The sequence below is a fragment of the Mixophyes fleayi genome, assembly GCF_038048845.1.
Source record: "Mixophyes fleayi isolate aMixFle1 chromosome 2 unlocalized genomic scaffold, aMixFle1.hap1 SUPER_2_unloc_4, whole genome shotgun sequence".
In the NCBI taxonomy this organism is placed as follows: domain Eukaryota; kingdom Metazoa; phylum Chordata; class Amphibia; order Anura; family Limnodynastidae; genus Mixophyes; species Mixophyes fleayi.
Window position 1 is genome coordinate 45,538 of NW_027445881.1, and position 576,716 is coordinate 622,253.

The following is a 576,716-nucleotide window of genomic DNA, read 5'->3' on the forward strand; positions in this document are numbered from 1 at the left end:
ATGAATCGAAACATAAATCATGAATTGAATCATAAATCATGAATCATGAAATGAATCATGAATTGAATCATGAGTCATGAATTGAATCATGAATCATGAATTATCAATTGAATCATGAATCATGAATCATGAATTGAATAATGAATCATGAATCATGAATCATGAATTGAATCATGAATCATGAATCATGAATTGAATCATGAATCTTGAATCATGAATCAGGAATCAGAAATTGATTCATGAATCATGAATCGAATAATGAATCATGAATTGAATCATGAATCTTGAATCATGAATTGAATCATGAATCTTGAATCATGAATCAGGAATCAGAAATTGATTCATGAATCATGAATTGAATCATGAATCATGAATTGAATCATGAATCTTGAATCATGAATCAGGAATCAGAAATTGAATTATGAATCATGAATTTAATCATGAATCATGAATTATGATTTGAATCATTAATTGAATCATATATTGAATCATGAATCATAAATTGAATCATGAATCATGAACTGAATTATGAATCATGAATCATGAATTGAATCATGAATCATGAATTGAATCATGAATTGAATTATGAATCATAAATTGAATCATGAATTGAATCATGAATCATGAATCATGAATTAAATCATGAATCATGAGTCAGAAAATGAATCATGAATCATGAATCAAATCTTGATTCATGAATTGAATCATGATTCATTAATCATGAATCATGAATCGTATCATGATTCATGAATCATGATTAATGAATCGAATCATGATTCATGAATCATGAATCATGAATCGAATCATAAATCATGAATCATTAAATGAATCATGAATTAAAACATGAATCATGAATTGAATCATGAATCATGAATTTATTCATGATTCATGAATTCAATCATGAGTCATGAATTGAATCATGAATCATGAATTGAATCATGAATCATGAATTTATTCATGATTCATGAATTCAATCATGAGTCATGAATTGAATCATGAATCATAAATTGAATCATGAATCATGAATCATGAATAGAATCATGATTCATGAATCAATAATCGAATCATGATTCATGAATCATGAATTGAATCATGAATCATGAATTGAATCATGAATTGAATCATGAATCATGAATTGAATCATGAATTAAATTATGAATCATGAATTGAATCATGAATTGAATCATGAATCATGAATCATGAGTCATGAATTGAATCATGAATCATGAATCATGAATTGAATCATGAATCATGAATTGAATCATGATTCATGAATCATGAATCGAACCATGATTTATGAATCATGAATCATGAATCGAACCTTGATTTATGAATCATGAATCGAATAATAAATCATGAATTGAATCATAAATCATAAATCATGAAATGAATCATGAATTGAATCATGAGTCATGAATTGAATCATGAATCATGAATCATGAAATGAATCATGAATCATTAATCATGAATTGAATCATGAATCATGAATTGAATCATGAATCAGGAATCAGGAATCAGAAATCATGAATTGAATCATGAATCATGAATCATGAATCGAACAATGAATTATGAATTGAATCATGAATCATGAATTAAATCATGAATCATGAATTGAATCATGAATCATGAATTGAATCATGAATCATGAATTGAATCATGAATCATGAATCATGAATTGAATCATGATTCATTAATTGAATCATGAATCATAAATTGAATCATAAATTGAATCATAAATCATAAATTCAATCATGAATTGAATCATGAATTGAAACATGAATCATGAATTGAATCATGAATCATGAATCATGAATCAAATCTTGATTCATGAATTGAATCATGAATTGAATCATGAATCGAATCATGAATCATGAATCGAATCATGATTTATGAATCATGAATCATGAATTGAATCATGATTCATGAATCATGAATCATGAATCGAACCATGATTTATGAATCATGAATCATGAATCGAATCATAAATCATAAATTGAATCATGAATCGAATCATGAATCATTAATCGAATCATGATTTATGAATCATGAATCGAATCATAAATCATAAATTGAATCATGAATCGAATCATGAATCATGAATCATTAATCGAATCATGATTTATGAATCATGAATTATGAATCGAACCATGATTTATGAATCATAAATCATGAATCGAATTATAAATCATGAATCGAATCATAAATCATGAATCATTAAATGAATCATGAATTAAAACATGAATCATGAATTGAATCATGAATCATGAATTTATTCATGATTCATGAATTCAATCATGAGTCATGAATTGAATCATGAATCATGAATTGAATCATGAATCATGAATTTATTCATGATTCATGAATTCAACCATGAGTCATGAATTGAATCATGAATCATAAATTGAATCATGAATCATGAATCATGAATAGAATCATGATTCATGAATCAATAATCGAATCATGATTCATGAATCATGAATTGAATCATGAATCATGAATTGAATCATGAATTGAATCATGAATCATGAATTGAATCATGAATCATGAATTGAATCATGAATTAAATTATGAATCATGAATTGAATCATGAATTAAATTATGAATCATGAATCATGAGTCATGAATTGAATCATGAATCATGAATCATGAATTGAATCATGAATCATGAATTGAATCATGAATTGAATCATGAATCATGAATTGAATCATGATTCATGAATCATGAATCGAACCATGATTTATGAATCATGAATCATGAATCGAACCATGATTTATGAATCATGAATCGAATAATAAATCATGAATTGAATCATAAATCATAAATCATGAAATGAATCATGAATTGAATCATGAGTCATGAATTGAATCATGAATCATGAATCATGAATTGAATCATGAATCATTAATCATGAATTGAATCATGAATCATGAATTGAATCATGAATCAGGAATCAGGAATCAGAAATCATGAATTGAATCATGAATCATGAATCATGAATCGAACAATGAATCATGAATTATGAATTGAATCATGAATCATGAATTAAATCATGAATCATGAATTGAATCATGAATCATGAATTGAATCATGAATCATGAATTGAATCATGAATCATGAATTGAATCATGAATCATGAATCATGAATTGAATCATGATTCATTAATTGAATCATGAATCATGAATTGAATCATGAATCATAAATTGAATCATAAATTGAATCATAAATCATAAATTCAATCATGAATTGAATCATGAATCATGAATTGAATCATGAATTGAATCATGAATTGAAACATGAATCATGAATTGAATCATGAATCATGAATCATGAATCAAATCTTGATTCATGAATTGAATCATGAATTGAATCATGAATCGAATCATGAATCATGAATCGAATCATGATTTATGAATCATGAATCATGAATTGAATCATGATTCATGAATCATGAATCGAACCATGATTTATGAATCATGAATCGAATCATAAATCATAAATTGAATCATGAATCGAATCATGAATCATTAATCGAATCATGATTTATGAATCATGAATCGAATCATAAATCATAAATTGAATCATGAATCGAATCATGAATCATGAATCATTAATCGAATCATGATTTATGAATCATGAATTATGAATCGAACCATGATTTATGAATCATAAATCATGAATCGAATTATAAATCATGAATTGAATCATAAATCATGAATCATGAAATGAATCATGAATTCAATCATGAGTAATGAATTGAATCATGAATCATGAATCATGAATTGAATCATGAATTGAATCATGAATCATGAATCATGAATCGAATCATGAATCTTGAATCATGAATCAGGAATCAGAAATTGATTCATGAATCATGAATCGAATAATGAATCATGAATCATGAATTGAATCATGAATCATGAATTGAATCATGAATCTTGAATCATGAATCAGGAATCAGAAATTGAATTATGAATCATGAATTTAAACATGAATCATGAATTATAATTTGAATCATTAATTGAATCATATATTGAATCATGAATCATAAATTGAATCATGAATCATGAACTGAATTATGAATCATGAATCATGAATTGAATCATGAATCATGAATTGAATCATGAATCATGAACCGAATTATGAATCATGAATCATGAATTGAATCATGAATCATGAATTGAATCATGAATCATGAATTGAATCATGAATTGAATTATGAATCATAAATTGAATCATGAATTGAATCATGAATCATGAATCAAATCTTGATTCATGAATTGAATCATGATTCATGAATCATGAATCATGAATCGAACCATGATTTATGAATCATGAATCGAATCATAAATCATAAATTGAATCATGAATCGAATCATGAATCATTAATCGAATCATGATTTATGAATCATGAATCGAATCATAAATCATAAATTGAATCATGAATCGAATCATGAATCATGAATCATTAATCGAATCATGATTTATGAATCATGAATTATGAATCGAACCATGATTTATGAATCATAAATCATGAATCGAATTATAAATCATGAATTGAATCATAAATCATGAATCATGAAATGAATCATGAATTCAATCATGAGTAATGAATTGAATCATGAATCATGAATCATGAATTGAATCATGAATTGAATCATGAATCATGAATCATGAATCGAATCATGAATCTTGAATCATGAATCAGGAATCAGAAATTGATTCATGAATCATGAATCGAATAATGAATCATGAATCAAGAATTGAATCATGAATCATGAATTGAATCATGAATCTTGAATCATGAATCAGGAATCAGAAATTGAATTATGAATCATGAATTTAAACATGAATCATGAATTATGATTTGAATCATTAATTGAATCATATATTGAATCATGAATCATAAATTGAATCATGAATCATGAACTGAATTATGAATCATGAATCATGAATTGAATCATGAATCATGAATTGAATCATGAATCATGAACCGAATTATGAATCATGAATCATGAATTGAATCATGAATCATGAATTGAATCATGAATCATGAATTGAATCATGAATTGAATTATGAATCATAAATTGAATCATGAATTGAATCATGAATCATGAATCAAATCTTGATTCATGAATTGAATCATGATTCATTAATCATGAATCATGAATCGAATCATGATTCATGAATCATGATTAATGAATCGAATCATGATTCATGAATCATGAATCGAATCATAAATCATGAATTGAATCATAAATCATGAATCATTAAATGAATCATGAATTAAAACATGAATCATGAATTGAATCATGAATCATGAATTTATTCATGATTCATGAATTGAATCATGAGTCATGAATTGAATCATGAATCATGAATTGAATCATGAATCATGAATTTATTCATGATTCATGAATTTATTCATGATTCATGAATTCAATCATGAGTCATGAATTGAATCATGAATCATAAATTGAATCATGAATTAAATTATGAATCATGAATCATGAGTCATGAATTGAATCATGAATCATGAATTGAATCATGAATCATGAATTGAATCATGAATCATGAATTGAATCATGAATTAAATTATGAATCATGAATTGAATCATGAATTAAATTATGAATCATGAATCATGAGTCATGAATTGAATCATGAATCATGAATTGAATCATGAATTGAATCATGAATCATAAATTGAATCATGATTCATGAATCATGAATCGAACCATGATTTATGAATCATGAATCGAATAATAAATCATGAATTGAATCATAAATCATAAATCATGAAATGAATCATGAATTGAATCATGAGTCATGAATTGAATCATGAATCATGAATCATGAATTGAATAATAAATCATGAATCATGAATTGAATCATGAATCATGAATCATGAATTGAATCATGAATTGAATCATGAATCATGAATTGAATCATGAATTCAATCATAAATCATGAATTCAATCATAAATTGATTAATGAATCATAAATTCAATCATGAATTGAATCATGATTCATGAATCAAATCATGATTTATGAATCATGAATCATGAATCAAATCATGATTCATGAATCATGAATCATGATTCATAAATAATAAATCATGAATCATGATTCATGAATCATGAATCGAATCATGATTTATGAATCATAAATCATGAATCAAATTATGATTCATGAATCATGAATCGAAACATAAATCATGAATTGAATCATAAATCATGAATCATGAAATGAATCATGAATTGAATCATGAGTCATGAATTGAATCATGAATCATGAATTATCAATTGAATCATGAATCATGAATCATGAATTGAATAATGAATCATGTAACATGAATCATGAATTGAATCATGAATCATGAAATGAATCAAGAATTGAATCACGAGTCATGAATTGAATCATGAATCATAATTCATGAATTAAATCATGAATCATGAGTCAGGAAATGAATCATGAATCATGAATCAAATCTTGATTCATGAATTGAATCATGAATTGAATCATGAATCGAATCATGAATCATGAATCGAATTATGATTTATGAATCATGAATCATGAATCGAATCATGATTCATGAATCATGAATCGAATCATAAATCATGAATTGAATCATAAATCATGAATCATTAAATGAATCATGAATTAAAACATGAATCATGAATGTAAATATGAATCATGAATTTAATCATGATTCATGAATTGAATCATGAATTCAATCATAAATCATGAATTCAATCATAAATTGATTAATGAATCATAAATTCAATCATGAATTGAATCATGATTCATGAATCAAATCATGATTTATGAATCATGAATCATGAATCAAATCATGATTCATGAATCATGAATCATGATTCATAAATAATAAATCATGAATCATGATTCATGAATCATGAATCGAATCATGATTTATGAATCATAAATCATGAATCAAATTATGATTCATGAATCATGAATCGAAACATAAATCATGAATTGAATCATAAATCATGAATCATGAAATGAATCATGAATTGAATCATGAGTCATGAATTGAATCATGAATCATGAATTATCAATTGAATCATGAATCATGAATCATGAATTGAATAATGAATCATGTAACATGAATCATGAATTGAATCATGAATCATGAAATGAATCAAGAATTGAATCACGAGTCATGAATTGAATCATGAATCATAATTCATGAATTAAATCATGAATCATGAGTCAGGAAATGAATCATGAATCATGAATCAAATCTTGATTCATGAATTGAATCATGAATTGAATCATGAATCGAATCATGAATCATGAATCGAATTATGATTTATGAATCATGAATCATGAATCGAATCATGATTCATGAATCATGAATCATGAATCGAATCATAAATCATGAATTGAATCATAAATCATGAATCATTAAATGAATCATGAATTAAAACATGAATCATGAATGTAAATATGAATCATGAATTTAATCATGATTCATGAATTGAATCATGAGTCATGAATTAAATCATGAATCATGAATCATAAATTGAATCATGAATCATGAATCATGAATTGAATCATGATTCATGAATCATGAAACAATAATCGAATCATGATTCATGAATCATGAATTGAATCATGAATCATGAATTGAATCATGAATTAAATCATGAATCATGAATCATGAGTCATGAATTGAATCATGAATCATGAATTCAATAAGAATCATGAATTGAATCATGAATCATGAATTCAATAAGAATCATGAATTGAATCATGAATCATAAATCATGAATTGAATCATGAATCATAAATTGAATCATGAAACATGAATCATGAATCAAATCTTGATTCATGAATTGAATCATGAATCGAATCATGAATCGAATCATGAATCATGAATCGAATTATGATTTATGAATCATGAATCATGAATTGAATCATGATTCATGAATCATGAATCGAATCAAAAATCATGAATTGAATCATAAATCATGAATCATGAAATGAATCATGAATTGAATCATGAGTCATGAATTGAATCATGAATCATGAATCATGAATTGAATCATGAATCATGAATCATGAATTGAATCATGAATCATGAATCATGAATTGAATAATGATTCATGAATCATGAATCAATAATCGAATCATGATTCATGAATCATGAATTGAATCATGAATCATGAATTGAATCATGAATTGAATAATGAATCATGAATCATGAATTGAATCATGAATTGAATCATGAATCATGAATTGAATCATGAATTAAATTATGAATCATGAATCATGAGTCATGAATTGAATCATGAATCATGAATCATGAATTGAATCATGAATCATGAATTGAATCATGAGTCATGAATTGAATCATGAATCATGAATTGAATAATGAATCATGATTTGAATCATGAATCATGAATCATGAATTGAATCATGAATCATGAATTGAATCATGAATCATGAATTGAATCATTAATTGAATCATGAATCATGAATCATGAATTCAATCATAAATCATAAGTTCAATCATGAATTGAATCATGAATCATGAATTGAATCAAGAATCATGAATTGAATCATGAATAATGAATCATGAATCGAATCATGATTTATGAATCATGAATAATGAATCAAATCATGATTCATGAATCATGATTCATAAATAATAAATCATGAATCATGATTCATGAATCATGAATCGAATCATGATTTATGAATCATGAATAATGAATCAAATCATGATTCATGAATCATGATTCATAAATAATAAATCATGAATCATGATTCATGAATCATGAATCGAATCATGATTTATGAATCATAAATCATGAATCAAATTATGATTCATGAATCGAAACATAAATCACGAATTGAATCATAAATCATGAATCATGAAATGAATCATGAATTGAATCATGAGTCATGAATTGAATCATGAATCATGAATTATCAATTGAATCATGAATCATGAATTGAATAATGAATCATGAATCATGAATCATGAATTGAATCATGAATCATGAAATGAATCAAGAATTGAATCACGAGTCATGAATTGAATCATGAATCATGAATCATGAATTAAATCATGAATCATGAGTCAGGAAATGAATCATGAATCATGAATCAAATCATGAATCATAAATCAAATTATGATTTATGAATCATGAATCATGAATTGAATCATGATTCATTAATCATGAATCGAACCATGATTTATTAATCATGAATCGAATCATGATTCATGAATCATAAATCATGAATTGAATCATAAATCATGAATTGAATCATAAACCATAAATCATTAAATGAATCATGAATTAAAACATGAATCATGAATTGAATCATGAATCATGAATTTAATAATGATTCATGAATTGAATCATGAGTCATGAATCGAATCATGATTCATGAATCATGAATTGAATCATGAATCATGAATTGAATCATGAATTGAATCATGAATCATGAATTGAATCATTAATTAAATCATGAATCATGAGTCATGAATTGAATCATGAATCATGAATCATGAATTCAATAAGAATCATGAATCATGAATTCAATAAGAATCATGAATTGAATCATGAATCATAAATCATGAATTGAATCTTGATTCATGAATTGAATCATGAATTGAATCATGAATCGAATCATAAATCATGAATCGAATCATGATTTATGAATCATGAATCATGAATTGAATCATGATTCATGAATCATGAATCAAATCATAAATCATGAATTGAGTCATAAATCATGAATCATGAAATGAATCATGAGTCATGAATTGAATCATGAATCATGAATCATGAATCATGAATCAAATCATGATTCATGAATCATGAATTGAATCATAAATCATGAATCATGAAATGAATCATGAATTGAATCATGAGTCATGAATTGAATCATGAATCATGAATCATGAATTGAATCATGAATCATGAATTGAATCATGAATCGTGAATTAAATCATGAATCGAATCATAAGTCATGAATCAAATCATGATTCATGAATCATAAATCATGATTCATAAATCATGAATCATGAATCATGATTCATGAATCATAAATCATGATTCATAAATCATGAATCATGAATCATGATTCATGAATCATGAATTGTGAATCGAATCATAAATCATGAATTGAATCATGAATCATGAATCATGAATCAGGAATCATGAATTGAATCATGAATCATGAATTGAATCATGAATCATGAATTGAATAATGAATCATGAATCATGAATCATGAATCATGAATCGAATCATGAATCATGAATTGAATAATGAATCATGAATCAGGAATCATGAATCATGAATCATGAATCAGGAATCATGAATTGAATCATGAATCATGAATCATGAATCAGGAATCATGAATTGAATCATGAATCATGAATCATGAATTGAATCATGAATCATGATCTGAATCATGAATCATGAATCATGAATCGAGTCATGAATATGGAATCATGAATTGAATCATGAATTTAATCATGAAGCATGAATTAAATCATGAATTGAATCATGAATCATGAATTGAATCATGAATCATGAATCAGGAATCAGGAATCATGAATTGAATCATGAAGCATGAATCATGATTCTAATAATGAATCATGAACCATGAATTGAATCATGAATCATGGATCATGAATTGAATTATGAATCAGGAATCATGAATTGAATCATGAATCATGAATCATGAATTTAATCATGAATCATGAATTGAATCATGAATCATGGATCATTAATTGAATCATGAAACATGAATCATGAATCATGAATTGAATCATGAACCATGAATTGAATCATGAATCATGAATCATGAATAAGAAATCATGAATTGAATCATGAATCGAATAATGAATCATGAATCATGAATTAAATCATGAATCATGAATTGAATCATGAAGCATGAATTGAATCATGAATTGAATCATGAATCATGAATTGAATCATGAATCATGAATTGAATCATGAATCATGAATTGAATCATGAATCATGAATTAAATCATGAATCATGAATTGAATCATGAATCATGAGTCATGAATTAAATCATGAATCATGAATTGTATCATGAAACATGAATCATGAATTAAATCATGAATCATAATTTGAATCAGGAATCATGAATTGAATCATGAATCATGAATTGAATCATGAATCATGAATTGAATCGTGAATCATGAATTAAATCAGGAATCATGAATTGAATCATGAATCATGAATTGAATCATGAATCATGAATTGAATCCTGAATCATGAATTGAATCCTGAATCATGAATCAGGAATCAGGAATCATGAATTGAATCATGAATCATGAATCGAATCATGAATCATGAATTGAATAATGAATCATGAATCATGGATCAGGAATAATGAATCATGAATCATGACTCAGGATTCATGAATTGAATCATGAATCATGAATCATGAATCAGGAATCATGAATTGAATCATGAATCATGAATCATGAATTGAATCATGAATCATGATCTGAATCATGAATCATGAATCATGAATCGAGTCATGAATATGGAATCATGAATTGAATCATGATTCATGAATCATGAATTAAATCATGAATTATGAATCATGAATTGAATCATGAATCATGAATTTAATCATGAAGCATGAAGTAAATCATGAATTGAATCATGAATCATGAATTGAATCATGAATCAGGAATCAGGAATCAGGAATCATGAATTGAATCATGAAGCATGAATCATGATTCTAATAATGAATCATGAACCATGAATTGAATCATGAATCATGGATCATGAATTGAATCATGAATCATGAATCAGGAATCATGAATTGAATCATGAATCATGAATCATGAATTGAATCACGAATCATGAATTGAATCATGAATCATGATCTGAATCATGAATCATGAATCGAGTCATGAATCTGGAATCATGAATTGAATCATGATTCATGAATCATGAATTGAATCATGAATTATGAATCATGAATTGAATCGTGAATCATGAATTTAATCATGAAGCATGAATTTAATCATGAATTGAATCATGAATCATGAATTGAATCATGAATCATGAATCAGGAATCAGGAATCAGGAATTGAATCATGAAGCATAAATCATGATTCTAATAATGAATCATGAACCACGAATTGAATCATGAATCATGAATCATGGATTGAATCATGAATCATGAATCATGAATTGAATCATGAATCATGAATCATGAATTGAATCATGAATCATGAATTGAATCATGAATTGAATCATGAATTATGAATTGAATCATGAATTGAATTATGAATCATGAATTGAATCATGAATTGATTCATGAATCATGAATCATGAATTAAATCATGAATCATGAGTCAGGAAATGAACCATGAATCATGAATCAAATCTTGATTCATGAATTGAATCATGAATTGAATCATGAATCGAATCATGAATCGAATCATGAATCATGAATCGAATTATGATTTATGAATCATGAATCATGAATTGAATCATGATTCATGAATCATGATTAATGAATCGAATCATAAATCATGAATTGAATCATAAATCATGAATCATTAAATGAATCATGAATTAAAACATGAATAATGAATTGAATCATGAATCATGAATTGAATCATGAATCATGAATCATAAATTCAATCATGAATCATGAATCATGAATCAGGAATCATGAATCATGAATCGAATCATGAATCATGAATTGAATAATGAATCATGAATCATGAATCAGGAATCATGAATCATGAATCAGGAATCATGAATTGAATCATGAATCATGAATCATGAATCAGGAATCATGAATTGTATCATGATTCATGAATCATGAATTGAATCATGAATCATGAATTTAATCATGAAGCATGAATTAAATCATGAATTGAATCATGAATCATGAATAGAATCATGAATCATGAATCAGGAATCAGGAATCAGGAATCATGAATTGAATCATGAAGCATGAATCATGATTCTAATAATGAATCATGAACCATGAATTGAATCATGAATCATGGATCATGAATTGAATCATGAATCATGAATCAGGAATCATGAATTGAATCATGAATCATGAATCATGAATTGAATCATGAATCATGATCTGAATCATGAATCATGAATCGAGTCATGAATCTGGAATCATGAATTGAATCATGATTCATGAATCATGAATTGAATCATGAATTATGAATCATGAATTGAATCATGAATCATGAATTTAATCATGAAGCATGAATTAAATCATGAATTGAATCATGATTCATGAATTGAATCATGAATCATGAATCATGAATCAGGAATCATGAATTGAATCATGAATCATGAATCATGAATTGAATCATGAATCATGATCTGAATCATAAATCATGAATCATGAATCGAGTCATGAATATGGAATCATGAATTGAATCATGATTCATGAATCATGAATTAAATCATGATTTATGAATCATGAATTGAATCATGAATCATGAATTTAATCATGAAGCATGAAGTAAATCATGAATTGAATCATGAATCATGAATTGAATCATGAATCAGGAATCAGGAATCAGGAATCAGGAATCATGAATTGAATCATGAAGCATGAATCATGATTCTAATAATGAATCATGAACCATGAATTGAATCATGAATCATGGATCATGAATTGAATCATGAATCATGAATCAGGAATCATGAATTGAATCATGAATTGAATCACGAATCATGAATTGAATCATGAATCATGATCTGAATCATGAATCATGAATCGAGTCATGAATCTGGAATCATGAATTGAATCATGATTCATGAATCATGAATTGAATCATGAATTATGAATCATGAATTGAATCGTGAATCATGAATTTAATCATGAAGCATGAATTTAATCATGAATTGAATCATGAATCATGAATTGAATCATGAATCAGGAATCAGGAATCAGGAATTGAATCATGAAGCATATATCATGATTCTAATAATGAATCATGAACCATGAATTGAATCATGAATCATGAATCATGGATTGAATCATGAATCATGAATCATGAATTGAATCATGAATCATGAATCATGAATTGAATCATGAATCATGAATTGAATCATGAATTGAATCATGAATTATGAATTGAATCATGAATTGAATTATGAATCATGAATTGAATCATGAATTGATTCATGAATCATGAATCATGAATTAAATCATGAATCATGAGTCAGGAAATGAACCATGAATCATGAATCAAATCTTGATTCATGAATTGAATCATGAATTGAATCATGAATCGAATCATGAATCATGAATCGAATTATGATTTATGAATCATGAATCATGAATTGAATCATGATTCATGAATCATGATTAATGAATCGAATCATAAATCATGAATTGAATCATAAATCATGAATCATTAAATGAATCATGAATTAAAACATGAATAATGAATTGAATCATGAATCATGAATTGAATCATGAATCATGAATCATAAATTCAATCATGAATCATGAATCATGAATCAGGAATCATGAATCATGAATCGAATCATGAATCATGAATTGAATAATGAATCATGAATCATGAATCAGGAATCATGAATCATGAATCAGGAATCATGAATTGAATCATGAATCATGAATCAGGAATCATGAATTGTATCATGATTCATGAATCATGAATTGAATCATGAATCATGAATTTAATCATGAAGCATGAATTAAATCATGAATTGAATCATGAATCATGAATAGAATCATGAATCAGGAATCAGGAATCAGGAATCAGGAATTGAATCATGAAGCATGAATCATGATTCTAATAATGAATCATGAACCATGAATTGAATCATGAATCATGGATCATGAATTGAATCATGAATCATGAATCAGGAATCATGAATTGAATCATGAATCATGAATCATGAATTGAATCATGAATCATGATCTGAATCATGAATCATGAATCGAGTCATGAATCTGGAATCATGAATTGAATCATGATTCATGAATCATGAATTGAATCATGAATTATGAATCATGAATTGAATCATGAATCATGAATTTAATCATGAAGCATGAATTAAATCATGAATTGAATCATGAATCATGAATCATGAATCAGGAATCATGAATCATGAATTGAATCATGAAGCATGAATCATGATTCTAATAATGAATCATGAACCATGAATTGAATCATGAATCATGAATCATGGATTGAATCATGAATCATGAATCAGGAATCATGAATTGAATCATGAATCATGAATCATGAATTGAATCATGAATCATGAATTGAATCATGAATTGAATTATGAATCATGAATTGAATCATGAATTGAATCATGAATCGAATCATGAATCGAATCATGAATCATGAATCGAATTATGATTTATGAATCATGAATCATGAATTGAATCATGATTCATGAATCATGATTAATGAATTGAATCATAAATCATGAATTGAATCATAAATCATGAATTATTAAATGAATCATGAATTAAAACATGAATAATGAATTGAATCATGAATCATGAATTTATTCATGATTCATGAATTGAATCATGAGTCATGAATTGAATCATGAATCATGAATCATAAATTGAATCATGAATCATGAATCATGAATCGAATAATGATTCATGAATCATGAATCAATAATCGAATCATGATTCATGAATCATGAATTAAATCATGAATCATGAATTGAATCATGAATTGAATCATGAATCATGAATTGAATCATGAATCATGAATTGAATCATGAATTGAATCATGAATCATGAATTGAATCATGAATTGAATCATGATTCATGAATCATGAATCGAACCATGATTTATGAATCATGAATCATGAATCGAACCATGATTTATGAATCATGAATCATGAATTGAATCATAAATCATGAATTGAATCACAAATCATGAATCATGAAATTAATCATGAATTGAATCATGAGTCATGAATTGAATCATGAATCATGAATCATGAATTGAATAATGAATCATGAATTGAATCATGAATCATGAATCATGAATTGAATCATGAATTGAATCATGAATCATGAATTGAATCATGAATCATGAATTTAATCATTAATTGAATCATGAATCATGAATCATGAATTCAATCATAAATCATGAATTCAATCATAAATTGAATCATGAATCATAAATTCAATCATGAATTGAATCATGAATCATGAATTGAATCATGAATTGAATCATGAATCATGAATCGAATCATGATTTATGAATCATGAATAATGAATCAAATCATGATTCATGAATCATGAATCATGATTCATAAATAATAAATCATGAATCATGAATCATGAATCATGAATCGAATCATAAATCATGAATTGAATCATAAATCATGAATCATTAAATGAATCATGAATTAAAACATGAATCATGAATTGAAATATGAATCATGAATTTAATCATGATTCATGAATTGAATGATGAGTCATGAATTGAATCATGAATCATGAATCATAAATTGAATCATGAATCATGAATCGAATCATGATTCATGAATCAATAATCGAATCATGATTCATGAATCATGAATTGAATCATGAATCATGAATTGAATCATGAATCATGAATTAAATCATGAATCATGAATCATGAGTCATGAATTGAAAAATGAATCATGAATCATGAATTCAATAAGAATCATGAATTGAATCATGAATCATAAATCATGAATTGAATCATGAATCATGAATTGAATCATGAAACATGAATCATGAATCATGAATTGAATCATGAAACATGAATCATGAATCAAATCTTGATTCATGAATTGAATCATGAATTGAATCATGAATCGAATCATGAATCATGAATCGAATCATGATTTATGAATCATGAATTGAATCATGATTCATGAATCATGAATCGAATCATAAATCATGAATTGAATCATAAATCATGAATCATGAAATGAATCATGAATTGAATCATGAGTCATGAATTGAATAATGAATCATGAATCATGAATCAAATCATGATTCATGAATCATGAATCGAATCATAAATCATGAGTCATGAAATGAATCATGAATTGAATCATGAGTCATGAATTGAATCATGAATCATGAATTGAATCATGAATCGTGAATCATGAATTGAATCATGAATCATGAATTGAATCATGAATCGAATCATGAATCATGAATCAAATCATGATTCATGAAAGATAAATCATGATTCATAAATCATGATTCATGAATCATGATTCATGAATCATGAATTATGAATCGAATCATAAATCATGAATTGAATCATAAATCATGAATCATGAAATGAATCATGAATTGAATCATGAGTAATGAATTGAATCATGAATCATGAATCATGAATTGAATCATGAATCATGAATCATTAATTGAATCATGAATCAAGAATCATGAATCATGAATAATGAATTGAATCATGAACCATGAATTGAATCATGAATCATGAATCATGAATCAGAAATCATGAATTGAATCATGAATCATGAATCGAATAATGAATCATGAATCATGAATTAAATAATGAATCATGAATTGAATCATGAAGCATGAATTGAATCATGAATTGAATCATGAATCATGAATTGAATCATGAATCATGAATTGAATCATGAATCATGAATCATGAGTCATGAATTAAATCATGAATCATGAATTGAATCATGAATCATGAATTAAATCATGAATCATGAATTGAATCATAAATCATGAATTGAATCATGAATTGAATCATGAATCATGAATTAAATCCTGAATCATGAATCATGAGTCATGAATTAAATCATGAATCATAATTTGAATCATGAATCATGAATTGAATCATGAATTGAATCATGAATCATGAATTGAATCCTGAATCATAATTCATGAATCAGGAATCATGAATTGAATCATGAATCATGAATTGAATCTTGAATCATGAATTGAATCATGAATCATGAATTTAATCCTGAATCATGAATCATGAATCAGGAATCATGAATTGAATCATGAATCGAATCATGAATAATGAATTGAATAATGAATCATGAATCAGGAAACATGAATCATTAATCATGAATTAGGAATCATGAATTGAATCATGAATCATGAATCAGGAATCATGAATTGAATCATGAATTATGAATTGAATCATGAATCATGATCTGAATCATGAATCATGAATCAGGGATCGAGTCATGAATCTGGAATCATGAATTGAATCATGATTCATGAATCATGAATTGAATCATGAATTATGAATCATGAATTGAATCATGAATCATGAATTTAATCATGAAGCATGAATTAAATCATGAATTGAATCATGAATCATCAATAGAATCATGAATCAGTAATCAGGAATCAGGAATCATGAATTGAATCATGAAGCATGAATCATGATTCTAATAATGAATCATGAACCATGAATTGAATCATGAATCATGGATCATGAATTGAATCATGAATCATGAATCAGGAATCATGAATTGAATCATGAATCATGAATCATGAATTGAATCATGAATCATGATCTGAATCATGAATCATGAATCGAGTCATGAATCTGGAATCATGAATTGAATCATGATTCATGAATCATGAATTGAATCATGAATTATGAATCATGAATTGAATCATGAATCATGAATTTAATCATGAAGCATGAATTAAATCATGAATTGAATCATGAATCATGAATTGAATCATGAATCATGAATCAGGAATCAGAAATCATGAATTGAATCATGAAGCATGAATCATGATTCTAATAATGAATCATGAACCATGAATTGAATCATGAATCATGAATCATGGATTGAATCATGAATCAGGAATCATGAATTGAATGATGAATCATGAATAATGAATTGAATCATGAATCATGAATTGAATCATGAATTGAATCATGAATCATGAATTGAATTATGAATCATCAATTGAATCATGAATTGAATCATGAATCATGAATTAAATCATGAATCATGAGTAAGGAAATGAACCATGAATCATGAATCAAATCTTGATTCATGAATTGAATCATGAATTGAATCATGAATCGAATCATGAATCATGAATCGAATTATGATTTATGAATCATGAATCATGAATTGAATCATGATTCATTAATCATGAATCATGAATCGAACCATGATTTATGAATCATGAATCATGAATCGAATCATGATTCATGAATCATGATTAATGAATCGAATCATAAATCATGAATTGAATCATAAATCATGAATCATAAAATGAATCATGAATCATGAATCATGAATCGAATAATGATTCATGAATCATGAATCAATAATCGAATCATGATTCATGAATCATGAATTGAATCATGAATTGAATCATGAATTGAATAATGAATCATGAATCATGAATTGAATCATGAATCATGAATTGAATCATGAATTAAATTATGAATCATGAATCATGAGTCATGAATTGAATCATGAATCATGAATCATGAATTGAATCATGAATCATGAATTGAATCATGAATCATGAATTGAATCATGAATCGAACCATGATTTATGAATCATGAATCGAACCATGATTTAAGAATCATGAATCATGAATCGAATCATAAATCATGAATTGAATCATAAATCATGAATCATGAAATGAATCATGAATTGAATCATGAGTCATGAATTGAATCATGAATCATGAATTGAATAATGAATCATGATTTGAATCATGAATCATGAATCATGAATTGAATCATGAATCATGAATTGAATCATGAATCATGAATTGAATCATTAATTGAATCATAAATCATGAATCATGAATTCAATCATAAATCATGAATTCAATCATAAATTGAATCATGAATCATAAATTCAATCATGAATTGAATCATGAATCATGAATTGAATCATGAATTGAATCATGAATCATGAATTGAATCATGAATAATGAATTATGAATCGAATCATGATTTATGAATCATGAATAATGAATCAAATCATGATTCATGAATCATGAATCATGATTCATAAATAATAAATCATGAATCATGAATCATGAATCATGAATCGAATCATAAATCATGAATTGAATCATAAATCATGAATCATTAAATGAATCATGAATTAAAACATGAATCATGAATTGAAATATGAATCATGAATTTAATCATGATTCATGAATTGAATGATGAGTCATGAATTGAATCATGAATCATGAATCATAAATTGAATCATGAATCATGAATCGAATCATGATTCATGAATCATGAATCAATAATCGAATCATGATTCATGAATCATGAATTGAATCATGAATCATGAATTGAATCATGAATCATGAATTAAATCATGAATCATGAATCATGAGTCATGAATTGAAAAATGAATCATGAATCATGAATTCAATAAGAATCATGAATTGAATCATGAAACATAAATCATGAATTGAATCATGAATCATGAATTGAATCATGAATCATGAATTGAATCATGAAACATGAATCATGAATCATGAATTGAATCATGAAACATGAATCATGAATCAAATCTTGATTCATGAATTGAATCATGAATTGAATCATGAATCGAATCATGAATCGAATCATGATTTATGAATCATGAATTGAATCATGATTCATGAATCATGAATCGAATCATAAATCATGAATTGAATCATAAATCATGAATCATGAAATGAATCATGAATTGAATCATGAGTCATGAATTGAATAATGAATCATGAATCATGAATCAAATCATGATTCATGAATCATGAATCGAATCATAAATCATGAATCATGAAATGAATCATGAATTGAATCATGAGTCATGAATTGAATCATGAATCATGAATTGAATCATGAATCGTGAATCATGAATTGAATCATGAATCATGAATTGAATCATGAATCGAATCATGAATCATGAATCAAATCATGATTCATGAAAGATAAATCATGATTCATAAATCATGATTCATGAATCATGATTCATGAATCATGAATTATGAATCGAATCATAAATCATGAATTGAATCATAAATCATGAATCATGAAATGAATCATGAATTGAATCATGAGTAATGAATTGAATCATGAATCATGAATCATGAATTGAATCATGAATCATGAATCATTAATTGAATCATGAATCAAGAATCATGAATCATGAATAATGAATTGAATCATGAACCATGAATTGAATCATGAATCATGAATCATGAATCAGAAATCATGAATTGAATCATGAATCATGAATCGAATAATGAATCATGAATCATGAATTAAATAATGAATCATGAATTGAATCATGAAGCATGAATTGAATCATGAATTGAATCATGAATCATGAATTGAATCATGAATCATGAATTGAATCATGAATCATGAATCATGAGTCATGAATTAAATCATGAATCATGAATTGAATCATGAATCATGAATTAAATCATGAATCATGAATTGAATCATAAATCATGAATTGAATCATGAATTGAATCATGAATCATGAATTAAATCCTGAATCATGAATCATGAGTCATGAATTAAATCATGAATCATGAATTGAATCATGAATCATAATTTGAATCATGAATCATGAATTGAATCATGAATTGAATCATGAATCATGAATTGAATCCTGAATCATAATTCATGAATCAGGAATCATGAATTGAATCATGAATCATGAATTGAATCTTGAATCATGAATTGAATCATGAATCATGAATTTAATCCTGAATCATGAATCATGAATCAGGAATCATGAATTGAATCATGAATCATGAATCGAATCATGAATAATGAATTGAATAATGAATCATGAATCAGGAAACATGAATCATGAATCATGAATTAGGAATCATGAATTGAATCATGAATCATGAATCAGGAATCATGAATTGAATCATGAATTATGAATTGAATCATGAATCATGATCTGAATCATGAATCATGAATCAGGGATCGAGTCATGAATCTGGAATCATGAATTGAATCATGATTCATGAATCATGAATTGAATCATGAATTATGAATCATGAATTGAATCATGAATCATGAATTTAATCATGAAGCATGAATTAAATCATGAATTGAATCATGAATCATCAATAGAATCATGAATCATGAATCAGTAATCAGGAATCATGAATTGAATCATGAAGCATGAATCATGATTCTAATAATGAATCATGAACCATGAATTGAATCATGAATCATGGATCATGAATTGAATCATGAATCATGAATCAGGAATCATGAATTGAATCATGAATCATGATTCATGAATTGAATCATGAATCATGATCTGAATCATGAATCATGAATCGAGTCATGAATCTGGAATCATGAATTGAATCATGATTCATGAATCATGAATTGAATCATGAATTATGAATCATGAATTGAATCATGAATCAAGAATTTAATCATGAAGCATGAATTAAATCATGAATTGAATCATGAATCATGAATTGAATCATGAATCATGAATCAGGAATCAGAAATCATGAATTGAATCATGAAGCATGAATCATGATTCTAATAATGAATCATGAACCATGAATTGAATCATGAATCATGAATCATGGATTGAATCATGAATCAGGAATCATGAATTGAATCATGAATCATGAATAATGAATTGAATCATGAATCATGAATTGAATCATGAATTGAATCATGAATCATGAATTGAATTATGAATCATCAATTGAATCATGAATTGAATCATGAATCATGAATTAAATCATGAATCATGAGTAAGGAAATGAACCATGAATCATGAATCAAATCTTGATTCATGAATTGAATCATGAATTGAATCATGAATCGAATCATGAATCGAATTATGATTTATGAATCATGAATCATGAATTGAATCATGATTCATTAATCATGAATCATGAATCGAACCATGATTTATGAATCATGAATCATGAATCGAATCATGATTCATGAATCATGATTAATGAATCGAATCATAAATCATGAATTGAATCATAAATCATGAATCATAAAATGAATCATGAATCATGAATCATGAATCGAATAATGATTCATGAATCATGAATCAATAATCGAATCATGATTCATGAATCATGAATTGAATCATGAATCATGAATTGAATCATGAATTGAATAATGAATCATGAATCATGAATTGAATCATGAATTGAATCATGAATCATGAATTGAATCATGAATTAAATTATGAATCATGAATCATGAGTCATGAATTGAATCATGAATCATGAATCATGAATTGAATCATGAATCATGAATTGAATCATGAATCATGAATTGAATCATGAATCGAACCATGATTTATGAATCATGAATCGAACCATGATTTAAGAATCATGAATCATGAATCGAATCATAAATCATGAATTGAATCATAAATCATGAATCATGAAATGAATCATGAATTGAATCATGAGTCATGAATTGAATCATGAATCATGAATTGAATAATGAATCATGATTTGAATCATGAATCATGAATCATGAATCATGAATTGAATCATGAATCATGAATTGAATCATGAATCATGAATTGAATCATTAATTGAATCATAAATCATGAATCATGAATTCAATCATAAATCATAAATTCAATCATGAATTGAATCATGAATCATGAATTGAATCATGAATCATGAATTGAATCATGAATAATGAATCATGAATCGAATCATGATTTATGAATCATGAATAATGAATCAAATCATGATTCATGAATCATGATTCATAAATAATAAATTATGAATCATGATTCATGAATCATGAATCGAATCATGATTTATGAATCATGAATATAGAATCAAATCATGATTCATGAATCGAATCATGATTTATGAATCATGAATATTGAATCAAATCATGATTCATGAATCATGAATCATGATTCATAAATAATAAATCATGAATCATGATTTATGAATCATGAATCGAATCATGATTTATGAATCATAAATCATGAATCAAATTATGATTCATGAATCGAAACATAAATCATGAATTGAATCATAAATCATGAATCATGAAATGAATCATGAATTGAATCATGAGTCATGAATTGAATCATGAATCATGAATTATCAATTGAATCATGAATCATGAATTGAATAATGAATCATGAATCATGAATTGAATCATGAATCATGAAATGAATCAAGAATTGAATCACGAGTCATGAATTGAATCATGAATCATGAATCATGAATTAAATCATGAATCATGAGTCAGGAAATGAATCATGAATCATGAATCAAATCTTGATTCATGAATTGAATCATGAATTAAATCATGAATCAAATCATGAATCATAAATCAAATTATGATTTATGAATCATGAATCGAACCATGATTTATTAATCATGAATCGAATCAAGATTTATGAATCATAAATCATGAATCGAATCATAAATCATGAATTGAATCATAAATCATGAATCATTAAATGAATCATAAATTAAAACATGAATCATGAATTGAATCATGAATCATGAATTTAATCATGATTCATGAATTGAATCAGGAGTCATGAATTGAATCATGATTCATGAATCATGAATTGAATCATGAATCATGAATTGAATCATGAATTGAATCATGAATCATGAATTGAATCATGAATTAAATCATGAATCATGAGTCATGAATTGAATCATGAATCATGAATCATGAATTCAATAAGAATCATGAATTGAATCATGAATCATAAATCATGAATTGAATCATGAATCATGAATTGATTCATGAATCATGAATTGAATCATGAATCATGAATCATGAATCAAATCTTGATTCATGAATTGAATCATGAATTGAATCATGAATCAAATCATAAATCAAGAATTGAGTCATAAATCATGAATCATGAAATGAATCATGAGTCATGAATTGAATCATGAATCATGAATCATGAATCATGAATCAAATCATGATTCATGAATCATGAATTGAATCATAAATCATGAATCATGAAATGAATCATGAATTGAATCATGAGTCATGAATTGAATCATGAATCATGAATCATGAATTGAATCATGAATCATGAATTGAATCATGAATCGTGAATTGAATCATGAATCGAATCATAAGTCATGAATCAAATCATGATTCATGAATCATAAATCATGATTCATAAATCATGAATCATGAATCATGATTCATGAATCATGAATTGTGAATCGAATCATAAATCATGAATTGAATCATGAATCATGAATCATGAATCAGGAATCATGAATTGAATCATGAATCATGAATTGAATCATGAATCATGAATTGAATCATGAATCATGAATTGAATAATGAATCATGAATCATGAATCATGAATCATGAATCGAATCATGAATCATGAATTGAATAATGAATCATGAATCATGAATCAGGAATCATGAATCATGAATCAGGAATCATGAATTGAATCATGAATCAGGAATCAGGAATCATGAATTGAATCATGAATCATGAATCATGAATTGAATCATGAATCATGATCTGAATCATGAATCATGATCTGAATCATGAATCATGAATCGAGTCATGAATATGGAATCATGAATTGAATCATGATTCATGAATCATGAATTGAATCATGAATTATGAATCATGAATTATGAATCATGAATTATGAATCATGAATTGAATCATGAAGCATGAATTAAATCATGAATTGAATCATGAATCATGAATTGAATCATGAATCAGGAATCAGGAATCAGGAATCATGAATTGAATCATGAAGCATGAATCATGATTCTAATAATGAATCATGAACCATGAATTGAATCATGAATCATGGATCATGAATTGAATTATGAATCAGGAATCATGAATTGAATCATGAATCATGCATCATGAATTCAATCATGAATCATGAATTGAATCATGAATCATGGATCATTAATTGAATCATGAATCATGAATCATGAATCATGAATTGAATCATGAACCATGAATTGAATCATGAATCATGAATAAGAAATCATGAATTGAATCATGAATCATGAATCGAATAATGAATCATGAATCATGAATTAAATCATGAATCATGAATTGAATCATGAAGCATGAATTGAATCATGAATTGAATCATGAATCATGAATTGAATCATGAATCATGAATTGAATCATGAATCATGAATCATGAGTCATGAATTAAATCATGAATCATGAATTGAATCATGAATCATGAGTCATGAATTAAATCATGAATCATGAATTGTATCATGAAACATGAATCATGAATTAAATCATGAATCATAATTTGAATCATGAATCATGAATTGAATCATGAATTGAATCATGAATCATGAATTGAATCCTGAATCATAATTCATGAATCATGAATTGAATCATGAATCATGAATTGAATCATGAATCATGAATTGAATCATGAATCATGAATCATGAATTAAATCAGGAATCATGAATTGAATCATGAATCATGAATTGAATTATGAATCATGAATTGAATCCTGAATCATGAATTGAATCCTGAATCATGAATCAGGAATCAGGAATCATGAATTGAATCATGAATCATGAATCGAATCATGAATCATGAATTGAATAATGAATCATGAATCATGGATCAGGAATCATGAATCATGAATCATGACTCAGGATTCATGAATTGAATCATGAATCATGAATCATGAATCAGGAATCATGAATTGAATCATGAATCATGAATCATGAATTGAATCATGAATCATGATCTGAATCATGAATCGAGTCATGAATATGGAATCATGAATTGAATCATGATTCATGAATCATGAATTGAATCATGAATTATGAATCATGAATTGAATCATGAATCATGAATTTAATCATGAAGCATGAAGTAAATCATGAATTGAATCATGAATCATGAATTGAATCATGAATCAGGAATCAGGAATCAGGAATCATGAATTGAATCATGAAGCATGAATCATGATTCTAATAATGAATCATGAATCATGGATTGAATCATGAATCATGAATCAGGAATCATGAATTGAATCATGAATCATGAATCATGAATTGAATCATGAATCATGAATTGAATCATGAATCATGAATTGAATCATGAATTGAATTATGAATCATGAATTGAATCATGAATTAAATCATGAATCGAATCATGAATCGAATCATGAATCATGAATCGAATTATGATTTATGAATCATGAATCATGAATTGAATCATGATTCATGAATCATGATTAATGAATTGAATCATAAATCATGAATTGAATCATAAATCATGAATCATTAAATGAGTCATGAATTGAATCATGAATCATGAATTGAATAATGAATCATGAATTGAATCATGAATCATGAATTGAATCATGAATTGAATCATGAATCATGAATTGAATCATGGATTGAATCATGATTCATGAATCATGAATCGAACCATGATTTATGAATCATGAATCATGAATCGAACCATGATTTATGAATCATGAATCATGAATTGAATCATAAATCATGAATTGAATCACAAATTATGAATCATGAAATGAATCATGAATTGAATCATGAATCATGAATCATGAATTGAATAATGAATCATTAATTGAATCATGAATCATGAATCATGAATTGAATCATGAATCATGAATCATGAATTGAATCATGAATTGAATCATGAATCATGAATTGAATCATGAATCATGAATTTAATCATTAATTGAATCATGAATCATGAATCATGAATTCAATCATAAATCATGAATTCAATCATAAATTGAATCATGAATCATAAATTCAATCATGAATTGAATCAATAAATCATGAATCATGAATCATGAATCATGAATCGAATCATAAATCATGAATTGAATCATAAATCATGAATCATTAAATGAATCATGAATTAAAACATGAATCATGAATTGAAATATGAATCATGAATTTAATCATGATTCATGAATTGAATGATGAGTCATGAATTGAATCATGAATCATGAATCATAAATTGAATCATGAATCATGAATCGAATCATGATTCATGAATCATGAATCAATAATCGAATCATGATTCATGAATCATGAATTGAATCATGAATCATGAATTGAATCATGAGTCATGAATTAAATCATGAATCATGAATCATGAGTCATGAATTGAAAAATGAATCATGAATCATGAATTCAATAAGAATCATGAATTGAATCATGAATCATAAATCATGAATTGAATCATGAATCATGAATTGAATCATGAATCATGAATTGAATCATAAAACATGAATCAAGAATCATGAATTGAATCATGAAACATGAATCATGAATCAAATCTTGATTCATGAATTGAATCATGAATTGAATCATGAATCGAATCATGAATCATGAATCGAATCATGATTTATGAATCATGAATCATGAATTGAATCATGATTCATGAATCATGAATCGAATCATAAATCATGAATTGAATCATAAATCATGAATCATGAAATGAATCATGAATTGAATCATGAGTCATGAATTGAATCATGAATCATGAATCATGAATCATGAATCGAATCATAAATCATGAATCATGAAATGAATCATGAATTGAATCATGAGTCATGAATTGAATTATGAATCATGAATTGAATCATGAATCGTGAATCATGAATTGAATCATGAATCATGAATTGAATCATGAATCGAATCATGAATCATGAATCAAATCATGATTCATGAAAGATAAATCATGATTCATAAATCATGAATCATGAATCATGATTCATGAATCATGAATTATGAATCGAATCATAAATCATGAATTGAATCATAAATCATGAATCATGAAATGAATCATGAATTGAACCATGAGTAATGAATTGAATCATGAATCATGAATCATGATTTGAATCATGAATCATGAATCATTAATTGAATCATGAATCAAGAATCATGAATCATGAATAATGAATTGAATCATGAACCATGAATTGAATCATGAATCATGAATCAGAAATCATGAATTGAATCATGAATCATGAATCGAATAATGAATCATGAATCATGAATTAAATAATGAATCATGAATTGAATCATGAAGCATGAATTGAATCATGAATTGAATCATGAATCATGAATTGAATCATGAATCATGAATTGAATCATGAATCATGAATCATGAGTCATGAATTAAATCATGAATCATGAATTGAATCATGAATCATGAATCATGAATTAAATCATGAATCATGAATTGAATCATAAATCATGAATTGAATCATGAATTGAATCATGAATCATGAATTAAATCCTGAATCATGAATCATGAGTCATGAATTAAATCATGAATCATGAATTGAATCATGAATCATAATTTGAATCATGAATCATGAATTGAATCATGAATTGAATCATGAATCATGAATTGAATCCTGAATCATAATTCATGAATCAGGAATCATGAATTGAATCATGAATCATGAATTGAATCTTGAATCATGATTTGAATCATGAATCATGAATCATGAATTAAATCAGGAATCATGAATTGAATCATGAATCATGAATTGAATCATGAATCATGAATTGAATCCTGAATCATGAATTTAATCCTGAATCATGAATCATGAATCAGGAATCATGAATTGAATCATGAATCATGAATCGAATCATGAATAATGAATTGAATAATGAATCATGAATCAGGAAACATGAATCATGAATCATGAATTAGGAATCATGAATTGAATCATGAATCATGAATCAGGAATCATGAATTGAATCATGAATTATGAATTGAATCATGAATCAGGAATCAGGAATCATGAATTGAATCATGAATTATGAATTGAATCATGAATCATGATCTGAATCATGAATCATGAATCAGAAATCATGAATTGAATCATGAATCATGAATCGAATAATGAATCATGAATCATGAATTAAATAATGAATCATGAATTGAATCATTAAGCATGAATTGAATCATGAATTGAATCATGAATCATGAATTGAATCATGAATCATGAATCATGAGTCATGAATTAAATCATGAATCATGAATTGAATAATGAATCATGAATCATGAATTAAATCATGAATCATGAATTGAATCATAAATCATGAATTGAATCATGAATTGAATCATGAATCATGAATTAAATCCTGAATCATGAATCATGAGTCATGAATTAAATCATGAATCATGAATTGAATCATGAATCATAATTTGAATCATGAATCATGAATTGAATCATGAATCATGAATTGAATCCTGAATCATAATTCATGAATCAGGAATCATGAATTGAATCATGAATCATGAATTGAATCTTGAATCATGATTTGAATCATGAATCATGAATCATGAATTAAATCAGGAATCATGAATTGAATCATGAATCATGAATTGAATCATGAATCATGAATTGAATCCTGAATCATGAATTTAATCCTGAATCATGAATCATGAATCAGGAATCATGAATTGAATCATGAATCATGAATCGAATCATGAATAATGAATTGAATAATGAATCATGAATCAGGAAACATGAATCATGAATCATGAATTAGGAATCATGAATTGAATCATGAATCATGAATCAGAAAATCATGAATTGAATCATGAATTATGAATTGAATCATGAATCAGGAATCAGGAATCATGAATTGAATCATGAATTATGAATTGAATCATGAATCATGATCTGAATCATGAATCATGAATCAGGAATCGAGTCATGAATCTGGAATCATGAATTGAATCATGATTCATGAATCATGAATTGAATCATGAATTATGAATCATGAATTGAATCATGAATCATGAATTTAATCATGAAGCATGAATTAAATCATGAATTGAATCATGAATCATGAATAGAATCATGAATCATGAATCAGTAATCAGGAAACAGGAATCATGAATTGAATCATGAAGCATGAATCATGATTCTAATAATGAATCAGGAATCATGAATTGAATCATTAATCATGAATCATGAATTGAATCATGAATCATGATCTGAATCATGAATCATGAATCGAGTCATGAATCTGGAATCATGAATTGAATCATGAATTGAATCATGAATTATGAATCATGAATTGAATCATGAATCATGAATTTAATCATGAAGCATGAATTAAATCATGAATTGAATCATGAAGCATGAATCATGATTCTAATAATGAATCATGAACCATGAATTGAATCATGAATCATGAATCATGGATTGAATCATGAATCAGGAATCAGGAATCATGAATTGAATCATGAATCATGAATAATGAATTGAATCATGAATCATGAATTGAATCAGGAATCAGGAATCAGGAATCATGAATTGAATCATGAATCATGAATAATGAATTGAATCATGAATCATGAATTGAATCATGAATTGAATCATTAATCATGAATTGAATTATGAATCATCAATTGAATCATGAATTGAATCATGAATCATGAATTAAATCATGAATCATGAGTAAGGAAATGAACCATGAATCATGAATCAAATCTTGATTCATGAATTGAATCATGAATTGAATCATGAATCGAATCATGAATCATGAATCGAATTATGATTTATGAATCATGAATCATGAATTGAATCATGATTCATTAATCATGAATCATGAATCGAACCATGATTTATGAATCATGAATCATGAATCGAATCATGATTCATGAATCATGATTATTGATTCGAATCATAAATCATGAATTGAATCATAAATCATGAATCATAAAATGAATCATGAATTAAAACATGAATAATGAATTGAATCATGAATCATGAATTTATTCATGATTCATGAATTGAATCATGAGTCATGAATTGAATCATGAATCATGAATCATAAATTGAATCATGAATCATGAATCATGAATCGAATAATGATTCATGAATCATGAATCAATAATTGAATCATGATTCATGAATCATGAATTGAATCATGAATCATGAATTGAATCATGAATTGAATAATGAATCATGAATCATGAATTGAATCATGAATTAAATTATGAATCATGAATCATGAGTCATGAATTGAATCATGAATCATGAATCATGAATTGAATCATGAATCATGAATTGAATCATGAATCATGAATTGAATCATGAATCGAACCATGATTTATGAATCATGAATCGAACCATGATTTAAGAATCATGAATCATGAATCGAATCATAAATCATGAATTGAATCATAAATCATGAATCATGAAATGAACCATGAATTGAATCATGAGTCATGAATTGAATCATGAATCATGAATTGAATAATGAATCATGATTTGAATCATGAATCATGAATCATGAATCATGAATTGAATCATGAATCATGAATTGAATCATGAATCATGAATTGAATCATGAATTGAATCATGACTCATGAATCATGAATTCAATCATAAATCATAAATTCAATCATGAATTGAATCATGAATCATGAATTGAATCATGAATCATGAATTGAATCATGAATAATGAATCATGAATCGAATCATGATTTATTAATCATGAATAATGAATCAAACCATGATTCATGAATCATGATTCATAAATAATAAATCATGAATCATGAATCGAATCATGATTTATGAATCATGAATAATGAATCAAATCATGATTCATGAATCATGAATCATGATTCATAAATAATAAATCATGAATCATGATTCATGAATCATGAATCGAATCATGATTTATGAATCATAAATCATGAATCAAATTATGATTCATGAATCGAAACATAAATCATGAATTGAATCATAAATCATGAATCATGAAATGAATCATGAATTGAATCATGAGTCATGAATTGAATCATGAATCATGATATATCAATTGAATCATGAATCATGAATTGAATAATGAATCATGAATCATGAATCATGAATTGAATCATGAATCATGAAATGAATCAAGAATTGAATCACGAATCATGAATTGAATCATGAATCATGAATCATGAATTAAATCATGAATCATGAGTCAGGAAATGAATCATGAATCATGAATCAAATCTTGATTCATGAAATGAATCATGAATCAAATCATGAATCAAATCATGAATCATAAATCAAATTATGATTTATGAATCATGAATCATGAATTGAATCATGAATCATGAATCATAAATTGAATCATGATTCATGAATCATGAATTGAATCATGAATCATGAATTGAATCATGAATTGAATAATGAATCATGAATCATGAATTGAATCATGAATTGAATCATGAATCATGAATTGAATCATGAGTCATGAATTGAATCATGAATCATGAATCATGAATTGAATCATGAATCATGAATTGAATCATGAATCATGAATTGAATCATGAATTGAATCATGAATTGAATCATGATTCATGAATCATGAATCGAAAAATGATTTATGAATCATGAATCGAACCATGATTTAAGAATCATAAATCATGAATTGAATCATAAATCATAAATTGAATCATAAATCATGAATCATGAAATGAATCATGAATTGAATCATGAGTCATGAATTGAATCATGAATCATGAATTGAATAATGAATCATGATTTGAATCATGAATCATGAATCATGAATCATGAATTGAATCATGAATCATGAATTGAATCATGAATCATGAATTGAATCATTAATTGAATCATGAATCATGAATCATGAATTCAATCATAAATCATAAATTCAATCATGAATTGAATCATGAATCATGAATTGAATCATGAATAATGAATCATGAATCGAATCATGATTTATGAATCATGAATAATGAATCAAATCATGATTCATGAATCATGATTCATAAATAATAAATCATGAATCATGATTCATGAATCATGAATCGAATCATGGTTTATGAATCATGAATAATGATTCAAATCATGATTCATGAATCATGAATCATGATTCATAAATAATAAATCATGAATCATGATTCATGAATCATGAATCAAATCATGATTTATGAATCATAAATCATGAATCAAATAATGATTCATGAATCGAAACATAAATCATGAATTGAATCATAAATCATGAATCATGAAATGAATCATGAATTGAATCATGAGTCATGAATTGAATCATGAATCATGAATTATCAATTGAATCATGAATCATGAATTGAATAATGAATCATGAATCATGAATTGAATCATGAATCATGAGTCATGAATTGAATCATGAATCATGAATCATGAATTAAATCATGAATCATGAGTCAGGAAATGAATCATGAATCATGAATCAAATCTTGATTCATGAATTGAATCATGAATCAAATCATGAATCAAATCATGAATCATAAATCAAATTATGATTTATGAATCATGAATTGAATCATGATTCATTAATCATGAATCGAACCATGATTTATTAATCATGAATCATGAATCGAATCATGATTCATGAATCATAAATCATGAATCGAATCATAAATCATGAATTGAATCATAAATCATGAATCATTAAATGAATCATGAATTAAAACATGAATCATGAATTGAATCATGAATCATGAATTTAATCATGATTCATGAATTGAATCATGAGTCATGAATCGAATCATGATTCATGAATCATGAATCTATAATCGAATCATGATTCATGAATCATGAATTGAATCATGAATCATGAATTGAATCATGAATTAAATCATGAATCATGAATCATGAGTCATGAATTGAATCATGAATCATGAATTCAATAAGAATCATGAATTGAATCATGAATCATAAATCATGAATTGAATCATGAATCATGAATCAAATCTTGATTCATGAATTGAATCATGAATTGAATCATGAATCGAATCATAAATCATGAATCGAATCATAAATCATGAATCATGAAATGAATCATGAGTCATGAATTGAATCATGAATCATGAATCATAAATCATGAATCAAATCATGATTCATGAATCATGAATTGAATCATAATTCATGAATCATGAAATGAATCATGAATTGAATCATGAGTCATGAATTGAATCATGAATCATGAATCATGAATTGAATCATGAATCATGAATTGAATCATGAATCGTGAATTGAATCATGAATCGAATCATTAGTCATGAATCATGAATCGAATCATGAATCATGAATTGAATCATGAATCATGAGTCAGGAATCATGAATCATGAATCAGGAATCATGAATTGAATCATGAATCATGAATTGAATCCGGAATCATGAATCAGGAATCAGGAATCATGAATTGAATCATGATTAATGAATCGAATCATGAATCATGAATTGAATCATGAATCAGGAATCAGGAATCATGAATCATGAATCATGAATCATGAATTGAATCATGAATCATGAATCAGGAATCATGAATTGAATCATGAATCATGAATTGAATCATGAATCTGGAATCATGAATTGAATCATGAATCATGAATCATGAATCTATAATCGAATCATGATTCATGAATCATGAATTGAATCATGAATCATGAATTAAATCATGAATTGAATCATGAATCATGAATTGAATCATGAATTAAATCATGAATCATGAATCATGAGTCATGAATTGAATCATGAATCATGAATCATGAATTCAAGAAGAATCATGAATTGAATCATGAATCATAAATCATGAATTGAATCATGAATCATGAATTGATTCATGAATCATGAATTGAATCATGAATCATGAATCATGAATCAAATCATAAATCATGAATTGAATCATAAATCATGAATCATGAAATGAATCATGATTTGAATCATGAGTCATGAATTGAATCATGAATCATGAATCATGAATCAAATCATGATTCATGAATCATGAATTGAATCATAAATCATGAATCATGAAATGAATCATGATTTGAATCATGAGTCATGAATTGAATCATGAATCATGAATCTTGAATTGAATCATGAATCATGAATTGAATCATAAATCATGAATCATGAAATGAATCATGAATTGAATCATGAGTCATGAATTGAATCCTGAATCATGAATCATGAGTCATGAATTAAATCATGAATCATGAATTGAATCACGAATCATGAATTAAATCATGAATCATGAATTGAATCATGAATCATGAATTGAATCATCAATTGAATCATGAATCATGAATTGAATCCTGAATCATGAATCATGAATCAGGAATAATGAATTGAATCATGAATCATGAATCGAATCATGAATCATGAATTGAATCATGAATCATGAATTGAATCAGGAATCATGAATCAGGAATCATGAATTGAATCATGAATCATGAATCGAATCATGAATCATGAATTGAATCATGAATCATGAGTCAGGAATCATGAATCATGAATCAGGAATCATGAATTGAATCATGAATCATGAATTGAATCCGGAATCATGAATCAGGAATCAGGAATCATGAATTGAATCATGATTAATGAATCGAATCATGAATCATGAATTGAATCATGAATCAGGAATCAGGAATCATGAATCATGAATCATGAATCATGAATTGAATCATGAATCATGAATCAGGAATCATGAATTGAATCATGAATCATGAATTGAATCATGAATCATGATCTGAATCATGAATCATGAATCATGAATCGAGTCATGAATCTGGAATCATGAATTGAATCATGAATCATGAATCATGAATCTATAATCGAATCATGATTCATGAATCATGAATTGAATCATGAATCATGAATTAAATCATGAATTGAATCATGAATCATGAATTGAATCATGAATTAAATCATGAATCATGAATCATGAGTCATGAATTGAATCATGAATCATGAATCATGAATTCAAGAAGAATCATGAATTGAATCATGAATCATAAATCATGAATTGAATCATGAATCATGAATTGATTCATGAAACATGAATTGAATCATGAATCATGAATCATGAATCAAATCTTGATTCATGAATTGAATCATGAATTGAATCATGAATCGAATCATGAATCATGAATCGAATCATGATTTATGAATCATGAATTGAATCATGATTCATGAATCATGAATCAAATCATAAATCATGAATTGAATCATAAATCATGAATCATGAAATGAATCATGATTTGAATCATGAGTCATGAATTGAATCATGAATCATGAATCATGAATCAAATCATGATTCATGAATCATGAATTGAATCATAAATCATGAATCATGAAATGAATCATGAATTGAATCATGAGTCATGAATTGAATCATGAATCATGAATCTTGAATTGAATCATGAATCATGAATTGAATCATAAATCATGAATCATGAAATGAATCATGAATTGAATCATGAGTCATGAATTGAATCATGAATCATGAATCTTGAATGAATCATGAATCATGATTGAATCATGAATCGTGAATTGATCCATGAATCGAATCATAAGTCATGAATCAAACCATGATTCATGAATCATAAATCATGATCCATAAATCATGAATCATGAATCATGATTCATGAATCATGAATTGTGAATCGAATCATAAATCATGAATTGAATCATGAATCATGAATCATGAATCAGGAATCATGAATTGAATCATGAATAATGAATCGAATAATGAATCATGAATCATGAATTAAATCATGAATCATGAATTGAATCATTAAGCATGAATTGAATCATGAATTGAATCATGAATCATGAATTGAATCATGAATTGAATCATGAATCATGAATCATGAGTCATGAATTAAATCATAAATCATGAATTGAATCATAAATCATGAATCATGAATTGAATCATGAATCATGAATTGAATCATGAATCATGAATTGAATCATGAATTGAATCATGAATCATGATTTGAATCCTGAATCATGAATCATGAGTCATGAGTTAAATCATGAATCATGAATTGAATCATGAATTAAATCATGAATCATGAATTGAATCATGAATCATAAATTAAATCATGAATCATGAATTGAATCCTGAATCATGAATTGAATCATGAATCATGAATTGAATCATGAATCATGAATTATGAATTAAATCAGGAATCATGAATTGAATCATGAATCATGAATTGAATCATGAATTGAATCATGAATCATGAATTGAATCCTGAATCATGAATCAGGAATCATTAATTGAATCATGAATCATGAATCGAATCATTAATCATGAATTGAATCATGAATCATGAATCATGAATCAGGAATCATGAATCATGAATCATGAATCAGGAATCGTGAATTGAATCATGAATCATGAATTGAATCCGGAATCATGAATCAGGAATCAGGAATCATGAATTGAATCATGAATCATGAATCGAATCATGAATCATGAATTGAATCATGAATCATGAATCAGGAATCATGAATCATGAATCATGAATCAGGAATCATTAATTGAATCATGAATCATGAATCATGAATCAGGAATCATGAATTGAATCATGAATCATGAATCATGAATTGAATCATGAATCATGATCTGAATCATGAATCATGAATCATGAATCGAGTCATGAATCTGGAATCATGAATTGAATCATGATTCATGAATCATGAATTGAATTATGAATTATGAATCATGAATTGAATCATGAATCATGAATTGAATGATGAGTAATGAATTGAATCATGAATCATGAATCATAAATTGAATCATGAATCATGAATCGAATCATGATTCATGAATCATGAATCAATAATCGAATCATGATTCATGAATCATAAATTGAATCATGAATCATGAATTGAATCATGAATCATGAATTAAATCATGAATCATGAATCATGAGTCATGAATTGAAAAATGAATCATGAATCATGAATTCAATAAGAATCATGAATTGAATCATGAATCATAAATCATGAATTGAATCATGAATCATGAATTGAATCATGAAACATGAATCATGAATCATGAATTGAATCATGAAACATGAATCATGAATCAAATCTTGATTCATGAATTGAATCATGAATTGAATCATGAATCGAATCATGAATCATGAATCGAATCATGATTTATGAATCATGAATCATGAATTGAATCATGATTCATGAATCATGAATCGAATCATAAATCATGAATTGAATCATAAATCATGAATCATGAAATGAATCATGAATTGAATCATGAGTCATGAATTGAATCATGAATCATGAATCATGAATCGAATCATAAATCATGAATCATGAAATGAATCATGAATTGAATCATGAGTCATGAATTGAATCATGAATCATGAATTGAATCATGAATCGTGAATCATGAATTGAATCATGAATCATGAATTGAATCATGAATCGAATCATGAATCATGAATCAAATCATGATTCATGAAAGATAAATCATGATTCATGAAAGATAAATCATGATTCATAAATCATGAATCATGAATCATGATTCATGAATTATGAATCGAATCATAAATCATGAATTGAATCATAAATCATGAATCATGAAATGAATCATGAATTGAATCATGAGTAATGAATTGAATCATGAATCATGAATCATGAATTGAATCATGAATCATGAATCATTAATTGAATCATGAATCATGAATCATGAATAATGAATTGAATCATGAACCATGAATTGAATCATGAATCATGAATCATGAATCAGAAATCATGAATTGAATCATGAATCATGAATCGAATAATGAATCATGAATCATGAATTAAATAATGAATCATGAATTGAATCATGAAGCATGAATTGAATCATGAATTGAATCATGAATCATGAATTGAATCATGAATCATGAATCATGAGTCATGAATTAAATCATGAATCATGAATTGAATCATGAATCATGAATCATGAATAAATCATGAATCATGAATTGAATCATAAATCATGAATTGAATCATGAATTGAATCATGAATCATGAATTAAATCCTGAATCATGAATCATGAGTCATGAATTAAATCATGAATCATGAATTGAATCATGAATCATAATTTGAATCATGAATCATGAATTGAATCATGAATTGAATCATGAATCATGAATTGAATCCTGAATCATAATTCATGAATCAGGAATCATGAATTGAATCATGAATCATGAATTGAATCCTGAATCATAATTCATGAATCAGGAATCATGAATTGAATCATGAATCATGAATTGAATCTTGAATCATGAATTGAATCATGAATCATGAATCATGAATTAAATCAGGAATCATGAATTGAATCATGAATCATGAATTGAATCATGAATCATGAATTGAATCCTGAATCATGAATTTAATCCTGAATCATGAATCATGAATCAGGAATCATGAATTGAATCATGAATCATGAATCGAATCATGAATAATGAATTGAATAATGAATCATGAATCAGGAAACATGAATCACGAATCATGAATTAGGAATCATGAATTGAATCATGAATCATGTATCAGGAATCATGAATTGAATCATGAATTATGAATTGAATCATGAATCAGGAATCAGGAATCATGATTGAATCATGAATTATGAATTGAATCATGAATCATGATCTGAATCATGAATCATGAATCAGGAATCGAGTCATGAATCTGGAATCATGAATTGAATCATGATTCATGAATCATGAATTGAATCATGAATTATGAATCATGAATAGAATCATGAATCATGAATTTAATCATGAAGCATGAATTAAATCATGAATTGAATCATGAATCATGAATAGAATCATGAATCATGAATCAGTAATCAGGAAACAGGAATCATGAATTGAATCATGAAGCATGAATCATGATTCTAATAATAAATCATGAACCATGAATTGAATCATGAATCATGGATCATGAATTGAATCATGAATCATGAATCAGGAATCATGAATTGAATCATGAATCATGAATTGAATCATGAATCATGATCTGAATCATGAATCATGAATCGAGTCATGAATCTGGAATCATGAATTGAATCATGAATTATGAATCATGAATTGAATCATGAATCATGAATTTAATCATGAAGCATGATTTAAATCATGAATTGAATCATGAATTGAATCATGAATCATGAATCAGGAATCAGAAATCATGAATTGAATCATGAAGCATGAATCATGATTCTAATAATAAATCATGAACCATGAATTGAATCATGAATCATGAATCATGGATTGAATCATGAATCAGGAATCAGGAATCATGAATTGAATCATGAATCATGAATAATGATTTGAATCATGAATCATGAATTGAATCATGAATTGAATCATTAATCATGAATTGAATTATGAATCATCAATTGAATCATGAATTGAATCATGAATCATGAATTAAATCATGAATCATGAGTAAGGAAATGAACCATAATTCATGAATCAAATCTTGATTCATGAATTGAATCATGAATTGAATCATGAATCGAATCATGAATCATGAATCATGATTCATAAATAATAAATCATGAATCATGAATCATGAATCATGAATCGAATCATAAATCATGAATTGAATCATAAATCATGAATCATTAAATGAATCATGAATTAAAACATGAATCATGAATTGAAATATGAATCATGAATTTAATCATGATTCATGAATTGAATGATGAGTCATGAATTGAATCATGAATCATGAATCATAAATTGAATCATGAATCATGAATCGAATCATGATTCATGAATCATGAATCAATAATCGAATCATGATTCATGAATCATGAATTGAATCATGAATCATGAATTGAATCATGAATCATGAATTAAATCATGAATCATGAATCATGAGTCATGAATTGAAAAATGAATCATGATTCATGAATTCAATAAGAATCATGAATTGAATCATGAATCATAAATCATGAATTGAATCATGAATCATGAATTGAATCATGAATCATGAATTGAATCATGAATTGAATCATGAAACATGAATCATGAATCAAATCTTGATTCATGAATTGAATCATGAATTGAATCATGAATCGAATCATGAATCATGAATCGAATCATGATTTATGAATCATGAATCATGATTGAATCATGATTCATGAATCATGAATCGAATCATAAATCATGAATTGAATCATAAATCATGAATCATGAAATGAATCATGAATTGAATCATGAGTCATGAATTGAATCATGAATCATGAATCATGAATCGAATCATAAATCATGAATCATGAAATGAATCATGAATTGAATCATGAGTCATGAATTGAATCATGAATCATGAATTGAATCATGAATCGTGAATCATGAATTGAATCATGAATCATGAATTGAATCATGAATCGAATCATGAATCATGAATCAAATCATGATTCATGAAAGATAAATCATGATTCATAAATCATGAATCATGAATCATGATTCATGAATCATGATTATGAATCGAATCATAAATCATGAATTGAATCATAAATCATGAATCATGAAATGTATCATGAATTGAATCATGAGTAATGAATTGAATCATGAATCATGAATCATGAATTGAATAATGAATCATGAATCATTAATTGAATCATGAATCAAGAATCATGAATCATGAATAATGAATTGAATCATGAACCATGAATTGAATCATGAATCATGAATCATGAATCAGAAATCATGAATTGAATCATGAATCATGAATCGAATAATGAATCATGAATCATGAATTAAATAATGAATCATGAATTGAATCATGAAGCATGAATTGAATCATGAATTGAATCATGAATCATGAATTGAATCATGAATCATGAATTGAATCATGAATCATGAATCATGAGTCATGAATTAAATCATGAATCATGAATTGAATCATGAATCATGAATCATGAATCATGAATTGAATCATAAATCATGAATTGAATCATGAATTGAATCATGAATCATGAATTAAATCCTGAATCATGAATCATGAGTCATGAATTAAATCATGAATCATGAATTGAATCATGAATCATAATTTGAATCATGAATCATGAATTGAATCCTGAATCATAATTCATGAATCAGGAATCATGAATTGAATCATGAATCATGAATTGAATCTTGAATCATGAATTGAATCATGAATCAAATCATGAATCATAAATCAAATTATGATTTATGAATCATGAATCATGAATTGAATCATGAATCATGAATCATAAATTGAATCATGATTCATGAATCATGAATTGAATCATGAATCATGAATTGAATCATGAATTGAATAATGAATCATGAATCATGAATTGAATCATGAATTGAATCATGAATCATGAATTGGAATCATGAGTCATGAATTGAATCATGAATCATGAATCATGAATTGAATCATGAATCATGAATTGAATCATGAATCATGAATTGAATCATGAATTGAATCATGAATTGAATCATGATTCATGAATCATGAATCGAAAAATGATTTATGAATCATGAATCGAACCATGATTTAAGAATCATAAATCATGAATTGAATCATAAATCATAAATTGAATCATAAATCATGAATCATGAAATGAATCATGAATTGAATCATGAGTCATGAATTGAATCATGAATCATGAATTGAATAATGAATCATGATTTGAATCATGAATCATGAATCATGAATCATGAATTGAATCATGAATCATGAATTGAATCATGAATCATGAATTGAATCATTAATTGAATCATGAATCATGAATTCAATCATAAATCATAAATTCAATCATGAATTGAATCATGAATCATGAATTGAATCATGAATCATGAATTGAATCATGAATAATGAATCATGAATCGAATCATGATTTATGAATCATGAATAATGAATCAAATCATGATTCATGAATCATGATTCATAAATAATAAATCATGAATCATGATTCATGAATCATGAATCGAATCATGGTTTATGAATCATGAATAATGATTCAAATCATGATTCATGAATCATGAATCATGTTTCATAAATAATAAATCATGAATCATGATTCATGAATCATGAATCTAATCATGATTTATGAATCATAAATCATGAATCAAATAATGATTCATGAATCGAAACATAAATCATGAATTGAATCATAAATCATGAATCATGAAATGAATCATGAATTGAATCATGAGTCATGAATTGAATCATGAATCATGAATTATCAATTGAATCATGAATCATGAATTGAATAATGAATCATGAATCATGAATTGAATCATGAATCATGAGTCATGAATTGAATCATGAATCATGAATCATGAATTAAATCATGAATCATGAGTCAGGAAATGAATCATGAATCATGAATCAAATCTTGATTCATGAATTGAATCATGAATCAAATCATGAATCAAATCATGAATCATAAATCAAATTATGATTTATGAATCATGAATTGAATCATGATTCATTAATCATGAATCGAACCATGATTTATTAATCATGAATCATGAATCGAATCATGATTCATGAATCATAAATCATGAATCGAATCATAAATCCATGAATTGAATCATAAATCATGAATCATTAAATGAATCATGAATTAAAACATGAATCATGAATTGAATCATGAATCATGAATTTAATCATGATTCATGAATTGAATCATGAGTCATGAATCGAATCATGATTCATGAATCATGAATCTATAATCGAATCATGATTCATGAATCATGAATTGAATCATGAATCATGAATTGAATCATGAATTAAATCATGAATCATGAATCATGAGTCATGAATTGAATCATGAATCATGAATTCAATAAGAATCATGAATTGAATCATGAATCATAAATCATGAATTGAATCATGAATCATGAATCAAATCTTGATTCATGAATTGAATCATGAATTGAATCATGAATCGAATCATAAATCATGAATCGAATCATAAATCATGAATCATGAAATGAATCATGAGTCATGAATTGAATCATGAATCATGAATCATAAATCATGAAATCAAATCATGATTCATGAATCATGAATTGAATCATAATTCATGAATCATGAAATGAATCATGAATTGAATCATGAGTCATGAATTGAATCATGAATCATGAATCATGAATTGAATCATGAATCATGAATTGAATCATGAATCGTGAATTGAATCATGAATCGAATCATTAGTCATGAATCATGAATCGAATCATGAATCATGAATTGAATCATGAATCATGAGTCAGGAATCATGAATCATGAATCAGGAATCATGAATTGAATCATGAATCATGAATTGAATCCGGAATCATGAATCAGGAATCAGGAATCATGAATTGAATCATGATTAATGAATCGAATCATGAATCATGAATTGAATCATGAATCAGGAATCAGGAATCATGAATCATGAATCATGAATTGAATCATGAATCATGAATCAGGAATCATGAATTGAATCATGAATCATGAATTGAATCATGAATCTGGAATCATGAATTGAATCATGAATCATGAATCATGAATCTATAATCGAATCATGATTCATGAATCATGAATTGAATCATGAATCATGAATTAAATCATGAATTGAATCATGAATCATGAATTGAATCATGAATTAAATCATGAATCATGAATCATGAGTCATGAATTGAATCATGAATCATGAATCATGAATTCAAGAAGAATCATGAATTGAATCATGAATCATAAATCATGAATTGAATCATGAATCATGAATTGATTCATGAATCATGAATTGAATCATGAATCATGAATCATGAATCAAATCATAAATCATGAATTGAATCATAAATCATGAATCATGAAATGAATCATGATTTGAATCATGAGTCATGAATTGAATCATGAATCATGAATCATGAATCAAATCATGATTCATGAATCATGAATTGAATCATAAATCATGAATCATGAAATGAATCATGAATTGAATCATGAGTCATGAATTGAATCATGAATCATGAATCTTGAATTGAATCATGAATCATGAATTGAATCATAAATCATGAATCATGAAATGAATCATGAATTGAATCATGAGTCATGAATTGAATCCTGAATCATGAATCATGAGTCATGAATTAAATCATGAATCATGAATTGAATCACGAATCATGAATTAAATCATGAATCATGAATTGAATCATGAATCATGAATTGAATCATCATTGAATCATGAATAATGAATTGAATCCTGAATCATGAATCATGAATCAGGAATAATGAATTGAATCATGAATCATGAATCGAATCATGAATCATGAATTGAATCATGAATCATGAATTGAATCAGGAATCATGAATCAGGAATCATGAATTGAATCATGAATCATGAATCGAATCATGAATCATGAATTGAATCATGAATCATGAGTCAGGAATCATGAATCATGAATCAGGAATCATGAATTGAATCATGAATCATGAATTGAATCCGGAATCATGAATCAGGAATCAGGAATCATGAATTGAATCATGATTAATGAATCGAATCATGAATCATGAATTGAATCATGAATCAGGAATCAGGAATCATGAATCATGAATCATGAATCATGAATTGAATCATGAATCATGAATCAGGAATCATGAATTGAATCATGAATCATGAATTGAATCATGAATCATGATCTGAATCATGAATCATGAATCATGAATCGAGTCATGAATCTGGAATCATGAATTGAATCATGAATCATGAATCATGAATCTATAATCGAATCATGATTCATGAATCATGAATTGAATCATGAATCATGAATTAAATCATGAATTGAATCATGAATCATGAATTGAATCATGAATTAAATCATGAATCATGAATCATGAGTCATGAATTGAATCATGAATCATGAATCATGAATTCAAGAAGAATCATGAATTGAATCATGAATCATAAATCATGAATTGAATCATGAATCATGAATTGATTCATGAATCATGAATTGAATCATGAATCATGAATCATGAATCAAATCTTGATTCATGAATTGAATCATGAATTGAATCATGAATCGAATCATGAATCATGAATCGAATCATGATTTATGAATCATGAATTGAATCATGATTCATGAATCATGAATCAAATCATAAATCATGAATTGAATCATAAATCATGAATCATGAAATGAATCATGATTTGAATCATGAGTCATGAATTGAATCATGAATCATGAATCATGAATCAAATCATTGATTCATGAATCATGAATTGAATCATAAATCATGAATCATGAAATGAATCATGAATTGAATCATGAGTCATGAATTGAATCATGAATCATGAATCTTGAATTGAATCATGAATCATGAATTGAATCATAAATCATGAATCATGAAATGAATCATGAATTGAATCATGAGTCATGAATTGAATCATGAATCATGAATCTTGAATTGAATCATGAATCATGAATTGAATCATGAATCGTGAATTGATCCATGAATCGAATCATAAGTCATGAATCAAACCATGATTCATGAATCATAAATCATGATCCATAAATCATGAATCATGAATCATGATTCATGAATCATGAATTGTGAATCGAATCATAAATCATGATTGAATCATGAATCATGAATCATGAATCAGGAATCATGAATTGAATCATGAATAATGAATCGAATAATGAATCATGAATCATGAATTAAATCATGAATCATGAATTGAATCATTAAGCATGAATTGAATCATGAATTGAATCATGAATCATGAATTGAATCATGAATTGAATCATGAATCATGAATCATGAGTCATGAATTAAATCATAAATCATGAATTGAATCATAAATCATGAATCATGAATTGAATCATGAATCATGAATTGAATCATGAATCATGAATTGAATCATGAATTGAATCATGAATCATGATTTGAATCCTGAATCATGAATCATGAGTCATGAGTTAAATCATGAATCATGAATTGAATCATGAATTAAATCATGAATCATGATTGAATCATGAATCATAAATTAAATCATGAATCATGAATTGAATCCTGAATCATGATTGAATCATGAATCATGAATTGAATCATGAATCATGAATTATGAATTAAATCAGGAATCATGAATTGAATCATGAATCATGAATTGAATCATGAATTGAATCATGAATCATGAATTGAATCCTGAATCATGAATCAGGAATCATTAATTGAATCATGAATCATGAATCGAATCATTAATCATGAATTGAATCATGAATCATGAATCATGAATCAGGAATCATGAATCATGAATCATGAATCAGGAATCGTGAATTGAATCATGAATCATGAATTGAATCCGGAATCATGAATCAGGAATCAGGAATCATGAATTGAATCATGAATCATGAATCGAATCATGAATCATGAATTGAATCATGAATCATGAATCAGGAATCATGAATCATGAATCATGAATCAGGAATCATTAATTGAATCATGAATCATGAATCATGAATCAGGAATCATGAATTGAATCATGAATCATGAATCATGAATTGAATCATGAATCATGATCTGAATCATGAATCATGAATCATGAATCGAGTCATGAATCTGGAATCATGAATTGAATCATGATTCATGAATCATGAATTGAATTATGAATTATGAATCATGAATTGAATCATGAATCATGAATTGAATGATGAGTAATGAATTGAATCATGAATCATGAATCATAAATTGAATCATGAATCATGAATCGAATCATGATTCATGAATCATGAATCAATAATCGAATCATGATTCATGAATCATAAATTGAATCATGAATCATGAATTGAATCATGAATCATGAATTAAATCATGAATCATGAATCATGAGTCATGAATTGAAAAATGAATCATGAATCATGAATTCAATAAGAATCATGAATTGAATCATGAATCATAAATCATGAATTGAATCATGAATCATGAATTGAATCATGAATCATGAATTGAATCATGAAACATGAATCATGAATCATGAATTGAATCATGAAACATGAATCATGAATCAAATCTTGATTCATGAATTGAATCATGAATTGAATCATGAATCGAATCATGAATCATGAATCGAATCATGATTTATGAATCATGAATCATGAATTGAATCATGATTCATGAATCATGAATCGAATCATAAATCATGAATTGAATCATAAATCATGAATCATGAAATGAATCATGAATTGAATCATGAGTCATGAATTGAATCATGAATCATGAATCATGAATCGAATCATAAATCCTGAATCATGAAATGAATCATGAATTGAATCATGAGTCATGAATTGAATCATGAATCATGAATTGAATCATGAATCGTGAATCATGAATTGAATCATGAATCATGAATTGAATCATGAATCGAATCATGAATCATGAATCAAATCATGATTCATGAAAGATAAATCATGATTCATGAAAGATAAATCATGATTCATAAATCATGAATCATGAATCATGATTCATGAATTATGAATCGAATCATAAATCATGAATTGAATCATAAATCATGAATCATGAAATGAATCATGAATTGAATCATGAGTAATGAATTGAATCATGAATCATGAATCATGAATTGAATCATGAATCATGAATCATTAATTGAATCATGAATCATGAATCATGAATAATGAATTGAATCATGAACCATGAATTGAATCATGAATCATGAATCATGAATCAGAAATCATGAATTGAATCATGAATCATGAATCGAATAATGAATCATGAATCATGAATTAAATAATGAATCATGAATTGAATCATGAAGCATGAATTGAATCATGAATTGAATCATGAATCATGAATTGAATCATGAATCATGAATCATGAGTCATGAATTAAATCATGAATCATGAATTGAATCATGAATCATGAATCATGAATTAAATCATGAATCATGAATTGAATCATAAATCATGAATTGAATCATGAATTGAATCATGAATCATGAATTAAATCCTGAATCATGAATCATGAGTCATGAATTAAATCATGAATCATGAATTGAATCATGAATCATAATTTGAATCATGAATCATGAATTGAATCATGAATTGAATCATGAATCATGAATTGAATCCTGAATCATAATTCATGAATCAGGAATCATGAATTGAATCATGAATCATGAATTGAATCCTGAATCATAATTCATGAATCAGGAATCATGAATTGAATCATGAATCATGAATTGAATCTTGAATCATTAATTGAATCATGAATCATGAATCATGAATTAAATCAGGAATCATGAATTGAATCATGAATCATGAATTGAATCATGAATCATGAATTGAATCCTGAATCATGAATTTAATCCTGAATCATGAATCATGAATCAGGAATCATGAATTGAATCATGAATCATGAATCGAATCATGAATAATGAATTGAATAATGAATCATGAATCAGGAAACATGAATCACGAATCATGAATTAGGAATCATGAATTGAATCATGAATCATGTATCAGGAATCATGAATTGAATCATGAATTATGAATTGAATCATGAATCAGGAATCAGGAATCATGAATTGAATCATGAATTATGAATTGAATCATGAATCATGATCTGAATCATGAATCATGAATCAGGAATCGAGTCATGAATCTGGAATCATGAATTGAATCATGATTCATGAATCATGAATTGAATCATGAATTATGAATCATGAATAGAATCATGAATCATGAATTTAATCATGAAGCATGAATTAAATCATGAATTGAATCATGAATCATGAATAGAATCATGAATCATGAATCAGTAATCAGGAAACAGGAATCATGAATTGAATCATGAAGCATGAATCATGATTCTAATAATAAATCATGAACCATGAATTGAATCATGAATCATGGATCATGAATTGAATCATGAATCATGAATCAGGAATCATGAATTGAATCATGAATCATGAATTGAATCATGAATCATGATCTGAATCATGAATCATGAATCGAGTCATGAATCTGGAATCATGAATTGAATCATGATTCATGAATCATGAATTGAATCATGAATTATGAATCATGAATTGAATCATGAATCATGAATTTAATCATGAAGCATGATTTAAATCATGAATTGAATCATGAATTGAATCATGAATCATGAATCAGGAATCAGAAATCATGAATTGAATCATGAAGCATGAATCATGATTCTAATAATAAATCATGAACCATGAATTGAATCATGAATCATGAATCATGGATTGAATCATGAATCAGGAATCAGGAATCATGAATTGAATCATGAATCATGAATAATGATTTGAATCATGAATCATGAATTGAATCATGAATTGAATCATTAATCATGAATTGAATTATGAATCATCAATTGAATCATGAATTGAATCATGAATCATGAATTAAATCATGAATCATGAGTAAGGAAATGAACCATAATTCATGAATCAAATCTTGATTCATGAATTGAATCATGAATTGAATCATGAATCGAATCATGAATCATGAATCATGATTCATAAATAATAAATCATGAATCATGAATCATGAATCATGAATCGAATCATAAATCATGAATTGAATCATAAATCATGAATCATTAAATGAATCATGAATTAAAACATGAATCATGAATTGAAATATGAATCATGAATTTAATCATGATTCATGAATTGAATGATGAGTCATGAATTGAATCATGAATCATGAATCATAAATTGAATCATGAATCATGAATCGAATCATGATTCATGAATCATGAATCAATAATCGAATCATGATTCATGAATCATGAATTGAATCATGAATCATGAATTGAATCATGAATCATGAATTAAATCATGAATCATGAATCATGAGTCATGAATTGAAAAATGAATCATGATTCATGAATTCAATAAGAATCATGAATTGAATGATGAATCATAAATCATGAATTGAATCATGAATCATGAATTGAATCATGAATCATGAATTGAATCATGAATTGAATCATGAAACATGAATCATGAATCAAATCTTGATTCATGAATTGAATCATGAATTGAATCATGAATCGAATCATGAATCATGAATCGAATCATGATTTATGAATCATGAATCATGAATTGAATCATGATTCATGAATCATGAATCGAATCATAAATCATGAATTGAATCATAAATCATGAATCATGAAATGAATCATGAATTGAATCATGAGTCATGAATTGAATCATGAATCATGAATCATGAATCGAATCATAAATCATGAATCATGAAATGAATCATGAATTGAATCATGAGTCATGAATTGAATCATGAATCATGAATTGAATCATGAATCGTGAATCATGAATTGAATCATGAATCATGAATTGAATCATGAATCGAATCATGAATCATGAATCAAATCATGATTCATGAAAGATAAATCATGATTCATAAATCATGAATCATGAATCATGATTCATGAATCATGAATTATGAATCGAATCATAAATCATGAATTGAATCATAAATCATGAATCATGAAATGTATCATGAATTGAATCATGAGTAATGAATTGAATCATGAATCATGAATCATGAATTGAATAATGAATCATGAATCATTAATTGAATCATGAATCAAGAATCATGAATCATGAATAATGAATTGAATCATGAACCATGAATTGAATCATGAATCATGAATCATGAATCAGAAATCATGAATTGAATCATGAATCATGAATCGAATAATGAATCATGAATCATGAATTAAATAATGAATCATGAATTGAATCATGAAGCATGAATTGAATCATGAATTGAATCATGAATCATGAATTGAATCATGAATCATGAATTGAATCATGAATCATGAATCATGAGTCATGAATTAAATCATGAATCATGAATTGAATCATGAATCATGAATCATGAATCATGAATTGAATCATAAATCATGAATTGAATCATGAATTGAATCATGAATCATGAATTAAATCCTGAATCATGAATCATGAGTCATGAATTAAATCATGAATCATGAATTGAATCATGAATCATAATTTGAATCATGAATCATGAATTGAATCCTGAATCATAATTCATGAATCAGGAATCATGAATTGAATCATGAATCATGAATTGAATCTTGAATCATGAATTGAATCATGAATCATGAATCATGAATTGAATCAGGAATCATGAATTGAATCATGAATCATGAATTGAATCCTGAATCATGAATTTAATCCTGAATCATGAATCATGAATCAGGAATCATGAATTGAATCATGAATCATGAATCGAATCATGAATAATGAATTGAATAATGAATCATGAATCAGGAAACATGAATCATGAATCATGAATTAGGAATCATGAATTGAATCATGAATCATGAATCAGGAATCATGAATTGAATCATGAATTATGAATTGAATCATGAATCAGGAATCAGGAATCATGAATTGAATCATGAATTATGAATTGAATCATGAATCATGATCTGAATCATGAATCATGAATCAGGAATCGAGTCATGAATCTGGAATCATGAATTGAATCATGAATCATGAATTGAATCATGAATCATGAATCATGAATTAAATCATGAATCATGAATTGAATCATAAATCATGAATTGAATCATGAATTGAATCATGAATCATGAATTAAATCCTGAATCATGAATCATGAGTCATGAATTAAATCATGAATCATGAATTGAATCATGAATCATAATTTGAATCATGAATCATGAATTGAATCATGAATTGAATCATGAATCATGAATTGAATCCTGAATCATAATTCATGAATCAGGAATCATGAATTGAATCATGAATTGAATCTTGAATCATGAATTGAATCATGAATCATGAATCATGAATTAAATCAGGAATCATGAATTGAATCATGAATCATGAATTGAATCATGAATCATGAATTGAATCCTGAATCATGAATTTAATCCTGAATCATGAATCAGGAATCAGGAATCATGAATTGAATCATGAATCATGAATCGAATCATGAATAATGAATTGAATAATGAATCATGAATCAGGAAACATGAATCATGAATTAGGAATCATGAATTGAATCATGAATCATGAATCAGGAATCATGAATTGAATCATGAATTATGAATTGAATCATGAATCAGGAATCAGGAATCATGAATTGAATCATGAATTATGAATTGAATCATGAATCATGATCTGAATCATGAATCATGAATCAGGAATCGAGTCATGAATCTGGAATCATGAATTGAATCATGATTCATGAATCATGAATTGAATCATGAATTATGAATCATGAATAGAATCATGAATCATCAATTTAATCATGAAGCATGAATTAAATCATGAATTGAATCATGAATCATGAATAGAATCATGAATCATGAATCAGTAATCAGGAAACAGGAATCATGAATTGAATCATGAAGCATGAATCATGATTCTAATAATGAATCATGAACCATGAATTGAATCATGAATCATGGATCATGAATTGAATCATGAATCATGAATCAGGAATCATGAATTGAATCATGAATCATGAATTGAATCATGAATCATGATCTGAATCATGAATCATGAATCGAGTCATGAATCTGGAATCATGAATTGAATCATGATTCATGAATCATGAATTGAATCATGAATTATGAATCATGAATTGAATCATGAATCATGAATTTAATCATGAAGCATGAATTAAATCATGAATTGAATCATGAATCATGAATTGAATCATGAATCATGAATTGAATCATGAATCATGAATCAGGAATCAGAAATCATGAATTGAATCATGAAGCATGAATCATGATTCTAATAATGAATCATGAACCATGAATTGAATCATGAATCATGAATCATGGATTGAATCATGAATCAGGAATCAGGAATCATGAATTGAATCATGAATCATGAATAATGAATTGAATCATGAATCATGAATTGAATCATGAATTGAATCATTAATCATGAATTGAATTATGAATCATCAATTGAATCATGAATTGAATCATGAATCATGAATTAAATCATGAATCATGAGTAAGGAAATGAACCATGAATCATGAATCAAATCTTGATTCATGAATTGAATCATGAATTGAATCATGAATCAAATCATGAATCATGAATCGAATTATGATTTATGAATCATGAATCATGAATTGAATCATGATTCATTAATCATGAATCATGAATCGAACCATGATTTATGAATCATGAATCATGAATCGAATCATGATTCATGAATCATGATTAATGATTCGAATCATAAATCATGAATTGAATCATAAATCATGAATCATAAAATGAATCATGAATTAAAACATGAATAATGAATTGAATCATGAATCATGAATTTATTCATGATTTCATGAATTGAATCATGAGTCATGAATTGATTCATGAATCATGAATCATAAATTGAATCATGATTCATGAATCATGAATTGAATCATGAATCATGAATTGAATCATGAATTGAATAATGAATCATGAATCATGAATTGAATCATGAATTGAATCATGAATCATGAATTGAATCATGAATCATGAATTGAATCATGAATCGAACCATGATTTATGAATCATGAATCGAACCATGATTTAAGAATCATGAATCATGAATCGAATCATAAATCATGAATTGAATCATAAATCATGAATCATGAAATGAACCATGAATTGAATCATGAGTCATGAATTGAATCATGAATCATGAATTGAATAATGAATCATGATTTGAATCATGAATCATGAATCATGAATTGAATCATGAATCATGAATTGAATCATGAATCATGAATTGAATCATGAATTGAATCATGAATCATGAATCATGAATTCAATCATAAATCATAAATTCAATCATGAATTGAATCATGAATCATGAATTGAATCATGAATCATGAATTGAATCATGAATCATGAATTGAATCATGAATTGAATCATGAATCATGAATCATGAATTCAATCATAAATCATAAATTCAATCATGAATTGAATCATGAATCATGAATTGAATCATGAATCATGAATTGAATCATGAATAATGAATCATGAATCGAATTATGATTTATGAATCATGAATAATGAATCAAATCATGATTCATGAATCATGATTCATAAATAATAAATCATGAATCATGAATCGAATCATGATTTATGAATCATGAATAATGAATCAAATCATGATTCATGAATCATGAATCATGATTCATAAATAATAAATCATGAATCATGATTCATGAATCATGAATCGAATCATGATTTATGAATCATAAATCATGAATCAAATTATGATTCATGAATCGAAACATAAATCATGAATTGAATCATAAATCATGAATCATGAAATGAATCATGAATTGAATCATGAGTCATGAATTGAATCATGAATCATGATATATCAATTGAATCATGAATCATGAATTGAATAATGAATCATGAATCATGAATCATGAATTGAATCATGAATCATGAAATGAATCAAGAATTGAATCACAAATCATGAATTGAATCATGAATCATGAATCATGAATTAAATCATGAATCATGAGTCAGGAAATGAATCATGAATCATGAATCAAATCTTGATTCATGAATTGAATCATGAATCAAATCATGAATCAAATCATGAATCATAAATCAAATTATGATTTATGAATCATGAATCATGAATTGAATCATGAATCATGAATCATAAATTGAATCATGATTCATGAATCATGAATTGAATCATGAATCATGAATTGAATCATGAATTGAATAATGAATCATGAATCATGAATTGAATCATGAATTGAATCATGAATCATGAATTGAATCATGAATTAAATTATGAATCATGAATCATGAGTCATGAATTGAATCGTGAATCATGAATCATGAATTGAATCATGAATCATGAATTGAATCATGAATCATGAATTGAATCATGAATTGAATCATGAATTGAATCATGATTCATGAATCATGAATCGAAAAATGATTTATGAATCATGAATCGAACCATGATTTAAGAATCATAAATCATGAATTGAATCATAAATCATGAATTGAATCATAAATCATGAATCATGAAATGAATCATGAATTGAATCATGAGTCATGAATTGAATCATGAATCATGAATTGAATAATGAATCATGATTTGAATCATGAATCATGAATCATGAATCATGAATTGAATCATGAATCATGAATTGAATCATTAATTGAATCATGAATCATGAATCATGAATTCAATCATAAATCATAAATTCAATCATGAATTGAATCATGAATCATGAATTGAATCATGAATAATGAATCATGAATCGAATCATGATTTATAAATCATGAATAATGAATCAAATCATGATTCATGAATCATGATTCATAAATAATAAATCATGAATCATGATTCATGAATCATGAATCGAATCATGGTTTATGAATCATGAATAATGAATCAAATCATGATTCATGAATCATGACTCATGATTCATAAATAATAAATCATGAATCATGATTCATGAATCATGAATCAAATCATGATTTATGAATCATAAATCATGAATCAAATAATGATTCATGAATCGAAACATAAATCATGAATTGAATCATAAATCATGAATCATGAAATGAATCATGAATTGAATCATGAGTCATGAATTGAATCATGAATCATGAATTATCAATTGAATCATGAATCATGGATTGAATAATGAATCATGAATCATGAATTGAATCATGAATCATGAGTCATGAATTGAATCATGAATCATGAATCATGAATTAAATCATGAATCATGAGTCAGGAAATGAATCATGAATCATGAATCAAATCTTGATTCATGAATTGAATCATGAATCAAATCATGAATCAAATCATGAATCATAAATCAAATTATGATTTATGAATCATGAATCATGAATTGAATCATGATTCATTAATCATGAATCGAACCATGATTTATTAATGATGAATAATGAATCGAATCATGATTCATGAATCATAAATCATGAATCAAATCATAAATCATGAATTGAATCATAAATCATGAATCATTAAATGAATCATGAATTAAAACATGAATCATGAATTGAATCATGAATCATGAATTTAATCATGATTCATGAATTGAATCATGAGTCATGAATCGAATCATGATTCATGAATAATGAATCTATAATCGAATCATGATTCATGAATCATGAATTGAATCATGAATCATGAATTGAATCATGAATTAAATCATGAATCATGAATCATGAGTCATGAATTGAATCATGAATCATGAATTCAATAAGAATCATGAATTGAATCATGAATCATAAATCATGAATTGAATCATGAATCATGAATCAAATCTTGATTCATGAATTGAATCATGAATTGAATCATGAATCGAATCATAAATCATGAATCGAATCATGATTTATGAATCATGAATCATGAATTGAATCATAAATCATGAATCATGAAATGAATCATGAGTCATGAATTGAATCATGAATCATGAATCATGAATCATGAATCAAATCATGATTCATGAATCATGAATTGAATCATAATTCATGAATCATGAAATGAATCATGAATTGAATCATGAGTCATGAATTGAATCATGAATCATGAATCATGAATTGAATCATGAATCATGAATTGAATCATGAATCGTGAATTGAATCATGAATCGAATCATTAGTCATGAATCAAATCATGATTCATGAATCATAAATCATGATTCATAAATCATGAATCATGAATCATGATTCATGAATCATGAATTGTGAATCGAATCATAAATCATGAATTGAATCATGAATCATGAATCAGGAATCATGAATTGAATCATGAATCATGAATTGAATAATGAATCATGAATCATGAATTAAATCATGAATCATGAATTGAATCATTAAGCATGAATTGAATCATGAATTGAATCATGAATTGAATCATGAATCATGAATTGAATCATGAATCATGAATCATGAATTAAATCATGAATCATGAATTGAATCATGAATTGAATCATGAATCATGAATTGAATCCTGAATCATGAATCATGAGTCATGAATTAAATCATGAATCATGAATTGAATCACGAATCATGAATTAAATCATGAATCATGAATTGAATCATGAATCATGAATTGAATCATGAATTGAATCATGAATCATAAATTGAATCCTGAATCATGAATCATGAATCAGGAATAATGAATTGAATCATGAATCATGAATCGAATCATGAATCATGAATTGAATCATGAATCATGAATTGAATCAGGAATCATGAATCAGGAATCATTAATTGAATCATGAATCATGAATCGAATCATGAATCATGAATTGAATCATGAATCATGAATCATGAGTCAGGAATCATGAATCATGAATCAGGAATCATGAATTGAATCATGAATCATGAATTGAATCCGGAATCAGGAATCAGGAATCAGGAATCATGAATTGAATTATGAATCATGAATCGAATCATGAATCATGAATTGAATCATGAATCATGAATCAGGAATCATGAATCATGAATCATGAATCATGAATTGAATCATGAATCATGAATCATGAATCAGGAATCATGAATTGAATCATGAATCATGAATTGAATCATGAATCATGAATCGTGAATCTATAATCGAATCATGATTCATGAATCATGAATTGAATCATGAATCATGAATTAAATCATGAATTGAATCATGAATCATGAATTGAATCATGAATTAAATCATGAATCATGAATCATGAGTCATGAATTGAATCATGAATCATGAATCATGAATTCAAGAAGAATCATGAATTGAATCATGAATCATAAATCATGAATTGAATCATGAATCATGAATTGATTCATGAATCATGAATTGAATCATGAATCATGAATCATGAATCAAATCTTGATTCATGAATTGAATCATGAATTGAATCATGAATCGAATCATAAATCATGAATCATGAATCGAATCATGATTTATGAATCATGGATTGAATCATGATTCATGAATCATGAATCAAATCATAAATCATGAATTGAATCATAAATCATGAATCATGAAATGAATCATGATTTGAATCATGAGTCATGAATTGAATCATGAATCATGAATCATGAATCAAATCATGATTCATGAATCATGAATTGAATCATAAATCATGAATCATAAAATGAATCATGAATTGAATCATGAGTCATGAATTGAATCATGAATCATGAATCTTGAATTGAATCATGAATCATGAATTGAATCATAAATCATGAATCATGAAATGAATCATGAATTGAATCATGAGTCATGAATTGAATCATGAATCATGAATCTTGAATTGAATCATGACTCATGAATTGAATCATGAATCGTGAATTGAATCATGAATCGAATCATAAGTCATGAATCAAACCATGATTCATGAATCATAAATCATGATCCATAAATCATGAATCATGAATCATGATTCATGAATCATGAATTGTGAATCGAATCATAAATCATGAATTGAATCATGAATCATGAATCATGAATCAGGAATCATGAATTGAATCATGAATAATGAATCGAATAATGAATCATGAATCATGAATTAAATCATGAATCATGAATTGAATCATTAAGCATGAATTGAATCATGAATCATGAATTGAATCATAAATTGAATCATGAATCATGAATCATGAGTCATGAATTAAATCATAAATCATGAATTGAATCATAAATCATGAATCATGGATTGAATCATGAATCATGAATTGAATCATGAATCATGAATTGAATCATGAATTGAATCATGAATCATGATTTGAATCCTGAATCATGAATCATGAGTCATGAGTTAAATCATGAATCATGAATTGAATCATGAATCATGAATTAAATCATGAATCATGAATTGAATCATGAATCATGAATTGAATCATGAATCATGAATTGAATCCTGAATCATGAATTGAATCATGAATCATGAATTGAATCATGAATCATGAATTATGAATTAAATCAGGAATCATGAATTGAATCATGAATCATGAATTGAATCATGAATTGAATCATGAATCATGAATTGAATCCTGAATCATGAATCAGGAATCATTAATTGAATCATGAATCATGAATCGAATCATTAATCATGAATTGAATTATGAATCATGAATCATGAATCAGAAATCATGAATCATGAATCATGAATCAGGAATCATGAATTGAATCATGAATCATGAATTGAATCCGGAATCATGAATCAGGAATCATGAATTGAATCATGAATCGAATCATGAATCATGAATTGAATCATGAATCATGAATCATGAATCAGGAATCATGAATCATGAATCATGAATCATGAATCAGGAATCATTAATTGAATCATGAATCATGAATCATGAATCAGGAATCATGAATTGAATCATGAATCATGAATCATGAATTGAATCATGAATCATGATCTGAATCATGAATCATGAATCATGAATCGAGTCATGAATCTGGAATCATGAATTGAATCATGATTCATGAATCATGAATTGAATCATGAATTATGAATCATGAATTGAATCATGAATCATGAATTGAATCATGAAGCATGAATTAAATCATGAATTGAATCATGAATCATGAATTGAATCATGAATCATGAATCATGAATTGAATCATGAATCATGAATTGAATCATGAATCATGATCTGAATCATGAATCATGAATCATGAATCGAGTCATGAATCTGGAATCATGAATTGAATCATAAATCATGAATCATGAATTGAATCATGAGTCATGAATTGAATCATGAGTCATGAATTGAATCATGAATCATGAATCTTGAAATGAATCATGAATCATGAATTGAATCATGAATCGTGAATTGAATCATGAATCGAATCATAAGTCATGAATCAAATCATGATTCATGAATCATAAATCATGATCCATAAATCATGAATCATGAATCATGATTCATGAATCATGAATTGTGAATCGAATCATAAATCATGAATTGAATCAGGAATCATAAATTGAATCATGAATAATGAATCGAATAATGAATCATGAATCATGAATTAAATCATGAATCATGAATTGAATCATTAAGCATGAATTGAATCATGAATTGAATCATGAATCATGAATTGAATCATGAATCATGAATTGACCCATGAATCATGAATCATGAGTCATGAATTAAATCATAAATCATGAATTGAATCATGAATCATGAATTAAATCATGAATCATGAATTGAATCATGAATCATGAATTGAATCATGAATTGAATCATGAATCATGAATTGAATCATGAATCATGAATCATGAGTCATGAGTTAAATCATAAATCATGAATTGAATCATGAATCATGAATCATGAATTAAATCATGAATCATGAATTGAATCATGAATCATGAATTGAATCATGAATTGAATCATGAATCATGAATTGAATCCTGAATCATGAATCATGAATCAGGAATAATGAATTGAATCATGAATCATGAATCGAATCATGAATCATGAATTGAATCATGAATCATGAATTGAATCATGAATCATGAATTATGAATTAAATCAGGAATCATGAATTGAATCATGAATCATGAATTGAATCATGAATTGAATTATGAATCATGAATTGAATCCTGAATCATGAATCAGGAATCATTAATTGAATCATGAAACATGAATCGAATCATTAATCACGAATTGAATCATGAATCATGAATCATGAATCAGGAATCATGAATCAGGAATCATGAATTGAATCATGAATCATGAATTGAATCCGGAATCATGAATCAGGAATCATGAATTGAATCATGAATCATGAATCGAATCATGAATCATGAATTGAATCATGAATCATGAATCATGAATCTGGAATCATGAATTGAATCATGAATCATGAATCATGATCTGAATCATGAATCATGAATCATGAATCGAGTCATGAATCTGGAATCATGAATTGAATCATGATTCATGAATCATGAATTGAATCATGAATTATGAATCATGAATTGAATCATGAATCATGAATTGAATCATGAAGCATGAATTAAATCATGAATTGAATCATGAATCATAAATTGAATCATGAATCATGAATCAGGAATCATGAATTGATTCATGAATCATGAATAATGAATTGAATCATGAATCATGATCTGAATCATGAATCATGAATCATGAATCGAGTCATGAATCTGGAATCATGAATTGAATCATGATTCATGAATCATGAATTGAATCATGAATTGAATCATGAAGCATGAATCATGAATTGAATCATGAAGCATGAATTAAATCATGAATTGAATCATGAATCATGAATTGAATCATGAATCATGAATCATGAATCAGGAATCATGAATTGAATCATGAAGCATGAATTATGATTCTAATAATGAATCATGAACCATGAATTGAATCATGAATCATGAATCAGGAATCATGAATTGAATCATGAACCAAGAATTGAATCATGAATCATGAATCATGAATCAGAAATCATGAATTGAATCATGAATAATGAATCATGAATTAAAACATGAATCATGATTTTAATCATGAATCATGAATTGAATCATATATTGAATCATGAATTGATTCATGAATCATGAATTGAATCATGAATCATGAATCATGAATTGAATCATGAATTTAATCATGAATCATGAATCATGAATCATGAATTGAATCATGAATCATGAATTGAATCATAAATCATGAGTCATGAATCGAATCATGAATTGTGAATCATGAATCATTAATCTAATCATGATTCATGAATCATGAATCATGAATCAAATCATGATTCATTAATCATGAATCATGAATCAAATCATGATTCATGAATTATGAATCATGAATCGAATCATAAATCATGAATTAAATCATAAATCATTAATTATTAAATGAATCATGAATCATGAATCGAATCATGATTCATGAATCATAAATCATGAATTGAATCATGAATCATAAATCATGAATTGAATCATGAATCAAATCATGAATCATGAATCAAATCATGATTCATGAAAGATAAATCATGATTCATGAATCATGAATTATGAATCGAATCATAAATCATGAATTGAATCATAAATCATGAATCATGAAATGAATCATGAATTGAATCATGATTAATGAATTGAATCATGAATCATGAATCATGAATTGAATCATGAATCATGAATCATGAATTGAATCATGAATCATGAATCATGAATCATGAATCATGAATTGAATCATGAACCAAGAATTGAATCATGAATCATGAATCAGAAATCATGAATTGAATCATGAATCATGAATCGAATAATGAATCATGAATTAAATCATGAATCATGAATTAAATCATGAATCATGAATTGAATCATGAATCATGAATTAAATCATGAATCATGAATTGAATCATGAATCATGAATTGAATCATGAATTGAATCATGAATCATGAATTGAATCCTGAATCATGATCCATGAGTCATGAATTAAATCATGAATCATGAATTGAATCATGAATCATGAATCATGAATTGAATCATGAATCATGAATTGAATCATGAATCATGAATTGAATCCTGAATCATAATTCATGAATCAGGAATCATGAATTGAATCATGAATCATGAATTGAATCATGAATCATGAATTGAATCATGAATCATGAATTGAATCATGAATTGAATCATGAATCATGAATCATAAATTAAATCAGGAATCATGAATTGAATCATGAATTGAATCATGAATCATGAATTGAATCCTGAATCATGAATCATGAATCAGGAATCATGAATCGAATCATGAATCATGAATCGAATCATGAATCATGAATTGAATAATGAATCATGAATCATGAATCAGGAATCATGAATCATGAATCATGAATCAGGAATCATGAATTGAATCATGAATCATGAATCAAGAATCAGGAATCATGAATTGAATCATGAATCATGAATTGAATCATGAATCATGATCTGAATCATGAATCATGAATCGAGTCATGAATCTGGAATCATGAATTGAATCATGATTCATGAATCATGAATTGAATCATGAATTATGAATCATGAATTGAATCATGAATCATGAATTTAATCATGAAGCATGAATTAAATCATGAATTGAATCATGAATCATGAATTGAATCATGAATCATGAATCAGGAATCAGGAATCAGGAATCATGAATTGAATCATGAAGAGCATGAATCATGATTCTAATAATAAATCATGAACCATGAATTGAATCATGAATCATGGATCATGAATTGAATCATGAATCAGGAATCATGAATTGAATCATGAATCATGAATCATGAATTGAATCATGAATCATGATCTGAATCATGAATCATGAATCGAGTCATGAATCTGGAATCATGAATTGAATCATGATTCATGAATCATGAATTGAATCATGAATTATGAATCATGAATTGAATCATGAATCATGAATTTAATCATGAAGCATGAAATTAAATCATGAATTGAATCATGAATTATGAATTGAATCATGAATCAGGAATCAGGAATCAGGAATCATGAATTGAATCATGAAGCATGAATCATGATTCTAATAATGAATCATGAACCGTGAATTAAAACATGAATCATGAGTCAGGAAATGAATCATGAATCATGAATCAAATCTTGATTCATGAATTGAATCATGAATCAAATCATGAATCAAATCATGAATCATAAATTAAATTATGATTTATGAATCATGAATCATGAATTGAATCATGATTCATTAATCATGAATCGAACCATGATTTATTAATCATAAATCATGAATCGAATCATAAATCATGAATTGAATCATAAATCATGAATCATTAAATGAATCATGAATTAAAACATGAATCATGAATTGAATAATGAATCATGAATTTAATCATGATTCATGAATTGAATCATGAGTCATGAATCGAATCATGATTCATGAATCATGAATCTATAATCGAATCATGATTCATGAATCATGAATTGAATCATGAATCATGACTTGAATCATGAATTGAATCATGAATCATGAATTGAATCATGAATTAAATCATGAATCATGAGTCATGAATTGAATCATGAATCATGAATTCAATAAGAATCATGAATTGAATCATGAATCATAAATCATGAATTGAATCATGAATCATGAATTGATTCATGAATCATGAATTGAATCATGAATCATGAATCAAATCTTGATTCATGAATTGAATCATGAATTGAATCATGAATCGAATCATAAATCATGAATCATGAATCGAATCATGATTTATGAATCATGAATCATGAATTGAATCATGATTCATGAATCATGAATCAAATCATAAATCATGAATTGAATCATAAATCATGTATCATGAAATGAATTATGAATTGAATCACGAGTCATGAATTGAATCATGAATCATGAATTGAATCATGAATCATGAATTGAATCATGAATCGTGAATTGAATCATGAATCGAATCATAAGTCATGAATCAAATCATGATTCATGAATCATAAATCATGATTCATAAATCATGAATCATGAATTGTGAATCGAATCATAAATCATGAATTGAATCATGAATCATGAATCATGAATCATGAATTAAATCATGAATCATTAATTGAATCATTAAGCATGAATTGAATCATGAATCATGAATTGAATCATGAATCATGAATTGAATCATGAATGATGAATCATGAGTCATGAATTAAATCATAAATCATGAATTGAATCATGAATTATGAATCATGAATTAAATCATGAATCATGAATTGAATCATGAATCATGAATTGAATCATGAATCATGAATTGAATCATGAATCATGAGTCATGAATTAAATCATGAATCATGAATTGAATCATGAATCATGAATCATGAATTAAATCATGAATCATGAATTGAATCATATATCATGATTTGAATCATGAATTGAATCCTGAATCATGAATCATGAATCAGGAATAATGAATTGAATCATGAATCATGAATCGAATCATGAATCATGAATTGAATCATGAATCATGAATTATGAATTAAATCAGGAATCATGAATTGAATCATGAATCATGAATTGAATCATGAATTGAATCATGAATCATGAATTGAATCCTGAATCATGAATCAGGAATCATTAATTGAATCATGAATCATGAATCGAATCATGAATCATGAATTGAATCATGAATCATGAATCATGAATCAGGAATCATGAATCATGAATCATGAATCAGGAATCATGAATTGAATCATGAATCATGAATTGAATCCGGAATCATGAATCAGGAATCATGAATTGAATCATGAATCATGAATCGAATCATGAATCATGAATCGAATCATGAATCATGAATTGAATCATGAATCATGAATCAGGAATCATGAATCATGAATCATGAATCAGGAATCATGAATCAGGAATCATGAATTGAATCATGAATCATGAATCATGAATTAAATCATGATCTGAATCATGAATCATGAATCAAGTCATGAATATGGATTCATGAATTGAATCATGTTTCATGAATTATGAATCATGAATTGAATCATGAATCATGAATTGAATCATGAAGCATGAATTAAATCATGAATTGAATCATGAATCATGAATTAAATCATGAATCATGAATCATGAATCATGAATCAGGAATCATGAATTGAATCCTGAATCATGAATCATGAATTGAATCATGAATCATGATCTGAATCATGAATCATGAATCATGAATCGAGTCATGAATCTGGAATCATGAATTGAATCATGATTCATGAATCATGAATTGAATCATGAATTATGAATCATGAATTGAATCATGAATCATCAATTGAATCATGAAGCATGAATTAAATCATGAATTGAATCATGAATCATGAATTGAATCATGAAGCATGAATTAAATCATGAATTGAATCATGAATCATGAATTGAATCATGAATCATGAATCAGGAATCATGAATTGAATCATGAAGCATGAATCATGATTCTAATAATGAATCATGAACCATGAATTGAATCATGAATCATGAATTGAATCATGAATCATGAATCAGGAATCATGAATTGAATCATGAATCATGATTCTAATAATGAATCATGAATTGAATCATGAATCATGAATTAAAACATGAATCATGATTTTAATCATGAATCATGAATTGAATCATATATTGAATCATGAATTGAATCATGAATTGAATCATGAATTGAATCATGAATCATGAATCATGAAATGAATCATGAATTTAATCATGATTCATGAATCATGAATCATGAATTGAATCATGAATCATGAGTCATGAATCGAATCATGATTCATGAATCATGAATCATGAATCAAATCATGATTCAATAATCATGAATCATGAATCAAATCATGATTCATGAATTATGAATCATGAATCGAATCATAAATCATGAATTAAATCATAAATCACTAATTATTAAATGAATCATGAATTGAATCATGAATCATGAATCAAATCATGATTCATGCATCATGAATCGAATCATAAATCATGATTCATGAATCATGAATCATGATTCGAATCATGGATCATGAATCATAAATCATGAATTGAATCATGAATCGAATCATGATTCATGAATCATGAATCATTAATTGAATCATGATTTATGAATCATGAATCAAGAATTGAATCATGATTCATGAATCATGAATCGAATCATGATTCATGAATCATAAATCATGAATTGAATCATAAATCATGAATCATTAAATGAATCATGAATTAAATCATGAATCATGAATTGAATCATGAATCATGAATTGAATCATGAATCAGGAATCATGAGTTGAATCATGAATCATAAATCATGAATCGAATCATGATTCCTAAGTCATGAATCATGAATCAAATCATGATTCATGAATTGAATCATGAATCATGAATTGAATCATGAATCATGAATTGAATCATGAATCATTAATCATGAATCATGATTTATGAATCATGAGTCATGAATTGAATCATGATTCATGAATCATGAATCGAACCATGATTTATGAATCATGAATCATGAATCGAGACCATGATTTATGAATCATGAATCATGAATCGAATCATAAATCATGAATTGAATCATAAATCATCAATCATGAAATGAATCATGAATTGAATCATGGAGTCATGAATTGTATCATGAATCATGAATCATGAATTAAATCATGAATCATGAATTGAATCATGAATCATGAATCATGAATTGAATCATGAATCATGAATTGAATCATTAATTGAATCATGAATCATGAATCAAATCATGATTCATAAATCATGATTCATAAATCATAAATCATGAATCAAATCATGATTCATAAATCATAAATCATGAATCATGATTCATGAATCATGAATCGAATCATGATTCATGAATCATGAATCATAAATCGAATCATAAATCATGATTTGATTTATAAATCATGAATCATGAAATGAATCATGAATTGAATCATGAGTCATAAATTGAATCATGAATCATGAATCATGAATTGAATCATGAATCATGAATCATGAATTGAATCATGAATCATGAATCTTGAAATCATGAATTGAATCATGAATCATGAATCATGAATTGAATCATGAATCATGAATTGAATCATAAATTGAATCATGAATCATAAATTCAATCATGAATTGTATCATGAATCATGAATTAAATAATGAATTGAATCATGAATCATGAATTGAATCATAAATTGAATCATGAATCATAAATTCAATCATGAATTGTATCATGAATCATGAATTAAATAATGAATTGAATCTTGATTCATGAATTGAATCAGTGAATTGAATCATGAATCATAATTCATGAATCATGAAATGAATCATGAATTGAATCATGAGTCATGAATTGAATCTTGAATTATGAATCATGAATTGAATCATGAATCATAATTCATGAATCATGAATTGAATTTTGAATCATGAATCATGAATTGAATCATGAATCAGGAATCATGAATCATGAATCAGGAATCATGAATCAGGAATCATGAATTGAATCATGAATCATGAATCGAATAATGAATCATGAATCATGAATTGAATCATGAATTATTGAATTGAATCATGAATCATGAATTAAATCATGAATCATGAATTGAATCGTGAATCATGAATCATGAATTGAATCATGAATTATGAATTGAACAATGAATCATGAATTGAATCATGAATCATGAATTGAATCATAAATTGAATCATGAATCATAAATTCAATCATGAATTGAATCATGAATCATGAATTGAATCATGAATTGAATCATGAATTAAATCATGAATCATAAATTCAATCATGAATCATGAATCAAATTTTGATTCATGAATTGAATCATGAATTGAATCATGAATTGAATCATGAATCATGAATCGAATCATTATTTATGAATCATGAATTGAATCATGATTCATGAATCATGAATTGAATCATGATTCATGAATCATGAATCGAACCTTGATTTATGAATCATGAATCATGAATCGAACCATGATTTATGAATCATGAATCATGAATCGAATTATAAATCATGAATTGAATCATAAATCATGAATCATGAAATGAATCATGAATTAAATCATGAGTCATGAGTTGAATCATGAATCATGAATCATGAATTGAATCATGAATCATTAATTGAATCATGAATCATGAATCATGAATTGAATCATGAACCATGAATTGAATCATGAATCATGAATCATGAATTGAATCATGAATCATGAATCATTAATTGAATCATGAATCATTAATTGAATCATGAATCATGAATCATGAATTGAATCATGAACCATGAATTGAATCATGAATCATGAATCATGAATCAGGAATCATGAATTGAATCATGAATCAGGAATCATGAATTGAATCATGAAGCTTGAATTGAATCATGAATTGAATCATGAATCATGAATTAAATCATGAATCATGAATTGAATCATAAATCATGAATCATGAATTGAATCATGAATCATGAATTGAATCATGAATCATGAATTGAATCATAATTTGAATCATGAATCATGAATTGAATCCTGAATCATGAATCAGGAATCATGAATTGAATCATGAATCATGAATTGAATCATGAATTGAATCATGAATCATGAATTGAATCATGAATCATGAATTGAATCATGATTTGAATCATGAATCATGAATCAAATAATGAATCATGAATCATGATTCATAAATCATAAATCATAATTCATGAATCATGAATCGAATAATAAATCATGAATTGAATCATAAATCATGAATCATGAATCATGATTTGAATCATGAATCATAAATCATGAATTGAATCATGAATCATGAATCATGATTTGAATCATGAATCATAAATTGAGTCAGTAATCATGACTCATGAATCATGAATTGAATCATGAATCATGAATCAAATAATGAATCATGAATTGAATAATGAATCATGAATTGAATCATGAATCATGAATCATGAATTGAATCATGAATCATGAATTGAATCATGAATCATGAATTATTAATTGAATCATGAATCATGAATTGAATCATGAATCATGAATTGAATCATGAATCATGAATTGAATCATGAATCATAATTCATGAATTGAATAATGAATCATGAATTCAATCTTGAATTGAATCATGAATCATGAATTGAATCATGAATCATGAATTGAATCATGAATCATAAATCATGAATTGAATAATGAATCATGAATTGAATCATGAATTGAATCATGAATCATGAATTGAATCATGAATCATGAATTGAATCATGAATCATTAATCATGAATCAAATCTTGATTCATGAATTGAATCATGAATTGAATCATGAATCGAATCATGAATCATGAATCATGAATCGAACCATGATTTATGAATCATGAATCATGAATCAAATCATAAATCATGAATTGAATCATAAATCCTCAATCATGAAATGAATCATGAATTGAATCATGAGTCATGAATTGAATCTTGAATCATGAATCATGAATTGAATCATGAATCATGAATCATGAATTGAATCATGAATCATGAATTGAATCATTAATTGAATCATGAATCATGAATCAAATCATGATTTATAAATCATAAATCATGAATCATGAATCATGAATTAAATCATGAATCATGAATCATGAATTGAATAAAGAATCATGAATTGAATCATGAATCATGAATCAGGAATCAGGAATCAGGAATTGAATCATGAATCATGAATAATAAATCGAATAATGAATCATGAATTATGAATTGAATCATGAATCATGAATCATTAATTGAATCATGATTTATGAATCATGAATCAAGAATTGAATCATGATTCATGAATCATGAATCAAATCATGATTCATGAATCATAAATCATGAATTGAATCATAAATCATGAATCATTAAATGAATCATGAATTAAATCATGAATCATGAATTGAATCATGAATCATGAATTGAATCATGAATCAGGAATCATGAGTTGAATCATGAATCATAAATCATGAATCGAATCATGATTCCTAAGTCATGAATCATGAATCAAATCATGATTCATGAATTGAATCATGAATCATGAATTGAATCATGAATCATGAATTGAATCATGAATCATTAATCATGAATCGAACCATGATTTATGAATCATGAATCATGAATCGAACCATGATTTATGAATCATGAATCATGAATCGAATCATAAATCATGAATTGAATCATAAATCATCAATCATGAAATGAATCATGAATTGAATCATGAGTCATGAATTGTATCATGAATCATGAATCATGAATTAAATCATGAATCATGAATTGAATCATGAATCATGAATCATGAATTGAATCATGAATCATGAATTGAATCATTAATTGAATCATGAATCATGAATCAAATCATGATTCATAAATCATGATTCATAAATCATAAATCATGAATCATGATTCATGAATCATGAATCATGAATCGAATCATGATTCATGAATCATGAATCATAAATCGAATCATAAATCATGATTTGATTTATAAATCATGAATCACGAAATGAATCATGAATTGAATCATGAGTCATAAATTGAATCATGAATCATGAATCATGAATTGAATCATGAATCATGAATCATGAATTGAATCATGAATCATGAATCTGAAATCATGAATTGAATCATGAATCATGAATCATGAATTGAATCATGAATCATGAATCATAATTTGAATCATGAATCATGAATTGAATCATAAATTGAATCATGAATCATAAATTCAATCATGAATTGTATCATGAATCATGAATTAAATAATGAATTGAATCATGAATCATGAATTGAATTATGAATAATGAATCATGAATCAAATCTTGATTCATGAATTGAATCATGAATTGAATCATGAATCATAATTCATGAATCATGAAATGAATCATGAATTGAATCATGAGTCATGAATTGAATCTTGAATTATGAATCATGAATTGAATCATGAATCATGAATCATGAATCATGAATTGAATTTTGAATCATGAATCATGAATTGAATCATGAATCAGGAATCATGAATCAGGAATCATGAATCATGAATTGAATCATGAATCATGAATCGAATAATGAATCATGAATCATGAATTGAATCATGAATTATGAATTGAATCATGAATCATGAATTAAATCATGAATCATGAATTGAATCGTGAATCATGAATCATGAATTGAATCATGAATTATGAATTGAACAATGAATCATGAATTGAATCATGAATCATGAATTGAATCATAAATTGAATCATGAATCATAAATTCAATCATGAATTGAATCATGAATCATGAATTGAATCATGAATTGAATCATGAATTAAATCATGAATCATAAATTCAATCATGAATCATGAATCAAATTTTGATTCATGAATTGAATCATGAATTGAATCATGAATTGAATCATGAATCATGAATCGAATCATTATTTATGAATCTTGAATTGAATCATGATTCATGAATCATGAATTGAATCATGATTCATGAATCATGAATTGAATCATGATTCATGAATCATGAATCGAACCTTGATTTATGAATCATGAATCATGAATCGAACCATGATTTATGAATCATGAATCATGAATCGAATTATAAATCATGAATTGAATCATAAATCATGAATCATGAAATGAATCATGAATTAAATCATGAGTCATGAGTTGAATCATGAATCATGAATCATGAATTGAATCATGAATCATTAATTGAATCATGAATCATGAATCATTAATTGAATCATGAATCATGAATCATGAATTGAATCATGAACCATGAATTGAATCATGAATCAGGAATCATGAATTGAATCATGAATCATGAATCATTAATTGAATCATGAATCATTAATTGAATCATGAATCATGAATCATGAATCATGAATAATGAATTGAATCATGAACCATGAATTGAATCATGAATCATGAATCATGAATCAGGAATCATGAATTGAATCAGGAATCATGAATTGAATCATGAAGCTTGAATTGAATCATGAATCATGAATTAAATCATGAATCATGAATTGAATCATAAATCATGAATCATGAATTGAATCATGAATCATGAATTGAATCATAATTTGAATCATGAATCATGAATTGAATCCTGAATCATGAATCAGGAATCATGAATTGAATCATGAATCATGAATTGAATCATGAATTGAATCATGAATCATGAATTGAATCATGAATCATGAATTGAATCATGATTTGAATCATGAATCATGAATCAAATAATGAATCATGAATCATGATTCATAAATCATAAATCATAATTCATGAATCATGAATCATGAATCGAATAATAAATCATGAATTGAATCATAAATCATGAATCATGATTTGAATCATGAATCATAAATCATGAATTGAATCATGAATCATGAATCATGATTTGAATCATGAATCATAAATTGAGTCAGTAATCATGACTCATGAATCATGAATTGAATCATGAATCATGAATCAAATAATGAATCATGAATTGAATAATGAATCATGAATTGAATCATGAATCATGAATCATGAATTGAATCATGAATCATGAATTGAATCATGAATCATGAATTATTAATTGAATCATGAATCATGAATTGAATCATGAATCATGAATTGAATCATGAATCATGAATTGAATCATGAATCATAATTCATGAATTGAATCATGATTCCTAAGTCATGAATCATGAATCAAATCATGATTCATGAATTGAATCATGAATCATGAATTGAATCATGAATCATGAATTGAATCATGAATCATTAATCATGAATCATGATTTATGAATCATGAATCATGAATTGAATCATGATTCATGAATCATGAATCGAACCATGATTTATGAATCATGAATCATGAATCGAACCATGATTTATGAATCATGAATCATGAATCGAATCATAAATCATGAATTGAATCATAAATCATCAATCATGAAATGAATCATGAATTGAATCATGAGTCATGAATTGTATCATGAATCATGAATCATGAATTAAATCATGAATCATGAATTGAATCATGAATCATGAATTGAATCATGAATCATGAATTGAATCATTAATTGAATCATGAATCATGAATCAAATCATGATTCATAAATCATGATTCATAAATCATAAATCATGAATCATGATTCATGAATCATGAATCATGAATCGAATCATGATTCATGAATCATGAATCATAAATCGAATCATAAATCATGATTTGATTTATAAATCATGAATCATGAAATGAATCATGAATTGAATCATGAGTCATAAATTGAATCATGAATCATGAATCATGAATTGAATCATGAATCATGAATCATGAATTGAATCATGAATCATGAATCTGAAATCATGAATTGAATCATGAATCATGAATCATGAATTGAATCATGAATCATGAATCATAATTTGAATCATGAATCATGAATTGAATCATAAATTGAATCATGAATCATAAATTCAATCATGAATTGTATCATGAATCATGAATTAAATAATGAATTGAATCATGAATCATGAATTGAATCATAAATTGAATCATGAATCATAAATTCAATCATGAATTGTATCATGAATCATGAATTAAATAATGAATTGAATCATGAATCATGAATTGAATCATGAATAATGAATCATGAATCAAATCTTGATTCATGAATTGAATTATGAATTGAATCATGAATCATAATTCATGAATCATGAAATGAATCATGAATTGAATCATGAGTCATGAATTGAATCTTGAATTATGAATCATGAATTGAATCATGAATCATGAATCATGAATCATGAATTGAATTTTGAATCATGAATCATGAATTGAATCATGAATCAGGAATCATGAATCAGGAATCATGAATCATGAATTGAATCATGAATCATGAATCGAATAATGAATCATGAATCATGAATTGAATCATGAATTATGAATTGAATCATGAATCATGAATTAAATCATGAATCATGAATTGAATCGTGAATCATGAATCATGAATTGAATCATGAATTATGAATTGAACAATGAATCATGAATTGAATCATGAATCATGAATTGAATCATAAATTGAATCATGAATCATAAATTCAATCATGAATTGAATCATGAATCATGAATTGAATCATGAATTGAATCATGAATTAAATCATGAATCATAAATTCAATCATGAATCATGAATCAAATTTTGATTCATGAATTGAATCATGAATTGAATCATGAATTGAATCATGAATCATGAATCGAATCATTATTTATGAATCATGAATTGAATCATGATTCATGAATCATGAATTGAATCATGATTCATGAATCATGAATTGAATCATGATTCATGAATCATGAATCGAACCTTGATTTATGAATCATGAATCATGAATCGAACCATGATTTATGAATCATGAATCATGAATCGAATTATAAATCATGAATTGAATCATAAATCATGAATCATGAAATGAATCATGAATTAAATCATGAGTCATGAGTTATATTATGAATCATGAATCATGAATTGAATCATGAATCATTAATTGAATCATGAATCATGAATCATTAATTGAATCATGAATCATGAATCATGAATTGAATCATGAACCATGAATTGAATCATGAATCAGGAATCATGAATTGAATCATGAATCATGAATCATTAATTGAATCATGAATCATTAATTGAATCATGAATCATGAATCATGAATCATGAATAATGAATTGAATCATGAACCATGAATTGAATCATGAATCATGAATCATGAATCATGAATTGAATCAGGAATCATGAATTGAATCATGAAGCTTGAATTGAATCATGAATTGAATCATGAATCATGAATTAAATCATGAATCATGAATTGAATCATAAATCATGAATCATGAATTGAATCATGAATCATGAATTGAATCATAATTTGAATCATGAATCATGAATTGAATCCTGAATCATGAATCAGGAATCATGAATTGAATCATGAATCATGAATCGAATCATGAATTGAATCATGAATCATGAATTGAATCATGAATCATGAATTGAATCATGATTTGAATCATGAATCATGAATCAAATAATGAATCATGAATCATGATTCATAAATCATAAATCATAATTCATGAATCATGAATCATGAATCGAATAATAAATCATGAATTGAATCATAAATCATGAATCATGAATCATGATTTGAATCATGAATCATAAATCATGAATTGAATCATGAATCATGAATCATGATTTGAATCATGAATCATAAATTGAGTCAGTAATCATGACTCATGATTCATGAATTGAATCATGAATTGAATCATGAATCGAATCATGAATCATGAATCATGAATCGAATCATGATTTATGAATCATGAATCATGAATTGAATCATGATTCATGAATCATGAATCATTTATTGACCCATGATTTATCAATCATGAATCATGAATCGAACCATGATTTATGAATCATGAATCATGAATCAAATCATAAATCATGAATTGAATCATAAATCCTCAATCATGAAATGAATCATGAATTGAATCATGAGTCATGAATTGAATCTTGAATCATGAATTGAATCATAAATCCTCAATCATGAAATGAATCATGAATTGAATCATGAGTCATGAATTGAATCTTGAATCATGAATCATGAATTGAATCATGAATCATGAATCATGAATTGAATCATGAATCATGAATTGAATCATTAATTGAATCATGAATCATGAATCAAATCATGATTTATAAATCATAAATCATGAATCATGAATCATGAAATAAATCATGAATCATGAATCATGAATTGAATAAAGAATCATGAATTGAATCATGAATCAGGAATCAGGAATCAGGAATCATGAATTGAATCATGAATCATGAATAATAAATCGAATAATGAATCATGAATTATGAATGAATCATGAATCATGAATCATGAATTGAATCATGAATAATGAATTGAATCATGAATCATGAATTGAATCATGAATTGAATCAAGAATCATGAATTGAATCAAGAATCATGAATTGAATCATGAATCATGAATTGAATCATGAATCATGAATCATGAATTGAATCATGAATCATGAATTAAATCATAATTCAATCATGAATCATAAATTCAATCATGAATTGAATCATGAATGATGAATTGAATCATGAATCATGAATCATGAATCAAATCTTAATTTATGAATTGAATCATGAATTGAACCATGAATCGGATCATGAATCATTAATCATGAATCGAATCATAAATCATAAATTGAATCATAAATCATGAATCATGAAATGAATAATGAATTGAATCATGAGTCATGAATTGAATCATGAGTCATGAATTGAATCATGAATGATGAATTGAATCATGAATCATGAATCATGAATCAAATCTTAATTTATGAATTGAATCATGAATTGAACCATGAATCGGATCATGAATCATTAATCATGAATCGAATCATAAATCATGAATTGAATCATAAATCATGAATCATGAAATGAATAATGAATTGAATCATGAGTCATGAATTGAATCATGAGTCATGAATTGAATCAGTGAATCATGAATTGAATCATGAATCATGAAATGAATCATGAATTGAATCATGAATTGAATCATGAATCATGAATCATGAATTGAATCATGAATCATGAATCAGGAATCAGGAATCATGAATTGAATCATGAATCATGAATTGAATCATAAATCATGAATTGAATCATGAATCATGAATCAGGAATCATGAATCATGAATTGAATCATGAATCATGAATCATGAATTGAATCATGAATCATAAATCACGAATTGAATCATGAATCATGAATCATGAATCAAATCTTAATTCATGAATTGATTCATGAATTGAACCATGAATCTGAATCATGATCATGAATCAAATCATGATTCATGAATCATGACTCGAATCATAAATCATGAATCATGAAAATAATCATGAATTGAGTCATGAGTCATGAATTGAATCATGAATCATGAATCATGAATCATGAATCATGAATCATGATTCATAATCATGAATTATGAATTGAATCATGAACATGAATTGAATCATGAATCATGAATTATGAATTGAATCATGAATCATTAATTGAATCATGAATCATGAATCATGAATCATGAATTGAATCATGAAACAAGAATTGAATCATGAATCATGAATCAGGAATCATGAATTGAATCATGAATCGAATAATGAATCATGAATCATGAATTAAATCATGAATCATGAATTGAATCATGAAGCATGAATTGAATCATGAATTGAATCATGAATCATGAATTGAATCATGAATCATGAATCATGAGTCATGAATTAAATCATGAATCATGAATTGAATCATGAATCATGAATTATGAATTGAATCATGAATCATGATTTGAATCATGAATCATGAATTGAATCATAATTTGGAATCATGAATCATGAATTGAATCCTGAATCATGAATCAGGAATCAGGAATCATGAATTGAATCATGAATCATGAATCATGAATTGAATCATGAATTGAATCATGAATCATGAATTGAATCATGAATCATGAATTGAATCATGAATCATGAATTAAATCAGGAATCATGAATTAAATCATGAATCATGAATTGAATCATGAATTCATTCATGAATCATGAATTGAATCCTGAATCATGAATTGAATCCTGAATCATGAACAGGAATCATGAATTGAATCATGAATAGAATCATGAATCATGAATTGAATCATGAATTGAATCTTGAATCATGAATTGAATCATGAATCATGAAACATGAATCAGGAATCAGGAATCATGAATCAGGAATCAGGAATCATGAATTGAATCATGAATCATGAATCATGAATCATATCTTGATTCATGAATTGTATCATGAATTGAATCATGAATTGAATCATGAATCGAATCATGAATCATGAATTGAATCATGAATTATGAATCATAAATTGAATCATGAATCATGAATTGAATAATGAAGCATGAATTAAATCATGAATTGAATCATAAATCATGAATTGAATCATGAATCATGAATCATGAATCAGGAATCATGAATTGAATCATGAAGCAGAATCATGATTCTAATAATGATTCATGAACCATGAATTGAATCATGAATCATGATTCATAAATTGAATCATGAATCATGAATCAGGAATTGAATCATGAATCATGAATCATGATTCTAATAATGATTCATGAATCATGAATTGAATCATGAATCATGAATTGAATTCATGAATCATGAATTAAAACATGAATCATGATTTGAATCATGAATCATGAATTGAATCATATATTGAATCATGAATTGAATCATGAAACATGAATTGAATCATGAATCATGAATCAGGAATCATGAATTGAATCATGAATCATGAATCGAATAATGAATCATGAATCATGAATTAAATCATGAATCATGAATTGAATCATGAAGCATGAATTGAATCATGAATTGAATCATAAATCATGAATTGAATCATGAATCATGAATCATGAGTCATGAATTAAATCATGAATCATGAATTGAATCATGAATCATGAATTATGAATTGAATCATGAATCATGATTTGAATCATGAATCATGAATTGAATCATAATTTGAATCATGAATCATGAATTGAATCCTGAATCCTGAATCATGAATCAGGAATCAGGAATCATGAATTGAATCATGAATCATGAATCAAATCATGAATCATGAATTGAATCATGAATTGAATCATGAATCATGAATTGAATCATGAATCATGAATTGAATCATGAATCATGAATTGAATCATGAATCATGAATTAAATCAGGAATCATGAATTAAATCATGAATCATGAATTGAATCATGAATCATGAATTGAATCCTGAATCATGAATTGAATCCTGAATCATGAATCATGAATCAGGAATCATGAATTGAATCATGAATAGAATCATGAATCATGAATTGAATCATGAATTGAATCTTGAATCATGAATTGAACCATGAATCATGAAACATGAATCAGTGATCAGGAATCATGAATCAGGAATCAGGAATCATGAATTGAATCATGAATCATGAATCATATCTTGATTCATGAATTGAATCATGAATTGAATCATGAATCGAATCATGAATCATGAATTGAATCATGAATCATGATCTGAATCATTATTCATGAATCATGAATTGAATCATGAATTATGAATCATAAATTTAATCATGAATCATGAATTAAATAATGAAGCATGAATTAAATCATGAATTGAATCATAAATCATGAATTGAATCATGAATCATGAATCATGAATCATGAATCATGAATCATGAATTGAATCATGAAGCATGAATCATGATTCTAATAATGATTCATGAACCATGAATTGAATCATGAATCATGAATTATGAATTGAATCATGAATCATGAATCATGAATCAGGAATTGAATCATGAATCTTGAATCATGATTCTAATAATGATTCATGAATCATGAATTGAATCATGAATCATGAATCATGAATTAAAACATGAATCATGATTTGAATCATGAATCATGAATTGAATCATATATTGAATCATGAATTGAATCATGAATCATGAATTGAATCATGAAACATGAATTGAATCATGAATCATGAATCAGGAATCATGAATTGAATCATGAATCGAATAATGAATCATAAATCATGAATTAAATCATGAATCATGAATTGAATCATGAATCATGAATTAAATCATGAATCATGAATTGAATCATGAATCAGGAATTGAATCATGAATCATGAATCATGAGTCATGAATTAAATCATGAATCATGAATTGAATCATGAATCATGAATTGAATCATGAATCATGATTTGAATCATGAATCATGGATTGAATCATAATTTGAATCATGAATCATGAATTGAATCCTGAATCATGAATCAGGAATCAGCAATCATGAATTGAATCATGAATCATGAATCAAATCATGAATCATGAATTGAATCATGAATCATGAATTGAATCATGAATCATGAATTGAATCATGAATCATAAATTAAATCAGGAATCATGAATTAAATCATGAATCATGAATTGAATCATGAATCATGAATTGAATCCTGAATAATGAATTGAATCCTGAATCATGAATCATGAATCAGGAATCATGAATTGAATCATGAATAGAATCATGAATCATGAATTGAATCATGAATTGAATCTTGAATCATGAATTGAACCATGAATCATGAAACATGAATCAGGAATCAGGAATCATGAATCAGGAATCAGGAATCATGAATTGAATCATGAATCATGAATCATGAATCATATCTTGATTCATGAATTGAATCATGAATTGAATCATAATTCGAATCATGAATCAGGAATCATGAATTGAATCATGAATCATGATCTGAATCATTATTCATGAATCATGAATTGAATCATGAATTATGAATCATAAATTTAATCATGAATCAGGAATTAAATAATGAAGCATGAATTAAATCATGAATTGAATCATAAATCATGAATTAAATCATGAATCATGAATCATGAATCATGAATTGAATCATGAAGCATGAATCATGATTCTAATAATGATTCATGAACCATGAATTGAATCATGAATCATGAATCATGAATTGAATCATGAATCATGAATCAGGAATTGAATCATGAATCATGAATCATGATTCTAATAATGATTCATGAATCATGAATTGAATCATGAATCATGAATCATGAATCATGAATCAAATCATGATTCATGAATCATGAATCAAATCATGAATCATGAATCATGAATCATGAATCGAATCATAAATCATGAATTAAATCATAAATCATTAATTATTAAATGAATCATGAATTGAATCATGAATCATAAATCATGAATCGAATCATGATTCATGAATCATGAATCGAATCATAAATCATGATTCATGAATCATGAATCATGAATTGAATCATGAATCGAATCATGATTCATGAATCATGATTCATGAATTGAATCATGATTTATGAATCATGAATCAAGAATTGAATCATGATTCATGAATCATGAATCATGAATCGAATCATGATTCATGAATCATGAATCATGAATCGAATCATAAATCATGATTCATGAATCATGAATCGAAATATGATTAATGAATCATGAATCATGAATCGAATCATAAATCATGAATTGAATCATAAATCATGAATCGAATCATAAATCATGAATCGAAACATGATTCATGAATCAGGAATCATGGTTCATAAATCATAAATCATAAATCATAATCCATGAATCATGAATCATGAATCGAATCATAAATCATGAATTGAATCATAAATCATGAATCATGAATCATGATTTGAATCATGAATCATAAATCATGAATTGAATCATGAATCATGAATCATGATTTGAATCATTAATTGAATCAGTAATCATGACTCATAATTCATGAATTCAATCATGAATCATGAATCATGAATCGAATAATGAATCATGAATCATGAATCATGAATCATGAATTGAATAATGAATTGAATAATGAATCATGAATTGAATCATGAATCATGAATTAAATCATGAATCATGAATCATGAATTGAATCATGAATCATGAATTGAATCATGAATCATAAATTGAATAATGAATCATGAATTGAATCATGAATTGAATCATGAATCATGAATTGAATCATGAATCATTAATCATGAATCAAATCTTGATTCATGAATTGAATCATGAATTGAATCATGAATCGAATCATGAATCATGAATCATGAATCAAATCATGATTTATGAATCATGAATCATGAATTGAATCATGATTCATGAATCATGAATCATTTATCGAACCATGATATATGAATCATGAATCATGAATTGAACCATGATTTATGAATCATGAATCATGAATCGAATCATAAATTATGAATTGAATCATAAATCATCAATCATGAAATGAATCATGAATTGAATCATGAATCCTGAGTCATGAATTGAATCATGAATCATGAATTGAATCATTAATTGAATCATGAATCATGAATCAAATCATGATTCATAAATCATAAATCATGAATCATGAATTAAATCATGAATCATGAATCATGAATTGAATAAAGAATCATGAATTGAATCATGAATTAAATCATGAATCATGAATCATGAATTGAATCATGAATCATGAATTGAATCATATATCATGAATTATTAATTGAATCATGAATCATGAATTGAATCATGAATCATGAATTGAATCATGAATCATGAATCATGAATTGAATAATGAATCATGAATTGAATCTTGAATTGAATCATGAATCATGAATTGAATCATGAATCATGAATTGAATCATGAATCATAAATCATGAATTGAATAATGAATCATGAATTGAATCATGAATTGAATCATGAATCATGAATTGAATCATGAATCATAAATCATGAATTGAATAATGAATCATGAATTGAATCATGAATTGAATCATGAATCATGAATTGAATCATGAATCATAAATCATGAATTGAATAATGAATCATAAATTAAATCTTGAATGGAATCATGAATCATGAATTGAATCATGAATCATGAATTGAATCATGAATCATAAATCATGAATTGAATAATGAATCATGAATTGAATCATGAATTGAATCATGAATCATGAATTGAATCATGAATCATTAATTGAATCATGAATCATTAATCATGAATCAAATCTTAATTCATGAATTGAATCATGAATCGAATCATGAATCATGAATTGAATCATGAATCGAATCATGAATCATGAATCGAATCATGATTTATGAATCATGAATCATGAATTGAATCATGATTCATGAATCATGAATCATTTATCAAACCATGATTTATGAATCATGAATCATGAATCGAACCATGATTTATGAATCATGAATCGAATCATAAATCATGAATTGAATCATAAATCATCAATCATGAAATGAATCATGAATTGAATCATGAGTCATGAATTGAATCATGAATCATGAATTAAATCATGAATCGTGAATCATAAATTGAATCATGAATCTTGAATCATGAATTATGAATTGAATCATGAATCATGAATCATGAATTGAATCATGAATCATGAATTGAATCATTAATTGAATCATGAATCAAATCATGATTCATAAATCATAAATCATGAATCATGAATTAAATCATGAATCATGAATCATGAATTGAATAAAGAATCATGAATTGAATCATGAATCATGAATAATAAATCGAATAATGAATCATGAATCATGAATTGAATCATGAATCATGAATCATGAATTGAATCATGAATCATGAATTGAATCATGAATCATGAATTGAATCATGAATCATGAATTAAATCATAAATTCAATCATGAATCATAAATTCAATCATGAATTGAATCATGAATCATGAATTGAATTGAATCATGAATCATGAATAAAATCTTAATTTATGAATTGAATCATGAATTGAACCATGAATCGGATCATGAATCATTAATCATGAATCGAATCATAAATCATGAATTGAATCATAAATCATGAATCATGAGTCATGAATTGAATCATGAGTCATGAATTGAATCATGAGTCATGAATTGAATCATGAATCATGAATCATGAATTGAATCATGAATCATGAATTGAATCATGAATCATGAATCATGAATTGAATCATGAATCATGAATTGAATCATGAATCATGAACTGAATCATGAATCATGAATCAGGAATCATGAATTAAATCATGAACCGAATCATGAATCATGAATCATGAATCATGAATTGAATCATGAATTGAATCATGAATCATGAATCGAATAATGAATCATGAATCATGAGTCATGAATTAAATCATGAATCATGAATTGAATCATGAATCATGAATTATGAATTGAATCATGAATCATGATTTGAATCATGAATCATGAATTGAATCATAATTTGAATCATGAATTGAATCCTGAATCAGGAATCAGGAATCATGAATTGAATCATGAATCATGAATCGAATCATGAATCATGAATTGAATCATGAATTGAATCATGAATCATGAATTGAATCATGAATCATGAATTGAATCATGAATCATGAATCATGAATTAAATCAGGAATCATGAATTAAATCATGAATCATGAATTGAATCATGAATTGAATCATGAATCATGAATTGAATCCTGAATCATGAATTGAATCCTGAATCATGAATCAGGAATCAGGAATCATGAATTGAATCATGAATAGAATCATGAATCATGAATTGAATCATGAATTGAATCTTGAATCATGAATTGAATCATGAATCATGAAACATGAATCAGGAATCAGGAATCATGAATCAGGAATCATGAATTGAATCATGAATCATGAATCATATCTTGATTCATGAATCGAATCATGAATCATGAATCATGAATTGAATCATGAATCATAAATCATGATCTGAATCATGATTCATGAATCATGAATTATGAATTATAAATTGAATCATGAATCATGAATTGAATAATGAAGCATGAATTAAATCATGAATTGAATCATAAATCATGAATTGAATCATGAATCAGGAATCAGGAATCATGAATTGAATCATGAAGCATGAATCATGATTCTAATAATGATTCATGAACCATGAATTGAATCATGAATCATGAATCATGAATTGAATCATGAATCATGAATCACGAATCAGGAATTGAATCATGAATCATGAATCATGATTCTAATAATGATTCATGAATCATGAATTGAATCATGAATCATGAATTGAATCATGAATCATGAATTAAAACATGAATCATGATTTGAATCATGAATCATGAATTGAATCATATATTGAATCATGAATTGAATCATGAATCATGAATTGAATCATGAATTGAATCATGAATCATGAATTGAATCATGAATTGAATCATGAATCATGAATCATGAATTGAATCATGAATCATGAATTGAATCATGAATCATGAGTCATGAATCAAATCATGATTCAAGAATCATGAATCATTAATCTAATCATGATTCATGAATCATGATTCATGAATCATGAATCATGAATCAAATCATGATTCATGAATCATGAATCATAATTCAAATCATGATTCATGAATCATGAATCATGAATCGAATCATAAATCATGAATTAAATCATAAATCATTAATTATTAAATGAATCATGAAATGAATCATGAATCATAAATCATGAATCGAATCATTATTCATGAATCATGAATCGAATCATAAATCATGATTCATGAATCATGAATCATGAATCGAATCATGATTAATGAATCATGAATCATGAATCGAATCATAAATCATGAATTGAATCATAAATCATGAATCGAATCATAAATCATGAATCGAATCATGATTCCTAAATCATGAATCATGAATCAAATCATGATTCATGAATCAGGAATCATGCTTCATAAATCATAAATCATGAATCATAATTCATGTATCATGAATCAAATCATGATTCATGAATCATGGATCATGATTCATAAATCATAAATCATAATCCATGAATCATGAATCATGAATCGAATCATAAATCATGAATTGAATCATAAATCATGAATCATGAATCATGATTTGAATCATGAATCATAAATCATGAATTGAATCATGAATCATGAATCATGATTTGAATCATGAATTGAATCAGTAATCATGACTCATAATTCATGAATTCAATCATGAATCATGAATCATGAATCGAATAATGAATCATGAATCATGAATCATGAATTGAATAATGAATCATGAATTGAATCATGAATCATGAATTGAATCATGAATTATGAATCATGAATTGAATCATGAATCATGAATTGAATCATGAATCATAAATCATGAATTGAATAATGAATCATGAATTGAATCATGAATTGAATCATGAATCATGAATTGAATCATGAATCATGAATTGAATCATGAATCATGAATTGAATCATGAATCATTAATCATGAATCAAATCTTGATTCATGAATTGAATCATGAATTGAATCATGAATCGAATCATGAATCATGAATCATGAATCGAATCATGATTTATGAATCATGAATCATGAATTGAATCATGATTCATGAATCATGAATAATTTATCGAACCATGATATATGAATCATGAATCATGAATCGAACCATGATTTATGAATCATGAATCATGAATCGAATCATAAATCATGAATTGAATCATAAATCATCAATCATGAAATGAATCATGAATTGAATCATGAATCATGAATTGAATCATGAGTCATGAATTGAATCATGAATCATGAATTGAATCATGAATCTTGAATCATGAATTGAATCATGAATCATGAATTGAATTATTAATTGAATCATGAATCATGAATCAAATCATGATTCATAAATCATAAATCATGAATCATGAAATGAATCATGAATTGAATCATGAGTCATGAATTGAGTCATGAATCATGAATCATGAATTGAATCATGAATTGAATCATGAATCATGAATTGAATCATGAATCATGAATTGAATCATGAATCATAAATTGAATCATAAATTGAATCATAAATCATAAATTCAATCATGAATTGAAACATGAATCATGAATTGAATCATGAATCATGAATCATGAATCAAATCTTGATTCATGAATTGAATCATGAATCGAATCATGAATCATGAATCATGAATCGAATCATGATTTATGAATCTTGAATCATGAATTGAATCATTAATCATGAATCATGAATCATAAATCGAACCTTAATTTATCAATCATGAATCATGAATCGAACCATGATTTATGAATAATGAATCATGAATCGAATCATAAATCATAAATTGAATCATGAATCAAATCATGAATCATGAATCATTAATTGAATCATGATTTATGAATCATGAATCATGAATCGAACCATGATTTATGAATCATGAATCATGAATTGAATTATAAATCATGAATTGAATCATAAATCATGAATCATGAATTGAATCATGAATCATGAATTGAATCATGAATCATGAATTGAATCATGAATCATGAATCATGAATTGAATCATAAATTGAATTATGAATCATGAATCAGGAATCATGAATCATGAATCAGGAATCATGAATTGAATCATGAATCAGGAATCAGGAATCAGGAATCATGAATCGAGTCATGAATCTGGAATCATGAATTGAATCATGATTCATGAATTATGAATTGAATCATGAATTATGAATCATGAATTGAATCATGAATCATGAATTGAATCATGAAGCATGAATTAAATCATGAATTGAATCATGAATTGAATCATGAATCATGAATCATGATTCTAATAATGAATCATGAACCATGAATTGAATCATGAATCATGAATCATGAATTGAATCATGAATCATGAATCAAGTCATGAATCTGGAATCATGAATTGAATCATGATTCATGAATCATGAATTGAATCATGAATTATGAATCATGAATTGAATCATGAATCATGAATTGAATCATGAAGCATGAATTAAATCATGAATTGAATCATGAATTGAATCATGAATCATGAATCATGATTCTAATAATGAATCATGAACCATGAATTGAATCATGAATCATGAATCATGAATTGAATCATGAATCATGAATCAGGAATCATGAATTGAATCATGAATCATGAATTGAATCATGAATCATGAATTAAATCATGAATCATGAATTAAAACATGAATCATGATTTGAATCATGAATCATGAATTGAATCATATATTGAATCATGAATTGAATCATGAATCATGAATTGAATCATGAATCATGAATTGAATCATGAATTGAATCATAAATCATGAATCATGAATTGAATCATGAAATGAATCATGAAATGTGAATTGAATCATGAATTGAATCATGAATCATGAATTGAATCATGAATCATGAGTCATGAATCGAATCATGATTTATGAATCATGAATCATTAATCTAATCATGATTCATGAATCATGAATCATGAATAAAATCATGATTCATTAATCATGAATCAAATCATGATTCATTAATCATGAATCAAATCATGATTCATGAATTATGAATCATGAATCGAATCATAAATCATGAATTAAATCATAAATCATTAATTATTAAATGAATCATGAATTGAATCATGAATCATGAATCATGAATCGAATCATGATTCATGAATCATAAATCGAATCATAAATCATGATTCATGAATCATGAATCGAATCATGATTCATGAATCATAAATCATGATTTGAATCATGAATCAAATCATGAATCATGATTCATGAATCATGAATCGAATCATGATTCATGAATCATAAATCATGATTTGAATCATGAATCAAATCATGATTCATGAATCATAAATCATGAATTGAATCATGATTTATGAATCATGAATCAAGAATTGAATCATGATTCATGAATCATGAATCATGAATCGAATCATGACTCATGAATCATGAATTGAATCATGACTCATGAATCATGAAACATGAATCGAATCATGATTCATGAATCATGAATCGAATCATAAATCATGAATTGAATCATAAATCATGAATCATTAAATGAATCATGAATTGAATCATGAGTCATGAATTGAATCATGAATCATGAATCATGAGTTGAATCATGATTCCTAAATCATGAATCAAATCATGATTCATAATTCAGGAATCATGATTCATAAATCATAAATCATAATTCATGAATCATAAATCATGAATCGAATCATAAATCATGAATTGAATCATAAATCATGAATCATGAAATGAATCATGAATCATGATTTGAATCATGAATCATGAATCATGAATTGAATCAGTAATCATGCCTCATGAATCATGAATTGAATCATGAATCATGAGTCATGAATTGAATAATGAATCATGAATCATGAATTATGAATTGAATCATGAATCATGAATCATGAATTGAATCATGAATTATGAATCATGAATTGAATTATGAATCATGAATCATGAATCATGAATTGAATCATGAATCATGAATTGAATCATGAATCATGAATCATGAATCATGAATTGAATCATGAATCATGAATTGAATCATAAATTGAATCATGAATCATAAATTCAATCATGAATTGTATCATGAATCATAAATTAAAGAATGAATTGAATCATGAATCATGAATTGAATCATGAATCATGAATCATGAATCAAATCTTGATTCATGAATTGAATCATGAATTGATCATGAATCGAATCATAAATCATTAATATAATCATAATTCATGAATCATGAATTGAATCATGAGTCATGAATTGTATCATGAATCATGAATCACGAATTGAATCATGAATCATGAATCATGAATTGAATCATGATTCATGAATCATGAATCATGAATTGAATTTTGAATCATGAATCATGAATTGAATCATGAATCATGAATCAGGAATCAGGAATCATGAATTGAATCATGAATCATGAATCATGAATCGAATAATGAATCATGAATCATGAATTGAATCATGAATTATGAATTGAATCATGAATCATGAATTAAATCTTGAATCATAAATTGAATCATGAATCATGAATCATGAATTGAATCATGAATCATGAATTGAATCATGAATCATGACTTGAATCATGAATCATGAATTGAATCATAAATTGAATCATGAATCATAAATTCAATCATGAAGTGAATCATGAATCATGAATTGAATCATGAATCATGAATCATGAATCAAATCTTGATTCACGAATTGAATCAAGAATTGAATCATGAATTGAATCATGATTCATGAATCATGAATCGAACCTTGATTTATGAATCATGAATCATGAATCGAACCATGATTTATGAATCATGAATCATGAATCAAATCATAAATCAGAAATGAATCATGAATCGAATCATGAATCATGTATCGAATCATGATTTATGAATCATGAATCATGAATCGAACCATGATTTATGAATCATGAATCATGAATCGAATTATAAATCATGAATTGAATCATAAATCATGAATCATGAATTGAATCATGAGTCATGAATTGAATCATGAATCATGAATCATTAATTGAATCATGAATCATGAATCATGAATTGAATCATGAATCATGAATTGAATCATGAATCATGAATTGAATCATGAATCATGAATCATGAATCAGGAATCATGAATTGAATCATGAATCATGAATCATGAATTGAATCATGAATCATGAATTGAATCATGAATCATGAATTAAATCATGAATCATGAATCATGAATTGAATCATGAATCATGAAATGAATCATGAATTGAATCATGAATCATGAATCATGAATCAAATCTTGTTTCATGAATTGAATTATGAATTGAATCATGAATCGACTCATGAATCATGAATCAAATCATGATTCATGAATCATGAATCATGAATTGAATCATGAGTCATGAATTGAATCATGAATTGAATTATGAATCATGGATCATGAATTGAATCATGAATCATGAATCATGAATTGAATCATGAATCATGAATCATGAATCAAATCTTGATTCATGAATTGAATCATGAATTTAATCATGAATCGAATCATGAATCATGAATCAAATCATAAATCATGAATTATGAAATGAATCATGATTTGCATCATGAGTCATGAATTGAATCATGAATCATGAATTGAATCATGAATCATGAATCATGAATTGAATCATGAATCATGAATTGAATCATGAATCATGAATCATGAATTGATTCATGAATCATGAATCATGAATTGAATCATGAATCATGAATCATAAATCATGAATTGATTCATGAATCATGAATCATGAATTGAATCATGAATCGAATCATGAATCATGAATTGAATCATGAATTAGGATTTAGGAATCAGAAATCATGAATTGAATCCTGAATCATGAATCATGAATCGAACAATGAATCATGAATTATGAATTGAATCATGAATCATGAATCGAATCATAAATCATGAATTGAATCATAAATCATGAATCATTAAATGAATCATGAATTGAATCATGAGTCATGAATTGAATCATGAATCATGAATCATGAATCAAATCATGATTCATAATTCAGGAATCATGATTCATAAATCATAAATCATAAATCATAATTAATGAATCATAAATCATGAATCGAATCATAAATCATGAATTGAATCATAAATCATGAATATTGAAATGAATCATGAATCATGATTTGAATCATGAATCATGAATCATGAATTGAATCAGTAATCATGCCTCATGAATCCTGAATTGCATCATGAATCATGAATCGAATAATGAATCATGAATCATGAATCATGAATTGAATAATGAATCATAAATTGAATCATGAATCATGAATTGAATCATGAATCATGAATTGAATCATGAATCATGAATCGAATCTTGATTCATGAATTGAATCATGAATTGATCATGAATCAAATCTTAAATCATTAATCGAATCATAATTCATGAATCATGAATTGAATCATGAGTCATGAATTGAATCATGAATCATGAATCATGAATTGAATCATGAATCATGAATCATGAATTGAATCATGAATCATGAATCTTGAATCATGAATTGAATTTTGAATCATGAATCATGAATTGAATCATGAATCAGGAATCAGGAATCATGAATTGAATCATGAATCATGAATCATGAATCGAATAATGAATCATGAATCATGAATTGAATCATGAATTATGAATTGAATCATGAATCATGAATTAAATCATGAATCATGAATTGAATCATGAATCATGAATCATGAATTGAATCATGAATCATGAATTGAATCATGAATCATGAATTGAATCATGAATCATGAATCGAATCATGAATCATGAATCAAATCATGATTCATAAATCATAAATCATGAATCATGATTCATGAATCATGAACCATGAATTGAATCATAAATCATGAATTGAATCATAAATCATGAATCATGAAATGAATCATGAATTGAATCATGAGTCATGAATTGAATCATGAATCATGAATTGAATCATGAATCATGAATTGAATCATGAATCGAATCATGAATTGAATCATGAATCAGGAATCAGGAATCAGAAATCATGAATTGAATCATGAATCATGAATCATGAATCCAACAATGAATCATGAATCATGAATTGAATCATGCATCATGAATTGAATCATGAATCATGAATTGAATCATGAATCATGAATCATGAATTGAATCATGAATCATGAATCATGAATTGAATCATGAATCATGAAACATGAATTAAATCATGAATCATAAATTGAATCATTAATCATAAATTCAATCATGACGTGAATCATGAATCGTGAATTGAATCATGAATTGAATCATGAATCAAATCTTGATTCATGAATTGAATCATGAATTGAATCATGAATCGAATCATGAATCATGAATCGAATCATGAATCGAATCATGAATCATGAATCATTAATCGAATCATGATTTATGAATCATGAATCATGAATCGAACCATGATTTATGAATGATGAATCATGAATTGAATTATAAATCATGAATTGAATCATAAATCATGAATTGAATCATGATTCATGAATCATGAATCATGAATCGAATCATAAATCATAAATTGAATCATGAATCGAATCATGAATCATGAATCATTAATCGAATCATGATTTATGAATCATGAATCATGAATCGAACCATGATTTATGAATGATGAATCATGAATTGAATTATAAATCATGAATTGAATCATAAATCATGAATCATGAAATGAATCATGAATTCAATCATGAGTCATGAATTGAATCATAAATCATGAATCGAATTATAAATCATGAATTGAATCATAAATCATGAATCATGAATTGAATCATGAATCTTGAATCATGAATCAGGAATCAGAAATTGAATCATGAATCATGAATCATGAATCGAATAATGAATCATGAATTGAATCATGAATCATGAATTGAATCATGAATAATGAATTGAATCTTGAATCATGAATCATGAATCATGAATTGAATCATGAATCTTAAATCATGAATCAGGAATTTAATCATCAATCATGAATTTAATCATGAATCATGAATTATGATTTGAATCATTAATTGAATCATATATTGAATCATGAATCATAAATTGAATCATGAATCATGAACTGAATTATGAATCATGAATCATGAATTGAATCATGAATCATGAATTGAATTATGAATCATGAATTGAATCATGAATTGAATCATGAATTGAATCATGAATTGAATTATGAATCATGAATTGAATCATGAATTGAATCATGAATTGAATCATGAATCATGAATCATGAATTAAATCATGAGTCAGGAAATGAATCATGAATCATGAATCAAATCTTGATTCATGAATAGAATCATGAATTGAATCATGAATCGAATCATGAATCATGAATTGAATCATGATTCATTAATCATGAATCATGAATCGAACCATGATTTATGAATCATGAATCATGAATCGAATCATGATTAATGAATCATGATTAATGAATCGAATCATGATTCATGAATCATGAATCGAATCATAAATCATGAATTGAATCATAAATCATGAATCATTAAATGAATCATGAATTAAAACATGAATCATGAATTGAATCATGAATCATGAATTTATTCATGATTCATGAATTCAATCATGAGTCATGAATTGAATCATGAATCATGAATCATAAATTGAATCATGAATCATGAATCGAATCATGATTCATGAATCATGAATCAATAATCGAATCATGATTCATGAATCATGAATTGAATCATGAATCATGAATTGAATCATGAATTGAATCATGAATCATGAATTGAATCATGAATTGAATCATGAATCATGAATCATGAATTGAATCATGAATTGAATCATGAATCATGAATTGAATCATGAATTAAATTATGAATCATGAGTCATGAATTGAATCATGAATCATGAATCATGAATTGAATCATGAATCATGAATTGAATCATGAATTGAATCATGAATCATGAATTGAATCATGATTCATGAATCATGAATCGAACCATGATTTATGAATCATGAATCATGAATCGAACCATGATTTATGAATCATGAATCATGAATCGAATAATAATTCATGAATTGAATCATAAATCATAAATCATGAAATGAATCATGAATTGAATCATGAGTCATGAATTGAATAATGAATCATGATTCATGAATTGAATAATGAATCATGAATCATGAATTGCATCATGAATCATGAATCATGAATTGAATCATGAATCATAAATTGAATCATGAGTCATGAATTGAATCATGAATCATGAATTATCAATTGAATCATGAATCATGAATCATGAATTGAATAATGAATCATGAATCATGAATTGAATCATGAATCAAGAATTGAATCACGAGTCATGAATTGAATCATGAATCATGAATTAAATCATGAATCATGAGTCAGGAAATGAATCATGAATCATGAATCAAATCTTGATTCATGAATTGAATCATGAATTGAATCATGACTCGAATCATGAATCATGAATCAAATTATGATTTATGAATCATGAATCATGAATTGAATCATCATTCATTAATGATGAATCGAACCATGATTTATTAATCATGATACATGAATCGAATCATGATTCATGAATCATGAATCGAATCATAAATCATGAATTGAATCATGAATCAAATCATAAATCATGAATCGAATCATGATTCATGAATCATGAATCGAATCATAAATCATGAATTGAATCATAAATCATGAATCATTAAATGAATCATGAATTAAAACATGAATCATGAATTGAATCATGAATTTATTCATGATTCATGAATTCAATCATAAGTCATGAATTGAATCATGAATCATGAATCATAAATTGAATCATGAATCATGAATCGAATCATGAATCATGAATCATGAATCAATAATCGAATCATGATTCATGAATCATGAATTAAATCATGAATCATGAATTGAATCATGAATTGAATCATGAATCATGAATCATGAATTGAATCATGAATTGAATCATGAATCATGAATTGAATCATGAATTAAATTATGAATCATGAATCATGAGTCATGAATTGAATCATGAATCATGAATCATGAATTGAATCATGAATAATGAATTGAATCTTGAATCATGAATCATGAATTGAATCATGAATCTTAAATCATGAATCAGGAATTTAATCATCAATCATGAATTTAATCATGAATCATGAATTATGATTTGAATCATTAATTGAATCATATATTTAATCATGAATCATAAATTGAATCATGAATCATGAACTGAATTATGAATCATGAATCATGAATTGAATCATGAATCATGAATTGAATCATGAGTCATGAATTGAATCATGAATTGAATCATGAATCATGAATTGAATTATGAATCATGAATTGAATCATGAATTGAATCATGAATCATGAATCAAATCATGAATCATGAGTCAGGAAATGAATCATGAATCATGAATCAAATCTTGATTCATGAATAGAATCATGAATTGAATCATGAATCGAATCATGAATCATGAATCGAATTATGATTTATGAATCATGAATCATGAATCGAATCATGATTCATTAATCATGAATCATGAATCGAACCATGATTTATGAATCATGAATCATGAATCGAATCATGATTCATGAATCATGATTAATGAATCGAATCATGATTCATGAATCATGAATCATGAATCGAATCATGATTTATGAATCATGAATCATGAATCGAATCATGATTCATGAATCATGATTAATGAATCGAATCATGATTCATGAATCATGAATCATGAATCGAATCATGATTTATGAATCATGAATCATGAATCGAATCATAAATCATGAATTGAATCATAAATCATGAATCATTAAATGAATCATGAATTAAAACATGATTCATGAATTCAATCATGAGTCATGAATTGAATCATGAATCAAGAATCATAAATTGAATCATGAATCATGAATCATGAATCGAATCATGATTCATGAATCATGAATCAATAATCGAATCATGATTCATGAATCATGAATTGAATCATGAATCATGAATTGAATCATGAATTGAATCATGAATCATGAATCATGAATTGAATCATGAATTGAATCATGAATCATGAATTGAATCATGAATTAAATTATGAATCATGAATCATGAGTCATGAATTGAATCATGAATCATGAATCGTGCATTGAATCATGAATCATGAATTGAATCATGAATTAAATCATGAATCATGAATTGAATCATGATTCATGAATCATGAATCGAACCATGATTTATGAATCATGAATCATGAATCGAACCATTATTTATGAATCATGAATCATGAATCGAATAATAATTCATGAATTGAATCATAAATCATAAATCATGAAATGAATCATGAATTGAATCATAAGTCATGAACTCAATAATGAATCATGAATCATGAATTGAATAATGAATCATGAATCATGAATTGAATCACGAATCATGAATCATGAATTGAATCATGAATTGAATCATGAGTCATGAATTGAATCATGAATCATGAATTATCAATTGAATCATGAATCATGAATCATGAATTGAATAATGAATCAGGAATCATGAATCATGAATTGAATCATGAATCAAGAATTGAATCACGAGTCATGAACTGAATCATGAATCATGAATCATGAATTGAATCATGAATCATGAATTGAATCATAAATCATGAATTGAATCATGAATTGAATCATGAATCATGAATTGAATCATGATTCATGAATCATGAATCGAACCATGATTTATGAATCATGAATCATGAATAGAACCATGATTTATGAATCATGAATCATGAATCGAATTATAAATCATGAATTGAATCATAAATCATAAATCATGAAATTATACATTAATTGAATCATGAATTGAATCATGAATCATGAATTGAATCATGAATCATGAATCATGAATTATGAATTGAATCATAAATCATGATCTGAATCATGAATCATGAATCGAGTCATGAATCTGGAATCATTAATTGAATCATGATTCATGAATCATGAATTGAATCATGAATTATGAATCATGAATTGAATCATGAATCATGAATTGAATCATGAAGCATGAATTAAATCATGAATTGAATCATGAATTGAATCATGAATCAGGAATCAGGAATCATGAATTGAATCATGAATCATGATTCTAATAATGAATCATGAATCATGAATTGAATCATGAATTGAATCATGAATCATGAATCATGAATTGAATCATGAATCATGAATTGAATCATGAATCATGAATTAAAACATGAATCATGATTTGAATCATGAATCATGAATTGAATCATATATTGAATCATGAATGGAAACATGAATCATGAATTGAATCATGAATCATGAATTGAATCATGAATTGAATCATGAATCATGAGTCATGAATCGAATCATGATTCATGAATCATGAATCATTAATCTAATCATGATTCATGAATCATGAATCATGAATCAAATCATAATTCATTAATCATGAATCAAATCATGATTCATGAATTATGAATCATGAATCGAATCATAAATCATGAATTAAATCATAAATCATTAATTATTAAATGAATCATGAATTGAATCATGAATCATGAATCGAATCATGATTCATGAATCATAAATCGAATCATAAATCATGATTCATGAATCATGAATCGATTCATGATTCATGAATCATAAATCATGAATTGAATCATGAATCGAATCATGATTCATGAATCATGATTCATAAATCATGAATCAAGAATTGAATCATGATTTATGAATCATGAATCAAGAATTGAATCATGATTCATGAATCATGAATCATGAATCGAATCATGACTCATGAATCATGAATCATGAATTGAATCATGAATCATGATTCATGAATCATGAATCGTGAATCGAATCATGATTCATGAATCATGAATCATGAATCGAATCATAAATCATGAATTGAATCATAAATCATTAAATGAATCATGAATTGAATCATGAGTCATGAATTGAATCATGAGTTGAATCATAATTCCTAAATCATGAATCAAATCATGATTCATAATTCAGGAATCATGATTCATAAATCATAAATCATAATGCATGAATCATAAATCATGAATCGAATCATGAATTGAATCATAAATCATGAATCATGAAATGAATCATGAATCATGATTTGAATCATGAATCATGAATTGAATCAGTAATCATGCCTCATGAATCATGAATTGAATCATGAATCATGAATCGAATAATGAATCATGAATCATGAATCATGAATTGAATAATGAATCATGAATTGAATCATGAATCATGAATCATGAATTGAATCATGAATCATGAATTGAATCATGAATCATGAATCGAATCATGATTCATGAATCATGAATCATGAATCATGAATCGAATCATGATTCTTGAATCATGAATCATGAATCGAATCATAAATCATGATTTGATTTATAAATCATGAATCATGAAATGAATCATGAACTGAATCATGAGTCATGAATTGAATAATGAATCATGAATCATGAATTGAATCATGAATCATGAATTGAATCATGAATCATGAATCATGAATCATGAATTGAATCATGAATCATGAATTGAATCATGAATCATGAATCATGAATCATGAATTGAATCATGAATCATGAATTGAATCATGAATCATGAATCATGAATCATGAATTGAATCATGAATCATGAATCATGAATCATGAATCAGGAATCATGAATTGAATCATGAATCATGAATCATGAATTGAATCATGAATCATGAATCATGAATTGAATCATGAATCATGAATTGAATCATAAATTGAATCATGAATCATAAATTCAATCATGAATTGTATCATGAATCATGAATTAAATAATGAATTGAATCATGAATCATGAATTGAATCATGAATCATGAATCAAATCTTGATTCATGAATTGAATCATGAATTGAATCATGAATCGAATCATAAATCATTAATCGAATCATAATTCATGAATCATGAATTGAATCATGAGTCATGAATTGAATCATGAATCATGAATCATGAATTGAATCATGAATCATGAATCATGAATCAGGAATCAGGAATCATGAATTGAATCATGAATCGAATAATGAATCATGAATCATGAATTGAATCATGAATTATGAATTGAATAATGAATCATGAATTAAATCATGAATCATGAATTGAATCATGAATCATGAATTGAATCATGAATCATGAATTGAATCATGAATCATGAATTGAATCATGAATCATGAATTGAATCATAAATTGAATCATGAATCATAAATTCAATCATGAAGTGAATCATGAATCATGAATTGAATCATGAATTGAATCAAGAATCATGAATTGAATCATGAATCATGAATCAAATCTTGATTCATGAATTGAATCATGAATTGAATCATGATTCATGAATCATGAATCGAACCATTATTTATGAATCATGAATCATGAATCGAACCATGATTTATGAATCATGAATCATGAATCGAATCATAAATCAGAAATTGAATCATGAATCGAATCATGAATCATGAATCGAATCATGATTTATGAATCATGAATCGAACCATGATTTATGAATCATGAATCATGAATCGAATTATAAATCATGAATTGAATCATAAATCATGAATCATGAATTGAATCATGAGTCATGAATTGAATCATGAATCATGAATCATGAATTGAATCATGAATCATGAATCATGAATCATGAATTGAATCATGAATCATGAATTGAATCATGAATTGAATCATGAATTGAAACATGAATCATGAATTGAATCATGAATCATGAATCATGAATCAAATCTTGATTTATGAATTGAATCATGAATTGAATCATGAATCGAATCATGAATCATGAATCGAATCATGATTTATAAATCATGAATCATGAATTGAATCATGATTCATGAATCATGAATCATGAATCGAACCTTAATTTATGAATCATGAATCATGAATCGAACCATGATTTATGAATCATGAATCATGAATCGAATCATAAATCATAAATTGAATCATTAATCAAATCATGAATCATGAATCATTAATCGAATCATGATTTATGAATCATGAATCATGAATCGAACCATGATTTATGAATCATGAATCATGAATTGAATTATAAATCATGAATTGAATCATAAATCATGAATCATGAAATGAATCATGAATTCAATCATGAGTCATGAATTGAATCATGAATCATGAATCGAATTATAAATCATGAATTGAATCATAAATCATGAATCATGAATTGAATCATGAATCTTGAATCAGGAATCAGAAATTGAATCATGAATCATGAATCATGAATCGAATAATGAATCATGAATCATGAATTGAATCATGAATCATGAATTGAATCATGAATAATGAATTGAATCATGAATCATGAATCATGAATCATGAATTGAATCATGAATCTTGAATCATGAATCAGGAATCATATATTGAATCATGAATCATAAATTGAATCATGAATCATGAACTGAATTATGAATTAATGAATCATGAATTGAATCATGAATCATGAATTGAATCATGAATCATGAATTGAATCATGAATTGAATCATGAATCATAAATTGAATCATGAATCATAAATTCAATCATGAATTGTATCATGAATCATGAATTAAATAATGAATTGAATCATGAATCATGAATTGAATCATGAATCATGAATCAAATCTTGATTCATGAATTGAATCATGAATTGAATCATGAATCGAATCATAAATCATTAATCGAATCATAATTCATGAATCATGAATTGAATCATGAGTCATGAATTGAATCCTGAATCATGAATCATGAATTGAATCATGAATCATGAATTGAATCATGAATCATGAATCAAATCATGATTCATTAATCATGAATCATGAATCAAATCATGATTCATGAATTATGAATCGAATCATAAATCATGAATTAAATCATAAATCATTAATTATTAAATGAATCATGAATTGAATCATGAATCATGAATCGAATCATGATATATGAATCATAAATCATGAATTGAATCATGAATCATGAATCATGAATTGAATCATGATTTATGAATCATGAATCAAGAATTGAATCATGATTCATGAATCATGAATCGAATCATGACTCATGAATCATGAATCATGAATCGAATCATAAATCATGATTCATGAATCATGAATCGAATCATGATTCATGAATCGAATCATGATTCATGAATCATGAATCATGAATCGAATCATAAATCATGAATTGAATCATAAATCATGAATCATTAAATGAATCATGAATTGTATCATGAGTCATGAATTGAATCATGAATCATGAATCATGAGTTGAATCATGATTCCTAAATCATGAATCATGAATCAAATTATGATTCGTAATTCAGGAATCATCATTCATAAATCATAAATCATAATTCATGAATCATAAATCATGAATCGAATCATAAATCATGAATTGAATCATAAATCATGAATCATGAAATGAATCATGAATCATGATTTGAATCATTAATCATGAATCATGAATTGAATCAGTAATCATGCCTCATGAATCATGAATTGAATCATGAATCATGAATCAAATCTTGACTCAAGAATTGAATCATGAATTGAATCATAAATTGAATCATGAATCATAAATTCAATCATGAATTGTATCATGAATCATGAATTAAATAATGAATTGAATCATTAATCATGAATTGAATCATGAATCATGAATCAAATCTTGATTCATGAATTGAATCATGAATTGAATCATGAATCGAATCATAAATCATTAATCGAATCATAATTCATGAATCATGAATTGAATCATGAATTGAATCATGAATCATAAATTGAATCATGAATCATAAATTCAATCATGAATTGTATCATGAATCATGAATTAAATAATGAATTGAATCATGAATCATGAATTGAATCATGAATCATGAATCAAATCTTGATTCATGAATTGAATCATGAATTGAATCATGAATCGAATCATAAATCATTAATCGAATCATAAATCATTAATCGAATCATAATTCATGAATCATGAATTGAATCATGAGTCATGAATTGAATCATGAATCATGAATCATGAATTGAATCATGAATCATGAATCATGAATTAAATCATGAATCATGAATCATGAATTGAATCATGAATCATGAATCAAATCATGATTCATTAATCATGAATCATGAATCAAATCATGATTCATTAATCATGAATCATGAATCGAATCATAAATCATGAATTAAATCATAAATCATTAATTATTAAATGAATCATGAATTGAATCATGAATCATGAATCATGAATCATGAATTGAATCATGATTTATGAATCATGAATCAAGAATTGAATCATGATTCATGAATCATGAATCGAATCATGACTCATGAATCATGAATCATGAATCGAATCATAAATCATGATTCATGAATCATGAATCATGAATCGAATCATGATTCATGAATCGAATCATAAATCATGATTCATGAATCATGAATCATGAATCGAATCATGATTCATGAATCATAAATCATGAATTGAATCATGAATCGAATCATGATTCATGAATCATGAATCATGAATTGAATCATGATTTATGAATCATGAATCAAGAATTGAATCATGATTCATGAATCATGAATCGAATCATGACTCATGAATCATGAATCATGAATCGAATCATAAATCATGATTCATGAATCATGAATCATGAATCGAATCATGATTCATGAATCGAATCATGATTCATGAATCATGAATCATGAATCGAATCATAAATCATGAATTGAATCATAAATCATGAATCATTAAATGAATCATGAATTGAATCATGAGTCATGAATTGAATCATGAATCATGAATCATGAGTTGAATCATGATTCCAAAATCATGAATCATGAATCAAATCATGATTCGTAATTCAGGAATCATAATTCATAAATCATAAATCATAATTCATGAATCATAAATCATGAATCGAATCATAAATCATGAATTGAATCATAAATCATGAATCATGAAATGAATCATGAATCATGATTTGAATCATTAATCATGAATCATGAATTGAATCAGTAATCATGCCTCATGAATCATGAATTGAATCATGAACCATGAATCATGAATCGAATAATGAATCATGAATCATGAATTGAATAATGAATCATGAATTGAATCATGAATCATGAATTGAATCATGAATCATGAATCATGAATTGAATCATGAATCATGAATTGAATCATGAATCATGAATCGAATCATGATTCATGAATAATGAATCATGAATCGAATCATGATTCTTGAATCATGAATCATGAATCATGAATCGAATCATAAATCATGATTTGATTTATAAATCATGAATCATGAAATGAATCATGAACTGAATCATGAGTCATGAATTGAATAATGAATCATGAATCATGAATTGAATCATGAATCATGAATTGAATCATGAATCATGAATCATGAATTGAATCATGAATCATGAATCATGAATCATGAATTGAATCATGAATCATGAATCAGGAATCATGAATTGAATCATGAATCATGAATCATGAATTGAATCATGAATCATGAATCATGAATCATGAATTGAATCATGAAACATGAATCAGGAATCAGGAATCATGAATTGAATCATGAATCATGAATTGAATCATGAATCATGAATCATGAATTGAATCATGAATCATGAATTGAATCATAAATTGAATCATGAATCATAAATTCAATCATGAATTGTATCATGAATCATGAATTAAATAATGAATTGAATCATTAATCATGAATTGAATCATGAATCATGAATCAAATCTTGATTCATGAATTGAATCATGAATCGAATCATAAATCATTAATCGAATCATAATTCATGAATCATGAATTGAATCATGAATTGAATCATGAATCATAAATTGAATCATGAATCATAAATTCAATCATGAATTGTATCATGAATCATGAATTAAATAATGAATTGAATCATGAATCATGAATTGAATCATGAATCATGAATCAAATCTTGATTCATGAATTGAATCATGAATTGAATCATGAATCGAATCATAAATCATTAATCGAATCATAATTCATGAATCATGAATTGAATCATGAGTCATGAATTGAATCATGAATCATGAATCATGAATTGAATCATGAATCATGAATCATGAATTGAATCATGAATCATGAATCAAATCATGATTCATTAATCATGAATCATTAATCAAATCATGATTCATGAATTATGAATCATGAATCGAATCATAAATCATGAATTAAATCATAAATCATTAATTATTAAATGAATCATGAATTGAATCATGAATCGAATCATGATTTATGAATCATAAATCATGAATTGAATCATGAATCGAATCATGATTCATGAATCATGAATCATGAATTGAATCATGATTTATGAATCATGAATCAAGAATTGAATCATGATTCATGAATCATGAATCGAATCATAAATCATGATTCATGAATCATGAATCGAATCATGATTCATGAATCGAATCATGATTCATGAATCATGAATCATGAATCGAATCATAAATCATGAATTGAATCATAAATCATGAATCATTAAATGAATCATGAATTGAATCATGAGTCATGAATTTAATCATGAATCATGAATCATGAGTTGAATCATGATTCCTAAATCATGAATCATGAATCAAATCATGATTCGTAATTCAGGAATCATGATTCATAAATCATAAATCATAATTCATGAATCATAAATCATGAATCGAATCATAAATCATGAATTGAATCATAAATCATGAATCATGAAATGAATCATGAATCATGATTTGAATCATTAATCATGAATCATGAATTGAATCAGTAATCATGCCTCATGAATCATGAATTGAATCATGAATCATGAATCATGAATCGAATAATGAATCATGAATCATGAATCATGAATTGAATAATGAATCATGAATTGAATCATGAATCATGAATTGAATCATGAATCATGAATCATGAATTGAATCATGAATCATGAATTGAATCATGAATCATGAATCGAATCATGATTCATGAATCATGAATCATGAATCGAATCATGATTCTTGAATCATGAATCATGAATCATGAATCGAATCATAAATCATGATTTGATTTATAAATCATGAATCATGAAATGAATCATGAACTGAATCATGAGTCATGAAATGAATAATGAATCATGAATCATGAATTGAATCATGAATCATGAATTGAATCATGAATCATGAATTGAATCATGAATCATGAATCATGAATCATGAATCATGAATTGAATCATGAATCATGAATTGAATCATGAATCATGGATCATAAATCATGAATTGAATCATGAATCAGGAATCATGAATTGAATCATGAATCATGAATCATGAATTGAATCATGAATCATGAATCATGAATCATGAATTGAATCATGAATCATGAATCAGGAATCAGGAATCATGAATTGAATCATGAATCATGAATCATGAATTGAATCATGAATCATGAATCATGAATTGAATCATGAATCATGAATTGAATCATAAATTGAATCATGAATCATAAATTCAATCATGAATTGTATCATGAATCATGAATTAAATAATGAATTGAATCATTAATCATGAATTGAATCATGAATCATGAATCAAATCTTGATTCATGAATTGAATCATGAATTGAATCATGAATCGAATCATAAATCATTAATTGAATCATAATTCATGAATCATGAATTGAATCATGAGTCATGAATTGAATCATGAATCATGAATCATGAATTGAATCATGAATCATGAATCATGAATTGAATCATGAATCATGAATCAGGAATCAGGAATCATGAATTGAATCATGAATCATGAATCGAATAATGAATCATGAATCATGAATTGAATCATGAATTATGAATTGAATAATGAATCATGAATTAAATCATGAATCATGAATTGAATCATGAATCATGAATCATGAATAATGAATTGAATCATGAATCATGAATTGAATCACGAATCATGAATTGAATCATAAATTGAATCATGAATCATAAATTCAATCATGAAGTGAATCATGAATCATGAATTGAATCATGAATTGAATCAAGAATCATGAATTGAATCATGAATCATGAATCATAAATCAAATCTTGATTCATGAACTGAATCATGAATTGAATCATGAATTGAATCATGATTCATGAATCATGAATCGAACCTTTATTTATGAATCATGAATCATGAATCGAACCATGATTTATGAATCATGAATCATGAATCGAATCAGAAATCAGAAATTGAATCATGAATCGAATCATGAATCATGAATCGAATCATGATTTATGAATCATGAATCAAACCATGATTTATGAATCATGAATCATGAATCGAATTATAAATCATGAATTGAATCATAAATCATGAATCATGAATTGAATCATGAGTCATGAATTGAATCATGAATCATGAATCATGAATTGAATCATGAATCATGAATCATGAATCATGAATTGAATCATGAATCATGAATTGAATCATGAATTGAATCATGAATTGAAACCTCGAATCATGAATTGAATCATGAATCATGAATCATGAATCAAATCTTGATTCATGAATTGAATCATGAATTGAATCATGAATCGAATCATGAATCATGAATCGAATCATGATTTATAAATCATGAATCATGAATTGAATCATGATTCATGAATCATGAATCATGAATCGAACCTTAATTTATGAATCATGAATCATGAATCGAACCATGATTTATGAATCATGAATCATGAATCGAATCATAAATCATAAATTGAATCATGAATCAGATCATGAATCATGAATCATTAATCGAATCATGATTTATGAATCATGAATCGAACCATGATTTATGAATCATAAATCATGAATTGAATTATAAATCATGAATTGAATCATAAATCATGAATCATGAAATGAATCATGAATTCAATCATGAGTCATGAATTGAATCATGAATCATGATTCGAATTATAAATCATGAATTGAATCATAAATCATGAATCATGAATTGAATCATGAATCTTGAATCAGGAATCAGAAATTAAATCATGAATCATGAATCATGAATCGAATAATGAATCATGAATCATGAATTGAATCATGAATTGAATCATGAATAATGAATTGAATCATGAATCATGAATTCATGAATTCAATCATGAATCTTGAATCATGAATCAGGAATCAGAAATTGAATCATGAATCATGAATTTAATCATGATTCATGAATTATGATTTGAATCATTAATCATGAATCGAATCATAAATCATGAATTGAATCATAAATCATGAATCATGAAATGAATCATGAATCATGATTTGAATCATTAATCGTGAATCATGAATTGAATCAGTAATCATGCCTCATGAATCATGAATCGAATAATGAATCATGAATCATGAATTGAATAATGAATCATGAATTGAATCATGAATCATGAATTGAATCATGAATCATGAATTGAATCATGAATTGAATCATGAATCATGAATTGAATCATGAATCATGAATCGAATCATGATTCATGAATCATGAATCATGAATCGAATCATGATTCTTGAATCATGAATCATGAATCATGAATCGAATCATAAATCATGATTTGATTTATAAATCATGAATCATGAAATGAATTCATGAATTGAATCATGAATCATGAATCAAATCATGATTCATTAATCATGAATCATGAATCAAATCATGATTCATGAATTATGAATCATGAATCGAATCATAAATCATGAATTAAATCATAAATCATTAATTATTAAATGATTCATGAATTGAATCATGAATCATGAATCGAATCATGATTCATGAATCATAAATCGAATCATAAATTATGATTCATGAATCATGAATCATGAATCGAATCATGATTCATGAATCATAAATCATGAATTGAATCATGAATCGAATCATGAATCATGAATCATGAATTGAATCATGAATCGAATCATGATTCATGAATCATGAATCATGAATTGAATCATGATTTATGAATCATGAATCAAGAATTGAATCATGATTCATGAATCATGAATCGAATCATGACTCATGAATCATGAATCATGAATCGAATCATAAATCATGATTCATGAATCATGAATCATGAATCGAATCATGATTCATGAATCGAATCATGATTCATGAATCATGAATCATGAATTGAATAATGAATCATGAATTGAATCATGAATCATGAATTGAATCATGAATCATGAATTGAATCATGAATCATGAATTGAATCATGAATCATGAATCGAATCATGATTCATGAATCATGAATCATGAATCGAATCATGATTCTTGAATCATGAATCATGAATCATGAATCGAATCATAAATCATGATTTGATTTATAAATCATGAATCATGAAATGAATCATGAACTGAATCATGAGTCATGAAATGAATAATGAATCATGAATCATGAATTGAATCATGAATCATGAATTGAATCATGAATCATGAATCATGAATCATGAATCATGAATTGAATCATGAATCATGAATTGAATCATGAATCATGGATCATAAATCATGAATTGAATCATGAATCAGGAATCATGAATTGAATCATGAATCATGAATCATGAATTGAATCATGAATCATGAATCATGAATTGAATCATGAATCATGAATCAGGAATCAGGAATCATGAATTGAATCATGAATCATGAATCATGAATTGAATCATGAATCATGAATCATGAATTGAATCATGAATCATGAATTGAATCATAAATTGAATCATGAATCATAAATTCAATCATGAATTGTATCATGAATCATGAATTAAATAATGAATTGAATCATTAATCATGAATTGAATCATGAATCATGAATCAAATCTTGATTCATGAATTGAATCATGAATTGAATCATGAATCGAATCATAAATCATTAATTGAATCATAATTCATGAATCATGAATTGAATCATGAGTCATGAATTGAATCATGAATCATGAATCATGAATTGAATCATGAATCATGAATCATGAATTGAATCATGAATCATGAATCAGGAATCAGGAATCATGAATTGAATCATGAATCATGAATCGAATAATGAATCATGAATCATGAATTGAATCATGAATTATGAATTGAATAATGAATCATGAATTAAATCATGAATCATGAATTGAATCATGAATCATGAATCATGAATCATGAATTGAATCATGAATCATGAATTGAATCACGAATCATGAATTGAATCATAAATTGAATCATGAATCATAAATTCAATCATGAAGTGAATCATGAATCATGAATTGAATCATGAATTGAATCAAGAATCATGAATTGAATCATGAATCATGAATCATAAATCAAATCTTGATTCATGAACTGAATCATGAATTGAATCATGAATTGAATCATGATTCATGAATCATGAATCGAACCTTTATTTATGAATCATGAATCATGAATCGAACCATGATTTATGAATCATGAATCATGAATCGAATCAGAAATCAGAAATTGAATCATGAATCGAATCATGAATCATGAATCGAATCATGATTTATGAATCATGAATCAAACCATGATTTATGAATCATGAATCATGAATCGAATTATAAATCATGAATTGAATCATAAATCATGAATCATGAATTGAATCATGAGTCATGAATTGAATCATGAATCATGAATCATGAATTGAATCATGAATCATGAATCATGAATCATGAATTGAATCATGAATCATGAATTGAATCATGAATTGAATCATGAATTGAAACCTCGAATCATGAATTGAATCATGAATCATGAATCATGAATCAAATCTTGATTCATGAATTGAATCATGAATTGAATCATGAATCGAATCATGAATCATGAATCGAATCATGATTTATAAATCATGAATCATGAATTGAATCATGATTCATGAATCATGAATCATGAATCGAACCTTAATTTATGAATCATGAATCATGAATCGAACCATGATTTATGAATCATGAATCATGAATCGAATCATAAATCATAAATTGAATCATGAATCAGATCATGAATCATGAATCATTAATCGAATCATGATTTATGAATCATGAATCGAACCATGATTTATGAATCATAAATCATGAATTGAATTATAAATCATGAATTGAATCATAAATCATGAATCATGAAATGAATCATGAATTCAATCATGAGTCATGAATTGAATCATGAATCATGATTCGAATTATAAATCATGAATTGAATCATAAATCATGAATCATGAATTGAATCATGAATCTTGAATCAGGAATCAGAAATTAAATCATGAATCATGAATCATGAATCGAATAATGAATCATGAATCATGAATTGAATCATGAATTGAATCATGAATAATGAATTGAATCATGAATCATGAATCATGAATTGAATCATGAATCTTGAATCATGAATCAGGAATCAGAAATTGAATCATGAATCATGAATTTAATCATGAATCATGAATTATGATTTGAATCATTAATCATGAATCGAATCATAAATCATGAATTGAATCATAAATCATGAATCATGAAATGAATCATGAATCATGATTTGAATCATTAATCGTGAATCATGAATTGAATCAGTAATCATGCCTCATGAATCATGAATTGAATCATGAATAATGAATCATGAATCGAATCATGAATCATGAATCATGAATTGAATAATGAATCATGAATTGAATCATGAATCATGAATTGAATCATGAATCATGAATTGAATCATGAATTGAATCATGAATCATGAATTGAATCATGAATCATGAATCGAATCATGATTCATGAATCATGAATCATGAATCGAATCATGATTCTTGAATCATGAATCATGAATCATGAATCGAATCATAAATCATGATTTGATTTATAAATCATGAATCATGAAATGAATTCATGAATTGAATCATGAATCATGAATCAAATCATGATTCATTAATCATGAATCATGAATCAAATCATGATTCATGAATTATGAATCATGAATCGAATCATAAATCATGAATTAAATCATAAATCATTAATTATTAAATGAATCATGAATTGAATCATGAATCATGAATCGAATCATGATTCATGAATCATAAATCGAATCATAAATTATGATTCATGAATCATGAATCATGAATCGAATCATGATTCATGAATCATAAATCATGAATTGAATCATGAATCGAATCATGAATCATGAATCATGAATTGAATCATGAATCGAATCATGATTCATGAATCATGAATCATGAATTGAATCATGATTTATGAATCATGAATCAAGAATTGAATCATGATTCATGAATCATGAATCGAATCATGACTCATGAATCATGAATCATGAATCGAATCATAAATCATGATTCATGAATCATGAATCATGAATCGAATCATGATTCATGAATCGAATCATGATTCATGAATCATGAATCATGAATCGAATCATGATTCATGAATCATGAATCGAATCATGACTCATGAATCATGAATCATGAATCGAATCATAAATCATGATTCATGAATCATGAATCATGAATCGAATCATGATTCATGAATCGAATCATGATTCATGAATCATGAATCATGAATCGAATCATAAATCATGAATTCAATCATAAATCATGAATCATTAAATGAATCATGAATTGAATCATGAGTCATGAATTGAATCATGAATCATGAATCATGAGTTGAATCATGATTCCTAAATCATGAATCATGAATCAAATCATGATTCATAATTCAGGAATCGTGATTCATAAATCATAAATCATAAATCATAATTCATGAATCATAAATCATGAATCGAATCATAAATCATGAATTGAATCATAAATCATGAATCATGAAATGAATCATGAATCATGATTTGAATCATGAATCATGAATTGAATCAGTAATCATGCCTCATGAATCATGAATTGAATCATGAATCATGAATCATGAATCGAATAATGAATCATGAATCATGAATCATGAATTGAATCATGAATCATGAATTGAATCATGAATCATGAATCATGAATTGAATCATGAATCATGAATTGAATCATGAATCATGAATCGAATCATGATTCATGAATCATGAATCATGAATCGAATCATGATTCTTGAATCATGAATCATGAATCATGAATCGAATCATAAATCATGATTTGATTTATAAATCATGAATCATGAAATGAATCATGAACTGAATCATGAGTCATGAATTGAATAATGAATCATGAATCATGAATTGAATCATGAATCATGAATTGAATCATGAATTGAATCATGAATCATGAATTGAATCATGAATCATGAATTGAATCATGAATCATGAATTGAATCATGAATCATGAATCATGAATCATGAATCATGAATTGAATCATGAATCAGGAATAATGAATTGAATCATGAATCATGAATTGAATCATGAATCATAATTTGAATCATAAATTGAATCATAAATTGAATCATGAATCATAAATTCAATCATGAATTGTATCATGAATCATGAATTAAATAATGAATTGAATCATTAATCATGAATTGAATCATGAATCATGATTCAAATCTTGATTCATGAATTGAATCATGAATTGAATCATGAATCGAATCATAAATCATTAATCGAATCATAATTCATGAATCATGAATTGAATCATGAGTCATGAATTGAATCATGAATCATGAATCATGAATTGAATCATGAATCATGAATTGAATCATAAATTGAATCATGAATCATAAATTCAATCATGAAGTGAATCATGAATCATGAATTGAATCAAGAATCATGAATTGAATCATGAATCATGAATCAAATCTTGATTCATGAATTGAATCATGAATTGAATCATGAATTGAATCATGATTCATGAATCATGAATCGAACCTTTATTTATGAATCATGAATCATGAATCGAACCATGATTTATGAATCATGAATCGAATCATAAATCAGAAATTGAATCATGAATCGAATCATGAATCATGAATCGAATCATGATTTATGAAGCATGAATCGAATCATGATTTATGAATCATGAATCGAACCATGATTTATGAATCATGAATCATGAATCGAATTATAAATCATAAATTGAATCATAAATCATGAATCATTATTTGAATCATGAGTCATGAATTGAATCATGAATCATGAATCATGAATTGAATCATGAATCATGAATCATGAATCATGAATTGAATCATGAATCATGAATTGAATCATGAATCATGAATTGAATCATGAATCATGAATCATGAATCATGAATTGAATCATGAATCATGAATTGAATCATGAATCATGAATTGAATCATGAATCATGAATCAGGAATCATGAATTGAATCATGAATCATGAATCATGAATTGAATCATGAATCATGAATTGAATCATGAATCATGAATTAAATCATGAATCATGAATCATGAATTGAATCATGAATCATGAATTGAATCATAAATTGAATAATGAATCATAAATTCAATCATGAATTGAATCATGAATCATTAAATGAATCATGAATTGAATCATGAATCAAATTTTGATTCATGAATTGAATCATGAATTGAATCATGAATCGACTCATGAATCATGAATCAAATCATGATTCATGAATCATGAATCATGAATCATGATTCATAAATCATAAATCATGAATCATGAATCATGATTCATAATTCATGAATCATGATTCATGAATCATGAATCATGAATCATGAATTGAATCATGGGCCATGAATTGAATCATGAATCATAAATTAAATTATGAATCATGAATCATGAATTGAATCATGAATCATGAATCATGAATTGAATCATGAATCATGAATCAAATCTTGATTCATGAATTGAATCATGAATTTAATCATGAAACGAATCATGAATCATGAATCAAATCATGATTCATAAATCATAAATCATGAATCATGATTCATGAATCATGAACCATGAATCGAATCATAAATCATGAATTGAATCATAAATCATGAATCATGAAATGAATCATGAATTGAATGATGAGTCATGAATTGAATCATGAATCATGAATTGAATCATGAATCATGAATTGAATCATGAATCATGAATCATGAATTGATTCATGAATCATGAATCATGAATTGAATCATGAATCGAATCATGAATCATGAATTGAATCATGAATCAGGAATCAGGAATCAGAAATCATGAATTGAATCATGAATCATGAATCGAACAATGAATCATGAATTATGAATTGAATCATGAATTATGAATTGAATCATGAATCATGAATTGAATCATGAATCATGAATTGAATCATGAATCATGAATTGAATCATGAATCATGAAACATAAATTGAATCATGAATCATAAATTGAATCATAAATCATAAATTCAATCATGAATTGAATCATGAATTGAAACATGAATCATGAATTGAATCATGGATCATGAATCAAATCTTGATTCATGAATTGAATCATGAATCGAATCATGAATCATGAATCGAATCATGATTTATAAATAATGAATCATGAATTGAATCATGATTCATGAATCATGAATCATGAATCGAACCTTAATTTATGAATCATGAATCATGAATCGAACCATGATTTATGAATCATGAATCATGAATCGAATCATAAATCATAAATTGAATCATGAATCGAATCATGAATCATGAATCATTAATCGAATCATGATTTATGAATCATGAATCATGAATCGAAACATGATTTATGAATCATGAATCATGAATTGAATTATAAATCATGAATTGAATCATAAATCATGAATCATGAAAAGTATCATGAATTCAATCATGAGTCATGAATTGAATCATGAATCATGAATCGAATTATAAATCATGAATTGAATCATAAATCATGAATCATGAATTGAATCATGAATCTTGAATCATGAATCAGGAATCAGAAATTGAATCATGAATAATGAATCATGAATCGAATAATGAATCATGAATCGAATCATGAATCATGAATCATGAACAGAATCATGAATAATGAATTGAATCATGAATCATGAATCATGAATTGAATCATGAATCTTGAATCATGAATCAGGAATCAGAAATTGAATCATGAATCATGAATTTAATCATGAATCATGAATTATGATTGAATCATTAATTGAATCATATAATGAATCATGAATCATGAATTGAATCATGAGTCATGAATTGAATCATGAATCATGAAGTGAATTATTAATCATGAATCATGAATTGAATCATGAATCATGAATCATGAATTGAATCATGAATCATGAATCATGAATTGAATCATGAATCATGAATCATGAATCAAATCTTGATTCATGAATTGAATCATGAATTTAATCATGAATCGAATCATGAATCAAATCATGATTCATAAATCATAACTCATGAATCATGATTCATGAATCATGAACCATGAATCGAATCATAAATCATGAATTGAATCATAAATCATGAATCATGAAATGAATCATGAATTGAATCATGAGTCATGAATTGAATCATGAATTATGAATTGAATCATGAATCATGAATTGAATCATGAATCATAAAATAAATCATGAATCATGAATTGAATCATGAATCATGAATCATGAATTGAATCATGAATCATGAAACATGAATTGAATCATGAATCATAAATTGAATTATAAATCATAAATTCAATCATGAATTGAATCATGAATCATGAATTGAATCATGAATTGAATCATGAATTGAAACATGAATCATGAATTGAATCATGAATCATGAATCATGAATCAAATCTTGATTCATGAATTGAATCATGAATTGAATCATGAATCGAATCATGAATCATGAATCGAATCATGATTTATAAATCATGAATCATGAATTGAATCATGATTCATGAATCATGAATCATGAATCGAACCTTAATTTATGGATCATGAATCATGAATCGAACCATGAATTATGAATCATGAATCATGAATCGAATCATAAATCATAAATTGAATCATGAATCAAATCATGAATCATGAATCATTAATCGAATCATGATTTATGAATCATGAATCATGAATCGAACCATGATTTATGAATCATGAATCATGAATTGAATTATAAATCATGAATTGAATCATAAATCATGAATCATGAATTCAATCATGAGTCATGAATTAAATCATAAATCAAGAATCATGAATTCAATCATGAATCTTGAATCATAAATCAGGAATCAGAAATTGAATCATGAATCATGAATCATGAATCGAATAATGAATCATGAATCATGAATTGAATCATGAATCATGAATCATGAATTGAATCATGAATAATGAATTGAATCATGAATCATCAATCATGAATTGAATCATGAATCTTGAATCATGAATCAGGAATCAGAAATTGAATCATGAATTTAATCATGAATCATGAATTATGATTTGAATCATTAATTGAATCATATATTGAATCATGAATCATAAATTGAATCATGAATCATGAACTGAATTATGAATCATGAATTGAATCATGAATCATGAATTGAATCATGAATCATGAATTGAATCATGAATTGAATCATGAATCATGAATTGAATCATGAATTGAATTATGAATCATGAATTGAATCATGAATTGAATCATGAATCATGAATCATGAATTTAATCATGAATCATGAGTCAGGAAATGAATCATGAATCATGAATCTAATCTTGATTCATGAATAGAATCATGAATTGAATCATGAATCGAATCATGAATCATGCATCGAATTATGATTTATGAATCATGATTCATTAATCATGAATCGAACCATGATTTATGAATCATGAATCAAATCATGATTCATGAATCATGATTAATGAATCGAATCATGATTCATGAATCATGAATCATGAATCGAATCATGATTCATGAATCATGATTAATGAATCGAATCATGATTTATGAATCATGAATCATGAATCGAATCATAAATCATGAATTTAATCATAAATCATGAATCATTAAATGAATCATGAATAAAAACATGAATCATGAATTGAATCATGAATCATGAATGTATTCATGATTCATGAATTCAATCATGAGTCATGAATTGAATCATGAATCATGAATCATAAATTGAATCATGAATCATGAATCATGAATCGAATCATGATTCATGAATCATGAATCAATAATCGAATCATGATTCATGAATCATGAATTGAATCATGAATCATGAATTGAATCATGAATTGAATCATGAATCATGAATCATGAATTGAATCATGAATTGAATCATGAATCATGAATTGAATCATGATTCATGAATCATGAATCGAACCATGATTTATGAATCATGAATCGAACCATGATTTATGAATCATGAATCGAATAATAATTCATGAATTGAATCATAAATCATAAATCATGAAATGAATCATGAATTGAATCATAAGTCATGAATTGAATAATGAATCATGAATCATGAATTGAATAATGAATCATGAATCATGAATTGAATCATGAATCATGAATCATGAATTGAATCATGAATCATGAATTGAATCATGAGTCATGAATTGAATCATGAATCATGAATTATCAATTGAATCATGAATCATGAATCATGAATTGAATAATGAATCATGAATCATGAATTGAATCATGAATCATGAATCATGAATTGAATCATGAATCATGAATTGAATCATGAGTCATGAATTGAATCATGAATCATGAATTATCAATTGAATCATGAATCATGAATTGAATAATGAATCATGAATCATGAATTGAATCATGAATCAAGAATTGAATCACGAGTCATGAATTGAATCATGAATCATGAATCATGAATTGAATCATGAATCATGAATTGAATCATAAATCATGAATTGAATCATGAATTGAATCATGAATCATGAATTCAATCATGATTCATGAATCATGAATCGAACCATGATTTATGAATCATGAATCATGAATCGAACCATGATTTATGAATCATGAATCATGAATCGAATTATAAATCATGTATTGAATCATAAATTATAAATCATGAAATGATACATGAATTGAATCATGAATCATGAATTGAATCATGAATCAGGAATCATGAATTGAATCATGAACCATGAATTATGAATTGAATCATAAACCATGATCTGAATCATGAATCATGAATCATGAATCGAGTCATGAATCTGGAATCATGAATTGAATCATGATTCATGAATCATGAATTGAATCATGAATTATGAATCATGAATTGAATCATGAATCATGAATTGAATCATGAAGCATGAATTAAATCATGAATTGAATCATGGATTGAATCATGAATCATGAATCATGAATTGAATCATGAATCATGAATCATGATTCTAATAATGAATCATGAATCATGAATTGAATCATGAATCATGAATTGAATCATGATTCTAATAATGAATCATGAATCATGAATTGAATCATGAATCATGAATTGAATCATGAATCATGAATTAAAACATGAATCATGATTTGAATCATGAATCATGAATTGAATCATATATTGAATCATGAATTGAATCATGAATCATGAATTGAATCATGAATCATGAATTGAATCATGAATCATGAATTGAATCATGAATTGAATCATGAATCATGAATCATGAATCATGAATTGAATCATGAATTGAATCATGAATCATGAGTCATGAATCGAATCATGATTCATGAATCATGAATCATTAATCTAATCATGATTCATGAATCATGAATCAAATCATGATTCATTAATCATGAATCAAATCATGATTCATGAATTATGAATCATGAATCGAATCATAAATCATGAATTAAATCATAAATCATTAATTATTAAATGAATCATGAATTGAATCATGAATCATGAATCGAATCATGATTCATGAATCATAAATCGAATCATAAATCATGATATATGAATCATGAATCATGAATCGAATCATGATTCATGAATCATAAATCATGAATTGAATCATGAATCGAATCATGATTCATGAATCATGATTCATGAATCATGAATCATGAATTGAATCATGATTTATGAATCATGAATCAAGAATTGAATCATGATTCATGAATCATGAATCGAATCATGACTCATGAATCATGAATCATGAATCGAATCATAAATCATGATTCATGAATCATGAATCGAATCATGATTCATGAATCATGAATCATGAATCGAATCATAAATCATGAATTGAATCATAAATCATTAAATGAATCATGAATTGAATCATGAGTCATGAATTGAATCATGAATCATGAATCATGAGTTGAATCATGATTCCTAAATCATGAATCATGAATCAAATCATGATTCATAATTCAGGAATCATGATTCATAAATCATAATTCATGAATCATAAATCATGAATCGAATCATAAATCATGAATTGAATCATAAATCATGAATCATGAAATGAATCATGAATCATGATTTGAATCATGAATCATGAATCATGAATTGAATCAGTAATCATGCCTCATGAATCATGAATTGAATCATGAATCATGAATCGAATAATGAATCATGAATCATGAATTGAATAATGAATCATGAATTGAATCATGAATCATGAATTGAATCATGAATCATGAATCATGAATTGAATCATGAATCATGAATTGAATCATGAATCATGAATCATGAATTGAATCATGAATCATGAATTGAATCATGAATCATGAATCATGAATTGAATCATGAATCATGAATCATGAATTGAATCATGAATCATGAATCATGAATTGAATCATGAATCATGAATCATGAATTGAATCATGAATCATGAATTGAATCATAAATTGAATCATGAATCATAAATTCAATCATGAATTGTATCATGAATCATGAATTAAATAATGAATTGAATCATGAATCATGAATTGAATCATGAATCATGAATCTTATCTTGATTCATGAATTAAATCATGAATTGAATCATGAATCGAATCATAAATCATTAATCGAATTATAATTCATGAATCTTGAATTGAATCATGAGTCATGAATTGAATCATGAATCATGAATTGAATCATGAATCATGAATCATGAATTGAATCATGAATCAGGAATCAGGAATCAGGAATCATGAATTGAATCATGAATCATGAATCGAATAATGAGTCATGAATCATGAATTGAATCATGAATTATGAATTGAATAATGAATCATGAATTAAATCATGAATCATGAATTGAATCATGAATCATGAATCATGAATCATGAATTGAATCATGAATTGAATCATGAATCATGAATTAAATCATGAATCATGAATCATGAATTGAATCATGAATCATGAATTGAATCCAAAATTGAATCATGAATCATAAATTCAATCATGAAGTGAATCATGAATCATGAATTGAATCATGAATTAATTCATGAATCATGAATTGAATCATGAATCATGAATCATGAATCAAATCTTGATTCATGAATTGAATCATGAATTGAATCATGAATTGAATCATGATTCATGAATCATGAATTGAATCATGAATTGAATCATGATTCGTGAATCATGAATCGAACCTTTATTTATGAATCATGAATCATGAATCGAACCATGATTTATGAATCATGAATCATGAATCGAATCATAAATCAGAAATTGAATCATGTATCGAATCATGAATCATGAATCGAATCATGATTTATGAATCATGAATCGAACCATGATTTATGAATCATGAATCGAATTATAAATCATGAATTGAATCATAAATCATGAATCATGAATTGAATCATGAGTCATGAATTGAATCATGAATCATGAATCATGAATTGAATCATGAATCATGAATCATGAATCATGAATTGAATCATGAATCATAAATTGAATCATGAATCATGAATTGAATCATGAATCATGAATCATGAATCAAATCTTGATTCATGAATTGAATCATGAATCGACTCATGAATCATGAATCAAATCATGATTCATGAATCATGAATCATGAATCATGATTCATGAATCATGAATCATGAATCATGAGTCATGAATTGAATCATGAATCATGAATTGAATCATGAATCATAAATCATGAATTGAATCATGAATCATGAATCATGAATTGAATCATGAATCATGAATCATGAATTGATTCATGAATCATGAATTATGAATTGAATCATGAATCGAATCATGAATCATGAATTGAATCATGAATCAGGAATCAGGAATCAGAAATCATGAATTGAATCATGAATCATGAATCATGAATCGAACAATGAATCATGAATTATGAAATGAATCATGAATTATGAATTGAATCATGAATCATGAATTGAATCATGAATCATGAATTAAATCATGAATTATGAATTGAATCATGAATCAAATCATGAATCATGAATCATGAATTGAATCATGAATCATAAAACATGAATTGAATCATGAATCATAAATTGAATCATAAATTGAATCATAAATCATAAATTCAATCATGAATTGAATCATGAATCATGAATTAAATCATGAATTGAATCATGAATTGAAACATGAATCATGAATTGAATCATGAATCATGAATCATGAATCAAATCTTGATTCATGAATTGAATCATGAATTGAATCATGAATCGAATCATGAATCATGAATCATGAATCGAATCATGATTTATGAATCATGAATCATGAATTGAATCATGATTCATGAATCATGAATCATAAATCGAACCTTAATTTATCAATCATGAATCATGAATCGAACCATGATTTATGAATAATGAATTATGAATCGAATCATAAATCATAAATTGAATCATGAATCGAATCATGAATCATGAATCATTAATCGAATCATGATTTATGAATCATGAATCATGAATCGAACCATGATTTATGAATCATGAATCATGAATTAAATTATAAATCATGAATTGAATCATAAATCATGAATCATGAAATGAATCATGAATTCAATCATGAGTCATGAATTGAATCATGAATCATGAATCGAATTATAAATCATGAATTGAATCATAAATCATGAATCATGAATTGAATCATGAATCTTGAATCATGAATCAGGAATCAGAAATTGAATCATGAATCATGAATCATGAATCGAATAATGAATCATGAATCATGAATTGAATCATGAATCATGAATTGAATCATGAATAATGAATTGAATCATGAATCATGAATTAAATCATAAATCTTAAATCATGAATCAGGAATCAGAAATTGAATCATGAATCATGAATTTAATCATGAATCATGAATTATGATTTGAATCATTAATTGAATCATATATTGAATCATGAATCATAAATGTAATCATGAATCATGAACTGAATTATGAATCATGAATCATGAATTGAATCATGAATCATGAATTGAATCATGAATCATGAATTGAATCATGAATCATGAATTGAATTATGAATCATGAATTGAATCATGAATTGAATCATGAATCATGAATCATGAATTAAGACATGAATCATGAGTCAGGAAATGAATCATGAATCATGAATCAAATCTTGATTCATGAATAGAATCATGAATTGAATCATGAATCGAATCATGAATCGAATTATGATTTATGAATCATGAATTGAATCATGATTCATTAATCATGAATCATGAATCGAACCATGATTTATGAATCATGAATCATGAATCGAATCATGATTCATGAATCATGATTAATGAATCATGAATCATGAATCGAATCATAAATCATGAATTGAATCATAAATCATGAATTATTAAATGAATCATGAATTAAAACATGAATCATGAATTGAATCATGAATCATGAATTGAATTATGAATCATGAATTGAATCATGAATTGAATCATGAATCATGAATTAAGACATGAATCATGAGTCAGGAAATTAATCATGAATCATGAATCAAATCTTGATTCATGAATAGAATCATGAATTGAATCATGAATCGAATCATGAATCGAATTATGATTTATGAATCATGAATTGAATCATGATTCATGATTAATGAATCGAATCATGATTCATGAATCATGAATTATGAATCGAATTATAAATCATGAATTGAATCATAAATCATGAATCATTAAATGAATCATGAATTAAAACATGAATCATAAATTGAATCATGAATCATGAATCATGAATCGAATCATGATTTATGAATCATGAATCAATAATTGAATCATGATTCATGAATCATGAATTGAATCATGAATCATGAATTGAATCATGAATTGAATCATAAATCATGAATCATGAATTGAATCATGAATTGAATCATGAATCATGAATTGAATCATGAATTAAATTATGAATCATGAATCATGAGTCATGAATTAAATCATGAATCATGAATCATGAATTGAATCATGAATCATGAATTGAATCATGAATCATGAATTGAATCATGAATTGAATCATGAATCATGAATTGAATCATGATTCATGAATCATGAATCGAACCATGATTTATGAATCATGAATCGAACCATGATTTATGAATCATGAATCATGAATCGAATAATAATTCATGAATTGAATCATAAATCATAAATCATGAAATGAATCATGAAATGAATCATGAGTCATGAATTGAATAATGAATCATGAATCATGAATTGAATAATGAATCATGAATCATGAATTGAATCATGAATCATGAATCATGAATTGAATCATGAATCATGAATTGAATCATGAATCATGAATTGAATCATGAGTCATGAATTGAATCATGAATCATGAATTATCAATTGAATCATGAAACATGAATCATGAATTGAATAATGAATCATGAATCATGAATCATGAATTGAATCATGAATCAAGAATTGAATCACGCGTCATGAATTAAATCATTAATCATGAATCATGAATTAAATCATGAATCATGAGTCAGGAAATGAATCATGAATCATGATTCAAATCTTGATTCATGAATTGAATCATGAATTGAATCATGACTCGAATCATGAATCATGAATCAAATTATGATTTATGAATCATGAATTGAATCATCATTCATTAATGATGAATCGAACCATGATTTATTAATCATGAATCATGAATCGAATCATGATTCATGAATCATGAATCGAATCATAAATCATGAATTGAATCATGAATCGAATCATAAATCATGAATTGAATCATAAATCATAAATCATTAAATGAATCATGAATTAAATCATGAATCATGAATTTAATCATGATTCATGAATTGAATCATGAATCATGAATTGAATCATGAATTGAATCATGAATCATGAATTGAATCATGAATCATGAATTGAATCATGAGTCATGAATTGAATCATGAATCATGAATTATCAATTGAATCATGAATCATGAATTGAATAATGAATCATGAATCATGAATTGAATCATGAATCAAGAATTGAATCATGAATCAAGAATTGAATCACGCGTCATGAATTAAATCATTAATCATGAATCATGAATTAAATCATGAATCATGAGTCAGGAAATGAATCATGAATCATGATTCAAATCTTGATTCATGAATTGAATCATGAATTGAATCATGACTCGAATCATGAATCATGAATCAAATTATGATTTATGAATCATGAATCATAAATTGAATCATCATTCATTAATGATGAATCGAACCATGATTTATTAATCATGAATCATGAATCGAATCATGATTCATGAATCATGAATCGAATCATAAATCATGAATTGAATCATGAATCGAATCATAAATCATGAATTGAATCATAAATCATAAATCATTAAATGAATCATGAATTAAATCATGAATCATGAATTTAATCATGATTCATGAATTGAATCATGAATCATGAATTGAATCATGAATTGAATCATGAATCATGAATTGAATCATGAATTGAATCATGAATCATGAATTGAATCATGAATCATGAATTGAATCATGAATTAAATCATGAATCAAGAATCATGAGTCATGAATTGAATCATGAATCATGAATCATAAATTGAATCATGAATCATGAATCATGAATCGAATCATGATTTATGAATCATGAATCAATAATTGAATCATGATTCATGAATCATGAATTGAATCATGAATTGAATCATGAATTGAATCATAAATCATGAATCATGAATTGAATCATGAATTGAATCATGAATCATTAATTGAATCATGAATTAAATTATGAATCATGAATCATGAGTCATGAATTGAATCATGAATCATGAATCATGAATTGAATCATGAATCATGAATTGAATCATGAATCATGAATTGAATCATGAATTGAATCATGAATCATGAATTGAATCATAAATCATGATTCATGAATCATGAATCGAATCATGATTCATGAATCATAAATCATGAATCGAATCATAAATCATGAATTGAATCATAAATCATTAAATGAATCATGAATTGAATCATGAGTCATGAATTGAATCATGAATCATGAATCATGAGTTGAATCATGATTCCTAAATCATGAATCATGAATCAAATCTTGATTCATAATTCAGGAATCATGATTCATAAATCATAAATCATAATTCATGAATCATAAATCATGAATCGAATCATAAATCATGAATTGAATCATAAATCATGAATCATGATTTGAATCATGAATCATGATTTGAATCATGAATCATGAATCATGAATTGAATCAGTAATCATGCCTCATGAATCATGAATTGAATCATGAATCATGAATCGAATAATGAATCATGAATCATGAATTGAATAATGAATCATGAATTGAATCATGAATCATGAATTGAATCATGAATCATGAATCATGAATTGAATCATGAATCATGAATTGAATCATGAATCATGAATCGAATCATGAATCATGAATCATGAATCATGAATTGAATCATGATTCTTGAATCATGAATCGAATCATAAATCATGATTTGATTTATAAATCATGAATCATGAAATGAATCATGAACTGAATCATGAGTCATGAATTGAATAATGAATCATGAATCATGAATTGAATCATGAATCATGAATTGAATCATGAATCATGAATCATGAATTGAATCATGAATCATGAATTGAATCATGAATCATGAATCATGAATTGAATCATGAATCATGAATTGAATCATGAATCATGAATCATGAATCATGAATTGAATCATGAATCATGAATCATGAATCATGAATTGAATCATGAATCATGAATCATGAATTGAATCATGAATCATGAATCATGAATTGAATCATGAATCATGAATTGAATCATAAATTGAATTATGAATCATAAATTCAATCATGAATTGTATCATGAATCATGAATTAAATAATGAATTGAATCATGAATCATGAATTGAATCATGAATCATGAATTGAATCATGAATCATGAATCTTATCTTGATTCATGAATTGAATCATGAATTGAATCATGAATCGAATCATAAATCATTAATCGAATTATAATTCATGAATCTTGAATTGAATCATGAGTCATGAATTGAATCATGAATCATGAATTGAATCATGAATCATGAATCATGAATTGAATCATGAATCATGAATCAGGAATCAGGAATCATGAATTGAATCATGAATCATGAATCGAATAATGAATCATGAATCATGAATTGAATGATGAATTATGAATTGAATAATGAATCATGAATTAAATCATGAATCATGAATTGAATCATGAATCATGAATCATGAATTGAATCATGAATCATGAATTGAATCATGAATCATGAATTAAATCATGAATCATGAATCATGAATTGAATCATGAATCATGAATTGAATCATAAATTGAATCATGAATCATAAATTCAATCATGAAGTGAATCATGAATCATGAATTGAATCATGAATTAATTCATGAATCATGAATTGAATCATGAATCATGAATCATGAATCAAATCTTGATTCATGAATTGAATCATGAATTGAATCATGAATTGAATCATGATTCATGAATCATGAATTGAATCATGAATTGAATCATGATTCGTGAATCATGAATCGAACCTTTATTTATGAATCATGAATCATGAATCGAACCATGATTTATGAATCATGAATCATGAATCGAATCATAAATCATAAATTGAATCATGTATCGAATCATGAATCATGAATCGAATCATGATTTATGAATCATGAATCGAACCATGATTTATGAATCATGAATCGAATTATAAATCATGAATTGAATCATAAATCATGAATCATGAATTGAATCATGAGTCATGAATTGAATCATGAATCATGAATCATGAATTGAATCATGAATCATGAATCATGAATCATGAATTGAATCATGAATCATAAATTGAATCATGAATCATGAATTGAATCATGAATCATGAATTGAATCATGAATCATGAATCATGAATTGAATCATGAATCATGAATCAAATCTTGATTCATAATTTGAATCATGAATCGACTCATGAATCATGAATCAAATCATGATTCATGAATCATGAATCATTAATCATGATTCATAAATCATGAATCATGATTCATGAATCATGAATCATGAATTGAATCATGAATCATGAATTGAATCATGAATCATGAATTGAATTATGAATCATGAATCATGAATTGAATTATGAATCATGAATCATGAATTGAATCATGAATCATGAATTGAATCATGAATCATGAACCATGAATCGAATCATAAATCATGAATCATGAAATGAATCATGAATTGAATCATGAGTCATGAATTGAATCATGAATCATGAATTGAATCATGAATCATAAATCATGAATTGAATCATGAATCATGAATCATGAATTGAATCATGAATCATGAATCATGAATTGATTCATGAATCATGAATTATGAATTGAATCATGAATCGAATCATGAATCATGAATTGAATCATGAATCAGGAATCAGGAATCAGAAATCATGAATTGAATCATGAATCATGAATCGAACAATGAATCATGAATTATGAATTGAATCATGAATCATGAATTGAATCATGAATCATGAATTAAATCATGAATCATGAATTGAATCATGAATCAAATCATGAATCATGAATCATGAATTGAATCATGAATCATAAAACATGAATTGAATCATGAATCATAAATTGAATCATAAATTGAATCATAAATCATAAATTCAATCATGAATTGAATCATGAATCATGAATTAAATCATGAATTGAATCATGAATTGAAACATGAATCATGAATTGAATCATGAATCATGAATCATGAATCAAATCTTGATTCATGAATTGAATCATGAATTGAATCATGAATCGAATCATGAATCATGAATCATGAATCGAATCATGATTTATGAATCATGAATCATGAATTGAATCATGATTCATGAATCATGAATCATAAATCGAACCTTAATTTATCAATCATGAATCATGAATCGAACCATGATTTATGAATAATGAATTATGAATCGAATCATAAATCATAAATTGAATCATGAATCGAATCATGAATCATGAATCATTAATCGAATCATGATTTATGAATCATGAATCATGAATCGAACCATGATTTATGAATCATGAATCATGAATTAAATTATAAATCATGAATTAAATCATAAATCATGAATCATGAAATGAATCATGAATTCAATCATGAGTCATGAATTGAATCATGAATCATGAATCGAATTATAAATCATGAATTGAATCATAAATCATGAATCATGAATTGAATCATGAATCTTGAATCATGAATCAGGAATCAGAAATTGAATCATGAATCATGAATCATGAATTGAATCATGAATCATGAATCATGAATTGAATCATGAATAATGAATTGAATCATGAATCATGAATTGAATTATGAATCATGAATTGAATCATGAATTGAATCATGAATCATGAATTGAATCATGAATCATGAATCATGAATTAAGACATGAATCATGAGTCAGGAAATGAATCATGAATCATGAATCAAATCTTGATTCATGAATAGAATCATGAATTGAATCATGAATCGAATCATGAATCGAATTATGATTTATGAATCATGAATTGAATCATGATTCATTAATCATGAATCATGAATCGAACCATGATTAATGAATCATGAATCATGAATCGAATCATAAATCATGAATTGAATCATAAATCATGAATTATTAAATGAATCATGAATTAAAACATGAATCATGAATTGAATCATGAATTGAATAATGAATCATGAATTGAATCATGAATTGAATCATGAATCATGAATTAAGACATGAATCATGAGTCAGGAAATTAATCATGAATCATGAATCAAATCTTGATTCATGAATAGAATCATGAATTGAATCATGAATCGAATCATGAATCGAATTATGATTTATGAATCATGAATTGAATCATGATTCATGAATCATGATTAATGAATCAAATCATGATTCATGAATCATGAATCATGAATCGAATTATAAATCATGAATTGAATCATAAATCATGAATCATTAAATGAATCATGAATTAAAACATGAATCATAAATTGAATCATGAATCATGAATCATGAATCGAATCATGATTTATGAATCATGAATCAATAATTGAATCATGATTCATGAATCATGAATTGAATCATGAATCATGAATTGAATCATGAATTGAATCATAAATCATGAATCATGAATTGAATCATGAATTGAATCATGAATCATGAATTGAATCATGAATTAAATTATGAATCATGAATCATGAGTCATGAATTGAATCATGAATCATGAATTGAATCATGAATCATGAATTGAATCATGAATCATGAATTGAATCATGAATTGAATCATGAATCATGAATTGAATCATGATTCATGAATCATGAATCGAACCATGATTTATGAATCATGAATCGAACCATGATTTATGAATCATGAATCATGAATCGAATAATAATTCATGAATTGAATCATAAATCATAAATCATGAAATGAATCATGAATTGAATCATGAGTCATGAATTGAATAATGAATCATGAATCATGAATTGAATAATGAATCATGAATCATGAATTGAATCATGAATCATGAATCATGAATTGAATCATGAATCATGAATTGAATCATGAGTCATGAATTGAATCATGAATCATGAATTATCAATTGAATCATGAATCATGAATCATGAATTGAATAATGAATCATGAATCATGAATCATGAATTGAATCATGAATCAAGAATTGAATCACGCGTCATGAATTAAATCATTAATCATGAATCATGAATTAAATCATGAATCATGAGTCAGGAAATGAATCATGAATCATGATTCAAATCTTGATTCATGAATTGAATCGTGAATTGAATCATGACTCGAATCATGAATCATGAATCAAATTATGATTTATGAATCATGAATCATGAATTGAATCATCATTCATTAATGATGAATCGAACCATGATTTATTAATCATGAATCATGAATCGAATCATGATTCATGAATCATGAATCGAATCATAAATCATGAATTGAATCATGAATCGAATCATAAATCATGAATTGAATCATAAATCATAAATCATTAAATGAATCATGAATTAAATCATGAATCATGAATTTAATCATGATTCATGAATTGAATCATGAATCATGAATTGAATCATGAATTGAATCATGAATCATGAATTGAATCATGAATTGAATCATGAATCATGAATTGAATCATGAATTAAATCATGAATCAAGAATCATGAGTCATGAATTGAATCATGAATCATGAATCATAAATTGAATCATGAATCATGAATCATGAATCGAATCATGATTTATGAATCATGAATCAATAATTGAATCATGATTCATGAATCATGAATTGAATCATGAATCATGAATTGAATCATGAATTGAATCATAAATCATGAATCATGAATTGAATCATGAATTGAATCATGAATCATGAATTGAATCATGAATTAAATTATGAATCATGAATCATGAGTCATGAATTGAATCATGAATCATGAATCATGAATTGAATCGTGAATCATGAATTGAATCATGAATCATGAATTGAATCATGAATTGAATCATGAATCATGAATTGAATCATGATTCATGAATCATGAATCGAACCATGATTTATGAAACATGAATCGAACCATGATTTATGAATCATGAATCATGAATCGAATAATAATTCATGAATTGAATCATAAATCATAAATCATGAAATGAATCATGAATTGAATCATGAGTCATGAATTGAATAATGAATCATGAATCATGAATTGAATAATGAATCATGAATCATGAATTGAATCATGAGTCATGAATTGAATCATGAATCATGAATTATCAATTGAATCATGAATCATGAATCATGAATTGAATAATGAATCATGAATCATGAATCATGAATTGAATCATGAATCAAGAATTGAATCACGAGTCATGAATTGAATCATGAATCATGAATTAAATCATGAATCATGAGTCAGGAAATGAATCATGAATCATGATTCAAATCTTGATTCATGAATTGAATCATGAATTGAATCATGACTCGAATCATGAATCATGAATCAAATTATGATTTATGAATCATGAATCATAAATTGAATCATCATTCATTAATGATGAATCGAACCATGATTTATTAATCATGAATCATGAATCGAATCATGATTCATGAATCATGAATCGAATCATAAATCATGAATTGAATCATGAATCGAATCATAAATCATGAACTGAATCATAAATCATAAATCATTAAATGAATCATGAATTAAATCATGAATCATGAATTTAATCATGATTCATGAATTGAATCATGAATCATGAATTGAATCATGAATTGAATCATGAATTGAATCATGAATCATGAATTGAATCATGAATTAAATCATGAATCAAGAATCATGAGTCATGAATTGAATCATGAATCATGAATCATGAATTCAATAAGAATCATGAATTGAATCATGAATCATCAATTGAATTGTGAATCATGAATTGAATCATGAATCATGAATCATGAATCAAATCTTGATTCATGAATTGAATCATGAATTGAATCATGAATCGAATCATGAATCATGAATCGAATCATGATTCATGAATCGAATCATGATTCATGAATCATGAATCGAATCATAAATCATGAATTGAATCATAAATCATGAATCATGAAATGAATCATGAATTATCAATTGAATCATGAATCATGAATTGAATAATGAATCATGAATCATGAATCATGAATTGAATCATGAATCAAGAATTGAATCACGAGTCATGAATTGAATCATGAATCATGAATCATGAATTAAATCATGAATCATGAGTCAGGAAATGAATCATGAATCATGATTCAAATCTTGATTCATGAATTGAATCATGAATTGAATCATGACTCGAATCATGAATCATGAATCAAATTATGATTTAAGATTCATGAATCATAAATTGAATCATCATTCATTAATGATGAATCGAACCATGATTTATTAATCATGAATCATGAATCGAATCATGATTCATGAATCATGAATCGAATCATAAATCATGAATTGAATCATGAATCGAATCATAAATCATGAACTGAATCATAAATCATAAATCATTAAATGAATCATGAATTAAATCATGAATCATGAATTTAATCATGATTCATGAATTGAATCATGAATCATGAATTGAATCATGAATTGAATCATGAATCATGAATTGAATCATGAATTAAATCATGAATCAAGAATCATGAGTCATGAATTGAATCATGAATCATGAATCATGAATTCAATAAGAATCATGAATTGAATCATGAATCATCAATTGAATTGTGAATCATGAATTGAATCATGAATCATGAATCAAATCTTGATTCATGAATTGAATCATGAATTGAATCATGAATCGAATCATGAATCATGAATCGAATCATGATTCATGAATCGAATCATGATTCATGAATCATGAATCGAATCATAAATCATGAATTGAATCATAAATCATGAATCATTAAATGAATCATGAATTATCAATTGAATCATGAATCATGAATTGAATAATGAATCATGAATCATGAATCATGAATTGAATCATGAATCAAGAATTGAATCACGAGTCATGAATTGAATCATGAATCATGAATCATGAATTAAATCATGAATCATGAGTCAGGAAATGAATCATGAATCATGATTCAAATCTTGATTCATGAATTGAATCATGAATTGAATCATGACTCGAATCATGAATCATGAATCAAATTATGATTTATGAATCATGAATCATGAATTGAATCATCATTCATTAATGATGAATCGAACCATGATTTATTAATCATGAATCATGAATCGAATCATGATTCATGAATCATGAATCGAATCATAAATCATGAATTGAATCATAAATCATGAATCATGAAATGAATCATGAATTGAATCATGAGTCATGAATTGAATCATGAATCATGAATCATTAAATGAATCATGAATTAAAACATGAATCATGAATCAAATCATGATTCATGAATCATGAATCGAATCATGAATCATGAATCGAACCATGATTCATGAATCATGAATCGAATCATAAATCATGAATTGAATCATAAATCATGAATCATGAAATGAATCATGAATTGAATCATGAGTCAGGAATTGAATCATTACTCATTAAATGAATCATGAATTAAAACATGAATCATGAATCAAATCATGATTCATGAATCATGAATCGAATCATAAATCAGGAATCATGAAATGAAACATGAATTGAATCATGAGTCATGAATTGAATCATGAATCATGAACCATGAATTGAATCATGAATCATGAATCATGAATTGAATCATGAATCATGAATAGAATCATGAATCATGAATTAAATCATGAATTGAATCATGAATCATGAAATGAATCATGAATTGAATCATTAATTGAATCATGAATCATGAATTGAATCATGAATTGAATCATGAATTATGAATCGAATCATGAAATGAATCATGAATCATGAATTGAATCATGATTCATGAATTGAATCATGAATTGAAACATGAATCATGAATCATCAATTGAATCATGAATTATGAATCATGATTTAAGAATTGAATCATGAAATGAATCAAGAATTGAATCATGAAATGAATCATGAATTAAATCATGAATCATGAATTATGAATTGAATCATGAATCATTAATTGAATCATTAATTATGAATCATGAATTATAAAACGAATCAAGAATCATAAATTGAATCAGGAATCATGAATTGAATCATTATTATGAAATATGAATCATGAAATGAATCATGAATCATGAAATGAATCATGAATTGAATCATGAATCATGAATTGAATCATGAATCATGAATTGAATCATGAATCATGAATTGAATCATGAATTGAATCATGAATCATGAATCAAGAATTGAATCATGAATCATGAATTGAATCATGAATTATGAATCATGAATTGAATCATAAATCATGAATTAAATCATGAATCATGAATTGAATCATGAATTGAATCATGAATCATGAATTGATTCATTAATTATGAATCATGAATCATGAATCATAAAAAGAATCATGAATTGAATCATGAATTGAATCATGAATCATGAATCATTAAATGAATCATGAATTAAAACATGAATCATGAATCAAATCATGATTCATGAATCATGAATCGAATCATGAATCATGAATCGAACCATGATTCATGAATCATGAATCGAATCATAAATCATGAATTGAATCATAAATCATGAATCATGAAATGAATCATGAATTGAATCATGAGTCAGGAATTGAATCATTACTCATTAAATGAATCATGAATTAAAACATGAATCATGAATCATGAAATGAATCATGAATCATGAATTGAATCATGAATCATGAATTGAATCATGAATCATGAATTGAATCATGAATCATGAATTGAATCATGAATTGAATCATGAATCATGAATCAAGAATTGAATCATGAATTGAATCATGAATCATGAATTGAATCATGAATTATGAATCATGAATTGAATCATAAATCATGAATTAAATCATGAATCATGAATTGAATCATGAATTGAATCATGAATCATGAATTGATTCATTAATTATGAATCATGAATCATGAATCATAAAAAGAATCATGAATTGAATCATGAATTGAATCATGAATCATGAATTGAATCATGAATCATGAATTGAATCATGAATTGAATCATGAATCATGAATCAAGAATTGAATCATGAATTGAATCATGAATCATGAATTGAATCATGAATTATGAATCATGAATTGAATCATAAATCATGAATTAAATCATGAATCATGAATTGAATCATGAATTGAATCATGAATCATGAATTGATTCATTAATTATGAATCATGAATCATGAAATGAATCATGAATTGAATCATGAATCATGAATTAAATCATTAATTATGAATCATGAATCATGAAATGAATCATGAATTGAATCATGAATCATGAATAGTATCATGAATCATGAATTGAATCATGAATTGAATCATTAATTATGAATCATAATACATGAAATGAATCATGAATCATGAATTGAATCATGAATCATGAATTGAATCATTAATTATGAATCATGAATCATGAATTGAATCATGAATTGTGAATTGGATCATGATTCATAAATCATGAATTGATTTATGAATTATGAAATGAATCATGAATTGAGTCATGAATTGAATCATGAATCATAAATTGAATCATAAATCATGAATTGAATCATTAATTATGAATCATGAAATGAAACATGAATCATGAATTGAATCATAAATCATGTATTGAATTATGAATCATAAATCGTGAATTGAATCATGAATTATAAATCATGAATTAAATCATTAATCATGAATCATGAAATGAATCATGAATCATGAATCGAATCATGATTCATGAATCATGAATCATGAATCAAATCATGATTCATGAATCATAAATCGAATCATGATTCATGAATCAAATCATGATTCATGAATTATAAATCGAATCATGATTCATGAATCATGAAACGAATTATGATTCATGATTCATGAATCATTAATTGAATCATAAATCATGAATTGAATCATAAATCATGAATCATGAAATAAATTATGAATTGAATAATGAATCATGAATTGATACATGAATCATGAATCATTAATTGAATCATGAATCATAATTCATGAATTGAATCATGAATCATGAATCGAATCATCAATCATGAATCGAATCATGAATCATGAAATGAATCATAAATCATGAAATGAATCATGAATCATGAATCATGAAATGAATAATGAATCATGAATTGATTCATGAATCATGAATTGAATTATGAATCATGAATCATGAATTGAATCATGAATCATGAATTGAATCATGAAATGAATCATGAACTGAATCAGGAATTGAATCATGAATCATGAATTGAATCATGAATCATGAATAGAATCATGAATCATGAATTGAATAATGAATCATGAATTGAATCATGAATTGAATCATGAATCATGAATCATGAAATGAATCATAAATCATGAAATGAATCATGAATCATGAAATGAATCATGAATTAAAACATGAATCATAAATTGAATCATGAATCATGAATCATGAATCGAATCATGATTTATGAATCATGAATCAATAATTGAATCATGATTCATGAATCATGAATTGAATCATGAATCATGAATTGAATCATGAATTGAATCATAAATCATGAATCATGAATTGAATCATGAATTGAATCATGAATCATGAATTGAATCATGAATTAAATTATGAATCATGAATCATGAGTCATGAATTGAATCATGAATCATGAATTGAATCATGAATCATGAATTGAATCATGAATCATGAATTGAATCATGAATTGAATCATGAATCATGAATTGAATCATGATTCATGAATCATGAATCGAACCATGATTTATGAATCATGAATCGAACCATGATTTATGAATCATGAATCATGAATCGAATAATAATTCATGAATTGAATCATAAATCATAAATCATGAAATGAATCATGAATTGAATCATGAGTCATGAATTGAATAATGAATCATGAATCATGAATTGAATAATGAATCATGAATCATGAATTGAATCATGAATCATGAATCATGAATTGAATCATGAATCATGAATTGAATCATGAGTCATGAATTGAATCATGAATCATGAATTATCAATTGAATCATGAATCATGAATCATGAATTGAATAATGAATCATGAATCATGAATCATGAATTGAATCATGAATCAAGAATTGAATCACGCGTCATGAATTAAATCATTAATCATGAATCATGAATTAAATCATGAATCATGAGTCAGGAAATGAATCATGAATCATGATTCAAATCTTGATTCATGAATTGAATCGTGAATTGAATCATGACTCGAATCATGAATCATGAATCAAATTATGATTTATGAATCATGAATCATGAATTGAATCATCATTCATTAATGATGAATCGAACCATGATTTATTAATCATGAATCATGAATCGAATCATGATTCATGAATCATGAATCGAATCATAAATCATGAATTGAATCATGAATCGAATCATAAATCATGAATTGAATCATAAATCATAAATCATTAAATGAATCATGAATTAAATCATGAATCATGAATTTAATCATGATTCATGAATTGAATCATGAATCATGAATTGAATCATGAATTGAATCATGAATCATGAATTGAATCATGAATTGAATCATGAATCATGAATTGAATCATGAATTAAATCATGAATCAAGAATCATGAGTCATGAATTGAATCATGAATCATGAATCATAAATTGAATCATGAATCATGAATCATGAATCGAATCATGATTTATGAATCATGAATCAATAATTGAATCATGATTCATGAATCATGAATTGAATCATGAATCATGAATTGAATCATGAATTGAATCATAAATCATGAATCATGAATTGAATCATGAATTGAATCATGAATCATGAATTGAATCATGAATTAAATTATGAATCATGAATCATGAGTCATGAATTGAATCATGAATCATGAATCATGAATTGAATCGTGAATCATGAATTGAATCATGAATCATGAATTGAATCATGAATTGAATCATGAATCATGAATTGAATCATGATTCATGAATCATGAATCGAACCATGATTTATGAAACATGAATCGAACCATGATTTATGAATCATGAATCATGAATCGAATAATAATTCATGAATTGAATCATAAATCATAAATCATGAAATGAATCATGAATTGAATCATGAGTCATGAATTGAATAATGAATCATGAATCATGAATTGAATAATGAATCATGAATCATGAATTGAATCATGAGTCATGAATTGAATCATGAATCATGAATTATCAATTGAATCATGAATCATGAATCATGAATTGAATAATGAATCATGAATCATGAATCATGAATTGAATCATGAATCAAGAATTGAATCACGAGTCATGAATTGAATCATGAATCATGAATTAAATCATGAATCATGAGTCAGGAAATGAATCATGAATCATGATTCAAATCTTGATTCATGAATTGAATCATGAATTGAATCATGACTCGAATCATGAATCATGAATCAAATTATGATTTATGAATCATGAATCATAAATTGAATCATCATTCATTAATGATGAATCGAACCATGATTTATTAATCATGAATCATGAATCGAATCATGATTCATGAATCATGAATCGAATCATAAATCATGAATTGAATCATGAATCGAATCATAAATCATGAACTGAATCATAAATCATAAATCATTAAATGAATCATGAATTAAATCATGAATCATGAATTTAATCATGATTCATGAATTGAATCATGAATCATGAATTGAATCATGAATTGAATCATGAATTGAATCATGAATCATGAATTGAATCATGAATTAAATCATGAATCAAGAATCATGAGTCATGAATTGAATCATGAATCATGAATCATGAATTCAATAAGAATCATGAATTGAATCATGAATCATCAATTGAATTGTGAATCATGAATTGAATCATGAATCATGAATCATGAATCAAATCTTGATTCATGAATTGAATCATGAATTGAATCATGAATCGAATCATGAATCATGAATCGAATCATGATTCATGAATCGAATCATGATTCATGAATCATGAATCGAATCATAAATCATGAATTGAATCATAAATCATGAATCATGAAATGAATCATGAATTATCAATTGAATCATGAATCATGAATTGAATAATGAATCATGAATCATGAATCATGAATTGAATCATGAATCAAGAATTGAATCACGAGTCATGAATTGAATCATGAATCATGAATCATGAATTAAATCATGAATCATGAGTCAGGAAATGAATCATGAATCATGATTCAAATCTTGATTCATGAATTGAATCATGAATTGAATCATGACTCGAATCATGAATCATGAATCAAATTATGATTTAAGATTCATGAATCATAAATTGAATCATCATTCATTAATGATGAATCGAACCATGATTTATTAATCATGAATCATGAATCGAATCATGATTCATGAATCATGAATCGAATCATAAATCATGAATTGAATCATGAATCGAATCATAAATCATGAACTGAATCATAAATCATAAATCATTAAATGAATCATGAATTAAATCATGAATCATGAATTTAATCATGATTCATGAATTGAATCATGAATCATGAATTGAATCATGAATTGAATCATGAATCATGAATTGAATCATGAATTAAATCATGAATCAAGAATCATGAGTCATGAATTGAATCATGAATCATGAATCATGAATTCAATAAGAATCATGAATTGAATCATGAATCATCAATTGAATTGTGAATCATGAATTGAATCATGAATCATGAATCAAATCTTGATTCATGAATTGAATCATGAATTGAATCATGAATCGAATCATGAATCATGAATCGAATCATGATTCATGAATCGAATCATGATTCATGAATCATGAATCGAATCATAAATCATGAATTGAATCATAAATCATGAATCATTAAATGAATCATGAATTATCAATTGAATCATGAATCATGAATTGAATAATGAATCATGAATCATGAATCATGAATTGAATCATGAATCAAGAATTGAATCACGAGTCATGAATTGAATCATGAATCATGAATCATGAATTAAATCATGAATCATGAGTCAGGAAATGAATCATGAATCATGATTCAAATCTTGATTCATGAATTGAATCATGAATTGAATCATGACTCGAATCATGAATCATGAATCAAATTATGATTTATGAATCATGAATCATGAATTGAATCATCATTCATTAATGATGAATCGAACCATGATTTATTAATCATGAATCATGAATCGAATCATGATTCATGAATCATGAATCGAATCATAAATCATGAATTGAATCATAAATCATGAATCATGAAATGAATCATGAATTGAATCATGAGTCATGAATTGAATCATGAATCATGAATCATTAAATGAATCATGAATTAAAACATGAATCATGAATCAAATCATGATTCATGAATCATGAATCGAATCATGAATCATGAATCGAACCATGATTCATGAATCATGAATCGAATCATAAATCATGAATTGAATCATAAATCATGAATCATGAAATGAATCATGAATTGAATCATGAGTCAGGAATTGAATCATTACTCATTAAATGAATCATGAATTAAAACATGAATCATGAATCAAATCATGATTCATGAATCATGAATCGAATCATAAATCAGGAATCATGAAATGAAACATGAATTGAATCATGAGTCATGAATTGAATCATGAATCATGAACCATGAATTGAATCATGAATCATGAATCATGAATTGAATCATGAATCATGAATAGAATCATGAATCATGAATTAAATCATGAATTGAATCATGAATCATGAAATGAATCATGAATTGAATCATTAATTGAATCATGAATCATGAATTGAATCATGAATTGAATCATGAATTATGAATCGAATCATGAAATGAATCATGAATCATGAATTGAATCATGATTCATGAATTGAATCATGAATTGAAACATGAATCATGAATCATCAATTGAATCATGAATTATGAATCATGATTTAAGAATTGAATCATGAAATGAATCAAGAATTGAATCATGAAATGAATCATGAATTAAATCATGAATCATGAATTATGAATTGAATCATGAATCATTAATTGAATCATTAATTATGAATCATGAATTATAAAACGAATCAAGAATCATAAATTGAATCAGGAATCATGAATTGAATCATTATTATGAAATATGAATCATGAAATGAATCATGAATCATGAAATGAATCATGAATTGAATCATGAATCATGAATTGAATCATGAATCATGAATTGAATCATGAATCATGAATTGAATCATGAATTGAATCATGAATCATGAATCAAGAATTGAATCATGAATCATGAATTGAATCATGAATTATGAATCATGAATTGAATCATAAATCATGAATTAAATCATGAATCATGAATTGAATCATGAATTGAATCATGAATCATGAATTGATTCATTAATTATGAATCATGAATCATGAATCATAAAAAGAATCATGAATTGAATCATGAATTGAATCATGAATCATGAATCATTAAATGAATCATGAATTAAAACATGAATCATGAATCAAATCATGATTCATGAATCATGAATCGAATCATGAATCATGAATCGAACCATGATTCATGAATCATGAATCGAATCATAAATCATGAATTGAATCATAAATCATGAATCATGAAATGAATCATGAATTGAATCATGAGTCAGGAATTGAATCATTACTCATTAAATGAATCATGAATTAAAACATGAATCATGAATCATGAAATGAATCATGAATCATGAATTGAATCATGAATCATGAATTGAATCATGAATCATGAATTGAATCATGAATCATGAATTGAATCATGAATTGAATCATGAATCATGAATCAAGAATTGAATCATGAATTGAATCATGAATCATGAATTGAATCATGAATTATGAATCATGAATTGAATCATAAATCATGAATTAAATCATGAATCATGAATTGAATCATGAATTGAATCATGAATCATGAATTGATTCATTAATTATGAATCATGAATCATGAATCATAAAAAGAATCATGAATTGAATCATGAATTGAATCATGAATCATGAATTGAATCATGAATCATGAATTGAATCATGAATTGAATCATGAATCATGAATCAAGAATTGAATCATGAATTGAATCATGAATCATGAATTGAATCATGAATTATGAATCATGAATTGAATCATAAATCATGAATTAAATCATGAATCATGAATTGAATCATGAATTGAATCATGAATCATGAATTGATTCATTAATTATGAATCATGAATCATGAAATGAATCATGAATTGAATCATGAATCATGAATTAAATCATTAATTATGAATCATGAATCATGAAATGAATCATGAATTGAATCATGAATCATGAATAGTATCATGAATCATGAATTGAATCATGAATTGAATCATTAATTATGAATCATAATACATGAAATGAATCATGAATCATGAATTGAATCATGAATCATGAATTGAATCATTAATTATGAATCATGAATCATGAATTGAATCATGAATTGTGAATTGGATCATGATTCATAAATCATGAATTGATTTATGAATTATGAAATGAATCATGAATTGAGTCATGAATTGAATCATGAATCATAAATTGAATCATAAATCATGAATTGAATCATTAATTATGAATCATGAAATGAAACATGAATCATGAATTGAATCATAAATCATGTATTGAATTATGAATCATAAATCGTGAATTGAATCATGAATTATAAATCATGAATTAAATCATTAATCATGAATCATGAAATGAATCATGAATCATGAATCGAATCATGATTCATGAATCATGAATCATGAATCAAATCATGATTCATGAATCATAAATCGAATCATGATTCATGAATCAAATCATGATTCATGAATTATAAATCGAATCATGATTCATGAATCATGAAACGAATTATGATTCATGATTCATGAATCATTAATTGAATCATAAATCATGAATTGAATCATAAATCATGAATCATGAAATAAATTATGAATTGAATAATGAATCATGAATTGATACATGAATCATGAATCATTAATTGAATCATGAATCATAATTCATGAATTGAATCATGAATCATGAATCGAATCATCAATCATGAATCGAATCATGAATCATGAAATGAATCATAAATCATGAAATGAATCATGAATCATGAATCATGAAATGAATAATGAATCATGAATTGATTCATGAATCATGAATTGAATTATGAATCATGAATCATGAATTGAATCATGAATCATGAATTGAATCATGAAATGAATCATGAACTGAATCAGGAATTGAATCATGAATCATGAATTGAATCATGAATCATGAATAGAATCATGAATCATGAATTGAATAATGAATCATGAATTGAATCATGAATTGAATCATGAATCATGAATCATGAAATGAATCATAAATCATGAAATGAATCATGAATCATGAAATGAATCATGAATCATGAAATGAATAATGAATCATGAATTGATTCATGAATCATGAATTGAATTATGAATCATGAATCATGAATAGAATCATGAATCATGAATTGAATAATGAATCATGAATTGAATCATGAATTGAATCATGAATCATGAATCATGAAATGAATCATGAATTGAATCATGAATCATGATTAGAGTCATGAATCATGATTAGAATCAAGAATCATGAATTGAATCATGAATCATGAAATGATTCATGAATTATGAATTGAATCATAAATTGAATCATGAATCATGAATTGAATCATGAATTGAATCATGAATCATGAATCATCATTAATGAATCATGAATTGAATCATGAATCATAAATCATGAATCAAGAATTGAATCATGAATCATGAATCATGAACCAAGAATTGAATAATGAAATGAATCAAGAATTGAATCATGAAATGAATCATGAATTAAATCATGAATCATGAATTGAATCATGAATCATGAATTGAATCATGAATCATGAATTGAATCATGAATCATGAATCATAAAAAGAATCATGAATTGAATCATGAATTGAATCATGAATCATGAATTATGAATTGAATCATGAATCATGAATCGAATCATGAATCATGAATTGAATCATGAATCATGAAATGAATCATGAATTGAATCATGAATCATGAATCATGAATTGAATCATGAATCAAGAATTGAATCATGAAATGAATCATGAATTGAATCATGAATTGAATCATGAATCATGAATTGAATCATGAATCATGAATTAAATCATGAATCATGAATCATGAATTGAATCATGAATCATGAATTGAATCATGAATCGAATCATAAATCATGAAATGAATCATAAATCGTGAATTGAATCATAAATCATGAATTAAATCATGAATCATGAATTGAATCATGAATCAAGAATCATAAATTGAATCATAATTCATAAATTGAATCATGAATCATGAATCATAAATTGAATCATGAATCATAAATTGAATCATGAATCATGAATCATAAATTGAATCATGAATCATAAATTGAATCATGAATTGAATCATGAATCATAAAAAGAATCATGAATTGAATCATGAATCATGAATTATGAATTGAATCATGAATTGAATCATGAATCGAATCATGAATCATAAAATGAATCATGAATCATGAATTGAAACATGAATCATGAATCATGAATTGAATCATGAATCAAAAATTGAATCATGAAATGAATCATGAATTGAATCATGAATTGAATCATGAATTATGAATCATGAATTGAATCATAAATCATGAATTAAATCATGAATCATGAAATGAATCATGAATCATGAATTGAATCATGAATCATGAATCATGAATCATAAATCATGAAATGAATCAAATCATGAAATGAATCATGAATCATGAATTGAATCATGAATCATGAATTGAATCATGAATCATGAATCATGAATTGAATTATGAATCATGAATCATGAATTGAATCATGAATCATGAATCAAATCATGAATCATGAAATGAATCATGAATCATGAATCGAATCATGAATCATGAAATGAATCATAAATCATGAATTGAATAATGAATCATGAATCATGAATCATGAATCAAATCATGAATCATGAATCAAATCATAAATCATGAATCATGAAATGAATCATGAATTTTGAATTGAATCATGAATCATGATATGTACCATGAATTGAATCATGAATCATGAAATTAGTCATGAATCATGAAATTAGTCATGAATCATGAATTGAATCATGAATCATTAAATTAATCATGAATCATGAATTAAATCATGAACTGAATCATGAATCATGAATCAAGACAATAATCATGAATTGAATCATGAATTGAATCACGAATCATGAATCGACTCATGAATCACGAATCGAATCATGAATCATGAATCATGAAATGAATCATGAATTGAAATATGAATTAAATCATGAATCATGAATCATGAAATGAATCATAAAATGAATCATGAATCATGAATCGAATCATGAATCATGAAATGAATCATGAATCATGAATTGAATCATGAATCATAAATCATGAATCATGAATTGAATCATGAATCATGAATAATGAAATTAATCATGAATCATGAATCGAATCATGATTCATTAATCATGAATCAAGAATCGAATCATGATTTATGAATCATAAATCGAATCATGATTCATGAATCATGAATCGAATCATTATTCATGAATCATGAATCATGAATTGAATCATAAATCCTGAATTGAATCATAAATCATGAATCATGAAATAAATCATGAATTTAATAATGAATCATGAATTGAATAATGAATCATGAATTGAATCATAAATCATAAATCATGAATTGAATCATGAATCATGAACTGAATAAGGAATCATGAATCATGAATCATGAATCATGAATTGAATCATGAATCATGAATCACAAATTGAATCATGAATCATGAATCGAACAATGAATCATGAATCATGAATTAAATCATGAATCATAATTCATGAATTTAATCATGAATCATGAATTGAATCATGAATCATAATTCATGAATCGAATCATGAATCATGAATTATGAAATGAATAATGAATCATGAATGGATTCATGAATCATGAATTGAATTATGAATCATGAAATGAATCATGAATCATGAATTGAATCATGAATCATGAATTGAATCATGAATCATAAATCATGAATTGAATCATGAATCATAAATCATGAATCATGAATTGAATCATGAATCATGAATAATGAAATTAATCATGAATCATGAATCGAATCATGATTCATTAATCATGAATCATGAATCGAATCATGATTCATGAATCATAAATCGAATCATGATTCATGAATCATGAATCGAATCATTATTCATGAATCATGAATCATGAATCAAATCATGAATCATGAATCAAATCATAAATCATGAATCATGAAATGAATCATGAATTTTGAATTGAATCATGAATCATGATATGTACCATGAATTGAATCATGAATCATGAAATTAGTCATGAATCATGATTGAGTCATGAATCATTAAATTAATCATGAATCATGAATTAAATCATGAACTGAATCATGAATCATGAATCAAGACATTAATCATGAATTGAATCATGAATTGAATCACGAATCATGAATCGACTCATGAATCACGAATCGAATCATGAATCATGAATCATGAAATGAATCATGAATTGAAATATGAATTAAATCATGAATCATGAATCATGAAATGAATCATAAAATGAATCATGAATCATGAATCGAATCATGAATCATGAAATGAATCATGAATCATGAATTGAATTATGAATCATAAATCATGAATTGAATCATGAATCATAAATTATGAATCATGAATTGAATCATGAATCATGAATAATGAAATTAATCATGAATCATGAATCGAATCATGATTCATTAATCATGAATCATGAATCGAATCATGATTCATGAATCATAAATCGAATCATGATTCATGAATCATGAATCGAATCATTATTCATGAATCATGAATCATGAATCAAATCATGAATCATGAATCAAATCATAAATCATGAATCATGAAATGAATCATGAATTTTGAATTGAATCATGAATCATGATATGTACCATGAATTGAATCATGAATCATGAAATTAGTCATGAATCATGATTGAGTCATGAATCATGAAATTAATCATGAATCATGAATTAAATCATGAACTGAATCATGAATCATGAATCAAGACATTAATCATGAATTGAATCATGAATTGAATCACGAATCATGAATCGACTCATGAATCACGAATCGAATCATGAATCATGAATCATGAAATGAATCATGAATTGAAATATGAATTAAATCATGAATCATGAATCATGAAATGAATCATAAAATGAATCATGAATCATGAATCGAATCATGAATCATGAAATGAATCATGAATCATGAATTGAATTATGAATCATAAATCATGAATTGAATCATGAATCATAAATTATGAATCATGAATTGAATCATGAATCATGAATAATGAAATTAATCATGAATCATGAATCGAATCATGATTCATTAATCATGAATCATGAATCGAATCATGATTTATGAATCATAAATCGAATCATGATTCATGAATCCTGAATTGAATCATAAATCATGAATCATGAAATAAATCATGAATTGAATAATGAATCATGAATTGAATAATGAATCATGAATTGAATCATAAATCATAAATCATGAATTGAATCATGAATCATGAACTGAATAAGGAATCATGAATCATGAATCATGAATCATGAATTGAATCATGAATCATGAATCATGAAATGAATCATGAATCACAAATTGAATCATGAATCATGAATCGAACAATGAATCATGAATCATGAATTAAATCATGAATCATAATTCATGAATTTAATCATGAATCATGAATTGAATCATGAATCATAATTCATGAATCTAATCATGAATCATGAATTATGAAATGAATAATGAATCATTAATGGATTCATGAATCATGAATTGAATTATGAATCATGAAATGAATCATGAATCATGAATTGAATCATGAATCATGAATTGAATCATGAATCATAAATCATGAATTGAATCATGAATCATAAATCATGAATCATGAATTTGAATCATGAATCATGAATAATGAAATTAATCATGAATCATGAATCGAATCATGATTCATTAATCATGAATCATGAATTGAATCATGATTCATGAATCATAAATCGAATCATGATTCATGAATCATGAATCGAATCATTATTCATGAATCATGAATCATGAATTGAATCATAAATCCTGAATTGAATCATAAATCATGAATCATGAAATAAATCATGAATTGAATAATGAATCATGAATTGAATAATGAATCATGAATTGAATCATGAATCATGAATTGAATCATGAATCCTGAACTGAATAAGGAATCATGAATCATAAATCATGAATCATGAATCATGAATTGAATCATGAATCATGAATCATGAAATGAATCATGAATCACAAATTGAATCATGAATCATGAATCGAACAATGAATCATGAATCATGAATTAAATCATGAATCATAATTCATGAATCGAATCATTAATCATGAATTATGAAATGAATAATGAATCATGAATGGATTCATGAATCATGAATTGAATTATGAATCAAGAATCATGAATTGAATCATGAATCATGAATTGAATCTTGAAATGAATCATGAACTGAATCATGAATTGAATCATGAATCACGAATCATAAATTGAATCATGAATAGAATCATGAATCATGAATTGAATCATGAATCATGAATTAAATCATGAATTGAATCATGAATCATGAAATGAATCATGAATTGAATCATTAATTGAATCATGAATCATGAATTGAATCATGAATTCAATCATGAATCATAAATCAAATCATGAATCATGAAATGAATCATGAATCATGAATTGAATCATGAATCATAAATCGAATCATGAATCATGAAATGAATCATGAATCATGAATTGAATCATAATTCATGAATTGAATCATGATTCATGAATTGAATCATGAATTGAATCATGAATTGAATCATGAATCATGAATCATGAATCATGAATTGAATCATGAATTATGAATCATGATTTAAGAATTGAATCATGAAATGAATCAAGAATTGAATCATGAAATGAATCATGAATTAAATCATGAATCATGAATTATGAATTGAATCATGAATCATTAATTGAATCATTAATTATGAATCATGAATTATAAAACGAATCAAGAATCATAAATTGAATCAGGAATCATGAATTGAATCATTATTATGAAATATGAATCATGAAATGAATCATGAATCATGAAATGAATCATGAATCATGAATTGAATCATGAATCATGAATCATGAATTGAATCATGAATCATAAATTGAATCATGAATTGAATCATGAATCATAAATCATAAAAAGAATCATGAATTGAATCATGAATTGAATCATGAATCATGAATTGATTCATGAATCATGAATTGAATCATGAATTGAATCATGAATCATGAATCAAGAATTGAATCATGAATTGAATCATGAATTGAATCATAAATCATGAATTAAAACATGAATTGAATCATGAATTGAATCATGAATCATGAATTGATTCATTAATTATGAATCATGAATCATGAAATGAATCATGAATTGAATCATGAATCATGAATTAAATCATTAATTATGAATCATGAATCATGAAATGAATCTTGAATTGAATCATGAATCATGAATCGAATCATGATTTATGAATCATAAATCGAATCATGATTCATGAATCATGAATCGAATCATTATTCATGAATCATGAATTATGAATTGAATCATAAATCCTGAATTGAATCATAAATTATGAATCATGAAATAAATCATGAATTGAATAATGAATCATGAATTGAATAATGAATCATGAATTGAATCATAAATCATAAATCATGAATTGAATCATGAATCATGAACTGAATAAGGAATCATGAATCATGAATCATGAATCATGAATTGAATCATGAATCATGAATCATGAAATGAATCATGAATCACAAATTGAATCATGAATCATGAATCGAACAATGAATCATGAATCATGAATTTTCTTTAACAATAGTTTTCTCTTTGCCACCCTACCATGAAGAGCAGTTTTTTTTAAGCCCCTTGGCTTTATGTGACCATTTCTCCCATCTCATCCATATAAACTTTTAACTCTGTCAAAGTTGCCATAGACCTCTCAGGGCTTCCCCAACAAGTGTCCCTCTTGCAACGATACTCAGTTTCTGAGGATGGCCTAATCTAGATAAATTCACTGTTATGCTATATTTTTTCTCTTTTTTATGATGGACTTGGCAGTGCTCCAGTAATATATATATATATATATATATATATATATATTATATTTTTTTTCCATTTGGTGCATTTCAATAATCTTGCTGGGGTTTGCTTTGAATATTATTTGATCTTCATGATGAAGCTCTCATTTGGAAATGCACTAGCCAATTGTGGGACCTCTCACTGACAGGTGTATTTATTTTTAAATCAATTGAAACATTTTAAACATTTAATTAAAGTAGTTAAACATTTTAATTCTACACATGTAGTACAATTAATAAGTTAGGTGTTCCCTGAACACAGATCAGACAGTGGGAGAGGGAAATTTGAAATTTAAATAGAGAGCAGTAAACACACAATCAACTGTGTGATTGGCTTGATGAGTTGGATTTGTTGTGCATTGTATCAGACAAAAGTAGGAGTTCAGTGAAAAGAAGTCTCCCATATTAGCTGTACTATATCAGTGGAAAGGAACGGAAGGAGCCTGGCAGAGAACTGTTCCACCAATTGGAAGGTAGATCCAGGAGGTTGGCGTATTTCTGCAACCCGCAGAGGAGAATGAATTTCAGACAAGGAAGATGAGAAGGAAGGGATCAGCAAGTTGGAACGAACAGTGCATGGCCACTAAGATGGCAATCTTTCTATACTTTTTACCCTATTATTTAAGAGTGCGGAATACATCAGATTTTCAATCTTAAAATGTGTTTGTTAGATTCCAAACATGTATAGAATATATTCCATAGACAAAAAACCTTACGGTTTAACATGTCCAATTAAGGTTCCTTATACACAATCTACAATGTAAGGAAACAATTGAAACTCTTCAACTGAAACTGCAAAAGGCAATGAAATTACGACGATTAAGGCAGAAACCTTAATGGACGTGTTGCTTGCACAATACAGACATGGTATGTCATCACATCCTGTGGTTAGCTGCAGATACAGCACTATCATGGAGTGAGATTGCTGTCACTCACAAAATGGTGGAGCTGTTAATTTTAGGCAATTCTGATGGGAGTAAATCTGAGTAAAGGAATCTAATTCGAAACTTTTGATTCTTACAAAACTGCAGCAGGTCATCTAAAATACTAGATGTAGGGAGAGACAATTTGTTATCTGTGTGTGACATGATATAATGAAGCAACTGTAAATACATAAAAAGATGACTTTAAACTTTGAGGCTTTACTTAAACCTACAGCATTTTCAAGTAAAATCCCTTCCATACTTTTCTGACCCTTGTGAGCATGTACTTACACCCAGTGGTAAATGTATCAAATAGCGATTTTTGCAAATCGACGATATCCGACGACTTTCCATGGTAAATTTAAAGCAGCAATGGCATAAAAGGCAAAACTTGCTGTTAATTGAGGTCTTCTAATACTCATTTTGACTTTTATATCTGGATGAGTTGGTTACAGTCAATTTTAAAACTGCAGATTGAGGCAGATGGGGAAAAAAAGAATAAGAATTTGGCTAGCAATAGACAAGGTTAGTTTCTGCAAATCAACACATTTGTGTTTTTTACCATAACCCCCAGTTGCTGATGAAGGTAATCAAATGCATTTCCCAACCTCCACAGCTCTTTGTGGACCCTCCCAGGTTTCTAGAATTGTATCTTGATCAAGGTCTGTCTGTGTTCCCCACCAACAACTTGAAGCCCAACCAATTCAGTTTAAGCAGGAAGCATTCATAAATACTGACTCACTCATGCAGTACCAGTCCAATCACATTTACAACAACATCAGCCACATCTGAAGCCTCACAAACACATCTAAAACACTCAAATTTGAACACCATCAGCACAGCAATCTCAGTATTTTGTCTCCTATGTGTAACAATCACCAAGATGGACAAACAAAATATCTTACTGATCAATCCTCCACTTTGTCTACTTTATGTAATATCTAAATGTTTCTTTTTTGGATCTGAACATCCATGATCAACAAAGCATACATTAATGCCGAAATCAATATACCCAAGAATCTTTTCTCTTGTCAAAAGAGAATAAACTTCATGAAGGAGAAGAAGATGGGCAGGAATTTAGGAACAACTGTCACAAAAAACACAAGACAGATATATATCTTTAATCAATTTTCTGAAATGTTGTCAGAAGGTGAGAGAATAGCCTCAGCCAGAGAATTTTCTTCCGACCCATAAGCAAACACATTTTTGTTCTTTTGAAAAAACATTTTTAATTAGGACAACTTTTAAACAGCAGAAAGCGTTGATTCACAGCATAATTCAAGATATACGGAAATTATAATTTGAAAGTACAGAACAAGAATCCATATCAGGATAAAACAAGTGGACTCCAACATGCCTGCTGAGATTTGAAATCATGTAAAAATAGGTAAGAAAAAAGGCCCAAGGGGACAGGTTGTAGGGTGAACTGGGTGCCAGAGATCCCGTCAAACCAGCAAACGCTGGTGGTAATAGAGGGAGGATCGCAAATGTCAATATGGGGATGAGGAACAGCATGAATATCTGCAAATCAGCCGCTGAGAGTGCCCAGCTTTTCTAATTACTTTCAATTAATATTACACAATCTTGACAGATACCTTAGATCAGATAAACTTATAACCAACAGTTTAAGGAACTGACTCTGTTATAACTGATAGAGAATTTTCACATGTTAAGCGATTCACCTCTTTCTGATGAAAGCTACATAGGTCTAGTATCAGATTTATAAAATGAAATATATCTATAATGATTGTATTTAATTTAATACAATTGGCGATTTAGTACTCCTGGGGGTAAATGTATGAAACTGCGCATTTTGCAATTCGCCGAATATCGGTGACTTTGTTGGGTTAATGTAAAGCAGCAATGGCTTTTAAAGGCAAGTTTTGCCTTTAAAAGCATTGCTGCTTTAAATTTTCCCTGCAAAGTTGCCGATATTCGTCGACTTGCAAAATGCTCAGTTTCATACATTTACTCCATAAAAATCTCAATACGACTTATATATTAAGGGACTTGCATTAGAATGGAGGAAAGAGACAAGTATTTTAGCTATCTCAGCACCTAGGCATATAGTTTACTTAATGAATAATGCTTCAATGTATCAATCCATATTACTGAGGCGATACATTTAAGGAGAAATTACTCTGTAATACTGTATATCGATTAGAACATGCATAGAAGCGTTATAAGATTTTAGTCATTGATTTCTCTGCTCAATGATCGGTTTTAAAACGTATAAACATTTAAATTGACTTCATTTTATTAATTATTGTTACGAAATGTTTTTGACTTAAACATTTAAAAAGTGCAGTTCATAGGCATCTGACTTTGAAAGTGCAATTACACTTATCTACAAAATTTTCTTTTTGAATATTAAACTGATCTGATAGGTTGTTTCTTATAGTATTTTTTGCGCTGATTTCAAATCTGTTTGCCAATTTATGTGTAGGGCTGGATTTTTGAGTAACATGGTTTTAAAAATAATCCAAATTTGAATTTTCCTTCAATAAATAAAATTAACTTTTAGTGTTTTTTTCTGCTGTATTTAGCTGGAAGAACAACCGTTTTTAGTATCCAGCAATAATCTACAAGCATATCTGGATTCCATTTTCCTTGTTAACGAATTTCCATCGTTGATATATCCTCGTCGAAGCATTCACCATGTTCATTACTTACATCTCCAAGATTTTCAGGGGAAAAGTTCAAATGCGAATCCAAAAAATGTATTTTAAAAGACATATTGCATCCCAGGGCTCTGTAGTTTTTAAGAAGTTCACTAACCAGTTCTTTGTAATTCTCAGCCTTTCCCGTTTCCCAGGGGTTTTCAGGCCTTTGTGGAATGATCCCCACGCAGCAGCCTCAGACTCATTCAAGCTGCTCTCAAAATCTTCATCCTTCATGAGCTCTCGTATTTGTGGTCCAACAAATATCTCCTCTTTGATTTTTACTTCACTTATTCTAGGAAACTCTGCATCACCAACATCTTCTGAATCTAAGCTTCATACTCCTGATGGTGCTGCAGTTGGTAGCTCTGCACTGTGAGGAACAGGCCTGAGGGCTGAAGGAATAAGAGGATATTTAACTGAATTCTTAAACTTGCTTGTGATTCCACTGATTTTTGCAAAACAAAAATAACAGTCTGTGGGATGTATCTTTGGTTCTCTCCTTAGCATGGGAACTGCAAATGGCATGTGACAAGATTTACCGTTCAGCCAGCTATTAAACAAAGTTACACCAAATGAGCTCTACCAATGTAGAGCTCATACGATCTGCTTACCAAAGGAGTAATGTTTCTTATTTATGACTTGAAAGTTAATTCCCCACAACACACGTAACAAAAATTGTTTGGATGATTTATACACCTACGAGGCATTTTGTAGAAGTATGCACACCTATACTTATAAACTAAAACTGAAAATGGAGGAGTGACTCCTACAGTTTCATCATATGTGCCTCAGATTTATCTACTTTATTTTCTGATTATACATAAATAAATTATTCATAGGGAATGGCTAATGCATTTAATATGATTGTTTGCTCATGAATGTCATGAAACAAAATCATTTAAAAAAAAAAAATAAAAAGATACCTATATACCAGTTGTTTTGAACAAAATGTATAAATTGAAAAAAAATAAAATATGTTGGTTTTGAAAAAAATGGAACCCTTAAGATAAATTCTCACCTCATTTTTGGAATTGGCACCAGAAAATACATAAAGGTCGGTCGAAATTATCCATTTAACAAAACCATTGTTGACCAGTGTTATTCACTAAGGCTGCCTAAGCCTCCTTTTTAAGGAATATCCTAATTCAGGTAAAATAGGGATATATTTTGACCCCATTATTTAGGATATATTATTCTGTTATCTATATTTACAACGAGTTGCCTTCATGCTATTTTGCATACAACATTAATTAACACACTTTGAGAAGATTTTTGAAATACCAATGAAATCTAACCTTAAAAAATATATGGACTCCTACAATAAAGAAACACCACTTTCCCAAGAAAGTAGGTGGCTTCTTCTTTCCATGGGGTCCATCTGCACCAGAGTGTTATTTTAGCAAGCTATTCTAAACATTTAAATGCCTTCCACCATATCCAGTCAGTGATTCATGGACATTACATTTTGTTTTTATTTTCTGGAATATATGTATTTTGTTAGTTGCACTTTTAAATTAATGTTAAAGGTAGACTCGGACAAGGAAGGCTGAGATTAAAGCAGATGAATTGTGTCCAAATGAATAATATTTTCTCCCATGAGAGGCACAAGAAAGATCCTTATCCGAGAGCAAGGACATTACTAAGGCCGCGTTGGTATGTTCATAATACAAAGTATTCTGGTACAAGTAAATAGAACACTAATTGAAAGCATCCTACAGGTCTGTGGATCTCCACTGTAGTGAGGAGACAGCGATTATCAGGTTGTCCGCAGTTGACGCAGGGTTTGGTGAGATAGCAGGAAATTAATAATTTGGTCCTGGTTATTTTCCTGCATCTCCAGTTGGTCAGATCCTGCAACCTTCATGTCGGTAGTCTAATGTCAGTGTAGTCCATGACCCAAGCAACATCCAGCCCACATTTGGACCTACTATGCTTCTAGCAATTTGTACTGGCTAATCTGGGGCAAAGAGTCTAATGTAACCCTGATATCCACATGATGTTCACCCCACAAAGGAGTTATTGACTTTGCAGCAGGGAAACGATAGGGCTCGGCTCCCAGGCTAGTGTTACTCTGTAGCTGCTGACTAATAAGAGGATGGTCACAAAAACATAGCAGTCAGGGCTGACGCAACAGTGTCAAAGTCAGTAACTTAGATCAAAGTCACAGGAAGACAAACAAAATTAAAACAAGCTGGATAAGTGCCCAATAAGTCACATAAGATATACAGGAAAATGTACCATCATCAAACAGTAATGAATGTTGTTTAAGCACTGGAGGACAGGAATAGCTGGACTAAATGAGTGATGTCATGAGCATGAACCCAACATGTACTCCACAAGTGATGTGCCTAGGAAGAGGCACCTATAAATAATGTAACTATATATGTAAGTGTGCCTAAGAGGTGCAAGTGGAGAGCTTGGCAAACGTGTGCTCTGCACCTTAATCGGTGCAACAGAGATAGATTTGCTGTAACTTGTTATATGTATCCATGTATTTTATGTATATATCTAGTATGTAGTGTATATATGTTTTTCTATCTTTAAAATATTTATATTGTATATGGCATTACAGACTTTAATTAATCTGAAATAAAACACATTTAAAATATTTGCAGAATTATTTCTACATGTCAATGTAAAGCAAAGACTTTATTTTACTTTTGCATATTACTACCAGAAGATTTAAGGATTTTTTTAAGTTAATTGTAACAAAAGAAAATAGAAATAATTGGTGTGTACTTAATTATCTAAAATAGAAATTCAAAACTTTATTATAAATACATGCTCTTGTAGCCACACACATTTATTTGCATAACCACAACCCCTTAACTTACCTTGGTCATTGCATGTTGCAACATTCCTGTGTGTAAGCATTGCTTTGACTTCAGGTGTCCCTGTCATTTTTTCCAATGTTGGCAACTATGTTCTTCTACATATGCAGTAAGGAGAGTCTTAAAATCACCTGAAAGAGAACCAAACAGGAAATTATGGTGTAAAACCTACAACAATTCATTAACTTTGCAGATAAATCCACAAAAGCCATAGATATGCAGCATATACAAAGGAACAAAGCTTGTTCCATTTGTCACTCAGGAACTACTTAGTAACTCAACGTGTACTGGCCAATAACTGTAGATTGTAGTGAAAGTTCCATTTTTCAAGTAAACCAGCAACCTTCTAGACATTCCAAAAGTGTAAGTAGACATTTTCGAAGAACAACCTTGGGGGGTGTTGCTTCTCTATTCTGCCTTTCTCTGGGCCAGTGGAAAGCCAAATATTACAGTCTCCTAGGCAGAAATGCCTGTACAAACTGTAGATTTAACTAACCTGTTATGGTTTGTTTGAGCTTTTTGTTCCTCGGCACTACTACAGACACAATCCAAGGGTTGTGGGGTGGGCCTCTACTAGTTTCTAATGGTGGAGGGAAGAAATATGTTATTACACTATGCTTTTAAACAAAGATGTAGCAGACAGTCAGTAAAACTTCCTGCAAGACAATCAAATCTGAATCATTATTCATTACATTTCTGAGCATTTTTACATGATGTAACTATGAAGCAACACTAATGCTTTGTGGCAGCCGCTTGATTTACAAACCATTGGGCCACTCTCAGCTTTTGCAACTTGTTGGACGATCATTTCACTGACATTCAGTGTGTAGTATAGAAGTGGTTTTCCTAAATAAAATATCAGTACTGCTGTTATTCTCGTAATTCTGACTACTGCTACCAATAGCTTGTTTTTCTTCCATTTTTCAAGTGTTATTATTTTACACTTGTGTTTTTCACTTGTTGTTTGACAAATCTCAACTTCAATTCCTTTGTAGGCAAATTAAAATATTAATTAATACCTGATCTTATACATTATCCATTCCATTATAATTAATCTTAAAAAAGATTTTAAAATATGGTCTGTAGAGGTTTACCCTCCCGAGGAATAAGATCTTTTGTACTGTTTATAAATATTTCCTTGATGTCAGTGGTACTTTTCAAGATACTTTATATGATATCACCTTTGGATTATATTGCTTATAATATTACCATTAGCCTCTAACATCACCTATTACACAGCTAATAGTGGGGATTTCATCTAACGAAAAATCCTGACAAGATGATTATTTTCTTTATTTTAGACCCAAAAAACTATAATTGCTTCTCCACCAAAGTGCATATTTCTTTGAAATATCTGTATACAGAGTGCATCTCTTTGTCCTCCCATATCTCACGCATGCACCAGATTAGGTTACATTACATTAATTACAGGTAAGGAAAAGTGTTTTTATCATGGTTTTGAAACTCTCCTCCGTGCATATAAAACTCCAACATTATTTATTTGTTTTGACCGGAAAGGTGTAGCATGTCCAGGATGCGGGGTTAATGTTTTCAATACTATGCTATAAATAATTAAATTAATAAAAAATAGCACAATTCATATTTTAGAAGAAGATATGTACAACATCATATCATACAATGTATACTGAAGGGCAATTCTGGGATCGTTTAGCTAGAGCAGTTATTTAAAGCATAGGTGTGGTCCATGATAGAGCTCAATTTCCCATCCAGCATCAAATGTATCTGTATTAATAGATAGTTTTAAACATTTCCAGGTGTAGGCAAATATACATTGTTAAAAAAATGGAACATTTATTAAGTATAAATTATAAGCTATATTAGTGATCAAAATAGGGGATATTTGCTGGACTTCCTGACACTCTTCATAACAAAAGAAAAAAAAAATAGAAAAAAATGTTTTACCCTTGCCTCTGCCTCTATAAATACAGTAGACCAAGGGGCAGCACAGTGGCCTAGTGGTTAGCACGTCTGCCTCACAGCACTGGGGTCATGAGTTCAATTCCCAACCATGGCCTTATCTGTTTGGAGTTTGTATGTTCTCCCTGTGCTTGTGTGGGTTTCCTCCAGGTGCTACAGTTTCCTCCCACACTCCAAAAATATACTGGTAGGTTAATTGGCTGCAATCAAAAATTGACCCTAGTCTCTCCCTCTCTATGAGTGTGTGTCTATAGTAGGGAATTTAGTCTGTAAGCTCCAATGAGGCAGGGATTGATGTGAATGATTTCTCTGTACAGCACTGCAGAATTAGTGGCACTATATAAATTGATGATGATGATGATGAAGGGATATATTTACTAATTAAATTGTGGCTTTGAAAAAGTGCAGATTTTGCCTATAGCATCCAATCAGATTCTAGCTGTCACTTTGTAGAATGTACTAAATAAATGGTAAACAGAATCTGATTGGTTGCAACATCTCCACTTTTCAATCCCGCAGTTTAGTAAATATAACCCAAAGACCATGATATATATATATATATTTTTGAGGTAAGAAAATAAAACTAACTATAGGACAAAATTAAGGCAGGTTGTATTTTTTGCAATTGCCTGTTTTATCCTAACACCTATAAAATTATAAAATTAATTATCTATTTAAATATACAACTAAAAGAAAGCCCAGCAGCCCTGCCCCTCACCTGCCCCCAGAAAATCATTTGCTTGGTTAAGTTAAATAATTAAAAAGCTATCCAAGGTAACGCCAAAACATTGTTCAATAAGTCTGATCACAATCTTCCGTCTTGAAGGGGTTAAAAGTATATAGTATTGTCACCACATAGGATTATTCCACATGTAATTTATATGTTTTATAGTTCTCCCCTAATTATAAGTATTATGTTCTTCTTGTTTATACATCTTGTACTGTAGTTTTGTAGATGATATCCACTAGAAAATAATGCAATTATCACATTCAATCCTATTTTGTTTATGTTGTATAATAAGTTAAATCAGTAAGTATTTCTCTTTCAGATTTACTACTTAAACTGAATTGATGAATGTCAGAAATCAGACTATGATGATCTACTTCATTATTAAGGGGATTTCTGACGCTCCGGAGCTCCAGGCTTTGATCTTCGTCCTGGTCCTTTTCATGTATCTCTTCATTCTTGGTGGGAATATGACTATTGTTCTATTAGTCTGTCTGGACCCTCAGCTCCACACTACCCATGTACTTCTTTCTGTGTAACCTGTCCATCTTGGACATGTCCTCAAGCACAGTCACACTGCATAAGATCCTTATTAGCTTCTTAACAGGGGATAACACAGTTTCTTTATATGCATTTATGACTCAGATGTTCATCTTCATATCTCTAGTGTGCAATGAAATGTTGATGCTGACAGCCATGAGTTATGATCGTTTTGTTGCTGTCTGTAACCCATTGCATTATGCCACAGTCATGAGCCATTGCTTATGTGCTTCTCTGGCCAGTGTCTGTTGGGCTTCAGGTTTCGTAGAATCTTTACCTCTATTTGTTTTAATTTCCAGGTTCTCTTGTTATAAATCACAAGAAATAAACCACTTTTTCTGTGATATTATGCCCATCATTAAACTGTCTTGCAGTGACACTACGCTCTCCAACCTCTTGATTTTTATCTGTGGACTTTTTCTTTCCATTTTCCCCTTTCTCCTCACCTTCATCCCTTACATCTTCATTATCCAGACCATACTGAGCATTCGTTCAAGTGCTGGAAAACATAAAGCTTTCTACACGTGTTCCTCACACCTCACAGTGGTCATTCTACTCTATGTGACTCTCATCTGTCAATACATGAGACCGACCTCGATGGACACTTTGGAATATAGCAAGCTGTTCTCTTTGTTTAACACAGCTGCTGTCCCCATGCTTAACCCACTGATCTACAGCTTGAGAAATAAAGACGTAAAATCTGCATTGAAACGTCGGTGGTTTTAGATAACCACGTAATTCGACACAGATGGAAACATTTGTTAGAGCAGTCATTTTTTGTAACCTAAACTGACCAGTTAGATATTAGCTTTGTTCAATCTAGGCTAAGTTAAATTCATTAAGGGTAATATCTGACTGCTAACAGTCACAGCCATTTGTTATTAAATCATACTTGCCGAATTTTTACCTCTGCCCTCTGGAGTTCACAGAGGGGAAGTGAAGTGTGAGTACAGAGGGGAACAGGGTAAAGGGAATCGTGTCATCACTAGGAAGTTGGAAGGATGCGGGAGAAAGGCCTGCTCTCCCAGGAGAGGTGTATTAACTCGTAAGATAAACATCCTCCCTTTAGATCAGTGGGACAATAACTCTCTGGTTGTAGTCTATGAAAGTAGATATATAGTTGTTCTTGGAGGTGGTACTGTCACAAGAGTAGGTATTAAGTTGGAGACTGGTGGACAATTAAGAAGAAGCTCAGTAATACACTTGGTGTCCAGTAAAATACTCATGTAGAGTTGGGTGTAAGACTAATTTGTTTGTGTAAAATATGCATTTTGGTATTGTGCATGACCACCAAATAAACATACACATACATCCATATGCAGATTTTCTGGCATCTTACACTTACAACTCCTTAAGACTCAAGGGATAGAATGGGGTAGTAAGGGGCGGGCGTTGTAGGCAGGGTACAATAAGGGCATGTTTACATAATAGCGACTGTGGTAGACCTGAATGCAGATGCATACACACCTATCAGGAGCCAAATCAATTGGAAGGCTGGTGCAGCAACATGCAATGATGATGACAATGAGCAGAACTAGCTAGCTACTCCTGATTGGGGGATTGTGAATTGATCCCTGCAGCTGTTGATGCTATATTATTGTATAAAAACAAATAATAATCACCATTTATATAGCACCACTGATTCCGCAGTGCTGTACTCATTCACATCAGTCCCTGCCCCATTGGAGCTTACAGTCTAAATTCCCTAACATACACACACACACACACACACACACAGAGAAAGAGAGACTAGGGTCAATTTTAATAGCAGTCAATTAACCTACTAGTTTGTTTTTTGGAGTGTGGGTGAAAACCGGAGCACCTGGAGGAAAGCCAAGCAAACACAGGGAGAACATACAAACTCCACACAGATAAGGCCATGGTTGGGAATTGAACTCATGAGCCCAGTGCTGTGAGGCAGAAGTGCTAACCACTAAGCCACCGTGCTGCCAAACCCAAAAACTAAACCCACACAGGGGCAATTAACAAGTGTCATATATACTAACATTGTATAAACATAAAGAACTGTAGATGTAATAACGTCTCCTACATAAGAAATGTACATGCACATCGTGAGAGCATCATGAAAAATAGATAATGCAGATTACATCATGCAGGCAAGGTAATATATCACAATGAAAAATGGAAACATTTAATATACACATAGGCAGGCAGAGTGACTGGGTGTCTGCCTGGCATGGATCACAGCAAGCAATCTAATTCTTGCAGCTCCTCCAGGACAAAGGGTGATATTCTCCATTTGTATCAAATCTTTTCATGCTTTTCTAACATATTTTGACTTATATACAATAACCTTTCATGACCAACAGTGTCATTAACTAGGCTGACCCAGTCGCAGAGATTCGGCTGCTACTGTGCCATTCTCTTCCTAGTTATAATAACTGTGGCCAACATGAACAAAGTGGACAGTAGCTGTCTAATAATCTTATCCATTCTGCCCCCCAGAGCTAGGTCAAAGAGGCATACTCTTGGACTAATTGGAGGTTCACCCACTTCAAGTTTCAATATGCAGTCGATGACATCACTTTAGAAGTCAGACACCATCAAGCAATCCCATATAAGATGCTAGAAGGTGCTCAGCTGGCTCTCACGCTTGAGACAAGTCATTCCACCAAATTTAGATAGCCATAGAGAAGTGAGATATACCCTATGGAGGATAAAGACCTGGATATGCCTAAAGTTCACAGATGCAGTCACCTTATAGGCACTCTTAAGTATTTCACCCCAGTCCTTATCACTAACCAGACCTAAATCAGGCAACTTGCAATCCCAGGAGCCTGCTGACACCAAAGCCATCTAAAAGAATCAAGTATATGGAAGAGGTAAGGTTTTGGGGACCAAGGGCTTCAAGCCGCCATGCATCGCGGCGGTTTTCCGGCGTGTTTGCATTGCAGACAGCCGGATTTACTAATGGGCGCATTTCAGCTTTAATTTGAAGCCGCCGGCGATGTAACGGCGGGATGTAATGCTCAAAGCCGCCGACGGCTTTGAATAGAACATGGCGCTTTTGCTTTAAATGACGGCGCTTTTGTGTAAAGGCGGTTTTTTTGAAAATTACACCTGTCTCCTGGCCTGTTACGATTGGCTATTTTCAAACTCAGGAGATTTGACCTCTCAAGCCCTATATAAACCACTGGCCTGACACTTTTTTCTCTGATAGGGTTTAGAAGAGTTTTGTGAGAGGAGTTTGGAGGATAGTGGTTTGCTGAGAGTTGGTGAGAGTTGGAGTTTGGTGGATTGGTGGAGCGATATCTGATTGAAGTGTGAGTAGTCCTGTGGTTTTTTCCTGTTTTGTACATTTATTTTCTCATTTATTTTCTGTCTTGTATTTTTTGTATTTGACTTGTCCTTTGTCTGTGTTACTTGTGTGTGACTGTGTGGAGAGTGTGTCTGTAGGTAGTGTAGTTTGTTCTTTGTGTTTGTAAGTCCTTCAGTGTTTTGTGTTTTTCTGTCTTCTGGGTAAAAATGTCCAAAGATAGGAGGGGAGAACAGGCTGAGGAGAGGGAGATGGAGGTTGAGGGGTCAGAGGAGGGAGAGGGAGAGGTTGAGGAGACAGGACAGGGCAGGAAGACCAAGACAGGGAGGAATGTGCGCTTCTCACATGATGAGAATTGTGTGTTGGTGCACAACATCATTCCCTGCTATGAGGTCATCCTAGGGAACCTGGCAGCCCGGACTCCTCTAAGGCGGCGTCACCAACTGTGGGAGAGAGTCTGTGAGGCCGTGAACGCGGTGGGCCCACTGAAGCGGACAGTGGCACACTGCCGCAAGCGCTTCTCTGATATTAAGAGGAGGCTTAAAGAGAAGATGGCCCAGGAAAGGAGGTCGACAAGGCGCACGGGTGGTGGCCCCCCACTTCGTATGGAGTACACCACGTACGAGGAGGAGCTGCGCCAGATAATGCCGGTTGAAATTGTAGAGGGCATAAATGTGCAGGACACCGATTCGCCCTCTTTTGGCCAAGTAGTTGGTGAGTTATTTGGTTTTTTTACCCTAACAGTATTTTAAATGTTTTTTTCTTTTTAAAACTCCTTTTTTCTTTTTAAAACTCCTTTTCTCTTTTTAAAACTGCTTTTTTCTTTTTAAAACTGCTTTTCTCTTTTTAAAACTGCTTATCTCTGTGCAAACGTTTTTTCTTATTTGTTATTTTTTTTTTGGTTGTTTTTCAAAGTGTATTTTTGACTCTAATAGTTTGTAAAGGTTTTTTTTTTCTCATAGCAAAAAAAAAAAAAAAAATTGCAAACACATTTGTGCAATAAACAGTATATTTGGAAATTGTTTTTTATGGAAATACATTGTATGCTTTTTCTAATACATCCAGATTCGCCAGGACCGCAGTTCAGTCCCAGTGCCAGACCTACACCTCCACCTTCAGCGAGAGATTCGGGCACAGACGAGCAAGCAGGTGCGTGATTTCTGTTTAGGAGAGAAATAATGGAGTTAATTGATTTTCTGTGCAAATGTTGCTGTCAATTTTTTTTTATTTTTTTTTAAATTGTTTTTAATGAGAAGTTTGGGCTACATTTTACTAAACTGATATGTTGCCTATAGTAACCCATCAGAATATACCTTTACTTTATTTATTGCATTCAACAAAATGACAGCTAAAATCTGATTGGTTGCTATAGGCATCATCTCCACTTTTTATAGCATGTAGTTTAGTCAAAATAACCCAGCATGTACTACACAGTCCAAATGATAATGGGTATTAAAAGCATAATAAGTGCATCCGTAAGCAGGTAGCATAGGACTAGAAATCAGGAATGCAAACATTGTGAAAGAATCTGTAGTTGCTAAAGAATATTCTTTCCTATCCAGTGTTCAGAATGCAATATACAAACATATTATATACTATATACTTACCGTCATTTTTCATACACAGGGCCCTCTTCATACCAGCCACCTCAGGCGGAGTCCCTGGAAATGTCCCCTGAGCCAGAGGATCAAACGACCATCACCCTGGTAACAGTGGATGCCCCTGTGTCTGGCCTCCAGGAAGTTTCACCTGGCCCTGCTGAACCACCACACCACCAACCTGCACCTGAAAGTATGGACCCAGCCAGAGAAATGGCGCTGTCTATTGGCGCATTCCAGCAGCAACAGACATTGTTCATGGACAAAAAACGGTATGCAGCGCTCAAATCTAACTGTCTCCAATATAGACTAATAAAAATAATGAGTGGCACTCTGGTCATTCCCTCTGAAGAAGTTACGTTCTGTAATGAAACGCATTAGGGGCATAGAGTCAACAATATAGTTGGTCTCTGTATACTTTTTTTACCTATTGTGCTATTTTTATTCCCACTTGGGTAAATGCTGTAATTGCCGTTGCACTTGGTTCAACCCACCCAGGAGTTGTATTATTGGATTCATCTGAAAGCGGACAAACAATTGCTTTTACCATCCTCTTTTCTCCGTGGAGCATTTTCATCAGAGAGCCGTGTGTGAGGCGGTCACAGATACCACTGTTATCCGCGGATCATACAAGTATTATCCATTCGATGTAGCGCTTCAAGGCACTTTTGTCAGCACCCCGCTAAAGCCTAAATAGGTTTCATCTTCATTCACCTATGATTCCAGTCCGTACTACGAAGGTTTGTGATCACTATTTATAACCATTGGACACACAGTAACCTTAAAGAGACGAGTCTGCAAAGGTGTAATTTATACGGGTATGTGGAAAAGCGCATCATACCTACCATCAGAGACAGTGAGTACTACAGTATATTCTACTCACATATGTGTCTTTTCCATCTATGGAGCATGAAGCGGAATATACATTTATATGTGGAATTTATACTATAAAGTTTGTTTGAACTGAGGCTCTAGTTCATCTCTGCCCAGTACGGAGTTATATATATGGCCATATAGACATTATCATTCATAGGAAGAAACCTACCACCACGTGTGGATTGATGATAACGGCAACTATCAGCACTATATATCTTTTTGTGGGGAAATCGTAGAGCATTGCTCATGTTTTTTCATCAACATTTTTGACCACACAATTGGCTACATAATATACAGCTGTCACATTTTTTCTTCCATCAGTAGCGTGTGGTTCATATACGTCATAGTGCACTGTGATGTAGTTTGGGTAATTTTTCCTCACACTATATCTTTGCAAGCATATAGGTATTTACATGCACAATTTTTAATATACACAATAAACATGTTGATTTTATATACTTGACCACTCGTGATCTGCCACTCATTATTTTTATTAGTCTATATTGGAGACAGTTAGATTTGAGCGCTGCATACCGTTTTTTGCTCTATATTTCTGTATGTTGGTGGGCGCAGCCACTTAGTTTGTGCAGCAGCTTGTCTTCTGTCCATATATTATTGGAAATTGTACATTTTATTATTTTAATATTTTTTCCATCATTTCATTTACCTTCATTGGTATTGTATTGGCGCCATATCAGGGTTTTTTTTCTGTTTATTGTTCATGGACAGGCAAACTCGCCACATGTCACAAATTGCGGCCCAGTTGAGGCGGATACACCGCTCCAATAGTCAACTCCCTGCTGGAATCAACCGTCTGGCAACAGCTTTAGAACAGACCAATGTGCAGCTGGCCCAAATGACTGGGGCTTTGGAGGCCTTACATTCCACAGTACGTGAGGGGAATGCCAATGTGACCCGGCTGGCAGGGCAACTACATTCAGAAATTGTAGCCCGTTTACCGGCACCTATGTCTTCAGCCACCACCAGTGCCGCTAGTATGCCTACCACATCTCTACAGAGTACTCCTCCAAGGAGAGGTGCTCGCACCAGGGGTGGGCGAGGGAGGGGAGAGAGTGGCACCAAGCATAGTGATATGCCTGCAAAAAGGCATCGCTAGCACAATGTTTCTTATTGATTAATGTTTTGTCAAGTTTCTATAACCATTATACGTTATTATTTATTGTGTTCTGCAATAAATGCAGTTAAATTTCTATTGTGTCAGTCTTTCTTTTCTGCACATTAAACAAGAGTATACTGATTTTTTAACAACTATGCACTAATTTCACTTAAACATTGACCTCTGACTGTCACATTCCAGGGATGTTCATATTTACCACATGAGGAGTACACACTATCCTGTTTTTAAAGGTTCCAATTTACAAAACATTTAAAATAAAATACTAAAATTGCACTCACATAAAACACATTTTGTAGCAAAAAATGTTTTTCATACTATGTACTTACACGTAAAGTAGTTTGCAATTAGACGGTCTCTAATCTCCCTTCCGCCCTCTGTGCTCTGCACATCACCAGATGTGACACGTACCCCTTCTTCTTCACTGTCTACTGCAATAATCGGTGGGGTAAGTTGATGTAAAGCCAGGTTATGCAGCAGACAGCAAGCCAGGACAATCTCAGATACCTTTTCAGGTGCATACATAAGCACCCCACCAGATTTATCAAGGCACCTGAACCTGGTTTTCAAGAGTCCAAACGTACGTTCTATGACGCCTCTAGTGGTTATGTGTGCCTCATTGTATTGGTGCTGTGCAGGAGTCTGAGGATGCAGCAGAGGAGTCATGAGCCAGGAGCGACACCGATATCCTGAATCTCCTGCAATAAAAGTAAAATGTTAGCTACCATTTACTTTGAGCATGTTGTACAGCAGTTAGCATATGTGAGTCCATTTGAGCAAGGATAAGGGATATATAAAACATGCAAAGTACATACCCAAAAGCCATCCCTCCGGCATTTCACCACTTTCAAATTTGGCATAAAGGGTAGACTGTCTCAGGATAAAGGCATCATGACATGACCCAGGATAGCCTGCAACAACACTCAATATACGCTGGTTAGCATCGCAGACAACCTGCACATTCAGGGAGTGGTAATGATGGCGATTAACAAAAACCTCTGCCCTGTGGTGAGGTGGTCTCAGGGCAATATGAGTGCAATCTATTGCACCCATTTCATTAGGGATACCTGCGACCCTATAGAAAGCTCCCTTGAGCTCATGCCACTGTGACTCCTGGCTGGGGAAGCTGATATAGCTAGGGCACACTCTTTTAAGGGCACCTAAAACCTGTCCAAAATGCCTTGAAAATGTCGGCTGCGTTATGCCAATCACTCTGGAGGACACAGATTGAAAGGAACCTGTTGCCAAAAAGTGAACTGCACACAGTAGTTTGTGTAGTCCTGACACTGCATTAGAGCGGCTGGTTGTAGGCTCCAAATCATCCTTCACTTGCTCATACAGTGCCATGAGGTTAGTACGATTGAGGCGAAACATTTGTACTACCTCCACATCAGCCAAAGACTCCAGATTCAAACGCACTGGAAATGCACGTGGAGTGCGGGGTCTTTGCAGGCTCCGCGGAACAGATGCCAACTGCTGTTCATCCTCCTCCTCCTGGCGCCTTTCTGCCTCCATCAGGTAAAAAGCTGCAAACATACACTGGCAAGAATGCACCACATTACCTGCAAAAGCCATTCTCCAACAACCCCACACCTGCCAAATAATGAGGGGCCCTTTTTGTAAGCATCATGATTAACTGCTGGGCAATAGACGGTGATTGTCTGTGATTGCTTCAGGCAGAAAAACCATTTTTCACATGTGGATTGCATTAGCATTAAAATAAGGGTTAACTATGTAATGCAACAATTCCCATCCTAGTTTCTTTGAGGCAACAGTATTCTAGTGGTTTTTTGGAAAGTACAAAACAACTAGAAAAGGAAAGGTGAAATGAGATTTTACTATGCAATCATACTGGGTGAAAAAATAATGGAAAAAAAAAAAAACAGTAGCCTGAAATTTCATGACACTTTGCCCGTTTTCTATACACAGTCCTAATGGGTCATTGGACATGAAATAGGCCTTTCTCTTATGGTCTGATTGGCAAAATACCTGAAACAGCACACTGTTTGAACCATCACGCCGCTCACAAGCAGCGCTTTCATTTTGGTCTTTTGAATGGCGGTTTTCCGGCGGCTTTATAAACCCCCTAATAGTAAATCCGGCTGTTTGTATGTTGAACATTGTTGAAACCGTCATGGCGCTTTACACAGAGGCGGGTTTGAAAACATCTTTTCTGGTCGTTTGGACGGCGGGTTTAGCCTTAGTAAATCCAGCGATGGCTAAACCGCCGCCAAACCCGCCGAAAGTCAGCGGGTTTACAAACACGCCTGATAGTAAATCTAGCCCCAAGTCTCACCAACATTAGTCTCAGTGGGTTATCAAGAGGATGGGGAACAGTCCCACCAAACTGTGAATCAAGAGCATGCTTGATTTGTAAATATCTATAAAAATAACCCCTGGGAACACCATGAGACAATCTAACTTGGTCAATGGATCACAGAACACCTTCTTCATACAAATACCCAAAGTAATGAACCCCAAAATTGCACCAGGCAGCTGACCCATCCATTTGCTGTAGCTCGCCCAGTTATTATTAAGCCAAAGGGGAGCTTCCAAATCATTTCCAAAGTCAGAAGTAAGCTTAACCAAAAGGTGTTAGATTTTAATTGCCTGGGATACCAGAGGGGGATCCAGAACAGTGTGTCTACCTGCCATGAGAATATGTACCCGGGACTGTGGGGATCCTGTGTCATTAAGAAAATAGTCATAAAGATGATGTACGGTCTCTTGACATCAACCACTGCCTAATATGCACCATTTGTGAGGCATAGTAATACAAACAAAGGTTCAGTAGAGCAAATCCTCTTGTTCTCCTGGATCTACATTAAGTGGTAAATTTAATAAGAGCTCGCTTGTCTGCCCATACAAGCAATGAAAAATAATGATCTATTTTTTAAAGATAAACCGTATATATCCTTGTGCTTGCTGTAAAACATACAAGAACTTTGGCTGGGACATAATTTTGACAAGATTGACTTGACCTGTAACAATGATTGGCAACAGTTTCTAAGCATGCATCCTACTTTTTTAATGGTAAATTTGAGGCTGAACATTATATTCAATATAACGACCCATATCATTAGAGATCCAAATACCCAGGTACTTAAATTTGGAGTCAATTGCAGGGGTAGTTGGACATCAGGACCGATTGGGCAGGATCCCTTAAGTGGAGAGGTATTAGATTTATCCCAGTTGATCTGTAACCCAGAATATGTCGCAAACTTGGTCACTACAGATAAAGGAATGGCAAAGAGAACTGCATGTCTGACAAAAATGTAATAATGCAGGTGACAGAAGGAATACATTGTAATCTTTTCTATTTTTCAATGCTTGTCAATTTTGAAAGGGTCTTTCAGTGTAAGGTGCAAGAGATAAAACTGTTGATACAATACGCGCACACTAAATTTGGAAAGTTAGTCAGCATGCATCATGGTTAGTGAAGAGTCAGTAACAATCAGATGTCATTAGAGGGACAGAGGCATCAATAGATATTTAGACACGTAGATACCCAATTGTAAAGAGCTACCTAATTTGCTGTATATAAACAAATGGTGATGCTCATAGACGAAGGTGGCCTGCAACCATACTACAAAACTTCAAAGATTATGCACGCAATGCATTTTGAATATTACAGGGCATGCATCATAGATAGTGAAGCTACAGTAACAGGCAGAAGTCATTGGATGGACAGTGGTATGAATGAATAGAGTTTGACATTTATAAAAGTAAATCAATGAAGGTTGCCTGCACTCATACCAAAAGCTTCAAACAAAAATAGGTCATGATTTACTTTATATATTATCTATAATTGAAATATTTTGCACCTGAATCCTAAAAATTTAACACAATTATATACTTATAATAATAGTAATATATAGAAATACTATACATGCTTTTGAATGCAATCTCTTTTTTTTCTCTCTCTCTCTATTCTAATGTCTCCAGTGCAGTTTTGAAAGTTGTGCATGGAGACCAGCGTATTGTCTGATAGGGGAGAATGGTTGCAGATGAGATACAGCAATATGGGACTTCTGGCAGAAGAGAGGATCAATGTGTTGGTGGGGCCAGTGGCAGCATGGGTTGTCTGGCAGCTTGGAGGGGAATGCAAAAGATGGGGTGTCTGGCAGCTGGGAGGAGAGTGCAGAAGATGGGGTGTCTGACAGCAGTAAAGGGGGTTGTAGCTTTGGCAAATGGGGTGCCTGGCAACAGGGATGGGGAATGTGGCTGATGGGATGTTTGACAACAGTTGAGGGGGAAGTTGTGGTAGATGGGTTGTCTGACAGCAGGGTGTGGGGGGTGTGGCAGAGGGGGTATTTGGCAGTATGGACGGGGTGGAGGGAGATGTGTCATAATATTGGGGTGTCTGGCATCAGGGAGGGGGAGAATGACAAAGAGGGTATTTGGCAACATAGCAGGCTGGAGGGGGGTGACAGATGGGGTGTAAGAACACATAAATAGAAGAAGGAAAACCACAATGTACAGTCTGGGAGGGCAAGACATATACATATAAGGGGGAAGCACACTACAATGTAGAGCAGCCAGGGTGGGAGAACATATAGATATAAGGGAGAGCCTGTGGGCTGTGTATTCACCAAAAGTGATCTCATGGATACATATGATCAAACTTACAACTCTATAGCATCTGTCAAACAAAGGTTAACTCTGACACACACACTCATTGTCTCACACACACTCACAAACAAACACAAACACACACACACACACACACACTGACTGCTGAGCTGATGAAGAATTGAGTTAGGATGGATGTGATGACATTTGGGGGCACACCTATACTTTGTTGTCAGTGAGTATAAGAGAACCAGCTGGGGTCCCGTTAACAGAATAATAGCACCTATTGAAGAATGGAGTGTCATCTGTACCCAGTGGATAATCAATATAAAATAAAAATGTACCCCACATGGCCCTAAAGAGATGAATTATAATAAATCACTGCTGATTAGAAATCAATACAAGATAGTACATAGATAAAAATCAGCTTTCGACAACATCAAGAATGACAGCTAATATGTTACGAAATTAGAGCTAGGCCTATATGAATAGAGGGGGATGTGATTGCATAGACACAGGGATGTGTGGTGGATGTTCAAGAATGCCTACAGTTTACCAAAGACATTCCGCTTGTATTAAGTATTGGCACTATGTTTTGGACACATTTAGAGTACACATTTCTCATGCACCTGGGAACACACACACATTCCATCTCTCATACACATACATTTTTCATATACTGACACATTTCTTATTCATACTGACTCACACTTGCTCTCAAACACACAGACACACCAGCTCCCATACACTTACCTCTTCCTGCTGTGCTGCCTCCATCTTCCTCTGTTGCAGTGTAAGTATTGGGCGTGTCTATACTCCAATTGGTTGAGTGACTGTGCGACATCAGCCAATTGGAGCACAGGAGAGGCGATGAGTAGTTCCTGCATGAGCAGCAAACTGTACTAAAGAGCAGCTCAGACTTCTCCTGAACTTCTTCCATTGTGCACAGCAACAAATGGAAGATCATAGGGGCCCTGGTGATCGCATTCTGCTCCTCAGCAGTGGGGTCCACCAACGATCTCCCTGGAGGGCCAGTCTGATGATGTGTCGGTTCCTCATCTGGTCTACACACAACAGACCAGAGTGCAAGACAGTGGGGAGTGAGACAGTGGTGCTACAGGACACCTCTGATGTAGTATAATGGACAGTGTGCACTACGCTTTAGCAGTCAATTTTAGGGGAAACTGTGAGGTTCACACATCAAGGCAAGTATGGGGGAAAGAGCCTTGCATCTCCTCTATTTCTTCCATATTTGCCACCGGAGGGCTGCCTTACATAGCCGTCTATTGGGAAGGGGGTGGAGGATGTCCAGAACAAGAGTAAGGGAAATTATGGAGTGGACTCATGGTATGTGATTAATTATTGCCATGCACTAAATCCTTCATCACCTCTGCGGTGGCAGAGATCAGCTCTGCTCCACTTATGGGCAGAGCTGTTATATGTATTACCTAAGTATTATATATTTTGAAGCTCTTTTCCAAAAATGGAGCACCAGGGACCTATGTATGTTAGTGCATAGAGACCTATGTTTGTACACATAGCTTCTGAGTAGTTTAGGCCTGCACAGATGGGAGTATCTGCGATTATCAATTATTATTTACAACCATTGGTGACTAAGAATCCGGCAACAGTTATTCATACAATCTGACATTATTGTCATGTATTGCAAGTGATATACAGCTGATTGGATCATTTCTATCACTATGTGTATATTTTTAATGAACATATAGATGCATATGTTTTCTGTCATAATTAGATACACTTGGCATTATTTATTGATAAAAAAAATGTTATCTTTCTATTTTTCATTTTTTATTTTTATTTTTATGAATGTATTATATTTATATATTATTAAATTTGCTATATTGTTTTATTAAATAGGGAATGTGACTTTTAATATTTTACACTCTTACTGTTATTGTTTAGCGCAGACACCCCCTCCAATATCTCTTACAATGCGTCTCATGTTTACTGGGTACTGAAGTTTAAAATTTACACAGAAACAGAGGTGGAGGAAACTTAGTTTGGCTTCCAGGACACCAGATAAAGACCAACCAGACTAGTATTAGAAAGAGTTAAAAGTAAATTATTCTTGATTTATTCATCACCCATAATTCTTCCTTAACTCCATAACACCTCTTATAGTCTAATATTGTTGCATATAATATTATAATCTAAACTGTGTCGTGGAAAACTAAAGGAATTGAAATCATGAGAACCCAGATAAAAGGTCTACTACTGCTTGTAAATCTATACATGTTTTACCAAATATGAATTATTCACTAGTATAGACAAGTGAACACCCTATGGAAATAAACCAGTAACTGATGTACCGGTCTCAGCACATGCCAGTAGCTGAGGCTGTTTATTTTTGAATTGTGTTCTAGAACATAACGCATCATCCCACCTGAGATATTCAAACTGCCTCATATCTGATGAGCATCGTGGAAGTGATCGGACACAGAGACACCAGCTCCTTGTCTATCATCAGATATACCATCCAAAGCTGAATCCTAGTGGCTTTAGTCACAGAATATACAACACCTGTAGCTATATATACTACTTCTTCTGTACCAGTGAAAATACAGGTAAGTCCTAATAAGCATTTTAAGATTTGTCAGTTTAAACAACCTGGTTATTATAGAAAAGTAAAGGTAGGATGCTGGATTGATTTAAAGAAATAACATGAGCGGAAATTGTATTGATAGATAGAGCATATATTGCTGGTACTATATATACAACTCTGAGTTACTTACACTAACGGGTGCTTGTTAAAGTGTTATGCAAATTATAATTAATTATTAATATTATTAATAATATTATTTTTTATTATTTTTATAGTGTCCACTACCTTTTTCTCTACTGTTTCACCCATAGAGTATTTGGATGTTTTTTGTTGATACCCCTTTCAGCACAATCATTCTTATTATAAGTTCTTATAAGACCAGTAAATGATGTTTAACCTTCTTTGGTTATAAATCTCACTCTGCACTTGTGCTCCCCCATTGTGGCATTGTTGGTATTCACAAAGAATCCCTATACTATTTCCTTACAAATTGGCTTTCCACCTGATATTAACACTGGCTCATAGCTGTTGAGTTTTGTGGAAGTGACCAGACACAGACAGGGCCGTCAAGAGGAATTTGGGGCCCCGATACTGCAACTTTCTGGGCTCCCCTCCACACACACAGTGGGAGAAGAAAAAATACTCAACTGCGAGCCTGGGACCCCAAGGCAGGCCGGGCCCCTGTAATTTGTACCCGCTACCCCCCCTATCAGCGCCCCTGGACACAGACACTGTCTATATATCTAATCAGACACATGGTCCACAGCTGAATCCTACTGGGTTCATACATAGAATAGACAAGACCTATTGTACCAATGTAAACACAGAGGAGTCTTAATAGGCATTTTATAAATTTTGTATTTAAACTGTTGTTTTATATTATAAATACTGAAGTTCCCAAAAGCCTGTATGGTGTATGTACTGATGATATTGTATGATAAATGTTTTATTATGTTATAAGGAATATCTCTGTAAATAATAACTCACAATTATTGTTATTTTCAAGGTCACTATGAGTTAGTTTCCTCAATAAACAGGAAATCAACTCACATCAATCCACAATATCGAGCCCTAATGTTCCACCCACAATTATTTGGGGCAATGAGATAGACCAGTGTGTGTTGTAACCTCTAATAGTGTGACTATTCTGCCAAATGACTCCAACAAGACTATCCTTGTAACTACAAATGATAGCCTGTGACGGAACAACCTCCTAACTGGTTGATATAAGAGGGTAAAAGCTTGTAGTGAGGTATTGGTTACATACAGGTGTCAGACAACTTAAACCTTGACATTAGATGGGAATGTTTTCATACACAATGGGAATGTTTTCATACACATTTGTGAAAGTTACAAAATGTATTTCTATATTCTGCAACTTGTATTCCTTGATTATAAACAAAAATACTGTCACTCAATGTTATTCTGCCACAAAGACATTTAAAATTACTTAAGTTCATCAAGAAATAGAATATTAATTTCTCAATTTATTAATGCATATTTGCTAATATAACCTGTTTCATAAAGTATACATTTGTCTGGTACATTATATCCCTAATTAATTAATTTAAAATGTAATGTGCAAATTCTGGGCTTTGGGTAACTCAGAATTGTGTTTGGGGCATTTTTGGGGAATGGTTTATTTTGTTCCTATTTTTATTTTCACAATAGTGAGAGGTATGATATACAATGGATGCATCCATTGTGTGACCTGAGCTAACACTAATAAGAATACAAACCCCCTATTTACTGACTCCCAGCCATAATCTTTATCATATGGCTTCTTCTAATAGGTTGTATCTATATTTTTGAATATGGTGAAAGCTATAGAATACATTTTCCCTTCCCGATCATAGAATGCATATATCACTATATGTACATGTATTAATATACATCTATAAATTATTGCAGAATTCATATTATTGATCTATTATTTAGATTTAGATTTTTGATATGCATGTACCATACTGTATCTTCTATTTGACATTTGGATTTAGACCTAGAATTTATGTTATATTATTTATATTGATTTATATTGGCATTCTATTACTTTATTAATACATTTTATTAAAGCTTAATAAGTTCATTGCAATGAAAATTATGGTCATAAAGGGATAGAAATTTGGACTTTGTACAAACGTGTAAACATTACATCAATCTTCACCTCCCTGCAAAACTAGGCACAGTGTAAAAGAGTTAGTCATTATCATTAAAGTGCACCTATTAGCTAAACACAGAGGAAGCTGCTATTTTGTGGCAGAACCATTATTCATGAGGCTTATCAACTAGATATGGATGAACTTACAGCTAAATTTTACACAAATTAAATTTCACGTTTCAACAGGAGTTTCTGCAAAAGACCAAATTAACAATGATAAAATCTGTGAGTTTTGCTTTTTTCCCTATTCATGGTAAAGTAATGTTACATTGTATTTACAAAGTAACATTTTGCCAAATGTATAGATATATCAGAAAGACAGTTAATTCATTCTGCTGTTTGGTATGATTGGGGTAAAACAAAACATGCTCAAATGCATAGACAGATGTCGGAATGAGACAAATATTTCCTGAATATCAATTCAGTTTATAGGAGCCAGTGACAGCACTCTGCACATTATCATAATGGCCTTCAAAGTCTGTAGATGATGGATGCACTTTAAAATGTTTAATTTGTACGTGAACCTCTATACTGAGATGCTGTGTTAAAGAATACAACTGTAGGCATAACAATCCATTCAAATTCAATAGGTCCAAAAACCATTTGGGGCATCAGCTTACAGGAAATGTATATATAAAGGTTTCCTTGATGTTACTTCAATCAGAGGTGTATGAAACTCCAGATATTATATTTCACCTGTTCAGCAAATGGCTTGTACCTTTATGGGGAAGTTATAAAACACAGCATCCCTACCCTCCCAGAGGGTACCAGCTCCCTGCTGAACAATGATGGCGCTCCTCCTGATCGCCCTAGGCTACGACCCAAAATGCCAACTATGACATCTCAGTGATCCAACAGAATGGACATGAGAGACTAAGACCCTTGTCCATTACACCAAAAAAGTTTTAAAAGAAATAAAAAGCAGAAGTTTTTTTTAGAGATTTTTATTTGCATAAGCGTTTGTGGTCTCCCATTTATAGAGGAAATTAGCCCAAGCTGTCTAGCACAGGGGCTAATCCAGGATATTGAGAGGGTGCCCCCTTCTTTATTGTAAAGTGAATGGTCCTTTGAAGCCAGGACCAGCAATGATGCCTACTGGGGTGGGGATGGTCCCATTACCATTGTCAGTATTATAGTTAAAAAAATCTACATTTTTCAATAGAATTTAAATATTGCAAAAGTAAAATGCCCAGAGTACTGTCATTCCAAATCTCTATTATTGTACATGGATATTCACATCAGCTAGAATATGATTACCAGAATCACATGCACCACACTATCACTGTCAGTTAGATATTTTAAATATAATATCTACAGCCCCTATGTCCCTGCAATTACAATCTGCTAACAATAGTGAAGAACCAATGACAGTGTATCAAAAACATTTAATTTTAAAGCCCCAAGTGAAAACAGAGATGGGACAGTAAATAAATTGTTTTCTAATCAAATGTCAATTCACATTACAGGTGATGTTTTTGTTCTAGTACTACTACAATGTTTGTATAAATAATATTAAACTAAACTGTAATCTAATTTTATTATTTACAGTCCAGTACTTCGTTCTCTAACGCATCTTCGGCCTGATATGAAGCTAAAGGATTGTGTGCGCTATATTGTAGGAGAATGGTTAAAAACGAGTGAAGCTGATCGTAAGATCTACAAGATGGCTAAGAAGTAAGTTTTTCTCCCTAAACTAGCATAACAATAGGCTATCCACTTTATTACCCCATTTCTGAACTGATTTTGTGTGGTTTAGGTTCATACAATTGGAGAAAGAGGAAGCAATGCAGATAGAGGCATCTATCCAGCGGCAGGCAGAAGCAAGAAAACCATATGACGAGGATATGGAGACAGAAGGGTCATCAGAAGCTGGCATACATGAAGAGATAACTGCAAGGACTGAAACTGCAGTACAAGTGGACATCTATGACGAGCAAACTAAAAACAAAGCACAATTAGTGATGAAAATGAAGATCAATGCAAACTCTGAGAGTCCAGTACAGGCTAGTATCAACAAAAAGAGCACTGTGCACACTAATAGACGTGTGCGAGCAGGTATGTAGAAAGAAGAATTCTCTCATCAAGTGTTTGACCTGGGCCCTACAAAGAGTTTATATAGACGTGGCTTTTACATCCTGTGTACTGTGACTGTATAGAATTTTATTGACAGGCCTTCACTAATCTGTTTCTAGACTCTCTTCTTCTCCCAACAGGTAACTGGAAAATACAACATAAAAGACATCATCTATGCTATGAAAGACAGAAGAAATTGCTGAAGAGACAACATTGGAAGATCGCCCCAGGCTACATGGAGACACTAATTTGGCCACGTGGTGTAAAGCTCCCAAAGAGAGTAGAAGGACGTCCATCGGAGGACTCACCTGAAACACCAATGGAGGTGAGTAGCTGACACTTAAATGTTTTTAACTTATAACAATTTATTCCCTGATGTGGGCTTGGGAAAGCCATGGTTATCTGATTGTTGTAGAACTATAAGTGCCAGCATTTTGATACATGAAATTCTCTATGACTTGTATCACATTTGTATATTTTCATTTTTATTAATCTTGTTATTTGTGGCTATAAAAATGCTCTGTTCTTCATATAGTGTACCCAGTTTCACCAAAAGTCTTCTCCTTGAAAGTACAGGCTGACATCTGTTCCTCACCTCTGCCTATATGTAAATATACTGTCATTTTGAGTGGGCAAAGGGACTCTTCAGCCATCTACTAAAAGTGAAATACCCCCAGAAGCTCATTTTTACTATTAATCTATACTATCCAGTCTCTGATAGGCTGGTATGTTTCCAGCCTATCAGAGACTGGGATCTGTCGCAAAGCTGGGATATTTTTTTTTTAAAGTTTAATTTAAAGGGGTGGGCAGGGAGGTCACAGTGGGCTCCCTTGGCAGTCTTGGCCCCTTGTCAGTGCCCCCCATACATCAGACCCCCTGATGGTGACCCTGCCCTGACCAAACATACAAAAAGCACAGACGTAACATTGAATTTCTGGATCACTCCCGTATTTAATAACAACTTTTACAATGTTTATCTCCTTGAAAACTCATTTCCATCTTAGTAAGAGGAGATAATAGTAAGAGGACATTGGTTCTTTATTACTATTCATTTAAATATAGTATTCTGTGATATATATCTGGTTTTACATGTGAGGATATTGAAGTGCTGTTTTGTACTCAGTCCATGTTGAAAATGGAACTTCCCAATCCCCCAGCTCCTCGTATCAGAAGGAGCACAGTAATACACCCCTGCAGTCACCACCATCTAGTAGCACCAATCACTAGGAGAACCTGTATAAACAGGCGCAATCATTGGTGTATGACATCATAACGGTATTATCTCTGCAGGGCTGCACCTTTGCACATTCGCAAATAATCCTTAATTACTACGTCCAAGATACATTTATGTGTACTCGCACCAGTTAAATCCTGACATTTACACAGTGATTATGAATCTGTTCCTAGGTTGAAGAAATCATCCATCCGGCATTATTACACACAATTCTGTCTCCAGACATAGATATGGATTTCCTGACCCGAATTGATGAACTGGAAGAAGAAGAGGACGTGTTACCGATGGAGGTGAGGAAATGACACTTAAATGTTTTTAACTTATAACAATTTATTCCTTATAGTGGGCTTGAGAAAGTCATGGTTATCTGATTGTTGTAGAACTATAAGTGCCAGCAATCAGATACATGTAATTCTCTATGACTTGTATCACATTTGTATATTTTCATTTTTATTAATCTTGTTATTTGTGGCTATAGAAATGTTCTGTTCTTTATAAAATGTACACAGTTTCACCAAGAGTCTTTTCATTGAAAGTACAGGCTAACATCTGTTCCCCACCTCTGCCAATATGTAAATATAATGTCATTTTGAGTGGGCAAAGGGACTCTTCAGCCATCTACTAAAATTGAAATAACCTAGAAGCTCATTTATACTATTAATCTATACTACCCAGTCTCTGATAGGCTGGTATGTTTCCAGCCTATCAGAGACTGGGATCTATCGCAAAGCTGGGATATTTTTAATTTTTTTTTTAAGTTTAATTCAAAGGGGTGGGCAGGCAGGTCACAGTGGGCTCCCTTTGCAGTCTTGGCCCCTTGTCAGTGCCCCCATCTAAAGCACCCCCGGTTTTCACAAGGAACCCCCGCAAGGAGGTTTGGTCTTGGCTGCGTGAGGTGCGCAGGTCGCAGTTCTCCAAGTTAGTTATCAGAACAGCGGATAGAAAACAGGAATGGTCGTGCAATCTGGTTCAGATACCAAAGGATAGCGTAGTACACCGTGAAAATCCAAAGAGTAGGTCAGAGGCGAGCCAAAGTTTAAAAACCAGATAGCAGATAGTATCAAATCGTAGGACAAGAGGGTAGTCAGGAACAAGCCAGGAGTCAGGACGAAAGTAGCAAACAACAGGGACAAGGAAACTGGAGTCAGGAACACTGGAGCTGGTGAAACCAATACTCTGGCACCAGAATGGTGAAACGTGGTACCAATATGTGACCGCCGACATACAGGAGATAGAAGGACCGACTGCGCATGCGCACACAGCGAAAGCCGGAAGTACGTCCCGTTAACTTACGCGGCTCGGCATAGGAGACATCCCAGGCATGTATGGACAGTGTGGGGACAGTGCCTGACACCTTCTTGACTATTGGGCAGCACGGTGGCTTAGTGATTAGCACTTCTGTCTCACAGAACTGGGGTCATGAGTTTGATTCCCGGCCATGGCCTTATCTATGTGGAGTTTGTATGTTCTCCCCATGTTTGCGTTGGTTCCCTCCAGGTGCTCCGGTTTCCTCCCACACTCCAAAAAACATGCAGGTAGGTTAACTTGCTGCTATTTAATTGCCCTTCGTCTTTCTCGGTCTCTGTGTGTATGTTAGGGGATTTAGATTGTAAGTTCCAATGGGGCAGAGACTGATGTGAGTGAACTCTCTGTACAGCGCTGCGGAATTAGTGGCGCTATATAAATAAATAGATGATGATGATGACTATGTCCTAGATACATTCATATCTACCCAAACCAATCAAGTCTTGACATTTACACAGTGATCATTAATCTGTTCCTAGGTTGAAGAAAACATCAAACCAGCATTCTTAGACAGAGATCTGTTCCTAGATATATATGAAGATCTCCATACTTTTAATAATGAACCAGAGCGAGTAGACAAATTGTTACCATTGGAGGTGAGGATGAGACACTTATTATTCTTTTAACAGTTTATTCCTTAAAGCAGGCTTGGGTAACCTGCGATTCTCCAATTGTTGTAGAATTGTAAAAGTGCCAGCATTATGATACATGTAATTCTGCAACAGCTGGAGAACCACAGATTGCCTGTTTATGCCTTAAAAATTATTTACAACTTTGAGATGATCAACTTAATTCAAAATCAATGATGGTTTTCTACTGTTTATATATCCGCAGTTCATGGAAATAACAGAAAACCAATCAAAAGCAAACAAACCAATTGTGTTGCCAGAGGAGAAAGATGCACCTTCTTCTAAGTTCACTTCTAATTCTCATAAGACCAATCAAACGAGTCCTGACATGAAAATACTGGAGATGCCCAACTACACCGCTGGCACCAGGAAAACAAAGGAATTTCCTCAATCAACACAATCCAAAGGCTATACAATCATTAATGATGTCATAGTAATAGATGATGACTGACCAATATAAAAGATAATATAAAAGATATAAAAATAATATAAAAGATATTACCAATCAGTCCTAATATAATATTATTTCATAAAACTACCAGTTAAAATATTTGAATAAATAACGTTTTTAGACTTTTACCGCAGCATTGATAGTAGTTTTTTTATTTGTATTTTTATTCCACAGAAAAAAACATAAGCAATGAATAGAAATGGTAAAGATAGTTGTCATTGTAACAAGATAATCAACGTTATCCACTTCACTTGCAAGTTATTTTAATGTTATGGCTGATTGCTGTATATATACATTCTATTAATTTGCAAAAGTATTTAATTCAGTAAATATAACCACAGTCCATAATAATGATCTCCATTAAATTTTGGCTGTATATAGATAGAAAATGAGCAGTTAGGAGCCAGCTGTTGATAATACCATGGTTTGTGTATTTAATGCGCCAAGAAAACAGTGTGTTCTGGCAGTAACGAGGCAGTGTAGTACAATACCAGTGGTGTCAGGTCGTTGTACACAAACAAGAGACTTCAGAACCATGAGTGGATCCAGATACTACCTGGCTTTGTCCCTTTTTTGCTCCTCTTGCAAAGCAGCAGATACCCCTCAATTCACTTACCTTGATGTTTCTTTGCCTACGCTCCTCCTCTACAGCTCTCTGCCTCTTTGATGTGATTCAGCAGCAACCAATCACTGATAGACTGGTAGCGCACCGCATGCTAATGAGGTCACTGAGCGGTATGTTTACAGCCTATCAGAGACTGGGATCTGTCGCAAAGCTGGGATTTTTTTATTTTTTACATTTTAATTAAAAGGGGTGGGCAGGCAAGTCAAAGTGGTCTTCCTTGGCAGTCTTGGCCCCTTGTCAGTGCCTCCCGCCCATCAGTCCCCTTGATGGTGACCCTGCCCTGACCAAACATACAAACACCACAGACGTAACATTGAATACACACACATAAGTCATATATGGCTCCCAGGTATTTGGTCCTACAAAGCTTGCCTTTTCCAAAGTGGCACAATGCTCTTGTCACCCCTGCCCCTTATATTACGAATGGCAACATTGAACCCATGTCTTTAAAATCTGCTACTCCCTTGTCTTATGTTCACCCCCAACCTCAATTTATCTGTCCTTCCTTCATTATTATTTACTCATGTCTTGTGTCTATCTAGTGCCCCTACCTCCTTACCACCTCCTGTTATCTGCTCTCCATGACCACCCATTTTCTATTTATTTTACTTCAGTGTTAACATTATTTTGTGGAGTGTTGGGGGGGGGAGCACTCCCACGTCTACTATGACATGACATGAAAATAAATAATTAGCTTAATCTAGGATTTCCTTTCCTCCTTTCTTACACAAACACATTTCCTCCACAATGGCTACAGTACATTCTCAATACACAAATATAACAGTACCTTTGCAATTATGTAAATTGGTGCCTGCGCCACTAATTGAAATATATTTCAACAAAGAATTATTTCTACGTGATCCAGCCACAAATAAGTTATATATAAGAGATTCAGCCATAGCATTCATAGTGGTTTTAAAGCAAACACTGTTACTGTCAGAACAATATTTACCAAAATGTGCAAATTATTTCCAGGGAGATTTTACTAGTTGGAAGATTCCTACACATATGTTATATGTGGTACAGCCTACGTCAGTGATGGACAACCAATTACACATCAAGGGCAGCATATGGATCCTCCAACCTTCAATAGGACTGCTCATTACCCTTAAATTAAGTAATAAAAACCAGCTCCAAATCTACCTTGCCACCCCAGGTGCCTTCAGATTACCACATACCATCAGATTCCACATGTACTCTAAAGTTCTTACACAATGTTCCACTCATACCTGCTCACCTGCTTCATTCACTGGGATGACCAGTGACCACCCAGATCTAATCATCTCCATGTGTTGTGTAGAGTAGGCCTTGTGATGCAGAAGCTGGCTACTCCTGTTCAGTCTTGACATAAAGCAGGAAATAGGTTATAGAGGGGCACAGAACAAGGAGATAAAGACTTACTGGGTTGCTAGCAGCCTGCAGGCCTCCTGTTGCCCATCACTGGTCAAGTGGATCTTGGTGCATTACAACCAACACCATTTTTATATTTTAAATGCTTGTAAATTTAATTTTATTAACAGGATAAAATATTTTTTGAACAGTTTGTCAGTTTTTAACATTTTTTAAAATTTTACATACTATGTAAAATTCAGGTGTGCACACATATTCCTGCAACTCAGCAGTTTATTTAGAAACAAAGTACAAACATGTAGCAATCCATAGCAACTAATCAACTAATGCAAATTAGAAAATACTACAGGTTACTGAACTTTTGCACCATTGTTAAAAAAGTTTCTTACAGAAATAATGGGTCTCCTGCAGAGCTGAATATACACCCATCTGTATAACGTATATTACATGATTTTGCATTGCACATGCCCATAAAAAATGCAAAAATACCTACACCTATGCAGAGTTGCATGCATCCACTGCATCCACATCTCTGCACCTGAAAAGGGTGTGACCACGGAGGGGAGGGGCGTTCTATCTTAGGCTGGGTACAGTAATGGCGTGTTTCTAGAATTGCAAGCTTATGCCAACCTTACCACAGACTCATTTTCCTTTTACAGACATATTATTTGAACAGCCGAGGGGCTGCTGAAAATACACATTGACGATGATGATCACCAGGACTAGCTAACCACTGTCTGATTTAGATTTCAGGCGAGAAGGAAGGTTATATCTACTGTATTATATGAAGCCAAATAGCAAATGCGTTTTTCCCTATGAAAACAAATGTTTACAAAGTTTAATTGCACTTTTCATCTGGTTCTGTGTATGCGGCTGCATGTACACCTGCTGTAAACCTGGCACATATGCTACTGATACATATCAGTCCTAATCTGTCCAGTTTCAAATGGGCTTTAAAACCCCACCTTTTTCTTAAAGCCTTTCAGTCTCCCACTTAACTTCCTACCTTTTCTTCTGCCTCTTCCCCCTCACTCCCCTTCCCTCATAGTTATCCTCCGTTCCTCCTTCTCTCCCTCCCTCCCCCGTGTCTCTCTGTCTGTCTACCCCGCCCCTTAGATTGTACACTCCTTTGAGCAGGGTCATCTCTCCTCCTGTCTCCACCACTTTTAACTCTGCTCTCCAGCTATCAGCCCTCCTCCTCGAAGACCCTCTTCCCCCCCACCCCCTCTCGCTCCCTCCTCTCCCTCTGAGAGTTTCCCTGTCACCCGTGCCCTCCCTTCTGGGCTCCGTCGTATGCGGACTCTCCCCTCCCCCTACCCTAGCGTTGAGCTCATTGAGTTACTGTGATTATTGTTTACTGTACTGTGCTGTCTCACCTTGTATTGTAATTTTGTTTGTCCCTGTACGGCGGCATGGACACCTAGTGGCGCCCTATAAATAAAAATTAATAATAATAATAATAATAATAATAATAATAAATACAGAGTTGGATGCATCTCTCACTGTGTGCGACTCAGCATATGGGCTGAAATATATTATTTTTGTGTGCACATTTTTGGCCGCATATTACGCCCAATGTGCAGAAAAATGAGCTATACCCACTTCCACTAGGTTCGCCCATGTTAGATATGCTTTGTTTAAGCCATGTTTGGAAAAAGCCAAGCAATCATACTACAATGATTCCAGAGGATTTAGCCACCATGGCAGGTCTGGACACATTTCTCAAAAAGGAAGAAAGTCAGTAATTTCATAAGAATCCATTTGTGAGTCACATAAACATTTGTAGGGGAGTTGTGATACTTGTTGATTTTGAAAGAAACACTTTTCAGGCGATTTTATGTCAAATCGCCGCTTAATACATCGGCGACTTTAAACTTGCCAGAGAAAATCACTGAAAATGTTTTTATCCCCAGGACTTTGTGTGGGACCAACTAAATGATAAATATGTGGTGGAAGTGAATAAAGTATGGAAGGCTGAGAGACCGGCAAGGGGAGAAAACGCTATTTTATAATCACAGGGGATCTACTATATAGGGTAGCAGTGGTGCAGAAGAAATTAGTTAATCAACTCTTTGTGCCCCAGGTACACATCGCTTTAGTATAAGCAACAGCTCATACACACCTACTGGGGGAACATTTGGTTGAGGAGAAGATTCAAAAACGAGTGCTCCTGAAGTTTTACTGGCCAGGAATACGCATGGCAGTCAAGGGATACTGTCAAGCTTGCCCAGTATGCCAGCGGAATGCCACTAAACCAGACTATCATGCTCCCCTGGTACCACCCTATAATTCAAGTTCCATTCGAACGAATTGTCATGGACCTAGTGGGTCCCTGGGAAAATTCTGCATGAGGACATCAATATGTATTGGTAGTTCTTAATTATGCTACACGATATCCTGAGGTAATCCCTCTACAGAATTTTAAATCAAGTACTAATGCAAAAGAGTTACTATTAATGTACACTCAGCTTGGAATTCCAAAATAAATCTAATGAAGGAGTTGTGTAAATTGCTAGGGGTAGAAGGACTACAGACCTTGGTTTATCACCAGCAAACCGACGGGTTGGTTGAGTGTTTAATAGGATTCTTAAACAAATGATTAGATGAGCCATGGTTCAGGATAAAAGAGATTTGGATACCCTGTTACCCTATATCATATTTGCGATAAGGTAGGTGCCCAAGGCATCAAAGGGATTCCGTCTCCTTGAGCTTCTGTTTGGGAGACAACCCCCACGGAATTCTGGATATCTTCAAAGAAGGGTGAGCACTGCAGAGACCCAAGGAGCCAAAAACAATACAGTTTGTAGCCCAATTGTATTATCGACTATAACAGATCGATCCGTTGGTAAAGCAATATCTAACAGAAGCACAGGGATGGCAAACAAAGGGTTATGACACTCAAGCCACCTTACGCACCTTCAACCCAAGTGACAAGGTGCTTGTTCTGGTACCAACTCAAAAGTGCAAATTGTACGCACATTGGCAAGGCCCTTATGAGTGAATAGAGGCCGTAGGACTAGTCAATTACCAGGTACGGCATCTCGGCAGATGGTGAAAACTGCAAGTCTATCACGTTATCTTGTTAAAGTCATGGGTGGAGGAAACCCATACATCCACAACCATAGGAGCAGTAAAGATCGAGGACTGTAATAATATAAACCTACATGATAATTATCAGGAACAAATATAATTATGTGATATTGCCCAATCCCGAATAAGAATCATTACAAGTAGTTAGTAATCAATTCCTGTCACCGAAATTCGATTGATCTTCCTTCAGAGGTAGAAATTATGATCATTTCTAGATGTGAGTCTGTGATTAGAGAGGTTGACAACCAGAAGTCTATCTTACCTACTATTTTCACTATATAGCTGGCTAAGGATACTTATAAACCTAACAGACAGAGTGAATTGCCTCTATTGTTATACCAAGAAAATCCTGCTAGTCTTCATTATTAATTAGGCTGAATTCACTTGGAGATTTTAGGAGTGATATGCAGGGGAGGTTAATGGTAGTTAATTTTGCTATGTAAATATAGCAGACAATGACGAATGTTTAATTAAAGGACCGCAATCATATGAATTCTCTATTGTTCGAAATTGAGGCAGATGGTTTAACAACTTACATGATTTATCTCCACCTTTGATGGAAATAATATAAACCTATATGATGACAATTATCAGGTAGGAATGTACTAATTACACCATAAGGTGTTATTATTAAAAAAAAAAAAAAAAAGCCGCTCGGCGGCGCTCTGCGCATGCGCAGTGACGTCATTTGACCTGCGCATTCGCAGTGACGTCATTTGACAAGCAATTTTAGCGCAAAATGGCACTACACACCCCTATATAAAGGGTATAGTTTTTAACATCGCCTAATTCCTCCTGATGAAGTTCAAACTGAACGAAACGCATTGAGGCCCACAACTGTACTATCTGAGACCCTGTTTCACTGATTTACCCTGGGAGTAACAAATTAAGATATCACCCTTCCCTGAGCTTTTGTATGGAGCCTTTAGAGGGACATCTTTAACTACCTCCAGGGATATGACCACCAGTGATCTCGCCTGTATATTATACAGATAAGCTTATATTTATTATCTTCATTGTGAGTTTGCATTTTATAGTGTTAATCTGCTGAATAAATTGTATGCAAAAATACTACACCATATGGCTTTCTTATATCTTTCCTACTATTGAGCAGTGATGCAGCAGTTATTAATAGAACATACTATATTCGCATCTTGTTTCTGCGAGCAAAGGAAATCACCACCTGGGATGACTGAGTAGCCTATATACAGATAAGCTGTTATTTTACTTATTTCTGGTACGCATACTACTATACTATTAATCTGCACAATGTCTCATACTACAATATATGTAGACCATCTGATTTGCTGCTATATGCTGCTATATGCTGATATCCATCTGCATTACTACTTTTTTCGGGACTTTATGTTCTCTGGACTCTCTGAGCCTACTGACTATATATACACAATTATCTGTTCTTACACCTGAAGGCGCCGTCCTTCCATAACTTATCATTTTGATACCTTTTTCAGTCTAACCATCCGATATTGGAGACTTGGCTGCAACACATATTTGTGGAGGTGTTTTGTTTATGTTTATTTATATATTTGTTTATTATCACTTTTTGATCATATATATATATATATATATATATATATATATATATATATATATATATATATATATATAGTGATTTTTCCACCAAAATTTTTAATAATATTACTGAAACGTATAGGAAGATTTTCTAAACATATATTATATTATTAAAGATATATATTCAAGGTTGTCCTGATAATAAATCACTTACCACAACACAAAGCAGTGCACAATAGTACCTACAAATATACACATACTTAAACATACTTAAAGCTACTATTATTTTACACTGCGGACCCAGAGGCATTTGGTTTTGTCATTGAGCCAGGGCATCAGTCAAAGAAGCTTAAAAAGTCTAGTTTAAAAAAATGCCTTTTTGATTAAATACAATTTAAAAAATAGTAGAATTTCAGGTTAGACGAACCCATGAGAACTTATTTTTATCACTTTTCATTAATAGCAGATTGTTTTAAGTTAAGATAAATGGTGAATAAACCTTAAAAAAATATTTTTAGTAGTGATATAGTAATATGTTAGCATGCATGCAACCAATGCAATATCTTACAAGAGCTGCTAATTTGGTAAGGACAAATAATGTAAAATTGTATCAGAAAAATGCACCATCTTATATATAAAAATCATTGGTCTGTTTGTTTGTCTGCCGGTTATGCATTCGGACACCCCTGTACTGAATGGGATGAAACCAAGGCGGGTGGTCCAGTAGGATCCTGGCCAGGTTTTAGGGGGGTTAGGGTCCCAGTCGGACCTCACACTGGTGACCTCACACACTTACTCAATACAAAACAGTGCACAATAGTACATTCTAAATGTTTCAACAAAACAATAGTATCTACAAATGTACACATACTTAAACATACATAAAGCTGCTCTTGGTTTAAAATATTATTCCTCTTTGATCAAATACAATTTAAAAACAGTAGAATTTCAGGTTGGATGAAGCCTTGAGAACTTATGTTTGTCATTTTACATTAATGGCAGATTGGTTTAAGTTAAGATAGATGGTGAATAACTACATATTTTAAATTTTGTTGATGACATGGAAATAGATGTTGCATGTGTATTATTGCATACAGAGAGTTGCAATAATAGTAGTCTTTGCCTTTAAGAAAACATAACTGAAAGGCCAGTAACCTTCTAGCAACGAGGTCCTTTGTGATGTAATATGTATGTGTGATACTTACTGTGGTGTTCTAGAATTCCTCATTGATCTCCCAGCATCTTAAAGCTATAGATGTATGAAAGCTATGTCTGATAACTGCACATGATCAGGGTTCTCCGTATTCAAGATTAGAGATGGATCCTTCTGCAGAAGAATCAGCATGTGCTGGAGATCAAATAATGATGACAAACTCAAAAGAGGTTTCTCAGCAATCCATAATGCCTTCAGCACCTCCAGTAGATGATCAGGCAGTTGATGAAATCCCAAATATCGAGCCTGAAATGGAAGAAAAGTCACCACAAGTTCTGGCTGATGAGCCATTTGTGAAAAAGCCACGGTTCCTTTTAAATGAGGACTCAGTCCTGGGAGATATTTTATCCCTTAATTTTTCTAGTAAACTGTGGAAGATTGTAGAAAGTGATCATTTTAAATCTATTCGGTGGGATGACAATGGTATCTGTATTATGGTTAATAAGGAACTGTTTAAAACTGAAGTTCTAGAGAGAACAGGTCCTTTCAAAATTTTCGAAACCGATTGTATGAAAAGTTTTATACGGCAACTGAATATTTATGGATTCATCAAAGTTCGACGTGAATTTCAAAGATCCGCCTCACTCGCTGAATTCCTAGCTGAAGAGGAAGCTGCTGCAGAATTTAAAAAGGTAAGCTGTTATATAATGCTTATTTATTTCATTTACTGCAATAATTTTATGTATTAAAAATATAGAATATCTGATATATCTGTAGTAAAAAGAGTCAGGGGATAAGTTTGCATTACTTGTACCTACTTTTCTACGAAAAAAAAGTTGAATATAACAACTATCCATCAGATTCTCATTTATTTTGAAAGATCCAGCCATTCTACTGATTGAATGTAAAAGCTGGATATTTATTGTGTTTTATTTTATAGCAGTGCTACTTTATCTTTCAGGAGATATTTACAGCTAATAATAATGTGCTTCCTTTCATGTTCTACACCAGTGATGGCTAACCTGTGACACTCCAGGTGTTGCGAAACTACAAGTCCCAGCATGCTCTGCCAGCTATCGGCTAGTTATCTACTGGCAAAGCATGCTGGGGCTTGTAGTTTCGCAACACCTGGAGTGTCACAGGTTAGCCATCACTGTTCCATACTATATATATGGTCTGTAGCAGAAATGTGTGACGGTGAACACTGGCTACTGTTTAATAAAATGGACAGTGTAATGTTGTATTCCTGAACCAATATCCTAAAAGGTTCTATAGTAAATGCTACCTATACCCAGGGGCCACCTGCATGGAACAGGAGGAGAATAACAAGGGGGTTCAGGATAGTAATGATCGTGGATTCTGGCTCCCATTGGGTTAGCATCATGGAGAAGGGCAGCACAATCAATCAGGAAGCTACTGGCACTTTCAGTCCCAGCCTGTAGGTTTTTGCACCAGTTTTTCTCTACAAAAGTGGGATGACACGATAGTGTAACAGCTCTTAAGTCAACAGTACAGAGAGAGTGATATGGCAGAATCAGGGCAACACTGCAAGAGTCTACTGACATGGGATGTAATATAGCCCATTATTAAAAAATTATATATCTGCCCAAGTGTGAATTGATCCCCACATTACAGTATCTAGTGGAGGGTAATGGCTGACAATGTAGCCCCAAATAGATGCCTCATCAGAACAGAGTTGTCTCTGGTAGTATCTGGGGCACTCTTGACAGATCAGCGCAGGGTAGAGTCAGATCCCAACTGAAATATTGTGACAGCTAGAGAAAAAAATGTCACAGGGTAATTCTCCTTTAATTATAAACATACCTAGGGGTATATTTATCAAGCGGCAGTTCTGAAAAACCATATCTTTTTAAAATGGCAATTTTAGTAAAGACAAAACCCAATGGGCTTTGTCTTTAATAAAATTGCTGTTTTAAAAAATAACGGCAAACTGCTAAGAATCAGTGGTTTTTCGGAACCGCCACTTGATAAATATACCCTCTATTCTATCTATATGTGGATTTTACTAACATGTTCTGATCATGGGCTAGTTACCATACTTACAAGAAAAATATCATGTATATCAAAAGGTATATTGTAGGGAAATCTCTGCAGGTTACAGTAAGGTCACTTACATTTCTGTAAATTGTAAACCTTCATGCTGCTACCATCCTATAACCAAAAGCAAATATAGAACATATTTAGTGATTATAGTAACCGGCATTGTCCATTATATTCTGATTTCACAATAACTATGGGATTGAAATATATTTGAAAAATCTATATTAAAATTGTGTCCTTGTGTTCCAGTTACAGCTGTACCAAAACCCACATTTTCAGAGAGGTTATCCTGACTTATTAAGACAAATAAAGAGAAGAGTGGGTATACGGAAAGCTTGCTCAGCTATGTCCTCATCAGAACATGACTTGAAAGAAGAGGATACAAATCTACAAAAGTGTCCTGTTGATAATAGAGAAGAGATTGTGACCTCAGGAGGCAACGCACCAAAGTCTGTTCCTGAAAAGAGAAAAAGACCTCAATCCTTTAAGCCAACACCATGCATCAGTGGTAGCTGCACTGCTTCATCATCAGCAACAACAACAACACCATCAGAATACTTTGCAAAGGGCCAGAATCCCAGTCACGGACTAGACTTTACCACTACCACTTCTTCTGCTTCTCCATCTCATATACCACCCACAACAGAATTTCCAAACATGAATTCAGAATTAGGAGACCTGCAGGCCAATTTGGCTAACTTGCTGTCAGTTTGTAACCCCTGGTTTACAACGAATATGATGGCTGCAGCATCTGTCATTTCGATGGCTCAGTCTTTCCATCAGCGTAGTCCTTTCTACCATGACTGCCCAAGCTGCGAGTGCTTTGAGAATGCAACATCTGCACCATCTTCATCAGCCACACCGACTAAGGGGCCAGAAATGGACCAAGCAAATATGGAATTAAATAAATGATCTAAAATGATCATGTTAAACATATGACATTTTATGAATAAAATATGTTTCTCAGGTTTTAAGTGTTTCTTGCTCTTTATCACATATTAGTCACTGTATTGCTAATTTTTACTTAGACCACTATATATAATGTATAAACACGTTATCATTGCTAGTATAGGATCATCAAGCTTACATTAACATATGGCCCAGTAACAATAACAAATAAGTATATAATTTTCTCCTGTAATAACAGAATGTAAGATATTTGGTAATATGAATAGTCATTATAGTATGCCGAGTGCAGACAGTAGTTTTTTGTACTAAAATTAATGAGAGGATCTGTTTGACAAAGTTATAGAGGGAAAAATTGTTTTTCTCCGCTGAACTGGGCATGTTCAGTTCTAGAAAATTCAAAGGACATGCAGAAAGAGAAAAATAGACACCAATAATTAAAATGATAAAATGTCATGTCATGTAATTAGATGATGTGCTGGCATAGATCATGTGAATTGAATATGTCATATGGCAGTGTTTCCCAAACTTTCTTAGTTCGAGGCACCCTTAGGGTCTTCATAATTTTTTCAAGGCACCCCTAAGCCAAAATAGTTACAAAGTAGTCCTGTTTTTTAGGTAGTTTAGTCAAAATAACGTAATACATATTTAGGCCCCTTTACCATCACATTGTGCCCCTTCATCAGTTTCCCTTGTATTACACTGCCCTTTTCATCCACCGTTCAATTTCTTACCGGTTACTTGCCTTTCTTTCTTCTGTTTTCTTCTTCTCATATGCTGCTCCTCACTGAAAATGTTGGGTATAATAATGTCATGCACGGCAGTGCGAACGGAGCAGGTAAGAGGGTGTCTGGTGCTGTACTGGTAACTATTCTTCTTTTTGCCTGCCGGTGGACGAGTGAGGGATGGCCTGCAGAGAGGAGCGCTTACTGCCCCCCCCTCCCTTCCACATTGCTTACCTCGCTTTTCGCTGTCCATGACACTGCTGTGGGATCACCGTGGCACACCAGGGAGCTGCTGTGCACAGTTTGGGAACCGCTGTCATCAGGCCATAGATCTGGTCATTTGGCAATTGTGCCCAACTAAAGTCTAGTGTCTGATTAACTCTCCAGCTGTGTGTGTGATTTTTCAGCTTCCTTTTGTGCAAGCCACAAGACATGCAAACTATACTGTAGGCTCCTACCAGCATCCTCACTTTTTAAGCTAATTATAGAAAACTTATTTATTGTTACCTCACTTTACAAAGGCATGGCTGAGTGACTTGAATAGAGAAATTAGCATAGGGGAATGGTAGAAAGTTTTCGAAACTACACACACAGGTTCAATAAGTGCTTCAGTGGTAGAGATCCAATACAAGTACACAGCCCGCTGGTACAGACACCCAAGCTTACTAAATAAAATAGACTCCGGGACCTCTGGTGAATGTTGGATGTGCAGTAATGCATTAGGGAGGTACATACATATTTGGTGGAAGTACCAAAAAATAAAGTTGTTCTGGAAGGAGATGTCCAGAGTAACAAACCTTTTTGAATTGAGAGGTTCCAGTGGAACTGGACTTTTGGCTTATAAATGTGTCCAAAGTACCCATTAGTAAATATGAGAAGTTCCTTTTGAGAGATCTTAGAAAAGCCACAAAGGCAGCGGTACCGGTTCACTGGAAATCCTCTACCCCTTCCATCTTTAAAAGACTGGTAACGATGAATCACCTATATGACCATGGGTGATATATCTACTTCTACGAATGATAACTCCTTAGATTTCAACACCACGTGGGTACAATGGTTGGATTTTATTGAAACGGACCGCTACAGGGGTTATATGTTTGAGATAGGCTCTCCGTAATTTTTTGATTTACCCCAATGTCTGATTGTATTCTCAATTGATTAATAATAATATATATAACCAAATACATAGATTACTCTTACCACAGATTACTTTCAGACCCACACCTTCAAAATATTAACCTGCAAACCCACTAACAATTTTATCTCAGAACTATAATATTAAATGAAGGTCGTACAGAAAAAATCCTGAACAGGAATATAAATTCCTGCCTTGTAAAGTGAAACTTCCCTTTACACGGCAGCGCCACTTTAAATTTAAGCTGCGAAGACGCCGAACTCGCGGGAGTTGAAGAAACCGGAGGTTGATACATTTACCCCTTAACCTCAATTTCACTGACACCACCAGCATTTATTTTCTAGACCTAAAACTACACATTGAAAACTCAAAGATCCATTCAATGGGTGTGGTATGAATTTTCAACACTCACAACAGAGTTTAGAAGGACAAAAAAATACTGATTACTATAAAAGCGACAACCTGAAAAGATCTACTTACCATACAGCAGACACTCAGTATTTCCGGCAGGCTTAACTACACATTAACAATGCATCTTTTACAAATAGCTACAGTAAGTAATCACGTAGCTAAAGCGATCCACCTCAAATAACTTCTACCAGCATCCAATGCTACTTACAATAAACCATCCCAGTCCAGAACCACAATCCCCCCCCCCTGCTTTCCTGCACCAAGAAAGAAAAATCACAAACAAAAGAATAAAATAAACAAAAACTATTGTGGCAAAGAGGCTTATTTGTAACACCTCTTCTATAGGCAAATGGGTAAAAACCCAACTAGTCTGCAGGAGCAGGCTGCAGACGGTTACATATTCCCTGGACTGCTCTTTCAGCACATACACACACAGTGTCACGAAAGCCAGATAATGGGAATGGTCTTGATCTCTGCTAGAGTGACAGTTTACCCCCAGAGAGGTGCAGAGTCTAACGGAGGAGAGGTATACACCAGGGATTCCCGCAAGGGAATATGGTCTTAGCTGCTCTCAACCGTAGGTTGTTGTCCTCTAGGGGGTGCAGAGCAGATAATGCGCAGAACCACCAAGTAGTTGTTAGGCAGAATAGAAGTTGTAGTGAAGAGATGAACTGCAGAGAGCTGGAGCACGGAGGTCCACACAGGTGTATAACTCTGGAACAGGACCAATGATGAGCGATGCTCTGCGGTGATAATGCTGGGAAGCAATGATCTGCAAAGGTAAATGCTGAGAAGCGATGAGCTGCACAGGGAATTGCTGATAAGCGGTGAGCAGCACAGGTATTGCTGATTAGCGATGAGCTGCACAGGTAATGCTGAGTAGTGATGAGCTGCACAGGAAATTGCTAAGAAGCGGTGAGCAGCACAGGTATTGCTGATTAGCGATGCGCTGCACAGGTAATGCTGAGTAGCGATGAGCTGCACAGGTAACTGCTGGGAAGTAGTGAGCAGCACAGGTAATTGCTGGGAAGTAATGAGCAGCACAGGTAATGTAAAGATACAGATGGAGGAAATAACATTTTTTTGAAGATACAATTATTGGAGTCTGAGCATACGTTTATATGTTCTATACGAACATTACACCAAAAGTTATTTAGATTGATTAAACTTATGGTTATTCATCCAGACACGATTCACGGCACCAAGATCATTGACATTTGTGGCACTAGCTAGCATTTTTCTCCATTGTGGAGCCATCTGATTGATTATTCTATTGCCATCCTTTTCTTGCTACAGTATAGACAGCTGTCACATTTACTTATTTAGTAGCGTTTAAAGTTGGTTGGCTTATGTTTACATTTCCTATATGCTCCATCACTGTGCACTGGGATTTGTTTCATGGGGGTAGTTCCATTTAATGCTTTTGTGTATTATTATTTTAAGCTGGTTAGTTGTGTTTTATCTTTTATATTTGTCACCAAGAAATTGTATATACATGATGATCCGTGACCTTAGGTTTTGTTTTATATTATATTATTTTTCATTTTAAGCCAGCTAGGTTTTTAGCGCTGCAGTTTTCTTTTTTAGTGTATTGGATGTCACACAGGTGGTTTGCAGCCACCTTGGTTATTGCAGCTGCTTAACCTTTTGGCTAATTTTTGTTTGTTATATTATCATTTTTATATAGGCGCCATATCAAGGGTTGTTGTGTTTTATTGTGGGAGGAAAGCGGAGCACACGAAGGAAAAACACAGGGAGAACATACAAACTCTGCTGTGAGGCGGAAGTGCTACTCACTAAGCCACTGTTTTGCCCCACCAACAAATGTACACATTGTTAAACTAAATTAGTGATGGATGCGATGGTCTTATTTTACAACTGCTGATCCAGAGGGTGGGGTACAAATTTTCTAAGCCAAAAATTCTGACACCAATAACACTGACAGTAAAATGCGACACATAAAATAGTGACAAGTAAGAAATACCTAACGTTATAAACAGTGACAGGTACTAAATCCCAACACCATAAATACCTATATGTAAGAAATGCCAACACAATAAAAAACAAGCATCGTGATTGCTGACACCGAAATTAAGGGGGCAATGCGAGTGGGTCTGGAAGCCGTATAGCTGGAATAATAGACAAGATTAATGATCTGAGTGACTACGACAAGGGCCAAAAAATGTGATGGTTACACGACTGGGTTAAAGCATCTCCAAAATAGCAGGTATTTTGGGGTGTGTCCGGTGTGAAGTAGTTAGTATCTACCAAAAGTAGTCCAAGGAAGGACAACCAGCGAACTTGCAACAGGGTCATGGGTGCCCAAGACTCTGATGCGTGTGGGAAGCGAAGACTGACCCGTCTGATCCAATCCCACAGAAGAGCTACTATAGCACAAATTACTGAAAAAAGCTAATGCTGGCTATGACAGAAAGGTGTCAGAACACACAGTGTATTGTAGCTTGATGCGAATGAGGCTGCACAGCCACAGACTAGGCAGAGTGCCCCTGACGACCCCCGTCCACCTCTGAAAGCGCCTACAAAATGTGTGTATGTGTAATGTGTATATATATATATATATATATATATATATATATATATATATATATGGGGGTATTCAATTTTTCGTCCGGACCGCCGAAAAACTCGCGCTCTAAAACTATTACCATTAATACGTTAATTACTCGCTGAATTTCAGCTCGCAGTTCCCTGAGCTGCGAGCTGAAATTCAGCGAGTAAATTACCATATGAACGTTTTTTACGCGCAATATTAACGGTAATAGTTTTAGAGCGCAAGTTTTTCAGCGGTCCAGACGAACAATTGAATACCCCCCATAGTGTTCAGAGTGGAAATTTAAAAGCCTTGAAAAAGACCCACGACGGACAGGGTTGAAACGCGTTGGCGGTTTTTCCCAGATACCGAGTGACCAGTGTGACACGTACTTGTGTTTTGGATCCTAAGCTGCAGCAATACCATCTATAAGTGGATTCCTTCACAGGCTGTACACACATTACCATCCGGTACGGGACTTATATATTATTGTGTGGATACGTTTGCACATGTGTGCTTTCCAGTTTTATCATTGTTTTTATCTGTTCCATTGATATTAAATGTGTATTGTGGGGTAATGCACGAAGTTGTCTTCGTATGCTTCTTTTTATATATTCCATGCCCCATCGCTCTTCTGGAGACATTTTCCATATTTGTTCGTATGAGGAGGAGGAGGTTGGATTTGAAAAGCGCATATTATTCTATGGAGATGTAAGCATATACCTGAGAGGGGTTTTGAGGAGAAGATATCACGAGTGTGGTGCTGTGAGGAAAAACGACATATTTTAGGACTTTGACACATACTATCATTCTGGTGGTGGACTTGAAAGTATTAGATCATATGTTTACATAATACGCTATGTGGTCTTGTATGTTTTTTTGTGTTTTTCCATACATGTACACATTTCATATGATGACATCTTTGAGTCCTCAGCGAGGAATACCATCTAATTATGAATAGCACATTTGGTTTATGAACATCAATGGGCATGAACGGAAGCACAAGTGTATGTACTCAATTTTTTGTATATATCTATGTGTTTTTGAATTAGTTGTGGAAATTCTAGAGTACACACGCGGCTGCATGCCGAAGTGGAGCGCCCGATAGAATTGATTATCCATTCTATAGAAATTTAAAAGTGTTGGTGTGGAAAATGTAAGTAAATGGAATTTGATTGTTTTACAATGAAGGCACTGTATAATACAGTATATTCCCACGCTACCATGTGCAAATCCCTTAGACTATAAATAGAGCTTGCGACTCTGTTATAGTCAGTAGATTTGCGTTGCTTGTACAGTGTGTAGAGGGTTGTTTTTTTTACAAGCTTGTTCCGGTTTGGATTTATAAAATGTGAGTCCTTCTGATCTGAAGAAAGAAGACTTTTAATCACGATGGAATTACAAATGGGCGGTTCTCCTGACCCAAAAATCAGAAGATTTTTATACAGGGACATGTGGATTTACAAATATGGGGGTCTATGTGACCCGAAGAACAGAAGATTTTATGGAAGCATGGACTTTTGCAATTACAAATAATTTGGGGACATCTTCATGGACCTTATTTTAGAATGCAAATATTTGTAGACATGGTTTACAAGCATTTTTGGATTCAAAGTTGCTGACAAAAGAAGACATCATATTGCTGAGTATATGGGGTTTAATTATTTTTAATAAATATTTGTGGTATTAAAGAGGGTGCTTTGTGTTTTCATTGGGATTTTATTATTTTTATTAAAATATAGTGGTTTTAATGAGGCTGTTGTGGCTTTAGCATTTTTGCTGTGGAACTACAGGTCGCAGGCAGGCATGGGTGTCAGGTCATGTTGGCACTTGTGGTTCTCTAAGTACCAGCATGCCCTGACTGCCATGGGTATGCTGGTGCTTGTAGTTCTAAAAGCATCAGCATGCCCAGACTGTTTAGGGCAGCCTGGCCTGTCTGGGACTTGTAGTTCTACAAACAAAAATGCCATCTGCTTTTTCTTTTTTTTACACTTTATTTTACATGCACCGCCCAGGGGTGTAGGAAGATTCCTCGTGCTTTCAGTCCTGGGCTGGTTGTTCCTGGATGGGGTGCCGGCACGTTTGTTTTTGCGGACCTCACTTCCTAGGGAATCTAGCCCAGAGCTTAACAGCCTGGGTTTGGTTTGTCATTATGGCAGTGAAACCCCTGCTGTGTGTCCCCTTTCTATAGTGCCAACCCCTCCGGCTGGTTTGCCTAGTGCTGGATGCGTAAAATCGGGGGGACCCCATGCAATTTTTTTCCCGATTTTCACACAACCAGCAGTAGGCTGGCAGCGCTAGAGTTAATAGTGCTTAGAGGGGGGACCATAAGCATTTTTTTTTTTAACATTCATTAATTTTACAGAGGGCTAAGTCACGCAACTTTTCAATGTAAACATTCAACCAATCAGAAATGATTATTGACTTGTAAATGGTAATTTTCAGCTAAACATGGCTGAGTTTAATGCAGCGCAAATCGCGAGAGATGAACAGAGATTTTGAAGTTCAGACTAAAAACCGCTACTTAATACATATAGCGACTTTGGGACTCAAATCGACGGTAATCTCCCACGATTTTAAATTGGACCTTGATACATTTACCCCCTAGTTTTAAAATGCCCTGTACACTCTCCCCCCCCCCCCAAAAAAAAAAAGAGAAAAACTGACTTTTTGGAAAACAGGAAGTGGAATAAACTGGGAGATTTTGAACATTAGATATCAATTTGTCATTTTTTAATTATTTTTTATTCATATGGATGGTTCTCCATTTGAATACCAAATTTCAGCTTACTAGCTAAATAGTTTTTAAAATGTAGCCCCTCAAACACCATGCCCCCCTCACAAAATTAACATAGTGGAATGCCGTTTTTTAGATTCAACCTTAATATAAGGCCACGACTGTGCCCTTATAATACATATATAAATAAATATCTCAAGATTATGGTTGGAATGTTGCTGTGTTTACTAATTGCACAATTTTTTTTGACAGATTGATACATATTTTAAGTTTTATTAATGTTATGGAAATTGATGTTGCCTGTTTATTAATGCATACAGAGAGGTGCAATAATAGTAGTCTTTGCCTTTAAGACAACTTACCTGAAAGAGGCCAATAACCTCCTAGCAACTGAAGTCCTTTGTGATGTAATATGTATGTATGATACTTACTGGGGTGCTCTAGAATTCCTCATTGATCTTCCAGCATCTTAATGCTATAGATGTATGAGAGCAATGTCTGATGACTGCGCATGAACAGGGTTCTCCGTATTCAAGATTAGAGATGGATCCTTCTGCAGAACAATCAGCATGTGCTGGAGATCAAATAATGAAGTCAAAAGAAGTTTCTAAGAGATCCATAATGCCTTCAGTATCTCCAGTAGTTGACCAGGCAGTTGATGAAATCTCAAATATGCTGTCTGAAATAGAAGATAAGAAATCACAAGATCTGGCTGATGAGCCATTTGTGAATAGGCCACAGTTCCTTTTAAAAGAGGACACAGATCTGGAAGATTTTTTGTCCCTTAATTTTCCTAGAAAACTGTGGAAGATTGTTGAAAGTGACCATATTAATTCTATTCGGAGGGATGACGATGGCATCTGTGTGGTGATTAATAAGGAGTTGTTTAAAACTGAATTTTTAGAAACAAAAATTTTCAAAAATGATTCTATAAAAAATGTAATTCGGCAACTGAATCTTTATGGATTCAACAAAGTTCAACGTGAATTTGAAAGATCCGCCTCACTTACTGAATTCCTAGCCGAAGAGGAAACTGCTGCAGAATTTACTTAGGTAAGCTGTTTTATATTGCTTATTTAATGAATTTAATGGATTATTTTATATATTGAAAATATAGAATATCTGATACATCTGTAGTCAAAAAGTGCAATGAAGTACTTTATTATAGAGCAAACGAGAGGGGTAAACATGTATTACTTGTTTAATTCAACTTCTTTTAATAGACAAGTAGCTAGAACTATCCATCAGACTCTCATGTATTTTCAAAGATCCAGCCATCTTACTGATTGAATGTAATGTTGGATAATATCTGTGTTTTACCTTTCATGAGGTACTTACAGGTAATACTATTGTGCCTCCTTTCATATTCTACTGTATATATGGTATGTAGCAGAAATATTTGGCAGTGAGCACAGGTTTCTGTTTCTATACTGAACAGTGTAATGTATTCCTGAACCCGTTTCCAAAAAGGTGCTATAGTCACTGGTATTTTCCTGCTCAGTGACTGATGGCTCAGGTAGAACAAGACAGAGACACGTTGGTTACTTTCTGGTGCCCAGACACTATATGACAGAGGTGCACTGTAAAGGGAGTAACTGGTGGAGAAATTCAAGCAAGGGCCGTATGTGCCCACGTATTGTCTTCATTGTTCTAAGGTTTTGCTTCCTGGATCAGTGGAACCAAACTCAGCGGGTTACCCTGGGATAGGATAGGAGGTATTTCTACCTGTTCCAACCCCTCCAGATATGAGTGACCAACAACTTTATGTCCTGGGGACTGCCACATATACCTAGGGGGCACCAGCATGGAACTGGAGGACATATAAGAATCCAAGCACTGGGAGTGACAAGAAGGTTCATGATAGTAATGATTGGGGATTCTGATTCCCACTGGGTTACCATCGATGAGAAGGGCTGCGCAATCAACCAGGAAAAGCGACTAGGACTTTTAAGTCCCAACCAGTATTTGCCCACAAAAAGTTGGATGATAGCTTCGCTTAATAGCTCTTAAGTCAACAGTAAGGCAAAAGTGACTGAGCAGCATTTGGGCAGCACTGTGGTATTATTCTGCCATGGGAGGTAATATAATACTTTATTAGAAAAGCATTTATCATCTAGGTGTGAATAGATCCCACATTAAAGTATCTATTGGAGGGTAATGGCTGACAGTGTAGCCCCAAATAAATGCCACATCAGAACAGAGTTGTCTCTGGTAGTCACTGGGGCACTCTTGACAGATCAGCACAGGGTAGAGTCAGATCCCATCTGAGATATTGCTACAGCTTGGGAATAATGTCACAGAGTAATTCCACTTTAATTATAAACATACCTCGGTCTATTTATACGTGGCTTTTACTAACATGTTCTGATCAGGGGTAACTTACCATAGTTGCAAGGGTAATATCATGTATATGAAAACATCTATTGTAGGGAGATCTGTGCAGGTTACATTCAGGTAGCTCCCATTTCTGTAACTTGTAAACCTTCAAGTGCTGTCATGCTGTTAACATCCTAGAACCAAACGCAAATATAGAATATATCTAGTGGCTATAGTATACTGTATTGTCCATTATCATCTGATTTCACATTTATTAAAAGATTATCATAATATGCATGTCTCCAATGTACCGAAATATATTTGAAAAATCGATGGTAAAATTGTGTCCTTGTGTTCCAGTTACAGCTGTACCAAAATCCAAACTTTCGTAGAGGTTATCCTCACTTATTAGGACAAATCAAGAGAAGAGTTGGTATTAAGAAAGCTCGTTCGGGTTTGTCCTCATTAGAACAGGATCTCAGAGGAGAGAATACAAATATGCAGAAATGTCCTGATGAGACTGGGAACTCAAATGACAAGCCAAAACGACGTCGAACAACTTCAACTCCATCAGAATGCTTTGCAATGGGCCAGAACGACAGTCACAAATTAGACCCGACAACCACTTCTTCTGCTTCTCCGAATCATATGAAGCCTCCCCTGCCAGCCTTTACTACCATGAATCCAGATTTAAGCAACATGCAGGCCAATTTGGCTAACTTGCTGTCAGTTTGTAATAACTGGTTTCAAGTGAATATGATGGCTGCAGCATCTGTCATTTCTATGGCTCAATCATTCCCTCAGCGTAGTCCTTTCTACCATAACTGCCCAAGCGGCAAGTGCTTTGAGAACGCAACATCGGCATCCACTTCATCAACCACACCCACTAAGGGGCCAGAAATGGACCAAGATTATATGGGATCACATAAATAATCTAAAGTTATCATGTTGAAAATATGACATTTTATCAATAATAAAATGTACCTCTCAGGTTTTCAGTCTTCTTACTCTTTATCACATATCAGTCACTGTATTGCTAATTTTTACTTACACTTGACTAATATATATATATATATATATATATATATATATATATATATATATATATATATATATATATATATATACTTGCTTTCAGTGCTAGAAAAGGGTCAGCAATCTTGTAATGAAATATGGATCAGTTTAAAAGCATCTTGTAACAATCACAAATAAGTATATAATTCTCCCCTATGATAACAGAATGTAAGGTATTTGTTAAATGAATAGACATTATATAAGCCAAAAACAGACAGTAGTTTTATGTACTAAAATTAATGAGAGGATTAGTTTGACAAAGTTATAGAGGGAAGAATTACTTTTCTCTGCTGAACTAAACACCTTCACTTCAAGAAAGTTCAGAGGAACACCAAAGAGAAAAAAAAACCTCAAAATAAACACCAACAATTAAATGGTCATGCAATTAGATGATGTGCTGGCATAGATCATGTGAATTGAATATGTCATATGCCAGTGTTTCCAAAACTTTCTTAGTTCGAGGCACCCTTAGGGTCTTCATAATTTTTTTAAGGCACCCCTAAGCCAAAATAGTTACAGAGTAGTCCTGTTTTTTAGGTAGTTTAGTCAAAATAACGTAATACGTATTTAGGCCCCTTTACCATCACATTGTGCCCCTTCATCAGTTTCCCTTGTATTACACTGCCCCTTTCATCCACCGTTCAATTTCATACTGGTTACTTGCCTTTCTTTCTTCTGTTTTCTTCTTCTTCTCATATGCTGCTCCTCACTGAAAATGTTGGGTATAATGATGTCATGCACGGCAGTGCGAACGGAGCAGGTAAGAGGGTGTCTGGTGCTGTACTGGTAACTATTCTTCTTTTTGCCTGCCGGTGGATGAGTGAGGGATGGCCTGCAGAGAGGAGCGCTTACTGCCCCCCCCTTCCACATTGCTTACCTCGCTTTTCGCTGGCCATGGCACTGCTGTGGGATCACTGTGGCACACCAGGGAGCTGCTGTGCACAGTTTGGGAACCGCTGTCATCAGGCCATAGATCTGGTCATTTGGCAATTGTGCCCAACTAAAGTCTAGTGTCTGATTAACTCTCCAGCTGTGTGTGTGGTTTTTCAGCTTCCTTTTGTGCAAGCCACAAGACATGCAAACTAAACTATAGGCTCCTACCCGCATCCTCACTTTTTAAGCTAATCATAGAAAACTTATTTGGATTGTTACCTCACTTTACAAAGGCATGGCTGAGTGACTTGAATAGAGAAACTAGCATAGGGGAATGGCAGAACGTTTTCCAAACTACACACACATGTACAATAAGTGTTTCAGTGGTAAAGATCCAATACAAGTACACAGCCCGCTGGTACAGACACCCAAGCTTACTAAATAAAATAGACTCCGGGAGTGAATGTGGGAGGTACAGTAATGCATTAGGGGGGTACATACATATTTGGTGGAAGTACCCAAAAATAAAGTTGTTCTGGAAGGAGATGTCCAGAGTTACTAACCTTTTTGAATTGAGAGGTTCCAGTGGAACTGGGCTTTTGGCTTACAAATGTGTCCAAAGTACCCATTAATAAATACGAGAAGTTCCTTATGAGAGATCAAAGGCAGCAGCACCGGTTCACTGGAAATCCTCTACCCCTTCCATCTTTAAAAGACTGGTAAGGATGAATCGCCTACTATATGACCATGGGTGATATATCTACTTCATAGAATGATAGCTCCTCAGATTTCAACGCCACGTGGCTACAATGGTTGGATTTTATTGAAACGGACCACTGCAGGGGTTATATGTTTGAGATAGGCTCTCCGTAATATGTTTTTGATTTACCCCAATGTCTGATTGTATTCTCAACTAATTAATAATAACAAATATAACCAAATACATAGATTACTCTTACCACAGATTACTCTCAGACAACCACACCTACAAAATATTAACCTGCAAACCCACTAACAATTTTATCTCAGAACTATAATATTAAATGAAGGTCGTACAGAAAAAATCCTGAACATGATTATAAATTCCTATAAACAAAACAACCCTGAATCCCCACTTTCTGCTTATTACTAAAAAAACACAAATCTATTATCAATTCCTCCCAACTTATCCAGGGCTGCCAAGAGGAATTCAGGGCCCGGTTACAACAAATTCATGGGGCCCCCCCTCATAGTCGAGTAAGCCCCCAAAAATGTTTTAGTGTGTAGTCACACATTCAGGGGCGTGGCTAGCCTAACGACAGTGCAAAATTTTTCGGAGGTGTGGTCATGCATTTGGGGGGCGTGGTAAATGCGCCATTGGGGCGTGGCTAGCATCAAAATCACTAGACTCTCAATTCGCCGGAGCGTCACATATGTTCAAGCACTCCTGACTTTCAGGACATCTACCACCACAGTGTAGTATACAAAGAATGCAGTGTGTACACAAACAGTTCAGTCTTGACCTACACCTTACATTGGGCACAACATTCACCAAAAATTGCCATTGTCCCTACTAAAATCACAACATTTCACACACTGTGCTGCTCTCTCCTACCTGTTCTTCTAACTTTCTCCACCTGTGGCTGCTGGTTTCTTTAGTTGTGGCTTGTCCGTATCCAGGAATGTTGAAGGACCTATTTTGAAAAAAAAAATGGCTACATTTAGAAAATTACAGTGTCACAGATTTAGGGTATTTGCTTACTGATTTTTGCACTACTCACCCAAGAGGTGCGGAGTCTAACGTGTTCCTGGTTTTCACCAGGGACCCCCGCAAGGAAGTGTGGTCTTAGCTGCGGGAACACGCAGGTCGCGGTCCTCCAAGGGAGTAATCAGTGAAGCAGTAGATGAAAGCGGTGTCGTACAGGCCCAGTCCAAACCGTGAATCCGGGTCGAGGTCAGAAGCACAGGAGGAAGAGTCAAATATCAAGCCGAGGTCAAGTTCACAGGGAGCACAGAACAGGGGTAGTAAGTAACAAGCCGGGTAATACACAGGAAGCGCTGGAAACGGTACACAGGAACGCTGGAGCTAGGATGAGACCTAATACTCTGGCACTCTCCATGTGCCAGAGTGAGGCTTTAATACAGGTGCAGTCCAATCACTGGCGGTGGTGACGCTAAACACCACCGCCGGAGTTACTAGGAAGCGTTCCGTTGCCTAGCAACGGAATGCGCGATCGCTGACCCGGAAGTACGCTCGGTTGCCTGGCAACCGAGCGCTCTGTCACAGAAGCAGACATCCGTCTCTGTGCAGCAGGCATAGCACGGAGACGGCGTCTGACAGTACCTCCTCCCCTACTTTGTTGGATAGATCTTTGTTTGAGGAACTGTTTCAATAACCGTGGGGCGTAAAGATCTTCTTTTTGCACCCAGGATCTCTCTTCTGACCCAAAGCCTTTCCAATGTACTAAGAATTGGTGTCGTCCATGAAGGATACGGAAATCCAGGATACGACTAACTTCAAATTCTTCACCTTCCGTAGTACGTACAGGAGCTGGACGATGAGGCGACTGATGAAATTTATTGAGTACAAGTGGTTTGAGAAGAGAGATATGAAAGACATTGTGGATCTTCAGGGAGGGGGGTAACCGGAGTCTGTAGGTTACTGCATTGATCACATGTGTTATGGAAAAGGGACCAATATAACGGGGAGCCAATTTTTGAGAAGGTACTTTGTCGTGAACCTGTAAAAGAGGGACCAGTCTCCGATGGCGGTCTGCTGCTTGCTTATAGCGTAGGGAAGTCTCTTGGAGTCTAGCTTTCGTGTTAGACCAAATCTGAGAAAAGTTCCGCATGACATCCTCCACTGCGGGAACTGACAAGGAACTTTGGCTGGAAAAATCTGGGAGGGTGGGTTGGGAACCATAAACAATAAAAAATGGAGAGGCACCAGTAGACTCGTGATGATGAATATTGTGAGAAAACTCCGCCCAGGGTAAGAGATTAGCCCATTCTGCTTGATAATCTGAAGAAAAACATCGTAAGAAGACTTCGAGATCTTGGTTAACCCGCTCCGTTTGACCATTGGTTTGTGGATGATAACCTGATGAAAACTTGAGGTCAGACCCAAGTATTTTACAAAAGGCCCTCCAGAATTTGGAAACGAATTGCACTCCACGGTCAGTGATGATCTCACGAGGACATCCATGAAGTCTAAATATTTCTTTAATGAAGATAGAAGCTAACTGAGAAGCAGATGGTAGAGCAGACAAAGGTACAAAGTGGGCCATTTTAGAAAATCTGTCCACAACAACCCAAATAGTGGTGTATCCATTGCTGGGGGGAAGGTCTGTGATGAAATCCATGTATATGCTTTGCCAAGGGAAATCTGGAATGGGAAGTGGTTGAAGGAGTCCAGAAGGGGCCATTCTGGGGTTCTTACAACGGGCACATGTATCACAAGAAGCCACAAAACTTAGTACATCTGAATGTAGTGTCGGCCACCAATATCTTTGACGAAGAAATTCAAGAGTTTTCTTAACACCAGCGTGTCCTGCCAATTTAGAGGAATGCGCCCATCGGAGAGCTTTAATTCGTAAATTAGGCTCTAAGAAGGAACAGCCCCTTGGGGGTGTCTTGGCCGTGGTTTTGGTAAGGGCGATAACCCTGGTAGGATTTAGAATGGGTAGGGGTTCCGAGGAAGTACAGAGATCCGTGTTGTCAAAAGATCGAGATAGAGCATCAGCTCGGATGTTCTTGGATCCTGGGTGGTAGGTCAGGATGATATCAAAACGTGCGAAGAACGATGCCCATCGAGCTTGGCGTGGATTGAGGCATCGAGCCTCGCTAACATAAAGCAGGTTTTTATGATCGGTAAGAACCATTACTGGATGACGTGAACCTTCAAGTAAGTGTCGCCACTCCTCTAGGGCAGCCTTGATAGCTAGTAACTCTTTGTCACCAATTCCATAATTCTTCTCGTGGGATAAAAAATTTTTGGAAAAGAACCCGCAAGGTAAATGAGAACCGTTTTTGGATTTTTGGAAGAGTACTGCCCCCACACCTATAGCAGAGGCGTCAACTTCTAGAAAAAAGGGTTCCGATTGATCCGGTTGAGACAGGGCTGGATCGGATGAAAAGGCCTGTTTCAGGAGATTAAATGCCTTTAGGGCTTCTGGAGACCAATTCCTGGGGTTGGCTGATTTTCGTGTCAGCGCTGTTATAGGTGCAATAATGGAGGAGAACCCTTTAACAAATTGTCTGTAATAATTGGCGAATCCAATAAACCTTTGGATGGCCTTGGTGCCCTGGGGAAGAGGCCAGTTGGTAATGGCAGACACCTTTAGTGGGTCCATGCTTAATCCTGCTCCGGACACAATGTACCCAAGGAAAGAGATTTGTTCCACTTCAAAGATACACTTTTCTAATTTGCAGAAGAGTCGATTAGCTCGTAATCGGAGTAAGACTTCCTTCACATGGTGTCGATAGGAGGCAATGTCTTGGGAAAAGATTAGAATGTCGTCCAAATAGACAACGACGAAGTGATATAAACAGTCTTGGAAGATTTCATTAACGAAGGATTGAAATACTGCGGGGGCATTACTAAGCCCGAATGGCATGACTATATATTCGAAATGTCCGTCCCACGTGTTAAACACTGTCTTCCACTCGTCTCCTTGACAAATCCATACTAAATTGTATGCCCCTCTGAGATCTAGTTTGGTAAAGATGCGGGCTCCACTAATCTTGTCGAAAAGGTCCATAATAAGGGGTAATGGATAGCGGTTCTTGATAGTAATTTTATTTAGTTGCCGATAATCAATACACGGGCGTAAGGATCCGTCTTTCTTTTTAACAAAGAAAAATCCTGCTCCGGATGGTGAAGATGATTTTCTAATGAATCCTCGGGCTAGGTTTTCAGATATGTATTGTGACATAGCTTGGGTCTCTGGTAAGGACAGGCGATATGTCCTACCACGAGGAATTTGTTTTCCCGGGATTAATTCAATCGGACGGTCCCACGGGCGATGGGGTGGAAGAATCTCTGATCTTTGTTTGGAGAAGACGTCCTTAAAGGCTAAATAGACCGAAGGTAATGTACAGGTTTTATAATTCGTCTGAGTATGACAGACTTGAAAGCGGTGTGAGGGAATACATTGCTTATGACACTGCGGGCCCCTGGAAATAACCTCCGCACGAACCCAGTCAAATTGAGGAGAATGGTTCCGGAGCCAAGGAAGACCCAGTATCAGTGGGTTAATAGACTGTGGTAATACTAGGAATTGGATCCACTCTTGATGTAAGGCTCCTACCAACAATTGAACCGCACTCGTAATGCTGGAGATGACACTGTTGCTGACACGGTTACCATCCACGGCAGTGAGGGTAAGCGGTTGGGGCAGCTCTTGAATGGTTAACTGGAGCTCTGAAGCAAGAGAGGCCGAAATAAAATTTCCTGCGGCACCGGAGTCCACGAAGGCAGAGATTTGTTGGGGTCCTTTAGTAGTCAAAAGCTGGACAGGCATGAGAAACTCGAGATTGGAGGTGGAGTAGGGAGTGGAAACGGTGACTCCTAAGGCGGCCTCCCTCTTACCGTCTAGGAGGAGGCGTTTCCCGGTCTCTTGGGACAGAGACTTAGAACGTGACCAGACTCCCCACAATGTAGACATAATCTCTGCTTGAACCGTCTCTCGCGTTCTTCAGACGTTAGTTTAGAGCGGCCAAGCTGCATAGGTTCTTCAGTGGAAGATATTGGGTTTTGAAATTGGGGAGCCAAACGGGGAGTCCGTCTTGTAGAGGACCTTTCTGAAATTCTCTCTCTGAAACGAAGATCGATCCTGATACATAATGAAACGAGGGCGTCCAACTCCGAGGGGAGTTCTCTGGTAGCCAATTCGTCCTTAATTCGATCGGTAAGACCCTGCCAGAAGGAAGCAATGAGGGCTTCATTGTTCCATCGAAGCTCAGAGGAGAGAGTCCGAAATTGTATGGCATACTGCCCGACAGACATAGAACCTTGTCGCAGGTTTAAGAGGCTAGATGCAGCAGAAGAGACTCTGCCCGGTTCATCGAAGACCTTCCGGAACATGTCAATAAAAGCCGCGGCGTCCTCCAGCAAAGGGTCATTGTGCTCCCATAACGGGGATGCCCAGGCCAGGGCTTGCCCACTAAGTAGCGAAATTATGAAGGCTAACTTGGTACGTTCCGAGGAGAATGCTGTAGAGTTACACTCAAAGTGAATGGCACACTGGTTAAGGAACCCTCTACATTTTTTTGGATCCCCGTCAAACTTATCGGGGGAAGGTATTCTTAGTCCAGTAGTAGCGGCTGGAGGGGCAGCAGGAGCCGCAGAGGCCACTGCAGAGCGAGAAGGAGCCGCAGATGGTTCCGTAGGAGGGGTTTGTCCTGCCCGTAGAGAGTCCAGGCGAGATAGGATTCCCTGCACACACTGGAGTAAACGAGCCTGGTCCGCCTCCTGCTGTTCCACTCGGCGACCCAGGTGGATAATGAGGTCCCGAGTGGTAGGTTCACCTTTTCCATCTGACGTCATGGCCAGAGTATACTGTCACAGATTTAGGGTATTTGCTTACTGATTTTTGCACTACTCACCCAAGAGGTGCGGAGTCTAACGTGTTCCTGGTTTTCACCAGGGACCCCGCAAGGAAGTGTGGTCTTAGCTGCGGGAACACGCAGGTCGCGGTCCTCCAAGGGAGTAATCAGTGAAGCAGTAGATGAAAGCGGTGTCGTACAGGCCCAGTCCAAACCGTGAATTCAGGAGATGTCCAAGGGAAAGTTCAAAGCCGTAGTCAGGGTAGCCGGGTCGAGGTCAGAAGCACAGGAGGAAGAGTCAAATATCAAGCCGAGGTCAAGTTCACAGGGAGCACAGAACAGGGGTAGTAAGTAACAAGCCGGGTAATACACAGGAAGCGCTGGAAATGGTACACAGGAATGCTGGAGCTAGGATGAGACCTAATACTCTGGCACTCTCCATGTGCCAGAGTGAGGCTTTTATACAGGTGCAGTCCAATCACTGGCGGTGGTGACGCTAAACACCACCGCCGGAGTTACTAGGAAGCGTTCCGTTGCCTAGCAACGGAACTCGCGATCGCTGACCCGGAAGTACACTCGGTTGCCTGGCAACCGAGCGCTCTGTCACAGAAGCAGACGTCCGTCTCTGTGCAGCAGGCATAGCACGGAGACGGCGTCTGACATAAAGCCAGCCTCGGCGTTAAATCAATAGCACTCACGATTAATAATTAGGCCTTCCTCCAGCCCCAACATTAAAATAATACTATTCACATTTAATAAATAAACCTATTTCCCTTCCTGCAAACAGCCCCAGCAATACTTATTTCTTGCAACCATCACAGCCATTAAATAATTCATAGTCACATTTAATAAATAGACCTCATTCTCCCTAAACACACCCCAACATTCAATAGCCCCCAAACCACCCCATCTTAAATAGTCCCCACCATCACCCTACAAACAAAATAGCACCCATTAATTAGCCACCACCTACCTCACACTCACTACATTGCAACAAGCCCCCTGTGCCATCACACACACAATACTGTGCCCCTTCTTCACAACTACACTGTGCCCCTTATGCTCACACTGCGCCCTCCATGCTGCCTTCCCTCCTTTTTCCCTTTGTGCCTCTCTCCCACTTTTTTTTATTCCTCTGTGCATCTCTTCTTTTTTCTCCTCCTCTGTGCCTCTCTCCTTTTTTTCTTCCTCTGTGCCTCTCTCCCACTTTTTTTTCCTTCTCTGTTCCTCTCTCCCACTTTTTTTTCTCCTCTGTTCCTCTCTCCCACTTTTTTTTTCCTCCTCTGTTCCTCTTTCCCACTTTTCTTTCCTCCACTGTTCCTCTTTCCCACCTTTTTTCTCCTCTGTTCCTCTTTCCCACTTTTTTTTCTCCTCTGTTCCTCTCTCCCACTTTTTTTCCTCCTCTGTTCCTCTCTCCCACTTTTTTTTCCTCCACTGTTCCTCTTTCCCGCCTTTTTTTCTCCTCTGTTCCTCTCTCCTTTTTTTTTCTCCTCTGTTCCTCTTTCCCACTTTTTTTTCCTCCACTGTTCCTCTTTCCCACTTTTTTTTCCTCCACTGTTCTTCTTTCCCTCTTTTTTTTCCTCCACTGTTCCTCTTTCCCACCTTTTTTTCTCCTCTGTTCCTCTCTCCTTTTTTTTCTCCTCTGTTCCTCTTTCCCACCTTTTTTTCTCCTCTGTTCCTCTCTCCTTTTTTTCCTCCTCTGTTCCTCTTTCCCACCTTTTTTTCCTCCTCTGTTCCTCTCTCCCTTTTTTCCCTCCAATGTTCCTCTTTCCCACCTTTGTTTCTCCTCTGTTCCTCTCTCCTTTTTTTTCTCCTCTGTTCCTCTTTCCCACTTTTTTTTTTATTCCTCTGTGGCTCTCTGTTTTTTTTCCTCCTCTGTTTCGCTCTCCCCTTTCTTTATAGTACTGTCCCTCTCTGTTTTCCTCCCCTTGCCTCTCCGTTTCTTTACTTACCTTTTGTCAACTTCTTTCCTTTCTTTTCTTCTCTTCTGCCTCCTCTTCTGTCTTTGTTCTTCATGCTTCCTGCGGCGCTCCTCACTCACTGACGGGCGTGACTTGATGACGTCACGCTCGGCAGTCAGTGTGAATGGAGAAGAGGAGAGGAGGGACACGGCGTCGCGCGATTATGTGAGTATGTTTTTTTTTTGGGGGGGGGGGGTTTCTTCCAGCTCCACCCGCCAACGAATACCCCCCTCCCCCCCCCCGCGGAAAAAAAAAAATAAAAAAATCGCAAAAAAGAAAATTGAAAAAAAAATAAAAAATTAATTAGAGGAGAGGGCCCGGCCCGGGCCCCCTGGCATGGCCGGGCCCGGGTAAAATGTACCCGCTCCCCCCCTCTTGGCGGCCCTGAACTTATCCCAATAAATAGATACTTTCATACAACCATACATCATTAAGACAACATCATTTCTGAGAGATACAACACATACTCAACACTATCCAAAATCACACATGGAAAGAAACATACATGAGGTATGCAACAGATGTAAGCTCAAGCATCCCACTTTACAAGGGCATACTAGCAATAATCAGAAAACTAGAGGAAGACGTGAACCTAGACAGAGACCAGATAGAGTTCATTGTATAAAACATAACATACATTCTAACACATAATTACTTCACATTCCAAGACACATAATACCTACAAACAAAAGGGACAGCGATGGGGACTAAATTCATCCCAAACAATGCTACATATCTATGCATCAATTCACCGAAACAAGACTTTGGGCTAGATTTACTAAACTGCTGGTTTGAAAAAGTGGAGATCAGATTCTAGATGTCATTTATTTAGTGCATTCTACAAAATGACAGCTAGAATCTGATTGGTTGCTATAGGCGACATCTGCACTTTTTTAAACCGCAGTTTAGTAAATATATCCCTTTATCTATAATAACAACCCATATTTGGAACATAGTTTTCTGGAACACTACATCAATGACATACTCCTCATATGGAAAGGAACAGAACCCCTACTTAACAATTCCATCAAACACATAAACCAAAATAGACTTAACCTCAATTTCACTTACACCACCAGCATTTATTTTCTACACCTAACACTATACATTGAAAACTCAGAGATCCATTCAATGGGTGTGGTATGAATTTTCGACACTCACAATGCCGACATAGTTTAGAAGGACAAAAAATACTGATTACTATAAAAGTGATAACCTGAAAAGATCTACTTACCATACAGAAGACACTCAGTATTTCCAACAGGTTAAGCTACAAATTAAAAATGCATCTTTTACAAATAGCTACAGTAAGGAATCACGTAGCTAAAGCGATCCACCTCAAATAACTTCTACCAGCATCCAATGCTACTTACAATAAACCATCCCAGTCCAGAACCACAATCCCCCCTCCCCCCGCTTTCCTGCACCAAGAAAGAAAAAGCACAAACAAAAGAATAAAATAAACAAAAACTATTGTGGTAAAGTGGCTTATTTGTAACACCTCTTCTATAAGCAAATGGGTAAAAACCCAGCTAGTCTGCAGGAGCAGGCTGCAGACGGTTACATATTCCCTGGACTGCTCTTTCAGCACATACACACACAGTGTCACGAAAGCCAGATAATGGGAATGGTCTTAATCTCTGCTAGAGTGACAGTTTACCCCCAGAGAGGTGCGGAGTCTAACGGAGGAGAGGTATACACCAGGGATTCCCGCAAGGGAATATGGTCTTAGCTGCTCTCAAATGCAGGTTGCTGTCCTCTAGGGGGTGCAGAGCAGATAATGCGCAGAACCACCAAGTTGCTGTTAGGCAGAATAGAAGTTGTAGTGAAGAGATGAACTGCAGAGAGCTGGAGCACTGAGGTCCACACAGGTGTATAACTCTGGAACAGGACAGATGATGAGCGATGCTCTGCAGTGAAGCCACAGGTCTTGACTGTGAGATAAGCTGAGCCAATAAGGTGGTGAAGCGATGAGCTGCAGAGAGCAAAACACTGAGAGACACACGGGTGTTATAACCCTGGAACAGGACCAATGATGAGTGATGCTCTGCAGCAATAATGCTGAGAAGCAATGAGCTGCACAGGTAAATGCTGAGAAGCGGTGAGCTGCACAGTGAATTGCTGAGAAGCGGTGAGCAGCACAGGTATTGCTGATTAGTGATGAGCTGCACAGGTAATGCTGAGTAGCGATGAGCTGCACAGGTAATTGCTGGGAAGTAATGAGCAGCACAGGTAATGTAAAGATACAGATGGAGGTAATAACATTTTTTTGAAGATACAATTATTGGAGTCTGAGCATACGTTTATATGTTCTATACGAACATTACACTAAAAGTTATATAGATTGATTGAACTTATGGTTATTCATCCAGACACGATTCACGGCACCAAGATCATTGACATTTGTGGCACTAGCTAGCATTTTTCTCCATTGTGGAGCCATCTGATTGATTATTCTATTGCCATCCTTTTCTTGCTACAGTATAGACAGCTGTCACATTTACTTATTTAGTAGCGTTTAAAGTTGGTTGGCTTATGTTTACATTTCCTATATGCTCCATCACTGTGCAGTGGGATTTGTTTCATGGGGGTAGTTCCATTTAATGCTTTTGTGTATTATCATTATTTTAAGCTGGTTAGTTGTGTTTTATCTTTTATATTTGTCACCAATAAATTGTATATATATGATGATCTGTGACCTTAGGTTTTGTTTTATATTATATTATTTTTCATTTTAAGCCAGCTAGGTTTTTAGCGCTGCAGTTTTCTTTTTTAGTTTATTGGATGTCACACAGGTGGTTTGCAGCCACCTTGGTTATTGCAGCTGCTTGACCTTTTGGCTAATTTTTGTTTGTAATATCATTATTTTTATATAGGCGCCATATCAAGGGTTGTTGTGTTTTATTGTGGGAGGAAAGCGGAGCACACGAAGGAAAAACACAGGGAGAACATACAAACTCTGCTGTGAGGCGGAAGTGCTACCCACTAAGCCACTGTTCTGCCCCACCAACAAATGTACACATACTTAAACTAAATTAGTGATGGATGCCGCTGCTCTTATTTTACAACTGCTGATCCAGAGGGTGGGGTACAAATTTTCTAAGCCGAAAATGCTGACACCAATAACACTGACAGTAAAATGCAACACATAAAATAGTGACAAGTAAGAAATATCTAACGTTATAAACAGTGACAGGTACTAAATCCCAACACCATAAATACCTATATGTAAGAAATGCCGACACAATAAAAAACAAGCAGCGTGATTGCTGATACTAAAATTAAGGGGGCAATGCGAGCGGGTCTATAGACCGTATAGCTGGAGTAATAGGCAAGGTTAATGATCTGAGTGAATACAACAACTGGGTCAAAGCATCTCCAAAATAGCAGGTATTTTGGGGTGTGTCCGGTGTGAAGTAGCTAGTATCTACAAAAAGTAGTCCAAGGAAGGACCCTTGCAACAGGGTCATGGGTGCCCAAGACTCTGATGCGTGTGGGAAGCGAAGACTGACCCGTCTGATCCAATCCCACAGAAGAGCTACTGTAGCACAAATTGCTGAAAAAAGCTAATGCTGGCTATGATAGAAAGGTGTCAGAACACACAGTGCATTGTAGCTTGCTGCGTATGAGGCTGCACAGCCACAGACTAGGCAGAGTGCCCCTGACAACCCCCGTCCACCTCTGAAAGCGCCTACAAAATATGTGTGTGTATGTATATATATATATATATATATATATATATATATATATATATATATATGGTTCAGAGTGGATATTTAAAAGTGTTGGTGTGGAAAATGTAAGTAAATGGAATTTTATAGTTTTACAATGAAGGCACTATATGTACAGTATATTCCCCCCACTATCATGTGCAAATCCCTTAGACTATAAATAGAGCTTGCGGCTCTGTTATAGTCACTCGATTTGCGTTGCTTGTACGGTGTACAAGCATAGTTCCCGTCCTCCGTGTAGAGGGTTGTTTTTTTTACAAGCTTGTTCCGGTTTGGATTTATAAAATGTGAGTCCTTCTGACCTGAAGAAAGAAGACTTTTAATCATGATGGAATTACAAATGGGCGGTCCTCCTGACCCAAAAATCTGAAGGTTTTTTTACATGGACATGAGGATTTACAAATATGGGGGTCTATGTGACCCGAAGAACAGAAGATTTTATGCAAGCATGGACTTTTTGGAATTAAAAATAATTTGGGGACATCTTCATGGACCTTATTTTGGAATGCAAATATTTGTAGACATGGTTTACAAGCATTTTTGGATTCAAAGTTGCTGACAAATGAAGACATCATATTGCTGAGTATATGGGGTTTAATTATTTTTAATAAATATTTGTGGTATTAAAGAGGGTGCTTTGTGTTTTCATTGGGGTTTTATTATTTTTATTAAAATATAGTGGTTTTAATGAGGCTGTTGTGGCTTTAACATTTTTGCTATGGAACTACATTTTGCAGGCAGGCATGGGTGTCAGGTCATGTTGGCACTTGTGGTTCTCTAAGTACCAACATGCCCTGACTGCCATGGGTATGCTGGTGCATGTAGTTCTACAAGCATCAGCATGCCCAGACTGTTAAGGGCAGCCTGGCCTGTCTGGGACTTGTAGTTCTACAAACAAAAATGCCGTCTGCTTTTTCTTTTTTTTAGACTTTATTTTACATGAACCGCCCAGGGGTGTAGGAAGAGTCCTCGTGTTTTCAGCCCTGGACTGGTTGTTCCTGGATGGGGTGCCGGCACGTTTGTTTTTGCGGACCTCACTTCCTAGGGAATCTAGCCCAGAGCTTAACAGCCTGGGTTTGGTTTGTCATTATGGCAGTGAAACCCCTGCTGTGTGTCCCCTTTCTATAGTGCCAACCACTCCGGCTGGTTTGCCTAGTGCTGGATGCGTAAAATCGGGGGGACCCCATGCAATTTTTTTCCCGATTTTCACACAACCAGCAGTAGGCTGGCAGCGCTAGAGTTAATAGTGCTTAGAGGGGGGACCACAAGCATTTTTTTTTTTTAACATTCATTAATTTTACAGAGGGCTAAGTCACGCAACTTTTCAATGTAAAACATTCAACCAATCACAAATGATTATTGACTTGTAAATGGTAATTTTCAGCTAAACACGGCTGAGTTTAATGCAGCGCAAATCGCGAGAGATGAACAGCGATTTTTAAGTTCAGACTAAAAATCGCTACTTAATACATATAGCGACTTTGGGACTCAAATCGACGGTAATCTCTCATGATTTTAAATTGGACCTTGATACATTTACCCCCTAGTTTTAAAATGCCCTGTACACTCTCCCCCCCCCCCCCAAAAAAAAAGAGAAAAACTGACTTTTTGGAAAACAGGAAGTGGAATAAACCTGGAGATTTTCAACATTAGATATCAATTTGTCATTTTTTAATTATTTTTTATTCATATGGATGGTTCTCCATTTGAATACCAAATTTCAGCTTACTAGCTAAATAGTTTTTAAAATGTAGCCCCTCAAACACCATGCCCCCCCACACAAAATTAACAAAGTGGAATTCGGTTTATTAGATTCAATCTTAATATAAGGCCTTGACTGTGCCCTTATAATACATATATAAATAAATATCTCAAGATTATGGTTGGAATGTTGCTGTGTTTACTAATTGCACAATTTTTTTTGACAGATTGATACATATTTTAAGTTTTATTAATATTATGGAAATTGATGTTGCCTGTTTATTAATGTATACAGAGAGGTGCAATAATAGTAGTCTTTGCCTTTAAGACAACTTACCTGAAAGAGGCCAATAACCTCCTAGCAACTGAAGTCCTTTGTGATGTAATATGTATGTATGATACTTACTGGGGTGTTCAAGAATTACTCATTGATCTCCCAGTATCTTAATGCTATAGATGTATGAGAGCAATGTCTGATGACTGCGCATGAACAGGGTTCTCCGTATTCAAGATTAGAGATGGATCCTTCTGCAGAACAATCAGCATGTGCTGGAGATCAAATAATGAAGTCAAAAGAGGTTTCTCAGAGATCCATCATGCCTTCAGTATCTCCAGTAGTTGACCAGGCAGCTGATGAAATCTCAAATATGCTGTCTGAAATAGAAGAAAAGAAATCACAAGATCTGGCTGATGAGCCATTTGTGAATAGGCCACAGTTCCTTTTAAAAGAGGACACAGATCTGGAAGATTTTTTGTCCCTTAATTTTCCTAGAAAACTGTGGAAGATTGTTGAAAGTGACCATATTAATTCTATTCGATGGGATGACGATGGCATCTGTGTGGTGATTAATAAGGAGTTGTTTAAACCTGAATTTCTAGAAACAAAAATTCTCAAAAATGATTCTATAAAAAATGTAATTCGGCAACTGGATCTTTATGGATTCAACAAAGTTCAACGTGAATTTGAAAGATCCGCCTCACTCACTGAATTCCTAGCCGAAGAGGATACTGCTGCAGAATTTACTAAGGTAAGCGGTTTTACAATGCTTATTTAATGAATTTAATTGATTATTTTATATATTGAAAATATAGAATATCTGAAATATCTGTAGTCAAAAAGTGCAATGAAGTACTTTATTATGGAGCAATCGAGAGGGGGAAAACATGTATTACTTGTTCAATTGATTTTCTTTTAATAGACAAGTAGCTAGAACTATCCATCAGACTCTCATGTATTTCAAAGATCTAGCCATCTTACTGATTTAATGTAAAATTGGATAATATCTGTGTTTTACCTTTCATGAGGTACTTACAGGTAATACTATTGTGCCTCCTTTCATATTCTACTGTATATATGGTATGTAACAGAAATATTTGGCAGTGAGCACAGGTTTCTGTTTGTATACTGGACAGTGTAATATATTCCTGAACCCGTTTCCAAAAAGGTGCTATAGTCACTGGTATTTTCCTGCTCAGTGGCTGATGGCTCAGGTAGAACAAGACAGAGACACGTTGGTTACTTTCTGGTGCCCAGACACTATATGACAGAGGTGCACTGTAAAGGGAATAACTGGTGGAGAAATTCAAGCAAGGGCCGTATGTGCCCGTGTATTGTCTTCATTGTTCTAAGGTTTTGCTGCCTGGATCAGTGGAACCAAACTCAGCGGGTTACCCAGGGATAGGATAGTAGGTATTTTTACCTGTTCCAACCCCTCCAGATATGCATGACCAACAACTTTATGTCCTGGGGACTGCCACCTATACCTAGGGGGCACCAGCATGGAACTGGAGGACATATAAGAATCCAAGCACTGGGAGTGACAAGGAGGTTCATGATGGTAATGATTGGGGATTCTGGTTCCCACTGAGTTACCATCAATGAGAAGGGCTGCGCAATCAACCTGAAAAAGTGACTAGGACGTTTATGTACCATCCAGTATTTGCCCACAAAAAGTTGGATGATAGCTTCGCTTAATAGCTCTTAAGTCAACAGTAAGGCAAAAGTGACTGAGCAGCATTTGGGCAGCACTGTGGTATTCTTCTGCCCTGGGAGGTAATATAATACTTTATTAGAAAAGCATTTATCAGCTAGGTGTGAATAGATCCCACATTACAGTATCTATTGGAGGGTAATGGCTGACAGTGTAGCCCCAAATAAATGCCACATCAGAACAGAGTTGTCTCTGGTAGTCACTGGGGCACTCTTGACAGATCAGCACAGGGTAGAGTCAGATCCCATCTGAGATATTGCTACAGCTTGGGAATAATGTCACAAGGTAATTCCACTTTAATTATAAACATACCTCAATCTACCTATATGTGGCTTTTACTAACATGTTCTGATCAGGGGTAACTTACCATAGTTGCAAGGGTAATATCATGTATATGAAAACATCTATTGTAGGGAGATCTGTGCAGGTTACAGTCAGGTCGATCCGATTTCTGTAACTTGTAAACCTTCAAGTGCTGTCATGCTGTTACCATCCTATAACCAAACGCAAATATAGGATATATCTAGTGGCTATAGTATACTGTATTGTCCATTATCATCTGATTTCACATTTATTAAAAGATTATCAAAATCTGCATGTCTCCAATTTACCGAAATATATTTGAAAAATCGATGGTAAAATTATGTCCTTGTGTTCCAGTTACAGCTGTACCAAAACCCAAACTTTCGCAGAGGTTATCCTGACTTATTAGGACAAATCAAGAGAAGAGTTGGTATCAAGAAAGCTCGTTCGGTTGTGTCCCCATCAGAACAGGATATGAAAGAACAGGTTACAAATATGCAGAAATGTCCTGATGAGACTGGGAACTCAAATGACAAGCCAAAACGACGTCGAACAACTTCAACTCCATCAGAATGCTTTGCAATGGGCCAGAACGACAGTCACAAATTAGACCCGACTGCCACTTCTTCTGCTTCTCCGAATCATATCAAGCCTCCCATTCCAGCATTTACTAGCATGAATCCAGATTTAAGCAACATGCAGGCCAATTTGGCTAACTTGCTGTCAGTTTCTAACCCCTGGTTTTCAGTGAATATGATGGCTGCAGCATCTGTCATTTCCATGGCCCAACCATTCCATCAGCGTAGTCCATTCTATCATAACTGCCCAAGCTGCAAGTGCTTTGAGAACGCAACATCTGCACCATCTTCATCAACCACACCGACTAAGGGGCCAGAAATGGACCATGATTATATGGGATCACATAAATAATCTAAAGTTATGTCATGTTGAAAATATGACATTTTATCAATAATAAAATGTACCTCTCAGGTTTTCAGTCTTCTTACTCTTTATCACATATCAGTCACTGTATTGCTAATTTATACTTACACTTGACTAATATATATATATATATATATATATATATATATATATATATATATACTTGCTTTCAGTGCTAGAAAAGGTTCAGCAATCTTGTAATGAAATGTGGATCAGTTTAAAGGCATCTTGCAACAATCACAAATAAGTATATAATTCTTCCATAACAGAATGGCCACGCTCCCAGATGGTGGCTGCATGTTCCTTACTTGCTCCTAACATTACCCCTGTCTTCTACCCCGTCCTGTGTCTGCTATGTACTGGTCAGCTGATACAGAGAATTAGGGAATACAGGGGAACTGCAGATAATGTCACAGATATATAACTGTGGACTGTGACTGTAAGTTCCACACAAGCTGGAGAGCCTTTTGTATAACAAGCCTGGTCCTTGTTTTTTCAGCATTAGACACATACATAACATTTGTAGATGCAGTCAAAACAGGGCCATCTTTTCCATTGGGCACGATGGGCAAGTGCCCGGGGGCCCCACAGGCAAGGGGGCCCCATAGACAGGGCTCTTAAGTAAAATAAATAATCCTGCAAAAAAATAATAATAATCCTGCAAATATATCTATATCTATCTCTCTCTCTCTCTATATATATATATATATATATATATATATATATATATATATATATATATATATATATATATATATATATATATATGATACACATATACAGAGGTAGGGGCCCTGCTGCACTGCTTTGCCCGGGGGCCCATAATGTTGTTAAGGTGGCCCTGGGTCAAAACAGGTTCCATAAGGCGGAACAGATCAATTGAGATGCTTTTTGGGGTTCCCGCAGCACCACTTATTGGGCCGCCCACCAGTGATGTCATTGCCCATATATGGAGTTACATTCTCCGCAGCTCTTCACAGTATGTGGCCGGGCGTGTTATATGTTGCTGTGTACGCTGATGGCAGGTGTATGTGATGTGCTGTGTGTGTAAGTGAGCCTGTGCCACACTGTGTCATTGTGGTGCTCTGTCTTGCCTTTTTGTGCTGATTTCAGATGTTGTGTGCATGTGCCATTTATATTGTGTCAGCGCCGATGCCAGCCCTAATAACTGTATTTGTTGCAGTTGGCTAGGTATTGTGACACTGTTTTGGTACACTTGGCAACCTGCACCCATCACCGAATTCTACATTCTCCACCCATCGTCCATTACACATCCCCATATTCCCTGCACTGGTCACCACTCTGTTTGATCAGTGCAGGATTTGAAGCACAGAGAATCTCCTGCCCCCAGCTCAGTGCAGTGAATAAATTAACTGAGGTCACTAAGGGGTGGGAGGTTTAAAACGACTCTGTAACAGCCGAGTCTGGCTGGCACCGCACATGGACCCATTAAACTTTTCAATGAGAGCGGTACCTGGTCTAAAAATGTTAGTGTGTGTAGCCCCAAAACCCCAGCTAGATCCCAGTAACATCACTGTCTGTAAATACATAGAGGACATGGATGGAAATGTTATTGAGCCCATTTGCCATTCTGCATTGTTACAGTTTCAATGTTTATCCAATGCAAAAATAAAGGTTAAAATAATTATAAAATGTGGGAATAGTCTTGTCACTTGTTTTATATGAATATTTGACTTGTCTATCAAAAAATAAACAATAAAATCAGCAAAATTATGTTGCATGGAACAGCCATTTCCCTTCACTTGCAGGTGTGAGGGGACTGCCTGAGGCTGAAGTAGCGGTGTACAGATTCACCAATCCTCGCTTATAACCTTTTTTTTTTTTCTTTAAACCTAAGCTGAGGGCATGGCCTATGGGGGCAATGATGGATCTTTAAGTGTCTCCATTATGTTGAGTGGATAATTGAGGATGTTATACAAATACATGATGATTCTTCATCGTGTCAAGCAGTACTAATTCTCAAATTAAAAACACAATATTTGTTTCTGAATTCGTACAGCTTGACCTGAATGGACTGCTCAGAAGCTGTTTTGTCCAAATATAATGGAGCTATTAAATGGCTTGTGTTGCCCTCAATGGATTATTGTGGCTGCACAAATTTTAATGAACTAAACTAAAATGCTAACTTGATCCGAAATAGATGTATTTCCAGAATTCTCAGCTAAATATCTTCATCAACTGCTTGTTTTGTACAATTAATTGAGTGCTATTGATTCTTATTTTGTAATTTACTACAACAAAATGTTTTTGCCAATGCCTAATATTTTCTGTTTTGAAGAACATGCACAAATGTAACACCCCCTTTGGTGTTGTTGTTCACACCTCCCAGTGACTGAGAGTGTGACCTAGCACTAGGACCCAGAGGAGACACACTGGGAATGTTGCTTAGCAACATCAGGCTGGTATGAGCTGGGGGGATCAGAACCAGTGTGGAGACAGTGAGAGCCAGGGACCCAGGAGGACAGAGGGGAGGAGGTCCTGGGACCCCCCTTATAATCTAGGGAGCTGGTCCATCACCTGCTGCCACTATAGGGGCCATAGTACAACAACATAGACAGAATACTAGTAACATGGGGCAGATTTCAGGGATAATTTTACCTCAGAAAGTAGCAGCAAGATAGAAAGGAGCAGCACACAGGGAGTGTCTGTCAGTGTCTATCTGAGAGATATTACTCCCCAGAGCATGGGAGAGAGATATTACCCCCCCCCCCCCCCACAGAGCATGGGAGAGAGATATTACCCCCCCACAGAGCACGGGAGAGAGATATTACCCCCCCCACAGAGCACGGGAGAGAGATATTACCCCCCCCCCACAGAGCATGGGAGAGGGATATTACCCACCCCCCCCACAGAGCATGGGAGAGAGATATTACCCCCCCTCCCCCACAGAGCATGGGAGAGAGATATTACCCCCCCTCCCCCACAGAGCATGGGAGAGAGATATTACCCCCCCCACAGAGCATGGGAGAGAGATATTACCCCCCCCCCACAGAGCATGGGAGAGAGATATTACCCCCCCTCCCCCACAGAGCATGGGAGAGAGATATTACCCCCCCCACAGAGCATGGGAGAGAGATATTACCCCCCCCTCCCCCCACATAGCATGGGAGAGAGCTATTACCCCCCCTCCCCCACAGAGCATGGGAGAGAGATATTACCCCCCCTCCCCCACAGAGCACGGGAGAGAGATATTACCCCCCCTCCCCCACAGAGCATGTGAGAGAGATATTACCCCCCCCCCCCACCACAGAGCACGGGAAATAAGCCATACTTATTTTCTCAAAAATAATTAATGGGCGATACTTTAGTGTAAATGACAGTTTTAATGGTCTCTCCTACCAATCTACAGAAATCCCAGAAGGGAAACTCCCTCACTGCAGTGTTTGTACTATAGCACAATGCTGCAAATAGATTGTTTTGTTGGACTAGCATAACTGGAAATTGAACAGTACCTGCTGGGTACACTGCTGCTCCAATTGTGCCACTCTGGCAGGGAGCGTTTCCTGTTTTTCCTTTAACTTGTTCTTCTCTGCTGCACGACACTTCACAGACAAAATAATACCTTTGGAACAGCAAATAAAGATATATAATTTATAACATTTCTAGATTTAAATGTGTTAGAAATGTGCCAGGTTACTGGGAAGACACAGTCTAGGCTCCCACCTCAGCATAAAGAAGTTACCCAAGCCACATTTATAACAAACTGAGGTGCCAGTCACACTTGCCATCACCTCCACAGTCACAGTGCTACAGCACACCACTAGAATCTGCTTATAGTTCATTGGGTCAAGTGGTGATGTTGCTGATAGGAACAGGGCTTAGGTTTCAGAAGAAGTGGTGTGCTGGTCTTTCTCCTGGAATGACTTGTGCTGTGTAGAAATTCTGAGAACATGCAGTGGTAGGAGTGCCTATATTTTATATATACTACTGCAGATAAGAGCTCATAGCAAGGAATGCCCATGGCACCTCCAAAAAGCAAATGACCTAAAAGAAAAATCTCTACCTACACATGTACCAGTTGCTTATGACTTGATTCTAGAAACATTTGGGCTTTGATGACCTCTATAACCAAATATGTTTTAATAAGACCGTACTGCAAATGAGAGGATTATAAGAAAGATGTTTTCACAGACAGACCTGTTATTGCTATTATAGTTGTATATATTGATTTTCTTACTATACCAAAAGGTTGGCCACAAATTGTATACACATATACAAACACTGACCACAGTCACTACATAAACCTGTGAGTACATGTATATTACAATTGAAACATTTACCATGCACAATTCTGGCGGCTCTCCAAAGTCGGAGTAAAATTAATAGCCCAACTGGGCTGAAAACATCTTCACACGTTATGTAGACCATATCAATGATAAATGATATCACAACGATAACAGCATCAAACAGTTTATCCATAATTTCCAACAGGAAGAAGGACAAGACGGAAATACTCAAATAATGAAATACATAGAACAAAAAACAGCAATAGCATATTAGCTTATGCAAAGGTTCCTAGTGGGGAGCTCGAGAAAAGAAGAAAAAACAATTTTAGAACATTGTAAAAGTGAAATTTAGAGAAAATGCTGTTATTGTTTATTGGCGATTCTCCTAAAAACAATACTACAGTTAAGCAGATTTAGAATTTGCTCCAGTGAACTGCTGTGTAACTTATTATCTAGCAAGAAGGTGGCTTGTTTAAATCAGGTACTGGATTTAATTTACACAGTCCTGAGACCTATATTAGTTATCTTTCAGAAGACAGCACAAGTAACAGTAGAGTGACACTTCCATCCACTGTGGCCTAGCACCAAAAGTGGATATCTCCCTAAGTGTTATGGTATAACCTAATGTGGGCACTTTTATGCACAGACAGCCCAAAAAACAGTGGCTTGAGGCAGCTGCAGAAAGAGAAAATCTCCAGGCGGATATGTAGGATTGTTCAACAACTGTAAAAAATGTCCGAAATCTTTTTTTCCATCATTCTTGGGTCTTCTGAACACAGACAAATGATGACCATATTGTCTTTACATGCACATGTGTTCTTCAACCGAATGCAAAAATGTGAATTTTTTTGCCCCCCTCCACGCTTTGCCTGGCCAAGTGAAGCAATGAGCAACTGCTGGCTCTCCAGTGGTTGGAGGAAATATAAGTCCCAGCATGCCTGGCAGGGCACGTTGGAATGTGTAATTCCTCAACTGCAGGAGAGCCAAAGTTTACCCAAGTTTGCTCTAGCACAAACTAAATAAATGCATTCAAATGTCTTATTACTTGCTATGGATTACCGGCTATCTGCATCTATATTAATAGATGGGTCTAATGCGTCTAAAGCATTTCTCACTTACCTCTGGTATCACATGGTCAACTTTATCCACTAACGGCTCCAAATCCAGAAGGACCTCAATGAAGACAAATAAAACATCGATAATAACCATGAACACAATAACAATCTGTAAAAAACAACAGTGAAAATTAAGTTGGGAATTTAGTCTATCATACAACTACATTAATATGATGGAAAAATAAATATATAATATGTGAATATACTTTAAAGACCAGATAAATGTTCAGGTTTTCATCCTGCATCGGTGGAAATCTGTACCCTGGACTGGTCTCCCTGCTTTGAGTGGTGGCTACAGCTTACAGGACCATCATGACCTGATCATCAAGTCCTGCAGCATACAACAGACAAGCACAAACTGTGGGCTCCCATACTGTCATTTTGAGGTCCCCCGACTGTCAGATATGCAATATATTCTACTTGGATTCACTGGCATCAGTGATACCAAAGTGAAATGTTTTATTTTGGTATAAAATTTCTATGGATAAGGTTCATGCGCACTTACATGATTTTCAAAACCCAACTTTTTCATGTGTTGATGTGCGAGTTTTTTTTCTACATTAAATGTACTTGATTTCAGGAGAACACCAACCTAATAATGTGAATGAACTTCTACGAAACTTTAAATGGGGTTTTCAATCACATAAAAATGCACAGATACATCACAGCTGTGGTAGAGATATATATATATATATATATACCAACATAAATAAATCTAAAAATGGAAATTAGTGATAATTCCAAATTATATCATCTCAGATGTCCCCTAGTGGTGTGCTGCTCATATGTAAAGACAAAAATAGCTGAGGTGCACGAAACATGGTTTTCTGGGGGCCCTTTCTGGTTTATAAAGGACTCTGTAGGATTATTGAGATACCAAATATTCCATACAGATCAATATCCCAATGGTGACCTCAGACCATAACACATCATGGAAGTCAACCTGGAGTTTCACAGGCTGTTGGCAGGCAGTAAAGATTTTATATATGACTAAAAATTTAAAGAAAGTACCTGAAACTTGTGATGACTGTGAAGCCCTTTTAGGGCATCTCTGAAGGTGTATGAGGAAGTCAATGGATGGCGAGTCTTTTTCCTCCTCTTTTTTCTCCTCTTCAAGACTCCGTTGTCTTTCAACATTGGTGTCACCAACAGTGGTAAAATGCTTCAAATGTTTGGACATGTTGGAAGATGGTTAAATGTTCATCACTCCGTGCAACAGGACTGAAGTGGTGTAATGCTACACCTATCTAGAAGATATGGGCAGAATAAGCACAGCATTTACAAACCAAGCAGACCAGTGACAAAGATGCTCAAGACAACATTGCAAGTTGAGCTAACACATCCTGTAAGCACTTATTATATGTAAATATAAGTTTGGTTGTTGTGTTGTTCAAGGCTCTTGTTTGGTTGCATACAAAGATTGCTATACACAGTCTTCCTCATTGTTGCATATTGTTCCTTATTCTGGTTTATATGAACCTTTGGTGCAATCTATTATAAACCATGTAGTATTAGAATAATGATCTTTTCTTTGTCTTCTCTGTACAGCTATTGTTTTTTTACCCCTCTTTAAATTCATAACTTTTGTTATAATAATAATAATAATTAGTGACAGACTAGAATATAGGGTAAGTCAGGTATCACAATATGCTAAACACCACAAAACACAGCACAAAACTAAACACTTCAGTTATAGTGGCGAAAAACCTCTTTCCACTTATAAAACTATATATAAACAATATACTTTTAAGGAACATTTATTTTAAAAATGTTCCACATAGCGAAGGATGCCACCCTGACATGGTGATAGCGAAAGGAGGATAGTAGCGCTACTTGTACCGCCGCTGTCCTTGTTAAAACTGACTTAGCAGGGGAAAGGTTTCGCAACAGAGACCCAGCAAAAGCTATCACAGGCAGGGAGGGTACTTGTGAACCTTAATTGCTGCTTTGCCTACATCAAATAATTACATTTATATCAATGCATTCTTTAATTTGTCCACTGATAATTATGACAAGGTGCATTACAACAGTGACATGAAGGGTAATGTACATTACAACAGTGACATGAAGGGTAAGGTACATTACAACAGTGACATGAAGGGTAAGGTACATTACAACAGTGACATGAAGGATAAGGTACATTACAACAGTGACATGAAGGGTAAGGTACATTACAACTGTGACATGAAGGGTAAGGTGCATTACAACTAGAGATGGGCGGGTCCGGTTCTCCGAGAACCGAACCCACCCGAACTTTGGGTATCCGAGTACCGAGCTGAGCAGCTCGGTACTCTCCCGCCCATTCCAAAGCCAAATCGAGGCCGAACGTCATTGTGACGTCGTCGGATCTCGGGGCTCGGTTCTCGCGATACTTCAACTTTATAAATACACGCCTCCACAGCAATCCATCGCCATTTGACAGAGGGAGAGAGCAGGGTGTAGTCATAGGCTAATTAGAGCAGGGACAGAGAATACAATATTGTTCTTGCAATTGCTCTAACCAAAATCGCTAGTGCAGAGAGGAGGATAGAGGTTTATTATTTTTTCTTCATATTTGGCACTCCCCAGCGCTTTTGGGGTGTCCCCCATAATTGTGCATAAATATTTCTGGCTGTCAAAAGTCATATCTGTCAGCAGTATCTACTAAATATTTTTTAGCACTCCTCAGTGCTTTTGGGGTGTCCTCCCTAATTGTGCATTAATATTTCTGGCTGTCAAAAGTCATATCTGTCAGCAGTATCTACTAAATAATTTTTAGCACTCCTCAGTGCTTTTGGGGTGTCCTCCCTAATTGTGCATTAATATTTCTGGCTGTCAAAAGTCATATCTGTCAGCAGTATCTACTAAATAATTTTTAGCACTCCTCAGTGCTTTTGGGGTGTCCTCCCTAATTGTGCATTAATATTTCTGGCTGTCAAAAGTCATATCTGTCAGCAGTATCTACTAAATAATTTTTAGCACTCCTCAGTGGTTTGCGCTCAGAATGGATTCAAAGCAGTCCACATATGATCTGAATGAGCAACCAGGTTCTGTTACCAGTCCTGATGTTAGTGTTCCCAGTACGTCATCTGGCCAAGGCGATGTCAAACAACAGAGTGTTTTCAAATTAGTGCAAAAAACAAAAAACAAAAAAAAGTGTAACTGAGCAAAAGTTAAGTGACGATAAAAAAAAAATTGCAAGCATGCCATTCTACACACTCAGTGGCAAAGAGAGAATGAGGCCTTCACCTTTGGCTATTAGTGGCAGATCCCAAAAAGTTACCCAGCCTACAATTGGTGCACAACTACTGTTACGCGTCAAAGCCGAGCTGCAAGATAACAGTGAGGCATTACAGGAGAATATTTGCTCTGATTCACAAATGACAACAATCCCTGTGGAGAGTCCATCCAACAGTGGGATGTCTAATCGTGAGCATTCTGCTGATGTGTGCCTTAATAGCCCGAGTGTAGCCGGTGATACCCAAATTGAGGATGCCACTTTGGAATTAGAAGAGGATGAGGGGGAGATTTGTGTAGGCGACGAGGGCGCTAATGAGGATGTTGATGAGGATGAGGTTGTTTGTGTAAGTCCTGCACCAGTGGCAGCAGTTCTGGCACGTTACAAGAAAAAGGCCATTGTCATGCCTGGGCATAAAACAAAAAAATCCACTTCTTATGTGTGGAATTATTTCTACCCAAATCCAGACAACAATTGTATAGCCATTTGTAGTGTATGTGAAGCCACAGTCAGTCGAGGGAGGGACCTTAACCATCTTGGAACCTCGTCTATGTTACGCCATTTAACGAGAGTTCATGGCAAAGTGTTGGGAAAAGCTGAAAGTTCTTCCCAAAAGAATACAAGCACTCCCTCATCAGCTAAGACCCTCCGCTCACCGACATACCGACGGCTACAAAATACACCCACCACACCATCCTCATCAATATCCTCAGTAGCGCTCGGAGTTAGCCCAGCATCCCACTTAAGGCTGGATGACTCCGGCACTATTATTGATTCCTCTGAAGAAAGCGTTAGTCCTGCTGCTGCTGTTGCTGCTGCTGGGGGTGAATCGTCATCCCAGAGGCAGGTTAATAAAATGAGCAGTCCTACATTTCAGCAATTAACTGTGAAACAATCATTTGCGAGGGGAAGCAAATATGACAGCAGTCACCCAGTCGCCAAGCGAATCACAGACGCCATGGCTGCAATGTTAGTGTTAGATCTGCGTCCAATCTCCACAATAAACGCAGCTGGTTTTTCACAGTTAATTGAGGTTTTGTGTCCGCGTTACAGAATTCCATCGCGACACCATTTCTCCCGTAAAGCTATTCCACAACTATACCAAAAAGTGTGTAAAAATGTAGAGATTGCGCTGAAAAATGCCATTCTGCCCACTGTTCACTTAACCACAGATATGTGGACAAGTGGAAGTGGCCAAACCAAAGACTATATGACTGTGACAGCCCACTGGGTTGGTCATTCACCTTCACCAGCAGGAACAGCAGCAGCATGTATACCACTACGTAACATTTGTCACAGGCAGGCCACTCTTTGTATCACCGGCTTCACTAACAGGCATACGGCTGACAATTTGTTACGCAAACTGAGAGATGTGATTGATGCATGGCTTATACCACTCGGACTCTCCCCAGGGTATGTCATTTCAGATAATGCCAACAATATAGTGCGAGCATTACAGCTGGGTGATTTCCAACATATTCCCTGTTTTGCTCACACCATCAACTTGGTGGTGCAGAGCTTCCTACAAAATAACCGTGAGGTGCAGGAGATGCTTTCGGTGGCCCGTAAAATTTCAGGCCATTTCAGGCATTCAGCCACAGCATGTAGGAGATTACAGCAGCTCCAAGAGCAGTTTAACTTGCCCTGCCACCAACTTAAGCAAAAGGGTGGTAACTCGGTGGAATTCCACCCTGTACATGCTTCAGAGGATGGAGGAACAGCGCAAAACCATCCAAGCATATTGCACAAGTCATGACATTGGGAAAGGAGGGGGGATGTATTTCACTCTTGCACAGTGGGGAATCCTTTCAGTGCTGTGCAAGGTGCTGAAATCATTTGAAGTTGTGACATGTGAGGTCAGTGCAGACTCTGCTAGTTTGAGCCAAGTCATTCCTTTAATTAGACTATTGGAAAAGCAGCTTGAGAAAATGAAGGAGGAGCTGAAAGCAAGCAATTCAGCAAAGTATGTTGGCCTTGTCGATCAAGTACTTAATTCGCTTCACAATGATCCTCGAGTTATTAAGATCTTGAACTCGGATCAGTACGTTTTGGCCACTGTGCTTGATCCAAGGTTTAAAACCTACATTGAGTCTTTACTTGTAAATGAGCGAGATGTGAACTTTTGCAAGGAGCTATTGCTCAGCAAGTTGGCCGCTGAACTGGGCCTCGGCTTGACGACGTGTCCTCCTTCACTTTCTCAAGCTGTTGCTCGTAAAAAATTAAATTTCCAAAAAAGAAGCAGGGAAGACACAGGGGGCAGACCAGAACAATTTAACATCTGGGCTGGTTTGAAGGATTTTTCAAAAAAATGTGTCACTTTGCCCATAACTCCATCCAATATGAGTATAAACATGCAAAGGATGGTGGAGGATTACTTTCAAGAGGTAGTTGATATGGAAATGTCAGACAGTCCCTTTCCTTACTGGGAAGAAAAGCAGGCCATTTGGAAACCCATGTACAAACTTGCTTTGCAATACCTAAGCTGCCCACCCTCCAGTGTGTACTCTGAACGAGTGTTCAGCACAGCAGGGAACTTAGTCAGTGATCGCCGTAGAAGGTTACTTCCCAAAAATGTGGAGAAAATGATGTTTATAAAAATGAACTACATCTTCCACGAGGAAGGCCTTCACCATCCAAGACATCCAAGCACTGACTGTTCTCTAATGGCGGATTCAAGCGGCGATGAATTGATAGTCTGTGATGATGACGTACACACTGATGAGGGTGAGGATTAAGCTGAAGATGATGCCGATAACATCTTTTTAAAACTTTCTATGTAAGTGTAGGGTGCAATCTACCCCCAAAGAGGAAAGGGACTTGTGGCATTTCCATATCACATACTATCTTGAAAGGCTGCTGTTAGGGCAATTTATCCTTAAGGGTAGGGTGTCATAGACAGAGTGACCCTAAACTGGCTTTGTCCATTTTTCATAATATTGTACAGTCTATAATGGCTGAATTTTTGGGTATTTTATACAAGTGGAGGGGGGCCTAGAGATACAGAAACCAAACTGGCTTTTTCCATGTCAATTAATATTGTACAGTCTATAATGGCTGAATTTTTTGGTATTTTATACAAGTGGAGGGGGGCCTAGAGAGACAGAGTGACCCCAAACTGTCTTTCTCCATGTCAATTAATATTGTACAGTCTATAATGGCTGAATTTTTTAGTATTTTATACAAGTGGAGGGGGGCCTAGAGAGACAGAAACCAAACTGGCTTTCTCCATGTCAATTAATATTGTACAGTCTATAATGGCTGAATTTTTTTGTATTTTATACAAGTGGAGGGGGGCCTTGAGAGACAGAAACCAAACTGGCTTTTTCCATTTCTTTACATATTTAACTATAAGTGTAGGGTGTAATATACATTCAAAGACGATGGCTGCATTGCCAATATGCATAGATGGAGAGGAAGACAATCTGTTTTGTGTGTAGAATAGGCCTACCAACGAAGAATTAAACTGTTTTTTTGGATGATTTATTACCTCAACAATTAGATTACTTGTCTCTAAAACAGTTGGAGCACTAAATTGGGTTAATTTAGGCCCAAAAACATGGATTTTCCAAAAAAATAGCAAAACAAAACCAAACAAAACCAAAACCAAAACCAAAACACGCAATGGCGGTTTTGCAAAACCAAAACCAAAACCAAAACACAACGGTAATCCAGATCCAAAACCGAATCCAAAACCAAAACACGGGGGTCAGTGACCATCTCTAATTACAACAGTGACATTAAGGGTAAGGTACATTACAACTGTGACATGAAGGGTAAGGTACATTACAACAGTGACATGAAAGATAAGGTGCATCACAACAGTGACATGAAGGGAAAATCAGGTATTATTTGGAGTACTAACAGATTGGGCCAACTGACTCTGCTTAAAAGCTCAAGTGACCAAAACTGTTTAGCAGAAGAAGGAAATAAAGCTCCAGTGTTATTTGGCTATAACATGATGTCTGGCTGCAGACTGCGGAAAGTTCATATATCTATTTGTCACAGACAGGGCTTGTCATGGATATACCTTTATTTGTGTATAGTATCAATTATATGGATGCTGCGTTTTGCCAGCTTGCTGCGGATACCACACTAAATGCACTAGGGGCTTAGTTTGGAAATTCTCAGCCAGATAATGTATTGGACTGGGTGGCAATTAATACCATCAATGCAGAGACAGTCAGCATTCCAGCAGGGGTTGATCCAGGGGGGGATTGGAGCAATTCTGCTGTTGCACAAGGAAATGGTTAGTGGCCAAGAGGCTGTGTGAAGTAGAACTAAAAACAACATTATTGCAGGATACGGGCAGAAAAAACATTATTGAATGAAAAGATTAGTTATTGAATCTATGTACAAGTTTTAAAAAAGACTAATGTATTTGAAAATAAAAGAGGAACAGCATCTTGGAAAGAAAATATTATGACATTTTAGATACTGAATGTATATTATGTAAGCCTCTGATTCAGATAGTCACAACGGTAAATTAGTTAAGGAAGAGATTTTTCAGTTAACGCTGTGTAGTACTAGCAGATTATATGCAATATATGGAAAAACATTACAAAGTATTTGTTTAACAATGTGATTGATAATCTAATTGATGTGTGTTAGAGTATATATTAGATTTTAAGAGTTAGATTTACTAAGCTGCGGGTTTGAAAAAGTGGGGATATTGCCTATAGCAACCAATCAGATTCTAGCTGTCATTTTGCAGAAGGTACTAAATAAATGAAAGCTAGAATTTGATTCCTTGCTATAGGCAACATCCCCACTTTTTCAAACCCGCAGCTTAGTAAATCTAGCCCTAAGTGTGGTTTAAACCACCTACGGTAAATGAAACCAGCAGTGAATTAATTAATGAAGGAGAACACATGATACACTATATAAAGAGGCGCACACTACGATTGACATATTCACTTTGAAAAGTCACAGAGGTTTGCGAAACGCATCACAAGTCTGATAATACAATACTCGCAGGATGGATTTGTGTTCCTATGTTATCTGAGTAAATTGAACACCACACAGATCAGGAGGACTAAACGCAAAACCCTTATTAGGTGGCCACCAAGGGGTAATTATACTGCTTTATTTATCCTGTGTATAGTTATTCAGATTTGGATCATTCATTTAACATGGACATCAGTGATATTCCACAGCTTCAATTTGAAAGAAGCTGTTAAAACGATCTAGACACTAATGTATTATTGTAAAGGTTAGTGTTAATTGGGATTTGGAACACTTGGGGATACAATTGAACATCTATAATGGACACTGAGAACTCCTAAGGAGACTGAGTATACAGTTCCATTTTGAACATATATCAAGGGTGTGCGCCTATTTGCAAGCCTGAAGGGAGAGTGTAATATTGTCAATATTTATTTTAGAATGTACATTTTTATTATTTTTTATTTATAAGCCCCCACAAAAGGTCTGCAGCATATATATAGCATAGTTTTTGGGCCATTAATTTGGGTACCAGATGACCCTGCATAACAGCTTGGTTCTTGCAGCACTTTCATGACAATAGTATTGTTTATCAAGGACCCAGTTATTTCTGTATATTTATATCAATTACCTCCTCTGATTAGAATACTCCTTATTATTTACTGGTACTGCAATTTTTATTTTCAGTTCATTGTAACGGACTGTAGTACCCCATAGATGTGTCTGATATACTACAATACCTGTACACATTTGAACACTCCAGAATTAATTATGAATTGATTGTAAAGAACAAAATATAGTCTATTGTAAATTATAAGCATTATGGTAGAATTAAAACACTGCATTATAATAAAGGTCAGCAAATATCACATGACATATCCTATAATGGGCTTCTAGTGTTCTACTGTCCACCTAGATCATATAGTGAGTAACAAGATAATATGCAGCAAAATGTCTCTGCAACTATTTTAAAATGTTGACAACTCTCCATTAACTCTGACACATGTGGCTCAGTGTGATGAAGGGGCAGCAGTGTGGTGAAGGGGTGCAGTGTTATGATGAGGCAGGCATATCTGTTATTAGTTACTGTTATTGTTGTGATTTTATAGCCATCTAGGGCCTGATTTATTAAGGAAAGTTAAGTAAAAAAATTGAGTAGTCTCCTGGACAAATCCATGTTACAATGCAAGGGGTGCAAATTAGTTTTCTATTTTGCACATAAGTTAAATACTGTATCGTTACGTCATCGGATCTTGGATCTCGCGAGTATTGGTTTCTATAAGTACCGCCCTCCAAGGCTAATTGTCATTGCTGAAATACAAATACTAGGGCAGGCAGGCTTGGTCTACATCTGCAGTCAAATTGCACTGTGTTATATAGGTTACACAAAAACAGGAGAGCTCCATTGCTAATTGTCATTGCTGAAATAGAAATAATAGAGCTGACAGTCTTGGTCAAAATCGGCAGTCATGTACTGTGTTATCAAAATGGATTCACAGCAGTATACAAAAGACCGAAGCTTTATTAAGACATACACAAATATAGGGAAGGGTGCATAAATTAGGGCAAGACATTCAACAAAACTTCAAACAGTGATGGGGAATGGGTTGGAGGGGGTAAAGGAGGGGGAGACACAAGCCCAAGATTTTATTGAATAAACAAACACATAGGGGTAGAAGGAGAAGAGGGAGACAGAAAATTAATCATCTTCCTCCTCCTCAGGACTGTCAAGGGTGTTATAGTCTCTTAGTAGGTTGTGGATCAGACTGCAACAGTCTTGGATGGTCATCTTCTCCCTTTTCAAGATGAGGTGATTCCTGGCTAGCTAGCGTCCTTAAAGCAGTTCATAAAGCGCCAGGCCTACTGGATTGCCCCAATGATGTGGGTCCCAGGAAATAATCCATAAAATACTGAATGGTATGAAAGGCAAGTTCTGAGCACACTGTCCTTAAGTTCATGTTCCAAGGCACCCGACAGTGCCTGTGCAGTAGGGCAGTCCTAAAATATATGCTGTGCTGTTTCCCTTCTGGTGATGCAGAAGGGGCAGTGGACATATCGGGACATAGGTTCTGGGAGTGCATGAATGTCCTGAGAGGCAAACCTCCTGGATAGCCATACATGCAATGTCTTTGTGTTTACTAGTCAGCCCGATAGAGGCCACATTCTCCCACACGTGTTTTGTTGCAGCCGGGAGCATGGAACTGACTCCATAATGTCTTTAACTCTGATGAGCTTGTGGACAGTTTTTGGCTTCCACAAGTCTGGTTTGAGTTCCTCCAGATGGTGCTCCCTCACATATTGTCCAACATCCAGTTAAAACCAAGGTGTAGTCCAGTTGTAAGGGAAGGAGCAGTCCCACTTGTCCCAACCAAGGGTCTTTCAAAGATGCAGAAGAAAAAAGTGAGACATGGAATTCCCAGCAGAGTAAATGTTCTTTTCAATAAGAGTTCTGCGGATGCAGTTGCAGATAAAGAAGGCTCGCAGCATGGTGGGGATATCCGGGATCCCTTTCCCACAGTTGAGGGTTTCCTTGTACATGACCGCCCTCTTCACAGTTATCTAAGGAAAGGGTGGAGCGATCAAATGAACCATAACTGATTTCATGATCCAAGGACAATTCCATCTTGCACCACTTTTCTTTACTGACACTGCTGTGTGGCAATGTTTCCCAGATGTGCTAGGAACTACCGTGTGTTTGAGTCATTGCTCTGTCGCTTAGCATCCAGCCAGGGTGCTGCAGTCTTTGTTTGAAAGTGTATGAAAATAATATTGTGACCTGTGAGGTGGTCAAAATTTACTGCAAATGACCGGAAATTAGTGTTTTTGAAGTTAATAATAATGTAGGAACAAAAAAAAGAGCAAAATTATGTGATTTTAGCATATTTTAGCTATTTTTCTAAAAAAAACCAGATCCAAAACCAAAACACATGAGGGCGGTTTTGCCAAAACCAAAACCAAAACACAAAGTTAATCCTGATCCAAAACCAAAACCAGAACATGGGGGTCAGTGAACATCTCTACTTAAAACGCCCTGTACACTAAGTTGCGCTCTCCCCCAAAAAACTGAAAAACTGAGACTTTTTGCAAAACAGGAAGTGGAAAAAATCTGCAAGATTTTCAAAGTTAGATTATCCCTAACTTGTCATTTTTTATTCTTTTTTTCTGAAATTTGGCATGCGGCACCTATGGATGGTTATCCATTGGCATGCCAAATTTTAGCTTAATAGCTATAATGCTTTTTAAAAATATAGCCCCTTGAATACCATGACCCCCTCTCACAAAATTAAAATGGCGGAATGCCATATATTAGATTCAAGCTTTATATAAGGGCACAACTGTGCCTTTATAATATATATAAAACTAAATACAAATATATTCCAGTGCACATAGACAGGCTAACATATTTCACTTCTAAAGTATATGACTAGTAAGAGCTTGCTCCCATATCTGGACTATCTTCCTAGTGAGGAATATATTTTAGACTAAATGAAAGCACACAAAATAATTATCATCATAATAATTATATTTAGATTATGTCACACAATCCAGTTACTATTTCCAAAACACTTTGCTTAAGATGATCCAAGATGTCAAATAGATCAAATAGCACATTTTGTGTAAATGCTATTTTAAACCAGTTCTTGCTGCATTTCCAACCTGTTCTTAATACTTAAGAGTGGTCTCTGGAAACAAATCAGTGAAAAATACTTTTAATATTGATGTTACCACATTTCACACTACAGAACATGGACATTGTAATCTACCAAACCATTGCTAAAATAAATGCCAAATTTCATAACTACTGCTTAGAATCTAATTATTGTTCATGTCAAACTTTGTATTTATTCCATTACATTACGGAGTGCAAGCTGGGTACACTGCAAACAAAGTAATGTTGCCAACCTGACTAACCACTGGGGGGGCTCCAAAATAATTTTTAGCATATTTATAGTTCAGCCTTTACAACTTGTTGGGCTTTGGTTATTAAGTTAAACTGAAATTGTGTGTGCACTATAATTAGAATATGCTGGGACTTGTTGTACCACAATAGCCGGAGAGCCATATGCAGTTAAGACATTAGCTGTAGTAGGCAATCTTCCCTTAGAGCATTTCCTATATAAAATAAATACAAACATAGTGCCATTGGGGAACAGACAATTTAGACATTACCAATTGACCAAAAGGCAATCTAAACCACTGGTGATTAAAAGAGCCAAGCTGTGATTAATAAGACCAGGGAATTTAAAGTGGCCTTGTGTGTGAGGGACCAAAACAATTGTAGGTGGGGCCAACACAAAAGTAGGCAGGATTTGGAACTACTGGAATTTGGTTGTAATAAAATTTAGGAAAACTCTGATGTGATGACTTAAGACACAGTGGGATATTACTAAAGCCAATGCAGGGAAAAAGCTGCCAGTCATGTGTTATAAAAACACATGCATCGTTTTGCACTATCTGTGACTGGTTTATGCATTTGTGCTCAAACTTTCGTTGCCTAATAACACATCCTTCCAATATTCCCTGCACAGAAACATATCTGACTTTGTAATAGAGATGAGCGGGTCCGGAATTACTAAATCAGAACCCCCTGAACAGTGCCGATCCGAGCCCGGATCCGAGCACTGTTCGGGGGTTCCCGCCGATAACGAACCTCAGAACGAGGCAAAACCTCGTCATCACGTCACCGGATCTCGCGAGGTTTTATTTATCCCGAGGTGAATCTCATAATGCTGGAATTATAGCAAGGGGAGCAGGGCGTCCACATCTCTCAGGTGGCCGAGTCTGGTAAGTTGAATGTTTTCTATGATGAGATGGTTGAAGGGCTTAACTGACACAAGGGATAGTAACTGAATTCAGAGGAACCACCACAAGTGGTACAAAAGGATGTCCTCGCTGTGGAATGAGACAGGACCGCATTAGTGAAGCCCAGGTGGAGTCCACAAAGAAGGGAAACCACCATAAGGAGAATGTTTGTCTCCAAGCTCAAGCTACATAATGTGGTCATCTAAACTGCTTCATGTGCTATTCCCAAAGCAAATCTCACAATACTTTTCTTCATGTACCTGGACTTCTCCAAACCTTCCATTAATTCTCTATGCTTTCAGGATTCACTACAAAGTGCCTCTTTATGTATAAAGATGGGTTCTGTTATATCATGAGCTCACACAGCCATTACTCCATTACTTAGACCTATGAATGTAATTATTAAAACTTTTGTGATGTAGATCCTAAGGTAAATTCATTTCTGTTACTGATTGTGGTATGTGTTCCATATTTTACTGGTCATGACCCTGTGTGCATATTTGTACAGATTATTTGCGTTACCTAGGAGACTGCAAGCAAGGCACTGATCCTGCCGTATAAGTCCAGTGGTACTGCTGTTTAAGTCCACTGATCCTGCCACATGTTGGGCCACGTGTTTGTGCCTCCCACTTGTGTCGCTTAGCTCAGTCATCCAGCTACCTCGGTGCAACCTTTTGGCCTAAAAACAATATTGTGAGGTGTGAGGTGTTCAGAATAGACTGGAAATGAGTGGAAATGAATGTTATTGAGGTTAATAATAGTGTAAGAGTAAAAAAAAAAAAAAACTGGTTTTTAGCACTTTTTATGCTTTTTTTAAAAAAAAATCAGAACCCAAAACCCTAAATCAGAACCAAAACCTTTCGTGGGGTGTTTTGGCAAAACAAATCAGAACCCAAAACCTCAAGCTAATCAGAACCCAAAACACAAAACACCAAAAGTGGCCGGTGCACACCCCTACTTTGTAATAAGTTTAACTATTGCAAAACATAGAGCAGCATATGAGCAATTCACACAGGGGCTGTGCATCAACAATATTGACACATAAAAGATGCATCTTTTATGTATGTTTGCTATGCATTACATGCCTAACGGAGGAGATTTCACAGAAATTTTCTCCATTTAGGCAAATATAGTGCAGCATTACAGTCTTCATAGATTACTATGAGGACTGCGATGTTCTGCAATGCATCAAGCTTTGAAAAGCTTTGCATTGCGCGGACGGGAAACGCCATCTTAGGATGGCGTTACCTGTCATTTCCTATGGGATTCTGCTGAAGCCTCTCTGGCTTCGCAGAATCTGATACAGTGTTAGTGCTGTGCGCATGGCTGTCAGTAAATAGGAAAAAAAAAAGTTTGCAGAAGAGGGGTCACTTTGCCGGGCTCAAAGAGTAGCCCTGGCATGGTGCATCTTATCGGTGCATAAATAAGCATCACTGCAAACCGCAGCAATGCATATTTAGACCCCACAGTGTTGCATCTTCCGCTGACGTCAAGAGATGCAAACTACCACTCAAATCTTTCTCTTTAATATATAAAAATGTGTACTATGTGTTTCAAAAAATGAATTAAAAATAATTCTTAAAATAAATGGCTATCCAGTGGGGTCACCACAAAGGTGAAATGCGTCAAGCATCTGCAAGAAAAACACTTCTTTTGTAACAATTGTGTATGAGGCCTAAATATGCCCAGTGATTGGTGGTGGTTTGAATTAATAACAGTGCAGGGAGGGTTGGCAGACAATGGCATAAGTGAAGAGGAGAGCTATTCCAAGGGTTTGCTGGTGATATGAAAAGTGCAAAAGAGGAAGGATTAATGATATTATCAGTGCAATGGGGGCTAGCCATATGTTCAGCAAAGTGATCTGAGAATGGGACCAGTGCAAGTTAGAAGGCAGACAATTAAATCAATGCAAGAACCACTAAAGTATCACCAGAGCTAGAACGAGGCTTTGGGAGGCCCGGGGCATTGAAGACGGGGGGGAAGGTTATCATTTTAGGTACATGTTAGACAAATACTATGTGCACTACTGTTAGGTACACACAGCTCTGCCTTCACGAGCAGTACAGGGTGAAGCAGGACATACCTCCCAACTGTCCTTGTTGTTGGCTCAATTCCTGACTAAGCAAGACAATCACCCAAATTCGGGACTGCCCCAAAAGATTCAGGACATTTGGCAGACTGTCCTGCTCTCTCCTACCTGTTCTTGTCACTTTCACAACCTGTGGCTGCTGGTGTCTTTAGAACAGTTTCTGCTTTTCTGGATCCTGAAATTCCACTATTAAATTAATAGCCTACCTCCCACCCATGTACTATTAAGACATCCCCCTTCCCTTCCCTCATATCACACAATATATTAAGACCCCCCCATTTCCTCACACATTATAGAAGCCCCCCTCGGCCCGCCTTCACACATTATAGCAACCACCCTTCTCTTCCCTCCTGCACACACAGCAGCCCTCCCTCTGCCCTCCTGAACACATATCAGCCCCTCTCTGCCCTCCTACACACACATCAGTTCCCTTCTCTGCCCTCCTTTACACATGTCAGCCCCCTCCTCTCACATATCATCCCCCTCTGCCACATATCAGCCCTCCTTCACTCATAGCAGCCCCCCTCTTGCCCTCTTTTACACATATCATCCCCCTCTGCCACATATCAGCCCTCCTTCACACATAGCAGCCCCCCTTGCCCTCTTGTACACATAGCAGCCCCTGCCCTCCTTCACACTTACCTTTTTACAGCTGTTGTGGAGACTCCTCTCTGTTCACATAGGACGGCACCCGTCACATGGTGCACGTCCCATGTAACCTCGGGCTCGACGGACACTACAGGCAGCCACAATAGAGGGAGGGAGGAATCAAAAGATCAGTGGCCAGGCTGATGGACATGGCAAGCATCAGACGGCCCCTGAGTAACCTATATCCATATATATATATATATATATATATATATATAAAAAAAAAAATGTAGGTAATTAGCTGATTGGCGCTTGTGAAAAGGGTGACTGATCCTAAATAAAACTGTATCCGACGGCTGATGGATGTGGCAAGCACCTGGGGGCCCCCTGTGAGATGGGGGCCCGGGGCACATGCCCCCAGTGCCCCCCCTTCTCCCTTAATCCAGCTATGCCTGCAGCCCCCAGGTCCTTCCTGGTTTATTGTCAGATTTCTTTGTTATATCTTGCAACAATTGTTGAAAATGCCAGCTGATATGTTTTTAGAGGTAGTTGTCTCTTTCTTTTATTTAATGTATTGTTTTAACTTATTACTGAGAATAGGAGTAATAAGAGGGCCACCCATACAGCCCCTGGCGTGTATCAGGTATTCATGGAGTTTTTAATGCCTCTATAAAGGTAATAAACTAGTTTTGTATAAAGCAATAAAAAGCATCTTGTGCTTTAGAAACGTAATGTTTGTTGTGTTATGCCTAAAATAACAGGTTTAGGCTATGTGCAATACACAGCAATTTAGAAATATGTTGATATATTAAATCATCATTGCTGTGACCTGTTTCCTTACAAACTGAGTTGCACACATATAGCTACCCAGTCAAGGGTTATATCTACTAAGCGGTGGTACCAATGAACCAATGAAGCACAGAGAATCATCGGTACATCGGACTCACTGCTTAGTAATATAACCCCAGGGGGCAAACTTATCAAGCTGCAAGTTTCCGGCGGGTTTGAAAAGTGGAGAAGTTGCCTATAGCAACCAGATTCTAGCTATCATTTATTTAGTATATTTTACAAAATGACAGCTAGAATCTGATTGGTTGCTATAAGCTACACCTCCATTTTTTAAACCCGCCGGAAACTCGCAGCTTGGTACATTTACACCCAGGAGTGCACATGCAGCCTTTTGTTTTTTTAATGAACTTTGACCTGCCACACCCATTTAAAATCTGTCTGCTGCATGAAGAGACTGATATAAGTTTATATATATCAAACACTTGTAGCCAGGGTCGGCATCACCATTAGGCAGCTGTCTAGGGCTCCAGCTCTGGGGGGGAGGGGGTGTCACTGTGGCCGGCTAAAAACACTAATATTGTCTCATAATGAAACATTATTAGTTAACATAACGCGGGCGGTGCATGCAATTTTGCACATTGTGGTGTTGCACTGCTTTTCAGTGCATGTCCCCCACTGGCACCCAGCTCCTCTTACTAGCAGCGTCCTGACGTCACAACGCTTCCAGTGAGAGAAGCAGGAAGAAGTGAAAGAAGAAAAAAAAAGCAGGAAGTAGGGAAGCGATTAAAAAAGAAGAGACGGTAAGTACAGGTTACAGAAAACGGAATGAAGGAAACTACAGAAAATGAGTGTGGGGGGAGCTACAGAAAACGGGGTGGGGAGAGAAAACGAGGGGGGTTGGGAAGCTAAAGAAAATGAGGAGAGGAGAAGAAGGCTAAAGAAAATGAGGGAGGGGGGAGAGAAGACTACTGAAAATGAGGGGGGAGAAAGCTTCAGAAAATAGGGGGGGGGGCAGAGGAATCTACAGAAAATGAAGGGGGCCGGGTGGTGGAGGAGGCTACAAAAAAATGTGGGGGGGTAGGTGACAGAGGAGTACAGAAAAATGGGGGGGTGACAGAGGAGGCTACAGAAAACGAGGTGGGGAGAAGGCTGGAAATATTGGTGAGATGTCTCGGGGTATAAAATAGGAGGGAGGAGCAGTACGCTCAGAGATCTCTGTGTGTTACATCCTATGGGGCCCTATTTATTAAGCTATAAGCCATACAAAAATGGCTTTTTCCACATAGTTTAGGCATTTTGAAGTAACCTAGTTAGCTAACAAAGGCCTAACACAGGAGTTATCATAGATATCTCCAGTATTAGGCTAAGTTTCTATTTAAACCGCAGTCCCCATTATTTCAAATTCAACAAGCTCCGAAAAGCCTAAAAAGCCTAGCTTTTCGGAGCTTGACCCCAATAGCATTAGCCGTTCTACCCTATAGGGAGAGCATTGTGGTAGAGGGATCTTCTAATCACTCACTGCAACCTTTTCTGCTCTCCTCTCCGATTACTATAGCAAAATGGCTTTGTGCATACTTCTACAGAATACATTAACACATGCAAATAAATAGAGAAAGGTCTAGATTATCTATGTCATTTAGATTACCTTTCTCTATTTATTTGTATGTATTAATGTATTATGTAGATGTAAAATTAATTATACTAAGCAGACAGCAACAGAGGAGAGCCAAGTAGTGGGTAAATACTAAAAAAATAAATGGTTGCTTAAACATTAAGCTGTGGGCAAAAGGGACATGTTTGAAAAAAAGCTGGCCTAGATGACTAGGGCAGGGGTGTATGTGAGAGATAAGCCAGTGGGCAGGGGGGCATGTGAGTAAACCTGTTGTTATGCGGGTAGTGAAAAGCTGTTGGGCAAGGTGTGGCATATGTGAGAATAGCTAGTGGACAGATAGGCATGTGTGAGAAAAGTTGGTGGGCAGCGGGGAACATGTCAGCGTGTAAAAGGTGAGCGATGTCAAATTTTATTTTTTGTTTTGTTCTGAAAATCTAACATTTGGAGCCTCCCCTCTAGATATCCTGCGATTGTTCCTGGGAAGCAGTGAAGCCTGGACAGCATTCTGCATCAGTCCTCAGTACGTCTGGACATTAGTGCATCTGAACTGCAGCCTTGTCAGAAAGCCAGGAGGAGGTAAGAGTTATTATTTTTATTTTACAAATTTCACGTGTGTGATGGGGATGGGAAGCCAGTATTGGGAAGATGAGGATCATTGGGTTAAAGCTTTGCCTTAACTTCTGCAAAAAGGTCCACAAAATATAGTGTCTATTTAACAGTACTAGAACTTAGTGAAAGAGAAAAAGGCGCGCTTCTTTAAATTAATGAACAAGTGAATAAAATCATTTGAGACGGCAGCCAAGGACAAATGAGACCAATGTGCATGAGCAAACAAAAGAGAGTTGTTGTCTGGCACTCACAAACAAACAATATATAAATCACTATGTGTCAGCATATACATAAACACAATACATATACATCCCAATATAGCCATTTTGTGCTTAAAATTCTCCATTATGAATATGCTGACACATAGGGGGGGTAATCAATTAAAATGTAATATGCCTTACCGCACACTTTTTCCGCGGTTTAGCGGAAATGTTAAACTCGTGTTATTCTATTGCACTATTTTACCACATTAACAACCAAAACTGGATGACACCAAATCGCAGAACTCCCATAGAAATAATACAGCATGGCCTAAAAGAGCCATTCAATTGTTGAAAATTGCGTTTCAGCGTATAGTAATATTTCGCGAATTCGCACCTAAGAGGGTGGTTTTAAAGTGTTACGGTAGACATCAACTTTGAACAATCCTTTTTTTTATGAAAAATTATAATATGAATATGATATAGTAATATGTCTGTAAAGTAAAGTGTATTAAAAGTATCTATAAAATTGTATTATATTATTTTTTTATAAGATTTTATTAATAAGCAATCCCTGTAGAAAAAAAATAGTGGTATAGTCCAGACTATAAAAAAATAACAATTTTTTTCAATACATCTCATTCAACTGTCACCTGAGAGAACAGTCACTGTTGGAAACTACAGCAACAGAGAAGAGGATTTGTATTTTCATTACTATTCAATTGAAATTGCTTAGTTATAGCTAGTTAAATTATAACTTACTTTAATATTTTTCTATAAATTTTGTAATTGCATTGAAAATTATAGTGACAGAAAAGGTTTTTTATTTTTACTAATCTATTTAACTTGTCACCTAGTTTAAATTTTTAAACATTTTTTATAAAGTTGTAGTATTTGGGTAATTTACTAATGGAGCCATTCAGGGGCACAGTTTGGCTGTATATGTATGCAGCGTGAATGTAGGAGTGTGTGCAGGATGGTTTGCTTAGTGAGGGAGTGGAAGATGTGGTACAGAATCAGGAGAATGTGGCGTTGCATGTAGGACTGACTGAGGAAGAGAATGCTGGTGGTCCTGCAATGGCTGCATTAGTTGAGCCCAGGCGTCGGATTCCCCAGCCCCGTTGGTACTGCACATGTCCGTTACTTGATGGCAGGGGCGGACTGGCCCGGGGGCATCGCCCCGCCCGGGCCGCTAGGTCAGGCCGCTGTTAGGGCCGGGGGGTAGGCCGGCCAGCCGCCCACCGGCTGCAAAATACAATGCTTTCCCCCCGCGGCCGCATCTGATGACATCAGATGCGGCCGCGTCAGTGCACAGGCTGCCGCATCACATGACAGGGGATGTGGCCGCGTCATCAATGACGCGGCCGCATCCCTTTTCATGGGATGCGGCCGCCTGTGTGCCCCCCGGCCACGCCTCTCCCAGCCCGCGCCTGCTTGATGGAGTCCCTGAGGATGAGGTGATAAGACTATATCGCTTAGCCTCAGAAGCAATTTTTTCATTATATGACCTTCTAAAACATGACCTGGAACAAACAGTCCCCACTAACCGCGCTGTGCCAGGATTAGCAAGGCTGCTTGTACTTTCTAGCATCAGGAACTTTTCAACCTACGCTTTCTATAATTGCGGGTTACTCGTAACCCACATTTTCAAGGTGCCTGTTCCAGGTCCTAAAAGTCATAAGAAAAACAAACTGCGAAATTTATAAAATTTCCTCAGTCTGAAATACAGTCGAGGTCAAACCAGATTTTTTCAGTCGCACATATGCCCATTTGTCCTGGGTGCTAAATATTGCAGTCATGTGGCGCTCACACCTCCACACGGAATGGAAGAGAGCTTTCAAAACCAAAAGCACTTCCATTCTACGAATGTGCAGATGGTATGTGATGCCAAAAAAAAATTCTGAACGCATGTGTTGGTTTCCCAGGATCATTACATGATTCTTTCATTTTGCAGAACTCAGCGCTGTTCACAAAGTTTGAGAAAGGTCACGTTCCATATGGATGGCTGTTGGGTAAGTTATCAAAGTTATATCATGTTATCAGTAGTAAATAAAATGAGAATGAAATGAATTTAACATAATCATACACAAAAAAAGTAATGTAATTTTTTTGTTGCTTCCTTTTGTTGGTGATGCAAAATATGGGAGCCGACCCTGGTTGCTGACTCCAGTCTACAATCTTGTGTCTCCCGCTAAAAGAAGGTATCAAGCGGCACATATAGCCACCAGAGGGTAATTGAGAGAACCTTTGGGGTACTTAAGAGCCGGTTTCACTGGTTAGACAGGTTCGTTGATGCGCTTTTATACTCACCATCCAAAGTTGGCCTTATAGTTATTGCTTGCAGCATTTTGCACAATATCTGTATTGAAAACAACTTGGAGGTAGAGACTGATCCTGACGTCTTGCAGGATCAAGACCTTTCTTCAGCTGCAGCACAAGGTCCGGATACTGGCAGACGAGAGCGCCAGTGTGTGATTTTTTTTCTCATGTAAGTAGCAATGTTTTTTCCTGGAAAAATCCAATATAATGTTGTCTAAAAAATGAATGCAATCTGCAGTTTAGGACAACCAAGAAAACATTTTGACTGGTTTGGTTTACATAAATGCAGAAATATAGTTATTTTTGATTGCTAATAATGTTTTGCATTAAAAGATGGACCCAGCGGCTGGACAAGAGATGCACTTTGACTGGAGCATTTAGAACTCACCTGCATGGACAGGTAAGTTTAGGATTCAAAAATTGCTCTAATTTGGGTCTACTGCTCCATCTGCCTATATCTATAAAAGTAATGATAGTAATAATTAAACTGTCGAGAAATTTATATTACCATCATTTGCATGACTGTAAAACACAAACATTTTTTTAGTGTAACCATTTCCATGTGCAGCATATAAATATTACACTTACCCTTGTTAAACCATATTGCTACCGCATTCTTCGTCTTCTGGTCTTCTTCTGCTTCTTCTTGATTATTACATGTGTGACAGGATGGACCGCCTATGCCACCCTGTCTGTTGCTGCTGGGAACTGGCTGGGTTTACTGTGCCACTGTTCCCTTGCTTTATCTCAAATGCGCCCTCTAACCACAGTAGGAGGGGCTTACATATGCTGCCACCACTGGACTCCTTACCGGCATCCAGAACTGGGTTCCTTCTGGGTATCTGTTACTGCTAGTGTACCCTGTTGCTGGCGTACCTGGGCTGATACCCTTGACCTCTTACTATGTATCATTGTTGTTGTGGATGGATCCCACCTGACCTGTCACACTGGCCAGAGCTGCTGGTTACCGGCAAAGCGGTGGTACCGGAAAGCTGGGTCCAAACCTCAGAACAGCACAGAAAGGATTAGAGTTAGGTCTAATCTGTAGGTCACAGGAATTTCAGCATGGAGAAGTTTTCAAGCAGGTCTTTGAAGCAAAAGATGGTTTATTAGCTCAAGTAGTCCTAACAAGGACATTTCACACACCAGTCTGTGGTACCAGCCATCTTTCCAGAAGTATAGATGGTACAAGAATGGTACATTACATACCCAAACAGCTCACTTTTTATACACTTCTGACATAACTCCTGGTAGGGGGTAAGCTAGCCCCCTTGATTCGTGATGGTTCCGCAACCTCAGATATATTTTTAGTATCAGGATATGATATGTTTCCCAAATATGGATTTACATCCAATGCAAAGCTAACGATATTTACACTTATCTGTGATATCCTAAAACTTGCTCTGATTTCCTGCATCCTGTTTTAGACACAGAGGAAATCTAACAGTAAGTCTAATTAAACTTTCCTGTCCCTTCAGGTGTGTTGGACACTCACACATCAAAAGGTCTCATTAACATGAGATTAACATGGGTCCTTTCTTCAGACAGCTGCAGAATACACATTTCCTTCACTCTATTGCTAACTTGAGAATTCCCAAAGAAAAGTTAAAAAACCCCAAACAAGTAATTTCCCTACATAACACATCCTAATGTAAGACGATAATTGCATTTGTAATTATACAATGGTGCCTGCACCTCTGATTGAAATACATTTCTACAATGAATTATTTCTGCATGATCCAGCCACAAACAAGTAATACACAACTTGATTCTCTGAAGATACTCTTATATTATTTGCTACATTTGATTCTAAAGTATAAACTAAGTTATAATATGTAAATCTAAAACACTTTTCTCCGGTAACATTTACATTGCTACGGTATTCTGCGTCCTCTGGTCTTCTTCTTCATGATTACTGGAATGTCTGAAGACTATCTTACTTCCTTTTGTTGAAATTTCAATTACTAGATATATATGTGTATATATATATATATATATATATATATATATATATATATATATATATATATATATATATTTGTAAATGTAGAAAGAGGGATGATGGCGCCAAATCTAGTAGTGCTAACTGGTACAGATCGTCCAGACAGTCAGTATTACTGTATACAGAAGTATAAATACAAAGTGTTCATCATGTCAGGCTGGTATAAACAGTATAAACCAATGTTCATAATTCCTGATCATATGCCGAAACACAGACAGAAGAAAGCAGAAAACAACGTTTCAGATGTATCCGTGACAATCAGTAGCAAGTGATAGGTGGCAACGTACCAAAAAGATATAAATAAACAGCTTATCTGTATCAGAGGTTCTTGGAAATAAGCTCCAGTCAGCTTCAAGAGGTCAGGAACAGATGTGTTGATATCTTATGTAGGTATATGGTAACTGGATCATCAGCCACAGCACAGTCACTGCTCACAAGCTCCACTCATACGGTGTATTAAGAGAGAAAAAAGCCATATAGTGTAGTACTTATGTGCAATAATTTATTCAGCATGTATCATTCAGAATGCAGGGAGTAAGAACCAAGGGAAACAGTGATCTACATCGTGTAGCAGTATCCTATGTCCACAGGATTTACAGATAAGCTTTTAAACCTTATATATATTGTGAGTGTGTTTTATTATGATACATGCTGAATAAATTATTGCACATAAGTACTACACTATATTGCAATGTCCACATATTCTTTATGGACCACACTATGGTGCTATACGTTGTCCTCCATGGGTTGACCATACCCCCTTTAATGACTGACCACACCTCCTTACAGTTGGCCACACCCCAATGTAGTGGGCCCCTACCACTGCATTCCCCCGGTGGGCCCTTAATGTCCCAGTTCGACACTGGTTGTGGATACCTCTGTGCTATGGCATACTGCTCTCCCTTCTTGCACCTAGGGAGTAGCTGGTCACACCTTACTCACACACACTAAGGATTGAAGATGGATCCAAAGGGATGGTGGCAATTAGCATGGGTCAGCAGATTGGTGCCAGTGTGATAAAAAAGGACAATATGTTTAATATATTGTTGTTAAATCTTTTTCTGGTTTACAAGCATACTATTAGATTTGATCACTGAAAGAGAGAAAAAATATTAACATGTATTTATAAAATGGTGTTTTTTGTTATGAACTGTAGAATTTATAACTATAATCTACAAGTGTATGTTTATTAATTTACTATAGATTTTCTGAGATTATTATGAAGCCTACAATAATGCTTGATTTTTGGACAGAAGTGGACATAAATTAAAAGTGTGATGGTTTCATCAGTAGGGCAATCATCTGTTCCTTATAAATTTATAAAAGTTTAGGTATGCTTGTGCTGAACACATTGCCTGTTCCTGAAGACTGTCATACCGCCAACAACAACCCAATAAACAAACAAGTAATAATGTTCAAAATAAATAAGTCAAAATAAACAGGTCTGAAAGAGCAACAACTGTAATATCCGGCATTACAGATACCTCAGGTGTTGTACGCACTTCAACTGTGGGAATTATCAATGTGCCTCTCGGGCTCAATAGACTACATCTGACTTAGACATGTATTTGGCAGCTGTTTCTGTACCTAAACTGAGTTTGGCTAGTACAGAATATTTGGACTCACCCTTAACAGTAGAAGAAATTGCTGCTGCTATCTCTTCCTTTCCTAATGGAAAGGCTCCGGGGGTGGACGGAACCCCCATTGAATTATATAAGAAGCATTGAAATCCTTTGCTCCACGTATGACATTTTTGCGAAAATGGGAGACTCAGGTTCAATATCTCTATCCATGTCTAAAGCTCTTATTATCTTGATCCCTAAATCAGGGAATGATCCCTTGCTGCCTGACTCCTACAGACCAATATCTTTATTGACAACAGACATAAAAATTTTGGCAACAATTCTAGCGATGCATCTCAATCAAGTAATTGATGAAATTGTAACGCCTGATCAGACCGGTTTCATGCAGGAAAATCATTACCCACTAATTTACTTACATTTTTTTGTCAGTTACAGCCGCCCCACCTGGAGGATGAAGAGGCAATGGTAGTGTCAATAGATCCTGTCAGGGCCTTTGATTCCGGGGAATGGAGGTACTTGTGGCATATGGATCGCTAATGATATGAGCAGCTACATTCAATATAATCTCCAACCACAGATTGATTATCTCAAAAGCCGGATACATGTGTGGAAGCAGCTGTTGCTAACGGTTACAGGTTAGATTAATTTGATACAAATGATTCTTCAGACGAAGTTCTTGTATGTCTTACAGCAATCACAAATTTATTTTCGCCAATATATTTTACATAACATTAATCGTTTTATTTCATCTTTGATATGGGTGGACAAACAAGCTTGTTTCAAGCTCACTACTTTATGTTGGTCCTGGAGGTCTGATGATGTTGCCCCGCTGCCTATGCAGCTCTATTACTTTTCCTCTCAACTGGTGAATATTAGTGTATGGTTGCAATCTAGGGCGGAATTGGACCTTTGTGACCTCTTGGTCTTAAAAACAGGCTCTAAACATTCCCAAATGCAATTTCTCCTGGCGGTAGGGAGTTCAATTAGTGATCCACCTCTGGTAACACAAATTCTCAGGGTTTGGAGGGCATCAGTTAAAATTACTGAAGAACCCGGATATGACCCAAACACCTCTCTTTGGTGCAAATCAAACTTTAGTAAGCTGGTATAAATAGAGGGAAGTGAGGCTTGGGGCTAGATTTACTAAGCTGCGGGTTTGAAAAAGTGGGAATGTTGCCTATAGCAACTAATCAGATTCTAGCTATCATTTTGTAGAAGGTACTTCCTCCTACATAGAGCATATTTTACTCCTCTTAGGCTTTCCAGGTTTCGTGCTGGTCAAGTGATTCCTTGTCCTAAATGTGGAAGCACGGAGGGGACTTTTGGCATATGTAATGGAGTTGCCCAGTGGTGTCCTCTTTCTGGAAGGGGGTCGGTAAATGTGTGATGCACCTAGGTGTGGGAATATCATCCATTAATACAAAAATATGTTTATTTGATCTAGGATTAACAGGGAAGGTGCATAAGTATATTAGGCTACTTATCACTACATTATTTATGTTAGCAAAGGTAATTCTTGCCAGAAAGAGGATGGCTTCAAAATGCCCTGTTCTGACTAAGTGGTTAGATCTTGTCAAGGAGCCAGTCTCACACGAAAGGTTTATGTACACCTATCGTAATTTAGTAGACAAACATGAGAAGTTGTGGTATAGATGGAGAATCTCTCCTTATGGTACAAAGAGAGTGAAAGAGGTAACCCTCTCTTAAATGCTACACCAGGGACAGGCACCCAGCCACTATCATTCTAATATACAGCCAATATAAGTCATATACTTCTTTTGCATAATTCAACTACAGAATTTTATTTTTTTGTATGTTTCATGGATAGATGGAGAACAAATAATGTCAAAAGAGGTTTCTCAGAAATCCATAATGCCTTCAGTATCTCCAGTAGACAACCAGGCAGTTGATGAATTCTCAAAAATCCTGTCTGAAATAGAAGATAAGGCATCACAAGTTTGGGCTAAAGAAACATTTGTGATGAAGTCAAGGTTAGTTTTAAATGAGGACTCAGTCCAGGAAGAATTTTTATGCCTTAATTTTCCTAGTAAATTATGGAAGATTGTAGAAAGCGACCATTTTAATTCTATTCGATGGCATCTGTGTTGTGATTAATAAGGAGCTGTTTAAAACTGAAGTTCTAGAAAGAAGAATTTTGAAAACTGATTGTATGAAAAGTTTCACTCGGCAACTGAATCTTTATGGATTCATCAAAGTTCGCCGTAAATTTCAAAGATCCGCCTCACTCACTGAATTCCTAGCTGAAGAGGAAACTGCTGCAGAATTTAGAAAGGTAAGCTGCTTTACAATGGCTATTTATTTAATTTAATTATTTTATGTATTGAAAATAGAAAATAGAAAGTTAAAGACGGGGTAAGTTTGCATTACTTGTTCAATTTCTTTTTCATAGAAAAGTAGATTCAACTGTCCATCAGCATCTCATTTACTTTGAAAGATCCAGCCATTCTAGTGACTGAATGTAAAAGCTCGATTTTTGTTGTGTTTTATTTTATAGCAATGCTACTTTATCTTTCATGAGACACTTATATGTAATAATATTGTGCCTCCTTTTATATTCTGTACTGTATATATGGTGTGTAGCAGAAATAGTTGATGGTGAGTACTGGCTTCTGTTTGTAATCTGGACAGTGTTATGTATACTTGAACCTGTGTCTCAAAAGGTTCTATACTTACTGGTATTTTCCTGCTCAGGGGCTAATGGCTTAAGTATAACAAAACAGAGTCACTTTTTGAGACTTTCTGTGTCCAGAGACTATATGACAGAGGTCTACTATAAAAGGGATTAACTGGGGGAGTAATTGAAGCAGGGGTTGTTTGTGCCCAGGTATTTTCATTATTGTTCTAAGTTTGTGCTGCCTGAGTCAGTGACGCCAAACACAGTGGGTTACCCAGGAATAGGATAGGGGGTACTGCTACCTGTGCCAACCCCTCCAGAGAAACAGGACCAACAACCTTCTATCCTGGGGGCTAACTGCTACCTATACCCAGGGGCAACAACAATAAGTTACCAAGCCCAGGGTATTACATGGGGGTTCAGGATAGTAATGATTGGGGATTTTGTCTCCCATTCGGTTAGCATCGTTGAGAAGGGCAGCACAATCAGCCAGAAGTAGTGACTGGCACTTTGAGTCCCAGCCTGTAGGTTTTTGCACCAGTATTTGCCCACCAAAAGTGGAATTATACCTTGGCTTCACAGCTCTTAAATCAACAGTGATTAAGCAGCATCTGGGCAGCACTGTGGTTGTCTTCTGCAATGGGAGATAATATAGTTCTTTATTAGAAAAGTTTAAATCTGCCTGGGTGTGCATTGGTCCCCACATTACAGTATTTAGTGGAGGGTAATGGCGGACAGATGTCACCTCAGAGCAGAGTTGTCTCTGGTAGTTACTGGGGCACTTTTGACGGATCAGCACAGGGTAGAGTCAGATCCCACCTGAAATATTGTGACAGCTATGGAAATAATATCAGGGGCAAATTCTCCTTTAATTATAAACATTTCCCAGTCTATCCATATGTGGCTTTTACCAACATGTTCTGGCCATGGGTAAGTTACCATACTTACATGGAAATACAGTGTTGTGTATATGAAAACATATATTGTAGGGAGGTCTCTCCATTAAGGTCACTTCCATTTCTGTAACTTGTAAACTTTCAAGTGCTTTCATGCTGTTACCATCCTACAACCCAAAAAAAATATAGAACATATTTAGGGGTTATTGTAGCTTGCATTGTCACCTGATTTCACATTTATTATAAGATTTTCATAACCTGCATGTCTCTAAATTTCCAAAATAAATTTTAAAAATCTATGGTAAAATTGTGTCCTTGTGTTCTAGTTACAGCTGTACCAAAACCCAAATTTTCGGATAGGTTATCCTGACGCATTAGCATGAATGAAAAGAAGAGTTGACATTAAGAAAACCCATTCGGTTATGTCCTCACCAAAACAGGATCTGAAAGGAGAGGATACAAATATACAGAAATGTCCTGTTGAGACTAGACAACAGATTATTAACTCAAATGACAACATACAAATGTCTGCTCTTGAAAAGCCATCGAACAACAGCAACAAAGCCATCAGAATGCATTGCAATGGACCAGAATGGCAGTCACGGATTAGATTCAACAGCCACCACTTCTTCTGTATCATATGATACCTCTCATGCCAGCATTTCCTACCATGAATTCAGACTTAAGCGACGTGCAGGCCAATTTGACTAGCTTGCTGCCATTTTGTAACCCCTGGATATCAATGGGTATGATGGCTGCAGCATCTGCCTTTTCTATGGCCCAATCTTTCCATCAGCAAAGTCCTTTCTACCATAACTGCCCAAGCTGCAACTGCTTTGTAGAGAAAGGAACATCAGCATCTTCTTCCACATTCACCCACTAAAGGCCCAGAAACGGACCAAGAATATGCGGAATTAAATAAATTATCTCAATTTATTTCGCTAAAAATATGACATTTTATGGATAATAAAATGTATTTCCCAGGTTTTCAGTCCTCTTGCTTTTTATCACGTGTCAGTCACAGTATTGCTAATTGTTACTTAGACTTGACAATGTATAATGTATAAATACTTGCTTTCAGGGCAAGTAAAGGATCATCAAGCTTATAATAAAATATGGCCCAGTTTAAAAGGCATCTTGTAACATTTACAAATAAGTATACAATTATCCCCTATGATATGAGTCTAAAGTCTACCGCTCTGATTAACTCTCCAGCACCGTGTATATGGTTTTTAAGCATCCTCAAAATAAACAGTGCACTCCTACCTGCAATCATCACACTTTTTAAAACAATTTGTAGAAAAGTTATTTGGTTCATTACCTCACTTTACAAAGACATGGCTGAGGGACTTGAATAGAGAAATTAGCAAAGAGGAATGGTGGAAAGTTTTCCAAACTGCACACACATGTTCAATAAAGTGCTAAAGTTGTAGAAATGAAATACAAAATGATAGCATGCTGGCACTGACACCCAAGCTTACTAAATAAAATGTTCCCTGGGACCTCTGGTGAATGTTGGAGGTGCACTAACATATTAGAGAGTTATATACATATTTGTTGGGAGTGCCCAAAAATAAAGTTCTTCTGGAAGGAGGTGTCCTGAATTATTAACATTATTTTGAATTGCGAGGTTACAGTGAAACCAGACTTTTGGCTTATAATTTTGCCCAAAGTAACCATCAGTAAATACAAGAAGTAGTACAGGAAGAAATCTTAGCAAAGCAGCGAAGGCTGTGTTCCCGATTCTCTGGAAATCCTCTACCCCCATCTCTAAAAGACTGGTAAGTACAAATTGACTACTATATGACCATGGGTGATATAACTACTTCTGCGAATGATAACTCCTCAGATTTTAAAGCCACCTGGTCACAATGGTTGGAATTTAAAGAAACATACTTTTATAGTGGTTATATATTTGAGGTAGGTTCAAAATAATAAGTCTTTGATTTACCCCAATGTCTGATGGTATTCTCAGTTGATTCCCTTTTATTGGTAGTGGTGTACCCCATGGCTCTCTCTTAGCTCTCTGACCGTCCTCTCAAACCCTCATACCTCCCATACCCCCCCCTTTTGCCTTTCCTCCCACCCCTAGTTACCCCCCTCTTCTATTCTTGTTTGTCCTGTATGTTTATTTTATTATTCCAAACTATTATATTTTAATATCTTAAAATGCACTCCTGTGTGTCAGGGGAAGAGTGTTTCCCATTCAGTTCAGTGTGTCAGCACAGAGCGATTTGAGCACTATGAATGCTAATGCTTTTTGCCTAGAAATGGGCTAGTGATCAAAGTACAAAACCACCCTAAATCTTTTTATTTGTTGATGAGAATACTACAGAATAGGAAAAATAGTAATAATGGACATAAGCAAATACATACAAAAAGCCTACAGATTGCTCTCTGACACCTACAAAATATTATCCTACGAACCCACTATCAAATTTATCTCACAACTAAAAATAATATTAAATCTAGGCTGTACAGAAAAATCCTGAATGAACAGGAATGTCAATTCTTATAAAGAAAACAACCCCAGGACTCTCTCCCAGTCCTGTTGACTCCACCTTAAAAACATAGCCAGAATACATCCTTTCCTTACTAAACATGCTACCAAAACTCTTATCCATTCTCTCATCATCTCCCGTCTTGACTATTGCAACCTTCTGCTATCCGGCATTCCTGACACCTATATATCCACACTTCAATCCATCCTAAATGCTGTTGTAAAAATGATCTTCCTCTCTGACCGCAGCACATCTGCTGCACCAATTTGCAAATCCCTACACTGTCTCCCTGTGTCCTTCAGAATCAAATTCAAAATACTAACCCTTACCTATAAAGCACTCAACAACAACACCCCTGCATACATCTCAAATCTCATACCAAAATACTCTCCCTCCCGCCCTCTTAGATCTACTTCTGACCTGCGCCTTGTCTCGTGTCCGATAACCACATCTGACTTCCGCCTACAAGACTTCTCTCGTTCTGCTCCCCACTTATGGAATTCCCTACCATGCTCAATCAATCAGACATTCCCACAGCTTTCAAATCTTTAGAAAACCCATCTCTTTTTTAGAGGTGACCTTATCCTCGATAACACTATTCACACTAATGCAACCTCACAACTATCCCAATCTCTACTCTGAGCCACAATTGCTCCTCTTGTTTCAAATGTGCCCTCTTCCCCTTAGAAGGTAAGCTCTCTAATGAGCAGGGTCTTCATACCCTTTGTTTTTATGTCTCCATTAATTTTGTCTGCCTTGTCTGTTTGTGTTTTACGTATGTACTGTTATATGTATGTCCTTTTCTTCCCTACTGTATGGCGCTGTGGAGTACTGTGGTCGCCTTACAAATTTACAATAATAATAATAATAATCATAAAAATAACCCGCAAATCCCCACTTTCTACCAAAAGTACATAAATCTATTATCAACTCAACCGATAGACCCATCGTATAAGGCATAGACTTCATAACACAAACTTTTCCCATTATATAGATACTTTCCTACAATAATACGTCAGTAAAACATCATCATTTCTCACAGATACAACACATGTACTCAACACTATCCAAAACCACACTTGAAAAGACATACATGTTGTGCACAATAGATGTAAGCTCACTATACACAAGCATTCCACATCACAAGGGAATACCAGCAATAGACAGAACACTAGTTGAAGATGCAGACATACAGAGATCAGATAGAGTTCATCCCAAAAAGCATAAAATACATTCTTACACATAACTACTTCACATTCCAAGACACATACTTCCTACGGACACAAAGGACAGTTATGGAGACTAAATTCACCACAAGCTATGCTAAGCTTCACATGAATTCTTGGGAATAAGGCATCATCTATAATAACAAGCCCTACTTGGAAGCCCTAATTGGAAGACAAGCCCTACTTGGAAGACATAGTACTCTGGAAACGCTACATTGATGACAAGCTGCTCAAATGGGAAGGTAAACAACCCCTACTAAAAAAATTCATAAAACACATAAACCAAAAGAGAGTTAACCACAATTTCATTGAGGAACACAACACCACCAGCATTCATTGCCCAGACCCAACACTATACATTGAAAACTCAGAGATCCATTTGAAAACAGTCTACAAACACATAGACAACAATAATTATGTCCTCAGGAGTAGCTGTCACAAAAAACATTTGGCTGGGCAGCATTCCCTTCTATCAATACAAACAACATAAAAGGAACTGCCAAACTACACCACCTATCTGAACCAAGCCCACGACATAACCCCTACATTTAAGAGAGAATATAGCTCTCCAACCTCAACAGAAGGCCAAGCCAGAGTTCAAAAAATATACAGGTCTGAAGAAATACATTTTGACCACGATACGTCCTTTACTCTAAAACAACTCAAAGTGGACACCATCCAATTAATTACACAATGCAAAAAAGACAGCTTCAAAATGAAAAAATGCTGCAGAAACACTGGAAAATCCTAAAAAACAATGAACACATAGGTCCTTCATTACCAGACAGACCTCACGTGACACACTGAAAAGCCAGAGACCTACCCAGCCACCTAAAACCCTACAAAAATAAAAACATAGTTAAAACATTCAACACTAGAGCTATAAAGTTAGCAAAGATAACATAATTAAAAATGACACCTTCACCTCCATAATCACTGGGGAAACACTGCAAATCACAAAGATTATAAACTGTAAGTCCGCAAGTGTTGTTTACCTAATCACGTGCCCCTGTAACCTACAATATGTAGGATGCACACAGAGGCTTCTAAACATAAGAATGCGACAAACACATAAATAATATGCAAAAAAAAAAAAAAAAATTGCACAAAATCTAGTTGAACATTTCCAGACAGCACCCAATAGTAAAATTCACATATTCCAGTTCATATGAATAGACACTCACAACCCCTGAACGCAAGGGTGACATTCAAAAGGCACTATCAAGACTAATGACCAAATGGGTATATAAACTGAAAACACTAACAAATGGTCTAAGCACAGAGATAGACCTCTGAAGCTTCCAATAACCCAAAGCAATCCACTTCAGATAACGTCTACCAGCATCCAATACTACTTTCAACAAACCATCCCAGTCCAGAACCACAATAACCATTCTGTTTCCTATACCAAAAAACAAAGCATAAAATAAATAAAACAGCATAAATATTAATTGGTCAGTCAGCTGTGCAAATTATTCAAATATTCCTCTAACTTCAATCTGTGCAGTGACATAAACAAAAATCACAGGACCCTTAGCCAGGGCCGGATTAACGGAATGGAGACCCCTGGGCTAAGGGGGCATCCATTCCCCCGTGAGGCTCCCCGTTAGCAGACTGGCCCCCCTGTTGGCCTACCGCCCCCCCCCAAGCGCTTACCTTCTCCTGTCACTGCAGTCCTCCTTCCGCAGCGCGCTGTAAGCTGCTTACTGAGGAGATCTCATGACACTCCTGCGAGATCTCCTCAGTAAGGAGATTACTGAGCGTCGGAGAAGGAGGACTGCAGTGACAGAGCTCAGCATTGATCGGGCCGGGGGCGCCCCCGCCCCTGTCCCGATCAATAATTCTGCTGTGCTCTGTCAAGGGTCCCCTGGATGCCCGAGGCCCCTGGGCTGTAGCCCAGTTAGACCTCGGGTTAATCCGGCCCTGCCCTTAGCCGAGCATGTGCACAAGCATGCCTGGAATTCACAGCACAGAAAATGCGTGTGCATCTCCCTCACTGGAGATGACACCCACATCTTAACTAATCCCCACACTCCATATAGACTATCCATATAGGAGATGCGTGCACGCTACGGCTCCAAGCGTGCATGCACTCTCCCCACTACACCACCAACGTCACATACTACAAAGACCAATCAAAACCACTATACTACCAATTATGACATTAAACAATGAAAATATTTTAGTCTAGCACCAAAATAAGCCCGAGTTCTAAAAGAGGAGTCGTTCCAAAACAGTCGGCCATTCTGGATACATAACACACTGAATTAGCCACACACCCTGATGAAATCCATTTGGGCCCTATCTACACTAAAAAGCAGTTTGTAATTTTACAATCTACTAATTCATTTATCTTTCTATCCATCTATCTATTGACACACTAATTTAATTAATATTTACTACCTTACCTATATATATATATATATATATATATATATATATATATATATATATATATATATATATATATATATATATATATATATATATAACTACTATAACTAATTCCCACCTTATCCTATACTAAATCCATTCCACCTACTTCTAATAAATACACACGTTTGTTCAGAAGACAGGATGGAAAATTATTTTAATAAACCACATAAAGATAGTATTTGAAAAAAAAATTTTTTGTCTGTAATAAAGAGTCCCCAAGTACAGAAACTTTTTTCTTAGCTTGACTGTGCTGATCAATGAATTCTGGGGAGCACCAACTAGTGAAAATAAATTTTAGAAAAATGATTAGCCAACACAAAAATCAAAATGTAGAGACAGTGGTCATGCAATACTTATAAAGCACACAGTATGCTTATCTATCTAGATATTACAGAATTTATCTTTAGTGCAGATATATCCTTCTTTGTAGACATATACCAGTAATCTGCCAAATATAATACAATGCTATGTTACCCTCATTGGACCACTGTTTCTTATTTGCTCAAAACCTTCTACCTAAATAGCTTACAAATGAAAATTAGATGTTTATTCATTTCCTGCCTTCTCAAACTCTTACGGTGGATTTGCGACTTTGTCCCAAGCCCCAATTCACAAACTTTTTTACTGGATATAATACACTGATATTGGCCGCAACTTGAACTTTGCCAAATCACTGATCTCATAGTTATCTTTAGTTCTAATAGTGACAAAATACACTCTGCTAGTTCCCCGTCACACAAAGCTTCAGAGCTTTAACTGCATGAGCATTTATTGCCAAACAATAGATGCGACATAATAAAAAATTAGGAGTATAGTTTGTGGGTTGAACTAATTAACCAAAATCAACTAAGGGACTTTATTCCTCATTCAACTTTTCGTTAGGTCTCATATTTTGAGGAGCCTGTCCAGTCATTATATTTCCTAATGCAGACCTGTAATGAGCAATCCATTTGTATTGGTATGTAATATTTTATAAAATTGCTTTATTTGTCTGACAAAAATATGCGCTGTGATGTCATGCCTGTATTTCACAGTAGCCATTATGTTGGCCACAAAGACTGATTTTAACAAGGAAAGAGTAACTTAATAGTTTTACATTATATTAAAAGCCGCTATCACCTGACAGATGTCCACACTGCTCAGCACTATTGTGGAACAATAATACTCAAGGGGAAAATAGCTGGTTCCTAGCTGGTTCCTAGCTTCATCTATGCACAAAAAGGTATTTGTGTGATTGTTTTGACATATACAAATTCTGAAACATTTTTTTATCTGTAAATGGATTCTAGATAATTATAAAGAGAACAGTTTCCTAAAAATGTCCTCACAATCTTATAGACATTATTTATCCTATTGTGCCAAAAATGCAGAGAGTATTTTGTTTCATTATAGAATAACTAGGACACCTATTTTGTTTTGAGGTGTATGAAAATGTGTTGAAATGTATGTTAATGTACAGTTTGTTAAACTCACTCCTAAGGAAGGAGTTAGTCTCATAATTCACTGTGAAACAACCATATTCACAGTAAGATAATCTGTAGATGATTTTTTTGCACCAGACTATCAAGTTAGTTTTATTTTATTTTTATTTTTTGTTATTAAATCGACACTTGAAGTTAATACATAAAACAGTCAAAATGTCCCCTTATTTCCATGAGCTATGTGTCTACATACATGGACAAATAAAATGTGGAAGCCAGTAAAATTTAAGCACGTGTGCAAAATAAACTGCTGTGTCACTGCATATGTCTAGGTCATGCATGATCTTAAATGGTTAAAGAAGAGGATACATTGCTATATCATGATTGAAAAGATTGATATTGCATAAAAATCTTAAGTAGCCTGAAAAATTATCACACATGTATTCTATAACTACTGGCCCATATACCATTGAAATGGCTGGCGGAGAGGAGGGAAGAAAAAAGAAAAAAGCACAGAAGAAAGAGATGAAGAGGAGAAAAGGAATAAGGATAAAGTGATATAAACATGAGAAGCTGAAGGAAAACACTCCTGGAATACAACAGTTATTACAACAACAGACACCTAGCTCTGTGATTTCCTGCAAACAAACACCCTGGCATCCAGGATCCTAGAGGACGATTTTCACTCCGCCCCTCACTTTTATTGACTACTCCTTAAGCCTCCCCTAGTGACATCAGATGGGCGTACAACATAACCTGTTGTTAACTTTTAACCCTTAGAGAGGTGAACTTTAGTTAATGAACACAACCTCAGATTTTAATTCCCCTCCCCTTACAGTGTTTCATGACTTAACGAAGTTATATGTTTGGATCTAATCATCAAACTTAGCGTAGAAGTGAAAGTAAGCACTACACTATACTAAATATTCACCACATTTAATAACATATGACATATAGACACTTATCAATAAAACAGTTTATACAACTGTAGAAAATAAAAATGTAGTGAAGAAGAGGATACCTCACAATCTACCTCTATCTATCTACATTATCTACCTCACAAAAGTGAGGTAGATCATGCAAACTCAATCCTATATGTAAAGCTTATCAAAGAACAAAATCAGTGCACAATATTAGGCAGAAGTGACACACGGTCCTATGTGATAAAAAGTGTCAAAAGTTATTGATTGTAATGCAAGATATTTGGAGAATTAAAAAAAATAACATTGGTACTTCATTTTAAAGGAATACAATAGACGTCTTACTGACGTACACATGTTAAACCTTAGTTCAAAATAAGACCCGAAAAAAAATCCCAATACATTTAATCAAATTATGGAGACTTGCAACAACTGTATGCATGAAAAGTGAAGACACTCTTCAAATTCAGAAAGAGAAAACAAACTTACAGTTTATTACATAGCAAACACAAGATCATTGTTGCCTATTCTCCCGGAATTTTCGTGAGACTCTTGAATTTCTGGGAGTACTCTCAGACTCCTGGGAGAGCAGAGCAACCTCCCGGTACCTAAACACAGCTATATTAAAGTGGCAGGGGAGGGGCTTATGACATGAATCCTACATCATTGCGGCCCCGCCCCCTGCTGTGATTAGAAAAATGACACAATCTGCCTGGCCCTGCCCCCAGCACGCTCACCTCCCCCCGATCTCCCAGTTCACCTCTTACCAAAGTTGACAAGTATACATGAGATCAATAGATAAATCAGTATATAAGGCTTTACTGCAAAAACATATTAAGTCAAATGTCGATTAAAAGTGAAAGGGAAACAGTTTCTAATGTTTAGATTTGCAGTGATGCTAGGAGACCACCACCTCTAGGAGCTATTGATAATTATTCTATGGTTTGTAACCGTAATTGAAAATGACCACTTCCATGTACATCTGTTAAATGTTTATATATATATATATATATATATATATATATATATATATGTTAGACCATAGATCAATTAAGTACTGATGCTCATAAATCCATTGTTTCGACTTTCTAATTGTACTACCGACATACTGTATGCTACAAGGACAGCATAATAGATAAAACACATATCTGGAATTGCAGTCAATATATCATTGTACTTCAGTTTTTTATCTTATTCCTCAACAGAGATTATTTATTTACATTATTAGGCTTTTTTTTTACATGTATTACATTCATTTGTCACATTTTTTCATTTTGTGAAGGGAACAGCTGAAGCTCATTTGTCTTTAAATTTGTTACCTTTCATGTACGCAAAAATTAAATTACAGGAAGCAGGTTTGAGAGTGACTACTAGGTATTGTGTACAAGGCAAAAATATTAGGGAAATTTAAAAAAAACCTCTATAAATTGATGCCTTGCACAGAAAGAAATGTCATTAACCTAGTTTATTGGATATTTCCATGGCTCAGTGCTTATGGACATGTGGGTGTTGCGTGCCCAATATAAACTCCTGTTCACCGTGACTCTCGGATTACTTTTAACAAATCCCTGATTGGCTCCTTATAGTAGTCCCAAAAAATGTGGAATTAAAGATACGACTGGTGGGGGAAAACCTCTCTCATATAGCAGCGATTCTTAACCAGGGTTGAGAGACAACAGTTTTTGGGGTGAGAATCGTCATGATGAGGATAAACACTGTTCCAATAACAGTAACGTTTCTCCCTTCTTTGTTTTATCTAAACAGGAAATGGCTTTCTCTGTTTAACCTAGGTTATGTATAATACTCAACAATGATAGTTCACAATTAATTTTTGCAGAGCGGAAGTTATATGAGTAATTTTTTAGCGGAGATGTGAAGAGATCCCTGTAAATGAAAAGGAAAACTATGTGGGAATCTGAGTATTGTACATTTATAACATTCTTATATTGTTAAATGTATATACTGTCAACGCTTTGGCATTTGTTCAGCTGTGGGTGTTTATTGTGTATGTGGTGTCTTTTATGTGGGAAAAAGTTAAAGACCATTAAGAAAAGGAATACATGCCTATCTCTTAGATATAATAGCTGGTAAATTGTGTAATTATTTTAATTTATACTGTAACTATAATCAAGAGCTACTTAATAGGATTGTGTGAAGCCACGAAAATTCGAGTCACCTCTACACAGGCAAATTTCTTCTATTCATTATTCTATTGAAAGCAGTCCTCAATTACATTGCACTGTGTAACAAAGAACTAACAAAATAAAGTAAAATTCCCTCCAAAGTCTTAACCAGCCAGAGTGTCAAATATCCAGGCTGTGCTGCACTGTAATGGGAAGACAAAGAGTGTGGAGTCCCCCTGCTGTAGTGAAAGCTACACTGGGACTAGGCAACACAAGTCTGGTGTCTCTATAAGGGCAGCCTAAAAAACCAGTGTGGTCTCCCAGAGTCTACCAGTGCTGGTGTTCTTTAAGTCTCCACTGAGCCGTGAGGACTGGATAATTGCCAATACGGGGCCCCCAAACGGCAGCTTCTCACCACAGTGGTCCCAGGTAGTGTATGAAAAACTGGGTTAATTTGTCTTTCGTGGGGACACAGCAGAGGTTACCTATGGACTGTAAGTTGCCTGAATAACATCTAGCTTCAACATGTCCTATACCTCCCTGTTTACTTCCCTCTACTGAGACCTGGTAAGTGGGCTGCCTAATTGGCCTATACTCATTGATGAATACAAGGTCATACACCAAGAAAGTTCTTATACTCTAATGAAGATCTCCTCAGAGGACCACAGCGCTGATTCTAAACCCTCCCTCTGCATGGTACCAACTGCCAAAAACTGTAGATGCGCACTGCTCATACCAAGTCTTTTAGAAGATTAATCTGTCTATGCACCCTGAAAGCATCCAGTGTAGCCATTTGCCCTTCCCAAGCTCTTGGAACACTTTAAGAGGTCCCCATATTCTGTGACCATATAATAATTAAAAGAACAAAACACTGTTAGATTCCTACTGATAAGCACATAGCAAGTGTGGGATGTAGTGCACTCAAGTCTCCCACCTCCAAAATTAAAATGTACATTGCACTGCTAGAGTCCTGCTGAATTGGTTGTACAGTATGTAAGATTGTAGTTGGCTGTGGCAGTGGAATTGCCTCACTTTGCACTTTCCCCCAGAGATATTGGACCTGTTCACCCATTAGCTGTTTTGCTTGAATGGGTAGGACATCAGCAAGGAATCCTACCTATCTACATACTCCAAATAGGATGGCTGCTAACTTTTCCTCTGTGATTGCAGACAGAGCTACAGCCTCAGAACACTGGGTGGAATAATTCACCACAGTGAGGATGTGGATCTTCTCCAATTTATTGGAAGCAGGCAATGGACCTATTGGATATTACCTCAACTACAGGCAAGAACCTAAGAGACATCAAAGCTACTGTGAAGTATCAAAGGATTTAGAAAAAGACTTGACATCATCTAACACTACAGGCCAGATGGCGTTCTGTGTCAGGCATTTCCTCATAGGTTGTTTTCTGCCGGAGTGATTTCTTGGGCAACAGCAAATAATTGCACAAGAAAGACCTGTGGAACCACTAGCTATAATGGTTGCTTGAATGACCCATCCCTTCTACCTTATTTACCACTCTGTACATTAGTCCCTTTTGTCAAGTCTCACTCCTCACATCTATCCCTGAAAGACTGGAGCCTCCTGCATTCCAGAGATGGATCAGTGAACTTAGGTTGCTAGAGCTCCCAGCTGTTGTCCTAACTCTCTGCTTGGTCAGGACATTCTACATCATGTTAGGAATAATAGGGTGTGTCAAGGTGGGGTCAGTCACTGGCTGGTCATGGTGGTTAGACCTGTAGTTGTGAGCATCATTTGGCGATCTCACAGCATCAGGCTGGCTTGTAACAAAACACACTGCTTTGCTGGAACATAGTAAAAATTCCACTGCAGAATCTAGCTGGTCTATTAGCTTGCGGAATTCCGTCTGGGTTTGGAAGATTCGGGTGTAGTCCTTAGTACTTGAATCTAAGTAATGGGGGTAGTAATGGGGGTAGTAATTCTCGTCCACATATCTTGATCAAACTTTTTTTGCTAGAACTACATACATTGAAAGGTCATTCAAGACTATCATGTCCCTCTTCCTGAGAAATTTCCCAGCCATTGGCACTTTGCACAGTGCTCTGAGACCACTCAGCAAGAAGCATCTACTGCAAGTCAAGATCCTGTTCTACTGAAAAGTTAAACACCCTCAGACCAGTAGATAATGATTATTTTACCAAGATGCTATTACTAACCTATATCTTGGGATATTTAAATTTCCCTCTGGTGGGGATGGGAAAGACTTCTCTCCACAGAAAAACTCTATGCAATATTTATTTTTTAAAAGAGTACCTTACAAGCCACCTTATTCTTCCAAGCCAGTATGTATTAGAATCTCTGGGCCTGTCATCTAAATAGACTTCATAATAATCTTAAGAAAATAATATAGGTACCTATTTATATACACGGAGCATTCAGAAGAGATACAAAGACTTCCCCTAAAATGCTCACTTTTGAAATGGAGAAGTCTGAGTCTGTCATTTAAGTTACTTCCCACCTGCCCTCTTTCTGTTAAATGTACCCTTATGCCAAAATGTACTGATGCTTCAACCCATACCAGGTTGGGTGTTCCCTGTAAAAAATTTATTTGGGTTCTCACACCTCTCAATTAAATTTCCGCACATCCTAGATTTCTGTCCAGTATATTATATTAGACAAGTGTGACTAGGAATCTGGTATGTCTGTCAAATTAACCTCTCATAAGGTGTGTTCTCAGCAATAGGTCTATTGTTATAAAAATCTAAAATTCTGCATTAAAACTGCAAATTGACTTTGCATGCAAAATCCATTTGACTTTTGTATAGGTAGTAAGGCTTTAGACAGTTGTCTATATAAATGTAGGTGAAGTTGTATCACATTGATATGTCACTGTGGCTTTGTTCCCTTTTTCTCTACGTTATTCAGTTGTTCGAAAGATGGAGCCTTCTTCAGAGAGGATGGAGAATGGAGGTAGCTGCTTTTAGTTGATCAGGAGTGTTATTGACTATAAAAATAATTGGACTCACAGTGACATATCAAGGCCATAAGTGGATTGCTGCCACCTCATCTTCAGACTAAGATATTCTTTGGGTCTGGTCAGGGTAAGGCTTGCCAATATGTGAACTACATACTGTAGTGTTGGTTGTTAAATAAACAGATGTAAACAGCACATACATTTATGCAGTCACAGTTTAGTAAAGTGTCTAACATCCCCTTCAGAAAATCCTCCTCTTTCTACTTTAGTAAATTCTGTCTTTGGGCTGCAGTAGTTTTATCAAGCAGTCCTTTACATCTTACTTATCCTGATATAATTAGATCTGTGTGAATTGTGATGCATGCTATTCCTGTTACTGGCTTCACTTTCTATACAGCTTCATCGGACCCAGAAAAAACGTTATATGGCACCACAATTAAGTACATAAAAACATATCCTTTTTAAGAGTTCACAAAAACAGGAATTAAAAACACAAGCATACATTACCACCACGGATCAAAACCCAAACAAATGAAAACTAGAGATGCTCACTGACCCCCGTGAAGTGGTTTTGGATCTGGATTAGCTTCGTGTTTTGGTTTTGGATGTGTAGTTTTTTTAGAAAAATTGCTAAAATCACATAATTTTGCTAATTTTTTTGTTCCTACATTATTATTAACCTTAATAACACTAAATTAAAGTCATTTTCAGTCAATTTTGACCACCTCACAGGTCACATTATTATTTTCATACACTTTCAAACAAAGACTGCAGCAGTTCTTGCCAGTGATAGGAAGGCCATTGTCATGCCTGGGCATAAGACAAAAAATGCACCTGTGGAATTATTTTTACCCAAATCCTGACAACAGTTGTCTAGTCATTTCTAGTATTTTTAAAGCCACAGTCAGTAGAGGTAGAGACTTTAACCATCTAGGAACCTCATCCATGTTACGTCATGTGAAGCGAGTTCATGGCAAGCTGTTGGGAAACTTACACCTCTTATGTGTGGAATTATTTTTACCCAAATTCTGATAACAGTTGTCTAGTCATTTGTAGCATTGTAAAGCCAGTCAGTAGAGGTAGCGACCTTAACCTCATCCATGTTACGCCATTTGAAGCAAGTTCATGGAAAGCTCTTGGGAAAATCAGAAACTTATGCTAAAAAAATAACAACAAGCAGTCCAGCATCAGCTACCTCCCTTCTCTCAGCTAGATCCCAGCACCTGCATTCTACGCTCACAACACCTACATCATCAATATCCTCACAAGCGAACGGAGATAGTCCTGCATCCAAGTTGCTAATGCGAGATGACTCCTCCCCTATCCAGGACTCCTCAGAAGAATCCTTGAGCGTTAGGCCCATTGCTGCTGCTGGGGGTGGATCTTCAACCCAGAAGCAGACCAAGAAGAAAACTTCCAGTAGTTTACAACAATTGACTGTTAAACAATCCTTAACAAGTATGAAAGCTGTCACCCAGTCGCAAAATGGATCACAGAGGCCATGCGACTATGCTAGTATTAGATCTGCATCTAATATCTACTATTAATGCAGCTGGTTTTAAACAGTTAATTGAGGTCTTGTGTGCCTGTTACTAAATTTGATCACTACACCATTTTACTAGAAAAGCAATTCCTCACCTGTACCAGGAGGTTACAAAAAGAAAATAATTGTGATACAAAATGCCATTCTACCCACTGTACAGTTAACCACAGATATGGGAACAAACTGAGCTGAGAAAACTAAAGATTATATGACTGTGACAGCCCACTTGGTTGATAAATCTCCTTCAGCAGCAGGAACAGCAGCAGCATCTAACAATGCCAGATCTTTCAGAGGCAGGCTACTCTGTGTATCATCTGTTTTACTAAGAGGCATACCGCTGACAACCTGTTTGTGGGCAGGACGGTGGCTTAGTGGTTAGCATTTCTGCCTCACAGCACTGGGGTTATGAGTTGGATTCCTAACCATGGCCTTATCTGTGGGGGGTTTGTATGTTCCCCCTGTGTTTGTGTGGGTTTCCTCTGGCTGCTACGGTTTCCTCCCACACTCCAAAAACATACTGGTAGGTTAATTAGCTGCTATTAAATTTCCCATAGTCTCTCTCGATCTGTGTGTGTATGTTAAGGGATTTAGATTGTAAGCTCCAATGGGGCAGGGATTGATGTGAATGAGTTTTCTCTACAGCACTGCGGAATTAGTGGCGCTATATAAATGAATAGATGATGATGAAAAACTAAGGGATGTCATTGCAACATGGCTAATCCTGCTTGGACTCTCCTGAGGATATATAATTTCTGATAACATCACCAATATTGTTAGCGCAATACAGCAGGGGGAATTCCATCCCATTCCCTGTTTTGCTCACACAATCAACTTGGTGGTAGAGAACTTTTTATAAAATGACAGTGACAAGCATTTTCGGCATTCTGCAAAAGCATGTAGGAGAATGCAGCACCTGCAAGAAGAATAGAATTTGAGGGGGAAAGTACTTTAATCCAGCGAAATAGTCACCTGTGAAGAGAGTGCGGATAGTGTTAGCTTGAGTCAAGTGATTTCCCTAATTAGACTTTTTGAGAAGCAGCTAGAGAAATTGAAGGAGGAAATTAAACAAAGCAAATCCTCTAACTATATTGGAATTGTAGATTAAGTACTTAATTTGCTTCACCAGAATCCAAAAGTTGAGTTATCAACATCTTGAAATTGGATCACTACATTTTGAGAACTGTGCTTGATCCTAGGTTTAAGAGCTATGTCTTCTCTTTCTTTCCTACTGACCCAGATCTCAAGAGATGGAATGAGTTACTGGTCAGCAGGCTGACAGCTCAAGTGGTACATGACACAATGATGTCTCCTCCTTCAGTTTCTCTGGCAACTGCTTCTAGGAAAAACGAAGCTTTCCCAAGACACCCAGTGGTGATGTAGATGAGTCAGCACAACATTTTGACATTTGGTCTGGTCTAAAAGAATTGTCCAAAATTTGTGACAGCTCTGCCATAAAATGAACTACAAATTCCATGAGGAAAGCCATTACCGGCAATTATATGAAAGTACACAAACTTCTGTGATGGTGGATTCCAGCGGAGATGAATTAGCATGGTTTGAGAATTATGTACATACTGATGAGGGTGAATATTATGACAGTGTAGATTGCAGGTGCTGAAATCTAGCTGAGAGAAGGAAGCTATCTGATGCTGGTATGCTTGGTAATATTTTGGGTAGAATGGCATCTTGGTAATTTTATGTTTTTCTACAGTAAACTTTCACCTATATTGGAGAGGCTTTATTTCTTTAAAAAGGTACAAGCTTTTTATTTACATTTTTGTATTCCTGACTTAAAACCACTATGCACTTGAACATAGGCTTTAGCAAATGAGGAAGAGGGATTAGTATCATCATGACTGGGACTGGAGAGTGACAAGAACAATGTCAACCCTCCTGTTTCTGTATGAGCTGTGGCACATTAGAATGTCACTGGAGACTTTTAAGTATACTGACAACCCTATTATTACAATTTCTGTTTCAGCACTGAACCCTGCCACCTCTCCTGTTTCTGAGTGAGCTATGGTACAGTAAAATGTAACTGCAGATTTAGACCAAGCCTGCCAGACCTATTATTTCTATTTCAGCAATGACAATTAGCAATGGAGCTCTCCTCTTTGGGTGTAACCTATATAAGACCGTACAATTTGCAGATTTTCACCAAGCCTGCCAGCCCTAGTATTTGTATTTCAGCAATAACAATTAGCAAAAGAGCTCTCATCTTTGTGTGTAACCTATATAACACTGTACAATTTGACTGCAGATTTACACCAAGCCTGCCAGCTCTAGTATTTGTATTTCAGCAATGACAATTAGCAATGGATCATCGTGGAGGGCGGTACTTATATAATCCAATACTCGCGAGATCCGATACCTGACGACGTAACAATGACGTTTTGCCTCGTTTTCAATTCTGAAAAAGAGCGAAAGTACCGAGTCGGCTCGGCTCAGTACTCGGATCTACTAAGTTCGGGTGTGTTCGGTTCTCGGAGAACCGAGTCTGAGCACCTCAACTAAAAAAAAAGTTATTATTTTTGGGTCAACTAACACTGTTTGTAAATTTTTAAACATTAGTTATTATTACTGAAATTACAGTTCCAGAAGAATAGTATTTTTTGTTATAGGATCCAATGTCTAAATAAGAGGAATAACATATGTATTGTAATTTCTATTCTATACAGACAACTAATACAAAGACAACATGGGGTCTATCACTACAACCCATGACTATAACTAGCAGATCGTGGAGTGCCGGCATGGCACTTTCCATTTTTTTAAAAATGTAAGTGTTTATCTTTAAAAATCTATGGTAATGATATGTCATAAAAGGTTCATGTTGCAATTTAAAATTAGGTATAATTCAGTGATTTCATTGAACATACTAATTCCATTACCAGTGAGGTTTTGAACATTGTTAATATTTTGAATATAGTTACATGTAGTCAGAGGCGTAGGAATGAAAATTTTCATGGTGGGGGGGGGGGGGCAAAAGGGCAAGGACTACTAAGGGGCTTGAAGCCCCTTTTTCTTGTGCTTGGTATCTCGTTTTACAACAGTTGTAACAGCCACTGTAGATATACAAAGACTCCCAATCCTATGTTAAATTTTGTCATTGTTTCAGGGGTTTATTTTACTAAAATAAAATATTTATACATTATTAAATAAATAAACTAATACATTAACTGTGGTTAATTTACTTATCTGTTATTTAAATGGGGTTTGGACTATATCTGTCCACAAGGGCTGAAGAGTCAGGGTTAGATGGGTGGGCAGGTGTTAAATTAAAGTTGTGGAACTACAAGTGCCAGGATTAAGCAAGGCCACAAGCTGAGGATTTTACAGTTGTTGCTACAGGAAGGTTTGCATACTGTGACTGTTGTACCTTGCTGCAAGTGATTGAAAGACCCCTAAAAGCTGCAAACTGGACACATGCTGCATCCATGCCATGCTGGCACCCATACAGAAGGGCCCCAACTTGCAGTGCACTGCTCCATCTGTGTGGTGTGTTTGAGTGTTGCCAGTGTGTGTGTTCGGCAGTATATTGTATAGATATAAGTAAACATTCACCCCTTGAAATAATTCCTAGTACCAGGAGCCAGTAAGCGGCAATATGTGGACCCCGCAGGCTCAGTCATTAAACACTTTGCCTGCGGGGTCCAGACATTGCTGCTTTAAATTAACATTAATGTAGGGCGCACTGATGTGAAACTGAAGAGCAAGACAGCTGACTCTTCGGAATGACTGCCTGTCAGCATGCGCTGCCATCGGAAAGCTGGATCTTCAGTTTTCAGGTAAGTCTATTTATATTGGATTCATTTTTTGGCCAAATCTGAATTTTGGTGTAGTTGTCAAGCATGATGGGGTTCTCGGCACCGTTATAGTGATTACCATCAGTCTTGTTATTGTATTGCTCACACTATTATTTCAAACTATGCCAAAGTATATATTTTTTTATAAAATTACAAATGCTGCATTTAGTAGTTCCAGTTAACAAATGTGTCTGGCTGGCTTCTGCAGCATACAGTGTGTCACAGCGTGTTAGTATTGGGCAGGAGATTTCCCAAATCTCCCCCTGGTGTATTTCTCCGAGGAGCAGGGGAGAAAAAGAGGACCTGAGATGGAAGTAGTGGCCACTATACTGCCTGCATGTACTATGTCACTGACAGTGCAGAGTGCACAGTATTGGGGGGAGAGGGCAGGTTTGGAGGCTTATCAGAAGAAGCTTCCTGGCTGTCAGTTATCTGCAATTAGTGAAATAGAACTTGCAGGCAGTGTACATGCCACCCTTGGTTCTCCTCGGGTCCTCTCCTTGGTGTCCCATCCTGTCAATCACATAAGCTCCGCCCCCCAGACTAAACAATCATGTGTGTGTCACTGTACATGTATGAAATGTCTGCATGTGTGTGTGTGTCACTGTACATGTATGAATTGTCTGCATGTGTGTGTGTGTCACTGTACATGTATGAAATGTCTGCATGTGTGTGTGTGTCACTGTGCATGTATGAAATGTCTGCATGTGTGTATGTGTGTGTGTGTGTGTCTGTATACATGTATGAAATGTCTGCATGTGTGTGTGTCACTATACATGTATGAAATGTCTGCATGTGTGTGTGTATACATTATATATAATATATATATATATATATATATATATATATATATATATATATATAAACTTTCAACAACATAACCTTTTTTTTTTTTTTTAAACTCTTTATTTAAAGAGGAAACAACTGGAAAAATACAATCAACATATCGAACATAAGAGTATTAATAAGAGTATTAATATACAAGGTGTCTCCTCTATGTTTTATACATTATATCAATGGGGTAATATATACAAGGTGTCTCCTCTATGTTTTATACATTATATCAATGTGGAGTATGGGGGAAAGAGGGAGAATATATATATATATATATATATATATATATATATATATATATATATATATATATATATATATATATATATATATATATATATATATATTGTGTCAGTGCCGTAACTAGACACTTTAGTGCCCTGGGCGAGACAGGACACCGGCGCCCCCCATCTAAGTGGGCGTGGCATTTGCCAAGTGGGTGTGGCCAACCTAATATGGGGGTGTGGCTACTGAAAAAATTCTGTTGCACATATTTGCAAATACATGATAAGCCGGATGCATGGATATATATATTAATTATATATATATATATATATATATATATATATATATATATATATATATATATATATATATATATATATATATATATGAGAGAGATCTATAACTCTATCTATATTTCTGATGCATTTGGATTATCATAAATTTGCAAATATGTGTATTATAAAATAGAAATTAAAATAACATTTATAGTTGAGAAATAGAGAGAGATTAAGTAAAATAAGGTGCTGGTGAGATCAGTGGGAGTAGAGATGGGTGGAAGTGGTGTATAAGTGGGCTGAAATAGGAGTTTGGGTATGGAGGAGGTAGGTGGAAGGGATGAGTGAGAATGGTAGTGGAATGGAACAAATGCCAAACTTCCTGTCAATGGAACGCATGTGCGTTCCACTGACAGGAAGTTCGGAATTTGGAATGCAAACTTGCGTTCCAAATGCCAAAGCAGGAAGCCGCTCGGCCGCAGCTACAGCGTCCGATGCCGGGAATAGGTTGTTTCTCGTCAGGCAGGCAGAGGCAGATGGATGTAAGAGCGCTGTGTGCAGTGATTGAGCCTGGGCACAGAGGCAGGTAGCGGGCGGCTAATGCGCCCCCTTGGGCTTGCGCCCTGGGCGACGGCACCGCCCGCACCTGCCTAGTTACGGCTCTGTATTGTGTATGTGTACCTGTGTGTGTATACAGTATGTGTGTGTGGGGAATGAGTGTTGACAGGGTGAGTGAATGTGTTAATGGGTGCTGGGAAGGTGAAATGAATGGTTGCAGAGGGGGGGGTTATTATGTGCTGAGTGGGAATGTTACTGGGTCTATAGGTTGGTGGGTGCTGTGTGGGGAGATCTTCAAACATGGGAGCTGATAGAATGGATGAAAATGTTATATGGTACTGGGAGGGTGAAATGATGATAGAATAGAGAGGAATAGGTTAATGGGGGATTGGTGGATTTTTGAGGGAATGGTTGCATAGAGCGTTCATTGATTTGTGATCATGTATGTCTGTGTTTATGGAGGGGAGGGCGCCCTATGATCTGGTGACAATGAGACAGCTGCTAACGTTTTAAACCATCTGCAGTCATTCGCTCTCTCTGTTCCATTGTACAACTTACAAGAACAGTCAATGGGAAGTGCAGCTTCCTGGGTTTCGTGTTTCTGCTAATGCTTACTGCAACTTGTGATAGCAAAATGAGTGGGGCTTCTAGGAAAGAAAATAAAAAAGGCATTTGCAAGAAGAAAATCTTTGCAGAACAAACATGAAGATAACTTCATTTTTGGTAAACAGAAGCGACAACAGTTGTCAAGTTTAAAAAACGCTATTATCGCTTCATTCCCATTTTCATGCCATTCACCCCCATTCACTTTTGTGTAGAAGTTTATGGGGGAGCAGAACACAGACTTTGTCCCCTCAACAGAAATCATGGGGGAGGGGGAACTGCTGCCCCTCTTGGTTCCTACACCACTGCATATAGTAACACTTTTCTTTTTTGTATTCTCAATAAAGTGATAAAGAGGAATAGTAAAGAAGAGGTTTAACTTCCCAATCAATGGATTCAATGTTGACATGCATGAATTGTACATTTAGTGAATTAAATCTAGCATTTTAATTAATGAAAATATTTGATATTAATAAATGCATATATATGCTATCAAATGTGTCTGTGTAATGTATGCATTATATATATTTTATATCATACTTTCTTTTAGGGATGTGCACCGGCGACTTTTGAGGTCTCGTGTTTTGGATCCGGATTTTCGTTATTTTTGGGGTTCGGATTTGTCTCGCAAAACACTTGACGAAAGGTCTCGGTTCGGATTTAAGGTTTTGGATTCGGATTTTTTTTGAAAAAAACATAAAAAGTTTAAAAATCAAGTTTTTGGGCTTATTTTCACTCCTAGGCTATTATTAACCTCAATAACATTCAATAACAAGCATTTCCACTAATTTACAGTGTATTCTGAACACCTCACAATATAGTTATTAGTCCAAAACGTTGCAACAAGGTATCTTTCTGGACTGCGTAGAGGAGTGGGTCACCACAATATATATTAAAAACCCTGAACTTTTATGAATCGCACCAATAAATGTACCTGGACTGCGTAGAGGAGTGGGTCACCACAATATATATAATAAGAAAACCATCAACTTGTTTGATTCGCACCAATAAATGTACCTGTACTGCGTAGAGCAGTGGGTCACCACAATATATTAAAAACCCTGAACTTTTATGAATCGCACCAATAAATGTACCTGGACTGCGTAGAGGAGTGGGTCACCACAATATATATTAAAAACCCTGAACTTTTATGAATCGCACCAATAAATGTACCTGGACTGCGTAGAGGAGTGGGTCACCACAATATATATTAAAAACCCTGAACTTTTATGATTCGCACCAATAAATGTACCTGGACTGCGTAGAGGAGTGGGTCACCACAATATATATATAATAAGAAAACCATCAACTTGTTTGATTCGCACCAATAAATGTACCTGGACTGCCTAGAGGAGTGGGCACTGGGCACCACAATAAAATATATAAAAAACCTTCAACAGGTCTGCATTACACTACACATACGGCTGCTCCTCCATCCTCTCCATCATATACATGTTGGAGTTTTAGCGTGTGACAACCTCTTGTTTTTGATAATGTCAGTGCATTTTGAATATTTTTCAATTTGCCCCACACCACTGAATGTACTTTATCTATGATACGCATCTATCTATCTTGACTGCGTAGTGTGGTGGCCCTGGTACACAATTTGGTACCGAGGCCACAATATAATTAAAAAACCCTCCACGTGTCAGAATTCCACCAAACAAGTATCTGGACTGCGTAGTGGGGTGGCCCCGGTACCCAATTTGATACCGGGGCCACAATACCTCCTCCAAACATGGTACAGACAATTCGTCATTGAGATCCCATCAAGTATGTTAAAGACAGACAGGGTCGAAGTGTTATTGGTTGACTTTGTAAACCAAAAAACTGTCCCTGTTGCACATAGTCGTGCAATGAAGACTGACTTTTTCATTTAAAGGCACCATCTTTCAAGTGTAGTGTTTGTAAGTCTAAGTCATATTATACTTTTGGTAAAATTGGTTTATTTTGTTCCTCTTTATGGTAACTACTAATAGAATTAAAGTATTAAATAGAAGCGGCAGTTCCTCTTTATGGTAATTAGTAATAGAATCAAAGTATTAAATAGAATTAAAGTATGAAATAGAATTAAAGTATTAAATAGAATTAAAGTATGAAATAGAATTAAAGTATGAAATAGAATTAAAGTATGAAATAGAATTAAAGTATTAAATAGAGTGGTATAGAGTTGTAGTGTGGTATAGATAGAGTGGTCCCCACAATATAATAATAAAACCCTCAACTGGTCTGAATTCCACCAAACAAGTATCTGGACTGCGTAGTGTGGTGGCCCCGGTACACAATTTGGTACCGAGGCCACAATATAATTAAAAAATTGGGCATCAACTGTCACCGTTGTTTAATATCTGATACACCTAAATATGGACTGCACAGTGGAGTGGCCCCGGTAGTAAATTTGGTGCCGGGGCCACAATACCTCCTCCAACTTCCAAGTGTAGTGTTTATAAAGACAGACAGCGTCGAAGTGTTATTATTAGTTGACTTTCTTAACCCTAAAATTGTCCCTGTTGCAAATATTCGTGCAATGGACAGTTACTTTTTTATTGAAAGACTCAAGCTTTCAAGTGTAGTGTTTATAAAATATAAACAACAATACAGTAGTTTTAGAGCACGTCAATACCTCTTGTTTTAAATTATGACAGGGCATTTTACTTTTGGTTTAATTTCTTGAATTTTTTTAAATTTGGTTTTACTTTTTGAACATGGCAAACGACTGTTGATTGGTCATATAATGCAAAAAAAAAAGGTCTAAGATGGAATTGTCCTTGGGCCCTCACACCCACCCTTATGTTGTTGAAATAGGACATGCACACTTTAACAAACCAATCATTTCAGCGACAGGGCCTACCAAACAACTTTGGCTGAAATGATTGGTTTGTTTGGGCCCCCACACCAAAAAAAGCTATTCATCTCTCCCTGTACAGACTAAACAGGCTCTACTGAGGCAAGATGTCGTCCTCATCCTCAACCTCTGATTCCTCTCCCCCTACAGTGTGTACTTCCTCCTCATCACACATTATCAATTCGTCCCCGCTGGACTCCACAACCACAGGTCCCTCTGTAGTATCTGGAGGGCAGTGCTGTACTTCATTGAGGAATTGATTATTCATTTTTATAAACATCATTTTTTCAACGTTGTGAGGAAGCAACCTCCTTCGCCGCTCACTGACCAGGTTCCCCGCTGCACTAAAAACTCTTTCCGAGTACACACTGGAGGGGGGACAACTCAGGTAAAATAGAGCCAGTTTGTACAGGGGCTTCCAAACTGCCTTTTTTTCCTGCCAGTAACAATATGGACTGTCTGACATGTCTACTTGGATGGTGTCAGCAAAGTAATCATCCACAATTTTTTCTATTGTGACAGCATCCAATGCAGCGAGAGTAGACATGTCTGCAATGGTTGGCAGGTCCTTCAGTCCGGACCAGATGTTATCAGCATCCCCGCCAGTGCCTCTTTTGGGAAAACTGAGCTTTTTCCTCGCAGCCATAGATGTGGAAGAAAATGAGGGTGGAGCTGTTGGCATGTCACGGTCCTCTTCAGAGGACAATCTCCTGACCAGCAGGTCTTTGCACCGCTGTAGACTTGTGTCCGCCAGAAACAGAGACACAACATACGCTTTAAACCGAGGATCGAGCACGGTGGCCAGAATGTATTCCTCTGACTTTAAAAGAGTGACCACCCTCGGATCCTGGCAAAGCGTACGAAGGTCTACATCCACAAGAGCTACATGCTTGGTGTAATCGCAATGGCTTACCAGCTCCTCCCTCACTTTCTCCAGCTGCTTCTGCAACAGCCTGATCAGGGGAATGACCTGACTCAAGCTGGCAGTGTCGGAACTGACTTCTCGTGTGGAAAGTTCAAATGGCTGCAGAACCTTGCACAACACGGAAATCAGTCTCCACTGCGCTTGACTGAGGCGCATCCCCACTCCTTTGCCTATGTCGTAGGTGGCTGTGTAGGCCTAAATGGCCTTTTGCTGCTCCTCCATCCTCTGCAGCATATAGAGGGTGGAGTTCCAGCGCGTCACAACCTCTTGTTTGAGGTGATGGCAGGGCAGGTCCATGCTTTTTTGATGTGCCTCTAGTCTGCGGTAGGCACTGGCTGAATGCCGAAAGTGTCCAGCAATTTTGCGCGCCACCGCAAGCATCTCCTGCACACCCCTGTCACTCTTGAGGTAATGCTGCACCACCAAATTAATGGTGTGGGCAAAACATGGGACGTGCTGGAAATTGCCCATATTTAATGCCCGCACAATGTTACTGGCATTGTCTGACACCACAAATCCCCATGAGAGTCTAAGTGGGGTAAGCCACTGGGAGATAATTTCCCTCATTTTCTCTAATATGTTGTCAGCGTTGTGCCTCTTATTAAAGCCTGTAATACACAATGTTGCCTGCCTTTGCATGAGCAGCCATTTTGTAGATGCTGCTACTGATGCAGCTGTTGCTGTTGCTGCGGAAGGGGATGCATCTACCCAGTGGGCTGTCACAGTCATATAGTCCTTCGTTTGCCCAGAACCACTTGTCCACATGTCCGTGGTTAAGTGGACAGTGGGTACAACCGCATTTTTAAGAGCACTGAGGACACTTGATCGTACTTCTCTGTACATTTTTGGTATCGCCTGCCTAGTGAAGTGGAATCTCGACGGGATTTGGTACCGGGGACACAATACCTCCATCAACCCTCTAAATCCCACTCCACTGATGGCGGACACCGGGCGCACGTCTAACACCAACATTGCAGTTACAGCCGCAGTTATACGCTTTGCAATAGGGTGACTACTATCGTATTTTGTGGTCATGGCAAACGACTGTTGGACGGTCAATTGTTTTGTGAAAGACTTAGCGGTCTTACGACTTCCCCTCTCGGAAGATGACCGACTAACAGCAGCAACAGCAGCAGTGGCAGTAGTAGGCGTACCGCTGCAGGATTCCTCGGATGAATCCCGTATTGAGGAGGACTCAGTCTGGCTGCTGACTTGGGCTGCAGGACTGAATCTGATGGAGATTGTGGAGGAAGTTGACGAGGAGGGTGTTGCTGGTGTGTATCCAACTGGACCACGGGATTTAGGTGTCCCTGTACCGATGAGGGTCCTAGCCCCAGTTCCTGAACTAACCACTGAACTATGAAGGTTATTCAGGTGACGTATAAGGGAGGATGTTCCTAGGTGGGCAAGATCCTTACCCCTGCTTATTTGAGCTTTACATAAGCTACATATGGCCATACATTGGTTGTCTGGATTTGGATAAAAATAACTCCAGACCGAAGAGGTGCATTTTTTGGTCTTCTGACCAGGCATGACGATGGGCTTTTTCATCCCATGGACATCAGCTGTTTCCCCCCCTGGTGCCTCATTTACAATAACCACATCACCATCCTCATCATCAAGTTCCTCTACAGCGCCAGCTACATCATCAATAGCCTCCTCCCGAGCCACCTCTTCCCATACAGTGATGGGAAGGTCAGGCTTGACAACCACCAACATCCTTGGACTCGCCTTGTGGATTTGTGATAATTTCTCTTTAGAAGGCAGAGTTGTTTGTTGTTTTGTTGCTGACAGCATAACTCTCTTCAATTTTTTGTAGGGGGGGGGGGGAGGAGGAGGAGGGCTAAGATCCGTGGGTGAAGCTGAACCACTAGTCATGAACACGGGCCAGGGCCTAAGCCGTTCCTTGCCACTCCGTGTCGTAAATGGCATATTGGCAACTTTACGTTTCTCCTCAGATGATTTTAAGTTTCTCTTTTTGCTACTTTTTCTTAACTTGGGCTTTTTGGATTTTACATGCCCGGTACTACGAGATTGGGCATCGGGCTTGGAAGACGACGTTGATGGCATTTCATCGTCTATGTCATGACTAGTGGCAGCAGCTTCAGCATTAGGAGGAAGTGGGTCTTGATCTTTCCCTACTTTATCCTCCAAATTTTTGGTCTCCATTATATGTAGCACAAGATACTGCAGAATGTGTGAACTTGGTAATATTGCAGTACCAATGGACTTATACTGCTGTATTGGTTTTGCAAATTTGGTTATAATTATTATATATTTTTTTTTTTTTAAATTTTTTATTTTTTTTTACTTTTTTTTTATTTTTAAAAAACTTGGGAATAATGGGGAAATAACTATGCCCTTAGAAGCACAGAGCACAGGACACAGCACCACTGGACTGAACAGGACACGGCACAGGACCCAGCAGCACTACGGAACTCAGCAGGACAGAGCACAGGACACAGCACCACTGGACTGATACTGCAGAATGTGTGAACTTGGTAATATTGCAGTACCAATGGGCTTATACTGCAGGATTGGTTGTGCAAATTTTGTGGTAATTAAAAAAAATTAAAGTAGTTTTTGGTATTTTTTTAAAAAACTTTTTTTTTTAAACACAGGGGAATATTGGGGAAATAACTATGCCCTTAGAAGCACAGAGCACAGGACCCAGCACCACTGGACTGAACAGGACACAGCACAGGACCCAGCAGCACCACTGACCTCAGAAGGACAGAGCACAGCACACAGCACCACTGGACTGATACTGCAGAACACAGCACAGCACAGCACAGCACAGCACAGCACAGCACAGCACAGCACAGCACAGCACAGCACAGAACTAAACAGCACAGAACTAAACAGCACAGCACGAGATCTACCAGGACAGAGGACCACCTAACACACCCTCCCTCTACCCTGATCAATGCCCGAGTGAAGATGGCGGCGACTAGCGGGGAATTTATAGGATCAGAGTATCGCGAGATCCGACAACGGGATTATGAGTCAGAGCCTCAGTTTCAGATTTGAATTTGGCGCCAATACCCGGATCTGTCTCGGATCCGACTCGGATCCGCAACGTTCGGGTGGGCTCGGATTTCATAAATCCGAGTGCGCTCATCCCTACTTTCTTTAAGTGTAAAATAGTGAAAAACTTAGAAAAATTTTCAAAATAGATTATAACAACAAGTATATAACACTACTGAACAATAAGGTAAAGAGAACATATTTTAAAGAATCAATAGACAGTTGTCCTTAACACTGCAAAATCAAAACATGAGGTATTAGTTCATATTTTGATCAAAACATTTAAGCTTGCATCCCAGCATCAAGGCACCTCATTATATGCAAGTCCTACACTGACCTATATGCTTTAATCACCATTAAAAAGCAGTTAAAATTAAAGATGTTCACTGACCACTATGTTCTGGTTTTGGTTTAGGTTTTGGATCTGGATTAACTTGTGGTTTGGTTGTGGCAAAACCGCCCTTGTATGTTTTGGTTTTGGATCCCTATTTTTTTTTCTAAAATCCCTATTTTGTTGCTAAAATCAAATAATTTTGCTTTTTTTCCCCCCTACATTATTATTAACCTCAATAACACTAATTTCAAGTCATTTGCAGTCTATTTTGACCATCTCACAGGTCACAATATTATTTTCATACACTCAAAGAAAGACTGCAGCGACCTGCCTGGATGCTAAGAGACAGAGCAATGACTCAAACACACAGCAGTTAATATCACATCTAGGAAACATTTTCACACAGCAGTGGCAGAAAAGAAAAGTGGTGCAAGATGGAATTGTTCTTGGATCATGAAATCAGTTATGGTTCATTTGATCGCTTCACCTGTTCCTTGGATAACTGTGGTAATTCTACAGCTAATACATGGCGACGAGCGCTGACCCCCCATCCCCCCCCCCGGATGCGTGCTGCTATCTTTTATCAGACCCAGACCAATCCAGGGTGCCAGACAATGCACTAAAAAGAGCCATTGTAATTCACAGCAAAGAGCAAGTTCATCACTGAGCTTCGAATCAGCCCCAATTCCCCAAAAATTATAATATAGTTAGGTACTGTAAAAGGGTTTTTCCCCCCATTTTGGGTTACAATCTCCTTAATATAATGGCAAATGTATGTATGACCATTTAATAACGTTATATATATATATATATATATATATATATATATATATATATATATATATATATGACTATTACCGTCAACCAACTCCTCGCAAAAGGTATTTCTAAATTAACCCAAGAAATATCATTTTTATATTTCTTTATATCGACAAGTTTCAAGAATAATCACGACAAGATATAGATTCATTTAAAGTGTGTTGTATTATATTATAGAACAATAAAAAGCGTAACAATATTGTACACACAATATAGATTTTAGTGCAATATATCTTACTTATTGCCTGTAATATAGATATATATGTAATTGTGTGTGTGTTGACTAACTATTGTCTAAAGGTGTGTGTGTGTGTGCATGCAGTGTGTAGTGAAGGGGGAGGGGAATCCATATAGACCACATGCACACCTCACTCAAAGCCCATCGGCCATTTTCAAACACATCGTTACAACCAGTTCAATCTACTACACTTTCTATGCATAAACCCACTTTCTATGCATATCTAACAATCTGATCACTTCTTTAAACCAACACAAAACCACACAGGTCTATGTATAACACCAATACAAAATGTTATATTTAACGATCTGATCACTTCCTAATCCATCACTTTCTATGCAATGTAGTCACCATCCAAAATGGCTGACTTGCCATGCTTGTAGGCCCACACAAGGCCTACTAAACAATTACAGTTACTAAACAATGTGAACTCAGTACAGACCCATTACTCATTACAAGCAGTATTTAGCCAATCCACCACAAATAGCTCTCTATTTAGCGGTTAACACACAATGTCCACTGGCCAATTTTAACACATGATATTTCACACATAGCACAAACGTCTCTATTACCAAAGCCTAACCAATCGATTCCAATTCAAACAGGAATTCAAACTATGTATAGTACAGCACTCCACAAATCACCACATTAACTATGTATAAAACCAATCGATCCAAATTCAAAAACAAATGCTTTCATTTATCCCAACCAGGCATGCATTTATGTCACTCTGTCCATATCAATCCAATCAATTCAAACTTTCATTCTCACTTACTCATGTCCTCCATGCAACAACACATTACAACATGCTCATACTCACCTTTCATGCCATGCACACTCCATACTAGTCAGGGCCTAAGGTCTGCTCACCTAGGAGCAGCAGGCAGCCTGCTCCCTCTGTCCGAGCACCAGGTACAAAGTGATATTATTTCTCTGTGTGCAGTGTAAACCTCTCTAGTGGGCAGAGTCTAGAAGCTTGCTACAGGCTTTCATATGCTAATTACAGACCAAATGTTCAAACCTGTTTATCAACTAGTTACCACCCATAGTCCCAGGTGGAGGGGAGGGGGGGGGCAGGATGGCTGATTTTGTGCAAAGCTAGTGTGCTAATTCAACTGTGACTGAATCTCTGTCATATGTTATAAAATGAAACATAAATAATAGATTATTTATGCACTCTTTATCAGGTACCTTTGACGTAAAGTGCAGATTACAAACACTTTGTGCAATACTGATAAACAGAAGCAAAGTGGAAGGTAATACATATACAAGTCTATTTAGACATCCTTGCTTACATTACTTCTGCAAGCAACGTTGTTCTTTGTTAAGAAAACTGTTGTCTTTATACCGTTCAAATAAAATTAAAAATAATCCTCATCATTCTTTGGATATTGATAGTTGATAGTAGGATCAGGTGGAGTTACAGCAGAGGTGTCACTAATCCTGGTCAATTCTTTTACAATAGACAAGACCAGGGGGTAAATGTATCAATCTCCGGTTTTGTCAACTAGCTGGAGTTCGGCGAGATGACAGCTTAAATTTAAAGTGGCGCTGCCTTGTAAAGGGAAACTTCCCTTTACAAGGCAGCGCTGCTTTAAATTTAAGCTGTCATCTCGCCGAACTCCCGTGAATTGACAAAACCGGAGATTGATACATTTACCCCCTGGTCTTGTCTATTGTAAAAGAATTGACCAGGATTAGTGACACCTCTGCTGTAACTCCACCTGATCCTACTATCAACTATCAATATCCAAAGAATGGTGAGGATTATTTTTAATTTTATTTGAACGGTATAAAGACAACAGTTTTCTTAACAAATAAAATTAAAAATAATCCTCACCATTCTTTGGATATTGATAGTTGATAGTAGGATCAGGTGGAGTTACAGCAGAGGTGTCACTAATCCTGGTCAATTCTTTTACAATAGACAAGACCAGGGGGTAAATGTATCAATCTCCGGTTTTGTCAATTCACGGGAGTTCGGCGAGATGACAGCTTAAATTTAAAGCAGCGCTGCCTTGTAAAGGGAAGTTTCCCTTTACAAGGCAGCGCCACTTTAAATTTAAGCTGTCATCTCGCCGAACTCCAGCTAGTTGACAAAACCGGAGATTGATACATTTACCCCCTGGTCTTGTCTATTGTAAAAGAATTGACCAGGATTAGTGACACCTCTGCTGTAACTCCACCTGATCCTACTATCAACTATCAATATCCAAAGAATGATGAGGATTATTTTTAATTTTATTTGAACGGTATAAAAACCGGAGAAAAACTGGAGATTGATACGTTTACCCCCTGGTCTTGTTGGTTACTGAAAGGAAAAGTGGTGCAAAATGGAATTGTCTTTGGGCCCTCACATCCAACCTTATGTTGGATCTTAAAAAGGACATGCAAACTTTAACAAACCAAGCACTTCAGCGACAAGGAGTGCCACTTTGGAGGCTGATGTGCTTGGTTTGTTTGGGCCCCCACAAACCAAGCTATCAATGGCCTTAAGGCAACTAAGGTAGTGCTGTTATTGAACTCTACTGTGGCAAGATGTTGTTATCATCATCCTCACACATTATTAATTCATTACCGCTGGAATCCACCATTACAGAAGTCTCAGTATTTTGATGTAATTGGCGGGAAAGGCCTTCCTCGTGGAAATTGAAGTTCAATTTTATGAACATCATCTTTTCCACATTTTGAGGAAGTAGCCTCCTACACCGATCGCTGACAAGGTTCCCAGCTGTGCTGAAAACTCTTTCAGTGTACACACTGGAGGGTGGGCAGCTTAGGCAGCGCAAAGCGAGTTGGTACATGGGTCTCCAAATTCCCATTTTTTCCTCCCAGTATGTAAAGTGACTGTCTGATGTGTCTATTTCTATGCTGTCATTAAAAAAATCCTCCACCATCATTTGGATGTTGATAGTAGGATCAGGTGGCGTTACAGCAGAGGTGTCACATTTTTTGGTCAATTCTTTTACACCAGACCAGATGTCAAAATGTTGTGCTAAGTCATCTGCATCATCCCTGGGTCTCTTGGGAAAGCTAAGTTTTTTCCTAGCAGCAGTTGAGTGAGAAACTGAAGGAGGAGACGCCGTCCTGTAACGTAACACTTGAGCTGTCATCTTGCTCACCAGGAACTCTTTGCATCTCTTCAGATCTGGGTCATTTGGAAACAAAGAGGAGACATAGCTCTTAAACCTAGCATCAAGTGCAGTCCCCAAAATGTAGTGATCCGTATTCAAGATTTTGACAATTCTTGGATCCTGGCAAAGCGAATAAAGTACTTGATCTACAAGTCCAACATACTTAGCGTAATTGCTTTGTTTCATCTCCTCCTTCAGTTTCTCAAGCTGCTTATCCAAAAATCTAATTAAGGGAATCACTTGACTCAAGCTAGCAGTGTCTGAATTCACTTCACAGGTGACTACTTCAAATGGTTTCAGCACCTTGCACAACACGGAAAGTATTCTCCACTTAGCTTCAGTAAAATACATCCCTCCTCCTTTCCCAATGTCATGGTTTGTGGAGTAAGTGTGGATGGCTTTTCGCTGTTCCTTCATCTGTAGAAGCATATACAGGGTGGAATTCCACCTTGTCACCACCTCTTGCTTCAGTTGGTGGGAGGGCAAATTAAATAGCTCTTGTAGCTGTTGCAATCTTCTAAATGCTGTGGCAGAATGTCCAGATATTTTATGGGCCACAGACAGCATCTCCTGCATGCCCCTGTCATTTTTCAAAAAGCTCTGCACCACCAAGTTTATTGTGTGACAAAACATTGAATGTGATGGAATACACCCAGCTGTAATGCTGTCACACTCCTCTCTCCAGGTACCTCTACCCGAGCCTCTAAATACTCACTGTCACTTTAAATTCTGTTTCTTGTGCAGACTTTTGGTCAATTGGTCATGGTCTGCATCTGTGATCATTACACCTGTGTGCTGGTCAGTCTTGCTATTGGGCAGCCTCCCTTTATTAGGGCCTTCCTTGCTTTCTTGCATTGCTGGTTCTTCAAGTCATATCTGTTACTCTGATGTCTCTGTTTGCATGCCTGTTCCACTGCTCATGGTAACGCTATGAGCTAGACCTGTTACATGTTCCACAATCCATGGTAAAGCTGTTGTATTCATCGCTGCTATGTGGTCGTTGCTGGTGTTTGCTGTATTCCTCAACTTTGTTACCTGTTCCACTATCTGTGGTAAAGCTGCTATTCATTGCTGCCGTGAGTTCGTTACTACTGGATGCTGGACTATTTTGGATCTCTGTATACCTGTTCCACGGCTTGTAGTATATGCTATGATTTATATCTAACTATCTATCTATAGCTCTACAATCCGTATCAAGCTGTGTCTATTGTGGCGGAATATGTTTGGACTTTGTTGATTCTTGTGTTTCAAGATTACTACTATGGAGAATCTGATTATTGCATGTGCAGCTTGTATTAATGAATGTTGCTGAAAGTCACTATTCCTGCATGCCTTTGTGATCATCATTTGCAAAATACTCAAGTCTGCATTGAACTCTTGTACTAAAGTTTTATAATAAAATGGTAATCTTTGTTACCACCATTTAATGTCAGAATTGGATCATTCTCCTGCCATATAATTTGTTCTCAGCTGTCACATTGGGAGCTTTCCTGGAGAGCCGCGACCTGCAAGGTGAGAGCCGCAGAAGCCCATACTCCCTTGCGGGAATCACTCGGGAATACCTCTCATTTTGTTAGATTACACACCTCCAGGGAAGTTTTAGTCAATACTCATTGTGACAGCAGGATCTCACTCCATTATTCGTGACCTAACCTGACAAATGCTTTCACAATATTGGTGGCATTATCAGAAATGACATATCCTCAGGAGAGTCCAAGCGGGATAAGCCACGCTGCAATGACATCCCTTCGTTTTTGCAAGATTGTCAGCTGTATGCCTCTTAGTGAAGCCGGTGATACACAGAGTATCCTGCCTCTGAAAAATGTGATGTACTCGGGTACATGCTTATGGTGTTCCTGCTGGTGAAGGCAAATCACCAACCCAGTGGGCTGTCACAGTCATATAATCTTTAGTTTGCACAGTTCCACTTGTCCACATATATGTGGTTAAATGTACAGTGGGTAGAATGGCATTTTGTAGCCCAATAATTACATTTTTAGGACACCTTCTGGTAGAGGTGAGGAATAGCTTTTCTAGTAAAATTGTGTTGTGATGGAATTTGGTAATGGGAACACAAGATGTCAAGTAACTATCTAATACCAGCTGCATTAAAGTGGATAATGGACGCAGATCTAATACTAGCATAGTCGCTATGGCGTCTGTGATCCACTTTGCTACTGGGTAACAGCTTTCATACTTGCTTCCTCTTGCAAAGTATTGTTTAACAGTCAATTGTTGTAAGCTACCAGTAGTCTTCTTCTTGGTCTGCTTTTGGGATGAATATCCACGCCCAGCAGCAGCAGTAGCAGTAGTAACAGCAGTGGGACTAATGCTCAAGACTTCTTCTGAGGAATCCAGGATAGTGGAGGAGTCATCTAGCCTTACCAACTTGGAAGCAGAACTAACTCCAATTGCTACTAGGATATTGATGAGGACAGTGTTGTGGGTGTAGATTGCAGGTGCTGGGATCTAGCTGAGAGAAGGGAGGTAGCTGATGATGGACTGCTTGTTGTTATTTTTTTAGCATAAGTTTCTGATTTTCCCAAGAGCTTTCCATGAACTTGCTTCAAATGGCGTAACATGGATGAGGTTCCTAGATGGTTAAAGTCTCTACCTCTACTGACTGTGGCTTTAAAAATACTAGAAATGGCTAGACAACTGTTGTCAGGATTTGGGTAAAAATAATTCCACACATAAGAAGTGGATTTTTTGGTCTTATGCCCAGGCATAACTATGGCCTTCTTCTTGTCACGTGCAAGAACTGCTTCCACTGGTGCAGGACTTACACAAACAACGTCATCCTCATTAGCGCCGTCATCAGCTACACAAATATCCCCCTCATCCTGTTGCAAATACAAAGTAGTAGTCTACATTAGTGTATCACCGGCTACACTAAAAGGCATACCGCTGACAACCTGTTTGATAGACTAAGGGATGTCATTGCAACATGGTTTATCCTGCTTGGACTCTACTGAGGATATGTCATTTGTGATAACGCCACCAATATTGTGAGAGCATTACAGCAGGGAGAATTCCATCACATTCCATGTTTTGTTCACACAATCAACTTGATGGTACCAAGCTTTTTAAAAAATGACAGTGACATGCAGGATATGCTGTCTGTGTCCAGAAATAATTCCGGTCATTTTCGGGCATTCTGCAACAGTATGTAGGAGACTGCAACTCCTGCGGGGTTTGAGGGGCAATGTACTTTAGTTCAGCGCATCGGAGAAAAACTCACGTGTTGTGCAAGGTGTTGAAACCACTCTAAGTAGTCATCTGTGAAGTGAGTTCAGACACTGTTAGATTGAGTCAATTGATTTCCTAATTAGACTTTTGGAAAAGCAGCTAGATAAGTTGAAGGAGGAGATGAAACTAAGCAATTCTGCTAACTATGTCAGACTTGTAAATTAAGTACTATTTCCACAGGTTGACAGGCTGCTTTCAAGATAACTAGTGGTGGTTTATAAATGACACCATAAAGTGATTTGCTACCAACATTTTGATATATATATATATATATATATATATATATATATATATACATACACACATACACACATATATATATATATATATATATATATATATATACACACATATATACACACACATACATACACACATATACATATGTATCTATATATGTGTGTGCATATGTATGTTCTGGCTGGCAGTGATGGGATGAGGTATGTATGTTCTGGTAGCCATTGGTGCATATGTATGTTCTGGCAGAATTTGGTGCATATGTATGTTCTGGCAGACAGTGGTGGGGTGCAGTATGCATGTTCTGGCAGTCAGTGGCGACGTGCAGTATGTTTGCATGCATGTTCTGGCCGTCAGTGGTGGCGTGCAGTATGTTTGCATGCATGTTCTGGCCGTCAGTGGCGGCGTGCAGTATGTTTGCATGCATGTTCTGGCCGTCAGTGGCGGCGTGCAGTATGTTTGCATGCATGTTCTGGCCGTCAGTGGCGGCGTGCAGTATGTATGCATGCATGTTTTGGCAGTCGGTAATGTGGTGCAGTATGTACCACATTGTGCTTATGTGCTTCCCACCAGCACCTGCAGCACTGTAATCACCTCCCCAGTCCTTAAACTTGAGTCCTTGTTGATGCTGTCACCAGTGAAAGCAGACAGACTCTTACAGAGATTCTGACAGAAAAGTCCTCCAAGACAGGAAGTGATGAAACTGACTGTCAGATCAGCTGTGAGTTAACCCTCCATGGTTTAAACAGCAGAGTTCTCACACAGCAGAACAGTACCACACTGGGAAGGAGCAGTGTGTGTGAAAACACTACATTCTGCTGACGAACCAATGAGTAAAACACAGCACACAGCAAGCAATGAGAAGTGGGTGTGTAAAGATTTTGCAGCTTCTCTCCAGTACATGTCAATTGTAAGGAGGGACATGTCAGATGCTAATGTCCAGATACCTCACATCTACTTCCCGCTGTGATCACCACTGAGTGTGATCAGTACAAGTACTACAGAGCACTTTTGAATTTCACGCTCCCAGCTCGGTACAGTGAATAAATTAACTGATATCACTGAGGGGCGGGAGGTTTACAGTGGATTCACTATCAGCCATCTCTGGCACCACAGGGAGAGAGTAAACTCTCAATTGAGAGCAGTGCCTGGGCCAATAGTACTACAGAGTGTCCCTCCCATATCCCCAAAACACTGACAAGCCCCCCTGTGGCTAGAGAATGTGGGTAATTTCTTCAGCTCAGAGATGAAAATATCTTAGCCAGAGACTCAGTCATGTTTGTGCTCTCAAGTGAAGCCAGTCTGAGTACACCCAGCGCACACCTCTAACTGACATGTGTAACATTATGAAATCCCCTATTTTTAAAATGGAGCATATTTTACCAAATTGTAAAAAAAACTATAACTTTCTCAAAATTTTCAACCCTCAAAGGCACTCCTCAGTCATAATAGCTTTCTTATAAAACAAACCCCAAGTCTTTAGACCTCCTGTACACTGAGTTACGCTCTCCCCACAAAAAACAGAAAAACAGTGATTTTTTTAGCAAAACAGGAAGTGGAAAAATCGGCGAGATTTTGAATTTAAGATTATTCCTAATTTGTAATTTTTTATTATTTTTTTCTGAAATTTGGCATGCGACACCTATGGACGGTTCTTCATTTACATTTTAGTTTAATAGCTTTAATACTTTTTAAAATGTAGCCCCTCAAACACCATGGCGCCCCTCTCACAGATTTATAATGGCAGAATGTCTTTTATTAGATGCAACCTTAATATAAGGGCACGACTGTGCCCCTATAATATATTTATATCTTTCTATATATCTTTCTATCTCTATCTATCTATCTATCTATCTATCTATATATTAAGATTATTGATGGAGTTTTACTACATATGTTTAGTTTTATTGATGACATGGAAATTGATGTTGCAAGTGTATTATTGCATATAGAAAGGTGCAATGATAGTAGTCTTTGCCTTTAAGAAAACATAACTGAAAGGTCATTGACCTCCTAGCAACTGAGGTCCTTTGTGATGTAATATTTATGTATGATAATTATTGGGGTGTTCTAGAATTCCTCATTGATCTCCCAGCATCTTAATACTATAGAGGTATGAGAGGCTATGTCTGATAACTGCAGGGTTCTCCATATACAAGACTAGAGATGGAGCCATCTGCAGAAGAATCAGAATGCGTTGGAGATCAAATAATGATGACTAATTCAGCATATCCAGTAGCTGACCGGGCAGTAGATGAAATCCCAAATATCCTGTCTGAAATTGAAGAAAAGTCACCGCAAGTTCTGCCTGATGAGCCATTTGTGAAAAAGCCACGGATCCTTTTAAATGAGGACTCAGTCCTGGGAGATTTTAGATCCCTTAATTTTCCTAGCAAACTGTGGAAGATTGTAGAAAGTGACCATTTTAATTCTTTTCGGTGGGACCACGATGGCATCTGTATCATGATTAATAAGGAGCTGTTTAAATCTGAAGTTCTAGAGAAAAGAGGTTCTTTCAGAATTTTTGAAACTGATTGTATGAAAAGTTTTATACGGCAATTGAATCTTTATGGGTTCATCAAAGTTCGACGTGAATTTCAAAGACCCGCCTCACACGCTGAATTCCTAGCTGAAGATAAAGCTGCTGCAGAATTTAATAAGGTAAGCTGTTTTACTATGCTTATTTATTTAATTTACTGCAATATTTTATGTATTAAACATAAAGAATATCTGATACATCTGTAGCAAAAAGAGTGAGGGTGTAAGTTTGCATTACTTGCACCTACTTTTCTAGGAAAAAAATAGTTGAATTTAACAACTATCCATCAGATTCTCATTATTTTGAAAGATCCAGTCATTCTACTGATTGAATGTAAAAGCTGGACATTTATTGTGTTTAATTTTATAGCAATGCTACCTTATCTTTTATGAGATATTTACAGCTAATAATAATGTGCATCCTTTCATATGGGGTCGACAACCTTTTTCTATTAGTGCACCGGCAAAAATGTCTTTGTGTGTGTGTGTGTGTGTGTGTAATATATATATATATATATGTGTGTGTTAAAGTGTTCTCTATACTGTGGTAAGCCATAACACCAATTCTTCTACTGCTTTGATTGTAAAACCATAAAATTCCATCCACTTACATTTTCTGTACTGCCACTACTAAATTTCCACTTTGACCACTGTGTGTGTGTGTGTAAAAATATATATATATTTAATTATTTCTTATTTTATCACGCTAATATCATGATAATATTAATAGTAATGGGACCAACAAATAAACATTCATGTTATGCCATACAATAGTGCCCCCAGTTTATATTATGCCCTAGTAATACCCTCAGTTCATATTATGCCACAGTAGTACTCCCAATTAATTTTATGCCACACATAAATCACTATAATCCATGTTATGCCACATAGTTGTGCCCCCAATTTAAGGTATGCCACACAGTTGCCTCCAAATCAAAGTGTGCCACATAGTTGTCCCCAATTCAAAATAGGCCACATAGTTGCCCCCAATTCAAAGTATGCCACACTGTTGTCTCCCAAATCAAAGTATGCCACACAGTTGCTTCAAATAAAAATATTCCACACAGTTGCCCCCCAATTCATTTTATGCCTCACATAAGTGCCCCAATGCAGTTTATGCCACAGTAATGCCCCCAATACATTTTATGCCACAATAATGCCACCAATTCACTTTATACCTCACAAAGTGCCTCAAAATATTTTTAAGACACACAAAAATGCCCCCAATGACTGTTATGCCTCACAAAGTGCCTTCAAATAATTTTAAACCACACATTTAATGCCCCCAGTGAATATTCAGCCATACAAAAATGCCCCCAATGACTGTTATGCCTCACAAGTCAACCAAACCTGACATTGCATCACTGAACATTTCAGGAATTTATATGTTCTCGTCATTGTCACTAAACGCTGGCACAGTTCTGGTAAAGTTCTATTGGTGTTCAGAATCACTATTACCTACCAGCAGTATTTAGTTCTTTTATTTGCACAATAAAAACTTCCTATAAAAGTATCCTGATGCACTCCAAGGGGTAAATGTATCAAGCTGCAATTTTTTTAGGCACACAGGATAGGAGGTTCTTCTACCTGTGCCAACCACTGCAGATAAACAGAAACAACAACCTTCTGTCCTGGGGGCTAATTGCTACCTATACCGAGGGGGCCACCTTCATGGAACTGAATTAGAATAACAAGATGGTTTAGGATAGTAATGATTGGGGATTCTGATTCCCATTGGGTTAGCATCATGGAAAAGGGCAGCACAATCAATCAGGAAGCGACTGCCACTTTCAGTCCCAGCCTGTAGGTTTTTGCACCAGTATTTCTCTACGAAAGTGGGATGACACCATGACGTAACAGATCTTAAGTATAGAAAGAGTGATAGGGCAGCATCAGACATCAGGGCAACATGGGAGGTTATATAATCCATTATTAAAAAAGCATATATCTGTCCAAGTGTGAATTAATCCCCATGTTACAGTATCTAGTGGAGAGTAATGGCTGACAATGTAGCCCCAAATAGATATCACATCAGAAGAGAGTTGTCTCTGGTAGTCACTGGGGCACTCTTGACAGATCAGCACAGGGTAGAGTCAGATCCCACCTGAAATATTGTGACGGCTAGAGAAAAAATGTCACAGGGTAATTCCCCTTATAAACATAGCTAGGGTTATATTATTTTAAGCGTTGGTTCCGAAAAACCATATCTTTTTAAAACGGCAATTTTAGTAAAGACAAAACCCAATGGGCTTTGTCTTTAATAAAATTGCTGTTTTAAAAAATAATGGCAAACTGCCAAGAAATAGTGGTTTTTCAGAACCACCACTTGATAAATATACCCCCTATTCAATCTATATGTGGATTTTAACAATATGTTCTGATCAGGGGTTAGTTACCATACTTATGAGCAAAATATCATGTATATAAAAATATATATTGTAGAGAAATCTCTGCAGGTTACAGTAAGGTCACTTACATTTCTGTAAATTGTAAACCTTCAAGTGCATTTATGCTGCTACCATCCTATAACCAAAAGCAAATATAGAACATATTTAGTGATTATAGTAACCGGCATTGTCCATTATATTCTGATTTCACATTTATTATGAGATTGAAATATATTTGAAAAATCTATATTAAAATTGTGTCCTTGTGTTCCAGTTCCAGCTGTACCAAAACCCACACTTTCAGAGAGGTTATCCTGACTTACTAAGACAAATAAAGAGAAGAGTGGGTATACGGAAAGCTCGTTCAGCTATGTCCCCACCAGAACATGACTTAAAAGGACAGGATACAAATCTACAAAAGTGTCCTGTTGAGAATAAAGAAGAGATTGTGACCTCAGGAGGCAACGCACCAAAGTCTGTTCCTGAAAAGCGAAAAAGACGTCGACCCTTTAAGCCAACACCACCCATCAGTGGTAGCTGCACTACATCGTCAGCAACAACACCATCAGAATACTTTGCAATGGGCCAGAATGCCAGTCACGGAATAGACTTTACCACTACAACTTCTTTTGCTTCTCCATCTCATATGATACCACCCATGCCAGCATTTCCAAACATGAATCCAGATTTAAGCGACGTGCAGGCCAATTTGGCTAACTTGCTGTCCGTTTGCAACCCCTGGTTTTCAATGAATATGATGGCTGCAGCATCTGTCATGTCTATGGCCCAATCTTTAGTTCAGCATAGTCCTTTATACCATGACTGCCCAAGCTGCACGTGCTTTGAGAATGCAACATCTTCATCAACCACATCCACTAAGGGGCCAGAAATGGACCAAGAAAATATGGAATAAAATAAATAATCTAAAATGATCATGTTAAAAAAAAGACATTTTATGGATAATAAAATGTGATTCTCAGGTTTCCAGTCTTCTTACTCTTTATTACATATCAGTCACTGTATTGGTATTTTTTACTTAGACTTGACTATATATAATGTATAAACACATGTTATCAATGCTAGTATATGATCATCAAGCTTACATTAACATGTAGCCCAGTAAACATCACAAATAAGTATATAATTCTCCCCTATGATAACAGAATGTAAGATATTTGGTAATATGAATAGTCATTTTAGTACGCCGAGTACAGACAGTAGTTTTATGTACTAAAATTAATGACAGGATCTGTTTGACAAAGTTATAGAGGGAAAAGTTGTTTTTCTCCGCTGAACTAAACATCTTCAGTTCTAGAAAATTCAAAGGAAGTGCAAAAAGAGAAATATAGACACCAATAATTAAAATATCATGTCATGTAATTAGATGATGTGCTGGCATAGATCATGTGACTGGAATATGCCATATGGCTATCGATCTGGTCATTTTGCAATACTGCCAAACTAACATCTACCACTCTAATTAACTCTCCAGCACTCTGTATATGGTTTTTAAACTTCCTCTTGCCTAAGCCACAAGACATGTAAAATATTCTGTATGCTCCTACCTGCACAATATCCTCACTTTTAATTGTAGAAAACTTATGTCGCTCATTACCTCTCTTTATAAAGACATGGGGCTTGGATAGAGAAATTTGCAAAGGGAATGGTGGAAAGTTTTTTAAACTACACACACATGCTCAATAAGTGCTTCAGTGGTAGAGATCCAATACATGTATACAGCACGCTGGTACAGACACCCCATCTTACTAAATAAAATGTACTCCGGGACCTCTGGTGAATGTTGGCGGTGCATTAGGGAGTTATATACATATTTTGTGGGAGTGCCCAAAAAAGAAAGCTCTTCTGCAAGTTGTCCAGAATTACAAACATTATTTGAATTCCAGGGTTCCAGCTGAACGGGGCTTTTGGCTTCTAAATTCGTACAAAATACCCATCACTAAATTCAAGAAGTTCCTTTTGAGACATTTTAGCAAGGCACAAATGCTGTGATTCGGGATCGCTGGAAAACATCTGTCCCCATCTTTAAAAGACTGGAATGTACAAATCGACAACTATATCATGGATGATATAACTACTTCTGTGAACGAAGAAGACTCCTCAGATTGCAATGCCACGTGGCTATAATGGTTGGAATTTAAAGAAACAGACTGTTATAGAGTTTATAGGTTTGAGGTAGGATCCCAGCAATAAGTAAGTCTTTAATTCAAACCAATGTCTGAAAGTATTGTCAACTGATTCCCAATTGTTGTTAGTGGTGTACCCCATGGCTCTCTCTCAGCTCTCTGATGGATCTTCCAAACCCTCCCCTCCCTACCACTCTACCCACCTTATTGCCTTCCACCACTAGTTACCCTACTCTTCTATTCTGTTCTTGGTCCTATATGTCATTTTGTTATTTCAAAATGTTATATTTTAATATATTAATAAGCACTCCTGTGTGTCAGGGAGCACCCTAAGGCTCTTTTTTGTTGATGAGAACACTAAGAAATAGGAGGAATAGTAATAATGAGCACAACCAAATACATAGAAGAAGCCCACAGATTGCTCTCCGACACCCACACATACAAAATATTAACCCTCGAACCCACTAACAAATTTATCTTACAATTAGAAATAATTTTAAATGAGAATCCTGAATAAACAGGAATTGAAATTCATACAAAGAAAACAACACAAATCCCCACTTTCTACTTCCTAACAAAAATACACAAATCTAACATCAAACTCCACCACCCCCTCTCCCTCCGGTAGGCCTATTGTATCAGGCGTAGAGTCCATAGCGTAAAACTTATCCTAATATATACAGTATATACATTCCTACAACCATATGTTAGTAAGACAACATCATTTCTCAGAGATACAACACACGTACTTGACACTACCCAACACCACACATGGAAAGACACATACATGTGGTGCATATTAAATGTAAGCTCACTATACCCAAGAATCCCATATCATAAGGTAGTACCAGCAATAGGCAGAACACTAGATGAAGACGCAGATATAGGCAGAGACCACATAGATTTCATCCTAAAAAGCATAAAATACATTTTGGCACATCACTACTTCACATTCAAAGATACACACTACCAACAGACAGAATAGACAGTATGTGGACTACATTTGCCCCGGGCTATGCTAATCTATACATGAATACATGGGAACAAGACTTCATATATAATAACAAACCCTACTTAGAACACATAGTACTGTGGAAACGCTACATCGATGACATACTCTTCATATGGGAAGGCACAGAACCCCTATTCAACAACTTCATTAAACACAAACAAGACAAACTTAACCTCAATTCAATGAGGAACACAATGCCACCAGCATTAATTTCCTAGACCTAACACTATACACTGAAAACTTAGAGGTCCATTTTGAAAACATTCTAGGAACTGTAGACAATTATTACGTTGTCAGAAACAGCTGGCACAAGAACATGGGTCAAAAACATTCCCTTCAACCAATAGACAATTTAAAAGGAACAGCACAAACAACATCACCTATCAGAACCAAAGCCACAATATGACCACTATATTTAAAGAGAGACTATATAGTTTCCCTACCCTAACAGAAGCCCAAGCTAGAGTTAGACAGTTCTGAATTAATATAATTTGACTATGACACTTCCTTTACTCTAAAACAACCCAAAAAGGACATTATCCAATTCATTATACAACAAAAACAGCTTCAAAATTAAAAAAATAAAATAAAATAAAATACTACAGAAATACTGGAATATCATAAATATGAATGAGCAAACAGGACCTTAACTTCCAGACAGACCCCACATAATACATAGAAAAGCCAGAGACCTACAGGGACATCTAGTACGCAGCCCGCTAAAAATCAACAAAACCGCCAAAAACCTAGTTAAAACAACAAACCCTAGAGGGTTTAATCAATGTGGGAACTGTAAAGCCTGCAAAAATAACTTAATTAAAAAATGACACCTTCACCTCAATAATTACTGGGAAAAGCTTCAAATCACAAAGATTATGTACTGTAAGTCCACAAATGTTTTATACCTAATCACGTGCCCCTGTAACTGTGCATCATATGTAATACATATGATGCACAGCAAGGCCCCTAAACATAAGAATGCAAAAACACATGAATAATATACAAAAGAAATAATACAAAATGTAGTTGCACATTTATAGAGAGTACCTAATAGTAAAATCAAAAAATTCCACTTTGTAGCAATAGACACACCCACAACCCCTGAATGCAATTGGAACATACAAAAGGCACTAGAGACTAAATGGATATATAATCTGAAAACACTAACACCAAACAGTCTAAGCACAGAGATAGACCTCTGAAGCTTCCAATAACCCAAAGCGATCCATTCTTGCCTAATCAATGCTTGGAGTTTGTCAGAATTTGTGGGTTTTTGTTTGTCCACCCATCTCTTGAGGATTGACCACAAGTTCTCATGGGATTAAGGTCTGGGGAGTTTCCTGGCCATGGACCCACAATTTCGATGTTTTGATCCAAGAGCCACTCAGTCATCACTTTTGCCTTATGGTAAGGTTCTCCATCATGCTGGAAAAGGCATTGTTTGTCACCAAACTGGATGGTTGGGAGAAGTTGCTCTTTAAGGATGTTTTGGTACCATTCTTTATGCATGGCTGTGTTCATTGGTGGGAGTGGGTGTGGTCATACAATTAGGGGCATGGCTGTGCATCATTGGAGCGTGTCTAGCAGGTGAAAAGCGCTAGACCACCCTCCTACAGAAAAAATCCCTGCATTGTTGTATACATCATTGGCAGAAGTGCGCAGTGCACGCTCGTCTGAGCGTGACATATGTCTCAGCAGTCCTGACATTCAAGACAGCGGGTCAGTGATCTCATAGTGCCTCATAGTTGTGTCCGCAAAACATATCATGCCTCATAGTACAGGCCCAGTTAATACTATGGTAAATTGTCGTGCCCACAATTCATAACTGTCACACACCAGACTCTCAGTTTCTGTCACTTACCTCTTTGCTGCCTTTCCAAGTTGTCCCTGCGGTTTTCAGGCTCTGCTGGTTTCAGAGCTCTCTATAAGATGCTGTATTATCTGTCTCCATTCCAAAGATCACTCCAGAATAAGAGTATGAGCGTGGCCATCTTGGATTCAGTCACATGATTCCTCTCAGCCACTCGGTGATAACAGCTTCCATTTCAGAATCCCTCCAAAATCAGTTCATGGGAGCTGCCATCTTGGATATAGTCACCTGATCCATCTCTGCAACTCAGAGTGCTGCTTCTGCCCAGCTGACTGCAGTCTCCAATCAGCAATCAACAACAACTATAAAAGGACTTCCTGGAGCCTTTACCTGTTGCCAGTGCAACGTTGTAATCCAGACCCAAACCTGGTTCCCAGTCGTCTTGCTACAGTCGTCTTGCTACAGTCGTCTTGCTACAGTCGTCTTGCTACAGTCATCTTGCTACAGCCCCAGCTCTGACAGTGCAGTCTGCACTCTGGCTCCAGTCCTATTCCAGGACTCTGATTTCTTCCAGCATTCCCGTTACATCAATCCTCTTCCAGCATTCTGGTTACAGCAATACTCTTTCAGCATTCCGGTTCAAGTCCGGTGCAGCAATTCAGTTCCTGTTTGCTCCCCCCTGCTAGTATAACCACCATCTGCACCAGTCCATTCACTACAGGCAGAGGGACATTATCAGGCCACCCAGCTTTGTCTATGTAGACACCAGTCTAGCTCCAGAGACACAACCCAGTCTTGGTACAGACAGATCTTCAGGCGTGACAATAACATACCACACAATATAGTCCCCAGTTCATATTATACCACAGTAATACCCCCAATTCATATTATGCCTCACATAAGTGCACACAATCACATCATGCGTCACATTAGTGACCCCAATTCACATTCTGATACACAAAAGTGCATTGTTGGACTGGGGAATGAAGGGCCCACAGGGGGAGTACAGTGGTAGAGGCCCACCAGTGGGGGGAGAGAAGCGCAACCAAAACACCAGAGGGGGTGTGGTAAGCCCACGATGGACAGCTAGCACCATAGTGTAGCATATAATAAGTGCAATGTATATTTAAAGAGTACACAGTCTTTACCTGCTCCTTAGATTGGGCAGAACAGTCACCAAAAATCAGGACTGCCCCACTAGAATCAGAACATTTGACACTTTAACTGTACTGCTCTCTCCAAACTGTTCTTGTCACTTTCACCACCTGTGGCTGCTGGTGTCTTTAGTTGTGGCTTCTCTGGGTCCTGGAATGCTGGGGGCTCTATTTGGAAAACAAATGGGTACATTTAGAAAATTCCAACCAGCACCAGCGCTAATCAATATCACCAACGATTAATAATTAGGCCTTCCTCCAGCCCCAACATTAAAAAAATAGTATTCACATTTGATAAATAGATCTATATCCCTCCAACCAAACCCAATATTAAAGTAATAGCATTCTCATTTAATAAATAAACCTATATCCCCTTCCTCCAAACAACCCCAGCAATAAATTAATAGTATTTACATTTCATAAATATACCTATGTCCCGCAACCATCACTGCCATTAAATAATTCATATTCACATTTAATAAAGAGACCTCAATCTCCCCAAACTCACCCACACATTTAATTAATAGCCCCTAAACCACCCCATCTTAAATTAATAGTCCCAACTATTAAGTTGCCCCACCATCACCCCACAAATAAAATAGCACCCATTAATTAGCCACCACCTACCTCACACACAGTACATTGCCAAAAGCCCCCTGTGCCATCACATACACTACATTGCCACAAGCACCCTGTGCCATCATACACACACACACACACATTACCACAAGCCCCCTGTGACATCACACACACACTACCACATGCCCCCTGTGCCATCACACACACACACTACCACAAGGACACTGTCCCATCACACACACATTACCACAAGCCCCCTTTGTCATCACACACACATTATTGTGCCCCTTCATCATCACCATGCTGTGCTTCCTTATGATCACACTGTGCCCCTTCATCATAACCACACTGTGCCCCTTTATGATCACACTGCGCCCTTCATGCTGCTTTCCCCCCCTTCACCTGGCCCCCTTTCATCACACTGTGCCATGCTGCTTCCCCAACCTTCATCACTAAGTGCCATGCTGCTTCCCACCTTCATCTCTGTGTCATGCTGCGTCCCCCCTTTATCACTATGTGCCATGCTGCTTCCCCCTTCATCACTCTGTGCCATGCTGCTTCCTTCCTTCATCACTGTGCCATGTGCTTCTCCCCCCTTCATTACTTTGTGCCATCCTGCCCCGCCTCTTCATAACTCTGTGCCATCCTGCCCCCTCCCCTTCTTCATAACTCTGTGCCATCCTACCCCCTCGTCCCCCTCATTCATCACTCCGTGCCTTTTTTGCTTTCCTCCCCTTGTCTTTGTAATTTTTTTGCTTACCTTTATATTGGCTTCTTTCCTCTTTTCTTCTATTCTTCTCTTCTGTCTTCTTGCTGGCTCCTCACCGCATTGCTCCTCACTGAATGATGTGATGACATAACGCCCGACATTCAGAGATTCAAAGCTGATTCCAACCATTTAAGAAGCAAACATTCATTCAGATCAACTAGAAGACCACATGGAAAAGGTTACTGTAGCACAGAGATTAGTTGGATCACTAAACATGATAAAAATAAAAACTGCAAATATGAATATTTATGTAGTACAAATAGTACTTGCTGCCAGTTATCATCACCTATAACTTTTCCCTCACCAACAAACGGTCTGCCTGTCTGCCCGCTTATTCACTACCATCCAGCAAGTGTTAAAGCTTACATTCTGTCAATGATGCCATACTGCAGTCCCTTCTATATATTACCTTTAATGATGTCGTATATGTGTGGATCAGTTTATGACTATCCAAGAATTCTGCCATCCTCTCAGCATGTCTGCTTAGCACATGGCAGAAAGTGCATGCCAACAAGAAATGATATTAAGAAAATATGAGTCTACAAAATAAGTTAAATTGCATATATGGGAATTTCTTGTAAAAAATGAAACATTGGTTACAGAATACGATACAGTAATACGATTTTTGGGTCCTTATTCTGTTAGGCCAGACTGTGTAAATTAAAGTTTTATTATTATTATTCGCTATTATTATATAAGGTGTCAAAATATCCTGCAATTTTGAACAGAGTTTTGTACAGAGTTAACATAGAAGGCATTATAACAATTACACAATTTATTTGGAAACTATAACAACAATGAAATATTAATAACAGATTACAATGAAACAATACAATTTTAAATTTGTTTTAATTTAATAACACAAATGTAAAAATAAAATACACTTTGCAAGAAACCCCGATACACAAACACAGCATATCTGTGTGTAACATTATTACTAGACAGTTACTAATATTTGATTATATAAAATCTGAAACTAGCAGCTGTATAGTCAGAACTATATAACCAGGTATGCTGTGTGTGCTGACCATAAGAGTTTATAGAAAAGTGTCATTTAGTTTTCCAATTCCGAATAGTTCCCCTTTACACTACATGGAGACACTATGGGCCTGATTCATTAAGGACCTTAAATGAAGAGGATTCTTATTTCAGTCTCCTGGACAAAACCATGTTATAATGCAAGGGGTGCAAATGAGTGTTCTGTTTTGCACATAAGTTAAATACTGCCTGTTCTTTCATGTAGCACACACATATCAACTTTAAATTTCAGTGTACAAATAAGCTATCAAGTATTTGTGTGCTACATGAAAAAACAGGCAGTATTTAACTTATGTGCAAAACAGAATACTAATTTGCACCCCTTGTGTTGTAACATGGTTTTGTCCAGGAGACTGAAATAAGAATCCTCTTCATTTAAGATCCTTAATGAATCAAGCCCTATATGAATAAAAACCCTCCCTAAAATAGCTTACAGTTTCGGGGCAGATTCAATTCCCTGCGTTGTTCATGCGCATGATTACTGTTACTACAGTAATTTTAACATAGATTTTTGCTCGCGGCTCAGGCAGCTGCGAGCAGTAATCAGCATTGAAATTACTATAGTAATAGTACTTGAATCAACCCCTTAAAATGTAGGAAACTTGTATGTCTTGCTTAGGACTTAAATAGGTTTGAAAACCAGGACACCCTTGTAAAATGACGTATGATTAGTCTAAGCACTTTCATACTATACTTCATACTACTGTACTAATACTTCATAATACTGTAACATTTGTATGATCCTATTCCAGTGATGGGCAACCCGAAATACTTCAAAGGCCACATATGTGGCTCTCCAGCCTCCAAAAGGGCCACACATTACACTTAGTTTCAAAAAAAAATTCAGCACCCCCCCATCTCTCATCCGAAAACGTTCCACATGCACCAAAATATCACCACATGCCCTCAGCCCCCCTCTTGTCAACGTGAGAATGTTGTGGCTGGCAAGGTATGCTGGAATTTGTAGTTCTACAACAGCTTGTGGTCTAACGATTGCGCATTACTATGCTAAATGAAGCAGTGCGTTTGTTCTCTAAACAAAGTTGTACAATATTAATACTGGACAGAAGGACTTCTGGGAATTGTAGTGTTCCGTTATTGAATTATCTAGTGGTCCGGAAACATTTCCGCAGTTGATCTCTCTCTCTCTCTCTAAAACTGAATTATGGGGAATTGTACACTGCAATCAGCGGCAGCTTTTAATAAGTGAGGTATAACTTTTTTCAGCCAGACAAGATATAGTGAAGTGAGCTATAGACTGAGACATGCGTGTCGGGTGCCTTTCCTTCCATCAGCACTATGCTCAGGGCCGCCAAGAAGAGTTTGGAGCTCTTTTACAGTAACTTTCTGCCCCTCTCCCTCCACACATAATAGGAAAAGGGATGTTCGCTGCTGACACAGCGATGTGGACGTGGCCAACATGTACTGTGGCTGCTCCTCTTTAGATATGACATATTATATATTAAAATGGTGTTGCTCTCACTCACCGGTTATTGCAGCTGTCACAACCTGGTTCTGGATTATTGTATGGATCCTGGAATGCTGGGACCTGTTTGGAAAATATATAGGTACATGAAATGTGGAAAATAATTCCCATGATCCCATATAATGTAGCATGTTCAAATAAAATATAATTTATTCACAAAATAAGAATCACACTCACAATAGAAATATAAAATCAAACTTATCTGTATCCCAAGTAGAATCCTTATCTCCCATTTCAATGGATCCAGGTGTCAAAGGATTCAAGTGGTGGTAAGCTCCCTGCAGCTCTTCAGAACTTTATTTGAACATACTACACTATATGGGACCTTTATTTATTTTTGGTTTGCCTGTCCTAAACCTGTGATGGAGTGAATTGAAGAAGGGAGAATTCCAGCTACATAAAGCAATCTAACATATTAGCGTTCTATTATATATTTCTGGTACACACAATCTGGGTGGCTGGGTATATATTGGTCCCACTTGTTTGACGCTATTGCACTATTTGGTTTTCTCTTCTCTTCACATGAGTATACAAGACTTGAGTAGATCTATATGACCTCAGTGAAGTACCCAGGCTCCGTGTACTGATGAGCATGCTTCAAGTTAACATTTGTACGCATATGCACACACTTTGGATTTTGGGACTATATTCCCTAAAATACTACACCATAGGCGCCTTTGTTTATTTATATATATATATATATATATATATATATATATATATATATATATATATATATATATATATATATAAATATATATATATATATATATATATATACACACACACACACACACATATATATTTCATACTTTATTATATTTCCGGGAGGCTCACAATTTCTGAGCTTAATCGCGTCATTAAGCCCCGCCACCACTATTCAATGCTGTGAATATCACCACTTTATAGTGGGGGCGGATATGGTGGTGCCAAGACGACATCGCCATGCCCCCTCCTACCCCTGTCACATGACCTGTCCTCCAGGATCTCACGAGGGACAGGTCACAAAGTTGGCAATTATGACATATTTCTCTTGCACTTGCAGTTGGGGGACACTGCTCACCTTGGCGTATAGAGGGCGCTGTGGATGTAATAGCACTAGAAATATGTCTAGCCTGTTCTCTTCCCCTCTATGCCCCCTCCAGCAGGAAGCTGTCAGTAGTTTAATAGTGCCTAACGAGTAAGGCAGCTTTTTCGTCAAGTCTTAATTTTTATTTAAAATAAGTTTATGTTTAGCCTCATCATTGAGGTTTTCATACTGTGAATGCCGCGGCAGTACTCAGTGAGAGCGCTGACAGCACTTAGGTGCCGCCCTCCCTGAGGTAGTGTGGACTCCAGGTAAAAGGGTTACCTGACACTATAATAGTGTCCAGGAACCCACTCCAGTGTGAGTTCGGGCCGTGCCAGGAACAGCGGCTGCAGCACCAGTCTCCCCTTGCACAGCGAAGACGGTGCTGTCGGCAGTCTAAGCCCGCACCTGTTCCAGTGACACTGATGAGGACACAGACAGCGACTGGACATGCAGGTAGCAGCGGCAATTTTACTGGTAGGGAACTGTTGTTATTGCAGCTCCTACCAGGTTTTGTGTATACAGGCACCATTTTGTGAAGCTGAGTAAGAGGAAGGAGGAGCGTCATTGTAGGTGTATTCCTCACTGTTTCCCAGGCTTTACTAACGGTTTCTTTAACTGACATTACAGCTCTCTGTCAGACTTACAAAAAAAATAAAAAAGCACAGATTACACTGGGGAGGAACCATTATATATATTTATGTATATCTAGTTTATATACATACACATTTGTTAGACAGTGCTTCCTGATAGTGTGACTGGTACTGTCTCTGTTGCATATTTTATTCTTGTGTACTACTCTCTCTTGTCATAAGTGACGTACAGTGGGTTCCTGCATAGGTCACTTTACACTAATCTATTCCAATAATTAGTGGTATTACCTCACAGAGGATACATAAATTGTGTTTACTGTAGATCACTCTCTATGTTGGACTGTTTTCTGCAGGATGTGTGTTCTGCTGTTTTTTCTATCAGTTGCTATTTGTCCAGATCCTGGGCTCTGTATGAAAAAGGGATATATACTGGTTACATTTTGGAAAGCCAAGCAACTAATAAATACCATACATGCCAACTTTTAAAATTTCTCCCCCAGGAAGAAGTCATGTGACAGGGGGTAGGAGAGGGTGTGGTGACGTTGTCGAGTCACCATAGCCCCGCCCCCACTATAAAATGCTGAAGCTCACGGCATTGAATAGCGGGGCGGGGCTTAAAGATGTGATAAAGCCCACGCCCCCACCATTCAATGCTGTGAATTTCGGCAAATGTGGGAGGTTTGCCTACTCTTCCGGGAGTCCGGGAGCCTCCCAGGAATTCCGGGAGAGTAGGCAAGTATAGTAAACACTCTAAGCTGCTAACATTAAATCAATAGCAAACAGGCCTATTTCCTTTAATGACCCGTACATTATTAGCACTCCCATTACATCAATAAAAAGCAAACAGCAATACCCTCATCATTAGATAAAGCAACCAAGACCCCTATATTACAGCAATACACCCAACATACACCAATTCTCTTACCCCACATACACTAATACCCCCTCTCACAACACAGTTCATCACAGTTCTAAGCTGTGTCCGTGGTCACGGAACAGGAAGTGAAATCCTCTGCAGCTGGCACAACACAGGGAGTCACATTAGATTTGGTATACACCCGTGGCAGGGAATGGTGGTGGGGAGTAGATTGAGTGAAGTGAGGAGCAGGAAGAGGTAAAAAAAACAATATAAGTATACAGTACATGCTTTATAATTAGATGTCAAAAGATATCAAAAGTATGTACCGTTTCAATAAAACATCATTAATTAGGGAATAATTCTTGGTTTTGGCTAATGGTAACACGATTTGATATATTCAACAAGAAATTAAGTAATTCAGACCCCAATCAACACATAAAAAAACAAGGTTTAATTTAAAAGGGGATATGTCTGATAGTAATATCAGACTAAAACACATGAGAAGATGTATCAGTCAGCACTATAACCACTTTCCTGCTGTGAGAAACTGTCTGACAATGAATGACAGCACCTCGGGATTGCTACTTTCATAGCCCCAGCAGAAATTCCACAATCTTGTCAGGTTGAAAGCTTTGACCTCTGGCAGTAAATCCCTGGGATTTCTACTCTCTAGGCCAGCTGTTCCCAAACTGTGCGCCGCGGCTACCTGGGGTGCCGCGGCCAGGGCTGGTGGTAAGCTGGGTAAGCAAGGCAGGGAAGGGGGGAGGGGACTACTTGGTAATTATTTTGACTTAGGGTTGCCTTGAAAAAATTATGGAGACCCTATGGGGTGAGGGCAGCACGGTGGCTAAGTGGTTAGCACTTCTGCCTCACAGCGCTGGGGTCATGAGTTCAATTCCCGACCATGGCCTTATCTGTGTGGCGTTTGTATGTTCTCCCCGTGTTTGTGTGGGTTTCCTCCGGGTGCTCCGGTTTCCTCCCACACTCCAAAAACATACTGGTAGGTTAATTGGCTTCTATCAAAATTGACCCTAGTCTATGTGTGTGTGTTAGGGAATTTAGACTGTAAGCCCCAATGGCGCAGGGACTGATGTGAATGAGTTCTTTGTACAGCGCTGCGGAATCAGTGGCGTTATATAAATAAATGGTGATGATGATGATGGGTGCCACTAACTGAGAAAGTTTGGGATCCACTTCTCTATACTCAGAACAGAATAGAAAATACCCGGTCACATAAACAATATGCAAGATGTAAATCATCTTCTGTTCAGGAGTCTGGTGTCTAGAAAATCCTCGTGATTTCTTTATCTGATTTACTATTTTCGTTGCGTTGATGATCACTAGTAGTGAGAAAGCCGTCCAGGAGCAGAGGTGCTGCAGCTTTAAAACAGTTTAAGTTGCGGTTAACTGGTAGGAGGGAAACGGCAAACTCTGGATTTCTAGAAGGTGGTTTCCACACCATCCCTTCCCAGAGTGGACATAACTAGCATGCAAGGGGCAAGGCTATGTGAGAGATATCCATTTAATCAGTTTCTGAAAAATGATACATTTTGTATAATTAATGTCTGAGCAACAATCTGCAGGGCTCTGCAGAGCATTACCATGTAACCGATACTTGACTTCTTGTTCTTCTGCTTTGTTTCACATGTTCTCAAGAAGTCTGCACATCTAGCAGTTTCCTGTGAAAACCCCACACCTTTGAAACCGCAGCCATTTCCGCCTCAGGTTTGCGCGACTGAAACAAGAACATCTGCTGATCCTAAATGTCAAACTGCTGTTTTGTTGTGTAACCATATATCTTTTTATGCCATCTTCTGTGTATAAATAAAGCTACTCTGACTGGGGGCTGGTCAGAACCAGATGGAGTTTCAGCCTTACAACTGAACTTTGTCTGTCTCTCTATCGATCGATACCCACTTAAGACAGGTGCCAGGGCTCGAGAGAAAGGACCCAATAGAGGCTATCTCTGACAGTTTCAGTGGGGGCTCGTTTGCCGGGATCCCCAATACATCAGACCTCTCGACGCCTTTGGGACCTCTTCTTTGTACACAGACAGACATTAACAAAATCCAGCTGGTGAGTAAAAAGCTTTATTTTTACTCTTTTACAGTGCTGTCTCTGTATAAGGAGGTAGTGTCTTAGTTCGAGGGTACCTCAGTCTGATTGACGGGGATCTCTGAGCTCTGGCAACAGATACTATTAAGGGTATCAAGGTAGATTAAAAGGTTGAATTTTTTGTTTAACAAAATTACTGCATTACATCTATATGATAAATGTCTAATGTGACCACATCTGAAATAGGAGAAGTGAGTGAAATCACTTTAGAAATTGTTACAGTATTGTTTATAATTGTCTTTTTCTGTTGGATTTTATTGAAAGTTGTGAGAAATATTAAAAAAGGCAGAAGTCCTGCAAATTTGTTATAAAAATCCTCATTCAAATAAAGGGACCATAAGGTAATTCCTAATGGGAAATAAAGGGTCCATAAAGGGACCATAAGGTAATTCCTAATGGGAAATAAAGGGTCCATAAAGGGACAACAAAGACCCGAAATATATGACGGTCTGAGTCCAATACAGTACGTGTCTAAACGTGGAGGTAAAGACCTCACTAAGGGAATGAGGAAATTATTTAAAGTAGTAGGACTGTCTGAAGAGGGCACATTAAAAGTTGCATTCTGGAAACAGTTTGTGAAAGACAATGAGAAAGTTTTAAAGGAAAAAGGATATTTTAAAAGGTGTCAGATGTGGTGCAAATTGGCAGAACAGTTAGAAGATGATGATATCCCCAGTAATATGTTACAACTGACAAATTTAAGTGATACAGAAGAAGAAACACCAGTGGTGGGGGTCCCTGGTGTTCCAAATAATAATAATAATACATTTCTACCCCCATATCCACCCTCCCCATCAGGACCCATCATGTACCCTGATTTAAGACCCCTCTCTAATAACCAATCAGACTTGAATTTAAGACAAAGACCCACGAAACAGCCCGATTTCTATGGACAATGGGCGTTTCCTCTGGTCACCGGACCACCGCCATATAATCCTAATACTAAACCTTTCAACAATAAAGTCAAAAGTGATCTCCCTTACGGAATCACTTGTAAAAAATGTTTTAGATGTGTCCCCCCATATTCAGAAGTCTGTCCATTTTGTGGCCGTCCCCAGGAATCCACTGATGAGAAGTGTGATCCCCCACAGTTAACCATGGATATGTTCCCCTTGGGAACTTCCACCACATTAGATAATGCAGACCCCCCTGCAGAACTGTCCAACATAGACCATGGACCCCGAGTGAATCAAGAGATATTTGTGACAAAAGTCCCGATCCCAGAAAACATCCCACCCAGTGTCTTGCCTACTTTAGAAGAATGAATAGAATTTACACTTGTACATGGTCAGACTTGGAAGAATTAGCCAATATTATAATCGGCCCGAGTGGAACTGCAGTCCTTAAAAACTCAGATAATGTAGAATGTCCCGTAGATAATATCTGAATCTGCAACTACCTTTTTAGCCAAAATGAATGTATGGGCAGCTGCAGAACAACGTAAAGTCCCGGTAGGCACTCCCTTAAAGCAAGATAACGGGGAAGACTGCCGTAAGTGGTATGATCGGTGCCTAATCAATCACACGGATGGAGGATTCGGCACTGCTGAACTCCGTGAAGTACAATTACTAAAAATACCTTTCTCATGGGTCTTAAACAAGAAATGAGAGAATCTCTATTCAGAAACAGACCAGAGGCAGGTAGTATGGACATGGAAGTCCTACTTGATATATTACGGGTAATGGAAGATAGGGAAGAGCAGAAAAAGAAAAAAACCCCTATTTATATTATCCAAACTACCAGTGATAAAAGAGGGGCAAGAGACCCTAGTGGCACAACCCTCGGAGCATGTTTCTTTTGCAAACAGACAGGACACATGAAAAGAGATTGTCCCAAATCCCCATGTATTACTCAATGACATTCCAGCATCATCTACCAGGTTTTCTGTAATTGATTTAGCAAATGCATTTTTCTCTGTACCACTACACCCAGATAGTCAGAAATGCACTGCGTTTACAGTAGATGATGCACAATATTGTTGGACTAGATTGCCCCAGGGAGCGGCCATTTCCCCATCGGCCTTCTCTGAAGCCCTGCATACAGTCCTAACTGCATGGGCACCAGAACATGAAAATACACGTCTAATACAGTATGTAGATGATTTGCTGCTCTGTGCAGACACTGAAACAATTTGCTTAAAGGAAACAAAAAGTTTGCTAAAATTTCTAGCACAAGAAAAATGTAAAGTCTCAAAAGAAAAATTACAGTGTGCTTTACCTCAAGTACAATTTTTGGGTCACTGCATATCAGCAGGCGCTAAACACCTGTTAAGCTCTAGAGTAACTGCCATACAAAAGTTCCCGCCTCCCACCACAGTGAGACAGTTACGTGCCTTTTTAGGACTTGCTGGCTACTGCCGGGAGTGGTTAATGAATGCTTCAGAACTCTTAGACCCTCTTTACACTGTAACCAAGGGTAACGCCACAGGCCCAATCACTCTAACAAGTGAACAACTAACAGCCTTTGAAATAATAAAGGAATTGATTGCAAGTGTCCCGGCTCTTGGCCTCTCTAACTATGAACTACCTTTCAACATGTTTTGTCACGAACAAAATGGCCATGCACATGGGGTACTGACACAAGAACATGGGGGCAAACAGAGACCACTAGCATACTACTCTCAAAAGCTAGACCCTGTTATAACAGCAGCTCCCACGTGTATAAAAGCAGTAGCTGCGGCTGCGTTACTGCTACAAAAAGTTGCAGACATAGTGTTGGACCACCCACTCACCATTCAGGTTCCACACTCAGTAATGGAAATACTTAATCAAGCCAGAACAAAACACATTTCTGCAGCCAGACTAACCAAATATGAAGTGGCACTTCTCACACCCTCGAATGTCACACTAAAAAGATGTACAGTTTTAAATCCAGCAACATTGCTCCCAAGTTGCATGGATATAAAAGAGGGGAGTAGCAGTAAGAAAGACGGTGACATCCGCCCGGGCACTAATGACAGTGGCATCTGCCTAAGCACTGATGTAAGCGCAAACAGCGCACACAGTGACAGCGCAGAGAGTGCACAATCTGTGACAGGGCAGGAAATGCAACTTAAAAATTTTCACAGTTTTAATGATCATGACTGCTTAGCCCTAATGGACTTGGAAACCACACCTCCAGGCAATGTAAAAGAAACACCACTAGCAAATCCTGACCTACTACTATTCGTAGACGGGTCCAGGTACTACGAGGAGGGTTCCCCTAAAACGGGGTATGCAGTCACAACTGAAACTGAAATATTGATTCAGCAACCCCTTCCACCCAGCTTTTCAGCACAGCAGGCTGAACTAGAAGCACTAATCAGTGCATGCCAATATGCAGAAGGGAAAACAGCTAATATTTACACAGATTCCAGGTATGCTTTTGGGGTAGCACATGATTATCAAAGCATCTGGAAAAACAGACATTTTATGGCCTCCAATGGGAAACCAATAAAAAATGCAGACATCATTTTGAGATTGTTCACAGCTTTAGAACTGCCTGAAGAAGTGGCAGTCATAAAAATAAAAGCGCACACAAGGGAACAAACCTTAGAGGTAAAAGGAAACAGACTGGCAGACCAAGCTGCTAAGGCAGCAGCAGATTTACCATTGGTCAAACATTATCTACTGACCGCTGCCACTCTCACATTCCCTGTAGACCTAGATATGCTTAAAATTTAACAAAAACAGGCTACAGAGTCAGAAAAAGAGGAGTGGAAAAAGAGAGGAGCAGAACCTGAAAAGGGATTATGGGGATCAGCAGACAAACACTGTCTTCCCAGAGCCCTTTTTCCCACACTGGCCACACTAGAACATGGCCCCACACATGTCTCAAAAGATGGGATAATTAACTCTGTGTTTAAACACTGGATTGCACCAGGCTTCAGCACTGCTGCCAGTAATCTGGTAAAGGCCTGTGCCATCTGTAACACAAACAATCCTGGTCACACAGTGACCGTACCCCTCAGAGTAACCCCAAAACCTCTCTACCCATTCCAACTTATACAAATAGACTATATACAGTTACCCAAATGTGGGATATATGAATACGTCCTAGTGGTCATTGACCTATTCTCAAACTGGCCAGTAGCTAAAGCCACAGAAAAAAATACAGCAAAGAAACTACTGTCAGAAGTAGTATGCAGATATGGTGTCCCAGAAGTGATAGAATCAGACAGGGGCGCCACCTTTACGGGTGAAGTAATGACAACTATCATGTCAGATTTGGGGATCAGTCAGGCATTCCATACCCCCTACCATCCACAGAGTAGTGGCAAGGTGGAAAGATTAAACGGCACTCTGAAACTTAAGATACAAAAAGCCATGAAAAGCACAGGAATGCCCTGGTTACAGTGCCTCCCCCTTGCCCTATACTCAGTCAGGACGACACCAAACAAAAAACACAGGCTAAGCCCCTATGAGATATTATTTGGGGGGCCGCCAAAAACAGGGTGTTATTTTCCTCAATCTATGGTAAAACACCAAGGTGAACTGACTAATTATGTGAAAGAATTGCAGAAGTCCCTCACTAATACACATTCTCGAGTTTTCTCTTCTATCCCAGATCCAGAGGATTGTGTTGGAACACATGTCTTAGTACCGGGAGACTACGTTGTTGTGAAGAGACACGTCAGGAGGGCTCTGGAACCACGATTTGAAGGACCATACCAAGTCCTGCTGACCACACCCACTTCAGTGAAACTAGAGGGGAAAGATCCTTGGATCCACGCCAGCCACTGTAAAAAGGCCACGGTGGCTCAGGATCAATCATGAAGGGTGTGTTCATTCTGTGTTTTGCAATAACTATAAATGTATGTTTCAATATGGATAGCCAAGATATGCATTTCAATATTGATACTATATGTTGCTTTTAAACTAAGCTTATGTTTTTTCCAATGCTGTTTGAAAAGATGCAAAAAAGATATCAAGATAAAAAGGTCACTTAAGAAACATCTAAAGTCCGATCCAGAAACCCAGGTCCAACTCGCTCTCACTAGACTCTGAATAAGTTACATACTTAAAAAGGTTCTCCCTTATGTTTTATTATTTTCAAGAACCCAGGTGTACATAAACTATAGACCTGGCTGAATGTACATTTACCATCCTCTAAGGGCCTGTTAGGGGTTCCATTGAATTGAATGAAGTAGGTCAGGTGCAGGAATACTTTGTGCACACCAAAAGGATAGGCAGGATAATTATAAAAATGATAAAAAGAGGGGTTTATGTGAGAGATATCCATTTAATCAGTTTCTGAAAAATGATACATTTTGTATAATTAATGTCTGAGCAACAATCTGCAGGGCTCTGCAGAGCATTACCATGTAACCGATACTTGACTTCTTGTTCTTCTGCTTTGTTTCACATGTTCTCAAGAAGTCTGCACATCTAGCAGTTTCCTGTGAAAACCCCACACCTTTGAAACCGCAGCCATTTCCGCCTCAGGTTTGCGCGACTGAAACAAGAACATCTGCTGATCCTAAATGTCAAACTGCTGTTTTGTTGTGTAACCATACATCTTTTTATGCCATCTTCTGTGTATAAATAAAGATACTCTGACTGGGGGCTGGTCAGAACCAGATGGAGTTTCAGCCTTACAACTGAACTTTGTCTGTCTCTCTATCGATCGATACCCACTTAAGACAGGTGCCAGGGCTCGAGAGAAAGGACCCAATAGAGGCTATCTCTGACAGCTATCATTTTAGACAGTTCTGGGTGCTCTCCATCCCTTCTAGTACACGGTCAATGCTGTGTGCACTATTGCTAGGTGCACACAGATTAGCTGGATTAATAATAGATGAGCAATAAATATAAATATATATAATATACACTGCTGCCGAGGAAACACAACGTATGCAAAACGAATACAAATATATTCCAGCGCACATAGTCAAGCTAACATATTTCACTTCTAAGGTATATGACTAGTAAGAGTTTGCTCCCATATATGGACTATCTTCCTAGTGAGGAATATATTTTAATCGATAAGCATTAGTGACAAAGACTGGTGCTGATGTTGGCAAAAAAACGCCCAAGGTACCACCACTTACCAGACAAATTAACAATGAAATGGATAATAGTGTACCTTTAAGCGCTAATTGTTCAAGAACATAGTATATAAGAGGTGTTTCTCACAATAGGTAAAGATAGTCCTCAACATGATGAAACACTAGAAAAAACACCAAAACATATAGACATAGGGCTAGATTTACTAAACTGCAGGTTTGAAAAAAATGGAGATGTTGCCTATAGCAACCAATCAGATTCTAGCTGTCATTTTGTAGAATGAACTAAATAAATGGTAATTAGAATCTAAAGTATCAGATATCTCCAGTATTAGGCTAAGTTTCTATTTAAACCGCATTCCCCATGATTTTCAATGGGGACTGTGGTCTGGAAAAATTCAACAAGCTCTAAAAAGCCTAGGATTTTAGAGTTTGACCCCAATGACGTCAGCTGTTCTACTATATGGTAGTATAGTAAAATGGCTTTGTGCATGTGCATACTTCTACAGAATACATTAACACATTATCTATGTCATTTAGATTACCTTTCTCTATTTATTTGCATGTGTTAATGTATTCTGTAGATGTAAAATTAATATTACTAAGCAGATAGCAATAGAGGAGAGCCAAGTAGTGGGCAAATACTAAAAAAATAAATGGTTGCTTAAACATTAAGCTGTGGCAAGAGGGACATTTGTGAATAAAAGCTGGCCAGGAAGCCTAGGGCAGGGGTGTATGTGAGAGATAAGCCAGTCGGCAGGGGAGCATGTGAATAAATCTGGTGTTATACAGGTAGTTGAAAGCTGTTGGGCAAGGTGTGGCATATGTGAGAATAGCTAATAGGCAGAAAAGTTGGTGGGCAGCTGGGACATGTCAGTGTGTAATAGGTTAACAATGTCAAGTTTTATTTTTTGTTTTGTTCTGAAATCTAACATTTGGAGCCTCCCCTCTAGATATCCTGCGTTTGCTCCTGGGAAGCAGTGAAACCTAGACAGCGTTCTGCAGCAGACCTCAGTATGTCTGGACATCATCTGAATGGCAGCTTTGCCAGAGAGCCAGGAGGAGGTAAGAGTTATTATTTTTATGTGTGATGGGGCTGGGAAGGGAGTATTGGGGGGAGGAGAGGTGGTGGGCTGAATCTTTGCAGAGGGCATTGAGCAACCTTGTACCAGCCCTGTATGTAGACCTTAAATCCTGCAAAAAGGTCCACAAAATATAGTATCTTTTTTTTAGTACTAGAAATTAGTGAAAGAGAAAAAGTTGCGCTTCTTTAATTTAAAGAAATGTCTACAAGTGAATAAAATCATTTGAGATGGCAGCCAAAGTCCAATGTACACAATACATATACATCCCAATATCCATATTGTGCATAAACTTCTCCTTTATGTATATGCTGACACATAGGGGGTATTCGATTAGCTTATAATACGCCTTACTGCACACTTTTTACGCGTTTTAGCGCATGTGTTAATTTTGCACTATTCTGTACTATTGTACTGCATTAACGACCAAAAAAATTGCCAAATCGTAGGAACCCCATAGAAATAATACATCATGGGCTAAAAAAACATATTCAATTGTTGAAAATCGCCTTTTTTCATTTGCACCTAAGAGGGTGGTTTTAGAGTTTTAAGGTAGACATCAATTTTGAGCAATCTTTTTATGAAAAATTATAAATATGAAATGGTAGTATGTTTATAAAGTAAAGTGTATTAAAAGTCTCTGTAAAAAATTATTATATTATTTTTTTCATAAGATTTTATTAATAAGCAGTCCCTGTAGAAAAAGATAGCGGTATAGTCCAGACTATATAAAACAACAATTTTTTTCAATGCATCTCATTCAACTGTCACCTGAGATATTAGAACAGTCACCGGAAACTTCAGCAACAGAGAAGAGGATTTGTATTTTTATTACTATTCAATTGAAATTGCTTAGTTCTAGCTAGTTAAATTTTAACCTACTTTAATATTTTTCTATAAATTTAGTAATTGCATTGAAAACTATAGTGAAAGAAAGAGTTTTTAGTTTTACTTATTTAAATTGTTACCTAGTTTAAATACATTTTTTATATAGCTTTAGTATTTGGGTAATTTACTAATGAAATATATGAATATATACACAGAAGAACAGCGGAGAGTACAAAAGAAAAAAAAAAGAAAAATATATATATATATATATATATATATTGTAATAATCACTCTACCAAAACTAGATAAAATAAGGGATTGGTTCTTCTGATAAAAATACATTTTATTACTTACAAATAGATGTTACATATAAAAGATATAAATATCTATACAAAACTAGAGATGGTCGGGCTCGGTTTTCTGAAACTTAGGGGATCCGAGTAGGCTCGCGAGCCGGCTTGGTACTTTCGCGTGTCCTCGGACCTGAATCGAGGCAAAACGTCATTGTTGTGTTATCGGATCTCTCGGGTTTTGGATTTCATAAGTACCTTCCTCCCCAGGAGAACCAGTGTCATTGCTCTCACAGAAACAGGGGTAGCAGTGTTCCTGTCACTCTCCAGTCTCCAGTGCCATTGCTCAGTGCCATTGCTCACACAGAAACAGGGATAGCAGTGTTCTTGTCACTTGACTAAAATTGACTGGAAATGACTGGAAATTAATGTTATTGAGGTTAATAATAATGTAGGAACAAAAAAAGGAGCCAAGATATGTTATTTTAGCCAAAAAAATATAGGGATTTTAGAAAAAAATAGGGATCCAAAACCAACACACGAGGGCGGTTTTGCCAAAACCAAAACACGAAGTTAATCCAGATCCAACACCAAAACCAAAACACGGGGGTCAGTGAGCATCTCTATACAAAACCACACCAATACAATAGAAAGAAAAGTTCCTGTGGTTAATGCAGCTGCTACGAATGGTGGATATTAATCAACTTATAAGTCCCTGATTAAGTCCCTGATACACTTAAGATTTCAACACAATTCTCTTCTGGAATCCTCCATAGACAAATTAGAGAACAAATTATTCCCAAGATAGTAATAATGTATCAGAGTAGCGGTCATGAGGTAGTCCCTAGGAGTAATCTGTTGATATTGCATGTAAGTGTTCCAGTGGACGTTTCAAATGTGTAATTTCCTGTCTCTCCTCTGTGGAGGCGCGCACAATAAAAAGCGATAGTCCATACCCAAGAAAAAAATCTTCTCTTACCGGTAATAAGCCGTTTCTCATGCCCTCCAGATGGTCTTAGGAACAGCTAAATTGAGCTAGACCTCGCCGCTGGTGTATAGTACAATTACTCACTGCGTTGATTGCACTGTGCGTGTCTACTATCGTCTTTTTACATGTAATATCTATCTGTAGGTAATAAAGTGTATTTTATTATAAGAACCAATCTGATATTTTATCTAGTTTTGGTAGAGTGATTAGATTATTAATATATATATATATATATTATTTTTCCTACTCTCCACAGCGCTCTTCTTCTATGTATATATTCTGTTGTTTTATTGTGGGGTCTGTAATAGGCCCTGAACTAGATGCAGTGGGGAGTGGATAAAATAATACTAATGGTACTATGTTATATTATGATATGATTGTACCAATAGAGTGTAGGTTTATTTAGACCTTTGCTATTGTTATACTATATTTCCCTCATTGTGAGCGCCGGTTTTTGCCCCTTGGTGGGAATTAGGTTCTTACTAATTTACTAATGGAGCCATTCAGGGGCACAGTTTGGCTGTATATGTATGCAGCGTGTATGTAGGAGTGTGTGCAGGATGGTTTGCTTGGTGAGGGAGTGGAAGATGTGGTACAAAGTCAGGAGAATGTGGTGTTGCATGTAGGACTGACTGAGAGAGAGAATGCTGGTGGTCCTGCAATGGCTGCATTAGTTGAGCCCAGGCGTTGGATTCCCCGGCCCGTCTGTACCGCACACGTCCGTTAGGGTCCCCGAGGATGAGGTGATAAGACTATATCGCTTATACTCAGAATAAATGTTTTCATTATATGACCTTCTAAAACATGACCTGGAACCAACAGTCCCCAGTAACCGCGCTGTGCCAGGATTAGCAAAGCTGCTTGGGGCATTGCACTTTCCGGCGTCAGAAACTTTTCAACCTACGCTTTCTGTAATTGCGGGTTACTCGCAACCAGGGGCGGACCTAGACTTTATGTTTAGGGGAGGTGATTTTGCATAACCACGCCCCTTCTTTACTCTGATTGGCTGGCCCGCGTTAAACCTCGCCTTCCGCTCGCGTTTGGCCCTGCCCCCTCCTGGTTTGATCGCCGGCTGGGACCACTCTGATTGGCTGGCCCACATTTAGCCACGCCTCACTCTCACGATTAGCCCCTCCCCCTCCCGTTTTGATCGGCGGCTGGGACTTAGCTTTTTGCTGCTAGGGGGGGTGTTGGGGTATCGGGGTTCACCGATACTTCTATCAAGCACCTTCAATGTCAGTCAGATCTTTCTTGGTTTTCAGTCGACTGGTGAACAGAAAATACTCAACACCTGTATGATATAATGCTGAGTAGCTTTATTCTGTTACAATTTGAGACCACTTCAGCGCTTATTTTTATACATGTAAGTCTAGGGGTATAGATTCTAAACAACCAATTATAAGACAGTAAAATAATGAGAGAAAATCAATTAACAATATATATATTTCAGTTTTACATCAAAGATCAAACAACTCTTTCTTCTTTGTGTGTTATCTCTTTCCAGACTTTCTGCCAATATCCTTGTGCTGCCCCCATCTTTGAGTCCTTGGGTTTTATCTTATCAAGAACGTTGCTACATGTTCTTGGAATGTTTTCGTTGATGGGATCATTCTGCTGTTATGGTCAACCTTGAATAATTTGTCTTTTTAAACTGGAAATAATATCTGCTTAATCTCTCTTAAAGTCATAGCATAACATATTAGTTTCTAAAGCTTAATACATGATAGATATTAAATCAATAATCATACAATTCCACCCTAACATTCCCCTCTTTGATTAAATATCAACTATTAACCTCTACCTATCAGTCATGGCGATACTCAGCAGATAGTTAGTACCTTATGTTTAAACATATGGTATCATAAGGACCCCATATGATTAGAACAAGAATTCGTTAAGCACATATTTCTGGTACCATAACTTTTCTTTCCCCTACTCAATATCTATCTTGGTGTATAAAGGGGAATACTTTGCTGATATCTATTCAAAAGCTTTCTTGTATTACATGTTAAGTAGCAGTTCCATATAATCATTATAGTTAGTACAAGAAGAATTAATATCAATGGGTGAATCAAAATACTCATTGCTTTCTTCATGGAATAAGATCCATTGACAAAGATATCCCACCAATGGTGTGATAATCCATCTTTCAATTCCGAGGCTAAATGTACTAGTTCACCTGCCTCTATTACTGTAGTCATTTTTGCATGATGAGTAAGATAGTTTACCTCTTTTAGGTGTCTATCTAACAGTTGAGTATTGTTAATTTGATTAATAAGGGGCTGTAGGTTAAATGATATGTTTCTGGCTCTAAGTTTGTATTCCTCCCCTTTCGTTGTTACCTGTGTTTCGGTATCTGGTAAAAATATATATGTCTGATTTCTCCATGTAAAGATTGTAACATTATATAGACATCCAGAGAATGGTGTGTGCTTCCCTATGGCCTGTAAGTCTTCTTTCATTGTACTTATTATACAAACTACCTGTGGTGCTATCTCAATGTACATATCCTTACTGGGGTCATGTAAGGTCCATTTACACACACTGGTGGGGTGTTGCAGTTGACAGGGCTCATATATAGGCGAATGTTGATTGCACATTATACCTCTGTTAGTTTTTGTACATAAGGAGGTGTCATGAGTCTGGTTTGATTCTAATTCTATGTAGGACCCTTTCATAGTAGGTGTCCATAGCTGGGTACCCCCAGATGGTGTGTACAGGGGTACTGGTAATATCATAAATTTGCAAACTGTTTTTTCTTGCGTAACATTAAACACCTCTAGTACCCCTGTGCAGGCTTGATCTGAACATTCTACCTTTGTTGCGCTTGTCTCAAACCAGAGTGTGCTGGTCAAGTTAAATAGTGATCTATAGAATTCTTCATGTTTACCAAGGAATTGTGTTTGGGTGACTTGTTTCTGCATTACCTGTGCTATTACCTGCATGTTGCACACTGTCCAATCAAACATTTTAGTAATGTTTCTGTCTAATTTGAACTGTGTAACTTGTGACTGGTTGAAAATCTGAAGCAATTCTTGAGTTACTCTTAAATGTTGCTGGATGGGTGTATAAAGAGTGGGCATCCAATCAGCCTGCATATGTACTATTTTGTCCAACTGGTGACCTGCATTGCTCATTTTACTACTGATGGTTTCTATGTCAATTGAGTTTAATACCCCCATTCCCGTTCCAGTGCCTCCTAGTAGTGTATCATACCACTCACGCTTTCTCCTGATACGGCTGCTCTTAATATGACTACATACTGGATCTGGAGGAAAGATGAAGTTGAAATGATATCTAATTGTCTGATGTCTAATACCCATCCTTTCACAGGTAGATGGGACTGGCTTTAGTGTATCATTATTTATTTTTGGCTGAAGATCCAGAAAGCTCACTCCATCTACCCAGGTGGTTCTATTCTGTATTTCTGAGGCATTAGTGCATATCAATGTGTAGTCTGGAATTGGGATGATAGTTGTGTTGGCAATTTTGGTGCAATTGGCCACCATTTTCCTTACCCATGAATATAGACCTTCAGTGTAATCAGTAGGTTCTATACAACATTTTATGGCAGTAAAATTTTCCATTGTCAGTGTATTACTGCCATTTATTTGAAGAAATGACAATGTCCAATATTTCCCTGGTTTTTGCCTAAGGCCTGCATACCACATTCCCCCATTCGTTCTTACATTCATAACCCTACATGACTGATTCTCAGGGCATGTGAAGTTATCTTGTAATCTGGGTTTTGTGGAATTTCTCCAAAGCCACCCTACAGTTGTGTATTCATCCTGCTTATAAGTTTTTAGTTTTAACAACCTCAAAACCTGACTTGGTCTCCATGCCTGCCCTAAGATTCCCATCAATCCTATTACACATAAGACATATATCTTCATTCTGGTTTCTTGATGGTCACTGTCAATCTCTTGCAATGTGAGGCATGAATCCAGGTGTCTCTTCCAGCAACTTTCACTGCCGTGGGCGTGGTCAACAGGACCTGATATGGACCATCATATCTGGGGTCAAAAGTCTTTCTGACGTGTCTTTTCACATATACCCAATCTCCTGGAACCAAGGAGTGAGTGGCACCATCTAAGTCAGAAGCCTGAATGGAAGAGAAAACCTGCCGATGGAGGTTAGTCATGGTTTTACATACTTCTTGCATATAACCAGTTAAATCACCATGATTATGCTGTAATTGTTGTGGAAAGTAACAACCTATCCTAGGGACGCTAGCAAACAATATCTCATATGGTGTCAGCCTGTGTCCCTTCATAGGTGTAGTTCTAATGTTAAACAGAACTATTGGTAAACATTCTAACCAAGTCTTTTTGGTTTCTTGCATCATTTTCTGTAGTTTTAATTTAATGTCACCATTAAGCCTTTCTACCCGCCCACTGGCTTGTGGCCTATAAGGAGTGTGAAAAGCTTGTGATACTCCCAAGTCCTTCATTACATGCTGCATTATCTCTCCTGTAAAGGTTGTACCTCTATCTGATTCAATAACTTCAGGTATGCCATATCTACAGATGACTTCTGAAATTAACTTCTTTGCTGTATTTTTGGCAGTAGCTTTTCCTACTGGCCAGGCCTCTACCCAATGGCTGAAAATGTCTGTGGCTACTAACACATACTCATAGGTACCACATTTTGGTAGTTGTATATAATCAATCTGAAGTCTCTGAAAGGGATAGAAAGCCTTGGGAATGCTTCCTCCTGGGGTCTTTACTCTTTGCCCTGGATTGTGTATTCCACATATCCAGCAAGCTGCCACATAGTTTGTGGCCGCAGAGTTGAATCCAGGGGCAATCCAATTTTTCCATACCCTATTAGTCATTGCCTCTTTGGAATGATGCACTTGTCCATGTGCAATCTGAGTCATTACTGGGTATAAGGCTCTTGGTAGGCACCATTTATTTTCTTTTGACCATATTCCTTGGTCATCAAGCTGTGCACCTTCTTTTTCCCATTTTTTCTTTTCTTCCTTTGATGCTTGTTTTTGAAAGTCTTTAAGGCTTTGTAAGTCTGGGAATTGAAGTTTGTCTTTGTCCTCTTCTGTTGAGTCTACAAGAAATGTACTATTCTTTGGTTGGAGGGCTGCCTTTTTTGCTGCTTGATCTGCAAAGTTATTTCCTCTTGCTTCTGGAGTTTGTTCTCTAGTGTGAGCTTGAACCTTTATAATTCCCACTTGTTTAGGGAGTTCCAATGCTCTAAACAGTTCATTAATCAAGTTTGCATGTTTGATGGGTTTTCCATTTGATCCTTGGAAATCTCTGCTTTTCCAAATGGGACCGAAGTCATGCGCCACTCCCCAGGCATAACGTGAATCTGTATATACATTGGCTTTTTGTCCTTCTGCATATACACAAGCTTTAGTTAGAGCTATCAATTCTGCTTCTTGTGCTGATGCTCCATTAGACAGTGTTCCTGAGTCAAGCACCTCTTCCTCAGTTGTGATGGCATAACCTGTATATGGAACTCCATCCACATAGTATCTAGATCCATCTACATAAAGAGTTAGGGTTGCATCTGAAAGTGGTGTGTCAGTGACATTATGTAAAGCTGAAGTCTCTAATTTCATAAGTTCCAAACAATCATGTGAAAATTTTTGTGTGTGTATTTCTTCAGTTTCTTCTTCAGACACTTCACTCAGGTCCTCATGTCCCCTATCTGATGATTCATCTTCTTTGCGACTCCCCTTACTCCCCTCTTCTGAATCATCAATGGGGAGCAGGGTTGCTGGATTGAGGATTGTGCATCTGGTAATTGTTACATGTGAGGCGCTGAGCAAGGCTACCTCATATTTAGTTAGTCTAGCTGCAGACAAATGTCTTGTTTTCGCTTGATTAAGAATTTCTGTGACTGCATGTGGAACTTGAATAATAAGTGCATGGTCCAATACCATATATGCTACCTTTTCTTTCAATATTGCTGCTGCTGCCACTGCTTGTATACATGATGGAGAGCCTCTTATAACTGGATCGAGTTGTGCAGAATAATAGGCCAGCGGCCTTTGTTTCGTTCCATGTTTCTGTGTGAGGACTCCTAGAGCATGTCCTGACTGCTCATGGCAGAACAACGTGAAAGGTTTCAGGTAGTCTGGTAGTCCAAGTGCTGGTGCAGTAGAGATGGCATGTTTCAGGGCTTGCACTGCATTCTCTATTTCAGTTATATTGAGTGGTTCTGTTCCTTGTTGTTTCCTCAAGCATTCATACAATGGTTGCATAAGAATTGAAGCTGAAGGAATCCACTCTCTGCAATATCCAAAGAGTCCCAAGAAGGCTCTGATTTCTTTGACTGTTTTTGGTGTCTTCATATCTCGTATAACTTTAACTCTTTCAGTTGTAAGATGTCTGGTTCCTGCAGAGATACAATGTCCTAAGAATATTACTTTTTCCTGTACTAATTGCAACTTGCTTGGTGATACTCTGCAGTCTTGTTCGGCCAGGAAACAAAGTAATGACAGTGTTTCTGCTTTGCATTCTTCTTCAGTTTCTGCAGCCAACATGAGATCATCTACATATTGAATGAGTTGAGTAGTTGGATTGATAGGCCTCCATCCTTGGAGAATTAGTGCCATTGCCTCTGAGAATTCCGACGGGCTTGTTGCTCCTCCCTGAGGGAGTCTTGTCCAGCAATATTGGTTTCCATCATGGGTGAAGGCTAGAAGGAGTTGACTATCTTCTGTAATTGGGACTGAGAAGAAAGCATTTGCTAAGTCAATTACTGAAAACCATTTTGCATTTGGAGGTATCTGATTAAGCAAAGTGTGGGGGTTGGGCACAATGGGCGTGTGGATTAATAGTCTCTTGTTGACCTCTCTTAGGTCATGAATCATCCGATAATGCACCCCTTGTCCGATATCTCGTTTCTTTACTGGGAATAGGGGTGTAGAATAAGGAGAGCGACATTTTCTTAGCACCCCTATTTGTAGGTATTCTTGTATTTGTTCTGAGATCGCTTTGATTTGAGATGCAGCAAGTGGGTACTGTTTAATTGAGACAGGATGTGTTCCTGGCTTTAGTGTCAGTTTTACAGGATTTACTTTAAGTGTACCCACATCCTGTTTTCCTTTGGACCATAACTTGCCTGGTACTATGTTCAGCCAATCTGGTAGAATAACAGTCTTATCCTTTTTACATGTGCTAATCTGTTCTAGCACGTAGATTGCTGCTGTAAGCTCTTCTTGGACTGGAGATGGGAGCTGACTTGTGAGTTTTACTCCATTTGGGGTGTACTTGATGCTGGCTTGTATCTTTGAAAGTACATCTGCTCCCAACAGATTATAAGGACAAGTTGAAGAAGTGAGAAATTGTATTGGTACTTCAATTTTTTCTTCACCTACTAGAAGTGTGACTGGTTTACTTTCTGTTAGTTTTACTTCTTTTCCTGCTAGGCCTGTAGCAGGTAAATCAATTTCTGTTAATAGTTGTTGAGGTACCTCCTGTTTTCTTAATACAGTGCGGCTTGCTCCAGTATCAATTAGACACTCACATTCTTGACCATTAGGTAATATGATATTCACTAGGCCTTTAGTCAAGTCGTTTTTCAGAGTTTGGTTATTTGTGAGAGGGAGGTACGTTGGAGTGCCAATTTCCTATGCCAGTTGTTGGTTTGTAACTTGTTCATTTCTTCTTTCCAGCCATTTCTTATGCTTGTTGCAATCTTTCTTCATGTGCCCTCTCTTCTTGCAGAAGAAACAAACGCCTTGCTTTTTCATTTCTTCCAAAGTCATGTTTTCTTTTTCATTTATTTGTTGCTTTGATGCACCTCTTATGTCTGTTCGACCCTTCCATTCTTGATTCTCTTGGACCACATGAATGGTAATTTTCTGAGTTTGAGACTTGTCTTTGGCTTTCCTTTGCTTCTCCTTTTCCCGGTCTTCTATACCTTCCAGAACTTGGAGCATAGATTGCATTTCCATTGTTGCTGCTTCTGGTCTTATCAGAAACAACTGTTGACGATATGTTTCAGAAAGGCCATTGAGGAATCTTGTCTTGAACAGTCTGCGATGTTGGGCATTATCTTGAGTGAAGCCTTCGTCTTCATGTGCTTGCGTAGCTCTGTCATAATATTGTCTAATTGTTTCTTCTTTCTCATGTCGTACTTCTGGTGCTGCTGGTGCATTTTCTTTTTGATTATGGCACCATCTCATTAACCGGTGATAAAACAGCACTCCAGAGGCCACTGTTTTTTTTAAATTGTCCACAGGTGGTACTACTATTGCTGGCAGATTATCAGCTGCTTCTGCTATTGCCATGGTCCTTATCTCTGTAGCCGTTCCTATTCCCAACAGTGTAGTTGCTAGCTGGTCATAGTCCACCCAACTAGGGGTCCATATGACATGTATTCTGGTGATATACTGGCTGAATGCTGCAGGGCTTTTTCTGGGATCTGGTGCTTTGGTAACGATATTATGCATATCTGATGAGGACCAGGCTCTATGGATTTCTTGGAGTTGCCGTACTTCATTGCCAGCTTCATTCATTACTCTTTGAACTTGTACTGGAAACATCTGATATGGTATATTCTGCTCCATCTGTAATGATTTTAATGCTTCAACTGGGTACACATATGTGGGTCTCTTTTCTTCTTCTGAGTTGAAATCTGGATGGAATATTTTTCTTCTTGCTCTTGTTAATGCCCATAGTGGAGGGCCTATAGGTGAGAAGTTGTGTGGGCTTGTCACATCCTCTCTTTGTATGTCTTCACAAGGTGGGGCATTGGGGGGGATTTGATTACCACAGAAAGGGCATGTTAAATCTCCTTCTGGTATGCAATTCCCACATTCTGTACATTTTCTTTCAGGATAGTATATCTGTATTGGTCGAGTGGGAGCATGACCTGGTGTAATTATCTCCCATTTATTCCCCACTTTCCTCATTGTAGTGGTTGGAATCTTTGAAACTTGAGGGGCTGTGGGGGTTTCAATGTTGAGAGGTGGAGGTGAGGGAGAAGGCATAGTTAATGGTTCTGCATATGGGGGTGGTACTGCCCTTTGTTGGGGTGGATCACAAAACATGAAATCATCCTCATCTAAAGGGTTTGTTCTTACATATTCTTTACTAGCACTTATCCACATATTGACCTGCTCTTCACAACCATGTCTTTTTATCCATTCCTTATTATTCAAATAAAACCGGGACCATTTCTCCAAATCTAATGTCCCTTCTGGGGGAAATCCTGCTCTCTTGAGTACTTTATGAATTCTTTTAAGAGCTTTACTACCTTCTCTCTTTTACATTATATCCATAGGCTTGCCTATAGTAGGCATCTTACTGTTCTGTGCCCCCATTTACTGGGTTACTGGTCACAGTACTGTCCGTATCTGGGATACAATGTCTTATAAGTGGGATAACGTAATACAATTTTTCCCCTTTGTACAGACTATAAGTATCTTTAATCCTTTACCTCCTAGTCTGCCCTAGGAACACCAGATGTAAGGTTTATTGACTTTAAGTTAAAATACTGGCAATTATGGCCGATCCGATTCTTTCCCTTAAGTCCGTATATGGACATATAATGGGATTTGTGAGGTTCCCTCTGCCTCCTTGTGTAATAGGGGTATCTCTCAACAATGCTTCCCACGTCAAACCCAATACATGAAATAAATAGTCAGGATCTCTGACATGTGTTCCCACTATTATAGTGAGATTTTCCCATGGTCTATCTATGGATCCCCAATATGCCCCAGGTGTTGCTTCTAAGGTTAATACACCCACTACCTCCGGGACACCTGTACCTCTTGTTTGAATAACAATATGTCCTGTACAATGTGCGCAGCAAAACCTAGACACTGGTTCCACCATTTAAAAATTTTCTAATACCTTCCACACCATTTGCACCATATCTACAGAGCACACAGAAGAATATGGCACAAAATACAGACACTACTACTATGATAATTATTTCTTCCAGCGGTACCATCTAGACAGTCTTAACTGTCGGTCTTCAGCATAACCTTTTACTATTATTTCCTTTGTCTCACTTTTAGGCAATTTTCTTATACTATATGGGCATATAGGGTTATAATCAGGTAACATAAAATTCCTTGGCCAATAGGTAAGTATGTTAGACCAATCTTGACCAAAATATTTCTGCAACAGTTCTTTGTTCAAATGGCAACCCAACGTACAATAAAATTCTTTTTCGTTGTTTATAAAACCATAATGTGCACCTGTAATTGTAATACCTTCTAAACAAGGTCCTTTACACCCGGAATATTTCCTCAGAATAATACAACAGGTACAATTTTTACATACACCCCACTTGTTATCTATTAGTTCAAATTGTCTACATCCATCATAATCTACAGTATCCATACATTTATCATTTCATTATCCTTTCCTTTGACTGAACATTGGGTTCATGAAATACCCTCTAATCACCTCAACTGACTTTCCTTAGATATACAAAGAAATACTGAACAGAGTAAGATGGTAGAAATCTACACTTTGTCTTACTCACCGGATTTAGTTCAGCAGTTCTCTGGACATCAATGGAGTGTGGCGTCAGGTGTGGAGATATTGGAGCATCCCGGACCTAGCCCCCAGAAATGTTGGGGTATCGGGGTTCACCGATACTTCTATCAAGCACCTTCAATGTCAGTCAGATCTTTCTTGGTTTTCAGTCGACTGGTGAACAGAAAATACTCAACACCTGTATGATATAATGCTGAGTAGCTTTATTCTGTTACAATTTGAGACCACTTCAGCGCTTATTTTTATACATGTAAGTCTAGGGGTATAGATTCTAAACAACCAATTATAAGACAGTAAAATAATGAGAGAAAATCAATTAACAATATATATATTTCAGTTTTACATCAAAGATCAAACAACTCTTTCTTCTTTGTGTGTTTTCTCTTTCCAGACTTTCTGCCAATATCCTTGTGCTGCCCCCATCTTAGAGTCCTTGGGTTTTATCTTATCAAGAACGTTGCTACATGTTCTTGGAATGTTTTCGTTGATGGGATCATTCTGCTGTTATGGTCAACCTTGAATAATTTGTCTTTTTAAACTGGAAATAATATCTGCTTAATTTCTCTTAAAGTCATAGCATAACATATTAGTTTCTAAAGCTTAATACATGATAGATATTAAATCAATAATCATACAATTCCACCCTAACAGGGGCGAATGCCCCGATCGCCTCCCTCCCCCTGGATCCGCCACTGCTCGCAACCTACATTTTCAAGGTGCCTGTTCCAGGTCCTAAAAGTCCTAAAAAAACACACTGCAAAATTTATAAAATTTCCTCAGTCTGAAATACAGTGGAAGTCAAAGCAGATTTTTATTCGGTCACACATATGTCCATTTGTCCTGGGTGCTATAGACTGCACTCTTGTGGCGCTCACACCTCCCCACGGAATGGAAGAGAGCTTTCAAAACCAAAAGCACTTCCATTCTATGAATGTGCACCTGGTATGTGATGCCAAAAGAAAATTCTGAACATATGTGTTGTTATCCCAGGATAATCATATAATTCTTTCATTTTGCAGAACTCAGCACTGTTTTCAATGTTTGAGGAGGGTCACGTTCCACATGGATGGCTGCTGGGTAAGTTATCAAAGTTATATCATGTCATCAGTAGTAAATAAAATGAGAATGAAATGAATATAACATAATCATACACAAAAGTAATGTTATTTTTTTTGTTGCTTCCTTTTGTTGGTGGTGCAGAATATGGGAGCCGGCCCTGGTTGCTGACTCCAATCTCCAATCCTGTGTCTGCCGCTGAAAGAAGGTGTCATATATTCTACTATTATATTTCCTGGTGAACAGTAATTTTTAATTAGTGGCTGTGTAACTAAACATTAGTGTAATATATCTCTATTATATATATATATATATAGTGACATTATCAGGGGAATAGGTACCATCTCCATGGGAAGATGGTGAGGATGTTAGGAACCCCTCCAGCCAGCACAACACAACCCGGAATCTACTCTGCCAGTCAGGTGTTCACTGGAGCCCCTGATGGTGGGGACAGACTGGGCCGCAGACTGACAGAGGGTCGTGAAGTGCGTACCAGCTGGGGAGAACCCAGCCAAGAGGAGTCAGGTCCACGCAGAGGTCAAGGGCCGGCAGCAGACAACGGTATCGATGAACAAGCTGAGGTCAGGGGTCACAGGCAAATAGCAGAACGGGTAAACAGGCCAAAGATCAGGGTCACAGGAAACACGAGCAAGGTCCAAATCAAAGCCAAGGGTCATACACGGGGAGTCAAATAGAGATATCAGGATACAGGACAGGAACTAGCAGGTCAGCAGACTGGAACACAGAAGCTATAACTGGCAATGAGGCAGCAGACCTCATTGCCTTAAATACCAGTGGCCACCAATCAGAGCCTAGCTCTGAATTAGACACAGCCCCCAGCATAATTAATAGGCTGCATTAATTAGCCCACAGGCTAGAACATATGGTGAGCGCTGCGCCCGGCTTCCTCTCATTGCCGGGACGCAGCGCCGAAGCGTCTTCTCGTTGCCCCGGCAACGGCCGGGTCAGGGCCAGAAGTGACGTCCCGGTCGCCATAGCGACGGCCGGGACGCAGGTGAGTGAGTCGCGGTGGCTGGGCACCACCGCGGCTCGTAACAGAGGAACAGCAGCAGTAAACCACACAAGTCCAGAGGTTTCAGCCACAGCTAGTTTATTCACCAGCTTGCAAACAAAACAAATCATAAACAAAATCCTAGCCGTCTGGCAACTAGCTAATACATTTTAATAATGACAGAAAACTTATGCATCTTATGTTCAGGGCCGGAAGTGACGTCCCGGTCGCCATAGCGACGGCTGGGACGCAGGTGAGTGAGTCGCGGTGGCTGGGCACCGCCGCGGCTCGTAACAGTACCCCCCCCCCCTTGAGGAGGGGTCGAGGGACCCCGACATCCAGGTTTTCTTGGGAACCTCCTGAAGAATTCCTTCAATTGTTTAGGGGCATGGAGTTGTCTTTGCGGAACCCAAGATCGCTCTTCTAACCCGTGATTCCTCCACTGCACCAGGAAATGCACCTGTCCTTGCATTTTTTTGGAATCTAAAATCCTTTGAACCACATATCTTAGTGGCTTCCTCGAACTTCCCCCAGGCACAGTTGAGGATTGGCTAGGATACAATACCGGCTTCAACAATGAACAATGAAATGTGTTCGGAATTTTTAGTGAGCTAGGAATCTTCAATCTAAAAGCTACCGGATTGATCTGTTTGGTAATCATGAACGGCCCAATAAATTTAGGCCCTAGTTTTTTACAAGGCTGTCTGAGCCTGAGATTTCTAGTTGATAGCCATACTTTCTGGCCCACTTTAAATGGGCAGGTGGTACGGTGGCGATCCGAAAAATTTTTGGCCGACAATGAGGATTTTTTCAAGGAGGACTGAACTTTCCCCCAAATTACTTTCAGATCAGCAGCTGTGGAATGAATCTCCGGAATACCAGCAGATTTGAGAGAGTACAGAGAATTAGACCTGGGATGGAAACCGAAGTTACAGTAGAACGGGGAAGTTTGAGTAGATGAGTAAGATGAGTTATTGTAGGCAAACTCTGCCCAAGGCAGCAAAGATGACCAGTTGTCATGGAATTCTGAGGAATAACATCGGAGGAACTGTTCAAGTGCTTGGTTAACCCTTTCAGTTTGCCCGTTAGACTGAGGGTGGTATGCAGATGACAGACTGATCCGGATTCCGAGGAGGGAGCAGAAGGATTTCCAGAATTGTGCTATGAATTGTGAACTACGATCAGAAACAATATCGGAAGGAAGGCCATGGAGCCGGAAAACATGTTGTATGAAGAGAATGGCCAGATCTCGAGCTGTAGAAAGCCTGGTTAATGGGATGAAATGTGCCATTTTACTGAAACGGTCCACCACAACCCAAATAGTATTATGTCCTGCAGAAGGTGGCAAATCAACAATAAAATCCATGGACAAATGTGTCCAAGGTTTTGCAGGAATGGGCAATGGAAGCAATTGACCCACCGGGCGAGTCCTGGGGACTTTGTTCCTGGCACAAATTTCACACGAGAGGACATGACTTTTGACGTCAGCGGACAAGGATGGCCACCAGACCGTACGGGAAAGGATCTCCAGCATCTTATAAACTCCAGGGTGTCCAGCAGACCTACTATTATGCGCCTCTGCAAGAACCGCCTTCCTTAGATGGACTGGAACAAAAAGACGTTGTTCCGGAGTAGTATCAGGGGCTAATTTCTGGAATCTCTGAAGTGTGATACTCAGATCTTGGGTTAATCCAACATGGATTATGGAAGGAGGAATAATAGGCTCTGGGTTCGAAACTGGAACGTGGTGTGCCAAGAAACTTCTGGACAGAGCATCTGCCCGGACATTTTTGGAACCCGGTCGATAGGTGATCAGGAAATTGAACCGGGTAAAGAACAACGACCAACGGGCCTGTCTGGGATTTAGACGTTTGGCCGATTGTATATATTGCAAGTTCTTGTGGTCGGTAATGACAGAGATCTGATGTGGAGCACCCTCCAGCCAATGTCGCCACTCCTCGAAGGCCCATTTGATTGCCAACAGTTCCCTATTCCCGACATCATAGTTGGCTTCTGCTGAAGAGAACTGACGGGAGAAATAGGCACACGGGTGTAGACGATTAGTATGAGGGTCCTTCTGTGATAGTATAGCCCCAGCACCGACGTCAGAGGCGTCGACCTCAAGAACAAATGGTTTAGCCGGATCCGGGTGTCTAAGGACCTGAGCGGAGACAAAGGCTTTTTTCAGGCTTTCGAATGAGGCTACTGCTTGAGGCGACCAATTAGTTGGATCCATCCCTTTACGGGTTAGGGCGACAATGGGAGCCACGATGTCCGCAAAACCTGGAATGAACCTTCTATAATAATTGGAGAAGCCCAGAAACCTCTGCACCGCCTTAAGGTTGTTTGGTTGCACCCAATCTAGAATAGCCTGAATCTTAGTTGGATCCATGGAGAATCCCTCAGAAGAGATTATGTAACCTAAAAAGGATACTTTCTGCACCTCGAACTCACACTTTTCTAGTTTGGTGTAAAGGTGGTTCTCTCGCAGTCTTCGTAGAACTTGTTTAACGTGATTCTGATGTACAGACAGCGATCTGGAATAGATGAGGATATCATCTAAATAGACGACCACGAAACTACCAAGAGAGTCCCGAAGAACCTCATTGATTAAGTCCTGGAATACTGCAGGTGCATTGCTAAGACCGAACGGCATAACCAAGTATTCATAATGGCCAGAGTGCGTATTGAATGCCGTCTTCCACTCGTCTCCCTCCTTGATACGGATGAGGTTATACGCTCCACGAAGATCGATTTTTGAGAAGACAGTAGCACCTCTCAGCTGATCAAATAATACGGAGATGAGCAGAAGGGGATAGGTATTCTTGATTGTAATAAGATTCAATCCCCGGTAATCAATACAGGGTCTTAGTCCTCCGTCCTTTTTGGATACAAAGAAGCATCCTGCTCCTACGGGAGATTTAGATGGCCTGATGAAGCCCTTCTCCAGATTTTCTTCAATGTATTCCTGCATGGACTTGGTCTCCGGACCAGAGAGAGAGTACAAGCGACCCTTAGGCAACTTGGAACCAGGAATAAGCTCGATGGCACAGTCAAAGTCACGGTGTGGTGGTAAGGTGTCAGCAGCTTTCTTGGAGAACACATCCCAGAACTCATGATATTGTGAGGGAAGCTGCTCCGGAATAGACTGAATCACCCGCAGGGGCAGTGACAAGCAGGACTGTGTACAGTAAGAGCTCCACTGGACAATTTCTCCTTTTACCCAGTCCATGACAGGGTTATGACGGGAAAGCCATGGGTGACCCAAGATCAAGGGAACTGATGAACAATCGATAAGAAGGAAGGTTATTGACTCTGAATGGAGAGCTCCGATTTTTAATTGTAGTGGCGAGGTCTCCCAGGAAATCTTGCCACCAGTCTCCATCTAAGCCACAGACAGTAATAGCGGACTTGAGTTTTACCATCGGAATTTTAGCCGCGCGGGCGAACCCGATGTCCAGGAAGTTGCCTGCAGCTCCACTATCAACGAAGGCAGACAGGTCCATTGAACGAGCACTAAACATGAGCTGTGCAGGGATCAATACGGCGTTTTTCGGGGAGACAATCTGCAGACCTAGGTGAACTTTCCCCTTGTTCCCTAGGCATGCTCTTTTCCCGGCTTATTCGGGCAGGAACGGGAGAAGTGGCCTTTTGTGCCGCAATAGAGACATAGGCCCTGTGATCTTCTCTTGTCTCTTTCCTCAGGGGAGAGACGATACGCCCCCAATTGCATGGGTTCCTCACCATCCGTGGGAACAGGACTGAAGCCGGATAGAGGTGATGTCGTCTCCTTTTCGATTTTCCGCTCTTTAAATCTCCTGTCGATTTTAATGGAGAGGTGCATCAGATCCTCCAGAGAGGTAGGAGATGGGTACTGCACCAAAGAGTCTTTGACCTGTTCCGACAGGCCAAGACGGAACTGACTCCGCAAGGCAGGATCATTCCATCCACTATCAGGTGACCATCTACGGAATTCAGCGCAGTATTCCTCTGCCGAGCTCCGGCCTTGTTTCAAGGCCCGTAGATGAGTTTCAGCGGAGGCAGTACGGTCCGGGTCGTCATAGACCTAACGCCTCGAAGAAAGCGTCTACTGACTGCATGGCAGGACTGGTCTGCGGCAAGGAAAACGCCCAGGACTGGGGGTCACCCTGTAGAAGGGAAATGATAATCCCGACTCTTTGATGCTCTGACCCGGAGGAGCGGGGTCTCAATCGGAAATAGAGCTTGCAGCTCTCCCTGAAATTCCGAAACAGGGACCTATTTCCAGAGAAGCGATCCGGCAAGTTCATCTTAGGTTCACAGACGGAACTTGGAGTGGGTTGTGACACTTTTGCGGCTTCTTCTTGAACAGACAGACGCTCAGCCAATCCCTGGATCATCTGATATAAGGACTCAACATGAGCTGCTAGGGCTTGTGCCGGAGACGGTGAGGATCCACTTGCATCCATTCCAACTTCGTCTCCGTGAGTGGGCCGGTTATAATGTTAGGAACCCCTCCAGCCAGCACAACACAACCCGGAATCTACTCTGCCAGTCAGGTGTTCACTGGAGCCCCTAATGGTGGGGACAGACTGGGCCGCAGACTGACAGAGGGTCGTGAAGTGCGTACCAGCTGGGGAGAACCCAGCCAAGAGGAGTCAGGTCCACGCAGAGGTCAAGGGCCGGCAGCAGACAACGGTATCGATGAACAAGCTGAGGTCAGGGGTCACAGGCAAATAGCAGAACGGGTAAACAGGCCAAAGATCAGGGTCACAGGAAACACGAGCAAGGTCCAAATCAAAGCCAAGGGTCATACACGGGGAGTCAAATAGAGATATCAGGATACAGGACAGGAACTAGCAGGTCAGCAGACTGGAACACAGAAGCTATAACCGGCAATGAGGCAGCAGACCTCATTGCCTTAAATACCAGTGGCCACCAATCAGAGCCTAGCTCTGAATTAGACACAGCCCCCAGCATAATTAATAGGCTGCATTAATTAGCCCACAGGCTAGAACATATGGTGAGCGCTGCGCCCGGCTTCCTCTCATTGCCGGGACGCAGCGCCGAAGCGTCTTCTCGTTGCCCCGGCAACGGCCGGGTCAGGGCCAGAAGTGACGTCCCGGTCGCCATAGCGACGGCCGGGACGCAGGTGAGTGAGTCGCGGTGGCTGGGCACTGCCGCGGCTTGTAACAGAGGAACAGCAGCAGTAAACCACACAAGTCCAGAGGTTTCAGCCACAGCTAGTTTATTCACCAGCTTGCAAACAAAACAAATCATAAACAAAATCCTAGCCGTCTGGCAACTAGCTAATACATTTTAATAATGACAGAAAACTTATGCATCTTATGTTCATTAAAAATATAGACATAGTGATATAAATGAACCAATCAGCTGTATATCACTTGCAATACATGACAATAATGCTAGTTTGTAAGAATAACTGTAGCCGGCTACTAGCAATAAAAAAAACAGTCACTGGTGAATGAAATTGAAAAAGTGCACTGTGCAACGACTGTACTGACTCAGTGAAGTTGTAAAGAAACAATGAGCCCATAGATGTCATAGTAGCATTTGTAGGTCTCCAAATCCTGTATATCGATATGGAAAGACAAATCTTAATCAAGCTCTGACGATAGATGAAGCAGGAATGAGAGGAGAATATTGCCGGATGTAAGAAAGTGCTCAGTAGCACTGAAATGCATCAAGGATTATACCATTTAGAACTTGAACCACATCATATACAATATTTACAGCCGGCAATATTCTCCTTTCATTCCTGCTTCATCTATCGTAATCGGTAATACCTCGTCTGTATCAGCTACAATTCTCATCAGATTTCTGGGATCAATAGTATTACATCAAATCTCTCTGCGATTATCGATTATTATTTACAACCATTGGTGACTAAGAATCCGGCTACAGTTATTCATACAAACTGACATTATTCTCATGTATTGCAAGTGATATACAGCTGATTGGTTCATTTCTATCACTATGTGTATATTTTTTATGTTTTCTGTCTTTGTTAGATACACTTGCCATTATTTATTGATAATTTTTTTGTTTATGTGTCTATTTTTCATTTTTTATTTTTATTTTTATGAATGTATTATATTTATATATTATTAAATTTGGTATATTGTTTTATTAAATAGGGAATGTGACTATTAATATTTTACACTCTTACTGTTATTGTTTAGCGCAGACACCCCCTCCAATATCTCTTACAATGCGTCTCATGTTTACTGGGTACTGAAGTTTCAAATTTATGCAGAAACAGAGGTGGAGGAAATTTAGTTTGGCTTCCATGACACCAGATAAAGACCAACCAGACTAGTATTAGAAAGAGTTAGAAGTTAATTGTTCTTGATTTATTCATCACCCTTAATTCTTCCTTAACTCCATAACACCTCTTATAGTCTAATATTGTTGCATATAATATTGTAATCTAAACTGTGTCGTGGAAAACGAAAGGAATTGAAATCATGAGAACTTCTTCACCCAGAGAAAAGGTCTAGTACTGCTAGTAAATCTATACATGTTTTACCAAATTTGAATTATTCACTAGTATAGACAAGTGAACACCCTATGGAAATAACCCAGTAACTGATGTACTGGTCTCGGCACATGCCAGTAGCTGAGGCTGTTTATTTTTGAATTGTGTTCTAGAACACCTGAGATATTCAAACTGCCTCATATCTGATGAGCATCGTGGAATTGATCAGACACAGAGACACCAGCTCCTTATCTATCATCAGATATACCATCCAAAGCTGAATCCTAGTGGCTTTAGTCACAGAATATATAACAACTGTAGCTATATATACTAGTTCCTTTGTATCAGTGATAATACAGGTAAGTCCTAATAAGCATTTTAAGATTTGGCAGTTTAAACAACCTGGTTATTACAGAAAAGTAAAGGCAGGCTGCTCGATTGATTTCAAGAAATAACATAAGCGGAAATTGTATTGATAGATAGAGCATATATTGCTGGTACTATATGTACAACTCTGAGTTACTTACACTATAGGGTGCTTATTAAAGTGTTATGCAAATTATAATTAATTATTAATATTATTAATAATATTATTTTTTTTATTATTTTTATAGTGTCCACTACCTTTTGCTCTACTGTTTCACCCATAAATAGAGTATTTGGATGTTTTTTGTTGATTCCCCTTTCAGCACAATCGTTCTTATTATGTGTTCTTATAAGACCAGTAAATTATATTTAACCTTCTTTGGTTATAAATCTCACGTTGCACTTGTGCTCCCCCATTGTGACATTGCTGGTATTCACAAAGAATCCCTATACTATTTCCTTACAAATTTTCTTTCCACCTGATATTCACACTGGCTCATAGCTGTTCAGTTTTGTGTAAGTGACCAGACAGGGCCGCCAAGAGGAATTTGGGGCCCCGGTAATGCAACTTTGTGGGCTCCCCTCCACAGATAGAGGGAGAAAAAAAAATGCCGGACTGTGAGCTTGGGGCCCTAAGGAAGGCCGGGCCCCATTATTTTGAACCCGCTACCCCTCCTCTCAACGCCCCTGGACACAGACAATGTCTATATATCTAATCAGACATATGGGCCACAGCTCAATCCTACTGGGCTCATACATAGAATAGACAACACCTATTGTACCAATGTAAAAACAGATGTGTCTTAATAGGCATTTTATAATTTGTGTGTTTAAACTGTTGTTTCATATTATAAATACTGAATTTCCCAAAAGCCTTTACCATAATTGAAATAAACACATTATTATGGCTTTATTTAAAGATAGAAAATGTACCACAACTTATTTTCAAGGTCACTATACAGTTAATAGAATATTCAATCATAGATCTGGAACATCCAGAGTATTCAGTATATGCTTAGTAGAATGCACACTGTTCTATGAATAATGAGTAAAATACCTCATGGATACGGCCTCCTTCAGAGTCAAATGATGTGTGTGGCGAGATAGATCTCAATCACCTTATTTCTATGATCCGTCAATAAAACAGATGATCCGTTTTTTGGATGATATCCTTCCTTCTGAGGTTAGCCGGTCTCTAAAGCACGGACTCCGCTGTACAACACAGATCCGGTAATAGTGTTGTCTCAATTCCGGCTGGAGAGCGCTCTTAGTTCACAGTACAGGTTGTTGGAGCCAGTGATAATAAAGGCTTCTTATGGACCGGCTGAGTGGTATAATGCCCCAGAGTGTTTCGTGCTTCTCAGAGCACTTTCTCAGAGCTTTGAGAAAGTGCTCTGAGAAGCACGAAACGCGTCGGCGGGGTTTGTGTGTTTTATACATGGATACAAGTGTGCCTTCGATTCTAACATTCAAGTGTCTCTATTGAAGTGGCGAATCATCTTTAATTATTCAAATTCACTCTGGGGCATTATACCACTCAGCCGGTCCATAAGAAGCCTTTATTATCACTGGCTCCAACAACCTGTACTGTGAACTAAGAGCGCTCTCCAGCCGGAATTGAGACAACACTATTACCGGATCTGTGTTGTACAGCGGAGTCCGTGCTTTAGAGACCGGCTAACCTCAGAAGGAATGATATCATCCAAAAAACGGATCATCTGTTTTATTGACGGATCATAGAAATAAGGTGATTGAGATCTATCTCGCCACACACATCATTTGACTCTGAAGGAGGTCGTATCCATGAGGTATTTTACTCATTATTCATAGAACAGTGTGCATTCTACTAAGCATATACTGAATACTCTGGATGTTCCGGATCTATGATTGAATATTCTATATCTGGATGTGCTTTTTCTGTGTACACCAACTTTTTTCTACAGCCGCGGTTGTGTCCTTTTTATATGTGTGTTTTTATGTATGTTTCTTTATATGTGTGTTTAAATATAGTGTCCTATATTGGGTATGCCCTAATATAGGGTTTATTTGATAGATCCAGGAGCACTATTTTAAGTCCGATTGATTGTGGATAGTGACAAGTATAATAAATGCAGTGTTAATTTTACCTGGCAATTTGTCAATTGAATCATTTTGTTTGACAGGAGATCCTCCGTAAACTGTGGTGTTTATTTAGCCAACATTGATTTTCTTTCTAGCAGCGCGACCTTCATTTATTGTTGTTTGTGGTATCTATCATTATTAGTGGGATTGAGCTGCCCACTGTTGGTCTGCAGCAGCGAGAAAGTCTGCCTATTATTAGGTTTCTCCATCTTCTATCTCCCTCTAATTTATTACGGTGTAACCCCTAATTTTTCTCCAGTGTGCGCCCTAACCCTTATTGGGATTATCTCACTATACAGTTAATAAACAGGAAATCAACTCACAAAAATCTACAGTATCGAGCCCTAATGTTCGACCCACAATTATTGGGGCAATGAGGTACTAAGATCAGTGTGTGTTGTGACCTCTAATAGTGTGACTATTCTGCCAAATGATTCCAACAAGACTATCCTTGGTACTACAAATGATAGCCTGGGACGGAACAAACTCCTAACTGGTTGATATAAGAGGGTAAAAGCTTATAGTGAGGTGTTGGTTACATACAGGTGTCAGACAACTTAAACCTTGACATTAGATGGGAATGCTTTCATACACAATGGGAATGTTTTCATACACATTTGTGAAAGTTACAAAATGTATTTCTATATTATGCAACTTGTATTCTATGATTATAAAGAAAAATACTGTCACTCCACGTTATTCTGCCACAAAGACATTTAAAATTACTTAAGTTCATTGTAACTAAATAGAATATTAATCTCTTAATTTATTAATGCATATTTGCTAATATGACCTGTTTCATAAAGTATACATTTGTCTGGTACATTATATCTCTAATTAATTCATTTAAAATGTAATAAGCAAATTCTGGGCTTTAGGTAAGTCGGAATTGTGTTTTGGGCATTTTTGGGGAATGGTTTATTTTGTTCCTATTTTTATTTTCACAATAGTGAGAGGTATGATATACAATGGATGCATCCATTGTGTGACCTGAGCCAACACTAATAAGAATACAAACTCCATATTTACTGACTCCCAGCCATAATCTTTATCAAATGGCTTCTTCCACTGAGTGAAGGTGAGGGGCGAAGCATTAACTTGGGCTCAGTTAGTTAGTTGATGGAACATGACAAGTGTTACCAGATTAATTCAGCGTAAAGTGTGGATACCAGCAAGTCACATATCTCCCAGATGTAAAGGTTATAAATAATAGGTTGTATCTATATTTTAGAATATGTTGAAAGCTATAGAATACACTTTCCCTTCCCGTTCATAGAATGCATATATCACTATATGTACATGTATTAATATACATCTATAAATTATCGCAGAATTCATGTTATTGATCTATTATTTAGATTTAGATTTGTGATATGCATGTACCATACTTTATCTTCTATTTGACATTTGGATTTAGACCTAGAATTTATGTTATATTATTTATATCGATTTGTATTGGCATTCTATTACTTTATTAATACATTTTATTAAAGCTTAATAAGTTTATTGCAATGAAAATTATGGTCATAAAGGGATAGAAAGTTGGACTTTGATGTAATGTTCACACGTTTGTACGATCTTCACCTCCCTGCAAAACTAGGCACAATGTAAACAAGTTAGTCATTATCATTAAAGTGCATCTATTAGCTACACACAGAGGAAGCTGCTATTTTGTGGCAGAACCATTATTCATGAGGCTTATCAACTAGATATGGATGAACTTACAGCTAAATTTTACACAAATTGAATTTCACATTTCAACAGGAGTTTCTGCAAAAGACCAAAGTAACAATGATAAAATCTGTGTGTTTTGCTTTTTTTTCCCTATTCATGGTAAAGTAATGTTACATTGTATTTACAAAGTAACATTTTTTCAAATTTATAGATATATCAGAAAGACAGTTAATTCATTCTGCTGTTTGGTATGATTGGGGTAAAACAAAACATTCTCAAATGCATAAACAGATGTGGAATGAGACAAATATTTCTTGAATATCAATTCAATTTAGTAGGAACCAGTGACAGCACTCTGCACATTATCATAATGGCCTTCAAAGTCTGTAGATGATGGATGCACTTTAAAATGTTTAATTTGTACGTGAACCTCTATACTGAGATGCTGTGTTCAAGAATACAACTGTAGACATAACAATCCATTCAAATTCAATAGTCCAAAAACCATATAGGGCACCAGCCTACAGGAAATGTATATATAAAGGTTTCCTTGATGTGGCTTCAATCAGAGGTGTATGAAACTCCAGATATTATATTTCATCTGTTCAGCAAATGGCTTGTACCTTTATGGGGAAGTTATAAAACACAGCATCCCTACCCTCCCAGAGGGTACCAGCCCCCTGCTGAACAATGATGGCGCTCCTCCTGATCGCCCTAGGCTATGACCTAAAATGCCAACTATGACATCTCAGTGATCCAACAGAATGGACATGAGAGACTAAGACCCTTGTCCATTACACCAAAAAAGTTTTTAAAGAAATAAAAAGCAGAAGTTTTTTTTTAGAGATTTTTATTGCATAAGCGTTTGTGGTCTCCCATTTATAGAGAAAATTAGCCCAAGCTGTCTAGCACAGGGGCTATTGCAAGATATTGAGAGGGTGCCCCTTCTTTATTTTAAAGTGAATGATCCTTTGAAGCCAGGACCAGCAATGATGCCTATTGGGGTGGGGATGGTCCCATTACCATTATCAGTATTACAGTATTATAGTTTAAAAAATCTACATTTTTCAATAGAATTTAAATATTTGAAAAGTAAAATGCCCAGAGTACTGTCATTCCAAATCTCAATTATTGTACATGGATATTCACGTCAGCTAGAATATGATTACCAGAATCACATGCACCACACTATGTGTCAGTTAGATATTTTAAATATAATATTTACAGCCCCTATGTCCCTGCAATTACAAACTGCTAACAATAGTGAAGAACCAATGACAGTGAATCAAAAAACATTTAATTTTAAAGCCCCAAATGAAAACAGAGATGGGACAGTAAATAAATTGTTTTCTAATCAAATGTCATTTCACATTACAGGTGATGTTTTTGTTCTAGTAACACATGTTTGGAAGGACTACAATGTTTGTATAAATAATATTAAACTAAACTGTAATCTAATTTTATTATTCACAGTCCAGTACTTGCGCGTATTCGTCCCGATATGAAGCTAAAGGATTGTGTGCGCTATACTGCAAGAGAATGGACAAAAACGAGTGAAGCTGATCGTAAGATCTACAAGATGGCTAAGAAGTAAGATTTTCTCCCTAAACTAGCATAACAATAGGCTATCCGCTTTATTACCCCATTTCTAAACTGATTTTGTGTGGTTTAGGTTCATACAATTGGAGCAAGAGGAAGCAAAGCAGACAGAGGCATCTATCCAGCGGCAGGCAGAAGCAAGAAAACCATATGACAATGTTATGGAGACAGAAGGGTCTGGCATACATGAAGAGATAACTGCAAGGACTGAAACTGCTGTACAAGGGGACATCTATGACGAGCAAACTAAAAACAAAGCACAATTAGTGATGAAAATTAAGATCAGTGCAAACTCTGAGAGTCCAGTACAGGCTAGTATCAACAAAATGAGCACTGTGCACACTAATAGACGTGTGCGAGCAGGTATGTAGAAAGAAGGATCCTCTTATCAAGTGTTTGACCTGGGCCCTACGATGAGTTTATGTAGAAGTGGCTTTTACATCCTGTGTACTGTGACTGTATAGAATTTTATTGACAGGTCTTCACTAATCTGTTTCTAGACCCTCTTCTTCTCCCAACAGATAACTGGAAAATAAAACATAAAAGACGTCACCTATGCTATGAAAGACAGAAGAAATTGCTGAAGAGACATCTCTATAGACAACACCGGAAGATTGCCCCAGGCTATATGGAGACACTAATTTGGCCACGTGGTGTAAAGCTCCCAAAGAGAGTAGAAGGACGTCCATCGGAGGACTCACCTGAAACACCAATGGAGGTGAGTAACTGACACTTAAATGTTTTTAACTTTTAACAATTTATTCCCTAATGTGGGCTTGGGAAAGCCATGGTTATCTGATTGTTGTAGAACTATAAGTGCCAGCATTCTGATACATGAAATTCTCTATGACTTGTATCACATTTGTATATTTTCATTTTTATTAATCTTGTTATTTGTGGGTATAAAAATGCTCTGTTCTTCATAAAATGTATTCAGTTTCACCAAAAGTCTTTTCATTGAAAGTACAGGCTGACATCTGTTCCCCACCTCTGCCTATATGTAAATATAATGTAAATTTGAGTGGGCAAAGGGACTCTTCAGCCATCTACTAAAAGTGAAATTTATACTATTAATCTATACTACCCAGTCTCTGATAGGCTGGTATGTTTCCAGCCTATCAGAGACTGGGATCTGTCGCAAAGCTGGGATATTTTTTTATTTCTTTTAAAGTTTAATTCAAAGGGGTGGGCAGGCAGGTCACAGTGGGCTCCCTTGGCAGTCTTGGCCCCTTGTCAGTGCCCCCCGTCCATCAGATCCCCTGATGGTGACCCTGCCCTGACCAAACATACAAAAAGCACAGACGTAACATTGAATTTCTGGATCACTCCCATATTTAATAACAACTTTTACAATGTTTATCTCCTTGAAAACTCATTTCCATCTTAGTAAGATGAGATAATAGTAAGAGGATATTGGTTCTTTATTACTACTCATTTAAATATAGTATTCTGTGATATATATCTGGTTTTACATGTGAGGAGATTGAAGTGCTGTTTTGTGCCCAGTCCATTTTGAAAATGGAACTTCCCAATCCTCCAGCTCCTGGTATCATAAGGAGTACAGTATTACACCCCTGCAGTCACCACCATCTAGTAGCACCAATCACTAGAAGAACCTGTATAAACAGGCGCAGTCATAGGTGTATGACATCATAACGGTATTATCTCTGCAGGGCCGCAGCTTTGCACATTCGCAAATAATCCTTAATTACTATGTCCAAGATACATTTATGTGTACTCGCACCAGTTAAATCCTGACATTTACACAGTGATTATGAATCTGTTCCTAGGTTGAAGAAATCATCCATCCGGCATTATTAGACCCAGATCTGTCCCCAGACATAAATATGGATTTCCAGACCCTCATTGATGAACTGGAGGAAGAAGAGGACGTGTTACCGATGGAGGTGAGGAAATGACACTTAAATGTTTTTAACTTATAACAATTTATTCCCTAATGTGGGCTTGAGAAAGTCATGGTTATCTGATTGTTGTAGAACTATAAGTGCCAGAATTCAGATACATGTAATTCTCTATGACTTGTATCACATTTGTATATTTTCATTTTTATTAATCTTGTTATTTGTGGCTATAAAAATGTTCTGTTCTTCATAAAATATACCCAGTTTCACCAAAAGTCTTTTCATTGAAAGTACAGGCTGACATCTGTTCCCCACCTCTGCCTATATGTAAATATAATGTAATTTTGAGTGGACAAAGGGACTCTCCAGGCATCTACTAAAAGTGAAATATCCTAGAAGCTCATTTATACTATTAATCTATACTACCCAGTCTCTGATAGGCTGGTATGTTTCCAGCCTATCAGACACTGGGATCTATCGCGAAGCTGGGATATTTTTAATTTTTTTTTTAATTCAACGGGGTGGGCAGGCAGGTCACAGTGGGCTCCCTTGGCAGTCTTGGCCCCTTGTCAGTGCCCCCGTCTAAAGCACCCCCGGTTTTCACCAGGGACCCCCACAAGGAGGTTTGGTCTTGGCTGCGTGAGGTGCGCAGGTCGCAGTTCTCCAAGTTAGTTATCAGAACAGCGGATAGAAAACAGGAATGGTCGTGCAATCTGGTTCAGATACCAAAGGATAGCGTAGTACACAGTGAAAATCCAAAGAGTAGGTCAGAGGCGAGCCAAAGGTCAAGATCCAGATAGCAGATAGTATCAAATCGTAGGACAAGAGGGTAGTCAGGAACAAGCCAGGAGTCAGGACCAAAGTAGCAAACAACAGGGACAAGGAAACTGGAGTCAGGAACGCTGGAGCTGGTGAAACCAATACTCTGGCACCAGAATGGTGAAAAGTGGTCCTTATATACCAATATGTGGCCCCTGATTGGAAGGACATGATTTCGGCGGTCAGATGCACCTGACCGCCGACATACAGCAGATAGAAGGACCTACTATGCATGCGCACACAGCGAAAGCCAGAAGTACGTCCCGTAGACTAACGCGGCTCGGCACAGGAGACATCTCCGGCATGTATGGACAGTGTGGGGACAGCGCCTGACACCTTCTTGACTATTGGACAGAACGGTGGCTTAGTGGTTAGCACTTCTGTCTCACAGAACTGGGGTCATGAGTTTGGCCTTATCTATGTGGAGTTTGTATGTTCTCCCAGTGTTTGCGTGGGTTTCCTCCAGGTGCTCCGGTTTCCTCCCACACTCCAAAAAACATGCAGGTAGGTTAACTGGCTAGCTATTAAATTGCTCTTAGTCTCTCTTGGTCTCTGTGTGTATGTTAGGGGATTTAGATTGTAAATTCCAATGGGGCAGGGACTGATGTGAGTGAGCTCTCTGTACAGCGCCGCAGAATTAGTGGCGCTATATAAATAAATAGATGATGATGATGACTATGTCCTAGATACATTCATATCTACCCGAACCAATCAAGTCTTGACATTTACACAGTGATTATTAATCTGTTCCTAGGTTGAAGAAAACATCAAACCAGCATTCTTAGACAGAGATCTGTTCCTAAATACATATGAAGATTTCCATACTCTTAATGATGAACCAAAGCGAGTAGACAAATTGTTACCATTGGAGGTGAGGAAAAGACACTTATATTCTTTTAACAGTTTATTCCTTAAAGCAGGCTTGGGTAACCTGCGGTTTTCCAATTGTTGTAGAATTGTAAAAGTGCCAGCATTATGATACATGTAATTCTGCAACAGATGGAGAACCACAGATTGCCTGTTAATGCCTTAAAAATGATTTACAACTTTGAGATGATCAACTTAATTCAAAATCAATGATGGTTTTCTACTGTTTATATATCCGCAGTTCATGGAAATAAGAGAAAACCAATCGAAAGCAAACAAACCAATTGTGTTGCCAGAGGAGAAAGATGCACCTTCTTCAACGCTTACGTCTAATTCTCATGAGACCAAACAAACGAGTCCTGACATGAAAATACTGGAGATGCCCAACTACACCGCTGGCACCAGGAAAACGAATGAACTTCCTATATCAACACAATCCAGAGGCTATACAATCATTAATGATGTCATAGTAATAGATGATGACTGACCAATATAAAAGATAATATAAAAGATATAAATATAATATAAAAGATATTACCAATCAGTCCTAATATAATATTATTTCATAAAACTACCAGTTAAAATATTTGAATAAATAACGTTTTTAGACTTTTACCGCAGCATTGATAGTAGTTTTTTTATTTGTATTTTTATTCCACAGAAAAAACATAAGCAATGAACAGAAATGGTAAAGATAGTTGCCATTGTAAGAAGATAATCAACGTTATTCACTTCACTTACAAGTTATTTTAATGTTATGGCTGAATGGTGTATATATCCATTCTATTAATTTGCAAAAGTATTTAGTTCTTCAGTAAATATAACCACAGTCCATAATAATGATCTCCATTAAATTTGGGCTGTATATAGATAGAAAATGAGCAGTTAGGAGCCAGCTGTTGATAATACCATGGTTTGTGTATTTAATGCACCAAGAAAACAGTGTGTTCTGGCAGTAAGGAGGCAGTGTAGTACAATACCAGTGTCAGTGATGTCAGGCCGTTCTACACAAACAAGAGACTTCAGAACCATGAGTGGATCCAGATACTACCTGGCTATGTCCCTTTTTTGCTCCTCATGTAAAGGAGCAGATACCCCTCAATTCACTTACGTTGATGTTTCTTTGCCTGCGCTCTTCCTCTACAGCTCTCTCCCTCTTTGATGTGATGCAGCAGCAACCATTCACTGATAGACTGGTAGCGCACCGCATGCTAATGAGGTCACTGAGCGGTATGTTTACAGCCTATCAGAGACTGGGATCTGTCGCAAAGCTGGGATTTTTTTTTTTTTAAGTTTAATTCAAAGGGGTGGGCAGGCAAGTCAAAGTGGGCTCCCTTGGCAGTCTTGGCCCCTTGTCAGTGCCTCCTGCCCATCAGACCCCCTGATGGTGACCCTGCCCTCACCAAACATACAAACACCACAGACATAACATTGAATACACACACATAAATCATATATGGCTCCCAGCTATTTTGTCCTACAAAGCTTGTCTTTTCCAAAGTGTCACAATGCTCTTGTCAACCCTGCCCCTTATATTACGAATGGCAACACTAAACCCATGTCATTAAAATCTGCTACTCCCTTGTCTTATGTTCACCCCCAACCTCCATTTATCTGTCCTTCCTTCATTATTTCCTCATGTCTTGTGTCTATCTAGTGCCCCTACCTCCTTACCACCTCCTGTTATCTGCCCTCCATGACCACCCATTATTTATTTATTTTACTTCAGTTAACATTATTTTGTGGAGTGTTAGAGGGGGGGAGCACTCCCACGTCTACCCATATCTTATTCTCCCACCTCCGCTATTTGCCAATGTGCCACCTCTATGCCTGGCCTGTTCACATTCCTGAGCTGTTGGGGCTGTGGGAGATAGGTGATTGTCATTCTCCCACTTGTGCTGGCATCATCTTCATCACTGTCTCCCATACAGTCTTCATCCCAGGAAACAAACAGGCCAAGGCTGGATAAGTGAGGCAAGTAGGGAAAAGTGGAGAGGAAGGGACAAGGGGCAGAGCACGTAGTACTACTCCTTATAACTCTCTGCCCCAGACTCCTGTCCGGACCATCTGCCCCTTGAAACAGTTCTGGAGGTGTGAACCTATAATGTAGCAATATAAGACAGCTGCCACTGGCAACTGATTTTAGAAGGGCATACAAAGCAAAGTTTCTTTAAATGTTTAAATAAAGAAGTAAATAATTTTAGAAAGAATGAATGTGCCTCCTCCAATCAATGACCTGCATCAGTACTAAAGCCTGGGGCTGGTTCCCACTAAAACAGGGGAACAACCCACTTTACTAGGATGCATCTCTAAAGGGGGTATGCTTGACTTGCCTTTTTTGCCTCTACAGTACTGAATGTACACACATGAATGCTCTAATCCACCTCTCCAGGTGCAAGGCACTGTAAGTGTAAATAAAGTGTAAATGTAATTTTGGTATAAGTTTTGGCTCATGTGCAGTGCATTGCTGAGCAGACAAACAATGTGAAAACTGAACCCTATAAAACTTCCTGATTACTACACAAGTTAAAGTAAGGTAGCTACTAAAGGACAATGTTATCATATAATGCTGGTTTATGGTGAATACCCAGCAGCAAGACACAAAAATGAATCAATGCAAACAAAGCAATAGGAAATATTCACTAAAGTCATAATAGTTTTTTTCACACATTTCCCTCTTTCTTATGTACTTTGTGCTATATCTTTATTTGATAATGTGGGGCTGAGAACTGTTATAGATAGATGGCTGCATGCACCTGCTAATGTGTTTTCCACTGATCGGTTCCCATTACAAGTAATGGCCTTTTCATTTATATTTACTTTAAACAATACTGGCTCTGTGATATTAGCTCTGAAGACAGAGAGGGAGGTATTTAGCTATAATTTTGAAAATTCGACCAAGAGGTAATCCGACCTCTCCCTCTGGGCAGACAACCATCGAAGTTTATCAGTTTTAAAAATGGGAGGTAATATATACTTCCTCCAAGTGTTGGTTCTCCCGTTCCAATTTCTCACCTTTCAGTCTAGACCCTTGTGTAGATGATTGACACTAGAGATTAGGGATCCCCTCAGGAACACTTTAAAAGCATCCCAAAGAATGGGGGTACCCACTGTATGTACATTAGTAGCAAAATATTCCTCCCACTGGGACACCAGATCAGATCCATCACCCAGCAGAGTTAGCCAGAAGGGATTAAATTTCCAAAATGTTTGTCCCTTGGAGCTGTGGATATTGATAGTAAGGGCCAGTGGGGAGTGGTCAGGAATCCCCCGAGGTAAATAAATCACATCAACATCGGCCGGCACCAGCCTTGTGGACAAGAGGCCCTTATTAATGCTGGAGAAGGCATGATAGGAGGCTGTGAAACAGGAGAACTGGTCATCCCTCAGATGTCTTAGATGCCATACATCTTCCAACCCCATCTTACACAATAATTGGACATATTTTGTTTTCCCCCCGAGTGACAGACCACCGCCACTCCTGCCATCTAATAGTAATGGTCATCAAAGCAGAGTAATGTTGTTTCAGGGCTTAAGGACATAAAGTCACTATGTTTTTAAAACAAATCACGATTGTAAGGAGGTGGAAAATATATCACTAGGAGAGGCAGCAGGGCAGAGTTAAACATACCCCTTATGAATACAAATTGGCCCAGTGGGTCTGATTGGACTGTATCCAGAATAAAATGAACTTGTTTCGAAATAAACAGTGACATTCCCCTAGAGTTAAAGGCATGGATTGCTTGATCTGACCACCCAAACCACTGCTTATTAAGTGCGCACAATTTACCACCAAGCAATTGAGTTTCAGTAAGACAAATTACATCTGCATCATATTTTTTTAGTTGAGTTATAAGCAACGACCTATTAACCTTGTCATTGAGATCCTGACATTCCAAGTTAAAAAACGGAGGAGCCTGCTCCCAGGTGGCCTAGCCGCCATAGTAGAAGATAATATATGGGGGAGACACATGAAAGGTTGTGCTACAAGCACTGCTAACCCAAGCTGACACAGACAACTTGACACCTATTTCCAGCAAAAGAAACGGGACAGAAAAATAAAAAATGCAGTACATGACACATTACCTAATTCTACAAACAGACATAAAAAATTAAACATCCAAACTGTTTCCCAATCCCACCCTGTATACCCGAAACCAACTATGGCATACATGGGTCCCAAACATTCCAACAAAATATCTTCCAACAAAAACTCTCCTAGGGGGGCAGAGTCAAACAAAAAAGAAGAAAACTGAAATAAAGGGGACTAGAAATAGAAAAAGGGGGTGAAGGAAGGAGGTGGAAGGCCCTGACATCATGGTATTTCCAGTAAAATGGTCAAAGTGAATAATAGAAAATGATTCAAAATGCTTTGCAAACAGCAAATAAAACACAACAACAGATGGACATAGAGAATATCAGACATATATAAAACACCATTAGAGTGAATCACAGAAATTTTAACTTGAGGCAGTATTATACGATGCCACTACCGTCCATCAGTAATAACATAGCAGAATGGAAACATCCAGATAGGTATCAGCAATGAACATTGCGGTCCAGCCAGTCAACAACAGGCTGTGGGGATTTCAAAAAGTGAGTGGTGCCATCCAAGACCACCCTCAGCTGGGCTGGAAAGAGCATGGCATAGAGTAACTGTAAATCCTGTCTTCGTCTTTTGACCTGTAAAATTTAAGCTTGATTCTTCTATATGTAAATAGAGAAATCTGGAAAAACAACCATCCTTTGTTGGTGGCACATCAATGGACCCTTGGTCCAGGTAAGATGAAGAATAGTATCTCTGTCCTTGAAATTAAGAATTTTTGCAATAAAGGTGCACGGGGGAGCACCAGGTGGGGGTCTCAGATTAGAAATACGGTGTGCCCGTTCAATGATCAATTGAGTAGTATCTCTTCCAAATAATTGAAGCAACCAATCCTCCATGAAGGTCTCCGGGAATATATCTGTACAACCCAATATAAAGAATAATATGTGACACCATTAGACGGATTTCAAGACCAGCCTCATTTGCTATGTATAAATGTAGCACAACTGTCATATTTTGGTTCACACATTAGCTCTTAAAGGAAAGATCCAATTGTTGCACATCATGTATATTTATAACATGTACTCTCCCTAATCATATGGTCCAAGAAAACACCGGGCTTAAATCACAGCATCTGCAGAGTTGTTAGATTGGCATCTCTTTCATCAGTCTGGTATCTACCCCCTGATCAAACAACTGCAGGCATCTTGTGGTCTCCCTAATAAATATTTTCCCTAATACTTGCAAATAAGAATATTTTTCATTCTAACAAAAACTTATCACTATCATACTGCTCACTAGATCTGGTGTAACAGTCTTGGCAACCACTCCTAGTAGAACCTGATCCCAAACTTTATACAATTCCTTGCTTTTGTCTCATCCGGATATTAAAGTTTCTTATAAAATGAAATGGGAAACAGACCTTGGAGATACCCTGGACCTGGAGGACTGGTCAGATATATAGATCAGGGCAGCTAAATCCAGTATACCACTTACTGGTACCGCATTCCAGTAAGACTATATTCTCAGATGTTTCCGAGAGGAAGCACACAGAAAGATACCCTTTTTCCTATCTGATGGTGCTGTTCCAAAATTTAGAGTTCAAAATTTAGAATCTTTGCAATGTTAGAAACCACTTATTTATGTTTTCTTAAAAGGAAACAATACAGCAACAGCTAGTTCTGAAAATCCCAGCAAGTAATCTCTTTTAAAATATATATTTTTTTAAAATAAATGTACTTACCTAGATTGTTGATTGCTGCAGCCTCTCTTCTTCTTCTTAAAGCAGCAACTGGAACATATGTGTGATGGCAGGTAACACCAGTAACTAACATGGAGAGGGAGCAGATCACATGATCGCAGGGGCGGAGCTATTAGTCCCCTGTGATCCTGTTTGACAGCTGCCTGGCTGTCACAGTGACAGCCAGGCTCAGAAGCAAATGAAAGAGATAGGGGGCGGATCACATGATCACAGGGGCGGAGCTATTAGTCCCCTGCGATCCTGTTTAACAGCTGCCTGTCTATGACAGCCAGGCTCACAGAAGCAGGCATGCAGCAGCAGGGATGCAGGGGGGGACAGCCACCATCAGGTACAGCGAGCCCCCATGGTAAGCCCAGGCCCCACATGCCAGTACCCCCTGTACCCCCCTGATGGCGTCCCTGCGGGCAATTGAATCTCCTCAGAGCATTCAATCGTCAAGAATATGGAATATATCTGTCATTTTTGTTAAACAATATCCTAATTACAAGGTGTGTAGTGTAAGGTGCAATGAACTGCATACCAATGACCTTAAGACACTTATTGTGACCCTGGTTCAAAACCTAGGAGTAAATTTATCAAGCTGCAGGTTTGAAAGTGGAGATTTTGCCTATAGCAACCAATCAGATTGTAGCTGTCATTTTGTAGAATGTACTAAATAAATGATAACTAGAATATGATTGGTTGCTATAGGCAACAGCTTCACTTTTTCAAATCTGCATCTTGATAAATTTACCCCCTAGAGTCTGCTCAGTAAACTTGAAATAGTCACTTTGTCTCCCTTTTTGTGTAACGCCAAGAAATATATTCTAAGTTGGTCAGCTGTGTGAATGTAAAGATTGTATGTCCTACATTAACATTAGCATACCTATTTTAAAAAAGGTATTTTGTAATAATATCTCTGGAATAATGTACTGCCCGCTGTAAAATCTAAGTATATTAGAAGCCGCAGGGGAGTTCGGGGCCATATGGAAGTTAGGGAACTTCAAAGGGATTTCTAATATCTTTTTTCATTTGCAGTACAGGGTTTTATTCCTTATAATACACTAGTTTTATTTTGAAATAGAACAAGGTGTTTGGACAAGGTGATCCTTATATCCAGGTATGTTTTGCCTTCACTGACAGTTTTGCATCCCATTATGTAACATTTTCACAATGAATCATGTGACATCAGTGATGACCTTAGTACTCAACAACTTTAAGACTACATTATTATAGGGTATTTTACATATATTCATGTCATTTGTGTAATATCTTTTATTATTTTATACTTCAAATGCATCTACTGTGATGCTGAGTGTAAGAAGAGTGTACGTGCTTGGTATAAATATTACAATCTTACTGTTATTATTGTTGTTGATTTGAAAGGTGTCCAAGTGCTTGTCAAATCAAAGGCTGACCAGTCTCCTGCTCATGAGACCTTACATTTTAGTTTGAAGAAGGATAGAACCAGAGCTGAGATAGGAGATGTTAGGAAATGTGACATTGCAGAAGACTTTGTAGGTTAAAACCACAATATAGAATTGTTATTTTAACTGGAGAACGTCTTTAATAAGCTGACCAACTTTTCATGTATTGAGAAAGGGTCTCGCTCGCAGAGAGAGAGGACAAACACAGATGATAAACCTGCCACTGATAACATGATGGTAGTAATAGGAAGAGAGGAGAACAGGATAAGTTTGCAGTAGAGAGAGCCTGCCCAAAGTCTCGCTAGGCATGTTTGTAGTTGCTAATATAGCGCTACCATATTACACCGTGCTGTACAGTGAATATTTAGGGTCCATTTTGTCAGACTACCACTATGTTTTTTTGGAGAGTGGGTAGAAACCAAAGTACCCGGAACAAACCCATGCAAACATGTGGAAAACATACAAACTTCACACAGATATGGCCCTGGTAAGAAAATATATATGTATATATATATATATATATATATATATATATATATATATACACATGCACGCTTTAAATCATTGTCGAGTAGAAATATTCATTTTTGGACCCCATTTAAAGGCCTCTTGCAGACTACAGCAAGGTTTTTGTTTTTTTACCACTATTTCTATATCTTGCTCAATCCATTTTGCCTCCTGTATTGACAAGTTTTCCACTTCTTGAAGCAGAGAGGTATACCCATAGTATGATACTACCAGCACCATGGTTCACAGTAAGGATAGTGGTCTTGGGATGATGCTCTATGGTTTGCACAAGCATAGCACATAGCCTTAAGGCCAAAAAGTTCAGTCTTGGTCGTACCATAGAATCTTCTTACATTTGGTGTGGGTCTTCCATTCTGGTAAGCTCTAGGTGATCGTTTAAGTGAGGTTTCTTCAACAATAGTTTTCTCTTTGCCACCCTATCATGAAGAGCAGTTTTTTTTAAGTTCCTTGGCTTTATGTGACCGTTTCTCCCATCTCATCCATATAAACTTTTAACTCTGTCAAAGTTGCCATAGACCTCTTAGGGCCTCTCCAACAAGTGTCCGTCTCGCAACGATGCTCAGTTTCTGAGGATGGCCTAATCTAGATAAATCCACTGTTATGCTATATTTTTTCTCTTTTTTTTATGATGGATTTGGCAGTGCTCCAGTAATATATATATATATATATATATATATATATATATATATATATATATCTTATATATTTTTTCCATTTGGTGCATTTCAATAATCTTTCTGGGGTTTGCTTTGAATATTATTTGATCTTCATGATGAAGCTCTCATTTGGAAATGCAGTAGTCAATTGTGGGACCTCTCACTGACAGGTGTATTTATTTTTAAATCAATTGAAACATCTTAATTCTACACATGTAGTACAATCACTAAGTTAGGAGTTCAGTGAAAAGAAGTTTTCCATATTACCTGTACTATATCAGTGGAAAGGAACGGAACGAGCCTGGCAGAGAACTGCTCCACCAATTGGAAGGCAAATCCAGGAGGTTGGTGTATTTCTGCAACCCACAGAGGAGAATGAATTTCAGACAAAGAAGATGAAAAAGAAGGGATCAGCAAGTTGGGAGGAACAGTGCTTGGCCACTAAGATGGCAATCTTCTATTATTTTTACCCTATTATTTAAGAGTGCAGGATACATCAGATTTTCCATCTTAAAATGTGTTTGTTAGATTCCATGTGTTTGTATAGAATATATACTTTATTTGGCATTGTCCATACATAAATACTATGTGAAATGTTGTGACCTACGTTTCCAGTGTATTACATTTTAAGCAGAGCACGTTCTTATGATAACAGTGCTTTCAAATGTGTGCTCATAAATTTGAATTTTACTGTATAGGTGAGGTCAATGACAACATACTGACTGTTGACCTAGTGGAGGAGACTGATGAAGGATGTAATTTGAAGGATGAGAAGGAGGAAATCGAAGATGTCACAGGTGAGGACCTATCATGGGAACATTGCACACTGGAGCTACTCGTGTCAGTCAAACCCTCTTAGGAATGCTCTTTGTCATGGTGTGTGTAGATATAAATTCACTGGTCAAATTGTGCTACAGTAAATTTGACATGTTTATGCTTATATTCTGCAACAGATAACATACGTTGCAATATTTTAAAATGGAAAATCAAAATAAGCCACAGCCCGATCCACCAAGTCTCACCCCCAGTTAGCAGTGGCCACACCGCAAAGTGTACACTATTGCCCCTGTTCACCTTGGACAAATGGGGTTTATGGGGCATGATTCAAGCAAAAACTCTGCTAGTTTCGCTATGGGTATTGGCAGCATTGTAAAGTTAGACCTTGGTTCGCCTCCACTCCTGGTACTGCTGTTGACCATAGGTAGTAGTCTACATATAGACTAGAGATGGTCACTGACCCCCGTGTTTTGGTTTTGGATTCGGTTTTGGATCTGGATTACCGTCGTGTTTTGGTTTTGGTTTTACAAAACTGCCATTGCGTGTTTTGGTTTTGGTTTTGGTTTTGTTTGGTTTTGTTTTGCTATTTTTTTGGAAAATCCATGTTTTTGGGCCTAAATTAACCCAATTTAGTGCTCCAACTGTTTTAGAGACAAGTAATCTAATTGTTGAGGTAATAAATCATCCAAAAAAACAGTTTAATTCTTCGTTGGTAGGCCTATTCTACACACAAAACAGATTGTCTTCCTCTCCATCTATGCATATTGGCAATGCAGCCATCGTCTTTGAATGTATATTACACCCTACACTTATAGTTAAATATGTAAAGAAATGGAAAAAGCCAGTTTGGTTTCTGTCTCTCAAGGCCCCCCTCCACTTGTATAAAATACCAAAAAATTCAGCCATTATAGACTGTACAATATTAATTGACATGGAGAAAGACAGTTTGGTTTCTGTCTCTCTAGGCCCCCCTCCACTTGTATAAAATACAAAAAAATCCAGCCGTTATAGACTGTACAATATTAATTGACATGGAGAAAGACAGTTTGGTTTCTGTCTCTCTAGGCCCCCCTCCACTTGTATAAAATACTAAAAAATTCAGCCATTATAGACTGTACAATATTAATTGACATGGAGAAAGACAGTTTGGTTTCTGTCTCTCTAGGCCCCCCTCCACTTGTATAAAATACAAAAAAATCCAGCCGTTATAGACTGTACAATATTAATTGACATGGAGAAAGCCAGTTTGGTTTCTGTCTCTCTAGGCCCCCCTCCACTTGTATAAAATACTAATAAATTCAGCCGTTATATATACTGTACAATATAAATTGAAATGGACAAAGGCAGTTTGGTATCTGTCTGCATCAGATCCTCTCTCCACTAGGAGTAAAATAGAAAACTATTCAGCCGTTATATAATCTAGAATATAAATAGAAATTGAGAAAGGCAATTTGGTATCTGTCTGCATCATAATCATCAACATCATCATTAGCGCCCTCGTCGCCTACACAAATCTCCCCCTCATCCTCTTCTAATTCCAAAGTGGCATCCTCAATTTGGGTATCACCGGCTACACTCGGGCTATTAAGGCACACATCAGCAGAATGCTCACGATTAGACATCCCACTGTTGGATGGACTCTCCACAGGGATTGTTGTCATTTGTGAATCAGAGCAAATATTCTCCTGTAATGCCTCACTGTTATCTTGCAGCTCGGCTTTGACGCGTAACAGTAGTTGTGCACCAATTGTAGGCTGGGTAACTTTTTGGGATCTGCCACTAATAGCCAAAGGTGAAGGCCTCATTCTCTCTTTGCCACTGTGTGTGTAGAATGGCATGCTTGCAATTTTTTTTTTATCGTCACTTAACTTTTGCTCAGTTACACTTTTTTTTGTTTTTTGTTTTTTGCACTAATTTGAAAACACTCTGTTGTTTGACATCGCCTTGGCCAGATGACGTACTGGGAACACTAACATCAGGACTGGTGACAGAACCTGGTTGCTCATTCAGATCATATGTGGACTGCTTTGAATCCATTCTGAGCGCAAACCACTGGGGAGTGCTAAAAATTATTTAGTAGATACTGCTGACAGATATGACTTTTGACAGCCAGAAATATTAATGCACAATTAGGGAGGACACCCCAAAAGCACTGAGGAGTGCTAAAAATTATTTAGTAGATACTGCTGACAGATATGACTTTTGACAGCCAGAAATATTAATGCACAATTAGGGAGGACACCCCAAAAGCACTGAGGAGTGCTAAAAATTATTTAGTAGATACTGCTGACAGATATGACTTTTGACAGCCAGAAATATTAATGCACAATTAGGGAGGACACCCCAAAAGCACTGAGGAGTGCTTAAAATTATTTAGTAGATACTGCTGACAGATATGACTTTTGACAGCCAGAAATATTAATGCACAATTAGGGAGGACACCCCAAAAGCACTGAGGAGTGCTAAAAATTATTTAGTAGATACTGCTGACAGATATGACTTTTGACAGCCAGAAATATTAATGCACAATTAGGGAGGACACCCCAAAAGCACTGAGGAGTGCTAAAAATTATTTAGTAGATACTGCTGACAGATATGACTTTTGACAGCCAGAAATATTAATGCACAATTAGGGTGGACACCCCAAAAGCACTGAGGAGTGCTAAAAATTATTTAGTAGATACTGCTGACAGATATGACTTTTGACAGCCAGAAATATTTATGCACAATTATGGGGGACACCCCAAAAGCGCTGGGGAGTGCCAAATATGAAGAAAAAATAATAAACCTCTATCCTCCTCTCTGCACTAGCGATTTTGGTTAGAGCAATTGCAAGAACAATATTGTATTCTCTGTCCCTGCTCTAATTAGCCTATGACTACACCCTGCTCTCTCCCTCTGTCAAATGGCGATGGATTGCTGTGGAGGCGTGTATTTATAAAGTTGAAGTATCGCGAGAACCGAGCCCCGAGATCCGACGACGTCACAATGACGTTCGGCCTCGATTTGGATTCAGAATGGGCGGGAGAGTATCGAGCTGCTCAGCTCGGTACTCGGATACCCAAAGTTCGGGTGGGTTCGGTTCTCGGAGAACCGGACCCGCCCATCTCTAATATAGACCCTGTAAAAATGTGGCAGTCCCAGGATTGATTCCTATTAGCTGCATTGAAGACTCATTGGCTTCCTTTGTTAACCAGTACAAGTACCAGCCAGTAGGGTTTTTGTTGAGTAGATAGGGCACAGGACAAAGATGAAAGACTTATGTGAATACTGCACATAAAAGCTTCACCCACTACTAAACAAAGTAGCAATACTCTACAATTTATAGAGAAGATGGACTATAGCGCACTATAAAATGGCATTTTACCTGCAGATTAGTTAGTGTTTCCACCAGAAGGTGATAGCACTTGTTATCATAGAGCTCTTTATGAGAGCACATCCTCCATGGTCACTGAAGCACTGGAAACATCAAAAATAAACATTCTGTGTGTTTGAGCCCTTCAAATGGACACATCCAAAAAAAACCAAACCAATTCAACTGCATATTCTCCAAATTAATATAATTCTCTCCCACCCCTAAAGGTAAACTCAGTCAATATTGGTTATTAAAAACATTTTTATGTAGCTAAAAACTTAGACTTGACGTCCCATGCTTGGTGGTGGAATGTCACTCTGCATCAAAAATTAACATTACTTACTCATTAACAGGATGAGAAGATATAATGACATAACTCTTCCTCTTTCCTCTGCTCTGCAGAATCCCCTGCTCTCTTAGCTGTGTGCTGGGCATCACCTAGTGACATGGGGAAGGTCTCAAGCACACAGTTAGTCTATTCTGCTGCCTTCCTCACGCTGTCCACTCCTCCCTGCATACATGGCAGTACAGTACCCAGAATTACTGTAAACATAAATATATGTGGGATGTCGGATTTGTTGGCCACTTAACGCATTTGAAAATTCATTGATGGGAGGGATCTGCATGACATGGGGGACCCTGCACAAATGCCCACCCTGGCTCCAGCAGCAGTGGATAGAATAGATAACCCTTCACTTTTACAGTATCCAGAAAGGCTACTGATGAAATGAGTTTAATCTGGGAAAATTCCACAATTTCTATTGCCACAAAAACTCACTAATTGCATGGTTTGTGGCTTCACTCAATTTCAATGTTGCTTGCGGTTTTCTCTATCTCAAGTGCTCAGTACAATATAATTCAGGACTCTGATTTTTGTTTTTAATTGAAAAACAAGACAAAACCCTACCAAGGTCTTTCCTTGCATTGTCAGCTAAACCAGAAAAAAAATGAAATCTGATTCCTCAGTGGAGCTTGAAAGTACTTGTGTGTTAAGCAGACAAGGCCAAAAACTTCTCCACACTGTTACCTACTCCAGCATAGCAGAGATTATAGGGCACAAGAAGCAGCATAGTGAGGTTCCTAAGCTGATCTGCTGCTCATACTGTCTCCTTCAAGATTTACTGAACAAAAACCATACCTCTGCTGGACTGGGTCTTTGAGCCTTTAGCTTCTCTAGTAAGTGATCAGTTGACCCCCTTTCCTCCTCCGTCACACATTGTGCCCTCCTCCCCTGACACCTTCACCTATGGGACCTTGTCCCCACCACTGGTTCCCCTCCTGTGGTGTATTAAAGGGGTCTAATCTGCCAGTCAGGTGATCTAAAATCCCCTTCACTGCTGGGAAAATAAATGATGTTCCTGCTAGTGAAAGGGATTGTAAGTGACAGTGAGCCAGGTGACTGTACAGCAACAGGAAGGATGAGAAGAAACAGATCCAGCATGGAGAGAGAGTGAGACTAAGGAGGAAAAAAACAAAATTACACTGAAAGGGGAAAATTACAATGATAAATACAGATTAATTGGTATTATATTTATGATAGGCTGGATACACACTACAGAAAATTTCTCCCGATGTGATATGCTTAACGATTTTACAAATGACTGAAAAAAGGAAAAAGTCCTGATCAGCATGTGATTCATGTGTGCACACTGTACATGATTTACATAATTTACCTTCAGATCTGTGCTCTTCATCTGTCATAACCATCTGCTGAATAGATCGTCACTCTGCACACTCCATAGAGATCTATGGACACTGCCGGTCATGAGTGCATACACACTGCAGAATTAGAAAGACATGGTTCCATCGTTGAATGACCTTTTTAGTTGAAGTTCAAAAGGAAATGGTACGATGTGCTTTGGAACGATAATCGTTCATCATTGGAGCTAATGCAATATTTGGTCGAATGGTCATTTATGGTGTGATTGGCCTGATAATCGGCTGCAAACCCTGTGTTGTGCACCCAGCCTTACTTTCTCCCTTGTTCCCTGGGAAACCGTCCGCTGGTATTTCCCCCCCGACACCCTTCCCTTTCATCCCTGGGACACTCTGCTACTAAGTGTCACTCACTGGAACGCGAGTGCCTCTGCGCTGGTGCGTGGCTCCCTAGCCTTCCTGCCGGTACCTATCCTGAATCGAGGCCGTCCGTCATCCTTATGGTCTGCGCATGCGCAGCTCCCAAGAACTCTTGTGACCGTTGCTTTTAATCTAAATTGGTTGATCAGGCAACTCCCTATTTAAGGCACCTGTGCTCATTACCTCATTGCCTGATCTTGGAGTCTCATTCCCTGTGAGTCTCTGAAGGTGTCTCCTGTGTTCTACTAGTGTCTTCAGTTTCCTGCTGATTCCTGATCTACTCATCGCTGGTTTCCATACCCACTACTATCTCCTGTGTTCTACTAGTGTCTTCAGTTTCCTGCTGATTCCTGATCTACTCATCGCTGGTTTCCATACTCGCTACTATCTCCTGTGTACTACTAGTGTCTTCAGTTCCTGTGGATTCCCTGTGCTACTCATCGCTGGTTTCCATACCTGCTACAGTCTCCTGTTTCCTGCATGTGTCTTCAGCTGGACTCTCATTACCGGATCTACTCACCTGTGGTTCCTACACTCGTCTCTGCCGTCCAGCGTCTCTGCAGTTCCTGCATCTCCCCGTGGACAGACTGTTCTACTAAATAGCGGTATGCCTATCTGTTATTGACTTTCTACGTTTACTCTGCATATCCGCTAGGACAAGTTTCCACTCTCAGCAGCGGTATCCATACCCGCTATAGACTGTTATTGTTACGCTGCATACCTGTTTGGAACTAACCATACTACTCAGTCGTTATATGCACAAGTGTGATTGACTATCCGTTATTGGCCTGCATATCTGTGCTGAGCAAGTCTCTACCAAGCAGTGCCACACATACAGTTACCGTATTTCCCCATGTATAAGGCGCTCCCATGTATAAGACGCACCTTACTTTTGGAAAAAAAATATTACGGTAGCTGTCCTTGCCTGCTGGATCCCCGCTGACACTCTGCCTTCTGCATCCCCGCTGACTGTCCCCGCCTGCTGGATCGCGCTGACACTTTGCCTTCTGCATCCCCGCTGCCTGTCCCCCGCATGCTGGATCGCGCTGACACTCTGCCTCCTTCTGCATCCCCGCTGCCTGTCCCCGCCTGCTGGATCGCGCTGACACTCTGCCTTCTGCATCCCCGCTGCCTGTCCCCGCCTGCTGGATCGCGCTGACACTCTGCCTCCTTCTGCATCCCCGCTGCCTGTCCCCCGCATGCTGGATCGCGCTGACACTCTGCCTCCTTCTGCATCCCCGCTGCCTGTCCCCGCCTGCTGGATCGCGCTGACACTCTGCCTTCTGCATCCCCGCTGCCTGTCCCCGCCTGCTGGATCGCGCTGACACTCTGCCTTCTGCATCCCCGCTGACTGTCCCCGCCTGCTAGATCGCGCCGACACGCTTCCTGTACCCCTCCTACTGGATCACACCCCCCCCCCCTCCGCTGCCCCTGTATCGCTACCCCTGTATAAGACGCACCCAGGTTTTGGACCCAAAATTTTTGGGAAAAAGGTGCGTCTTATACATGGGGAAATACGGTATATAGACTTTGTTGGATACGATGCATATCTATTGGGATCAAGTTCCTCTGTGCTCTCAGTGTCTGCATCCTATTATCCTTTGTATGCTTCTACTCATCAACACCTGTACACATCCTCACCTATTAAGCAGTGGTACAACTTGCTGTATGCAGATCACTGACTTCCCCGCTACCTACCTGCACCTGGACAAGTCTTCTCACCATAAGCAGTGGTACAACTTGCTGTACGCAGACCACTGACTTCCCCGCTTCCTACCTGCACCTGGACAAGTCTTCTCACCATAAGCAGTGGTACAACTTGCTGTACGCAGACCACTGACTTCCCTGCACCTTCCTGCATCTACTCACGTCCATCCTGATCTCCGTGTTCAAATCTGCCTTTCCACTATATCAGCCAGTCGCTAACTCATTGACCAAGATTGCTTCAAGTCACTGACTTTCCTATTATTTATTGGCATTCTCACTCCATCTGCTGTGATATATGTTCCATTAGTCACCCTGCTCCCAGAGGACCGTTGTGTGAACTTCACTACTCTGGTAAGCCCAATCATCTGGTGAATTCCTGGGCAAGACTCCTAGTGCCCGTGACAGTAAGTGAAGAGAAATGATGGTTGTCTCTTATTTAAACAAGTTGTTTACAATAAAAGCAAATTAACTGATGTTTGTCTGTTTTTGTTACAGCCACTTATTATGGTACTAAAGTGAATTGAATTGTTTTATTACAACAGATGCTTTCTGTGCTAAGGATATTTGAACTAATACTTATTTCCGTAAGGCTCTATGGGGAAAAAGTGTTTTTTATAGCACTGAAACGGTGATACAAATACTAGAATAGCTAAAAAAAACCAGCACCGAATTACAATAAACTTAATACATGGACTTTGTTTTATAAACAGGGGTGTTAAATACCACAGTTTTCCTGCACCAGTTCAGGCACCTCGTTACAATACTCTGTTAGAGGCCCATGTTCCTTCCACTATCTAACTATCTGTAGCTTCAGGCTTATCTCCATTTCCTACCTCACGTCATGACACATCACATGTCACATGCATCCCTATCCTAATTAATTCAATCTCTAATGGATAGTTGACTACGTCCTACAAGATCAACACACTGCTCTCATTGCGATGTTTGAATTAGCTACAGGTTGTTTTATCCCCTCCCACATCAAAACTTAGGGCACAGGAGATGAAGATTAATAACAAAAAGGTGCTCTGACCTTAGTCCAACGCATCTTACAAACAAAACCTCTCAAGGCCACAAATGGCCTATTACATAAGAGAAATTGGTTGGATTGGCAGGGAGGGCACTGTGACAGTCCCTGTGCTGATATTAATAAACATTAAATCAGTCAGTCCATTTTGTGAATGCAGCCTATCAATTCATTGCCAAGTACTGACATCATGGTGTCATACCTCCGTCGCTGGTTCCTAGTGTGTTAGTATTCTGCTGTTATTAGTTTCTATTATTCCACCATTCAGCTCACATGTTTATCTCCAGGACCACATGTTCTGGTTCTCTTTAACTCTCCTTTGCTTCGGAGAAGTGAGAGGTCTTGGGTTAGTTTAATTAATGGAGGAATATCATGTGTACACAATTTTGGAGAGTAACATTTTAGTTGCATGGTGATATATATATATATATATATATTGTAACAAAAGGAGGCATTTAGCTGGCAATATACAGAGAAAGCAGGGAAGTAGAGTAAAACATTTGTGCAGTAATGCACCTAGAGTGTATGTATGAAAAGCAATAGTTTAAATTTGGTTAAACTTACATGATCTGAAATCCTTCCTCTCAGCAAACAGACAGGGCGTGTCTGTCTTAGGGCAAACAGAGCCAGTGATGGGTGTTTTCATTTAAAGAGAAGGTGGGTGTGTCACCTGTCCATCAAGCTAAGGCTGGGGGAGGAGTATCAGGTATAAAAGCTTGTTTGTTTCATTTGTTCAGGGAGACCAATGCCGGGGGAGCTGGCTGGTCTTGAGAGAGAGCTGGTCTATGTATAGCTAGCGTTTAGGGTCTCCATAATTGCTGTGAAATCTGTACGGTGTCAAAACATTTACCATCCTGACAATAAAACTACATAAAAAGGAAGAAGTTGTTTGCATGTGCTTCTGCAGTAGCGGGCTCTTGCCACTATATATATATGTATATATATATATATATATATATATATATATATATATATATATATATATATAAAAGGTACAAACTTATATTAACCGTTGACTTGGAGCATGCAAGGAGTTCTCCAATCCAAGGAATTCCTCCTTCTACAGACTCATAAGCTTCATAAGGCTTTTGATTTGTACAAAACCTCCATCATTTTCTTTCTGAAACACAAAACAAGGTTTTCACATATGTGAAGGAGGCGAGCAATAGGGATCAGTCTGCTCAAATTTGCCAAAAAAGTCTCCTATATTTTGTCGAAAACAGTTTTTGAAAACAAACACCTGCAACAGTCTAGAAGAGGGTGAACACATGACTGAGTGTATTTAATTTCAATTAAGTGTCAAGTAAACTTTTAAGGACTTGGGCACTTCTACTGTGCTCATTGTACTTTTGATCTATGCTTCTTCTTAAACACCACTTAACCATATCGGCAGTAGAAAGTGCAGATGGTACACAAATACTGAATGGTCATGAATGGTCTTGCATTAAACTAGCTTTCACTCTGACTAGTCTTGTGTACTGTCTGCACTTTGTTGATAGGGCTGATTGAACCGTATCTGCAGTGCTGGATAAGCTGCATTCACCAAAGTGAAAGCCGCTCAGACCAAACGTACCATAGGTTCTGGGAAAGTTCCTGTGTGCGCTTCTAAAGGAAGCGTTCATTTTTAAAGAAACCATGGACTTAACTTGTATAATGCCTAAAAACTTCTGCATCTGTTTTTGTTTTTTTGTGCAGTTCCCTAAGAACCATTTTCAACCACTACTCTATAGTGTAGTAGTTGCAGATATTTGTACTTTTTAGTAGGGATGAGCGGACTCGGATACTCGCAATCCGAGCCCACCCGAACAGTGCGGATCCGAGGCCGATCCGAGCACTGTTCGGGAACTTCCGGGCGGCAAACGGAGCCAAACCGAGGCTATGACATCCAAGTCTTGCGTCGGATCTCGCGAGACTCAGATGTCATAAATACTCACCTTGCGGGCGCCACCTTCATTCTGGCTGTGATCACTCGTGAGGGAGGTTGTAGTTAGGGAGCTCCTGATCAGTTTAGTTGTTCTTTGTGCTTTGTCCAGTGCTCTGTCCTGCTGAGTCAAGTGGTGCTTTGTCCAGTGCTCTGTCCTGCTGAGTACAGTGGTGCTTTTGTCCTGTGCCCTGTCCTGCTGAATCCAGTGGTGCTGTGTCCTGTGCTCTGTCCTGCTGAGTCCAGTGGTGCTGTCTGTGTCCTGTGCTCTGTTCTGCTAAGGGCATAGTTATTTCAAATTTATTCAAAAGTTATAAAAAATGAAAAAAATAATTATAAAAAACTTATACAAAAATTTTGAAAAAAAACATAAAAAAATTAGTTTAAAAATACTAGGTACTGATATTTCAAAGTCAAACTACGTTCTCTGTTGCTGCTGTACCCAAAAATAATAGGTACGGCTATTTAAAAGTCAAACTACGTTCTCTGTTGCTGCTGTACCCAAAAATAATAGGTACGGCTATTTAAAAGTCAAGCTACGTTCTCTGTTGCTGCTGTACCCAAAAATAATAGGTACTGCTATTTAAAAGAAACTACGTTCACTGTTGCAAAACCAATCCTGCAGTATGAGCCCATTGGTACTGCAATATTACCAAGTTCACACATTCAGCAGTAAAAGTCCAGTGGTACTGCAATATTACAAAGTTCACACATTCTGCAGTATCAGTCCAGTGGTGCTGTGTCCTGTGCTCTGTTCTGCTGAGTTCAGTGGTGCTGCTGGGTCCTGTGCTGTGTCCTTTTCAGTCCAGTGGTGCTGTGTCCTGTGCTCTGTACTTCTAAGGGCATAGTTATTTCCCCATTATTCCCAAGTTTTTAAAAAATAAAAACAAAGTTATAAAAAAAATAAAAAAATGAAATAAAATAAAAAAAAAATTATAACCAAATTTGCAAAACCAATCCAGCAGTATAAGTCCATTGGTACTGCAATATTACCAAGTTCACACATTCTGCAGTATCTTGTGCTACATATAATGGAGAACAAAAATTTGGAGGATAAAGTAGGGAAAGATAAAGGCCCACTTCCTCGTAATGCTGAAGCTGCTGCCACTAGTCATGACATAGACGATGAAATGCCATCAACGTCGTCTTCCAAGCCCGATGCCCAATCTCCTAGTACAGGGCATGTAAAATCCAAAAAGCCCAAGTTAAGTAAAAGTAGCAAAAAGAGAAACTTAAAATCATCTGCGGAGAAACGTAAAGTTGCCAATATGCCATTTACGACACGTAGTGGCAAGGAACGGCTTAGGCCCTGGCCCGTGTTCATGACTAGTGGTTCAGCTTCACCCACGGATCTTAGCCCTCCTCCTCCTCCCCCCCTACAAAAAATTGAAGAGAGTTATGCTGTCAGCAACAACAAAACAGCAAACAACTCGGGCCTTCTAAAGAGAAATTATCACAAATCCCCAAGGCGAGTCCAAGGGTGTTGGTGGTTGTCAAGCCTGACCTTCCCATCACTGTACGGGAAGAGGTGGCTCGGGAGGAGGCTATTGATGATGTAGCTGGCGCTGTGGAGGAACTTGATGATGAGGATGGTGATGTGGTTATTGTAAATGAGGCACCAGGGGGGGAAACAGCTGATGTCCATGGGATGAAAAAGCCCATCGTCATGCCTGGTCAGAAGACCAAAATATGCACCTCTTCGGTCTGGAGTTATTTTTATCCAAATCCAGACAACCAATGTATGGCCATATGTAGCTTATGTAAAGCTCAAATAAGCAGGGGTAAGGATCTTGCCCACCTAGGAACATCCTCCCTTATACGTCACCTGAATAACCTTCATAGTTCAGTGGTTAGTTCAGGAACTGGGGCTAGGACCCTCATCGGTACAGGGACACCTAAATCCCGTGGTCCAGTTGGATACACACCAGCAACACCCTCCTCGTCAACTTCCTCCACAATCTCCACCAGATTCAGTCCTGCAGCCCAAGTCAGCAGCCAGACTGAGTCCTCCTCAATACGGGATTCATCCGAGGAATCCTGCAGCGGTACGCCTACTACTGCCACTGCTGCTGTTGCTGCTGTTAGTCGGTCATCTTCCCAGAGGGGAAGTCGTAAGACCGCTAAGTCTTTCACAAAACAATTGACCGTCCAACAGTCGTTTGCCATGACCACAAAATACGATAGTAGTCACCCTATTGCAAAGCGTATAACTGCGGCTGTAACTGCAATGTTGGTGTTAGACGTGCGCCCGGTGTCCGCCATCAGTGGAGTGGGATTTAGAGGGTTGATGGAGGTATTGTGTCCCCGGTACCAAATCCCCTCGAGATTCCACTTCACTAGGCAGGCGATACCAAAAATGTACAGAGAAGTACAATCAAGTGTCCTCAGTGCTCTTAAAAATGCGGTTGTACCCACTGTCCACTTAACCACGGACATGTGGACAAGTGGTTCTGGGCAAACGAAGGACTATATGACTGTGACAGCCCACTGGGTAGATGCATCCCCTTCCGCAGCAACAGCAACAGCTGCATCAGTAGCAGCATCTACAAAATGGCTGCTCATGCAAAGGCAGGCAACATTGTGCATTACAGGCTTTAATAAAAGGGCACAACGCTGACAACATATTAGAGAAAATGAGGGAAATTATCTCCCAGTGGCTTACCCCACTTAGACTCTCATGGGGATTTGTGGTGTCAGACAATGCCAGTAACATTGTGCGGGCATTAAATATGGGCAATTTCCAGCACGTCCCATGTTTTGCCCACACCATTAATTTGGTGGTGCAGCATTACCTGAAGAGTGACAGGGGTGTGCAGGAGATGCTTGCGGTGGCGCGCAAAATTGCTGGACACTTTCGGCATTCAGCCAGTGCCTACCGCAGACTAGAGGCACATCAAAAAACCATGAACCTGCCCTGCTATCACCTCAAACAAGAGGTTGTGACGCGCTGGAACTCCACCCTCTATATGCTGCAGAGGATGGAGGAGCAGCAAAAGGCCATTCAGGCCTACACAGCCACCTACGACATAGGCAAAGGAGTGGGGATGCGCCTGAGTCAAGCGCAGTGGAGACTGATTTCCGTGTTGTGCAAGGTTCTGCAGCCATTTGAACTTGCCACACGAGAAGTCAGTTCCGACACTGCCAGCTTGAGTCAGGTGATTCCGCTGATCAGGCTCTTGCAGAAGCAGCTGGAGAAAGTGAGGGAGGAGCTGGTAAACCATTGCGATTACACCAAGCATGTAGCTCTTGTGGATGTAGCCCTTCGTACGCTTTGCCAGGATCCGAGGGTGGTCACTCTTTTATAGTCAGAGGAATACATTCTGGCCACCGTGCTCGATCCTCGGTTTAAAGCGTATGTTGTGTCTCTGTTTCCGGCGGACACAAGTCTACAGCGGTGCAAAGACCTGCTGGTCAGGAGATTGTCCTCCGAAGAGGACCGTGACATGCCAACAGCTCCACCCTCATTTTCTTCCACATCTATGGCTGCGAGGAAAAAGCTCAGTTTTCCTAAAAGAAGCGCTGGTGGGGATGCTGATAACATCTGGTTCGGACTGAAGGACCTGCCAACCATTGCAGACATGTCTACTCTCGCTGCATTGGATGCTGTCACAATTGAAAAAATGGTGGAGGATTACTTTGCTGACACCATCCAAGTAGACATGTCAGACAGTCCATATTGTTACTGGCAGGAAAAAAAGGCAGTTTGGAAGCCCCTGTACAAACTGGCTCTATTTTACCTAAGTTGTCCCCCCTCCAGTGTGTACTCGGAAAGAGTTTTTAGTGCAGCGGGAACCTGATCAGTGAGCGGCGAAGGAGGTTGCTTCCTCAGAACGTTGAAAAAATGATGTTTATAAAAATGAATAATCAATTCCTCAATGAAGTACAGCACTGCCCTCAAGATAGTACAGAGGTACTGTGGTTGTGGAGTCCAGCGGGGACGAATTGATAATGTGTGAAGAGGAGGAAGTACACACTGTAGGGGGAGAGGAATCAGAGGTTGAGGATGAGGACAACATCTTGCCTCAGTAGAGCCTGTTTAGTCTGTACAGGGAGAGATGAATAGCTTTTTTGGTGTGGGTGCCCAAACAAACCAATCATTTCAGCCACAGTTGTTTGTTAGGCCCTGTCGCTGAAATGATTGGTTGTTAAAGTGTGCATGTCCTATTTCAACAACATAAGGGTGGGTGGGAGGGCCCAAGGACAATTCCATCTTGGAACTTTTTTTTTTGCATTATATGACCATTCAACAGTGGTTTGCCATGTTCAAAAAGTAAAACCAAATTTCAACAAATTCAAGAAATTAAACCAAAAGTAAAATTCCCTGTCATAATTTAAAACAAGAGGTATTGACGTGCTCTAGAACTACTGTATTTTTGTTTATATTTTATAAACACTACACTTGGAAGTTGGAGGAGGTATTGTGGCCCCGGCACCAAATTTACTACCGGGGCCACTCCACTGTGCAGTCCATATTTCGGTGTATCAGATATTAAACAACGGTGACAGTAGATGCCCAAATTTTTAATCATATTGTTGGCGCTGTTAAAAATTGTGTTCCGGGCCCACCCCACTACGCAGTCCATACCCTTTTTTGGTGGAATTCTGACCCGTGGAGGGTTTTTTAATTATATTGTGGCCTCGGTACCAAATTGTGTACCGGGGCCACCACACTACGCAGTCAAGAAAGATAGATGCGTATCATAGATAAAGTACATTCAGTGTTGTGGGGCAAATTGAAAAATATTCAAAATGCACTGTCATTATCAAAAACAAGAGGTTTTGACACGCTGAAACTCCAACATGTATATGATGGAGAGGATGGAGGAGCAGCCGTATGTGCAGTGTAATGCAGACCTGTTGAAGGTTTTCTATATTTTTTATTGTGGTGCCCAGTGCCCACTACTCTACGCAGTCCAGATACTATTTTTGGGTGTAATCCTGACCTGTTGAAGGTTTTCTCTATATTTTTTATTGTGGTGCCCAGTGCCCACTACTCTACGCAGTCCAGATACTATTTTTGGGTGTAATTCAGACCTGTTGAAGGTTTTCTCTATATATTTTATTGTGGTACCCAGTGCCCACTACTCTACGCAGTCAAGATACTATTTTTGGGGTGTAATTCAGACCTGTTGAAGGTTTTCTCTATATTTTTTATTGTGGTGCCCAGTGCCCACTACTCTACGCAGTCCAGATACTATTTTTGGGTGTAATGCAGACCTGTTGAAGGTTTTCTATATATTATATTGTGGTGGCCAGTGGCCATTCCTCTACGCAGTCCAGATACTATTTTTGGGTGTAATTCAGACCTGTTGAAGGTTTTCTATATATTTTTTATTGTGGTGCCCAGTGCCCACTACTCTACGCAGTCCAGATACTATTTTTGGGTGTAATTCATACCTGTTGAAGGTTTTCTCTATATATTTTATTGTGGTGCCCAGTGCCCACTACTCTAAGCAGTCAAAATACTATTTTTGGGTGTAATTCAGACCTGTTGAAGGTTTTCTCTATATTTTTTATTGTGGTGCCCAGTGCCCACTACTCTACGCAGTCCAGATACTATTTTTGGGTGTAATGCAGACCTGTTGAAGGTTTTCTATATATTATATTGAGGTGGCCAGTGGCCAGTCCTCTATGCAGTCCAGATACTATTTTTGGGTGTAATTCAGACCTGTTGAAGGTTTTCTATATATTTTTTATTGTGGTGCCCAGTGCCCACTACTCCACGCAGTCCAGATACTATTTTTGGGTGTAATTCAGACCTGTTGAAGGTTTTCTATATATTTTTTATTGTGGTGCCCAGTGCCCACTACTCTACGCAGTCCAGATACTATTTTTGGGTGTAATTCAGACCTGTTGAAGGTTTTCTTTATATATTTTATTGTGGTGCCCAGTGCCCACTACTCTACGCAGTCAAGATACTATTTTTGGGTGTAATTCAGACCTGTTGAAGGTTTTCTCTATATTTTTTATTGTGGTGCCCAGTGCCCACTACTCTACGCAGTCCAGATACTATTTTTGGGTGTAATTCAGACCTGTTGAAGGTTTTCGCTATATATTTTATTGTGGTGGCCAGTGCCCACTACTCTACGCAGTCCAGATACTATTTTTGGGTGTAATTCAGACCTGTTGAAGGTTTTCTCTATATATTTTATTGTGTTGGCCAGTGCCCACTACTCTACGCAGTCCAGATACTATTTTTGGGTGTAATTCAGACCAGTTGATGGGTTTTTAATTATATTGTGGGGAACACTCCTCTACGCAGTCCAGAAAGATACCTCGTTGCAACGTTTTGTACTAAAAAAAAAAAAATGTTGTGAGGTGTTAGGTTTTCAGAATAGCCTTTAAATTAGTGGAAATGATTGTTATTGAATGTTATTGAGGTTAATAATAGCGTAGGAGTGAAAATAAGCCCAAAAACTTGATTTTTACACTTTTTAGTTTTTTTTAAAAAAAAATCCGAATCCAAAACCTTAAATCCGAACCAAAACCTTTCGGCAGGTGTTTTGCGAAAGAAATCCGAACCCAAAACATCGCGGAAATCCGGATCCAAAACACAAAACACGAGACCTCAATAGCACAAAGTAGTAATATGAGGCTCCTATCACACTGATGCGGGAAGATTGTAGTGTCAAATGCACCTCTGTGTGAACAAAGTTCATAATCCAACTTTATTTGTGTTGTCAAAGCCGTTGTTAACACAAAGTAACTATTACACTATTGCTTCTGTAAGCAATCCTTCAACTCTGCCCCTTGCAGCCTTGCACAAAGTGGTGTGTTACTAGAACATGTTTCTTTTATCATTTATATTTTAAAATCAATGGGGTGGAATGTAGCTTTGATGTGCTTACCCTATCCAATACAACCAAAATTACACGGAATGATAAAAGTGAAGGAAAAGAGGAATACAAACACACTAGCCTTTACATTTGGTTGGTGGAGATGGTCAAGATGAAGGTGGAAATAGTTTTATTCCTCCATATTTGACAAAAGAGGGGCTTCAGGAATAGCTCGATGACACAAGGACAACACGTGCCTTCTATTCACGATTATGAATAGTGTCTCTAAGGTAGACCTATCATAATCACTCTCTTCCTGCACCATGCAGCCTTACTCCAGGTTGATTGTAAGTTGATTAAACAAGAATAATATAAGGGTTGCCTGTGCCAATGCTAGTACAAACTATGAACTTCTGGCACTGAAATTGATCCCAATAAAGGAAAACTTAGCCTAAACTATCATTAAATATTTGAAGTGTTTCCAAAAATTCAAATACTGACAAATTATTTTTGCTGATTATACGATGATTATGGAGCAGTAGGTTCTGCTACAATGAGTATCCCAGCTTGTAGAGAATACTGGTAGCAGTTGCTGGTTAATTATAGCAAATAAAATTGATAAATGAGATGATTTGCCAATAAAACCCACTTGTGGGTAAAAATCTTAAAACAATTGTTACATCTCGCTGCAGACAACTACCAATCGGTATTGGCACTGGCCTTCCCAGGGCACGGAGTCTAACGGACCCCCCCGGTCTTCTCCAAGTACTGCCGCAAGCCGGGATGGTTTTAGCTGCCGGAGGCCCGAAGGTCGCGGCCCCTAGGTAGGCCACCGGCGTGGTAGAGAGATAGTAGTATGGTGAACGGTTTTGGGAACACAGTAAAAGGCCTCGTCTAGCTGGATATTAAACTTAATTGTAAGAAGTAGAAAGCCAGACGTACCTACTGTCTAGTTGAGAGGCACGAGGAGACAAACATGAGAGGAGTCAGGAACTGTAGCCGGTTCGGTACACAGAAGGTCAGCCAGTGCGTGTTGCTAGGGATTCAGTAGATGCAGGGTTAATCAGACAAGCCGGGTCGGTACACAGAAAGTCAGCCAGTGCATGTTGCCGGGGATTCAGCAAATGCAGGGTTAAATAGACAAGCCGGGTCGGTACACAGAAAGTCAGCCAGTGCGTGTTGCCAGGGATTCAGCAGATGCAGGGTTAATCAGACAAGCCTAGTCGGTAAACAGAAAGTCAGCCAGTTTTCACAGGGAGAAGTGCACAGGGAAAGCACAGGAATCAGGAGCAGCCAGACACTAAGTACACTTGTTGCTCTGACACAGGAGAGTGTCAGAGTGAAGACTAAATAGTGGGGAAGTTTAAATTCCCCACCTCTCAGGTCACGTGATCAGACAGACCTAACAAATAGTGGGGAAGTTTGAATTCCCCGCCTCTCAGGTCACGTGATCAGACAGACCTAACAAATAGTGGGGAAGTTTGAATTCCCCGCCTCTCAGGTCACGTGATCAGACAGACCTAACAAATAGTGGGGAAGTTTGAATTCCCTGCCTCTCAGGAAACGTGATCAGACAGACCTAACAACATTTGACTATACTTGCCGTTAAGTCGCACACATGCATTGGAATAAGCAATTTAATGAGTTTTATACTATTATTCTCTAATAAGGCATTAACCATTTTTTATTTTCCTAGATGATTATGTGGTGATGAGAATATTAGAGGAGTCGCACCAAGCAGTCATATCAGAAGAAGAAACATTGCAAAACATCTATGTGTCTCAAGATTTCCAGGGGGAGGACTTTGAAAATACCTTCCCTAATGATTCCTATGATGTTGCAGATCTCATTCTAGCTCAGTATGTAGTGAACATAAACCATTCTCTCTGGACGAGAGGTTCGTCCCTGAGAGCAATGCATCGTGGGAAAATATTCATGTTGTGAAAAGAAAAAGCCGAAAACAAGACCTGCATTCCAAAAAGGATTATATAGATTTGGAAACAATACATGAAGATGATCAACTTGATGAATTTGAGAACAACTTTACTTACAAATCCTGTCTTACTTTACACCAGGAATCGTCCACTCCTTATATATGTAGAGAATGTGGGAGCTGTTTTATCTCCGAACCATCCCTCGCTGAGCATACGAAGAAACATTCAGTCGAGAAGCCTCATAGATGCAACTAATGTGGGAGAGACTTTGAATACAGATCTCGTCTCATTGGGCACCAGAGAACATATAACAGGGACAAACCCCATAAATGTAATGAATGTGGGAAAGACTTTAATTACAGGTCTCGTCTTCTTGTGCATCAGAGAAAACACACAGGGGTGAAGCCCCATAAGTGTAATCAGTGTGGAAAACAATTTGACTATAAATCTCATCTACTTAGACATCAGAGAACACACACATGAATCAGAAGTGTTTCCTTGCCCACCTGAAGAGTTACTGAGGGGGGAGGGTCTCCTCTTGTTCACATGTGGCAAACGGCTCTCTGTTGGAATATGACAAATATAAGGAGCTCAGTATGTGCTATTGCCATGCGTACCATAGCAAGTAATACCTTTTGGTGCTGTTTATGTATTTTGAATTGGATTTGAGAAGATTAGATATAGACATTTTGACAGTGGATGAAGTCCAGTAACCTTTGGTTATTCTTGTGAAAGGTCCTGTAGTGGGAACTATAACGACTGTGACGATCGTTTCAAAACCCAACAGAACAGCAAGAACGTAACCATAAAGTGGTCATAGAGATATCCATCTTATACCGCTGCCAATTCTTATTGTACTCACAGGTCCGACTTGAGAATTTGCAGTAAAAAGCAGCAGTAAATAAAATAACTGTGAAATCACCTATTTTAGTAAATATGCAACAAAGCTAGTATTCCATAGACAGGAAGTAGCTGGTGTACGGCAGAGGGAGCCAAACATAGGACTCAATCCTGTCCGTTCAACTTAGAAGCCAAAGGAACAATCTTCGGAGCCAGGGATCATGCACACCTGTTGAGAGTTATAGGGATTACCCTCAAATGTTTGGTGCAGCTACATCGATCCAGGGTTTTGTCCAACCCTGACCTGTATGGTTTAATTAGACTTGTAAAGTGGAAGTAATTAATTTTTTTTAAGTATTTTAATGATTATCTATATTTACATCAGTTCTATTATCTCATCTTTCACTGACTTTGACAAGTTGAGATTGCCAAGAATCAGCAAATTTACTGACAACAAGAAAGAAGATAAAATTATCACCATTAAGAAAAAAATTGTTAAGAAAAGAATAAATCTTCCTGTTACTACAATAATACACACAGAAGTATATAGTTGTGAACCACTTATTTGACATTTCTAAGTACCCCTGTGTTGTAAATGCTGTTACTTTTACTTTGTTTTAATGTAGTTTAGGTTTTTCAGTAAAAATGCTGAATTTCAGTAAATGTTTATAAAACTGTTATTTGGGACGAATTATAACAGAAATAGGGTAGCATTCATTAAGCATTGGTGTGTTGGTTTCATGGCTAACAGATCTGTTCTGATATTCATGACTGTTCACCCACAATATACAATTGGCTTTATTCCACTATACTGTGGGCTGATAACTGTGCCACATTTAAATATTACTTAGATTCACGCTGGTGGAAGGTGACTTCCTGGTTTACAGTGCAGCTATGTGTGATCACAGAAGCCTCTAGTACCTATATCACCAAATAACTTGATCAAAAAACAATATTGAAAAAGACACCAATGTGATGTATATTTTTGCGGGATTTAACACTTAATGGTACATAATGTGCTTGCAACTGTCACTGTGGAGGATATTGCAGCGCCTACAAGAAGATTAGCTAGATATTTAATGTGCAATTTATCGTTTTACCTTGTAAAATGCCGCAGTGAAAGGCTCTTGCACATTAATCACAGTTACACCTCTCCACATTATATTTAAGAGCTCCCTTCACCACGGCTACTTTAAATTTGTGATATACACTCTCCACTACCTGCTTCATCATCAGCTATTTATATAGTGCCACTAATTTCACAGCACTACAGAGAACTCACAGCATTACCTGCCCCATTGAAGCTTACAGTCTAAATTCCCTAACACACACAGATAGAGAGAGATTAAGGTCAATTTAATAGCAGCAAATTAACCTAATACCACACAGATAAGGCCATGGTCAGAAATTCAAACTCATGACCGCTGTGATAACCACTAAGCCACCATACTTTACTTCTATGAAGCTGCAACTTTGCCATGGTGACACAACTTTGCAGGAGTCTGTATTTGAAGTATGGCAAGTTTGGTGTCCTTGTTATTATTATTATTATTATTATTGTTTTTGCGTCTGAGGCTGGTACCCATGAATATCATGCTACTTTAAGCCCCGGACTATGCAGGTTTCGTGCATTAGCTACCTGTCCCATCATGCCTTGCTCCAGAGACAAACATTAATCAACCAAAGCAGATGGACACAGTGATGATGTTTACTGTCCGAAGACAGGGAGACATTGTCTGAAATAAAATTCTTAGATCTTTTATAAGTCATTAACCGAGCTGCTCAGTCAAATGGAGAACTCATGTAGTCAGTGGAAAAAGGTGTGGAATGTGATCTAAAGTGATACAGTTGGAATTTCAAAAACAACAATGTTTGTGTGATAGGCGCTCTCCTTAAATGGGTGAAAAGCCAGCAATATTCTAGACCTAAACCATGCACAAAAGGAAATAAATATTTGTATGTGTATATATTCAAATGCACACACTGCTTAATTATTCTTTAGCACGTCCTTACAGACACAGTATATTATTTCCAGATCTCCTCACAGATTGACAGTGCTGAGTATGGGCTTAAATGTTCCATGCATGTGGTACATGAATAATTATAATAGCAGTCCTTTTAAAAGATATACTTAAACTTTGAATATTAAGCATTTATTGTATGAGCAATCAAGGATTTTGCATAAATACACTATATGGACAAAAGTATTTAAAAGCTTGACCATTACACCAACAGGGACTGTAATGACATTGTATTCAAATACATATACTCTTATATGGAGTTGGTCCCCCTGTTGCAGCGATAAAAGCTTCCACTCTTCTTGGAAGGCTTTCCACAAGATGTTGGAGTGTTTCTGTGGGAATTTGTGCCCACTGATTCTGTAGAGCATTTATGAGGTCAGGCACCTGTTGTACTAGAAGGCCTGGCTCGCAATCTCCTTTCTAGTTCATCCCAAAGGTGCTCAATGGGGTTGAGGTCAGGGATCTGTGCGGGCCAGTCAAGTTCTTCCACACCAAACTCATCAAACCATGTCTTTGTAGTCCTTGCTTTGTGCACTGGAGCACAATAATGTTGGAATAAAAATGGCCTTCGCCTTTGTTGCCACAAGGATGGAAGCATAGCATTGTTCAAAATGTCTGGTTATGCTGAAGCATTAAGATTGACCTTCACTGGAGATAAGGGGCTTAGTCCAAACCCTGTAAAACAGCCCCATACCATTATCCTTCCACCAACAAACTTCACAGTTGACATAATGCAGTCAGGCAGGTAAAGGTCTCCCGACATCTGCCAAACCCAGACTTGCCCATCTGACTGCCAAACAGAGAAGCTTGATTCATTACTTCACATAACATGTTTTCACTACTCCACAGTCCAGTGTCAGTGTGCTTTACACCACTCCATCCGACAGTTGGCATTGGTCTTGGTGATGTGAGGCTTGCATGCAGCTGCTTGGCCATGGAAATCCATTCCATTAAGCTCCCGCTGCACAGTTTTTGTGCTTAAATTAATGCCAGTGGTAGTTCTGAACGCTTCAGCTACGGAATCAGCAGAGCGTTGGCGACTTTTATGACCATGCGCCTTAGCAGTCGTTAATCCCGCTCTTTGATTTTACGTTGTCTTCCGCTTCGTGGCTGAGTTACAGTTGACCGTGGAATATCCAGCAGGGATGAAATTTCCTGAACCATCTTATTGCAAAGGTGACTTCCTATCACAGTGCCACTCTTGAAGTCACTGAGCTCTTCAGAACGACCCATTTTGTATCACAAATGACTGCAAATGGAGACTCCATGGCTAGTTGCTTGATTTTATACACCTCTGGCAACGTGTCTGATTGAAGCATCTCAATTCAATAATTAACAGGTGTGGTCAAATACCTTTGTCCATATAGTGTATGTTATTCTTCATTTGTCTAAGCATTTTCTCAACTAAAAGGTGACTTTAAAGTTTGAGGCTTTACTTAAACCTACAGCATTTTCAAGTAAAATCCCTCCCAGACTTTTCTGCCCCTTGTGAGCATGTACTTACACCCCGTGTAAGTACAAATCAACACACCCCACCAACAACTTGAAGCCCAACCAATTCAGGTTACGCAAGTAGCATTCATAAATGCAGACTCAGACCAGCATTGAAACTTGGACATTTTAATTTTCCACAAACTTAACTTTTAGTAAACCATTCAATCACAACATGCAGTACCAGTCCAATCACATTTACCACAACATCAGCCACATCTGAAGCCTCCCAAACACATCTGAAACACTCAAATTTGAACACCATCAACACAGCAATCGCAGTATTTTGTCTCATATGTCCAACAATCACCAGGATGGACAAAAAAATTCTTACAGGTCAATCCTCCACTTTGTCTACTTTATATAATAGCTTAATTTTCTTTTTTGGATCTACAACATGAACAACGAAGCATACATTAATGCCGAATTCAATATACCCAAGAATCAGACTTTTCTCTTGTCAAAAGAGAATAAATTCCATGAAGGAGAAGATGGGCAGGAATTTAGGAAAAACTGTCTCAAAAAACACAAGATAGATAATCAATTTTCTGAAAGGTTGCCTGAAGGTGAGAGAATAGCCTCAGACAGAGAATTTTCCTCTGACCCACAAGCAAACACATTTTTGTTCTTTTGAAAAAAAAATTATTAGGACAACTTTTAAACAGCAGAAAGCGTTGATTCACAGCATAATTCAAGATATACGGAAATTATAATTTGAAAGTACAGAACAAGAATCCATATCAGGGTAAAACAAGTAGACTCCAACATTTGACCCCACAAATGAAGAGGAAATTTCTACGCTCTTCTTATCTTCCTACTCTACCTCCTGTCCTCTTGATCCTATTCCCTCGCAAATTGGTAGATCCCTGTCTTCTGTGCTCATTTCACCTCTAACTCAAATCTGTAATCTCTCACTCTCTACTGGCATCTTTCCATCACTATACAAGCATGCAGTGATTACTCCTATTCTAAAAAAACAAAACTCCGACCCAAACTCTCTCTCAAATTACCGTCCCATCTCTCAGCTCCCTTGCCCCTCCAAGCTTCTAGAGAGACTTGCCTACACTCGCCTCACACGCTTTCTTTCCGCAAACAACCTGTTGGATCCTCTTCAGTCAGGCTTTCGTTCTCAACACTCCACAGAGACTGCGCTGACCAAGGTTGTTAATGATCTGATCACTGCTAAGACTGAACGCCATTACTCTCTCCTAATTCTCCTTGATCTCTCGGCTGCATTTGACACAGTTGACCACTCTCTTCTCATACAAACGCTGCAATCCCTAGGTCTTCAAGACACAGTTCTATCCTGGTTCTCATCTTACCTCTCTAATCGCTCTTTCACTGTTAATTTCTCTGGAGCCACATCTGCTCCGCTTCCCCTATCAGTTGGGGTACCACAAGGCTCGGTGCTAGGTCCTCTGCTGTTCTCTATCTATACCGCTTCTCTTGGAAATCTAATAAGTTCCTTTGGCTTTCAGTATCATCTCTATGCGGATGATACCCAAATCTATCTATCCTCTCCTGATATCTCGACATCTGTGTTGTCCCGTGTAACTGACTGTCTTTCTGCCATTTCATCTTGGATGTCCTCTCGTCAACTCAAACTTAATCTTTCTAAAACAGAGTTAATAATATTCCCACCCGCCAACAAGAGCATACCTGACATTTCTATCTCTGTTGATAACATGACCATAAATCCCACCCCACAAGCTCGCTGCCTAGGTGTAATCCTTGATTCACGCCTATCCTTTGTTCCCCACATTGACTCTATATCTAAATCATGTTACATACATCTAAAGAACATTTCCAGAATCCGCACATATCTCACACAAGACACTGCTAAAACCTTAATTCATGCACTAATCATCTCCCGCATTGACTATTGCAATTCCCTCCTTACTGGTCTTCCCAAAAACAGACTCAAACCCCTAAAATCTATTTTGCATGCTTCGGCAAGACTGATTTTCCTTGCAAATAGCTATTCCTCTGTTGAATCACTCTGTATGTCTCTACACTGGCTGCCTGTCTTCTACCGAATCCAATATAAAATACTTTTACTAACCTACAAGGCCATCAACAAAGCTGCACCAACATACATCTCCTCTCTTGTCTCAAAATATCTCCCAACTCGGCAACTCCGTTCTGCAAAAGATCTGCGTCTCTCATCCACCCTCATTACATCCTCCCATTCCCAGTTACAGGACTTTTTTCGGGCTGCACCCACTCTATGGAACTCTCTCCCTCGCACAATAAGACTCTCCTCTGTTCTACAAACTTTCAAGCGTTCTCTGAAAACCTACCTATTCAGACAAGCGTATAATATTCCTCAACCACCATCTTAACCTCACTACCTTTAGCCTGTTACACAATTTCACACAAGACAATTACCCCCGGACCAACATTATTGTGTGACAGGATCATTTAGCTTATGAGTCACCCTACCTTTGCAGTCTGGCTGGACCAAGATGCAAAATGTATACTTAACCTCATGTGTCAATCTCCCATTGTCCCATAGATTGTAAGCTTGCGAGCAGGGCCTTCTCACCTCTTTGTCTGTTTTACCCAGTTTGTTTATTAGTTTATTACGTTTGTCCCCAATTGTAAAGCGCTACGGAATATGTTGGCGCTATATAAATAAATGATGATGATGATGATGATGTCTGCTGAGATTTTAAATAATGTAAAAATAGGTAAGAAAGAAAGGCCCATGGGGAAAGGTTGTAGGGTAAACTGGGAGCCAGAGAGCCCCTCAAGCCAGTAATCGCTGGTGGTAATAGAGGGAGGATCGCAAATGTCAATATGGGGATGAGGAACAGCATGAATATCTGCAAATCAGCTGCTGAGAGTGCCCAGCTTTTCTAATTACTTTCAATTAATATTGCACAATCTTGACAGATACCTTAGATCAGATAAACGTATAACCAACAATTTAAGGAACTGGCTCTGTTATAACTGATAGAGAATTTTCACATGTTAAGCAATTCATCTCTTTCTGATGAAAGCTACATAAGTCTACTATCAGATTTATGAAATGAAATATATCTATAAAGATTGTATTTAATTTAATTTGGTGATTTAGCACTACTGGGGATAAATATATGAAACTGCGCATTTTGCAATTCTCCGAATATCGGCGACTCTGTTGGGGTAATTTAAAGCAGCAATGGCTTCTAAAGGCAAGTTTTGCCTTTATTTGTGACTTGAATATTAATTCATCACACACGTAACAAAAATTGTTTGGATGATTTATACACCTACGAGGCATTTTGTAGAAGTATGCACACAGTATACTTATAAACTAAAACTGAAAATGGAGGAGTGACTCATACAGTTTCATCATATATGCAACAGATTTATCTACATTATAAAAAAAAGGCCTCAGCTGGCTCTCACACTTGAGACAAGTCATTCCACCAAATTTAGATAGCCATAGAGGAGTGAGATATACCCTATGGAGGATAAAGACCTGGATATGCCTAAATTTCAAAGATGCAGTCACCTTATAGACACTCTTAAGTATTTTACCCCAGTCCTTATCAGTAACAGACCTAAATCAGACAATTTGCAATCTCAGGAGGCTACTGACACCAAAGCCATCTAAAAGAATCAGTATATGGATGAGGTAAGGTGTTGGGGACCAAGTCTCACCAACATTAGTCTCAGTGGGTTATCAAGGGGATGGGGAACAGTCCCATGAAACTGAATCAAGAACATGCTTGATTTGTAAATATCTATAAAAATAACCCCTGGGAACACCATGAGACAATCTAACTTGGTCAATGGATCACAGAACACCTTCTTCATACAAATGCCCAAAGTAATGAACCCCAAAATTGAACCAGGCAGCTGCCCCATCCATATGCTGTTGCTCACCCAGTCATTAAGCCATTATTGAGCTTCCGAATCATATCCAGAGTCAGTAATAAGCTTAACCAAAAGGTGTTAGATTTTAATTGCCTGAGATACCAGAGGCGGATCCAGCACAGTACGTCTACCAGCAATGAGAATATGTACCCGGGACTGTGGGGATTCTATGTCATTAAGAAAATAGTCATAAAGATCAGTACGGTCTCTTGAAATCAACCACTGCCTAATATGGACCATTTGTGAGGCACAGTAATACAAACGAAGATTCAGTAGAGCAAGTCCTCTTGTTCTCCTGGATCTACATTAAGTGGTAAACTTAATATGAGCCCGCTTGTCTGCCCATACAAGCAATGAAAAATAATGATCTATTTTTAAAGATTATTTTTTTTAAAAGATATACCATATATATACTGGTGCCTTCTGTAAAACATACAAGAACTTTGTCTGCAAGATCATTTTGACAAGGTTGACTGCACTCATACCAAAATCTTCAAACAAAAACATGTTAGGATTTACTTTTTATATTATCTATCATTTAAATATTTTGCACCTGAATCCTAAAAATTTAACACAATTATATACTTATAATAATAGTAATATATAGATTACCTATATCAGTCTGTGAAAGCAATCTCTTTTTTCTCTCTCTATTCTAATGTCTCCAGTGCAGCTTTGAAAGTTGTGCATGGAGAGCAGCGTAGTGTTTGATAGGGGAGAATGGTCGCAGATGAGATACAGCAACAGGGGACTTCTGGCAGAAGAGAGGATCAATGTGTTGGTGGGGCCAGTGGCAGCATGGGTTGTCTGGGAGATGGGAGGGGGGTGAAGAAGATGGGGTATCTGACAGCAGCAAGGAAGGGGGGGGTTGGTACTGTCGCAAATGGGGTGCTTGGCAACAGGGACGTGGAATGTGGCTGATGAGATGTTTGACAGCAGTTGAGGGAGGAGTTGTGGTAGATGGGTTTTCTGACAGCAGGGTGTGGGGGGTGTGGCAGAGGGGGTATTTGGCAGTATGGACGGGGTGGAGGGAGTTATGTCATATTGGGGTGTTTGGCATCAGTGAGGGGGAGTATGACAGAGAGGGCATTTCGCAACACAGCAGGATGGGGGGGGTGACAGATGGGGTGTAAGAACACATAAATATAAGAAGGAAAACCACAATGTACAGTCTGGTTGGGCGAGACATATACATATAAGGGGGAAGAACACTACAATGTAGAGCAGCCTGAGAAGGAGAACATATAGATATAAGGGAAAGCCTGTGGACTGTGTATTCCCCAAAAGTGATCACATGGGTACAGATCAGATGACCAAACTTACAACTCTATAGTACCTGTCAAACAAAGGTTAACTCTGACACAATCACTGTCTCACACACACTGACTGCTCAGCTGATGAAGAATTAAGTTAGGATGGGTGCGATGACATTTGGGGGCGACCTATACTTTGTTGCCAGTGAGTATAAGAGAACCAGCTGGGGTCCCATTGAGACAATAAATGCACCTATTGAAGAATGGAGTGTCATCTGTACCCAGTGGATAATCAATATAAAATAAAAAGGTACCCCACACGGCCCTAAAGAGATGAAGTATAATAAATCACTGCTGATTAGAAATCAATACAAGATAGTACAAAGATAAAAATCAGCTTTTGGCAAACATCAAGAATGACAGCTAATATGTTACGAAATTAGAGCTAGGCCTATATGAATAGAGGGGGATGTGATTGCATAGACACAGGTATGTGTGGTAGATGTTCAAGAATGCCTACAGTTTACCAAAGACAATCTGCTTGTATTAAGTATTGGCACTATGATTTTGACACATTTACAGTAGACATTTCTCATACACCTGGGAACACAAACACACTCCATCTCTCATATACATACACATACATTTTTCATACACTGACACATTTCTCATGCATACCGACTCACACTTTCTCTCAAACACACCGACACTCTAGCTCCCATACACTTACCTCTTCCTGCTGTGCTGCCTCCATCTTCCTCTGTTGCAGTGTAAGTAGGGGGCGTGTCTATACTCCGATTGGTTGAGTGATTGTGTGACATCAGCCATTTGGAGCACAGCAAAGGCAATGAGTCGTTCCTACATGAGTAGCAAACGGTACTAAAGAGCAGCTCATACTTCTCCTTAAAATATTAATAGTCACATTCCCTATTTAATAAAACAATATACCAAATTTAATAACATATAAATATAATAGATTCATAAAAATAAGATTAAAAAATGAAAAATAGAAACATAAACAAAAAAATTATCGATAAATAAGGGCAAGTGTATCTAATAATGACAGACAACGTATGCATCTATATGTTCATTAAAATATACACATAGTGATAGAAATGAACCAATCAGTTGTATATCACTTGCAATACATGACAATAATGTCAGTTTGTAAGAATAACTGTAGCCGGCTACTAGCAATAATAAAACAGTCACAGATGAATGAAACTGAAAAAGTGCACTGTGCAACAAGTGTATTGACACTCAGTGAAGTTGTAAAGAAACAATGAGCCCATAGATGTTATAGTAGCATTCATAGGTCTCCAAATCCTGTATATCGATATGGAAAGACAAAACTTAATGAAGCACTGAGTCACCTAATGAGAATTGTAGCTGATACAGACGAGGTATTACCGATAATAACGGCCGTGTATATGACCCTTTATTAGCCTGTCATCTGAATATAAAAACCGCTGAGGGAATGGTATAGAGGAGGGGAGAGGTATAATTACCAATACCACGGATGTAGATGTAAACTCCTGAAGTTGCATGTACTAATTTGCAGTGTTACATAGTCCACGATAGATGAAGCAGGAATGAAAAGAGAATATTGCCGGCTGTAAGGAAGTGCTCAGTAGCACTGAAACGCGTCAAGGATCATATCATTTAGAACTTGAACCACATCATATACAATATTTACAGCCGGCAATATTCTCCTTTCATTCCTGCTTTATCTATCGTAATCTGTAATACCTCGTCTGTATCAGCTACAATTCTCATCAGATTTCTGGGATCAATAGTATAACATCAAATCTCTCTGCGATTATCGATTATTATTTACAACCGTTGGTGACTAAGAATCCGGCTACAGTTATTCATACAATCTGACATTATTGTCATGTATTGCAAGTGATATACAGCTGATTGGTTCATTTCTATCATTATGTGTATATTTTTAATGAACATATAGATGCATATGTTTGCTGTCATTATGAGATAGACTTGGCATTATGTTTCGATAATCTTTTTGTTTATGTTTCTATTTTTATGAATGTATTATATTTATATATCATTAAATTTAGTATATTGTTTTATTAAATAAGGAATGTGACTTTTAATATTTTACACTCTTACTGTTATTGTTTAGCGCAGACACCCCCTCCAATATCTCTTACAATGCGTCTCATGTTTACTGGGTACTGAAGTTTAACATTTACACAGAAACAGAGGTGGAGGAAACTTAGTTTGGCTTCCATGACACCAGATAAAGACCAACCAGACTAGTAATAGAAAGAGTTAAAAGCTAATTATTCTTGATTTATTCATCACCCATAATTCTTCCTTAACTCCATAACCCCTCTTAAAGTCTAATATTGTTGCATATAATATTATAATCTAAACTGTGTCACGGAAAACTAAAGGAATTGAAATCATGAGAACCCAGAGAAAAGGTCTACTACTGTTAGTAAATCTATACATGTTTTACCAAATTTGAATTAATCACTAGTATAGGCAAGTGAACACCCTATGGAAATAAACCAGTAACTGATGTACTGGTCTCGGCACATGCCAGTAGCTGAGGCTGTTTATTTTTGAATTGTGTTCTAGAACACCTGAGATATTCAAACTGCCTCATATCTGATGAGCATCGTGGAAGTGATCAGACACAGAGACACCAGCTCCTTGTCTATCATCAGATATACGATTCAAAGCTGAATCCTAGTGGCTTTAGTCACAGAATATACAACTGTAGCTATATATACTAGTTCCTTTGTACCAGTGAAAATACAGGTAAGTCCTAATAAGCATTTTAAGATTTGTGTGGTTATTATAGAAAAGTAAAGGTAGGATGGTGATTGATTTAAAGAAATAACATGAGCGGAAATTGTATTGATAGATAGAGCATATATTGCTGGTACAATATATACAACTCTGAGTTACATACGCTATAGGGTGCTTGTTAAAGTGTTATGCAAATTATAATTAATTATTTATATTATTAATAATATTGTATTTTATTATTTTTATAGTGTCCACTACCTTTTGCTCTACTGTTTCACCCATAAATAGAGTATTGGGATGTTTTTTTGTTGATACCCCTTTCAGCACAATCATTCTAATTATAAGTTCTTATAAGACCAGTAAATGATGTTTAACCTTCTTTGGTTATAAATCTCACGTTGCACTTGTGCTCCCCCATTGTGACATTGCTGGTATTCACAAAGAATCCCTATACTATTTCCTTACAAATTGGCTTTCCACCTGATATTCACACTGGCTCATAGCTGTTGAGTTTTGTGGAAGTGACCAGACACAGACAGGGCCGCCAAGAGGAATTTGGGGCCCCGATACTGCAACTTTCTGGGCTCCACTTCCCACACAGTGGAAGAAGAAAAAATGCCGAACTGCGAGCCTGGGGCCCCAAGGCAGACCGGGCCCCATTAATTTGTACCCACTACCCCCCCTCTCAACGCCCCTGGACACAAACGCTGTCTATATATCTAATCAGACATATGGTCCACAGCTCAATCCTACTGGGTTCATACATAGAATAGACAAGACCTATTGTACCAATGTAAACACAGATGAGTCTTAATAGGCATTTTATAATTTTTGTATTTAAACTGTTGTTTCATATTATAAATACTGAAGTTCTCAAAAGCCTTTACCATAATTGAAACAAACACATTATTATTGCTTGATTTAAAGATAGAAAATGTACCACAACTTATATGAAAGATGGCGTATGTAATGATGATATTGTATGAACAATGTTTTATTCTGTTATAAGGAATATTTCTGTAAATAATAACTCACAATTATTGTTATTTTCAAGGTCACTATGAGTTAGTTTCCTCAATAAACAGGAAATCAACTCACATCAATCCACAGTATCGAGCCCTAATGTTCCACACACAAATATTTGGGGCAATGAGATACTAAGATCAGTGTGTGTTGTGACCTCTATTAGTGTGACTATTCTGCCAAATGACTCCAACAAGACTATCCTTGGTACTACAAATGATAGCCTGGGATGGAACAACCTCCTAACTGGTTGATATAAGAGGGTAAAAGCTTGTAGTGAGGTATTGGTTACATACAGGTGTCAGACAACTTAAACCTTGACATTAGATGGGAATGCTTTCATACACAATGGGAATGTTTTCATACACATTTGTGAAAGTTTCAAAATGTATTTCTATATTATGCAACTTGTATTCTATGATTATAAAGAAAAATACTGTCACTCCACGTTATTCTGCCACAAAGACATTTAAAATTACTTAAGTTCATTGTAACTAAATAGAATATTAATCTCTCAATTTATTAATGCATATTTGCTAGTATGACCTGTTCCATAAAATATACATTTGTCTGGTACATTATATCCCTAATTAATTTATTTAAAATGTAATGTGCAAATTCTGGGCTTTAGGTAATTCGGAATTGTGCTTTGGGCTTTTTTGGGGAATGGTTTATTTTGTTCCTATTTTTATTTTCACAATATTGAGAGGTATGATATACAATGGATACATCCATTGTGTGACCTAAGCTAACACTAATAAGAATACAAACTCCATATTTACTGACTCCCAGCCATAATCTTTATCAAATTGCTTCTTCCACTGAGTGAAGGTGAGGGGCGAAGCTTTAACTTGGGCTCAGTTAGTTAGTTGATGGAACATGACAACTAATACCAGATTAATTCAGCCTAAAGTGTGGATACCAGCAAGTCACATATCTCCCAGACGTAAAGGTTATAAATAATAGGTTGCATCTATATTTTGAATATGGTGAAACATTTTCCCTTCCCGTTCATAGAATGCATATATCACTATATGTACATGTATTAATATACATCTATAAATTATCACAGAATGCATGTTATTGATCTATTATTTAGATTTAGATTTTTGATATGTATGTACCATATTGTATCTTCTATTTGACATTTGGATTTAGACATAGAATTTATGTTATATTATTTATATCGATTTGTATTGGCATTCTATTACTTTATTAATACATTTTATTAAAGCTTAATAAGTTTATTGCAATGAAAATTATGGTCATAAAGGGATAGAAAGTTGGACTTTGATGTAATGTTCACACGTTTGTACAATCTTCACCTCCCTGCAGAAGTAGGCACAGTGTAAAATGAGTTAGTCATTATTATTAAAGTGCACCTATTAGCTACACACAGAGGAAGCTGCTATTTTGTGGCAGAACCATTATTCATGAGGCTTATCAACTAGATATGGATGAACTTACAGCTAAATTTTACAGAAATTGAATTTCACATTTCAACAGGAGTTTCTGCAAAAGACCAAAGTAACAATGATAAAATCTGTGTGTTTTGCTTTTTTTTCCCTATTCATGGTAAAGTAATGTTACATTGTATTTACAAAGTAACATTTTGCCAAATTTATAGATATATCAGAAAGACAGTTAATTCATTCTGCTGTTTGGTATGATTGCGGTAAAACAAAACATGCTCAAAAGCATAGACAGATGTCAGAATGAGACAAATATTTCTTGAATATCAATTCAATTTAGTAGGAGCCAGTGACAGCACTCTGCACATTATCATAATGGCCTTCAAAGTCTGTAGATGATGGATGCACTTTAAAATGTTTAATTTGTGCGTGAACCTCTATACTGAGATGCTGTGTTCAAGAATACAACTGTAGACATAACAATCCATTCAAATTCAATAGGTCCAAAAACCATATGGGGCGCCAGCCTACAGGAAACATATATATATAAAGGTTTCCTTGATGTGGCTTCAATCAGAGGTGTATGAAACTCCAGATATTATATTTCATCAGTTCAGCAAACGGCTTGTACCTTTATGGGGAAGTTATAAAAAACAGCATCCCTATCTTCCCAGAGGGTACCAGCCCCCTGCTGAACAATGATGGCGCTCCTCCTGATCGCCCTAGGCTACGACCCAAAATGCCAACTATGACATCTCAGTGATCCAACAGAATGGACATGAGAGACTAAGACCCTTGTCCATTACACCAAAAAAGTTTTTAAAGAAGTAAAAAGCAGAAGTTTTTTTTTAGAGATTTTTATTGCATAAGTGTTTGTGATCTCCCATTTATAGAGGAAATTAGCCCAAGCTGTCTAGCACAGGGGCTATTGCAAGATATTGAGAGGGTGCCCCCTTCTTTATTTTAAAGTGAATGGTCCTTTGAAGCCAGGACCAGCAATGATGTCTATTGGGGTGGGGATGGTCCCATTACCATTATCAGTATTACAGTATTATAGTTAAAAAATCTACATTTTTCAATAGAATTTAAATATTGGAAAAGTGAAATGCGCAGAGTACTGTCATTCCAAATCTCAATTATTGTACATGGATATTCACATCAGCTAGAATATGATTACCAGAATCACATGCACCACACTATGTGTCAGTTAGATATTTTAAATATAATATCTACAGCCCCTATGTCCCTGCAATTACAAACTGCTAACAATAGTGAAGAACCAATGACAGTGAATCAAAAAACATTTAATTTTAAAGCCCCAAATGAAAATAGTGATGGGATAGTAAATAAATAGTTTTCTAATCATATCTCAATTCACATTACAGGTGATGTTTTTGTTCTAGTAACACATGTTTCAAAAGGACAACAATGTTTGTATAAATAATATTAAACTAAACTGTAATCTAATTTTATTATTCACAGTCTTCGTCCCGATATGAAGCTAAAGGATTGTGTGCGCTATACTGCAAGAGAATGGATAAAATCGAGTGAAGCTGATCGTAAGATCTACAAGATGGCTAAGAAGTAAGTTTTTCTCCCTAAACTAGCATAACAATAGGCTATCCGCTTTATTACCCCATTTCTAAACTGATTTTGTGTGGTTTAGGTTCATACAATTGGAGAAAGAGGAAGCAAAGCAGATGGAGGCATCTATCCAGCGGCAGGCAGAAGCAAGAAAACCATATGACGATGATATGGAGACAGAAGCTGGCATACATGAAGAGATAACTGCAAGGACTGAAACTGCTGTACAAGTGGACATCTATGACGAGCAAGCTAAAAACAAAGCACAATTAGTGATGAAAATGAAGATCAATGCAAACTCTGAGAGTCCAGTACAGGCTAGTATCAACAAAATGAGCACTGTGCACACTAATAGACGTGTGCGAGCAGGTATGTAGAAAGAAGAATTCTCTTATCAAGTGTTTGACCTGGGCCCTACGATGAGTTTATGTAGAAGTGGCTTTTACATCCTGTGTACTGTGACTGTATAGAATTTTATTGACAGGTCTTCACTAATCTGTTTCTAGACTCTCCTCTTCTCCCAACAGATAACTGGAAAATAAAACATAAAAGACATCATCTATGCTATGAAAGACAGAAGAAATTGCTGAAGAGACATCTCTATAGACAACATCGGAAGATCGCCCCAGGCTATATGGAGACACTAATTTGGCCACGTGGTGTAAAGCTTACAAAGAGAGTAGAAGGACGTCCATCGGAGGACTCACCTGAAACACCAATGGAGGTGAGTAACTGACACTTAAATGTTTTTAACTTTTAACAATTTATTCCCTAATGTGGGCTTGGGAAAGCCATGGTTATCTGATTGTTGTAGAACTATAAGTGCCAGCATTCTGATACATGAAACTCTCTATGACTTATATCACAATTGTAGATTTTCATTTTTATTAATCTTGTTATTTGTGGGTATAAAAATGCTCTGTTCTTCATAAAATGTACTCAGTTTCACCAAAAGTCTTTTCATTGAATATACAGGCTAAAATCTGTTCCCCACCCCTGCCTATATGTAAATATAATGTCATTTTGAGTGGGCAAAGGGACTCTCCAGCCATCTACTAAAAGTGAAATTTATACTATTAATCTATACTACCCAGTCTCTGATAGGCTGGTATGTTTCCAGCCTATCAGAGACTGGGATCTGTCGCAAAGCTGGGATATTTTTTTTATTTCTTTTAAAGTTTAATTCGAAGGGTTGGGCAGGCAGGTCACAGTGGGCTCCCTTGGTAGTCTTGGCCCCTTGTCAGTGCCCCCCGTCCATCAGATCCCCTGATGGTGACCCTGCCCTGACCAGACATACAATAAGCACAGACGTAACATTGAATTTCTGGATCACTCCCGTATTTAATAACAACTTTTACAATGTTTATCTCCTTGAAAACTCATTTCCATCTTAGTAAGAGGAGCTAATAGTAAGAGGACATTGGTTCTTTATTACTATTCATTTAAATATAGTATTCTGTGATATATATCTGGTTTTACATGTGAGGAGATTGAAGTGCTGTGTTATACTCAGTCCATGTTAAAAATGGAACTTTCCAATCCCCCAGCTCCTGGTATGAGAAGGAGCACAGTAATACACCCCTGCAGTCACCACCATCTAGTAGCACCAATCACTAGGAGAACCTGTATAAACAGGCGCAGTCATAGGTGTATGACATCATAACGGTATTATCTCTGCAGGGCCGCAGCTTTGCACATTCGCAAATAATCCTTAATTACTATGTCCAAGATACATTTATGTGTACTCGCACCAGTTAAATCATGACATTTACACAGTGATTATGAATCTGTTCCTAGGTTGAAGAAATCATCCATCCGGCATTATTAGACACAGATCTGTCCCCAGACATAGATATGGCTTTCCAGACCCTCATTGATGAACTGCAACAAGAAGAGGACGTGTTACCGATGGAGGTGAGGAAATGACACTTAAATGATTTTAACTTATAACAATTTATTCCTTATAGTTAGCTTGGGTAATTCATGGTTACCTGATTGTTGTAAAACTATAAGTGCCAACATTCAGATACATGTAATTCTCAATGACTTGTATCACATTTGTATATTTTCATTTTTATTAATCTTGTTATTTGTGGCTATAAAAATGTTCTGTTCTTCATAAAATGTACCCAGTTTTACCAAAAGTCTTTTCATTGAAAGTACAGGCTGACATCTGTTCCCCACCTCTGCCTATATGTAAATATGTCATTTTGAGTGGCCAAAGGGACTCTTCAACCATCTACTAAAAGTGAAATAACCTAGAAGCTCATTTATACTATTAATCTATACTACCCAGTCTCTGATAGGCTGGTATGTTTCCAGCCTATCAGAGACTGGGATCTATCGCAAAGCTGGGATTTTTTTTTTTACGTTTATTTCAAAGGGGTGGGCAGGCAGGTCACAGTGGGCTCCCTTGGCAGTCTTGGCCCCTTGTCAGTGCCCCCATCTAAAGCACCCCCGGTTTTCACCAGGGACTTCCGCAAGGAGGTTTGGTCTTGGCTGCGTGAGGTGCGCAGGTCACAGTTCTCCAAGCTAGTTATCAGAACAGCGGATAGAAAACAGGAATGGTCGTGCAATCTGGTTCAGATACCAAAGGATAGCGTAGTACACAGGGAAAATCCAAAGAGTAGGTCAGAGTCTAGCCAAAGGTCAAGATCCAGACAGCAGATAGTATCAAATCGTAGGACAAGAGGGTAGTCAGGAACAAGCCAGGAGTCAGGACCAAAGTAGCAAACAACAGGAACAAGGAAACTAGAGTCAGGAACGCTGGAGCTGGTGAAACCAATACTCTGGCACCAGAATGGTGAAAAGTGGTACCTTATATACCAATTTGTGACCCCTGATTGGAAGGACGTGATTTCGGCGGTCAGATGCACCTGAACGCCGACATACAGGAGATAGAAGGACCTACTGCGCATGCGCACACAGCGAAAGCCGAAAGTACGTCCCGTTGACTTACGCGGCTCGGCACAGGAGACATCCCCGGCATGTATGGACAGTGTGGGGACAGTGCCTGACACCTTCTTGACTATTGGGCAGCACAGTGGCTTAGTGGTTAGCACTTCTGTCTCACAGAACTGGGGTCATGAGTTTGATTCCCGGCCATGGCCTTATCTATGTGGAGTTTGTATGTTCTCCCCGTGTTTGCGTGGGTTTCCTCCAGGTGCTGCGGTTTCCTCCCACACTCCAAAAAACATGCAGGTAGGTTAACTGGCTGCTATTAAATTGCCCTTAGTCTCTCTCGGTCTCTGTGTGTATGTAAGGGGATTTGTATTGTAAGTTCCAATTGGGCAGGGACTGAAGTGAGTGAGCTCTCTGTACAGCGCTGCGGAATTAGTGGCGCTATATAAATAAATAGATGATGATGACTATGTCCTAGATACATTCATATCTACCCAAACCAATCAAGTCTTGACATTTACACAGTCATGATTAATCTGTTCCTAGGTTGAAGAAAACATCAAACCAGCATTCTTAGACAGAGATCTGTTCGTAAATACACATGAAGATTTCCATACCCTTAATAATGAACCGAAGCGAGTAGACAAATTGTTACCATTGGAGGTGAGGAAAAGACACTTATATTCTTTTAACAGTTTATTCCTTAAAGCAGGCTTGGGTAACCCGCAGTTTTCCAATTGTTGTAGAATTGTAAAAGTGCCAGCATTATGATACATGTAATTCTGCAACAGATGGAGAACCACAGATTGCCTGTTAATGCCTTAAAAATGATTTACAACTTTGAGATGATCAACTTAATTCAAAATCAATGATGGTTTTCTACTGTTTATATATCCGCAGTTCATGGAAATAAGAGAAAACCAATCGAAAGCAAACAAACCAATTGTGTTGCCAGAGGAGAAAGATGCACCTTCTTCAACGTTTACGTCTAATTCTCATAAGACCAAACAAACGATTCCTGACATGAAAATACTGGAGATGCCCAACTACACCGCTGGCACCAGGAAAACGAAGGAACTTCCTAAATCAACACAATCCAAAGGCTATACAATCATTAATGATGTCATAGTAATAGATGATGACTGACCAATATAAAAGATAATATAAAATATATAAATATAATATAAAAGATATTACCAATCAGTCCTAATATAATATTATTTCATAAAACTACCAGTTAAAATATTTGAATAAATAACGTTTTTAGACTTCTACCGCAGCATTGATAGTAGTTTTTTTATTTGTATTTTTATTCCACAGAAAAAACATAAGCAATGAACAGAAATGGTAAAGATAGTTGCCATTGTAAGAAGATAATCAACGTTATTCACTTCACTTACAAGTTATTTTAATGTTATGTCTGAATGGTGTATATATCCATTCTATTAATTTGCAAAAGTATTTAGTTCTTCAGTAAATATAACCACAGTCCATAATAATGATCTCCATTAAATTTGGGCTGTATATAGATAGAAAATGAGCAGTTAGGAGCCAGCTGTTGATAATACCATCGTTTGTGTATTTAATGCGCCAAGAAAACAGTGTGTTCTGGCAGTAAGGAGGCAGTGTAGTACAATACCAGTGTCAGTGATGTCAGGCCGTTCTACACAAACAAGAGACTTCAGAACCATGAGTGGATCCAGATACTACCTGGCTATGTCCTTTTTTTTGCTCCTCATGTAAAGGAGCAGATACCCCTCAATTCACTTACCTTGATGTTTCTTTGCCTACGCTCTTCCTCTACAGGTCTCTCCCTCTTTGATGTGATGCAGCAGCAACAACCATTCACAGATAGACTGGTAGCGCACCGCATGCTAATGAGGTCACTGAGCGGTATGTTTACAGCCTATCAGAGACTGGGATCTGTCGCTAAGTTGGGATTTATTTTTTTTTAAGTTTAATTCAAAGGGGTGGGCAGGCAAGTCAAAGTGGGCTCCCTTGGCAGTCTTGGCCCCTTGTCAGTGGCTCCCGCCCATCAGACTCCTTGATGGTGACCCTGCTCTGACCAAACATACAAACACCACAGACATAACATTGAATACACACACATAAATCATATATGGCTCCCAGCTATTCTGTCCTACAAAGCTTGTCTTTTCCAAAGTGTCACAATGCTCTTCTCACCCCTGCCCCTTATATTACGAATGGCAATACTAAACCCATGTCATTAAAATCTGCTACTCCCTTGTCTTATGTTCACCCTCAACCTCCATTTATCTGTCCTTACTTCATTATTTCCTCATGTCTTGTGTCTATCTAGTGCCCCTACCTCCTTACCACCTCCTGTCATCTGCTCTCCATGACCACCTATTATTTATTTATTTTACTTCAGTTAACATTATTTTGTGGAGTGTTAGAGGGGGAAGCATTCCCACGTCTACCCATATCTTATTCTCCCACCTCCTTTATTTGCCAAAGTGCCACCTCTATGTCTGGCCTGTTCACATTCCTGAGCTGTTGGGGCTGTGGGAGATAGGTGATTGTCATTCTCCCACTTGTGCTGGCATCATCTTCATCACTGTCTCCCATACAGTCTTCATCCCAGGAAACAAACAGGCCAAGGATGGATAAGTGTGGCAAGTACTAGGCATCAGTACTAAAGCCTGAGGCTGGATCCCACTAAAACAGGGGGACAACCCACTTCACTAGGATGCATCTCTAAAGGGGGTATGCTTGACCTGCCTCTCCAGGTGCAAGGCACTGTAAGTGTAAATAAAGTGTAAATCTATTTTTGGTATGCCGGTGCACTCAAGTAAAGTCCATCTTTAATTAGAAGATATGGGAAAGCTATATATAAATAAGGTAAGGAGTAAGCAGTATGTAAGGAGTTCTGTACAAATATGGTGGCATTGTGACATCACTGCTTACTCTCTACTCTCTAGGAAAAGAGTTTTAATACTTGTGAAACACATCTCATTATTTTATCTGACCATCCAGGAAGTATTTGTTACATTGTTCCTCTCCCCCTCCTAGTGGCGGAACTACCATTGGTGCGGCAGGTGCTGTGCATCGGGGCCCAAAGAGATAATGGGGCCCGCTGCATGGCAGATGCAGATGGTCGGGTCCGCTGTTCCCTCTTCCCCGGCCATCTGCCCCCTGCACCAGGGCCCACAGCTCGCTAGTTCCGCCTCTACCCCATCCCCTAAGTATAAGTAGAGAGCTATCTGACATATTATAATACTGCAAAAGCAGAGATCCTAAAATACTGGAATTTTAAAACTAGTCCACCTATAACGGAGTGGATTTCCAAAATAAACTTTACTTTGCAAATAGCAGAAATCACATATAGGGGGCAGAGATGTGTACATCAAATGCATCTGGTTACCCTGGTGGGAGTTTAAATACTCTGAGGCAGACAAAGACCTCCTGGTACCCCCAATATACTGTGTAAGAAATAGCTACACAAGTGAATGGCCAGAAAATGTTTGTATTAGAGAACAGTATTAGGAGGTCCTGATTGCTTGGAATGTTGGGAGTTTTGTCCCACTCACCTGTAGCTGTACAAGGGTGTTATCATGTAAGAGAAGGGGGTTTAGGCAGCCTATCGCTTCAGAGTGATGTCTAAATATGTGACATGTAACAGCATAAAAATACCAAATGCATATATTAACATATAATCAATAAACTAAAAATCAATTATCAATTAAAAGACAGAGGATGTTACAGCAGATCTTGCTGGGCAGAAAAACAATATGGCAACTGAACCCTATATAACTTCCTGATTAGTACACAAGTTAAAGTAAGGTAGCTACTAAAGGACAATGTTATCATGAAATGCTGGTTTATGGTGAATACCCAGCAGCAAGAGACAAAAATTAATCAATGCAAACAAAGCAATAGGAAATATTCACTAAAGTCATAACAGTTCTTTTCACGCATTTCCCTCTTTCTTATGTACTTTGTGCTATATGTTTATTACATAATGTGGGGCCAACACACAATATTTTACAATCCTACTTATAGCTGTGATCTTCTGTCAGGGGTCTGGAACATAAAAACACTGAGGACTGTTATAGAAAGATGGCTGCATGCGCCTGCTAATGTGTTTTACACTGATTAGTTCCCAATACAAGTAATGGCCTTTTCATTTATTTTTACTTTAAACAATACTGGCTCTGTGATATTAGCTCTGTAGACGGAAAGGGAGATATTTTGCTATAATTTTAAAATTCGACCAGCACCTCTATTTATCCAAGAGGTAATCCGACCTCTCCCTCTGGGCAGACAACCATCGAAGATTATCAGTTTTAAAAATGGGATGTTATATATACTTCCTCCAAGTGTTGGTCCTCCCGTTCATATTCCTCACCTTTCAGTCTGGACCCTCATGTAGAGGAGTTGACACTATAGATTAGGGATCCCCTCAGGAACACTTTAAAAGCATCCGAAAGAATAGGGGTACCCACTGTATGTACATTAGTAGCAAAATATTCCTTCCACTGGGACACCAGATCAGATCCATGACCCAGCAGAGTTAGCCAGAAGGGATTACATTTCCAAAATGTCTGTCCCTTGGAGCTGTGGATATTAATAGTAAGGGCCAGTGGGGAGTGGTCAGAAATCCCCCGAGGTAAATAAATCACATCAACAACGGCCGGCACCAGCCTTGTGGACAAGAGGCCCTTATTAATGCTGGAGAAGGCATGATAGGAGGCTGTGAAACAGGAGAACTGGTCATCCCCCGGATGTCTTAGATGCCATACATCTTCCAACCCCATCTTACACACTAATTGGACATATTTTGTTTTCCCTCCGAGTGACACACCACCGCCACTACTGCCATCTAATAGTAACGGTCATCAAAGCAGAGCAATGGAGTTTCAGGGCTTAAGGACATAAAGTCACTACGTTTGTAAAACCAATCACGATTGTAAGGAGGTGGAAAATATATCACCAGGAGAGGCAGCAGGGCAGAGTTAAACATACCCCTTATGTATACAAATTGGCCCAGTGGGTCTGATTGGACTGTATCAAGAATAAAATGCACTTGTTTCCAAATGAACAGTGACATTCCCCTAGAGCTAAAGGCATGGATTGCTTGATCTGACCACCCAAACCACTGCTTTTTAAGTGCGCACAATTTACCACCAAGCAATTGAGTTTCAGTAAGACAAATTACATCTGCATCATACTTTTTTAGTTGAGTTATAAGCAACAATCTTTTAACCTTGTCATTGAGATCCTGACATTCCAAGTTAAAAAGCGGATGGGCCTGCTCCCAGGTGGTCTAGCCGCCATAGTAGAAAATAAGATATGGGAACACATCAAAGGCCGTGCTACAAGCACTGCTAACCCAAGCCAACACAGACAACTTGTCTTCTTGTGCATCAGAGAAAACACACAGGGGTGAAGCCCCATAAGTGTAATCAGTGTGGAAAACAATTTGACTATAAATCTCATCTACTTAGACATCAGAGAAAACACACATGAATGAGAAGTGTTTCCTTGCCCACCTGAAGAGTTACTGAGGGGAGAGGGTCTCCTCTTGTTCACATGTGGCAAACGGCTCTCTGTTGGAATATGACAAATATAAGGAGCTCAGTATGTGCTATTGCCATGCGTACCATAGCAAGTAATACCTTCTGGTGCTGTCTATGTATTTTGAATGGGATTTGAGAAGAATAGACATAGACATTTTGACAGTGGATGAAGGCCTGTAACCTTTGGTTATTCTTGTGAAAGGTCCTGTAGTGGGAACTATAACGACTGTGCCGATCGTTTCAAAATACAACAGAACTGCAAGAACGTAACCATAAAGCGGTCGTACAGATTTCCATCTTATACCGCTGCCGATTCTTAATGTGCTCGCAGGTCGGACTTGAGAATTTGCAGTAATAGCAGCAATAATCAAATAACTGGGAACTCACTTTTTTTTTGTAAATATGCAACAAAGCTAGTATTCCATAGACGGGAAGTAGCTGGTGTATGGCAGAGGGAGCCAAACATATTGAACTCAATCCTGTCGGTTCAACTTAGAAGCCAAAGGAACAATCTTCGGAGCCAGGGATCATGTACACCTGTTGAGAGTTATAGGGATTACCCTCAAATGTTCGGTGCAGCTACATCGATCCAGGGTTTTGTCCAACCCTGACCTGTATGGTTTAATTAGACTTGTAAAGTGGAAGTAATTACATTTCTTTAAGTATTTTAAGTTTGGGTGAGCAAAGAAAATTCTGCAAACACATGCGGATGATGTGTATCCAGGTAATGACATGGAACAAGTTGAGATTGCCAAGAATCAGTAAATTTACTGACAACAAGAAAGAAGATAAAATTATCACCATTATGACAAGTGTTAAGAAAAGAATATATCTTCCTGTTACTACAATAATACACACAGAAGGATATAGCTGCAAACCACTTATTTGACATTCCTAAGTACCCCTGTGTTGTAAATGCTGTTTTTACTTTTACATTGTTTTAATATAGTATAAGTTTTTTCAGTAAAAATGCTAAATATCAGTAAATATTTCTAAAACTGTTATTTGGGATGAATTGTCAAAAGAACATGTTGGCATTCATTAAGCATTGGTGTGTTGGTTTCATGGTTAACAGATCTGTTCTGATATTCAAAACTTTTCACCCACATCGACAGCATATTAATTAGAGATGGGCGGGCTCTGCACCCCAAGAGCCGACTCGTCTCGGTACTCTCACATCTATTCGGATTCCGAAACGAGGCAAAAAGTCAGTGTGACGTTGTCGGATTTCGCGAGTTTTAGAATAAATAAATAGCCGCCTCCACAGCGATCTAGCGCTATTTGAGAGAGGGACAGAGAAGGGGTAAGTCGCAGGAAGAGAGGAGTATAGAAGAGGCATTTTTACTAATTTACACTACAAAGTGTTTGGGGTGTCATATCCCCCCGTCTACTAAAAGTGCATTTGCTGACTGCTGAAATTCTAATATACCAGCACTATATATTTCTGAAATTGCACTACAAAGTGTTTGGGGTGTCATTAAAATGGATTCACAGCAGTACACATATGAGCAGGAGCAACCAGCAGCTGCTGCAACCAGTCCTGATGGTAGTCTTCCCTGTATGTCTGGTAAAGCCTATGTAAAAGTACATAGTATTTTGAAGTCAGGGAAAAAATTCACACAAAAAAACACCTTTTACCGTATTGAAGAGAAAAAGAGCTGTAATAGAAGAAAAGTTAAATGCAGATAAAAAAAAAATGCCAACATGCCATTCTACACACGCAGTGGCAAACAAAGATTGAGGCCTTCGCCTTAATTAGTGCGAGATTTAAAAATGTAACTGAGGCTTCTTGTAAGGTCACCAAGTAATTCAGAATCCAAAAGTGGTGCACCGCTACTGTTACGCGTGAAAGCCGAGCTACAAGAAAACAGTAAGGCATTAGAGGAAAATGTATGCTCAAAATCAGAAATGACACCAATCCCTGAGGAGAGTCCATCCATGAGTGGTATGTGTAATCGTGACCATTCTGATAGTGTACCTATAAAGAAGGACCCTTTCAACATTCCTGCTGATGTGTGCCTGAACAGCCCGAGTGTAGCCAGTGATACACCAATTAAGGATGCCACTTTGGAATTGGAAGAGGATGAGGGAATATTTGTGTAGCCGACGAGGGCGCTAAGGAGGATGTTGGTGAGGATGAGGTTGTTTGTGTAAGTCCTGTACCAGTGGAAGCAATTCTGGCACGTGACAAGAAGAAGGCCATTGTCATGCCTGGGCATAAGACAAAAAAAGCAACTTATGCGTGGAATTATTTCTACACAACTCCTGACAACAGTTGAATAGCCATTTATAGTGTATGTAAAGCCACAGTCAGTCGAGGGAGGGACCTTAACCATCTTGAAACCACATCCATGTTACGCCATTTGACGAGAGCTGAAAGTTATGGGAAAAAAATAACAACAAGCACTCCATCATCAGCTAGGACCCTTCTCTTACCTACATCCCGATGCCTGCAATCTACACCCACAATCTACACCCACAACACAGTCCTCATCAATATCCTCAGTAGCGATTGGAGTTAGCCCTGCATCCAACTTGGAAAGGCTCGATGACTCCTGTACTATAATTGATTCCTCTGAAGAATGTTTGAGCGTTAGTCCCATTGTTGCTGTTGCTGGGGATGAATCTTCCTCCCATTAGAAGCCCAAGAAGAAGAGCACTAGTACTTTACAAAAATTAATTGTGAAACAATCTTTTGCTAGAGGAAGCAAATATGACAGCAGTCACCCTGTCGCAAAGCAGATCACAGACGCCATGGCGACTATGTTAGTGTTTGATCTGCGTCCAATGTCCACTATAAACGCAGATGGTTTTTCACAGTTAATTGATGTTTTGTGTCCCCGTTACAAAATTCCATCGCAACACCATTTTTCATGAAAAGATATTCCGCAACTGTACCAAAACGTTCGTAGAAATGTACTAATTGGACTAAAAAATGCCATTCCACCCACTGTACACTTAACCACAGATATGTGGACAAGTGGAAGTGGTCAAACCAAAGATTATATGACTGTGACAGCACATTGGGTTGGTCATTCGCCTTCACAAGCAGGAACAGATTGCAGCAGCTTCAAGAACAATTTAACTTGCCCTGTCACCAACTTAAGCAAAATATGTTAACAAGGTGGAATTCCACCCTGTATATGCTTCAGATGATGGAGGAACAGCGCAAAGCGATACAAGTGTATTGCACAAGCCATGACATTGGGAAAGGAGGGGAATGTATTTCAGTCTTGCACAGTGGAGAATCCTTTCTGCTGTACTAAAACCCTTTGAAGTTGTGACATGTGGAGTTCAGACTATGCCAAGTCATTCCCTTACTTCAACTTTTGGAAAAGCAGCTTGAGAAACTGAAGGAGGAGATGAAAAAAAGCAATTCTGCAAAGTATGTTGGCCTTGTAGATGAAGTACTTGATTCGCTTCGCAATGATCCAAGAGTTATTAAAATCTTGAATTCGGATCACTATGTTTTGGCAACTGTGCTTGATCCAAGGTTTAAGACCTACATTGATTCTATGCTTTTAAATAACCGAGATCTGAACAGTTGCAAGGAGCTATTGGTCAGCAAGTTGTCCACTGAACTGGGTCTTGGCTTGACGACGTCTCCTTCAGTTTCTCAGGCAGCTGCTGCTCGGAAAAAAATTGTACTTTCCAAAGACAAGCAGAGATGACGCAAGTGGCAGACCACAACAGTTTGACATCTGCGCTGGTTTAAAAGATTTTACCAAAAAAGTGTGACTTCTGCCATAACTCCATCCAATCTTATTATTAACATGCAAATGATGGTGGAGGATTATTTTCAAGAGTTAATTGATATGGAAATGTCAGACAGTCCCTTTCCATGCTGGGAGGAAAAACAAGCCATTTGGAAACCCATGTACAAACTTGCTTTGCGATACCTAAGCTGCCCACCCTCCAGTGTGTACTCAGAAAGAGTATTCAGCACTGCCGGGAACCTTGTCAGTGATCGACGTAGGAGGTTACTTTCTAAAAATGTGGAAAAGATGATGTTTATCAAAATGAACAACATCTTCCATGAGGAAGGCTTTTACCGGCAAATACATCCAAGTACTGAAACTTCTCTAATGGCGGATTCCAGCGGATATGAATTAATAGTCTGTGATGATGATGTACACACTGAGGGTGAGGATGATGCTGAAGATGATGACGACATCATCTTGACAGTGAAGAATTCACTTCACATCACTGTTGGTCTAAGATGCCTTTAGGCCATTGATAGCTTGTTTAGGGAGGGCCTAGCAGGGATTAAACTGTATTTTTCAGAATTTGCATTAATATGTGTAGGGTGTAATATACACCCAAATAGAAAAGGTGTTTTGGGCATTTTGATTTATCGTACAGTCTTTGCAGGCTGCTTTTTTTGTAACTTACACTAAAAGTGTAGGGTGTAATATACACCCAACTGGCTATTTACTTTGGATTTCAATAGCTCTTTTTAGTGCATTGTCTGGCACCCTGGATTGGTGTGTGATAAAAGCACACATCCCGGGGGTTCAGCGCTCGTTGACATTCATTAGCTGTAGAACTACCTCACTTATCCAAGAAACAGGTGGAGTGATTAGTGTTAATGAGGTTAATAATGATGTAGGTACAAAATAATGCCTAAATTATGTTATTTTAGCCCAAACAATGGAATTTTGTAAAAAATTGCAAAACAAAACCAAAACACGCAAGGGCAGTTTTGACAAAACCAAAACACGAAGGTAATCCAGATCCAAAACCAAAACACGGGGGTCAGTGAGCGTCTCTAATATTAATATACTATTGGCTTTATTCCACTATACTGGGCTGATAACTGTGCCACATTTAAATATTACTTAGGTTCACGCTGGTGGAAGGTGACTTCCTGGTTTACAGTGTAGCTATGTGTGATCACAGAAGCCTCTAGTACATATGTCTCCAAATGACTTGATCAAAACATTATATTACAAAAAGGCACCAATATGATGTATATTTTTGCGGGACTTAGTGGTGTATACATAATGTGCTTGCAACTGTCACTGTAGGGGATATTGCAGCGCCTACAAGAAGATTAACTAGATATTCAATGTGCAATTTATCATTTTATCTTTTTATCTTGTAAAATGCCGCAGTGAAAGGCTCTTGCACATTAATCACAGTTACACCTCTCCACATTATATTTAAGAGCTCCCTTCAACACGGCTACATTAAATTTGTAATAGACACCCTGCACTATCTAGATAATATTAAAAAATATTAAAAAGTAGAGGAACAATTTAGCGCTTCCCTTTCAAAGCCTTATAAATGTAAACCAATACATAGAATCTGAAAATCTGACTTATCTAATCCATATAATGGAAGTCCTTTCCAAAGTCAAATTCCTACAGAAAGCAGTATTGGATCAGTCAGTTCCTCCGTTTCTTATATACACATCGCGATGTAACCCTCCCTCCTATCGCCTCTGTATATGGGGTCTATGAGAAATATTTTCAAAACATCTTCCATTGTGAAGCAGTTGAATAGAAAACTCTCATATACATCTAGGGCGATGATCATATTCAAAACAGGAAGAGAAGGCAGACATAGTGTAATTCCGATTGAATGAATGGAACAACTTGTGAGTAAAAGGATATAAACTCACATTTAATATATAACATCATACTAATAAAAGCAACTTTAAATCCACACACTGTAAGAGTAAACTCATACCAGATCGAAAATGATAATAGACATCCAAACAAGAGGCTAACACACTCGGATTGCTGCTGTCCTGATGCGTTGTTCCTAGAGTAAAACTCCACAGGTGAGCCTGCTATACACCAACGCGTTTAAACTCTGGATAGTCTTTTTCAAGGTGGTTCAAGACCGTTAAAAAATAACAGTAAGAGTGTAAAATATTAAAAGTCACATTCCCTATTTAATAAAATAAATATACCAAATTTAATAATATATAAATAAAATACAAGCATAAAAATGAAAAATAGAAACATAAACAAAAAAATTATCGGTAAATAATGCCAAGTGTATCTAATAATGACAGAAAACTTATGCATCTATATGTTCATTAAAAATATACACATAGTCATAGAAATGAACCAATCAGCTGTATATCACTTGCAATACATGACAATAATGTCAGTTTGTAAGAATAACTGTAGCCGGCTACTAGCAATAAAAAAACAGTCACTGATGAATGAAATTGAAAAAGTGCACTGTGCAATGAGTGTATTGACACTCAGTGAAGTTGTAAAGAAACAATGAGCCCATAGATGTTATAGTAGCATTCGAAGGTCTCCAAATCCTGTATATCGATATGGAAAGACAAATCTTAATGAAGCACTGAGTCAGCTGATGAGAATTGTAGCCGATACAGACGAGGTATTACCTGATAGATGAAGCAGGAATAAAAGGAGAATATTGCCGGCTGTAAGAAAGTGCTCAGTAGCACTGAAACGCGTCAAGGATCATATCATTTAGAACTTGAACCACATCATATACAATATTTACAGCCGGAAATATTCTCCTTTCATTCCTGCTTCATCTATCGTAATCTGTAATACCTCATCTGTATCAGCTACAATTCTCATCACATTTCTGGGATCAAAAGTATTACATCAAATCTCTCTGCGATTATCTATTATTATTTACAACCATTGGTGACTAAGAATCCGGCTATAGTTATTCATACAATCTGACATTATTGTTATGTATTGCAAGTGATATACAGCTGATTGGTTCATTTCTATCACTATGTGTATATTTTTAATGAACATATAGATGCATAAGTTTTCTGTCATTATGAGATAGACTTGGCATTATTTATCGATAATTTTTTGTTTATGTTTCTATTTTTTATTTTTATGAATGTATTATATTTATATATTATTAAATTTGGTATATTGTTTTATTAAATAGGGAATGTGACTTTTAATATTTTACACTCTTACTGTTCTTGTTTAGCGTAGACACCCCCTCTAATATCTCTTACAATGCGTATCATGTTTACTGGGTACTGAAGTTTAAAATTAACACAGAAACAGAGGTGGAGGAAACTTAGTTTGGCTTCCATGACACCAGATAAAGACCAACCAGACTAGTAATAGAAAGAGTTAAAAGTTAATTATTATTGATTTATTCATCACCCATAATTCTTCCTTAACTCCATAACACCTCTTATTGACTAATATTGTTGTATATAATATTATAATCTAAACTGTGTCACGGAAAACTAAAGGAATTGAAATCATGAGAACCCAGAGAAAAGGTCTAGCACTGCTAGTAAATCTATACATGTTTTACCAAATTTGAATTATTCACTAGTATAGGCAAGTGAACACCCTATGGAAATAAACCAGTAACTGATGTACCGGTCTCAGCACATGCCAGTAACTGAGGCTGTTTATTTTTGAATTGTGTTCTACAACATAACGCATCATCCCACCTGAGATATTCAAACTGCCTCATATCTGATGAGCATCGTGGAAGTGATCAGACATAGAGACACCAGCTCCTTGTCTATCATCAGATATACGGTATAAAGTGGAATCCTAGTGGCTTTAGTCACAGAATATACAACACCTGTAGCTATATATACTGCTTCCTTTGTACCAGTGAAAATACAGGTAAGTCCTAATAAGCATTTTAAGATTTGTCAGTTTCAACAACCTGGTTATTATAGAAAAGTAAAGGTAGGATGCTGGATTGATTTAAAGAAATAACATGAGCGGAAATTGTATTGATAGATAGAGCATATATTGCTGGTACTTTATATACAACTCTGAGTTACTTACACTATAGGGTGCTTGTTAAAGTGTTATGCAAATTATAATTCATTGGTAATATTATTAATAATATTATTTTTTATTATTTTTATAGTGTCCACTACCTTTTGCTCTACTGTTTCACCCATAAATAGAGTATTTGGATGTTTTTTGTTGATACCTCTTTCAGCACAATCATTCTTATTATTAGTTCTTATAAGACCAGTAAATGATGTTTAACCTTCTTTGGTTATAAATCTCACACTGCACTTGTGCTCCCCCATTGTGGCATTGCTGGTATTCACAAAGAATCCCTATACTATTTCCTTACAAATTTTCTTTCCACCTGATATTCACACTGACTCATAGCTGTTGAGTTTTACATAAGTGACCAGACACAGACAGGGCCGCCAAGAGGAATTTGGGGCCCCGATACCGCAACTTTCTGGGCTATCTTTCCCACACAGTGGAAGAAGAAAAAATGCCGGACTGCAAGTCTGGGACCCCAAGGCAGGCCCCAGTAAATTGTACCAACTACCCACCCTCCCAGCACCCCTGGACACAGACACTGTCTATATATCTAATCAAACATATGGTTTACAGCTCAATCCTACTGGGTTCATACATAGAAAAGACAAGACCTATTGTACCAATGTAAACACAGATGAGTCTTAATAGGCATTTTATAATTTTTGAATTTAAACTGTTGTTTCATATTATAAATAGTGAAGTTCCCAAAAGCCTTTACCATAACTGAAACAAACACATTATTATTGCTTGATTTAAAGATAGAAAATGTACCACAACTTATTTGAAAGATGGTGTATGTACTGATAATATTGTATGAACAATGTTTTATTATATTATAAGGAATATCTCTGTAAATAATAACTCACACTTATTGTTATTTTCAAGGTCACTATGAGTTAGTTTCCTCAATAAACAGGAAATCAACTCACATCAATCCACAGTATCGAGCCCTAATGTTCCACACACAAATATTTGGGGCAATGAGATACTAAGATCAGTGTGTGTTGTGACCTCTATTAGTGTGACTATTCTGCCAAATGACTCCAACAAGACTATCCTTGGTACTACAAATGATAGCCTGGGATGGAACAAACTGCTAACTGGTTGATATAAGAGGGTAAAAGCTTGTAGTGAGGTATTGGTTACATACAGTTGTCAGACAACTTAAACCTTGACATTAGATGGGAATGCTTTCATACACAATGGGAATGTTTTCATACACATTTGTAAAAGTTGCAAAATGTATTTCTATATTATGCAATTTGTATTCTTTGATTATAAAGAAAAATACAGTCACTCTACGTTATTCTGCCACAAAGACTTTTAAAATTGCTTAAGTTCATTGTAAAGAAATAGAATATTAATCTCTCAATTTATTAATGCATATTTGCTTATATGACCTGTTTCATAAAGTATACATTTGTCTGGTACATTATATCCCTAATTAATTCATTTAAAATGTGCAAATTCTGGGTAACTCGGAATTGTGTTTGGGGCATTTTTGGAGAATGGTTTATTTTGTTCCTATTTTTATTTTCATAATAGTGAGAGGTATGATATACAATGGATGCATCCATTGTGTGACCTGAGCTAACACTAATAAGAATACAAACTCCCTATTTACTGACTCCCAGCCATAATCTATCCATTGTGTGACCTGAGCAAACACTAACAAGAATACAAACTCCCTATTTACTGACTCCCAGCCATAATCTTTATGAAATGGCTTCTTCCACTGAGTGAAGGTGAGGGGCGAAGCATTAACTTGGGCTCAGTTAGTTAGTTGATGGAACATGACAGGTGTTACCAGATTAATTCAGCCTAAAGTGTGGATACCAGCAAGTCACATATCTCCCAGATGTAAAGGTTATAAATAATAGGTTGTATCTATATTTTTGAATATGGTGAAAGCTATAGAATACACTTTCCCTTCCCATTCATAGAATGTATATATCACTATATGTACATGTATTAATATACATCTATAAATTATCGCAAAATTCATGTTATTGATCTATTATTTAGATTTAGATTTTTGATATGCATGTACCATACTGTATCTTCTATTTGACATTTGGATTTAGACCTAGAATTTATGTTATATTATTTATATCCATTTGTATTGGCATTCTATTACTTTATTAATACATTTTATTAAAGCTTAATAAGTTTATTGCAATGAAAATTATGGTCATAAAGGGATAGAAAGTTGGACTTTGATGTAATGTTCACACGTTTGTACAATCTTCACCTCCCTGCAAAAATAGGCACAGTGTAAACGAGTTAGTCATTTTCATTGAAAGTGAATCTATTAGCTACACACAGAGGAAGCTGCTATTTTGTGGCAGAACCATTATTCATGAGGCTTATCAACTAGATATGGATGAATTTACAGCTAAATTTTACACAAATTGAATTTCACGATTCAACAGAAGTTTCTGCAAAACACCAAAGTAACAATGATAAAATCTGTGAGTTTTGCTTTTTTTCCCTATTCATGGTAAAGTAATGTTACATTGTATTTACAAAGTAACATTTTGCAAAATTTATAGATATATCAGAAAGACAGTTAATTCATTCTGCTGTTTGGTATGATTGGGGTAAAACAAAACATGCTCAAATGCATAGACAGATGTGGAATGAGACAAATATTTCCTGAATATCAATTCAATTTAATAGAAGCCAGTGACAGCACTCTGCACATTATCATAATAGCCTTCAAAGTCTGTAGATGATGGATGCACTTTAAAATGTTTAATTTGTGCATGAACCTCTATACTGAGTTGCTGTGTTCAAGAATACAACTGTAGGCATAACAATCCATTCAAATTCAATGGGGCATATTCAATTGACGGCGGGATCGCCAAAAATCCCTTGCTCAAAAAATATTATCGTTAATACGGTAATGTCTCGCTGGATTTCAGCTCGCGGCTCCCTGAGCTGCGAGCTGAAATCCAGCGAGTAAATTACCGTATTAACGGTATTTATGCGCAGGATTACTGTATTAACGGTAATATTTTTCGAGCGCGGGATTTTTGGCGATCCCGCCGTCAATTGAATACCCCCCAATAGATCCAAAAACCATATGGGGCGCCAGCCTACAGGAAACGTCTATATAAAGGTTTCCTTGATGTGGCTTCAATCAGAGGTTTATGAAACTCCAGACATTATATTTCATCTGTTCAGCAAATGGCTTGTACCTTTATGGGGAAGTTATTAAAAACAGCATCCCTACCCTCCCAGAGGGTACCAGCCCCCTGCTGAACAATGATGGCGCTCCTCCTGATCGCCCTAGGCTATGACCCAAAATGCCAACTATGACATCTAAGTGATCCAACAGAATGGACATGAGAGACTAAGACCCTTGTTCATTACACCAAAAAAGCTATTTCAAGATATTGAGAGGGTGCCCCCTTCTTTATTTTAAAGTGAATGGTCCTTTGAAGCCTGGACCAGCAATGATGCCTAATGGGGTGGGGATGGTCCCATTACCATTATCAGTATTACAATATTATAGTTAAAAAAAATCTACATTTTTCAATAGAATTTAAATATTGCAAAAGTAAAATGCACAGAGTACTGTCATTCCAAATCTCTATTATTGTACATGGATATTCACATCAGCTAGAATATGATTACCAGAATCAAATGTACAACACTATGTGTCAGTTAGATATTTTAAATATAATATCTACAGCCTAGTGAAGAACCAATGACAGTGAATCAAAAAACATTTAATTTTAAAGCCCCAAGTGAAAACAGAGATGGGACAGTAAATAAATTGTTTTCTAATCAAATGTCAATTCACATTACATGTGATGTTTTTGTTCTAGGAACACATGTTTGGAAGGACTAAAATGTTTGTATAAATAATATTAAACTAAACTGTAATCTAATTTTATTATTCACAGTCCAGTACTACGTTCTTTAAAGCATCTTCAACCTGATATGAAGCTAAAGGATTGTGTGCGCTATACTGCAAGAGAATGGATAAAAACGAGTGAAGCTGATCGTAAGATCTACAAGATGGCTAAGAAGTAAGTTTTTCTCCCTAAACTAGCATACCAATAGGCTATCCACTTTATTACCCCATTTCTAAACTGATTTTGTGTGGTTTAGGTTCATACAATTGGAGAAAGAGGAAGGAAAGGAGATAGAGGCATCTATCCAGCGGCAGGCAGAAGCAAGAAAACCATATGACGATGATATGGAGACAGAAGCTGGCATACATGAAGAGATAACTGCAATGACTGAAACTGCTGTACAAGGGGACATCTATGATGAGCAAACTAAAAACAAAGCACAATTAGTAATGAAAATGAAGATCAATGCAAACTCTGAGAGTCCAGTACAGGCTAGTATCAACAAAAAGAGCACTGTGCACACTAATAGACGTGTGCGAGCAGGTATGTAGAAAGAAGAATTCTCTTATCAAGTGTTTGACCTGGGCCCTACGATGAGTTTATGTAGAAGTGGCTTTTACATCCTATGTACTGTGACTGTATAGAATTTTATTGACAGGTCTTCACTAATCTGTTTCTAGACTCTCTTCTTCTCCCAACAGGTAACTTGAAAATAAAACATAAAAGACATCATCTATGCTATGAAAGACAGAAGAAATTGCTGAAGAGACATCTCTATAGACAACACCGGAAGATCGCCCCAGGCTACATGGAGACACTAATTTGGCCACGTGGTGTAAAGCTCCCAAAGAGAGTAGAAGGACGTCCATCGGAGGACTCACCTGAAACACCAATGGAGGTGAGTAGCTGACACTTAAATGTTTTTAACTTATAACAATTTATTCCCTGATGTGGGCTTGGGAAAGCCATGGTTATCTGATTGTTGTAGAACTATAAGTGCCAGCATTCTGATACATGAAATTCTCTATGACTTGTATCACATTTGTATATTTTCATTTTTATTAATCTTGTTATTTGTGGCTATAAAAATGCTCTGTTCTTCATATAGTGTACCTAGTTTCACCAAGAGTCTTCTCCTTGAAAGTACAGGCTGACATCTGGTTCTCACCTCTGCCTATATGTAAATATACTGTCATTTTGAGTGGGCAAAGGGACTCTCCAGCCATCTACTAAAAGTGAAATACCCCCAGAAGCTCATTTTTACTATTAATCTATACTATCCAGTCTCTGATAGGCTGGTATGTTTCCAGCCTATCAGAGACTGGGATCTGTCGCAAAGCTGGGATATTTTTTTATTTATTTTAAAGTTTAATTCAAAGGGGTGGGCAGGCAGGTCACAGTGGGCTCTCTTGGTAGTCTTGGCCCCTTGTCAGTGCCCCCCATACATCAGACCCCCTGATGGTGACCCTGCCCTGACCCAACATACAAAAAGCACAGATGTAACATTGAATTTCTGGATCACTCCCGTATTTAATAACAACTTTTACAATGTTTATCTCCTTGAAAACTCATTTCCATCTTAGTAAGAGGAGATAATAGTAAGAGGACATTGACTCTTTATTACTATTCATTTAAATATAGTATTCTGTGATATATATCGGATTTTACATGTGAGGATATTGAAGTGCTGTTTTGTACTCAGTCCATGTTAAAAATGGAACTTCCCAATCCCCCAGCTCCTCGTATCAGAAGGAGCACAGTATTACACCCCTGTAGTCACCACCATCTAGTAGCACCAATCACTAGGAGAACCTGTATAAACAGGAGCAATCATAGGTGTATGACATCATAACGGTATTATCTCTGCAGGGCTGCACCTTTGCACATTCGCAAATAATCCTTAATTACTGCGTCCAAGATACATTTATGTGTACTCGCACCAGTTAAATCCTGACATTTACACAGTGATTATGAATCTGTTCCTAGGTTGAAGAAATCATCCATCCGGCATTATTACACACAATTCTGTCTCCAGACATAGATATGGATTTCCTGACCCGTATTGATGAACTGGAAGAAGAAGAGGACGTGTTACCGATGGAGGTGAGGAAATGACACTTAAATGTTTTTAACTTATAACAATTTATTCCTTATAGTGGGCTTGAGAAAGTCATGGTTATCTGATTGTTGTAGAACTATAAGTGCCAGCATTCAGATACATGTAATTCTCTATGACTTGTATCACATTTGTATTTTTTCATTTTTATTAATCTTGTTATTTGTGGCTATAGAAATGTTCCGTTCTTTATAAAAATGTACCCAGTTTCACCAAGAGTCTTTTCATTGAAAGTACAGGCTGACATCTGTTCCCCACCTCTGCCTATATGTAAATATAATGTCATTTTGAGTGGGCAAAGGGACTCTTCAGCCATCTACTAAAATTGAAATAACCTAGAAGCTCATTTATACTATTAATCTATACTACCCAGTCTCTGATAGGCTGGTATGTTTCCAGCCTATCAGAGACTGGGATCTATCGCAAAGCTGGGATATTTTTAATTTTTTTTTTAAGTTTAATTCAAAGGGGTGGGCAGGCAGGTCACAGTGGGCTCCCTTTATAGTCTTGGCCCCTTGTCAGTGCCCCCATCTAAAGCACCCCCGGTTTTCACCAGGAACCCCCGCAAGGAGGTTTGGTCTTGGCTGTGTGAGGTGCGCAGGTCGCAGTTCTCCAAGTTAGTTATCAGAACAGCGGATAGAAAACAGGAATGGTCGTGCAATCTGGTTCAGATACCAAAAGATAGCGTAGTACACCGTGAAAATCCAAAGAGTAGGTCAGAGGCGAGCCAAAGTTTAAGATCCAGATAGCAGATAGTATCAAATCGTAGGACAAGAGGGTAGTCAGGAACAAGCCAGGAGTCAGGACCAAAGTAGCAAACAACAGGAACAAGGAAACTGGAGTCAGGAACGCTGGAGCTGGTGAAACCAATACTCTGGCACCAGAATGGTGAAACGTGGTACCTTATATACCAATATGTGGCCCCTGATTGGAAGGACGTGATTTTGGCGGTCAGATGCACCTGACCGCCGACATACAGGAGATAGAAGGACCGACTGCGCATGCGCACACAGCGAAAGTCGGAAGTACGTCCTGTTGACTTACGCGGCTCGGCATAGGAGACATCCCCGGCATGTATGGACAGTGTGGGGACAGTGCCTGACACCTTCTTGACTATTGGGCAGCATGGTGGCTTAGTGATTAGCACTTCTGTCTCACAGAACTGGGGTCATGAGTTTGATCCCGGCCATGGCCTTATCTATGTGGAGTTTGTATGTTCTCCCCATGTTTGCGTGGGTTTCCTCCAGGTGCTCCGGTTTCCTCCCGCACTCCAAAAAACATGCAGGTAGGTTAACTGGATGCTATTAAATTGCCCTTCGTCTTTCTCGGTCTCTATGTATATGTTGGGGGATTTAGATTGTAAGTTCCAATGGGGTAGAGACTGATGTGAGTGAACTCTCTGTACAGCGCTGCGGAATTAGTGGCGCTATATAAATAAATAGATGATGATGACTATGTCCTAGATACATTCATATCTACCCAAACCAATCAAGTCTTGACATTTACACAGTGATCATTAATCTGTTCCTAGGTTGAAGAAAACATCAAACCAGCATTCTTAGACAGAGATCTGTTCCTAGATACATATGAAGATCTCCATACTTTTAATGATGAACCAAAGCGAGTAGACAAATTGTTACCATTGGAGGTGAGGAAAAGACACTTATATTCTTTTAACAGTTTATTCCTTAAAGCAGACTTGGGTAACCCGCGGTTTTCCAATTGTTGTAGAATTGTAAAAGTGTCAGCATTATGATACATGTAATTCTGCAACAGCTGGAGAACCACAGATTGCCTGTTTATGCCTTAAAAATGATTTACAACTTTGAGATGATCAACTTAATTCAATATCAATGATGGTTTTCTACTGTTTATATATCCGCAGTTCATGGAAATAACAGAAAACCAATCAAAAGCAAACAAACCAATTGTGTTGCCAGAGGAGAAAGATGCACCTTCTTCTAAGTTCACTTCTAATTCTCATAAGACCAATCAAACGAGTCCTGACTTGAAAATACTGGAGATGCCCAACTACACCGCTGGCACCAGGAAAACGAAGGAATTTCCTCAATCAACACAATCCAAAGGCTATACAATCATTAATGATGTCATAGTAAAAGATGATGACTGACCAATATAAAAGATAATATAAAAGATATAAAAATAATATAAAAGATATTACCAATCAGTCCTGATATAATATTATTTCATAAAACTACCAGTTAAAATATTTAAATAAATAACGTTTTTAGACTTTTACCGCAGCATTGATAGTAGTTTTTTTATTTGTATTTTTATTCCACAGAAAAAACATAAGCAATGAACAGAAATGTTAAAGATAGTTGTCGTTGTAACAAGATAATCAACGTTATCCACTTCACTTGCAAGTTATTTTAATGTTATGGCTGATTGCTGTATATATACATTCTATTAATTTGCAAAAGTATTTAATTCAGTAAATATAACCACAGTCCATAATAATGATCTCCATTAAATTTGGGCTGTATATAGATAGAAAATGAGCAGTTAGGAGCCAGCTGTTGATAATACCATGGTTTGTGTATTTAATGCGCCAAGAAAACAGTGTGTTCTGACAGTAACGAGGCAGTGTAGTACAATACCAGTGGTGTCAGGTCGTTGTACACAAACAAGAGACTTCAGAACCATGAGTGGATCCAGATACTACCTGGCTTTGTCCCTTTTTTGCTCCTCTTGCAAAGCAGCAGATACCCCTCAATTCACTTACCTTGATGTTTCTTTGCCTACGCTCCTCCTCTACAGCTCTCTCCCTCTTTGATGTGATTCAGCAGCAACCATTCACTGATAGACTGGTAGCGCACCGCATGCTAATGAGGTCACTGAGCGGTATGTTTACAGCCTATCAGAGACTGGGATCTGTCGCAAAGCTGGGATTTTTTTATTTTTTACATTTTAATTCAAAGGGGTGGGCAGGCAAGTCAAAGTGGTCTTCCTTGGCAGTCTTGGCCCCTTGTCAGTGCCTCCCGCCGATCAGTCCCCCTGATGGTGACCCTGCCCTGACCAAACATACAAACACCACAGACATTGAATACACACACATAAGTCATATATGGCTCCCAGCTATTTTGTCCTACAAAGGTTGCCTTTTCCAAAGTGTCACAATGCTCTTGTCACCCCTGCCCCTTATATTACGAATGGCAACATTGAACCCATGTCTTTAAAATCTGCTACTCCCTTGTCGTATGTTCACCCCCAACCTCCATTTATCTGTCCTTCCTTCATTATTTCCTCATGTCTTGTGTCTATCTAGTGCCCCTACCTCCTTACCACCTCCTGTTATCTGCTCTCCATGACCACCCATTATCTATTTATTTTACTTCATTGTTAACATTATTTTGTGGAGTGTTGGGGGGGGGAAGCACTCCCACGTCTACTATGACATGACATGAAAATAATTAATTAGCTTAATTTAGGATTTCCTTTCCTCCTTTCTTACACAAACACATTTCCTCCACAATGGCTACAGTACATTCTCAATACACAAATATAACAGTACCTTTGCAATTATGTAAATTGGTGCCTGCGCCACTAATTGAAATATATTTCAACAAAGAATTATTTCTACGTGATCCAGCCACAAATAAGTTATATATAAGAGATTCAGCCATAGCATTCATAGTGGTTTTAAAGCAAACACTGTTACTGTCAGAACAATATTTACCAAAATGTGCAAATTATTTCCAGGGAGATTTTACTAGTTGGAAGATTCCTACACATATGTTATATGTGGTACAGCCTAAGTCAGTGATGGGCAACCAATTACACATCAAGGGCAGCATATGGATCCTCCAACCTTCAATAGGACTGCCCATTACCCTTAAATTAAGTAATAAAAACCAGCTCCAAATCTACCTTGCCACCCCAGGTGCCTTCAGATTACCACATACCATCAGATTCCACATGTACTCTAAAGTTCTTACACAATGTTCCACTCATACCTGCTCACCTGCTTCATTCACTCCTGTTCAGTCTTGACATAAAGCAGGAAATAGGTTATAGAGGGGCACAGAACAAGTGGATCTTGGTGCATTACAACCAACACCATTTTTATATTTTAGATGCTTGTAAATTTAATTCTATAAACAGGATAAAAAAAATTTTGAACAGTTTGTAAAAATGTTTAAAATTTTACATACTATGTAAAATTCAGGTGTGCACACATATTCCTGCAACTCAGCAGAGTTTATTTAGAAACAAAGTACAAACATGTAGCAATCCATAGCAACTAATCAACTAATGCAAATTAGAAAAAACTACAGGTTACTGAACTTTTGCACCATTGTTAAAAAAGTTTATTACAGAAATAATGGGTCTCCTGCAGAGCTGAATATACACCCATCTGTATAACGTATATTACATGATTTTGCATTGCACATGCCCATAAAAAATGCAAAAGTACCTACACCTATGCAGAGTTGCATGCATCCACTGCTTCCACATCTCTGCACCTGAAAAGGGTGTGACCACGGAGGGGAGGGGCGTTCTATCTTAGGCTGGGTACAGTAATGGCGTGTTTCTAGAATTGCAAGCTGATGCCAACCTTACCACAGACTCATTTTCCTTTTACAGACATATTATTTGAACAGCCGAGGGGCTGCTGAAAATACACATTGACGATGATGATCGCCAGGACTAGCTAACCACTGTCTGATTGAGATTTCAGGCGAGAAGGAAGGTTATATCTACTGTATTATATGAAGCCAAATAGCAAATGCGTTTTTCCCTATGAAAACAAATGTTTACAAAGTTTAATTGCACTTTTCATCTGGTTCTGTGTATGCGGCTGCATGTACACCTGCTGTAAACCTGGCACATATGCTACTAATACATATCAGTCCTAATCTGTCCAGTTTCAAACGGGCTTTAAAACCCCACCTTTTTCTTAAAGCCTTTCAGTCTCCCACTTAACTTCCTACCTTTTCTTCTGCCTCTTCCCCCTCACTCCCCTTCCCTCATAGTTATCCTCCGTTCCTCCTTCTCTCCCTCCCTCCCCCGTGTCTCTCTGTCTGTCTACCCCGCCCCTTAGATTGTACACTCCTTTGAGCAGGGTCATCTCTCCTCCTGTCTCCACCACTTTTAACTCTGCTCTCCAGCTATCAGCCCTCCTCCTCGAGGACCCTCTCCCCCCCCCCATCCCCTCTCGCTCCCTCCTCTCCCTCTGGGAGTTTCCCTGTCACCCGTGCCCTCCCTTCTGGGCTCCGTCGTATGCGGACTCTCCCCTCCCCCTACCCTAGCGTTGAGCTCATTGAGTTACTGTGATTATTGTTTACTGTACTGTGCTGTCTCACCTTGTATTGTAATTTTGTTTGTCCCTGTACGGCGCCACGGACACCTAGTGGCGCCCTATAAATAAAAATTAATAATAATAATAATAATAATAATAATAATAAATACAGAGTTGGATGCATCTCTCACTGTGTGCGACTCAGCATATGGGCTGAAATATATTATTTTTGTGTGATCATTTTTGGCCGCATATTACGCCCAATGTGCAGAAAAATGAGCTATTCCCACTTCCACTAGGTTCGACCATGTTAGATATGCTTTGTTTAAGCCATGTTTGGAAAAAGCCAAGCAATCATACTACAATGATTCCAGAGGATTTAGCCACCATGGCAGGTCTGGACACATTTCTCAAAAAGGAAGGAAGTCAGTAATTTCATAACAATCCATTTGTAAGTCACATAAACATTTGTAGGGGAGTTGTGATACTTGTTGAACGATAGCAAGCAGCATAACTAACAATGACCAGCATTATACATATATATCACTGTACCTGTGACCCCATCACACTTATGTTCCAAGCTGATGCCTCATGTTTGTCTCCTACATCAGTGGTCCTTTTGTTTTTAGAAAAGACAATTGGCACAGCACAATAACAAGCTATCATATCCCCCCTTATTCCAATATTTGGAATCAAGATGGGGATGTTGCTACTTTAGGTGGGGGACGTGGCCGAGTCAAAAGGGGGCAATGTTGCATCATGATGGGAGCATGCCTGCCTAGCACCACTCAAACATATTGGAAGTAATGAATATATTTTATATACACATCACTCCAAATCTTTTCCTTAACCTCCTGTTAAATGTGGGCACAAAGCCTCCTCTCAAAGATAATTTTCCCAATATACATTGACGCCTATTCCTGGTTCAGTCGTGTTCCCCCTTCTATAATCATATTCCTGTTACACAGCTACAAAACTGTTTAAATAAAAAATGAGTATGTGGGATTGCAGCTTTAAAATCTGATGCACCACCCTTAAATGAAATCTTTCTATTTTGCATCCAACTTCAGCCATACAATAAAGCGTGAAACCATAAAAGAAAATAAGATTTTATTTTATTTAATGTAATACATTTATAAAAGTAGAGTAGAAGAATTTTTGGGAGTATTTTTTATTCAAATAAACTTTATTTGGTAATTGTGTATGTGTCTATGGTTACATAATAATTTGTTATAACTGGGAGAATTTTTAAAGAACCCCAAACATTATACTGGGACCACTGGGGTGGATACCAGGCTTTGGGTGTAACTAGGTGTTCCAGAAGGCTGGAAGGAAAAGTCCTGGCTTGAGAAAGTTGGAATAAAATAGAAAGCTTGCCAGGGGGTGGAGAAGATTGGTCCTCAATATCCAGGACTGTATCTCTCCAGGGGTTAAATTTATCAAGCTATTTTTTTCAGCGATTTAAAATTGATGCAAATCGCGAGATATCACCGGCGATTTTATGTGCAATTATGACTTTCTAAAATACAATCTCTGGCGATATGTGTCCATTTTAAAACACCTTTCCCTGCCAGATAAAACAGAAACTCGCCCGAGTTTCAACAGAAACTGAAAGTCGCCCGAGATTTAACAGAAATAAAAACATGTTGTTTGAACTATTTAGTCAAAATAGAATGAATTAATGATTATATGTAAGGGATTTTTATTTTATTATATTACAGTGGCTTACTATTTAATCACCAGTGGAGCCATATTTATATTATTATGATGTGGCAATACTTAATATTTTCTTATAAGAACACCATTAAAGGTACATACTTGTGGCAGTACAAGTGTCAGCATGCACATAAGCACTTGTAGTATCACAAGTATATAGTTTAAATTGTGTCCCCATCTGGGAATATTGACATCATGAGAAAAAAAAATATTTCTCCACTGGTTATTAGATAGTAAGCCAATATAATAAAATAAAAAATATATATATATGTATTCATTACTGAAATTTGCACCCATCATGTGTAGGAGTTGAATTTGCCCTTGGTAAGGGACATATTTCAAATAAATGTGTATGTCAAAATAAGATACATCTCAAGGGGAAGGGTTGCTTATCGTGCATCTAATGCCGCTTACTATACTATAATATAATTGTACCTGAATGCCCCTTATCTGCCTCTCGTAGTGCAAGATGCTGCAAGTGTTAGATGCACCCATCTGAAAATAATGGTGCAATTTGGGCATATGAGCAGTGCAACACATCTTACAAAAAGTACAAAATTACAATATTCTAAAGCACTTACATTCAACTCTAAATTAAACAAGCAAATAGGTAGATGCATACAGATGATACACAGAAATGCCAGCCACCAATGCCTGTTTTTGTCAGAGGATGATAATGCCGATGGCTAAAAACAGCCACAAGCCCTTTATTCACCAGCAGCTACAATAGTTATTCTGCTGCCTTAAGTATCAACAGTTCCCCACACCTCTTTTTTATTGTAAAAATTTGGCCAAGCCCATTTTTACCTTCTGTTCCACTTCATTGCAATTAATTTTTTGTGTCATGATCCCTTCAGTCAAGGGCAGGCTGGGCTGGGGGCTTCTGTCCCCCAGGCTGGTGCCATAGTGGGCTACCTTGGGCTGGGTCACTGTGCCACCTGCATTTTTTTCCTTTAAAATAGGCTGCCGAGCCGGGTCATGCCCCCCGGGCTAAAACATGCCAGACCCCCTGCATCAATGTACATTAATATGTAACATGTTGATGCTTTATAACTAAAAGTTAATAATAATAATAATAATAATAATAATAATAATAATAGTAATAATGTAGCACATACTGTAGGCTGATTAAAAAACATTACAGAAATTTGCACAACCTATTTATTCGTAAAATAATTTATCGCCCATAAGCTAATTTATAAACATTTTTGTCCCTTAAAACATAAATCATGATTTACTTAAACTTTACTTTCTTTACTTAAAAAATTACTAGAAGTCTAACAGTGATGTGTTTGCTAATCTCGTCTACAGAAAGCAGAGTGTTGATTCTGACGATTTTCAATTCAAACTCGGGCGAGTTTGCAAAATCGCAGCTTCACACGTTTGGCGATTTGTATAGCTAGAGTGCAAATAGTCTGGACTGCGATTCGTAACGACTTTGAGAATGGCGATTTTGAAAGAAACACTTTTCAGGCGATTTTATGTCAAATCGCCGCTTAATACATCGGCGACTTTAAACTTGCCAGAGAAAATCACTGAAAATGTTTTTACCCCCAGGACTTTGTGTGGGACCAACTAAATGATAAATATGTGGTGGAAGTGAATAAAGTATGGAAGGCTGAAAGACCGGCAAGGGGAGAAAACGCTATTTTATAATCAAAGGGGATCTACCATATAGGGTTGCAGTGGTGCAGAAGAAATTAGTTAATCAACTCTTTGTGCCCCAGGTACACATCGCTTTCGTATAAGCAACAGCATTTGGTTGAGGAGAAGACTCAAAATCGAGTGCTCCTGAAGTTTTACTGGCCAGGAATACGCATGGCAGTCAAGGGATACTGTCAAGCTTGCCCAGTATGCCAGCGGAATGCCACTAAACCAGACTATCATGCTCCCCTGGTACCACCCTATAATTCAAGTTCCATTCGAACGAATTGTCATGGACCTAGTGGGTCCCTGGGAAAATTCTGCATGAGGACATCAATATGTATTGGTAGTTCTTAATTATGCTACACGATATCCTGAGGTAATCCCTCTACAGAATTTTAAATCAAGTACTAATGCAAAAGAGTTACTATTAATGTACACTCAACTTGGAATTCCAAAATAAATCTAATGAAGGAGTTGTGTAAATTGCTAGGGGTAGAAGGACTACAGACCTTGGTTTATCACCAGCAAACCGACGGGTGGGTTGAGTGGTTTTATAGGATTCTTAAACAAATGATTAGATGAGCCATGGTTCAGGATAAAAGAGATTTGGATACCCTGTTACCCTATATCATATTTGCGATAAGGTAGGTGCCCAAGGCATCAAAGGGATTCCGTCTCTTTGAGCTTCTGTTTGGGAGACAACCCCCACGGAATTCTGGATATCTTCAAAGAAGGGTGAGCACTGCAGAGACCCAAGGAGCCAAAAACAATACAGTTTGTAGCCCAATTGTATGATCGACTATAACAGATCGATCCGTTGGTAAAGCAATATCTAACAGAAGCACAGGGATGGCAAACAAAGGGTTATGACACTCAAGCCACCTTACGCACCTTCAACCCAAGGTGCTTGTTCTGGTACCAACTCAAAAATGCAAATTGTACGCACATTGGCAAGGCCCTTATGAGTGAATAGAGGCCGTAGGACTAGTCAATTACCAGGTACGGCATCTCGGCAGATGGCGAAAACTGCAAGTCTATCACGTTATCTTGTTAAAGTCATGGGTGGAGGAAACCCATACATCCACAACCATAGGAGCAGTAAAGATCGAGGACTGTAATAATATAAACCTACATGATAATTATCAGGAACAAATATAATTATGTGATATTGCCCAATCCCGAATAAGAATCATTACAAGTAGTTAGTAATCAATTCCTGTCACCGAAATTCGATTGATCTTCCTTCAGAGGTAGAAATTATGATCATTTGTAGATGTGAGTCTGTGAATAGAGACGTTGACAACCAGAAGTCTATCTTACCTACTATTTTCACTATATAGCTGGCTAAGGATACTTATAAACCTAACAGACAGAGTAATTTGCCTCTATTGTTATACCAAGAAAATCCTGCTAGTCTTCATTATTAATTAGGCTGAATTCACTTGGAGCTTTTAGGATTTTAGGGGAGGCTAATGGTAGTTAATTTTGCTATGTAAATATAGCAGAAAATGACAAATGTTTAATTAAAGGTCCGCAATCATATGAATTCTCTATTGTTCGAAATTGAGGCAGATGGTTTAACAACTTACATGATTTATCTCCACCTTTGATGGAAATAATATAAACCTATATGATGACAATTATCAGGAAGGAATGTACTAATTACACCATAAGGTGTTATTATTAAAAAAAAAAAAAGCCGCTCGGCGGCGCTCTGCGCATGCGCAGTGACGTCATTTGACCTGCGCATGCGCAGTGACGTCATTTGACAAGCAATTTTAGCGCAAAATGGCACTACACACCCCTATATAAAGGGTATAGTTTTAAACATCACCTAATTCCTCCTGATGAAGTTCAAACTGAACGAAACGCATTGAGGCCCACAACTGTACTATCTGAGACCCTGTTTCACTGATTTACCCTGGGAGTAACAAATTAAGATATCACCCTTCCCTGAGCTTTTGTATGGAGCCTTTAGAGGGACATCTTTAACTACCTCCAGGGATATGACCACCAGTGATCTCGCCTGTATATTATACAGATAAGCTTATATTTATTATCTTCATTGTGAGTTTGCATTTTATAGTGTTAATCTGCTGAATAAATTGTATGCAAAAATACTACACCATATGGCTTTCTTATATCTTTCCTACTATTGAGCAGCAATGCAGCAGTTATTAATAGAACATACTATATTCGCATCTTGTTTCTGCGAGCAAAGGAAATCACCACCTGGGATGACTGAGTAGCCTATATACAGATAAGCTGTTATTTTACTTATTTCTGGTACGCATACTACTATACTATTAATCTGCACAATGTCTCATACTACAATATATGTAGACCATCTGATTTGCTGCTATATGCTGCTATATGCTGATATCCATCTGCATTACTACTTTTCTCGGGACTTTATGTTCTCTGGACTCTCTGAGCCTACTGACTATATATACACAATTATCTGTTCTTACACCTGAAGGCGCCGTCCTTCCATAACTTATCATTTTGATACCTTTTTCGGTCTAACCATCCGATATTGGAGACTTGGCTGCAACACATATTTGTGGAGGTGTTTTGTTTATGTTTATTTATATATTTGTTTATTATCACTTTTTGCTTATCATATATATATATATATATATATAGTGATTTTTCCACCAAAATTTTTAATAATATTACTGAAACGTATAGGAAGATCTTCTAAACATATATTATATTATTAAAGATATATATTCAAGGTTGTCCTGATAATAAAACACTTACCACAACACAAAGCAGTGCACAATAGTACCTACAAATATACACATACTTAAACATACTTAAAGCTACTATTATTTTACACTGGGGACCCAAAGGCATTTGGTTTTGTCATTGAGCCAGGGCATCAGTCAAAGAAGCTTAAAAAGTCTAGTTTAAAAAAATGCCTTTTTGATTAAATACAATTTAAAAAATAGTAGATTTTCAGGTTAGACGAACCCATGAGAACTTATGTTTATCACTTTTCATTAATAGCAGATTGTTTTAAGTTAAAATAAATGGTGAATAAACCTTAAAAAAATATTTTTAGTAGTGATATAGTAATAGTTAGCATGCATGCAACCAATGCAATATCTTACAAGAGCTGCTAATTTGGTAAGGACAAATAATGTAAAATTCTATCAGAAAAATGCACCATCTTATATATAAAAATCATTGGTCTGTTTGTTTGTCTGCCGGCTATGCATTCGGACACCCCTGTACTGAATGGGATGAAACCAAGGCGGGTGGTCCAGTAGGATCCTGGCCAGGTTTTAGGGGGGTTAGGGTCCCAGTCGGACCTCACACTGGTGACCTCACACACTTACTCAATACAAAACAGTGCACAATAGTACATTCTAAATGTTTCAACAAGACAATAGTATCTACAAATGTACACATACTTAAACATACATAAAGCTGCTCTTATTTTACACAGGGGACCCAGAGGAATTTGGCTGTCACTGAGCCTGGGTCACAGTTCAAGAAGGTTAAAACTCTGGTTTAAAATATTATTCCTCTTTGATCAAATACAATTTAAAAACAGTAGAATTTCAGGTTGGATGAAGCCTTGAGAACTTATATTTGTCATTTTACATTAATGGCAGATTGGTTTAAGTTAAGATAGATGGTGAATAACTACATATTTTAAATTTTGTTGATGACATGGAAATAGATGTTGCATGTGTATTATTGCATACAGAGAGGTGCAATAATAGTAGTCTTTGCCTTTAAGAAAACATAACTGAAAGCCCAGTAACCTTCTAACAACTGAGGTCCTTTGTGATGTAATATGTATGTGTGATACTTACTGGGGTGTTCTAGAATTCCTCATTGATCCCCCAGCATCTTAATGCTATAGATGTATGAGAGCTATGTCTGATAACTGCACATGATCAGGGTTCTCCGTATTCAAGATTAGAGATGGATCCTTCTGCAGAAGAATCAGCATGTGCTGGAGATCAAATAATGATGACAAACTCAAAAGAGGCTTCTCAGCAATCCATAATGCCTTCAGCACCTCCAGTAGATGATCAGGCAGTTGATGAAATCCCAAATATCGAGCCTGAAATGGAAGAAAAGTCATCACAAGTTCTGGCCGATGAGCCATTTGTGAAAAAGCCACGGTTCCTTTTAAATGAGGACTCAGTCCTGGGAGATATTTTATCCCTTAATTTTCCTAGTAAACTGTGGAAGATTGTAGAAAGTGATCATTTTAAATCTATTCGGTGGGATGACAATGGTATCTGTATTATGGTTAATAAGGAACTGTTTAAAACTGAAGTTCTAGAGAGAACATTTCCTTTCAAAATTTTTGAAACCGATTGTATGAAAAGTTTTATACGGCAACTGAATATTTATGGATTCATCAAAGTTCGACGTGAATTTCAAAGATCCGCCTCACTCGCTGAATTCCTAGCTGAAGAGGAAGCAGCTGCAGAATTTAATAAGGTAAGCTGTTATATAATGCTTATTTATTTAATTTACTGCAATAATTTTATGTATTAAAAATATAGAATATCTGATATATCTGTAGTAAAAAGAGTCAGGGGATAAGTTTGCATTACTTGTACCTACTTTTCTACGAAAAAAAAGTTGAATATAACAACTATCCATCAGATTCTCATTTATTTTGAAAGATCCAGTCATTCTACTGATTGAATGTAAAAGCTGGATATTTATTGTGTTTTATTTTATAGCAGTGCTACCTTATCTTTCAGGAGATATTTACAGCTAATAATAATGTGCTTCCTTTCATGTTCTACACCAGTGATGGCTAACCTGTGACACTCCAGGTGTTGCGAAACTACAAGTCCCAGCATGCTCTGCCAGCTATCGGCTAGTTATCTACTGGCAAAGCATGCTGGGGCTTGTAGTTTCGCAACACCTGGAGTGTCACAGGTTAGCCATCACTGTTCTATACCGTATATATGGTCTGTAGCAGAAATGTGTGACGGTGAACACTGGCTACTGTTTAATAAAATGGACAGTGTAATGTTGTATTCCTGAACCAATATCCTAAAAGGTTCTATAGTAACTGCTACCTATACCCAGGGGCCACCTGCATGGAACAGGAGGAGAATAACAAGGTGGTTCAGGATAGTAATGATTGTGGATTCTGGCTTCCATTGGGTTAGCATCATGGAGAAGGGCAGCACAATCAATCAGGAAGCTACTGGCACTTTCAGTCCCAGCCTGTAGGTTTTTGCACCAATTTTTCTCTGCAAAAGTGGGATGACACGATAGTGTAACAGCTCTTAAGTCAACAGTACAGAAATAGTGATAGGGCAGCATCAGGGCAACACTGCAGGAGTCTACTGACATGGGATGTAATATAGCCCATTATTAAAAAATTATATATCTGCCCAAGTGTGAATTGATCCCCACATTACAATGTCTAGTGGAGGGTAATGGCTGACAATGTAGCCCCAAATAGATGCCTCATCAGAACAGAGTTGTCTCTGGTAGTCACTGGGGCACTCTTGACAGACCAGCACAGGGTAGAGTCAGATCCCAACTGAAATATTGTGACAGCTAGAGAAAAAAATGTCACAGGGTAATTCTCCTTTAATTATAAACATACCTAGGGGTATATTTATCAAGCGGCAGTTCTAAAAAAGCATTTCTTTTTAAAATGGCAATTTTAGTAAAGACAAAACCCAATGGGCTTTGTCTTTAATAAAATTGCTGTTTTAAAAAATAACGGCAAACTGCTAAGAATCAGTGGTTTTTCGGAACCGCCACTTGATAAATATACCCTCTATTCTATCTATATGTGGATTTTACTAACATGTTCTGATCATGGGCTAGTTACCATACTTACAAGAAAAATATCATGTATATCAAAAGATATATTGTAGGGAAATCTCTGCAGGTTACAGTAAGGTCACTCTCATTTCTGTAAATTGTAAACCTTCATGCTGCTACCATCCTATAACCAAAAGCAAACATAGAACATATTTAGTGATTATAGTAACCGGCATTGTCCATTATATTCTGATTTCACATTTACTATGAGATTGAAATATATTTGAAAAATCTATATTAAAATTGTGTCCTTGTGTTCCAGTTACTGCTGTACCAAAACCCACATTTTCAGAGAGGTTATCCTGACTTATTAAGACAAATAAAGAGAAGAGTGGGTATACGGAAAGCTTGCTCAGCTATGTCCTCATCAGAACATGACTTGAAAAAAGAGGATACAAATCTACAAAAGTGTCCTGTTGATAATAGAGAAGAGATTGTGACCTCAGGAGGCAACGCACCAAAGTCTGTTCCTGAAAAGAGAAAAAGACCTCGATCCTTTAAGCCAACACCACGCATCAGTGGTAGCTGCACTGCTTCATCATCAGCAACAACAACACCATCAGAATACTTTGCAATGGGCCAGAATCCCAGTCACGGACTAGACTTTACCACTACCACTTCTTCTGCTTCTCCATCTCATATGATACCACCTACACCAGAATTTCCAAACATGAATTCAGAATTAGGAGACCTGCAGGCCAATTTGGCTAACTTGCTGTCAGTTTGTAACCCCTGGTTTACAACGAATATGATGGCTGCAGCATCTGTCATTTCGATGGCTCAGTCTTTCCATCAGAGTAGTCCTTTCTACCATGACTGCCCAAGCTGCAAGTGCTTTGAGAACGCAACATCTGCACCATCTTCATCAGCCACACCGACTAAGGGGCCAGAAATGGACCAAGCAAATATGGAATTAAATAAATGATCTAAAATGATCATGTTAAACATATGACATTTTATGAATAAAATGTGTTTCTAAGGTTTTAAGTCTTTCTTGCTCTTTATCACATATTAGTCACTGTATTGCTAATTTTTACTTAGACCACTATATATAATGTATAAACACGTTATAATTGCTAGTATAGGATCATCAAGCTTACATTAACATATGGCCCAGTAACAATAACAAATAAGTATATAATTCTCTCCTGTAATAACAGAATGTAAGATATTTGGTAATATGAATAGTCATTATAGTATGCCGAGTGCAGACAGTAGTTTTTTGTACTAAAATTAATGAGAGGATCTGTTTGACAAAGTTGTAGAGGGAAAAATTGTTTTTCTCCGCTGAACTGGGCATGTTCAGTTCTAGAAAATTCAAAGGACCTGCAGAAAGAGAAAAATAGACACCAATAATTAAAATAATAAAATGTCATGTCATGTAATTAGATGATGAGCTGGCATAGATCATGTGATTGGAATATGCCATATGGCTATCGATCTGCTCATTTGGCAATTGTGTCAAACTGACGTCTACCACTCTGATTAACTCTCCAGCGCTGTGTATATGGTATTTAAGCTTCCTCTTGCCTAAGCCACAAGACATGCAAAATAAACTGTATGCTGCCACCCGCACAATCTGCTCACTTTTATACTAATTGTAGAAAACTTATGTCGCTCATTACCGCTCTTTATAAGGCATGGGGCTTGAATAGAGAAATTAGCAAAGGAACATGGAGGAAAGACTTTTAAACTACACACACATGTTCAATAAGTGCTTCAGTGATAGAGATCCAATACATGTATACAGCACGCTAGTACAGACACCCAAGCTTACTAAATAAAATGTACTCCGGGACCTCTGGTGAATGTTGGCGGTGCATTAGGGAGTTATATACATATTTTGTGGGAGTGCCCAAAAAAAAAAAAGTTCTTCAGGAAGGAGGTGTCCAGAATTACAAACATTATTTGAATTGCGAGGTTCCAGCTGAACAGAGTTTTTGGCTTGTAAATTTGTACAAAATACCCATCACTAAATACCAGAAGTCCCTTTTGAGACATTTTAGCAAAACCACAAATGCTGTGATCTGGGATCGCTGAAAAACCTCTGCCCCCATTTCTAAAAGACTGGTATGTACGAATTGACAACTATACCATGGATGATATAACTACTTCTGTGAACGAAGACTCCTCAGAATTCAATGCCATGTGGCTATAATGGTTGGAATTTAAAGAAACAGACTGTTATAGGGTTTATAGGTTTGAGGTAGGTTCCCAGTAATACATACATCACTTAATGACACAGAGAAATGAATGGCCTTCTCTATTGCAAGATGTTGGCACGAAGGACAATTCGTCTATTCTGAGGAGTGGTTCACATTACCTCATCTAAAAAACAGACACAATACATATATCGATACATAGTGTAGTAGATAGATAGCAATCAGGGATGAAAGGTTCAAATCTATGTCGATCTAGTCCTTTTCACCTTAAAGAATAATGATAATTTAAAACTTCACCTGTGACTTTCAACACTTCAACCCATCAGGGTATATGCTTACAAGAGTCCAAAATGTTTCAAGACTTCAAAGTTTCCATTTCAATGGGAAGGTTTTCATGTAATGGCAACATCTCCAAACCAGCAGGACCTATAAAGACAGTGATGGTCAAAATCTAGTGCATTATCTCTTTAATAAAATCGAATAAAACAATACAAATAAAATAAACTGTATAAATGGACTTGTACTAGACGTATCTATGCAAACAGCATGTAGAGACAAATAAACAGGTCCCATGGTCCCATAGATCATCTTTTATTCCATCTCTGAGATGTTAGGCTAAGGTACAAAAGCCAACGTGTTTTGACTTATAGCTTAAAGTGTTTATCAAGGCTGATGTTTAAAAGATATTGCCTGATATTTATAATCCTCTCAAACCCTAACTTCCTCCTATCTCTCTCTTTTGTGCAAAAACAAAGCTTGGATCCATGTCTGTGTCCTTGGGGAATCATGTGACTTGATAAACACTTTTCATTCGTCCTACCCAAATGAGACTTGGCTTCCTTTAGAACACAGCCCTCTCATTTGACACAGATGTCCAAAAGGAATGTAAGGTCCACATATATCACATACATATGTGGATAATCAATCGAGGATCCAAAACCCCACAATACTCTTTTTGCATTTGAACATTCTGATACTTATTCACAAACACCAAAAGGTACCCCAAGAACCTCTAAATGTCAGTATAGCACCAGCACTCCCCATCAGCTACTGATACAAGAGCATACCTCTCAAGCAAACAAGAGACATGCTACATGTACTGTTTCACTGATACATTCTTCCATTGATTTACTCTTTATCATTCCTGTAACACCCCTCACTTAACCCAAATAACTACATATCCCAAATACTGTCTCTGTAACTATCTCAACCACTTATAACTATTTCCCACCCTATCCTATACTAAATACATCCTATTTCTAATAAATCCACCATCTTCACACTGGAATTCTCCCTACCCCACATCTTGCTATTTTAACACTACTCCAGCACATCACCTACTGTAACAACCTATTCTGAGCACATATCTTCTCCACCCACACATCCCCCAAACAAACCTCAGCACTCTATTCCGTTACCTTTCCCCCTTTCCTCTCTCCCCTATACAGCCCTTAATACCTTTTGCTCAAATCCTTCTATTTAAATAGCTTACAATTGAAAATGAGATGGTTATTGATTTCATGCCATTTCAACCTCTCTCGGTTCATTTACAACGTTTATCCCAAGACCAAATTCACAAACTGTTTTAATGGATATAAAACACTGATATTGGCCGAAACATGAACTTTGCCAAATCACTGTGCTCATAGTTATCTGTATTTCTAACAGTGACAAATGACATTCAAGTGGAAACGCTATTTCCCTGTCACACAAAAGTTTCAGAGCTTTAGCTGCATGAGCATTTACTGCCAAACATTGTACGCTGCAGAATAAAATTATATATTTATAAAGTATAGTTTTTGGGTTGAACTAATTACTCAAAAGTAACTAAGGGAACTTATTGCTCATTAGAAATTTCCTTAGGCCTCATATTTTGAGGAGCCTGTCCAGTCATTATATTTCCTAATGCAGACTTGTTTTGAGCAATTTATTTGTATTGGTATGTAATATTTTATAAAATTGCTATATTTGCATTTCAACAAATATGTGCAATGATGTCATGCCTGCATTTCACAGTAGCCATTATGATGGTCACAACGGCTGATATTAACAAGGAAAAAGTAGCTCAATTGTTTTACATTACATTAAAAGCTGCTATAACCTGACAGATGACAACACTGCTCAGCACTATTGTGGAACAATTTTACTCGAGGGGAAAACAGCTGGTTCCTAGCTTCATCTATGCACAAAAAGGTATTTATGGGATTGTTTTGGCATATACAAATTATGGAACAATTTTTGTTTGTAAATGGATTCTAGATGATTATAAAGAGAGTAGTTTCCTAAAACTATCCTCACATTCTGATAGACAATAATTATCCCATTGTCCTAAAAATGCAGAGAGTATTATGCGTCATTATAGAATAACTGGGACACCTATTTTGCTAAGAACAAAAAAGAGTGGAATGTATGTTAATGTACAGTATGTTACACTCACTCCTAAGGAAGTAGTCAGTCTCCTAATTCAGTGTCAATCAACCATAGACCGAACAGGATAATCTGTATATGATTTTTTGTACCCAGACTGTCAGCCAATCACAGAAAACAAACACGTAACAGTGTTTTGTTGTCCATGTTTGGCAAAGAGTCTGTCAGAATTTTAGGTTTTGCACAATACATTGTTGAAGTCACAAATTGGATAGACAATGATTTTGAAATAATATTGTGGTGGGGAGTTAGAGGATTATATGTTTAGGTGTTTATGGCAGATAGATTACACAGATAGATAGGAGGTAGGTGGATGGTGTGTAATATGCTTTAGCGTGTATGTTAAATACAAAAAACCTATACCCAATTTTCCATGTTGTAGCACAAGAATTTCCATGGCAGTTTACAGTACTACAGAGCAATGTTTAATGGAGCACCATGATCTAGTTTCTTATATCTGATATGCTGGAAAGTCATTCTGATGTTTATTTTCTATGTTATTATCATTGTTTACTGCAAATTTCCAATTTACATATTAATTTATGATTATTGCCATATAACATAGTTTCTTCTAAAACAGCTTTATTTGTAAACTATGTACATTGTTTTTCTAAAGATGTTTCCTGTTATAATAGCAATGCACATATCAACTTCTTCCTTTTCAGTTTTTGCACTGGACTCTCCAGAAATCACAAAACCATGACAAAGGACTTGTGTCCTAACAAGTTTATTGAAGGCCTGAAGGTAGATGGTAAGGTATTGAAGGAGGAAGAAATGCAAGACATCCAACATTGTGACGAGACTGATTGCCAGACCAATGAACAAACGCGTGTAGCCTCCTCAAAAGAATTGTTTGAGAACTATTCTACGTCTCAGAGTTTCAAAGCTGATTCCATCCAATTAAGAAGCAATCAGTCATTCACATCAGCTACAAGACCATACAGAAAATGTCACTGTAGCACAGACATTAGATGGATCCCTAAATATGATAAAATTAAAAACAGCTAATATGAGTATTTATGCAGTGCAAATAGTACTTGCTGCCAGTTATCATCACCTATAGCTTTTCCCTCACCAACAAACGGTCTGTCTGTCTGGCCACTCATGCACCAGCATCCAGCAAGTGTTAAAGCTTACATTCTGTCCATGATGCCATACTGCAATCCCTTCTATATATTGTTATGTGTGTATTGTCGCTAACCAATAACGATTGTCGAACCTCGATTTGTGTTTCCAACGCACAAAGATTTATTTGCAATAAGTAGAATAATATGCTCAAGCGAAGTAATAATAAATACAGCCATTACTTATCGCAGGCGCTCTGGATCCAGTGTGCAGTCATTCAATCCTGAAGTCTGGGGACAAAATGTCTGCACACTAGATGTGAAGCTGCTGCTTATATACACACAGAAATACAGTAACACAATGAAGATGGTATAGCTTGCATCTATTGGTCCAGGTCTCAGGAAGGTCCAAGGGGTTGTCAATCATTGGCTAGTTCATCCTAAGGAATCTAAAGGAGGGGGTCACCTCTCCAGGGGGTATGCTCGGCTCTTCCCGCCAAGATTCCTTAGTCTTAAGTAGTTCATAATTCCCTATCATTCATAACTTGTGTATGCACTCTGCGATTCCCTCGCAGAGTGAACCAAACAGTAGGATATGTAAAGAGGTTTATTATGATACCACTCATGATATGATTCCTTCAACCTGTTCCGTGTATTGCATGCGTACGCCCTTTCACGCCGTAGCGTGACCTTGTACATCGTAGCGTACCGTACGCATCTTTTCAGACAAAGACAACCAAGTTTGCTCGACTTTAATTGAAATGACTTTATCCAATTTGCTGACTTCGACAATATATCCTTCAATGATGTCGTATAGGTGTGGATCAGTTTATGACTATCCAAGAATTCTGCCATCCTCACAGCATGCCTGCTTAACACATGGCAGAAAGTGAATGCCAACGAAAAAACGATATTCATAAGAAAAAGTGAATCTAGAAAATACTATAAATTAAATATATGGGAATGTGTTGTCAAAAGTAAAACAATGGTTACAGATATACAGTATTCAGATTTGTGTCATTATTCCATTAGGCCACACAGTTTTAAGATCCTTTTCTAGCACGCACATGTAGCCTTCCAACTTCCAAAAGTGACGCATATTACCCTTAATTTCAAAGTAAACTTTGGCACCCACACATTATTCATCCCAAACTATACCCATATGCCCACTTGCTCCTAAATTCTACCACATGTACTCAGACCCCAACTTGTCACAAAATGCCCCATGTATTCCAAAACTCCCCTATATACCACTCAGACCTCCCCACATGCCCCACAGACCTCGTCACAACTGCCCTCAGGCATCTACACACTTACCTGAACAGCAGGAGGCCGCAGAGGAAGGAGGGATAGGATGGAGCCCAGAATGCACTGCACTAACTCCTCCCCTTCTCTGATTGGTTGTGCTGTGTGATCTCCCTGCAATGTCCAGAGGAGGTCACATGACGAGGAAGCCAGCTGCTCCCATTCACTCTTAGGGGGGTATTCAATTGTTAGCGAGAACCGCTAAAATCCCGCGCTCTAAAAATATTACCGTTAACACGGTAATATTGCGCGTAAATACCGTTAATACGGTAATTTAGTCGCTGGATTTCAGCTCGCAGCTCAGGGAGCTGCGCGCTGAAATCCAGCAAGATATTACCGTATTAACGGTAATATTTTTCGAGCGCGGGATTTTAGCGGTTCTGGCTAACAATTGAATACCCCCCTTAGAGGCAGATTCAATTTGATGTGAGGGTTTTATATACTTGATATTTAGATGCACATATTGCCGGCTATTAAGATAAGAAATATTCGCTCATTTGTCTGCACTCCTGTATGGGACGTGAGGGAAACTGAGCAGAGATTGCTGAAAAAACTCTGAGGTAATGTGTCTCCACAGACTGCTCCAGAGACACATAGGGGCATATTCAATTCTGATCCCGATCCGCGTTAACGCATGTTACCACGGAAAATGCGCACTACTGCCGGTAATACGGTATCGCAATAACGCGGATTTTCGTATGCAGCCCTACGGGCTGCGAACGAAAATCCACGTTATTGCGGTACCGCGGATTAGGTTCGCAGCCCCGTCCGGCGCGATCCCGCGGATCGGGATCGGAATTGACTATGCCCCATTGTGTCACATCGCGATCAGCTGAATCTGTCTCATATTGTCAGCTGCAGAGAATAAGGGAGATCGGGAGCAGCAGGCTGGGACCACAGATGAAGTCTTCGGTGGGCCGACTGTTTCCTTCCACTGTCCTACTTGCATTAATCATGTTAATTGAGGTCATCTATCAGATGTCCGCCAGGAGAGATGGCAAATGAGACTGGACAATGACCATATCTGACACACTGTAAATATCTGACTACACTTATGATGCCAAGGTTTAATCTGCCCGGGTGCACATGTACATGTATGTGTGGCCAAATCTGATAGAAATCACCACACTCACCCTGCGTATGGACACCATAGCAACCATAGGATGTGCTCTTGTTAGGTTATATTACCATACTATCCTATGCTAAACTACTAGGAAAATATTAAAATGTAGCGCATAACATAGCAGATATAACTGTGTGTTAGTTATGCCCGGCTGATATCTCCTCTCAGCTGGTAATGTAACACCTACTATATACTAATACAATATAAGTGAGTTTTTCTGCGCTGTTTACCCCCCAAAAGAACAAACAAAATAATATTTAGACTCAAGGGTTTGTTGACAAACAATGGTTCTTCTCAAATCCTCAAGAAGTTATTTACATGGAAAAGAAAATACAAATAGAGACATAGTGCAGCCAGTATACAATAGTAAACAGGTGACAATTTTTCACATATACACATCCAAGAAATAATAGGGGTAATGAAATTCTTTCTGATCACACTTCCACCAAAGAGCTGATTCTTACCAGTGCATAGATGGTGTTGTGTTAATCACCAGGCTGCCGTAGCCTGTATGTATATTCTCTGCATATATTTGGTTCATTAGAACAGTGTGATGGAAGAAATACTGGTGATCTAGTTTGAGGTTTATTAGCATTAGTATCTATTGTTTTTTGTCCTGGTTGATGTTGAAAACGAGACTTGGATCCGTCAACCAGGAATACAATGATCAAAGCGAGGCTTGGACTAGAAGATTTTAGAAGAACCATCATTTTGTCAAGAAACCCTTGAATGTAAGTATTATTTTGTTTGCTCTTTTGGAGGATAAACAGGACAGAAAAACTCACTTACTTATATTATATTTGTATTTATGTGGATGTTGAAATGCAGAAGGGGTTGTCAATCGCTTTTGCTAACCGACTATATACTGTTATACATGTTGTTTTACTTGTTCTTAAATGACATCAGGTGGGTTCCTTAGGTACAGCTAGATTCCCCAACATGTCCTCTAAGAGAGCTATTGTCACCTCAGGCTGTAAGGACAGTCATCTGAAGGCACCCCTAGAATTTGCCATGTTGTGGAGGAAGTGTTGATCAGCTATAGGACAACTTTCACCCAAAAACACAATTAGGGGTTAACTGAAAGTGACTTAATTGAATTATCCTGTGGCCAGACAAATGGGTGTTCTTAGTTCTTCACCGAGACTTCCCACAGCCACTATCCACAGAGTGCCTGCTGCAATCCAAGGACCTAGGGGAGGCTCAGTGGCCTCCCTCATATAAACTGGTATCCAATTCATCTAGACATCTTATCTGAAATCAGACCCCACCGAAAGCACACCACTGTGGGAACCAGGTTGGACTTAAAAGGGGGAACTCAGTCAATCACTGTGTGTTCTACTTCAGGACATACTGACAAGGGGCTAAAGCTTCTTTTGGACTGGTCCAGGATTGTGCTGGTCTGCAGCTTTTAAAAACTTTGCGGACATAGTTACCTTGTATCCCAGCCATTAGCAAGAGAACATTGGAATTTCTCGCTGCCTAGCTGGTAGGAGTGAACAGGGTGGCTCAGTGGCTGAGACAGCGTTCCACGGGACTGGGTAGCACTTAAGGAATTTGGTGACTATAGTCCCTTTAGAGTAGTGTTATCTATTAAGCTTATGTGGCTGTTTGGGAGAACCCTACTATAAAAAGGTATGGGACGTGCTATATTTTTAAAAGAAATTTTAGAAAGTTGAATTAAATTTGAAATGTAGCATTACACTGTATTCAGCCATGTGTGGATGGAGCAGACTTTATATAAACATCTATCTCTGGGTTATAGTTGTGATATGCACACCATAGTGACAGGGTAGACACTAACGTGTACTCCAGCTCTAGGAGATATATCAAAACTGACAAATAGGAAGATATATGTCAATAGACGAGAAGTGATTTTAGATCAAATGAAACCGACACTTTTATAATCATATGAACTTGTATAAGTTCACTGGAGTACACTAGAATAAAACATACTTGTCTACTCTCACGGAACGTCTGAGAGGTCCAGAATTTCGACAAGTCCTCTCAGACTCCTGGGAAAGCAGACACCCTCTTGAATCCTGGGCAGAGACGGGCTTAAAGACACAATTGGCATCGCTAAGCCAATGCAGTGAATAGCGATTTCATCCCATGAAAAGTTGGCAAGTATGGAATAAGAATATCCTTGTTCAATGCAAAGCTACGTAAAAAGAGAATGTTTTTTATACTCATTTATACACATTCTTATTTATATGGATAGTAAAAAATACATGAAAAATAAGAATGTGTATACACTGCCTACAATTATCACAACGTCCATACTGTTTATGCTGATGCAAACAAACTTTTATATGTATTTATCTTGTTATTTTCACTTGCATCAAAACGGGCTACAAGTGTTTGATAAATAGGCCCCTAAACATGTTTTGCAGCATAAAATTAACTAATGAAACCAATTTATATCTGTCTCTTCACGCAGCAGACAGATGTTAAATGGGTGTGGCAGGTCAAATATCATTACAAAATACAAAAGCCTGCAATAAAAACAAAACTGTGGACATAGCCATATGCGCTCCTGGCGGTAAATGTATCAATTGCCGATTTTCTCAACTCGCCGCTATTCGGCAGTGAAAATTCAAAGCGGCAATGGCTTTAAAAGCAAAACAATGCCTTTACAGCCATTGCTGCTTTTAATTTTCACTGCCGAATAGTGGCAAGTTGAAAAAATTGCCAGTTGATACATTTACCCCCTGGGGTTATATTTACTAAGTGGCGGTTCTGGTGAACCACCAATTCTCTGCACTTTGCCATGATTTTTTAAAATGCCAAAGCCCATCAGACTTCGTCTTTAATAAGATTGCCATTTTAAAAAAATGACGGCAAAACGTTGAGAATCGGCGGTTCATCGGAACCACTACTTAGTAATTATAACCCTAGACTGGGTAGCTAAACGTGTGCGACAAAGTTTGTAGTTAATCATACTTGCCAACTTTGTGTCTTTATCCTCCGGGAGATCCTAGAGGACATTGGATAGCAGGGGATGACTTCTTATTGAGGGTGATTAAGCCCCGCCCCCAATATTCAATGCCGTGAATTTCGGCATTCTTTAGGATCCAGGACGTTTGCCTACTCTTCTGGGAGGACTCCCTGAAATTCGGGAGCCTCCCGGAAATTCCAGGAGAGTAGGCAAGTATGATTTTAATATATCAGCATATTCCTATATGGCTGTGTATTGCACATAAGCTAAGCTTGTTATTTTAGGCATAACACAACAAACATTACATTTCTAAAGCACAAGACGCTTTTTATTGCTTTATACAAAACTAGTTTATTACCCTTATAGAGGCATTAAAAACTCCATGAATAGGAAGGGGCTGTCGGCTAAGGAGATGGAGTAGACCAGTGATAGACAACCTGATACACGTCAGGGGCTGTATGAGCAGCCCTCTTATTATCCTTATTCTCAGTAATAAGTTAAAATAATACATTTAATAAAAGAAAGAAACAACTATCTCTAAAAACCTATCAGTTGGCATTTTAAACAAGTGTTACAAGCTATAAAATACAAATCTGATAATAAACCAGGAAGGTGCCGGGGGCTGCAGGTAAAGGCTCTGAGAAAGACCCTGTTGCCCATCACTGATGTAGACAGATATAAATACATTTCTACAATTATTGACTTGCTATGTTGCCAATTTTTGACAGATGAATTAATCCAAAATGCATCTGGGTCAATGCTTTCGACAAAAAAAACAAAAACAGTTGTAATTGACATCTTGCCATAAAGTCAGCAAGGAATTAATTCATCTGGTATAGTCATTTCCCAAATGTCTTTTGCACCTCTTGCAGGGATTGGTTGCAATAGCCACCTGGCATTAGATACAACAGTGAGGTATTTGCCTTGCAGACCTGTCAACAGTGCTTTACTTTCAAGTTCTAGGGAATCCTCAGTGGAGACATCATCCATACATTGCCATGTATCACCAATGTCCACAAGACCTGTTTAGGTAACAAAGAGACAATGAGTGATTAATTTGCTTGTCCTCTTGGGACGGATTTGAAAACCAGTGTTTGATGTTGTTTTGCAATCAATCGTAAAATTAAACAGTGCTACTGGTAGAACCAAACGTGCTTATGTCAAGCTAACTTCTGGGGATCAGGTAGACTAAAGGTAGAAAATGCATCATCTGTGCAATGGTTCAAACTGGGAAGTGCTGGTGAGATTTCCCTTAATGTTAGGCAAGGGTGAAGAGAAACACATACCTTAGTAAATAATGTGTCTAAAACAGTGATGTGTTAAATGTGACTTTTTTTTTCACTGTAGAAATTACATTATTTGTATATGTGTTTATCATATGTTGAATACATACCTGCAATAACCCCCCTGCCAAACTGTTCCCCTTGTTCTAGTAGCTGTTGCATCTGAACATATGACATTACAAATCGTTTCTGCAGTATGTCTTTCCAGTCCTGGCCCTCCCAGTCCTTGACTGCAATGTGTATAGCTAGGGTACTGTTCCTGTAACTTGCCAGCAGAGGGCGCCAACGCGTTTCCACAGTCTTTACTCCGTTTAGGAGCAGCCCAGCATAGGGCTGACGGAAGGAAAGGCACCCGACTCGCATATCTCAGTCTACAGCTCGCTGCAGTATATCTTGTCTGACTGAAACAAGTTATCACTTATCTAAAGCTGACGCTGATTGCAGTGTATACTTTCCCATAATTCAGTTTTAGAGGGAGAGAGAGAGACAGGATGCAGAAATGTTTCCAGATCACTAGACAATTCGATAACGGAACACTACAATTCCCAGAAGTCCTTCTGTTCAATGTTAACATTGTACAACTTTATTAAGAGAACAAATGCACTGCTTCATTTAACCTGGCAATGCACAATCTTTAGACCTCAAGCTGTTGTAGAACTACAAATTGCAGCATACCTTGCCAGCCACATCATTCTCACAGGGAGTGTAGATTAAAGGCTGGTAAAGCCTGAGTGTAATATAATTCACAGAAAATACTGTTGCAGTTTTATTGTACTTTGGGATTTATTTCATGCTGTGATTAACGATTTTTTTAAACTTCCAAAGATATAGTTAAACCTAAAGTGTACATGTCTTCATTACTGTAGAACTAATAAGGTTTACAGAACATTACAGATCAGAACAATTTTCATAAATGGTCACAATCTTTCATTCCTTATCATTGCAATAAGAAATGAAAATGATTGTGTCAAAAATGTGGTTATTTGTAAATATGCTCCTTAGTTCAAAGTGGTATATCTGATTATAAGAACCTATTGTATTGTAGGCTAGTGGATTGGAGAATTATGATTTTATGTTAAAAACTCAAAATAGAAGGTAGTGACAGTTTCCAAGGGTATCATCACGCCACAAAACATAAATTATTTTGCCATAGTTAACTTAGGAACATAATTATGTAAATTATTGATAGGCCTGTTGCATTATTCATGCCACACTCTGACTTGCCAACTTGAAAATCATGTATTTAAAGTGACATCACAGGGAATATGTTAATGTGGCACGCACAGCCACACAGTGAGGTAAAAGTTTACTTTGGCTCTGCATGTCGCTAAATTAATGTATTAAAATGGAGCAGAACAGTTAAATGAACACTCCTGTCAGATCAAATGATATGTACACTGTACATGTCAAAATTAATTCTCAAATGTAGTATGGTGCACTCCTGACATTTTATATTAGCATGATATTAAGCCAAGAAAAAATATAGTGGTCAAGGTCAAATTGAAAATTTAGAAGTGGTGGTATGAAAAATTTGAGCAAATGGAATTTGATAGTTTTACAAAGTAGAAGGATGGAGGAGTCTCTCTCTCTCTCTCTCTCTCTCTCTCTCTCTCTCTCTCTCTCTTTCAGCTGTAGAGTAGCCACTTAATATTAATCTGTTAATAGCAGAAAACCCCCAGCCATTAGATACAAAGGAAATTCTATATGCTAATAGCGTACCAAGTAGTGCTCTGTCCATCCCCTGCCAGTCCATGTCAGTGCTTCTATAGTTTCTGCAATTAGCATATTGCCCAGGCTGTTTAGCATATTATCTGGGTCAATTAGCATACTAAGATGTCTATCATGCTACTCACTAGAGTCATGGTTAATATATGGGTAGTACACTTATAGTTCACTCCACATGCACCTTTTAGGCAAGGGCTACACAGAAGGGTTTCCAATTGCATTAATAGGGTTAGGACCACACAAGTTTTTTCAGCCTTGCAGGTGTAAATTGGATCAAACAGGTGATTGTATTTTGGGCTCCTTCATGCAACACTTCTTGCAAACCTGAAAAAACAATCCATGTTGCTGTAGGCTTAATCTAATGCCATTACTTTGTTATGGAAGCAGTGCAATTAGATGGAGTTTTAGGAGATTAAGTTAGATTAGATTAATGGTTCATTAATCAACCCCATCTGAAGTTCATGAAACAAGATTACACTGAGAGAATCTCTGTTCACTACACAAATGAAAATTACTTCTGTACCGTAGCCCATTGGAAATAGTTACAAAACTTCATCATCGTTATGAACTTAATCGCTTAACATCCTGTGACTAATATTTGCCAGCCTATTTTAGCCTAGTATTAAATTCAAGTGACCTTCTATAGAAGAGCTAGTAATTACATCCACAAATATATAGATACAAGTTTCAAGTGCTTATCAGAAAGAGGGAAGGTTCCTTTCTACACACACAAGATTTCGGGGGAGTAATCTCATTTATGGACACTGCAGCCAGCCTGTTCATTCCCATGAGTGTTTTTGTGTCGTGAGCAACTTTTTCATAAAGCTCACGTAAATGAACCCATAGCCACCTTTTGCAGAAAATTGCAGTGAACCATAGTTTGCAGTATGCACATAGTAAGTTTGTTAGTTCTATGAAGTTATTGGAACTTGGAACAGAAACTTTCCTGACTCTTTTGCTAGGTGGATGCATTCAGGACTGTTGTAATAAAGGGGCAAACATGACAGTTGCCTCGGACCCAATAGGACATGGGACTCAATTACACTTCCTAGTTGTTGTGTGGATTGGAGAGGCCATAAAATGGCTATTCTAACCCCTGGAGCCCTAGGAAAACAAGAGACCCCTTGTTTCAAAGACAAAGTGAAATGTAGAGTTGAAAAGTTTATGAGAAATCAAGAAAAATAAATACCAGTTACAACCTTATAATCTAAATACTAATCGCTACATTGCCATAACATTAGCACAAGTCCTAAATGTAAATTGGATATTAATCACTGGTACAATTTATTGATAATTTTTTAAAGCCACTAATATAAAATATTCCTACATGTTTACAGGCGACTTGTAATTTTTTACGTAAGCTTTAAAGTTTGCAGACAAGTTTGATCTTGGTTACCATAGATATTCATTCCATGTATTCTAATAATACTATGGATTTGGGTTTAAAAGCTTTTTATCATTTTTTGGCATCAGCTCTTACCACCAACTGTTTTCACTTGTATTTCTTTTTGTTGTGAGCAACAACCCTGTTTGCACACATACTGGTGACTTTGAGCAAGAGTCCTATTGCACCATCATATGCCAATCTTTTATGGGTTTCCTTGAATAGAATGTGATTTGTTGTATCTGAGTTGTATCTGTATCTGAATAAGCTACCCTGCATTTACATTTTAAATTCTGTGAGCAGAGCCTGATTTAGGGTGAGGGGGCATGGTCCCTAGGTCCCTCTCAGGGGCCCCCCGGTACCAATGTACTGCTGAACAGAAACAGTTTTTAGTCCCATGCATAGAGGTGTGGAAGGAAAATGAGAGGCACGGAAGGGAAATGAGAGGCATGGAAGGGGAATGAGAGGCGTGGAAGGGAAATGAGAGGCATGCAAGGGAAATGAGAGGCATGGAAGGGAAATGAGAGGCATGTATAGGGAATGAGAGGCATGGAAGGGGAATGAGAGGCATGTAAAGGGGATGAGAGGCATGGAAGGGGAATGAGAGGCGTGGAAGGGAAATGAGAGGCATGCAAGGGAAATGAGAGGCATGGAAGGGAAATGAGAGGCATGTATAGGGAATGAGAGGCATGGAAGGGGAATGAGAGGCATGTAAAGGGAATGAGAGGCATGGAAGGGGAATGAGAGGCATGTAAAGGGGATGAGAGGCATGGAAGGGGAATGAGAGGCATGGAAGGGGAATTAGAGGCATGTAAGGGGGATGAGAGGCATGGAAGAGGAATGAGAGGCATGGAAGAAGGCTGAGAGGCATGTAAGGGGATTGAGAGGCATGGAAGGGGAATGAGAGGCATGGAAGAGGGCTGTGAGGCATGTAAGGGGAATGAGAGGCATGGAAGGGGAATGAGAGGCATGGAAGAGGGCTGTGAGGCATGGAAGGGAAATGAGAGGCATGGAAGGGAAATATGAGTGCAACAATAACATAGTTTTTCTCTATTGTGAAAGATGACACTAGGTGCCACCTGCCCCCAAAAGCCGTAATCCAGCTCTGGCTGTGAGCCAGAAGCTTTTAAATCTCACTACACAGGCCTGAGATCTCCTTTCACATTCACTGGACACACATAGTTAAACATGTTGGAAAGTATAATTTTTTTGGAGACTGTAAATTAAAGGGAGTGGAGTTACTGAAGTCATGGAATTTTGTGTGTGAATGGAATATCTATAGTTTATGATTGTGATATGAATGAAGTTCTAGGGATTTGTCTTTGTGATTGCATGTGAAGTGAATGAAATTATATGCATTGATATAGGACTGTGTACTATTGTCTGGGCATACTAAGGATTTAATAGTGTTAAGAGTTTTATATGATAAAGGATGTCATGCTGGAATCTGAACTTACAATGTTATGAAGAGACATCTTCTCCTACACACATGCATATGAAGCGTGATATAAAAAGTATAAGTTTCTATGTGAGATAGTTGTAGATTGTGTGAGGTAGCTGAATGGAATAATGTGAGAAGCACAATGTGGATAGTGTGTAGTGGCTGCTGCAATGCACGATGAAGATTACACATACTTGCCAACTCTCCCGGAATGTCCGGGAGACTCCCGCATTTTGCGAGAGTCTCCCGGGCGAGTGTGGCAATCTCCCGCATCTGGATAATTCTGCTCACTTCCTAGTGAAGTGGGCAGAATTAAGTCCCACACGCCGCAATTCCCGGTGAATCGCGGCGTTTGGCCCCGCCCCCGCTGTCAAATGACGCGTTTTGCGTCACCACGTCATGGGGGCGGGTCCAAAATGACGTCATTTTGGAGCCCCGCCCCCCGTTACGCCCACCTCCTCCGCAGGCTCCCGGAATTGACCAACAGAAAGTTGGTAAGTATGAGATTACAGTGTGCATTATGGAGTTTATGTGAGGTACTTGGGATGCCATAATGTGAGAATATATGGTTATATGTTAGTGGTATAGGATATAAATTGTATTTGGGTTTTATAGTGTTGTGAAGTCTCTGTGGTGTATATGGAAGCTTATGTTATATTTAAGATTGTATTCCATCTTGCTCTGAGTTAGTCAAGATGGAGAACCATCTGACTTTGCCTCTCCTACAGCCCCCTTCCCACACACATACTACACAATCCCACACAATACATGCTGACACACACTCTTAACTTCAGTAGGTAACAGTGATTCTGATACACACAATCAATGAATGTAATGTGTTGTATAAACATCTCTGATATCATCTATGCTAATAGAGCAAACTTGATGTTGTATACTTTGCTTACTACACTGTATTATGTATAAGATTGTACCAATTAGACTGTTAAGCAGAATACAAAACATTTTAAATTAAGCTACATCTTGCATGCAGTTTTTCGTGGTAGTATAAGCATAAGCTTATGAAATATAAATATTGGTCTGCATCTGGGGGGGTAGACGGCCGAGGTTTAAGCATGATGTACTCTATAGACGAAGACATCAAGAAGGCTTACAGCCTCCACACTTCTGGTGTTACTACCAAGCTTCTATGCTCACTAGAGTTCTGGAGTGGACAAGGCAAGTGAAAAGTAAACAGTGGATTTTCATAGAAGGTCAGGGAATGCCAACCCCACTACACCTGATGCCGTGACTCCTGATTATACCCAAACTCACACACCTCACTATTGAGCCCACACTAGATTGTTGGAAGCAGTTTAGGGAGAGCCAAAGTATTTCCACGATTATATCCCCCTTGACTTCCTTTTTGGGCAACAGGGACATCTCACCTCGACTTCAGTTCAGTCAGTTTGCTGCTTGGAATCAGAGAGGTGCCCAACGATTAAGTTACCTGCTCAAGAATGGTATCATCCGAGAGTTCGGGGAACTCCAATCAGATGTCTCACTTCCCACAAACGAACATTGGAGATATTTACAACTCTGTTCACCACTCAAAGGGTGTTTTAGCTAAGATCAACAGGTCGCTTATGTCTTTTGAGACTCTGTGTACTCTCCAAAGCACACCCAAACATACTGTTTCATCAATCTACAAATTACTCAATGAGGATAAATTCACACAAAAACCTTGTTTCACAGATTCATGGGAGAGAGATCTACAAGAGATTATTGGGCCAATCTGCTGGTCAAAAGTGTTCATGGCTACTCATGCCTGTTCACAAAACACCACTATTGTGGAAACCCAATACAACATTTTAACACGATGGTACAGATGTCCCGTATTATTAAATAAATTTTCGCCGTCAGTATCCCCTCTTTGTTGAAGATATAACTCTTTTGTAGGTTCTCAACTCCACATCTGGTGGTCCTGTCCTAAGATCTCTACTTGGAACAAAATAATACACCTCTCTAAATTGATCACGGGTGCGGATGTGCCGACTGACCCTGGATTCTGGCTCCTGTCGTCCAGCATTCCCATTTCCTCTTAGAAAAAATCACTCCTTAAACACTTAAACAATGCAGCAAAGTCTCTGATCCCAGTCCGTTGGAAGTCTCCCTCAACTCCTACTATGTCTGAGTGGTTCAAACGCATTGATTTTTATATGTTCATGGAGGATCTGACCCTATCGGCCAGTAATCGTAACTCTGAGTTTACAGCCACTTTGCTGGAATTTAAGGAGATGACCGACTACCGCAAAACAGCATTATATTCTCTCACACCACAGTAACAACTTTTACACCAAGATGGCACTAAGCTGAGTTATCCTGGATTGATTTCCTGTTGCAAACTGTGTTTTGTTTTTTTTAATTTGCACCCAATTATCCCTCCTATTGCCCCCCTCCCTCTTTCCCTAATTTCCACCTTCCCCTTATCTGTCAGTCACCCTCCCCCCCAGTGTTGGAATATGTTTCTTTTGTACAAGCAGAAAAAAAAATTGTGTGTTGCTGAATTGCTTTGCTGGTTCTCTGTAACTGTTTTTGATGACAACTTTTAATTATTATGCAACTCACAAATAAAGAATGTGTAAAAATGTTATTTAAAATTAAAATATGAGTCTGCAGATTTAGAGCAGAAAAAGTATTGTGTTCTATTGGTTAAACCAAAAACTACCTCTGTGAGGAGTTTGTTGATGGTAATAGTTATTAAATGGTCATTAGCATGTTTGCTACACTATTAGACTCTCAGAGTTACCAAGAAGTGAGTATTAATCAACTATGGAACTATGGTTCCAAAATACATCTCCCCTATCTCCTCCTGCACTATTCTTAAGCAATTCAATTTCACAGCATCAGTATCACAGTACATAGTATGTTCTCCTGGGCACAGTGGTTCTTCATCCACTTACATATCAACCTCTCCCTGCAACCTTTCTGTAGGCTCCTTGCACAGACACTCAGGGCAGCTACGCTTCTTGCACTGGTAAAATACCTCCCACATCTATGGTAGATTAGCAGTAAAGCTCTGATACTCTCAGCGTGAACTCATCTCTCCTCCTGGCTGTCTTGGACTCTCTGGCAAATCATCTGCCCCATCCAGAGTGGACTCTATATACGTGCACACACCTCCCATGTAGCTCTCAGCTCAGTCTGAGAGCTACGTGGGAAGTGTGTTCATGTATTTAGAGTCTGCTCTGCATGTGGCAGCCGCTGCTCTCAGGCCCGGCATAACCCGTCCTCTGCTGGCGTGACATTCCTTGGTTTTTAGCTCTCTCCGCCCTACTTTTGTCTCAGTATTAAACTGTAATGTGACCATGCTGCTTCAGACAATGCTCAGCCTCTCTCTATTTGGTCTCTCCTATCTTGAGGTCATACATTGGTCTCTCCCCTTTGCCCAAGTGGTTACCCCCCATCAGCCTACTCCTGAAGGACCCGGGAATTATTCCCCTCCATCCCAGATCTTCGGCCCTCACATTACGTCTCTCTGCACTGCCCCCTGGTGTGGGGAATCTGAGTCTTTTATGGACTCTATCAATCTCCCAAATTTGAAACTATATAATCAGGCTAGTATTATGTGCATTATTTGAGACTGGCTGTATTCTACAACTCTATATACTGATACTCAGATAATTCCTTCATGGTTAGCATTGATTTAATTTCATTTTTGCATTTATCTCAGGACACTTTAGGTAATCCTCTACTGATGTATACCTGGATAACTTGGAAGACAGTATGGAAATAATTTGATTTAATTATTTCCAATCGTTATTTTTGGGGAACCCTGCCTTTTATAATGGTAAAGCTTATTTGGGTATTCACAATGTTCGATCTTTATTGAATCTATCAGAGTATAAACCAATGACGGTTACTCAGTGTAGGATTAAATATGGGATACCAATGATGCATTGGTTTGCTATTTACCAAGCTCAACATTATGTCTCTACAATTGTGGCGCAATTAACATTACGCGATTGGTCTAATGAACTTGATGATGTATTGTTACAGCCTTTGACTGTTCATCGGACTGTTTCTCTGCATTATCGACTTCTTCGTAAACCATTTGATCATATGGGAGTGCCCTCTGGTCGATCTCGATGGCTTTTGGTATTTACGGAGCTTTCTATGGATTGTCTTCTTAAAACTATTTTACTCTTATACTACAGTTTCAGCTAGTTTATATAGGGAGATGTTCCTTAATATCTTTCACCGGGGATACCTGTTGCCCAAACATCGGTATGCTATGGGCTTATCTGAAAATTATATATGTCTTAAGTGTGGATCTCTTAGGGCTTCTTTTGTGCACTGTATGTGGGAATGCCCTCAAATTATTTTTTTTTGAATACAGGGTCATCAATATGTCTTGGAATATCTTTTGAATTATAGCCCACTTACTCCGGAATGGGCGTTACTCGGAGTGAATGATTCTTAAAAAATGTCTACAGGTAGTAGGAAGTTACTTCTTATTATTTCAGCGGTAGCTAGAAAGTGCATATTACATCAGTGGATATTTGATCAGCCCCCTTCTCTTACTTTTTTTAAATTTAAATTATTTTTTGTGTTTAGGATGGACTGGCTGGAGACATCATTACATAAAGAAACTCATGTTAAGAATTTTTTTCTTATTTGGGAAAGTTTTATTGATAATTTACCAAGTTCTACACAATATCTTATTCATCAGTGTTTTCGTTTTACAACTTGGTATGAAAATCGTTTAATGCTGGAAGATCCCTCGATTATATTGGAGGACACAGATTAAATTTAGCAATATATATGCTAAAAATTATAATGTTTCTAGACTTTCTATCAAAATTTTTTTCTATCATTGAAGTTAGATCATTATTGTATGCCTAGAATATAATTATCTTGTGGTATGTATTTATTGAATTGTCGTAATATGGTATTCCAACATTAAAGAGAAATATGAAAGACTCTGTTCCCACGTGAACTGCCGATATATGGACATGTTCGCTCCGCTTGGCCACTCCTACATGTGGTGATGTCCTCATGTGAGCCCCGTGCCTCAGAACCAATTTGCCCATCTGGTGACCTCATCTGCAGTCAGGGGGTGTGACCTACTAGCAATGGAGGGGGCATTACATTTAATTTCTTTACTAGTGTAACCCATTCCACTGCGCATTTGTGAACTGGCAAAGCCAGATCAAGTGTGCACAGAGGTGCTGTAGACTGGTGGTGAAGTGGTAAGTGTCCTATTACCACTACAAGGCAGTATTGCTTGGGAGCTGCCCTGGTGACATGTTCTTAGTAAATTGGAGTCATAGGTGGTTTTTTTTATCACTGCAATAAGCGGCGATAGAAAACAAGACCTATTGCCTCTTGATGGCAAATAGGCCCATAAGGGAGCAGACCAATTTTAACATGTTTATCTGTTGAGAGTATTACTAAACAGATCAGTTTTCCCTAATTGGTTTTCGTCAAAAACATATAGATATACTATTTGTTTCTAAAACATGTTACTTTCCCCTCAATCTCTGTTTATCTCTAGGAACAAATATCTAGATGTCTTTAACAGTGTCGAAGTCGTATAATTGGATGAACGAAAGTATATTGGTTAATATTATTTTACCGTGCGATTGCGATCAGCATGCCACTTAACACGTGGCATGGCGCGAGCACGCGGTAAAATACACACGCATACACTCGCACTCTCACATTTAGTTATTTATATATTTCATATTATAATGGTTCCATTCCCCAGTGATTTATGAGCAGATGGTATTTAAGTTATAGTTTTATATATATATATATATATTAAGGTTATATGTACACTTTAGTGATATTTAAGGTTCAGGTTGCAGGAACTATTTCACGTTTAGTATCATTTTAATCCCCTATTCATCAGCAGTTGTCCGGTTCATTCGCCGAAGAGATTGCACAGTGCATACTCTAGTTAGCGATGTAAGGGAATAAATGTTTAAAGTAATACAGACTGTAAAGTGCAAATAGACTAGTTGAAACTGATTCTTGGCGGGAAAGTCGGAGCACATCCCCTAGAAAGATGACCCCCACCTTTGGATATTTTGGTTTGAACTGGCCTATGACCTGCAGTACACTAGATCTTCCTGAAGCCTGGACCAATAGAAGCAAGCCACCTCATCTGCATTGTTTTCTCTGTAACACTGAGCGTATATGATACAGCTTTGCTGGCACTGGCTTCAGACATTCTCTGACCACAGTATTCTGGAGTGAAGTACTGTAAGCTGGTACCAGCGTACCAGCAGAGCGCAGCTAGCGCAGGCGAGCACAGCGGTATGTATGTATCTTTGGTATCAGCTGTACTATATTATATTCTGTATTGAACTGCTAAAACTTTGGCATCTGCTAAATAAATTGTTTTTGCTTTGGAAACACAAGAAATCGCTTAGACAATGCTTATTTGAAAAACGATAGAATTACTTTAATAACAGGAATGTACCAAAGATTGTCAGTGAGGTATGAGGGGTGTTGTGCTCCATTTATGTTTGGGAAAACTGATATTGCGCAGCTGGACCATCTGATAGACAACTTTGGCTTGGTATGCTACTGTTCTGTCACCAGCAATATGTTTAGCCATTTACAAATGAAAGACAAAGAACACTGGGCTACAAAACACCAAAAAAAAAGTAATAACTAATAGTCAACTTCTCTATGTGATTAAAATGTATTATTTTTTTTATTTTTCAACATTCATAAGAGCAAATTACATTTAATCTACAATTAGTGATAACATAGGTATTTAGTAATTTGCACATTCTATGCTGACAAAAATAAATCTATAGATCACTTACATTTAATTTGTGTCTGTCTTGCATTAAAATAGGTTCATAAATGCGGAGTCCAGTGGGTATTTGTACAGTACTGTGAATTGCAGAATGGTTATTTTTACTGACTAAGGACAATTTCTTCCACAAGTATATACTGCTTTTATATCCCAATTCCTAAGTATCACAGAAGCAAGTAACAATATGTAGAGCACTTATTTTTATTAATAATCCTGTTAGGAAACTGTACAATGTGATACTTCAAACATCTAAATCACTATAATAGCACCACAGACTGCATACTCTAGAAAATAAGGGAAGTTGCTGAGAAATGAAAATCTAAATTAGGACGACAGATGTGGTGTGTTAAAGGAAATACTATTTAATGCACTGACTGCTTTTCTGGCCTCTATTTCCTCTCCCTTGCTTTAGTCATTGCACTTTTATACAAGTTCTTCATTGATTTGTTTTTGTATAGAATATGGCTTAAATTTGTTTGCTCCCTATCATAAATCTCTATTTTAAAGCAATAACCCCACAAAGGTTTTTTTTCTTTAAGTAGCATTTTTTCTTAGCTGTCCTCCTACAAATCTCTCTGGAGGAGGGCCAGTATGGCTACCAATCAGAGGTCTCAGTATGTCATGTGAAGGCAGAGGGGGGGAAGAAGGAGGATGAGGCCAGAGCTAAGAGGGGCATTCCAAAGTCTCCCTGCTCACTACATCATGTAACATGTGACTGTGGTGGATATGTGTAAGAATATCGGGGTAATGTTTAGCTCTGTTCGCCCTGTCAGCTGACTGGTCTGCCTGTAGGTTAGCCCTATGTATCACCCCTGGTCTCCCTGATACCTCAATGTGGGTTAAATCACTTAAGAAAATGGTGGGAGAAAGATGCACCCTATGGGGGGAATTCCATTCTCCCCAGATTAAAGCAGCGCTAAACCTATTACTGTTAATACGGTAATTTTAACCCTGCTTTCTGCAAAAAGCCGGCATTGAAATTACCGTATTAACGGTAATTACATGCACTACTACCATAATATCGGTAATAGTGCGCAGGCTGTGTTACTTTCGGCAGTAACGCTGCCAATTGAATTCCCCCCTATATGTGACAATGCCACACTGCCTCGGCCTCAGTCATTTCTATGTGCAAACTTATCTGCTGAGCCATGCTCTATTCATGTGACTGAGCTCAATGTCCTCCTGCTTTTCAAGTCCACATAGAAAGCACATTCTGCTGAGGCTTAAGTGTCCACACATGCATGATCCTGGACCAGTCTAAGAGGAGTAGTAATGCCTGCTACTTGTGTATTGATGCAACGGACATGTTAACACAATAGTAGCAATGTGTGTAACTGAGAACATTTAAGAATATGCAATAGACATAAAATACATGGTTAACACACCACAACCCAAGTAATGTTAAATACAGTTTGGACAAGAAGGGATGTCCAGTAGGCTAAGCTCTTATTTTCAAGTTTCTGACACCCCTTGGTAGCCACTTGATACTGTGGAAAATGTGCAGCCTAAAGAAACAAACCAGGGAAAAATGGTAATTCCAAAACATTTTCTTATAGTCTTCCATAGTGGTTTAGGTTTAAGGTATAAAAAACATACCTCGTTTGTTTTTACGGGACTGCTTTAATTTTGCATTAAGGGTGTTATTTTACTGCCGATGCAAACATGCACATATGCAGTAACAAGGCGAGCAGTCAGATAGCGCTATCCTACTGTTAAAGAAGGAGAACCACATTTTTGGACCAACATAATGAAGGGCCAGATTTCATGAGTAGGAGCACACACAGACTTTTTTCAAGGGGGGGTTTCCAAATGCAACCACAAAAAAACTCTTGCAGCAACAATAATAGAATTAGAACAGTACAATGTACTCTATTATAATAATGTATGTTAAAGCAAAAAATGACACACATTAATATTAACCTCCCTCACATAAATCCATCCTACCAAATTAATATATTTTGTAAAATAATACTAATCTTCCATCATATCCAATAAAAAAATACAGTGTTACTCATGCACTCTCCACAGCCAAGAAACTGTAGAGCAGCACAGATAACGTTCTGATTTTTATTTTTTACTGGTCAAAGAAAAACAACAGAACCAAAACGTATGTAGGAACAATATACTAGAGCCAATAAGTAATAACAATAGCAGCTGCCATTTTGTTGAAGCCAATGTTCATTAAAAGATAGGCAAATTCGGGCAATAACTAACCCACAGAACTGTAGTGATTCAAGTTTGTGTGTGTGTGGGGGATAGGGGGTGTTCTGGGGTAATGGGAAATGTCCCTTATGTGCACATATGATGAGGAGGGCAGTATTATAAAAAAAAAATAGCTTGCATACTACAGCAAAAACATGTATATGCAGTGCACCTGTCATATCAAAAATTCAAAAATCAAAATACTTAACATGTGTGCTATGGAACTAATGTGTATTTATGTGTTTTTATTGTTTATCTTTTATTTATATGTCTTTATTGTGATCGAGCTGACCACCTAGGGACGGGGATCGGATTTATGTTTTCTGTCCTAATCTTTTTACCACAGTGTAATATCAACTGACTTGCGAGTCTCCATGACGAGATTTGCGGTGAATCGCGTCATTTTGCCCTGCACCCCGCATCAAAATGGCGCTTTTGTGTCATTGTTTCGCTGGGGCAAGGCCAAAATGACACAATTCACCGTGCCCCCGTCCCTTTCACCCTCATGCTTCACCGCCCCTCCTGGATCTCACAGAGGGGAGGAATAAAACATGTGCAAGGATGCTATTTGTGTTGTATTATTATGTATTTCTAGTCTAAGGCTTTTCAGAAATGTAGCTCTTAAACTATGCTGAGAACTAAGAGAAGTTGTTAATGTTTTAGTGGAGGGAAGCCACAACAGTTTCTCAGTGAAATTGATCCAGTTTCAATTTGTGAAGGTTCAATGGAAGCTGGAAAGGTTGAACTGACAGGAATACTAGTAGTAACCTGAGTACCAGCACATAGTACTAGGCAGCAGCTACAATAGCAAAGAAAATACTGAGATGCATAAAATATGGGTAGAGATGCACATGAAGCAAACATACATTTGTCACTGGTTAGATATTCAGACAGTCCTTAGGCACACATTAAACTTGTAACTGCTGGGTGTCTTTAAAAGCCAAAATTCCAAAAAGCTCCAGGAATTACCTACAGCAGGAAAGCAGGCAAAACCAGCATAGAGGCCAATATTAACCATTTCCAGGGATACTTTGCTGCTGAAAAACATGACATTTATTGTTGGCAAAGTATTGGTTTCTATAACAAGGAGCCGATTAAAAATAAAATAATATACACGCTCAAGGGCTCATTCAGGGTTGGAGGTACCTCTGTGCACCAAAAAATGCATTTGCAGATATCTTACACTTACAACTCCTTACATCTGGAGGGGCAGAACTAGTGAGGGAATTGACGGGCAAGAGAAAGCCGAAAAGAGTAAGAGCAGGCTCTTGTAATTGCGATTCAGATGCCTATACTTCTGTCAGGAGGCTTGAGGGCTGGTGCTAATACACAGTCTCTTGACATCCGATTTATATAATGTTAGCATATTGTGAAAATTAAAAGAACAGCAAGCATTTTTTTTAAAACTCTGTTTATCCCCAGTGATACAATGTGTACTTCAGGAATGTTTGAATGAAAATAACTAATACTTGAATTTTGTCCCATCTACAGATTTCCTTTTTCTCCTCTACCAATAAAGGTTTCTTGGCATCCATCACCATATGGGTGTTATCCGGTATGACCAGGCCAGACAATGGAATTTATTAATTCTCTGATTTACACCTAACGTAAACCTGATACTTATGCTCGTGTTTTATAGATGGAAGCATCTTGAGATGTATCTGACTGAAGATGTTCACACTTTTTATCCCCACGTTCTGAGTGCATATACATCCAACCCTACATGAAGCCTTGAAAGTGTGCAAGGAATACAAATGAAGAATAAATAACATTCTGATGTCCGCTCCTACCTTATTCAGATTTATGTACGTGTATCTTATTTCTAAAATATTGTGAATTACAAAAAGTACATTGTTTGTTGTAGAGATTACTGTTTTAGTTATGTCTGTAGTTTTTTTTTAATTAGTGTTTTTTGTTGTAATGAACTTGCACTGTAGTGACATCGACAATGTACTGGAAGCTATCACGTGTTCAATAAAATTCTTGCTTTCATCATGGTTACATCTAATTGCTATGTACTTGATTATGTCTCTCTAGGTTGTTCAGCCATGAGGTGAATGCAGTGTTAACATCACTTAAAGTAGGGATCATCGATCCCTGAGAAATAGTACAGGTGGAGCACAGTTTTAGTGAACATTACACTTTGACACTGACTATGTAAGGATTCTATACTTTTATGATAGATCTCTTGAGTAGTTTAGTTGTGATGTGTTTGGATTGTCAGTGTTAATTGCAAAAAACATTTGCTCACTTTTCTTTAGTAGAATCTCTGCTTTTTCTATCTGCAGCAATACCATAGTAACTATGATCAATGTTCACAGACCATGATCATTAAGTGCTGGATAGTCTTGGTGTATACATAATTTACTAGTAATACTGTGCATAATTCCCTACAGAGATCATTGATCTCTATTTCAAGTTATATTAATTCTGCGTTCTCAGACTAGATAGATAACTACACCAATAAATGCTCTGTTTGTATGCAGCTTGAAAGAGCTACTTACACTTAAATATGTATGTCAAAGATTTATCAGAATAAGGGAGATACATTTGTAATTGTTGTGATAGATTTGTTTTGAGTCCTTTATACAGCAGACTTCCTCTCTATTGAAGGACGCTGCCACTAGCCTATCTAAGTGTGAGATGGCTGAAAAATAATAGCTTACAATTGACGGCATAGCAAATATAAATGCAATGTAGAAAATCTCAAGTTCTGTCACACTATAGCAATTATAGCACTGGCTACATATATATTTCTGATTGTATTAATATATTTTTTATAAGGCAACTTTTATTTTATATTTAACAATCGTTTAAAGAATATCACATTATTGTAAACCTACAGTGTAAATATAGCAGAGCACTTCATGGGAGAGTAAGTTACGGAATGATTATACCAGTTCTCCATTTCATGTTTCTTTGTTGTGCTTCTGCCAAGTTTTCATTATAGTATAAAAGCTATTTGTGGGTGTCATTGTACATTGGGTCACTCATCTCAAAGCACCTGTTGAAAACATTTGATTCAATCAGAATCGTTCTTCTTTACAGGAAGTTTGTACCCAGGGCTTGCTGGAAACTGTATGAGTGAAAGGAGAGAATAAATAATACACATACAGATTTCAGTCTTCAACTGTTCTCTATTGTATAAACTGACATGGCTGGAAACTAAGTTTTGCCGACATCTACCAGAATAAATCCGGGGAACAGTAATTGCCTTATTGTTTCTTTCAGCGCAATGTTTTCTGAGGCTAAAAATAGTTTTCATAACATTTCTTCGTTTTCTCAAGAAGAATATGACATTTTGTCATTACATTTTGCAAAAATAGTAAGTTTAATCTAGAACCTCTTTGGATGCAGAGTGTTGTATATACACCTATAATATATTATTTGAAGGCTTTTTATGATTTACATTTTATGGTCAGTGACATTGATTGATAACTATCTCTGATCTGGTTACATCTAGATAGGTATATAATACAGTTCATATCTACTGATAATGTTCTCAGAAACATCTCTGATATCAGAATGTGTCAATTATGCATCTTGCTATCTGCAGTTATTGCTACTAGACATGTCTCCCTTGCAGTCAGTGGCTGCACTGGGTTTCCCCATTTTCTCTGCACTCCCATCCAGCCCAGGCAGCGGGTGAGCTTTTCACATCCTCAGAATATTTTGCTAACATGTGAGACTCATACATCATCATCATCATCATCTATTTATTTATATAGCTCCACTAATTCCGCAGTGCTGTTCAGAGAACTCATTCACATCAGTCCCTGCCCCATTGGAGCTTAAAATCTAAATCCCCTTACATACACACACACAGACCAAGAGAGACTAAGGGCAATTTAATAGCAGCCAATTAACCTACCAGTATTTTTTTGGTTTGTGGGAGGAAACCGGTGCACCCAGAGGAAACCCACGTAAACATGGGGAGAACATACAAACTCCACACAGATAAGGCCATGCACACTGCCAGGTCCAGTGTGGAGGTAAGAGTAAATAAGGGAGGTCTGGTACATCCACTCATAGTGAGGGTTACATGAGGAGTAGAAAAGACAACCATTCATGTCTGAGGCGGTGGGTGGGCGTATTGTGTGGAGGGGATGGATAATATTTAATCAGTTCAAATATTGAATAAACATATTAAAAATATATATAAATCATGTGATTATGGAGTTCAAATATCCTTATAATTTACAATAGGGTACATTATCCCATATATCTGACTTATATTGAATTTGTTATATTTGTCCGGCACAATGCTGTAGACAGTGTGCAAATAGAAGGTTGTGGGTCGTATAGAAAACAAATTGTCAGGGTCCCCATGGATTCAGACATGATCATCACTTCTCAATGGGCATGGCCATCATCCATACAACTCCTACCCAAATGACCCAGCAGCTCACGACCACCAACAGCCCAGCCCACACCACCCGACCTTCAAAAGCATCATTTGAATTTTTAGGGTATTTTTAGATGCAAAAGCAACCAATGTGACCTACATAACAGAGCAACAAGCAGTGTAAACTCAAGCAATAATCTACTAAAGTATATAATATCTTCACAAATACCTTTATATTGCGTTTAAAAATCCACATATCTTATATTAGTCTAAACTAGGGATGTGCACCGGCGACTTTTGAGGTCTCGTGTTTTGTGTTTTGGATCCGGATTTTCGTTATTTTTGGGGTTCGGATTTGTCTCGCAAAACACTTGACGAAAGGTCTCGGTTCGGATTTAAGGTTTTGGATTCAGATTTTTTTTGAAAAAAACATAAAAAGTTTAAAAATCAAGTTTTTGGGCTTATTTTCACTCCTACGCTATTATTAACCTCAATAACATTCAATAACAAGCATTTCCACTAATTTACAGTGTATTCTGAACACCTCACAATATAGTTATTAGTCCAAAACGTTGCAACAAGGTATCTTTCTGGACTGCGTAGAGGAGTGGGTCACCACAATATATATTAAAAACCCTGAACTTTTATGATTCGCACCAATAAATGTACCTGGACTGCGTAGAGGAGTGGGTCACCACAATATATTAAAAACCCTGAACTTTTATGAATCGCACCAATAAATGTACCTGGACTGCGTAGAGGAGTGGGTCACCACAATATATATAATAAGAAAACCATCAACTTGTATGATTTGCACCAATAAATGTACCTGGACTGCGTAGAGGAGTGGGTCACCACAATATATATTAAAAACCCTGAACTTTTATGAATCGCACCAATAAATGTACCTGGACTGCGTAGAGGAGTGGGTCACCACAATATATTAAAAACCCTGAACTTTTATGAATCGCACCAATAAATGTACCTGGACTGCGTAGAGGAGTGGGTCACCACAATATATATAATAAGAAAACCATCAACTTGTATGATTCGCACCAATAAATGTACCTGGACTGCGTAGAGGAGTGGGTCACCACAATATATATTAAAAACCCTGAACTTTTATGAATCGCACCAATAAATGTACCTGGACTGCGTAGAGGAGTGGGTCACCACAATATATTAAAAACCCTGAACTTTTATGAATCGCACCAATAAATGTACCTGGACTGCGTAGAGGAGTGGGTCACCACAATATATTAAAAACCCTGAACTTTTATGAATCGCACCAATAAATGTACCTGGACTGCGTAGAGGAGTGGGTCACCACAATATATTAAAAACCCTGAACTTTTATGAATCGCACCAATAAATGTACCTGGACTGCGTAGAGGAGTGGGTCACCACAATATATATAATAAGAAAACCATCAACTTGTATGATTCGCACCAATAAATGTACCTGGACTGCGTAGAGGAGTGGGTCACCACAATATATATTAAAAACCCTGAACTTTTATGAATCGCACCAATAAATGTACCTGGACTGCGTAGAGGAGTGGGTCACCACAATATATTAAAAACCCTGAACTTTTATGAATCGCACCAATAAATGTACCTGGACTGCGTAGAGGAGTGGGTCACCACAATATATATAATAAGAAAACCATCAACTTGTATGATTCGCACCAATAAATGTACCTGGACTGCGTAGAGGAGTGGGTCACCACAATATATATTAAAAACCCTGAACTTTTATGAATCGCACCAATAAATGTACCTGGACTGCGTAGAGGAGTGGGTCACCACAATATATTAAAAACCCTGAACTTTTATGAATCGCACCAATAAATGTACCTGGACTGCGTAGAGGAGTGGGCACTGGGCACCACAATAAAATATATAAAAAACCTTCAACAGGTCTGCATTACACTACACATACGGCTGCTCCTCCATCCTCTCCATCATATACATGTTGGAGTTTTAGCGTGTGACAACCTCTTGTTTTTGATAATGTCAGTGCATTTTGAATATTTTTCAATTTGCCCCACACCACTGAATGTACTTTATCTATGATACGCATCTATCTATCTTGACTGCGTAGTGTGGTGGCCCCGGTACACAATTTGGTACCGAGGCCACAATATAATTAAAAAACCCTCCACGTGTCAGAATTCCACCAAACAAGTATCTGGACTGCGTAGTGGGGTGGCCCCGGTACCCAATTTGATACCGGGGCCACAATAAAATAAATACACCCTCCACGTGTCAGAATTCCACCAAACAAGTATCTGGACTGCGTAGTGGGGTGGCCCCGGTACCCAATTTGATACCGGGGCCACAATAAAATAAATACACCCTCCACGTGTCAGAATTCCACCAAACAAGTATCTGGACTGCGTAGTGGGGTGGCCCCGGTACCCAATTTGATACCGGGGCCACAATAAAATAAATACACCCTCCACGTGTCAGAATTCCACCAAACAAGTATCTGGACTGCGTAGTGGGGTGGCCCCGGTACCCAATTTGATACCGGGGCCACAATAAAATAAATACACCCTCCACGTGTCAGAATTCCACCAAACAAGTATCTGGACTGCGTAGTGGGGTGGCCCCGGTACCCAATTTGATACCGGGGCCACAATAAAATAAATACACCCTCAACTGGTCTGAATTCCACCAAACAAGTATCTGGACTGCGTAGTGGGGTGGCCCCGGTACCCAATTTGATACCGGGGCCACAATACCTCCTCCAAACATGGTACAGACAATTCGTCATTGAGATCCCATCAAGTATGTTAAAGACAGACAGGGTCGAAGTGTTATTGGTTGACTTTGTAAACCAAAAAACTGTCCCTGTTGCACATAGTCGTGCAATGAAGACTGACTTTTTCATTTAAAGGCACCATCTTTCAAGTGTAGTGTTTGTAAGACTAAGTCATATTATACTTTTGGTAAAATTGGTTTATTTTGTTCCTCTTTATGGTAACTACTAATAGAATTAAAGTATTAAATAGAAGCGGCAGTTCCTCTTTATGGTAATTAGTAATAGAATTAAAGTATTAAATAGAATTAAAGTATTAAATAGAATTAAAGTATTAAATAGAGTGGTATAGAGTTGTAGTGTGGTATAGATAGAGTGGTCCCCACAATATAATAATAAAACCCTCAACTGGTCAGAATTCCACCAAACAAGTATCTGGACTGCGTAGTGGGGTGGCCCCGGTACCCATTTTGATACCGGGGCCACAATAAAATAAATACACCCTCAACTGGTCTGAATTCCACCAAACAAGTATCTGGACTGCGTAGTGGGGTGGCCCCGGTACCCAATTTGATACCGGGGCCACATTACCTCCTCCAATTTCCAAGTGTAGTGTTTATAACATCTTAACACTACACTAATTCTAGCACGTCAAAACCTCTTGTTTTAAATAATGACAGGGCATTTAACTTTTGATTTAATTTATTGAATTTGTTGGCATTTTCTTTTACTTTTTGAACATGGCAAACGACTGTTGAATGGTCACATAATGCCAAAAAAAAAGTTGCAAGATGGAATTGTCCTTGGGCCCTCCCACCCACCCTTATGTTGTTGAAATAGGACATGCACACTTTAACAAACCAATCATTTCAGCGACAGGGCCTACCAAACAACTGTGGCTGAAATGATTGGTTTGTTTGGGCCCCCACACCAATAAAACAATTCATCTCTCCCTGTACAAACTAAACAGGCTCTACTGAGGAAAGATGTCGTCCTTATCCTCAACCTCTGATTCCTCTCCCCCTACAGTGTGTACTTCCTCCTCCTCACACATTATCAATTCGTCCCCGCTGGACTCCACAACCACAGTCCCTCTGTACTGTCTGGAGGGCAGTGCTGTACTTCATTGAGGAATTGATTATTCATTTTTATAAACATCATTTTTTCAACGTTGTGAGGAAGCAACCTCCTTCGCCGCTCACTGACCAGGTTCCCCGCTGCACTAAAAACTCTTTCCGAGTACACACTGGAGGGTGGACAACTCAGTTAAAAAATAGAGCCAGTTTGTACAGGGGCTTCCAAACTGCCTTTTGGAGTTCTACCACGTCACTACCTCTAGTTAATTTAGATTGCAAGGCTTGTAAATATAAATACTTTGAAGATAAAAAAAAGCAGGCTGCACAGACTGTGGAGCTAGAAAGTGAAATTAAATGGACCACGTTACTTTGGTGGCTATCTATGCCCCCCCCCCCCGCCCTACACTTGTAGTTGAATATAAATAAAGCAGCCTGCATAGACTGTAGAACTAGCAATTCAAATATACAAAGAAATGGACAAAGGCAGTTTGGTATCTGTCTGCATCAGATCCCCTCTCCACTAGGAGTAAAACAGAAAACTTTTCAGCCGTTATATAATCTAGAATATAAATAGAAATTGAGAAATGCAATTTGGTATCTGTCTGCATCATAATCATCAACATCCTCCTCAGCGCCAGCTACATCAATATCCTCCTCCCAGTGTACAACATTCACACCTTCATTAGCCAAATCTGTAACTGGACTGTGGGTGATCCTTCCAGCATATGCAGAGGGCGTGCTGCAAATGCTGGATGGAGTCACCTCTTCCCGTACAGTGATGGGAAGGTCAGGGTTCACAACCAACAACACCCTTGGACTCGCCTTGGGGATTTGTGATGTCATCTGTTTAGAAGGCAGAGTTCTTTGCTGTTTTGTTGTTGTTGCTGACAGCATAACTCTCTTAAATTTTTTGTAGGGGGGGGGAGGAGGGCTTAGATCCTTGGGTGAAGCTGGACCACTAGTCATGAACACGGGACAGGGCCTAAGCCGTTCCTTGCCACTACTTGTCGTAATTGGCATATTGCCAACTTTACGTTTCTCCTCAGATGATTTTAAGTTTCTTTTTTTGCTGTTTTTTGAGAACTTGGGCTTTTTGGATTTTACATGCCCTGTACTAGGAGATTGGGCATCGTGCTTGCCAGACGACGTTGATGGCATTTCATCGTCTATGTCATGACTAGTGGCAGCAGCTTCAGCATTAGGAGGAAGTGGGTCTTGATCTTTCCCTACTTTATCCTCCAAATTTTTGGTCTCCATTATATGTAGCACAAGATACTGCAGAATGTGTGAACTTGGTAATATTGCAGTACCAATGGACCTATACTGCTGGATTGGTTTTGCAAATTTGGTTATAATTATATATTTTTTTTTTAATTTTTAATTTTTAATTTTTTTTTACTTTTTTTTTATTTTTTAAAAACTTGGGAATAATGGGGAAATAACTATGCCCTTAGAAGCACAGAGCACAGGACACAGCACCACTGGACTGAACAGGACACGGCACAGGACCCAGCAGCACTACGGAACTCAGCAGGACAGAGCACAGGACACAGCACCAATGGACTGATACTGCAGAATGTGTGAACTTTGTAATATTGCAGTACCAATGGACTTATACTGCTGGATTGGTTTTGCAAATTTGGTTATAATTATATATATTTTTTTTAATTTTTAATTTTTTATTTTTTTTTACTTTTTTTATATTTTTTAAAAACTTGGGAATAATGGGGAAATAACTATGCCCTTAGAAGCACAGAGCACAGGACACAGCACCACTGGACTGAACAGGACACGGCACAGGACCCAGCAGCACTACGGAACTCAGCAGGACAAAGCACAGGACACAGCACCACTGGACTGATACTGCAGAATGTGTGAACTTTGTAATATTGCAGTACCACTGGACTTTTACTGCTGAATGTGTGAACTTGGTAATATTGCAGTACCAATGGGCTTATACTGCAGGATTGGTTGTGCAAATTTTGTGGTAATTAAAAAAAATTAAATTAGTTTTTGGTATTTTTTTAAATAACTTTTTTTTAATTTTTTTAAACACAGGGGAATATTGGGGAAATAACTATGCCCTTAGAAGCACAGAGCACAGGACACAGCACCACTGGACTGAACAGGACACAGCACAGGACCCAGCAGCACCACTGACCTCAGAAGGACAGAGCACAGCACACAGCACCACTGGACTGATACTGCAGAACACAGCACAGCACAGCACAGCACAGCACAGAACTAAACAGCACAGCACAGAACTAAACAGCACAGCACAGAACTAAACAGCACAGCACGAGATCTACCAGGACAGAGGACCACCTAACACACCCTCCCTCTACCCTGATCAATGCCCGAGTGAAGATGGCGGCGACTAGCGGGGAATTTATAGGATCCGAGTACCGCGAGATCCGACAACGGGATTATGAGTCAGAGCCTCAGTTTCAGATTTGAATTTGGCGCCAATACCCGGATCTGTCTCGGATCCGACTCGGATCGGCAACGTTCGGGTGGGCTCGGATTTCATAAATCCGAGTGCGCTCATCCCTAGTCTAAACTGTCCCAGATCCACAACCCACAAAGGAGACATGCCATTAGTTAATGGTAATACTGCTGGCAACGTGAGGTTGGCTAATAGAGTTTAATAGGTTAAGTAGCACTCATATCTAATCTAAGTGTGGGTGGCCCCAAGCAGCTGTGCCTGCTTCCCATCTCTGTGTCTGATGAAGGGAGCAACATTTGCTTGTTTCTGTAAATTGTCAGTGCAACTCCCAGTATTTCCCCAGTGTTGTGAGTGGATGTATACAGTCTGTGCATCATCAGAAGACAACTTGCAGCAGTTAAGCAGCTAATTATAAATATCCTCTGCGGTAATACAAGTTTAAGCAAGCAAATGCCTACACTGGTCAGGTGCCCACAGCAAAGAACAAATCCAGATCTATGATGTTTAAACACTGTCTATAATGGGAGTGAGAGATTTCCAATGACTGGTGAGCTACCAGGGTGGAAGATGTGAGATTAGCATTGTGACTGGCTGGATCATGTGACCAACTGGGATTGGAGGGTATTGGAAACTACCTCCCCTAAACAACAATTCTAGATCCACCTCAACACTTTCTTGTGACTAAACAATATCTGCAAATAAATATGTTTATACCTTTTTAAAGGACTAATGTTTTCAATGTTAAGTAAGACTATTGCTTTGGTGATTTGAAGCGTGAAATCCCCAACCATATTATATAATGTAAAACAGAGGGTTTACTTCTGTGTAAACTGAGTGAAAGAATACAAGGGTGTAGTATATTCTGTGAAGAGATTTGAAAGACTGTTCAGTGAAGGATATAGTAATTGAGCAATTCCTCATGTCCCTTAAAGTTTGAGACCTTTGTGTTTCTGAAAATTGAACATAATATCAGCTTCCCATTTTTGTTTTGATTGGAATATAGATAGAATATGTTAAAATACAATACATTAAAGAGACATAACATTTATAGTCCCAATTATTAATTGTCATTATTTTTTATTTATAAAGTGCTATCATATTACGTATCACTGCGAAATTATGGTGATCATGATACAAATAAATAACATACACTATAGGCAGTATGGTGGCTTAGTGGTTAGCACTTCTGCTTCACTTATAAATAGCTGCTGCTGATGATGATACAATGATAAGAAACAGAAGATAAAGATGGCCTCACCCAAATGAGCTTACAATTTAAGAATGAACCTTTCAAAAGGTATAAGTTGGTTAAAAAGTCCTCCTAAATCTTAGTGGGATATTTTACAAAATCGCCATTAGATTTAAAGTATCTTGCGTTAGTTGTTAAGATATGAATACTACAAAAACTACAGGCTCAGGAATGGTTTAATATAAACAGGTATAGCCTTGTCTTTCTTGCATATTAAGATACACTCTATAAAGAAGACTCCAGTGGATTAATATTGTGGAGGAACAGATAAGGCATTACTGCCATCTGTAGTTCACATAATGCTATTTATTTACCTAGCCTTATGCGATGTGATACATTGTCACAATGGAGATACCGTGTAACTGTCTAGTATCCCACTTTCTGAATATGGACTAATAATAGCACTAAAATTCTACTGTACCTATATCCACAAGAGATCTCCTATCAGTATACTCTCCTTTTAGGATTTCTATATAGAATTAGATCGGCTCCACCACAGGGTCAACTAAAACTTTTAATTTCTAATATCTATTCTTCAACACTATCTATTTTTTAATATTTCGCTTTTTAATTGGTGGTATACCTATACATATTATTTTTAATGCATACCAATAAAAATTTAATGTATTAATTATTGTACCTGGAGTGCTAATTAAGGTCATTTTCTTGCCCTCTTCTTTCAATTTATAAGATATGAATACCGCTAAATGCTTTCTTTGGGTAAATCAATGGGAGGCAGTTTTGATCTAATGTTAACCAATTTGAATGTCAGTTTTGTAAATTATACGGGGAGTTGGAGTGTCACTAGGAAGCCAACCCCCAATTGGAATGTGACGAAAACTGTCCAACAAATTATCCTGAAGTCCTATTAAGCAGCGGAATTCTTCAGATCACAACATTTCTCAAAAAATCAAACTGTATTTCGCAGCTAAGTACCTATTCATTTTATATGTAACTTTCATAATAAAGATTTGTATTATTCTTTTTACAATAGTTGTCTGTCAATCATTGTAATCACACACTAGAACATAAGAGTTAATGTCCATCTTGTGACAAGACTGTATATAAGTTTTAAACAAAAATGCAATGCCTAAATATTTTAAATATTGGGTTCTGACTTGAAAGTGGAATTGGTTAGAAATTGTGGCTAAAACACAAATTTTTAGAAGCTCTTTGAAAACACAAATCTTTTTTAGAGGTGAACTTATCCTCGATAACACTTTTCACACTAATGCACCCTCACAACTATCCCAATCTCCACTCTAAGCCAAACTAGCTCCTTTTGTTTCAGCTTACGTTCCATTTAGAATGTAAGTTCTCTAATGAGCGGGTCCTCCATACCCTTTGTTTTCATGTCTGCTATTATTTTGTAAATAATGGCATTTTTGAGGAACTCATGAGAAGTATGTGACTTCTGCCAATTATGTTCTACAATTCTTTAATGTGCCATGGGTGAGATCATGAATTTACATAAAAAGATGGAAACACGAGTGATGGAACACACCGAATGGGCAACTCAACCTCCTTTTGTGCTTCCAGGCATGGAGGAGTCGGTGAAGTTAAAACTACCATGTGGAATAGTTGCAAAAGTGTCTGATTATGTAAGCCATGTCTCTGTTATTGCCAGATGGTGGGGGCTGTTTGAGAGGAAGTGATCAAGGAAGTAGAATGTTTTGTTATAGACAGAACATGCAAATTTAAAAGATTTGAAAAGTGACAGGAGGGCAGTATGTGAAATGTGTGGAATATGTAAGGTTTGCTGTACTTCTGTGGTGTGCTGAATCAGAATGACACGTATGGGAGGATTGAGAGGCAACAAAGATGACTGTAAGATTGAAAAGCAAGTAATTGTGTAGAGAATATTGTACTCAAAGAATTAAGACAGGAGAGAAGTTCAGGAGTGTTAGGAGTAGTAGGGACCAACATGGATAAAAAAGTGTGATGGATGAGGGGGTGGAGGGGGGTGATGTCATCCTATGGATAATGTCACCAAGTGATAATAAGAAAGATAACTTGTGGAACATTGTGGCTTCAATAGAAGTTTGAGAATGAGTAACCAGGGAAAAAGAAATTAGACATAAAGGAGCAATGAGAAATACAATCAAGTTAGGTTGTCCAGGGCAGTGAGATGGTGATCACAGTTTCTAGATGTAGTAGATGAAGACTGCTGATGTTGATCTCAGATTTAGCCAATCTAGAAAACTGAAAGATTAGGTCAATTGTTGAAAACTGGGAGGGTTGACAGAACTAAAAATCTTCATAATTTTTTCCTGAGTAACCATTGTTGTCCCCTTCCTGGGTTGGACTGGAATGGTTTGGGCAGAATAGTTGCTGGAGTAGCTGTGTTGGTGTAAGGTGGACTGGTCACGACCAGGTAGACACTTTTACACATGTGGTGTTTTCTAAAAAAAAGAAACACTGACTGTGCAGGACTGTGGGGCAGATCCTTTAACTTGGGACTGTCCTGCAAGAAGAGGGATAATTAGCATTTCTACCTATAGCAGTATATGTTATTAATTATAACAACTTATGAAATACAAACTAGACAGTTTATAAAAGATATCCCACCATAATTATCTCATAGCATGCAATATAATTAAATGCATATCAGACAATACATAACACATATCATGCAGCATATAATACACACATTTTAATATAACATACATATTTATTACACACACAGCATGTATAAGCTCACAGGGAAGGTACATGGTTGCTGGGTGACTAGACACAGGGCAGGGAGGTGAGGTCTCAGGAACCACCTTATTAGTAATATGACTTTACAAGTGGATGTTCCAGACATACCTCCCAACTTTCTGAAATGGGAAAGAGGGAATCTCCCCCCATATTGGTTTTCTTTCAGATCATGACTCCCTCTATATTGATTCTCCTCAGATCATGATTCCCCTACAAGTAAGGATCTGCTTCAACAATCACTATCTTTCACTTTGTGGTTATTGATTAGTTGTAATAGAACCAATAATAATTTTATTAAAAACACTCAGTTAATCTGGAGTGTTATTGTGTTTTTTTGTTTAGATTTTTGCACTACTCTATTCAAATCTGATGATGTTGTAAATACTATGTGATGCAGTGGACATTATAGACAGAGGGCTCAATACAGTCAGCTTCCCTTCAGGACAGTTAAATTCCATATACACAATAAAACAAATATAGTGTGTATAGAAAGTGGTTAGGTAAGATAGGAAGACCTTTACCATATATTTTTCAATTTGAACCCCTAAAATACAGAGCTCTGTGAAAATGTACCTCTACTTTCATAGTCATAGTCTGTCATTACTACCCTAGGGCCTGATTCATTAAGGATCTTAACTAAACAAACTAGTTATTTAAGTCTCCTGGACAAAACCATGTCACAATGCAAGGGGTGTAAATTAGTATTCTGTTTTGCAGATAAGTTAAATACTGACTGTTTTTTCATGTAGCACACAAATACTTGATAGCTTATTTGTACACTGACATTTAAAGTTGATATTTGTATGCTACATGAAAAAACTGTCAGTATTTAACTTATGTGCAAAACAGAATACTAGTTTGAACCCCTTGCATTGTAAAATGGTTTTGTTCAGGAGACTTAAATAAGAAGTTTCTTAAGTTAAGATCCTTAATGAATCAGGCCCCCAGTGTCCAGTGTGCACTGTGTTCAAAAATGCAAAAGTGAATACAGAAGGAAGGGAACACAGACTGAAAGGATCGATTGTAAACAAGATAGTCCTAATTGTACTAGACTACACTGTTGTGTAACAAAGACTGCGTACACCACAGAGAATTAAAGTATTTGGGAAAAAAAGAAAAGACAATTTCTATTGTGCTAAAATTTTATTACAAATGCATTAAAAGTTAAAAATTTCAGGAAAAAAAATGCACACCACCATATCTAAAAATCAATACAAATATTGTGTATGCCCATTTAAAATTTTCTATAGTGTGAATAAGTATCTGAAAGTACATTACTTCTATACTATTCTTAGAAGAATTCAGTAAGACATCTAGGTTTTGCTACAATTATTTAATTGTTACTCTCAGAAGACAAGGTAAATTACTGATGACCTCTAATTATAGTTATTACAATAAACATACTTGTTTGTATCCTTCAAATGGCACAGATTACCATATATGTTTACCAGTGTTTCACTAGGCAGACTGGTGAACTCTGCTTTATCAGGGTGGCAGTAAATATAGACCGTATATTATAATAATTATAATAATTGCAAAACCATTTATTTTTTTTTATTTTTTTTTTTATAATTTTTATTTTTGAATGGTCAAGTAACAAACAGAACCGACATGCACTGTCCGTAAGAAAAAACAGAACAAAAAACAAGCAATAGAAGCACATCACTGGTAACAAAGCATAAAATCAGTATTAAGATATAAGTAATCAGTGCAACAATATGCGTGTGTGGCAGTTGACCAAGGATTTTTAAGGAAATAAGGGGGGGGGCGAAATGCCTCAACAGAGAGTGGCATGACGCAAGAGGAAAAAAGGAGAGACTAGTACAGTAGAGAACAGGAAAGGAAAGAGAGAGGAAAAGAGAAAGAGAGGGGTTTACAGGAGGAGGACGGACATGTGTAAAAGAAGAGTCAAGTGAAAGGGGGATAAATCTGAAAAAATGAGAGCCATGGACACCATACCTTAGTGAACGATCTTGATGTCCTATTGATAATGCTGGTCATATATTCTAGGCGGTGGACCTGCCAGACTCTATTGATAACGGCTTGAAGCGAAGGGGGAGTTTGCTGCCTCCAGTCTGCTGCTATTTGGCAGGTAGCTGCCGATAAGATATGCCTAGTTAACTTATTCTCATGTCGAGTTGCCGCTGGCGCTCCCAGGGGCAAGAGGAAAAATTTAGGCTCAAATGGAATCGTTACCTGAATAATCGATTGAATCAGGTGTTTGATCTCGGCCCAGAAGTTTGAGAGTTTGGGACAAGTCCACCATATATGGATAAAGTTACCCTCATGGGAGCACCCACGCCAACAGCGATCAGAAGAGTCTGGGAGGAATTTATGTATCCGGGAGGGAACGTAGTACCAGCGGTACAGTACCTTATAGGCATTCTCTTTTATTTTAACGCAGATTGAGCTGGTGGCAGCGTTCTCATATATCTCCGACCATTCTTCGCTCAAAAGAACTTCACCCAGGTCATGTTCCCAGGCCAGTTCGTGCGAGACTCTAGTATTTGAGGAAGGTGGGGCAAGTTCATAATATAATGTTGAAATAAGGCCTTTCGTGGAAGACTGACGGAGACAGAGACGTTCGAATGGGGTAAGGGGGCGGGAGGAGAGGCGAGATTTGGCAGTATGGTGAAAGTGGCGGAGCTGAAGGAATTGGTAAAATAATTTAGTGGGAATATTTATTTGCGATTGGATGTCAGAAAACGAGGGGAACACAGCTGTGGAGGTGAGATCGTTTAAGAAACGGACCCCTTGTGAGGTCCACGAGGAGAATGCTTTAGGGGTAAGGCCTGGAGCGAAGTCTGAGGAGTTAAACAAAGGAACTAGGGGAGAAGGATGGGGGGAAAGGCCAAATTTTTGGGAGCATGAATCCCAGACCGCTAGGGAATGTGTAATGACCGGATAAAGTGAGACACGTTTTGGTCGACGAGCTCGTGGAAGCCATAGGAGAGTGGATGGGGATAGCATATCCAGACTTTCAGCCTCAATCTCGACCCAGACCCTGGAGGGAGACAAGCTACACCACAGAACGCATTGAGCAAGCTGAGCGGAGAGATAATAGCGTCGAAAATCAGGGATTCCCAGTCCCCCTCCCCGCGGGGCTCTCTGTAGAAGCTTGAAACGGACTCGGGGGCGCTTACCCGCCCAAATGAATTTAGATACATGGAAATGGAGAAATTTAAAAACGTAGGGGGGGACTCGGATGGGGAGGGTTTGAAAAAGGTAGAGGAGTCTAGGGAGTATGTTCATCTTGACCGCATTAATACGACCTATCCAGGAGATGTATAGTTGTGACCATGAAACAAGGTCTAGTTTAACTTGAGCAAGAGTGTGGGGGAAGTTGGCCTGAAAAAGCTGATGAGGTTGTTTAGTTAGATATACTCCAAGGTACTTGAGTTTTTGAGGGCGCCAGTTGAACGGGAAGGAGCTTTCTAAAGACACCTTGTCAGCTGAGGAGACATAAAAGTCTAAGACTTCTGTCTTGTCCGCGTTAACTTTATATCCTGAGAAGTGGCCGTAAAGCATTAATTCGTCTACAAGAGGAGGGACTGAGGAAATTGGATTAGCAATTGTTAACAGGACGTCATCCGCGTATAATGCTATTTTATGGGAAGAGCTACCCACCGGGATGCCTAGAATTTGCTGGTTAGCCCGGATCCTAGCTGCTAAAGGTTCTATGATAAGGGCAAAAATGAGCGGAGAAAGGGGACAGCCCTGCCGTGTGCCATTGGAAATAGTGAAGGGGACCGAGGATAGACCATTTTCAGAGACTGTAGCCGACGGAGAACGGTACAAGGCTGAGATGGCCGTCATAAATTTGCCAGAGAAACCCATCGCTCCCAGTACCCCAACCATAAACGACCAGGAGATGCGGTCGAACGCTTTCTCAGCATCTAATGACATAAGGAGGGAGGGGAGCTTACCCCTGTGAATTGTGTGTATCAGGTCAATTGTTCTCCTAGTATTGTCCGGGGCTTGACGTCCCGGGATAAATCCCACCTGGTCGGGGTGGATGAGGGAAGGGAGGAGGGGATTCAATCTAGAGGCCAGAATTTTTGCGTAAATTTTAAGGTCCACATTAAGGAGGGAAATTGGTCTATAGCTAGAGCAGAGAGTTGGGTCCTTCCCAGGCTTTGGAATGACAATAATATTCGCTCTGGTTGTGGCTGCATCAAACGTGGCACCATCCAGGATCTCGTTAAAAAAAGATGTCAGGTGGGGGCCTAGTACTGCAGCGAAATTTTTATAGTATTGGGGGGTAAAACCGTCAGGACCTGGAGCTGAAGAGGGTTTCAGGGATTTAATAGCGGCCAAAACCTCGGTCAGGGTGATATCTTCATTCAGGGATTCTATGTGAGGTGGAGTGAGCTTAGGGAGGGGGGTGGCGGCTAGGTATTCGTCCAGAGACGGCACCGTATGAGCTCTTAGAGGGGTGGGTGGGGGGGCTAGATTATAGAGGGAGAAATAAAAATCTTGAAACGTCTGGACTATCTCCTTAGGGTCATATGTAGTTCTGCTCCTTTGTGGGTCGTAAATTTTATCAATGTGGCCAAGAGCCATCTTCTTACGAAGCTTACTGGCTAACACAGAATCTGCTTTGTCAGATTTGTCATAGTACCTTTGTTGTAGTTTCTGCATAGTAATAGCAGCCCTACGGGAGAGAAGAGTGTTAAGTTGGCCTTTCAGTGAAGTAATCTGAGTGAGTAGAGCAGGGTCATGAAGAGACTGGTGTTGGGAAAGAAGAGAGGCCAATCTGCGCTCCAAGCAAGCTATCTCTTCAGCAGCCTTTTTCCTAGAGGCCGCAGACAGGCTAATCAAATGGCCCCGTATAGTGGCTTTGTGTGCTTCCCAGATAATGCCTGGGGGGACATCTACAGCAGAGTTATCTTGGAAGTAGTTGGTTATTGAGTTATTGAGGTCTAAAAGGGTCGTCTGATTGAGCAGGAGAGAGTCATCTAGGCGCCATTTTCCCTGGGGTGAAGATGTTTTGAGAAGGTCTAGAGTAATGAACGCCCCCGAGTGGTCAGTCCATGAGAGTGGGGTGATTCCCGCTTGAGTCACATTGGGAGTAAGTGCATGGGATATATGTATCATGTCTATGCGGGAGTACAATTGGTGGGGGGCAGAGTAGTGGGTGTAATCCCTGGCGTCTGAGTTACAGAGTCGCCAGGAGTCATACATGCGGTGATGAGATAGCAGTGTGGCTAGTGAAGTGGATTCTGCTGAAGTGGGAGAGCCCCGCCGGGAGGAAGAGGGGGAAGACCTGTCCAAGACAGGATCAAGAGTCACATTAAAATCACCACCCACGATCACGTGGCCCCGCGCCAGCCGCTCAATGCATTTAAAGAGTTTGGAAAAAAAAGGCTTTTGTTTCTGATTAGGGGCATAGACCGAAACCAGGGTAACAGGAATAGATCGGAGAGTACCACCCACCAGAACAAAACGACCCTCCGGGTCTGCGTAAGTGTTGGAGTGCAGGAAGGGAATCTTACTGTGGATCAAAATAGCCACTCCCCGCTTCTTGCAGTCCGCCGAGGCAAAGAAAGTCTGGGAAAACTGCTTACCCTGGAGCTGAGAGTGGAGTCCAGTGAAGTGTGTCTCCTGTAGAAAGACAATATCCGCTTTTTCTCTCCTACAGGCTCCCAGTAGCGTCGTACGTTTTCGGGGGGTGTTGAGGCCGTTGACATGGATCGAGAGTACCTTTAAGGCCATGGCATTGTAGAAATGATAAGTCCCGGCAGCTTGACTAATAGTGGGGAAGAATGGAGTAAGTTAATAAGCCGTCCTTGAGAACAGAGAGGAGACACAAGAAAAGGTGAAAAGGGAGAAGCGAGGAAAGAGAGAGGAGAGAGAGGAGGAGAGAGGAGCCCAATTGGGCATAAACCCTGTATGAAAGGAACCCAGGAGGGGTTCAAAAACATGGTGAGATAAATTTTCAAATAACAGTAGACAATATCAAAGGGTGCGTGGGGGGTGGTCCTGTGTGTAATATAAGATGAGGCCAGGACCGTAGACCCATAAGAAAATCTTAATAAAAGGTAAGCAAACGGAAGAGAAAAGGAGAAGAGGGAAGAAAGAGATCTTCCCTTCCTCACTCCTCCCCTCCCGCAGCAATATCAACTAACCAAACAGAAAGAGAAGAAAACAAAAACAACAAAGAAGGTGTGCATTAACAATCATATTAGAACTTTAAGATTCTACAACTTTAGGGGAGGAGGGAAGGGGGGAAAACAAAAGGGAGGGATGGGGAGAGAAGGGGAGAGGGATCACCCTACCAAGAGAAAAACACAGGATGTAAGTATAGTAGCGCCAACATACTTCATACATAACATCATGTCAGGTTCGTGCCACTATAGGTTCAATAACAGACGGGTGACATGGAAAAGGTAACATATCTAAAGAAAAAGACAAGGAGCTCTGAGCTCCAACCCAAGTAGAAGGTCCACCTGTGGAGGCAAAATGTTAACAGAAATCAGCAACAATAATAGACATGTCATGGCGGTGCGGCATCTCGGACTTTGCGACGGGAAGAGCGGGACCAATCTGGTTGTGGAGGGGCTGAGCGCTGGGCCTTCGGAGAGCCGGTCTGCATGGCAGTAGCTTCGGGGAGAATGTCCAGTTTCGCCAGGAGATCCTGACCCTGCTCAATCGTTTTGATGAAGTAAGAAGAGTTGGCCGCAAACACCTGAAGTTGAAACGGGAAGCACCAGCGATACCGTAGATTGTGTTGACGCAGAATCCTAGTAACAGGCTGCAAGTTTCTCCGTTTCTGAATTGTGGAAGGAGCAAGATCCTGAAACAGCTGGATGTCCATGTTCCGAAAAGAGAGAGCAGATTGATCTCTAGTCGCAAAGAGGATTCGGTCCCTTGTGTGGAAATAGTGCAGCCGCACAATGATGTCTCGAGGGGGCAGGCCATTGGCCGGACGGGCCCGAAGGGCTCTGTGGGCACGGTCCATCATACAGTCAGAGTCAGAGAGCTCCGGAAGGATATGTTGGAAAAGGTCTTTAAGAAAAGCCTGGAGATCCGCTGGAGAAATTTCTTCAGCAACATTTCGAATACGAATGTTGTTACGACGAGATCGGTTCTCAGAGTCCTCCTGTTGTTCCTTGAGAGTCTCCACTTCGCCACGGAGACGGGCAAGTTCGTTATCCGTCGTAGATTGTGAGCGGCAGAGGTCGTCTGTTTTTGACTCGAGCGCGTCAGATCTGTTGCCCAGTGAGGTTAGTTCCGATTTAAAGTCATTAACAACTTTGGAGAGTTCTTGGTGAAAAGTTTGCTTGACTCCTTCTAGTAAGCTGGTCATTATAGTTAGGATCTGTGGGTCCAGCCCCGTATCAGGGAGCGGTTGGGGGCCCGGCGCTTCTGTAGGCGTCAGAGACGGGGAAGACGGTTTGTTCTTTGAGCCAAAAAAGGGAGCAGAGGACCCGGAAGTCACTTTCTTTGGTTTGTTGGACATGACGAAGAGGCTGGGAGCCGTTGGCCAATCGAGGATGAAGGAGGCAGAGGAGGGTTGGTATGAGGGAAGAAGACGTAGGAGGGACACACCTTTAGGTTGGTTAGTATTATAGGGGTCAAACCTGGTCCAGCCTGAATGGAGGAGGTCACATGTTCAGTGGCCGGAGGGAGGCCAGTAGATGGGTATCAATATAAAGTAATCCTGTCAGGCTAGGAGGTTGAGAAGCGACAAGGCTTGATGATTCAATTTCTTGCCTCGCTGAACCTTCAAATAGGCAATAGTTGAGTGAAAATAAGTGCAGCAGCAATAAACAGTGGGTGTAATATTTTTAAGCCACCACTAGAGGGCAATATTGCTCCACAAATGAATGAAGCATAGGCGAGCAGAGAGTGGGAGATTTATGGCAGAGGAGCTGACTGTGCCAGTGTAGGTAGGGGCAGGTCACCCTTTGTCAGTGTGGCCGCAGGGGAAAGTGGTGATTTATGTGGACACAGCTGGGCCTGGTGGGGGAGAGGTAAACACTCACGCACTGCAGGCTGGCTTTCTGCGGGGACCCGCCGACCGGAAGTCCCGCGCCGGGGACCGGAAGTACAGCTGATCGGTCAGCACTGGGAATGGAGACCGTGGGTGAGGCGCTGGATGGAGGCCACTTGCTTTGGTAGTGAAGTTCTCTCTTCTCATGTGGGTGCAAAGTGTCTGCATGGAGTGAGTCACTTTCTGCCGCAAATTAGTCTTGCGCTGTATGAGTCGCCTCCTCGGGATCAAGATGGCGCCGGGACTCCCCCCGTCGGCGCCGATGCAGACGAGCACCGAACTTCGTCAGCGGAAGTAGCGCGATCAGCGGGGAGGGCACGGAGCACCAGGCACCACACTGTAGCCTAGCCACTCAGTTCCTTCTGCCCGTGTCCAGATCCAGACCGCCTCCTGCAATCGCGGTCGCGGGCCCGAGGACTGGCGGGAAATCAGCGCCGCAAACTGGAGCACCGGCCACCCGTCTCCAGCTGGCTCAGACTCCGGCCAAACTCGCGCCCGGATGGTCTCTCTCACTTTCCCTCACCGACCGCGGACACAGGACACCTGTAGGAGCCTCCAAAAGTAGTTTACTCCAGGGCAGTACACGGAGCTCCCAGGAAAGGCGACCAGTCAGAATGGCGTCCAGGCCACGCCCCCGCTGCAAAACCATTTATTGTGTTACTTATTGAGTAAATAAAGGTGCTTATAAGAGACACAAATTTCAGTCATCATTAGTTTAAGTATATTTCAACTACACCTATATGCTATTTATTTGAGTAAGAAAAAGCATTTATAGGACAGAGCAATTAAAATAAACAGTATATTAAAATGTTAGCCAACATCTATTTTTGTATATCCGTTGTTAATTGGGACAGGTCAAAACCATTTTTAAAGGAGACGGACCACCAAATGGATAAGAACACCGAAAGCCAATAAAAACATTTTTTCAACTTAAATGTTTATTAATAACAGTATAGTAAGTAAAATAAATGTAACAAAATATGTTTTTCATTAATAGAATAAACTATTATTATTTTCTCATTTTAGAGCTCCGGGGTTCTAGTAGTTGGCTACTAAGGCTTCTACCTCTGCCACCTGTAATGAGAACACTGCGCCTTGGTGAAGCAGTGGTGGAAGTTGCTGGTGTTCTGGCCAACTTCTAGATGAACCGAAGACAACTAGTAAGTACTTAAATTAAATAGTGGTGCAATTGTGCCGTAACAGACATAACATTGGAGTTAAGCTCACTCACTGACCCTGTGAAAACATTTATTGCCATGGTCATTTCTACTAAATTATTATCTATGCACATGATTGTGTGAGCATTGGTGTGACTGCTGATCTTACTGGTCTTAATCATTTAATGATTAATTTGCCCCATCTTCTGGCTTTAGGATTACATAAATTGTGTTGAGCTGAGTCTAAAATCATTAAATTGCCATTTATATTAGAGGGTCGTTTGATAGGGCAGGTGTGGTCTATTGGTCAAGCTGCTCACATGGGCAGCACGGTGGCTCAGTGTTTAGCACTTCTACCTCTCTGCACTGGGGTCATTAGTTTGAGTCCCGACCATGGCCTTATCTGTGTGGAGTTTGTATGTTCTCCCCGTGTTTGCGTGGGTTTCCTCCGGGTGCTCCGGTAATAGGTTGATTGGCTGCTATTAAATTGACCCTATTTAGTGTTTCTGTCTGTGTGTGTTAGGGAGTTTAGACTTTAGTAAACTCCAACGGGGCAGGGACTGATGTGAGTGACAATTATTCTCTGTACAACACTGTGGAATTAGTGGCGCTATATAAATAAATAAATGATAATGATGGTGTCTTTCTCTTCTGCTGCAGGTAACAAATCCATCAGCAGGTTCCTGCTCTACAGCATGGCTGTCATATTGCTTGGCTGTTCCTATAAGTGAAAACATATGTGTAAGTATGTATTTTTGGACCACAATATATGTAAGGATTTCTGATTTGGCCATATGTTGATGTATGTCTTGTGGGCTCAACAGTTACCTCCTCATGTAAGAGTTGTTGTGTTGAGGGTAGCAGCCCTTGTCTCTGTTATGAACAATAAGACAATATATTCATTTCTGAAGACTGTTAGCTATGATTATGGTATGAAGTAAAAACATATCATACACATGATGTAGTCCACTACTTACGTTGTCAGTCTATTTGCTTTGAATCAAACACATTTTTCATGCTTTATTTATTATTCTTTACTATTGTATAAACATTTATGGGTAAAATCATAGCTATACTCACCAGCCAGTTGCTGTCCTGGGTCCTGTCATGCATGTTAATGCCTACTAGGACTTGTTACTATACTGGTCTGCCAACTCTAAGACCTGGAGAACCTATAGCAGCCACTGTTCTTATAGAGTATGATTTTCTCACCGATAGGGTGAGGTTGACAAGTATTGTGATCAGGGGAGGGCTGGCAAACTTTAGCCCGAGGGGCAAGACTTGACTTAGCAGCCTTTTAGGAACATTTAAAAGGAAAATAAAATGCAGGTGGCCCAGTGACTCAGCCCAAGGTAGCCCATCCCCCTGTAAAAGGCACTTAGGGCACACTCTCAGTCCAGTCCTTCTCTGCCCCTTACCAATTTTGTCTTGTCTCCAGTCGATGTTGTGCCCAAGAAGGCAGTGGGAAAATACTGCCTTATTCAACATCTGTCGTACCCGTCGGGAAAATTGGTTAACAATGCGATTGACTCCTTGTATAGCTCAGTTTGCTACCAGTCTTTCGATTCTGCCCTAGGCTTGGTTAGACCCTTTGGCCACGGGGCCCTTATGGCAAAATTGGACATCAAATCTGCCTTTCGTTTACTGCCCCTTCACCTGGACTTTATCAAATACATGGGTTTATGTCTATTAGATGATTTGTTCATAGTTCGCTGCCTTCCTATTGGGTGCTCGATTTCCTGCACGTACTTCGAGATATTTATCTGTTTGGCCCACTAGTTTTTAAATTTTCTGATAGGGGGCACTGCGAATTCCCCCCAATTCCATATACTACTCAAGTGTGGTTTGCCTTTAGTTATAAATACCATAATGGGACACTATCAAGATTATTCATATGACACAAGTAATTTCACTAAGCACCAACTACAAGCAACAACATCATTATTCCCTGACTCTACAGCTATATTGTACAGTCATTTTTATATACAATAATGTCATCTGTACAATATATATTGCAAACAGTTATCAAGCATTTAACAGTTTAAAAATAAAATATGTTTCCATTGTTTAACAGTTAGATGGTGAAATGCATAACCAAGAGTGGAACATAGCAACCCCAGGCCCCACAAGATAATTAGTGGGAGTGCCTGTCGATGCCCGTCCATCTAACCGAGGCCCACACTCTGCTCTTCTTAGCTTGCACAGGGCTGGTGCATGCTCAGAAGGGAAGAGTGGGGGTATTAGTAGGGTAGACCGGAATTGTCATGTCACCCTCACCGCTGGGGCCATAGCAGCCACACCACCTCCTGCACTTGTGGTAGTTCCGCTACTAGCTACAATCATGTCTATAATATATAAGTACATTTTCTGTGTTTAGTAATAATATTGTTGCAAGCCCTAGACTAAGATACACCAGATCTCGTCCCTAGTCTCTAGGTCTTTGCGATTTTTCTTGCTTAATGAAACACTTACAATTTTAAAGACATTTTAAAGGGAAGGTCATTTTTTATTAAAGCATAAATTAATAATCTGACTGCATTTTATATACTCTGGCTAACAAAGAATGGAGGTATACAAAGCAACATAGCTTGTTCATAGCAAATGCTAATGATAAAAATACAGTTTATATAGTGAAGCCTAACAATCAGCTGCATTTTGCTGCATTCACTTTTATTTTGTTGCTCTTTTGTGATACTACTTGAGTACAAATTTTAGATGTAGTTTATATTATACCTGATACTTCGGGCTAGATTTACTAAGCTGCGGGTTTGAAAAAGTGGGGATGTTGCCTACAGCAACCAATCAGATTCTAGCTTTCATTTATTTAGTACTTTCTACAAAATGACAGCTAGAATCTGATTGGTTGCTATAGGCAACATCCCCACTTTTTCAAACCCACAGCTTAGTAAATCTAGCCCTTCATCTTTTTATACATTTCTCCTGGTAAGTGATGTGTAATAGAATGTAAGGTAACAGGGTTCTAGAATACAACTTCCCCCAAAGGATCTGTGCTTTAAAATGTAGACACTTTGTCACCTACGGTGCATGGCATGAAGAATTTATACTGCAGAAATCCTTGTTGTCCTAATAGCTAATTCATTTACATGGTTAGTGAGATGCCTTTCGTTTCCACTTTGCTCCTTAAGGCATTTATCTTGTTGTATGCAGCGACTGCATAATGAGCACCTGCAGTGACTACTTGGGTAATACATACCTGATAGGATCAAATCCGCAACAGTTCGCACTTTAATCATAGGCTCCTGTTACAGTGTTGAAGTAGACAATTGTGTGTAGTCTATATTCTTTTATTCATCTCCAGCCTGCATATATTAAAAAAAAAATTGGAATTAGATACTCACATGTTTTTCTTTGGAACTGTAGACTTAATTCAGGCATAATTCCCAACTGTCCCTTTTTTATTTCTCCTAGAGTGAAGGATTATTGTAGTTAACTGCAGAATGATGACATACAATAACAAGGCAATCCACTAACTAGTGATTTAATGCACAATTGAAAATATATAAAGTTCTATCATCTAGGGAATTTTTGTGTTTGCATTTGTAAACATTATAAGATACTTGCACAGAGTTTAGAATAAGGCGCAAAAAGGAAGGTAGTTGAATAGTAGGTTTCTGAGAATCAAACATCAATCAATAATACATCAATAACAACATAAAACATATATAAATACTTGTTGTGTAATACATACTTTTTATCGATATATTACACTATCGGAGCACCTTTGTTTTCTTGTCTCCCGCATTTATATGAACTGCATGGTGGACCCTGGGAGAATATGAGAACATACCGAGGGATTATCTGGATACATATTGAGATGATTTAGAGAAACTATGCATTGGAACTATTGGTCCCTTTAGTTCGTGACTATGGACATTGCTATGTTTTATATATGTTTTATGTTGTTATTGATGTATTATTGATTGATGTTTGATACTCAACTACCTTCCTTTTTGTGCCTTATTCTAAACTCTGTGCAATACTCTATAAATTTGAAGGTTTAGTAGGTACTTTCAAGAGATTTGGGCTGCATTCCCCATCCCCTCCCCTTTATCATATAGGAGCGCAGGAAGAACATTTTATCCTTTTTATTACAAGATACTGTTTCATAATCAATGAATTTGTATTTTCTTCTTAGTATTCTTATTTCAAGATTCGAGATATACTTTTTGTATTATTGATTACTAGGGGCAGAAACAGTACATAGCCAGGCCCCATAGTAAAATTTTGGTATGGGCACGGCGAGATGCTGCTGTAGCCTCCAGGGCACCTCTCTCTGCTCTGAAAAGAACAAAGAGGGATGCATGTAGAAATTAAACGGGAATACTTTTAATGTGGGGGTTGGTTGAGATGGATGCTTATTTATTAACCGTAAACACTATTAATTTAATGTTGGGTTGATTGGGCGCAAGGCGATTAATTATTAAACGTGGGTGTTATTATTTTAATGTCTGGCTAGTTAGGGTTCGGGTGGCCTAGTGTTTAGTCATTGCTCTGCATTCCTTGAGATGAATAGTAACTAACACTTTTCCAAACAGGACCCCACCATTTCAGTATCCGGCCAAACAGTAACTGACCTGAAGACACCATCAGCAACACCAAGGGGGTAAATGTATCAAGCTGAGAGTTTTCCAGCAACCAGTCAGATTATAGCTATCATTTTGTAGAATGTACTAAATAAATGATAGCTAGAATCTGATTGGTTGTTCAAACCCGCCGGAAAGCTCTCAGCTTGATACATTTACCCCCAGGCAGTCAAAGCTGGATGAAAAGGTAGGAGAGAGCAGAGTGTCAGGGAGGTGCCTACCGGTTTTATCTGTACTGGCCCCACAATTTCTGATGCCGACCCTGCTAGTGCATGAAGCCACTGCACCACCCGCTGCAGAGGGGGGGCCTTGGGGAGTGCTGCAGGAGCTTGTCAGGGGGGGGGCACACCCCTTGAGGTTCCTCCACTGGTAATTGCCCTTTGTGTTTTATCAACATCTTTACTTTGTTATGTTCAATCAATGGAAAACTGGTGGTACTCAAGTATCGTGGGGGCCTACTGAACTAATTTAGGTTTCTCTATGATATGTTCGTTATGCATTCTGACCTATGGATTTGTATATCATTTATACAATTTACTGGCCAAATAAAAAAGAATACTTACATTTTAAAGTATTGGGACCCTAAAGGTCTTTTTGTGAGACAAAATGTAGTTCTCCTACCTGAATTTATCAGGCCTCGCTCGGTGGCTTATGGTGGTGATAAACAACACAGCAATAAAAAACATCTCAGTGGTTGTTTTGAGTACTGAGGAAACCCAGAGACAAATGTAGTTGTTTGTGGTGAACATATAGAATAACTGCGCACATGCACTTATTTTTTATTTTCTCTGCTTAAAGGGACACTATCAGCAAAATAATACACAGCTCTGTTTTAAACGTAAGTTAAATTTTGCTTTACATTTAGTGATATATTATATATATATCATTATTATATATCCATATAAGAAACACGGAGTCTTACATCTGATGTAACTACCATATCACCTCCGTTTCTAGATTCGAGTTCCCTGGAGCAAGCTCTCACTTCAGTGCATGAAATATCTAGTATACGACCATACAGTTGTTTTGCTTCAGCTAACTGTTGTATCCGAGCTGTGAGGGGAAACATTATGCAGCTGATATCAGTGAAATATCCCAAACTACAATGTTCAAACAGAATAAAGAAAAACTATTAAAAAAAATTATGTCTTTCAGTTTCTTGTTTTGTTTTTTTTGTTTTTTCCTTTGGCTTGGGTGAGTTAAAAGCATAGCCAGTGCTGGACTTTGACAGATCAAAAACTGGCTACTATAATTGTCTCAGGTTCACCAAAGAGCAAACAGTCACTCTTTTGACCACTATACTGTCCACCCAGTGGCGAAACTAGCGAGCTGTGTGCCCCAGTGCAGAGAAGCGGTAGGAGGAAACCAGGTCCCACAGCTCGCTAGTTCCCTGTGCAGTGGGCCCCATTATCTCCATGGGCCCTGGTGCACCACACTTGAGGCACCAATGGTAGTTCTGACACTGTATCCACCTCAACAGCTTTCCTGATCTCCCAACATTAGTTTGTTCTCCATACCACTCACATGCCCATTTTCCCTCTCACTAGATTTGGAGCATCACACAGGATGCAAGTACATGATCAGGTTTCCAGTCTTACTCACTAAGCTGGTTGAATCAACAAACTCAGGTTGGGTGCACTATTTAGTCCCAGCATGCCCACAAATAAATTTGGTGTCTCTGCTGCTCGGCATGGCTCTCGCTAGTCTATCACTCGGAACACTGACCCTCCGCTACTTTCTGTACTGCCAGTGCTTCGCTCAGCATAACTCCAGTCGACTACTGGGTAAGGTCAAGGCTAACCCTACATTAATGGGCTTGAACCTGCATTCCACTCAGTCACTAGTGATATGGAATCTAAAAACAAACAATAGGATGAAGCACTCTAAATAGTGTTTAGTGTTACATCACATTTTAAATACAGCATAATTTGTGCCATTTTGCAACCGAGCCTACTGGAAATAGATGCAGCTGCCTCTTCTTCCAACCTCATGTATCATCCAAACTTAGTAGTAAAAATTACGGAAGAGCCATTATAACCATAACAGGACTGCTTACAATAGGTGTTTTTTTGTGCCTTGCTTATAAATCTGCCTGTGACCTGAACCTCTTAGAAGCCCCAGCCCTTTTCTCTGATCTGTAAAGAGCACGCAGAGGAGAAAATAGTGCATAAGTGTGATATAATTAGAACTGAAATAGTAATTATTATAATTGCTACAATGTGTTAATTTATGTCGGTTTCATGTGATTTCCCATTAAAAAGCACATTTATCTGAAACAGTTCCTGTAGCTGTAGTTCAAAATGTCTCATGATCATGGCACTTTTTCTTCTTAAATGAGGCCAGTCAAGCAGTGGACAATCAAAGCATTACAATTTATAGAGGGAAAGTGTTATGAGAAAAGGGAGATAAAATAATTTAAAACACAAACTGAATAGTAATTATGACACACATACATTCTTTTAGAATCAGCATTTACTGTATAATAATATTTATAAAAAAGAATACTTTAGTGCAGGATTCAATGCAGGGACTGTACAGTGAGTGTACTGCCCTAGTACAGCTGCCTTGTTTGCTTTGGTAAGTCCCTGTTTTTGCCACTGTATTTAACCCCTTTTCAACAGGAATTTTAATTTATTTACTCAAACCATATTTAAACAATTCTATTTAATAATCTAATACAGTCCTAGAATTGTTTAAATATGGTTTGAGTAAATAAACTTAAATTCCTGTTGAGAAGGGGTTCTGGTCTGACTGTTCTGGTCTCCATTAGGGGGGTTGACTAGTGTGGTGCATCATCATCATCATCAACATTTATTTATATAGCGCCAGCAAATTCCGTTACAAATTTATAAACATGTATTGGTTATTTAGTTAGATGTCTCCCTTTGTGCGGTTACCTAGAAAGGTGAGGTTCCAATTTCCGCATCTCATAGACCAAAGTGAATCAGAAACCTGTGCATTTGTACATATCGATTATAAACAACTGTGTATATGTATATATATATATATATATATATATATATATATATATATATACCCGAAATTCGAGAGTCTCCCGGTCATTCCGGTAGAGTTGGCAAGTATGCTATATACTGTTCTGTGGAATCATTCATCATACTGTCGCGCCCCCTCAGAATTTAAAACGAGGCAAAACGTCATCGTTACGTCGTCAGATCTCGGATGTCACAAGTTTTTTGATTCCTCTTTAAGATCCAACATAATGGCCGGTGAAAATGAGGGCGGACCCCCTTTTTCTTTTCTGCCACTGCTGTGTGCCAATGTGTCAGGTGTCTAGTTGACAGTTGAGTACTAATGAGCCACAACCTATCAATCATTTTGGTTTGAGTGCTAGAAATAGTTCTACAGGGTAAGCATATGCCACATCTATGATCTTGTGGTTATGAGGACATTTCAGTTGGATTGGGCAATCTCTCTTTTTTAACATTCATCTTTTTTAACATTCATCTTTTTTAACATTTATCTTATTTTATGTTAGAGTTATTGTTATTTTTATCTTATTTGTATTAATTTGTGTATCCGGTCATATAATTATAGAGAAGAGCAGTATTTAGATTCTATTTAGATTCTGTTCGTAACCGGAGTTTTCCATTTAGATTCTGTTCGTAACCGGAATTTTCTGTTTGATGATTGGCCTGTTTTTAATTAAATGAGAGCTGATTGGACTCTGTGTGTACCTTGACAAAGACCCCAGAGGCGGGGTCGAAACGCGTCGGCTAACACAGATCCGCCCACTTGACAAGCGGTGTTACACGAGCCGGAGGAGAGTGATGGAGCTAGCGGTGTTTGCCCGGGATGTTTACTAACCACACGCTGACTTCTCACTTATGTCCGGTACGAGTCCATCGATTGTTATAAGCTGGGATTTTATATGAAGGAAATGTTTTCATGTTGTAACTTTATATGTTGTGGAATAAATCCTGAGGATAATATGCCAGGTTCTTGTTCTGCTTTTCTCCCTTTTTATATGTTATGATCGGGAAATCATTAGAGAGAATAACTTGGTGTGACACTTATATCGACATCTACAAGTTAAGTTATTTCCCATTACGTAAGAGCTCCAGTTCTGTTTACCTAACACGTGTGGTGGTGATTAGAGTAATCAATAGTCTACACACGGTGTATTTTGGTAGTTCTGGACATAGGAGTTCAATAGTTGATTTGAAGTTTAATTATTGATCAACTTTATCTATCTTTTCAATTTTCCATCTATCTACTTATGTGGAGATACCGCAAAAGACAGGAAGGTCTCGCTACACGATATCTGTTTTGTCGAACTCCATTTGAGAATATTTGACTATTGGACATATGAGAAGTGTCTTTTTCTGAGGACAATCGTGGATTATATCTATGCTGGACTTGCTGTATGCGCCTTATGTACCTTTATTTGTATAAACTGTATGATTGAATGTGGTGGCATTCCTTGAGGTAATTAGGCAGCTGAAGCAGGGAGCGCTGGTTTGGATCACTGTTTTTGAATGCACACACACATATATATATATACACACATACATACACACATATACATATGTATCTATATATGTGTGTGCATATGTATGTTCTGGCTGGCAGTGATGGGATGAGGTATGTATGTTCTGGCAGAATTTGGTGCATATGTTGTTCTGGCAGACAGTGGTGGGGTGCAGTATGCATGTTCTGGCAGTCAGTGGCGATGTGCAGTATGTATGCATGCATGTTCTGGCAGTCAGTGGCGACGTGCAGTATGTTTGCATGCATGTTCTGACAGTCAGTGGCGGCGTGCAGTATGCATGTTCTGGCAGTCAGTGGCGATGTGCAGTATGCATGCATGCATGTTCTGGCCGTCAGTGGCAACGTGCAGTATGTATGCATGCATGTTCTGGCCGTCAGTGGCGGCGTGCAGTATGTATGCATGCATGTTCTGGCAGTCGGTAATGTGGTGCAGTATGTACCACATTGTGCTTATGTGCTTCCCACCAGCACCTGCAGCACTGTAATCACCTCCCCAGTCCTTAAACTTGAGTCCTTGTTGATGCTGTCACCAGTGAAAGCAGACAGACTCCTACAGAGATTCTGACAGAAAAGTCCTCCAAGACAGGAAGTGATGAAACTGACTGTCAGATCAGCTGTGAGTTAACCCTCCATGGTTTAAACAGCAGAGTTCTCACACAGCAGTACAGTACAACACTGGGAAGGAGCAGTGTGTGTGAAAACACTACATTCTGCTGACGAACCAATGAGTAAAACACAGCACACAGCAAGCAATGAGAAGTGGGTGTGTATAGATTCTGCAGCTTCTCTCCGGTACATGTCAATTGTAAAGAGGGACATGTCAGATGCTAATGTCCAGATACCTCACATCTACTCCCCGCTGTGATCACCACTGAGTGTGATCAGTACAAGTACTACAGAGCACTTTTGAATTTCACGCTCCCAGCTCGGTACAGTGAATAAATTAACTGATATCACTGAGGGGCGGGAGGTTTACAATGGATTCACTAACAGCCATCTCTGGCACCACAGGGAGAGATTAAACTCTCAATTGAGAGCAGTGCCTGGGCCAATAGTACTACAGAGTGTCCCTCCCATATCCCCAAAACACTGACAAGCCCCCCTGTGGCTAGAGAATGTGGGTAATTTCTTCAGCTCAGAGATGAAAATCTCTTAGCCAGAGACTCAGTCATGTTTGTGCTCTCAAGTGAAGCCAGTCTGAGTACACCCAGCGCACACCTCTAACTGACATGTGTAACGTTATGAATACCCTATCTTTAAAATGGAGCATATTTTACCAAATTGTAAAAAAAACTATAACTTTCTCAAAATTTTCAACCCTCAAAGGCACTCCTCAGTCATAATAGCTTTCTTATAAAACAAACCCCAAGTCTTTAGACCTCCTGTACACTGAGTTACGCTCTCCCCACCAAAAACAGAAAAACAGTGATTTTTTAGCAAAACAGGAAGTGGCAAAATCAGTGAGATTTTGAATTTAAGATTATTCCTAATTTGTAATTTTTTATTCTTTTTTTCTGAAATTTGGCATGCGACACCTATGGACGGTTCTTCATTCACATTTTAGTTTAATAGCTTTAATACTTTTTAAAATGTAGCCCCTCAAACACCATGCCGCCCCTCTCACAGATTTATAATGGCAGAATGTCTTTTATTAGATGCAACCTTAATATAAGGGCACGACTGTGCCCCTATAATATATTTATATCTATCTATATATCCCTATATCTATATCTTTCTATCTATCTATCTATCTATATATCTAGATTATTGATGGAGTTTTACTACATATGTTAAGTTTTATTGATGACATGGAAATAGATGTTGCAAGTGTATTATTGCATATAGAAAGGTGCAATAATAGTAGTCTTTGCCTTTAAGAAAACATAACTGAAAGGTCAGTGACCTCCTAGCAACTGAGGTCCTTTGTGATGTAATATTTATGTATGATAATTATTGGGGTGTTCTAGAATTCCTCATTGATCTCCCAGCATCTTAATACTATAGAGGTATGAGAGGCTATGTCTGATAACTGCAGGGTTCTCCATATACAAGACTAGAGATGGAGCCATCTGCAGAAGAATCAGAATGCGTTGGAGATCAAATAATGATGACTAATTCAGCATATCCAGTAGCTGACCGGGCAGTAGATGAAATCCCAAATATCCTGTCTGAAATTGAAGAAAAGTCATCGCAAGTTCTGACTGATGAGCCATTTGTGAAAAAGCCACGGTTCCTTTTAAATGAGGACACAGTCCTGGGAGATTTTAGATCCCTTAATTTTCCTAGCAAACTGTGGAAGATTGTAGAAAGTGACCATTTTAATTCTATTCGGTGGGACCACGATGGCATCTGTATCATGATTAATAAGGAGCTGTTTAAATCTGTTCTAGAGAAAAGAGGTTCTTTCAGAATTTTTGAAACTGATTGTATGAAAAGTTTTATACGGCAACTGAATATTTATGGGTTCATCAAAGTTCGACGTGAATTTCAAAGATCCGCCTCACTCGCTGAATTCCTAGCTGAAGAGGAAGCTGCTGCAGAATTTAATAAGGTAAGCTGTTATATAATGCTTATTTATTTAATTTACTGCAATATTTTATGTATTAAACATATAGAATATCTGATACATCTGTAGCAAAAAGAGTGAGGGTGTAAGTTTGCATTACTTGTACCTACTTTTCTAGGAAAAAAATAGTTGAATTTAACAACTATCCATCAGATTCTCATTATTTTGAAAGATCCAGTCATTCTACAGATTGAATGTAAAAGCTGGACATTTATTGTGTTTAATTTTATAGCAATGCTACCTTATCTTTTATGAGATACTTACAGCTAATAATAATGTGCATCCATTCATATGGGGTCGACAACTTTTTTCTATTAGTGCACCGGCAAAAATGTCTGGGTGTGTGTGTGTGTGTGTGTGTGTAATATATATATATATATATATATATATATATATATATATATATGTGTGTGTCAAAGTGTTCTGTATACGGTGGTAAGCCATGACGCCAATTCTTCTACTGCTTTGATTGTAAAACCATAAAATTCCATCTACTTACATTTTCCGTACTGCCACTACTAAATTTCCACTTTGACCACTGAGTGTGTGTGTAAAAATATATATATATATTTATATATATATTTTATTATTTTTTATTTTATCACGCTAATATCATGATAATATTAATAGTAATGGGACCAACAAATAAACGTTCATGTTATGCCATACAATAGTGCCCCCAGTTTATATTATGCCCCAGTAATACCCTCAGTTCATATTATGCCACAGTAGAACTCCCAATTAATTTTATGCCACACATAAATCACTATAATCCATGTTATGCCACATAGTTGTGCCCCCAATTTAAGGTATGCCACACAGTTGCCTCCAAATCAAAGTGTGCCACATAGTTGTCCCCAATTTAAAATAGGCCACAAAATTGCCCCCAATTCAAAGTATGCCACACTGTTGCCTCCCAAATCAAAGTATGCCACACAGTTGCCCCCCAAATCAAAGTATGCCACACAGTTGCTTCAAATAAAAATATTCCACACAGTTGCCCCCAATTAATTTTATGCCTCACATAAGTGCCCCAATGCAGTTTATGCCACAGTAATGGCCCCAATACATTTTATGCCACAATAATGCCACCAATTCACTTTATACCTCACAAACTGCCTCAAAATATTTTTAAGACACACAAAAATGCCGCCAATGACTGTTATGCCTCACAAAGTGCCTTCAAATAATTTTAAACCACACATTTAATGCCCCCAGTGAATATTCAGCAACACAAAAATGCCCCAATGACTGTTATGCCTCACAAGTCAACCAAACCTGACATTGCATCACTGAACATTTCAGGAATGTATATGTTCTCATCATGGTCACTAAACACTGGCACAGTTCTGGTAAAGTTTTATTGGTGTTCAGAATCACTATTACCTACCAGCAGTATTTAGTTCTTTTATTTACACAATAAAAACTTCTTATAAAAGTATATTGATGCACTCCAAGGGGTAAATGTATCAAGCTGCAATTTTTTTAGACACACAGGATAGGAGGTTCTTCTACCTGTGCTAACCACTGCAGATAAATAGAAACAACAACCTTCTGTCCTGGGGGCTAATTGCTACCTATACCAAGGGGGCCACCTGCATGGAACTGAAGGAGAATAACAAGATGGTTTAGGATAGTAATGATTGGGGATTCTGATTCCCATTGGGTTAGCATCATGGAAAAGGGCAGCACAATCAATCAGGAAGCGACTGGCACTTTCAGTCCCAGCCTGTAGGTTTTTGCACCAGTATTTCTCTACGAAAGTGGGATGACACCATGACGTAACAGCTCTTAAGTATAGCAAGAGTGATAGGGCAGCATCAGACATCAGGGCAACATGGGAGGTTATATAATCCATTATTAAAAAAGCATATATCTGCCCAAGTGTGAATTAATGCCCACGTTACAGTATCTAGTGGAGAGTAATGGCTGACAATGTAGCCCCAAATAGATATCACATAGAACAGAGTTGTCTCTGGTAGTCACTGGGGCACTCTTGACAGATCAGCACAGGGTAGAGTCAGATCCCACCTGAAATATTGTGACGGCTAGAGAAAAAATGTCACAGGGTAATTCTCCTTATAAACATAGCTAGGGTTATATTATTTTAAGCGGTGGTTCCGAAAAACCATATCTTTTTAAAACGGCAATTTTAGTAAAGACAAAACCCAATGGGCTTTGTCTTTAATAAAATTGCTGTTTTAAAAAATAATGGCAAACTGCCAAGAAATAGTGGTTTTTCAGAACCACCACTTGATAAATATACCCTCTATTCAATCTATATGTGGATTTTAACCATATGTTCTGATCAGGGGTTAGTTACCATACTTACGAGCAAAATATCATGTATATGAAAATATATATTGTAGAGAAATCTCTGCAGGTTACAGTAAGGTCACTTACATTTCTGTAAATTGTAAACCTTCAAGTGCATTCATGCTGCTACCATCCTATAACCAAAAGCAAATATAGAACATATTTAGTGATTATAGTAACCGGCATTGTCCATTATATTCTGATTTCACATTTATTATGAGATTGAAATATATTTGAAAAATCTATATTAAAATTGTGTCCTTGTGTTCCAGTTCCAGCTGTACCAAAACCCACACTTTCAGAGAGGTTATCCTGACTTTCTAAGACAAATAAAGAGAAGAGTGGGTATACGGAAAGCTCGTTCAGCTATGTCCCCACCAGAACATGACTTAAAAGGACAGGATACAAATCTACAAAAGTGTCCTGTTGAGAATAAAGAAGAGATTGTGACCTCAGGAGGCAACGCACCAAAGTCTGTTCCTGAAAAGTGAAAAAGACGTCGACCCTTTAAGCCAACACCACCCATCAGTGGTAGCTGCATTACATCATCAGCAACAACGCCATCAGAATACTTTGCAATGGGCCAGAATGCCAGTCACGGAATAGACTTTACCACTATCACTTCTTTTGCTTCTCCATCTCATATAATACCACCCATGCCAGAATTTCCAAACATGAATCCAGATTTAAGCGACGTGCAGGCCAATTTGGCTCACTTGCTGTCAGTTTGTAACCCCTGGTTTTCAATGAATATGATGGCTGCAGCATCTGTCATGTCTATGGCCCAATCTTTAGTTCAGCATAGTCCTTTCTACCATGACTGCCCAAGCTGCACGTGCTTTGAGAATGCAACATCTTCATCAACCACATCCACTAAGGGGCCAGAAATGGACCAAGAAAATATGGAATAAAATAAATAATCTAAAATGATCATGTTAAAAAAAAAGACATTTTATGGATAATAAAATGTGATTCTCAGGTTTCCAGTCTTCTTACTCTTTATCACATATCAGTCACTGTATTGGTAATTTTTACTTAGACTTGACTATATATAATGTATAAACACATGTTATCAATGCTAGTATATGATCATCAAGCTTACATTAACATGTGGCACAGTAAACATCACAAATAAGTATATAATTCTCCCCTATGATAACAGAATGTAAGATATTTGGTAATATGAATAGTCATTTTAGTACGCCGAGTACAGACAGTAGTTTTATGTACTAAAATTAATGACAGGATCTGTTTGACAAAGTTATAGAGGGAAAAGTTGTTTTTCTCCGCTGAAGTAAACATCTGCAGTTCTAGAAAATTCAAAGGAAGTGCAAAAAGAGAAATATAGACACCAATAATTAAAATGTCATGTCATGTAATTAGATGATGAGCTGGCATAGATCATGTGACTGGAATATGCCATATGGCTATAGATCTGGTCATTTTGCAATACTGCCAAACTAACATTTACCACTCTAATTAACTCTCCAGCACTCTGTATATGGTTTTTAAACTTCCTCTTGCCTAAGCCACAAGACATGTAAAATAATCTGTATGCTCCTACCCGCACAATATCCTCACTTTTAATTGTAGAAAACTTATGTCGCTCATTACCTCTCTTTATAAAGACATGGGGCTTGGATAGAGAAATTTGCAAAGGGAATAGTGGAAAGTTTTTTAAACTACACACACATGCTCAATAAGTGCTTCAGTGGTAGAGATCCAATACATGTATACAGCACGCTGGTACAGACACCCAATCTTACTAAATAAAATGTACTCCGGGACCTCTGGTGAATGTTGGCGGTGCATTAGGGAGTTATATACATATTTTGTGGGAGTGCCCAAAAAAGAAAGTTCTTCTGCAAGTTGTCCAGAATTACAAACATTATTTGAATTCTGAGGTTCCAGCTGAACAGGGCTTTTGGCTTATAAATTCGTACAAAATACCCATCACTAAATTCAAGAAGTTCCTTTTGAGACATTTTAGCAAGGCACAAATGCTGTAATCCGGGATCGCTGGAAAACATCTGCCCCCATCTCTAAAAGACTGGTATGTACAAATCGACAACTATATCATGGATGATATAACTACTTCTGTGAACGAAGAAGACTCCTCAGATTGCAATGCTACGTGGCTATAATGGTTGGAATTTAAAGAAACTGACTGTTATAGAGTTTATAGGTTTGAGGTAGGATCCCAGCAATAAGTAAGTCTTTAATTCAAATCAATGTCTGAAAGTATTGTCAACTGATTCCCAATTGTTGTTAGTGGTATACCCCATGGCTCTCTCTTAGCTCTCTGATGGATCTTCCAAATCCTCCCCTCCATACCACTCTACCCACCTTATTGCCTTCCACCAATAGTTACCCAACTCTTCTATTTTGTTTTTGGTCCTATATGTCGTTTTATTATTTCAAAATGTTATATTTTAATATATTAATAAGCACTTCTGTGTGTCAGGGAGCACCCTAAGGCTCTTTTTTGATGATATGAGAACACTAAGAAATAGGAGGAATAGTAATAATGGACACAACCAAATACATAGAAGAAGCCCACAGATTGCTCTCCGACACCCACACATACAAAATATTAACCCTCAAACACACTAACGAATTTATCTTACAACTAGAAATAATTTTAAATGAGAATCCTGAATAAACAGGAATTGAAATTCATACAAAGAAAACAACACAAATCCCCACTTTCTACTTCCTAGCAAAAATACACAAATCTAACATCAAACTCCACCACCCCCTCTCCCTCCGGTAGGCCTATTGTATAAGGTGAAGACTCCATAGCGCAAAACTTATCCTAATATATACAGTATATACATTCCTACAACCATACGTCAGTAAGACAACATCATTTCTCAGAGATACAACACATGTACTTGACACTACCCAACACCACACATGGAAAGACACATACATGTGGTGCACATTAAATGTAAGCTCACTATACACAAGAATCCCATATCACAAGGTAGTACCAGCAATAGGCGGAACACTAGATGAAGACGCAGATATAGCCAGAAACCACATAGATTTCATCCTAAAAAGCATAAAATACATTTTGGCACATCACTACTTCACATTTAAAGACACACACTACCAACAGACAGAAGGGACAGTATGTGGACTACATTTGCCCCGGGCTATGCTAATCTATACATGAATTCATGGGAACAAGACTTCATATATAATAACAAACTCTACTTAGAACACATAGTACTGTGGAAATGCTACATCGATGACATACTCTTCATATGGGAAGGCACAGAACCCCTATTCAACAACTTCATTAAACACAAACAAAACAAACTTAACCTCAATTTCAATGAGGAACACAACACCACCAGCATTAATTTCCTAGACCTAACACTATACACTGAAAACTCAGAGGTCCATTTTGAAAACATTTTAGAAACTCGTAGACAACAATTATTACGTTGTCAGAAACAGCTGGCAGAAGAACATGGGTCAAAAACATTCCCTTCAACCAATAGGCAATTTAAAAGGAACAGCACAAACAACACCACCTATCAGAACCAAGCTTACAACATGACCACTATATTTAAAGAGAGACTATATAGCTTCCCTACCCTAACAGAAGCCCAAGCTAGAGTTAGATAGATCTGAATTAATACAATTTGACTATGACACTTCCTTTACTCTAAAACAACTCAGAGAGGACACTCTCCACTTCATTACACAATACAACAAAAACAGCTTCAAAATGAAAAAAATCAAATAAAGTACAATACTACAGAAATACTGGAATATCATAAATATGAATGAGCAAACAGGACCTTCACTACCAGACAGACCCCACATAACACATAGAAAAGCCAGAGACCTACAGGAACATCTAGTACCCAGTCTCCTAAAAATCAACAAAACCGCCAAAAACCAAGTTAAAACATTAAACCCTAGAGGGTTCAGTAAGTGTGGGAACTGTAAAGCCTGCAAAAATAACTTCATTAAAAAATAAGACCTTCACCTCAATAATTACTGGGGAAACTCTTCAAATCACAAAGATTATATACTGTAAATCCACAAATGTTGTATACCTAATCACGTGCCTCTGTAACGTACAATACATAGGATGCACAGCAAGACCCCTAAACATAAGAATGCTAAAACACATGAATAATATACAAAAATAATAACACAAAATGTAGTTGCACATTTATAGAGAGTACCTAACAGTAAAATCAAAAAATTCTACTTTGTAGCAATAGACACACCCACAACCCCTGAATGGGGAACATACAAATGGCACTATGAAAACTAGAGACTAAATGGATATATAATCTGAAAACACTAACACCAAACAGTCTAAGCACAGAGATAGACCTCTGAAGCTTCCTATAACCCAAAGCAATTCACCTTAGATAACCTCTACCAGCAACTAATATTACTTACAACAAACCTTCCCAGACTAGAACCACAATACCCACCCCGCTCCTGTCCTGCACCAAGAAAGAAAAAATACAAACTATAAATAAAATAAACAAAACAACATATATAATAATATAATAAAATAATAATAAAAAAACAATAACAAATAAATAAAATATACCGTCGCCGACCTATAACTAAACTCTATATTCTCTGATATCCCTCATCATGCACATTGTTACATCTCTAGTATATAGTCATGGGAAAAGTTTTGAGAATTACACAAATATTGGTTTTCACAAAGTTTGCTGCTTCAGTGTTTTTAGACCTTTCTGTCAGATGTTGCTATGGTATACTGAAGTAAAATTACAAGCATTTCATAAGGGTCAAAGGCTTTTCTTGACAATTACATAAAGTTTATGCAAAGAGTCAATATTTGCTGTGCTGACCCTTCTTTTTAAAGACCTCTACAATTTGCTCTGGCATGCTATCAATCAACTTCTGGGCCACATACTGACTGATGTCCGCCCATTCTTGCCTAATCAATGCTTGGAGTTTGTCAGAATTTGTGGGTTTGTGCTTGTTCACCCGCCTCTTGAGGAATGACCACAAGTTCTCATGGGATTAAGGTCTGAAGAGTTTCCTGGCCATGGACCCACAATTACGATGTTTTGATCCAAAAGCCACTCCGTTATCACCTTTGCCATGGCAAGGTTCCCCATCATGCTGGAAAAAACATTGTTCGTCACCAAACTGTTCTTGGATCGTTGGGAGAAGTTGCTCTTGGAGGATGTTTTGGTACCATTCTTTATTCATGGGATTGGGTGTGGTCATACAATTAGGGGCATGGCTGTACATCATTGGGGCATGACTAGCAGGTGCTCTCTGTAAGATACTGTATAGTCTGTCTCCACTCCAGAGATCACTCCAGAATCAGAGTATGGGCGTGGCCATCTTGGATTCAGTCACATGATTCCTCTTAGCCACTCAGGTGATAATAGCCTCCATTTTAGATTCCCTCTAAAATCAGTTCATGGGAGCTGCCATCTTGAATATAGTCACCTGATCCATCTCTGCAACTCAGAGTGCTGCTTCTGCCCAGCTGACTACAGTCTCCAATCAGGAATCAACAACAACTATAAAAGGACTTTCTGGAGCCTTTACCTGTTGCCAGTGCAACATTGTATTCCAAACACCAACCTGGTTCCCAGCAATCTTACTACAGTCTTGCTACAGTTTTGCTACAGTCTTGCTACAGTCCCAGCTCTGACAGTGCAGTCTGCATTCTGGCGCCAGTCCTATTCCAGGACTCTGATTTTTTTCCAGCATGCCAGTTCCATTCTGGTTATAGCAATCCTCTTCCAGCATTCCGATTACAGCAATACTCTTCAGCATTCCGGTTACAGTCCGGTCTAGCATTTCGGTTACAGTCCTGTCCAGCAATTTAGTTCCTGTTTGCTCCCCCCTGCTAGAGTAACCACCATCTGCACCAGTCCATTCACTACATGCAGAGGGACATTATCAGTCCACCCAGCTTTGTCTATGTAGACACCAGCCCAGCTCCAGAGACACAGCCAGTCTTGGTACAGACAGATCTTCAGGCGTGACAATAACATGCCACACAGTAGAGTCTCCAGTTCATATTATTCCACAGTAATGCCCCAAATTCATTTTATGCCACACATAAGTGCCCCAATTCATATTATGCCTCACATTAGTGAACCCAATTCACATTCTGATACACAAAAGTGCACTGTCGGACTGGGGCATGAAGTGCCCACAGGGGGAATACAGTGGTAAAGGCCCACCAGATGGGGTGTGGCCAGTCACAAGAGAGGCGCAAATAAAAAACACCATGGGGGGTGTGGTAAGCACACGATGGACAGCTAGCACCATAGTGTAGTATATAATGAGTGCAGTGTATATTTAAAGAGTACACAGTCTTTACCTGCTCCTTAGATTGGGCAGAACAGTCACCAAAAATTAGGATTGCCCCACTAGAATCAGAACATTTGACAAACTGTATTGTACTCTCTCCTACCTGTTCTTGTCACTTTCACCACCTGTGGCTGCTGGTGTCTTTAGTTGTGGCTTCTCTGGGTCCTGGAATGTTGGGGGCCCTATTTGGGGGAAAAAATGGGTACATTTAGAATTACAACCAGCACCAGCGCTAAATCAATATAACAAACGTTTAATAATTATGCCTTCCTCCAGCACCAACATTAAAATAATAGTATTCCCATTTGATAAATAGATCTATATCCCTCCGACCAAAATCCAATATTAAAGTAATAGCATTCCCATTTAATATATAAACTTATTTCCCCTTTCTCCAAACAGCCCCCGCAATAAATTAATAGTATTTACATTCCATAAATCTACCTATTTCCTGCAACCATCACTGCCATTAAATAATTCATATTCACATTTAATAAAGAGACCTCATTCTCCCCAAACTCACCCACACATACAATTAATAGCCCTCAATTCAACCTAATTAAATTAAGAGTCCCCACTATTAAGTTGCCCCACCATCACCTCACAAACAAAATAGCACCCATTAATTAGCCACCACCTACCTCACACACAGTACATTGCCACAAGCCCCCTGTGCCATCACAGACACTACATTTCCACAAGCCCCCTGTGCCATCATATACACACACACACACACACATATTACCACAAGCCCCCTGTGTCATCACACACACACACACACACACAGGCTCCCGAATTTCTGAGCTTAATCGCGTCATTAAGCCCCGCCACCACTATTCAATGCTGTGAATATCGCCACTTTATAGTGGGGGCGGATATGGTGGCGCCAATATGACATCGCCACGCCCCTCCTACCCCTGTCAACATGACCTGTCCTCCAGGATCTCCCAAAGGACAGGTCACAAAGTTGGCAAGTATGACATATTTCTCTTGCATTTGGGGGACACTGCTCACCTTGGGGTATGGAGGGCGCTGTGGGTGTAATAGCACTAAAAACTTGTCTAGCCTGTTCTCTTCCCCTCTATGCCCCCTCCAGCAGGAAGCTCTCAGTAGTTTAATAGTGCCTAACGAGCAGGGCCGGATTAACCCTAGGGCTAACTGGGCTACAGCCCAGGGGCCTCTGGCATCCAGGGGGCCCTTAAATGTACTCAGCAGCAGTATTGATCGGTCGGGGCGGGGACGCCCCTGGCGCGAACAATGCAGCTGAGGACTTTCACTGCAGTTCTCACTCTCACGAGATCTCCTCAGTAAAGAGCGTACAGCGCGCCGGGGAAGGACTGCAATGCCAGGAGAAGAAAGTAAGTGCATTGGGGGCGGCTTGGCTCACCGGAGGGGAGGGGGGGCTTTGGCTCAGATCACGGGGGGGGCTCTTCATGGGGGAATGGAGGCCCCCTTAGCCCAGGGGTCTCTATTCCCTTAATCCGGCCCTGCTAACGAGTAAGGCAGCTTTTTGGTCTAGTCTTAATTTTTACTTCATTTATATTTAAAATAAGTTTATGTTTAGCCTCATCATTGAGGTTTTCATACTGTGAATGCAGCGGCAGTAGTCAGGGAGAGCGCTGACAGCACTTAGGTGCCGCCCTCCCTGAGGTAGTGTGGACTCCAGGTAAAAGTGTTACCTGACACTATAACAGTGTCCAGGAACCCACTCCAGTGTGAGTTCGGGCCGCGCCAGGAACAGCGGCTGCAGCACCAGTGTCCCCTTGCACAGCGAAGATGGTGCTGTCGGCGGTCTAAGCCCGCACCTGTTCCAGTGACACTGATGAGGACACAGACAGCGACTGGACATGCAGGTAGCAGCGGCAATTTTACTGGTAGGGAACTGTTGTTATTGCAGCTTGTGAAGATACCGGGTTTATCTGGCCCAGTGCTACCCAGTACCTTCTAGGATTCGTATGGTCACTCAGGCAAAATGCAGTTATAAAAATACAACAGTATATTTATTGTTATACAAACAACACTAGAATATTATATACACACAGTAAATAAATGCCAGTCAGATTTACCACATCATCTGTCCCTTACCCCAATAACTTAAGGAGATATAGTCACCTGCTGTCCAGACTTCATGACCCATGGATCCCTCTCAGCTGCATATATAGACTTGAGTTAGAAAACGACAATTCAAAACTCCATCTTGCACCTTCCTGAATGAAATCCAAGCATGACCACCCTCCCCCCCTGGAGTTGTTCCTTATATATCACAGATCTAATTTCCACAGTCTTTCCCCTCCCTGGGCAAACCCCTGCGTCTATTCTTCTTAACCATTGGTCAGTGCTGGACTAGGGGGGGGTTGGACAGGGGAGTGAAGATGAGCTGTCCTTTCAGAGAACCTCCCCTGTTAGATGGCCTGTCTGGACTAGCCTGGTGAGAACAATGGACACTAATTAGTTTTCCTAATCAGGCACATGGCAACCTGATCCCTACCCATAATCCCCCTGGCTTCATTTTAAAGACAATGAATAGCAACCTTACTTCAAGTTATCAATATACAATAAACAATATACATATGTACACTGAACTACAATGTCCCCTTAGCCACATGTTATTGGACAATGCAGTTGTAGTCTGGTGAGCTGGGGAACAACCAGCATAGGCTATAAAAAGTACTATAATCCACATTATGTGAGAAATGAGACATGCTCACAGGGTTATCAAACTCATTTCGTCACATATACCTCCCCTACTTTTTTAGCCTTTGTTCCCCAGTGGCTTCCTTGCTCCAAGTAAACCTTTCTCCCCAAGTCCAAAATCTCTGGCCTGCTGTGGTTTCTCCTGGGTCTGATGGCAAGGTAGACAGCAGTACACAGTTCCTCAATCTCCCACCAGGGTCCCATGGCTGCAGGGATATCATCCCACCCAGCTGGAGTGGGGGTTTATGCTGCCCTGTGTCATAAAATGAGACAACAATAAAACTGGGGCACTCCGGTGCATACATCCATTGTATTACAATTGTAGTCCAACAACCCTTGGGTGCCTTATCCACCCTTAATTGCCCAACTGCAAATAGTCCCTTGGCCTGTCCTCTGTTTCTGGAGACCATGCTCCCCTTCCCCACATATTCGAGTGAAAACTGCCAAGTGGCAGGCAAACTTTCTGGCTCTTTGTCCGTTTGTTTCTGGCCAAGATCCAATCCCCCCTCCCCCAAACACTCAAGGGACAACTGCCCAGTGGCAGGCAAAGGTGGTGGCTCCATTAATTCTTTGCTTATGGGGAATCCTCTGTCCCCCTCCCAAACCACATGTGGGTGCCCCTGTAAGTATGTTGGTGTGCATCTCCCCTCCCCTGCTACCACATCCAACTGTTGCACTACTTCCCTCTCCTCTGGCGCATCGGGGTAGTGTGAATCCTCATTGGACACAGACTTGTCCTCCTGGCAGCAAAACAAAGTGGATGGTCCAGTGCAGGCCTCTGGTATTGGGTCCTGGATTCCCAGATTTGGAGCTGGAGTGCGATGCATCAAAGCTGGTGGGGCTGGTGAATCTTGCTGTACTGGTGCCCTCTCAGACACCCACTCAGTCAACATCTCCTCATCTGCCAGTTCTGCATAGGGGAAGGCATAAGTGTAATTTTCCCAGGGCCCCATGGTAGTGGCCTCTGACATGACAATTCCTTTATCCTCTCCCATTAATTCTGTCCTACAGTCTGTAAACATGATTTCTGCTGAGATCATATGTTGTGCAAGTTTATGATTCTCTTCTGTCACAATTGGGTACAGCTGTACATCACTTGCCCCGGAGAGCACACATGCGGTATCCTGCGTTACTTCATTAAACAAATTCTTTTCAGGCACAACAGGGATGGATAACTGATCTTTTCTGTAATTCTGTTCTAACTCAGACACAGTCTCAGGTTCCAATAACACTGGCAAATTATCAGAAGATGCTGCTACATGGTACTTACTTGGTAGCTCTTTTCGATCCAAGTCACCAAATGGGAGAATTTCTCCTAATCCTTTCTGAGTAGTCGGAGGTACAACATCCTCACCAAGCAGTTCTTCTCCAGTCTCCCCCAAGATAGTAGCTTGGGCAACTGTGTTTAATCCACTGGGATGGACCTCCCCCTGATTAACAGACTGAGCAGCCATCTTTTTAGAGTGTGACAAAAGATATTCCAATTGGCATTTTTCAGTATTCACTCGATAACACTGATCCTGCCACATTTCAGTGTCTGTAAATCCTTGCCGCCATACCTCATCCTCTGCTTCTTCAAAACTCTGTTGCAGACATTGCATTTGTTCCCAGAGAGGTATGTGGGGACCTAAAGTGAGCATCCATTTTCTATAAACACTAAAGGCATTGATGGGATTCTCCTGATCTTTTAACAAACGTTTCAGGATATCCATGTGCGTGCAGTACAGGTAAGGTACACCCCGGATCTGGCATTCCACTATCAGCTCCTCCATACTCATTGTCTCTAGTGGATCTGTAGAATCTGCTAATGGGACAGATTCTATTAATACATTTGCAGGGGATTCATCAGGCATGTCCCTGTGCTGTAATAGTCCATTTACGTCTTGTTTGTATTGCTGATTATTGTTGTATCTGGATTCTCCCTTGGCCAGATTCTGCATAATACAAATAACTTCATGTGTAAAATCATCCCATGCTGGTTCATCCCGAAAATTACAGGCACTTGCCTCCTCTTTCAACATTAGGAACACATCCAACAGGTTCTCCAATTTCTCCTGTAGACTGGCTCCTTCCCACATAATAATCTTTGGGCACTCCTCATCCCAATAATCCAAAATGTGCTGCATTGTGGTGGGGTGGTGCAACACATCCATATCCCCATCCTGCAGACACTGCCACAGTCCTTCATCCCAGTACGCCTTTCTCCTGGGTGTACTGGACTGCTTCATCCCTTCCTTTGGGAACTTTTGCAACACTGGGCTGTGACCTGCTCTCTTGTTCCTAGAGCTCACACCCATTTTACTTCCAGGGATCACCTCACTGTGATTTCCTCTCTTTGAGACACGGTTCCATCTTCCGCTCTCCTCTGGCGGGGTGCGCTTCCCCTTATCAAATCGGCACTTAGACGGCATCTTCCCTCGCCTAAAGCCCACAACGCTTTTCGTGACACTTTCTACCTTAAAGCCTTTAGGAGTAAGTTCAGGATAATGTGGTAACTGGTTTCTAGTGCTAACTGCTTTGCAGAGCCCTGGAATGTATCACGATACAGTTCCCCTGCAGCTCTACCCAGATAGGACCTGGGACTGAGTGACCCCACTGCTTGCCACCAAAAATGTGAAGATACCGGGTTTATCTGGCCCAGTGCTACCCAGTACCTTCTAGGATTCGTATGGTCACTCAGGCAAAATGCAGTTATAAAAATACAACAGTATATTTATTGTTATACAAACAACACTAGAATATTATATACACACAGTAAATAAATGCCAGTCAGATTTACCACATCATCTGTCCCTTACCCCAATAACTTAAGGAGATATAGTCACCTGCTGTCCAGACTTCATGACCCATGGATCCCTCTCAGCTGCATATATAGACTTGAGTTAGAAAACGACAATTCAAAACTCCATCTTGCACCTTCCTGAATGAAATCCAAGCATGACCACCCTCCCCCCCTGGAGTTGTTCCTTATATATCACAGATCTAATTTCCACAGTCTTTCCCCTCCCTGGGCAAACCCCTGCGTCTATTCTTCTTAACCATTGGTCAGTGCTGGACTAGGGGGGGGTTGGACAGGGGAGTGAAGATGAGCTGTCCTTTCAGAGAACCTCCCCTGTTAGATGGCCTGTCTGGACTAGCCTGGTGAGAACAATGGACACTAATTAGTTTTCCTAATCAGGCACATGGCAACCTGATCCCTACCCATAATCCCCCTGGCTTCATTTTAAAGACAATGAATAGCAACCTTACTTCAAGTTATCAATATACAATAAACAATATACATATGTACACTGAACTACAATGTCCCCTTAGCCACATGTTATTGGACAATGCAGTTGTAGTCTGGTGAGCTGGGGAACAACCAGCATAGGCTATAAAAAGTACTATAATCCACATTATGTGAGAAATGAGACATGCTCACAGGGTTATCAAACTCATTTCGTCACACAGCTCCTACCAGTTTTTGTGTATACAGGCACCATTTTGTGAAGCTGAGTAAGAGGAAGGAGGAGCGTCATTGTAGGTGTATTCCTCACTGTTTCCCAGGCTTTACTAACGGTTTCTTTAACTGACATTACAGCTCTCTGTCAGACTTACAAAAAAAAAAAAAAAAGCACAGATTGCACTGGGGAGGAACCATTATATATATTTATGTATATCTAGTTTATATACATACACATTTGTTAGACAGTGCTTTCTGGTAGTGTGACTGGTACTGTCTCTGTTGCATATTTTATTCGTGTGTACTACTCTCTCTTGTCATAAGTGACGTACAGTGGGTTCCTGCATAGGTCACTTCACACTAATATATTCCAATAATTAGTGGTATTACCTCACAGAGCATATATAGATTGTGTTTACTGTAGATCACTCTCTATGTTGGACTGTTTTCTGCAGGGTGTGTGTTCTGCTGTTTTCTCTATCAGTTGCTATTTGTCCAGATCCTGGGCTCTGTATGGAAAAGGGATATATGCTGGTTACATTTTGGAAAGCCAAGCAACTAATAATCACCATACATGCCACGTTTTAAAATTTCTCCCCCAGGGAGAAGTCATGTGACAGGGGGTAGGAGGGGGTGGTGTGACATTGTTGCGTCACCATAGCTCCGCCCCCACTATAAAATGTCGAAATTCACGGCATTGAATAGCAGGGCGGAGCTTAATGATGAGATAAAGCCCCGCCTCCACCATTTAATGCCGTGAATTTCGGCAAATGTGGGAGGTTTGGCTACTCTTCCCGGACTCCCCCAAATTCGTGAGCCTCCCAGGAATTCCAGGAGAGTAGGCAAGTATAATAAACACTCTAAGCTGCCAACATTAAAACAATTGCAAAAAGGCCTATTTCCTTTAATGACCCCTACATAATTAGCACTCCCATTACATCAATAAAAAGCAAACAGCAATACCCTCAACATTACATAAAGCAATAACCTCCATATTACAGCAATACACCCAACATACACCAATTCTCTTACCCCACACTATACCAATATCACCCCCTCCATACACCAATACCACCTCTCACAACACAATTCATTACAGTTTCCTGCACGTGTGAGCAGTTCTAAGCTGTGTCCGTGGTCAGTGAACAGGAAGTGAAATCCTCTGCAGCCGGCACAACACAGGGAGTCACAATAGATTTGGTATACACCAGAGGCAGGGAATGGTGGTGGGGAGTAGATTGAGGGAAGTGAGGAGCAGGAAGAGGTAAAAAAACAATATAACTATACAGTACATGCTTTATAATTAGATGTCAAAAGATATCAAATGTATGTACCGTTTCAATAAAACATCATTAATTAGGGTATAATTCATGGTTTTGGCTAATGGTAACACGATTTGATATCTTCAACAAGAAATTAAGTAATTCAGACCCCAATCAACACATAAAAAAACAAGGTTTATTTAAAAATGATATGACTGATAGTAATATCAGACTAAAAAACATGAGATGTATCAGTCTGCAGCTTTAACCACTTTCCACAATCTTGTCAGGTTGAAAGCTTTGACCTCTGTCAGTAAATCCCTGGGATTTCTACTCTCTAGGCCAGCGGTTCCCAAACTGTGTGCCTCGGCTCCCTGGGGTGCCTTGGCAATCTCACAGGGGTGCCACGGCCAGGGCTGGTGGTAAGATGGGTAAGCAAAGCGGGGGAGGGGGGAGGGGACTACTTGGTAATTATTTTGACTTAGGGGTGCCTTGAAAGAATTATGGAGACCCTATGGGTGCCACGAACTGAGAAAGTTTGGGATCCACTTCTCTATACTCAGAACAGATAAGAAAATACCCAGTCACATAAACAATATGCAAGATGTAAATCTTATCTTCTGTTCAGGAGTCCGGTGTCTAGAAAATCCTTGTGATTTCTTTATCTGATTTACTATTTTCGTTGCGTTGATGATCACTAGTAGTGAGAAAGCTGTCCAGGAGCAGAGGTGCTGCAGCTTTATAACACTTTAAGCTGCGGTTAACTGGTAGGAGGGAAACAGGGGCAAACTCTGGATTTCTAGAGGGTGGTTTTCACAACATCCCTTCCCAGAGTGGACATAACTCGCATGCAAGGGGCAAGGCTATCATTTTAGACAGTTCTGGGTGCTCTCCATCCCTTCTAGTACACGGTCAATGCTGTGTGCACTATTGCTAGGTGCACACAGATTAGCTGGATTAATAATAGATGAGCAATAAATATAAATATATATAATATACACTGCTGCCGAGGAAACACAACCTATGCAAAACTAATACAAATATATTCCAGTGCACATAGTCAAGCCTAACATATTTCACTTCCAAGGTATATGACTAGTAAGAGTTTGCTCCCATATATGGACTATCTTCTTAGTGAGGAATATATTTTAATCGATAAGCATTAGTGACAAAGACTGGTGCTGATGTTGGCAAAAAGACGCCCAAGGTACACTTAGGGAAAACCACCACTTCCCAGACAAATGAACAATGAAATGGATAATAGTGTATCTTTAAGCGCTAATTGTTCAAGAACATAGTATATAAGTGGTGTTTCTCACAATAGGTAAAGATAGTCCTCAACGTGATGGAGCACTAGAAAAAACACCAATACATATAGACATAGGGCTAGATTTACTAAACTGCGGGTTTGAAAAAGTGGAGATGTTGCCTATAGCAACCAATCAGATTCTAGCTGTCATTTTGTGGAATGAATTAAATAAATGGTAACTAGAATCTGAGGTATCATGGATATCTCCAGTATTAGGCTAAGTTTCTATTTAAACCGCATTCCCCATGATTTTCAATGGGGACTGTGGTCTGGAAAAATTTAACAAGCTCTGAAAAGCCTAGGTTTTCATAGTTTGACCCCGATGATGTCAGCTGTTCTACTATATGGTAGTATAGTAAAATGGCTTTGTGCATGTGCATACTTCTACAGAATACATTAACACATGCAAATAAATGGAAAAATGTCAAGATTATCTATGTCATTTAGATTACTTTTCTCTATTTATTTGCATGTGTTAATGTATTCTGTAGAGGTAAAATTAATATTACTAAGCAGATAGCAATAGAGGAGAGCCAAGTAGTGGGCAAATACTAAAAAAATAAATGGTTGCTTAAACATTAAGCTGTGGGCAAGAGGGACATGTGTTAAAAAAAGCTGGCCAGGACGCCTAGGGCAGGGGTGTATGTGAGAGATAAGCCAGTGAGCAGGGGGACATGTGAGTAAACCTGGTGTTATGCAGGTAGTTAAAAGCTGTTGGGCAAGGTGTGGCATATGTGAGAATAGCTAATAGGCAGAAAAGTTGGTGGGCAGCTGGGACATGTCAGTGTGTAATAGGTTAACGATGTCAAGTTTTATTTTTTGTTTTGTTTTGAAATCTAACATTTAGAGCCTGGCCCTCTAGATATCCTGCGTTTGCTCCTGGGAAGCAGTGAAGCCTGGACAGCATTCTGCAGCAGATCTCAGTAGGTCTGGACATCAGTGCATCTAAACAATAGCTTTGCCAGAAAGCCAGGAGGAGGTAAGAGTTATTATTTTTATTTTACAAATGTCATGTGTGTGATGGGGCTGGGAAGGGAATATTGGGGGGAGGAGAGGTAATGGGCTGAATCTTTGCCTAGGACGCTGAGCAACCTTGTACCAGCCCTGTACGTAGCCCTTAAATCCTGCAAAAAGGTCCACAAAATATAGAATCTTTTTTTCAGTACTAGAAATTAGTGAAAGAGAAAAAGTTGTGCTTCTTTAATTTAAAGAAATGTCTACAAGTAAATAAAATCATTTGAGATGGCAGGCAAACAAGACCAATGTACACAATACATATACATCCCAATATAGCCATATTGTGCATAAAGTTCAACTTTATGGGCTAGATTTACTAAGCTGCGGGTTTGAAAAAGTGGGGATGTTGCCAATAGCAACCAATCAGATTCTAGCTGTCATTTTGTAGAAGGTACTAAATAAATGAAAGCTAGAATCTGATTGGTTGCTATAGGCAACATCCCCACTTTTTCAAACCCGCAGCTTAGTAAATCTAGCCCTATGTATATGCTGAAACTAGGGGGGTATTCAATTAGCTTGTAATACGCCGTACCGCACACTTTTTACGCATTTAGGCGGATGTGTTAAATTTGCGCTATTCTGTACTATTGTACCACGTTAACGACCAAAAAAATGGATAACGTCTATTCACAGGAAGCCCATAGAAATAATACATCATGGGCTAAAAAAACATATTCAATTGTTGAAAATTGCGTTTCCGCGTATAGTAATATTTTGCAATTTCGGCTTTTTTCATTTGCACCTAAGAGTATGGTTTAGAGTTTTAAGGTAGACATCAATTTTCAACAATCCTTTTTTTTCATGAAAAATTATAATATAAATAGGAAATGGTAGTATGTCTGTAAAGTAAAGTGTATTAAAAGTCTCTGTAAAAATGTATTATATTATTATTTTTATAAGATTTTATTAATAAGCAGTCCCTGTAGAAAAAAAATAGTGGTATAGTCCAGACTATATAAAATAACAATTTTTTTCAATACATCTCATTCAACTGTCACCTGAGATATTAGAACAGCCACCGTTGGAAACTTCAGCAACAGAGAAGAGGATTTGTATTTTTATTACTATTCAATTGAAATTGCTTAGTTATAGCTAGTTAACTTTTCACCTACTTTAATATTTTTCTATAAATTTAGTAATTGCATTGAAAACTATAGTGACAGAAAGGGTTTTTAGTTTTACTAATCTATTTAAATTGTTACCTAGTTTAAATACATTTTTTATATAGCTCATGATTCATGATTCATGATTCATGATTCAATTCATAATTCATAATTCATGATTCATGATTCAATTCATGATTCAATTCATGATTCATGATTCATGATTCATGATTCATGATTCATAATTCAATTCATGATTCATAATTCATAATTTATGATTTAATTCATGATCCATGAACCAATTCATGATTCATGAATCGATTCATGATTCATTAATCAATCCATGATTCATAATTCATGATTCATGATTCAATTCATCATTCATGATTCATGATTCATGATTCAATTCATGATTCATGACTCAATTCATGATTCGATTCATGATTCAATTCATGATTTGATTCATGATTCATGATTCGATTCATGATTTCAGATTCAATTCATGATTCATGACTCATGATTCAATTCATGATTCAATTCATGATTCATAATTCATGATTCATGATTCAATTCATGATTCATGATTCATGATTCAATTCATGATTCATGATTCAATTCATGATTCGATTCATGATTCAAGCTTAAGTTCATGATTCAATTCATAATTCATGATTCATAATTTATGATTCATGATTCAATTCATGATTCATAATTCATGATTCATGATTCAATTCATGATTCATAATTCATGATTCATGATTCGATTCGATTCATGATTCATGATCCATGATTCAATACATAATTCATGATTCATGATTCATGATTCAATTCATGATTCATGATTCGATTCATGATTCATGATCCATGATTCAATTCATAATTCATGATTCATGATTCATGATTCAATTTATGATTCATGATTCATGATTCAATTTATGATTCTTGATTCAATTCATGATTCATGATTCAATTCATGATTCATGATTCGATTCATGATTTATGATTCAATCCATGATAAAATTCATGATTCATGATTCATTATTCGATTCATGATTCATGATTCATGATTCAATTCATGATTCATGATTCATAATGCATGATTCGATTCATGATTCCTGATTCATGATTCAATTCATGATTCAAGATTCATGATTCAATTCATGATTCATGATTCGATTAATGATTCTTGATTCATGATTCATGATTCGATTCATGATTCATGATTCAATTCATGATTCAATTCATGATTCATGATTCATGATTCAATTCATGATTCATAATTCATGATTCATGATTTATGATTCTTGATTAATGATTTGATTCATGATTCAATTCATGATTCAATTCATGATTCATGATTCATGATTTAATTCAGTAATCGAGTCATGATTCAATTCATGATTCGATTCATGATTCATGATTCGATTCATAAATCATGATTCATGATTTGATTCATGATTCATGATTCGATTCATGATTCAATTCATGATCCATGATTCAATTCATGATTCATGATTCATGATTCAATTCATGATTAAATTCATGATTCATGATTCATGATTCATAATTCAATTCATGATTCATAATTCATAATTTATGATTTAATTCATGATCCATGAGCCAATTCATGATTCATGAATCAATTCATGATTCATTAATCAATCCATGATTCATAATTCATGATTCATGATTCAATTCATCATTCATGATTCATGATTCAATTCATCATTCATGACTCAATTCATGATTCGATTCATGATTCAATTCATGATTTGATTCATGATTCAATTCATGATTTCAGATTCAATTCATGATTCATGACTCATGATTCAATTTATGATTCAATTCATGATTCATAATTCATTATTCATGATTCAATTTATGATGCATGATTCATGATTCAATTCATGATTCATGATTCAATTCATGATTCGATTCATGATTCAATTCATGATTCATGCTTAAATTCATGATTCAATTCATGATTCATGATTCAATTCATGATTCATAATTCATGATTCATGATTCAATTCATGATTCATAATTCATGATTCATGATTCGATTCATGATCCATGATTCAATACATAATTCATGATTCATGATTCATGATTCAATTCATGATTCATGATTCGATTCATGATTCATGATCCATGATTCAATTCATAATTCATGATTCATGATTCATGATTCAATTTATGATTCATGATTCATGATTCATGATTTATGATTCAATTCATGATTCTTGATTCAATTCATGATTCATGATTCATGATTCAATTCATGATTCATGATTCGATTCATGATTTATGATTCAATCCATGATAAAATTCATGATTCATGATTCATTATTCGATTCATGATTCATGATTCATGATTCAATTCATGATTCATGATTCATAATGCATGATTCGATTCATGATTCCTGATTCCTGATTCAATTCATGATTCATGATTCATGATTCAATTCATGATTCATGATTCGATTCATGATTCTTGATTCATGATTCGATTCATGATTCATGATTCATGATTCATGACTCATGATTCAATTTATGATTCATGATTCAATTTATGATTCATGATTTATGATTCAATTCATGATTCGATTCATGATTCATGATTCATGATTCAAATCATGATTCATGATTCATGATTCAATTCATGATCCATGATTCAATTCATGATTTATGATTCAATTCATGATTCAATTCATGATTCATGATTCAATTCATGATTCGATTCATGATTCAATTCATGATTCATGCTTAAATTCATGATTCAATTCATGATTCATGATTCATAATTCATGATTCATGATTCAATTCATGATTCATAATTCATGATTCATGATTCAATTCATGATTCATAATTCATGATTCATGATTCGATTCATGATTCATGATCCATGATTCAATACATAATTCATGATTCATGATTCATGATTCAATTCATGATTCATGATTTGATTCATGATTCATGATCCATGATTCAATTCATAATTCATTATTCATGATTCATGATTCAATTTATGATTCATGATTCATGATTTATGATTCAATTCATGATTCTTGATTCAATTCATGATTCATGATTCATGATTCAATTCATGATTCATGATTCGATTCATGATTTATGATTCAATCCATGATAAAATTCATGATTCATGATTCATTATTCGATTCATGATTCATGATTAATGATTCATGATTCAATTCATGATTCATGATTCATAATGCATGATTCGATTCATGATTCCTGATTCCTGATTCAATTCATGATTCATGATTCATAATGCATGATTCGATTCATGATTCCTGATTCCTGATTCAATTCATGATTCATGATTCATGATTCAATTCATGATTCATGATTCGATTCATGATTCTTGATTCATGATTCATGATTCGATTCATGATTCATGATTCATGATTCATGACTCATGATTCAATTTATGATTCATGATTCAATTCATGATTCATGATTTATGATTCAATTCATGATTTAATTCATGATTCGATTCATGATTCATGATTCATGATTCAAATCATGATTCATGATTCAATTCATGATCCATGATTCAATTCATGATTTATGATTCAATTCATGATTCAATTCATGATTCATGATTCATGATTCAATTCATGATTCATGATTAAATTCATGATTCGATTCATGATTCAATTCATGATTCGATTCATGATTCAATTCATGATTTGATTCATGATTCATGATTCATGATTCAATTCATGATATAATTCATGATTCATGCTTAAATTCATGATTCAATTCATGATTCATGATTCATAATTCATGATTCATGATTCAATTCATGATTCATAATTCATGATTCATGATTCAATTTATGATTCATAGTTCATGATTCATGATTCAATTTATGATTCATGGTTCATGATTCATGATTTATGATTCAATTCATGATTCTTGATTCAATTCATGATTCATGATTCATGATTCATGATTCATGATTCAATTCATGATTCATAATTCATGATTCATGATTCATGATTCAATTCATGATTCATGATTCAATTCATGATTCATGATTCAATTCATGATTCAGTTCATGATTTGATTCATGATTCAATTCATGATTTGATTCATGATTCATGATTCATGATTCGATTCATGATTCATGCTTCAATTCATGATTCATGATTCATGATTCATGATTCAATTCATGATATAATTCATGATTCATGCTTAAATTCATGATTCAATTCATGAATCATGATTCATAATTCATGATTCATGATTCAATTCATGATTCATAATTCATGATTCATGATTCAATTTATGATTCATAGTTCATGATTCATGATTCAATTTATGATTCATGGTTCATGATTCATGATTTATGATTCAATTCATGATTCTTGATTCAATTCATGATTCATGATTCATGATTCAATTCATGATTCATAATTCATGATTCATGATTCATGATTCAATTCATGATTCATGATTCAATTCATGATTCATGATTCAATTCATGATTCAGTTCATGATTTGATTCATAATTCAATTCATGATTTGATTCATGATTCATGATTCATGATTCGATTCATGATTCATGCTTCAATTCATGATTCATGATTCATGATTCATGATTCATGATTCGATTCATGATTCATGCTTCAATTCATGATTCATGATTCATGATTCAATTCATGATTCAATTCATGATTCATGATTCATGATTCAATTCATGATTCATAATTCATGATTCATGATTCATGATTCTTGATTCATGATTCGATTCATGATTCATTATTCGATTCATGATTCAATTTATGATTCATGATTTAATTCAGTAATCGAGTCATGATTCAATTCATGATTCGATTCATGATTCATGATTCATGATTCATGATTCAATTCATGAACCATGATTAAATTCATGATTCATGATTCATGATTCAATTCATGATTAAATTCATGATTCATGATTCATGATCCATGATTCAATTCATGATTCATGATTCATGATTCCATTCATGATTAAATTCATGATTCAATTCATGATTCATGATTCAATTTATGATTCATGATTCATGATTCAATTCAAGATTCATGATTCAATTCATGATTCATAATTCATGATTTATGATTCAATTCATGATTCATGATTCATGATTCAATTCACGATTCATGATTCAATTCATGATTCATGATTCAATTCATGATTCGATTCCTGATTCAATTCATGACTCATGATTCGATTTATGATTCATGATTCATGATTCAATTCATAATTCATGATTCATGATTCAATTCATGATTCATGATTCAATTCATGAATCATGATTCAATTCATAATTCAATTCATGATTCTTGATTCAATTCATGATTCATGATTCATGATTCAATTCATGATTCAATTCATAATTCATATTTCATGATTCATGATTCAATTCATTATTCATGATTCATGATTCAATTCATGATTCATGATTCAATTCATGATTCATGATTCGATTCATGATTCTTGATTCATGATTCATGATTTGATTCATGATTCATGAATTATGATTCATGACTCATGATTCAATTTATGATTCATGATTCAATTCATGATTCATGATTTATGATTCAATTCATGATTCAATTCATGATTCGATTCATGATTCATGATTCATGATTCAAATCATGATTCATAAATCATGATTCAATTCATGATCCATGATTCAATTCATGATTTATGATTCAATTCATGATTCATGATTCAATTCATGATTCGATTCATGATTCAATTCATGATTCATGCTTAAATTCATGATTCAATTCATGATTCATGATTCATAATTCATGATTCATGATTCAATTCATGATTCATAATTCATGATTCATGATTCAATTCATGATTCATAATTCATGATTCATGATTCGATTCATGATTCATGATCCATGATTCAATACATAATTCATGATTCATGATTCATGATTCAATTCATGATTCATGATCCATGATTCAATTCATAATTCATGATTCATGATTCATGATTCAATTTATGATTCATGATTCATGATTCATGATTTATGATTCAATTCATGACTCTTGATTCAATTCATGATTCATGATTCATGATTCAATTCATGATTCATGATTCGATTCATGATTTATGATTCCTGATTCAATTCATGATTCATGATTCATGATTTAATTCATGATTCATGATTCGATTCATGATTCTTGATTCATGATTCATGATTCGATTCATGATTCATGATTCATGATTCATGACTCATGATTCAATTTATGATTCATGATTCAATTCATGATTCATGATTTATGATTCAATTCATGATTCAATTCATGATTCGATTCATGATTCATGATTCATGATTCATGATTCAATTCATGATCCATGATTCAATTCATGATTTATGATTCAATTCATGATTCAATTCATGATTCATGATTCATGATTCATGATTCAATTCATGATTCATGATTAAATTCATGATTCGATTCATGATTCAATTCATGATTTGATTCATGATTCATGATTCATGATTCGATTCATGATATAATTCATGATTCATGCTTAAATTCATGATTCAATTCATGATTCATGATTCATAATTCATGATTCATGATTCAATTCATGATTCATAATTCATGATTCATGATTCAATTTATGATTCATAATTCATGATTCATGATTCGATTCATGATTCATGATCCATAATTCAATATATAATTCATGATTCATGATTCATGATTCAATTCATGATTCATGATTCGATTCATGATTCATGATCCATGATTCAATTCATAATTCATGATTCAATTTATGATTCATGATTCATGATTCATGATTTATGATTCAATTCATGATTCTTGATTCAATTCATGATTCATGATTCATGATTCATGATTCAATTCATGATTCATAATTCATGATTCATGATTCATGATTCAATTCATGATTCATGATTCAATTCATGATTCATGATTCAATTCATGATTCAGTTCATGATTTGATTCATGATTCAATTCATGATTTGATTCATGATTCATGATTCATGATTCATGATTCATAATTCATGATTCATGATTCAATTCATGATTCATAATTCATGATTCATGATTCAATTTATGATTCATAATTCATGATTCATGATTCGATTCATGATTCATGATCCATAATTCAATATATAATTCATGATTCATGATTCGATTCATGATTCATGATTCATGATTTAATTCATGATTCATGATTCGATTCATGATTCTTGATTCATGATTCATGATTCGATTCATGATTCATGATTCATGATTCATGACTCATGATTCAATTTATGATTCATGATTCAATTCATGATTCATGATTTATGATTCAATTCATGATTCAATTCATGATTCGATTCATGATTCATGATTCATGATTCATGATTCAATTCATGATCCATGATTCAATTCATGATTTATGATTCAATTCATGATTCAATTCATGATTCATGATTCATGATTCATGATTCAATTCATGATTCATGATTAAATTCATGATTCGATTCATGATTCAATTCATGATTTGATTCATGATTCATGATTCATGATTCGATTCATGATATAATTCATGATTCATGCTTAAATTCATGATTCAATTCATGATTCATGATTCATAATTCATGATTCATGATTCAATTCATGATTCATAATTCATGATTCATGATTCAATTTATGATTCATAATTCATGATTCATGATTCGATTCATGATTCATGATCCATAATTCAATATATAATTCATGATTCATGATTCATGATTCAATTCATGATTCATGATTCGATTCATGATTCATGATCCATGATTCAATTCATAATTCATGATTCAATTTATGATTCATGATTCATGATTCATGATTTATGATTCAATTCATGATTCTTGATTCAATTCATGATTCATGATTCATGATTCATGATTCAATTCATGATTCATAATTCATGATTCATGATTCATGATTCAATTCATGATTCATGATTCAATTCATGATTCATGATTCAATTCATGATTCAGTTCATGATTTGATTCATGATTCAATTCATGATTTGATTCATGATTCATGATTCATGATTCATGATTTATGATTCAATTCATGACTCTTGATTCAATTCATGATTCATGATTCATGATTCAATTCATGATTCATTATTCGATTCATGATTCCTGATTCCTGATTCAATTCATGATTCATGATTCATGATTTAATTCATGATTCATGATTCGATTCATGATTCTTGATTCATGATTCATGATTCGATTCATGATTCATGATTCATGATTCATGACTCATGATTCAATTTATGATTCATGATTCAATTCATGATTCATGATTTATGATTCAATTCATGATTCAATTCATGATTCGATTCATGATTCATGATTCATGATTCATGATTCAATTCATGATCCATGATTCAATTCATGATTTATGATTCAATTCATGATTCAATTCATGATTCATGATTCATGATTCATGATTCAATTCATGATTCATGATTAAATTCATGATTCGATTCATGATTCAATTCATGATTTGATTCATGATTCATGATTCATGATTCGATTCATGATATAATTCATGATTCATGCTTAAATTCATGATTCAATTCATGATTCATGATTCATAATTCATGATTCATGATTCAATTCATGATTCATAATTCATGATTCATGATTCAATTTATGATTCATAATTCATGATTCATGATTCGATTCATGATTCATGATCCATAATTCAATATATAATTCATGATTCATGATTCATGATTCAATTCATGATTCATGATTCGATTCATGATTCATGATTCATGATTCAATTCATAATTCATGATTCAATTTATGATTCATGATTCATGATTCATGATTTATGATTCAATTCATGATTCTTGATTCAATTCATGATTCATGATTCATGATTCATGATTCAATTCATGATTCATAATTCATGATTCATGATTCATGATTCAATTCATGATTCATGATTCAATTCATGATTCATGATTCAATTCATGATTCAGTTCATGATTTGATTCATGATTCAATTCATGATTTGATTCATGATTCATGATTCGATTCATGATTCATGCTTCAATTCATGATTCATGATTCATGATTCAATTCATGATTCAATTCATGATTCATGATTCATGATTCAATTCATGATTCATAATTCATGATTCATGATTCATGATTCTTGATTCATGATTCGATTCATGATTCATTATTCGATTCATGATTCAATTTATGATTCATGATTTAATTCAGTAATCGAGTCATGATTCAATTCATGATTCGATTCATGATTCATGATTCATGATTCAATTCATGATCCATGATTAAATTCATGATTCATGATTCAATTCATGATTAAATTCATGATTCATGATTCAATTCATAATTCATGATTCAATTTATGATTCATGGTTCATGATTCATGATTTATGATTCAATTCATGATTCTTGATTCAATTCATGATTCATGATTCATGATTCATGATTCATGATTCAATTCATGATTCATAATTCATGATTCATGATTCATGATTCAATTCATGATTCATGATTCAATTCATGATTCATGATTCAATTCATGATTCAGTTCATGATTTGATTCATGATTCAATTCATGATTTGATTCATGATTCATGATTCATGATTCGATTCATGATTCATGCTTCAATTCATGATTCATGATTCATGATTCATGATTCAATTCATGATATAATTCATGATTCATGCTTAAATTCATGATTCAATTCATGAATCATGATTCATAATTCATGATTCATGATTCAATTCATGATTCATAATTCATGATTCATGATTCAATTTATGATTCATAGTTCATGATTCATGATTCAATTTATGATTCATGGTTCATGATTCATGATTTATGATTCAATTCATGATTCTTGATTCAATTCATGATTCATGATTCATGATTCAATTCATGATTCATAATTCATGATTCATGATTCATGATTCAATTCATGATTCATGATTCAATTCATGATTCATGATTCAATTCATGATTCAGTTCATGATTTGATTCATAATTCAATTCATGATTTGATTCATGATTCATGATTCATGATTCGATTCATGATTCATGCTTCAATTCATGATTCATGATTCATGATTCATGATTCATGATTCGATTCATGATTCATGCTTCAATTCATGATTCATGATTCATGATTCAATTCATGATTCAATTCATGATTCATGATTCATGATTCAATTCATGATTCATAATTCATGATTCATGATTCATGATTCTTGATTCATGATTCGATTCATGATTCATTATTCGATTCATGATTCAATTTATGATTCATGATTTAATTCAGTAATCGAGTCATGATTCAATTCATGATTCGATTCATGATTCATGATTCATGATTCATGATTCAATTCATGAACCATGATTAAATTCATGATTCATGATTCATGATTCAATTCATGATTAAATTCATGATTCATGATTCATGATCCATGATTCAATTCATGATTCATGATTCATGATTCCATTCATGATTAGATTCATGATTCATGATTCAATTTATGATTCATGATTCATGATTCAATTCAAGATTCATGATTCAATTCATGATTCATAATTCATGATTTATGATTCAATTCATGATTCATGATTCATGATTCAATTCACGATTCATGATTCAATTCATGATTCATGATTCAATTCATGATTCGATTCCTGATTCAATTCATGACTCATGATTCGATTTATGATTCATGATTCATGATTCAATTCATAATTCATGATTCATGATTCAATTCATGATTCATGATTCAATTCATGAATCATGATTCAATTCATAATTCAATTCATGATTCTTGATTCAATTCATGATTCATGATTCATGATTCAATTCATGATTCAATTCATAATTCATATTTCATGATTCATGATTCAATTCATTATTCATGATTCATGATTCAATTCATGATTCATGATTCAATTCATGATTCATGATTCGATTCATGATTCTTGATTCATGATTCATGATTTGATTCATGATTCATGAATTATGATTCATGACTCATGATTCAATTTATGATTCATGATTCAATTCATGATTCATGATTTATGATTCAATTCATGATTCAATTCATGATTCGATTCATGATTCATGATTCATGATTCAAATCATGATTCATAAATCATGATTCAATTCATGATCCATGATTCAATTCATGATTTATGATTCAATTCATGATTCATGATTCAATTCATGATTCGATTCATGATTCAATTCATGATTCATGCTTAAATTCATGATTCAATTCATGATTCATGATTCATAATTCATGATTCATGATTCAATTCATGATTCATAATTCATGATTCATGATTCAATTCATGATTCATAATTCATGATTCATGATTCGATTCATGATTCATGATCCATGATTCAATACATAATTCATGATTCATGATTCATGATTCAATTCATGATTCATGATCCATGATTCAATTCATAATTCATGATTCATGATTCATGATTCAATTTATGATTCATGATTCATGATTCATGATTTATGATTCAATTCATGACTCTTGATTCAATTCATGATTCATGATTCATGATTCAATTCATGATTCATGATTCGATTCATGATTTATGATTCAATCCATGATAAAATTCATGATTCATGATTCATTATTCGATTCATGATTCCTGATTCCTGATTCAATTCATGATTCATGATTTAATTCATGATTCATGATTCGATTCATGATTCTTGATTCATGATTCATGATTCGATTCATGATTCATGATTCATGATTCATGACTCATGATTCAATTTATGATTCATGATTCAATTCATGATTCATGATTTATGATTCAATTCATGATTCAATTCATGATTCGATTCATGATTCATGATTCATGATTCATGATTCAATTCATGATCCATGATTCAATTCATGATTTATGATTCAATTCATGATTCAATTCATGATTCATGATTCATGATTCATGATTCAATTCATGATTCATGATTAAATTCATGATTCGATTCATGATTCAATTCATGATTTGATTCATGATTCATGATTCATGATTCGATTCATGATATAATTCATGATTCATGCTTAAATTCATGATTCAATTCATGATTCATGATTCATAATTCATGATTCATGATTCAATTCATGATTCATAATTCATGATTCATGATTCAATTTATGATTCATAATTCATGATTCATGATTCGATTCATGATTCATGATCCATAATTCAATATATAATTCATGATTCATGATTCATGATTCAATTCATGATTCATGATTCGATTCATGATTCATGATCCATGATTCAATTCATAATTCATGATTCAATTTATGATTCATGATTCATGATTCATGATTTATGATTCAATTCATGATTCTTGATTCAATTCATGATTCATGATTCATGATTCATGATTCAATTCATGATTCATAATTCATGATTCATGATTCATGATTCAATTCATGATTCATGATTCAATTCATGATTCATGATTCAATTCATGATTCAGTTCATGATTTGATTCATGATTCAATTCATGATTTGATTCATGATTCATGATTCGATTCATGATTCATGCTTCAATTCATGATTCATGATTCATGATTCAATTCATGATTCAATTCATGATTCATGATTCATGATTCAATTCATGATTCATAATTCATGATTCATGATTCATGATTCTTGATTCATGATTCGATTCATGATTCATTATTCGATTCATGATTCAATTTATGATTCATGATTTAATTCAGTAATCGAGTCATGATTCAATTCATGATTCGATTCATGATTCATGATTCATGATTCATGATTCAATTCATGATCCATGATTAAATTCATGATTCATGATTCAATTCATGATTAAATTCATGATTCATGATTCATGATCCATGATTCAATTCATGATTCATGATTCCATTCATGATTAAATTCATGATTCAATTCATGATTCATGATTCAATTTATGATTCATGATTCATGATTCAATTCATGATTCATGATTCAATTCATGATTCATAATTCATAATTTATGATTCAATTCATGATTCATGATTCAATTCACGATTCATGATTCAATTCATGATTCATGATTCAATTCATGATTCGATTCCTGATTCAATTCATGACTCATGATTCGATTTATGATTCATGATTCATGATTCATTTCATAATTCATGATTCAAGATTCAATTCATGATTCATGATTCAATTCATGAATCATGATTCAATTCATAATTCAATTCATGATTCTTGATTCAATTTATGATTCATGATTCATGATTCAATTCATGATTCATGATTCATGATTCAATTCATAATTCATATTTCATGATTCATGATTCAATTCATTATTCATGATTCATGATTTAATTCATGATTCAATTCATGATTCATGATTTGATTTATGATTCATGATTCATGATTCAATTCATGATTCATGATTTAATTCATGATTCAATTCATGATTCATGATTCAATTCATGATTCAATTCATGATTCATTATTCAATTAATGATTCATGATTTGATTTATGATTCATGATTCATGATTCAATTCATGATTCATGATTAAATTCATAATTCAATTCATGATTCATGATTCAATTCATGATTCAATTCATGATTCATGATTCGATTCATGATTCATGATTCAATTCATGATTCAATTCATGATTCATTATTCATGATTCGATTCATGATTCAATTCATGATTCATGATTCATGATTCATGATTCGATTCATGATTCATGATTTGATTTATGATTCATGATTCATGATTCAATTCATGATTCATGATTCAATTCATGATTCATTATTCATGATTCGATTCATGATTCATGATTCAATTCATGATTCATGATTCATGATTCATGATTCGATTCATGATTCATTATTCAATTCATGATTCATGATTCAATTCATGATTCGATTCCTGATTCAATTCATGACTCATGATTCGATTTATGATTCATGATTCAATTCATAATTCATGATTCATGATTCAATTCATGATTCATGATTCAATTCATGAATCATGATTCAATTCATAATTCAATTCATGATTCTTGATTCAATTTATGATTCATGATTCATGATTCAATTCATGATTCATGATTCATGATTCAATTCATAATTCATATTTCATGATTCATGATTCAATTCATAATTCATATTTCATGATTCATGATTCAATTCATTATTCATGATTCATGATTCAATTCATGATTCAATTCATGATTTATGATTTGATTTATGATTCATGATTCATGATTCAATTCATGATTCATGATTTAATTCATGATTCAATTCATGATTCATGATTCAAATTATGATTCAATTCATGATTCATGATTCAATTAATGATTCATGATTTCATTTATGATTCATGATTCATGATTCAATTCATGATTCATGATTTAATTCATGATTCAATTCATGATTCAATTCATGATTCAATTCATGATTCATGATTCGATTCATGATTCATGATTAAATTCATGATTCAATTCATGATTCATTATTCATGATTCGATTCATGATTAAATTCATGATTCAATTCATGATTCATCATTCATGATTCAATTCATGATTCATGACTCAATTCATGATTCATGACTCAATTCATGATTCAATTCATCATTCATGATTCATGATTCAATTCATGATTCATGACTCAATTCATGATTTGATTCATGGTTCAATTCATGATTCATAATTCAATTCATGAATTAATTCATGATACAATTCATGATAAAATTCATGATTCATGATTCATTATTTGATTCATGATTCATGATTCATGATTCAATTCATGATTCATAATTCATGATTCATGATTCTTGATTCATGATTCGATTCATGATTCATTATTCGATTCATGATTCAATTTATGATTCATGATTTAATTCAGTAATCGAGTCATGATTCAATTCATGATTCGATTCATGATTCATGATTCATGATTCATGATTCAATTCATGAACCATGATTAAATTCATGATTCATGATTCATGATTCAATTCATGATTAAATTCATGATTCATGATTCATGATCCATGATTCAATTCATGATTCATGATTCATGATTCCATTCATGATTAAATTCATGATTCAATTCATGATTCATGATTCAATTTATGATTCATGATTCATGATTCAATTCAAGATTCATGATTCAATTCATGATTCATAATTCATGATTTATGATTCAATTCATGATTCATGATTCATGATTCAATTCACGATTCCTGATTCAATTCATGACTCATGATTCGATTTATGATTAATGATTCATGATTCAATTCATAATTCATGATTCATGATTCAATTCATGATTCATGATTCAATTCATGAATCATGATTCAATTCATAATTCAATTCATGATTCTTGATTCAATTCATGATTCATGATTCATGATTCAATTCATGATTCAATTCATAATTCATATTTCATGATTCATGATTCAATTCATTATTCATGATTCATGATTCAATTCATGATTCATGATTCAATTCATGATTCATGATTCGATTCATGATTCTTGATTCATGATTCATGATTTGATTCATGATTCATGAATTATGATTCATGACTCATGATTCAATTTATGATTCATGATTCAATTCATGATTCATGATTTATGATTCAATTCATGATTCAATTCATGATTCGATTCATGATTCATGATTCATGATTCAAATCATGATTCATGATTCATGATTAAATTTATGATCCATGATTCAATTCATGATTTATGATTCAATTCATGATTCATGATTCAATTCATGATTCGATTCATGATTCAATTCATGATTCATGCTTAAATTCATGATTCAATTCATGATTCATGATTCATAATTCATGATTCATGATTCAATTCATGATTCATAATTCATGATTCATGATTCAATTCATGATTCATAATTCATGATTCATGATTCGATTCATGATTCATGATCCATGATTCAATACATAATTCATGATTCATGATTCATGATTCAATTCATGATTCATGATCCATGATTCAATTCATAATTCATGATTCATGATTCATGATTCAATTTATGATTCATGATTCATGATTCATGATTTATGATTCAATTCATGACTCTTGATTCAATTCATGATTCATGATTCATGATTCAATTCATGATTCATGATTCGATTCATGATTTATGATTCAATCCATGATAAAATTCATGATTCATGATTCATTATTCGATTCATGATTCCTGATTCCTGATTCAATTCATGATTCATGATTCATGATTTAATTCATGATTCATGATTCGATTCATGATTCTTGATTCATGATTCATGATTCGATTCATGATTCATGATTCATGATTCATGACTCATGATTCAATTTATGATTCATGATTCAATTCATGATTCATGATTTATGATTCAATTCATGATTCAATTCATGATTCGATTCATGATTCATGATTCATGATTCATGATTCAATTCATGATCCATGATTCAATTCATGATTTATGATTCAATTCATGATTCAATTCATGATTCATGATTCATGATTCATGATTCAATTCATGATTCATGATTAAATTCATGATTCGATTCATGATTCAATTCATGATTTGATTCATGATTCATGATTCATGATTCGATTCATGATATAATTCATGATTCATGCTTAAATTCATCATTCAATTCATGATTCATGATTCATAATTCATGATTCATGATTCAATTCATGATTCATAATTTATGATTCATGATTCAATTTATGATTCATAATTCATGATTCATGATTCGATTCATGATTCATGATCCATAATTCAATATATAATTCATGATTCATGATTCATGATTCAATTCATGATTCATGATTCGATTCATGATTCATGATCCATGATTCAATTCATAATTCATGATTCAATTTATGATTCATGATTCATGATTCATGATTTATGATTCAATTCATGATTCTTGATTCAATTCATGATTCATGATTCATGATTCATGATTCATGATTCAATTCATGATTCATAATTCATGATTCATGATTCATGATTCAATTCATGATTCATGATTCAATTCATGATTCATGATTCAATTCATGATTCAGTTCATGATTTGATTCATGATTCAATTCATGATTTGATTCATGATTCATGATTCGATTCATGATTCATGCTTCAATTCATGATTCATGATTCATGATTCAATTCATGATTCAATTCATGATTCATGATTCAATTCATGATTCATAATTCATGATTCATGATTCATGATTCTTGATTCATGATTCGATTCATGATTCATTATTCGATTCATGATTCAATTTATGATTCATGATTTAATTCAGTAATCGAGTCATGATTCAATTCATGATTCGATTCATGATTCATGATTCATGATTCATGATTCAATTCATGATCCATGATTAAATTCATGATTCATGATTCAATTCATGATTAAATTCATGATTCATGATTCATGATCCATGATTCAATTCATGATTCATGATTCCATTCATGATTAAATTCATGATTCAATTCATGATTCATGATTCAATTTATGATTCATGATTCATGATTCAATTCATGATTCATGATTCAATTCATGATTCATAATTCATAATTTTTGATTCAATTCATGATTCATGATTCAATTCACGATTCATGATTCAATTCATGATTCATGATTCAATTCATGATTCGATTCCTGATTCAATTCATGACTCATGATTCGATTTATGATTCATGATTCATGATTCATTTCATAATTCATGATTCAAGATTCAATTCATGATTCATGATTCAATTCATGAATCATGATTCAATTCATAATTCAATTCATGATTCTTGATTCAATTTATGATTCATGATTCATGATTCAATTCATGATTCATGATTCATGATTCAATTCATAATTCATATTTCATGATTCATGATTCAATTCATTATTCATGATTCATGATTTAATTCATGATTCAATTCATGATTCATGATTTGATTTATGATTCATGATTCATGATTCAATTCATGATTCATGATTTAATTCATGATTCAATTCATGATTCATGATTCAATTCATGATTCAATTCATGATTCATTATTCAATTAATGATTCATGATTTGATTTATGATAAATGATTCATGATTCAATTCATGATTCATGATTAAATTCATAATTCAATTCATGATTCATGATTCAATTCATGATTCAATTCATGATTCATGATTCGATTCATGATTCATGATTCAATTCATGATTCAATTCATGATTCATTATTCATGATTCGATTCATGATTCATGATTCAATTCATGATTCATGATTCATGATTCATGATTCGATTCATGATTCATGATTTGATTTATGATTCATGATTCATGATTCAATTCATGATTCATGATTCAATTCATGATTCATTATTCATGATTCGATTCATGATTCATGATTCAATTCATGATTCATGATTCATGATTCGATTCATGATTCATTATTCAATTCATGATTCATGATTCAATTCATGATTCGATTCCTGATTCAATTCATGACTCATGATTCGATTTATGATTCATGATTCAATTCATAATTCATGATTCATGATTCAATTCATGATTCATGATTCAATTCATGAATCATGATTCAATTCATAATTCAATTCATGATTCTTGATTCAATTTATGATTCATGATTCATGATTCAATTCATGATTCATGATTCATGATTCAATTCATAATTCATATTTCATGATTCATGATTCAATTCATAATTCATATTTCATGATTCATGATTCAATTCATTATTCATGATTCATGATTCAATTCATGATTCAATTCATGATTTATGATTTGATTTATGATTCATGATTCATGATTCAATTCATGATTCATGATTTAATTCATGATTCAATTCATGATTCATATTATGATTCAATTCATGATTCATGATTCAATTAATGATTCATGATTTCATTTATGATTCATGATTCATGATTCAATTCATGATTCATGATTTAATTCATGATTCAATTCATGATTCATGATTCAATTCATGATTCAATTCATGATTCATGATTCGATTCATGATTCATGATTAAATTCATGATTCAATTCATGATTCATTATTCATGATTCGATTCATGATTAAATTCATGATTCAATTCATGATTCATCATTCATGATTCAATTCATGATTCATGACTCAATTCATGATTCATGACTCAATTCATGATTCAATTCATCATTCATGATTCATGATTCAATTCATGATTCATGACTCAATTCATGATTTGATTCATGGTTCAATTCATGATTCATAATTCAATTCATGAATTAATTCATGATACAATTCATGATAAAATTCATGATTCATGATTCATTATTTGATTCATGATTCATGATTCATGATTCATGATTCAATTCATGATTCATGATTCATGATTCGATTCATGATTCATGATCCATGATTCAATACATAATTCATGATTCATGATTCATGATTCAATTCATGATTCATGATCCATGATTCAATTCATAATTCATGATTCATGATTCATGATTCAATTTATGATTCATGATTCATGATTCATGATTTATGATTCAATTCATGATTCTTGATTCAATTCATGATTCATGATTCATGATTCAATTCATGATTCATGATTCGATTCATGATTTATGATTCAATCCATGATAAAATTCATGATTCATGATTCATTATTCGATTCATGATTCCTGATTCCTGATTCAATTCATGATTCATGATTCATGATTTAATTCATGATTCATGATTCGATTCATGATTCTTGATTCATGATTCATGATTCGATTCATGATTCATGATTCATGATTCATGACTCATGATTCAATTTATGATTCATGATTCAATTCATGATTCATGATTTATGATTCAATTCATGATTCAATTCATGATTCGATTCATGATTCATGATTCATGATTCATGATTCAATTCATGATCCATGATTCAATTCATGATTTATGATTCAATTCATGATTCAATTCATGATTCATGATTCATGATTCATGATTCAATTCATGATTCATGATTAAATTCATGATTCGATTCATGATTCAATTCATGATTTGATTCATGATTCATGATTCATGATTCGATTCATGATATAATTCATGATTCATGCTTAAATTCATGATTCAATTCATGATTCATGATTCATAATTCATGATTCATGATTCAATTCATGATTCATAATTCATGATTCATGATTCAATTTATGATTCATAATTCATGATTCATGATTCGATTCATGATTCATGATCCATAATTCAATATATAATTCATGATTCATGATTCATGATTCAATTCATGATTCATGATTCGATTCATGATTCATGATCCATGATTCAATTCATAATTCATGATTCAATTTATGATTCATGATTCATGATTCATGATTTATGATTCAATTCATGATTCTTGATTCAATTCATGATTCATTATTCATGATTCATGATTCATGATTCATGATTCAATTCATGATTCATAATTCATGATTCATGATTCATGATTCAATTCATGATTCATGATTCAATTCATGATTCATGATTCAATTCATGATTCAGTTCATGATTTGATTCATGATTCAATTCATGATTCAATTCATGATTCATGATTCAATTCATGAATCATGATTCAATTCATAATTCAATTCATGATTCTTGATTCAATTTATGATTCATGATTCATGATTCAATTCATGATTCATGATTCATGATTCAATTCATAATTCATATTTCATGATTCATGATTCAATTCATAATTCATATTTCATGATTCATGATTCAATTCATTATTCATGATTCATGATTCAATTCATGATTCAATTCATGATTTATGATTTGATTTATGATTCATGATTCATGATTCAATTCATGATTCATGATTTAATTCATGATTCAATTCATGATTCATGATTCAAATTATGATTCAATTCATGATTCATGATTCAATTAATGATTCATGATTTCATTTATGATTCATGATTCATGATTCAATTCATGATTCATGATTTAATTCATGATTCAATTCATGATTCATGATTCAATTCATGATTCAATTCATGATTCATGATTCGATTCATGATTCATGATTAAATTCATGATTCAATTCATGATTCATTATTCATGATTCGATTCATGATTAAATTCATGATTCAATTCATGATTCATCATTCATGATTCAATTCATGATTCATGACTCAATTCATGATTCATGACTCAATTCATGATTCAATTCATCATTCATGATTCATGATTCAATTCATGATTCATGACTCAATTCATGATTTGATTCATGGTTCAATTCATGATTCATAATTCAATTCATGAATTAATTCATGATACAATTCATGATAAAATTCATGATTCATGATTCATTATTTGATTCATGATTCATGATTCATGATTCAATTCATGATTCATGATTCATGATTCATGATTCGATTCATGATTCATGATCCATGATTCAATACATAATTCATGATTCATGATTCATGATTCAATTCATGATTCATGATCCATGATTCAATTCATAATTCATGATTCATGATTCATGATTCAATTTATGATTCATGATTCATGATTCATGATTTATGATTCAATTCATGATTCTTGATTCAATTCATGATTCATGATTCATGATTCAATTCATGATTCATGATTCGATTCATGATTTATGATTCAATCCATGATAAAATTCATGATTCATGATTCATTATTCGATTCATGATTCCTGATTCCTGATTCAATTCATGATTCATGATTCATGATTTAATTCATGATTCATGATTCGATTCATGATTCTTGATTCATGATTCATGATTCGATTCATGATTCATGATTCATGATTCATGACTCATGATTCAATTTATGATTCATGATTCAATTCATGATTCATGATTTATGATTCAATTCATGATTCAATTCATGATTCGATTCATGATTCATGATTCATGATTCATGATTCAATTCATGATCCATGATTCAATTCATGATTTATGATTCAATTCATGATTCAATTCATGATTCATGATTCATGATTCATGATTCAATTCATGATTCATGATTAAATTCATGATTCGATTCATGATTCAATTCATGATTTGATTCATGATTCATGATTCATGATTCGATTCATGATATAATTCATGATTCATGCTTAAATTCATGATTCAATTCATGATTCATGATTCATAATTCATGATTCATGATTCAATTCATGATTCATAATTCATGATTCATGATTCAATTTATGATTCATAATTCATGATTCATGATTCGATTCATGATTCATGATCCATAATTCAATATATAATTCATGATTCATGATTCATGATTCAATTCATGATTCATGATTCGATTCATGATTCATGATCCATGATTCAATTCATAATTCATGATTCAATTTATGATTCATGATTCATGATTCATGATTTATGATTCAATTCATGATTCTTGATTCAATTCATGATTCATGATTCATGATTCATGATTCATGATTCATGATTCAATTCATGATTCATAATTCATGATTCATGATTCATGATTCAATTCATGATTCATGATTCAATTCATGATTCATGATTCAATTCATGATTCAGTTCATGATTTGATTCATGATTCAATTCATGATTCAATTCATGATTCATGATTCAATTCATGAATCATGATTCAATTCATAATTCAATTCATGATTCTTGATTCAATTTATGATTCATGATTCATGATTCAATTCATGATTCATGATTCATGATTCAATTCATAATTCATATTTCATGATTCATGATTCAATTCATAATTCATATTTCATGATTCATGATTCAATTCATTATTCATGATTCATGATTCAATTCATGATTCAATTCATGATTTATGATTTGATTTATGATTCATGATTCAATTCATGATTCATGATTTAATTCATGATTCAATTCATGATTCATGATTCAAATTATGATTCAATTCATGATTCAATTAATGATTCATGATTTCATTTATGATTCATGATTCATGATTCAATTCATGATTCATGATTTAATTCATGATTCAATTCATGATTCATGATTCAATTCATGATTCAATTAATGATTCATGATTCGATTCATGATTCATGATTAAATTCATGATTCAATTCATGATTCATTATTCATGATTCGATTCATGATTAAATTCATGATTCAATTCATGATTCATCATTCATGATTCAATTCATGATTCATGACTCAATTCATGATTCATGACTCAATTCATGATTCAATTCATCATTCATGATTCATGATTCAATTCATGATTCATGACTCAATTCATGATTTGATTCATGGTTCAATTCATGATTCATAATTCAATTCATGAATTAATTCATGATACAATTCATGATAAAATTCATGATTCATGATTCATTATTTGATTCATGATTCATGATTCATGATTCATGATTCAATTCATGATTCATGATTCATGATTCATGATTCGATTCATGATTCATGATCCATGATTCAATACATAATTCATGATTCATGATTCATGATTCAATTCATGATTCATGATCCATGATTCAATTCATAATTCATGATTCATGATTCATGATTCAATTTATGATTCATGATTCATGATTTATGATTCAATTCATGATTCTTGATTCAATTCATGATTCATGATTCATGATTCAATTCATGATTCATGATTCGATTCATGATTTATGATTCAATCCATGATAAAATTCATGATTCATGATTCATTATTCGATTCATGATTCCTGATTCCTGATTCAATTCATGATTCATGATTCATGATTTAATTCATGATTCATGATTCGATTCATGATTCTTGATTCATGATTCATGATTCGATTCATGATTCATGATTCATGATTCATGACTCATGATTCAATTTATGATTCATGATTCAATTCATGATTCATGATTTATGATTCAATTCATGATTCAATTCATGATTCGATTCATGATTCATGATTCATGATTCATGATTCAATTCATGATCCATGATTCAATTCATGATTTATGATTCAATTCATGATTCAATTCATGATTCATGATTCATGATTCATGATTCAATTCATGATTCATGATTAAATTCATGATTCGATTCATGATTCAATTCATGATTTGATTCATGATTCATGATTCGATTCATGATATAATTCATGATTCATGCTTAAATTCATGATTCAATTCATGATTCATGATTCATAATTCATGATTCATGATTCAATTCATGATTCATAATTCATGATTCATGATTCAATTTATGATTCATAATTCATGATTCATGATTCGATTCATGATTCATGATCCATAATTCAATATATAATTCATGATTCATGATTCATGATTCAATTCATGATTCATGATTCGATTCATGATTCATGATCCATGATTCAATTCATAATTCATATTTCATGATTCATGATTCAATTCATTATTCATGATTCATGATTCAATTCATGATTCAATTCATGATTTATGATTTGATTTATGATTCATGATTCATGATTCAATTCATGATTCATGATTTAATTCATGATTCAATTCATGATTCATATTATGATTCAATTCATGATTCATGATTCAATTAATGATTCATGATTTCATTTATGATTCATGATTCATGATTCAATTCATGATTCATGATTTAATTCATGATTCAATTCATGATTCATGATTCAATTCATGATTCAATTCATGATTCATGATTCGATTCATGATTCATGATTAAATTCATGATTCAATTCATGATTCATTATTCATGATTCGATTCATGATTAAATTCATGATTCAATTCATGATTCATCATTCATGATTCAATTCATGATTCATGACTCAATTCATGATTCATGACTCAATTCATGATTCAATTCATCATTCATGATTCATGATTCAATTCATGATTCATGACTCAATTCATGATTTGATTCATGGTTCAATTCATGATTCATAATTCAATTCATGAATTAATTCATGATACAATTCATGATAAAATTCATGATTCATGATTCATTATTTGATTCATGATTCATGATTCATGATTCATGATTCAATTCATGATTCATGATTCATGATTCATGATTCGATTCATGATTCATGATCCATGATTCAATACATAATTCATGATTCATGATTCATGATTCAATTCATGATTCATGATCCATGATTCAATTCATAATTCATGATTCATGATTCATGATTCAATTTATGATTCATGATTCATGATTTATGATTCAATTCATGATTCTTGATTCAATTCATGATTCATGATTCATGATTCAATTCATGATTCATGATTCGATTCATGATTTATGATTCAATCCATGATAAAATTCATGATTCATGATTCATTATTCGATTCATGATTCCTGATTCCTGATTCAATTCATGATTCATGATTCATGATTTAATTCATGATTCATGATTCGATTCATGATTCTTGATTCATGATTCATGATTCGATTCATGATTCATGATTCATGATTCATGACTCATGATTCAATTTATGATTCATGATTCAATTCATGATTCATGATTTATGATTCAATTCATGATTCAATTCATGATTCGATTCATGATTCATGATTCATGATTCATGATTCAATTCATGATCCATGATTCAATTCATGATTTATGATTCAATTCATGATTCAATTCATGATTCATGATTCATGATTCATGATTCAATTCATGATTCATGATTAAATTCATGATTCGATTCATGATTCAATTCATGATTTGATTCATGATTCATGATTCGATTCATGATATAATTCATGATTCATGCTTAAATTCATGATTCAATTCATGATTCATGATTCATAATTCATGATTCATGATTCAATTCATGATTCATAATTCATGATTCATGATTCAATTTATGATTCATAATTCATGATTCATGATTCGATTCATGATTCATGATCCATAATTCAATATATAATTCATGATTCATGATTCATGATTCAATTCATGATTCATGATTCGATTCATGATTCATGATCCATGATTCAATTCATAATTCATGATTCAATTTATGATTCATGATTCATGATTCATGATTTATGATTCAATTCATGATTCTTGATTCAATTCATGATTCATGATTCATGATTCATGATTCATGATTCAATTCATGATTAATAATTCATGATTCATGATTCATGATTCAATTCATGATTCATGATTCAATTCATGATTCATGATTCAATTCATGATTCAGTTCATGATTTGATTCATGATTCAATTCATGATTTGATTCATGATTCATGATTCGATTCATGATTCATGCTTCAATTCATGATTCATGATTCATGATTCAATTCATAATTCAATTCATGATTCATAATTCATGATTCATGATTCTTGATTCATGATTCGATTCATGATTCATTATTCGATTCATGATTCAATTTATGATTCATGATTTAATTCAGTAATCGAGTCATGATTCAATTCATGATTCGATTCATGATTCATGATTCATGATTCATGATTCATGATTCAATTCATGATCCATGATTAAATTCATGATTCATGATTCAATTCATGATTAAATTCATGATTCATGATTCATGATCCATGATTCAATTCATGATTCATGATTCCATTCATGATTAAATTCATGATTCAATTCATGATTCATGATTCAATTTATGATTCATGATTCATGATTCAATTCATGATTCATGATTCAATTCATGATTCATAATTCATAATTTATGATTCAATTCATGATTCATGATTCAATTCACGATTCATGATTCAATTCATGATTCATGATTCAATTCATGATTCGATTCCTGATTCAATTCATGACTCATGATTCGATTTATGATTCATGATTCATGATTCATTTCATAATTCATGATTCAAGATTCAATTCATGATTCATGATTCAATTCATGAATCATGATTCAATTCATAATTCAATTCATGATTCTTGATTCAATTTATGATTCATGATTCATGATTCAATTCATGATTCATGATTCATGATTCAATTCATAATTCATATTTCATGATTCATGATTCAATTCATTATTCATGATTCATGATTTAATTCATGATTCAATTCATGATTCATGATTTGATTTATGATTCATGATTCATGATTCAATTCATGATTCATGATTTAATTCATGATTCAATTCATGATTCATGATTCAATTCATGATTCAATTCATGATTCATTATTCAATTAATGATTCATGATTTGATTTATGATTCATGATTCATGATTCAATTCATGATTCATGATTAAATTCATAATTCAATTCATGATTCATGATTCAATTCATGATTCAATTCATGATTCATGATTCGATTCATGATTCATGATTCAATTCATGATTCAATTCATGATTCATTATTCATGATTCGATTCATGATTCATGATTCAATTCATGATTCATGATTCATGATTCATGATTCGATTCATGATTCATGATTTGATTTATGATTCATGATTCATGATTCAATTCATGATTCATGATTCAATTCATGATTCATTATTCATGATTCGATTCATGATTCATGATTCAATTCATGATTCATGATTCATGATTCATGATTCGATTCATGATTCATTATTCAATTCATGATTCATGATTCAATTCATGATTCGATTCCTGATTCAATTCATGACTCATGATTCGATTTATGATTCATGATTCAATTCATAATTCATGATTCATGATTCAATTCATGATTCATGATTCAATTCATGAATCATGATTCAATTCATAATTCAATTCATGATTCTTGATTCAATTTATGATTCATGATTCATGATTCAATTCATGATTCATGATTCATGATTCAATTCATAATTCATATTTCATGATTCATGATTCAATTCATAATTCATATTTCATGATTCATGATTCAATTCATTATTCATGATTCATGATTCAATTCATGATTCAATTCATGATTTATGATTTGATTTATGATTCATGATTCATGATTCAATTCATGATTCATGATTTAATTCATGATTCAATTCATGATTCATGATTCAAATTATGATTCAATTCATGATTCATGATTCAATTAATGATTCATGATTTCATTTATGATTCATGATTCATGATTCAATTCATGATTTAATTCATGATTCAATTCATGATTCATGATTCAATTCATGATTCATGATTCGATTCATGATTCATGATTAAATTCATGATTCAATTCATGATTCATTATTCATGATTCGATTCATGATTAAATTCATGATTCAATTCATGATTCATCATTCATGATTCAATTCATGATTCATGACTCAATTCATGATTCATGACTCAATTCATGATTCAATTCATCATTCATGATTCATGATTCAATTCATGATTCATGACTCAATTCATGATTTGATTCATGGTTCAATTCATGATTCATAATTCAATTCATGAATTAATTCATGATACAATTCATGATAAAATTCATGATTCATGATTCATTATTTGATTCATGATTCATGATTCATGATTCATGATTCAATTCATGATTCATGATTCATGATTCATGATTCGATTCATGATTCCTGATTCATGATTCAATTCATGATAAAATTCATGATTCATGATTCATTATTTGATTCATGATTCATGATTCAATTCATGATTCATGATTCGTGATTCTTGATTCATGATTCAATACATGATTCATGATTCAATTCATATTTCATGATTCGATTCATGATTCTTGATTCATGATTCATGATTCGATTCATGATTTATGATTCATGCTTCAATTCATGATTGAATTCATGATTCATGATTCATGATTCAATTTATGATTCATGATTCATGATTCATGATTCAATTCATGATTTATGATTTATGATTCAATTCATGATTCAATTCATGATTCAATTCATAATTCATAATTCATGATTCATGATTCATGATTCATGATTCGATTCACGATTCATGATTTAATTCAGTAATCGAGTCATGATTCAATTCATGATTCATAATTCATGATTCAAAATTCATGATTCATGATTCGATTCATGATTCATGATTTAATTCAGTAATCAAGTCATGATTCAATTCATGATTCGATTCATGATTCATGATTCATGATTCGATTCATGATTCATGGTTCATGATTCGATTTATGATTCATGAATTATGATTCAATTCATGATCCATGATTCAATTCATAATTCATGATTCATGATTCAATTCATGATTAAATTCATGATTCATGATTCATGATATAAGATTCAATTCATGATTCATAATTCATAATTTATGATTCAATTCATGATTCATGAACCAATTCATGATTCATGACTCAATTCATGATTTGATTCATGATTCAATTCATGATTCATAATTCAATTCATGAATTAATTCATGATTCAATTCATGATAAAATTCATGATTCATGATTCATTATTTGATTCATGATTCATGATTCAATTCATGATTCATGATTCATGATTCGATTCCTGATTCATGATTCATGATTAGATTCATGATTCTTGATTCATGATTCGTGATTCATGATTCAATTCATAATTCATTTCATTATTCATGATTGTAAATTCAATTCATGATTCATGATTCATGATTCATGATTCGATTCATGATTCAGGATTCAATTCATGATTCATGATTTATGATTCGATTCATGATTCATGATTCGATTCATGATTCATGATTCATGATTCAATTCATGATTTATGATTCATGATTCAAATCATGATTCATGATTTATGATTCCATTTTTGATTTATGATTTGATTCATGATTCATGATTCATGGATTATGATTTATGATTTATGATTTATGAATCATGATTCCTGATTCATGAATCATGATTTGAGTCATGATTCATGATTTAGGAATCATGATTCGATTCATGATTTATGATTCATGATTCAACTCATGATTCATGATTCATGATTCAATTCATGACTCATGATTGAATTCATGATTCAATTCATGATTCATGATTCAATTCATGATTCATGATTCGATTCATGATTCATGATTCAATTCATGATTCATGATTCATGATTTAATTCATGATTCAATTCATGATTCATGATTCATGATTCATAATTCATGATTTATGATTCATAATTCATAATTCATGATTCAATTCATGATTCATAATTCATGATTAATGATTCAATTCATGATTCAATTCATGATTCATGATTCATGAATCAATTCATGATTCATAATTCATGATTCAATTCATGATTCATGATTCATGATTCAATTCATGATTCATGATTCATGATTCGATTCATAATTCATGATTTATGATTCAATTCATGATTCAATTCATGATTCATAATTCATGATTCAATTCATGATTCATGATTCATGATTCAATTCATAATTCATGATTCATGATTCATGATTCAATTCAAGATTCATGATTTATGATTCATGATTATGATTCATGATTCAATTCATGATTCATTTTTCAATTCATGATTCGATTCATGATTCAAATTATGATTCATGATTCGATTTATGATTCATGATTCATAATTCAATTCATGATTCATGATTCAATTCATGATTCAATTCATGATTCATGATTCATAATTCAATTCATGATTCATGATTCAATTCATGATTCATGATTCAATTAATGATTCATGATTCGATTCATGATTCATGATTCAATTCATGATTCAATTCATGATTCATGATTCATGATTCAATTCATGATTCATGATTCATGATTCAATTCATGATTCATGATTCATAATTAAAGTCATGATTTATGATTCATGATTCAATTTATGATTCATAATTCATAATTTGATTCATGATTCATGATTCAATTCATGATTCATGATTCGATTCATGATTCATGATTCAATTCATGATTCATGATTCACGATTCATGATTCATTTCATGATTCATAATTCATGATTCATGATTCAATTCATCACTCATGATTCAATTCATGATTCATGACTCAATTCATGATTCAATTTATCATTCATGATTCATGATTCATGATTCAATTCATGATTCATGACTCAATTCATGATTCAATTCATGATTCATGATTCAATTAATGATTCATGATTCGATTTATGATTCATGATTTAATTCATGACTCAATTCATGATTCATTATTCATGATTCAATTCATGATTCATGATTCATGATTCAATTCATGATTCATGATTCGATTCATGATTCATGATTCATGATCAAAGTCATGATTTATGATTCATGATTCAATTTATGATTCATAATTCATGATTCGATTCATGATTCATGATTCAATTCATGATTCATGATTCAATTCATGATTCATGATTCGATTCATGATTCATGATTCATGATTCAATTCATGATTCATGATTCATGATTCAATTCATGATTCATAATTCATGATTCATGATTCAATTCATCATTCATGACTCATGATTCATGATTCAATTCATGATTCATGACTCAATTCATGATTCAATTCATCATTCATGATTCATGATTCATGATTCAATTCATGATTCATGACTCAATTCATGATTCAATTCATCATTCATGATTCATGATTCATGATTCAATTCATGAATTAATTCATGATTCAATGCATGATAAAATTCATGATTCATGATTCATTATTTGATTCATGATTCATGATTCATGATTCAATTCATGATTTATGATTCATGATTCATAATTCGATTCATGATTCCTGATTCATGATTCAATTCATGATTCATGATTCAATTCATGATTCATTATTCGATTCATGATTCTTGATTCATGATTCATGATTCGTGATTCATGATTCAATTCATAATTCAATTCATTATTCATGATTCTAATTCAATTCATGATTCATGATTCATGATTCATGATTCGATTCATGATTCATGATTCATGATTCGATTCATGATTCATGATTCATTAATTCATGATTCAATTCATGATTCAATATATGATTCATGATTCAATTCATGATTCATGATTCAATTCATAATTCATTTCATTATTCATGATTGTAAATTCAATTCATGATTCATGATTCATGATTCGATTCATGATTCAGGATTCAATTCATGATTCATGATTCATGATTCGATTCATGATTCATGATTCGATTCATGATTCATGATTCATGATTCAATTCATGATTTATGATTCATGATTCAAATCATGATTCATGATTTATGATTCCATTTTTGATTTATGATTTGATTCATGATTCATGATTCATGGATTATGATTTATGATTTATGATTTATGAATCATGATTCCTGATTCATGAATCATGATTTGATTCATGATTCATGATTTAGGAATCATGATTCGATTCATGATTTATGATTCATGATTCAACTCATGATTCATGATTCATGATTCAATTCATGACTCATGATTGAATTCATGATTCAATTCATGATTCATGATTCAATTCATGATTCATGATTCATGATTCGATTCATGATTCATGATTCATGATTCAATTCATGATTCATGATTCATGATTTAATTCATGATTCAATTCATGATTCATGATTCATGATTCATAATTCATGATTTATGATTCATAATTCATAATTCATGATTCAATTCATGATTCATAATTCATGATTAATGATTCAATTCATGATTCAATTCATGATTCATGATTCATGAATCAATTCATGATTCATAATTCATGATTCAATTCATGATTCATGATTCATGATTCAATTCATGATTCATGATTCATGATTCGATTCATAATTCATGATTTATGATTCAATTCATGATTCAATTCATGATTCATAATTCATGATTCAATTCATGATTCATGATTCATGATTCAATTCATAATTCATGATTCATGATTCATGATTCAATTCAAGATTCATGATTTATGATTCATGATTATGATTCATGATTCAATTCATGATTCATTTTTCAATTCATGATTCGATTCATGATTCAATTCATGATTCATGATTCGATTTATGATTCATGATTCATAATTCAATTCATGATTCATGATTCAATTCATGATTCAATTCATGATTCATGATTCATAATTCAATTCATGATTCATGATTCAATTCATGATTCATGATTCAATTAATGATTCATGATTCGATTCATGATTCATGATTCAATTCATGATTCAATTCATGATTCATGATTCAATTCATGATTCATGATTCAATTCATGATTCATGATTCATAATTAAAGTCATGATTTATGATTCATGATTCAATTTATGATTCATAATTCATAATTTGATTCATGATTCATGATTCAATTCATGATTCATGATTCGATTCATGATTCATGATTCATGATTCAATTCATGATTCATGATTCACGATTCATGATTCATTTCATGATTCATAATTCATGATTCATGATTCAATTCATCATTCATGATTCAATTCATGATTCATGACTCAATTCATGATTCAATTCATCATTCATGATTCATGATTCATGATTCAATTCATGATTCATGACTCAATTCATGATTCAATTCATGATTCATGATTCAATTTATGATTCATGATTTAATTCATGACTCAATTCATGATTCATGATTCATGATTCAATTCATGATTCATGATTCATGATTCAATTCATGATTCATGATTCGATTCATGATTCATGATTCATGATTAAAGTCATGATTTATGATTCATGATTCAATTTATGATTCATAATTCATGATTCGATTCATGATTCATGATTCAATTCATGATTCATGATTCAATTCATGATTCATGATTCGATTCATGATTCATGATTCAATTCATGATTCATGATTCATGATTCAATTCATGATTCATAATTCATGATTCATGATTCAATTCATCATTCATGATTCATGATTCATGATTCAATTCATGATTCATGACTCAATTCATGATTCAATTCATCATTCATGATTCATGATTCATGATTCAATTCATGATTCATGACTCAATTCATGATTCAATTCATCATTCATGATTCATGATTCATGATTCAATTCATGAATTAATTCATGATTCAATGCATGATAAAATTCATGATTCATGATTCATTATTTGATTCATGATTCATGATTCATGATTCAATTCATGATTTATGATTCATGATTCATAATTCGATTCATGATTCCTGATTCATGATTCAATTCATGATTCATGATTCAATTCATGATTCATTATTCGATTCATGATTCTTGATTCATGATTCATGATTCGTGATTCATGATTCAATTCATAATTCAATTCATTATTCATGATTCTAATTCAATTCATGATTCATGATTCATGATTCATGATTCGATTCATGATTCATGATTCATGATTCGATTCATGATTCATGATTCATTAATTCATGATTCAATTCATGATTCAATATATGATTCATGATTCAATTCATGATTCATGATTCGATTCATAATTCATGATTCATGATTCAATTCATGATTCATGATTCATGAATCGATTTATGATTCATGATTTATGAATCAATTCATGATTCTTTAATCATGATTCATGATTCAATTCATGATTCATGATTCAATTCGTGATTCATAATTCATGATTCATTAATCATGATTCATGATTTAATTCATGATTCATGATTCATTTCATGATTCATAATTCATGATTCATAATTCAAGATTCATAATTCATGATTCATAATTCAATTCATGATTCATAATTCAATTCATGATTCAAATCCTATTCCTGATTCGAATCCTGATTTAAATCATGATTCATGATTCGATTTATGATTCATGATTCATGATTCATGATTCAATTCATAATTTAATTCATTATTCATGATTCTAATTCAATTCATGATTCATGATTCGATTCATGATTCTTGATTCATGATTCGTGATTCATGATTCAATTCATAATTCAATTCATTATTCATGATTCTAATTCAATTCATGATTCATGATTCATGATTCATGATTCGATTCATGATTCATGATTCATGATTCATGATTCGATTCATGATTCATGATTCAATTCATGATTCATGATTCATGAATCGATTCATGATTTATGATTCATGATTCAATTCATGATTCATGATTTATGATTCATGATTTGATTCATGATTCATGATTCAATTCATGATTCATGATTCAATTCATGAGTCGATTCATGATTCATGATTCATGATTCAATTCATGAATTATGATTCATGATTTAATTCATGATTCAATTCATGATTCATGATTCATGATTCATAATTCATGATTTATGATTCATAATTCATGATTCAATTCATGATTTATGATTCAATTCGTGATTCATAATTCATGATTCATTAATCATGATTCATGATTTAATTCATGATTCATGATTCAATTCATGATTCATAATTCATGATTCATAATTCAATTCATGATTCATAATTCAATTCATGATTCAAATCCTATTCCTGATTCGAATCCTGATTTAAATCATGATTCATGATTCGATTTATGATTCATGATTCATGATTCATGATTCAATTCATAATTTAATTCATTATTCATGATTCTAATTCAATTCATGATTTATGATTCATGATTCGATTCATGATTCATGATTCATGATTCATGATTCAATTCATGATTCATGATTCATGATTCGATTCATGATTCATGATTCATGATTCAATTCATGATTCATGATTCATGATTTGATTCATGATTCATGATTCAATTCATGATTCATGATTCAATTCATCAGTCGATTCATGATTCATGATTCATGATTTAATTCATGATTCAATTCATGATTCATGTTTCATGATTCATGATTCATGATTTATGATTCATAATTCATAATTCATGATTTAATTCATGATTCATGATTTATGATTCATGATTCATGAATCAATTCATGATTCATAATTCATGATTCAATTCATGATTCATGATTCATGATTCAATTCATGATTCATGATTCATGATTCGATTCATAATTCATGATTTATGATTCAATTCATGATTCAATTCATGATTCATGATTCATGATTCAATTCATGATTCATGATTCATGATTCAATTCCAGATTCATGATTCATGATTCAATTCATGATTCATTTTTCAATTCATGATTCGATTCATGATTCAATTCATGATTCATGATTCGATTTATGATTCATGATTCATGATTCATGATTCAATTCATGATTCATGATTCAATTCATGATTCAATTCATGATTCAATTCATGATTCATGATTCAATTAATGATTCATGATTCGATTCATGATTCATGATTCAATTCATGGTTCAATTTATGATTCATGATTCAATTCATGATTTGATTCATGATTCAATTCATGATTCATGATTCATGATTCATGATTCAATTCATGATTCATAATTCATGATTTATGATTCAATTCATCATTCAAGATTCATGATTCATGATTCAGTTCATGATTCATGACTCAATTCATGATTCAATTCATCATTCATGATTCATGATTCATGATTCAATTCATGATTCATGACTCAATTCATGATTTGATTCATGATTCAATTCATGATTCATAATTCAATTCATGAATTAATTCATGATTCAATTCATGATAAAATATATGATTCATTATTTGATTCATGATTCATGATTCAATTCATGATTCATGATTCATGATTCATGATTCGATTCATGATTCCTGATTCATGATTCAATTCATGATTCATGATTCAATTCATGATTCATGATTCAATTCATGATTCATGATTCGATTCATGATTCTTGATTCATGATTCGTGATTCATGATTCAATTCATAATTCAATTCATTATTCATGATTCTAATTCAATTCATGATTCATGATTCATGATTCATGATTCGATTCATGATTCATGATTCATGATTCGATTCATGATTCATGATCCATAATTCAATATATAATTTATGATTCATGATTCATGATTCAATTCATGATTCATGATTCGATTCATGATTCATGATCCATGATTCAATTCATAATTCATGATTCAATTTATGATTCATGATTCATGATTCATGATTTATGATTCAATTCATGATTCTTGATTCAATTCATGATTCATGATTCATGATTCATGATTCAATTCATGATTCATAATTCATGATTCATGATTCATGATTCAATTCATGATTCATGATTCAATTCATGATTCATGATTCAATTCATGATTCAGTTCATGATTTGATTCATGATTCAATTCATGATTTGATTCATGATTCATGATTCGATTCATGATTCATGCTTCAATTCATGATTCATGATTCATGATTCAATTCATGATTCAATTCATGATTCTTGATTCATGATTCAATTCATGATTCATAATTCATGATTCATGATTCTTGATTCATGATTCGATTCATGATTCATTATTCGATTCATGATTCAATTTATGATTCATGATTTAATTCAGTAATCGAGTCATGATTCAATTCATGATTCGATTCATGATTCATGATTCATGATTCATGATTCAATTCATGATCCATGATTAAATTCATAATTCATGATTCAATTCATGATTAAATTCATGATTCATGATTCATGATCCATGATTCAATTCATGATTCATGATTCCATTCATGATTAAATTCATGATTCAATTCATGATTCATGATTCAATTTATAATTCATGATTCATGATTCAATTCATGATTCATGATTCAATTCATGATTCATAATTCATGATTTATGATTCAATTCATGATTCATGATTCAATTCACGATTCATGATTCAATTCATGATTCATGATTCAATTCATGATTCGATTCCTGATTCAATTCATGACTCATGATTCGATTTATGATTCATGATTCATGATTCAATTCATAATTCTTGATTCAAGATTCAATTCATGATTCATGATTCAATTCATGAATCATGATTCAAATCATAATTCAATTCATGATTCTTGATTCAATTTATGATTCATGATTCATGATTCAATTCATGAATTATGATTCATGATTCAATTCATAATTCTTATTTCATGATTCATGATTCAATTCATTATTCATGATTCATGATTCAATTCATGATTCAATTCATGATTCATGATTTGATTTATGATTCATGATTCATGATTCAATTCATGATTCATGATTTAATTCATGATTCAATTCATGATTCATGATTCAATTCATGATTCAATTCATGATTCATTATTCAATTAATGATTCATGATTTGATTTATGATTCATGATTCATGATTCAATTCATGATTCATGATTAAATTCATAATTCAATTCATGATTCATGATTCAATTCATGATTCAATTCATGATTCATGATTCGATTCATGATTCATGATTCAATTCATGATTCATTATTCGATTCATGATTCATGATTCAATTCATGATTCAATTCATGATTCATTATTCATGATTCGATTCATAATTCATGATTTAATTCATGATTCATGATTCGATTCATGATTCATGATTTGATTTATGATTCATGATTCATGATTCAATTCATGATTCATGATTCAATTCATGATTCATTATTCATGATTCGATTCATGATTCATGATTCAATTCATGATTCAATTCATGATTCATTATTCAATTAATGATTCATGATTTGATTTATGATTCATGATTCATGATTCAATTCATGATTCATGATTAAATTCATAATTCAATTCATGATTCATGATTCAATTCATGATTCAATTCATGATTCATGATTCGATTCATGATTCATGATTCAATTCATGATTCATTATTCGATTCATGATTCATGATTCAATTCATGATTCAATTCATGATTCATTATTCATGATTCGATTCATAATTCATGATTTAATTCATGATTCATGATTCGATTCATGATTCATGATTTGATTTATGATTCATGATTCATGATTCAATTCATGATTCATGATTCAATTCATGATTCATTATTCATGATTCGATTCATGATTCATGATTCAATTCATGATTCATGATTCATGATTCATCATTCGATTCATGATTCATTATTCAATTCATGATTCATGATTCAATTCATGATTCGATTCCTGATTCAATTCATGACTCATGATTCGATTTATGATTCATGATTCAATTCATAATTCATGATTCATGATTCAATTCATGATTCATGATTCAATTCATGAATCATGATTCAATTCATAATTCAATTCATGATTCTTGATTCAATTTATGATTCATGATTCATGATTCAATTCATGATTCATGATTCATGATTCAATTCATAATTCATATTTCATGATTCATGATTCAATTCATAATTCATATTTCATGATTCAATTCATTGTTCATGATTCATGATTCAATTCATGATTCAATTCATGATTCATGATTTGATTTATGATTCATGATTCATGATTCAATTCATGATTCTTATTTCATGATTCAATTCATTATTCATGATTCATGATTCAATTCATGATTCAATTCATGATTCATGATTTGATTTATGATTCATGATTCATGATTCAATTCATGATTCATGATTTAATTCATGATTCAATTCATGATTCATGATTCAATTCATGATTCAATTCATGATTCATTATTCAATTAATGATTCATGATTTGATTTATGATTCATGATTCATGATTCAATTCATGATTCATGATTAAATTCATAATTCAATTCATGATTCATGATTCAATTCATGATTCAATTCATGATTCATGATTCGATTCATGATTCATGATTCAATTCATGATTCATTATTCGATTCATGATTCAATTCATGATTCAATTCATGATTCATTATTCATGATTCGATTCATAATTCATGATTTAATTCATGATTCATGATTCGATTCATGATTCATGATTTGATTTATGATTCATGATTCATGATTCATGATTCAATTCATGATTCATTATTCATGATTCGATTCATGATTCATGATTCAATTCATGATTCATGATTCATGATTCATGATTCGATTCATGATTCATTATTCAATTCATGATTCATGATTCAATTCATGATTCGATTCCTGATTCAATTCATGACTCATGATTTGATTTATGATTCATGATTCAATTCATAATTCATGATTCATGATTCAATTCATGATTCATGATTCAATTCATGAATCATGATTCAATTCATAATTCAATTCATGATTCTTGATTCAATTTATGATTCATGATTCATGATTCAATTCATGATTCATGATTCATGATTCAATTCATAATTCATATTTCATGATTCATGATTCAATTCATAATTCATATTTCATGATTCAATTCATTGTTCATGATTCATGATTCAATTCATGATTCAATTCATGATTCATGATTTGATTTATGATTCATGATTCATGATTCAATTCATGATTCATGATTTAATTCATGATTCAATTCATGATTCATGATTCAAATTATGATTCAATTCATGATTCATGATTCAATTAATGATTCATGATTTCATTTATGATTCATAATTCATAATTCAATTCATGATTCATGATTTAATTCATGATTCAATTCATGATTCATGATTCAATTCATGATTCAATTCATGATTCATGATTCGATTCATGATTCATGATTAAATTCATGATTCAATTCATGATTCATTATTCATGATTCGATTCATGATTCATAATTCATGATTCATGATTCATGATTCTTGATTCATGATTCGATTCATGATTCTTGATTCATGATTCGATTCATGATTCATTATTCGATTCATGATTCAATTTATGATTCATGATTTAATTCAGTAATCGAGTCATGATTCAATTCATGATTCGATTCATGATTCATGATTCAATTCATGATCCATGATTAAATTCATGATTCATGATTCAATTCATGATTAAATTCATGATTCATGATTCATGATCCATGATTCAATTCATGATTCATGATTCCATTCATGATTAAATTCATGATTCAATTCATGATTCATGATTCAATTTATGATTCATGATTCATGATTCAATTCATGATTCATGATTCAATTCATGATTCATAATTCATGATTTATGATTCAATTCATGATTCATGATTTAATTCACGATTCATGATTCAATTCATGATTCATGATTCAATTCATGATTCGATTCCTGATTCAATTCATGACTCATGATTCGATTTATGATTCATGATTCATGATTCAATTCATAATTCATGATTCAAGATTCAATTCATGATTCATGATTCAATTCATGAATCATGATTCAATTCATAATTCAATTCATGATTCTTGATTCAATTTATGATTCATGATTCATGATTCAATTCATGATTCATGATTCATGATTCAATTCATAATTCATATTTCATGATTCATGATTCAATTCATTATTCATGATTCATGATTCAATTCATGATTCAATTCATGATTCATGATTTGATTTATGATTCATGATTCATGATTCATGATTCAATTCATGATTCATGATTTAATTCATGATTCAATTCATGATTCATGATTCAATTCATGATTCAATTCATGATTCATTATTCAATTAATGATTCATGATTTGATTTATGATTCATGATTCATGATTCAATTCATGATTTATGATTAAATTCATAATTCAATTCATGATTCATGATTCAATTCATGATTCATGATTCGATTCATGATTCATGATTCAATTCATGATTCAATTCATGATTTATTATTCATGATTCGATTCATGATTCATGATTTAATTCATGATTCATGATTCATGATTCATGATTCGATTCATGATTCATGATTTGATTTATGATTCATGATTCATGATTCAATTCATGATTCATGATTCAATTCATGATTCATTATTCATGATTCGATTCATGATTCATGATTCAATTCATGATTCATGATTCATGATTCATGATTCGATTCATGATTCATTATTCAATTCATGATTCATGATTCAATTCATGATTCGATTCCTGATTCAATTCATGACTCATGATTCGATTTATGATTCATGATTCAATTCATAATTCATGATTCATGATTCAATTCATGATTCATGATTCAATTCATGAATCATGATTCAATTCAGAATTCAATTCATGATTCATGATTCAATTAATGATTCATGATTCGATTCATGATTCATGATTCAATTCATGATTCAATTCATGATTCATGATTCATGATTCAATTCATGATTCATGATTCATGATTCAATTCATGATTCATGATTCATAATTAAAGTCATGATTTATGATTCATGATTCAATTTATGATTCATAATTCATAATTTGATTCATGATTCATGATTCAATTCATGATTCATGATTCGATTCATGATTCATGATTCATGATTCAATTCATGATTCATGATTCACGATTCATGATTCATTTCATGATTCATAATTCATGACTTATGATTCAATTCATCATTCATGATTCAATTCATGATTCATGACTCAATTCATGATTCAATTCATCATTCATGATTCATGATTCATGATTCAATTCATGATTCATGACTCAATTCATGATTCAATTCATGATTCATGATTCAATTAATGATTCGATTTATGATTCATGATTTAATTCATGACTCAATTCATGATTCATGATTCATGATTCAATTCATGATTCATGATTCATGATTCAATTCATGATTCATGATTCGATTCATGATTCATGATTCATGATTAAAGTCATGATTTATGATTCATGATTCAATTTATGATTCATAATTCATGATTCGATTCATGATTCATGATTCAATTCATGATTCATGATTCAATTCATGATTCATGATTCGATTCATGATTCATGATTCATGATTCAATTCATGATTCATGATTCATGATTCAATTCATGATTCATAATTCATGATTCATGATTCAATTCATCATTCATGATTCATGATTCATGATTCAATTCATGATTCATGACTCAATTCATGATTCAATTCATCATTCATGATTCACGATTCATGATTCAATTCATGAATTAATTCATGATTCAATGCATGATAAAATTCATGATTCATGATTCATTATTTGATTCATGATTCATGATTCATGATTCAATTCATGATTCATGATTCATGATTCATGATTCGATTCATGATTCAATTCATGATTCATGATTCATGATTCAATTCATGAATCAATTCATGATTCATGATTCAATTCATGATTCATTATTCGATTCATGATTCTTGATTCATGATTCATGATTCGTGATTCATGATTCAATTCATAATTCAATTCATTATTCATGATTCTAATTCAATTCATGATTCATGATTCATGATTCATGATTCATGATTCGATTCATGATTCATGATTCATGATTCATGATTCATTAATTCATGATTCAATTCATGATTCAATATATGATTCATGATTCAATTCATGATTCATGATTCGATTCATAATTCATGATTCATGATTCAATTCATGATTCATGATTCAATTCATGATTCATGATTCATGAATCGATTTATGATTCATGATTTATGAATCAATTCATGATTCTTTAATCATGATTCATGATTCAATTCATGATTCATGATTCAATTCGTGATTCATAATTCATGATTCATTAATCATGATTCATGATTTAATTCATGATTCATGATTCATTTCATGATTCATAATTCATGATTCATAATTCAATTAATGATTCATAATTCAATTCATGATTCAAATCCTATTCCTGATTCGAATCCTGATTTAAATCATGATTCATGATTCAATTTATGATTCATGATTCATGATTCATGATTCAATTAATAATTTAATTCATTATTCATGATTCTAATTCAATTCATGATTCATGATTCGATTCATGATTCTTGATTCATGATTCGTGATTCATGATTCAATTCATAATTCAATTCATTATTCATGATTCTAATTCAATTCATGATTCATGATTCATGATTCATGATTCGATTCATGATTCATGATTCGATTCATGATTCATGATTCAATTCATGATTCATGAATTATGAATCGATTCATGATTTATGATTCATGATTCAATTCATGATTCATGATTTATGATTCATGATTTGATTCATGATTCATGATTCAATTCATGATTCATGATTCAATTCATGAGTCGATTCATGATTCATGATTCATGATTCAATTCATGAATTATGATTCATGATTTACTTCATGATTCAATTCATGATTCATGATTCATGATTCATAATTCATGATTTATGATTCATAATTCATAATTCATGATTCATGATTCAATTCATGATTCAATTCATCATTCATGATTCATGATTCATGATTCAATTCATGATTCATGACTCAATTCATGATTTGATTCATGATTCAATTCATGATTCATAATTCAATTCATGAATTAATTCATGATTCAATTCATGATAAAATTCATGATTCATTATTTGATTCATGAATTATGATTCATGATTCAATTCATGATTCATGATTCATGATTCATGATTCGATTCATGATTCCTGATTCATGATTCAATTCATGATTCATGATTCAATTCATGATTCATGATTCGATTCATGATTCTTGATTCATGATTCGTGATTCATGATTCAATTCATAATTCAATTCATTATTCATGATTCTAATTCAATTCATGATTCATGATTCATGATTCATGATTCGATTCATGATTCATGATTCATGATTCATGATTCGATTCATGATTCATGATCCATAATTCAATATATAATTCAAGATTCATGATTCATGATTCAATTCATGATTCATGATTCGATTCATGATTCATGATCCATGATTCAATTCATAATTCATGATTCAATTTATGATTCATGATTCATGATTCATGATTTATGATTCAATTCATGATTCTTGATTCAATTCATGATTCATGATTCATGATTCATGATTCAATTCATGATTCATAATTCATGATTCATAATTCAATTCATGATTCATAATTCAATTCATGATTCAAATCCTATTCCTGATTCGAATCCTGATTTAAATCATGATTCATGATTCGATTTATGATTCATGATTCATGATTCATGATTCAATTCATAATTTAATTCATTATTCATGATTCTAATTCAATTCATGATTTATGATTCATGATTCGATTCATGATTCATGATTCGATTCATGATTCATGATTCATGATTCATGATTCAATTCATGATTCATGATTCATGATTCGATTCATGATTCATGATTCATGATTCAATTCATGATTCATGATTTGATTCATGATTCATGATTCAATTCATGATTCATGATTCAATTCATCAGTCGATTCATGATTCATGATTCATGATTTAATTCATGATTCAATTCATGATTCATGTTTCATGATTCATGATTCATTATTTATGATTCATAATTCATAATTCATGATTTATGATTCATGATTCATGAATCAATTCATGATTCATAATTCATGATTCAATTCATGATTCATGATTCAATTCATGATTCATGATTCATGATTCATGATTCGATTCATAATTCATGATTTATTATTCAATTCATGATTCAATTCATGATTCATGATTCATGATTCAATTCATGATTCATGATTCAATTCATAATTCATAATTCATGATTCATGATTCATGATTCAATTCCAGATTCATGATTCATGATTCAATTCATGATTCATTTTTCAATTCATGATTCGATTCATGATTCAATTCATGATTCATGATTCGATTTATGATTCATGATTCATGATTCAATTCATGATTCATGATTCAATTCATGATTCAATTCATGATTCAATTCATGATTCATGATTCAATTAATGATTCATGATTTGATTCATGATTCATGATTCAATTCATGATTCAATTCATGATTCATGATTCATGATTCATGATTCAATTCATGATTCATGATTCATGATTCAATTCATGATTCATGATTCGATTCATGATTCATGATTCATGATTAAAGTCATGATTTATGATTCATGATTAAAGTCATGATTTATGATTCATGGTTCAATTTATGATTCATGATTCAATTCATGATTCATGATTTGATTCATGATTCATGATTCAATTCATGATTCATGATTCATGATTCATGATTCAATTCATGATTCATAATTCATGATTCATGATTCAATTCATCATTCAAGATTCATGATTCATGATTCAGTTCATGATTCATGACTCAATTCATGATTCAATTCATCATTCATGATTCATGATTCATGATTCAATTCATGATTCATGACTCAATTCATGATTTGATTCATGATTCAATTCATGATTCATAATTCAATTCATGAATTAATTCATGATTCAATTCATGATAAAATTCATGATTCATTATTTGATTCATGAATTATGATTCATGATTCAATTCATGATTCATGATTCATGATTCATGATTCGATTCATGATTCCTGATTCATGATTCAATTCATGATTCATGATTCAATTCATGATTCATGATTCGATTCATGATTCTTGATTCATGATTCGTGATTCATGATTCAATTCATAATTCAATTCATTATTCATGATTCTAATTCAATTCATGATTCATGATTCATGATTCGATTCATGATTCATGATTCATGATTCATGATTCGATTCATGATTCATGATCCATAATTCAATATATAATTCAAGATTCATGATTCATGATTCAATTCATGATTCATGATTCGATTCATGATTCATGATCCATGATTCAATTCATAATTCATGATTCAATTTATGATTCATGATTCATGATTCATGATTTATGATTCAATTCATGATTCTTGATTCAATTCATGATTCATGATTCATGATTCATGATTCAATTCATGATTCATAATTCATGATTCATGATTCATGATTCAATTCATGATTCATGATTCAATTCATGATTCATGATTCAATTCATGATTCAGTTCATGATTTGATTCATGATTCAATTCATGATTTGATTCATGATTCGATTCATGATTAATGCTTCAATTCATGATTCATGATTCATGATTCAATTCATGATTCAATTCATGATTCATGATTCATGATTCAATTCATGATTCATAATTCATGATTCATGATTCATGATTCTTGATTCATGATTCGATTCATGATTCATTATTCGATTCATGATTCAATTTATGATTCATGATTTAATTCAGTAATCGAGTCATGATTCAATTCATGATTCGATTCATGATTCTTGATTCATGATTCATGATTCAATTCATGATCCATGATTAAATTCATGATTCATGATTCAATTCATGATTAAATTCATGATTCATGATTCATGATCCATGATTCAATTCATGATTCATGATTCCATTCATGATTAAATTCATGATTCAATTCATGATTCATGATTCAATTTATGATTCATGATTCATGATTCAATTCATGATTCATGATTCAATTCATGATTCATAATTCATGATTTATGATTCAATTCATGATTCATGATTCAATTCACGATTCATGATTCAATTCATGATTCATGATTCAATTCATGATTCGATTCCTGATTCAATTCATGACTCATGATTCGATTTATGATTCATGATTCATGATTCAATTCATAATTCATGATTCAAGATTCAATTCATGATTCATGATTCAATTCATGAATCATGATTCAATTCATAATTCAATTCATGATTCTTGATTCAATTTATGATTCATGATTCATGATTCAATTCATGATTCATGATTCATGATTCAATTCATAATTCATATTTCATGATTCATGATTCAATTCATTATTTATGATTCATGATTCAATTCATGATTCAATTCATGATTCATGATTTGATTTATGATTCATGATTCATGATTCAATTCATGATTCATGATTTAATTCATGATTCAATTCATGATTCATGATTCAATTCATGATTCAATTCATGATTCATTATTCAATTAATGATTCATGATTTGATTTATGATTCATGATTCATGATTCAAATCATGATTCATGATTAAATTCATAATTCAATTCATGATTCATGATTCAATTCATGATTCAATTCATGATTCATGATTCGATTCATGATTCATGATTCAATTCATGATTCAATTCATGATTCATTATTCATGATTCGATTCATGATTCATGATTTAATTCATGATTCATGATTCATGATTCATGATTCGATTCATGATTCATGATTTGATTTATGATTCATGATTCATGATTCAATTCATGATTCATGATTCAATTCATGATTCATAATTCATGATTCGATTCATGATTCATGATTCAATTCATGATTCATGATTCATGATTCATGATTCGATTCATGATTCATTATTCAATTCATGATTCATGATTCAATTCATGATTCGATTCCTGATTCAATTCATGACTCATGATTCGATTTATGATTCATGATTCAATTCATAATTCATGATTCATGATTCAATTCATGATTCATGATTCAATTCATGAATCATGATTCAATTCATAATTCAATTCATGATTCTTGATTCAATTTATGATTCATGATTCATGATTCAATTCATGATTCATGATTCATGATTCAATTCATAATTCATATTTCATGATTCATGATTCAATTCATAATTCATATTTCATGATTCATGATTCAATTCATTATTCATGATTCATGATTCAATTCATGATTCAATTCATGATTCATGATTTGATTTATGATTCATGATTCATGATTCAATTCATGATTCATGATTTAATTCATGATTCAATTCATGATTCATGATTCAAATTATGATTCAATTCATGATTCATGATTCAATTAATGATTCATGATTTCATTTATGATTCATGATTCATAATTCAATTCATGATTCATGATTTAATTCATGATTCAATTCATGATTCATGATTCAATTCATGATTCAATTCATGATTCATGATTCGATTCATGATTCATGATTAAATTCATGATTCAATTCATGATTCATTATTCATGATTCGATTCATGATTCATAATTCATGATTCATGATTCATGATTCTTGATTCATGATTCGATTCATGATTCATTATTCGATTCATGATTCAATTTATGATTCATGATTTAATTCAGTAATCGAGTCATGATTCAATTCATGATTCGATTCATGATTCTTGATTCATGATTCATGATTCAATTCATGATCCATGATTAAATTCATGATTCATGATTCAATTCATGATTAAATTCATGATTCATGATTCATGATCCATGATTCAATTCATGATTCATGATTCCATTCATGATTAAATTCATGATTCAATTCATGATTCATGATTCAATTTATGATTCATGATTCATGATTCAATTCATGATTCATGATTCAATTCATGATTCATAATTCATGATTTATGATTCAATTCATGATTCATGATTCAATTCACGATTCATGATTCAATTCATGATTCATGATTCAATTCATGATTCGATTCCTGATTCAATTCATGACGCATGATTCGATTTATGATTCATGATTCATGATTCAATTCATAATTCATGATTCAAGATTCAATTCATGATTCATGATTCAATTCATGAATCATGATTCAATTCATAATTCAATTCATGATTCTTGATTCAATTTATGATTCATGATTCATGATTCAATTCATGATTCATGATTCATGATTCAATTCATAATTCATATTTCATGATTCATGATTCAATTCATTATTTATGATTCATGATTCAATTCATGATTCAATTCATGATTCATGATTTGATTTATGATTCATGATTCATGATTCAATTCATGATTCATGATTTAATTCATGATTCAATTCATGATTCATGATTCAATTCATGATTCAATTCATGATTCATTATTCAATTAATGATTCATGATTTGATTTATGATTCATGATTCATGATTCAATTCATGAATCATGATTCAATTCATAATTCAATTCATGATTCTTGATTCAATTTATGATTCATGATTCATGATTCAATTCATGATTCATGATTCATGATTCAATTCATAATTCATATTTCATGATTCATGATTCAATTCATTATTTATGATTCATGATTCAATTCATGATTCAATTCATGATTCATGATTTGATTTATGATTCATGATTCATGATTCAATTCATGATTCATGATTTAATTCATGATTCAATTCATGATTCATGATTCAATTCATGATTCAATTCATGATTCATTATTCAATTAATGATTCATGATTTGATTTATGATTCATGATTCATGATTCAAATCATGATTCATGATTAAATTCATAATTCAATTCATGATTCATGATTCAATTCATGATTCAATTCATGATTCATGATTCGATTCATGATTCATGATTCAATTCATGATTCAATTCATGATTCATTATTCATGATTCGATTCATGATTCATGATTTAATTCATGATTCATGATTCATGATTCGATTCATGATTCATGATTTGATTTATGATTCATGATTCATGATTCAATTCATGATTCATGATTCAATTCATGATTCATAATTCATGATTCGATTCATGATTCATGATTCAATTCATGATTCATGATTCATGATTCGATTCATGATTCATTATTCAATTCATGATTCATGATTCAATTCATGATTCGATTCCTGATTCAATTCATGGCTCATGATTCGATTTATGATTCATGATTCAATTCATAATTCATGATTCATGATTCAAGTCATGATTCATGATTCAATTCATGAATCATGATTCAATTCATAATTCAATTCATGATTCATGATTCATGATTCAATTTATAATTCATATTTCATGATTCATGATTCAATTCATAATTCATATTTCATGATTCATGATTCAATTCATTATTCATGATTCATGATTCAATTCATGATTCAATTCATGATTCATGATTCAAATTATGATTCAATTCATGATTCATGATTCAATTAATGATTCATGATTTCATTTATGATTCATGATTCATAATTCAATTCATGATTCATGATTTAATTCATGATTCAATTCATGATTCATGATTCAATTCATGATTCAATTCATGATTCATGATTCGATTCATGATTCATGATTAAATTCATGATTCAATTCATGATTCATTATTCATGATTCGATTCATGATTTATAATTCATGATTCATGATTCATGATTCTTGATTCATGATTCGATTCATGATTCATTATTCGATTCATGATTCAATTTATGATTCATGATTTAATTCAGTAATCGAGTCATGATTCAATTCATGATTCGATTCATGATTCATGATTCATGATTCAATTCATGATCCATGATTAAATTCATGATTCATGATTCAATTCATGATTAAATTCATGATTCATGATTCATGATCCATGATTCAATTCATGATTCATGATTCCATTCATGATTAAATTCATGATTCAATTCATGATTCATGATTCAATTTATGATTCATGATTTATGATTCAATTCATGATTCATGATTCAATTCACGATTCATGATTCAATTCATGATTCATGATTCAATTCATGATTCGATTCCTGATTCAATTCATGACTCATGATTCGATTTATGATTCATGATTCATGATTCAATTCATAATTCATGATTCAAGATTCAATTCATGATTAATGATTCAATTCATGAATCATGATTCAATTCATAATTCAATTCATGATTCTTGATTCAATTTATGATTCATGATTCATGATTCAATTCATGATTCATGATTCATGATTCAATTCATAATTCATATTTCATGATTCATGATTCAATTCATTATTCATGATTCATGATTCAATTCATGATTCAATTCATGATTCATGATTTGATTTATGATTCATGATTCATGATTCAATTCATGATTCATGATTTAATTCATGATTCAATTCATGATTCATGATTCAATTCATGATTCAATTCATGATTCATTATTCAATTAATGATTCATGATTTGATTTATGATTCATGATTCATGATTCAATTCATGATTCATGATTAAATTCATAATTCAATTCATGATTCATGATTCAATTCATGATTCAATTCATGATTCATGATTCGATTCATGATTCATGATTCAATTCATGATTCAATTAATGATTCATTATTCATGATTCGATTCATGATTCATGATTTAATTCATGATTCATGATTTATGATTCATGATTCGATTCATGATTCATGATTTGATTTATGATTCATGATTCATGATTCAATTCATGATTCATGATTCAATTCATGATTCATTATTCATGATTCGATTCATGATTCATGATTCAATTCATGATTCATTATTTGATTCATGAATTATGATTCATGATTCAATTCATGATTCATGATTCATGATTCATGATTCGATTCATGATTCCTGATTCATGATTCAATTCATGATTCATGATTCAATTCATGATTCATGATTCGATTCATGATTCTTGATTCATGATTCGTGATTCATGATTCAATTCATAATTCAATTCATTATTCATGATTCTAATTCAATTCATGATTCATGATTCATGATTCATGATTCGATTCATGATTCATGATTCATGATTCATGATTCGATTCATGATTCATGATCCATAATTCAATATATAATTCAAGATTCATGATTCATGATTCAATTCATGATTCATGATTCGATTCATGATTCATGATCCATGATTCAATTCATAATTCATGATTCAATTTATGATTCATGATTCATGATTCATGATTTATGATTCAATTCATGATTCTTGATTCAATTCATGATTCATGATTCATGATTCATGATTCAATTCATGATTCATAATTCATGATTCATAATTCAATTCATGATTCATAATTCAATTCATGATTCAAATCCTATTCCTGATTCGAATCCTGATTTAAATCATGATTCATGATTCGATTTATGATTCATGATTCATGATTCATGATTCAATTCATAATTTAATTCATTATTCATGATTCTAATTCAATTCATGATTTATGATTCATGATTCGATTCATGATTCATGATTCGATTCATGATTCATGATTCATGATTCATGATTCAATTCATGATTCATGATTCATGATTCGATTCATGATTCATGATTCATGATTCAATTCATGATTCATGATTTGATTCATGATTCATGATTCAATTCATGATTCATGATTCAATTCATCAGTCGATTCATGATTCATGATTCATGATTTAATTCATGATTCAATTCATGATTCATGTTTCATGATTCATGATTCATTATTTATGATTCATAATTCATAATTCATGATTTATGATTCATGATTCATGAATCAATTCATGATTCATAATTCATGATTCAATTCATGATTCATGATTCAATTCATGATTCATGATTCATGATTCATGATTCGATTCATAATTCATGATTTATTATTCAATTCATGATTCAATTCATGATTCATGATTCATGATTCAATTCATGATTCATGATTCAATTCATAATTCATAATTCATGATTCATGATTCATGATTCAATTCCAGATTCATGATTCATGATTCAATTCATGATTCATTTTTCAATTCATGATTCGATTCATGATTCAATTCATGATTCATGATTCGATTTATGATTCATGATTCATGATTCAATTCATGATTCATGATTCAATTCATGATTCAATTCATGATTCAATTCATGATTCATGATTCAATTAATGATTCATGATTTGATTCATGATTCATGATTCAATTCATGATTCAATTCATGATTCATGATTCATGATTCATGATTCAATTCATGATTCATGATTCATGATTCAATTCATGATTCATGATTCGATTCATGATTCATGATTCATGATTAAAGTCATGATTTATGATTCATGATTAAAGTCATGATTTATGATTCATGGTTCAATTTATGATTCATGATTCAATTCATGATTCATGATTTGATTCATGATTCATGATTCAATTCATGATTCATGATTCATGATTCATGATTCAATTCATGATTCATAATTCATGATTCATGATTCAATTCATCATTCAAGATTCATGATTCATGATTCAGTTCATGATTCATGACTCAATTCATGATTCAATTCATCATTCATGATTCATGATTCATGATTCAATTCATGATTCATGACTCAATTCATGATTTGATTCATGATTCAATTCATGATTCATAATTCAATTCATGAATTAATTCATGATTCAATTCATGATAAAATTCATGATTCATTATTTGATTCATGAATTATGATTCATGATTCAATTCATGATTCATGATTCATGATTCATGATTCGATTCATGATTCCTGATTCATGATTCAATTCATGATTCATGATTCAATTCATGATTCATGATTCGATTCATGATTCTTGATTCATGATTCGTGATTCATGATTCAATTCATAATTCAATTCATTATTCATGATTCTAATTCAATTCATGATTCATGATTCATGATTCATGATTCGATTCATGATTCATGATTCATGATTCATGATTCGATTCATGATTCATGATCCATAATTCAATATATAATTCAAGATTCATGATTCATGATTCAATTCATGATTCATGATTCGATTCATGATTCATGATCCATGATTCAATTCATAATTCATGATTCAATTTATGATTCATGATTCATGATTCATGATTTATGATTCAATTCATGATTCTTGATTCAATTCATGATTCATGATTCATGATTCATGATTCAATTCATGATTCATAATTCATGATTCATGATTCATGATTCAATTCATGATTCATGATTCAATTCATGATTCATGATTCAATTCATGATTCAGTTCATGATTTGATTCATGATTCAATTCATGATTTGATTCATGATTCGATTCATGATTAATGCTTCAATTCATGATTCATGATTCATGATTCAATTCATGATTCAATTCATGATTCATGATTCATGATTCAATTCATGATTCATAATTCATGATTCATGATTCATGATTCTTGATTCATGATTCGATTCATGATTCATTATTCGATTCATGATTCAATTTATGATTCATGATTTAATTCAGTAATCGAGTCATGATTCAATTCATGATTCGATTCATGATTCATGATTCAATTCATGATTAAATTCATGATTCATGATTCATGATCCATGATTCAATTCATGATTCATGATTCCATTCATGATTAAATTCATGATTCAATTCATGATTCATGATTCAATTTATGATTCATGATTCATGATTCAATTCATGATTCATGATTCAATTCATGATTCATAATTCATGATTTATGATTCAATTCATGATTCATGATTCAATTCACGATTCATGATTCAATTCATGATTCATGATTCAATTCATGATTCGATTCCTGATTCAATTCATGACTCATGATTCGATTTATGATTCATGATTCATGATTCAATTCATAATTCATGATTCAAGATTCAATTCATGATTCATGATTCAATTCATGAATCATGATTCAATTCATAATTCAATTCATGATTCTTGATTCAATTTATGATTCATGATTCATGATTCAATTCATGATTCATGATTCATGATTCAATTCATAATTCATATTTCATGATTCATGATTCAATTCATTATTTATGATTCATGATTCAATTCATGATTCAATTCATGATTCATGATTTGATTTATGATTCATGATTCATGATTCAATTCATGATTCATGATTTAATTCATGATTCAATTCATGATTCATGATTCAATTCATGATTCAATTCATGATTCATTATTCAATTAATGATTCATGATTTGATTTATGATTCATGATTCATGATTCAAATCATGATTCATGATTAAATTCATAATTCAATTCATGATTCATGATTCAATTCATGATTCAATTCATGATTCATGATTCGATTCATGATTCATGATTCAATTCATGATTCAATTCATGATTCATTATTCATGATTCGATTCATGATTCATGATTTAATTCATGATTCATGATTCATGATTCATGATTCGATTCATGATTCATGATTTGATTTATGATTCATGATTCATGATTCAATTCATGATTCATGATTCAATTCATGATTCATAATTCATGATTCGATTCATGATTCATGATTCAATTCATGATTCATGATTTAATTCATGATTCATGATTAAATTCATAATTCAATTCATGATTCATGATTCAATTCATGATTCGATTCCTGATTCAATTCATGACTCATGATTCGATTTATGATTCATGATTCAATTCATAATTCATGATTCATGATTCAATTCATGATTCATGATTCAATTCATGAATCATGATTCAATTCATAATTCAATTCATGATTCTTGATTCAATTTATGATTCATGATTCATGATTCAATTCATGATTCATGATTCATGATTCAATTCATAATTCATATTTCATGATTCATGATTCAATTCATAATTCATATTTCATGATTCATGATTCAATTCATTATTCATGATTCATGATTCAATTCATGATTCAATTCATGATTCATGATTTGATTTATGATTCATGATTCATGATTCAATTCATGATTCATGATTTAATTCATGATTCAATTCATGATTCATGATTCAAATTATGATTCAATTCATGATTCATGATTCAATTAATGATTCATGATTTCATTTATGATTCATGATTCATAATTCAATTCATGATTCATGATTTAATTCATGATTCAATTCATGATTCATGATTCAATTCATGATTCAATTCATGATTCATGATTCGATTCATGATTCATGATTAAATTCATGATTCAATTCATGATTCATTATTCATGATTCGATTCATGATTCATAATTCATGATTCATGATTCATGATTCTTGATTCATGATTCGATTCATGATTCATTATTCGATTCATGATTCAATTTATGATTCATGATTTAATTCAGTAATCGAGTCATGATTCAATTCATGATTCGATTCATGATTCTTGATTCATGATTCATGATTCAATTCATGATCCATGATTAAATTCATGATTCATGATTCAATTCATGATTAAATTCATGATTCATGATTCATGATCCATGATTCAATTCATGATTCATGATTCCATTCATGATTAAATTCATGATTCAATTCATGATTCATGATTCAATTTATGATTCATGATTCATGATTCAATTCATGATTCATGATTCAATTCATGATTCATAATTCATGATTTATGATTCAATTCATGATTCATGATTCAATTCACGATTCATGATTCAATTCATGATTCATGATTCAATTCATGATTCGATTCCTGATTCAATTCATGACGCATGATTCGATTTATGATTCATGATTCATGATTCAATTCATAATTCATGATTCAAGATTCAATTCATGATTCATGATTCAATTCATGAATCATGATTCAATTCATAATTCAATTCATGATTCTTGATTCAATTTATGATTCATGATTCATGATTCAATTCATGATTCATGATTCATGATTCAATTCATAATTCATATTTCATGATTCATGATTCAATTCATTATTTATGATTCATGATTCAATTCATGATTCAATTCATGATTCATGATTTGATTTATGATTCATGATTCATGATTCAATTCATGATTCATGATTTAATTCATGATTCAATTCATGATTCATGATTCAATTCATGATTCAATTCATGATTCATTATTCAATTAATGATTCATGATTTGATTTATGATTCATGATTCATGATTCAATTCATGAATCATGATTCAATTCATAATTCAATTCATGATTCTTGATTCAATTTATGATTCATGATTCATGATTCAATTCATGATTCATGATTCATGATTCAATTCATAATTCATATTTCATGATTCATGATTCAATTCATTATTTATGATTCATGATTCAATTCATGATTCAATTCATGATTCATGATTTGATTTATGATTCATGATTCATGATTCAATTCATGATTCATGATTTAATTCATGATTCAATTCATGATTCATGATTCAATTCATGATTCAATTCATGATTCATTATTCAATTAATGATTCATGATTTGATTTATGATTCATGATTCATGATTCAAATCATGATTCATGATTAAATTCATAATTCAATTCATGATTCATGATTCAATTCATGATTCAATTCATGATTCATGATTCGATTCATGATTCATGATTCAATTCATGATTCAATTCATGATTCATTATTCATGATTCGATTCATGATTCATGATTTAATTCATGATTCATGATTCATGATTCGATTCATGATTCATGATTTGATTTATGATTCATGATTCATGATTCAATTCATGATTCATGATTCAATTCATGATTCATAATTCATGATTCGATTCATGATTCATGATTCAATTCATGATTCATGATTCATGATTCGATTCATGATTCATTATTCAATTCATGATTCATGATTCAATTCATGATTCGATTCCTGATTCAATTCATGACTCATGATTCGATTTATGATTCATGATTCAATTCATAATTCATGATTCATGATTCAAGTCATGATTCATGATTCAATTCATGAATCATGATTCAATTCATAATTCAATTCATGATTCATGATTCATGATTCAATTTATAATTCATATTTCATGATTCATGATTCAATTCATAATTCATATTTCATGATTCATGATTCAATTCATTATTCATGATTCATGATTCAATTCATGATTCAATTCATGATTCATGATTCAAATTATGATTCAATTCATGATTCATGATTCAATTAATGATTCATGATTTCATTTATGATTCATGATTCATAATTCAATTCATGATTCATGATTTAATTCATGATTCAATTCATGATTCATGATTCAATTCATGATTCAATTCATGATTCATGATTCGATTCATGATTCATGATTAAATTCATGATTCAATTCATGATTCATTATTCATGATTCGATTCATGATTTATAATTCATGATTCATGATTCATGATTCTTGATTCATGATTCGATTCATGATTCATTATTCGATTCATGATTCAATTTATGATTCATGATTTAATTCAGTAATCGAGTCATGATTCAATTCATGATTCGATTCATGATTCATGATTCATGATTCAATTCATGATCCATGATTAAATTCATGATTCATGATTCAATTCATGATTAAATTCATGATTCATGATTCATGATCCATGATTCAATTCATGATTCATGATTCCATTCATGATTAAATTCATGATTCAATTCATGATTCATGATTCAATTTATGATTCATGATTTATGATTCAATTCATGATTCATGATTCAATTCACGATTCATGATTCAATTCATGATTCATGATTCAATTCATGATTCGATTCCTGATTCAATTCATGACTCATGATTCGATTTATGATTCATGATTCATGATTCAATTCATAATTCATGATTCAAGATTCAATTCATGATTAATGATTCAATTCATGAATCATGATTCAATTCATAATTCAATTCATGATTCTTGATTCAATTTATGATTCATGATTCATGATTCAATTCATGATTCATGATTCATGATTCAATTCATAATTCATATTTCATGATTCATGATTCAATTCATTATTCATGATTCATGATTCAATTCATGATTCAATTCATGATTCATGATTTGATTTATGATTCATGATTCATGATTCAATTCATGATTCATGATTTAATTCATGATTCAATTCATGATTCAATTCATGATTCATTATTCAATTAATGATTCATGATTTGATTTATGATTCATGATTCATGATTCAATTCATGATTCATGATTAAATTCATAATTCAATTCATGATTCATGATTCAATTCATGATTCAATTCATGATTCATGATTCGATTCATGATTCATGATTCAATTCATGATTCATGATTCATGATTCGTGATTCTTGATTCAATACATGATTCATGATTCAATTCATATTTCATGATTCGATTCATGATTCTTGATTCATGATTCATGATTCGATTCATGATTTATGATTCATGCTTCAATTCATGATTCATGATTCATGATTCATGATTCATGATTCAATTCATGATTGAATTCATGATTCATGATTCATGATTCAATTTATGATTCATGATTCATGATTCATGATTCAATTCATGATTTATGATTTATGATTCAATTCATGATTCAATTCATGATTTAATTCATGATTCATAATTCATGATTCATGATTCATGATTCATGATTCCATTCACGATTCATGATTTAATTCAGTAATCGAGTCATGATTCAATTCATGATTCATAATTCATGATTCAAAATTCATGATTCATGATTCGATTCATGATTCATGATTTAATTCAGTAATCAAGTCATGATTCAATTCATGATTTGATTCATGATTCATGATTCATGATTCGATTCATGATTCATGATTCATGATTCGATTCATGATTCATGAATTATGATTCAATTCATGATCCATGATTCAATTCATAATTCATGATTCATGATTCAATTCATGATTAAATTCATGATTCATGATTCATGATATAAGATTCAATTCATGATTCATAATTCATAATTTATGATTCAATTCATGATTCATGAACCAATTCATGATTCATGACTCAATTCATGATTTGATTCATGATTCAATTCATGATTCATAATTCAATTCATGAATTAATTCATGATTCAATTCATGATAAAATTCATGATTCATGATTCATTATTTGATTCATGATTCATGATTCAATTCATGATTCATGATTCATGGTTCGATTCCTGATTCCTGATTCATGATTCAATTCATGATTCATGATTCATGATTAGATTCATGATTCTTGATTCATGATTCGTGATTCATGATTCAATTCATAATTCATTTTATTATTTATGATTGTAAATTCAATTCATGATTCATGATTCATGATTCGATTCATGATTCAGGATTCAATTCATGATTCATGATTCATGATTCGATTCATGATTCATGATTCGATTCATGATTCATGATTCATGATTCAATTCATGATTCATGATTCATGATTTGATTCATGATTCAATTCATGATTCATGATTCGATTCATGATTCATGATTCATGATTCAATTCATGATTCATGATTCATGATTTAATTCATGATTCAATTCATGATTCATGATTCATGATTCGTAATTCATGATTTATGATTCATAATTCATAATTCATGATTCAATTCATGATTCATAATTCATGATTAATGATTCAATTCATGATTCATGATTCATGAATCAATTCATGATTCATAATTCATGATTCAATTCATGATTCATGATTCATGATTCAATTCATGATTCATGATTCATGATTCGATTTATAATTCATGATTTATGATTCAATTCATGATTCAATTCATGATTCATAATTCATGATTCAATTCATGATTCATGATTCATGATTCAATTCATAATTCATGATTCATGATTCATGATTCAATTCAAGATTCATGATTTATGATTCATGATTATGATTCATGATTCAATTCATGATTCATTTTTCAATTCATGATTCGATTCATGATTCAATTCATGATTCATGATTCGATTTATGATTCATGATTCATAATTCAATTCATGATTCATGAATCAATTCATGATTCAATTCATGATTCATGATTCATAATTAAATTCATGATTCATGATTCAATTCATGATTCATGATTCAATTAATGATTCATGATTCGATTCATGATTCATGATTCAATTCATGAATCAATTCATGATTCATGATTCATGATTCAATTCATGATTCATGATTCATGATTCAATTCATGATTCATGATTCATAATTAAAGTCATGATTTATGATTCATGATTCAATTTATGATTCATAATTCATAATTTGATTCATGATTCATGATTCAATTCATGATTCATGATTCGATTCATGATTCATGATTCATGATTCAATTCATGATTCATGATTCACGATTCATGATTCATTTCATGATTCATAATTCATGATTCATGATTCAATTCATGATTCATGATTCAATTCATGATTCATGATTCAATTCATGATTCATGACTCAATTCATGATTCAATTCATCATTCATGATTCATGCTTCATGATTCAATTCATGATTCATGACTCAATTCATGATTCAATTCATGATTCATGATTCAATTAATGATTCATGATTCGATTTATGATTCATGATTTAATTCATGACTCAATTCATGATTCATGATTCATGATTCAATTCATGATTCATGATTCATGATTCAATTCATGATTCATGATTCGATTCATGATTCATGATTCATGATTAAAGTCATGATTTATGATTCATGATTCAATTTATGATTCATAATTCATGATTCGATTCATGATTCATGATTCAATTCATGATTCATGATTCAATTCATGATTCATGATTCGATTCATGATTCATGATTCATGATTCAATTCATGAGTCATGATTCATGATTCATGATTCAATTCATGAGTCATGATTCATGATTCATGATTCAATTCATGATTCATGACTCAATTCATGATTCAATTCATCATTCATGATTCATGATTCATGATTCAATTCATGATTCATGACTCAATTCATGATTCAATTCATCATTCATGATTCATGATTCATGATTCAATTCATGAATTAATTCATGATTCAATGCATGATAAAATTCATGATTCATGATTCATTATTTGATTCATGATTCATGATTCATGATTCAATTCATGATTCATGATTCATGATTCATGATTCGATTCATGATTCCTGATTCATGATTCAAATCATGATTCATGATTCAATTCATGATTCATTATTCGATTCATGATTCTTGATTCATGATTCATGATTCGTTATTCATGATTCAATTCATAATTCAATTCATTATTCATGATTCTAATTCAATTCATGATTCATGATTCATGATTCATGATTCGATTCATGATTCATGATTCATGATTCGATTCATGATTCATGATTCATTAATTCATGATTCAATTCATGATTCAATATATGATTCATGATTCAATTCATGATTCATGATTCGATTCATAATTCATGATTCATGATTCAATTCATGATTCATGATTCATGAATCGATTTATGATTCATGATTTATGAATCAATTCATGATTCTTTAATCATGATTCATGATTCAATTCATGATTCATGATTCAATTCGTGATTCATAATTCATGATTCATTAATAATGATTCATGATTTAATTCATGATTCATGATTCATTTCATGATTCATAATTCATGATTCATAATTCAATTCATGATTCATAATTCAATTCATGATTCAAATCCTATTCCTGATTCGAATCCTGATTTAAATCATGATTCATGATTCGATTTATGATTCATGATTCATGATTCATGATTCAATTCATAATTTAATTAATTATTCATGATTCTAATTCAATTCATGATTCATGATTCGATTCATGATTCTTGATTCATGATTCGTGATTCATGATTCAATTCATAATTCAATTCATTATTCATGATTCTAATTCAATTCATGAATCATGATTCATGGTTCATGATTCGATTCATGATTCATGATTCATTATTCATGATTCGATTCATGATTCATGATTCAATTCATGATTCATGATTCATGAATCGATTCATGATTTATGATTCATGATTCAAATCATGATTCATGATTTATGATTCATGATTTGATTCATGATTCATGATTCAATTCATGATTCATGATTCAATTCATGAGTCGATTCATGATTCATGATTCATGATTCAATTCATGAATTATGATTCATGATTTAATTCATGATTCAATTCATGATTCATGATTCATGATTCATAATTCATGATTTATGATTCATAATTCATAATTCAATTCATGATTCATAATTCAATTCATGATTCAAATCGTATTCCTGATTCGAATCCTGATTTAAATCATGATTCGATTTATGATTCATGATTCATGATTCATGATTCAATTCATAATTTAATTCATTATTCATGATTCTAATTCAATTCATGATTTATGATTCATGATTCGATTCATGATTCATGATTCATGATTCAATTCATGATTCATGATTCATGATTCGATTCATGATTCATGATTCATGATTCAATTCATGATTCATGATTCATGATTCATGATTTGATTCATGATTCATGATTCAATTCATGATTCATGATTCAATTCATCAGTCAATTCATGATTCATGATTCATGATTCAATT

At 34.8% G+C, this 576,716-nt stretch overlaps 3 protein-coding genes, 5 long non-coding RNA genes and 2 pseudogenes across 17 annotated transcripts; 4 read left to right on the forward strand and 6 right to left on the reverse strand.

Annotated features, from left to right (window-relative positions):
- Nucleotides 1–156,202: 156,202 nt before the first annotated feature.
- Nucleotides 156,203–192,338, reverse strand: LOC142109647 (uncharacterized). Of its 2 annotated transcripts, none has more exons than XR_012680420.1 (3): nucleotides 192,302–192,338; nucleotides 159,423–159,550; nucleotides 156,203–156,980 (listed from the first exon to the last, which is right to left on the reverse strand). It is a non-coding gene; the product is annotated as an uncharacterized LOC142109647 (long non-coding RNA). The 2 variants fall into 2 exon arrangements; XR_012680421.1 differs by lacking the exon at nucleotides 192,302–192,338 and adding an exon at nucleotides 159,916–159,987.
- LOC142109654 (olfactory receptor 8D1-like) lies at nucleotides 162,429–171,146 on the forward strand (annotated as a pseudogene).
- Nucleotides 166,153–168,260, forward strand: LOC142109652 (uncharacterized). The gene is made up of 4 exons (XM_075193719.1): nucleotides 166,153–166,615; nucleotides 166,967–167,050; nucleotides 167,528–167,692; nucleotides 168,226–168,260. The coding sequence occupies exons 1-4, from the start codon at nucleotides 166,153–166,155 to the stop codon at nucleotides 168,258–168,260; spliced, it is 747 nt and encodes a 248-aa protein (XP_075049820.1).
- LOC142109645 (uncharacterized) lies at nucleotides 176,440–399,522 on the forward strand. 8 transcript variants are annotated; one of them, XM_075193711.1, is made up of 10 exons: nucleotides 310,189–310,494; nucleotides 320,542–320,653; nucleotides 334,277–334,334; nucleotides 334,458–334,521; nucleotides 347,438–347,554; nucleotides 347,637–348,281; nucleotides 349,354–349,470; nucleotides 397,145–397,261; nucleotides 398,795–398,911; nucleotides 399,149–399,522. In XM_075193711.1, exons 6-10 carry the CDS (start codon nucleotides 348,192–348,194, stop codon nucleotides 399,392–399,394), a joined length of 687 nt encoding a protein of 228 aa, XP_075049812.1. In that variant the 5' UTR covers nucleotides 310,189–310,494; nucleotides 320,542–320,653; nucleotides 334,277–334,334; nucleotides 334,458–334,521; nucleotides 347,438–347,554; nucleotides 347,637–348,191; the 3' UTR covers nucleotides 399,395–399,522. The 8 variants fall into 8 exon arrangements, with proteins under 8 accessions (XP_075049811.1, XP_075049819.1, XP_075049815.1 ...); XM_075193714.1 differs by lacking the exons at nucleotides 310,189–310,494; nucleotides 320,542–320,653 and adding an exon at nucleotides 294,899–294,920; XM_075193713.1 differs by lacking the exons at nucleotides 310,189–310,494; nucleotides 320,542–320,653 and adding an exon at nucleotides 310,125–310,149.
- LOC142109643 (voltage-gated hydrogen channel 1-like) lies at nucleotides 227,639–230,903 on the reverse strand (annotated as a pseudogene).
- On the forward strand, nucleotides 254,501–258,822 carry LOC142109646 (uncharacterized). 2 transcript variants are annotated; one of them, XR_012680418.1, is made up of 3 exons: nucleotides 254,501–254,941; nucleotides 256,135–256,599; nucleotides 258,164–258,822. It is a non-coding gene; the product is annotated as an uncharacterized LOC142109646 (long non-coding RNA). The 2 variants fall into 2 exon arrangements; XR_012680419.1 differs by having other exon boundaries at nucleotides 254,501–254,818.
- LOC142109648 (uncharacterized) lies at nucleotides 255,517–267,264 on the reverse strand. The gene is made up of 3 exons (XR_012680422.1): nucleotides 266,831–267,264; nucleotides 257,890–258,004; nucleotides 255,517–256,236 (listed from the first exon to the last, which is right to left on the reverse strand). It is a non-coding gene; the product is annotated as an uncharacterized LOC142109648 (long non-coding RNA).
- On the reverse strand, nucleotides 278,772–311,116 carry LOC142109650 (uncharacterized). Its single transcript, XR_012680423.1, has 4 exons — nucleotides 310,920–311,116; nucleotides 308,971–309,032; nucleotides 299,067–299,113; nucleotides 278,772–279,288 (listed from the first exon to the last, which is right to left on the reverse strand). It is a non-coding gene; the product is annotated as an uncharacterized LOC142109650 (long non-coding RNA).
- Nucleotides 399,523–429,954: 30,432 nt separating the features above from the next.
- On the reverse strand, nucleotides 429,955–434,567 carry LOC142109651 (uncharacterized). Its single transcript, XR_012680424.1, has 3 exons — nucleotides 434,448–434,567; nucleotides 432,005–432,112; nucleotides 429,955–430,246 (listed from the first exon to the last, which is right to left on the reverse strand). It is a non-coding gene; the product is annotated as an uncharacterized LOC142109651 (long non-coding RNA).
- An 8,738-nt stretch (nucleotides 434,568–443,305) lies between these two features.
- On the reverse strand, nucleotides 443,306–444,827 carry LOC142109653 (EOLA-like protein). The gene is made up of 2 exons (XM_075193720.1): nucleotides 444,398–444,827; nucleotides 443,306–444,026 (listed from the first exon to the last, which is right to left on the reverse strand). The coding sequence occupies exons 1-2, from the start codon at nucleotides 444,648–444,650 to the stop codon at nucleotides 443,815–443,817; spliced, it is 465 nt and encodes a 154-aa protein (XP_075049821.1). The 5' UTR covers nucleotides 444,651–444,827; the 3' UTR covers nucleotides 443,306–443,814.
- Nucleotides 444,828–576,716: the final 131,889 nt, after the last annotated feature.

Coding starts and splice junctions, on each gene's coding strand:
- LOC142109652 (XM_075193719.1), top strand. CDS start 166,153: ATGGAGGTTGAGGGGTCAGAGGAGGGAGAGGGAGAGGTTGAGGAGACA. Junction 167,051..167,527: donor GGGCACAGACGAGCAAGCAG/GTGCGTGATTTC, acceptor TTTCATACACAG/GGCCCTCTTCATACCAGCCA. Junction 167,693..168,225: donor CCACCAACCTGCACCTGAAA/GTATGGACCCAG, acceptor CTATGATTCCAG/TCCGTACTACGAAGGTTTGT.
- LOC142109645 (XM_075193710.1), top strand. CDS start 181,115: ATGGAGACACTAATTTGGCCACGTGGTGTAAAGCTCCCAAAGAGAGTA. Junction 181,205..182,286: donor CACCTGAAACACCAATGGAG/GTGAGTAGCTGA, acceptor ATCTGTTCCTAG/GTTGAAGAAATCATCCATCC. Junction 349,471..397,144: donor AGGACGTGTTACCGATGGAG/GTGAGGAAATGA, acceptor ATCTGTTCCTAG/GTTGAAGAAATCATCCATCC.
- LOC142109653 (XM_075193720.1), bottom strand. CDS start 444,650: ATGCGAGTCGGGTGCCTTTCCTTCCGTCAGCCCTATGCTGGGCTGCTC. Junction 444,027..444,397: donor TGGCAGGGGGGTTATTGCAG/GTATGTATTCAA, acceptor TTACCTAAACAG/GTCTTGTGGACATTGGTGAT.